At 32.6% G+C, this 574,191-nt stretch overlaps 62 protein-coding genes, 2 long non-coding RNA genes, 3 other non-coding genes and 1 pseudogene across 84 annotated transcripts in view; 27 read left to right on the top strand and 41 right to left on the bottom strand.

Moving 5' to 3' along the window:
• Positions 1-6,257: 6,257 nt before the first annotated feature.
• LOC11430497 (ribosomal RNA-processing protein 17) lies at positions 6,258-8,619 on the bottom strand. Its single transcript, XM_003608171.4, has 4 exons — positions 8,318-8,619; positions 8,130-8,247; positions 6,587-6,913; positions 6,258-6,470 (listed from the first exon to the last, which is right to left on the bottom strand). The coding sequence occupies exons 1-3, from the start codon at positions 8,525-8,527 to the stop codon at positions 6,654-6,656; spliced, it is 588 nt and encodes a 195-aa protein (XP_003608219.1). The 5' UTR covers positions 8,528-8,619; the 3' UTR covers positions 6,258-6,470; positions 6,587-6,653.
• A 1,638-nt stretch (positions 8,620-10,257) lies between these two features.
• On the top strand, positions 10,258-11,175 carry LOC11428488 (syntaxin-124). Its single transcript, XM_003608170.3, has one exon. The coding sequence runs from the start codon at positions 10,258-10,260 to the stop codon at positions 11,173-11,175; it is 918 nt and encodes a 305-aa protein (XP_003608218.1).
• Positions 11,176-14,814: 3,639 nt separating this feature from the next.
• LOC11439388 (vacuolar protein sorting-associated protein 28 homolog 1) lies at positions 14,815-16,709 on the bottom strand. Its single transcript, XM_003608169.4, has 2 exons — positions 16,554-16,709; positions 14,815-15,905 (listed from the first exon to the last, which is right to left on the bottom strand). The coding sequence occupies exon 2, from the start codon at positions 15,803-15,805 to the stop codon at positions 15,173-15,175; it is 633 nt and encodes a 210-aa protein (XP_003608217.1). The 5' UTR covers positions 15,806-15,905; positions 16,554-16,709; the 3' UTR covers positions 14,815-15,172.
• A 6,286-nt stretch (positions 16,710-22,995) lies between these two features.
• Positions 22,996-30,067, top strand: LOC11445129 (bifunctional 3-dehydroquinate dehydratase/shikimate dehydrogenase, chloroplastic-like; annotated as a pseudogene).
• Positions 30,068-31,311: 1,244 nt separating this feature from the next.
• Positions 31,312-35,876, top strand: LOC11444005 (endonuclease 4). The gene is made up of 11 exons (XM_024781449.2): positions 31,312-31,744; positions 31,849-31,992; positions 32,435-32,555; positions 32,633-32,813; positions 33,059-33,169; positions 33,257-33,312; positions 33,614-33,697; positions 34,288-34,380; positions 34,550-34,617; positions 35,012-35,085; positions 35,563-35,876. The coding sequence occupies exons 2-11, from the start codon at positions 31,883-31,885 to the stop codon at positions 35,679-35,681; spliced, it is 1,017 nt and encodes a 338-aa protein (XP_024637217.1). The 5' UTR covers positions 31,312-31,744; positions 31,849-31,882; the 3' UTR covers positions 35,682-35,876.
• On the top strand, positions 35,656-44,809 carry LOC11445128 (sugar carrier protein C). Its single transcript, XM_003608148.4, has 5 exons — positions 35,656-35,787; positions 41,578-41,757; positions 41,962-42,284; positions 43,414-44,043; positions 44,161-44,809. Exons 2-5 carry the CDS (start codon positions 41,625-41,627, stop codon positions 44,617-44,619), a joined length of 1,545 nt encoding a protein of 514 aa, XP_003608196.1. The 5' UTR covers positions 35,656-35,787; positions 41,578-41,624; the 3' UTR covers positions 44,620-44,809.
• A 2,597-nt stretch (positions 44,810-47,406) lies between these two features.
• On the top strand, positions 47,407-51,500 carry LOC11444621 (internal alternative NAD(P)H-ubiquinone oxidoreductase A1, mitochondrial). Its single transcript, XM_003608146.4, has 9 exons — positions 47,407-47,555; positions 48,607-49,236; positions 49,389-49,602; positions 49,720-49,880; positions 49,977-50,042; positions 50,138-50,301; positions 50,397-50,511; positions 50,827-51,006; positions 51,153-51,500. Exons 2-9 carry the CDS (start codon positions 48,658-48,660, stop codon positions 51,306-51,308), a joined length of 1,635 nt encoding a protein of 544 aa, XP_003608194.2. The 5' UTR covers positions 47,407-47,555; positions 48,607-48,657; the 3' UTR covers positions 51,309-51,500.
• A 19,536-nt stretch (positions 51,501-71,036) lies between these two features.
• LOC25493224 (PAP-specific phosphatase HAL2-like) lies at positions 71,037-74,096 on the top strand. The gene is made up of 3 exons (XM_013601651.3): positions 71,037-71,457; positions 72,211-72,901; positions 73,555-74,096. The coding sequence occupies exons 1-3, from the start codon at positions 71,100-71,102 to the stop codon at positions 73,856-73,858; spliced, it is 1,353 nt and encodes a 450-aa protein (XP_013457105.1). The 5' UTR covers positions 71,037-71,099; the 3' UTR covers positions 73,859-74,096.
• A 506-nt stretch (positions 74,097-74,602) lies between these two features.
• On the top strand, positions 74,603-75,517 carry LOC11446003 (glycine-rich cell wall structural protein 1). The gene has a single exon (XM_003608141.4). The coding sequence runs from the start codon at positions 74,730-74,732 to the stop codon at positions 75,195-75,197; it is 468 nt and encodes a 155-aa protein (XP_003608189.2). The 5' UTR covers positions 74,603-74,729; the 3' UTR covers positions 75,198-75,517.
• A 687-nt stretch (positions 75,518-76,204) lies between these two features.
• Positions 76,205-81,656, bottom strand: LOC11445757 (secretory carrier-associated membrane protein). Of its 2 annotated transcripts, XM_039833357.1 has the most exons (14): positions 81,568-81,656; positions 81,369-81,430; positions 80,161-80,226; positions 79,260-79,379; positions 79,071-79,133; positions 78,482-78,515; positions 78,104-78,226; positions 77,934-77,996; positions 77,579-77,672; positions 77,408-77,453; positions 77,214-77,281; positions 76,959-77,007; positions 76,718-76,783; positions 76,205-76,600 (listed from the first exon to the last, which is right to left on the bottom strand). In XM_039833357.1, exons 2-14 carry the CDS (start codon positions 81,423-81,425, stop codon positions 76,514-76,516), a joined length of 936 nt encoding a protein of 311 aa, XP_039689291.1. In that variant the 5' UTR covers positions 81,426-81,430; positions 81,568-81,656; the 3' UTR covers positions 76,205-76,513. The 2 variants fall into 2 exon arrangements, with proteins under 2 accessions (XP_039689291.1, XP_003608188.2); XM_003608140.4 differs by having other exon boundaries at positions 81,369-81,648.
• A 2,533-nt stretch (positions 81,657-84,189) lies between these two features.
• Positions 84,190-88,888, bottom strand: LOC25493222 (uncharacterized). Its single transcript, XM_024782359.1, has 15 exons — positions 88,741-88,888; positions 87,862-87,960; positions 87,633-87,743; positions 87,492-87,527; positions 87,156-87,260; positions 86,965-87,048; positions 86,773-86,891; positions 86,498-86,599; positions 86,194-86,310; positions 86,039-86,104; positions 85,706-85,772; positions 85,435-85,488; positions 85,200-85,295; positions 84,737-84,775; positions 84,190-84,657 (listed from the first exon to the last, which is right to left on the bottom strand). Exons 2-15 carry the CDS (start codon positions 87,862-87,864, stop codon positions 84,556-84,558), a joined length of 1,101 nt encoding a protein of 366 aa, XP_024638127.1. The 5' UTR covers positions 87,865-87,960; positions 88,741-88,888; the 3' UTR covers positions 84,190-84,555.
• Positions 84,921-84,994, top strand: TRNAI-UAU (transfer RNA isoleucine (anticodon UAU)). The gene has a single exon. It is a non-coding gene; the product is annotated as a tRNA-Ile (tRNA).
• Positions 88,889-90,083: 1,195 nt separating the features above from the next.
• On the bottom strand, positions 90,084-95,956 carry LOC112421280 (protein POLLEN DEFECTIVE IN GUIDANCE 1). Its single transcript, XM_024782355.2, has 11 exons — positions 95,528-95,956; positions 94,389-94,528; positions 94,007-94,110; positions 93,748-93,836; positions 93,550-93,623; positions 92,805-92,961; positions 92,543-92,710; positions 91,963-92,060; positions 91,527-91,649; positions 91,142-91,210; positions 90,084-90,842 (listed from the first exon to the last, which is right to left on the bottom strand). The coding sequence occupies exons 1-11, from the start codon at positions 95,688-95,690 to the stop codon at positions 90,636-90,638; spliced, it is 1,392 nt and encodes a 463-aa protein (XP_024638123.1). The 5' UTR covers positions 95,691-95,956; the 3' UTR covers positions 90,084-90,635.
• Positions 95,957-97,351: 1,395 nt separating this feature from the next.
• LOC11446997 (uncharacterized) lies at positions 97,352-102,419 on the bottom strand. Of its 2 annotated transcripts, none has more exons than XM_024782579.2 (5): positions 101,700-102,419; positions 100,149-100,198; positions 99,874-99,951; positions 98,740-99,616; positions 97,352-98,079 (listed from the first exon to the last, which is right to left on the bottom strand). In XM_024782579.2, exons 1-5 carry the CDS (start codon positions 101,844-101,846, stop codon positions 97,555-97,557), a joined length of 1,677 nt encoding a protein of 558 aa, XP_024638347.1. In that variant the 5' UTR covers positions 101,847-102,419; the 3' UTR covers positions 97,352-97,554. The 2 variants fall into 2 exon arrangements, with proteins under 2 accessions (XP_024638347.1, XP_003608183.2); XM_003608135.4 differs by having other exon boundaries at positions 97,352-98,076; positions 101,700-102,414.
• Positions 102,420-123,159: 20,740 nt separating this feature from the next.
• LOC25493221 (uncharacterized) lies at positions 123,160-123,921 on the top strand. Its single transcript, XM_013601648.2, has one exon. The coding sequence runs from the start codon at positions 123,160-123,162 to the stop codon at positions 123,919-123,921; it is 762 nt and encodes a 253-aa protein (XP_013457102.1).
• A 3,356-nt stretch (positions 123,922-127,277) lies between these two features.
• LOC11445756 (uncharacterized) lies at positions 127,278-131,017 on the bottom strand. The gene is made up of 2 exons (XM_003608133.4): positions 130,510-131,017; positions 127,278-127,840 (listed from the first exon to the last, which is right to left on the bottom strand). The coding sequence occupies exons 1-2, from the start codon at positions 130,786-130,788 to the stop codon at positions 127,670-127,672; spliced, it is 450 nt and encodes a 149-aa protein (XP_003608181.1). The 5' UTR covers positions 130,789-131,017; the 3' UTR covers positions 127,278-127,669.
• A 20,238-nt stretch (positions 131,018-151,255) lies between these two features.
• LOC25493217 (caffeoylshikimate esterase) lies at positions 151,256-152,519 on the bottom strand. Its single transcript, XM_013601644.3, has one exon. It carries the CDS (start codon positions 152,452-152,454, stop codon positions 151,477-151,479), a length of 978 nt encoding a protein of 325 aa, XP_013457098.1. The 5' UTR covers positions 152,455-152,519; the 3' UTR covers positions 151,256-151,476.
• Positions 152,520-161,338: 8,819 nt separating this feature from the next.
• LOC112421442 (U2 spliceosomal RNA) lies at positions 161,339-161,525 on the bottom strand. Its single transcript, XR_003011772.1, has one exon. It is a non-coding gene; the product is annotated as a U2 spliceosomal RNA (small nuclear RNA).
• Positions 161,526-171,663: 10,138 nt separating this feature from the next.
• On the top strand, positions 171,664-176,411 carry LOC25493216 (serine carboxypeptidase-like 31). Its single transcript, XM_013601643.3, has 10 exons — positions 171,664-172,023; positions 172,642-172,755; positions 172,930-173,025; positions 173,152-173,244; positions 173,324-173,406; positions 173,742-174,029; positions 174,349-174,479; positions 174,561-174,656; positions 174,757-174,862; positions 176,093-176,411. Exons 1-10 carry the CDS (start codon positions 171,711-171,713, stop codon positions 176,237-176,239), a joined length of 1,467 nt encoding a protein of 488 aa, XP_013457097.1. The 5' UTR covers positions 171,664-171,710; the 3' UTR covers positions 176,240-176,411.
• A 17,181-nt stretch (positions 176,412-193,592) lies between these two features.
• On the bottom strand, positions 193,593-195,599 carry LOC25493213 (NAC transcription factor 25). The gene is made up of 3 exons (XM_013601640.3): positions 195,127-195,599; positions 194,618-194,961; positions 193,593-194,275 (listed from the first exon to the last, which is right to left on the bottom strand). Exons 1-3 carry the CDS (start codon positions 195,308-195,310, stop codon positions 193,769-193,771), a joined length of 1,035 nt encoding a protein of 344 aa, XP_013457094.1. The 5' UTR covers positions 195,311-195,599; the 3' UTR covers positions 193,593-193,768.
• Positions 195,600-205,410: 9,811 nt separating this feature from the next.
• LOC25493210 (TIR-only protein) lies at positions 205,411-206,336 on the bottom strand. The gene has a single exon (XM_013601637.3). It carries the CDS (start codon positions 206,245-206,247, stop codon positions 205,702-205,704), a length of 546 nt encoding a protein of 181 aa, XP_013457091.1. The 5' UTR covers positions 206,248-206,336; the 3' UTR covers positions 205,411-205,701.
• Positions 206,337-221,467: 15,131 nt separating this feature from the next.
• Positions 221,468-226,212, top strand: LOC25493209 (uncharacterized protein At4g04980). Its single transcript, XM_024781872.2, has 10 exons — positions 221,468-221,884; positions 222,035-222,128; positions 222,533-222,748; positions 222,865-222,960; positions 223,078-223,204; positions 223,449-224,589; positions 224,925-225,090; positions 225,184-225,348; positions 225,447-225,599; positions 225,761-226,212. Exons 2-10 carry the CDS (start codon positions 222,063-222,065, stop codon positions 225,935-225,937), a joined length of 2,307 nt encoding a protein of 768 aa, XP_024637640.1. The 5' UTR covers positions 221,468-221,884; positions 222,035-222,062; the 3' UTR covers positions 225,938-226,212.
• A 1,036-nt stretch (positions 226,213-227,248) lies between these two features.
• Positions 227,249-234,535, bottom strand: LOC25493208 (mitochondrial inner membrane protein OXA1). The gene is made up of 9 exons (XM_013601635.3): positions 234,006-234,535; positions 233,252-233,342; positions 232,867-232,914; positions 232,056-232,114; positions 231,395-231,470; positions 231,158-231,289; positions 230,798-230,905; positions 229,208-229,262; positions 227,249-227,870 (listed from the first exon to the last, which is right to left on the bottom strand). The coding sequence occupies exons 1-9, from the start codon at positions 234,434-234,436 to the stop codon at positions 227,593-227,595; spliced, it is 1,278 nt and encodes a 425-aa protein (XP_013457089.1). The 5' UTR covers positions 234,437-234,535; the 3' UTR covers positions 227,249-227,592.
• A 1,740-nt stretch (positions 234,536-236,275) lies between these two features.
• On the bottom strand, positions 236,276-237,855 carry LOC120580143 (uncharacterized). Its single transcript, XR_005645806.1, has 2 exons — positions 237,780-237,855; positions 236,276-236,545 (listed from the first exon to the last, which is right to left on the bottom strand). It is a non-coding gene; the product is annotated as an uncharacterized lncRNA (long non-coding RNA).
• Positions 237,751-242,673, top strand: LOC25493207 (uncharacterized). 4 transcript variants are annotated; one of them, XM_013601634.3, is made up of 4 exons: positions 237,751-237,872; positions 238,272-238,378; positions 241,763-241,965; positions 242,233-242,673. In XM_013601634.3, exons 2-4 carry the CDS (start codon positions 238,289-238,291, stop codon positions 242,489-242,491), a joined length of 552 nt encoding a protein of 183 aa, XP_013457088.1. In that variant the 5' UTR covers positions 237,751-237,872; positions 238,272-238,288; the 3' UTR covers positions 242,492-242,673. The 4 variants fall into 4 exon arrangements, with proteins under 4 accessions (XP_013457088.1, XP_024638668.1, XP_024638669.1 ...); XM_024782900.2 differs by lacking the exon at positions 237,751-237,872 and adding an exon at positions 237,957-238,096 and having other exon boundaries at positions 242,233-242,670; XM_024782901.2 differs by lacking the exon at positions 237,751-237,872 and adding an exon at positions 238,134-238,199.
• A 2,554-nt stretch (positions 242,674-245,227) lies between these two features.
• On the bottom strand, positions 245,228-246,894 carry LOC25493206 (dof zinc finger protein DOF1.4). Its single transcript, XM_013601633.3, has one exon. The coding sequence runs from the start codon at positions 246,489-246,491 to the stop codon at positions 245,595-245,597; it is 897 nt and encodes a 298-aa protein (XP_013457087.1). The 5' UTR covers positions 246,492-246,894; the 3' UTR covers positions 245,228-245,594.
• Positions 246,895-257,568: 10,674 nt separating this feature from the next.
• LOC25493205 (splicing factor 3B subunit 2) lies at positions 257,569-265,428 on the bottom strand. Its single transcript, XM_013601631.3, has 18 exons — positions 265,216-265,428; positions 264,168-264,287; positions 263,955-264,080; positions 263,799-263,861; positions 263,559-263,666; positions 262,979-263,056; positions 262,320-262,412; positions 262,110-262,196; positions 261,230-261,331; positions 261,030-261,149; positions 260,798-260,860; positions 259,105-259,253; positions 258,657-258,738; positions 258,513-258,571; positions 258,361-258,406; positions 258,170-258,261; positions 258,012-258,081; positions 257,569-257,911 (listed from the first exon to the last, which is right to left on the bottom strand). The coding sequence occupies exons 1-18, from the start codon at positions 265,426-265,428 to the stop codon at positions 257,843-257,845; spliced, it is 1,740 nt and encodes a 579-aa protein (XP_013457085.1). The 3' UTR covers positions 257,569-257,842.
• An 888-nt stretch (positions 265,429-266,316) lies between these two features.
• LOC25493204 (uncharacterized) lies at positions 266,317-267,256 on the top strand. The gene is made up of 2 exons (XM_013601630.3): positions 266,317-266,602; positions 266,691-267,256. The coding sequence occupies exons 1-2, from the start codon at positions 266,465-266,467 to the stop codon at positions 267,132-267,134; spliced, it is 582 nt and encodes a 193-aa protein (XP_013457084.1). The 5' UTR covers positions 266,317-266,464; the 3' UTR covers positions 267,135-267,256.
• A 2,872-nt stretch (positions 267,257-270,128) lies between these two features.
• LOC25493202 (protein RTF1 homolog) lies at positions 270,129-274,366 on the bottom strand. The gene is made up of 2 exons (XM_013601628.3): positions 274,050-274,366; positions 270,129-272,362 (listed from the first exon to the last, which is right to left on the bottom strand). The coding sequence occupies exon 2, from the start codon at positions 272,336-272,338 to the stop codon at positions 270,371-270,373; it is 1,968 nt and encodes a 655-aa protein (XP_013457082.1). The 5' UTR covers positions 272,339-272,362; positions 274,050-274,366; the 3' UTR covers positions 270,129-270,370.
• A 384-nt stretch (positions 274,367-274,750) lies between these two features.
• On the bottom strand, positions 274,751-279,688 carry LOC25493201 (phosphatidylinositol N-acetylglucosaminyltransferase subunit A). The gene is made up of 8 exons (XM_013601627.3): positions 279,369-279,688; positions 278,398-278,988; positions 277,708-277,862; positions 276,281-276,371; positions 276,002-276,118; positions 275,815-275,918; positions 275,401-275,491; positions 274,751-275,312 (listed from the first exon to the last, which is right to left on the bottom strand). The coding sequence occupies exons 1-8, from the start codon at positions 279,492-279,494 to the stop codon at positions 275,157-275,159; spliced, it is 1,431 nt and encodes a 476-aa protein (XP_013457081.1). The 5' UTR covers positions 279,495-279,688; the 3' UTR covers positions 274,751-275,156.
• A 1,906-nt stretch (positions 279,689-281,594) lies between these two features.
• On the bottom strand, positions 281,595-284,030 carry LOC25493200 (bifunctional epoxide hydrolase 2). Of its 2 annotated transcripts, none has more exons than XM_039833097.1 (5): positions 283,623-284,030; positions 283,330-283,544; positions 282,629-282,796; positions 282,312-282,547; positions 281,595-282,149 (listed from the first exon to the last, which is right to left on the bottom strand). In XM_039833097.1, the coding sequence occupies exons 1-5, from the start codon at positions 283,690-283,692 to the stop codon at positions 282,140-282,142; spliced, it is 699 nt and encodes a 232-aa protein (XP_039689031.1). In that variant the 5' UTR covers positions 283,693-284,030; the 3' UTR covers positions 281,595-282,139. The 2 variants fall into 2 exon arrangements, with proteins under 2 accessions (XP_039689031.1, XP_013457080.1); XM_013601626.3 differs by having other exon boundaries at positions 281,595-282,154; positions 283,623-284,019.
• Positions 284,031-284,689: 659 nt separating this feature from the next.
• Positions 284,690-290,658, bottom strand: LOC25493199 (cytochrome P450 736A117). Of its 2 annotated transcripts, XM_024782638.2 has the most exons (4): positions 289,645-290,658; positions 287,429-287,538; positions 286,132-286,794; positions 284,690-285,562 (listed from the first exon to the last, which is right to left on the bottom strand). In XM_024782638.2, exons 2-4 carry the CDS (start codon positions 287,489-287,491, stop codon positions 284,939-284,941), a joined length of 1,350 nt encoding a protein of 449 aa, XP_024638406.2. In that variant the 5' UTR covers positions 287,492-287,538; positions 289,645-290,658; the 3' UTR covers positions 284,690-284,938. The 2 variants fall into 2 exon arrangements, with proteins under 2 accessions (XP_024638406.2, XP_013457077.2); XM_013601623.3 differs by lacking the exon at positions 289,645-290,658 and having other exon boundaries at positions 286,132-287,556.
• A 6,885-nt stretch (positions 290,659-297,543) lies between these two features.
• Positions 297,544-300,132, bottom strand: LOC25493196 (epoxide hydrolase A). The gene is made up of 5 exons (XM_013601620.3): positions 299,968-300,132; positions 299,681-299,895; positions 298,504-298,671; positions 298,165-298,400; positions 297,544-298,049 (listed from the first exon to the last, which is right to left on the bottom strand). The coding sequence occupies exons 1-5, from the start codon at positions 300,035-300,037 to the stop codon at positions 297,803-297,805; spliced, it is 936 nt and encodes a 311-aa protein (XP_013457074.1). The 5' UTR covers positions 300,038-300,132; the 3' UTR covers positions 297,544-297,802.
• A 5,841-nt stretch (positions 300,133-305,973) lies between these two features.
• On the bottom strand, positions 305,974-308,080 carry LOC25493195 (cytochrome P450 736A117). The gene is made up of 2 exons (XM_013601619.3): positions 307,011-308,080; positions 305,974-306,779 (listed from the first exon to the last, which is right to left on the bottom strand). The coding sequence occupies exons 1-2, from the start codon at positions 307,956-307,958 to the stop codon at positions 306,162-306,164; spliced, it is 1,566 nt and encodes a 521-aa protein (XP_013457073.1). The 5' UTR covers positions 307,959-308,080; the 3' UTR covers positions 305,974-306,161.
• Positions 308,081-312,713: 4,633 nt separating this feature from the next.
• On the bottom strand, positions 312,714-317,465 carry LOC25493194 (cytochrome P450 736A117). Its single transcript, XM_013601618.3, has 2 exons — positions 316,471-317,465; positions 312,714-313,459 (listed from the first exon to the last, which is right to left on the bottom strand). The coding sequence occupies exons 1-2, from the start codon at positions 317,419-317,421 to the stop codon at positions 312,842-312,844; spliced, it is 1,569 nt and encodes a 522-aa protein (XP_013457072.2). The 5' UTR covers positions 317,422-317,465; the 3' UTR covers positions 312,714-312,841.
• Positions 317,466-320,220: 2,755 nt separating this feature from the next.
• Positions 320,221-322,384, bottom strand: LOC25493193 (cytochrome P450 736A117). Its single transcript, XM_013601617.3, has 2 exons — positions 321,400-322,384; positions 320,221-321,071 (listed from the first exon to the last, which is right to left on the bottom strand). The coding sequence occupies exons 1-2, from the start codon at positions 322,330-322,332 to the stop codon at positions 320,454-320,456; spliced, it is 1,551 nt and encodes a 516-aa protein (XP_013457071.3). The 5' UTR covers positions 322,333-322,384; the 3' UTR covers positions 320,221-320,453.
• Positions 322,385-323,064: 680 nt separating this feature from the next.
• LOC25493192 (wings apart-like protein 2) lies at positions 323,065-331,886 on the bottom strand. Its single transcript, XM_013601616.3, has 13 exons — positions 331,083-331,886; positions 330,700-330,799; positions 329,749-330,088; positions 329,100-329,212; positions 328,744-328,872; positions 328,463-328,556; positions 328,205-328,315; positions 326,616-327,457; positions 325,510-325,772; positions 324,326-324,479; positions 323,956-324,053; positions 323,785-323,866; positions 323,065-323,495 (listed from the first exon to the last, which is right to left on the bottom strand). The coding sequence occupies exons 1-13, from the start codon at positions 331,538-331,540 to the stop codon at positions 323,412-323,414; spliced, it is 2,868 nt and encodes a 955-aa protein (XP_013457070.1). The 5' UTR covers positions 331,541-331,886; the 3' UTR covers positions 323,065-323,411.
• Positions 331,887-337,144: 5,258 nt separating this feature from the next.
• On the top strand, positions 337,145-346,870 carry LOC25493191 (RNA polymerase II C-terminal domain phosphatase-like 1). The gene is made up of 17 exons (XM_013601615.3): positions 337,145-337,860; positions 338,593-339,063; positions 339,446-339,656; positions 340,237-340,394; positions 340,501-340,571; positions 340,848-340,953; positions 341,100-341,183; positions 341,284-341,874; positions 341,974-342,037; positions 342,532-342,662; positions 342,794-342,847; positions 343,294-343,390; positions 344,541-344,776; positions 344,889-344,978; positions 345,505-345,570; positions 345,690-345,763; positions 346,086-346,870. Exons 1-17 carry the CDS (start codon positions 337,597-337,599, stop codon positions 346,192-346,194), a joined length of 2,877 nt encoding a protein of 958 aa, XP_013457069.1. The 5' UTR covers positions 337,145-337,596; the 3' UTR covers positions 346,195-346,870.
• A 3,527-nt stretch (positions 346,871-350,397) lies between these two features.
• LOC25493189 (pentatricopeptide repeat-containing protein At5g14770, mitochondrial) lies at positions 350,398-356,679 on the top strand. The gene is made up of 5 exons (XM_024782739.2): positions 350,398-354,305; positions 354,634-354,870; positions 355,397-355,462; positions 355,590-355,663; positions 356,003-356,679. Exon 1 carries the CDS (start codon positions 350,580-350,582, stop codon positions 353,652-353,654), a length of 3,075 nt encoding a protein of 1,024 aa, XP_024638507.1. The 5' UTR covers positions 350,398-350,579; the 3' UTR covers positions 353,655-354,305; positions 354,634-354,870; positions 355,397-355,462; positions 355,590-355,663; positions 356,003-356,679.
• A 5,800-nt stretch (positions 356,680-362,479) lies between these two features.
• On the bottom strand, positions 362,480-364,414 carry LOC120580264 (uncharacterized). The gene is made up of 2 exons (XM_039833856.1): positions 363,513-364,414; positions 362,480-363,410 (listed from the first exon to the last, which is right to left on the bottom strand). Exons 1-2 carry the CDS (start codon positions 363,735-363,737, stop codon positions 363,288-363,290), a joined length of 348 nt encoding a protein of 115 aa, XP_039689790.1. The 5' UTR covers positions 363,738-364,414; the 3' UTR covers positions 362,480-363,287.
• Positions 362,688-363,188, bottom strand: LOC120579976 (salivary glue protein Sgs-3-like). Its single transcript, XM_039832773.1, has one exon. It carries the CDS (start codon positions 363,186-363,188, stop codon positions 362,688-362,690), a length of 501 nt encoding a protein of 166 aa, XP_039688707.1.
• LOC112420904 (uncharacterized) lies at positions 363,819-366,271 on the bottom strand. The gene is made up of 3 exons (XM_024780706.2): positions 364,652-366,271; positions 364,416-364,563; positions 363,819-364,315 (listed from the first exon to the last, which is right to left on the bottom strand). Exons 1-3 carry the CDS (start codon positions 366,269-366,271, stop codon positions 363,819-363,821), a joined length of 2,265 nt encoding a protein of 754 aa, XP_024636474.1.
• Positions 366,272-370,394: 4,123 nt separating this feature from the next.
• LOC25493188 (clathrin light chain 1) lies at positions 370,395-373,690 on the top strand. Its single transcript, XM_013601612.3, has 3 exons — positions 370,395-370,797; positions 372,756-372,909; positions 373,005-373,690. The coding sequence occupies exons 1-3, from the start codon at positions 370,478-370,480 to the stop codon at positions 373,449-373,451; spliced, it is 921 nt and encodes a 306-aa protein (XP_013457066.1). The 5' UTR covers positions 370,395-370,477; the 3' UTR covers positions 373,452-373,690.
• A 2,013-nt stretch (positions 373,691-375,703) lies between these two features.
• LOC25493187 (cold-responsive protein kinase 1) lies at positions 375,704-382,202 on the bottom strand. 2 transcript variants are annotated; one of them, XM_013601611.3, is made up of 7 exons: positions 381,975-382,202; positions 380,922-381,032; positions 380,340-380,452; positions 377,211-377,421; positions 376,870-377,107; positions 376,448-376,598; positions 375,704-376,324 (listed from the first exon to the last, which is right to left on the bottom strand). In XM_013601611.3, exons 2-7 carry the CDS (start codon positions 380,995-380,997, stop codon positions 376,010-376,012), a joined length of 1,104 nt encoding a protein of 367 aa, XP_013457065.1. In that variant the 5' UTR covers positions 380,998-381,032; positions 381,975-382,202; the 3' UTR covers positions 375,704-376,009. The 2 variants fall into 2 exon arrangements, with proteins under 2 accessions (XP_013457065.1, XP_024638556.1); XM_024782788.2 differs by lacking the exon at positions 381,975-382,202 and having other exon boundaries at positions 380,340-380,466.
• Positions 382,203-390,371: 8,169 nt separating this feature from the next.
• On the top strand, positions 390,372-404,719 carry LOC25493186 (mediator of RNA polymerase II transcription subunit 16). Of its 2 annotated transcripts, none has more exons than XM_039833597.1 (16): positions 390,372-390,989; positions 392,102-392,170; positions 392,377-392,465; positions 393,340-393,452; positions 393,578-393,679; positions 394,261-394,351; positions 395,109-395,702; positions 396,629-397,247; positions 397,418-397,497; positions 398,491-398,573; positions 399,159-399,395; positions 400,533-400,704; positions 401,266-401,771; positions 401,943-402,119; positions 402,422-402,796; positions 403,736-403,882. In XM_039833597.1, exons 1-16 carry the CDS (start codon positions 390,709-390,711, stop codon positions 403,880-403,882), a joined length of 3,735 nt encoding a protein of 1,244 aa, XP_039689531.1. In that variant the 5' UTR covers positions 390,372-390,708. The 2 variants fall into 2 exon arrangements, with proteins under 2 accessions (XP_039689531.1, XP_013457064.1); XM_013601610.2 differs by having other exon boundaries at positions 390,373-390,989; positions 401,263-401,771; positions 403,736-404,719.
• Positions 404,720-406,158: 1,439 nt separating this feature from the next.
• Positions 406,159-412,452, top strand: LOC25493185 (trafficking protein particle complex subunit 13). Its single transcript, XM_013601607.3, has 12 exons — positions 406,159-406,591; positions 406,668-406,752; positions 407,810-407,940; positions 408,034-408,136; positions 408,243-408,257; positions 409,217-409,362; positions 409,513-409,708; positions 410,042-410,116; positions 410,364-410,480; positions 410,672-410,716; positions 411,717-411,815; positions 411,953-412,452. The coding sequence occupies exons 1-12, from the start codon at positions 406,311-406,313 to the stop codon at positions 411,971-411,973; spliced, it is 1,314 nt and encodes a 437-aa protein (XP_013457061.1). The 5' UTR covers positions 406,159-406,310; the 3' UTR covers positions 411,974-412,452.
• Positions 412,453-412,974: 522 nt separating this feature from the next.
• LOC25493184 (uncharacterized) lies at positions 412,975-414,980 on the bottom strand. The gene is made up of 5 exons (XM_013601606.3): positions 414,880-414,980; positions 414,444-414,772; positions 413,941-414,181; positions 413,674-413,794; positions 412,975-413,435 (listed from the first exon to the last, which is right to left on the bottom strand). Exons 1-5 carry the CDS (start codon positions 414,946-414,948, stop codon positions 413,239-413,241), a joined length of 957 nt encoding a protein of 318 aa, XP_013457060.1. The 5' UTR covers positions 414,949-414,980; the 3' UTR covers positions 412,975-413,238.
• Positions 414,981-419,322: 4,342 nt separating this feature from the next.
• On the top strand, positions 419,323-423,174 carry LOC25493183 (E3 ubiquitin-protein ligase AIRP2). Its single transcript, XM_013601605.3, has 5 exons — positions 419,323-419,582; positions 420,181-420,331; positions 420,418-420,484; positions 420,587-420,821; positions 422,598-423,174. Exons 1-5 carry the CDS (start codon positions 419,500-419,502, stop codon positions 422,806-422,808), a joined length of 747 nt encoding a protein of 248 aa, XP_013457059.1. The 5' UTR covers positions 419,323-419,499; the 3' UTR covers positions 422,809-423,174.
• Positions 423,175-424,976: 1,802 nt separating this feature from the next.
• LOC25493182 (uncharacterized) lies at positions 424,977-428,985 on the bottom strand. 6 transcript variants are annotated; one of them, XR_003011617.2, is made up of 10 exons: positions 428,844-428,985; positions 428,364-428,466; positions 427,910-428,094; positions 427,607-427,817; positions 427,331-427,516; positions 426,828-426,887; positions 426,542-426,649; positions 425,856-425,957; positions 425,486-425,750; positions 424,977-425,368 (listed from the first exon to the last, which is right to left on the bottom strand). It is a non-coding gene; the product is annotated as an uncharacterized lncRNA (long non-coding RNA). The 6 variants fall into 6 exon arrangements; XR_005645863.1 differs by having other exon boundaries at positions 426,542-426,887; XR_005645865.1 differs by having other exon boundaries at positions 425,856-425,951; positions 426,542-426,887.
• A 220-nt stretch (positions 428,986-429,205) lies between these two features.
• On the bottom strand, positions 429,206-429,278 carry TRNAV-UAC (transfer RNA valine (anticodon UAC)). The gene has a single exon. It is a non-coding gene; the product is annotated as a tRNA-Val (tRNA).
• Positions 429,279-429,416: 138 nt separating this feature from the next.
• On the top strand, positions 429,417-436,022 carry LOC25493180 (general transcription and DNA repair factor IIH subunit TFB2). The gene is made up of 15 exons (XM_013601602.3): positions 429,417-429,992; positions 430,358-430,525; positions 431,034-431,102; positions 431,510-431,603; positions 431,791-431,891; positions 432,011-432,056; positions 432,140-432,199; positions 432,286-432,354; positions 432,507-432,590; positions 432,740-432,823; positions 434,606-434,691; positions 435,010-435,100; positions 435,333-435,413; positions 435,489-435,563; positions 435,640-436,022. The coding sequence occupies exons 1-15, from the start codon at positions 429,880-429,882 to the stop codon at positions 435,772-435,774; spliced, it is 1,356 nt and encodes a 451-aa protein (XP_013457056.1). The 5' UTR covers positions 429,417-429,879; the 3' UTR covers positions 435,775-436,022.
• A 280-nt stretch (positions 436,023-436,302) lies between these two features.
• Positions 436,303-439,732, bottom strand: LOC25493179 (uncharacterized). Its single transcript, XM_013601601.3, has 5 exons — positions 439,336-439,732; positions 439,007-439,060; positions 438,074-438,177; positions 437,602-437,640; positions 436,303-436,867 (listed from the first exon to the last, which is right to left on the bottom strand). Exons 1-5 carry the CDS (start codon positions 439,541-439,543, stop codon positions 436,706-436,708), a joined length of 567 nt encoding a protein of 188 aa, XP_013457055.2. The 5' UTR covers positions 439,544-439,732; the 3' UTR covers positions 436,303-436,705.
• Positions 439,733-442,004: 2,272 nt separating this feature from the next.
• Positions 442,005-443,136, bottom strand: LOC25493178 (F-box protein At4g35733). Its single transcript, XM_024780705.2, has one exon. The coding sequence runs from the start codon at positions 442,894-442,896 to the stop codon at positions 442,129-442,131; it is 768 nt and encodes a 255-aa protein (XP_024636473.2). The 5' UTR covers positions 442,897-443,136; the 3' UTR covers positions 442,005-442,128.
• Positions 443,137-445,536: 2,400 nt separating this feature from the next.
• On the top strand, positions 445,537-450,936 carry LOC25493177 (endonuclease MutS2). The gene is made up of 5 exons (XM_013601599.3): positions 445,537-446,091; positions 446,922-447,906; positions 448,017-448,541; positions 448,995-449,459; positions 450,433-450,936. Exons 1-5 carry the CDS (start codon positions 445,640-445,642, stop codon positions 450,745-450,747), a joined length of 2,742 nt encoding a protein of 913 aa, XP_013457053.1. The 5' UTR covers positions 445,537-445,639; the 3' UTR covers positions 450,748-450,936.
• Positions 450,937-451,036: 100 nt separating this feature from the next.
• Positions 451,037-451,927, top strand: LOC25493176 (stress-related protein). The gene is made up of 2 exons (XM_013601598.3): positions 451,037-451,179; positions 451,277-451,927. The coding sequence occupies exon 2, from the start codon at positions 451,314-451,316 to the stop codon at positions 451,719-451,721; it is 408 nt and encodes a 135-aa protein (XP_013457052.1). The 5' UTR covers positions 451,037-451,179; positions 451,277-451,313; the 3' UTR covers positions 451,722-451,927.
• A 3,269-nt stretch (positions 451,928-455,196) lies between these two features.
• LOC25493175 (monothiol glutaredoxin-S17) lies at positions 455,197-458,597 on the top strand. The gene is made up of 3 exons (NM_001417841.1): positions 455,197-455,412; positions 455,502-455,576; positions 457,187-458,597. The coding sequence occupies exons 1-3, from the start codon at positions 455,242-455,244 to the stop codon at positions 458,414-458,416; spliced, it is 1,476 nt and encodes a 491-aa protein (NP_001404770.1). The 5' UTR covers positions 455,197-455,241; the 3' UTR covers positions 458,417-458,597.
• Positions 458,598-459,289: 692 nt separating this feature from the next.
• LOC25493174 (heat stress transcription factor B-2a) lies at positions 459,290-461,173 on the bottom strand. Its single transcript, XM_013601596.3, has 2 exons — positions 460,813-461,173; positions 459,290-459,742 (listed from the first exon to the last, which is right to left on the bottom strand). Exons 1-2 carry the CDS (start codon positions 461,098-461,100, stop codon positions 459,398-459,400), a joined length of 633 nt encoding a protein of 210 aa, XP_013457050.1. The 5' UTR covers positions 461,101-461,173; the 3' UTR covers positions 459,290-459,397.
• A 9,316-nt stretch (positions 461,174-470,489) lies between these two features.
• On the bottom strand, positions 470,490-483,787 carry LOC25493173 (vesicle-fusing ATPase). The gene is made up of 21 exons (XM_024781514.2): positions 483,432-483,787; positions 483,006-483,101; positions 482,834-482,918; positions 482,682-482,732; positions 481,997-482,167; positions 481,397-481,551; positions 481,205-481,313; positions 480,466-480,565; positions 480,331-480,386; positions 478,922-478,987; positions 478,753-478,835; positions 476,933-477,066; positions 474,147-474,357; positions 473,567-473,698; positions 473,430-473,490; positions 473,272-473,331; positions 472,266-472,324; positions 472,096-472,183; positions 471,726-471,848; positions 471,415-471,480; positions 470,490-471,050 (listed from the first exon to the last, which is right to left on the bottom strand). The coding sequence occupies exons 1-21, from the start codon at positions 483,761-483,763 to the stop codon at positions 470,901-470,903; spliced, it is 2,388 nt and encodes a 795-aa protein (XP_024637282.1). The 5' UTR covers positions 483,764-483,787; the 3' UTR covers positions 470,490-470,900.
• A 4,686-nt stretch (positions 483,788-488,473) lies between these two features.
• Positions 488,474-490,550, bottom strand: LOC25493171 (E3 ubiquitin-protein ligase RMA1H1). The gene is made up of 2 exons (XM_013601593.3): positions 490,342-490,550; positions 488,474-489,546 (listed from the first exon to the last, which is right to left on the bottom strand). The coding sequence occupies exon 2, from the start codon at positions 489,493-489,495 to the stop codon at positions 488,800-488,802; it is 696 nt and encodes a 231-aa protein (XP_013457047.1). The 5' UTR covers positions 489,496-489,546; positions 490,342-490,550; the 3' UTR covers positions 488,474-488,799.
• Positions 490,551-495,432: 4,882 nt separating this feature from the next.
• On the bottom strand, positions 495,433-496,527 carry LOC25493170 (E3 ubiquitin-protein ligase RMA3). The gene has a single exon (XM_013601592.3). It carries the CDS (start codon positions 496,203-496,205, stop codon positions 495,606-495,608), a length of 600 nt encoding a protein of 199 aa, XP_013457046.1. The 5' UTR covers positions 496,206-496,527; the 3' UTR covers positions 495,433-495,605.
• Positions 496,528-504,480: 7,953 nt separating this feature from the next.
• On the top strand, positions 504,481-506,519 carry LOC25493168 (early endosome antigen 1). Its single transcript, XM_013601590.3, has 8 exons — positions 504,481-504,733; positions 504,832-504,921; positions 505,212-505,271; positions 505,366-505,405; positions 505,524-505,617; positions 505,861-505,920; positions 506,017-506,108; positions 506,219-506,519. The coding sequence occupies exons 1-8, from the start codon at positions 504,624-504,626 to the stop codon at positions 506,303-506,305; spliced, it is 633 nt and encodes a 210-aa protein (XP_013457044.1). The 5' UTR covers positions 504,481-504,623; the 3' UTR covers positions 506,306-506,519.
• A 636-nt stretch (positions 506,520-507,155) lies between these two features.
• LOC25493167 (protein LOL2) lies at positions 507,156-510,590 on the bottom strand. Of its 2 annotated transcripts, none has more exons than XM_013601589.3 (4): positions 510,405-510,590; positions 510,008-510,115; positions 507,837-507,946; positions 507,156-507,377 (listed from the first exon to the last, which is right to left on the bottom strand). In XM_013601589.3, exons 1-4 carry the CDS (start codon positions 510,517-510,519, stop codon positions 507,261-507,263), a joined length of 450 nt encoding a protein of 149 aa, XP_013457043.1. In that variant the 5' UTR covers positions 510,520-510,590; the 3' UTR covers positions 507,156-507,260. The 2 variants fall into 2 exon arrangements, with proteins under 2 accessions (XP_013457043.1, XP_013457042.1); XM_013601588.3 differs by having other exon boundaries at positions 507,156-507,381; positions 510,405-510,581.
• Positions 510,591-517,336: 6,746 nt separating this feature from the next.
• LOC25493165 (pentatricopeptide repeat-containing protein At2g33760) lies at positions 517,337-519,583 on the top strand. Its single transcript, XM_013601586.3, has one exon. It carries the CDS (start codon positions 517,367-517,369, stop codon positions 519,140-519,142), a length of 1,776 nt encoding a protein of 591 aa, XP_013457040.1. The 5' UTR covers positions 517,337-517,366; the 3' UTR covers positions 519,143-519,583.
• LOC25493164 (probable ubiquitin-conjugating enzyme E2 24) lies at positions 519,375-525,737 on the bottom strand. Its single transcript, XM_013601585.3, has 9 exons — positions 525,438-525,737; positions 524,191-525,025; positions 522,496-523,955; positions 522,099-522,209; positions 521,346-521,780; positions 521,208-521,271; positions 520,402-520,541; positions 519,942-520,253; positions 519,375-519,837 (listed from the first exon to the last, which is right to left on the bottom strand). Exons 3-9 carry the CDS (start codon positions 523,942-523,944, stop codon positions 519,604-519,606), a joined length of 2,745 nt encoding a protein of 914 aa, XP_013457039.1. The 5' UTR covers positions 523,945-523,955; positions 524,191-525,025; positions 525,438-525,737; the 3' UTR covers positions 519,375-519,603.
• A 22,945-nt stretch (positions 525,738-548,682) lies between these two features.
• Positions 548,683-554,836, top strand: LOC25493161 (linoleate 13S-lipoxygenase 3-1, chloroplastic). The gene is made up of 9 exons (XM_013601582.3): positions 548,683-549,090; positions 549,873-550,144; positions 551,173-551,422; positions 551,774-552,058; positions 552,143-552,228; positions 552,511-552,618; positions 552,974-553,257; positions 553,364-553,630; positions 553,757-554,836. Exons 1-9 carry the CDS (start codon positions 548,712-548,714, stop codon positions 554,511-554,513), a joined length of 2,688 nt encoding a protein of 895 aa, XP_013457036.1. The 5' UTR covers positions 548,683-548,711; the 3' UTR covers positions 554,514-554,836.
• Positions 554,837-556,701: 1,865 nt separating this feature from the next.
• LOC25493159 (GTP-binding protein At2g22870) lies at positions 556,702-559,024 on the bottom strand. The gene is made up of 4 exons (XM_013601580.3): positions 558,451-559,024; positions 558,288-558,357; positions 557,400-557,562; positions 556,702-557,309 (listed from the first exon to the last, which is right to left on the bottom strand). Exons 1-4 carry the CDS (start codon positions 558,899-558,901, stop codon positions 557,100-557,102), a joined length of 894 nt encoding a protein of 297 aa, XP_013457034.1. The 5' UTR covers positions 558,902-559,024; the 3' UTR covers positions 556,702-557,099.
• Positions 559,025-562,736: 3,712 nt separating this feature from the next.
• Positions 562,737-567,829, bottom strand: LOC25493158 (probable hexosyltransferase MUCI70). Of its 2 annotated transcripts, none has more exons than XM_024781495.2 (9): positions 567,411-567,829; positions 566,952-567,170; positions 566,517-566,730; positions 566,239-566,348; positions 565,962-566,161; positions 565,491-565,594; positions 563,871-564,058; positions 563,589-563,788; positions 562,737-563,272 (listed from the first exon to the last, which is right to left on the bottom strand). In XM_024781495.2, the coding sequence occupies exons 1-9, from the start codon at positions 567,547-567,549 to the stop codon at positions 563,048-563,050; spliced, it is 1,599 nt and encodes a 532-aa protein (XP_024637263.1). In that variant the 5' UTR covers positions 567,550-567,829; the 3' UTR covers positions 562,737-563,047. The 2 variants fall into 2 exon arrangements, with proteins under 2 accessions (XP_024637263.1, XP_039688814.1); XM_039832880.1 differs by having other exon boundaries at positions 566,952-567,167.
• A 4,056-nt stretch (positions 567,830-571,885) lies between these two features.
• The window catches only part of LOC25493157 (uncharacterized), a 6,517-nt gene continuing 4,211 nt past the window's right edge, over positions 571,886-574,191 (top strand). Inside the window, exons 1-2 of one of the 2 annotated variants that reach the window (XM_013601578.3) lie at positions 571,886-572,072; positions 574,059-574,128. In XM_013601578.3, coding sequence (XP_013457032.1) covers positions 574,122-574,128 — 7 coding nt within the window. In that variant the 5' untranslated portion in view covers positions 571,886-572,072; positions 574,059-574,121. Of the gene's footprint in view, positions 572,073-573,631; positions 573,795-574,058; positions 574,129-574,191 lie in introns of those variants that run through there. The other variant, XM_024781385.2, reaches the window with a different exon arrangement.

Genomic DNA, 574,191 nt, shown 5'->3' with positions numbered 1-574,191 from the left:
TAATATACATAGGCAAATAAATATTTTGAAGAAAATTCTGAGATAAATCAAAATTCAACACACACAATGGCGGAGCCAGAAAATATGAATAGTAGTGGGGGCAACATTATATATATATATATATATATATATATATATGTGTGTGTGTGTGTGTGTGTGTATATATATATATATATTATTGAAAACATAAATATACATCACACTAAAGTAAAGAATTTGCAAGAAAATGTAATTGCAGTTCTTTATACTTCAACTATAGAGGGTGTAACACACTGAATCGAAGTGAAACAACACCGGTACGCAACATTTTTTATCAATAGAGTCTGGTTTCCAGGCATGCCAAACGAAAAACACTGGTGCACAACATTTTTTTATCAGTAGAGTCTAGTTTTTAAACATGCCAAACGAAGTGACCATCTTAAGTTTCATCATTAACACAAATTTAAGCTCAAAAAATTAATAAAATATGTTCCGTTTCATTACATTTATAAATAACTTATAAATTATAAATGTATAAGACTGGAAATGTAAAATTAAAATTTACAATAGGAGTTTAACCTTTAAAAATCAATAATGGAAGAAACTATAAGTGAGTGAGGTTTGTTGTTTGTATTGTATGTAGTGTTTGTGTTTCTTTTAATGAAATTTTATTATAGATGTAAGACAACTACAAGTGAGACAAAAACAAATGTCTGATTGTGAAAGTGTGTATACCATGTTCTATGTGAGTGCAATAGAGAAGTTTCTAACATTTCAATTGGATGATAGATGAGTGTGGGTTGCTTGGTCAAAATTTCAACATATAAATATATAGTACTAAATAATTTCACAAAACTTAGTGCAGACATGTGCACCCACTATGCTCTATGTGCCTCCGCCCCTGAACACATATGACCCGCTTTCAGATTATATAATCTGAATTCGTTAATAGTACAATTCATATTTTATAATTTGAAACCAACTGGTACCCAAAAGAAGAAAGGAAAAAACAAATTAAACGCCAAATGTTTGAGAAAATGTGAACTAACATTTTATTTATTAGTGGAAAAGGTCTTGAATGCGATGTATTCAAGCAACTTGACTTCAAGAGTGAAACAATGTGGCAAGATTCAGGGATTTTGGGAGTATTTTTAGTGAAAATACGAAAATGGAGAAATGAGGAAAATTAGAATGTGAGGTTTAGTGATATCTCAAATTTTGTACTAAATAATTCTAAAAAAATTCAGTAGATTTGATCCGTCAAATATTTTATGTCACGACTTTTGGTAATGTTTGTAGGTTAACTTGTGTGTAATCTTCACATCTTTTAATTAATTTTTATAGAGATATTTAGAATATTATAAAATATCTCCCACAAAGATTTAAATTTTTTTAACAAAATATAAATTAAATACGAGTAGGTTTTTGAGGAATTTTTCTCTAGGTTTTCTCTTCCAGATTCTTCATTGAGGGGTGGTTTTGGGTCAATTTTTTACCTGAAATCACCTCTCTTCATCTTTTTCTCTCTATTTCAATCTGAATAAGTGATTTTTCACATAGATCTAGGTTTTTTTTTCGTGATTTCGTCATCCGAGTGTGGTGGTGTGTTGTTCGTCGTCCTGTGTGGCGTTGTTTGATTTCCCGTCTTATTGTGGTGTTCATTTGATTCATATTAAAAGATCGATTATTCAATCAAAGATTTGGACGTCAACGTTGCAGATCCGGAGGCATGAGTATTTCAGTCACTTTAATTTTATCATATATTTTTGTAGGAATTATGTTGTTATATGCTATTAACTTGGATGTTGTGAGATTGTTCGCAAACTCATTCTTTACGTTTTTAGCGGTGTTGAATGGTGTCCTCTATCGATTTGAATGAATATCGTTTTGTTTTTGTCAAAAAAAAAAAACGAGTTTTTAAGCTCTAAAAACTTCAAAATTCATATTATTTCATCTACTATTAAAAAAATTAAAATTTCGCAAGAGATTTCTATAATATATTAAACAAGATTGTAAAAAATAATTCAAAATTTTAAAAGATACACATAAGTTTACTTAAAAGTCTGGATCGAACGTCTTGACAGAAAATATATGGGTGATCGAAACTTATTTAAAATTTTTGGAAGGACTAAAAGCAAAATTTGAGACCTTTAAAAGGATAAAAAACATTTTAACCCTTTTAATTAATACAAATTGCAAATAAAGTTTTCATTTACAATGTAAATGTAAGTTTCTACTTAAGAAAAAAATCTTTTACAAAAGATTTTTACTTAAAAAATTTGAGAACGGTAGAGATTTACATTAATTAAAGTGACACACTTACCTGCTAGCTGAACTTCAATTACCAAGGCCGCCTTTCCACTAGAAACCGTAGGGTATCGTTAAAAAATTCTGACTTAAATTATATTGGTAAAATTAAATTAGGTTTCTTTATTCGTAAGTTAACCGTAGAATGACTTATATTCGAATAATTTATGAGAAAAAATAATTAATATTGGTTATCCATTTATATGCTCTCTCTCTTTTCTTTTCTTTTTTATCAAAATTGCTTAAGGAAATTTGACATTTGGCAGCAGCAAATGAAGATGTTAGCGACCGGTTTTTCCCTACAGAACGGTATATCAATAAGAATTTGAAAACTGGAGATGTGACTATTCATGTAAGAGCATTAGTTTCTTCATTGGCTTGCCTCATAACAAACTCTTGAGAGTTTCTAAAATGTGAATTAACAATGTGACGATAGCTATTAAGAACACAACCAAATTCAGTAACATATTTTGTCACGGTGCAAGTAATCAACAGCTCTCTCAGAATGCAATTTGAAATCAATATGTTCTAATTGGAGTATGTCATTTGGTTTTAGCAAGAACAAATTGACCATGATCGTCCCGAATGAAAATACCAATACCATTTCTTTCAGCCTTGCTGAAAATGACACATCCACGTTACACTTGAAGTGTCATTGGGCAGGTTTTTGCCACTTAGTAGCAACGATTTCTGGTCTGTCTCGCCAAATTCCAGTCCTACGGTAAAAGAATTGCTTGAATCCAAAACTCGGTACCACAGTTTGTTCTTATGTTGCTTCCAATGGCTCCATAAAAGGCAGCAAAACAGTGGTTGGCGAAAAGATCTATGATAGTAGTTGAAGTGGCATTGTTGTGTGCCATTGCTGCACCTATTAAAGGATAAATATGTTGTCTGCTCTAGTAGTATCATCACTCTAGTAGGATATAATTACCTAATTACAATTATACAAGAATAGTAGGTGTGGTCCGAGGAATGGTAAAATATTTGTTGGGTGCTAACAGAGAACATGTGTATTTTAGTTATAGTAATAGCCTTTAGTGATGAAGAAGCCTTTGTTTATCAAACTGCTAAAACAGTCAACACCTAATGACTCTGCTGTTGTAAAAACCCATACAGTAGATTAGTGCAAACAGATTATGTTAAACATAAAGGATGATCACACATGCACGGTTAGCTGTAATTCGTGCATTTCTGGTTTGAGTATATAAATGGTGGCGATGAGTTTGGAAAAGGAGATGGGTGTTCTTAAGACGCATATAGTGAAAAGTACGACAGTCATCTTCTCAACAAGAATAGGTTTTTCAAAAACAAAAACAAAAAAGACGAACAACATATGATGTGTGATTAAAAATCTTGCAAAAAGGTTCGAAGGTACATAGGCTTATGAGAATATATAGACCTTGGAGCAGCAGATAAGTTGAGAACACCCAACAGAAACTATATTAGTTAGTTTGGACTCTGTTATTAACTATCACATGGCAGTTACAACAAAATTCTGTTATAAATACTTCTATCCATCTATAAACTACACAGAATCACAATCAATCTAATTCTCACACTCTATTACCTCTCTAAACTTTCCTTTACTTTCTCTAACTTTCTCATCTTCATCATCACATACTATCAAACCATGTTTTCAACACCAAGCAACCCACTCCAGAATCCTAAAGACAACAAGAATTCCCCTACTGCATCCAACACTTTCTCATTTCCTCCGCTTCTTCCGCCGCCGCCAATGTCTATCTACAAGGCTAAACTTTCCATCAAACTAGATGAGGAAAACTTCTTGATATGGCGTCTATTAGTCGAACCTGTAATCAAAGGTCACAGGCTTCATAAATTCTTGACTGATTCTATAATCAGTCCCAATGCAGGCTCTGTTAACAGTGATTGGGATGAAACAGATCAGATCCTCTTTTCTTGGATTCTCTCCACTCTATCAGAATCCATGCTCAGACGAGTAATTGGATGCAAAACTTCAAAACAGTTATGGGATGAACTCCATAACTTCTTCAAAACTCGAGCACGCGCAAAGGTTGGACAATATCGATCTGAACTAGGCAGCATCACCAAGAAAAGCACGGAAACGGTCTCGGAATATCTGCTCAGAATCAAGATCTTGATAGATTCTCTGGATTTTGCAGAAAGGCCGGTGAACTTGCAAGAACACATTGATGCGATATTGGAAGGATTGCCTAAGGAATATGAGGCTGCTGTGACATGCATCAATGCCAAATCAGTGAGTGCTCCATGTACAGTTCAAGAAATTGAGTATATGTTGTTGGTTTGTGAAGCTTGGATCGAAGAAAAGAACAAGGTGCAAAACAACAACAAATCTGATGAATTTGATCTTCAGAGTCAATTGAGTGTCAATGGATATAACATCTTAGGACCACCACCAATACCACTGCAATCTTTAATGAACTCGTTTTTGCAGCGGTTGCAGCATATAAATCCATCAAATTCTGCTGCTGTGAGTACTCGATTTTCGCCTCCTGCATGGACTTCACCGCCAACTCTTTCTAGCTAGTTTCCATGCTCCAATGAATAGGAGACCTCCAATCACAATGCATCCTCATCCACCTCTTCCGCCGAGCAACTCCACTGCTTCGGCTATTCCTAATCAAACTACTGATCTCAGTCTCTATGCACCACGACCACAATGATCTTCTCTGCTCAATGCTGGTTTGCTAGCTGCTTATGTTTTTTCTTTGTTCCATTAATTAGTCCCAAAAGTTCCATTTTGTTTACTGTTAGATTGTGTTAGCTTGGATCAGCTGTAATTGAATCTGTTTTAGTTTAGTCACTGTGCAATTCTTTGTTGACAAGTTTCGGAAGTTTCATTTAGTTTACGTTGCAATTGCTTTAGCTTATAGCTTAGTTGTGATTGAATTTTTTCTAGTTTAGATTACTGTACAATTGTCCGTTCCTCTTATAATGTTCTTTTGTAACTAGTGGCAGACTACATATTTGTACTTGTATTGTACCCAAATGGAAAAAACTACATGGAATAATAACATTTGATTTGTTTCTTCTCTTTACTTTCTTACAGTTTCTGAGTTTCATTTATTTTCTTTTCTTCAGTCGATAGGTTTTACTAGTTGTTAAAGCAAAAAGAAAGAATATTAAAGTGCATGTGTTTTTAGGTAAAGTGCATGTTAATCTGTTTTTTTTTTTTTTTTTTTTTTTTGTCTTTGCAAAGTGCATGTTATTAATGTAGTATGGGATGGGATGAAGTGTAATGAGATAGAATTGGCAAGTTAATTTTTTTATAACAGAATTGGCTAGTTAATCTAAAAATTATATACCCCACACAGGTTAACTACGTGAGTGAGAGATTGTGCTACAATCTAATTTTTATTTATTAGAATGAAGAGAGGTCAATCTGATCAAGGAAAAAATAAATAAGTACAACTTTTTTTTTTGTACAAAAATAAGTACAACTTTTAATTCCTAAAAATTGAGACAGTAAAATGAAATATAGTTCATACAATAATTAAACTAAATAAATGTCTCAGCATTATTTTTCTTTAGCATTGACAATAGAAATTGGAAAAGTTATTTTAAAACAATTCTGATTCTGGTATCTCTTTGACCAATCTAGGTGGCAAACGGATTATCAAACTTATACAACAGTCAACAGTCAATGACTCTGCTCTTGTATTAATCCATACAGCATACTTGAGCAAACAGATTATGTTAAACAGCTTATATTTCCTTTCAATCACAATTATAGGGATGAATGTAGTTGCCAGTATAGCACATTTTTCTTATAGAAAAACGACTAAAAATAGGTCTGGTCTTGAAACCAGCTGCAACTTACTCTTGCCTGAGTACATGGACTACTTAAGTCAAGAAACTCACCAAAGAATTCTCCTGAGAGTTTGGTTTAACCATTCACACAGAATTAAGGATCTGATTCATTAGAAGATCACATATAAAGGTGAATCATAGCGCTCAAAACATGAAGATTAAAAAGTGAACCAGCTTGACTAAATTTTAAACTGAAGAAAAATGCATAATTGTAAAATCAAACATCTGGATGTATTAAATGTATACAACATAGTATAATTACTAATTAATTAAAAAACCAACAAAAAAAACTGTTTCTTCTTGATTCTGAAATCCCCCCAAATGGATCAGCTGAACAAGGGAAGACAATGAGACTCCAGCAGAAGAGAAACCTGCCATCCAATCCACATAAGTAAATCGGTAACCTACTGGCGTATATTTAATGAACAATAAAAATAGCCCAAACTCTGCAATAAGTTAGTAGCTAAGTTACTGAACTTATAAGTACCTCCACAAAAAATAAAGTTTGTTGCAGATTTGGGAATGTTCTGAAGAAGCAACATGTCAAGGTACCGTCACTTGTTTCCTGGCTTCTTTCCTTTCCTTTTTTCTCTCTTACTTCTTTGCTTTGGCTGTGACTTGTGCTTTGATGCAACCTTTTTAAATGGCTTCTTGTTATTTATAGGAACAGATTTCTTTTTATCAACTACAACAGGATGGGAGGACACTGCTGGTGGGGCTTCTTTCCTTTCGCTAGGGAAACTCTCTTCGTCAGGGTTGATCTCTTTTGTTACAACAGTGACTTTCAAATCATCATTTTCATATGTCTTTGTTGCTTTCAACAAGAAGAAAAAAAAATTCAATCATCAAATGAGTCATACACCAAATACAGTAAGAAAAATCACACATCATCTAGAAAAATTAAACCAAATAGCCCTCTACACTACATGTACGGCATAGCGGTCAATCCCGGATAGCAGAGCGGAAAAGCCGACTCCCAATAGCATGGAGTGATGGCGGCCGCGAAGGGCGCTACTCCCACGTTCCAACGCATCTGGGGGAGGCCACACTCACCTCCACTAGGTTCCAACGCTAGTGCTACAGACAACTACCGACAACTAAGGCTTTGTTTGGGAGTTTGGAGGGGAGGGGTAGGAAAGGCTTTGGGGGGTGGAAAATATAGAGGGAAATGGAGAAATCTTTTGCATTCTTTTTAGAGAATGATAAAGTAATGCTTATGATTCATATATTTTTAATATTAAGAATATTATAACAGAATAAATTTGAAGAATTTATATAAACCCCCCAAAACGCTCCTCCAATACAACTTTTTAGTTCCCCCAAATGAGGAGGGTTTTGTATTATGAAGAAAAATTAAACCCCCAAAGCCCTCCCCTCACAATGTACTCTATTTCTTCCACTTGCTCCTTCCTCTTTTCCAAAACCTCCCCTCCCTTCCCCTCCAAACTCGCAAACAAAGCATAATAGGTCAAACATTTTTGAATTAAGCTACCTCAGTCCTAGTAAAACATCAAGTAAAACATTAAGCTAACTCGTGCACAAGACATAAGGACTGATCAAGGATGCTGTATAAATGCATGCCAGTCTGAAGAAGGAACTTAATAATATTCTCATGCATTGCCTTTTACAACTAACACTAAGCATGGAAACACACATGCAAAGAGCAATGAAACAAATTGACAAATTAAGGGTTTGATTCATCATCAGACACACACATCTAAGGATTGGTTTAGATTGACCAATATGAGCTTACCTATTGGCATAAACAATTGTGAGACTGATTAGGAGAATTTATTAAAACAGCTTATATCATGTTGATAAGATATTTTTAGCTTATTGTATAAACTCTCCAGGATAGCTTATGAAAACAGCTTCTAGCTTATATAAAACAAATTTGACTTTATTTTAACTTATGTTATAGAAATAGCTTATACATAAATAACTAAGAACTTACATGATAAATGTATATGCTATAAGCACTTAATTAAGCAATTTATACAAACATGACTATATCAATAAAAGGAGATTACCAGCAACAGATTCAACTTGTTTGTCAGTTTCTTCTTCTTGGTTGTCATCAATTTCACCAGTTTCAGTGTCATCAGTTGGTGGCACACCCCCATAAGCAAGTTCTCTTTCCAATTTCCTCTGCAATAAAATACATGAACAAATAAGCTATAAAAAAAAAAAATTGAATCTTTAAGAAAAGGGTAGGTACCTTTATGCGTTCCTCATTGCGTTTGCGTCTTAAAGCTTCTTCTTGTTGTTTGTTGGCTTCTTTTCTTCTCTTCTTCTTGCGTTTGTGAAAGCCAGTGACATAATCTTTGAGATCTTTCTCGTCGAAAGAAATGGCCAAAGCTTTGTTCTTTAAAGCTCTCTTCTTAACGTGACCAGTTTTGCGCTCTGATATTGCTGCTTCTTCGTCCATGGTTTCAAGGGTTCAGCCGCAATCAACCACAACCAACGATGGAACGAACACACTCAGACTCAGACTCAGCCGTGTACAAAAACCCTCCTATATTTTGTTATAAATAAATAAATTTAACACGTTAATCATTTATGTTTTTTTATTACAACAATTCGGTTTTTAAATCATAAAATATTTTCATCATTATTCTTTTTTCAACAAACTTTGGTTTATTTTTATTTTTCGAGTAAACAAATGTTAGACTTATAGATCTATGTGAGTATAACTCAATTGAGATAATGTATTGTTATACACAGTGGTCTGGGTTCGAACTTTGAATACCTCTTTTATTCACTTTACAAAATAAATTCTATTCACCGGACTATGTCACAAAAAAAACTAGGATTTATAATTATATTATTATTTCTTGTTATTAAACAAAATTTATCGATTTTTTTTTTTGAATACATCAAAATGGAATTATATTAACACAACGTAGCATATTCCAAGCACAAGATGTGCCTAGAATTCTGCTACAAGATACAAAATGTTACATAGTCCAAAACAAAGAACAAAAAGCAGGGATTAACCAATGCCTAGACATAACAAAGAATTGATCGATTATTTGATTTATGTTTAGGTTCGATTCTGCATGCAGTTATCCTCGCCTCAACTCAAAATCAAAAGAGGGAGCTTTGTTTCTCCGTTTTCATTGATTTATAATGATCATCAAACATTTATCCGTAAAATTAAATTTGAATTCGGAAGCAAGAAAGAGAAAATATGTGTAAGTTACTATATTGTGTCATAAACACTTTTTTATTTCTTAAAAAAAAAAAAAAAAAACACTTTTTTATCTACCACCTCAATGTTAAGCGGTAACGTAAACACTTTTTTGACATATGCTATAATTTATTAATGGTTTATAAGCTATGATTTGGCTATGTATACTATCAAGCCATGGTGGAAAACATAAAAATCCTTCTAACTTAATTGATGGTCATGGAAAACATAAATTGAAACGAAAAATGCATTTAAGATTTGAACACAATTATACGTTATTTGGATTAAAAATAAAATTTTATTTTGTAACTTGGAGAAAAATCTTGAACTTTTTTGAAAGTGCGATAATTTATTAAAAAAAAAAAAACAAGTGTTTAGTTGTCATCATTTTTAATAAATATATCAAGAAAAAAATGCGAACAAGCATCTTTAGAATATTATTTAAATCAAATACACGCTCGGATGAAGGAGGAAGTTCTTAGTTTATGCTAAAAATAATAGGAGCAAGAATGTGAGAGCCAGAGGATAGAAAGAAAAAAAAAAAAAAAGATGACCAAGTCATAAACCAAATCCAATTAAAGGTACCATTTAGAATCAATAGTGCCATTTGCTATTATGCGAGTAATCTTTGGCGTATCTAAGAGATCTAACACCCTTGTTTGATAATTAGCATCAAGTTAATTTAGCTGATCCTTGTTTCATAGTTACCATTGACTTCTATTATTACCTTTCCTTGGTGAGAATTACTTGTTTTTCGTCACCTTCTAGCTTCTACCTCAAGATTTTTGTCACATGAAGAAGCATGTACCATGATTTATTATTTTTTTTTGTTCAAAGTATTTACCATTATGTTAGATAACAATCATATCATGATCTCATGAGATTTCTGTTGCTAGATTTACCAAGTACAAAATAAACCAAGATTTATTACAAGAAGGGTGTTAGTCATTGTTAATAAATCCGCAAAAATGAACGACTTGTTTTCAAATTCCTTCAAAAAGTACACCGATTTGAAGGAACAAGCTTACCTTGATGATGTCGAGGCAGGGAATCGAGAAACTGTTAATCTCGATAAATTCTTCGAAGATGTTGAGAATATAAAAGAGGACATGAAAACAATTGAACAATTGTATAGGAAATTGAAAGAGGCTAATGAAGAAAGTAAAACCGTGCACAATGCTAAAACCATGAAAGAACTTCGAGCACGAATGGACAAAGATGTTGAACAAGTCCTTAAACGTGTCAAAATTATTAAAGGAAAACTCGAAGCATTGGATCGTTCAAATGCAGCTAATAGAAACATTCCAGGGTGTGGTCCAGGTTCATCAGCAGATAGAACTAGAACTTCAGTGGTTAGTGGTTTAGGGAAGAAACTTAAAGATATGATGGATGATTTTCAAGGTTTGAGAGCAAGAATGCAACTTGAGTATAAGGAAACGGTGGAACGGAGGTATTTTACAATAACGGGAGAGAAAGCGGATGAAGAAACTATAGAAAATTTGATATCAAGTGGAGAAAGTGAAAATTTCATGCAAAGGGCAATTCAAGAACAAGGTAGGGGTCAAATAATGGATACTATTTCGGAAATTCAAGAAAGACATGATGCTGTTAAGGAAATTGAGAAGAATTTGATTGAGTTGCATCAAGTGTTTTTGGATATGGCAACTTTGGTAGAGTCTCAAGGACAACAACTTAATAATATTGAGAGCCATGTTGCACATGCAAGTTCTTTTGTAAGAAGAGGGACAGAACAACTTCAGGAAGCTAGAGTGCAACAAAAGAATTCTAGGAAATGGACATGTTATGCCATAATTCTTGGTATTGTTCTAGTTGTTGTGCTTTTGTTTCCTCTCTTGACATCACTTTTGCCTCATTTGTTAAAATGAAGGGATGAGACACAAAAGAAGACTATTGAGAAGATTTTTAGTTGACAACCACAATTGTAGGCAAGGTTTTAAATTGCACTCATGTTGTAATCTTTGATATGATAGAGAATCGCAATTAAATGCGACTGATGTGACTTCAACGATTATTGTGTTGTGGTAGCTTAGACATAAAACCTTTGATGTTGCAACCCAATGAAGGATGTGGATTCTTTATAGGTCTTGATGGTTTGTATAATCCCATGATTTTCGCAATTGTGGTTGTATTGAATTAACATGCACTGTTAATCATCAAGTTAGTTTTTCGGTTCTTTTAAAAATATGAAAGAGATAATGATAGCTCAAAGATTATCTTGATGGATTAAAAAAAAATAGGAACTATTATTATTATATTTCTATTGTTTAGAGATTAAATTGGAGAGAAAATCATAGTTTAAGAACCAAATTGATGGTTTATTCTTTCTACAAATATAAAGATCGAGATGTTGCAATTCAAAACCTATTTTGAGAGCATTATGTCCTCTACTTGTGGCTAGATTTTGCATTCTAAGACGAGCATGTTTATGCCTAGGACAAGTAAACAATGTCAAGTTGGGTTGAGACTTGAGAACTTACTTCATACTCAGGCATTTCATATTTAAACATGTGACCTTCTTGAACCAAAGGATGCACAAAATAAAAAGTTATTCTGATTTAGGTTTTTGATTTCCATGTTCTTGAAGGTTGGTTATATAAACACAACATGTTCTTGAAAGTTACTCTAATTTTCAATGAATATATAAGTTACCTTTTACTTATCCATCTTTGATAATTTTCTACCCATCTCTCTTTACAACCATTTTTTTCTATCAAACGTGGAGAATCTATCTTTTACTATCATTCAACCATTGACCACTACGAGTATGGATGCATAGTTGTTGGGTAGATGTGCGGATGATGGTCTGCAAACCGGCCTACATAGTTTGTGCATCATTTGTAGGAGTCCATTTAATTGTAGAAGATTGCTCTTAAAGCATTTGATGATGCTTATAGGCACATATCGAAAAAGTGTACCAAACGGTAATTTTTTTAAGAAGGTAGTTAGTTACGGTTCGGCACTTACTAGGTGCCTAAAGGGCAATTTCCTTAATTGTAAACCTACGTAGGTCGGCCCATGAAATCAAAAGGTTAGATGTGTTGGTGTCTACAGGGTTAAGGACCAACATGTTTAGGGTTAGAAAACGATGCTGTTAAAGGCGGAGCTCTTTTGGCTTGTTTGTGTACTTTTCAGGTTTTATTATTTTGTGTCAATTGCTCTTTTGGCTTGTTTTTTCCTCGGATGGTACACTACTTCTTGGTTTCCAAAGCCTCTCTTGGGATTTTTAGTCTTTCATCTAGGGAGGGTCTAAAATTTGAGTCAATCCCTTTGTATTCGGTTTGTATGTGCATTGTTTCTTTTATTTAATAGTAAATGTTAGTGAATCCGAGATCTCTAACTTCTTATCTCTCAACGCAAACAAGTTGAGTTACCCCCGTCAATTTAACACATAGTTTTTCAAACCTATTAATGAATGTCTCAGTTGAGAGAAAGAAAAAAAAAGGCAAAGCTCAAACCTGGAACTTCCATGTATGGGGCTTGTTTTGCTACTCCTAAATCAAATCCGTTTTAGATTTTATTAAGTAAAGAGTAATCCATGCCCTCTGACCTATGGATCATTGATTAACAAATTGATAGATATTGCAAGCATATCATAAAAATTATGAAAGTATTGAACTAGCAATCATTAATTCTCACTTAACGATTTTCTTTGAGATAAACTCACACTTTATGATTTATTCACTTTGTTGAGTCAAATTGCAGACAGGAACCCCTAATTAGCTTTCTTTTTTTTTTTTTTATAAACTCTCACTTCTTGGTATAAACGACTTAACTTCATTAAATAAGTGGTTCAGAATTCGATTTCTAGTTCACATGTATAAAAAAAAAAAAAACAGCTATAATCATTCTCGATGTAAACTATCGATAAAAACTCGATGTAAACTACTGATAAAAAAATTAAGTATATGTAATTATTTTTAAAAAAACAGCTATAATATACTTACATGATGGTAAAAGATTATTTTACATCGTTAGTGTACTCCATAATTAAACTTCAAATATATTTCAGATTAACAAAGATTAATTAATACTTGTCTGCAAGTGATAAAGCATGAAAAACCAAAACTTGTTAACATTTTCCAAACCAAAATGCAGAAGGGTCCCTATGACCCAACAGATGTAATAAATGCAAACCTGTGGGGACCACTGCATATTCGACCAATGCTTGTTTTGTGAGACTTCTCATCAAGTCTATATACGTTATGCAATGAATGCATTTCTATTTATTGCAGCTAAATTCATATCTGTTGTGCCACAGGCATGGAACATCAAACCACATAATAAGTAAACCTGCTTTCTCTTGAATTCTAGTCTCTTGTTCATTCAGAATTCGGTATAGCCTGACTTGTTTTCTGGTTTTTTGGATGGTCCTTTACGTCACTGTTCTGGTACATGAACTTTAATGACATAAGCTGCATTACACAGTATTCTCTTTATTTAGATATACTAGCCCACGCAGTAGCAAAACACGAAAACAAAATTGCTCGTTTTACAGCTACCACTGCATCTGCAAAAACTGCTTTGGACATCAGTTTCTAAATGAAAAGACAAAGGCTATGTCAGTCACAAACAGAAAATGTATTTTTAATGTTAGTTCAGTTTACATCTTCTGTCAATGGACATTGGATACGGACACGCCGCCACTGCTAATAATTTGATAAAATCATATAATTCAATGTAATTATATGTATCAGTGTCGTGTCGCGTGTCCGACACCAAGACACGTCTAATCCAATGAGTGTATGTGCTCCATAGGACTCATCCATTTTACATATGCTTTATCCATGAATCAATATTATTGGTAGAATCATGAACAAACGATCCAACATATTTCTCAAATCTTTGAACATCATAAATGGATATGAAGCATACCAATTTACATTTCATAAACTAATCAGGGATTCAAAATTATTTAGATAATAATTACGATTTATATCAGCGCCATTTCTATACATCAGTAACCCCCTGGGCTCAAGCATCAATGAGATCATCCTGTAAAAGGAGTGGTTTGCAGCAGAAACCCTAATCTCAAGCATCACTCTCATAGTCATGGAAACATGTTCCAATAAAGGAATGACCCTAACCAGTTAGCAACTAGAAATTTGAATCACCAGGGGAAAGAGAAGAGAAGTAGTCAACATTCTGTGCTTTTAATTGATTAAGATAATCAAAGTACAGGCATAAAAGACCTGCTAATAATTTGTTAAGCATAACAATTGACAGCAGAAGACCTTCGGATTTTGGATATTCATAACATCAAAATGTCCTGTATTATTAACTGATCTAGCATGTAGAACATCCTAGCACCAGTATAACAGAGAAGTTATCTTAGGGTAACATTAATGTCAGAGTATGATGCGGAGGGATTATTAGTAATCCGCCATGCACATACTTCGATTCTATTTTCTCAACTAAAAACAAAAAAATTAGGACAATCACTGCATAATTAAAATTTAGAGGCTTTGATGCACACACAGGTCCTCTATGATAGTATCAATGTGGAGTAGAGTTGAAATACGTCTATTTATATATACAGTATCTATTAATATAAAAGATATAAAGACAAACAACTGTAAACTCAATTTTCAGCAAGATTTCACCCTTGCTATATAGGAGTACAGAGCAACTCAAACCGAACAACTGCAGAAAAGAAAACAAAAGCCCATAGCTCATCCACAATATAGAATTAAACTTTCAGTGATCAGCATAGCCATAATTTCTAAATATCCAGCATTTGGCCTTTAAAATATATATATAAATGCTGTCACAAAATAGAAAATCCTCTTCCAATCAACAATAATAGCAACCAAAAGGAAAAAATATAGAAAAAGGAATTTATGATTCAATTTACAAGCCACTGAGTCAAGTGCCAGCATTGGGCAGAGCTGCCATAAAGGAATTGTAAGAAGACTCGAGATCAAAGTGAAGCTGCCTGGCCTGTTGTTCTGTCAATTCATCAGCTGCACCCATCTTTGATAACCTTCCAATCCAATCCTTCATTTTTATTTTCCCCTCGAAATCTGGCGGCAAAATCGTCAATTTATTCAGTGAACCATAAAGATCTGAGAGCAAAGGATGCACCTGATCTACAGCCACCATGTTAAGTTTCAAGGAATCCATCGATGTAATAAAATTCTGAACACACTCAGCCACAGTGGCAGCCGAGGTGGACACACCGGCTGCTGCAGTAGCCCGGTGCTCCACTGTAGCAGGCACACCAGATACCACAAGACGGTTAATCGCAGCTGGGCACTCCATCCTATAGGTATCAGCAAATCTGTCAATGCTAGGTACAGTGTCCTTAAGGGTGGACGCTAGGGTTTTGAAATGAGCAATTAGCTTCTGGCACTCTATCTCATATTCCTTTGGTGATATTATATCTCTAACATAAGCTTTCTCAAGTCTCTCAGTAGCCTTGATAATTGCATAAAGCTCAGCAAAGTTGTCATACATTTCTCTCTCGCGCTTGTCATTCCAGAGCTTAACCTCCGTCATATTATTTATTTTATTCAGATTTCACAGATGTCTACGTAATGGTGGAGTTGGGGATTGGAGAAGAGAACGGGACACGCGCAAAGAGAAGGGTCCTTCTTCACTGAAACAAAACATAACATATGACACCACACACAACAATTAGCAACTTAACCACGGCTAAGATCACAAAACCATAAGGTGAGATCTAAGAACTAACATCATTGTTTTGCTTTGTTGCATTAAAAAAACCAAAATAGAAACAGTACAGTAAACCAATGAATCTACAGTTTCAAAATTATAACACAAAATATAAAGACACCAACCTAAGAAAAATTACGAAAAATCTTAACTTTCTATCAGATAAACAATAAGCAACTCAAAAAAGTCAACTAAGCTTAGGTTATGCACTCCTTATTTCTACAATTTAGTGATTTACATTTCAAATTAAAAAAAACAAAGACAAAAACATGTTCCAAATTTCTGAAACAAAAAAAAAAAACATTAAATTTTAGGGTTTCTGAAATTTCCTACAAATTTGTCAGCAACCAAACAGCTTCGGAAGGGGAATAAAACAAACGAATCAACATGACAAACAAATAAACATGAAATATTAAAATCCATATCCTAAATCAGAGGAAATAGAAATTCAACGAAATCATGAGCTACAAAAATAATAATTAAGAGAAAACATGGAATAATAATCGTGATTAATGAAAAAATTAAACGGAATTAGAGAAAAAAAATAGAGAGAGGGAAGGAGAGAGCTTACAAGAACCGAAAAGCGTTTATCGAACGGTGAGAGTTGTGAGAGTGAGTTTGGTTTCTTATGGGGTATATAGAGTAATCTACTGCGGTACGGTGCACGGGAAAGATAATGAGAGAGGTTGCGTGTGGGTTCCCACGTATTATTATTTTGATGCACTGCTTACGGCATCGACGTGTAGCAGTTGAAAATTGAAAACCAAATAAGTAACCAACCAAACGCATCTCAATGCTGTTTCTCCTTGATTAAATCAACTAACGGATTGTCTGCAAAATGGTTTAGTTGAGATGAAATAGGTCTTTTCTAAGTTAACCAAAATTTTGGTTTAGAATTTGTTTTCAGAATGCAACAACTTTGGAATTTTGAAGAAAAAGTTTGTCGTTCATTTAGGTCCAACTCGAGGTATTAATTTTCTCAATTACACGCGTTGACGATATCCAATTTACATTAAAAAATTAAGACTGGTGCTAGTCACACCCCAAAAAAAACTTGTTACACCCAAATTTATTTAAAATTTTACAATAATACCAAAATTGTCCTCTTTATGTAAATTTTTAAAAATCCATCTTTTATGATCATTCTGAACCCTTACCCCCTTTCATCCACAAATCACGCAACAAATATCTGAATCAACATCTTTGTTATTGATCTGTACTATATTCATAAAGGTTAGTGAATTTCATGAATTTCATTTTCAATGAGTTTATATTTGTTTATTGTTTGTTTTGGTATGAGATATGTTCAATTTAGGTTAGTGTAAATTAAGTTTACTTATGTTCAATTTAGGTTAATGTAAATTTAGTTTATTTATGTCAATGTAAATTAAGTTTACTTATTATGTTCAATCTAGGTTAATGTAAATTTAGTTTACTTTACGTTCAATCTAGGTTAGTGTAAATTCAGTTTACATGTATATAAGAGGTTAGTGTAAACTCAGTTTACTCAATCTAGGTTAATGCAAATTAAGTTTACTTATTCAATCTAGGTTAATGTAAATTCAGTTTACTTATGTTCAATCTAGGTTAATGTAAATTCAGTTTACTTATGTTCAATTTAGGTTAATGTAAATTTAGTTTACTCATGTCAATGTAAATTAAGTTTACTTATGTTCAATTTAGGTTAATGTAAATTTAGTTTACTTATGTTCAATCTAGGTTAATGTAAATTTAGTTTACTTACGTTCAATCTAGATATAAAAGGTTATTGTAAATTCAGTTTACTCAATCTAGGTTAATGTAAATTAAGTTTACTTATGTTCAGTTAATGTAAATTCAGTTTACTTATTCAATTTAGGCTAATGTAAATTTAGTTTACTTATGTTCGATGTAAATTAAGTTTACTTATGTTCAATTTAGGTTAATGTAAATTTAGTTTACTTATGTTCAACTTAGGGGTATATTAGTCATTCTAGGGTGTAACTTATTTTTTTTAGGGTGTGACTAGCACCAGTCAAAAATTAATTGACAAATAGTCTAAAATTTTTAACTCGAGATAAAAATGTCAAAATCTTTAAACCAAAAGTCAGAATTAAATTTAAACTTGACTCATTTATGCGTGTGAGTTTCTAATAACTCTTATCATTTGATCTCTTAATAAAAAAATACATCTTAGATATGAATGGGTCAATATTCTTAATCATCATCATTCACGTTCTTTTTCTATTAAAACCAATTTTCTTTTAATTTTCAATTAAAACCAGCGTTATAGTGGATAAGTGGTATATATTTTTGCTTCATAAAAGAAATCTGATAAATTCTATATTATGTTAAATTAACTTTTGTTATTCAATCCATAAAACTTGCGATTAAATTTGAGATATGATCATCCCCGTGAGCTTAGTTTAATTAGTAGGGATATCGCATTTTATATGCAGGAGCCGGGGTTCGAACCCCGGACACTCCACTCTCCACAATTAAATTGTGTGAGCTCTAGCCACTAGGCTACTTGACCAAAAAAAAAAAAAAATTTGAGATATGATCCCTCAAAAAAAAAAGAGATATGACACAATTTATTGATTTAATAGTGAAAAATATATTTATTTTCGGGTGTTCCGCTTATATATGGCGTCTTTTGTTTGTATTCTCAGATTCACTAGTATATGTTCGTCTTAAGCAAGGATCTGGTTGTTTAATAATATTTGATGTTAAAAAAAAAATAGTGGAAAGTATATTTATGTATGATATTAGATCATTTTACTCATATATAACCAAGCAATTGAATTCAGATGGTTAATGAGTTTCACCAAAAATGAATTGTTCAAGAGAGTTAAAATTTAAATTTTAGGTAAAACAATTTTTCGTCATATTATATTTATCTCCCGACTAAATTCGGAAAGGTTATACATTATCAAACAAAACTCTATTAAACAATGGCTATTCTCCATTTTTGTTGGAACCTAATACTATTGAACTCACCAATTTTTGTTTTCATTATGAATTGTGAATATATATTTAAAAAAGTAAGAGTTTTCTCAAACCTAACCTGACCTAACTATTTTGAACCAATTAATTTTTATAGTAACTTTTATTTTTCTTGCAAGTCTACCTTTTGGTCATCTTATATTGCGAATCATTTGATTCAAGAAGAAATATTTAATTGGTCACTAATCAAATAAAATATGTTTGGACACACTCACATGGATATATAAATTTTAAACAGAAAATAATTAAATGGTGTTAAATGATGTGATTAAATTACTTTTCTTTAAAAAAATCTGGTAATCAGGAGTTCTACCGCAAGGTAAATAAAGTAGTTGTTTCATTCGAAAGTTGAATTCAAATTCTTCTAAACTATTCGTCTTTTGGATACACATTAGCGGCCGTCAAAGAAAACATGCATTCACTCAATCCAAAAGAACATATTTTATTTTTTTGTTTTATAATTTAAAATATTAATCTTTAATGTGGAGCTTTATCGGGCAACTATCAATGTATGAATGTTTGCTGCTCCGGACTATTAGGATGTGTAATCCATTATCTTGAAGGAAATAGTTCTTTTCCCATATGTTTTTGTTCATTTTTGTCAAAATAGTCAAGCGTGAGTTAACTCACGTAGATGTATTCTCAACATGAGTTAACTCGCAGGTGTATTTTTCAGCAGGGATGAGCAAAATCAGATGGGAGAAGAGCAATTCTATATCTTAAAACAGTCTGGTGCATGGACAGCCCAAGTTTCAAAAACACCCACTTCAACATTTGGTCCATGTGATGTAGATTTTGTAGGTATGTTATTTGAAAATTACTTTTGGACAACTTAAAATTACTTAAAGATACACAAAGAAATAAGTATTGACCTAAAATCAAATTAATAGAGAAAGAAAACAAGAACATAATTGGAGTATGAAAAAATTTGTCTACAAAAATATTCTAAAATGATTGTATAAATATCATTGTTCTAAAAAAAATTGCTAATATAATTGACTCTGTTTGACACATTATTCACACAAGATAATTTGACAATATTTTTTTTTTTGGAATTTGACAATATTTTTTGTTACCATTATTTCAAAATGTGATAGCATGCAATACGTGGAATTTATCTAGATGAAAATTGTTTTTTTTTAATAAGGGATCGGGATGAAAATTGTTAAATACGTTTTTTGTGGTAGGCGGAATTTGAATCCAACTAAGCTAAGTTAAATTCATGATGACTTTTAATACGTAATTATCGTTATTTCATAAATTTGATTTTTAAACTATTAAAATAAACTAAAAGGTCTTTAACCTATCCTCCCACCTTCAATTTAGTCTTTCGAGAATGACCAAATTGATGGATGGTGATATAATTAAATATTTTTTTAGTATTAAATATTGATGAAAGAGTGATAATTTGAAGATTAAATAGACTATATTAAAATATTAATTAAATGTCAAAATTAAAACAAAATAAAAAAGTTCTCCTCCGTCCCAAACTTGGTTTGTCACCGTTTTTTTTTCTTTTTGATCTATTAAAGACGGGTTATCTAGAGTCAACTTTGACTTAAAATTATCTCTCCCAAATTTTTCTTTTTTAGTTGAACAAGTAATTTTCACATACTTTGAATCTTATTTCGTTTGTTTTTGTGATTTCGTTGTCTTTGTACGACTCTTCTTGTTTTGATTTATCGTCTTTGTGCGGTGTTGATGCTATGAAAATAGTTATCTATTCTCCAATGCATACAAAGTGCAAGCATACACTGTCACAACATGTAATAAAGAGCAAGTATTCTTTTAAAAAAACATGTAATTAAGAGTAAGTAAAGTATCGATCCCACAGGGATTATCGTAGATAAGTTTTAAGTATTTTCAAATACTAAGTTTAAATTATTTGAGATTCAAAAAGACGAATAACAAAGACAAAGTTTATACTAAAGTAGTAAAATATAGAAGTAAATGGAGCATGTAAAAAGGAATTGGAGATTTAAGCGAAAAGATGTGGTTAAGGAATTAAATTGGTAAATATAGAGGTCTGCAAGATTTAGAAAGCTACAAATCTGATATGGAAGCTATAGAGTCGTAAAATTTCATGAGGAAAGATGTAAAGAGCTATAACTTTGCATAGTTTCCTGCCAACTTGGTGGCCACTCGGAGTGTTGCGCACCCAACCTTCCTGTTAAGTACGTGAAGACTATTGTTTGGAGTACAATCACATAACCTTAATACGCAACGTTGCTAGGCTAGATCATCAACATTTCCCACTAAAATGCTATTCTACCAAGCCTTTGACCCATGACAAGAGTTCTAGTTGGATCACAACACATAAAGCCTCTTCCAAGATATAGTACTCGTGCAAATCAGTCTATGTTGATCCCTTCACCTCTCGATGCATATGGACTAACTCATGTTAAACAAACATGTTTCATTCCCACACCCTCTCGGTCTCAGGGAACTAAAGTATTGAAATCAAAATAGATCAAGTTTTACTTTCAAATATTTTGAGTGAAATCAGTTTGTTTGAAAGAAACTTTAAAAGTTATAACAAACTAAACTTGCAAACATAATTATTACCTAATCATTCTATAACCACAAAAGTGATTACCTTATAATGAACTTAAACACAAATAAAAAATGGAAAAGATAAGAGATAAAAACATAATTGCCTAAATCATTAAATAAGATTAGAGTTAACGTAAGACAAATTACAATCCTCCGAGGATAAATGTGAGTTCTTTGCAACACTTTCTTAACAATTTACTATAATGACTTTAAGACTCTAAGATTTTAACTACTATGCCTTCAAGATGAAATGGATGAAAGTATGCGATGAAAAAGAATGATTTGAATCTCCAAAGACGGTGGTTAGGGTTGATTGGAGGCAGTAGCCTCCAATCTCTATTCTATTAAGCACAACAACACCACTTGCACATCTTGAAAATGAAAGCTCGTTGTCCTTTTACAATACAAATCATTTCTTATCCCTTAGTGCTCTTATGGTATTTTTTCATGTTATGGTCTTTTTCTTAACCATTAAGCATAAGAATATACCTTATCCTTTTTGTGTATTATCCGAGACTCTCTTATCTTTATCTCCAAGCACAAGATGTTATGGGTCCACTTTAGTGCATAAAAACCAAGTCTGATATATCGTAACGATGTAACTTCCTACATTGTAAAGATGTGTCCTTCAATACTTTCTTCTACAAGTTGTTAGTCTTATCTCTTTTAAATTAGCATATTCCTTCTTCCTTGTACTAATTTTTTAGAGCCAATTCATGCAAACTTGGTCCTTAAGACTTGCAAATAATGGATCCAAGGTCGTACAAATGCATGACCCGTACTAAGAGATCTTCAACGCTATAGCCACAGACTAATTTCTAGCGCTACAACTTCTTACATCGTTAGCATGCTGCCAAACGTTATACCTTTGAACATCTTCACACGACATGTCATCAAATCGACACTAGAAAGCATAAAAAGTTTCTAAAACTCAAATAAACATTCTTAAAACAATACAAGACTAATTTCACTAAATAAAAGGCTACGTAGACTTTGCTTGTTATTAGGTGTATCTTTTTATTTTCCGTCCTAGTGCTAGGTTGAAAGGTTAGCTTTGAACAAATGAAGATTCAATCACTAATATTAACGCCGTCGTCAATGTTGGAGACTCATGGATGTCGTGAGTTTCTTCGTAGATTCATTATTGTTTTTTTGAAGGATTTTAAATCTATACTGTATCAATGTATTTTATCAATTTAAGTGAATCGGTACGAGAGAGTATAATTTATTTTTGTGGAAAAATTTTAATTTTAATTTTTTTTGATGAAAAATGTAAGCAATTTACTTTTTGTTGATGAAAACAAACACTCTTCGCTCCCATCGCTTCCGATCTCACTCAGTCTCGCACCTTCACGGCGAGTTCAGTAGACGCCATTCCTAGCGATAGCAAGTTCGGGCGAAGTCTGAGGAAGAGGTTCTCGATCAGGTTTTTTTTTCAGTTTTCCTCGTATTATTTTATGAAAAAAAAATCTGAATAGTTAGTTAGATTCATCGCATGGCTCAAAATCACCTGACTAATATGAAAGTAAATCCACATCCGTTGAATTTGGTCCCACTCACCAACCCCCATCATCACAAAGCAAGTCACAATCCAACCACTCTTTCATTTCTCTGCACTCTCATATTCATAACACAGACAGTGCAAAGCAGCCAGCACCTACCACCGGTAACTAACTAACTCATTTTCATTTTTCTTTATATCGTCAATTCAATTCAATTCAATTCAATTCTCTTAACTTAATTAATATCCAATTGTCTCTTTTATTTTTTAGTTAAGTTACGAGGATGAATGCAATGTTAATCTGCGTCCCTATAATGGGCGAAACAATCCAAAAAATGATAGCTGATATCCAAAAAGCTAAACTTAATGGAGCTGACCTTGTCGAAATTCGATTAGATTCTTTGAAAACTTTCAACCCCTCTCAAGATCTTAACACTTTCATGCAGCAACACCATTCTTTGCCGTTCTTGTTCACTTACAGGTTTCATTTTGCTTGTACTTATGCTTTTTTTGTTGATTAATTGATGTCATGTGACATAGTACATGATAATTTGAATTGAATGATGATCAAAATATTTTACATTTTCTTAGGCCCAAATGGGAAGGTGGTATGTATGATGGTGATGAAAATCAACGCTTGGATGCATTACAGTTAGCCATGGAATTGGAAGCTGATTACATTGACGTTGAACTTAAGGTTTGTTTATTTTTCAATCAAATAACATCTTCATTATTAATATAAGTGTTTATTAACATCACCCTTTATATAAGCTTACTTGGTTCTGTTGATATGATAGTCGTGATGTACTAAAATATATATATATACACACATCCAAATATGCCTTTTTGTTATTTTCTCACGATTTATGGTAACATTTCAATCTCTGCATCGTGCTAGTAGGATTTTCTGATTTAGCATTGAGCATTTCTTTAGGAACTTGTCTGCTGGTTGAATGCCTTTAACTTATCAAGAAATTAAAGGTTGCGGACTCAATAGTTAACAATTATCACTGTTTAAAAAGTTTTAGCTGTCATTTGATAAAGCTGGATACTGTCTTCATATTATTTGCTATCTGATGTCTGAATTCTAAACTTAGTGCAACATTTCCTGTTCCTGCCATATCTCCAAAGGTTGCTCACCAGTTCTACGACTCTATACGTGGGAAGACATACAATAAAACCAAGGTCATTGTTTCATCTCACAATTATCAGCAAACTCCGTCAGTTGAGGATCTTGGCAACCTTGTTGCAAGAATACAGGCAACTGGGGCAGACATAGTAAAGATTGCAACGACTGCCGTTGAGATCACTGATGTGGCGCGGATGTTTCAAATTATGGTGCATTCTCAAGTAAGACACATATGTTTGATAGTGGAAATTTTTAATAAAATGTTGATCGCATACACATTCTCCCTTATATGTTATGGTGCGCTGTGGACCTTATACATTTGTGTGTTCAAAATATTGCATGATCATAATGGTAAAAGTACTTCAAGGTTGGTTAGGAACTTAATTTCTTTCTGATTGATAGACAACTAAGTTGAGGAAGAGGGTCAAAACAATTGTTATTGATATGCGTATAGACGAAGATAAAGGGACCAATGCAAGCAAATGCAAATTTTAATCAACTTTTTGCCTGTACCAGTTAAAGCAATATGTTGATGGTGCTAGGATGAACTCATGATGTACTTCGCCGTTACATGCTAAATAATAATCTGCAATAGGTTTGGATTGTATGAATGTCTCATATATTAATGCTTAAAATATTATGTTGCCAATTTCAAGTCTCATATACATGACCTTTCAAACAGCATTACAATAGCCGATTATATTTGTCTGGTAATGCTTAAATTTACGATTACTGCATTAAGGTTGTTTTGTGACAAAAAATAATTTTAACATAACAATTGTTGGAAATTTCAGGTTCCATTCATTGGACTTGTTATGGGCGACAGGGGATTAATTTCACGTATACTTTGTGCGAAATTTGGTGGGTATCTTACTTTTGGTACGCTCGAGTCAGGGGTAGTTTCAGCTCCAGGTCAACCTACACTTAAGGATCTGTTGCATCTATACAATTTCAGACAAATTGGACCTAATACAAAAGTATTTGGGATTGTTGGAAAGCCTGTCAGTCACAGTAAATCACCCAATATTGTTCAATGAAGCCTTCAAGACAATTGGTTTTGATGGAGTTTTTGTATTTTTATTGGTGGATGATCTTGCCAATTTTTTAAGGACTTACTCATCAACAGATTTTGTGGGATTCAGGTTTGAACTCCTTATTAAGATTGTTTGAATTATGTATTCTAATTTTTGGCATTTCTTGCATGTGTTGTATGGTTATGTTATGATAAATGGTATTATGGTAATACATGCTAAATTCTCATTGCATGCTATGCTACAAATCTTATTTGGGTTTGCTAATGAGGTATGTGTGGAGAGTAAGCTATAATATACTGCATATCCATTTGTTGGTTGGGTTATTGAAATGTTGGTCTAATAAGTGTTTAGGATACTTGCTACTTCACAATATTTCAAAACATAGGAAGTGTTGTCGAGGTAATTCCAAAAGAATATATAATCTTGCTAGGCCTTTTTTTTCCTAGTAATTTTATGGTTAGTTTGATTTGAAATCTGCAATTTCTAAGGCTTGTTTCATGTTAGCTTACAAACATAACTTTTTAAGGTTATTGAATCTTTAATATTTCCTGCTGGGCATCGACTGTAGTTGGTATACATGTTTTATAATACATTTATTATGCACTCAGTTATTGTTGGGAACCCAAGAATTGGAGTCCAAGGGAAAAACACTTTTATTAAAAAATAGGAAATAAAAAGAGAGCAAAGCTCTCCTACACCGACCAATCATAATTCAAAACTAAGATATGCCAAAGATCCGAGTTTTAAAAAAAAAAAAGATATGCCATTGATGATTTCTAAGGGAATGGAAGTCTTTATTTGTAGACTTCCTATACAAGAGAAACAGACAAAGGATCACAAGCAACTAACTTAAAGAAACAGACAAAGGATCACAAGCAACTAACTTAAAGGAAAAACAAGCAAATAAACAACTAACTTACTAACTCTCCCTATTCTAACTTCCTAACTTATTCTCCCTGTTCTAACTCCTAACAGTTATATATATATATATATATATATATATATAATATCGCTATAATTTATTTTGTGTATTTTTAACTAAAACAATTACAAGGATAAGAGTTCATGAAGCATTTGTAGATTCATAGTCTTTTGAAATCAAGGGATCTGGGCCCTAAAGGTGTAACAGAAACATTAAGCGGTTATGTAATCATGTATTTGATTGATCTAATACAATCAAACCCTTGCTTAAATGCCCAAGGAGCTCTATTTTTTTTCCCGCTTTTATGAATATCATCCTATTATCCTTTTAAACTCTTACCTTTCTTTCCTTTGTTGCATATTATCTCCTTTTTCATCGTTCAGATCTCTAGTACATCATTCCAGTTCAATCGTTTTTGTTTTGTGTTATAGTTAAATCTCTCACACCACTAGAGTTTGATCTTTAATAATGTATTTCAGCGTTACCATTCCTCACAAGGAGGCAGCCCTTAAGTGTTGTGACGAGGTTGATCCAGTGGCTAAGGTATTTGGTTATTAATTTACATTATGTTACAATGTATGTTCAATAATGTTGGATCTGTATTGAGAAGAGTTTTTATTTTCTTTCATAATTCTTCGAATTGGTTACGCAGTCAATAGGAGTTGTAAACTGCGTTGTAAGAAGACCAACAGATGGGAAGTTGATTGGCTATAATACAGATTATGTTGGTGCTATTTCTGCTATTGAGGATGGGCTACGAGGTAGTTGTTGTATCTAGCGGCTGAAAATTTATACTTACTGTTGTAGCTAACTCGTCTCCTGAGATGTTGTTGTGTACATCAATTGTTTCTTGGCAGGTAAACATAATGATAGTGGCACAGCTGTTTCGCCATTAGTTGGTAAGCTGTTTGTTGTTATTGGGGCCGGTGGTGCTGGGAAGGCACTTGCTTATGGTGCAAAAGAGAAAGGAGCAAGGATTGTGATTGCAAACCGCACCTATGGTAAGCTTCATGATAAGTATTTTCCCGCCTAGAGTTAAAAGAAGTTGAATTGCAAAAGGCTATTCCAGGATCTTGTTTCAAAACACCATATATTGGAGATAGCTGATGATAAGATGAATTCTTTTAATTGATTAAATGGATGGTAGTTATCTTCATGAGATGCTTTCTTGGGTTCTATTTCTTCTCGTGTCTCTAGATATCAACTTGCATTCTGTAGATATTATTGTCATGTTTAATCTTATGCTTTCCCCTGTATGCCTTACTAATTACTATCCTTTTGCTTATTAACATTTCTCTCTTAAATAAGAAAAGGTTTCTGCATTTACAATATTTTGTATTCCAAACTCATGTTAGTACATTTGTTTATTCAGTTCATTGTCACATGGATTCAAAATATTTACACAAGTTTTGCACAATATTGTGTGTTGCTTGCCGCTTCAATCAGCGTTGCATTCACCATATAGCTTTTCTAACAAACAATTTTGGCAATTGATTTCTCTCCCCTTGTCAAACATATTTGTTGATGCACTATGTGTATTGTTTATATATAGATCGTGCCAGAGAACTTGCTGATGTAATCGGTGGAGATGCTCTTACCCTCAATGATTTAGATAATTACCATCCAGAGGATGGTATGATTCTAGCAAACACAACTTCAATCGGAATGCAACCAAAAGTTGATGAAACACCTATTTCAAAGGTATGCTACTTATATGGCTGTACTAAACCAAATAGGGCCTTGTGCTATTATTGTTATTGGAACTTTTGAGTTTGATATGTTAATGAGCATCACATCTACCTTGATTTTTCTAGTGAAGATTGGATTTCTATTCAAATGAAACATAATTATTTGTTTTGAAAAAAAATTAATATCACAATATGCTATGTTGGTTCCAATAAAATCACATCATGATGCCACCGTGTTAGGTTGGTTCCTAGAATATCTTCACAAATGAGATGCAATTGGATGCATATGTAAAAATATTTTATAGTGGTCATGCTTACAGATTAAATTATATGTTTATTCCGATTTCCTTAACAGAATTTTGGTTGGGAATCATTATAGTATATGATTTTTAATGCCGCTTAAGGCCTTAAGCCATGTTTGTGACTTAGACCTTTTGGTTTGAAATATTTATGCTCTCCATGATTGTGTATTTATTTGGTATAGTTGAATTTTACCTGAACAAAATGCCAAAAACTTGGCCATCAAAATACTCATTCTTTAAGTGGAAGTGGAGCGGTGACCCAAACAAAAGCACTTCTACCACGTATTTATGTTTGGCCCGTGGCGTTTCTATTGTAGATGGATGTTACTGTCAAATATTGTTTTTATTAAGGCACATACTATCTTACTAAGGGACGAGAGTAAGTTGACCTTCAGGGAACTAATCACTTCTGTTTTTTGTAGCATGCATTGAAATTTTACTCTCTGGTTTTTGATGCTGTCTACACGCCAAAAATGACTAGACTGTTGAAAGAAGCAGAAGAATCTGGAGCTACTATTGTAACAGGACTGGAGATGTTTATTGGACAAGCATATCGACAATATGAGCATTATACTGGATTGCCAGGTAAACTGACAGTAAAAAATTTAATAGACTATGTTCCATGGACTTTTTGGCCCTGATTTCGTTGTCCTTGTTTCTGTGGTTTGTGATTTATTTGATTGAATAGTTATAACATCTTATATTGCTTCTTTGATTTCGTTTTGCATTTGCAGCACCAAAAGAACTCTTCAGAAAAATTATGGAAAACTATTGACGAGGTTTGCAAGCCCTAACTTCTATCTCACTGGTCATATTTTCCTTTGCATTGAAAGTTATCACCTTGTGCTTATAATTCTAATCCAGTACTCGATACGTGATTGCTTTAGAGAATGTAGTGAATGTAACTATCTTTGGTGATTTTACTTATTATCTGAATACGATGACTATTGAGTATTTATTTGTCGCAATATCATTGCACAATGTATTATTATTTTTTTTTGTAAAAAATCAATCTATTAATTTTCTTTGAAAATTCCTTTGTTTCATGCTCAATTGTTGAATTAAAGTAGCAGCAATTCAGCAACTGGCAAGTATATATTTTTTTTAAGGTTTAGTTTGAGAAAACATGTTATATTTTCCCTAAAATATCATTCTGTTTTCACTGCATTTTCTATTTTGTATAGGAAATCGTGAAAATAATAGGAAAGTTGATTTCACAATTTTTTATACAAACTATTGGAAACAGGAGGTGAAATGAAAACAAACTTTTGTAATTAAAAATGAATGTAAGAAATAAAGACAAAAATCACTCCCTCTAAACAGAACCTTATACTTCCTTCCTGCTCACCTTTTCAATTTACTATTATATATACTTTTTTTGTCATCAAACTTTTTGCACGAAATGCTTGATGTGGATTTCTAGTTACCTTTCTGTTTATTATCCTCAACACATTATCCTTTGAAACACAGGTTACAGACAGGTCTTATTAACTGTGTTTGGTTATTTGTTCTTCGCTTCTTAATGTAATAGGACGACAACAATAAGACCTAACTGTGAAAAGGTAATGTTTTTTGTGTGCAGAGTGCATCTTAATCCTAGAAGCAGGATGGTGAGCAGCATTGCTTACATTTGTTGTTTTAACTTCATGGTTGTGAGCGCTGGTTGAGTTTGTTCAATCTTTTCAACATAGATGGTGAGCAGCATTGCTTACATTTACTGCATTTATCCTTCCCGGCAATCACAATGAATATTAGCAAAAAGTTTTGCCTTGTAATTTGCATTGTATTGTATGCATGTAACTTTTCAAAGCTGAAGAAGCATTGTTTTCTGATTGATTTTTTTGAGGAAAATTAAACAAAAATACTAGCAAGGTACTTGCTTTTGATGAGCGTTTGTATGTGTAATAACAACTCAAATGGTAACAATTCTTTCAAAACTAAAAATGAGTTTTAGAAGTTTTCACGTTTGTACATGTTAGCCCACAATTATTTTTAATGGTTAAGAACAAGTTCTTGTATAAAAACACTTCATAAATTTGTCATACACGTTATCTCCTTGAATAGTGGAATTTGCCTGTAAGAGCTAGTTTTGATGTCGAAGGAATATACTAATTGTGATTTGGCACAAAAATGCAAAAAAAGTTTTAGTTGTGATAATATCCACTATGTGCAACCACTTTTGTTGGTCTCCATCACGTACAAGCCTCATGCACGTACAACCCTTTGTGAATCCATGCTGCCTAAAAACTCAACCTCGCTGCTCATGCATGTTCTACTTCAAATAATCACTCAAGAACCAAACTCATAAGTTCCCTAGTCAATTGGACGGTTTACTATTCATGTAGATTGCGCGATAAAATCGATTGTAATTTTTCAAAGAGGTGTGTTATTTGAACAATCATTTGTGTGACAACTTTTAGGACAACCATACATTCACAAAGAAAAGTAGGTATCATTTCTCTATTCCAAATATATTAAGGGTCTTGCTAACGAGTTGTCTTGTATATTTTATACGCAATATAGCATGCAATGTGACATTGATGTGTGATTCACGTGAAAACGTGTGTTTATATTTAACAAATTACATTATGGCCTCTAAGCAAAGAAGTTAATAAATAAACTATTTTGAGTGAAGAACTACAATTTCAATAACAAGGATACATTTGCTAATTCATAGAATTTGAGGTCTTTTTTTTTTACAAACATTTACCATTTCGATTACCAATTTTACTATTCAATTTAAAATTATAAGATGATCACGTTAACAAATTAGTTTATAAAATTGAACAACTTCAATCAAATTAGTTCTTGTTCACATTTCTCAAATAGGATTATCCAAGAAAATTAGGAAAAAAAAAAGTTGATCAATTAATCATTCAAGAGTAAAAACAAGGTTTAAAGTGCACTTTCCCCCCCTTAACTTTTAAAAATTTGCAATTTTAGCCCCCTAAGTACATAAACTACAATTTTGGCCCCCTAAGATTTAGCCTCATTGCAACTTTAATCCTTTTGGCCAATTTTGACCGGTCAATGCCTATGTGGCACGCCACGTGTATAATTATTGAATTAAAAAAAATAAAAAAAACATTATAATTTTTTAAATTAAATAAATGAAAATGAAATTAAAAAAATAAAAAAAATCAGAAAAAAATTAAAATTATAAGGAAAGGAAAAACCGGTTGAAATGGAATGGATTGGATCTCAAACAGCATCAATGAAATGGATTGGATCTAAATTATCAAAACCGGTTGAAAAACAATTAAACCAGTTTAAAACTAAACTAGTTATTAACACCATCCATAAAAAAAAAAACCACAAACAATTGAACCTCGTAACAAAAAAGAGAAGAAGAAATTGATGCTTCAATCGCCGCCGTCGTGCAACTTTTTAGCACCATCCACATACTCTGTCGCCGCCGTCGTGCAAAGAGTTTCTATCGCCGTCGTCATCAAAGCTTTTGTTGTCATCTCTGTAGCAAACCTTATGTCATCGCAACGCTGCCGAATCAAAACCCCAATCCCTTCAATTGGGAATCTCAAACAGCATCAATTTTCCTGGGAAATTGTTGTTGGGCGAAAGCGGTGGTAGAGAAATCCAAGAGTGTATTGCAAGCGGAGATAAAAACTTTTCTATTGGGACTCTCCAAAAGTGAGATTAATCCCTTAACGGTTTCGGAATATCAATCTTCTTCATTCTTTTCAATCGGAATCAGAATCGTTTCCTTTTCTTCATTATTCTTGCTTTGCTTGCAGATACTCTGTTCAGTTTGTTCTGTTCTGCTAACGCATGCTACCGGCGGTTGAGGGAGAAAGTGAAAAAATGTCGCCCTTTTCTGGGTTGGATGAACTGATGTGCTATTACCTGTTGGGTTTAACAAGAGTTTTGAGTTTTTCTAGGTCCGATTTTTCCTTTCCTTATAATTTTAATTTTTTTTATGTTTTTTTTTATTTTTTAATTTCATTTTCATTTATTTAATTTAAAAAATGATAATATGCTTTTTTTATTTTTTTAATTCATTAATTACACACGTGACATGCCACGTAGGCATTGACTGGTCAAAATTGACCAAAAGAATTAAAGTTGCAATGGGGCTAAATCTTAAGGGGCCAAAATTATAATTTCTTTACTTAGGGGACCAAAATTACAAGTTTTTGAAAGTTAGGGGGAAAAGTGCACTTTACCATAAAAACAATAAATTTAGACTGCAAAATATTAGATATACGCAAAATCCCCGAACATACTTTACCTAAAAAAAGAAACTACTAAGTGCATCAATCAATCAATATTTTGTAAATTTGAAGAATGAAACTTTAGGATATTTTCCCACAAAATTTCTAGAACGGTTCGGAACACACTCAATATGATCACGCTCTTAGTTCCGTTGCTGCTATCACTCGCGTTGCCAAATGTTCTGGCTTGGGGAAAAGATGGTCACTATGCAATTTGTAAAATTTCACAGGTAACCCTAACCCCTATTCACTACACTACTCCTCACCTACTTCATCATTTGATTCTAAATTCAAACCCTAATTTTAGGAGTATCTTAGTGAAGATGCTCTATTTGCAGTCAAACAATTACTTCCAGATTCTGCTCAAGCTGATCTTGCTTCAGTTTGCTCTTGGCCTGATGAGATTCGCCATAATTACCATTATCGTTGGAGTAGTCCTTTACATTATATTGATACACCAGATTTCAAATGTAACTATCAATATTGCAGTAAGTAATTCAATTCTTTTTCCAATAACATTATTTCATATTTAGTCTTTGTTTGCTAAAAAGTTCCTGATAACAGATAAGCTAGTGAATTGAATTTGTAGTGTTTGGTAAAACTAGATCAAAGAGTAAATATTAATCTAATATATTAAAAATAACCAGGGTAAAATTGGCAAATAAAGCCTTAGATCTCTTAATGTGGCCATGCACTTCACAAATTAATTCAATGTTTCTTGCAATTCTTATAGGAGACTGTCATGATTCTTATGGACATAAGCATAGATGCGTTACTGGAGCAATATACAATTATACAATGCAATTAAAATTAGCTAACGCCGATGCTTCATCTGAATTAAAATGTAAGCATTTACGAATTAAATTCTTAATTTGCTTGTTTTATTTGAAGATAGGTCCTTAAATTTATTACTTTCCTCCCTTAATTACAGATAACTTGACAGAGGCACTTATGTTCTTGTCACATTTTGTTGGAGATGTTCATCAGGTTTGTTCTTCCTGGTTCCTATTCAAAACCAAATGAACAATTGAATAAATACCTAGTTTAATTTAAGAAGTATTTATGATTTTCAAATCCTTGATTATCATCAGTGACTTACTATAATATGGGTAGGTAAATTGAGAAAAAAGAATGTTAGACTTCAAAACCGGGATTGGTGGGAATGGTTATGATATTATTCATTGTGTATATTATAAAAATTACAATCCCATGGTTAAATATACTTTCTCTTCTAAAAAATTGTGCTTTTGAGGTGATACTTTTTTCTGGTTCCCATTTTCCGGTGCAGCCCCTACATGTTGGTTTTACTGGAGACCTAGGTGGAAACTCAATAACAGTTCGTTGGTACAGGAGGAAAACAAATCTTCATCACGTAAGTGCTACAGATCGGATCGTATGCTATGCTACTTGATCAGGCTAATTGCATTACGCATTCCGCAACCTAACTAACTTGTATATTGGGTCTTTTCTTCAATTGTTCACTTCATGGAGTGTTTGTGATTGATTCAGAATTTGCCTTTTCCTTCTTTTATTTCATTGAAGATTGACAGTTATATCATAACTTTACCTGCATGGAAGCTCTATAGGACTATTGATTTCATATATTGCTGCTTTTTAAATTGTGGCTAGGAGAAATAAGTTAGATAGGAGAGGGAATAAAAGGTTAAAGTAATAAATTTGAATTCTATGTATGCTATAGATTCTTAAACTTGGCGTTTGATGTCATACTTTTGTATTCTGATAGAAAGTGGTTTAGATTTTTAATTAAAAGATTTGTCATATTCTCACATAGCCAAGGATGTGTAGCTAAAGATTCACCTACCTTTGAAATTGCTTCTTATTTACCTTGCCACTATGTTCTTGTATACATTTTCTTTTGGTTTTGATCTGTTGATCATATTGTTTGTGCTACCTGTCCTTGTCAATAATATAGTATATTCAGCATGTTTGGTTTTGTTCCAGGTATGGGATAACATGATTATTGAGTCTGCTCTGAAAAAGTTCTATGGTTCAGATCTTTCAACTATGATACAGGCTATTCAAAGGAATATTAGTGTAATTTCTTCCCTATATCTTTATGCATTTATTCAAATGATGGGGATACCAGGCATAGATAAGTTGATGTTTTTTCTTTTGGCTATCGCACTTATTTCTTTGCTTGGACTCGCACTGCATACCTGTATATGACCCAAGACCAACTATTATTTTTACTCACTTTTTGCAGGATATTTGGTCAAATGATGTATCTATTTGGGAACATTGTGCACACAACCACACAGCATGTCCAGACCGGTGCGTGCCTAATAAATTTCCTGTTCCACCATCATTTTGCTCTAGTTTTAACTGTTTGGTTGCTGAATATTGAATTGTTTAGACTTTTTATTGCTTGGCAGTCAATATCTTCATGTCTCTGTTGCCATGTTTCTTGTATTCATTTGGTGTGCCTCATTGTCATAATTGTCATCTTCGCCTGGAAATTACACTGAAATACTCAATTGTTGATTTTGAAATTAGTTATTGAATTTTATTCAGATTCAATGCTATAAAATGTTAGCCTGTGTTTGTGTTCTGACAGACATGGACTTCCCTTGATTTTCCATAATTGCATATTACTAGATATTAAATAATTACTCACATACAACTGAGGATAAGAAATTGATATCATGATTTTGTTGATTATATTCAGGTATGCTTCTGAGAGTATTAGCTTGGCATGCAAGTTTGCGTATAAGAATGCTACACCGGGAAGCACTTTGGAAGGTAATTTCCTAGTTTTTCATCGATAAACGAAAATATTTTTGGAACTCTAGAGTCTTCAGCTAGAGACTTCCTCCTCCTCATCTTTTGTTTCTTGAGCTCATTGTTTTCCTTAGCTTCAAGAAAGCTTCCTTGTTTTATAAAAAAAAGGGACTGATTTTTCATTTGGACAAATCTATTTCATCCTATGCTTTTCTGTATCACGTTCTTTTCTATTTTAAGATAAGAGGATTATTGATCCGCATGCATTGCCTTCTTGCTCTCTTCTAGATTTCTAGTGAATCGTTTTTTTATTTATCGATTTATCAACAACAATAAAACCAAAATCCAAAATACCTGTCATATACTCATATTGTTCTTTGTACTTGGACATCAATGCACACTTTTGATGATTGCAGCAGTGTACAATTTTTTTTCTCTTTATTTCATAATCCCTGAAGAATGACTTCTCATACATTTTTTTTCTTCTTGATGATGTAGATGACTACTTCCTTTCTCGGTTGCCTATTGTGGAGAAAAGGCTGGCTCAAGGTGGTGTGCGACTTGCAGCTATCCTCAACCACATTTTCACTCCGAAGACCAGAATAGCTCAAGCTTAAAACTAATATATATCAGTAGTGTATATATTTAAAGATGACTGTTTCTTCCTTCCTTAACCCACTGGATCTCAGCGAAAGAGGCCATTTTAATATGAAATTCGACTAGGTAAGTAAAGTCTAACAACTTTTGCAAAAAAGATCCAAATTGTTTAAAATAAGATTTGAACTCAAAATTTTCCAATGATTCGTCCTTAATTAGTTAATTCGATATATATTTTTAAGATAATATATGCGAACCAGTATATATTTTTTCTTCTCAAATGCATGCACAATTTATACAGTAGTATTACATATTTTGGTTACTATTACTTCTCACGAGAGAAACTTTTTTAAATTTAAACTGCTAAAAACCAATTTACAATCTACTATATTACAAAATAAATCAAATAGTAGTTCTTTGATTTCAATTAAAAACATTTTTTTTTTAAGAAACTTTGATTGTGAAAATGTTATGGTATCTTAGCAAAAAATACAAGAAAATTAAATCAAATTATGAAGAAACACAAATCTTGAGCTTTGTCCATGTAAAATTCAAAAAGGATCACAGTTGAAAATAGCATATCAAGATTAATATAATACCCTTCTTGATTGAGTTACCATCCTCAATTTCCCAAAATAAATAGACGACTCAATTTAAAGAGAGATAAACTTAAAAGATGATTTTTTTTGGACAAATGCATCTAAAGATCCTTTAAGTTTTTCATTTTTTTCAAAGTGGTCCTTTAAGTTTCAAAGGTTCCAAACAAATCCTTTTAGTTTTTGAATCGTTTCAAACAAGTTCTATTGTAGATAGCATAGTTGGTAATTGCTTCCATGAACTCATTTTTGGTACCAAATCTGGCTCCTAACACCCACTTAAAATTAGTCATCTTTTTAGGCATGACAAAGGTGGATAATGCTCTTTGTTGTTATCATCTGAATCATCACCATCATCCTCTAAAACGACTTGTTTGAAACGATTCAAAAACTAAAAGGACTTGTTTGAGACTTTTGAAACTTAAAGGACCACTTTGGGACTTTTGAAACTTAAAGTCAGTTTGAAACACTTTCCAAAAACTCATTTTTAGTTTTTAAAAACTTGAAAATTAAAAACTTTTTCGCTAAACTATTTTTTAAAATTACAGTTTTGAATTTTTTAGTTTTGGGGACTAAAACTAAAACATATAAAATGATAACTATTGTGAGAAGAGGACTTATATATTTCAAAAACTGAAAACAAAAACTATTTCAAACAGGCTCTAGACTTTTAGATGCATTTGACTTTTTTTTTTTACATATTCAAGTTTTTTTTTTTTTCAATAATGGTGGAACTCATTATCTATTTCTGCGTCAATTAATTTTTTTTGACAAAGTGTCAATTAAGTTTTGTTGATGAGAAATGACGAGAATGTTTTTTTTTTTTTTTTGACAAAAAATGACGAGAATGTTAACTCTTCTTTATCTACCTCTCAAAAGAAAAAAATCATCTTTATCTAAGTTTTATTTATCTTGCAGCTAAACTTTGAATCACCAGTCATTTTTCTATTAACAGAGGGTTTATGTTTTTTTTTTTTTTTTGGAAGAGACAAAAATGAATTATATTAACACTGACATTGTAATTGTCATAGCACAAGGTGTGCCAAAACAATTACGGAAAGAATACAGTCAAGTCAATCATACACAACAGTAGGTCTATGTCCATACATAAAAAGTCAGTCTATGTCCATACATAAGAGCGGGTTCGACCACCAACTATGAAAGAATATGAGTGTGCATTGTATTATTAATATTTTAATTTGATTAATACTCTCTTCGGTCATTATTATAAGAAACAATTGATTTTTTGGTTCATTGTGTAAGTGATGTATCTAATCTATATTTATAATAAGATACATTAATTATTCTATAAACCTAAAAAATCAACTTTTTCTTATAATAAAGACGGGAGGAAATATTAAAGTGTACTTGGTTTGAAAAATTATCCAACGTCGTGCGGTAGTTTTTCCTAATATTCCACAATGGTCAAATCTTATATACTTTAGAAAAGAGGAAAAATCACCACCAAAAGAAGAAAAGAGGAAAAATGGACAATCTCAATTTTCCAGCTGATTCCACTTTCTTTCTCAATAAGATATGATGGCTGACTCGACAAACAATCAACTATTGACAAAAGAAAAGAGAAATTATATGTAGTATGAGTTTTGCTTATAAGATTACATATTTAACGGATGGAAAATGTTAACGAGTATAAACAAAATACTTTTTAACAAGAAAAAGACAAACAAACATATTAAGAAATAAAATGAAATAATGATATATCACTTTTACTAAATTGCCATGACTTTATAAGAAAAAGATAAACTTAAAATTGCATTGAAAATTGTGAAAGAAACGTTGCAGTATTTATTGAGGGTAAAGTTGGAAGAAAAAAATTAAAGTTGTATTGAAAATGTAAAGTGATATTTATTTTGAAACAATTTTTTTTGATTAAAGTGACACTCATTGTGAAACAGAGGGAGTAAATAATAAGTTTTTTTTTATATAGAAAGAGATGAATTTAATGCATTGAAAATTCTTAAATAGTGCTGTTAGGATACTCGTTAGCAAGATCTTTAACGGATTAGTTGAGATTAATACCATTTTTATTTGTTAATGTTGGAGTTAGTGCTCGTAAGTATGTGTAATTAGTTACTATATAAGTTGTGCTAACTAGGGGTGGACAGAAAAAGCTGAACCGTCCGAACCCGATTCATCCGCAAGAGAAAACTGGCAAGCGGGCGAGTGAATAACGGGTGAAACGGGTTGAATGTTCGGTTCTACACAGTTAGCAATGGGCAGATGCGGACTGAAAATCCAAATCCATCGAAATCCTAATCCGACCGCCTTCCAAGACACTTTATCTCAGCTTACAAGCACCGTTAGATTTTTATTGACAATTACCAATAGAAAATGAATGGCTAAGATTGCACTTTTCGTAAGTGTGTAGAATAAAGGGTTGCACTTTACTCCCCTCTCTCTCTCTCTCTCTCTCTCTCTCTCTCAATGTTTTACTTCATTCACCAAACATTGTCTTCCTCATTCGCATCAGATCGAGTTTCATATGTTTCAGATCCGTTCTTTTTACATCAGATCTGTTTCAAAGAGATGTTCTTCTCCTATTTTATTTTATTTTTCACTAATTATCTATCTGTAACAATTTGTTCTACACTAAACAAAAAAAGAAAATACTTTTGTTTATCTGTAACGATTTTTCACTTGTTATTCAACAATTTATGCTGAAGATGTTTATGGGTTTTTTCTTTCACGTATGTTGTTGTGGTAATGTCTGAGTTTTTCTTCTCCAAGATCAATTTTTTTATTGATTCGAAACCACTTTAACCCACCCATCTAAAATCGATACCCGATGGAACCGTCATCCGACAAAACCGTATACACTAATGGACGGAAGTGGCTGAATTTTTCCAACCGTGGTTTGCTTCAAATATTCAATTTTTGGCCCGAAACTGTCCGAATCCGACCGTTGTCCACCCCTAGTGCTAACAAGTGCCCTTAGGAATTTGTTAAGAAAACTAAAATGAGTAACTTTGCATTAGATTCAACAATATTTTAACTTTTAAAAAGTTAAATTCATCGTTTTTCACCATTTTCTAATGCAAAATTGCTATTTTTTTCTTCTTAACCAATGGTCCAAGGACACTCTTTAACATTTAATTCCCTAGTTATATTTAGGCTTAATTAAACTCCCGGTCCCTTAAATTAATTCTTTTCTTCAAATTAGTTCCATAGCTGTTAAAATCATCAACTTGGTCCTGTATCTTGTTTTCGTCCATCAATTTGATCCAATTTTGATAATTTTAATCTCCTAAAAAAAAAGATCGTTGGATTACGAAGGTCTACCAGATTTTATAGTGTATCACCAACACCTAATTTATTTACTTTCTTCTTCTTCTCTCATCTTCATCTTCGTTATAATCTCAAATTAATTGAATCACATTATTAATAAAAATTGATTTTGTTAATCTCGAAAAAACACAAGAACACAATGCAATAGAAAATCATTTTCCTCACAACAATTAAAACATAACAATTAATTAATGAAAAAACTAGAATTGAATTGGTTAATTGAAATATGCAGGAGCAGAATTGTATTGGTAAAGATGGAAAAGGCTTTAACTGTCCCAATTAAACTCACAACCATTACTCCAAGATGGAATTAGTTTTCCAACAACAAAAACACAACGGAAACAGAAGTTAAAAACGCAGCAGGAAAAGGAACAAAAATGCATCAGGAATCATCTGTTAAAACTCATTTTCCCTTTTTTTAATAAAACAAGTAAACATCAATTAAACATCACGAATAAACAACATCAGAATGAGAAAGAAGAGTTCAGATCTTTTCAAATCGGAGAAGTATAAAAGGATATCTATGTATACCACAGATCTTTGGGTTGAGAAGCATCCACCCCAGAAATTCATCAACAACTAGAATCAATTTTATAACTTTTGTATCAATTTCAACAAATATAATCAAAATCCAATGTTTTTAAACCTTAAAAAAAAACCAGAATTCAGTGACAACAAATATATCAAAGGGGGTAGCTTTTCATGACTTTCTTGTTGTGACTACAAAGAGAGGTCAAACGACAACAAAAATCTGGGTTGATGTGTCAAACGGTCGAAGGGAGGGGTCATGTGGATGAATCAGATCGGAGGGGTGGCGTAGAAGAATCTGCACATTCTTGTTCTTGACACCAACATAGTACAAAATAGTGAGTAAACAGGTTTAGGGTAATTGGGAATTTTGGTGGTAATCACTCGAGAGAGAAATCATTAAGAAGAAATGTGAGAGGAAGGAGGTGAGAAAATACAGTTGTTGTTTTTGCAGCTGTTCTTCATGGATTTGCAGAATTAGTTGATTTCACAATTAAAGGATTTTTGAAGGATGTGTTTACTTTTGATTATTTTTTTTTTAATGGCTTAAAGATTTTTTTTGAGTTTTTTATTTTATTTTATTTTATGGAGATGGTGAAGGATGAATGAAGATGAGGGGAGAAGAAGAAGAAAGTAAATAAATTAGGTGTTGACGATACACTATAAAATCTGATAGATCTCCGTAATCCAACAGTCTTTTTTTTTAGAAGATTAAAATTATCAAAATTTGATCAAATTGATGGACGAAAACAAGATAAAGGACCAAGTTGATGATTTTAACAGCTATGGGACTAATTTGAAGAAGATAATTAAGTTAAGGGACCGGAGTTCAATTAAGCCTTATATTTAAATCAGGGTAAAAAAGTCAAATATTCTAAGATTAATTCCAACATAATTTTTTCAACTAATTTTGTTCTTGATACTTGGATATGACTCATCTTAACTGATCAATACTCCAGTCTAAAAAGATTCATTGAATAATCTCAAGTGTTATATGTTAATGAATAAACAATGATCAAAATAAAATGCATATAAATGGCAAATTAGGACTGTGATAACAGTAGTTAATTTTTATTTCCAAACATAAAAATCATCTCTGCATCTCTCTCCAATACATTGTACCGTTCTTCTAGTATTTAATGTTTTGCCAATCAAACCTACTCTATAATTCTTATCCAATTTTGACTTATTAATATAATTTTTCAAGTAATACTTGAAAAAAAGACAAGTACATTTTTCAAGTAATAAGTGAAAAAATTATCCATCCTCCTTAACACTTATCCACTTTTGACTAAATATACATTTTGTTTTGGAAACAAGTATTATATACGTTTTTTTTTGTAGTGATATATTTTTGGTAGTGAAGTATTAAATACGTTCACTTATATTTACATGTGTGTGTGAACTGTTCATCGGAAATATAACCAAAATTAATTATTTCTTATATAAACACTTTACATGCCCACCCCATCTTAAATCTCTATAGGTCTTCACTCTCTCTACCAAAGTCAGAAAAAAACTGAGAAGCAAAAAATGCCTGCAGTAGGAATACCCACCGGCGGAGGCAACAAGGAGTACCCCGGCAACCTCACTCCTTTTGTTACTGTAACATGCATTGTTGCAGCAATGGGAGGTTTAATCTTCGGCTACGATATTGGAATTTCAGGTATATATTTATAGTTGCAGTTACGTTGTAAACCTTTAATTGCAATAAAATACGTGTAAAGTTGGTCCATGCGACTGTGATATCGTTGTAGAGAGACCTCATCTTTTATATTGTTGTCATAATTGCAACTGAAATCGATAGTTTACAACTATAGAGTTTATTGTATGTGTTTTGATTTGATTTGATTGCATGAATTTTGGTTAGGTGGGGTGACGTCAATGGATCCCTTTCTGTTGAAGTTTTTTCCATTGGTGTATCGGAAGAAAAACTTGGGCACGTCATCAAATAAGTATTGTCAGTACGATAGCCAGATCCTAACGATGTTTACATCGTCCTTGTACCTAGCCGCGTTGTTGTCTTCGCTGGTGGCGTCGAGTGTCACCCGTAGGTTTGGTCGGAAACTTTCCATGTTTTTTGGAGGTTTATTGTTCCTCATTGGTGCCCTTGTTAATGGCTTCGCCCAACACGTTTGGATGTTGATCGTTGGTCGGATATTACTAGGATTTGGTATTGGATTTGCTAATCAGGTATATTAGTATATCCTCTTCCTTTTAATATTTTTAGCTTCTTTTCATTAGCACAAAATATAGACATGTCTCTCGTATTATTTCAATGTGTTGTAGATCCAAATCTGCCATGATTTAGATTAAGAATACATAAAATTATGCTCCATTGTTATTGTTTCTGATAATGAGTTTATTTACTCCAAAGTTACCTTTTTTATGTACTTAAGTTTACATCATTTTGATGTAAAACTTTTTACAACGTGAACTTATCGCAAATTATCATTTATATAATTTTTAAGAAAAATATAATTAAAATCAAAATATTTTAGAGGAGTGTTAAAAACACTTTCTTTTCAACACTTTCTCTAACACTCATAATTTTATTATGTAAAATTAATGTGTGTCCCTCACTTTTTTTTAGAGGGTCCCACACTGTTATTATTAAATTATTATATATATTTTTGTTAGTGCACTATCTTTTTTGGTATTAAATTATTATATACACACACTTGGTATTTTTATTAATTATATTTTTAGTTAATTATAGTATTTAATAATTTATTATTGTTATTATTATTATTATTATAATTAATTGTTTGACTAAGCATTTATGTTGATATTAATTGTTTGACTAAGCATTTTGGTAGATGATTTATTAAAGTTATACGTAGTATTATCCACCACCAAAAAATAATATGTAGTATTATAATATGATAAATTTATAATAATTTAGTAATTTTTTTTACAGTCATAGTAATAATTTAGTAATTAATAATATATTAAAGTAACACTAATATTTATAGTGTCACACTTAAAAAACACTGATATGGTGAAATATTTATTGCAAGACAGTGTAGTATGACTAAATATTTGTGTAAACATTTTCCACTGCTAAATTGCGATACAAAGTTATTAAATTCTTATAAATTACATATATTTTAAAAAGTAATTAGACAATTTGTTATGCTGACAGTGCAAGATAGTAACAATAAATGTTCAACTTATCAACAAAGACCTTTTTTTTTTTGAAGGATACTTTTTTTGATAAGACAAAGACCTGATTACATCTAAAAATTATTAAACTGGTCCCATCCCAAAATTATTTCATCTAATCTACCATGGTCTCATCTAATTTATTTGTGATTAACAGTCTGTGCCAATTTACCTCTCTGAGATGGCTCCCTACAAATACAGAGGAGCTCTTAGTGTTGGCTTCCAGTTATCAATCACAATTGGTATTCTTATGGCCAACATATTGAACTACTTCTTTTCCAAACTCAAAGGTGGATTAGGATGGAGGTTGAGTTTGGGTGGTGCTATGGTCCCAGCACTTATAATAACTATTGGATCAATAGTCCTTCCGGACACCCCTAATTCAATGATCGAACGTGGTGATCGAGATGGAGCCAAGGTTCATCTTAAGCGAATCCGTGGAGTGGAAGATGTTGATGAAGAGTTCAATGACCTTGTAGCAGCTAGTGAAGCATGCATGCAAGTGAAAAACCCTTGGAGGAATTTGTTGCAAAGGAAATATAGGCCTCAACTTTCTATGGCCATATTGATTCCATTCTTCCAGCAATTTACAGGAATCAATGTTATAATGTTTTATGCACCTGTGCTATTTAGTTCTGTTGGGTTTGAGGATGATGCTGCCCTTATGTCATCTGTGATAACTGGCGTTGTTAATGCTTTTGGTACCATTATCTCAATTTTTGGAGTTGATAGATTGGGTAGGAGAGCCCTTTTTCTTGAAGGTGGCCTTCAAATGCTCATTTGTCAGGTAACTATGTTGTGTATTTTTTTTTTTACCAGAATAAAAAGAGTTATGTTTTTTTTTTTATTTTTATAATTTAACAATGTACATTTTTTTTCCAACTATATTTGTTGATGTGCAAAGATTGGAGTTGCTGCATCTATTGGAGCCAAATTTGGAATTGATGGAAACCCTGGTGAGTTACCAAAGTGGTATGCAATTGTTGTGGTGCTATTCATTTGCGCTTATGTAGCAGCATTTTCTTGGTCATGGGGTCCTCTTGGTTGGTTGGTGACAAGTGAGATCTTTCCATTGGAGATTCGATCGGCTGCTCAAAGTGTCAATGTATCTGTGAACATGTTTTTCACATTCTTTGTTGCACAAGTTTTCTTAACCCTGCTCTGTCACATGAAGTTTGGCTTGTTTATCTTCTTTGCCTTCTTTGTAGTGGTGATGACATTCTTTGTGTATTTCATGTTGCCTGAAACTAAGGGCATTCCAATTGAAGAGATGAGCAAGGTTTGGAAGGGACACCCATACTGGTCTAGATTTGTTGACCATGATGGTAAAGGGGATGGACTTGAGATGGGAAGGAGCAATTAGTAAAAGTGTATTTACTCCTATTTTCATTAAAGAATTTTCATGGTTTTGCTAAATAGAAGTATATTGCTCCAATACTAAGTGAGACATTTGAAATATTTGTTTGCTTTATGTTATTTCTTATTTTAGAATGTCAATAAAGTTGATGACTGATTCAGCGCAACATTGATAGATCATCCTCTGATCTTTATTATTTGACGTTCAATTGTTATGGTGTAACATTTAGACGTGATGGCATTGCAACATTTTTATTGAATTGATTATTATTTAAAACATTACTAATAAAGATATTTGGAAAATTCTTAATTGTTTATCAACAAAATGTGGATAAAATTATCTGTTTGACAAAACATATTTTACCATCAAGATTAATTTATTTAATGATTTTTCAAAAACTATGCACACTTTTGTTTTTGTTCAAAAATAGTGTGTGTCATACTCTCCACGGGCGAGAAAGCCCAAAAGGCCTCTTCACATATGATGACAATTTTTTTTATAAATTAATCCTTAGGCGCCTAAAAATACCTCTATTGGTAGTTAATTACGAAACACCCAAACACCATTGCTTTCAAACTTAAACAAATCAAACCCCATATGTGGAACTTTGACAGAGTAATGGCATAAAGAAACCATCAGATTTCACCTCCCCGTTAGTGAAAAGACCATCTCATTGGATGATGTGTTATTTCTTTTCACTTACCTATTCATGGTAAGTTGGTGAACCATCAAGCAAAAATGTCCCAAGAGCAAGATGTTGCTCTTCTATCTGGAGGATCATCAGACCAAAGCTTTAGATTTGAAAAGTGTACTTAAGATATTGTACTCTGTTGGAGGATAATATATATATATATATATATATATATATATATATATATATATATATATATATATATTTAATATGTATTTGTGTTTATAATATGTGTTTCTGTTTGTGTTTGTTTTAGGTCTAGGCTATGGATCACTTCATCGGTATATATCGATATGTTGTCCACCCCAACTATACTATCGACATGCCACATGCTTCATGGTTCGTTCCTGACAAGGTCCATAAGTCACAAGATAATGACAAACCCTTCTTTGACCGTCTAGAGGTCAATTACGTGATCTTCAACCTCTATGAAGAATATCGTCAAACACTTTCGTGCGAAGAAATTTATTGGTACTTCGATTGGATAAAGTGTGGCCACAAGATGGTTTATTGTCACTTTTCATTCAGAGCGGGGCGATGAGGTCATATGGTCGTATGTAGACCACTTCGAGGCATCCTTCCTTCGTACCAGATATTAATGTCTTCCATGTAGACCAAGCTTTCCAATATTTTTTGCTACATGTTATACATGAGGATGAACATGGTCTATTTCCATAGACACAATGGTAACACATAGAGGATTACATTTCCTGGTTTTATAGGGTATAACTAGTGCTCCATTTGAGGGAGAACCACCTAAGCCAACAAATATGGAGGACTTGATAGAGGAGGATCATGCAAGGGATGTTGTGGATACGTTATATGTAGTCAGGAGGGTAGGACCATATGCTTTGATGGGATGACAAGTGGTACCTCATACGATGACGACCTCTATTCTACTTTGTAGTAGATTGTCGACGAAACAAACTCAACGACTCAGTATCAAGTCGCATGTAAGAGGAGGACGTTTTGAAGATTTTTAACCATTTTTTTTTTTGTTTGAAATGAATGATGTACATTGTGTAACTAATATCTAATCAATCATTTATCCTTTATGACATTTTTAATATGTATTGAATATTTTTACTTTTCGAAAATTTTGGTTTCTGATATTGCATATGTCCCTACAATAGCATCCTAACTCTTTTGTTAATGTAAAAGATTCGTAACCACCGTTCGCTATTGAATATTGTTAGACCAACAAAATAATCCTAATGTTAAGGATAGTGATCTGTCATACATATCTCGTTATTATTTCAAATTTGAATTGCACAGCTGTTTGTAGATAAAGTTGTTACCATAGAATAAGCTAGGTAGTTATCTCTTAATGCCAAGGCATATCGTTGTACTTAAATACATGTATCAGCAATACATAATTAAAACAATTGCCATTCAAACTCTTATAAATATATTTTGGAAAGTTTGAGATGCTTGTCCACCATCCTAGTCCTACTATCAAGAGATCAATTTTCATAAGAATTTCCAATATTTCTGGAGTAACATGAGAGACGAATGAAAACAAAAAATTGAGCAATAAACTCCTTTTCATTTGACTGGACCCGCACGTAATTGAAAGACCAAATGTTGTTGAACCGCGTCCCCACCAGCTCGAATTTTTTTATTAATGACCACCTTCTTTGACCACATTCTTTGCTTCCTTCATGAATGAATAAACAATGGAAGTTTCCATATTTAGTCAAAATTGATTGGAATGACCGGACCCAACAACGTCTCTCTCATTTTCATTTTCCAAATAAAGAAAGTCATTGAACAGGGACATCGTCGTCTTTGCAACCCCCAAACGGTGTTGTTTCAATTCTTCACACCCCATGACGGCTTCCACATAATTAGTTGTGATATAATAAGAATAAGAATAATATAAATAAACAGAATATACTATTAATATTAATTAATTTAGAAATTATATCATACTCATGTAAAACACACAATTCATGTTGTTGTTCTTTGCATTGATAGCTAGTGGGGGCAGACCTTCTAGAACACCCTTATTTCTTGGGTCTCAAGTCGGCGCACATGAGAAATCAAAAGGGTACTATACTATACCCTTAAACTAATAGAATAAATAACACTCGTGACTTTTAATAGTAGGTACCCTTATTACAAACCTAATAAATACCGAGAATTTGTCATATCAGGGCAACACAACACAGCGTGAAAAAACTTCTTCAATCAATCTTCCTCCTTCCGCAACCAAAACATAAACCCTTCTACTGCAAATCAAAATCAAAAGGTTACGTTTCTTTTCTTTACCATAAAAATGTAATAATGTCATTCATTCATAATTACTATTATTCATTCTTGTGATTTGGTCTCTGTTGTCATTGAAACTTGATATTTCAATCGCCTGATTTTGAATCTAAGATCACGACTTTCCATAAATTGCACCATTTTTTTCACTCTGTAAATGATTTTGAAAACCACAATTTTCTGGTTTATGATCGTCCTTTAGCCTTTAACACGCTCGACATGTCCGGCTCAATAATTTTGCGAGGTTTAAAGCAAGATTTAATATGACCTTTTTTGTTAAGAGATCTTTTTAATGAAAAGTATTTTTTTGTAGGTAGGCCTAAAGTTAGGGATTTAGTAGCCTTACCCATGAGTATTATTCAACAACGCAGTTTTTTTTTTTTTTTTTTACATAAAACATGTTAACATTACTAAATTTGAAATGTACTACTATTACATTGGTCCGAGTGAAAAATTAGGCTTGGATCCTTTAAGCAAAGTTTGAGCTTTTTGGATGAAAAAATGTGGTTGGGAGGGGAGATCCCACGATGGGTGGCCAGCCAGATTCCTCGCTAGAGAGTACTCAGCAAAGTTGGTTGATATTTCGCATCAATAACATTGTTAACAAAAAAAAAAATACTAAATTTCAAATTTAAGGGTTTTGTGACAAACTCATTTTTTAGTAGTCACTTTTCCCTAAAAAGTGAACATGTTTCAAACCTGTGTCAAATTCAATGTGTCATTTACATTGTCTAGAGTTTATAAATTTTAGTGGAACTCATTCTTTGTAACTGTCAATAACTGCTGATCAAAGCTATATTACCTTTTGTTTTTCTTGTCCTATATTCTTGGAAATGATGGCTGCCAACTTGTCAGCAACCAATTTGATTTTCTTGCTTTCCTCAATCCTCAATTGTCTTTTCTTGTCTGTGCTCATGTTCTGAAGCAACCAATTTGCAACTCACTTTTTGTATATATAAAGTTTGCTATTTCTTGTTAAAAAATCTCATTCTTTTTGTAGCACTAACACTTTTGAATTTTGATTTTGATTTCAGAAATTTTAGAAAGTAGTATAAAGCATTGTGACTAGAACTGATTCTATAACAATGGCATTAGCAAGGATTGCTAGAAGCAACCTGAGAAGATCAGGTGTTTCTGTTGGAAGTAATGTACATGAGAAGAATATGTTCAATGAGAGAACATATACAACCAAAGGCTCCTTACCTTCCCATGTAGATGGACCATTTTCGTATATTTCTCGAAATAAGGAACAGAACAACATGAATTTTTCGAAGAGGGGAATCACAGGAACTGCATTCCATCAGCTCCCTAACACACAAAGAGTTGTAGAGGAATCTGAGTCAGAGTTCGAAGATGATCCGACAAGATATGCAGGACTAGAGGCAACAAAACCAGGTGAAAAGCCTAGAGTGGTTGTTCTCGGTACCGGTTGGGCTGCTTGTCGGTTTCTTAAAGGGCTAGACACAAGGATTTACGATGTTGTCTGCATATCACCAAGGAATCATATGGTTTTCACTCCTTTGTTGGCTTCAACATGTGTTGGTACTCTTGAGTTCAGGTCTGTTGCTGAGCCTGTTGGTAGAATACAGGATGCACTAGCAAAGGAACCCAACTCATACTTCTTTTTAGCTTCCTGCACTGGAGTCGACACAAACAAACATGAAGTGAGTACAATTACTTACCCTTCTTTTAGAAAAACTGTACTGTTACAATGGAATGTTCAATGTGAAAAATTGAAAGACTAATAAATTTATGTTTGTACAAAGTTTTTTTTCTCTCTATTGAAATGCTTAGTCAATTTATTTCATGTCAACAGGTTTACTGCGAGGCAGTTACCAACGGTGGATTATCTAAAGAGCCTTACCAATTCAAAGTTGCATATGACAAGCTTGTAATTGCAGCTGGAGCTGAGCCTTTAACTTTTGGTATCAAGGGAGTAAAGGAACATGCTTTTTTTCTTCGTGAAGTGTATCATGCTCAAGAAATAAGGAAGAGACTTCTCCTTAATCTGATGCTTTCTGAAAATCCAGGTGGGTTTTTCATATCCATACTTAGTTTAGTTTTAAGCTGAATTTGTTATAATAATTATGAAGTTGTCATTGTTTTTTTGTCAAAGGCTAAGCTGAAAAAGTTTTTCATTATGACAGGCATATCAGAAGAAGAAAAGAAACGTCTGCTGCATTGTGTAGTTATTGGAGGTGGTCCTACAGGAGTGGAATTTAGTGGTGAATTGAGTGATTTCATCACTAGAGATGTTCGTGAGCGCTATACTCATGTCAAAGATTACATTCATGTCACACTCATTGAGGTATCTAATTTATATATTGAAGTCTATTTTGTGTGCTGAGGTTGTTAAATATATTAACCACGTACTTAACCACTGTGTGTAACTTTTCATAATTAGGCAAATGAGATACTTTCATCCTTTGATGTTGGCCTTCGACAGTATGCTACGAAGCACTTGACAAAGGTAAACCTTTTGAGTTTTGATCATGTATATACCAATCTTCAATGATGAACTGTCAAGTTTATACATGAGACTAAGACATTCAATTTTTGTATCAGTCTGGAGTTTGTCTTATGCGGGGTGTTGTGAAGGAGGTGCATCCCCAAAAGATAGTTTTGAGTGATGGAACTGAAGTTCCTTATGGTCTCTTGGTTTGGTCCACAGGAGTTGGACCCTCTGAGTTTGTCAAAACACTGAATCTTCCAAGCTCTCCAGGTGGAAGGTATGTGAAGCCAGATTTAAAATAAAAAATGTTTCAATCTTTTGCTCATTTTATTTCTGTGGTTTTAATTTAATTAATGTTGTTGAATGATACAGAATTGGCGTTGATGGATGGATGCGTGTTCCATCTGTGGAAGATGTCTTTGCACTTGGGGATTGTGCTGGTTTTCTTGAACAAACTGGAAGGCCAGTCCTTCCAGCTTTAGCTCAGGTTAGCCTTATTGTCTATGATGTTTTGTCAGTACATATGGATAAAGTGATCAAGAAAAAACCTAAACTAAGTTAAGCCGACATTAATCTATATTGTCCTTTAATCCAATGTAAAAATGGTACTGTATTAATAAGCTTTACTTGACAGGCTAATGAATGAGTAATACTAATGACATAATATATGCATATGCATAGTACTACAGAAGTAGTAAAGCTTCTATTTCATTCTATTTGGAAAAACAAGCAAAACATCAATGTTGTCTCTGTTTTATTAACTGATGAAGAGTATACTTTCCTATGCACTGGTCACTGATAGGTTGCTGAAAGACAAGGGAAGTTCCTTGTAGAGTTGTTCAACAAAATTGGGAAGCAGAATGGAGGAAAGGCTTTGTCTGCAGATGGCATCACACTTGGAGAACAATTTGTGTATAAACATATGGGGAGCATGGCATCAGTAGGTGCCTATAAGGCACTTGTTGATCTACGACAATCCAAGGTACAAATATAATGGGAAAGTTTCTATATCTAGTTCTATCTCTAATGTCTAATTTACACTGTGGAGTTTAATGAAAAGAAACAGAAATTAGCAAACTCAAAAGACAGCTTCTGATTTTGTGCTATAAAATGTATCTTGTGTTATAGGATGCAAAGGGATTGTCACTTGCTGGTTTTGTCAGCTGGCTGATATGGCGTTCTGCGTATCTTACACGTGTGCTGAGCTGGAGGAACAGGTTTTACGTGGCAGTAAACTGGGGAACTACTTTTGTCTTTGGCAGAGACAACAGCAGGATAGGTTGAATTTTGGCTGCAACATTCTAACCACAAAATCAATCCACTTTTTTGACACATTATTTTGGTTGAGTGGTCAGCCTATGCATTCTTTTTTTCTTTCTCTGTATTCACTATAAAACTTATATCATATCATGATGATATAAAAAAGTTGGATTGGATAAATATGATACTTTACCAGAATTTGTTTTTCATGTTTTATTGATTCATTGTAAAGTAGAAAAAGGTTAAAACAAGACCAAGTGATTCAAAGTGTTCTATTTATATAGGATAGGAAAACATTTTTCCCAGAAATGTACATATATGTTCCCTTTATTAACTCTATGAAGAGTATTTTAAACTATAGAGCGCCGCCCTACACAATTAGATATTTTGCTTAATCTAGTGTCACTTAGATTTAATTACGAAATTTGAGAAGGTTTTGTTTTACGATTGCACAAAATGTTGTTATGAGAGGCGAAACTAATTTTGAAAATTTGAAATTAATTGAATATAACAAAAATGGAAATCAGATATGGCCACTTAAACGACCTTTTCTCCGGGTCGTTCACAAATCACAATGTTTCAGTGCTTTGATTTCTGCTTGGCCAAACTAAAGAACATTGATTCACAACTAAGCAATCAAAGATCCACGTTAAACAAGACTTTGATTCCCAATGTCTCCTCATGTTTTATACTAAAGCAAGGATTTCAATTGCAGTCGCATTGTAATTAAATTTGCACAAAAACAGGGTCAAAGTAATCAATGTCACTAACAGAAATAAAAAATTACTTTACATACGGGCAATTTGAAACCATGTACTACTAAAATATATCAAGACATAGATATAGCAGACTCGGATTAGTCCTCTTAACATATACAAAATCATCATATACAGTTAATACACAGAACCCTTTCCAAACGAGAGAATTCATAATTCAAATATCTGCTAGAGCAACCTAACAAAGCTTTATAAGAAATGTTAACTGTCAAGCACTAACCAAAAAACTATTGCAATTCCAGACTAAAAGAAACTATCAAAACAAAATACATATGCTATTGAGCAAGAATACCCTTGTCGCATTGCCATCATTGTTTTAACTTGTGCTGATAGGTAAGTGTCGATTTTGCAATGACTTCTTTAATAGCTTAAGCATAAGTCTCGTGCTTATAGGTAAGTGTGGATTCAAGCAGGTCCTAAGGGAGCGTTTGTTTCATGGTTACCAAAATTATTACCAGGATTAACCTTTTTCTAGGAATAAAAGGTGTGAACTTTATTTCAAGGAATGTTCAAAAACTACGTTTGGTTGAAAATTTAAGTTCCTGGAAATTATTTTTAAAAAATATATATAATTATCAAAATACCCTTATATCATATTTGGTAATAGAGATGTGTCTTCAATTTTCTCTATTATTTCAAATTATAAATTATTTGATACTTTTATTTCATACATCAATTCATCTATGTTTTCTTTTATTGATGCAATCAAAATATAATATGACTTGTAATAATAGAAAAAACAATGTGACATTTATTGCTCCAATAAAAGTGCACCGCCTAAACATCCAAATATTAAAAGTCGTATGATCTGTCCCATGGCAAAATTAGTGCAGAGAAGAAAAAATTATGAGTGGCACATAAATTGGTGTATAAACGTGATATGTAACCAAAAAACGTGAGTATATTGCGGTTATTTAGGAGGGTAGAAATGGTCTTTCAAATAAATAAAACCCACCCTTTTTGTTGGGAATAAAAACAATGCAGTATAGTGTAAAAGAAAATTACCAGGAATAATTCATTCCTGGATTATTTTTGGGTGCATGTCTACCAAACATGGGAATAAATGATTCCCATCTTAGATTTCTGGGAATTCAATTTGTAACCATGAAACAAACGGCCCTAAGTGAATTCTTTGGATCCTATTCAGAAACGGCATAAAGCCTAGGGTGAAATCCATACAATGAATTTCGGGTCAATTACTTGAATTTTGGGTGCGCTGAGATTTTTGTTCTAAAATGAATTTGCTTATGATTTTTATAAACAGGGAGGTGAAGATGCAGGATGCAGGAAATGGCTATGAACTTCAACTTTCAGATTATGTAGTACATTTTCACTTCTGGACAATGCATTGCAAGTGGTTCTAAACACAAAATATACTAGCTTGAATTGTGCAAGCATAAACAACAGAATAAGAGAGATTTGTAAATAAGAACCAAACAAATTCATTAGTCATTCCAAACTAAACAAGAGATATATTTATACATATCAACAGAACAAAACTTTTTCTTCCACCTTTCATCATACCATTTACTCCTTGCACCTCCCAATTGTTAACAAACTAACAAGTAGCTTTTGTACAACATAAGACTCTAACATTAATTCCTTCATAAGTGAACACATCTTGATGAGAAGATGGAGGAGACATTATGAAACAATCCCAACACAATCCCCACTTTCACTTGGCCTCTCTTGGGGATCATACGGCTCTTAGAAATATTACTCTTGTTGGATAACTTACTTTGGTAGATCAAATCCCTTCTAGTTATCACCACCACTCCCATCTTTGCCTTCATCTTCTTGGAATAGAGTTTCACACACAACAAGATTCAAAAGGTTTCTCTTTAGCTAGATGTATTGTGTATTTCACTCTTTCACTTACTCATTACTTATATAGACTTGTTAGTGCTGTCCTTGAGATTGTAAAGTTTGTATTTATCTTCTTGAATATTATTAAATAGATGAAACTATGTTAAAATTGACAAATATTAAAGAAAAATAAAATATAGTTTATGTTTGTGTTTGTGTCTCAATTAAATATGTTGTCGTGAACTTGTGGGTTTTGAATTGTTTTATTGTTTGGTCGTTTGTTGCCAATTTTGACTGTTTTTCTTTGTAAGTTATATCCAACCTTATTAGTATCATTTACATGGAGTGCTTGTTTCTCTTTGTTTGATATTGACCCCTAACCTTACACCACGCATAAATCCATTTATCCTTAGTTTTTTTATTAAAGAAAACGGTCTTTATTTTGTTTCTTAGTTCAAAATGGAAAAATCCGCACTACTAGAAAATTTGCATTAAGATATACTCTATTTTTATTTTTATTTTGAATGACAGGTATTCTATTTGATAATAACATGTATTTTTTGTTTGCATTTGTGTTGTTAGCTCATAACTTTTTTGCTTTGTTTTGATGAAGCCAGGAAGTAAATTAAAAAGAAAAAGTACTAAATTGAAGGGATTAAGCTAAAACTCAATTAAACAAGTAACAACTGATAAAAAAAAGAGAAGTACCCTTGTTAGCTCAGAAATTAAAGAAGCGACTCACACGAGTTACAAAATAAATATTTTATATCTTTGTTTTATTTTTAATCTTTTAAATACGTAATTAAAATGGTTAGACTTAACTTTTTTAATATTGACAGAAAACAATTTAAACTTTAAAAATTTACAAATTAGTACTCCTATAAACATGATAAGAAGTTTAAAGTAGAAATCTTTTATTGAAATTTATGTATTCAACACATAGAAACATTAAAAAGTAATTTTTTATACATAAAAGTTTCAATTATTTTTATTATTATATCCTTAACAAATGCATTAAGGGCAATTGTTAACAAAATCCTAAATAAAAACATAAATACAAGCGTACTTTGTTTTGTTTACATCATACCAAAAGTCAACAATCAATTATTGGTATTTCCTTAAAAAAAAAAAAAAACAATTATTGGCATGGATTTTAATTTTATGAACAAGATAGTCAATGGTCAACACTGGATAACTAGAGCAAATCCTTTTAACAAAGGCCCGTAAAGCAAAGGAAAACGAATCAATTGTCAAGATGTTTACTCAATAATTATTCAGTAAACAAATGCATGGTTGTAATTTTTTAGAGTTGTCTTATATTTTTTTAGAGTTATGTTATTTCAACATTTATTTATATGGCAACTTTGAATATAGTAAAAATTAACTAGTATTTTAACCTCTGATACTTTTTTTTTTTGACAAATTTAACGCTTGATATTTATAAACTTACATTTTTCTTAAAAAAAAAAAATGTTAAAAAGTGTCCTTGAGGCATTGGTTAAGAAAACATAAATAAATATAATTTGTTGAAAAGTGTTGAATTCAAATTTTTAAAAGTCAAAAAGTTATAATTTTCAATGCAAAATTACTACTTTTAGTTTCCTTAACAAGTACCCTTAGGACACTTGTTAGTAAGACCCAAAAATAAATACAAATTTATTACGTTGAACTTCTTAACGTGTACAAATTTGTACATGATCAAAAAAAGGTTTAATTAAATTTTAGTCCCTATAAATATTCACAGTTTTGTTTTTGGTCCCTACAAAATAAAATCACATTTTTTAGTCCCTATAAAATTTTACATCAGTATTTTTAGTCCCTATAAATTTTTCCATCAGCACTTTTAGTCTCTGTCAAAAATTTTCATCAACAGTTTTGGTCCCTAAAATGCTTAAGAAAAATGTCACAAGACTAAAAAATATGATTTTATTTTGTAGGGACTAAAAACAAAACTATGAATATTTATAAGGACTAAAAATTTAATTAACTCATAAAAAAACTTATTTTTTTAAAATATTTTCTTCGTTTCTTTTTCTTTCTCCAAAAGATTTAGGAGTAATTAACATACTAAGTGCATATAAAAGAGATATTACAGATTCAAACAAGCACTTTAACCCACCAAATATCACTACAACTTTTTTTTTTTTTTTTTTTTTTACAAAAACTTTTAAATTTTGTTTGTTTGTTAGGATTATATCAAGACAAGATGGCATCAATAATATCTGTCATAGATATTAAATGGCCAAAGGAAAGAATTAGCAACTACACTAATTTAATAGAAAAGAATATGTCTACATCATGCATTTCAATTTCAAGTTCAGTAGACGACAATATGTGGGGGTCCCTAATGCCGGCTATATTTAAAGGCCAGCAAGCCAGTCAGCAGGCTGCGGGTTTAGTATAATGTGATGTGATTAATTAATTAAATTATTGGTTAATTCTAAAAGAATAATGAAACCTTTGCTTGCAAAGTACTCTACTTTATCTTAATTTGTTGCATTAAAACCACGTGCCCAATTGCTCAATTTTTTTTGTAAAAGGCTAAAGGCACATAAACGGTTAATGATTTTAGAGAATCACATGCTCTTTCGGTGTCCTTTCTGGCTGCTTTAGTTCATGGCCCTATCTAACACTATCATTATTTAATCAATATAACCAAATTAAATAATACTCCATCCGTTCCATAATAACTGAACCACTTACAAAAAAAAAAAAAAATGTTTTAAACTAACTGAGTTATTTTACTTTTCAATACAATATTAATTATTTTTTCCTTTATTACTCTAATTAATATTACTTTCATTTTCCAATTTACTACCTCCGTCCCTAAATATAGAAGTCTTTTATCAAAATCGCGGAGATTAAGAAAGTTGGTTGTAGTATTAAATTTGTATATAATTACTATTGTTTTTACAATTTTATCCTTAAGAGAGAGAGTTAATTTATATTTTCAATATAATATTTATTGTTGGTTGAAGAAAAAAAATACAAAATAAATAAGGGTATGTTGGTAAAGAAATAATTAATGGACTTGGAAATACCAAAAGAGTCTTATAAAAAGGGACAAATTATTTTTTCAAAAGGGTCTTATAATTGGGGACGGATGTAGTAATATATTTCACTTTACATTTATAATAGTGGAAAATGCACCAATACTTAACAAATACACTTAAAATTATTTTTATCTTTCATTCATTTATACATTTTTCTTAATACGTGTGAAATGAACTTTTGACTCAGTTAATCCGAGATAGAGGAAGTACTCTTTGATTACGATTTTATATCTAATTATTTTAAAAAAAATAAAAAATTATTTTATAACTAATAGTATGCCTCTTCCTAGCCCCAGCAGCTGCAACCCACTTCAGCTCGGTTCCTTTGGCCATAATTCCCCTCATATCTTGCCCTGTGATAACTACTTCCTACATATCCAAATATATACCAAAATTTCAATTTTATATTAATTAGATTAGATTAGTTTTCATGAAATCCCGTGAACATAGTTCAGTTGGTAGGACAATACATTATTATATGCAGAGGTCGGGGTTCGAACCCCGGACTCCCATTTATTCACCTTGTGAATTCTAGCCATTAGGCTACCTGACAAAAAGAAAAGATTAGTCTCCATGAGCTTAGCTCATTTTGTAAGGGATAATGCACAATATATGCAGGGGTCGGAGGTTCGAATCCCAGACACCCCACTTATTTATCTTTAAGGTGAATTTTTCCAACCACTAAGTTACTTGAAAAAAAAAAAAGATTAGATTAGATTAGATAAATGAGTTTTTTCTATCAAAGAAAAAAATACATATGTGATTTTTACCACAAGTTTTTAAGTTCAAAATCTCCAATATTTTTGTTCTCAAGAGAATAAAATTCCGAAAATGTTTTTTTTTTTTTGGTGGTGGCCGAGTTCAAACTCCGGACCTTGCATATACCTATACATTGTCTATACCAATTGAGCTGAGTCACGAGGACAACTCCAAAAATGATTATTAAGACTAAGAGTCTTTCATGTTTATATATAAATATATACAAAATATAAATTTGTGATAAATTAATTATTAATTAATGTTACAGTATATTAAAAAAAATGCAATTTATTTAAAAATATTTTTTCTTTGCAACACTTATGTTGAGAGGAATGAAGTAATTTTATGTGCAATGATATTTGAACAATTATTTGTTAACAATTTGTATGACAATCTCATTTTTCTCTTTTCATTAATCAAAAATAATGGAGAGAGAAAAAGGAAGAGAGAGTAAAAATATAATATGAGTATGAGAATGAAAGTTATATAAGTGTTAAAAAGTGGTTGTACAAATATCATTTCTTTAATTTTATTGAGATGCCTAGATAAAGGCATGATTACTAATTGATGTATTTATCATAAGATCAGTAGTATTAACTATTCAGTGTTATACCACACATGATAATCATTTAATGTGAACACATGAAAAAGATAAGAATTTCGTTTTTGTACACACTTTTTTGCACATGTTCATCACTGACCAATGTGAAGGCGACAAAAAGACTTTAGAAAACTGACTAATGTGAATGCGACAAAGAGACTTTAGAAAAATGTGAGAAAGAAGGATTAAAAAGGAGGAAAATAACAAGAGAGAAAATCTACTATGTAGATTTGAATTCAGAGAGCAACTGCAGTGCACTGAATCTTCCTTTTTTTTTTTTTTTTTTTTTTTTCTATAAAAAGAAAGAGCAAGTCCTTGATACAAATACAATGTACTAAGTACAAATACAATCGTACTAATTTTCAAATACTGCATTGTTTTAACCATGTCGGATTCTGTTGAGAGAATATTAGATTTGAAGGATAGAAAAACCAGCAAGATTGCAAAAAACATGAGTGACAGCTATTAAATCCATTGTTATACCAATTATTGGTATTATATTTACGACAACTTGTTGCATAATGTCGCTTTGTTTTGCTTAGTCATGCAATTAATTTGAAGGACCACAGCTTGACATTGCAATTAACATTAACATTATCCTTATCCTGCTTTTTTAAAAAGATTCCCTTTCAGAAAAAAGAAAACAAGGATTTCACATTACAAGAAATCTACTCAGCAATAAAATTAGCACAACTAATTGAAAAAATATGACTAAAATTTACATATTTTCATGATTTATTTTGTTTACAAATCTCTTGTTCTGTTGTTTTGGTGAAATTGATAATTTATTTCTTCTAACATAATTTTTTATTTTAAAATAATTAAATCAAAAGAAACTAAAAAAAGTACTACTTATGTCCTAAAATATAAGCACATTTTAAGAAAAACATGTCTTAAAATATTTTTTTCTTCAAATTATTAGATATATTTATCTTTTTTTTTAATCATATGTACTATCAAATAATGTGACAAAGGGTTTTAGAAGATAAAAAAAAAAATTAGAAACATTGATTGATCAAATTGATACATTAAATACATTCTTAGTATACGTAAAAACAATAATTGTGTTTATAAAACGGGGATGGTTGCAACTTGCAATAGATTGGATAAACATTACCTAAGTTATGACCAAGCAGAAAAAATATCAGAAGTAAAAAATTGGAAGGCACGTGCGGGTGAAATGTACTATAGTACCTCACAGTCAGTTAAATAAATTACAGTAAAATGTAAAAATTGCAAACCATGTGAAAGTTTGTTGTTCGTTTCATGGTTGACCTCAAGCTAGAGTTCAAATTTTAACTAGATCAACCTAATGTAGTTGTGTTCTAATTGTCACAAATCTTGATCTTGATTTAATTAGGTAACATCTTTAACAAATGCTTTCAAACAATCAGTTCAAATTAGTAAACTACTTGTTAATTTTTGTATTTGTAAACTTACTACTAGCTTGCATATATAAACAAGGAACAAGAAATTTGTAAATAAGAACCAAACAGATTCATTCATTAGTCATTCCAAACAAAACAAGAGATTTGTACATAACAGAACATAACAAAGCAAGGGAATTATAAAAATTAAACGCCCCAATTTGTACAAAATCCACTAAAATGATGATCAAAACTTTGTTGTGAACGAACATAGTTACTGAGGACACCCCCTAGTACTAGTTTTGCCACGAGAGAAAATGGAAGCAACAGAGTTGGCTAGACCAACTACTATTCCAACTTTGACTTGTCCTCTTTTTGGAATTGGACGCCTAGAATTTCTTTGAGGGATGCTTCTTCTTCCACTCTTCATCATGCCATTGCTTCTTGCACCTCCCATCGTGATTTTCTCTGCTTATTGAAGAAAGAAAAGAAGATGCCAATTTGAGCTCTTTGTGATGTGTTGTTGAGTGAGTTGAGTTGTGTTGTGTTGACGTTTGGTTATATATAGAATGAGGTTGTCAAAACTACCCTTGTTTTGAGCTAAAATTATTAAGGTTGCCACTGGTTCTTTTGTTGGTTTTTGACTGCTTTTGACTATGTCTTGGTGTGGTCATAGTTTTACGGTACGGACACATCGAATCTTTTTTGTTTTTGAGGAAGGAAGGAACCATTCGTCGGTGTTTCATGACTCTCAAGATTTACTTTTTTTTTTTTTTTTTTTTAAAACGAATAAATATGTAAATAGTATAAACTCATGTTCCCTCAAAAATAAATAAATTTTATGAAAAATATATTATATTTAAGACATTCTTTAGTATGAATATGTTTATCATGAGTCTTTTAACTAATGTCTTTGAGACACTCTTTAATAAGACTATACTTACTTCTAAACATAAATAAGTTGCTAGCCGATAAAGACAAACAATTGAATTAGAGTTGGACAAATTTTCTTGATCGATTGAAGGTTAGACAAATAGAAAGTAGTCGATTATGAGTCATTCTCAAGTCCACAAAGGTTCACGTAGGTCATGAGAGTGTTAGAAGTTGTCAAAGCTAAGTGGAACTCAACAACTTGACGTTTACACATGTTTCATATTTATAGCGCTACTAATTAAAACAACTATTTACATGGAGACACATTCCAAAGAGATGAAGCATGAGTGGATAGATATAACCGAGAACACTTTGAAGAAGGGTAGATCAAGTCAAATGTAGAGCACCACATACTTTTAACAAAGAACAAGGCTAAATTCCGTAGAACACAATATTTTAGCTGGTAGAACTAGTGTTATCTATAAATAATATACTTACTATTCATGTAACACATAATTAAGCAAACACGTTATTTTTTTTGCAATTTATCCATTTATGTTTATGATTTGCTTTTCATATATGGGTTTCTTAGCTTAGAGAAGTTTAATAACTCACAATTGAGCACTATTGATCATTTCTCAACGCAATTTTTTGAAACATAAAGATAATCACAATTGAGAGTTATTAGATGATATTTCAACTTTACAAAGTGTTGGATTATATGAGGGAGATTTGGATGATCATCTACATTAGATCAAAAACAATTATATAAATATGTTGAACATCACATCTTAACCTAATCTTAATACATTGAGTTGATGACTACTTTTAAAATGTTTAACCTCTTCTTTTCTAAAGAATATGAAATTTCTGTTTGATTAATTATTTAATTAATCAATTATGGATTCACAATAATCAATTATTATAAGTAAATATCATAATGTAAATTATGGTCTATTGTGTTAAGCACTAATTAGTTGATGAATATGGGTGATTGAACTATTCTTTCTAAATGGACCGTGATGGGTTGAACCATTTAGCTAAGCCCAATGAGAGGTCTCTGCCCTTAGCCGTTTAGCTATTTAAACGTCATCTCATCAGACAGTTAAACTATTCTGAACATTATGGTGCTAAATGGTATCAGGGTAATCATCAAAGGTACACAATTTCTTATTGAATCATTATTATTAGGGTTAATGGTGCTTTACTCCCTGTAATATAGGTCATTTTTTATTTTCCCCCCTGTAAAATATTTTTTTTTATTTACCCCCTGTAAATTTTTTTTTTTTTTGGAATACCCCCCTAATAGGTCATAAAAAAACGACTTTATTGTTTTTTTGCCAGAATTTTTTCGTTTTTTTATGACCTATTAGGGGGGTATTCCAAAAAAAAAAAATTTTACAGAGAGGTAAATCAAAAAAAATATTTTACAGAGGAAAACAAAAAATAACTTATATTACAGGGGGTAAAGCACCATTAACCCTTATTATTAAATGATATGCTATAATTTGTATCTATTGATCTATGGTTGTGTCTTAAAACTAATTATCAATTTCTTACTAGAATACCGATTGAATAAACATCTAAATAAAGTTTACATTAACAACACACCGATTAAACTCAAATAATTAACATAGTTGAGAATTCCATTGTGTTTATTTTATATTTTTGAAAATCGAAACTGTTTTTGTTTTGTAGCGTGCTGGCTCTGCTCCATATTTTTCATATGTAGAATCTCATTGATATTGATCGATAGAAGGAATGATGTCTACATACCAGGCTGCTCCACTTCCCTCTATCTTATTCTTAATTAATGGCTAATTAGTGCTTTCACCTGATTTTGAAAAAGACATATTTTAGTTGATAAAACCCAACATGGGGACACAAAATGTGCAGATTCAGTGTTTTGTTGTCAATAAAATAAATTAATCATAATAGACACCAAATAAGTGGGGAAGTCGCCTTGATTTATTAATTTATATCATCTTTGATGGTACATATATACATTGCATACAGACATTGAAAATATCTTGGTCAGATAAACTGCACTAGGTTTCAGTCAAGAGTAGTGCTTGCTTCTGTAAATTATTTTTTTCTTTCAACCCAGCACTAGATCTTAAAATAATAAAAGATGTGTTAATGATCATGCGAACAGTACGATAATTAATTGTTCATCAGTACGACTACGTATAGTTAATTAGTTATAATAATGGATTCGGCTCCTTTAAAATGAACAATATTATTTTAAAAAATGTTATTTCTCCAAAGACATCTTGACATGTTGTCTTTTAAAACGATAATTAGTGAAGTGGAGAGATTTTTTCTCCTCCAGACATTGTCATGATTGGGCCGAATTGGATGCATCAATCTTGTGGAGAGATTTTTACACTTGGTTACTAGATTAAACTTTCCATCCATGTTGCCGCACGGATCATATACATCGTAAATGTAGTAGACAAAAGCAAAAAAAATTCTATCAAATTGATCTATTTTCTCTTCAAATTCTAGATAATTACTATTAATAGAAAGAAGGAGAGCATGAATCTTATTTATCAAAATGGAATTTGTTGTGTAAGTTTCATTGAAAAAAGAATAGAATTTACGTATTAATCGAACAAATCTTCTTTTTAAGATTTGCAAAATATTTTTTTTGTAATTCTAATCTTTTAGCATCATAAGTAGTTTTGTTCGAATTCAAATTGATCTCTGAAGTTAGAATCACCTCTTTTTCTTCTTCTGTCATTGTTTCTATTTGTTTTATGATTGTCTTTGTTTTAACATTAAGATCTTTTATCATTTTTTCTGTGAATGAAGAATTTGTCCATTTTAACGGATGATTCCTCAATCACCTCAATCTTTGAATTATTCTTACTGATTGTTGAAGTTTTTTTGCTTTCACTCAGTTCATCTATTGTTTCATCTTGAATAGCACAATTGCAACTACAAATTTTAATGTCATCATTTTGAGCACAAATACAATCAAAGTTTTTCATGCCTACAATTTATGAAATATTTCTTTAAACACTACATTCGAAGTACTATCAATGCAAATATCATCTTCGTCTATTAGCAAAATTTTCAGACCATTCTTTAAAGTAACTTTTGATATTGCTACATAAAGTTGACATGTAATTTTAACATGTAGTAAAGAATGAAAACTCCAAAAACATAAAAAGTCAATATCTATCTTCAACAAAAGATCATTGTAGTCTATCAAGAAGACACCTCTGCCCTCACATGTTCAACAAAATTTACCTTTTGATGTTGCAATCCTCACAACTCATGATCCTTAAATTTGTCATAAAAGTGAAAGAACAATTTGAAAAAAATAAAGGATCATTAGGACTAAATGAATAAAAAATGAGACTATATTATGACCAAACTGAATTTAAAAGTAAGATAAAGAACCTAACTAAAACTAAACAAATATGTTGCATTTCCAGATTAGGGACTCAATTCTTGGCACTCTATTTAAAAGTTTGAGGAACTCTTAAACGTGTTATGAATGACTTTCCTGCCATATATCTCATAAAGTCCTTCCCATTCAATTTTGAACTTTGAAAAAAAAAAAACATTGGTAAGTTGGAAGAAGAAAAACAAAGACCAAATAGAGTCGAGATACATATTTGCAGTCAAGCATCAGCTCCAAATCTAGTCAAAACATAATAGCTCATTTACATCTCATTGTTGGTGTCATAGTGCTTCATTGGTGACTCCTCCTTCCACGTTATCATTTATAATGGTACATGTATCAAGCATAGAGAAAAAAGAACTACTTTTTTTGCTAGGTTCAAAGATGTCAAGGAATTACAGCTTAATCATCAACATATACTCCAACATTAAGTCCAAAAAATGCTTCAGATTGATCCAGCAATTAAAAAAAACAATACCAAATAAAAAATCTCAAGAAAAAGACAAATTGAACCAAAGGACAAATTGTAATTTGGATGAGGCATGGGACAAAAAGACTACAAATTAAGGATTGATTAGAAATTGCTATGTAATCAATCCTTCCATATCTCCAAAGGATGTAAGAACTACAACAAACACTATCAAAAAATTTATCAACTATTGCTGTAGACTCAGTATTTGAAAATGAGACAGTCCAGTTAGTTGTCAAAGAAATCATATGACTTGCAGTAACTACACAAATAGTCACCAACTCACCTGCACTCAAATGCAAAGTCCATATGATTTTAAAGAGAAAGTTAAAAAATCATCAATAAATATTTGGTTTAATTGCACTTTTGGTCCCCTATGTTTCTAAAAGTTGCGATTTTGGCTCCCTAACTAATTAAAATACAAAACAGCCCTCTATGTATTGGATCTTTGACAGTTTTAGATCTCTGTGTGACATTTTAACGTCTCATCGCCTACTTTAATGGCACTCCCCACCGTGATTAATGCTAGCGGCAATCCTCCGCATTCTTTAGCCATTTCACTTCCAGTTTTGTTTCCGCTTTCATTTTAGCACACACATCCTCAAACCGTGTTGTGAACACAACTTTTGATTTGTTGTTACTTTCTTTCGGAGCGGAACTCCTATTGCTTGTAGTTCTATTTTGAAATTCTTGACGAAAGTGATTAACCTTCAACATTTTCTGTTAGAAACAGAGTCATAGACCAATGAGATTTTATATAGGACACATTTATAATGTTCTTTGGGTGTTATACCCCGCGTGAGTTAGTTTACATGTGCCAAACACATTATAAAGACACAATTTGACATTAATACTACGAAATAGAAATAATATAGAACTTAACCCCAAGTAAAGTAAGTTATATCGTAACAACTGTGAATAACATGAAACCAGATCATGGTAATTCCAATAAGGCACTATGAATGTTAATTATAGAAGATTCAACTCACTTTCTAGTATGTGCCTTTTTCTATTGAGTCAGAAAAAAGTTGAAAAAGAAAGTAACAGATAGGATTTAGGAGAAAGACTAGCAGCCAAAATAAGTAAACATGGTGCCTCACCATTGGTCAACGGGAAGACACTTCTAAAAAGCATTCATGTAAACTTTATCCAACATTAAAGAGCACATAATTGTTTCATAATATCATCTATATCCATTCTTTTAAATTTGTCATTCATTCATACATGCAAAACAGTTTCTATGTAAGCACTTCAGTTGATAGCTTGCTGGATTTTCCTATTTATAGAATTGAAATTCAATATGAATATGCAAATAATGAAAATATATTAAGAAAATTGTATTTAAACATATATTAATTCTTTTACCTCTCATGATACTATGCCTTTAGTAATCTATTCTTGTGTGATTATTTAATTCGAAGCCTATGACAACATTAATTTATATAGAACATTGCTTAATGATTCTTTTCCAAAGTTTTGAAAGGATTTGGTTTTCCCACCTTTTCTTTTGCTTTGGTTTAATTATGGTATTCAATAATTCCACATTATGGTGAAGCAATGAATCAGAAAGTTATAGGTCCTAAGCATGGCACAAACGTACACATACTAACGTTAGAGACTGAGGATAGTGTGAATATTAACCCGCGTTGAAGCAACATTTCCATGGTCTTTTACCACGTAGTTCTGATATTTGGAATGTGGTTAATTAGTAACAACGAAAATATTAATAAGGAATAAAAAAAAAGCTAAGACACAAGTCCTACATATATGGGTTCTGTTTGGATAAACAATTTAATTTCCGGTTTATAGCATAAATTCTTATCACATATAAGTGTTTGTTATAAGCTATTTTTCTAACAAAAGATAAATTAAAGTTAATCCATTTTCATAGGAGCTATAAGTTATTTTCATAAGCAATCCTGCAAGTTAATGGAAATAAACTAAGAAGAGCTTATGAACATTGCATAAGTTGTTTTCGTAAGTTTTGAAACGTAACTGTACAAGGACACTTCTAGAATTTTGGGGGCCTATCAGCGATGTGGTGGATCTAAAGAGCAATTTTCATTTATTTTAGTAGTAAGGCCTGATCAAGTGATATGTTATTAGAGAAATTTTCATGAAATTATGAATGCATTATGAGATTTTTACTTATAATGCATTACTCCCCCACAATTATTTTCCATATATCTCCCCACATTTATTTCAAAAACCAAAAAAATATGGAATTTCAGATTTTCAGTCATTAACAATATTGGAAAATTGCGTAAAAAAACACTGCTGAAAAATTAACGCCGTCTAAGTAAAGGTGCGTTTGGTTTAGGTTTTTTAAAACTAAAAAATCTATTTTGTTTATCAAAAAATAAGTTTTTATTATAATAGTGCTTGTTTAGAATTTCTAAAAAAAAAAACTTTTTTAACTCAATTAGGATTAGTTTTTCCCAAAATTTATTTTTATTTTTTTCAAAAATAAGAAGGTAACAGATGGACTAATTAAAAAGTTATTTTTATTTTTATTTTATAAAAAAGGTGATTTTATAGATAGTAAACAAACATAAATAATTAAGAATTTCTCTTAATCTTGACTCAAATTTTTCTTAATAAGCAGCGGAGTTGATGAGATCATACTTGCATATTCTTCACGTCATGTGGAATAAAAGAACATAGTATACATATCTAAAAAGTAAGAAGCACTTAATATCATTGTTACTAAAGCAAAAATAGGATCAGCATTCATGTTATTATGTAAACTGTTCTTGTTTTTTTTTTTATCTCCCGGAATGTCACTAATATTTATGATGGCAACATGAATATGAAATGACTTATGATTAGCTTTCGGCAGCATGCAATTTGTATTTTCTTACTTTCGTGCACGCAATTGAGGGTTAAATCAAGTTACAGTGTCAATTAGGATAGGAATAAGATCATAATAAATCGAGTCTCAAATGATAAACATGAATCTTACACTCAAACACCGATCATATGTATAGGTAATTAATTATAAAGTGTGTGTATAATTTCATAGTTGAGATTGAGAGTGACATAGTAGTTTAAATTAAAGTTGATTTAGTAAAAAAAACAAAGTTGATTTGATTTTGACATTAAAGGGGTGAGAAAATTTATTTCTTGAAGTCATCTTAAAATTGATTTGATGCTCTAGAATGTCTTTATTGAACTATTGATTTAGTATGCATTTATTTCTTAAGTTCTCATTCAATTTGAGATGACTTTTGTATGTATTGGTGTAACTTGTATATATTGGATTATTTAGAGATACAATGCATACTATTTATATCTAACCCTAGTATTGACAAATGAATATGTTGTTTATAAATTGAATGAGAACTTATTTACAATTAAGTGTGAGTTTGGTTTTGCGGTGGAGATAATTGATTGAGAAATAAGGGTTTCTGTAACAACGGAAGCAGCAAGGCACTGTAAACAAGGGCAAAGTGGAGACTTTGCAAAGGGCTTTCAATAATTGATTTTGGCCAGAAGCTAGGAATAGAAGTTAGGAATAGTTGCTTCAGATATAATTGCGTTTAAGCTCCATAATCAACTTTTCAACTCAGATCCGAACATCTTCAAATCTCATGAAATCACGTTTGAAAGCTACAAACTTGCGTTTGAGGAGGTTGGACGTGCAACCAAACATTAAGACTATTACCAATTCTTATTTTGTAATCATTGATACAAATTATTATGACACATTCCAAAATATTTGCTTTTTAACGAATACAAATTATTTTTGAAAAAATTAAATATTTCGATTTTCAAAAATTGAATACTTATCACTTATATGATTTAAGAGTGTCTCAGAGACACTCATTAAGATTTCTCTTTTCAAAATAAAGGAGGAAGGAGATTTGATTAAAAATATCAATTGAATAGTTGGGGCGGATTATATTGCCTTATTCCGTCCCAAACTATAATCAAAAAAACTAAATGCTTTAAGTCACAATGTCCGTCACAAAATTAGGACATAATGAAATAATCCCCCGTTTGAACATTTACTATTTTCTGTCCCAAAATCCGTTTCAAATGTGCGATGGATTAAGTATTTATGTCCCGAATAATTTGCCACAAAACTTTTTTGTCGTAAATTCCGTCCAAAAAACTATTTGGTTCGGGGGATTTTTAACTAGCACGCGACAAAAATTTTCATTTGAAATTGATTTTTTTTTTCTTCTTATAGTGTAAAAACCTGTTTATTTTTGTTGGTAGTTTTAAATCATAGTTGATTAATACGAACAAATGGAACTACAAAAAAAAAAAAGCAAAGTTGATTTCACGTAAGAAATTTATGAAGCTGTCTAACATCAAATATTAGAATATAGAGTTATGCTATTTGAACAACCATTTATATGATAACTTTTGGGACAACTATATTTTACAATGAAAATGAAGTATTGACACAAAAATCAAAGCAATAGAAATAAAAAGTAAAAACATAATATGAATATGAGGAGAAAATTGTCACAAATGTTTTGAAAAAATAGTTGTACAAATATTATATCTCTAAAATATAATACACATCATTACAACAACATAAATAATAATCATAGGAAATCATCTCATGAACAATTAAACATGAATCTAGTTGCATAAATTTAAGACATCATATCATATCATATCATATATAAAGTTACGAAGAAGAGGCGGTAAAACTTATGTCTTGAAGCCATGTTAAGATCTGTTTGATGTTTTTGAATGTCTTTATTGAACGATTAATGAATAAGATCTTCCACACATTTTTTCTCTCAAGTAATTACAGGGTAGGCTCAAAGTGACATCAAGCTTCTCTCAAAAGATCGTTGAGACACTAGTGTTATCATTAGTATGTTCCAAGAACAGTTTAGGGGAACTACATGCCTTTTCATGTATGTATACTACAAGAAAATAGTAATTTAGCCTCCATTTTTAGTGTCAGCCACCGACACTGACGCCACTAGCGTCCAATTAGAGTGGGATCTTAACTAGGCATGACCAACTCTATATTAACCACGGATGCCAGGGAGTTGATGCTACCCGGTAGCTGCTTCAACTTTTTTAGCCTGCCCAACCCTGACGCTAAATCTTTGTTAGCGTCCGTTTTACTCTTGTTAGAGTGGGCTTTTGGCCGACGTTAAAACACAGTTTTCTTGTAGTGATAAAGTTGCAATGGCTCACAAGATTGTTGAGTTAGTAGTGTAATCATTAATGTTTATAGAGAAATTGACTAGGGGAACTACATGCCCTTTCATGTAGGCTTGCAATGGCTCCGACAACTTTTTCATGAATAGCCATAAAGTATAAAACCATACATTTTCATGAACATTTAAATGATTTTACGCATCACAAATTTCATTCACATATAGACTACACTATTTAAGCACACTCATCATGTGTTGTACAATATCTATCGATCACAAATTGGATATTTCAAGATCCGTTAAGATATCATTCGAAATAAATCAATAAAACATCAACACAAAGAAATAACATTTACTTTGAACCTATATTTGAAGTTACATCAAGTTTTTTTTTTCATGAAATACATCGAATTGTTTTTAGAGTAAACTCATTGGCACACTAGTTGATCTAAGCTTTTATACATTAACTCATAAAGTTTTTGACTCAGTGTCCCTATATGCTTCAGTGGAGGACGGTGTCAATTTTGTCATCAGCCATAATTGTTGACTTAATTGGCTTCCTAATTGGTGATTTTCCGATTGCAGCCCAAGATAAAATGATCAATGAGGTTGATTTATGATTAATGTTATGAATGAAAAATAGATTGGAATGTATCTTATTGATGCTTAGCTCATTATGACTTGAATCTTACACATGTGAACAGCATTATAAAAGAACAGTTCCAAAACGGGTCAAAAATGGCTGTGAAAATGAGTTCACAAGAATGAAGTACGTAGCTGCCAAAAACGGATGAAGTATGTACTTCATGAATGAAACGTACGAGTCAAGTTTAGGAGAAATTATGTATACCGTACTTATGTCAACAGAAAAAGAAGAAAAGAAAAAAAAAAAAGACAAATAATCATTTTGGTCCATGAAAATGTAACATCTAACCACAATAGTCTTTTAATGTATCGAAATTCTAAAATAGTCATTTATCGTGCATTACACTAGTCAAAATAGTCTCTAATGTTAAAATTGTTCATCAATGTTGATAGCAACTCTTTATTTTTGAAAATAAGAAACATAGATTTTGAAATGAGGTTCGACGGTACACTATGACGCTCAAATCAATAGGAGATTGAGGCAAGTGAGAGATAAGTAGTTTGGGGGAATGAAAAATCCTTATATAAATCACTAGTGCCCGATACACCATCTAAGAAGGGTATACATGAGTACATGACTGAAAGTAAACGATCTTTAGTATTTTTGTTTGTTTTTCAACAAATATTCTACAACACATCTATTAGCAGTGACTTGTGAGATTAATTATTTTGTACAAGAAGCAATAACTCGTACAAGTGACATTTTCTAATCTTGGAACGAAAAAGAAAGAATTTTTGTCGTAATGCATTTTGTTCTCACTAATGAAAATGACATGAAGTGAAAAAAATGGTTTTTTGATATGAAACTCAATCCTATAAATAATGACTCTTATAGGCTTATCCATGTCATTCTTGTAATTCATAATCCAATCCCAATTTTCTATTCCCTCTTATTACAAAACCAATAACTTGTTGTGTACTCTACATGTCTTTATATTGTTCCATCTTCCGTGCAAACATATCACATATATTTAGACATGGAAAGAGGAGTGGCTACTTCACACTAAGCCATATAGAAGCAAAAACAAGTTCAAGCTTCTTGTCCTTCAATCATCATAAGAACCTCTCAAGCCACATTGGTTTTGTGTCGAAATTCGAACAAAACTATTCTTCTCCCTTGATGGAGGAGGACAGACAAATGGTTGGTCTTGTCTCACAATCAGAAGAATATTCCAAAGAATTGGATGTTGCTGTCAGAGCAGTCCAGATGGCATGCTCTCTATGTCAAAAAGTGCAAGAAACCTTGATTTCCAAGGATTGTAATTCTTCAGTCACAGTGGCAGGTGAATATTCTCTAATTGTGGAAATTGTCATGTCTTGTTTGCGTGAGTTATTTTTGTTTTATTAAGCTAATGAGTTAAACTTTTATCTTAGCCTGCCATATATGGATTTATATGGAATTCTGAGTTGATTATTGTATAGGGTGTCTACTGTCCGGTATCTACTGCATGAAAGTGCAGGGAGTGATCTCATCAAACACAACTTCTGCCACTTGTGCCTAAGTTGCTTTGATATCCAGTCAAATTATGACAAGTGGCTTCTTGGATTTATTCTGAAGTGACAAAAGAGGATAACAAACATTTTCTGATACAAACAGGATCTAATAATCAAAATGAATACTTATACTCTAAAATCTTTAAAGTCAATGAAAAACTTTTTGGCAAGAAAAGTGACTGTTATATAAAGGCTTCAGAGGTTTTAAAAACAAAATTATGATGGTAAAATGGAAAATGATAAAGACTTAGTATTATAGATTGTCGACTCCATGTTGGTTGGTATGAGAAGCTTGATGGAGTATTTAAGTTTGCTCATATGAAGGTTTGTGCAACGGTAAAGTTGTTGTCCTGTGACTGAAAAGTCGCGGGTTTAAGACAATATATTGTGTAAAAAACACGGTAAGTGTGCGTACAATACACCAAAATGGTGGGACCCCTTCCCGGATCATGCGTATCGGTGAATTTGATAAAATTATATTCTTACTTACAACTAACTGAAATTGAATTGCTCTGTACTTTGTCAATATGCTAAATATATAGGTTGGAGTGTCAAAGCAATTGTGAGCTGGATATTATCTGAATGTTTAGGGGGTGACAATATCTCTATTCTAGCTGAAGAGGAGGTTCAGACTCTCTCCAACACTAATGCATCTGAACTGCTAGAAACTGTAGTAAAAATTGTGAATGATTGTCTATCTGAAGCACCTTTATTTGGAGCTGAAGCACCAAAATCAGCTCTTGGAACTTCAGAGGTTCTTGAAATCATTAGTCACTGCAACTCAGTTGGGGGTCATTCGGGAAGATTTTGGGCACTAAGTCCTCTTGATGGTAAATTGGGATTTGTAAATGGTGATCAATATGCTGTAGCTTTATCACTCGTAGAGGATGGAGAAGTGGTGGTTGGTGTTCTTGGGTGTCCTAACTACCCTATGAGAAAGGACTGGCTTGGTTATCAGCAAAGTTATCATAGGATCATGTCCAAGTTGATTCCTCCAACATCTGAAACTTGGAATAGAGGTTGTGTAATTTATGCTAAAAAGGATAGTGGCAAGGCTTGGATCCAACCACTCATCCATCATGCCAATAAGAAGTTTGTGTGGCCAAACCATGCAAAACTAGTTTCTTTGTCTTCTGTTGACAACCTAGGATTGGCCACTTTGTGCCAAACAGTTGAGGAGGCTAATTCAAGTCACTCCTTTACTGATGGACTGGCTCATAGTGTTGGTTTCAGGTGCATTTCTATTTCATTCTTTTTTTAAACATTCCTTTATTGTGTGGTTATAGGCTTTTACACATTCCAAAATGGGATTATTCCTATGTGGATTATTCCCATGTTTTCTATTTGTATTTAGTCAACAAGGCTTTAAATTCCAGCCGTGTTGCGATCCTTGATACAGTCAAGAATTGCAATCAAATATAACCTCAATCGTGGTCGCAGAGACATAAAAAATTTGATATTGTAGCTCAGATTGTGGCCGCGAAGCTTTATCAATTAATTTAATATGCAAGCAAATTCTATGGTGGACCACTTTGATAGGTGGTCCACAACCGGTACTTGAAAATCTTTTGAATCTTCAATGTGACAAATGCTGTCTTCTGGAAGTAGAAGCTCACGGTCCTTCACGTTTTCACAGTTGAGACAGTGACTTGATCGATGTCAATTGATGAAAAAAAAAAAAAAAAAATGTGTCTAAAACTTAACTCATATTTGTTTTTCCTTATTTTTATCAAACTAACATTGATCATGTCATCTTCTCAATCGTAATGATGAGGAGCACCATGAGCTTCTACTTCCAAAGGTCGCCACAAAAATAATATAGTTCCGATAACAGAATTATAGTTTTTTAGTTTACAAGAAAGCTCATATTCATCCGTTGTATGCAGCAATAAACCATTAGGAGTTAAGAGCATAATGAAATATGTGGCACTAGCATGTGGGGATGCTGAGGTGTTTATGAAGTTTGCAAGGACTGGTTACAAAGAGAAAATATGGGATCATGCTGCTGGTTTCATCATCATACAAGAGGCAGGAGGCACAGTAACAGATGTTAGGGGACGTTCCTTGGACTTCTCTAAAGGCTCATACTTACGAGGACTTGATCGTGGTATAGTTGCTTGTGCTGGATCCACATTACATGAAAAGATCATAGATGCTGTTGATGCTAGTTGGTCCTCTTCTAGCCTCTGAGTTGAAACTGTTTCATAATAAATAATCTATATGTAATCATATTATGATCTTGTGAATTGTATTTTAGCTTTTATTTTCTGTTTTACATGACACGGCATCATTTTAATGCCTCTGCTTTAACTTCAGTTACTGTTGATGTATTTGTACTAGTAGCTTGCTAGCATGAAATGTGTACTGTTCGAAATATAATATGGATTAAATGTTGTCACTCTTTCTTTGTGACTACTTGAATCACCTACCTAAGCCAAATTAGGAGAACAACTTTCCTCATCTCCACATTTCTAAAACACCACACATAATTTCAAATAACTTGTGGGGTAGATGTAATTTTATAGGGTACCAACAAAACCCTATCAGAAACTATTTTTATAAGCTGTTTCAAATACTTATATATGAAGTGTTAGAAATATCTGTCTCATTTTATCACATTTTGGTTTCTTCATTACAGCTCACTGCTTATTTATTTTGAGTACCTACCTATCATGCGGTACAATGGTTTGGACCCAAATAAATCCATGAGAATGCAATTGAAATATGTCAACATAATTATCCTTAATCAAACACCTATTTACATGTCATCCATAAATAATCACTCATTCAAGTGAAATGGAAATTGAACTAACTAACTAGTTTTAGTATAACACTCCTTCCCTTTATACGTGGTTGTAATGAATTAAGTCAGCATACTACAATAATTGCAGCCAACCAACAATAGGGTCATAAATTCACCATCTGTACTCCACATGCTACCTTTTTTCACTCCACTAAACCCCCCACTATCTATCTCCATACCTTAAATATTCCATTAACCAAACACATAAACTCTCTTCTACCATTTCATGTTTGTACACAACAAAGAAAGAAAGCAAAAATGAAACAGATAAGCATCCTTATTTTGTTCACCATCTTGCTAACAGTTACTACCTCTGTGTCCTCTCGCAGATCCACATCAACAACTAAACCTTCACCATCTGCTGACAACAACAACAATAACAAAGATGGTGTTGGTGGTGGCAATGACTATGGTGGCTCCTTTGGATTTGGACCAGGAGGAGGTTTTAGCATACCAGGTTTTGACAACAACATCATAGGAGGAGGGGGAAATTATGCAGGTGGATATGGAGGTGGATATGGTGGTCCAAACGGAGGGCACTCTACAAATGGTGTAATTAGGCCAACTGTTGTCTGCAAAGACAGAGGCCCTTGTTACCAGAAGAAGGTCACCTGTCCAGCAAGGTGTTTTACTTCCTTCAGTCGCTCCGGCAAGGGCTACGGTGGTGGCGGTGGAGGTGGTGGCTGCACCATTGATTGCAAAAAGAAATGTACTGCTTCTTGTTGAGGGAAGCTACATATATTGTGTGTTTAAGTTTTAACTTATGATCATCTCCAACACCCTTTTACTATTAGATAAATAAATATATATCTACTACTATTGTATATGGGTTGATCTGAGTTGGAACTTGCTTTTCATTATATATATGGTTTTGTAATGTTTATATCTATGTAGTTTAATAAAGTATGGTATACTGCAGTATTGCTGAGAAGAGTCTGATTCTGGACTGTTATTTTTTTCACTCATGAAAAAAGTTAGTATGATATCTATGTATATCTTGAGTTGTATTTTGGCAGAGGGAGATTTAGTTTGTACTACTTTAGCCATCTTCCTTGGATCTCTTAGTCTTTATTTACTTAACTCCTACAAAAATCATTTCAATTTCAACTACTCTCTGACATGTCAAGATACTGATCATAAAATGTCTTTTTATTCAATCCTAACTTGAGTAATTGTTTAATTTCTCTTAAATAAATTTACCTAAAAACTGGATAAGAGTTTAATCTCATACATTGTATTCTTTTAACTTCTTAGGATCCACCAAGGACAAAACTTAGTTATGCACAATAAATATCTATTGTTCAAGAATAGGCTGTTGGTCAATTACTTGAAAACAATCTAACTATAAAATCTATACACAAATTCCTAAAGATGTGTACATTTTCTTAAAACCTCTGCTTTAATTATCTTTGAAACAAATATAGTAGTAACATGGAAGGAGTAATTGTATGTACTAGTTGGCAGATAGCTTCCATTGATAGGTTTTTCTATTATTTTCTAACTTTATTTTAGTTATTAGTTTAGTTAATACTCTTATTGTAGCTTTTGTTAGTCGGTGACAAGGAGTTGCATTCTATTCAAAATAAGGTCTCATATTTAGTTCATAATCAGTTACTTCTGACTACATCATAAGAAAGAAGAAAAAAGACTCATATTTAGTTTTGTGAAATAAAGTAGACGTAAATCAATGTGACTTAAGAGACAACAATCCTGAACTTAAGAGACCTGAAAAATATGTCTAACAAGACTAGGATCACACCTGTTAAAGAAACTTGAGAAAAAGCATCACCACTGGCACAATATCTATGAATTACATGAGTTTCACTATTGCACTTTTCTACCAGCCACTGCTAAGTCAAATCTCTGCTTATAATGTACACTAACAAACCACATGAATAGCTAACATGTTAAACAAGAGAAGAACAAATAAATAAAACTTGTACACGAAAATCACCATCAGAATAATATTTTTCTTCACATTATTTGTGGCTAGTAATATACATATATTGATCCATGAAAAGGTAATCCATACTGCCTTCTCATCAGAATGCAGCTCTCACTGCTCCCCTTGCAACGTCCCGTTTCATCTCAGCAGCCTTACCACTTCCGCGGAAGTACATGTATACTTGCTGTATTCCAGCCAAAGAAAAAGTGAGCAGCTATGCATTGTAAGAAAATTATGGCTTTTAAATGCTGACTGAATGACCTTAAAGATAATCGGAAACTTAGCAAAAGTGTAACCACACCTGAATAACCCAAATGCTTATCAACGTTTCCAGACAGAAAAATCCAAATCCAATAAAGTAGAAAATCTACAAGCAAATGCAGAAAATCAAACAATTCAGAAGTTTACTTTGGTCACATTTGCAATATTTGGAATAAGATTGTGTACCAACAGACGTGCAACAAATATTGAAGTACTAAATATTGAAGTTTAGTTTACAAACAGACGTGCAACAAAATTTGACAATTAAATAGTATTCTTACCCCGATCAAAGTAGAGTTGTCTATCACATCTATGGCAGATAGAATACCCCTGTATAAGTGTGAATAAACAGTTCCAAAATTAGATTGTAAAAATGATAATAACTTCAGTCACTTGAAGAGATGAACACAAACACATTAAAAACCAAAATTTACAAATTTTCTTTCGAATTTAAATGTTGTCTCTTTGCCACAAAAATGTAGTCGAAAAAGCAATATTTTCAAGTTAAATTGAGTGTGTAGAGTAAGTTGACGTACGTCAGGGATTTTCCTTTGAAAACTATAGGAGGAGCAACAGCAGCTAAGATGCAGAATCCTATGTGAACCTGTAAGCAGAAGAAGATACAAAGATGATTATATTCCTTCAGTTTTTTTAAGCATAACTTATGCACATTAATTGGTCAAAAAAAAAAAAAAAAACTTATGCACATTAAGAAGTATAAACAATGTACCAGATAAAGCATGAAAAACCATCCAAATTTCAAAGCACTTTCCGTCCTGCAATGAAAAAGGAGCATATTTAGAATCAAGAGTATGGCTTAAGTTGTATAATTGAAATCCCAACTTGTTGCAGTTTCATAATTTCTTAATAAAAATACACGAGTAAATATCAATTTTTTTACCTAAAAACACGATATAATGGACGATACCACAGAACATATGCTCCAGGTACCCCTGATATGAAGTAGATAATGGCCAGAAACCAAATTTTTACACCTGTGTCAAACAAAGCCATGTTTCATGTGCATGGCATTAGGAAATGTCAGATTCGAAACTTGATCGTTAGATAACTGAATAAAACCTTCTTCTATAGTCCCCATGAGCATAGCTCAATTGATAGGGACATTGCATGTAATATGCAGGAGTTGGGGTTCGAACCCCGAACTCCCCACTTATTCACGTCATGAGGTGAATTTCTAGCCATTGGGCTACTAGACCAAAAAAAAAAAAAACCTTCTTTTACATATCTGAACTCACCTTCACCCTTAATCCAAGCAGCAGTAACAGCTATAACATTCCACAATAGGCATGCCACTAGTCCTGCATGATACAGCTTTTAATCAGTGGCGGAGATATAAAATGACTCACACAATACTCAAGAACCAATGGCATAATTGGAACCAAGAACAATAAAGAGGATTACATACCCAAATATGTAGTAAATGCAACATATTGCAATTTTTGAAGATGAACCGGAATTTCATTAGCAATGTCGTGATGGATAATTGGGAAAAATGGTGGCCAATTCTTTTCCTCAAGAACAATTCCAGCTGCAAAACAAAATGTCAATGCCTATTAGAAGAATTAAGCAGAAATAAATTTGTACAGAAGGTTCAAACTTCAAAGACATTTATAAAATTCTGCAGTACTATTCAGTTGAATATCAACAGAAACAAAAAAAAAAAAAAAAAAAAAAAAACACCCCAAACAGTAATAGCAATGTAAACAATAGAATTTGAAAAGGGATAGCCAAATAAACTACTAAATCATTCTGAACAAATATAAATACGGGTAACGTAATTTACCTCGTGCAGCAGCTTCTTCTTTTCGTCTCACTTCCTGCATTTGGATGAATAAATAAATAATAAAAGATGCCTGTGAATTTCTAGATACTTGTAATTAACAGGGAAGTAAGTTGATAAACCCTTATGCAGGCAAAGTCAACTGAATATCAATATGCACATTCTAGACATTAAATAGATGACAGCGTGATTTAATGAGGGGCGTTTATTTAAGAGTGTGTGTGTGTTAATTTAGGGCCAATTAACCAAATGGGTCGCTAATATAATCAATATATTCATTACCCGCTATTTAAGACTTCTCAAACAGAAAGATGGAAATGTTTTTCTCAATGACTTTTCCAATTATAACTCTCAAAAGTATATGTCTTTCAGTGTTAACAAGAAAGAAAGCAAGAGAATCAAATCGAGAATCAATGTTATATGATGGAGAAATTGAAGACTTCTCAAACAGAAATATGGATATGGAAGGAAATGAGAAATGAAAACAGAGGAGAGCATCAGAGGTGCTAATGTTCCAATCTCAGTAAATATCCACTGAGGGAAGTCTCAACCCTAAAGTGAACAGAAAGACACAAAGAATCCCATTGTATACCTGTTCCCTTCTTCTCAAATCAGCCTCCTTGGATTGGAGTTCCTTCTCCCTCTTTTTCAAATCCTAATATTGAAATGGATAATAATTAGAAAAAACCTCAGTTCAATTCTTGCAAGAATACATGCAAATACATTATAAATGAAAAAAAAAAAAAACTGAGGATTTCAACAATCTCAATTATATGCATACCGTTGATGTATCAAGAGGTATATCAACTGTTGCGCCAAAGCCATAATTATTATAATCAGCAGGCTCTGGCTCAAGAGGTGAAAGCCTTGAATTCTTGGCAGGTGGAACACTTCCAGGATTCTGACATTTTAAAAACAATATGAAGCAAGAAGCATAAGATCAAAATGATTTACAGGCTTTTTATCAGCACATCACACATGTACTATATATCATATCTTACAAAAAAAAAATGGATGGTGATGAACCTAGACCTTAGAGTTCAGATTGTAAAAAGATATAATTCATTACAAGGTAGTGGGATTTATAAAAACTGGCTAAAGTTAAATTGTATCGCTGGATGGAGTGCTTCTTTCACTTCCTCAATAATTTTACTCCACAAATGTTTCAATTGGGGTGTATTACTTTTTTAATCTCATCTTAATTTTTCTCCCCATATGAAAATAATAAAAATTCAACATCACAAGCATGCAGCTAAAAAGCATCACGGAAAAGCTCTGAATATCATTAACGTGATGTTTAGTTATAACGTAATCAGCAAAGGTTTTTGGTAATTTTGTCACAACAATTTATCCTAAAAAGATTTGCAAAATAATAGGTAATGATTCAAAAATATTTTAGAAATATTTGACATTAGTATTACCTCTTCTTTATGCATCATCATTCATTAAAATTAAAATATCATATGATTTTATGATTCTGAATATAAATTTAGAACTTTCTCAAATATTTTTGTGTACCATTCATATTTACATGCATAAAAATTGTACTCGTCCTAATCTTTAGCCCTACCTCCACTGCTGACCATAACCTATTGTTGTTACTTGTGACTTTTAAATTATCAAAAAGCAATCAGTTTCATGAACATAAATAACTATAACTGGTGTTTGATTAATGAACTCACTGTTGTGTAAAATGCACCACCACTGTAGTTTGATTGGCTTGATGTTTTTCCCTTTGCAGCTGGTTCCTGTTAGTTTAGACCAAAATTAAGGAAAACATAGTAAATAAGTCAGCAGGGAATAACTTATCTCGAAGTCAAACAACTGAGTTTTAAGATCATCAATCATTCACTCTTATCCCCTAACTTCAAATAGATCATATCTTAACGCAACTATAAAAGCTCATAAATGTGATCTCTTCATAGTGCATAAGCTTTATTAGAATTTGGATTGGGGTTATCTTAGGCTCTACAAAACCGACTTATAATGAGAGATGCCTTCCATTTACATACACCTTTTCAAGCCGTATCACATCTAATGTGAGACTGTCAACACACACTCCTCGCACCCAGGATTGGATATCCAGAGTGTTACATGAGTGGTTCAATAGTGGATATTTCAACAGCTATTTGATAGGCTCTAATATGATCTAAATTTGGGTTGGACTAAACTTCATCCCCACAAAACCGACTAGTAAGGTGAGAGATGTAACATTAGGATGCTAGTACGAGCAAAGTAAATAAAAGATCAATTCATCATAATTCATGCCATAACAAACAAAAAGGGCATTGCAACATCATCATCAATACAGAAATTCATTTTGAAATTGAAATAGAAGAACCAAAATCAAAATTTAGTGTGAATATGCGAACCAATACAGTTACTTTACAGTTATAGTTACACAAATCCTAAAAGCCTGAGCTGAATTCTAAAAAATACAGCATCTTTATCTACAAGCAAATCACATGGACTTATAAAAGATGCAACCTAAAAGCCTGAGCTAAATTCTAAAAAATACAGCATCTTTATCTACAAGCAAATCACATGGACTTATAAAAGATGCATCCTAAAAGCCTGAGCTGAATTCTAAAGGCTATGCCAAAACAAAACAACATTAAAACACACAAAATCCTACACAAAGAATCAAAGAGACCAACTACTAAAAATAGATACCCACACACAGAAGCAACCTCAAAAACCAGTTTCCCCAACCACTTGAACCACAGTACCTACCAAGTCAACCAAAATTTAACAACTAAAACAACAATTGAACTAAAGTTTCAGTCTAAAACAGCCCTTTAAAGGATGAAATCAAGATCAACAAAAACAGTTCATACCCAGTTGAAAAAATGAAAACTTTAAGAAAAAGAAGGTGAAAAGAAGAACTTACAGAAAAGGGATTAACTTCTTCTTCATCAAAAGGGTTGCTTTCATAGCGACCAGCCATGAGATCTGTGGCGGTGGTGCAGAGATGAATAAAGTCAAATGAAATGGATAGCAAAAAAAATAAAGAATTATGTTGGAGAGTTGAGATTTGAAAGAAGTTTGAAAGTTGTAAAAGAAGGAAAAGAAGGTGGTGAGGTAATTACAGGTACAAATACAAAAGAATTGTCTTTGGTCAGCAATTCAACAAAGACATAAACAGAGAGAAGACTCTGCTTTCAGTTTCAGACAAAATTATATATATATATATATATATTTTTTTTTTAATGTTCTTGAAAAAGAAAAATTAATTGGTGTGTGAATTACGCGTTTTTCAAATTTTTTTAATCTTTTTCCAATACTTTTTTATCAAGTTTTATTTTTGGGTGAAAAATATGTGTTTACTCCTTGTAAATATATTAATTTTAGTTCCTCTTAGAAAAAAATTCAACTTTTAATTTTAGAGAAGGTTTCCATCTTCACTTTGATATCTTCTTTTAAGTAAACATATACATAGAATTTATATTTTTTTAATATAATTTTGTAGAACAGTTTATAATATCATAAGAATCTCTCTCAAAAAAATCATAGTATGAATATGCATTTTTGTATTTTTGGTGGTTAAAAATTCATATTTAATTTATATTTAATTAAAAATTATAATTTTTTTTAGAAAGGTTTTTATAATATTTTACACATCTGCTCAATTTCATTAAAAAAATACAAAGGCTACACATGAGTTGATTTTAAAATAGAGACAAAAAGTGGTGATTGAAAATTTTATATAGGATTAAGCGAAATGCTAACAAATACCCTAGGGCACTTAAAGTTTACTCCTTCCGGTCACTATTATAAACAAACTTTGACTTTTTAGATACATTGAATAATCAATGTATACATTGATTATTCAATGTATCTAAAAAGTCAAAGTTTGTTTATAATAGTGACCGGATGAAGTATCTAAGAAATTATGTATTCAACACTTTGAAACTTTTAAAATAGACTTTTTCTACATCAAATTTATAATTTATTTCTATTTTTGACCTCTTAACTAGTGCTCTAAAGGCGCTTGTTAGCATAATCCAATGACAAAAGTCGAAGAAATTTTTTAGAGGGAGTAAAACGAAAATTTGGTATATTTATAAGGAAATTGAACAATTTGTTTAAAGTGTCCTGCCCCATTTGCTTAAGAAAAAAAAAAGACCGAAACATGATTATATCGAGGTTGAATCGCAAATTGGTCATATTTTCACCTTTCCATTTATAATTTTTAATGCTTTTTAATTATTATTCTTGTATTTGTCGTCAATTTAACCATGGCTGAACTAATTGAATCATTATTTAAATGTCTCGCTAGTTTAATATCTGATCCATGATCCATTATTCAAAACGTTGATTAAACTAAGTTGATATGTTCGGAGTCGTATGTCGTTGTGAATATAATTGTTTTCAATTTTTAAGTTTTAATTGAAAAATATATATTTTGTTATTTACTAGTACTAGTATTTTATAGCTTTATTTAACATTTTTAAATTAGTAATGTTAAAATTAAACAAATGTTGATATTGTGATTCATATATGTAATGATGAACCTAAAAGTAGATTTGCTTTTTTTGACAGAAACATAATCAAATTTTCTTTTGAAATAATTGTATTTTACCCGTTAAAAAGAAGAATGGGTAATAATTTTCACTTTGTCCAAATGTGACTTATGTAAAGCCAAAATTTCAAATTTTGGTCCCTTTTCTTCAACTTTTATTCAAAATTATTTGTCTGTCTACATGTGAATGTTATGTTGGTAAAATTAAATGGTAATTTTGCTTGTTGTATCTTATTACATTGACCATGTTCCAACTAGTATTTCAGAGATAACCTGAGACATTTTGTATGACTGATAAACAATTTTTTATTTTTTTTTTGGTCAGAACTGATAAACAATTTAACTAGGCACTTAGTGGCATTGTCCAACTTAAACAAAAAATGGTGTTGTAAAAAGAAAACAACTTAAGCATAATTTTAAGATTATCATACTAAACTCCAAGGATAAAGCGAGGACTCAGAATATAAATAAACAGATAATTTGTAGTAATAGTTTATGGTAGGGTTGTTAAGTCATTTCTTTAGAGGTAATAAAATGAGACATTTGCACGTTCTCTGTCTCTCTTCGTATAAATCACTAACCTGGACAAGAGGGCTCACAAACTTGTCCTTCACGGCATTTTATGTTCTTGTCCTTTAAGATGTAAGTATGCCCTTCACATTATATAACATCAGAAATAAGATTGCATCATGTATCATAACGAACTTTGAATGAAGCTCTATATTATATTCATGGCTTGAGCTCACATTTTTTTTCCTTTTCTGATCTAATACATAATTTTTTATACACATAAAAAGATTATAACTTGGGCACCACAACCTTCAAGCCAGGTAGGTAGGGCTATGACTAACAAATCTCTTTCTCAAGAGCTTTAACATTGCAAACAATTTAAGGGTTCAAGACATCTGATTCAAGTGCTCTAGGTCAAAATATATCATTTAACATTGCAAAAATTCAAATTATTACTTACTGTTATGATATCTCAAATTTTACTCTTTATTATTAGGGAATGCAACTTGCTGATTCATTTTTCAAGAGCAGCCATAGAACCAGGCCATGATGAAAATCAGAAACAACTTTTCAATGTGTGAGAGAGTCAACAATCGCAAATAAGAGAAAATATCAACTTAATATACATGTATCCCACATAAAAAACCATGTGCAACATGGTTCGGTTAATGAACATAGGTCATGAAAACCATAGCACTATTTTATTCATTTTAGCATTGATGTATGGTAGTGTACTAAGCCCACATATATGACAACTATATCAAAAAATGGGAAATACGAGGGAGGACTCGTATAGTGTAAAAAAAAAAAAAAAAAAGACAATGAACATAACCTCGGCCACATGAAAGAACAAAAGAATATTAAGAAATATCGGATCTTCAAAAATTGAATGAATCGATTTGCCCGGGTACAAAAAATAAATTATGCCTATAACTATATATAAGACCACGGGCTATGAATGAAGCTAGACTAACATATCAAACCATGTTAATTGAATGAATTGTTAAGAAAACAGTTAGCGGTTGCGCCTTTGTCGTATGCGTCTTTAATCACTCTTAAATGGCTTCACCCAACTTTTGTCCTCGGTGATGGCTTGATTCCAGCGCTCTTTGAAGATTTTAAGTTCCCATGCTGATTGCCTTCTTATCTGCTCAGAAGCATGTGTTACAATTTTAGACAAGGTCATTTAAAAGCTTTTTGTTTTGAAAGCAGTTCGAAAGCCTCACCTCAGTTCTCGGATCAACTGCTGGTGGTGAGCCGCGTCTCTGATTAGGAAACAAGATAAAAAAGAAAGTGAATGTAAGACTGCCAGGTTAGTTAATGAACTAAGATTATAAGGGATAAATCTTCTAAACGTCATTGAAAACTGCAAGGGGAATAAATTTCACAATATAGCGGCAATTGCCAAGGGGTCCCGTAGCTCAGTTGGTTAGAGCGTTGGTCTTATGAGCCGAAGGTCGCGGGTTCAAGCCCCGCCGGGACCACTTATTATTCATTAATGATCATATATTTTGGATTAACTATATTCTTTTTTCAAAAAAAAAAAAATACATCATAGTTCCTGAGGATTACCCCAAACCCGAGGTAAATTCCCATGGATTTTGTCAAGAAACATAAGAAGGGATGAATACAGGGTATTTGTAACCATTGGACATAAATTTATGATTTTGGAGAGAAAGAGGTAAATACTTTGATTATATAATGACTGCTACCACCAAGAGTTGGAATTGCCTTGTGAAAAACATATTCACTATCAACAACACCAACATTCTGACTGCGATCTCCCTGAAATGACATTGATTTCACCATTAATTAAACTCAACATACACAATCAATTGTTGAGATGCTAAATGGAAAACACAATGCACTCCAAGGACCGTCAAATGTTATGATGATGAGTTAACAGAAATTATGTAATTCTCACCTGAGCACAGTATCCTAGTTTCATATCCATTCCCCATCCATGGACAAGGTCATTCTGAGAAAATGAAAATGATGAATTATCAAAATTATGGATTATTTTGATCTATTATCGGTCCCAATATAAAAATAATATTAAATTTAAAGGAGATAAGATTAAACTTCGTATGAAAATCAACCTAAACAAAATTCAAATGAATGCAAATTAATTGGAATAAGGGTTTTAACCTAGAACCTAAATGGTTTTTATGATTCATATGAACCATGGAATTTACCTGTATAAGATGCCAAGTACAAAACCATGCTGATCGAGAGAAAACAGGAGCCATACCTTCAACAAACCTGCCCAAATTTTATAAAAGTTTCTAAGTCATTCATAACATGATTAAAGATGCAAGCAAGAGTATAATAAATTCCCACAAAGGAAATGTTATTAATTTGTTAAACTCTCTTTTCAATACATTGACAGATACAAATTTTAAAATCCCATCCTAATGATCAAAATTCAAAGGATGGATGATAACACCAATGTACAATATTTTGAACATCGTCTTACGAAAATAGTAAAATACATAGCACAACCGTGTTCAAAGAAAGAAATTAATTACCCAGTGCACGGTGGCCCATCACTTTCATCTGAACACTTAGTTTTACCTCTGCGTTCATAGACTCGTCTGCAAATAAGTAAGAAAACTCGAGTGTAGGTATGACAACCGACAAACATTGATTAGAAAGAATATTGTGTTCTAAAACAAAAAGTTACCTGTGCACTTTCTTGGTCCTAGCTCTGACTGTAATTCTATGATGTATCTCTGTCGAATTTGGATGAAGAGCTGGTTGAGATATCTCCAACCCTTCTTCCCTTACAATCTTAACATATCTGCAAAACAGATGCCCAATTAATAAAAAATTTCTTTGATGAGAATATAAAAACAAGATAAAGAATATGAATATAATAAGTAACTTATTTTCTACCCTTTCTGAAGGGAAAAAATTACTTAGCAATCAATACAGAATGATATACTTCACATTAGAAGAAAAAAGAAGCAAAAGTGTGAAAGTCATACCTTGACGGAGAAAAATTTTCGACCTCTAAATCCTCATCCCAAAGAAAGATGTAATCATAAATATACACTATATCCGGATGTAGAAATCTTTTTGCAAACCACCTGGGAAAGAACTCAGGAATCAATATTTAAGTTTAGAAAGATAAATCGTATAAACACATGCATTCAAAAGTATATTCAATGAAAGCACACAAGTCAGTATGCTCAAAAACAAAACAGATTACTCAAACCATTTATAACAGGAAGATTCATTTGATAAAAATTCTCAAACTTACCACTTTGTTTGTTTTTTAGCAGCTATATGTATGACTTTGCTACTCCAATCAAGATCCTGCCATCCATCCACATTGGCATCATAATGGAACAAAATAATTGTAAAATTTCCTGTGAGAAACTGAAATCAATGAAATTAGACAAAGATTGTTGCTTCAAATCATTTCCATAACCTAACAAATTATAAAAAATACCTTTTGCACCATAGCATCTACATTATACTTTTGTTTGATACCAACTGCAACAGCCAGCAAATTACGCTTTGTGTAAACACTAACCTGATATCACATAATCAGGACCAAAAAATCACTAACTAGCTTAGCTCAGGTGAAGCAGTTTCAGTAGAAATATAATGTAAAAGAACAATTCAAAGATGTTGGCTGACCTTTGATCGTGATCGCAACCATAAAGGCCTTAACTCAAAATCTGAAGTAGTGTGTATTATACCTCGTGGCAAGCCTTTCAACTCTTCGAAATGAGTAGAGTATCGCTGCAAAGTTGCATCAATAGTACCAATGTGAATATAGAATACACATCCAAGTTATGCCATCAAATTAATGCAAGAATTGCAGAGTAGGCGGCGGTATCAATTTTTTTAACACAGTCATAGCCATCATTTACCATTAACTAGCTAAGCATTTGTCTTAAATAGTACATCAAAACTCAAATTTGGAAAGAAGAGTCGGAAACCAAGTTCGAAAAGTCAAAGCAGCATACATACCTCTTGTTCTCTCAAGATACTCCAGTTTTTGTCAATCTGATAAATGTATATGGTAAACAAAAAATGAAATTTCAAATTAGCAAATAGCAAATGAAGTACAAGAATATAATACCATTTAATGATGCATTACAAAAGACATACTATCTCTTCTTGCTTATACTGATACTTTAGAGTCCTATATAAAACGAACAACATTACTATACATGCAACTGCCATAAAAGGCAGCCTTTTGATCTTCAAACTTGATTTTGCCTGTAAAAGAAAATTCACATTCAAAAGGCGAAGTTACAAACAGAACACGAAAACAAAAACGAAAACGAAAAACCGTTCACGAAAAAATCAAATGAGTTCGAATAAAAATAGGACGGACCATCAAACAAGACACTCTTTGTCATTGGCCACCTGCATGATTTGACTGACTTCATAGAAAAATGAATCCTTTTATTCAGTCTTCATCACAAACTGGTTGCTGCAACATAAAGTGTCATAAATTATTTCATCTTACAAAACACACATAAAACAAGGTACTCATGCACATGCCCCAGTGTGACAAAAAAGAACTAATACATGTGAATTTAATAAACAAACTTATAATATTAGCAATGATAAGTTGATAACAAAATGCACACTATGTTGCTTAATCTACACAGTTATCTAAACTGTAAAGTAGCCAAATCTTCAAAAAATGGCAACAAATAATACCAACCAAAGCAATTTCCAAAACTAGCATCACATGTCACAGCATGAAAACGAAGGGGCATGCAATATGGTATTTAATTCACACAAAGAGTCACATGTAAAAACAAAAGAAGCATGAGGGATAAAAATACAGCTCAAAATTACATTGAAATACACATTAAAACTAAAAGTCCAATCTTATGAGCTAATTGCGATTGATTTTGATATTGATGTTGATATAACATTAAAAGTAAAATAAAAATACATGACATCAAAGTTTGTTTTTTTATTTCAATTTTCATCAGTTTATAAAAGAATAGAGATAATTAATAAATCTAATTGAAATTGTTTCAATCAGATCAAGCCCTTGTTAACATAGCCATTGATATTAAAGTTAGATTAATTATTTACAATGATAATATGAAATTAAAGATCTTGTTCCCCTGAATCGATGTTCACGACACAGTATAGGAAAAAACCGAAAAAGGGCTAGGAAAAGCAATGTGAATGCAGAAGAGGGAGAGAAATGAAAAATGAAAATGCAAAAAACATTGAAGATGAAAGAACATACCCAGATGGAAAAAGAATCGAAATGAAGAGAAGGGTGTAGAGAGAGAGAGAGAGAGAGGGAGAATACTATATATTATTATTATGATGATCATATGCATTCGTGGTTATTAGAATGAATGAATGAATCTCTGTATTATTGTTAGATTGGCAACGACCAGAACAACCAAATATATACACTGTGCAATTGCATGCCACACGTCATATCAATATTAAAAAATCACATAAAACCCGTAATAGATCATCTCATTTCTCATTTATATATATAAAGCATATATACTAATAAAAAAAAAATTATATTGTTGTTCCCCTAAAAAAAACTGTTTTTTTCTAAAGAAAAGAAATACATTTTTCAAAAATATACTGTTAAAACATGGCATATTGACCATTTATAGTATTTGCAAGCAGCTGTTTTTTCTCTTGTAAACTAAATAAAAGCTGAATATTTATAGCATTCTCTTTTCCCAAATTTGTTATTTATCTTGTTTTACTCAACTCCTATTAATTACTCCCACCGATCCTTATTATAAGAAACAATTAATTTTTTTGGTTCATTGTGTAAGTGATGTATTTAGACTATATTTACAATAAGATACATTAATTATTCTATGAATCTAAAAAGTCAACTTTTTCTTATAATAAGGACCGGAGGGAGTATCATATACTCTTGTTATTTTGGTCAAATATCATGGAGACCCAAACTCACATATTAAATATGAAAAAAATGAGATGTTGGGATTCGAATTCCAACTCCTGCATATACTATGCAATATCCTTATTAATTGATATAACTCATCGAAACCATATACTCCTGCTTTACTCAACTACTACCGGTCCTGATTTATTACTCCCTCCGTCCCAAATTGTATGTCACTTTAGAAAAATAATTTGTCCCAAATTGTATGTCACTTTCCAATACTAATGAAACATTAATGTTATTTTTTCTATTATATCCTTAACTATTTATTACTCTTTCTTGTTTCAATTCTTTTATTTAATTTTCTCATATCATTTATTAAGGACAATTTTGTAAAACAACTCATAATATCTCTTTCTCACCCAATATTAATTACATTTCTTAATATGTGTGAAATGTCCAAAACATCATATAATATAATTTGGGACGGAGGGAGTACATTTTAACATTAAAACAAGAACATTATTCCAAGACTGTGGTAGATTATTCACATGTAATAGATCTATAATGATGAAAATGTGTGCTTATGTTCTCCATTTAAAAAAAGTGTGCGTATGTTTGCCCGTCTAAGAACTTCCCCCCATAGGGTTGCACACGCTTATTTTGAGAATGCTTTCGGCTAAAATTGACAAAGATTTGCTCATGACACGACACAAATTATGTACCTTAGTTATTATTATGTACCTTAGTTATTCCAACAATAAAGAGCTCAGGCCATTGGCCCCATCACCAAGTAAAGAGCTTTGAGACCATGCCATGCCACCAAACATACATTCCCCCAAAAGGAAACAGTGTCTTTCTTCTCAATTTGTCATATATTCCACATACTTCATGTTCAAAGAATTCTAGCATGATTATAGTCATAAATAATACAACATACAAACTATAAGTTTATGTAATTTCTTGGTGTTGGAAGTCCAAATGGGTGCTATCAATAATGCACAACACTAACTTCATTTCCTCATTTTGTAAAAACTCTACTGCAAAGGAGGAACTACCACCCACTAAGCTTTGGCTCATCTGCAAATTCAAAAACCTTCTGGACGAACTTCAAGTTGTTTACATATACTTGCCAAGTGCTGATGATGACCCCTAAGTCAATTCGCTATCTTATGAAGTTATTTCCGTTTGTAAGCTTCAGACACAAACAAAGGAATCTTTAAATATCAAAGTGCATCATGTTAGTAGGTCCCTGAATTAATCTAATCTGCATGAAGATGATGCTTCCTCCTTTCACAGCGGTTAACATACCAAGTGGCATGTTTATTCAGAACCAAGCCAATTAGAATTTTGAGGCTTGTGAGTAAAATGTAGGTTATTGCTGAAAATAGCATAATCCAGAAAAGTTTCCACGGAAGGGGATTGTAAGGAAGATTGGCAGCGTATACTGGAGCCATAACTCGAATGATCTTAGAAGAAAAAAAGGCATCAAATCAGCAGCCATAAACCAGGGGGAAAAACCAGGACACTAATAAATAAGGTGTGTTTGGATGGAGGACCTTGAAGGGAAAGGGAAGGGAGGGTTAAATTTCCCCCTTCTAATAAATAATCATATTTGATAACTTTTTTCTTTTAAATTTAAAGAAATAAAGTGAGTATTTTCATATGACCTTACAATTGTTCCATATAAGTTTTAACATTAAGCTTCCTTTCCCTTTCCCACCATACCCGTCCTTCCAAACATGCCCTAAAATAATTTCAATCTCACCACACACGCTGGAGCAAGAGGGACAAATTTCAAATTTTTCTTTGCGTCCTCACTTTGCATATGTAGAGTCTACAAAATAAAAAACATCACAGTTATGCATTTGAAAAATGCATCAAAGAAAATAGACAAAATGTCGCTTCAAATTGCTGGTCTTAATACAAACAAATTAAAAATTCAGAAATTTGTTATTCTTAACACATAATAGAAAGATTTGTCAAATGCTTCACCAAAGAAAGATTTGTCAAATTTCGACTATTGCTGCTACTCTAAAATAAACAACATTACACAAACATGGTTCCATCTATAATACCCATTTAAGCAGTAGTTACTAGTCATATTACAATGAATGAATGCAGAGTATCCACATGAAATTAGATGACAATACCTGTTTACATAAAGCTTCGAGGAACTCAGAGTATGCAGTGGGAGTTATGTCATTGAATTTGGCAATGAATGAATGCTTGATTATATCAATAGCCACTTCACATAGGTAAACTGAAAGCGCATTCTGCACCACACAAAATAGCACTAAACTAAGAAACCTGAGCCAACAAAGGAAGTTGGTCTGCACTTTGATAAATTTATTTAGAGAAATGATATTTGAACAATCATTATCTACAACTTTTGTGACAACTTTCCTACTCGTACTCACATTATATGTTTTTACTTTCTCTCTCTATTGTTTTGATTTCCGTATCAATATATACTTTTCTTTGTAAATTTATAGTTGTCCCAAAAGTTGTCGCACATGGTTGTTCAAATAACATACCTCATTTATTTAATATATATATTAGGTGCTATAAAATTCCAAATAATCTTACAATGAGAAAGCCTTGAAACCAGGGGCCTTCTGCCTCCAGAATATTTTGAGCCAAAACGAATAAGATAAATGTTGAGATGTGGAATCTCTCTATAGAATCTGTTTATCAGCAATAGGTCAACAGAAAATAATATAGACCACGTATAAAAAGTACATCATAACTATGATTAAACAGGAAACGCAGAGCATGAACTTTAACAAATGTAGGACCTATTAGAAGCAATTGTATTGTGTACCACAAGGATACGGTGGAAAGTAATGTGACAAAGGAAGGTCAGATGTATTCTTTTGTCAAAAAAGAAAAAGGAAGGTCATATATTCTTAAATTCAAGTTGCATTGAAAATAAAAATCAGTCAAGTTTTACGGTTCAAAACATTTAAGCAATTTTACTAGTTTACCATTATTGTAATTGAGAATTGGGAGATTATAGCTTCAAGGACTCACTTAAATAGTCTTCTAACTATTAGACAATGAAACAAGGCAATAATGCCCTTTTTATGTTTGAAATGAATCAAAATGAAATCCCAAACACTCTACTAACAAAGAAAGAAAACCAAATGTTGTTGGAAAGATAACTCACCAAAGTACATCATACTGTGGACATTATCCTTCTTGAATCCCTTAAACACATAGCTTTTGATCTCAGAAAAATTATTTGACACCAGCAAAGCTGGTAGTGCATTGTAGTGAGCAACAATGCATGCTGATAAAGTGATTGCCTGAGCTAATAAAATAAAAGAATGAACAAGTATGACTAGTCAAGGAAATTAACCCAAAGTAACTAACTACAGGTAAGAAAATAACTATCATGATATTGATATCATCCTAAAGAAAAAGGATATTAGTTGTAACAACAGCTAAAACTTGGTCAGAAATAAATCTCCATATCCAGAATCTCATGCTTTGCGTTTCAGGAGGACACCTTGCAAGTCCTTCAGCAGAATGAAATAACATTTGCAACACATCCCCGTTAAAACTTTGACATAATTTATCAAATATCTGCAAGAAAGTTTAAGGACGAGTAACAATATAAGTTACAGTCCAGATTACTAAGAAACAAGGCAATCAACATAAGAAAGAGGACCAAAATAGAACCCTCAATCAGAGTCGTTCAGAAAAGAAACCGGTCAAATAATTACAGACAACACTACAGATACCCATATCATATTCATTACACCATTCACACTGTTTGTTTGGTTATTTTTTTCATTTTGAGTTGCTCATCTCAGATCACACTGAAGTCAATACAACAACTTCAGTCAAACTTACTTTCTCTTTCAGCATATCTACAATTTGAGCTTCCAGCAAATTTTCACCATAATTCAGTTTTTCTTTTTATTGTACCTATGCAATGGTCTTCGAGTACGACTATACATTTTTTTTCCTAGGGTATAGAAGTACATGCAACACAAAAAAAGAACAGGAGAAAACATATGGCTAATAGTTTCCAAACGTAACATTTTATCTCGAAGTTTAAGGATTCACCATTCAAACTTCCATTTATTTCCAATCAGGGGTGCAGAAATTTGGTATGTGATGAGACCAGATTAATCAGTAAGACTTGGATATCGGTTAATTTATGCTCACCTCTAATACATTGTAGATCACATACAATTTGATTGTTGCTTGACCACGGATTATGTGATATATTAAGCTGATATCTAAAACAACGATAAAATTACGAGTGCTGAGCATAACACAAATTTCAGTATAAAGAAACAGAACCTGATCACCACAAAAAGGAAATGTGTAAGATACGACAATGGAAGCAGATTATAACTATACCTATTTGCTGCAAAACGGTGATTCCACAAGCCACAATTATAAAACAGCCAAAGTCCGACAACTCGATTGTGGACAGCCTCTTGAACTTCCTGTAATGAGCATGAAAAGGTCAGATTGATAGTAATTAACTGAAAATCACAAATCGCAACTAAAAAACAAAAAGATACATAGGGATAAGTATATCATCTAAATCCTAACAGGTACACAGAATTGATATCAAAGTACTATGAGAGAGTAATATTGAAGAAAGGTGGTGAACCTTGTTCTCAGAAGCTTCCAAAAGGTCATTACAACCCTTGCTGGCACGATAGTTAACAATGATAGAAATGAATTGAAGCAGACAAAGCAGCCAACATCTATAAGCTGCAAATGCATTAAGCATTTGAGATACCAAAACATAAATTGTAGAATGCCTAAATAGACATTCACAAACACAATTATGAAGTAACTAATGCACGGTCAGTGGACAACTTCTGGTTACATCCTTCCCCGAACACTTCTACATTTATTTTTTTCTGATCAATTGATGCATTTGAAGGGAAATTCTAGCAACCAAATACTAGAGTATACCCACAGACAAAATTAAGAATGGTATAAACAGTTCCTTTCTAGTATTTTTTATGAAGAAAAGGAAAGTATACCAATTCACATCTCCATGGGACGCGGAAGATGGTGTCATAAACTCGTTCTCTTCCTTTTTCATTCCCAAGAGTTGTTGTGTTCCATAAAGAATTTCCATTGGAAACTTTCTCCAAGAAGTATGTTAGAGGTGATTTCTTCACTGAAAACATGTACAGCATAAATTCTCAAGAGAATAAGACACAAAAATAAAGGCAATAGGCTTCTCGAAATAATCAGAATTACAGACCATTGATTAGTTTAGATTGATTGATGGACGAACAGATGAAACATAAAAAAAGATAAGCCACACCAATTTTTACTTGACTACCAAGAAAGAACCAACTAGAAGGAGTTTGAAAATCAATATTTAGATTTGTTTAAGCTTAACAAAAGTACTTTATGAAATAGCTTTCCTAAGTCTTTCAGGATTGCTTTCAGGATTGCCGACTGATCCCACAAACCAACACGAGTCTTTTCAGCGTGTTTTGTCCTCACTCGCACGTTTACCGGGAAACTTTCCGATAGGTCACCCATCCCAAAATTGCTCCAAGTCAAGCACGCTTAACTGTGGAGTTCTTATGGAATGAGCTACCGAAAAGAAATGCATCTTGTTGATATAGGTGGTACCAAACAATTCATATAAGCCTTCCTTCAACCATGAAGTCCCATACCTGTACGGCCTCAGGATCCCTCTCATTCCGATGTGATTCAGTTTTGCCTAGAAGCATGCCAGGAGCCGGACCACTCCCCGCCCTCATCAGCCTCGGGCGTTACATGCCCACCAAGCGGAGGCGTTACATTTAGCTTCTGACAAAAAACACCAGAGATACTTCTTTTGATATTGTTTTTTAATGAGATCATATAACTATTATTATCAATTCTGCTAACCATATTCTTAACAAAAAAGGCATATAAAAAAAAAATTAAAATAAGAAACAAATCCTAAAATTATCTTAAACAAAATTTTGAATCTATATTACTTCCTAATGATATCTTATCTTAAATATATTTCAAATCTAAATCTAAATGTATATTCTTCTAAAAATATTCATGCATATCATTACTCCATAGCTATTTGGATGCAAAAAAATAACTTCAATCAACAACAACAAATACGAAATCAAAAGGCATAAATAGTAGCTAGCTATGTTCCACTTACAAATTGATTCTTCCGTCAAGACGCGCTTCATTTCCGACGGCTCTACAGCCTCTGCTGAACTACCTTCCTTCTCTGCACCATCATCAACGGCTGTAACCACCGAATCTCCAAAACTACCACAACGGCTCACACTTCTCTGTCTTAACGGTCTAGAACTATCCATCTCCCCGCACGCAGTGCACGTGACTATTGAGCTCCTGGCAAGCTGGTTCGAACGGTTTTGGAGGAAACGGAAACCAAATCGGAGATTTCTGGAATACGGTTGTTCTTCGCCGGCGTAGTTCCGGTTGTTTTTCCGGTGAAGATTGGGATTACGGCGGTTTGTTTGCGAATAAAGCGCTACGGTGTCTCTTTTACTTTTCTAGTTTGAAAATTTGTTGAACTAAGTTATTGAGACAGTGTGAAGACAAAACTAAGTTATCCAACTTCTTAAAAACGTCTTGTCAAAAATAAACTTCTTATGAATGATTCTTTTTCCTCTCTAAATATATATACTTTCATTTTTAATCTCTAAAAGTTTTCTTTACATTTATTTGTTTTTTTTTTTTTTCACAATATATTATTTTCCTTAAAACTGTAACAAAAATACTCTAATACAAGGTGTGCGGAAAAAACACCAAGAATAAGAGTTACACAATAGTTACATGAACAAACACGATCAGAAATATAAATTCACTCAATACAGATAAACCAAACAACCTACTTCCAACCGTTAATAAAAATTGAAAATACATTATCACAAATTTGGATAACCATAGCCGATATATTTTAAGGGGTTGTTTCACCATTAATGCAAGTCCTAATCAAACTATTTAGACTTTAATTTTAGTCGCCATTGCACCCTAATCTCAATTTTAGCAAGCATAAGAGAAAGAGTTGATACCTTATGACCAAAATCATGGTTGTTAGGTTCTTTCCATATCACCCAAATTAGATTGTCTAAAACATCTTTTAACCATGTTATTAGAGACATATAAACCACCAAATTGATGAGCGTTAGTGTATAGAGTCCTTTGAAAGAGCGCAAGAGACATGTTACCAATGCAAAATTGTAGTCCAAACACTCCTAAAAACCGCATAGTCAAAAAATAATTTCACAGGTGGCCAAACTATCTTTTGTTGAAAATTTGTCCGATATATCTCTAAACAAAGAGACTTTTAACGAAACTGATTTTTTTCCATATCAAGTCATTTAATCTTAAGTTGATGAAGCTCACAAATGCAACCCCTCAGCAAATTAGTTAAAGAAGTAACTTAGTGATGTAATTAAATCAGTTGGTTTGTTCCTTTTTCTCTCTTTTGTATCCCGCAAGTATATAAACTGCAGAGTGTTTAATTTCTCATTTCATGCAAGTAATCAATAGCGTGTAACCTCATTCTCTCTCTGAAATAAATGCTCCACTAAGATTTCTTCATTCGTCAATGAAGTTGGTTTCCACTTGTGTACCATTAAGGTACCAATGGTATATACCATTGACCAATTATAATGTGCCACCTACCAATGTTACTATATAAATGTTTTATTTGATATACTTTTTTAAAGGGTGTGCCACGTGACACATTCTAATTGAACAATGGTATATACCATTATGGTAGACAAGTGTTGACAAGTGTTATCCCAATGAAGTTAATCACTGCACGTTCATCTTCAATAGTAGTAAACACAAGTTATTTCCTTTAACATCTTTGTACAGTTTTCCACTTTGTCCCTTGGCCATGAAAGTATTCAAATTTTTTATTTTTTTTACAAAAGCATTTAATGATGTATATTATAATATCAAATTCCCATTTAAATTAAGCTAAGTTTAGATTAAGAATAAGAAATTGTAAACGAGCACAAGCAAACACGATGTGCCAATATCCTATGTTGTCACTTCTCCATTTGATATACTTCCTTTTGGCAAAAACAAAATTAACATGTACAAAGTCGAACTACACAAGATTTTCTGACAGATGTAAAACCACCAGTTAGTTACTGTAATCTAGAACTATCTATTTTTCACATAACATGTTTCAAATCATTGGCATCATAGCCTAGTTCTCCGTCTTTTCTTTTCCTTCATTTCCTTCATTAGATTCGGAGTTGAAGGTTCATGTTTTTTAGATCCACCGACAGCTTTCTTGATGTGTAAGGTTTTCACCGAAGACAGAGAATTCTCTTTACTACCACCAGTCCTAGGCTTCTTGGCTTTATTTGAGACCCCCGAGGCAGGATCGCTGCCATCAGCTGCCTTTGCAGCATTAATCTTCTGGTTACAAGGGCGGACACTTGGGACTTTCAGAGAAGGAGTAGCGCAGACAGTGTCGACATTAGAATGTATGACATTCCTCCTGTTCTCCGTCAGTTTTTCTTTGACAATATCTCTCATGAGTAGTGCAGATTTATATTGACGGGTGTTCTTGGAGTAGAACATCAAAGCATTGGTGGTCAATAGAAACATGTCTCTGAAAAGTTGCACCACTGAATCAATTGTTTTGTTGCTAATTCTTGACCTTATAGTGTCAAAATCCATGTGTCTCTGGATTAACTGCTTGTACCTTTGTCGCTTCTGCTATCAAAAAAATTGTGCATAACAAATCATATCACTTGCCATTCGTTGAGCAAATCTCTACTCGCCATTTGTAAACAATTTCAAAAGTAGGAATAACATGAAAACTTTCAATTTTTACTTAATAGCGCATAGCATTATTATTCATACATAGCAGCAATGACATGTATTTATGTCAGTCATGTGATGTCAGCACTAAATAAACGAAGATTCAAACCAAGAATAAAAGGATCAAAAGAAGAAACCCTATATTTACATTGACGAAAAACATATTTAAATCTGCAATAAAAGATATAGTTGAAATTTATAATCATCCAAATTGGTGTTTAATAATGATTCTTTATACAAAAATAGAAACATAATAGTAAAAAGTAAAAACATGAAACTAGTTTTTATTTGGTTCATTGAATTGTTTTTCCAAAATTAGTTTGTTTGGTTCATTGAAACATTGAATTGTTTTTCCAAAATTAGTTTGTTTGGTTCATTGAACATTGAATTCTTTTTCCAAATTTTTCATTGCCTAATGTGGAAGAAAAAAAATATTTATTAAAGATGAAATGCAAATGGCAAGAAACTAGTGGACCTATTATCATCAAAAACATTATTGAGGTGAAAAAACTGAAAAATCAACTAAAGGGAGTGAACGGGATCTTTTACACATACCTGGCTATCATGCTTGCGACAGAAGCAAGAAGCACCTTTAATTTCCAAAATAGAATCTAAAATCGCCATCAGATCTTTTGTTCCATCCTTTTTCAAGTTCGTGTTCTCCTCAGTTACACCAGAAGATTTGACAACCTCACCACAATTGCTGGTAGAACTTTCTTTCAACCGGGACACGACAATTGAAAAATCACTTTCTCTCACACTCGCTTCATTAATATTTCTGGCACAATCCTTCCTCTTTCTCTTTCCTCTCCTTTTTTTAAAACACCCTCCCTGTCCTTCATATACAGTCTCTGTCAACTTATCTACATTCAAAACCTTCTCATGTTCAGTTGACCCTGAAACACCAGGCGTAATTTCCATGTCTTCAGAAGACATTGCTGGAATTTGGCATTCATGAAACCAGTTTGTCTGGGTTTGATGTGTAAAACTCCCAGCAGATAACCCATCCTTTGACGTCTCTTTAGTTGAAGATTCAACTCTCTCCAATTTCTGTGAAGGGACATGTGATTCTGGTCCAACTGATTCGTTGTCAACATGACAATCATCTCTTTTCCCAGCTGTATCTGTCAACTTATCTATATTCAAAACTTTCTCATGTTCAATAGACCCTGAAACACCAGCCGAAATCTCCATGTCTTCAGAAGACATTGCTGGAACCTGGCATTCATGAGACCAGTTTGTATCGGTTTGGTGTGTAAAACTCCCAGCAGATAGCCCATCCTTTGACAACTCTTTACTGGAAGATTCAACTCTCTCCAATTTCTGTGAAGGAACATCTAATTCTGGTCCAACTGAGTTGTTGTCAACATGACAATCATCTCTTTTCTCATTCTTGTCGGCCTTGAGGAATTCAAGCTTTGATTCAAGAGACCTGAAACAAAGATGTACAGTTAACTACACCCAAACCGATGAAAATCCAACAGTGGATCATAGAAGTCTTCTAACAACCACTTACTAAAATTTGACGTCAAAAAATTAAAAAAGTATCTAGTGTGCGTAAACCTAAAGATTTGGTCGACATTTCATTGAATAAAAACGTACAAGAAATTGAAACTAGTTGTATTTCAGAACATTACTTTGTTGACATAATCTCAGCTTAAAAAGGAAGATAGTTATTATGCAACTAACCCAATTGAATCTTCTGATTTCTCCAAAGCTCGCTTAAGCTCTGCTACTCTTCTCTTCTTAAGCTCCTCATACCAAGCCCTAACAGTGCCATATTATCATATAATACAATGAGATATAGTATACAAGTGCTATGCTGTCATATAATACGAAGAGATATAATATACAAGTGCCATGCTGTCTTTCGAGGGTCTGTCATTAAATCTAAACTAAAAAAAATGTACTGCCAAGTTGGGAAAAATTAAACAAAACTAAATGAGAAGAACAATTCTAATTACGTGCAGCCTGAATAGCGCTGTTGCAATTCTTCATATTTGGCTTTACAGACCTGCAAAAATGATAATTCACTATCAACAATAAAATCAACAGTTGAAAAGGCATGCATTCCTAATTTAGGAACAAAATAAACCTAACAAAAAGGCTTTGGTCAATGACACATTAACTAAATAAAGCTTAATCTGAAATAAAGAATGATAAGAGGGGCCGCTAAGCCATCTCGTCAAGAATCATCTGTAGGACCGCACACTCAATGAGACATAAACCACATGGATATAGAGACTTTGATATCATGTCACGAACCAAAAATCACAAACCAAATGGTTATACTATTAAGATCTTTTTATTTAAATATGTTAGGTTCTTTAGAACTTACAAATGTTTGTGGAATAGTTAAATAAGTGAGCTTATGAAACAATTGAGATTTAGAAGGTAAATGTTGAATGTTCTTCTAAACTGCAGAGTAGACACTGTAACTTTTACACTTAAACTATGACTGTAATTCTTTCTCGCAAAAAGCTATGACTGTCATTGTTACAACTTAGCAAAGTAATTGAGGTAATAAATCATAAGTACATCAACAAATTCAATTAAAAGTATTTCAACTTCCCATTTGAAAATGAATGAAAAATATTTAGCCCCTTAATATATATATTTTAGTATTTTACAGAACACGAGCATGTGTTTTAGGAACTCCATGCCATGTGCTTAAAATAGAGAGGTTTGGCCGTTAACAAATAGAACAAAAGTGTATATAATATACAACCTCAACAACCATATGCATATGATATAATGATACAGCAAATTGAATAAAGTGGTGAACCAAAACAATTGGCACCACGTGAATGCTACCCATACCCATTATATACGCAAAACACGTTCTCCAAATAGAACTCTTTTTGTTCCATACATCATGCATAGCTTTAACTAGCCATATTCAATTCAATATACAAATGCATATGCATGCACTTTTCATTTATTATTATTATTATTGGTCACATTCTTCGGTTCCAGTCAGAATGTAGGTCTAAAGTCTAAAAACATTTCCTTGTCAAGAGAGCACATTTTTACTTTTTTTTTTAATAGCCAGAATAGAGACTTGCAATTTAGCCCTAACAAAATCAATCTGTTAGACTCAACTCGTTATAATAGAGAGACTAATGTGTCTGGTCAAACTTTACTATTTAAATTTATTGAATAATAATTGATGTACCTCACCTTAGTTATTCAATTCAATGAATTTAAAAATTAAATTTTTTTCTTAAAATAAAAACCAGGTGTAGTATTATTTTTTATCATAAACTAAATTGGGCCAAGAGCAAAGGACCAAAATGGGTTTTTACTCCGATAATTATTACAGTTGCTAGCATAATCATAGTTTAATGAATTGTCAATCAGGACGACCATGTAAATGTAATAATAATGTAACGGTTTCAAAAACTAAATCAATATTAAATTATGTTTGAATTGACTTTAGAGTATAATAAAAAATACAGTATGTAACAATTATAATAAATAAAAAAATAGTGAAATATTATATTAATATTTATTACCTCGGGTGTAATAGCGGAAGGAGAATGAGTTCTCCCTCGGAGCTCCGCCGCGACGACGGACCAATCACCAGTACCGTGCCGGATAACAGCTCCACCAAGAAGAAGCTCCTCCCATGTCCCCCACGTCACAATCACTTCTGCTCCCATCTTCGTACACGTGTACGTTCACGATTAAAGCAAAACACCACTTGTTTTTTTCAAGGCTCCTAATCCTACGCACCCGGTGCTAACGTTAACAGAAAAAAAAAACACCAACCTCCTTAATTGAAAAAAAAAACAACCACCTTCTCCGATTAACCCTAATAAGATTCTCGTCGGAAAATTGAGAAATGTGGTTGTGTCAATTCTGGGTGGGTAAAAAGATGTTTTTTTTTTTCGTCAGAGGGGTTGAAGAAATTCATTTGATTGAGAGAGAGGGACAGGAAAAGGTTTGAAATTGAAAAAAAGGAATGAGGTAAGAATAAGAAGAAAGACAAAACAAAACTATGAACGATGATGATGAAGATAGAGAATAATATTGTCATGTACTATTAAAATTGTTGGGTATTTGCATTTTACTATGTTTTTTTTTTTTTTTTTTTGTTTCAATGGGTAGTGGTTTTTATTTGGGGGATGTTTATGTGAAATGACGATTATGGGGTTGAATGCTTTTGATACTTTATTCTTCCTTGAATTAATATTAAAGATTGCGCGGTTTAGCCCAATGGAAAGAGTGGAGGCATAAAATTTGAAACAATGCGATTGTACGTATCTATCTATCTATGCAGCTGTACAATTGTTGGATTTAGACACGCAATCTGTACTACATACAAATCTAACGGTTGTGCGGTTATTAAACCGGGTAAAACGCTCTATAAGATATCCAAGTGAAAAAAAAAAAAAAATTGAGGGAATGTCTATGTAATAAAAATGTTTTGTTTGGGCATATGTAAAAAAAAAAATTGAACAAGCTAAAATGAAATCTATATAATGTAAATTTAGGACCCATTTCATAGACTTTTATAGAAATGAATTACTATTGTTTTGGTGTTGCCACATGTCCCTTTCTTTTTCACAAATGCTCTCACCATATTGATCCTCACAAAATGCTCTCACCACAATCATCCTCACATATTTGTATTTAATGTTCATGTATAAAAGGAAGTTTTACAATATTAAATTCTATTACTTGAATTTATATTAGAAATCAAACATTTCAAATTTAAAAAGTACAAATTTGAATCAAATAATTTTTTTTTAATAATCAAATAGTTTAAATTAAAATTATTTCAAAAAAGATAGTTTGAATTAAAATATTTGAATTCATAGATTAAAATAAAACAATTGATTGAATTATTCGAATTTGTTTTTTATTGATAATAACGCATAATAGTGTTTATTCAAAAAAAAACATCAAATAATGTTAGACATTTCTTACTTTTTATTTTCGTTTACAATATCAAATTCTATTACTTGAATTTATATTAGAAATCAAACATTTCGAATTCAAAAATTAAAATATTTAAATCAAATAATTTTTTTTTTAATAATCAAATAGTTTAAATTAAAATTCTTTCAAAAAAGATAGTTTAATTAAAATATTTGAATTCAAAGATTAAAATAAAACAATTGATTGAATTATTCAAATTTGTTTTTTATTAATAATAACACATAATAGTGTTTATTCAAAAAAAAAAAACACCAAATAATGCTAAGGCATTATAAATCTTTCAAGCTTTATTCAAAAAAAAAAAAAAAAAAATCTTTCAAGCTTGCTCATGACATGTGGCACTATGAAGTAAACCAAGCATTCTCATGAATTTGACATTTAATGCTATTAATTTTATTTGTATTTGAGTTTTATAAAATTATTCTAATTTGATGTGTTGCTATTCATGGAATATTAAATATATAATATATCTTAACAATTATTTTAATTGAATTTTTTCTTTTCGCACACATATACACACGAATCTATTTATATCCAAATTATTTTGTGTTTGAAATTAAAAGTGACAAAACCAAATGATACACTTCATTGTATTTTGTATTTTCGTTCTTAAAAAATAGCATATGTTGTATTTTCGTTAAAAAAAATAAAGAAGTTCATATGTTGTAATATTATTAAAAAATTGGGTCAAACTTAAATATTACTATAATCTAAAAACAATAATGAAAACAAGCTATTAATAAAAATTATTATTTTTAATGAAACATTTAGTGAGAAAATATTCACTATTATCACTGACCAAAATTTTAATTGTTTATGCTTGGATCATTACATATATTATAATAATAAAATAAAAAACATAATCAGAAGAAAAAAAAATGACCTCTATTTTAAATGATTATGTTACATATATATATGTCAAAATCACCTCTAACTTAGCATAGGAGATTTCCTAAAAAAAAAAACTTAGAATAGGAGATTTTTTTATGATACGCTTTTAATGGCTATTAAAACAATTTATGGACATTAAAATTGATTCATGACCAAATAATTTTGTAAATGAATATCCTGCATAGAACAATTGTTTTTTAGGAATGTTAAAAAAATAATTGTTATTATACCAAATTACGGTGTCAAACAAGTCTATAAATTAGAAATATGGATTGACATAATTTCACATCACAATTCACAACTCTTATCCCCCGTTTTTTATTCTTTGTTCTTCTTCTTCTTTTTTAACTTTGATATCAATGCTCTAAGATTTATATTTCCTTTATGTTGTGACTTTGATGAATCAAATGTTCAGACAAAGATTGTTTAGTTTTTTTTATTTTTTCTTCATATTTTTTTCATTGATATCAATGTTCCAAGAGTAATATTTCCTTCATGCTGCGATTTTGATGAATCAAATGTTCACATAAAAAGTAGTTTCTTCATCTCTCCTATAAAAAAATTATTCATCTCTCATTTATTTTTTTCATGTGACTTATTTTATTTTTTCCTTATGCTTTTATGACATTGTTATGCTTTTTTGTTTTCGTTATTATTCTATTTAAATTTATGGATGGTTTATAAATGAATAATATAGTTTTTTTTTTTTTTTTTACTTTTGTGGTTCCTATGCATACAGGGTATTGAATCAAGAAATCACGAACAAGCACAACATATTCTTCACACGAGGGCTAGGGGAAAAAAAGATGACATTATGACAAAATTTGAGATTCCAAAGAAATTAGTCGTTCTTAGAAAAGAATTAGATAAATTTTTTACTATGATGAGTCACTATTTTATGTCTCTTATACAAAGAAGGATAGTGTAGTTTTTTGGTATGATTTATATGTAATCGGACTAAAAAATGGAACAAAGGAGTATTATATTGATGAAATTAGTTAATAAATTACTTATCATTTTAATGCTTTTTACTATTAGTTCATCATTTTCTGCATATTTAAAGTCAGTTTAGTCGAAATAAAAAATAAACATCATGTACACACACTATCAAATGGCAACACCCAAGTTTCACCAATAATCTCATATCCTCTTTTCTTCGGTAAATTGTATATTCGTTTATAATTTGTTATGATTTTATTTCAATAATTTCTTTAAAAAATTATTTTTCATTATGTAGTTGACAAAGAAAGCTATGACCAGTTGTTTATTAGACGGTAATCAATAGCAATATTTTTATTGAACGGTAATTAATAGCAATATTTAATTTTCATTATGTAGTTGACAAAGTAATAATCTTGGTTAACATATTTAATTTATCCATCACAACACCATATATGTTGTAATGTAAATGGTAATTAATAAAAAATATATATTAATTGAGTAATATAGTTACAGCTCATTTAGTCATTTTCACAAAAGAGTAGATAGAACTCTTTTTTTCGAGAAAAATTTAAGAATGCCATGAAATAAACATTTGACCAAATAATTAAGGAGTTAATTTTTTTCATGTTTATAAATCATGAAAATTCTAGACATTATTATTTTTTAATTAAGACAAATATCTCTAAGGATCAATAATATTTTGGATGTAATTAATTTGATACAAATTTTTTAAATAAGTGTTCACATTGTAATATTTGAAATAAATGTTGTAATATTTTGAATGAAATTAATTTGGTACAAACGTTCTAAATATGCTATCTATTTTTTTCTTTGTTTCACGACATTTGATTCCAAAGACTTGGGTATGCTTATAGTAAAGGATCGTGACTTCCGCGTGAATACGATATAAAAAATTGTTAGTAATTAAGTACCTTTAAATAGCCTTTAAATAAGCATAAAAAAATTCTATTTTGTTCTTTCAAAAATTAAACACATACTTTAATTGTCTTAATTATAAATGATTTGTTGAAACTTTGAAATGCTCCAATCAGGGCTATCTTAAAGAAGAAACTCACATAATTCTTTAAATCATTTGAGAATATAAAGCAAGTTTACCGTTTTCCCTTAGCTCGCCTTAGTGTTGTTAATGGATTCTGCAACCAAACTTTGATCATTCACAATAATTAAAGATACAATTATGTCTTGATAATAATAAAAAATGTATAATTACTTCATTAAAAATAATAAGTAAAAAAGAGGACATTGAGATAGAGATTAAATTTTCAAATTAATTTTTTTGAACTTAAAGGTTTTTTTTTCTTAGCAACTAATTGGGTCTCAGTTTTTATACGAATCTAAAATTTGTCTTGACTTAAAATTCAAATCTACCCTCAATCACTACATTAACCCGTAAATATAAATTTTAAAGTATAATATTTTTCATAGAAATTATATTACCAATTAACCATCCATTATTGTATTTATAGCAAAAACAATGACAATCAAATGATTTCAATATAGAGATATAAATATGTCAACATGTATTGAAAAATAAACAAGGATGCAAACTTTCTTGCCTTTCTAATTTGAAACCTTAACTATTATCAAATTCTATTAAGTGACAAAACCAAATGATACACTTCATTGTATTTTGTATTTTCGTTCTTAAAAAATAGCATATGTTGTATTTTCGTTAAAAAAAATAAAGAAGTTCATATGTTGTAATATTATTAAAAAATTGGGTCAAACTTAAATATTACTATAATCTAAAAACAATAATGAAAACAAGCTATTAATAAAAATTATTATTTTTAATGAAACATTTAGTGAGAAAATATTCACTATTATCACTGACCAAAATTTTAATTGTTTATGCTTGGATCATTACATATATTATAATAATAAAATAAAAAACATAATCAGAAGAAAAAAAAATGACCTCTATTTTAAATGATTATGTTACATATATATATGTCAAAATCACCTCTAACTTAGCATAGGAGATTTCCTAAAAAAAAAAAACTTAGAATAGGAGATTTTTTTATGATACGCTTTTAATGGCTATTAAAACAATTTATGGACATTAAAATTGATTCATGACCAAATAATTTTGTAAATGAATATCCTGCATAGAACAATTGTTTTTTAGGAATGTTAAAAAAATAATTGTTATTATACCAAATTACGGTGTCAAACAAGTCTATAAATTAGAAATATGGATTGACATAATTTCACATCACAATTCACAACTCTTATCCCCCGTTTTTTATTCTTTGTTCTTCTTCTTCTTTTTTAACTTTGATATCAATGCTCTAAGATTTATATTTCCTTTATGTTGTGACTTTGATGAATCAAATGTTCAGACAAAGATTGTTTAGTTTTTTTTATTTTTTCTTCATATTTTTTTCATTGATATCAATGTTCCAAGAGTAATATTTCCTTCATGCTGCGATTTTGATGAATCAAATGTTCACATAAAAAGTAGTTTCTTCATCTCTCCTATAAAAAAATTATTCATCTCTCATTTATTTTTTTCATGTGACTTATTTTATTTTTTCCTTATGCTTTTATGACATTGTTATGCTTTTTTGTTTTCGTTATTATTCTATTTAAATTTATGGATGGTTTATAAATGAATAATATAGTTTTTTTTTTTTTTTTTACTTTTGTGGTTCCTATGCATACAGGGTATTGAATCAAGAAATCACGAACAAGCACAACATATTCTTCACACGAGGGCTAGGGGAAAAAAAGATGACATTATGACAAAATTTGAGATTCCAAAGAAATTAGTCGTTCTTAGAAAAGAATTAGATAAATTTTTTACTATGATGAGTCACTATTTTATGTCTCTTATACAAAGAAGGATAGTGTAGTTTTTTGGTATGATTTATATGTAATCGGACTAAAAAATGGAACAAAGGAGTATTATATTGATGAAATTAGTTAATAAATTACTTATCATTTTAATGCTTTTTACTATTAGTTCATCATTTTCTGCATATTTAAAGTCAGTTTAGTCGAAATAAAAAATAAACATCATGTACACACACTATCAAATGGCAACACCCAAGTTTCACCAATAATCTCATATCCTCTTTTCTTCGGTAAATTGTATATTCGTTTATAATTTGTTATGATTTTATTTCAATAATTTCTTTAAAAAATTATTTTTCATTATGTAGTTGACAAAGAAAGCTATGACCAGTTGTTTATTAGACGGTAATCAATAGCAATATTTTTATTGAACGGTAATTAATAGCAATATTTAATTTTCATTATGTAGTTGACAAAGTAATAATCTTGGTTAACATATTTAATTTATCCATCACAACACCATATATGTTGTAATGTAAATGGTAATTAATAAAAAATATATATTAATTGAGTAATATAGTTACAGCTCATTTAGTCATTTTCACAAAAGAGTAGATAGAACTCTTTTTTTCGAGAAAAATTTAAGAATGCCATGAAATAAACATTTGACCAAATAATTAAGGAGTTAATTTTTTTCATGTTTATAAATCATGAAAATTCTAGACATTATTATTTTTTAATTAAGACAAATATCTCTAAGGATCAATAATATTTTGGATGTAATTAATTTGATACAAATTTTTTAAATAAGTGTTCACATTGTAATATTTGAAATAAATGTTGTAATATTTTGAATGAAATTAATTTGGTACAAACGTTCTAAATATGCTATCTATTTTTTTCTTTGTTTCACGACATTTGATTCCAAAGACTTGGGTATGCTTATAGTAAAGGATCGTGACTTCCGCGTGAATACGATATAAAAAATTGTTAGTAATTAAGTACCTTTAAATAGCCTTTAAATAAGCATAAAAAAATTCTATTTTGTTCTTTCAAAAATTAAACACATACTTTAATTGTCTTAATTATAAATGATTTGTTGAAACTTTGAAATGCTCCAATCAGGGCTATCTTAAAGAAGAAACTCACATAATTCTTTAAATCATTTGAGAATATAAAGCAAGTTTACCGTTTTCCCTTAGCTCGCCTTAGTGTTGTTAATGGATTCTGCAACCAAACTTTGATCATTCACAATAATTAAAGATACAATTATGTCTTGATAATAATAAAAAATGTATAATTACTTCATTAAAAATAATAAGTAAAAAAGAGGACATTGAGATAGAGATTAAATTTTCAAATTAATTTTTTTGAACTTAAAGGTTTTTTTTTCTTAGCAACTAATTGGGTCTCAGTTTTTATACGAATCTAAAATTTGTCTTGACTTAAAATTCAAATCTACCCTCAATCACTACATTAACCCGTAAATATAAATTTTAAAGTATAATATTTTTCATAGAAATTATATTACCAATTAACCATCCATTATTGTATTTATAGCAAAAACAATGACAATCAAATGATTTCAATATAGAGATATAAATATGTCAACATGTATTGAAAAATAAACAAGGATGCAAACTTTCTTGCCTTTCTAATTTGAAACCTTAACTATTAGTTCCTTTATTTGCATTCTCACATATTTCATCTATTGCAGACCAAAGTTTGTGCTTTTTTTTCTTCATACATATATGACTCACTTATCACGTATCAAAATATTCTCCTAAATCATCAATCATAAAAAAGTTTAATAGACATGCATTTTGTCAACTGAGCATAACACATTCATGTTTTTCTATGATTAGTTTTCACCAAAGATCAAAAGTGAAGGAATTTAAAATAATACAAAAAATTTAAATATTTTTTTATATTTAATATAAAAAAGTAAGAAAATAACACCTAAAAATAACAAAATATTTCATCATAATGTTTGGAGTTCTGAGGGAGTCTACAATTTGTTGGATCATCATATTTAGGTTAGAGAAACCCAACATCTTCATTGAAAACACTTAAGACATGCGGAAATGGATTGCATATAGAATGCAAGACAGGGTCGTTGATTATGGCAATGTTGTTAACTCGAGGAGATTTGTTGATTGCTATACTATGATTGAATCACAAAGGTTGAGGTACATTAGAAAAAATCAAAAGACCATAAGGTGCGGCATTCTGAATGGTTTGCACGAGGCAATGGATATGGGTGAAACTGATGCGTCTAATGTTGGACGAAAGATAGTGTTACAGCCGTCCTTTGCGGGTGGCAGACATTACATGTTTAATAATTGTCAGGATGCAATGTCAATTTGTAAGAGATATGGATATCTCGATCTGTTCGTAACAATCGCGTGCAATACAAACTGGCGAGAAATTCAAGATTTTCTTAAAGAACGAAATTTAAAGACATCTGATAGACCTGATATTGATTGTCGAGTGTTCAAAATGAAGTTGGATAAATTGATGGATGATTTTAAGAAAGAAGAATGTTTGGCAAAGTTGATGCAGGTATACACTGTAATATTAGTAGTATTTTAGGCTTAAATATGCAATCCGTCCCAGTAATTTGGACGCGTTTTGATTTTCGTCCTTATAAAAAAAAAATTAAAAACATCCCTGTAAAAAAAAATTGTTTTAAAAAGATCCTTGGCCCCACTTTTTTGCTGACATGGGATGGCTTTGGCCACGTGGCAGTCCACGTTAATTTTTTTAAAAATTTGAAAATAAATTAAAAAATCATAAAAAAATTCCAATTTTTTTTTTTTTGAAATATGAAGAAAAAAATTGGAAATTAGTGTTTAAGAAAAATAAAATTGAAAATTATATAATCTCAAAATTTATAACTTTTGAAAATATAATTTAATTTTCAGAATTAAAAAAAAATGAATTTTCAGTAATTTGAAAAAAATATTTTTTTAATTAAAAATCGAAAATTCAATTTTCTGATTTTTTTTAATTTAAAAAAATGAATTTTCAGAATTTTGAAGAAAAAAAATTAATTAAAAATCAAAAAATTTTAATTTTCAGTTTTTTTTCCCGATTTTTTAATTTTTTATATTTATTTTCCGATTTTTCAATTTAAAAAATGAATTTTTAGAATTTTGAAAAAAAATAAACAAAAATTAATTATGTGGCATGCCACGTTAGCGCCACGTGCCATGTGGTGGTGCCCGTCCCTTATCGCCTTGCATAGACAGGGGCAGATGTACGAAATATTATCCGAAGGATTATAAAGGAACTACGACGATTGACGAGGGTTATCCGAGGTACAAACGTATAGCGGCTCTTCTATTACCAGGTGGAAGAATCGCGCACTCCACGCCGACAGTCCCTATTGAGATTAATGAGGCGTCATCGCTTACAATGGAAAAGGATAGTCCCAGGGCAGACCTGGTGCGTGCTGCAAAGTTGATAATTTGGGATGAGACTCCAATGATACAATGATGGTGTTTTGAGGCAGTTGACCAATCATTGCGTGATATCATGGCCAAGAATGATCCCTTAAACGCACTTAAACCTTTTGGTGGAATGACAATAGTTTTAGGTGGTGATTTTAGGCAGATATTGCCTGTTGTCCGAGGAGGAACGAGGCTGGATATTGTTGATGCCTCGGTCAATTCGTCAAAGATATGGGCTTATTGTAATGTGTTGAGGCTTACTATTAATATGAGATTGGGTGCATCTTCGGTACCTGCAGAGCAGGAAGAAATTGCTAATTTTTGCAAGTGGATATTCTCAATTGGAGACGGCAAAGATGCTTCGGGTGACAATGGTGAAATGAAGGTAGAAATTCCTGAAGATTTGCTGATATCAGACACAACAAATCCGTTGATGTCACTTATAGACTTTGTGTATCCCGATCTGAATGATAACCTTGGTGACCAACTATTTTTCCAAGAAAGGGGAATACTCGCACCAACGCTTGATTCAGTTGAGCATGTTAACGAATTTATGATGTCGCTGATTCCAGGTGAAGAGAAAGAGTATTTAACCTCTGATTCTATTTTTAGATCGGGTGAAAATTCTGATGTGAGTGGTTCACACCAGAATTTCTTAATGGTATTAAGAGCTCTGGAATTCCAAATCACAGGTTGAAACTAAAGGTGGGATGTCCAGTTATGCTGATGAGAAATATCGATCAGGCCAATGGACTGTGTAATGGTACTAGACTGACAGTCACACATCTAGGGAAGAGCACGATAGCTGCTACCGTAATTACAATAAAAAGGGCAGGTACTAGGGTATTCATTCCCAGGATGAATCTTATTCCGAGTGATCCAGGACTACCCTTCAAATTCAGGCACAGGCAATTTCCATTGACGCTTTGTTTTGCAATGACAATAAATAAAAGCCAGGGTCAATCTTTATCTCGAGTGGGGGTTTATCTTCCTAAGCCTGTGTTCACGCATGGACAACTTTATGTAGCTGTCTCTCGAGTAACTTCAAGAAAAGGTCTGAAGCTGCTCATCCTGGATGAAGATAATAATGTTTGTAAGAAGACCACAAATGTTTTGTATCGTGAAGTTTTTCAAAAAGTATGATCATTGGTTATGTTTTAGAATTGTTGTTGCTATAATTTATAAAACTAAAGTTGTCTATTGTTTGGAAGTCGTTTTATTTTTAATTTCTTTGTAAGGCGTACTGGTCATTATAGACATGCAATTTCTATATAAGCATATCTTCATGTCATTAACTATTAATTCATGCACTTTTCAGGTTTAACAATCCGTGAAACCTTTTTGTATTTTACATCGTTGTTACCCTAAAATACAATATTTACATTAGACTATTTGTTTTGTAAAAATTAAAAACAAATAACAATCGGCGTTTCTGTAGCCAAAACTATATTTATACACATCCGTAAAAAATTAAACGTTTGCATTTACCGACTACGTGTATGCATGTGACAATGACTATTATATAAAAAAAATACATATTTTTTAGTTTTTATGATTAATAAAATACATTTTGTCAACAAATATTATTACACAGTACGTCGGCGTATTTTTGCAAAAAAATTACATATGCTAAGTTTAACAATGAATGCATCTTATACTACAAATAATTAGTACAAGTATAATAATCCAAATATTTTTATCGTTATATGCAATGTTTAGATATTTCAAAATATATAAAAATTAAGATGATATTTTTTTCATATCGAATTTAAAATCTAAAAAGTTTTTTATTTTCCCGTGCTGGCACGGGTCACTATACTAGTATATCAAATACAAATTCTTTTAAACGATTGATATCTTATCAAATTCACTAACCACACAAAATCAATTGTTTGATTTTAAATTTTTATATTCGAGTTCAAACATGGTCAAATCCAAATTTATCAATGTTCTTATGAAAAAATTTATTAATTTGGTTATTGATTTGACCGTCGTTAAAATTTATCACCCAAAATCCATATCAAATTCTTATATTTTATTATTACTTTTTATATTACAAAAAATAATCAACTTAATTGAACCAAATCAATTACTTTTTGATCCTTTTCGTAGTTTGGTTTGATTATGATTTTTAGAGAAAATATTACAAATATCGAACTAAACTAACGTGTCGTGGACGAATTTATATGGATGAATTTTTAAAAGAGTAAATTACACTCCCCTCTCTTCAAAGATGTTTGAATTACACTCACCCTTCCATCTTGTGTTAAACTATACACTTCCCTTTCCTCTTATTCAAAACATATTAGAAAACATTTCACTCCCCTCCCTTGAGAGAAGCTTGAATTACATTCCCCTTCCCTCTTATGTTAGAATCTACGCTTTACTCCCTCAATAATTTGTTTTATTTTTAATAATCTAACAACAACAAAAAAAGCCTAACACACTTTAAAGAAAAATAGTATTACATGTTCATTTTAATATAATCAAAATTTGAATACATATTTTTCGCTTTTTTATATCTACGATTTCATTAACATGTAGTTAAACCCTAATATAAAATATGAAACAACCCAAAATAAAATTAAAATATGTGAAAAATAACTAAAGTCAATTCAGTAATGTTTATTTAAATGTGAATTTTATACTCCAAATTATAAAAGTAATAACAAAATATTTAAATTTAATTATAATTGACATTTAAATTATAAAAAAAATGAATTTATGTTTTTTAAATCATGATTCAAAATTAATATATATTATAAAAATATTTATTTATGTTAAAATAGATTAAAGTATAGTGTATATTTAATTATTAAGGGAGAGGGTTGAAATTCAAGCATCTCACAAGGGAGGGGAGTATCAACTTTACTTTTCAAGGGAGGGAGGTGTATATTTTAACATAAGAGGGGAGGGAAGTGTAATTCAAGTATCTTTGAACGGAGGGGAGTGTAATTTACTCTTTTTAAAATAAAAAAGTTAGAGAATGGTTTCAGGTAATGTGGATGACTTGCATGTGTATCATCAAATAACGACTGGACTGCCAATTTTCTATAAAGGACTCATTGGCGCTCTCCAAGGGCGTATCCCTTTTCCTTTGACCCTGGAACCGCCTCTTTCATATCTTAAGGCTAAAGATCCGGCTAAAACATTTAGAACGACTTAATACACATGCTTTCTATATAAAAATGTGACTTTTTTTTTTTTTTTTGACAAGAAGAAACTTATTGCATTTAATTCAAAATAATAGTAGAGATACAAGATGGAATCCTAATATGAATATGGAAACTAGCATGACGCAAAGCCACTCTAGCAAAACTATGAGCGACTTCGTTGACTTGTCTCCGAATGAACCTAACATCAGAGGTTATTAAATCAGAAGCTAACAGAAGTCTACAATCACTAATAACTGCGCTAAAATTAGAGATGCCACTTTTACTACCATAAAGACTGTCTACCACAGTTTTGGAGTCAAACTCAAAGTCCACAATACCTAGTTGCAGATCGCGAACACAGTGCATTGCTGATAATAAACCCAAAGACTCAACCAAATTCACATCAATGAGCGGAGTCATCCATTCAGTCTTGGCTAAAACAAAGCGATCTTTTTCATCTCGAATGCAAACACCAATACCGACCTGATTCCGAGCTTGAGAAAATGACGCATCAACATTACAAGTAAACCTATTGAGACTTGGTTTGATCCACTTCAAATCATTCGGGGTGGCAGGATTCTGAGGGATAGGATGTTGAATATTTTGAGCCTTCCTCCAGCTAGTAAGAAGAGAACCTGCACGAGCACAAATATCTTGAGCACAAAAATGTGACTTCTTATCAATTTCTTATAAAGTTTTTTTATTAATTTGGCTATTCATTTGACCGTCATTAAAATTGTATCACCCAAAATCCAAATCAAATTCTTATATTTTATTATTACTTCTATATTTTAGACTAAAATACTAGTTTTATTTTTTTGAGAGGAATACTAGTACTATTTTAAAAAAATTATGTTGTATTTTTAATCGTATATATTTTTCTTCATTGTAGTTTATAAACTTTATTTCATCACTAATTAAAAATTATGATGTTTGAAAAAATTAACCTTTTTAAAAATAATCAACTTAATTGAACCAAACTAATTACTTTTTTTTTTTTTTTTATCATTTTTGTAGTTTGATTTGATTCTTATTTTTAGAGAAAATATTACAAAAATCGAATCAGACTAACGTGTCATGGACGAATTTATATGGATGATTTTTTTTTTTTTTTTAAAAGTTCGAGAATATTTTAAAGTAATGTGGATGACTTGCATGTGTATCATCAAATAACGTTTGGACCGCCAATTCCATAAAGGACTCATTGGCACTCTCCAAGGGTGTGCCCCTTTTCCTTTTACCCCCGAAACCGCCTCTTCCATTTCTTAAGGTTAATGATCCAGCCAAAACATCTAGAAGGACCTAATACCCGCGCTTTCTATATAAAAGAAAGGTGACTTCTTATCAACATCCTTATAAAAAGAATTACTAATTTGGTTATTGATTTGACCGTCATTAAAAATTTATCACCCAAAATCAAATCAAATTCGTATATTTTATTATTACTTCTATATTTTAGACTAAAGTACTAGTTTTATTTTTTTAGAGGAATACTAACTAGTTCTATTTCAAAAAGATTTATGTTGTATTTCCCTAAAAAAAAAAAGTTTTATGTTGTATTATTAATTGTATATTTTATTTTTGTCTATGTGAGCTTAACTCAGTTGGTAGGGACATTGCATAATATATGTAGGGGTAGGGTTAGAACCCCTAACACTCCCTTCTCCACATTTAAAATGTGCGAGCTCCAGCCACTAGACTACTTGACCGAAATCGTATATATTTTTCTTCATTGTAATTTATAAACTTATTTCAATACTAATAAAAGATCATAATGTTTGAAAAATATAATTTTTTTAAAATAATTAACTTAATTGAATCCAATCAATTACTTTTTTTTTTTTTATCGTTTTCGTAGTTTGGTCTGATTCTGATTTTTAGAGAAAATATTACAAAAATGGAACCAAACTAATGTGTCGTGGACATGTTTTTTTTTAATCAGCAAAATTTATTAAAAACCTGATCCCTGCACAAGACGAACATAGATTGGTGAAGTACACACAAAAGGCACCATATATAGACGGAACACATAAAAACAAAACATCAATAAAGACACCCCTGCGATCAACACCCAAAAGGACATCACCAACCTAAAATAGACTCCTCCTATACATTCAACCATTGAAAAACGACATCCATAACACTCATCGTCATTACTCAACCCCAAAAGAACACCCTTATAACAGAAAATACAGTCATCATCATGAATTAAAAAAAAAAGTTTGCAAATGTTTTCAGGTAATGTGGATGACTTGCATGTGTATCATCAAATAACGATTGGACTGCCAATATTCGATAAAGGGTTCATTGACCCTCTCCAAGGGCGTCCTCCTTTGCCTTTGACCCCGGAACCGTCTCTTCCATATCTTAAGGTTAAAGATTCGGCTAAAACATCTAAAAGGACCTAATACATGCACTTTCTATATAACAACGTGACTTAGGGCTTAAGTTACTAACAAAACAGTCTAAACCATTCTCAAGGCATGACCAAAACAGTCTAAACACTAGTTTTCTATATTTACTCACTGCTGTACAACAATATATTACATGCCCAACAATTTTGTCAGCTTTGAAAAAAGGTTCGAGAATGTTTTCAAGTTATATGGATGACTTGCATTTCAAACCTCTCGAAGGGAAGAAATCATTGACATTTTGGACGAAATGAATCATTACTGGTGAACATTCTTGATAAAATTGAAGTGCATATTTGGTGGTGGCTAAAATCAGGGTCGTATCTGAGGCAGGCGTGAGGAGGGCGACCGCCCTAAGCCCCAAAAAATTAGCATGAAATTTGGGTCCCAACCAAAAAAATGAGGGGTTCATTATACCTTAAAAAATTACTTCAATTTTAAAGGGAGACGTTGTTGTTAGTAATGAATTTAGTTCTTTGTTGACCCATTTATAATTCATTGGGATGTTATAAAGGGAGTTTAAATCCATAACCTTCCACCATCGCAAACCCTTTCGTAAATAAAAACCATCCCACACTCCAAGAGTGTTGAAATCATTGGATAATGTTGAATTTAAAAAATCTTACACAAATCTTTAAGGTTGCGTTTTCTGAATTAAAGGTGTTGCAAATTTCTTTGCCAAATGTGTTGATTTCAGCATTTGAAATTCTTGAATTTATCAAAATCGTAGACAATTATCTGAATGTTTCAATTGCTTATCGAATTCTATTAACTATGTCGGTGATTGGGCTTTTGTAGAAAGAAGTTTTTAAAAGTTAAAATTGTTGAAAAATTACTTGAGATCGTCAATGTAACAAAAAAGGTTGAATGGTCTTGCCATTTTATTCATTGAGATGGATATGATAGAACATAATGCTGTAGACACAATTATTAATGACTTTGCATCTAAAAATGTTTGTATGAATTATTTTGTACGAGCATTTTTTTTTTGGTTACATCTTACGAGCATTTGAATATTAAATAAAAAAACTCAATGTTTTTTTTATATACTCTTATTTAGGATCCAAATTGTAAGTTCGCTTAAGTCAATAAAATTTAAAAACGGTTTGACTAAAATTAAAATTAAAGAAACTCGGAATTCATCTATGATTTGAATCAAAGGTGGTTCAGCCCTCCAAATTGTGTAGATTATTCTTTTCTTTTTTTTTAGCTTTTCGTTTTGTTGGGAGGAACCATCTCAATAATTGTAATGTAATTTTCATTGTTTTCTATTGTTGATAGGTCTTGTGTTAGAGCAGTTTTTCTAATAAATTTTTTATTTCTTAAAAAAAAAAATGTATAATGGTGAACTCCTCCACACCTTAAAGTTTTATTAAGGTGAAAGATCATTAATTTTAAATTTAAATTTAATTATCATACTTTTAATGGATTATTGTATCTTGCCTAAAAAAATGGATTATTAAGAGAAGTTAACATGGTAGCTCATGGCTTAGCAAAGTATCCATATTTCTTACTAGCCCCACATTCTATGATGATGTACCATTTTATTGCCCCAATTTATCGTTATTAATGAAATGCAATGAGTTCCTTAAAAATAAAACTAAGAAATCTCTTCACCATCTCAAAGGATTATGAAAATTATTTAACTCTCATTTCTATCACTCTTGAAAATGATTTTTTTTTTTTTTGACAAAAAATATGAATATTGTTTTCTTATGTACTCCAACTCTTCCAAAGTCCTATCTTTTGTTTTTGGTGGATTCTAAAGCCCTCTCATGTATGGCAGATGGATGTAGTTTCATTAGTAAGGAAGTAGGTATTAATTTTCTTGTATTTAAGAGATTTATGTATACTCAATCATTGAGTGAATCTGATAATTAAGATTCAAGATTAAATTTTAGGACCTCTAGAGAATCGACCAATTCGGTCTGATTCTTAAAATGTTGATTTCATTAACAATCAAATACACATAATAAGTAAAGAGAAATTTGACCTCCAAAAAAAAAGAAGTAAAGAGAAATTTGCACAACTTGTTTATTTTCTGCATAACTTGTTTCAACTATCATAGAAACATTTATTTAGAGTTCTAACGTCTTTAACAATATTTACAATATTACATAGGAAAAAGATTTGTGAACATCCAAAACTCTTTAACTCCTAATTGAGAGAAACATATAGAGAGAGTGAATGATATGATAAATGTGATATGTTGCTGATATGATAGAAAAAGAGAAATATAGACAAAATAAGTTGTTGAATGAACGTAGGGGAATCATAGGTGTACATGTATCATTGTTCCTTATAAGTTCTTACATATCAATAATTTTATACGATGTTATAAGTTACATCATGATTCATTCTTCTACTATTGCATCGTCTAACTTCCTTCTAAGAATAAGAGAACGAAGAATAGCTATTTAATTGCCTCTTAACAAAGTTTCCTTACAATGGATATGTCCTCCAACTTTGTTAGGTTTAAATGTGAGTGGTTAGTCTCGCATTTACTACAAATAAACTAAATATTGGATGTATGTGAAAGATAACTCGTATACCCAATATCTTAAGATTCAGGATGGAGATGTGACGTCACAATCTCTCGGTGGTCCTGAATCATTGGCTCGTTCCTGATCTCTGCACACCCTCAAACTCTCCAACACTGGACTCATTCCCGCGCTAACAAGCTTCTTCCTGGAAACTAGAATGAACAGATTGAAGAATAACAAAATGTACATTAAAACAAAGATCCTTTAGTAACTGTTGAAGACCATGATCCTAATTCGATCGATGACTGCTTCTGAATTCAAGCATCTAAACATAAGGTAAAAAAATGCATCCAGCTATCTTACAGATATCTCATTTCTTGCAATTCATTTTAAGCTAATAGTGCAAATCAGAGACAAAATGTACTCAATGAAGAAAGCTCCATATTTAGCTCATAAACTTGGTCATTATTAAGTTTTCTGAGCATTTTAAGTTAGGATTATTGACTAACTAAATTTAGTACTCAGAGTAATTTATCTAATAAGACCCCCTGCAGCAACAGAAATCACCTATGTAAAATAAGAACCATGCTATTTTAATTACTGTATTTAGATGAAATGTCAAAAATCAAAATCATACTTTAGAATTTAGATGGCATATAAATAAATAATTATTGAGAATCAGTTTGAGACCAAACAAGGAGATTGATGAAACATTTCCCCTTCCATGCAAAACCGCTTACGTGACGAAAAAATAGCAGCAGACACTTCTGTTTGCAGAAACAAGTTAAGAATCAAGAATATCACGTTATTTAACAAAATTGAAGACAAGAGGGATTACACTTAAATAAAACTATGGATAACTATAACAGGAATATGAATGCAAACTGTTTAACGTTCACATAGTAACATACCATTTTACCATGGGAACATACAGTTCCATCCACTATGTAATCAATATAGTTCACCCTCAACTAGATTCATTGAATTTAAGCCATTAACTATACTTTGGCATATTATTTTAGATTCCATTTAACAGTTTTTATTTATTTATAATGAAATGAAACTACATTAGAATTTAGGAAAGTTTCCAATATAACATTCATTAAAGATCCTCTGAAAAACAATTCTTTGTTTTGAGCCAAGATAATAAGAAAAAGTAATTCGCTAAAAAAAACTTGTTAAAACAGAAAAAGTAAAATCAAAGTTAAAAGCATGACTCTCCTGAAATAAGGGATACTCAACAGCCTGCAGGAATTGGCCCAGAGAATGGATTGTTCTCTAATCTCTATATTCAAACACTATTATTATTTACTATTACATTAAAAAAAAAAAACACAAAGATCTCTATGATGGACAGGAAATCCAAGTTACTTCCCAACTGTCCTTGGGTTGGAAATACCATGCTTCGTGTTTCCTTCCCTCGGCTCTTCTCTGTTTCTAACCAAAAAGAAACAAAAGTGGGTGAATTGTGGGAGAAGAGGGGATTTGGGCTTTGGTTTGGCGAAGAAACCTATTTCTTTGGGAAAGAGCTTTGCTTGTCGACCTCTTGGGGGCGTTAGTAGGTTGGAGGAGAATGGAGTTTGAAGATAAGTGGTGATGGAAGGTGGTGGAGAATGGTGTTTTTCAGTGAGTTTGGCATATAGGCTGCTTTTGGATGTTTTGGTGCAGGTGGATGGGCGGAAAAGCAGTAAAAGAAATGGTGTTTAGATTTGTGTGGAGAAGTCCAGCGCCTCCAAAGGTGGTTGCGTTTTCATGGAAATTATTACTTACCGTATCCTAACTAGAGAAAACCTTGCTAGAAGGGGATTAACTTCATTACACCCCAACGTTTGTTCGAGCACTTTGAATTTTTGGAGTGGGGAAATCCGAAACAAGAAACTTCGTACAGGTTTTTGGTTAATTTGGCATGCATCTATTTCGGTAATTTGAAAAGCAAGAAATGACAGAATTTTCAATGATTGTATTAAGGGTTTGGATGAGTTGGGTGAGGATATCAAAGTGTTGTCCTGGTAATGGAGTTTACAGAGGCTGAAGACCCCTCCATACCTGCTCTATGAATGGCTATTGAATCCAAGGGACTGTCTTCTTAGATAGGGTGGTCTTGTGTTTTTTTTGCATGTTTGGTTGGTTTTTTCCTCCTGTTATCAGGTTTTGCAGTTCCGGTTTGTGTTTTTCTCTTGTATGGGTTACCGCAATCTCGGTTCCTATGTACCATGTTTGTTTATATTTGCGCCCCTATGGTATGCCTTGTATGATATAGAAGGCATTAATATTTGGACAAGATGCAGGTCAAGGACAGGTTATATCAGAACCACATACATAATACTGATGATTGCTGCAACCAAGAAAGAACCATAATCACAATAAGACACAAATTTATTAGTAAACCCATGATATAGTCCTTAAAGTATCACATTCTTCTACTTACCCTCTCTTATTTAGTGCTTAAAATTATATTTTCATATACTTTAGAGACTACCTCATATTTTTCTATTTTTAGAAACTAAATGTGAGAGAATAATATTTGAATTTGAACTTTGAAGGACTAAATTAAAGATTTGCTCAAAAGTTAAAGTCCATGAAATTGTTCCTTTTCCTGCATGTTTAGTTTTTATATTGAGATATTCCAATTCATCAAAGGAAATAAATGAATAAATTGCAAATTTGCAATCTGGGACCTACCAATGTCCTTGATCTTTTGTGTTGAATTTATGATGATATTGGAAATCACACTTAGTTCATGATAAGAATCTAAGAGAAGAAAGAGAAATTTCAAAGAATCTGACGAGGAAAATTAATTTCTGCATCCTTTAGTAAATTCATTTCCATAACAATTTAGTATTCAATGCATGAATTTATCTTTGTGATTCTGATACATTTTACAAATTATAACACACAACTGTGACTAGAAAGAAACAAGTGCAGCAGTTTTGTCAACTGATAAAATTTCTTAAACAGATTTTGATCTTGGCACCACTTATATCTTTTGCAGAGGCTCTAAATCCCTGAATTTCCTACTCTCATTGAGACATGACACATTTATGAGATTAATGTGAACTTAGCATGGCATGAAATTTGCAGGGAAAATATCATTGCTGCACTATATCCTCTGCACACAATCTGCATCAATTTTAAATATCTTAATCTACTATATACTATATATAGTATAAAACACTTTTAAGGTTTTAAACTGCTCTAGTGATACTTGATGTTAAAGAAAGCCTCAATTAGATACTTGATATTAGGGAAATCACAATTAGTTATAGCTGATACAATTTTAATTACCGTCACAGGAAGAGCAAAATCTTGATATCACTCCAACTTTCCAAGTGGCAGACTTTATTTTTTTAAATCCTGCACACGCTATGGAGAGAGCAGGGCCGTGCAAAAAACAACAGTCTGCCATCTAGTGTCATATCCATTAAGAAAAGGTTGAATTGACGAAGATGATGTTGCGCAAGTGTGAGTTATAAATTTTACGATAAAAGTAAAAGTGGAATGTTAAACAATATATAAATAAAAAGAGTCATATATCTAATGTCTTAGTTTAAGATATGGTGTCCAACTGTAGTTTTTTGATCAAATGTGGACGATCTCTGCTCTCTCTTAGTTTGATAAAAAAAATAAATCAAATTCCTGTAACTATTTAATGGCTTAAAATATATTCTTCCCCACCCCAATTCTGGTAGAAATGTCCCAATAAATGCACTCCCTTCCACAACCACCAAAACACACACTCTTTTCAACTAACATTGCTACATGTCCCTCTAATTATAGAATGCACTCTTTATAATGAAAGCTACCTCTTTGCGCAAATCCCATAACCCTTGAATCTGTCCTCAACCTGGTTCAGTATTTTTTACCTGTAAAAGAAAGCTAAATGGGTTGCTGTGTGAGCAGTAATAAAACCTCAACCTCTTCTGTACCAACTATTCAACCACCAAAACCTACACAAAACAATGGAACAAGCTTTCAAGTAGAGGAAGAGAAAGTGAAAGAAGTGCTCTTAGAAACACCAAAATTGAACCCAAAAACCACTATCAAATCAAAACCACCAAAGCAACATCTAAACATTAAGGCCTTTGACAAGTTCAAAGAAGAACAAAGCAAGGTTAATCATAAGAAGACATTGTCCATCAACAAAGGCGATACCTCAGAAACTTGCAGGTTAAGAAAAACCATGCCAAAACCTACTACAGAAAAAACCGGCAAAAGGGTCACCGGATCTCCAATCAAGTTGCTTAAAAATTGTTCCTTTCCAGGTGATGTTAGCGACGGAAGAGATAGAACGTTTCATAGTTCAAGGAATTTTGGGTCTGTGAAAATGGTTCAGTGCAGAGACCAATTGGGTCGGAAAATGGTCAACGAGGGAATGCGTCGCCGGAGAGATTCCGGCGAGAATTCTTTCCGACGGTCCCGGTCACCGGCGACGTGTACCGACACCAGCGTTGCTAGACCAGTCGTGGGTCGGAGTCAATCTGCAAGAAAAACGAGTCGAGCTCCAGTTGCAAGGGACAGAACAACGCTGCCGGAGAAAGGTCGCCGGAAAACAGAGATGCCGGCCATGGACGGTAAAAGGTCTCGTGCTAATGAGTCGCTGGAAAATCCACTGGTGTCATTGGAATGTTTCATTTTTCTATAGGTCTCTGAAATTGTCCGGCAATGGTGGTTGTGGGGTGGCGCCAACAATGAACCACCGTTGACCGGGTGAGCTAACTACAAGTCATAGTGAAAGTAACTGATTCTGATTTATTTATTTCTGTACCTACTTCAATCTCCGGGAGTTAATGCACTTTGGTGTAAATATTAGTACTTGTCACAATCAAATTTCTAAATATTAATTTCTAACATTCTCAATTACTCACACTCTCAAAAAATAATTCTCATTTTCTGTCTTTTTCAAATTATATTACTATACCACATCCTTAAAAATTAGTACATGAAATAGTTATTATTTCTCCCTACATAGTAATACTACTAGTTTATTTCATGGAGTAGTAAACCACTAGATTGGATTTATGTTTCTCAAATTATGATCTCGTGTTTATTCATTCGTGTATATGGACCGTTTTGATAGATTGTATAAATAGGGATTACATTGAGAGTTCGTGGCCAAATACAAATATTAACTTGATGAATGTATTTATTTATCATTAATCAAAATAGTTATTGAGAATATACATATGAAATATTGATAAAGGCATGTTAAGCCAATTACATCCAAAACACATTGTTTGTGGAGAACCATTCATAAGGTAAGGGCGTAAACATGCCATTTACATCTAAAACGTAGAAATCATCATAAGCTTAAAGCATAATTAACATGCAATGTTAATTATCTCAATTTGAGGCACATACAATGTAGAAACTGTTAGCGCAGCACAACAAAGCTTGTTCAACAAACAATGAACTCAGAAGCAGATTTGTAGTTTTTAGGGTTTTGCAGATTTATGAATTTGTGAATTAGAGAGAGAATTGAGAGAAGAGAGAAGTTATGATGAAATTGTTATTGATGCTTATGAAAATATACAAAGGAGGTAGTTTATATACAATGTCTAACTAAGTTGCTTGAAGCACAAGCATTGTAACAAACTCTAGATCTTATTTGCTAACCTCTAACATACTAAAACAAAGTGTGATTAATCACTGATTGTGATTATCACTAAATTTGAATTGAAACCCCCTTGATCGAAAGGGAGCATTTCCAAGACAAGTAACCGTCAGGACCTTAATTCCTAAAAAAAAATCATTTGGACAAAAAAATCTCGTTTGGTAACACTTTTTCACCATGAGCTTATAGATTATTTCGCGAGCTTATAAGCTATTCCAAGTAGCGTTTGAGCTTATAGCTTATAGCTTCTCACTTTTAATTCCAGTTTTACCCTTATTATTCTAACTAAATTCCATTTTTTACCCTTAATCATTTATTATATTATAAATTAAAATACATATGTTTTAAATATGAATGAGAACGTTACGTTTACCTTCACTATATATATATATATATATAAACTATATTTTATTTATTGTTACGTTTAAATTTTTTTACACTTTATATCTAATATTTTTAGGCAAATGAAAATAAATATAAATTAACACTTAGGAATTAAAAATTAATTTAATAATAATATTAAATTATCAATTTTTAATTTTTAAATACTTTAAACATTAATTAATATAAACTTTATTATGAATTAAAAATGTCCTTTTATGTAATTTTACATCTATCAGGTAATTGAACCGCTAATTTTATCAAACACTTCAAGTAGCTTATCAGCTATAAGCTATCAGCTAACTTATCAGTCATCTGCTATTTTTACCAAACAGAGCCTAAGATTTTCTTGAGCTTTCTGTGATTGAAATGAAATTGTTATATTTTTCTTTGTTAAGAGATAAATACGATATTTTTTTGAAGGGAAGAGATATATAGGATTAAAAGGTTTATTTTGAGCAAATAGTATAAGTATTAATACTGAATTTGATTTGAGGATGGAGGGAAATCCATGTCGGTATCGGTTTGCACCGGGACAATCAGGACAAATCCACACCTATATATATATATATATATATATAGTGGTCCTTATTTTTTTTTTTATAGCAAATCCGTTACTGGTGCTTTATCTTGGTGGGATTCTAGTTTTGAATAATATTTTATTGGACCATCCATATAAACAATTTTGGATTCTCTCTTAGGTTCATTCATTTGAAGCATAAAGAGACAAATAAATTATCTGCTATCAAATATCAATCAGGTATGATATGATATGGCTATATGTATGGTTGAAATAAGGAATGTCCGGAGGCTCAAAGTTTTAAGTTTGAAATTGAGCCCAAAAAAGCACTAACTTGGTTTCCATAGTGGACAACTATAGAGTATTTTATGTTTTTCATGCCTAATTTCGAGATTCGTCAATGTCTGTCTCCACTAAAGTTCAAATGGATCTCAGTTTTTTATTACCTTTGAAATGTATATATAAACAAATAAAGACAAACATTTTTCAAATTAGTAACATTAATTAGATATGTGTACACCAAAAAGCAGAGTAGTGGAGATAGCATAGCTTTGGGTGATCCACGCTCAATGTATGTTAAGGATTGACATTTTTCGTATAGTTCATGAGAAAAAGTAACAAAGAAAACAAAGCAATTAAGTCACACCACATCACTATTAGCTTTCATTTTTGTTAAGATATTTGCGCAAACATTCTCTTCAAAAAAGATGATGAAACATGAAAAATCTATTCTTTCATCATGTAACCTCTCATGATCTTCATAAGTTGTGATTATTACTCATGGTAACAAGTTGAACAACATGAACAGAGTCGGAGAAGTATATAATCCTTCTAACTCTGTTTGTTAATATCCATTTCGAGAGCCTGTTTGTGAAGCACATTAGATCAACCAACACTAATTAAGAACTTAAATTGGAAAACATGATCAGGATTTCTAACTAGACCTCAAAAAAGTGTTAGTAATACATTATCACAATTTTAATAAATAATTTTTTTAACGTTTCCTTAATTTATTTATTAACATCTTGTTATCCGCTACTCAAAGGAAAAAACATCCTGTTATCCGCTCACCAGAGATCACTTGGTTGGAACTTCATTGCTTCCACCGCAAGGTACTCGGTTCGAAACTAATGAAAGATGTTGTTTGATGTAAAAAGAGATAAAATAAATGAGAAATATTATTTAGACGCAATTATTTGGTATAAGATAAGAGAAATTGTATGGTACATGTGCAAATTTAGAATGTTTTAGTAGAATTGATCTTCGAATCAAGAGTTAAATGAATTACTATTATTTAATAAAGAATAATGCTAGTTATCGCGATAGATAACAAAGCAAAATTTTCAAGAAAGGTTATTACAGCACTAAATATATTTTCCACTAACTGTTAACTTAATAAGAGTACTTTAGCAAATGAAGTTCATTTTATTATCAAATTTAGTAAACTCAATAATTTTTCTCAAGAGTGCATAACTTCAAGTGACACTTAACAAGAACCAAAGTGAGTGTAAAATACATGGGGATGCCTTCCTGACAATAATATATAGTGTGTTAGAGGAGATTCGTACAAGGTTTATCCAGCTGATGGACACTATATATCTATTGATAACTGAGATTTACATCATTAAGGAAATGCCTCCAAAGCATCATCAAAGTTAAGAAATCAAGTTTAGGCATAAATTGATATTGTACTTCAAAGGATTTTCAATTGAGAAACCTAAACTAAATCCTATATTACATGTAAGAAAACTATAAAGAGAACTCCTCCAGGTAAAAATGGACGAAAGGAAAACCCGAAAGAACAATATATTCTTCACAGAAAATGCATATCAACCCCTTTGATGCAATATGGGAAACTGTCACATTAATTCAGACCTCTCATACTTCATTGATATTCGGCCTAGTGTTGGAAGTGGAACAAGGTAACGTGTTATGCTGATGAGAAGGCCACACAATCCGCTCCGGACAGCACGGAGCAGGGTGGGCAATGAATGTAGGAATTACATCTCCAGGCATCAAAACTGAAACCTCAGTCGAATATACAGTCATCTGCAGAGTGTAGGATATCATAATGAAATTAATGCACAACTAAAACAATATTTGTAGTAGACAAAAAGTTGAACATAAACCACATTAAAAGGACTTCAAAAACCATTATCCATTGTAACAAACAGAGAAAACCAACAAATGCTTCTTTGTTTACTTACTGTGTAAAGCCATTACTTGTGTGTTATAGAATAAAACATCTTATTGATAACCACATGAAACCTTTTTAACACACGAAGTGAACTACCTACCTGGTCACACAAATTATTATGTAGGTGAATATAGCAATGCAACAGCTCAGTTGTAGTACTATTGTTAGATTGATCTCTCAAAACAATAAGCAAACTTATCAAGAAAGCTTAGTCCAGAAAAGCAATTGATTAATAATTGCCACCGTTACCGATTTTAAGCTAAATATTCTATCAGGCTAGCTTATTAAGAGCATTAAGATGCTGTCAAGATCCTGAAAACTGAAGTGATGCTAAACTTATGAACCAAGATCTAGCTAGAAAAATACATCACGTCAATCATCAAAATTCAAATAATCAAAGTTTACGGTATGAGGTTTAAAATGTGCACAGAAATAGTCCTAGCAGCTCCAACTTGTGATCATACAAAATGAAGTAGTGAGCAATATATCATACATTGGACAGTAATACACCAGATATTAAATGCAACCACCCAGACTATAAACATATGGGTCAGAGGAGACAAATGGATCCACAATTTTGTTAAAGAAAAGCATACCAACTGTTTTTGATTTAAAAAGTCAATATTTTACACATATTGAAAGGTTAGTCTTAACTCTTAAACATTAAAGCAATAAACTTTACAAGTTTGAAATCACCACCTTATCAAGATAGTGATAAAGACGCATCTATCATTTAACAAGGATTCCAGATATCCAAATCAAGAATCACACTCTACTTTTCTCTGTGATTCCAATCTAATCCAATTTACTAACACAATTTTGGTGAAAGAAAAGAAATCCAACATGGTCTCTGGGTAGTACTATTAAGTATCATTACCATGAACAATAAAATGAATCATTGTGAGAAGTCTAAGTGCATGGAGCCTTTTCTTAAAGTTCATATTTTTTAACATGTACTACAATAACACTGCACTAAGATCCTTTGATGTGATGTAAACACCAAACAAAATAAGCTATTAAATTATAGATAGGTTGGTTAGGGAGTGTTCTCAGCAAAACCTCATTGGCTAATATTAGAAAATCATCAATAATTTTGTTAAAGATGAAAGAAACAGATCTATCATAGACAGTGTCCTAATCAACTATCAAGTTGTGCCCTTGCATTGAACACAGATTAGATAAGAAGGTGGTAGGTCCAAGGTGTTCCAACAAAGAAAAAGCACAGGGTAGACAACACTGTAGTTACATGGGACTGGCTCATCATAGGATACTAAATAAAAACTAAAATATTAAAGATGTATAATCAAAGAAAAAAAAACATAAAATAAATAAAGAGTCCAACATATCATATGGTTACTTCTCCCACGAGGGTCTAGCGCAGGTGGTTGGTGTGCGGTGTGTGTTTAAACCCTGAGATACCGAGTTCGATTCGTACTCATAAAAAAAAAAAAAAGAGTCCTAGCAATCTAGCATATAAAATTTGACCATGTGTCTCAGACCAAACCGTGCACAGTATCAATCATCATAGAATGGAGGTGCAGCTGAAGCAAATGAACAACCAAAGGACAATGTGGGTCTCAACTCTAACCACAAAAAGATATACAAATAAAATATTAAGTCTTTTAGCTAGGGTCAATTGTTAAGTAGAAAAAGTGTGCAAAGAGGACCACCACTACCTCCTCATAAAACTTGAAGACAATTACAGTTCCATCATAAATTATGATGAAGGTTGTTGACAGAACGTGCAAATGAAAAATACTAATAGAGTGTGGACAAGCTACTGTGTTCAATTTTCATTAGAAAGAGAAGAAAAAAAGGGGTTTATCAGTGAGGCATTGCAAAATTCAGATCTGATAGGTGCTCTACCTAGCTTTCTTCTATTCAAAGGGAAAGTTGGGATTAATTATGAAAGCAAACTATTAATACATATAATTTTATTTTACAAAAACTAATAATGTATAAAAAGTGGAAGGTTTTAACAAATAATTATTAAAGAAGAGAAAAGAAACATCCTTTCACCATTAGCCATAGAAAAGCCTCTAATGACTCCAAATGAACAGAAAAATGTATAAAAACTCTCCAAAGAACATAAAAAATATGCATGGAAATGATAAAGAAGACATAGACCAAAAACATTGAAATAAACTTGCCACAGAAATTCATTATTAAACAGAACAAAAAAGATTACAAATTTTAATATAAAAAATAAAAAACCAGATCTAGCATTCTGAGAAAAGAAACATTCTATATTTAACAGCAAAAGATACAAAGAACAACAAAATCAGGCAAAATAAAAAAAAAACAACTTTTTTAAGTCAGTTAAAAGATAATCACTTATTCAGAAATCAAAACAACCAACTAAACCAAATGTGGAGAGAAAAAAACCAACAGTACCACATTGTCAGTTAAACTAAAAAAAACAAAGAAACCAGTTTTAATGCTAAAAAATTGAAGGGCTTGTTTAATTACTGGAACCAAATAAAAGAAGAAAAAAACAATAATATTTAGTGATTATACTTACTTTTGGTGATGGGTGAGAGAGCTTGCCATATGAACTCATCTGAGACTCAACATCACGCTGACTCCGGCGACCAGGCGGCGACATAGGTGGAGAAATGGGTCTAAGAAATCTCTCAAAAATAGCCATGACTAAGAACATGGAAATGAGAATAGCAGTAGCTACAAAGCCAAAGGAAACAGCATTGACTGAGCTGTCAAAGTTAGTCCAATGTTCATCTCTGTGGAGGTCAAGTGGTGAAGCCATTGGTGGCCATTCGTTGCTGTGGTCTTCAACTGTCATTTTTTGTTGCTAAATTGAGGTTGCTGTTATGCTATAATGATGTTTTCTGTTGCTTTGTTACCATTTTTGGAGAATGTTTTCAAGTACTAATATAACTGTCTCTGTTAGTGTGGAAATATTGCTAATACTAGGGCTTGGATTTTGAGAGAGGAAGAAGAAAAACTAGGTATGAGAGAAAGTGAAAGACTTTAGGAGTTTGTTTGGATAGGAGGACTGTCTTAAGTCTTACCCCTTTGTTTATATTTGTGAAAAACAATAAAAATATAATGGAAACAAACAAACAAGTACTAGCACCATTATTTTTATAATGCTTTTTCATTTCATTTTTTATTAGAAAAAAATAAAAAAATAGTGCTTTTTCATCTTGGGATAATTGTTGTATTTAACTATTTCACACTAATTAGAATAAACTATATGATGTTTCAAAAAAGAGAAAAGAATAAACTATACGTTGGGTATGACTTATAGATAAATGAACAAGGTTGAACAATCAGATTAGCGTGTAAAATAACATTTGACTCGTAGATTCTAGCAAAACAATAGATAACACAAGTGTTTATATAAGTATATTATTTATTGTTTTTAAAGGTCTGGAGAGCAAAGATGTAATAGCAATAATACTCCATCCGTCCCAAATTGTATGACGTTTTGGGCATTTCACATATATTAAGAAATGTAATTAATATTGTGTGGAAAAGAGATATTATGAGTTGTTTTACAAAATTGTCCTTAATAAATAATATTGGAAAGATAAATAAAAGATTTGAAAGAAGAGAGAATAATAAATAGTTAAAGTTATAATAGGAAAAGTAACATTAATGTTTCATTGGTATTGTAAAGTGACATACAATTTGAGACGGAGGAATAAAAAATAATTCACAGTCAAAATATTTGAAACTATTTTCCTATGTTGGGAGATTGAAACAACAATTATTTAACTTTGTTTTAGACTGAGTATGCAAGAAGTTAAAGGAATGCAAAAAAAAAATTTGACTCGGTCAACGCTGACGTGGCACCTTAAGTGAGGTGCCACGTGTAAATTTTTTTTTTTTTTTTTGCCTTGGGGGTCCAAAACTGCCAAAGAATCAAAACATAGGGGGTTGTTTTGTATTTAAATTAGTTAGGGGTCCATAACCGTAAATTTTGAAAAGATAGGGGTCCAAAAGTGCAATTAAGCCTTGTTTTTTATAGGAAGTCAAAATCGCAAGATTGTGATACTTAGGATTGAACCCAAGCAAAATAACTCACTGAGACTAAAATCGAAAATTACAAGTACTAAAATTAAAACTTTTTTTTACTGTCGATTTCTTTTTACCATTTTTTATATTTAAAATCATTTTAGGTATTTTAGCATACTTCCTATTTGGGCTGAGATGATGAGTCTTTGGCATGATCTTAGTATAGCTCGATGTCATTTTCGCAATGCTTATTACTTTTTATTTTTTGAGGGAAATCAAGTTCTATAATTGAAATGGTACATCGAAACATTTTATTGCATAGTAGCTGGGAGAAAACAAAGCACTTACCATTTGCAAGGGTAATCGAGACACTTAATTTGCACAAGATCATGGAAATAAAGATAAAGGTCTTTCTTTGTGTGTCCCTCGACATGAAACTTTTTACTTTTGATCATGTTTTGAACCTTTTCCTTTGTATTAGTGTAAAATAACATTTTCCATGTCTAATCCCTTGTATGATTCAAGTTTGCATGCAAGAGATGCTAGCAAAGGATTTTACCAATAAATTTTCTGCCTTTAAAAGCCTCAATTATTCAAGCTTTGTGTCTAATCAAAACTCGACATAAACTTTAATAAAATTTAGTGGCTAATTTCTTCATAATATCAGAACACAAAATGTCACTTGCATCTTTTAGTATCAACTAGAATGAAGAAAGAGGACAGACAACATCTTATCTGTGACTTCTTAGCATCAAAGCCCAGCACCCAACCGTCAATAATACCCTTTTTTTGTCTCAAAAGTATCCTTTAATAATGTGTTTTTAAAATATAAAAATGGCAAAAGGCGAAAAATGAATAGTGTAATTTTATCTAGACAGCTTCTTTAATAATACTTTGATTAGTGTCAACATACTTTTAGTTTAATTGATAAAGATTCAACTCAAATATCATCATAAGGATTTGAGTTCAAATTATGTTGTTGATCTACGGATTTTGTTGATGGATGTAATATGTGAGTGTTTCTATCAATACGATTTGAGTTTTGAGGTTTCCTCACTCCGGTGAGACAAGATCGAGCCAAGCGTAAGGTCATATAAACATTCATTTTAAGTCAACCAAAAAATAAATACTTTTAATTAAATTATACCAACAAGATGCCTCACACCCGAACAAAAAAGGCCCAACATATTTTTACTTGATTTATGTCTAACTTACTTTTAAAAAATATTGGGCCGACACTATGGTGAGAACTCAAGACTTCATTTGTCGGGGAGTTTGGGGGAGTACCGAGAGCAATAACAAGTCAATGTTTTATGATCACAAGAGAGGGAGAGACAACATCTCCATAAAAAATCTTATGACATTAGTTATATGAGTCATCTCTCATATATATCCGACATTTTTTCCTATTCATAGTTTATGTGAAACTTAACCACTCATGCTTGAGCCCAACATTCTTCCCCTCAAGCGTAAGTTCTCAGTTCTTATACTTGCAATACCATTATTACTAATGAAACATGTCTCGTGATTACACTGCTATTAAGACTTGTGATACAAGGATCCAACACCAGGATCAACTTCGTCCCCTCACCAAGCCAAATCATGACTTTGGAACCACCCTTATTGATGAATTTCGGAGAACATCGTAAGCAACAACGAGCCAATATTTCATGATCACAAGAGAGAAATGTTACATCTTCACTCAAAACTGAAGAGCATTAGGTATCGAATAACCTCTCTTATATATTCAATATTTTTATTTATTTATAGTCAATGTAAGACTTAACTGTTCACATTTAATATGATACAACTTGCCAAACTATTTAAAAGATGTTTTATTTTTCGAAGTTACATCTATATACTAATATAAAAGCAGAAATGATAATTGGACACATATTTTATAACACAATACAGACACCGTATACGTATATATTGTTCATTAATACACTTTTTTTTTTCTTTCTTCCCTTCATTTCCTGGAAATCCACTGCGATGCTTTCCCTCTCTCACTCTCTCATTTCTCAGTCAAAACAAGCATTTTCTGTCTTCAACAATGGCAGATCTAAACAAAATCCATCATTTCGATCACCTCTGTCTCTGTCTCCGTCTCCATCAATGAGATGAGAGAGAAGTGGGTGTTCTGAGAGAGAAGAGAAGACGCTGGGAAAGGAAAAAGAAAGGATACATTTGGATTTACAAAATTACCCCCCATTTTTAATGTTGAAATGTCAAAATAGCCCTGGTGTCTGTATTGTGTCGCAAGATTTGTGTCCAGTTATCATTCCTGTATAAAAGTTAATGTCCATTGATTTTACCATTTTGCCCCTATGAGGGGCAATTTGGTAATTCACTAATTCACCAGTGGCCTGTGAATTTTCATTTTTGCCCCTAACTAATATTTTTAAATTATTTTTATATTTTTAATAACTTTTAACTATTTTTTAAATTTTTAAATTTTTAACTATTTTCCAATTTTTCTCACAAATTCAGTTGCTTCTACACTACCGTTGTGGGAGATTAAGGTACCATTTGACCCAGCTTTTTTTCAATTTCTCTAAATTTTTCAGGAGAAGTTAGGCCAAACACAATATCAATTAAGTACTTACTAAAAAAAGTACTTTTGTTCAAAAAAATTGAATGAAATGAGCTTTGACCAAAAGTTGTTAAATGCTACTTCAAAAAACTATTTATCGATAATTTATTTCACAAGCATCTCTCTTCAACTCACGTTGGGAACCTTTTCTTTTATTTTTTAATATTATATTTCAATATTTTTTTTCATCCATTTAATTGTATTTTATTTTTTTGAACCGTTCCATTTAATTTTTTTTAAGGAGGTTCCATTTAATTTTATTATATTTTTTTCAAAGGAATTTTATTATCTTTTTATAACTTGTATATTTAATTTCAATATCGTTTAATCATCACAAACTAAAAAATATTTTTATTCACGTTGTCATTTAATGATACCAAATATTTTTATTTCCTTTCTTCAACCTCGCGAATATATACACACACATTAGCGTTTTAGAGTACGTAATAATTTATGTCCGTTTGTCTGTTTTTTGTTACTGTAATGCGTATAATTTTTTTTGCCGTTTCATAATGCGTATGATTATTTTTATAAAATTTTGGTTTTAATTAAAAGTACAAGTATATATGCCTAAAAAAATTATACTTTTATATATTTTGTACTTTTATATTGTAACAAACTATGCATATCATTTTCTAATTCAAAAAAACAAAACATGCATGTTTCAATGACATCAACCAACAATGTAACAAATATAATATCATACAATATAAATTCTTATCTTTTTTAAAGACACAAAAAATATGGAATTCTTATAACGAAATTTGTTATAGTGTATAATTGAAATAAAAAAAAAACCAACTATTTTGATATTATTTATGTTATTATTTCAGCCTCCTTAAATTATTTCTCCTATTCAAATATTTAATAAGTCGTTTATATGATCGTACAAATTTGTATTCATGTTACACAAAATAAATGTCATTGAGTAAATATAGTATACGTAAAAAAAAATCTTTTATATTTTAAACATTTTTAGCCTTTAGAAAATATTTTAAACATTTTTTTATTTATTATGCTAATTCATAATAAATTCAAAATTTTATTCTCGTGAGCTTAGCTCAGTTGATAGGGACAATGCATAAATATATGCAAAGCCCGTTGTTCGTACCCCGGACACCATAAAAAAATAATTCAAAGTTTGTACAATATTTTGTCAAACAACTTTTAACTTAAAAATAGCCTTAAAACTATAAATAAACAAAGAAACCAAACAATTTTAACTTCTTCCTTAAAGGCCTTTAGTTTAATTTTATTTTTAAGTAACTTTTTGACCGCTAAAAAGTTTGGCCAAACTGTACCTAAGTTCAGTTGGGAACACTGTTTCACTTTCTTCCTCATAAGATGTCATTTTCTTCTTTTTTTCTCATTGTTCTGAGACTATGCATGACTTGAGTTGACTGATTTTTATGGCTTGAGGGGTTCATTTTTCGACATTGTTTTAGTTTTTGCTTCATCATAGGTGGTTTTCTTCCTTTTTGTATGATTCTGCATTATAAGGGTTTTATTTTTTGCTTTTTTTTCCCGATTGTTAGTGGATTATGTACCAGAGATTGTTATGTTGCATGGCTGTAAAAAATCTTCCTTTGTTATAAGGGTTTTATTTGTTGCTTTTTTACCCGATTGTTAATGGATTATGTACCCGAAATTGTTATGTTGCATGGCTGTAGAAAAATCTTTCTTTATTTTGTGGAGTATAATAGAGGTAATGATGATTGAATTTTAGCTCATGGTAAGATTTTGACACAATTGTTATTTTAGTTTCTGGTACTATAGTTGAAAAAAATTGATGCATGTGGGTTATTTTAGCTTTTGTGAGTATTCCTAAAGCTGTAAGAGTTTTCATAATTGGTTTATTATTTCTTATATTTTTGAGCCGTATGAAAGTTGATTGGTGTAAATTTATTTTGGTCATATGATTAAGGTCCAGAAAGTTGATGATACAAAAATTTGCGCATTTAAGATCAGGCTGATTTGATAATACAAAAATTGATCACACAATAAATATGTTAGCTTCTTTCAATATCAGAATGAACAAAGGGAATAAAATTAAACGACGTATTGTTGTATTTCTATATATGACTTTCAATGTCAAAGGATTATGACTACATTAAGGATCTCGAAAAGTATTCGGACATTTGGAAAATGGAATTTGGAGTGCTTGATTCTTGGATTGTGACCGGTAGTAATGATAATTAACATATAGAGCTCATTATTTGTGATGCAAAGGTTAGAGGAGTTATTTAAGATTTGTTGTAATTTCTTTTATGAGTTATCAATGTTACTTATTAGTGTACATTTTGATTATTTCTATTTTTTGGTTTCTTTCTTGGATTTAGGATGATAGATTTCATATAATAACCCGATATAGACAAATGGAGCATTGGAAGGCTTTCGATTAGAAGTGCCTATGCTACAAAAATGTGTGTAAGTGTCTATGCTAAGCTAATGTTTTTGTCTTCAGTTTATGATATTCAGATAATGATTTGGCTACAATGACTATCTTATTTTGGTAAAGGATCCTTTCCGCTCTATTTTATGCTCGACCCTCAAAATTTGTTTGTTCTCCGTCATGAGGAAGTTACAAGTATATCGATTTGTGAGTTTTGCGGTTGTTTTGGAAAGGATTTTATTTTTATTTTTATGTCGACTGCTTTAAATTATTGTTGGAATTTGAGTGGTATAAATAATATTGTGGTTGGTTGAATTGCAGGGTAATTTGGAAGTTTAAAATAATTTTGTTTAACTAAAGGGAGATGAACTTTTTTAGTTCAATTTGGAAGTGAAAGTGATTGTGTTCAAATAATGCCATGTTATTTTTTAGGCTTAATAGCAGTTTTGGCCTCCTATATTTCAAGAAGTTGTGATTTTTGTCCCCTAAATAAATAAACTACAAAACCACCCCCTAAGTATTGACTTTTTTTGCAATTTTGGCCCCCCATACAAATTTTGACCAAGTTAGTGCACACGTGAACGGCACGTGTGTATACTCAAACCACTTTAAATTTATTATCCATAATGATTTCATTCCAAAAAGAACGATTATTAATACTAGATAGATACAGAGCAATTCATTGTTACTAATTTATGATATTTGGGTTTGGTCCAATAAGCTTCAGTTTCATCCATGGTGCGTAATTGCTTGAATTGTTGAATAGCATAAATTAAGTAATTGCAGCAAGTGTTCAATAGGTTTGACCAAATATAGAAAACAAACAAATATAGGGGTACTTGTGGGGAAGTTATTACTCCTTGAGTTCATCATTCTATGGAAGCCTAACAGTGTGTGAGAAAATTCCAAAGGTGAGTATTGTTGATTGTTAATTGAATCATCATTTTATCTTTGTTAACCGTTAACATGTAGAATTGTTTCTAATGTGTTTCATCATATTGTTTTTACAGGGACGCGGCGGAGAGGAAATAGTTACTCCGGTTAGGCGTTCAAGTAGGTTTAGGAGCATTACCACTTCTCTTGTATAACCAGTGAATAAATTTCCTTGCCTACAATGTGAATGTATCTTTTACCATTTTTTATTAAGAGAAGTGTCTTATCTTCTGAATCTTCTAGCTTTGCTTATAAAATGTTGAATACCATAAACATATGCAGCTGTTCTGCTCATTTGCATACATTTTGAAAGTATTTTAAGTTGAGACTTCATAAAAATATTGCATTGAGTTTTAGGGAAGAAAAATTCTAAAAATGTGAGTGTCCATACTCCTACGTTATTGTCTTTTTGAGATGAAGGACACCACTATATTATTGAGATAACTAAAATGATGGTTCGAATTATAGTTCTTACACATCCATAAATGAGTTAATAAAAATAAGAAGGAAACAACTCAATTTATGATGTTTGAAACAAAAGAATGTTGGAGCACTACGTCCACAATCCATACTCCTAGATCAACAATCTTTTTCAACTTTTCTGATTTTGAAATTACTACACAAATAAAATGGATGGGGAAGAGATCAAACATAACTATATATGTGTGTTTTAGATCCCATACCTGATAAGCGTGCACATTTATGCAAGTTAAAGTTTTAACACTGCTCAGTAGTCTAAAGTCCCTCAAAAAATAAGTATTGTAATTGAAGTTCAGAATAAAACAAAATTGTAGCAATTATTTGTTAAGGGGTGACTGATTTTTTATTCCGTTAAATTAGATTGTATTTAGATATCTTCAATGTCGCTAATGTATATACACGAGTCTATTTTAACTATTTGAGATAATTAGTGGTGTATCTAAATAAATAGACCTGACTACTACTGTCTCGATGTTGATTATAGTATATGCTCTTTTGATGCTTTGGTAAATATTTTAAAAAGGTGCACATTTCTAATGTTCGTGTAATATGCTTACTTAATTCTCACATTTATAATCAACAACAATCTCTTAGAAAAATGCACCTATCTCCCTTAATTTGATTATTTTTCCTTTAGAACAATTTTTTTAAAAAATACGTTATTTAACCCGTGCTTCGCACAGGTTTGTAAGTAGTTTTTATCATAAAATATATTTTCTTTTGTGGAAAAATGTTTAGATAAGCTAGATTTCAGAAGCTCACCTGATGAGGGGGAAAAAACTTAAGAGCTAGCTGCTTACATAACTATGTACATATTATTCTCCAACGAAATTCTCACGTCATCTTAAGGAGGAATTGGAATTTCATTTCTTGGTATACTTGGCAATTTGAAAAAGAGATTTAGTTAGGACCAGTTTTGTGAGAAGGACAAAATAGGATAACTAAAAATGAAATTAAGTTTTTTTTTTTTTTGGTAGATAGACGAAATGGCAAAGCCATTATAAATTCACACACACACAAGTGGAGGTACCGGGGTTCGAACCCCGGTCATGGCATCCGGCCTAACAATTTCGGCATTTTGCCAGTTGAGCTAGGACTTCTGAATATGAAATTAAGTTTTTATTTTGCTTCCAAGAGAAATTTGGACGGTTCCTCCTGTAGGTGTTGAAAAATAGATTATTCCTTTGTATTTCATTGGTATGTTCTTCACCACACAAATCACACCTTATGAAATACGTTAATTTGAATATTAAAACCATCTGTACACATGTATTGGTTAACAATAATAGATTGTATACACCACCAAAAAAAAATTAATAGATTGTATGACATGTATTCAGTAGGTGTGATTCACTCGATTTATGCAAACTTAACTTGTGACACACTACAAGAAAACAATCCATACGGGGGAGAAAAAAAAACCCACACGCAATTATACAACAGATATATTAATTATTCAATTGATCTAAAAAAATAATTTTGGAGAATGTTAATCGTTGCCTCGGAAGCATTGGTTAAAATATTAAAATAAGTAAGTTTGCTTCGAAAAATGATGTAATTATTGTTAAGAAAAAAATAAAACTTTTATTTTTAAAACATCGTTTCTATTAATATAATCCTTAACCAATGCCCTTAAGACACTGCTAGTTAGCAAGACCCAATAATTTTTTTCTTATACATAAGGCTGAAGGAAGTAAGTGTCTTGATCATCTCGAATGCTTACACTATTGCCAACTCGATTTCCTAGATCTTGAAAACAAAGCATGAACATTACATTTGTTATTGCTTGTGGCTGATCGTGAACATTATGCCTTATTCGACTATCCCGATCCTTTTGCCAAGACACATTGTTACCATGATGATGAACATGATCAAAAGGCGATTAAAATACATGGGTCAAGAGATTAATTTAAAGTAGTTTTTTCATTTTAGTAAATTCAAATTGCGATTGTCAGTTTCTAGTTAGGCATGATAGTTGGTAATGTCATGAAAATTTCCACGAAAATATAAAACTATGAACAAGAGAATATGTTGACAAAATGATACCATGTTCCATCATAACAAACTACATTATCCAACGTGCAAGAAACCAATGAGAACAATCTGAATCCAATCTTAGTTCATTCATCATGTCTTTTATTTGACACAAGTTCATAATTTCTCTGTGCCCCCCTCCCCTCCCCAAAGAAAATGCAATCAAATTATATAAAAACCCAGCAGCAGGTCACCACATGCACCATGTTTTCCTCTCATTAGAAATAAAAATGCAAATTAAATCATACATTTTTTTGTCATCTTTGTTAAAACAATAAAAACAAAAATTGTTACATGAAGAATTTACTTGTTCACACAAATACACAACACTGAGGTATCGATATGAATTTGTAGCTCAATGTGTGTCGGGGTTTTCAGTCACCAAACCCAACCCAACATGTTGTCCTCTACAAGATTGTCCCTTATATCAACGGCAATGATCTATTAATACAATCGTGACCGTTTATTCTCTGTCGTGTACGGTCAAAATCATAGGGGTCAACAACATCAGATCATAACACACACATCATTTTCTACAGACCATTGTTGATGTGAAGGATTCACGCTTGCATGTTGAATTGCATGCCACAACCTTTGCACGTGCAAAGTTTTTTATTTGAGTGTGGGGTCCACTAAAGCCAGAGTGGCTCGTGTCAAGTTAGTCAGGTCACGGTCAAGCCGTGTGAGTTGGGTCTTGATGTTGGCTAGGGGACTGAGCCCATGGGTCACGTGAACGATCGACACTTTTTTTTTTTTTTTTGAAGAACGATCGACCCTTTTGTTTACCAACTTTATCTTCTTTTTATGGTTACAAAAGCTTTTCATTGCTCTTTGTCTTTGATTATCAACCACTTGAATTACGAGGGAAAGCAAAGAATGATATTTAATTAGCAGGGGGGTGGGCTTTTTCGACCTTTTTGGTTGTTTGTTTTTTAACCTTGAAGCATGGAGGGCCTCCTTGTATTGTGTAAGCTCGTTTAAGTGTCATATCCATATTGATAAAAATAAAATATCATAAATCAATTTTCTCATATTTGTAACACTTTTGGTCCTTTATCTTTATTTTTTTCCGTTTAGGTCTTTTATCTCTTATAAAAGCACAAATAAATCTTTTTTCTCATATTTTTTTTTAAAAAAATACATAATTTTATTTTTTATAATATATTTTTATTAAAAATGAAAAAATCCAGAAATATGATGAAGATGTTCATCATCTTCATCTTCTTCCTTTGAATTTTCATCATTTTCGTTGAATCAAAAAATTTATACACAAATATCATGAATTAATGTTATATTCACCTCAAATCTTCTTTTAAACACAAAAATCAAAACCTTGTAGAGAAAGAGATTTAGTTTCATTGCAAAAAATAAAAAATTGTCACACCGTATAGTATTATTATTATTATTTTCTAACTCAATATTCAAACTCGGCATAAAAATAACCCCAAAATTGAGAGCAGCTTTGCACATCAATTTTATTGTTTCCAGAACAATCTTAACTTTCGTAAAGCCTAACCCTTCCGCCAGTGACTAAGCCTCCACCATCCGCCTTGCAACATTTGTGAAATTAAGGTTTTAATTTTTGTGTTTAAAAGAAGATTTGAGGTGAATATAACATTAATTCACGATATTTTGAGATATATTTTAGTAGAATTTTTTTTATTTAAAGAAGATGATGAAGATTCAAAGGAAGAAGATGAAGATGATGAACATCTTCATCATATTTCTGGATTTTTTTTTTCATTTTTAATAAAAAAAATGAGAAAAAAGATGTATATGTGCTTCTAAGAGAGATAAATGACCTAAACGAAAAAAAATAAAGATAAATGACCAAAGTGTTACAAATAAATAAGATAAAGGACCCATAATGTAATCTTACCTTAATTATATTTAGGTGTTCAATCTTAATTAATTTACACTACAGGACTGACTTAGAACAATTAAAATTTCACATCAAATTTCTTTCATCTGAATGTCCTTAAATTTATCAGTTATATTCATAAAATTTCTTCTTCCCATTTTGATTGTTCAATTTTGTCGTTCCCAACTGCCGTATTTTTCAATTTTCGTGAGAATCGTCGTCGTTCGTTTGATTCCAAATATCGTAAGAATTATCGTTATTTCCAGTACCACGTCAGATATGGTGACTTGATTTTTCTTTTTGATTTGATTTTTCTTGGTTGTGAAGTAGTTAATTATAACAATTGAGTAAGTCATTATAATGTACTTTGAGTGCTGCTAGCAGGTGTTGCCGCTGTGATGTTGTGGGAGTCTGCTAGCATTTTTTTTGTTGCTGTTGATGGTTATGTGATTAGGCTTTTGTTCTTTTGTTTGGATTTAAAGGTTTTGGATGATAGTGAAGCAGGTCTATGCGTGTTATTAGATTTTATTAGATTGGCTGTTTAAATAAAAAAAATAAGTCACTGTACCTGAAGCAGTTCTAGAAACAACGACAATTCTCACTATAATTTGAAACAGTGGTAGTTTGGAACGACAAAATTGAACAAACAAGATGGGAAGAAGAATGAAAAAGAAACAAGAATTGATCAATAGGAAAGAATAAAGAAGAAGAAATTTGAATGAAGGAGATGTTTTTGTTCTCACGTTCGGGATTCTGGAATGGAAGAAATTTTATGAATGTAAGTGATGAATTTAAGGACATCTGGATGAAAGAAATTTGATGTAAAATTTTATTTGTTATAAGTCTTGTGGTGTAAATTAATTAAGATTGAACACCTTAATATATAAAAAAAAAATCAGTTGTTGTTTCAAAAAAAAAATTAAATAATTTTTTTTTTAACAATAAAATTAAATAAAAATTAAAAGTATTAAAAGTTACCTTATGATTAAGATTAACTCTCCTTAAAAAAAGAAAGATTAAGATTAACTCTTTTTATTTTTTAAAATAATCTACTCATTTATTTGACATTTAATGTTACTTATGTATATTACATTTTGATTGGTTTATATCATGAGAGGTTAATTACTCTCTAAACAAGAGAGGGTAACGTATGCCTCACCTATGATTAATGATATTTATACAACCATTTAATGATAATAATAATTTTGGTCTTAAGTTCGATTCTCTCACCGTTAATAGAGAGAAAAAAAAAGATTATGATAAGATCATCGTGTAAGTATACGAAAGAGTTGTCCAAAAATAGTCGAGAAATGATATTTGTACAACCATTTTTTAACAACTTTTGGACAATCTTCTTTCTCATACTCACACTATGTTTTTTTCCTTTCTCTCTCCATTGTTTTTGACCTATAAGAAATGAGAAAACAAGATTGACATCAAAGTTGTTTTTAAATGGATGTACATATATCACTACTCTTTTCAATATATATTATTGTATGTATTTAGATGTCTTTTATTGAAAATAATTTCGATTGGATAAAATTTTGCTTTAAATTTTTAAAATGAAATCAAATCAAAGTACATCCATGAAGCCTCGTGATCCCAAGATAGAGACATACATGTATCGGATACCTATGGGATATCATACTCCATGGATACCCGCGAATCTGTACACACGAAGATACACAAGAAATAAAATAATTTATCTGATACTTATAAGATACTTCATAGATACCCAAAGATACTTATAAGATACTTCAAAGATGCCTATCGTAGAAAAGATGAAGGGTAAGAAAGTGAGACAATGTTGTGAAAAAATATTGGAAATGTATATAATTCAATTTTAGATATGAATTAGTAGAATTGTTTCTCGATAAACCATTTTACTTGTGGATGAAGTTAACGAGAGAGAAGAGATTCAATTAATCAACATTATACAAAATTTGTGTTGAGTTCTTTTAATGACACTTCTATTGATATCCTAACATATGAATGAAAATAAAATATGATTTATAAAAAAACTCTACATTTTTTTTGTGGTGGTCGGTGTTGAACCTTAAACCTTGCATATATTATGCCTTGTCCATATCAATTGAGTTAAGTTCACGATGACACATTTTTTATTTATTTTGATCACATGTATTATTTTTTAAAAATTGTGACTTTTATAATAACATAATAACGTAACGTAGAGTAACTAATGTTGATTTTTTTAAAGTATTTTAAATGCAAATAAGTTTTAGTATAAAAAATATGTTAAATTATCGTATTTTAAATTTTAAAAATCTCTCGATATCTGCGTACTCACCCATATCACTCCTAGAAGTACATGCATGAATTTTATTTGCTTTTATTTGTAGAAGATTATTTGGATTCAACCGTGATTAAATTTCTTAAGGAGATTGCTATTATTTGGAAGGGTAGTGGCATTATATTTTTAAGGGTTAAATATATTTTTGATTCCTATAAATATGTCATTTTTTCGTTTTAGTCCTTCTAAAATTTTCCTTCAACTTTTAGTCCCTATAAAGTTTTCAATCTTCACTTTTGGTCCCTCTTTTAAGGTAAACTCATATGTAGAATTCATATTATTTAATAAAAATTTTCAGAAAAATTCAAAATATTATAAGAATGACTCCAAAAAAAATTAAGAATTTTTTAACAAAACATGAATTTAATATGAATTTTTATATTATTTATGGTTAAAAATTCATATTTAATTTGTGTTTTGTTAAAAAAAATCTAATTTTTTTTTAGGAATTGTTTTTAGAATATTTGACCCATTTCTGCACAATTTCATTAAAAAATACAAAAATTAAATTAAAAATAGGGACCAAAAGTAGTGATTGAAAATTTTATACGGACTAAAAGTTGAAGGAAAATTTTAGAGGGACTAAAACGAAAAGTTGACATATTTATAGGGACCAAAAACATATTTAACCCTATTTTTAAAATAAATAAAAGTTAACATACGTTACCATCCGAAGCACATCCGACAGTTAGAGTCTGTTTGGTTAACCTCAAAAAAGAGCTTTTAGCTTTTAGCTTATAACTTATAAGCTCGTTTGACAAAAAAAACTCTGTTTGGTAACACTTTTTCACCATGAGCTTACAACTTATTTCACGAGATTATAAGCTATTTTTCAGAAGCTATTCCAAGTAGCGTTTGAGCTTATAGCTTATAACTTCTCACTTTTTCTTTCAATTTTACCCGTATTATTTCATTTAAATTGTATTTTTATCCATTATAATTTTTATAATAAGCTACGTAATAAAGATTACTATCCCTTTATTCCAATTTTTGCATATATATCAGCTGACTTTTTTTTTTTTTTTTTTTTTGAAAAAATATATACCTTCGTTTTTTTTTTTTTTTTTACGAAACAAAATACTATTATTCTATTAGTGTTACTTTTTTTTTTTTTTGAGGTAAGTGTTATTTTCTTTATTCTCTGTTATTAGTATTACTCTATTAGTGCTACCTTTTTTTTTTGTTTTTGAGGTAAATGTTATTTTTTTTATAAAGTGGAAACATTTAAATGATAATAAATATAAGATAAAATTTTAGTGAATAAAATTTAATTTAATTTATAATACATAGGATATATTAAATTAATAAATTTAAAGTATTTTTATAAAGAAAAATTAGTTTACAAAATTACAAATACTTAAATTAATGATATAATTTTTATTATGAATTAAGAATACCTTTTATGTCATTTTACATTTATCAGCTAGTTGAACCGCTATTTTTACCAAACACTTAAGTTAGCTTATCAGCTAAAAGCTATCAGCTATCCGCTATTTTTACCAAACAGAACCTTAGTATTCATTCGTTGTTTTTCGTGGATTGACTTATCGCACTAAAAAGCTTTTCCATTTCTTAACGAGTCATCAAATCGAACTGGATTGCATGTAAATTTATCTTTGAATTCAATTAATTTTCTGTTTCAAAATCAATCATAATTACACCGCAAACACCCTCACAAAATACAATAATTGGATGGAGCCTATGAACTTTGTCTTTGGCCCCTGACCATGAGAATGAACACATGGTTCACACCCTCTTAAATTTTAGAACTATTTTTTTAGACAAGTTTAGAACATCATGAAAGGTTCATATACTAGAATTTACAATTTTTTTAACATGAAACTTATTGAATATGAATTTTATAAAACGACAAAACTTAAAAATAAAATTAATAAAATCTGGACGTAGCGATAATTTTTTTGCAGAGGAACTTTTAGTAATGTTCTTAACACGTCTGCAAAAAATTGTTCAAAATTTAAGAGTTTAAGTATAAATTAAACAAATTTGAACTGAGGAGGGACTAAAACTGATGCATAAAAAAAAATTAGGGACTAAAAAAACTATTAAAATTAAGTATGAATTAAACTTGAAAGATCCCAATTTTATAACGAGCAAATTTAACCCTTGTATTTTTAGTAGCAAACTTGTAAATGATTTGAGAGAAAGTTATGAAAGACAAAAATGAGAAAATGACTTTGAAACCTTGGAAATTTTGGTGAAAACAAATATAACAAGAAATGAAGAACAAAGTTAAGTTGTGTGTCGTCTCGTTGCAACTCGCATCACACCAAGAAAACCTCTCATCACAAGATGACTGTTGCAGAAATAAAGGGAAGCGCTCACCTATAAGTATAGAGCATCTAGGTCTGTGGAAAGACACTCTAATGACCAAGACAAAGACAAAAACGTGAAAGAAAAACATGAAGAAAAAAATCATCGAGAGAATCCATTCTCATTTTCTATACAAACACATTGCTCCTTCCAGTCTTCTCAAATGTAAGCAACTTTTCACTTTTTAGGTTCATTCAATAAAGAATATATGTGGCGACCACATACATCCTTTATTGAATGAACCTAAAAAGTGAAAAGTTGCTTACATTTGAGACCGGAGGAAATAATTCTTTAAATTTCTTAAAATAATGTCTTAATTGTTAGCATTTTACTTTTGTTTATTTTTCTGTATGTATAGTCAATTTGAGAAAAAACACGAAAGTAGTGGCTGAAAATTGACAAGATATGATCAATTTGCATTATTTCATGAAAAGTACTACTATTTTTGTAAGAGGAGTGTTATTTGAACAATTAATTTGGTGATAACTTATTTGACAACTATAGTTTACAAAGAAAAAAGTGGTATTGGTACGGAAATCATAATAATAGAGAGAAAAAGTAAAAAGTAATATGAATATGAGAGAGAAAGTTGTTGTAAAAGTTGTTGAATGTTCAAATATCATTTCTGTTTACGTAAACACTAGCATTTCCGGTAGTAATAGAAAATGCCAGTGAGGTGTCAATCTAGTGTCACTTCACTTGGTTACACCAAAAGAGTGAATAACTCAGAAACAAGAATAGCTTAATTTGACCTGATGCAGCAGCACAAGTTATTTTGTCAGATTTTAGACTCCACCTGACGGAAATCTGTGTATATATGTTTTCATTTTTGTTCTGTCAGGAAAAGAATATTTTTTGCAGTTTTATTATATTTTAAATTTTTCAATTATTTTTGGTGGAGTAATTCACAGACCGTTGTCCATTCTGTTCTGATATGGTCTTGTGGAACAATGTCAATTGTTGCAAACTTGCAATAGTTAGAACAGTAGTGTTATTTAAACAATCGGCTTGTGTGACAACTTTTAAAATAATCATAAATTTATCAAGAAAAATAGATATTGACACAGAAACCAGAACAATAAAAAAAAAAGTAAAATTATAACGTGAGTATGAAAGAAAAATTATCATAAAATTGTTATATGAATATCATTTATCTAGTTAGAAGTCTTAACCCTCTTGGTGAGACTTGTGAAGCTGTATATCCCTTGACATCACGAGGGCATTTCTAGACTTACCATGCCATGAAATTTGAAGAGAGATACATAAACCCAAAAAAAATGTCAAACACAATAGTTAATCTAGACATGGTAGTTAGCCTTCAAAAACATAATCATGTATAAATGATCACCAAAAATCAGCTTTAATGAATCAGAATTTAGGCCTAACTCATCACAAAAATTCTTATCGGGACTAATCTAACTATCCCCTTAGATAATGTGGGATCTTCAATATCGTTCCATACTTTAGACTGAACATTTGGAGAGTGAAGTTTGTTAGATTGAGTATTTGTAGGTGTGATTCAATTCAATATCAAATATATGACAGGCTTATAATTTGCATTGTTAAGAGTCCCACATCGGTTAGGAGTTGGCCTGACAATTTGTTTATATGTGGGGGCAATCCTCGCCTCACAAGCCAGTTTTGTGAGGTTGTGTTAGGCCCAACCACGATTTTTAAGATGGCATCAGAGTCTCTCTAAGATCCATTGGGCCACCTGCTATCAGGTTTCCGCTATCGGGTCACCCACCATTTATGTCCACGAACCAAGCCCAATAGTGCTGGTTGTGAGGGGAAGTAGTGAAAGATGGTTGCATCTGCAATTGGGAAGCATGGTACTGGTGTAGTGGTGGTAGCTTGTGTTGCAAGATAGGGCATGGGTTATATGATTTGTTGGTGATGTGGTTTTATTAGGCATGCATACATATTTACATAATACAATAAGTTTTAATCTATGGTGACAGCAGAAGAAACAACACTTTTCTAACAACGGATGATTTAATGTAGTAACATGGCTTCTGTTTTCGCCTGATACATAAGACTTTGTAGTCTAATTTAAACTCTCACATGAACACCGTTCAAGCTGCACAACTGAAGGCTGGATAAGCTGCCTGTGGTCGTATATTTAGAAATGGAACGGTGTTTGGTTGTCTGGTTTCTCTAAATATATTGGCAACAGGGAGGCGTATATGGCGGAAGTTTGGGGGATGTATATATGAAGGGCTTTGTTTGGCTTGAAGATTAGGTGTCACCAGATTGGAAGTTTAAGTTGATTTGGCAGCACATGCTAATGGAGTTATGAAAGAAGGCTGGGTCGTACTACGAGTTGGAACATCATGAGGAAGATTAAAGACATCACAAAACTGGATTGGGAGGTCCCGGATCTCTCATGTTTATCGTGAAGCTAGCATATGTGTGAATGTTTTGGCAAACATGAGATGTAATTCTAAAATTAACACGATGGTTTGCTAGGAACCTCCATCGGAGGTGTTGCAGGTTTTTTTTGGTGATTTTAGGGGTCAATTTAGTTGCTTTGCAGTTCTTTCATTTTTTTTGGGTTTCGGCCCCATTTTTATCCAAAATTACATTGTTTTTTTAGTTTTTTAAGAAGCTAAATTAGCCCACCTAAATTGGTACTGGGAGAATCGAACTTGTGACACAAAATTACGTTGTTATTCTCATTGTAAGCAATATATAGGCTCAAAGAGAAAGCTATTATTAGGGTTGTGATTGGTGCGTGGAATTTGTGCCCACTAACATTATGGAAATGTATCTTCAGTACCTAAAATATTTTACATGACCTTACAAGTTCTTAATTAATATTTTTTTATTTTATTTTATCAAGTGGCATATTGACCGAAAATGCACCCTAATAAATGGGGAACCTGAGGTTGAAATGCTAGCGCCTATCACGAGATTAAAATTCAATCATCTATTAGATTTTAAACAGAACACGTACAAATGATACAATTGATACCCAAAATAGGACCTCAACATTCCCATAAGGAGGAAGCTTGCCTGGGTAAAGCAGTAAAGTTGGCTGGTTGTGATTGGATTCATGGTGATGTTATGGATGGTCGCTTTGTTCAAGATATTACAATAGGACCTCTTCTGGTTTATGCGTTACACCACTTGGCTGCCTGAAAAAATGCGCAACTGGAAAAACAAATGTGAATTTTTTATCCCAACCAAGATCTCAATCTACAATTGATTTTACTGTGTTTGAACCTGACAGACGTTCATGGTAAGCAGACTCATTAGGCATGGTTTGCTATCACCACCAGCAATTGCTTCTCTAGTTGTGTTGTGTTGCTTTTTGACATTATGCGAGGTTGAAAGAAAACCAGCTACAATTTTTCCCTGTTCTTCCTCGAAACATCCCTAGCTCTAAGACAAGCAATAAAACCTCTGATATTGTCCTCGTCAGTATTCAAATGTAGTGTCTATAATGACCAATATTCTATAATTTCTCATCTACCCTTTTCAGATGAGATAACTGGTCCATTGAGACAATTTAAGACCTGTTAATAACCATTTAAGACACGAGGAAAAAAAAACCTGCATCTTCCCAGTGGTCCATTTGCTTTTCAAATAATTTCTCATCGATTAAATTAACACTATCATCCAAGACTCAAATAGGGATAATGAAAAATTGTGGCAAGTATCGGTGCAAGCAATGCATCTTTGTGGTCATTAAACCACACATTCTGCAAAGAATGATCCCCTTGTTAAATGCTATAACATGCATTCGAGAGAAAGAGAAAAGGTATGAAAGAGTTGATTAACAAAGTATAAAACTTACCACTTTTAATATTTTTTTTGGTTACCTACCACTTTTCATCAGAGATAAGGGAAAGTAACTAAAAGCTAGAAAATAGGAAAACACTCTAACTAACTGGCTAAAAGTATTCAGATTACTCTATAAATGTACAAAAAACTAAAGTAAACTAATTAAAACTAAATTAAGGGTATCTAACAATCCTCTGCTTTCATGTCCTTCAAGATTATACGGTGCAGTAGCTTATTCAATGAATCCCCCGACAATCCTCTGGATGCTACTAAGCTATGAACATCATGAATCTCACCATAGCCAGTGTAATTAGCAATTCCAACCTGCTCATACATATGTTTGTATTTATATTTATGTTTTTTTCTCCCTATATAAAATCTACAAAGAAAACTATAAATATAATTTTTTTAAGTGAATTTTCAAGATGTATTCAGCTCAAACTACATATTTTTGTCATAGATGAGACAATTAGTAAGATCAGCATCTAATTCTGCTAGGTCATCAACCCAGAACATATCCATTTCCCACATTACCTAAACAGGAACCACTCACCCAAAACACAGAACATACCCTTTTTGTCCCAATCCATAAACTTAAATATTCACACCAATCTGGTACAAAACAACATATCATGTCTTTCCAAGAATAATATCTTTGATAAAAAAAAAAAAAACAACTGTGTATACTATACAGACCATAAATTAATCCTTATTGAGGAATTTCATCAAATGCATCAATCTACAAATAACAAGACAGCCATGTTAATCTACAATCACACCAATCATTCTTCACTTGCATCTAGCATTCAACCACTGCAAAATATCATTCCTAACAATTTCAACATTCTCATCAGTTTCACCAAAAAGTAAAGAATGCATCATCCCATCAAACACCTTAATAGTCTTATCATCACTCCTAGCTTCTTCATACAATTCTCTACTAACCTCAGGATCAGTAACAACATCAGCACTACCATGCAACACAATAAAAGGTAGTTCAACATCACAAAGCTTCCTACTCAAAATATCAGTAACCCTCAAAAGCTCCACCACAGTCCCTAACCTAGGTTTCCCTCTATATCTCAAAGGATTCATTTGAGCAATAACCTTCTTATGATCAACTTTCACAGACTTATACAAAAGATCAGGTGTAGGAACAATAGGCAAAGTTGGAAAGAATTTAGCTAAAAAAGTTAAAATCTGAGGAATTGGCCATTTGGGTCTAACCTTATCAGAGATTTTACACATGGGTGCTACCAAAATAGCACCTTGAAACCCTTTTGGATCAGCAAAATGAATCAAAAGACTAATAGCACCACCCATTGATTCACCATATAAAAAACAAGGCAACCCAAAAAAGTTTGAATCTTTTTTAACAGAATTGAAGAAAGAGAGACAATCTTGTACAACAAGGTCAACGCTAGGAACAAAAGCTTTTAAACCTTGAGAATGACCATGTCCTTGAAGATCAAGAGAGAAACAAGCGAAACCCATTTGAGCAAGGAAGATTGGAGTGGATTGGAAGGTCCATGAGATGTCATTGCCATAGCCATGGATCATGAAGATGAGAGCACGTGGTGGGGTGGTGGGGTTTGGAAGCCATGATCTTGTGAAGAGGGTTAGGTTTCTTGGTGTTGTGAAGGTTGATTTTGTAGATTTGATTTGGTTTTGTTTGTAATATTCAGATTCTGGTGTGTAGCCCCAGTAGTAAGGGTAGGAAGAAGATTGAAGAAGCTTTTGGTGTTGTTTTTCTCCTTCTTCTTCCATTGATAATAACGAATTTGTGCAATTTGAAAATGAAAATGCCACTGTGCTTCACTCAGTTCTTATCACTTTACAACGTGCTATGGGGTTACTTTTCGCACCCCACATTTCTAAACTACACAAGTATACATTAATTTAAGTCTTTAAGAGTGGTTACCACGTAATTAATTACACAAGTAGTATACATTAATTTACAAGCAATTACCACGTGCTTTTTGTATTTGAATTTTATCGAAGATGATAAAGACTAAATACAACTCTTTTTGGATGTAACCTGAATATCTTATGCGCGCATCTATAAAGATTAATCATTCAAGTCAGATAAAATCACAATAAATGATCAAAACTCTCCCTCAAAAAATAACAATGTGACATTCACATGATTGGATTTGGAACCCATAATTTCTATGATTTCCTATAAACAATAGTTTGTTATCATTATAAAATAGTAATTTTGATATTAAACTTTTTAAAAAAAAGATATTTAACTTTTGTAATAAATTAAAGCTATTTTGTGTTTTTTACCTAAATGATAATAATTTTTTTAAAGAAAAGAAATTATAAAAATGATTTTATAGAAAAACTACTCAAAAAAGAACTTCTCATTTGAAGTTTTTTTTCTTTTCGAATTCTCATTTTTTATAGAATCTGTAACAAACAAATATAAACATCTAAAAGTGGTTATTTTACTTAAAAAAGTGACTTATTTCTCAATTTTTTTGAGTAATAATGGAGTGTGAGGTAAATTATTCTTCCATGAGAAGTGAGCTGGGGTTTCACTTTGATTGAATCAATTTTCAGGCCCATGGTATCATAATTAGGAGATGGTCCAGTAGTCTAATTGAATTAGATAAAGTTAGGGAGTTGCTTTTCACACCAGTTGCTAAATAAACACTCTCATTTTATTTTTAATATTTTTGTCCAAAATACTATCCCATTTTTGAAACACCATTCTTTTACATGGTTTTTCCAGTATCTAGAATATGAATTCTGAAGTTATGTAGAAAATAAAATTTTTGGAATTTAAATTTTGAAATTATGCAATAGTTTGTCCTTACGGTTACAACTAAATTTCGAAACATTAACGTAAATATCTGTAATATTTATATATTAAATCATTTAAAACACTGTGTGTGTGAGCAAAACACTGTACAATATGTGACTCCTTAGAAAAATATGAGACATTATTCATGACGATATTTAATTACTCTTGAGGGTTAATTTTCACTTTTCAGTCATAAATACAAATAAGAAGAGAGTTTTTAAAATTTAATAACAAATATTTTTTCCTTAGCATATGTTTGTATTTTGTCGAAAAACACCTTTTTGATATAAATATAAACACAAACACTATATCCAACCCTTAACAAATGTACTATATTAAAGACCAAACATATCATTAAATCATTAATGTGTCTGGTTCATAATATAAAAAGTGGATTTTTATTTATAAGAGATTTTTTTAAAGCAAAATAGAAAATCACATAAGTAAAAAAGAAAGATACAAAGATCGGAGGACATTTAGACCTGATTGAGGAATAACCCTAATTGAAATATATCGTAATAAATCATTTCAAGTGGTTCAAACCTAAACTATCCTAACAAAAATTCACTAATCAAAGACGTAACTCAGCGAACCCGCGTACGAGTGTGAAACCAAGTTACAAAAAAGAATGGAAAGTGAACCTCTATATAGAACAAGTAGAGTTTAATTATGGCGAATGGATCGACTGTAACACCCCGTTTTCCCAACATAAAAATTTCATAACAATTATCAGAGTTTTCCACATAAACGGAATGCTATACTTCTTAAAATCATAAACGGAAATAAATAACAACTTATTCTTCAAAAATCCAGCAACATATTTAATACTTCGCAGCGGATTAATTTAACATCTAAAAATAGTCTTGGCACGAAGGTCTCATCAAACATCTCATAAAAAAATCCAATCTAAAACATAGTCATGTAAATTCATATTCAATACGTAAGGAATAGAAAAGCATGCAACAAAGGTTCCCATCCCGTTACGTATCAGAGCACCTAAAGACACACGTGAGAGATAGTCCACTCACGACAGCAATCTAACAGTAGCTTAAACTCGATCACCTGTAAGTTACACATACGAAGGGCAACATTTTCAAGCAGAAGGGGTGAAATTTCACATTCAATAATAATAAGCATATAATTCATCAAAAGCATTTAACAACTTAAACTTCATCGATTAATAACATTAACTCTTCTTATAATACTTCATTAATAACTCAACCAACTTCTAAATCATCATTAACTTCATATTCATCACATTATATACAACATCATATAACACATAATAATCAGATCATAAACATCATCATATAACGACATAATCTTCAAATCATAAACATCATCTTATAACAACATAAACAACACATCATAAACAACATCATAACATCATAATCAATATCATAAACAATAAACAACATAACAACATCATAATCAACATCATATAATCTTCATAAGCACTTCATTAACAACACATGGATAGAAGACAACTCAACAACTTAACAATTCATGGATGACAACTCATCAACAACTTAACAACTCATGGATGACGACTCATCAACAACGACTTTGACTCGACAATGCAACTTCGACTTCTTAATCATGCATGTGGTACCAATACAGGGCATCAAGCCCCCAACGTATTGAGCGTAAATAGGCTCACATGGCATCAAGCCCTCAACTTACAGGGCATCAAGCCCTCAACATGATATGTATAAATATATATTACAGGGCATCAAGCCCTCAACTTAAATGAGTATGCATGGACTCAACGTCTTACAACTTAAACAACTTAGACATCTCATATGACTCCAATAATTTGGATCAATATCTTTCAACTTAAACAACTTAGACCAACATTAGCATCCTAATCACAACAGCAAGACAACATCATTAGATAATATGCAGCAAGTCAACATCAACAATAATCATCCAATATAACCATTACAACTTCATATCAACATCTTTCACAATATATAAATCTTCCACATTTAATCATCAACTTAAATCCACAACATTAATCATCTTATTTATACTCTCTGAACTTCATTATAATCATTAAAAACTTCACTCCTACCCCAAAGGTCAACTCATAACACCACGTGCGACAAAAGAATCGCAAGAAACCTAAACAAGGTTGTCTGCCACTAGGTTGCTCGCGAGGGGAGCCTCTCTTCTCGCTACGGCGAGTTCAGGAAAATGTGTGCTCGTTGTGGCGAACTAAATACTCGCCACGGCGAACTGAAAAAGGGTGCTCTCAGGAGTTTTGACATTTTTCACTCAAAAACCTCATTCTTGACTTCTCTACGTCCAATCTTGATCTAAAAACTTGCCCAATCATTCCTAATCAGGTTAAGGCACTCAAAACCATCTAAAACTTGACCTCTAACATCAAATCACAAAATCATGTTTTCCTCACTGGTCAACTCACTATGGCGAGCAACTACTCGCAATGGCGAGCAGGTTCTGGGTTTACTCGCGAGGCGAGGGGGTTTTACTCGTGTGGCGAGCGATGAACTTCATCACACGCGAGGTGAAGGATGCTAATCGCCTAGGCGAGCAATGAGTTTCAGCTCGGGCAGAATTGTAGATTTTCTCAAAACTCAATCATCCTCATGGTTCTAACCTCAAAACTGATTCTAAACTTTGTTCTATGAATATTCTAAGGTATGGACACTATTTCTACATCAATTTAACCGTTTATTCTTCACAAATAATCAATTCTCCAATTTTAACCTAGTTCTCAACTCCTCAAAACTACCTCCCACTACTTGTCAAATCCATTTTCAAAATTATACCACTTAGAATTAGAGAAAGTTAGTCCCACCCTTACCTTAATCAAAATCGATCAGTAGCCCTCTCTTGGTTCTTTTCTCCTCTTGTTCTCCCTTTTCTCCAAAACTGGTTGTACGTAATCTTCATTTTCTAATTTTAACTCTCCCCTTTATATAAATCCTTAACCTACTTATTTTCTCTTATTTCCAAATTTGCACTCCAAGTCTCGATATTCTATTCTAATATATACATATATAATATAAAATATTTCTATAACAATTAACATATATTTTTACACCAAATAACATATATTTTCACACCAAATAACATATATTTTTACACCAAACAACATAAATTTCTACAACAAATAACATAATATTTCTACATATATTTCTACAACAAATAACATATATTTCTACAACAAATAACATAATATTTCTACAACAAATAACATATATTTCTACAACAAATAACATATATTTCCACTTATTCCACTAAACTCTTCTAATTTCCAAAACAGCCCCCACAAGTTAATCTTATTTTATTTTCAAATCTTATTCTAGTAAATAATAAAATAAGTCACTTAATAAATCAACAACACATCACAAAAATCATATAAATCACATAAGTCATAAAAATAGACTCCAAACTCAATTAAAATAAATAAATATTAAAGTAGGGCGTTACATCGACCGTCAACATAGTAATAAAATCCAAGTGTCAAACGCTCAACAACAAGATAATGATAAATAATGTCTTAGGAGATTTGTTAAACAACCAAAACAATGACGTTTTCATAAAAAAAAAATATATAGTGTAGTTATTATTTAATAAAAAATAACAACTACATTTTTTATTTTTGAATTCCTTAACCAATACTTTGGAAGCACTAATTAACAAATTCTTAATTATAATAGTGACCGGAACAAATAATTACTTAAAACCTTTGATCACGTAATATATACTCTTTAAATAAAAAAATAGTGCTAACAAGTGCTCTTATGATATTTAATAAGAAGTTCAAAAAAGAAACATTATCTTAGAAATGGTGCATTTAATACCTCTAAATTTTAAAAATTGACTTTTTCTTACTTTGATTTTATCACTTATTCTCATTTTTAACTTCTTAACAAATGCCCTAAGGCACTTGTTAGCATCTCTTCGACCATGTAAGATCTATCTCGAAGTATTCTTACTTTGGTTTCTGTTTCCAACTTTAATTCTTCATTCACATGGCTACTAATTAGGGGTGTATATAGGTTAGCCTTTGTGTGGATTAAGCCCACGCTATGTTTTTTATGGAGAAAAAAAATTCAATATTATTGACTCTAAGACCATTTACAATGGCTTGTTGAATGCCATATTCAACATGTTGAGACCATTGGAGGAGGCTACTGAATATGAGGGAAGAGGAGAGAGGTGTTGAAAAGGTTCAACATGTTGAAAGCCTGGCCTGCAGTGACACGTGGCTTGTTACGATTGGCTGCTTGGATTTTTATTTTCTTAATAATTTGGACTCAATTATTTCATAGCAAATAAAAAAAAAATTATTTATTTTTTTACCAAAATTCGTGATTTTTTTTCTCTACAAATAGAAACTTGGATCATTTGATTTGGACACAGAAAAAAAATCAAATTTTTCACTCTCTTAATCTTATTATTAGCATTTCTTTTGAAGTTTTAGTCTTTGTTTAATAAAATGGATCCCAATAATAATCAATTCAACACCCAAAATTTTTCTGATTACTCATTTAGCTACCAAAATCCCTACAATTATCAACAGCCAAATCAATTTCCCAACCAACATCTTCAAAACCCAAATCAATTTTAAGTTATACTTAAATAATTACTTGTGTGTTGCATGCTTAGTTTGTTGTCTTCCATTTTAAGTTATTTGTGTGTCGCGTGTTTAGTTTGTTGTCTTGCATTTTAAGTTATTTGTGTGTCGCATTTTAAGTTAAGAAAATAAAAATAAATTATTTTACAAAATTTTGTTTTTCCAAAAAAAAAACTAAAAAATAAATAGTTGATTGTATTATTTTAATTTAATTATAATCGATAATTTTAGTTAATTATAAAAACAAAAATATAAAATTAAATAAGAATAAGAAATAAAAGGTGATGGAGTAGGGTGTTGAATGAAAAAACTATTGGAGAGGTAAAAATTGAATGGGTGTTGAATTATGAGAGAGAAAATGATGTGGAATGTTGGGAATTGAAAAAGTGGATGTTGAAGGGTATTGAAATTTTTTTTCTATTGTACATGGTCTAAGTAAAATGACAACAAATAAAATAGTTTGACTAATTGATTAAGTTGACCGTATATAAAACAAATGGTCTTGTTAATGCACTACTTAAGCATTTTAAAATAAGCAATTATTTTTTTTAAAAAAAAAATAAAATGTTTCAATATGCAATGTATTGATTACACGTTTTTTCATAAATACTTACTATTCATGGTTCTTAAAGAGTGTCCTTGAGACACTTTTTAACATTTTCCATAAAACAATAACTCATGACGCAAATTTCTCTATTCCCTTGATTGTTTAATTATTTATAGGAAAATGTTAACAAGTGCCATAAGGACATTGTTTAAGCATCTAAAAGTAGCAACTTTTGCATTGAAAATTGTACGGTTATAACTTCAACTAGTGTTTGACTTATATTTTCAAGATATAATTTCTTTTTATGGGTTCCTTAAACAATGTCCCCTTAGGGCACTTGTTAAGAAGACCCTTATTTATAGGAGAATGTTAAACAGTGTCCTCAAGTCATTGGTTAAGCAACCAAAATAAGTAACTTTTTATAAAAAGTTGTGTAATTATTTATGGGTCTTGCTAACCATTGCCATCAGGAGTCAGGACAATGGTTAAGGAAGCCAAAAGTAGCATGTTTGCATTGGTTTCAACAACATTTTGACTTTTAAAAAGTTAAATTTATCATTTTTCACAATTTTCCAATGCTATATTTCTATTTTTATCCCCTTATCCAATGCCCCAAGGGCAATGGTTAGCATTCTCCTTTTTTTATTTATAGTTTCCTTAACCATTGATGTGAGGGCACTGGTTAGCAAGACCTAGTTTATTTATATAGTGATATTTTTATTGACATTTTCTTTACGGTGTATTTTTATTAACATTGAAAATGAAAAAAATCGTTAAATATTATTCAAAAATAAGAAACCACAAAACAATTATAATGTATTTATTCTCTTAAAAATGAATTGTTATGTATACTTGTTGAGAGAAAAATAAAAAAAATAACCTAAGAGAAAGTGGAATTTTAGAATCGAATAAATGAGAAAATAAAAAATTAATTACAATTGATGTAGGATATACTCTATATAGTGACCTTAATTAAATTAACCAACTTTAACTAATTTGCAACTAACACTAACCAATTTGACTTTATAACTAGATTTAACAAACTCCAATAATATATAGGGTTAAATTTGTTTTTGATCTCTTTAAATATATTAGCTTTCACTTTTAGGGCTTCTTGGATAAAAAAAAAGACTTTTAGGGCTTCTAAAATTTTATTCAAAATTTGGTTCCTCAAATTTTTTTATTTTCAATTTTAGTTTGTATTCTATTTTTTATAACAAAACTTCCTTGTCATGTTCTAACTAACCATTTTTTACAACATGCCGTTATTAAAAAGAAGCAACAACATTTGTATGAATAATCTGAGTTAAAGAGAAGAGGAGTTTTGTGACATAGAATAGGTTAATCGATATTATTGTTAAAGGTGAATATTTATATCAACGAGAGTTTATTTTTTTATCAAATCAAAATGAAATATATAACCAAAATTCTACTTAGTACATGAGATGCAAGGATAGAACTCAATGTATACAAAGTCAAGTCCAAAACAATAATAAAAAAAAGTCAAGCACAAAACTAGTACAAGACCAAAGCATCAAAAAAGCTAACAAGCTAAGTAGCAAAATTTAAACACATAATATGATTAAGCTGCCATAGAGAAAGATCAAAAACTAAATTAGAATTTTTAGCTTTCAACCATAAAAATGTTAATAACTTTACTTTATCGAACAAATTAGGTAGCGACGTCTCCTTTTATCGAAAAAAGTGGCAATTTCTTTCCTTTCAAGTAATCCACACACGTATCGGTTAAATTATTTGTAAAAATATCTTCTATTTTTTTTGGTGAAGCCTTCTAGATTACCAAAATGTATAAAATGATTAAAATGTATAAAATTACTATTCTTTGTTGACTTTGGAATATATAAAAGGAAGCCATAAAATGTTCCACTCTGATTGCTCATTTTATTCTCAAGTGTAATCAAGTACATGTAATTTAGATTATACAAATCAAGGCAAGAGTGATGGTGTGAAAGGGAGGTTTATCTGATTTTTCCATTACTATTTGGTCAATGATGATCCATTCCTCACACACAGTTTGCCCCACCTATGTGCAAAATGTGTCTTTTCGTGTTTCAGATTGGTCTAACAACCATTCAAAAAGAGACAATAGTTATACTTTTTTTCAAATTAAACGTGGGATCTTAATAGTGCTAGAGTACTAATTAACATGTAATGGATGACAAATCAATTGTGTTGATTTTATATACATTTTCCTATTAATAGTACCATATGCTAAATGGTCTCTGCCTTGGCTACAATGTACTTTTTCTATAGGGTGAGTCATACGTTGATTTTGAAAAATATATATCATTCCCAATTAATTTAGCTTGTGGTGGATTGCATTGACATGTACCTGTAAAGGTCTCCAAAATTAACTTGGTATACCGTATTGATCGGCATGTTACTACACTAGTTCAAGAAGAGAAAGGAAGTCATTTTTTGTGTTCTAAATGCTTTAGTGACACTTGTGTTTTCGAAGTAAAAGACAGAAAACAGAAGAAGTTTGATCCACCCTAGTGCTCTAGCTCGGAATTTCGAACTTAGAGAGGATGTACGTGGACAATCATGGAAATAAATAATTTAGGGTTGTATATATACATTATCCTTGCATATATTATACATTATCCCTACCACTAAATTAAGTTCATTTAGTCGCTAAAAAAAAATATTCTTTTTTTATTTTTATGTGGGGTGCGTCAGGCTCTCGTGCAATAGTGCAACACATGAATTACACATGAGAAGTTCAATAGCAAACTATTGAAGTGACCTTTTCAAAAAAGTAATTTAATATCGTGCGACTCATTAGATTACATATCATATATTAAACTGATAAGAACAAATACTATCCTACACACTAATTAGGATGCATGTAGTGGTGCAACTTTAACTGTTTTTTGGGGAGTTAATATTAATGGCATTCATACACACTAATTTAAATTACTACTATTTTTTTAGATTTTAGAATAAAACAAATAATAAATTTTTCAAAAAAGAAAACCCATAAAAATAAAGCTAAAAAGTACTACATGGTGTAATAAGATTTTTCTTCTTCTTTTCATAATCCTTTATAAGTACAAATTATCCTTTATAAGTACAAATTATTTACCATCATTCGGTGTAGTGATTAATCTCTATCATAAATTTGTTGGTTACACAAAATTAGTTCTCCCTTTTCAATTGAGTTTTTTCCACACAACAATAGTGATCCATCAAACTCCTAACAACTTATCTAGAATGTCACTTAAAAGTATTTAGCATAAGATAAAAGGCAGTTGAATAAAAACTTTTAAGTGTATATTTGATTCCATTTTCAAAGGAGTTAAACTTAAAATTGATTTAAAAAATGTATAATTTATTTTCATATGTTTTAGTGTTTTTGAATATAATTGAATCTAACTTTTTTTTTTTACTCATTGACTGAATCTAACTTGAAGTTAGAAATCCGAGTTTTTGTCTCCATAATTGAATTTTAAACTCGATTTTTTCACTTAGCTCAATTTTATATAAATGTATTTAAATATAAATTACATTATATTTAATTTCCTTTTAATTAAAATCAAATAATTTAAAATCAACCTTTGTGAGTACAATATATACACAATTTGAAGCTTACTATTGATGCATATGTTTAAATTCCCACTCATCTAGAAAAGACACTTTTACCCAATATCATTGAATTGACTAGTTAAATCATGAAACTATTTGGAAAATAAAAACGCTGTGCCTTTTAGACAGTCAATAAATTAACCAAATATGGAATGCTTTGTCTCTTGTGGAAAAATGAAATTAAACTCATGTGTAGGGTCTAGTTATAGCATACGAATACGTGTCACGTTTTGCATCGAGTTAAATGGCCATACTGCAGTTTCCTCACACGAGCAATATCTACAATTTATAGAGTGATGCTGCATTAATTTTTGTTAAAATATTACTAAGATGAACTATTTACTTGTCCATTGAGCTTAACGAACATTGCAAATTTTTTCAGCAATTATCGATCTTAGTGGTGCTGAATCGATCAACAAATAAATTAATGTAGACAAATGAGTTTACTGTTGAAATAGGTGGATATCTATTGGCCAACAAATGTTTATTTGAAGTTAATTATGTGTTGCAAATGCTTTGTTGACTAATCTATCTATTTGTTATTATTATTGGGATGATTTAAATCTCATTTAATCAGCTATGAGATAATACATCAACCTAATAACGATCTAACATAAAAACATGCAATTGCAATTTCATCCAAAAGTTTTCAGAAAATGTGTTATATGATCACTAATAGTTATACGTTTTTAATGATAGATTAGTTTTCTTAAAGAAAATAACACGGATTACTGATCTAACTCATTCAATAAGAGCTTATGAGAGTCCTTTAACTAACAAACTACTTTTCTTTACTAACTAACAAACTTCTTTAATTAAAAAAAAAAAACTAACAAACTACTGTAAAAGCTAGACTATAAACCTCTACTTAGGTGTTATGCTTAACATCTTGTGTACGAAAAAAATGTCATGCTTAACATTTGGTAGCCAATTCGTCCATGTACTGCTTAAATATTTAAGGGCTAATTAAGTTTTTAGTCCCTATAAATATTTACAGTTTTGTTTTTAATCACTACAAAATAAAATCGCACTTTTTAGTCCATGTGACATTTTTCTTAAGCATTTTAGGGATAAAAAATGTTGATGAAAATTTTTGACAGGGACTAAAAAACTGATGGAAAAGTTTTATAAGGACTAAAAATGTTGATGAAATTTTTTATAGGGACTAAAAAGTGCAATTTTATTTTGTAGGGACTAAAAACAAAATTCTGAATATTTATAGGGACCATTTACTTAATTAACCCAATACTTAATAATTTTGAGGTGGTTAATATTTTTTAGGGTTAATGGTGCTTTACACCCTGTAATATAGGTCATTTTCTGTTTTTCCCCTGTAAAATATTTGTTTTGATATACCCCCCTAATAGGTCATAAAAAAACGACTTTATTTTTTTTTTTTCAGAATTTTTTCGTTTTTTTATGACCTATTAGGGGGGCATTCCAATTTTTTTTTTTACAGGGGGTAAATCAAAAAAAATATTTTACAGGAGGGAAAACAAAAAATGCCCTATATTACATGGAGGTAAAACACCACTAACCCTATTTTTTATTATTTATATCGTAAATTTTAATATTCACAGTAAAAAAAATACCTTTTAATAACATTTTTATTATTTTTCGATAGAGCACATGTTAACATTTTCCTAAAGAATCCTTATTAAAAAACATTTCCTAAAGAAATAAGTAAATAAAAAAGACAATAAATAGTCGGAGTTCCACAGCTAAGTTGCCAATCAAAGTAAAACAAAATTCTCTCTGTTTTTTTATTGGGAAATGCTAACTAGTTAAGAAGTTTAATATAGAAATTATGCATTGAAAATTGGTAAAAAGTGAAATATTTAACTTTATAAACGTTAAAAAATTGTTGTTTTTAATGAATTTTTTTTATTTTTGACATCATTAACCATTGCCTTTAGGGTATTGGTTAGCAAAACACTTTTTTATTTCATCAGTTTTGAGGACAAAGGTTGGTCCATGTAATCCATGTATCTTTTTCTTCCTCTTTTTTGATAAAATAATCCATGTATCATGTCAAAAGAAAAAAATAATATTAATCCATGTATTTTTCTTTTGACAACGTGTTTTTTTTTTCTTTCCAATATGTAATTAACCACATATTTAAACTGTGTTAACTACGTTCTAGTTGGGATGCTTCAGGGTCCCCTTGATGCCTAACCTTTCTCTTGGCCTTATAAAAAAAAAAAAAAAACGTTCCGTAAGCATAGCTCAATTGGTAGGACAATGCATTATTATATGCAGGGACCGAAGTTCGAACTCTCGACACCCCACTTATTCATCTTATAAGGTGAATTCTACCTGACCAACAAAAAAAAACTGTGTTAACTACATAATGAGGTGTGAGCTGTAAAATATAGTGCCCCGTGATTGTGTCAAAATTGTGTATGAATAACATTTTGGCTTAAATATATTAGTTGTTAGTTATGTCCACAAATATAACTCAACCGGTAAATATAACGAAATTGTTAGGTCAATGTTTTGATCATAGTTTGAATCCGTCTTAGAGTTTACATTTTTCACATAATTGATGTGTACATTGTGTGTATATATATATATAATTGAAGGATACAAAAATGATCAAATACGAGCTAGACATGTCTTTCTTAAGTCCACAAAAGTTCACGGTCACGAAACTTGAGCATTTTCCCTATATTCTATGTTTGTAGCTCCACTAACTAGAATAACTACTTTGACGGAAGCATGGTCTAGAAAATTAATGCATACATGGATAAGAAAAATGGAAATGCCACAAAACAAGGGGAGAAAGCCAAACATAGGCACCACGTACACCCTGCAACATGAAGAAATACGCTCTACTGGCGAAAGTAACTGAACAAGGCTAGATTTTGTAGGCCACGATGCTTTGGCCGGTAGGACTAGCTTTGTACGTGTTTACACCGATTTTTGGTAATGTAAACTTCATTATCCATCAATGGTTTTAGGACATAAATGTCAATCGATGGTGACAAATGTATGTTTAAAGGGGGATCGTTCAAGCCTCGCGGTTTATGACATCACTTCATGCATTCTTTAAGAACATTAATGTCAGAATTGCTTCCAACATCTTGTAATAACAAGTTGTCTCATGACAACATGATAGAAAATTGCTCAAGTGAGCATGTTAAAAAGAAGAAGAAATAGAATAAAGATGAAAAGAAATGCAAACGAAAAAGGAAAGTAAAACAAGAACAATGATATTAAATTGTAGGAATGTAAAGGGTGGTCGGAATCTGTCAATCTCTCCACTCCTGGACCCGTTTGCTCCTATGGCGTGGGTGTTACAGAGTTTTCAGAAATCAAGAAATCAACCCATTGTTATCATTACAAACTGATATATATAGACTTTGTAGAAAAAACTATCAATAACTTCCTATACTTAGAGCCCTACACTTGGCATAATCACAAGACATTAAAAAATAACTTCAATAAACTTCAGGCTTGTTTGTCACCATGCGCTCCAATTGCAACTTCGAATTATTTATGTTTGTCTTTGGTCGAAATTGCGGTGTATCGAAGTCTGTATGCTCTTGGTCGAAATCTCTTTGCACTTTGCAACATGTCGAAATAACCCATCTACCTTGTCGAAAATATAATCGTGAGTTCGATCAAATATTTCATTTTTGGTGTTAAGAGTATGTAAACAAACACCTCATTGTATATATTCATTTGACACACATAATAATCAGTTAAGTAAGTATATTTTTTTTTGCAAATTTTATCATTTATCTTTATGTTATATCTTTACTTGTGCATTTCTTAGTTTAGTGGAATGACTAAACTATACCCGAGTACGCCCGTGGAAATGCATGGTGGTATATATTCCAAAAGGGTCGTTTCTCTATAAGAAAATAAAATAAGCGCGCTTTCAAGATTCTCATCATAACAACGTAGAAAGGTGTTAATATTTTGTGGCGAACCTTGTGCGTTATGACTCTTGAACTAATTGGGGAAACCTAAGTGCTCAAAGGAATTGGAAGAAATTATTTCAATTTCATTGTTGAATAATGACTTGGATTCCAACTTTATTAATTTTAATAATGGAATTTATTATAATCAGTTTCTTATTTCCCCTTCTAAGTTCTAATTGGCTTTTTTGGAATTTAAAGGATTAATGTTATATATAACAAAAAGGACTGATCGATGTGAAAGCAAAGCTAGCTAGTTTGGTAAGTTTATCTGATCTGAAACATTTAGAACAATCTTACGTGTTGGTATTGATTCTTACCTCCATACTCAAGTAAGTGGGCATGTTGTGATTTTTAGGTAATGAATTGAACTATAAGCATAAATTTAATTAAGATGTTAATTTCACTTTTTACTATAAAGTATAGCGATGGTGAAATTGTAGTTCAACTTTTTTATTTGAGTGATTTTGTCCGTTTATAATTTATATTTTCTCTCTTTGTGATTTTGTCCCTTTATATACAAGAGTTGTGTGTCACGTCAATTAATAATGTCTTTTTTTTTTTTTTTTTTTTTTTTTTTTTTTTTTTTTAAATCAGCAAAATTTTATTAAAAAATAAGGTCTCTGTACAAGACGAACAGAGACTGATGTTAAAGAAAGTACAAAATAACGGCGCTGTATATAGACGGAACACCGAAAAACAAACACCAACGAAAATACCCATGCGATCAACACCCATAAGAAAACACCCATCAAAATAAACCTCACTCCCTAAAAGTGACACCTAGACTTGCATAATAGTCATCCATAATAGTCATCGTCATCACCAACAACGAGCCACATCCAAAGAACTCCTTTACCAAAGATCATTCAGGTTCCACCACCGCGAAACCTCCGGTCCACCGAAAGAACACCAAAAAAGCCCAAAACCAAACTGGAATCAAAGAACTGACTTCCGATCTCGAATCAAAAGCGATCGGTTCACCAGACTTCAGAACCAAATCAGAAGGGCACCACTTACCCCGATCCACCAGAGAAACATTGTCGCCAACCAAACAAGATTGTCGTTGGATGCCCACTCCCAATCTCGAAGCAAAATAACCGACCCATCAGAATCCAACACACAATAAGTAAGACAGACGACATGATTTGCGGTGGAGCAATCATCACTCAAAAAGGGAAAAAAGCTCAGCTCGAACAACACACCCTAAACACCTTAATCACCCAAAACTCCAAGAAGAGCTAGCGACAACGAGAATGAACCGAATAACAGAGGCAACCACCACTCATCACCACCACCACAACAAAAAAAAACCTCCACCACCACCACTACATTACTACGCCGCCAAAACAGCCCCACCAAGAAACAGGCAGCAACACAAATACATATCTAAAGAAAAACGAAACCTATTAGCAAAACACGGGCAACGACGCCGATTTGAAACGGAAACATAACCCATAACGTAAAAAGGCGGTCGTCGGTAACAAGGAGAAGGCGTCCGTCACCGGAGTACAAGAGAACCAATGGTGGAGCGAAACGACGGATCTGAACAGCATTTCCCAAATTCGTACCCGTGTCCTCCTCACACCGCATCACCACCACAACACAGCCTAAACCACCACCCCATCACAGCGAATTTGACAGGACACCACTACATCACCACCCCTACACATAACCTCCCACCGAACCACCACCCCATCACCACCAAAACAACCTCCTCACCAACACCACCCCATCACACCCAACAAACCTGCCGGAAAACAGACAAAATTTTCTTGAAATTTTTGATGTGGACTACCAAATCAAAAAGGAAAAAAATTATAAGAGGGTCAATGTAAAATGAAAAGATCAAAATCACACATTTGCAGTACTTTGAAGTCAAAAGCATAATAAGTGTAAACCAAAATTACCAACCTAACCAAAGGGTGGTGAAGATTTTAAAACAAGAATCATAGTTAGAAGCATTTATTTTCCTACACTTTTTCAACATCTCATTTGCCTTTATCACTTTCTCATCATATCGTCAATCTCTCTCTTCTACCCTTATCTCTCTCAAAGTGTATACAACTTTAAAGGTGTTTAAGAAACATTTTCCATTTTAAAATGTGATTTTTCAACTTTAACCTAAAGTATAGTTGCAAAAGTTAAGTTTTAGAGGTTTTAATTTGTAATTAATAGCACTATAATAAAACTATCTTTTACCATATCAACTAAGTGATAGCGAACGAGTCGGGTTTTCCCACCCCTAAGTCATGAAAAATCTTGATTCGACTCGAACTTTAATGGGATTAAAAATAAATATTCATCATCGATCGAGGGATTGGGTTTCCACACTCCACCCTTGCGCATATTTATTATTAGGGAAATGTTAACAAGTATTTTTGGAGCATTGTTTAAGTAACCAAAAGTAGTAATTTTTGTATAGAAACTTTTGTAATTATTACTTTTTTACATGTGTTTGACATATATTTTCAAAATAAAATTTCTTATAATGGATTCTTTAAACAATGCTCTTAGAACACTTGTAGTGTAACCCATTTCTTTATTTGTATCACATTTTAAAACTTATATCATGAAATTTTTCCAATAATTATATCATAAGTGATGCTTGTTCAAATTTTATAAAAAAATGCGATTCTTATACAAGGTCTAGCTATTATTTTAAGGTCAAAGTTACAACCAATGGATTCTCCTTCTCTCACATCAAGTATCGAACAGGTGTGTCCATTATTATACGCTATTCTTACATCATAAACGGAATCATTTTCCAATTATAAAAATATATAAACAAATTTGGGAAACCATATATAATGGGTTGATTGCAGAATATGAAAAGTAGGATCGATGCAGAAAAACGCAGAAGCAAAGATGGAACGTGCAATCATCCAAATTTTAATAATATAATAATAATAATCTAATAGTGATGTATGATTTTGAAATTTTCTCCCAAATTCTTTTTTCCTTTATTCTTTGACGGATAAATAGATGAGTTGAATAAAAATACAATGAGATAACAACGAGAGTTGAGTCTAGCGAAAGAGCAATTCTTCCATAAGCACAAACTTAAATCAAATTTATTTGGTCACACTCACACAAATATAAAAAATTTAAAAAAAATTATTTAGTCACATCATTCAAATCCATTCTTCTTTTTATTTTTTATTTTTTATTTTTTTTTATTTGTAAGTGTGTGCTCAAATAAAATTAATTTGGGGTTATGTCCAAGTAAAAATTTCACTTTCAAAATATGCTAAACGAAAATTTAAATCCTAGTTGCGAGAGATGTTTAGAACCCCACTTGCCTTAAACTAGACAAATGATAATTTTACCAATGATACGTGACAAATTTATTATACAATTTATTTCTTTATTCATATAAATTATTTTATATTTTAACTTTTATTTTTTTGTTCCAAATAATTTAATATTTTATTTTATATATATATATATATATATATATATATATATTTATGTAATTTTAAAAAAATTGAAATGAGAAAAAATTATATTTAGTATGTAAAGTTACATTTAATTTTATTTTTATCATCTTTTGTTTATAAATGATAGTATTAATTTTAATGATTTATTAAATTATAATAGTTTTTCTTCAGTTAATGTACTTAAGGTTTATTTCTTAATTTAATTTTTAGTTTATAATACCAATATTTTAATTTAAGTATTTTGACATTTTTATTAGATTTTAAATTATGATTTCAGAAAAATGAGAGATTTTTTATCATCATATCCTGTTTATTTCTAAAATCTACATCAATCCTCAATTTAAGATAAGATTTACACCAAAGAGATAAAATAAGATAGAGTAATGTGATGCGATTGCTTATATCTTATCTTATCACTCTTGTTCTTCTAACCATATTAAGCAGCTCCTTAGTCCTTTTTTTTTTGAACAGGGCAGCTCCTTAGTCCTTATTCATATCTTATGATATATAGGTTAATTTCCACTAAAAATAAAAGCTACACATACATATGTCATATATAAGAAAAGTATCCATATATTATGTGCTTAATTTTCTTTTCTTCAAACTATTGGTGCATGCATTTTTAGTCCTGATATATTTGCACCAAAGAAAAAGTGAAAACCTTATTAACTCCATCGAATCTATTTGGATAGATAGGAACATTCAATCATATCATTTTATTATTATTATTATTATTATTATTATATATATATATATAAAATTAGACACGCTCACCGTAAACATAACTCATTGGTATGAACATTGTAATATGTAAGGTCTAAGTTCGAACTCAGGATTCTCTCTTATCTATATTAAAAGGTGAAATTCTCGTTAATAGATTATTTGACAAAAAAATAAAAAATTGAATAGACACAAATAGTAGCATGTATGTTTTTTTTTTTTTTTTGAGGGATAGTGTTAAGAGTCCCATATCGGACAGGAGATGACATGACAATATGTTTATAAGTGGGGGCAATCCTCACCTCACAAACCAGTTTTGTGGGGTTGTGTTAAGCCCAACTACCATTTCTAAGATGGTATCAGAGCCTCTTCGAGATCCATTGGACTACCTGCTATCAGGTTTCCGCTATCGGGCCACCCACCATTTATCTCCACGAACCAAGCCCAATAGTGCTGGTCGTGAGGGGGTGTGTTAAGAGTTCCACATCGGACAGGACATGGCATGACAATGTGTTTATAAGTGGGGGCAATCCTCACCTCACAAGCCGGTTTTGTGAGGTTGTGTTAAGTCCAACCACCATTTCTAAGAGATAGTAGCATGTATGTTAGAATATAAGAGTTTGACTTTGTAACTTCAAGAGATATGATTCAAATATCATGGCAGCTATAATAACAATATTAATTTCTCATCCTTCTCCAAAGAAAATCTCTTTAAGTAAATATCAAGATTAATATGCGAGTCCTTGTTGAAGAACACTCGTAAACCTTAACAAAATAAATAAATTTGAAGTTTGAAATTTTTTACATTTCCCTTGCTTATATGAAGAGGAATGTAATGATATAATTAAAGGGTAAACAAGAGCTTCTTAAAAAAAGGGCAAACAAGAGTTTTTAAAAAGATATTAATTTGTATTCAATTACCGCGTAATTTTTTTACACATGCATTCAATCAAATCCCATCATAATAGAAAATATATGCTTATTGATGTGGTAAAAAACATGATATAACAAAAAAAAAAATGTTCAACCACCCATATCATCATTGACAGTTATATTTCCACTGATCAGTAATGTAAACATGCATGAATATGGTCTAGAAGCTATACCTAAAATCCATGACAAAACGTCATACAGCATCTTCAGCCAACCAAATTCAAAAAGGGAGCTAGAGAGATATAATTAAAGTTGTTGCCAGGTAGGGTGCTCTTCTCTCATCCTATCTACTTTTCCTAAAATTTCTACCCATTATGAGGTATAGTGGAACCAAGTACTCTCTCAACTTAGTATAAATAGCCATGTAGTTCTCTTTGTCTCTCAACCTATTTCCAATCAAAAGTGGAAGATTTCTCTTAGAGTGAGCTTCCACAATATGGATAATCTAATATTTAAGATAAGGAATTTATACACTTTGGTTCTTTTACTTTTTGTACTGTGTTTTAAGCCTTCTTTTTCATCTAGATCACATAGGCACTATTCGGGTGGTGATGGAAGAAAATTGAGGAGTTCTGGTGATAATGTTAGTGATCTTGTGACTCACTTGCCTGGTCAGCCTCAAGTAGACTTCCAGCACTATGCTGGTTATGTCACTGTCAATAAAACCAATGGAAGAGCACTCTTTTATTGGTTCTATGAGGCTATGGCTAAGCCAGAAGAGAAACCATTGGTGTTGTGGCTTAATGGAGGTAAAACCATATACTAATTTTTTTTCTTTCTTTCTGTCATATAAAAAACTAACATGTTCCACATTTAATGAAATAAGCAAGATAATCGTCATCTTGTAAGGGTTGAGTTGAGTTAAATCCAACTCGACTTTTAAGATAATATCAGAGTCTATCAAAAATTTATTTGACCATCTTTTATCATGTCACCACTATTACGGGCCATGCAGGTCATACTCGAGATAATTTTAAAAATGTGTTTATAAACGAGACTATCTTTACCCTACAAAAGATTTTGTAAGAATTAAGTTAGGAAAATCTAATTTCTAAAACAATATTTGGACTTCTAGACAAAAATGAAAACCAAAGTAGAGTGCATGGAATTTTTATCAAACAAATTGTAAGATGCTATTTAGTATAATAACTAAACAACAGAAACACACATGAACGTGGAAATATGGTCTTAAGAAAAAAAAGAAGAGAGATAAAAATGGAAGTGCATTACTTTATAACTTATCATAATCACTTTTGTTTAAGGTGACAGCTAATTTGAGAGAGTTTACAACACTGCTGATTTCATTAGCTGTTGGTACACATGATATATGTTCTCTGCAAAGGTGACAAGATGATTTGTTGTTGCAGGTCCTGGGTGCTCCTCTGTGGGATATGGAGCAACACAAGAGATTGGTCCATTTTTAGTGGATAATAATAATGATGGACAAGGCCTTAAATTTAATAACTTCTCATGGAACAAAGGTATATATAATTGATGACCACAACTTCACTTCTTTTTATGCCAATTTATACTATAAATATTCTCATTTAGTGAACCACAACTAGTGCTCCAATATTTGTCCCCACAAAAAGGATTATTATTATTAATTGATGTTAAGAATTATTGTTATCTCATACCTGTGTGTGATGTTGCAGAAGCCAACATGTTATTCCTAGAATCTCCTGTCGGAGTTGGCTTTTCCTATTCAAATACAACCAGTGATTATCAACAATTGGGTGATGACTTCACAGGTCACTACTTAATTTATACATTTATATGTTTCATAAAATAACAAGCCTTTAATTTGGTTGCATTTTCTATTGTTTGAAGTTTATGCAAAGCAAATCTCTGACAAATTATATTATTTTTTGTATCAGCCAATGATGCTTACAATTTTCTACACAATTGGTTCCTCAAGTTCCCATCATATAGAAGTAAAACATTTTACATAGCAGGAGAAAGCTATGCAGGTATTGAAATTTTTGCACAAGACATTTTTTAGTCAAATCCTATTGACCAATAGTGATATTTATCAATGTATATTTTCAGGAAAGTATGTACCAGAACTTGCTGAACTTATCCATGATAGGAACAAGGACCCATCTCTTTACATTGATCTCAAGGGAATTTTGGTATGGCCCACATAATATAAATTAAACCATGTGCTAAATAAAATTCATGGCATAAAGAATCTTTTTTTTACTAAGAATATTTCCTATGTAGTCAGCATTTAGTAGGTTTTGAAAATTGACCTCTTATCCACATCATGGTTCCACTACCACAATCTAGAGAATATATTTTGTAAAGCAAATTTTGTACTTGTGATCATTATTGTTTAATGTTTTCAATTTGGTAGTTTTAAGGATTGAACAAAAAGTTAGTAGATATTACAAAATTAAAATGAATATGAAGGACAAAATATTTTATAATTATCCTTTTTTTTTTGTTTAATTTTATTATTTTGCAGCTAGGTAACCCTGAAACATCTGATGCTGAGGATTGGATGGGACTAGTTGATTATGCCTGGAGTCATGCTGTGATATCTGATGAAACTCACAAAACAATCAAGACAAGTTGTGACTTTAACAGTAGTGATCCATGGAAAAATGAAGATTGTGATCAAGCAGTTGATGAAGTACTCAAACAGTATAATGAAATTGATATCTATAGTCTCTATACCTCTGTCTGCTTTGCCTCTACAGCACGTTCAAATGGTCATTCAATGCAAACTTCAACCAAACGTTCATCCAAAATGGTGAGTTTCAATTGAAAAAGTTACCAATTCATGCAAAGCTTGTTGTTATCCATATAGCATAAATGTCCGGTCACAGTCTTAACCATAAATATGAGAAGAGTCATAAGTTTTTTATTTTTAAATAATATCGTCGTTAGAATTTCTAATAATTTTAAGTACCGGTCCATGGTGAACCACTTCAACTGACCTAGTATATATTTTTTTTTGTGTGGTGTTCAGGGTTCGAACTCCAAACATTTTATGCATTGTCCTTACCAACTGAACTGATCTAATATATAATATAACTGTTTTGACACTTGACTATTAATGTGGTTATTAGATGCCTAGAATGATGGGTGGTTATGACCCATGCTTGGATGACTATGCTAAAGCTTTCTATAACAGACCAGATGTTCAGAAGGCCCTTCATGCTAGTGATGGTCATAATCTAAAGAATTGGAGTATTTGCAAGTAATATTCTCTCCTATATTACTTTAAGGATAATTTCATTGAAAGTCTTTTGCTAAATAATCTTTTAACTATTAAATGTAGCAACAAGATATTCACTGACTGGGCAGATTCAAAACCAACGGTTATCCCAATTTACAAGAAACTTATATCAGCAGGACTTAGGATTTGGGTTTACAGGTAAATACAAGAATATCAAAACTCAAATCCATGGACATGTGCTAAAGAAGTTTATAAACACTTATTTTCCTTGTATTAATTGTTAATTGTTGTGGTTCAGTGGAGACACAGATGGTAGAGTACCAGTTCTATCAACTAGGTACAGCTTAAGTACTCTAGCTTTGCCTGTCACTAAACCATGGAGCCCTTGGTACCATGAAAATGAGGTAAAGATTCTTGAAGGAAAATTGGTTTATTACTTTTTAAAAAAAATATAGTTTTAATCAGCTTATGATTCATAGCACATGAGCTAGTAATAATAATAATTATAGTAAATTTAAACACATGTTTAACTTAAGAATGAATTAGGTGTTGGGTTAGTGGATTTATTGAATGGACTAGATAGAATATGTATCCCCACATCAAGGGGCAACTTATATTTTTTGACTTATCAAGGGGCAACTATATATATATATATATATATATATATATATATATATATATATATATATATATATATATATTGTTTTGAGCAAAAGGGGCAACTATATTAAAACCTCTTTTTCTTGGATACATTAAAACCTCATTTTTGCCAAATATTTTGGACATATTTTAATATCTAGAAAAGCTTAAATGCAATATTACTCCTCATATTTTGTCTTGTTTATAATTTTGGTCCCTCAATTTTCTAATTATTTGACAATTTCCCATCTATATATTTGGGGTTTATTTATTTATTTATTTTTTCTTCACAATTTCACAAGTGTTAAATTAAATTCTTTTATATTTTAAAGAAATGGGAATTAGTTATACAAAGTAACAAATCATCTGGATTGTGTTAGTGTCAGATCATCAAGTGAGTTGTTCATAACAACTCAACACATCATTAAAATGTATAGGTAGGGGGAAATGTCAATCATTTGAAAAACTGGGGGACTAAAATTGTAAATTTTGAAATATGATGCCCAAAATCGTGAATGAGATGCAACAGATGGATTAAAAATACAATTATGCCTATCAAAACATATACTTCAGGACAATTTTTACGGGTGGAAAATAATCATTCGAAAAATCTAAGGTTGTTAGAAAAAAATTGGGTGTTAATAGTTTGTCTCCAATATCAAATATTAACCTAGCCCAATTATAGAAAGGGGTCTTCATGAGCTATTTATGCATAGAAACAAGTGGCTTTGTCTTATTAGAAGTTGAATTTTGCTATTTTGACCCCCCACAAATGCTCAAACTATTTGGTTTGTAACTATCAAACGGTATTTTTTCGTGTTTTTGCCATTCGTTAGGTAACTACCAAACATTGTTTTTAGGATTTGTGAGCAATTATGGGGGCTAAAAGAGCAACTTTTTCAGAAGTTTCAAACTCACTTACATGTATCACAACTTACGAGCCTTTTACTATCTTTTTGTTAACTTTTTAATGATATGTTCCTCCTTGAAAACAGGTTAGCGGATGGTATGAAGAATATCAAGGGCTTACATTTGCAACATTTAGAGGAGCAGGTCACGCAGTTCCCTGTTTCAAACCAAGCAACTCACTTGCGTTTTTCACCTCCTTTCTACATGGAGAAACACCTCCTTCTACAAAATAATAATAATTCGAATAACTAATCATATTGGGTACATGTTATGTGACCCCGTATGAAAATTTTGCTATTACATAGCAATAGCTAATAGTCTAATCATGTCTAATATGACAAGTATTCCAAGATAACGAATAAAGAGTTTTTTGCTCACGGCCTACCAAAGCGTTATGTTATTTTACTCTTGAGATCCTATGCATTGTCAATGCAATATACTACTAATATCTTATTAATGTAGGTTCAATACTAAAGAGTAACACAATTTAAGGTAGGGAATACACATCTAAACCTGCTGGAATAAAATACAAACAAACGTGTCCATGAACACATATTATATGAAATATATGTTGTTTGACAAATACGAGAATTTTGAAATTTTATGTTTAATGTGAATGAAAATGATATGAAAATAAGGTTATGAATGAAAATAATTCAATTCATTAAATTTTCTAATTCAAAGGTATAGATAGATAGATACAAATGAAGAGAGAAAAGTTATAGTTTGCACATATTTATGACTCAGAGATTTACATTTGAATTTCAAATTGACCATTAAAACTAACTAGGAAAATAATAAAGGATTCCTTATGAAACTTAAAGGACCACTTTGAGAAAAACGAAAAATTTAAAGGACATTTAAATGCATTTGACCTAATATCTAACATAACTAACTAGGAGGGTTTAAGTATTACTCCAACACCTTGAACTTTTGTTAATCCATCTTTCTTTGCAATGGTATACTTTCCTCAATGATAAACAGTTTGTCGCTAAGGGACATTACCTTAAAATCGAGGCCAAACGAAAAGGTAACTTATATACTTTCATATCCCATTTGATGGCAAAAGAAAGGAATGAACGAGTAAAGAATAAAGATACAGTAGGGGCAGGTAGTGGTCATGGGTTCCTTATGAAAGAAATGTTGTCAAAGATCCATGTTTAAATATGTATATTGCACTATGGAAAACAAATTCAAGAGGAGATCAAAGAAAGAAGGTAAATGGAAGAAAAAGATGAAAAATAAAGATAAGTTTCTTCTGACATTCCATTACTCAATTTATGAAAGAATGAAGTTTTAAAAATTCATTTTATAAGAGATAATGAAATGAAAATGACCCAAATCCTAGTGGTTAAGTCCTCATTAGTTGACCATATTGATTTTATTCGTAAGTTGAAGTTCAAAATAAAAGAAAAGGGTATAGATTCTCACATTATACTGTACGAATGAATAATTTTTTTTGCATCACCGCAGTACTACAAGTCCCACATCGGAACGTTTTGTGATAAAGTGGATTATAAAAGCCAAAGGTGAGTATAAAGATGTCATAGTATTAAACATTTTAAATTTATGGTAGCTGCTCTTTTTTCTTTCAAATCATCGTTAAAAACTAATGGGTTAATTAGGTTTTTAATCCTTATAAATATTGTTTTGTTTTTAGTCCCTACAAAATAAAATCATTTATTTTATAGGGAATAAAAACAAAACTGTGAATATTATAAAAACTTAATTAACTCAAAACTAATTAATTCGTTGGTTTTCTACAATGATTTGAGGGAGATAGGAACCACTCTTTAAATTTATTTTTCGAGGGTTTTTCCCTCTAAATTTATTGAATTTTTAAAAAAAAATTGGCAATAAATATAGAGGGATAAACCCTCGAATAAATTGTGTTACGATATAAGTATAAATTGGCAATAAATTGTGTTGGGGCATTGACATCCATTTATTATGGGCTTAATACATCATTTAGTCTCTTAACTTATTTTTGGTTTTCACTTTGGTCCCGTAACTATAAAGTGTTTCAAACTGATCCCTTATATTTTTTGTCGTTATCTATTTTGGTCATCACAGTTAATTTTTTTATGTCTAATATTTTTAATATAATTATGACCGTTAGATTGCAGGTTCATATTATACTACAATGAACCGCACATATCTGGTTTTTTTTTTCCTTCTCTTCTTCCTCTTATCTTCATCATCTTCAACATTGTTCATATAAAATCGAGAAAAACTTAAACAAATAAGCCCAGAAAAACAGCAAAATAAATAAATTTAACAATTCTATTCTAATTCTAATAAAAACAACAATTATATATATAAAAAAATCCAGAAAGCCAAAAAAGGGGAAAAAATCAATCTTAAATAATCAACTTTATACCAAAAAGAATCGATCCTCGACACTAGCAAGTCAATCACACGAATGGATCATGCGACAGCCAAATCAATTCATCACCTGTTGAAATGCTTCTCAATTTCATAGAACTAAATTAAATTCATAACAATATCATCACCTATCGCACAATCTGAACCAACTCAAACATGAATTTATAATATGTAATGACATAGATCTTCAGAGTCAACATAAATCTTGCTATCTGCAACAAAAAATAGAAATGGGTCAAAGATTCCTTGTCCGTCGCAAACCGAACAGCAAGCTGGAGTCGCCGCATTGAACAATTCATCTCTTAGAAATCGTGGTTGGGCCTAACACAACCCCACAAAACCGGCTTGTGAGATGAGGATTGCCCCCACTTATAAACACATTGTCAGGCCATGTTCTATCCGATGTGGGACTCTTAACACCCCCCTCACGACCAGCACTATTGGGCTTGGTTCGTGGACATAAATGGTGGGTGGCCTGATAACGGAAACCTGATAGCAGGTGGCCCAACGGATCTTGGAGGAGGCTCTGATACCATCTTAGAAATCGTGGTTGGGCCTAACACAACCCCATAAAACCGGCTTGTGAGGTGAGGATTGCCCCCACTTATAAACACATTGTCAGGCCATGTCCTATCTGATGTGGGACTCTTAACATCTTCCCGAAAAACGCACCGGCCGGCCGCCGTAAAACTCTCGGTACCGAAGTATGGAATTTGTTTTAGCCTCTTTCTCTGTTGACGATGGGATAGGTTGTTGGGACCTTCAGCTGAGCAACTACGTTACAAATCATGTTCTTCACCTTTACATGGCCTTGTCTCTCTCGGTTCTCGCTTACTAGCTTCATCGCAGCTACGTGACCCTTCTTCTGCTTCTGTTTTCTTCTGGTCCTTCTCCAAGGTTTTTTTTTTTTTTTTTATCTTTGTTCTTTTTGTTTTTAATTCATGATGAATTTCATTTGGTATTGTTGTTGCTGTTGTTGTTGCTGTTGTGTTGCTGCTGTTGTGATTGATTCTAGGTTGTTGAGGAGCAATGAGTCTTGATGATTGAAGAATGAATGAAAGAAAGATGATGACGATTCTCTATTTTAATTTTTTTTTTAGGAATGATTATGGTTCTGGTAGTAATTTTTTTATTAGGAATGATTGTGTTGATGAAGATGAAGATGAAGAAGAAGATGGGAGAAGGAGATGAAGATAGGTAGAAAAATATTAGGTGTTGGTGATTTACAATAAAATGCAATAGACCCTGCATGATCCAACAATCATCTTTTAATGAAAAATTTAAAAGGTTAAAATTTAAAAATTTAATAAAGTCTATGGTGGACCACCTTTAAACATGATTTACCTTAGACATTTGATGTTAAAAACTAACGGAGAGGACCAAAACGGTAAACGACAGAAGATTTATGGGACCAAATTGAAACATTTTATAGTTAGAGGACCAAAGTGAAAACCAAAAATAAGTTATGAGACCAAATAATGTATAAGCCTTTATTATGCAAGTAGATCTATGATCGAGGCTCGACTCTTAATTGAGTCTTTGCATTTAATAAGTTCAAATTCTAACTTGTGGGAACTAAAGTAATTATGTATACTTGGGAACTAAAGTAATTGTGTGTATTGGCCTCGTGGGAAACAAAATTCATTGTGTATATCGATTATGCCGTAATTAAATGACTTATCAAGAGTCATATCTATCCTTTAAAAAAAAGTCTTATTTATTTAATGTGAGACATGAGTTTTTTTTTTCTAATACACTCCCTCACACCCATCATATTGGGTTTGACACCGGTAATTAAATAGTAGATGATTTAATCGATAGACACTAATACCATGTTGAAATTGAGCATAACTTAGTTGAACATATTGTGTAATGACGAACAAAATTGGGCATAACTTAGTCGGAAAATCGAAAAAAAAAAAAGTAGCATTTTTCTTGTAGGGATGTGCTCATTATTTATTTGTTACTTCTTTGATGCCAAATATGGAGTTCTCATAAACACTGCCACATATCTAAAGAATAAGGACAAAGGGAAAGAAAGTGAGAAACGAGAAGAGATTCACATACATAATGTACTAAACATGATTGGAAAAAATAATTCAAAATTTTAAAAGCAAGAACATGTAGTTTGGTGAGACAAAACTTACCGAATATTTTAGAGGAATTAAAAATAAAATTTGAGATATTTATAAGAACAATAAATTTAAGATGTTCTACCCTCCACTATGATAAACAGTATGCCACTAAGAGTAAGGGTGGGAAAAAAAAATCAAAAAATCGAATCGAACTGATGAACTGAACTGAACCAAACTAAAAAAAAAAAAATGAACCATTATAAACAATTTTGAAACTGAACTGTTCAAAACAGTTTGGTTCAGTTTGATAACTAAAATTCAATTTCATTTGTATTTTTTTTTTAAATATTTTTTTAACTGTACCAATAATAATAGTTCGGTTATGTTCAGAACAGTTTAGTTTGGTTTGGAACAGTTCGGTTCAGTTCGAAATGTAAATAATTCGATTCAGTTCAAATATTTTAAAGACTTAAATATGTAAAAGGTCCCTGTAAGTTCGCGCATTTTTGGTTTTCGTCCTTGTAAGTTTTTTTTTCTTTCTAAAATAAACCCTGTATATTCTTAACCTTTTGAAAATGGTCCTTGCCGTTGGCTTCTGTCAACAAAAACGCCACTGTGCCTAACGGAGCACAGGTGGCAAGTCATGAGTTGGCACATTTGATGAGATGGCATGAGAGATGATTAATTATGTAAAGACAGAGACTAAAATAAAAAACGTAAATTACCACATGGACTAAAATAAAAAATTTAAAATCAAGATCTTATTGTTCTTCATCTTCATCACCATATTCATAAATCATCAACACCAAACCCAGGAAAAGAAAGAAAAAACAAACATATTTTTTTAAACAAAACTAATAATCATCAATCAACAATAACAAAATCCACCATTCATCAACACATTAAAACAACACGAACTCTCTTCATCAATTACATAAAAACATAAAATTACACAATTCAAACACATGTTCAAATTACACAGTTGAAAATGGCTCTGCTTTCTCTCCCTTTGTCACAATGAAACAACCTTTTCTCTTCATCTTCTCCATAGAAGGTGTCTCAAACCCAACAACAACAACCTCTATCTCCTTCATTTCTCTGACCCGCGATTGAAAACGCCGCATCTTTTCCACTGTGACCATAATTGAGAAATTGATTCAAAGATCATGATTCTACGATTTCACAATTAATAGGAGTGGTTATACACGATTTCACCCAATAAAATGATTATGTGATAGATTCGTTACTAGTTTGATATTTCAAAAGGATAAGCCATGGATCACTCAGATTACTGTTGTTGCTTGTTTGTCTCTTGCTGCTAAAATGGAAGAAATCCATGTGCCACTTCTTTTGGATTTTCAAGTATGTGTATGTTGAAATGCCCCTTTCCACAACCTGGCGTTTTATACATATGAAAATTTGAGAAATTAGGGTTTGAATTTGAATGTGAGTGAGAAAAGATGAAAGGGGATCTGACTATTTGTGTATGGTAATTGGTAGCAATCTAGAAGAATAAGAGGGAATTGTGGAAAAAAGGAGGGATTTACAATCAATTGCAACAAACATCACTAAATTAATCAAACTTAAGTAGCATACAATGTTTCAACTTAACATTACAATCAAAACATACGATTGAGTAATGGAATTAGAATAAATTGTTGAAGGATATGAGTTTTGGTTCAAGGGTGCAAAGTATGTGATAGATTGGGGAAAGTTTGAGAGGAAGAAGAAGACTGAAATTTGAGAGGAAGAAGAAGATTGAACGTTTTTTTAATTTCATCCCTGTGTCAATTTACGTTTTTGATTTTAGTCCCTGTATTTTAAAAACTTATCATCTCTCATGCCATCTCATCAAATGTGCCAACTCATGAACTACCACGTGTGCTCCGTTAGCCACCATGATGTTTTTGTTGACAGAAGTTGACGGCAAAGACTATTTTCAAAAGGTTAAGAAGATACATGGTTCATTTTAGAAAAAAAACTTACAGGGACAAAAACAAAAAATACGCGAACTTACATGGATCTTTTACATATTTAAGCTTATTTTAAATTAACCAGACAGTTCAGTTCCGTTCAGTTTTTATTCTGAACCGAACCATACCCACCTTTAATTAAGAGTCATCACTTGCATTTTCACCTCCTTCTACAAAATAATTCGAATAATTAATTATATTGGATACATGTTACGTGACTCGATATGAAAATTTAGCTATTACATACCAATAGCTAAATCGAATTTCCATCTTTCCTTATATCTGAAGATGGAAACTTATATACTGCCGTATATAACTAGGAGGGTATTCTCCAATATCTGAAACTTTTGTAAATCCATCTTTCCTTGCAATGTTATACCTTCCTCAATGATAAACGGTCTGTCACCAAGGGACATCATTACCTTAAATTCGAGGCCAAGCAAAAAGGTAACTTATATACTGCCATATTCCATTGATGGCAATTGAATGGAATGAACGAGTAAGAATAAAGATACAGAAGGGGCTAGTAGTGGTCATGGGTTCCTTATGAAAGAAATGTTGTCAAAGATCCATGTTTAAATATGTATATTGCACCAAGGAAAATAAATTAAAGAGGAGATCAAAGAAAGAAGGTAAATGGAAGAAAAAGGTGAAGAGTGAACATAAGTTTCTTCTGGAAACTAGTAAGTGGGTTCAACAATCATCCATTTTAAAACTTCATTTTGTAACCCAAATCCTAGTGGTTAAGTCCTCATTAGTTGACCATATTGATTTTACCCGTAAGTTGAAGTTCAAAATAAAAGAAAAAGGGTTTAGATTCTCACATAGCATAATGTACGAATGAATATAATTATTTTGTATCACCGCAGTGCTTTAAGTCCCACATCGGGAGGTCTAGTAAGAGACATAGCAAATGTGGATTATAAAAGCCAAAGCTTAGTATGAGGATGTCATAGTATTAAACTTATCAGATTTATGGTAGGCTGCTTTCAACTCTCTTAATCGTTGTTAAAAGTTTAGTAAATTAATACTGTGACTAGCATCAGTCTTAATTAATTCTTTACTATGTATGATTCTGGAATTGGTTTTTTGCGACGGATCTGGAGAGTTGCAAGCAACTTTTCATATTTATTTCTCAAGGGTCTATCCCTCTAAATTTATTGAAAGTTTTTTTTTTATTTTTTAAAGAAATCAGTGAACTATTTTGTATTATTTGTGGTTCACAATTTTTAAGGGCAGCGATGCGTCACTATTTCTTAAGACATTATTTGTAGAAGTTGTGTTGACTTGTGCAACCTTGCATAATTTTCTTCTCAAAGAATGTCGTTAATGAATTTTTAGTTGAAGCTTACAAGCCAAACTGAATTGATCGTTGTTAAGAAACATGGCATCCATGGAAAGAAGGAGGAAAAACTAACAAACTCTTTGTATTGATTGAAATGGAATATTACAAATGATAAGAGACACCTTCTAATGAGGTGGTTACAACTATATATACTACTACTTAACTAATACTAACTAATATCTAACATATATCTCTAATAATCGTAAACTTTAAACTAGCCGAATTTGAGCTAAATAAAATATTAGCTTCGTGCTCAAATCAAGTTTCAATATGAATCAATTCTTATCTAGTCGAGCTCATACGAATTCGATTCAACTCATTCTCAAACTTATTTCTTGTGTATGATATTTAGTCTTTGTTAAACTAAATTTAAGCAAAAAGGAAAAGTTCCCATCGTGTGTCTTTAGACAAGTGTTAATGTGCAACATTTCTATCTTAGACTTGTATGTACCCATCTATCGGTTTTACTAATCCTTGGATTATGAAAACCAAAAGCATAAAGACAATTATTAAAATAGATGATAAAAAAACAAACCCATAAAAGAACCCGGGTTATAATATTGGTCATTCGTTGTCTATTGAGTTCAATTAAATTTATGCGTTAGCTGCTTTTGTATTTACGATCTGCTGTTGAAACTTCATTAATTCCTTCATGTTGCATGATTTTGGGATTGATTTTCTTCAACAAATGGTAGTACAAAAACAGCTCTCTAAATTTATTTCTTGAGGGTTTATCCCTCTAACTTTATTTCTAAAGTTCGTTGCACTATGACAATTGTCTAGTGCATAGCTACCACCCATCGAAGTTCTAAGGTTTATTAAATTCTCATTTTACGTGAATTTCTTGAGTAACATGTGTATTTGGTTGATAAGAGAAGTGTATTAGAGTAAGGTTTTGTCCAATAAAATATTTGCAATAAAACAATTTTTTTTAACCTTTAAAAATTGACTATTTCATTTTTCACCACCTTCCAATAAAATATTTTTATATTATTAGTTTCTTTAATTAGTGTCTATGACATTCTTTAACATTTCACTTAAAGTAAAATTATCCATCAAAATTCTTAAATTAACCTTGGTTAATGGTCCATTACAGTTAAATCATTATTAAAAATATAGATAATCAGAAATTTAGGCCTTAAAAATCATTAACAAATTTGTTGTATTTTTGAAATTTAAAAGAAAAAAAAGGGATTTCACATATACTACTAATCTATTAAAGTTTTACGAGTTTAATGATTAATTATGATTAAATCATTGGTGATTATAAATAAATGAGGAATTTATTCTTAAAAATCGATAACAATTTTTGTTTGTATTTTTCAAATTTCAAAGGAAAAAATGGAATTGAATTCGCTCTTTTGGCCTATACAAATACTCAACCATTTGGTTCGTAAACATCAAACAATATATTTTTGTGTTTAAAGGTCATTCGGTAGATACCTACCGAACATTATATTTAAAATTTGTGAGCAGTTATAAGGGGCAAAAGAGAAACCTTAGTAGAAGTTTGGAATTCACTTACATGTATCACAAGCCTTTTACTATCTTTTTGTTAACATTTAAATGATAGGTTCCTCCTTGAAAAACAGACCAGCGGGTGGTATGAAGAATACCAAAGGCTTACGTTTGCAACATTTAGAGGAGCAGGTCATGCAGTTCCATGTTTCAAACCAAGCAACTCACTTGTGTTTTTCACCTCCTTCTACAAAATAATAATTCGAATAACTAATCATATTGAGTACATGTTATGTGACCCCATATGAAAATTTTGCTATTACATAGCAATAACTAATAGTCTGATCATGTCAATATGGCAAGTATTACAAGATAACGAATAAAGGTCTGTTTGGTGCGCAGGATAGAGAAACATGATATAATTAGTATATCATATCCTATTTCAATCTTCTCTTTGGTGCAACAATGAGATAGGATAAATTATTCATTTTACTTATTTTATCTTATCACTCCTTTGTATTTTCTATCCTAAATTTAGGTTGGGTTAAAATTAACCTATCCGATATGCAAAATGAATCTTCTTGGTGCGCCTCTCGTATCATCTCCAAGTGATTCATTTATCCATTCCTATCATCTTCTTCTTCCTCTTTTTTCTAATTTCTCCATTTTAATTATCGATTTCAATTTGTTTTTTTATTGAATCCATTTTTTTTCTTCTTGTTGTGGACTTTTTTTTTATTTTTTTTATCAGTTTCTATTCCTTTTTTATTTTTTTCGATTTCAAAATGAACTAATTCTTTTCATTATCATTATCGTATCGATAATCATTCAGTTCCTATTTTTTTTTTTGTTTCTTTATCATTTGATAATCATTCCGTTTCTTTATCAATTAAATCATTCTATCGATAATTTTTTTGTTTACCATGATCAATCTCTATTCCTTCTATCTTCCAGAATGTTATTGATAATCATTTTGAAACATTTTGAAAGTTCAATTTCTTAAATTCATTTTTTTTATGGATTTGTCTTCCTTTTTTTCTCTTTCTAAATTCAATTTTTTTATTTTATGGATTTGAACTTTCCTCCTCTTTTTTTTTTTTCTTTTAGATTTCTATTCTTTATTCTTTTTTCATTTCAGATTCCTTTTGATTTTATTTTTTTATGGCCATCCATGAATTTCAAATTTTTCCTCTATTCTGCGATGTTGTTGTAATATGTATAATACGAAAATCTATTAAAATATGTTAAAAATGTTATTAATTATAAGGGTAATTTTGTAATTAAATATGATAAAATATTATTATCCTGGTGCTTATCATGTGTGCATCAAACACATGATAGGATAAGGGATATCACTTGCGTACCATAATGGTATATACCATTGCCCAATTAGAATGTGCCACGTGGCATTATGTGGTTATTTTACTCTTCATATCCTATCCATTGTGAATGCAATATACTAGTAATATCTTATTAATGTAGGTTCAATATGTCATTTCACATAAACTTGCAAAAATTGGCAAAAATAAGAAAAAGATATCAATAATGTTTAAGAAGACAATGTGAATATACTATACCAAAATTGAGTAATGGAATGTCAAAAAAAATTATACTTAAAGAGCAACACAATTTAAGGTAGGGAATACACATCTAACACATGACGGCCTTCAAAACCTGCTGGAATAAAATAGAAACAAACGTGTCCATGAACACGTATTTATATGAAATATATGTTGTTTGACAAATATGAGAATTTTGAAATTTTATGTTTAATAATGTGAATGAAAATAGGGTTATGAATGAAAATCAGGCCCGGCTCCGAGGGGGTGCAAACAGCTCAACCGAGCTGGGCCTCCCCCACGGATAGGCCTCAATTTTTTTTTAATATCCAGTAGTATACTATCCTCCAATAAAAAAAATTATTTCATTCCTCACAAGTTGAAACGCGTTGTCAAGTTTCACGCTCGTCGCTCGCTCATCAGTCCTCAATGATTTTCTTCCATTCCATCACCGATTCACAACCATCATCACTGATTAATCATCAACTGATTCACATCATCAGGCTTTCCGTCTTCTTCTTCTTCCTTCTTCACCAAATCATCACTGATTCACTTAGACTCTCACCTCTCAAGGTTTCAATCGGTTTTTCCCTTTCCAAAACAACACTGTTTGGTAAGTAAATAAACTCTCTTTCATTAGTTTGAATGTTGAAATTGCTAAAATAGAGATTGATAGAGATTTGTTGAATGTTGAAAACAACACTGTTTTAAATTTCAATCGATTTTCCCCTTTCCAAAACAACACTGTTTGTTGAATGTTGAAATTGCTAAAATAGAGATTGATAAAGATTTGGTTGATTATTAACAGAATTAGTTTTAATTGATTTATGCATATTTACTGTTTTAGGAGTTTTGTTAAAATTATTCAAATTTCAGTGTATAATTGAATTTATATATCATATATGTTTGATAATTACTAATTATGTTTTAATTTTATTTTATGGTTCAATCTCAACATTGTATGTCTAATGATGTGGTTCAACTTCGACATTGCAGAATTGCTCAAGAACAGTGATAGCAATTGAGAATCCTATGTTGCGAAATATACAATACGAAGAGTTGATTGATGAATTTGCTTCAGTAAATGTGCGTAGGAAGTCTCGTTTTGGTGTGAATCAAGACTCGTTTTGAAGGTATTCGCCTAAACTCGTTTTATATTATTTATTATATTATTTATTTTTATGTTTACGGACTTCATTTTTAATTTAAACAGGGCTGCAATTTTTTTGTTGTTGTTGTGACTGCTTTGGCTTTTGTGCTGCCAGCTTTGTGGGTTTTTTTTTTTGTTGTTGTTGTGACTGCTTGGTTGTTGTGCTGCCAGCTTTGTGCGCGCATGGCTTTTGGTGGTTTTGTGCAGGTTTCATTTTCTGCCCTCTTGTTTTAGCCTTTTAGGCCTATTAGAATTAGTTCCTCTTGCTTTTGATGTTAGGTGAAGGTTCCTCATGTATACGGTAATCATTTTCACCTTTGGGTGTACCGCATATATACGACACCTTGTATTTATCTTTTAAAAAATATAATAGAACATTGCTCTTTAAAAAAAATACGTTTTGATTTTATCACTAGCCTCTTTTCATTCCTCGAGTCGAACCTCCGAATTCTCAAGGACGGCCTTGATGAAAATAATTCAATTCATTAAATTTTCTAAATCGAAGGTATAAATAGATAGTACAAATGAAGAGAGAAAAGTAGTTTGCACATATCTATGACTCAGATTTACATTTGAATTTCAAATTGACCATTAAAACTAACTAGGAGAATAATATCTAACCAAATATCTCTCTGGATCCTTTAAGTTTCATGTTTGTTTTCGATAGATCCTTTAAGTTTTTAAGGTTTCAGATAAGTCATTTAAGTTTCGAGTTTGTTTCAGATAGGTCCTTTAAATTTCCAAGGTTTCAGATAGGTCATTTAAGTTTCGAGTTTGTTTCAGATAGGTCCTTTCTATCAACCTCCGTTAAGCCAAAGTTGATTTGGTTAGGGAAAAGATTGATGCCAAGTGTCAGAGAGAACCAACTCACCCACTTAACGGACATATTAGCTTTGCTTTAACGGACAAAACAACTTTGGCTTAACGGAGGTTGACAGAAAGGATCTATCCGAAACAAACTCGAAACTTAAAGGACCTATCTGAAACAAACGTGAAATTTAAAGGACCTAGGGAGGTATTTGGCCTAATATCTAACATAAGTTAATACTAACGAGCCGAACCGTGTTTAAAAAAAAAGAGCTGAACCGAGTTGTTTGTAAACTTAACGAGCCGAACTCGAGTTAAAAAAATATTCGTTTTAAACTTGAGTCGAATTTTGAGCCGAACTAATTCTTATCGAGTCGAGTTAAGTTCAGGCATGTTCGATTCAACTCATTTTCAGCCCTTACATAACTAACTAGGAGGGTATTACTCAATATCTTGAACTTTTGTTAGTCCATCTTTCCTTGCAATGTTATACCTTCCTCAATGATAAACAGTCTGTCACCAAGAGACATCATTACTTTAAATTCGAGGCCAAGCAAAAAGGTAATTTATATACTGCCGTATTCCATTCATGGCAATTGAAAGGAATGAACGAGTAAGAATAAAGATACAGTAGGGGCAGGTAGTGGTGATGGGTTCCTTATGAAAGAAATGTTTTTTTTTTTTTTTTTTTGAGCAATTATGAAAGAAATGTTGTCAAATATCCATGTTTAAATATGTATATTGCACTAAGGAAAATAAATTCAAGAGGAGATCAAAGAAAGAAGGTAAATGGAAGAAAAAGGTGCAAAGTGAACATAGGTTTCTTCTGGAAACTAGTAAGTGAGTTCAACAATCATCCACTTTAAAACTTCATTCTCTAAGGGAAAATGAAATGAAAATGACCAAAATGCTAGTGGTTAAGTGTTCATTAATCATCTTTCAAAAAAAAAAAAAAAGTGTTCATTAATCAATTGACCATATTGATTTTCTCTGTAAGTTGAAGTTCGGAAAAAAAGAAAAAGGGTGTAGATTCTAACATAGGATACTGTACGAATGGATAAAACAAGGGTCTTGTTAACTAGTGCCTTCAGGATACTCTTTAACCATCCCAAATTTAGTAATTATTCTTTTAAAAAGTTAACTATTACAATTTCTAATGCATTCAATACACAACTTTTCATTAAAAACTTACCATTTAAAGTGCTTAAAGAATACCCCAGAAATACTATTTTATGTCCCACATTGGATCAAGAGAGAAACATAGCAAATGTTGAATATAAAAAAGCCAAAGCAAACTTAAGTATAAATCATACCTCTTGGTAAATTGTACTACTATGGGTCTGTTTGGTTAACCCCAAAAAAGAGCTTTTAGCTTTTAGCTTATAGCTTATAAGCTCGTTTGACAAAAAAAGCTCTGTTTGGTAACACTTTTTCACCATGAGCTTATAGCTTATTTCACGAGCTTATAAGCTATTTTTCAGAAGCTATTCCAAGTAGCGTTTGAGCTTATACCTTCTCACTTTTTCTTCCAATTTTACCCTTGTTATTTCATTTAAATTGTATTTTTATCCATTATAATTTTTATAATGAGCTACGTAATAAAGACTACTATCCCTTTATTCCAATTTTTGTATATATATCAGTTGGCCTTTTTTTTTTTTTTTTTGAAAAAATATATACCTTCGTTTTTTTTTTTTTACGAAACAAAATACTATTATTCTATTAGTGTTACTTTTTTTTTTTTTGAAGCAAGTGTTATTTTCTTTATTCTCTGTTATTAGTATTACTCTATTAGTGCTACCTTTTTTTTTTAGAGGTAAATGTTATTTTTTTTATAAAGTGGAAACACTTAAATGATAATAAATATAAGATAAAATTTTAGTGAATAAAATTTAATTTAATTTATAATATATATGATATATTAAGTTAATAAATTTAAAGTATTTTTTTAAAGAAAAATTAGTTTACAAAATTACAAATACTTAAATTAATGATATAATTTTTATTATGAATTAAGAATATCCTTTATGTCATTTTACATTTATCAGCTAGTTGAACCGCTATTTTTACCAAACACTTCAGTTAGCTTATCAGCTAAAAGTTATCAGTTAACTTATCAACTATCTGCTATTTTTACCAAACAAAACCTATATATGATTAATGTTGATGTCATAATAGTAAATTAGTTAAATTTATGACAGCTGCTTTCGTCCATTCTTTACCTATTGTTAAAAGCTAAATTCCTTATGATGCATGGTTTTATACATAGGTAGGGGAGAGATGAAAGCAACTCTCTAAATTTATTTCTTACTAAAAAAAAAAAAAACTCTCTAAATTTATTTCTTGAGGGTTAATCCCTCTAAATTTATTGAAATTTTAAATAATATTTTTATCAAAATAAAATAAAATTGTGGTGTTAAATCAAGATCTATAATAAATATAAATAAACACAATCTTTTTAGTGGATTTTGTGAGAATTCTAAGTTGAAAATATGAACAAAAACAATCGTTAACAAACCAAAAAACCTTACAAATTTCTTATACTACCAAGACTTTTTTTCATGCTTTTTATATTATTTTCCCACTCTCATTGTCACATGTCAGTTTGTTTTTCTTTTCTATTTTTTCTTCTGTTCTTGACCTTCTTATTATTAATATGACTAATGGTATAGCCAGTTTCGAAAAACTTTTATATAATCTTTCACATGGTTTAATTATAATTTTACTCTCGCTCTTCCTCTTCCTCTTTGTCTTTTTGTTAATTGTTTGGCCAATAAGAAGAGATAATAAAAAAATTGATATAAAATGATTGTATAAATATCATTATTATGTTAATATTCATCACCTCTCAGTGCTCTTGATCGTTTTTACATTAAACTTTAATTGTATAGTACAATTTTATTTTGTACAATTTTTTTATGTTAAGCCTCGGTTTCTTAATTCAATTGTGATAAAATTATTATTTTTTGTATTGAATCATTTGTATTTTTTGTGGTTCACAATTTTTAAGACAACATCAGTATTTCTAAGACTTTGTTACCATTTTTTCATAACTTTGCACTAAAAAAATGGTAATCATCGAACTAATGGACTTACCGCTCGCTCCCAGCCAAAAAGCAGTTAGCCTTTAATCAACAATTTTTTTTTTTTTTTTTTTTGTACAAGTTTAATCAACAACTTTATCCAGCTAAAATATTTTTCTTACCAATTTGATTATTTTGAAAAGCAACTTTATCTAGCTAAAATAAAACGGTTTAATCAAATTGTCGGCTTCAGTTCTGCATCTTTCTAGTTCATTTGAGTTTATCGACTTTGCTCATCGTTCTTTCCTTCTATTTTCTTAAATCTTCCAACTTAAGAAGCAACTTTATCTAATTAAGTTATTTGCAGCTACTAACATTTCAGTGGTAAAATCACATAAGCTAACAAGATTTGACGCATAATGTTATATTAACATTCATAGTTTCAAACAAAGTTGGCACTTATGAATTATACTCCTCTGAGGCACTTGGAGCGACCTCGAAAATTTAGGCTTGCATGATTTGTCAAAAGTGTCGAACAAACAAAGTTTGAATTTCCCACCCATGATTTTTGAGTGTATCCTACTCTTGAAAATTTTAATTTCAAAATTTCAGATTTTCCCCTTCAAATATTTTGAATACGCCCCTAGAAAATTAGCTTTTTTCTTGTAGTGATGTACTCATTCTTTGTTTGTGATTTCTTTGATACCGAAAATGGAGTTCTCGAAAACACCACCACAAAATCTAAACAATTAGGGCGAAGAGAAAGAAAGTGGGAGACGACAAGAGATCATTCGATTTGCCGCTATGATGGAAGAGATGTTTAAGAAATTCGTTGGAAGAGGACGACGAGACGATGATGAAGATGACGTTTCAATTGTTTTGTGGAGTTTTTGTGAGGTTGAGGAGATTTTACCGTGTATAGAATATTGTGGAACTTTAGGAGGGAAAAATAGAGCGGTTAGAGACTGTGATTGTTTTTGGAGATTTGATGGCGGAGAAGGAGATGGTTGGTCTAAGGACTTGGTGATGATCAACTTGTGCAGAAGGTTCATCGTATTCATATGTGAAGATGCGGAGATAAATGAGGGCCATGTCATAAATGTCACATGATACATCTTCAAACTAGGATGTACCAAAATATTAACCAATTTGAAAAGCTATAGCAAAAAATTAATGATTTGAAAACCTTTTTCCATATCCTTCTCTTTTTTTTAGAATGACAAAGGAAAAAAGAAAAAAAGGAAAAAAACCACAAATAGATCCAGCCTGAGACATCAAGTCTCAACACAGACTCCAACTTCGAAGGAGGAGTCTGCCAAAATGTCACACTTGGCCGAGCTTGGCCAAAAATTTATTGGTGAAGATCTTTGATTTAAATGAGCATATTGCTAACATTTCTTTCCAACATATGATTAAAGAGGGATATCGGTCTCTTTAAAATAAAAGTTAAATTCTTACAAAATTAAAATACAAAAATTATGTATAACAAGAAGAAGAAAAAAACATATATAGGATAAAGAGTCGGAGGTCCTGTCTTCAAACCGGACTTGGCAGAAAAACTAATATAACAATTAATTACTAATATTTATCATTATAAAAAATCTAATAAAATGAAATTGATCGAAACTATGTAAAAATAGCAAAACATAAATTTAAATTTAGAATAATCTCTTTTTGGTAAAATACCTGCAATAATCAGCCACATTACATACCAACTTAGCTTATACCTCCTTTCGAAAGAAAAAAAAAACTTAGCTTATACTTGACAAGCCAACTTCAATTAACCGCGTCCTTCTCACCAACTCTTCCCATATAAGATTTAATCATGTTAATTTATTACTTCAAAATATATATAGGCCTATGATTTCCTTTTTGTGTATATAAATAATATCAATGGTTACAATAGAAAGTATAATAGTAAGATCAGCATGCATCAATTATTAACATACTAACCATATTAACCAAGCTAGCAATCATATATATATAACTAGTTCCAATTTATGTCCGGAAGTTGAAATTGTTGCCTCATTACACCATCTCCAAGAATTGAATTTTGATGAAAAGTTGTGCTTGGTGGAAGCTGGCTAAGCAGTGAAACAAATGAATTATTTTCCTCAGCATTGCTGCTAATTCCACTGTTAAGATCTCCATGAAACCGTTTGCTTGAAGAAGATGACCCTGGTGACCCTGTTTCATTCCAAAACTGTGATGATGCATTTAGTGCACGTTTCATAGGGAATAATGATTCATTATTATTGTTATCACCCTTTGAGTTTATGTCACAACCATTTTGCATTCCGTGATCAGATGCTAAGATTCCATCAAAGAAATTGTCATCATTTTCAAGTCCATAACTTGTGCTTCTTGAAGATGAATGTTTGGAGTTTTGTTGCATATTATAGGTTTGATCATCATATTGATCCATTAGGAGTGGCCTTGGCATGTTGCTACTGTTGCTTTTCTTGTATATTCGGCACAAAACCCAATCATCAAGCTCCAAAACCAATATAGTAAAAAAATGTTAATTTTTCTTTAATATAAAAACATATGGTCTAATGACTATGCAATGAAACACGGATCGACACATATAATTAGTATTATACTGAATTATATGGTTTTCTAAAATTATAAGCTGTGTCGGCGGGTCAGTATCAGTGTCGGTGATCGTATCTGTGCTTCATAGCTATGCATATGATTAACAGAATTAAACTATAAAGATCAGACCATTCAAAAAAGGAACATAGAGAAGATATGATTAGTGTCAATGTTCAATTATTTATTAAACTTATGGAACAAATGCACATGACATGCAAATATGTGTTTTGCATATACATACCCTTAGGGAATTCTTCTTGTTATTATTTGGAGGATGATCAGAAGGCAGAGGAGGAGTTTTTGAAGTTGCATTATAAGAATGATGATTATTGTGATCAGTGATGAGCCTGTACTCATGCATAATCCAATTAGTTTTCACTCCTTTTGGTGGCTTCCCTCCATAAAAAACAAGTGCTTTCTTAACTCCAACTTTCTGATTCCCATCAGATGTTAATATAGGCTTATCAGTTCCAGTAGCTTTCCAATACCCAGAAGTTGCAGCCCTATTAGGCCTGGCCCCATTTGGGTATTTTCTATCCCTTGGGCTGAAAAAATACCATTCTTGTTCCCCAAAACTTGCTTTACCTATATAAAAAAAATAAAAATAAAAAAACAGAGAAAAAACAGGACAATATTTCGGATTAAAACATGTTCAGAATTTCATATGCAAAACAAGGAACATAAAATCTAGGATGTGGGTTTTGAGTAAATGGATGAAAAGATGAAATGGGGTGTGAAAAAGTTTGATACTTGGGAGTTCCCATGGGTCGAATTTGTAGAGATCAATCTCTGCTATGATGGCTACTGGAAGAGGTGCAGAAGCAGCTTTTCTTTTGAGGTAGTGAACAACGAGTTCTTCATCGGTAGGGTGGAATCGGAAACCTGGTGGTAGGTGGGGGTGTGGAGAGCAAGATGATGAATCTGTGCTGTCCATGATCGATTTTTTTGATGATGAATTTTCTATGTTTCATGCATATTCTATTCTATAGTAGTACAAAAACTAAATAACTTTTTTGGTTATGATTTGAGAGTTTCTTTCTATTGCTTTTGCTTTCACATTTTTGCTCTTATCGTTTTTGTCAAATTAAGGAAAGTAGTGGCAAGAAAAGATATTGAAAACTATGGATTATTAGTAAAAGGTTTGAATCAAAATGGGTAGAGTGGGATGCATGTGGTGTAGTGTATGCATGACTTTGAGTTTGATTGATAGATAAAAAGAAGGGATGGGATGAGGGTGGTTTTGTAACACATGGAAAATAAAGGATGGGATCGTGAGACACGTGGCAGTGGGGACCATGAAACGATAATGAGGATGGGAAGGCTGGTTTTATGGGAAAGCAAGGTTGGGTTGGGGGAGTTTGGAAATGCAATACTTTGGATGTCATGCTTTTCTTATGTAAACAAAACAAGTTACCACCTCTCGCAATCACACATACCTCACATCCACTGTACAGATAGAGACTTGATGGCACGTGTGCATGTGCATAACTATATTGGTTATCAAAAGATGCTTAAACAACAACTATAAGGACGATAACACGTAGACCAAGAGTTCGAATCCTGAATTTTTCATTTCTTTACATTTAAAGTGTATGAATTAAATCATTAAATTAATTGACAACACTCCACAACTTCTATTTCAATATGTGAAATTCGTGTAGAGTGGGAGAACGACATCGAATGCAAAGGATAGGGAAAAAAAGTGATGCAAAGAGCGAGTATAGAATTTCATCAAGTTGAGAAGGAGTGGAAGAACGTGTTTTTTGGTCCACAATTAAAATTAGGTAGCCTAAGAATTGTTGAGGACAATCCATCCTATTAACTTAAGTGACTAGGGAGAAGATTAAAAATTATTATTGTAATGGCTTGTAATAATGTCTTATTTTTTGAATTTTTTTATGTTTTTATGTACCAAAATGCGCATATCCAAAAACATAAAAAAACATCGCCATTATAATAATCACTTTTAATCTTCTCCCTCATCACTTAAGTCGATGGAATTGTTCTCGACAGTTCATGGGGCACCTAATTTTGGCTGTGGACCAAAATAACACGTGCTTCCACTCCTTCTCAACTTGTTGAAATTGTATACTAGCACCTTCACATTGTTTTTTCCTTTAGATCCTTCGCATTTGATGTCGTGGGTTTTTGCTTTTTTTTTTTTTTTTTCCGGATCTTTCTCACCCTCCTTTTTCAATTGAGTATCACCCTTCTTCTCAGGCATACCTATACAATGCAAAAAGTCAATAGTTTAACAATCCAATTGCACTTAAAACTAATTTCAGCAATGCAAACGATACAAACAATTACACTCTAATCAACAAAAAATTCATTAAGACATTTTATCAAACAGATCAATCAACATAAAATCTAACAATTTCTACCATAATTTGTTTTAATTTATTATTTAAGTTGCGAAATTTACCAAACAAGCTTTTCGATTTCTCGGTATCTCCTATCTTCAAAACAAATTTAAAAAATACAATTCTAAAGCGTTTTTAAAAATTGATTTACAAGAGTATCTAAAAACCAAATCAAACAGGTTTATTCTTAAAAAACCAGAGTTTATTTTTAATGATAGTAAAACATGTTAAGACCCCTTCTTACCATGTTAAGCGCATCTCATTTAAGTGCTTATGTAGTAAACTGTTTGGATAAACAACTTAATTGCTCATGCTTTTTCTCTTTAAAGCCCCTTCTAATTAGTAATATAGTAAACTGCTTCCACCAAGTTGTGCAATAATGATCAAATATCTCATATTTTGAATTGTCATCATGAAATAAAACCATTGAGTTTTGAAGTTCAGTCTTTACTTGGTTCGCAAGGTTACTCTCAAAAGCATATATTAATTCTTGTTTTGTAGTATCGGCATCCTCTTCTGAATTTCCAGAATATATACCTTTTGCTAGATCAAGTAGAACATCAGTAGGATTTATGGCGACAGACAGAGAAGTAATTCATAACATCTGCTAACAGTAAAATCTTCTGAAACATGTGAAAGAGTTTGCTAGAAGGTTGATGTATAGTCATTATGACAGTTCTTCCACCTTTAGCTAACTCACACAAATTCATCACAATTCTCTTTGCTGTGGTTGAATCAAGACATTTAGTAGGCTCATCAACAAGCAATAGACTTGAATTAGTTAACAGCTCTTGTCCTATACTAACTCTCTTCCATTCTCCACCTGAAACACCTATTAGAAGTGGACCTCCCATTATAGTATCCTTACAATGATTCAAATCAAGCTAACCCATAACTTTTTTAACACTTGAGATTTTCCCTTTAGAGAGACTATTCGGAAATCGAAGAAGAGACGAAAAGACTAGTGTCTCACAGACTGATAGGTGAGGATAGAAGATGTCATGTTGCGCAACAAATCCTAAGTTTTGTTTCACTGATTTTGAGAGTGGTTTTCCATTGTAAGTTATTTATGGTTCCTTTTGTTCTCATTTAATCTGCCTCCTAAAGCATTTATTAGAGTTGATTTGCCACTGCCTGAAGGGCCTAAAATTACTAACAATTCACCCGGAAATACAATGCCAATAATCCCTTTCAAGATTAGTTTCTCCTCAGAATTTATAGCCTTTTTGCATAACAAGCCTTTGCTTTTGCTGGTTTTGGTTTTATGCACGACATAATAAGCCTTTGCTTTTTGCATCACTTTTAAACAGTGGCTACAATAAAGAAACATGTTTCTTCTGTCCATCGGTAAATTGATTATTACTAAAAGGATGATTTTTTGTTGTTGTTGTAGAAACCATCTAAACAAGAGTGAGTCACCAATTTAGTCTTTGAAATTCAGGAGTCGAACAGTTTGTTCTAGAAATCAACAAAATTTTAAAATAATCACAAAAAATTCAATCAGGTTAACCAAGCAACTGCAGTGACTAATCGTTTAAGATGACAGAGATCCATTTAATGGGTAGACTTCTCCCAACAAATGCTTTTCCATACGCACCGATCAGTGATTGATCGGCTGACCAAATGATTAAGTGACTCCAAACATCTACCATTTTTGTCACACCATGTTCAGAATCATGTTAGTCTTTTTAATCGGTCAACCTATTCCTTGATATTGTTATAGAGTGACTAATTGATTGAATGTTTTTAAATTTCAATGATAATTTTGAAAGTACAGAGACCAAATTCAGTCGCGAGTGGCACCAATTTGTTTTTAATGTGTAGAGTGATTTACTGATATCCTTGCTAACATAATTTCATTTTGCTTCTTTGCTTTATGTGTTGCTTATGATCACCAAGTTTCATTTCTATTTATTAGAAAGAGCAATAGGGGAAGAGAATGAAAGCTGGTCTTGTGCCAAATTAGGTTATAACAACTCCAAGAGCCTCGCAGCAGGTCGATTCTCATTTCACTCTCTGTTGAAATATAATTCAGCTTTTCTTCAGAAATAATACTACCAGCTGCATAAAGTTAAATTCATTTCTCAAACATGACATTTCTCCACCCTCAAATCAATTACTCCAGCACCGTATTCACTTTCTACAACGGCGGCAGACAGAAGCTTAAAGTATAGCTTGCCAGAACAAAGCAGGGTCAAACAATGCAAAGAAGGATGAGAGTGAAGCAGATTATGGCCTGCAGAAAATTCATGAGAAGAATAGAAAATGGGCGATACTTGTTGGATGCTTTTAGGATACACAAAATTACAGCTTAATTAATATTGTACCAAGCTTCAACTGTATTCCTACCTACGAGTACGATCATTATGTACATTGAAATTGATCTTTGTATACTGTTTCAAGTTATCTTCCATTAATAAAGAGCTTGCATACTTTACTTATACTGTCTTCTCTTTTTGCCCTTTACTCAGCAAGGGCCACAGTCCCCTGGACTTTTTTAAAAAACCGACAATACTAGCTAGTATGCTATTAAAATAACAACCCTTGAATTTTTTACTCTACTTTGGGAAAAAGGACAACGGTTAAGCCCTACAATAGTAACCAAAATATGTGAAAAAAACAAAATATATAAATTCAGCAGGAGGGCAAAACTCATTAAAGTAAAATAAAACTCAAGATAGTTTTCTCGAGTCTAAACACAGTTGAGAGAAATAGAGATTGTCGGAAAGAAATAAACATCGACAACAGAAATTTGAAAACACAAAGAACAATAATACTGTTTGAAAAGGAAATGATCCAAATCCTAATGAAAAATACCATATGATTAAATATAATAAGAGGAGCGCAAATATAAGCTTTTCTTCGTTTCCTCCAACCATCCCACAATGTACCAGTAATTAGTGTTGATGTGGCTGAAGTTGGAGTTGTAGATTTATGTTTAAAATGACTCTGTTAGACATGCGAGTGAAACTGCAAAACAAAAGAATGGAAACAAAAAAATGAATTAGCTTGACCAAGATGCCATGACTGCAAGGTAAGATCACCAGTGACACAAAGGTTGTGTGGTAAAAAATAACCAAGTATATCATTATAAGGTATAGAAATAAAATAGTTTCCAATACCTAAATCAGTGTGGAAGTGCATGAGCTAGTGAGAAAAAATTCAGACCAAGAAAAATACCCAACATATATATTAATTTATTTTCAAAAACATTCTATGTATGGCTAAAAGTTAAAAAACATACAGATAAACCATATTCTAAACACGGCAATAAATCAGTCAGTTCAATATCTTGTCAAAAATAAATAAAAAATCAGTCAGTTAATATTATCTTTAACAAAGTTTTGAAGTAAACAAAATTAATACAAAAACTGAATTTCCTCATAGAAGAATCACCTTCAAACCAACGAGCTTAAAAATGCCATCTTCTAACTTCTAATTTAAGTAAATAAAACAAATCAAAAAATTATTTGATTCAAAGATTGTCAAACCTTTAACAATATCAACCAAAACCATCAAATAGAAAAGAGTGACGCTATCTATTAAGCAATGTACATGAATTGACACAAATTCAAAAAGTATACCGTCTAGGAGACACTCTCAAAATGTCAGAGAAACCAAGCTTTCGACATAAACCTTGGTAGAGAACCAGTGTATTCTATCAGTAGTTCTAGTTCGCACTGCTCCATTATCTCTCAAATTATATAGAATTGCTTGTTCTTCTTCCTTGTTAGCCAATATTAGTGTATCACCATGATCAGAAAGGTGTAATGGCAAGAACTGAGAATTTCGCAAGTCATAAACGTCAAAATACATACTCAGAAGATTTTGATAGTTAATTTTAAGGAGTTGAATCCAAGACTCTTCAACTCCAAATTCTTCCATCTTCCATATAACAAAATGAGTTCACATATAATCATTAGAAAAGCAAAGACAGTCCATCAATATACTTAACAATGGTTCAATAGCTGACGTTTCATCAAAACCCCCAGGAGGCATCAACTGTGTGTACGTCTCTATGTTCCCAGGTCAAGCGAAACAATCACAAATTCTCTAATATCCATTTTCTCCTAACCAGAAACACCAACATAAAAAAGTTTATTGCGAAGGGCCAACCAATTTAGACAACCATTCAGATACACACCATCATTCACACCATGGTTTGTATTAAAAGGAACAAGAGCCACAGGAAAACTTTGAATGCGTCTCCAAACATTATTACCCAAACTTAAAACTTGCACATCAGTTCTATCTTCAGCTTCATTAAAAAATAACTGCACTACCTTATAAGTCTCCGACAATTTATCAATCAAAACCAAACCCAAACTTAAAATGGATATACATACAGACATAAATAATCCCAAAAATGCCCTAACTTTGGGGAAATTTTATGAGTGGCAGGGTTCCAGAAACGCAGCCAGGTATTTATATATGTAAAGTGGTAAGAATAACCAAGCAAACAAAGCCATCCATTGCATGAACCAATAAGAAAATTGCAATCCTTATCCCATAATCGATAATAAGGGTCGGTTGTAAGTGTGATCTTCGAGCACTTGATCAAACGACAAACAGGTAAAGGGTACAACATTATTCGAAACTAGTATCAAGTGAGGGTTTTGTGCTGATCGCTTAAGGTGAAGTTTGGCAAATTTAGGATCGGAGATTATAGAATTCCAAGACTTGCAAAGGCATTTCATTTGGATAAGAGATTTCACATCGGAAAAGGAAAGAACTTCAGTGATAAGATCATTAGGGAGGATTACCGGCGACTCTTCATCCGGGTTACTCATTATAGCTGTGATATTACGAAATCAGTATCAATTGAACTCTAAAACAATGGGAATAAGTTGTGGTTGAATAAGTTTTTTGTCTCAATACATTCAGGTATGCTAAAATAAACTACATGACTAGCTAATATATATAATGTGGCTTCTCCTGCGAGCACATGAGCAACCTCATTGGATTGTCGCCTCACAAGTTCCACCTTAGAGTTGATAAAAAAAGGATAGGGACCGACAGAAAGACATGATACAACCAAATTCAGAAAGTTCGTTCTGAGTAGCATGAAGAGCATCATCAGCAGGGGCGGACCTGAACTAGGCATGGTGTGGCAGGTGCCACACCAGTCCAATATTTTTTTAAATTTTTTTTTATCGACTCATTGTATATTTTTACTCGTATATTAATACAAACACCTATTTTTTTAATTTTTATGTTTTACACATGCGTCTATATTTTTAATCATATATTAATACGGGGACATTTTTTTTTTGTAATTTATATACGTCTCTATATTTTGAGAACCTATTTTTTTTTTATTTTTTTTTTTATTTTTAAGAAAAGAACCTATTTTTTTAATATACATGTGTTTATATTTTAACTTATATATAAATACGGGAACCGGTTTTTTTTTTTTTTTTTTTTTTTTAAATTTATACACATGTCTATATTTTTATTCATATATCAATACATGGAATTTTTTTATAATTTTTATCCAATTGCGACTTGCTTCCAAAAAAAGAGCGCAACGTACTCACTCGTCCGTATGCACAGGTGTCCTGCTAGAGCATTTGACATCTCTTGTAACCTATACAGAGAGAGATGTTCTTAGAACAATTAGTAATGATATGATTTTAGTTCATTTTCAATAAATGGAAAGTAGTTTATTTTCTTTGTAATTTTGGTTGCTACAACTATTTTAATATAACTTCTTATTAAATTTAATATTATTTAATTATTTGACCAAAAAAATGTGCCCCACTAGTATTGAAAGTCCAAATTCGCCCCTGATCATCAGTGGTCTTTGAATCGGTTTCAAAATCGACATTATCAATTTGCATGTCACTCAGCCACTGAAGTGCATTATGTAAACCCAAAGTTTCGCCAACATCAATCGAATAAAGACATTGGTCATGCAAACAACCTTTACCAAGACAAATGTACCTTGAGAGTCCGGAACACATATGTCAATTCTAATATGATTAAGATGAGAAGAGAACGCAACATCAACATTATACTTGTAAATACAGGGTAGAGGTCGCTGCCAGCCAACCAATAGAGGTCGTAGGCACCAAATTACCAACCGTAATCAAGGCTGAAACCAAATCAACTCCTCCTAGTACTTGCTGTGTTTAAGGGTTTGTCAAACATGTGCAAAATTATAAGAATTCATTCTATTCATTTTCTTAAAAAATGCTCTCTCAAATAAGTTATAAGATATATATCTCTCTATTCTCTTGTCCCCACCCCCCACCCCCACACTCTCAAACATACTCTAACATTCTTATTCAGCCTATCATACTTTTGTGATGTTGAAATTTCTGTGTTTTAGAACATTCTCATTGTAAAATTTGAATAATGAACAGAGTAAACTTAAAAATTATCATCATCATCATCTATAGTAAAAACTCAAAATATATCTGCTGCATGCGTGTTTTTTCACTACTGTCATGCGAATCAACCTAACTGGCTGCAAATCTTCCTATATATATATAAGACCGCCCTTGGTTATTCAAATGATTTTTTATTATTTCTTACAAATATTTAAATGATCTTAAATATCCTAGAATTTGCATGGTAAACTTCCTAGCACTGATACGAACGTACAGAGCTATTACTGTTTCCGCTATGCATGCGTGGACATACCAAAAGTAGAAGTTGACATGCATGCACAAAACACATGCATGAACTTAATTTGTAAAGCCGGTAAAAAAAATTAACTTGTAAGGAAAATTTATTGAATTTCAAATGTTATTATAACTAAAATCAAACATTTTTAATTATCTGACACTAAATTATGGCATATTAAACTTATTTATATTGAAAATGTATATAAATTAAATAATACTAGTATTTTTTTTTTAGGAAAAATAATACTATATTAATGTATGGACTCGGCAAATTCCATATTGACATGATTATGAATCTTTTGAAAAAAATGATTATGAATATTATAATATATAGGCTAAAATATGATTTTAGTCCCTGCAGATATGCCTCGTTTTGGTTTTAGTCCCTGGTAATTTTTTTTTTTGTTTTTGGTCCCTGCAAAATTTTTTGTTTTTGAAAATAGTCCCTTACCCCAATTTTGTGATGATTTACATACGTAGCACATTATAACTGAACCAATTTTCTAGTTTTTGATCCCTGCAAAATATTTTGTTTTTAAAAAAGGTCCTTGCAAAATTTTTTGTTAAAAATAATTTTTTTTTTTACCAGGGACTAAAACCAAAACGAGGCATATTTGCAGGGACTAAAACCATATTTTAGCCTAATATATAAAGAAAATACATTTACTTTTGTTGACTTTTTCCACTGCAACAAGGAACAATATATATAATCTAACTATATTCGAAGGGAATATGAGATTTTGGACTGAAATTTTTGTTATTTCAATTATACCCTTTTAAAAGTCATTTCTTATAAAGAACCCTTAAACAAGCATTTATTATATATATAATTTTAATCAAAATCTAATTTAATTTTTTTGCACGAGAAAATCTTAATTTCATAATAAAAAAATATTGTTCATAAATTTCACGTGTTTTCCGGTTTGAACACTAGTATTTATAATTATTTTTTGGGAAAATAGTCAGATCCACACCTAAAATTTTAAATAGTCCTTGATTGTGCATTCTGTTAGTGAAAATAGTATGTGACGTTAAAATGATTTGCTAATAATGTCATATCAGTCCTTCAAATGATTACATATAGAGTTAACGTCGGCATTGAAGGATTATTTTAATAACAGAGACTATTTTGATTAACAAAGTGCATAATCCGATACTATTTTTGAATTTTGATACGTTCGATGACTATTGTGACTACTCGTTACACATTCAGAGACGAAAATGATCATTTACCCTTATTTTTTACGGCAGTCAATCTTAAAAAATAGAAAATACAAGATCCATATAATTAGTTTTTTTCTTCCAAAAAACTATAAATAAGTTGCTTTTTTTAGAAAAACAAACTCAACTGATTTCATTAATATAATAATAATAGTAGTTATAATACAAGATGACATGTAATAAACTTGAGAACTAATATAAGCTAATAACAAGAATGAAACATTATTTGTTTGTCCCATAATAAAATTTAATATTAAAGTTTTGATGATTCACAAGTGAAACTTAAAATCCCTTAAAATTTCATTTTCCATATAAAATTTATTTGATGATAGAATTTCTTTGAATTAGTCAATTAATTCCTTTTAGGATAGAAACAAAAAATCAATTCGAATTAGTCAATTAATTCCTTTTAGGATAGAAACAAAAAATTAATTAGAACTTTGAAGTTTGACCTTTAGTAAGAAAAATAATCTGACTCATACAACTTTTTTTTTTAATTAGAGAATTTTATTAAATCACTGACCCTTCACAAATAGTGACAAGAAAAGGAAAGAAACATGCAAAAGACAAAGGATAAAGAAAAACCTCCACCAAAGGCCGGCGCCGTAGGCTGACCAGAAACCAAACAACAACAAAAATTATGCTGTTAAAAAAACACAGAAACGGCCTCTATACACTGCAAAATCGAGCAGAGAAGTAACCTAGTCATATTAACCATGGCTATGGTGGATAAAAACACTACAATGTATTACCAATTTGGTGTAGGAAACAAGTAATATAGATTCTTTGATTTTTTTAACCATGTAGTCTTTGATTCGTTATTGGCTGATGCGTATAGAAAAATATATGAGATATGTAAATATTATTCAATCCCAAATTAATGGATTTGATGAAGATGATACAACAAAATGTGGGTTTATTCCAAGTTAAACCGATAAACAAAAACCCAAATATTTAGAGAAAATAATTGGGTGATATTAAATTAGAAAGCCCTATACTTGGTTGCTTGCTAACTTAATTTTTTTTTTCTTTCTTTCAAAGAATAATTAATAAACAAACATATTTGAGTTAAAGTGTCCATGGTTGATGAACTAAATTGTGATCCATATTATTCAGTGTTTCCCCTTGAGGAGCTTACGCTCTTCCTCTAACTCCAACAAGTTCATAATCACTGCTTCCGAAGCATCTTTTAACAACACCGACCAGTCCCTATTGGAAGAATCAAAGGTTAATCCAACAGTGAATTTAGCTTCCTCTAATGCAGCACTAAACCTTCGAAGCTCTTTAACAGGACAAGTACCATTGTCCTTAACAACAAGCTGGGAAGGTTTAACATCATAGAAAATTGGGATAACCCTCTTTTTTGATTCCATGAGAAGAGCAAGCTCATGGAGACAAAAATAAGAGTCACAATAAGTTGGAGAAAACACAGCAACACCAACTTTGCAACCTAGAATTCCTTTATCAATATGATCAAACAACCTATCTCCAGGTTTCATATTCTTGCTATCCAAAAATGATCTCACTCCCATCTTCGTCAAACGATCGTAGAGCAACCCCGCAATGTTCTTCTTCGTGTCGATTCCTCGATGATTTATGAACACGTCGCATGATGGACGAACCATTTTACGGTACAAGGTGGCTGACAAACGTTGCATGGCTTCTTCAACAAGTTTTACAGTTAATATATTTTTGTTATGTGTACTGTTTTATTTATTTGCTAATATTCTCTCTCTCAATTTGTCTTTTTCTGTTAACAGAATTGGTGAGGGGAATAATATGGATGTGTGTATATATAGCAATGAAATTTTCATGAAGGGTTCGATAAGGGAATAATTAATTAATTTTTGTAGGGTTGGGGGGTTTGAATTTCAACGTGGTGGTCCATGTGTTGATGTTAGACTATGGAAAATACAAGGCATTTGAACGAAAAAGAGTAAAAGTGTTTGAAAATTTTGACTAACACGAAATGAGGAGTGTCCAGAACTGTGCTTGTCCTTCAAACACGTTTGTATAATATTGCGGTGTATTTAATGTTGGGATGAAAAACACAGATACGCTGACATGGTCATTCATGTTATTCAAATCCTAATGATTTTGCCTTTGTCGGAAGTTTAGAGAGTTGCTTCCTTTTCTTGTCTCCAATATACTTCCTCCGTCTTATACCAATACATATTTTTAATTATCTATTAAAAAAATTATGAAAATTTGATAATCTAAAAATATTCATTGAAATGAATCCAACTATATTATATAACTAGATTTTCCACCCGTGCTGCCGCACGAGTCATATACATTGTAGATATAGTAGATAAAAATAAATCTCAATGTATATCAAAGAGAATGAAATATGTGGTCCCAAATATATGCAGATGTTGGAATTCGAACCTCAGACACCACACTTATTCACCTTAAAAATATTAATTTTTATCAATCGTGTGTTACTTCATTCTTTTGTTAAAATTATATGTCAATGTTATATAATTGGTATGTTACTTCATCTTTTTTTTTTTTTGACAAAATGTTACTTCATTCTTTTGTAAAAATTGTATGTTAATGTTATATTATGTACCTAAAAATAGCTCATTCTTAACTTCAACATGTAAAATAATTTATTTAAATAATTTTCCTTTTATCGAATATTTGGCATTTACCGTAAATGATACCCTTTAACTGTTTGTTGAAATGTTTCTTCCACCTGTTTATATAGATTGCAAAATTCTGGTGCATTTTGTGGTAGATATTTAACAAAGAGAGTTCGGTTCTAATTTGGATGAAAAGTGTAATATTAACAAAAAAAATGTTGATATAATCATTCAAAACCCTTTTATTCCAATAGGGCGATTTGTTTTGTTGAAGAAATAGGGGATTTGTTTTGAAGAAATAGGGGAAATAAAGTGATGCCGATTTGTTTTGTTCATGAAATAGGAGATTAGGTATGAACATTAGGGTTGTTCATGAAAATAGGAGATTAGGTGTGAGCATTAGGGTTAAAAGAGTAAAATCATGCAATAGGGTTTAGGTTAAAATTAGGGCTTACGGGTTAACTTTAATATATAAGAAGATAAGAAGATTAGGTGAGAGCATTAGGGTTGTTCATGAAAATAGGAGATTAGGTGTGAGCATTAGGGTTAAAACAGTAAAATTATGCAATAGGGTTTAGGTTAAAATTAGGGCTTACAGGTTAACTTTAATATATAAGAAGATTAGGTGTGAGCATTAGGGTTGTTCATGAAAATATGAGATTAGGTGTGAGCATAAGGGTTAAAACAGTAAACTTATTCAATAGGGTTTAGGTTAAAATTAGAGCTTACGGCTTAACTTTAATATATAAGAAGACTAGACCATTGACCCGTGCTAACGCACGTGTCATTTAAAAAAGATAATATTCATTGAAAAATAAGACACTGTAGTTCGCGTGAATCTAAAAATTGTCGTGAATCAAAGCAAAATGTCAATACCAAAGACTTTGTTATTGTTCCATAATTATAGTACGTAGTTCCTATTACTTTAAAATAACATATAATTTTGAAAGGGAAATTGAAGTTCGTTGACATGCAAATAGTTTCAATAAGTAAGAAAATGAACAGTACACAAAAAAGTCCTACACATTACGGAAAACTTCTCTGTAGACCACATTTGATGCAACATCGATATCATCGTCGTCATTAATCAATATTTTTAAACCACCTCTCGAAGTAACCCGTGATATTGCAACGTACAATTGTCCATGTGAAAAAATAGGAGACGGTAGGTAGACACCAACATGTTCTAGCGACTGACCCTGACTCTTGCAAATGAGACAGATATCGAAAACTGTCTTCGTTTAAATTTGAAAGGAATTCTATTATCAGATGGTGTTAGCGATAACCTTGGAATAAACACCTTCTCACCGATATTAGAATCAGATATTACCCGTCCTTCGAGCTGATATGTACCCCCTTCTTCAACCATGGACCTGAACTTTGCCACCAAATCTTTTCTAGCTGTGGCGTGAATACGTCCACCCTATTGATGAAAACAACAACATTAAACAGCTGGTTAAATTACATAACTAAAAAACAACGATGACATTAGTTTAATTTTAAAGCTAAGAGTGCAAACATGCAGAAACCTTTTCATCGACCAGTAACATGTTCATGAAAATGATGCTAGTGGGGACCTTCTTATCTCGAATCAATCAAATGTGAGCAACTCGCACACACATCTTGAGATTCTTTCTTCCTCCAGAAACAGCTGAGATTGGAGTGTATTTGGCAGACATCATTGGCTTGTTTTTTCCTTTCCAAGAAAGAGGATGCTTATTTAGATTGAGATGGTTTGGCTAATAGGTTATGATATATTTATAGGAAAAAGGTGCAATACGTGTTAGTAGGATATGTCGGTTGAGCAATAAAGAGTATTAGTTATCAGGATAAGCACAAAAAAGTGGAACAAAATTAGGAAGTGGCCAACATTTTAGGATAAAGATTAATATGAATAAAATGAAATTAATATTGTTGATGGGGCACTTTGTTTTACTTAAGAATTGACATGTAAATAGGGAAGGGGCGCAGAACAAAGGGATGTAGTTGAAGTGGAATAAAATTATGCTCAACATTTTTGGATAAAGATTAATATGAATAAAATGAAATTAATATTTTTGATGGGGCATTTTTTTTACTTAAGAATTACCATAGTTGACTGGCCAAAACATATTTTAGAGATGTGGATTAAATCTCTTAGTTACTTGAATGAGAGAAATTAGGATTAAGATTTTAATTTGTTTTCACCCAAAACATATTTTAGAGATGTGGATGAAATCTTTAGTAGTTACTTGAATGAGAGGAATTACGATTTTTAGTTTATTTCCACCCAAAACATATTTTAGAGATGTGGATGAAATCCCCTAATTATTTGAATAAGAGAAATAAGGATTTTAATTTGTTTGCACCAAAAAGTTACTTTAGAGATGTGGATGAAATCTCTTAGTTACTTGAATGAGAGAAATTAGGATTAGGAATTTAGTTTGTTTCCACCCAAAACATATTTTAGAGATGTGGATGAAATCCCCTACTTATTTGAATGAGAGAAATAAGGATTTTAGTTTGTTTCCACCAAAAAGTTACTTTAGAGATGTGGATGAAATCTCTTGGTTACTTGAATGAGAGAAATTAGGATTAGGATTTTAGTTTGTTTCCACCTAAAAAATATTTTAGAGATGTGGATGAAATCTTTAGTAGTTACTTGAATGAGAGGAATTATGATTTTTAGTTTGTTACCACCCAAAACATATTTTAGAGATGTTGATGAAATCCCGTAATTATTTGAATGAGAGAAATAGGGATTTTAGTTTGTTTACACCAAAAAGTTACTTTAGAGATGTGGATGAAATTTCTTAGTTACTTGAATGAGAGAAATTAGGATTAGGATTTTAGTTTGATTCCACCCAAAACATATTTTAGAGATTAGGATTAATAATTGTTAGTAATAATGTTACTAAAAGTGTCACCAAAAGGTAGTAATTGTTACTAATAATGTTACTAAAAGCTATGCTACTAAAATGCTTGAATAACACAGCAATGCTACTAAATATAGTTTGAGGAGCACAAACACAAATATATAAATCAAAAACCAAAGCAAGCAAGGCTAAATTCAAAGTGGAAAGGTGTTGCACAATTTATCTAAACATGGACTAATTGTAAATAACATCAAGGTAGATGGTATCATGTGACCCAACCATCGGAGCACCCCCTCTGATCTTCACACCTTCACGGAGTTTGCGAGCTTCCACAAACATATTCCAACGCCGTCCTATCTTGAAGTGTTCATAAGGAAAAGTTGCAAAAGTTAGCTCACACACCCATAAGTTACTGCAATCGTTGATAATATTCACAGTTGTCTTGAGTGTATCAAGCATCTGCGGAACATTGCCCGTGTAAAGTAGAATCTGCAAAATTAGAAATCCATGTAACTTATATCAACTAAACGGAAAAGGAATAAAAGAAGTTAAGGTGGACATGAAAAGTGTATCATACCATGCAACATTTAGTAACATCATACTCAGTTAATTTTTTCTCGAAATCAAGAACCATGTCAGTGATATTGTGACGATAAGCGAGAAGAGATGTTATTGGGGGGAGATAGTCATCGAAAGTTGCTTGCAAATTCATCTTGTCAAGAAGGAAATGCATAGGGGGATCAAAAACCGGGTAGGGGATACTCTTGTGAAACCTATCAGTCAACTGTATATCAAACTGTCCATCACCAACAAAAACCAAGGTAATTCAGGCACCAAGATCGATTCCGTAAAAGTCACGAATCGCTTTCCATCCCTTTGTGAGAAAAAATTATCCGTTTACTCTGTCGACCAATACTTCAAACTTGTTGGACTTAGGATCAGTCAATATTGCATAGCACCCAATTTGATCTCCAAAATCACCGCCAAACATGTTTGGCAAGCATACTGCACCCTAAAAAAATAACAAACAAAAACATCACAAACGTTGATAAAATAGAATGCAAATAATTAAGAATTGGTATATTTCACAAAAAACACATACATCATCAATGTCATATTCAACGATATATGATCTTCATTTCAGTCTCAGCTTGTTGATTGCTTTGTCAAGATCGGAAAGAGGGTTTTCACCAACAGACCTACAAAAGATTAAAAGGGATTGAAAGAATGATTTATACTTTACAATATCGAGGAATAAGAGCAAAAGTCTATATATTTAGTATAAACCAGAGTGGAATGAAGATATGGTTATCAGTGAGGCAGTGGTATGACAGCAAAATCTGAATGTGTCTGGAAGCTATGTTGATTAAGAAATTTCGATTTAAGAGAAAGTATGGTTTTAGAAAGAGATTTTGGTTTAGGAGAAATGATTAAAATATATTGGTGAGGGTTTGGAGGAAGGGAGTTAGGAGATATGGTTTATGGAAATCAATTAGATAGGTTTTAGGAGGAGTGAAGTTAGGAAATCATGGTTAGGGTTTGGAGGAGGGGAATTAGGAAATATGGTTAGGTTTTGAAGGAGGGAAAAGTTGCTAAAATATTAGGTTAAAATATTAGGTTAAAATTAGGGCAACAAAGCTTTGTTTAGGAATAAGAAGATATATAAGAAGATGAGCATTAGGGTTAAAACAATAAAATTATGCAATAGGGTTTAGGTTAAACTTAGGGCTTACATGTTAACTTTAATATATAAGAAGAAGAAGAAGATATATAAGAAGATGAGCATTAGGGTTAAAACAGTAAAATTATGCAATAGGGTTTAGGTTAAAATTAGGGCTAACATGTTAACTTTAATATATAAGAAGATAAGAAGATGAGCATTAGGGTTAAAATAGTAAAATTATGCAATAGGGTTTATGTTAAAATTAGGGCTTAGATGTTAACTTTAATATATAAGAAGAAGAAGATATATAAGAAGATGAGCATTAGGGTTAAAACAGTAAAATTATGCAATAGGGTTTAGGTTAAAATTAGGGTTTACATGTTAACTTTAATATATAAGAAAAATGTTGATATAATCATTCAAAACCCTTTTATTCCAATAGGGCGATTTGTTTTGTTGAAGAAATAGGGCGATTTGTTTTGAAGAAATAGGGGAAATAAAGCGATGCCGATTTGTTTTGTTCATGAAATAGGAGATTAGATATTTAACAAAGAGAGTTCAGTTCTAATTTGGATGAAAAGTGTAATATTAACAAAAAAAAATGTTGATATAATCTTTCAAAACCCTTTTATTCCAATAGGGCGATTTGTTTTGTTGAAGAAATAGGGTGATTTATTTTGAATAAATAAGGGAAATAAAGCGATGCCGATTTGTTTTGTTCATGAAATAGGAGATTAGGTATGAACATTAGGGTTGTTCATGAAAATAGGAGATTAGGTGTGAGCATTAGGGTTAAAAGAGTAGCATTAGGGTTGTTCATGAAAATAGGAGATTAGGTGTGAGCATAAGGGTTAAAACAGTAAACTTATGCAATAGGGTTTAGGTTAAAATTAGAGCTTACGGCTTAACTTTAATATATAAGAAGATAAGAAGATTATGTGTGAGCATTAGGGTTGTTCATGAAAATTGGAGATAAGTGTGAGCATTAGGGATAAAACAGTAAAATTATGCAATAGGGTTTAGATTAAAATTAGGGTTTACATGTTAACTTTAATATATAAGAAGATAGTATTATTTATCTTTATATATTAGTATAAAAATATGATCAAAATATGTCAGGTCAATAATGTAAATTGTCAATTAGGTCACCTAATATGGGACAGAGGAAGTAAACAAAAAGAATGTTAACAACATACTCCCTCCTGGTCACATTTATAAACAAAAAATTACTTTATATGTTCATTGAATACCAAATGTATTTGATAATATAAATCAAATACATTAGATATTCAATTAACCTAAAAAATAGTTTTTCTTATAAATATGACAGAATATGGAGTACATTCTAACACACTATTTTTAATACATTATCTTTAATCGGTTAAATCCGTACAACAAAAAAAAAAAACTTTAATTAGTTGAAATTAAATGAATCTCAATAAATCATATAAGTCCCATTTAAATTTAATGTACCTATTTAAAACCATCAATTAGAGAGGGCGTGTTAAACAAAGTGTGTTAAAATTAATGTGTTGCTGGCATAATTCAATAACTATTTTAAGGAAAACCTAAGCTACCATAAAAAATTTGTGGTAATTTATCTAACAACCAATAAGAATTAGTCTTTGGGTTAGTTTGCAAGCGATATTAAAAAAATTACTTTTTATTTCACTTACAAAGAGACACTTTAAAGATAAGACAACTCAAAGGGATACAACATATTGAACCTCTCACTCGTCGTAGTAAGAGCAAGAACTAACAAGTCACTTCGTCAAAAATCACTTTTAAGTAAGAAACTTCATTCCATTCATTGCGAGTGATCCATATAGACCACGCACCATATCAAACTAAGAGTAACCCTAGTCTAACTCTCTTCCCAAACCCTAACTCCAAAAAATACTCAAAAAGCCTAACGGGATCACTAGGGGAAACAAACGCTCATCCCAACCACCTAGTTAGACAATTCAAAAAGATAGAGACATGAACTTGAAGTTGGAAGATAAATGTTTTTTCAATACCGCAAGAAAGTTTTTTACTCTATCTTATAAAGGTGGAAATTTATTGCATTCCTTGCCGAGCTATAAAAATCGGAGTCAATTGTACTATACATTTTTTAAATGAACAAATTTTAGATGTTAATTATTTTGTTAGTGGAGAAGTTGAACTCATGATCACCTTATCATGCTACAGCCTATATGTTCCTCCTCAAACCACTAAACCATACTTAATTGTCATTAACCATGTGTTTTGTTAAATAAAAAATTGTTATCATGCAAAGGTTTGAAGTATTTACCGCCTTTACAAAAGATTAATCTCTTGGTTGAGCCTCCCATTTAAATTACATTAGTTATCTACAAAACTCAAAAGGAAGTTTTTTCTTAATAAATCAGAGTACAATGCCACTCTAACCAACATAATTTTAATTAATTTTTTCGTTTGCTTACTTTTAACCATTTTCTTGGGAATATTTCAAAAAATTGCATATTTAGTATGATTACATGTAAAAACTTTATTTTTGGTTTGTTATGAATTGTCATAGATTTAGAAGAGGTCTCATTCTCATATTTCAATCCCAACCTCAAAATGGTATGGTAGAGCTGAGTGCTTGATTTGATTTCTTCGACATTGACGATTCTAAATTTCTAATGGGAGAAAGGAATGTTGTGTGGCGGTTGAATGTTAATATCCGGGAATTATGGTTAACTGTTTGATAAAACACAAACTCAAAATCAGTAGTTTTTTTTTTTTTTAAATGTTTTTATAATATTTTTTTAGGGGATTATAATATTTCTTTTATTTATTCTAGTTCTAAAAAAAATAATTTCTAAGTAAAACATATTAGAGAGTGAAAATACAAAAACTAATTAGGATTCTTTTATCTAAAATAGTCCCTCAAAATCGTTTTTCTCATTCATTTTTATTTAAATGAGTGATTTGATGTGTATTCAATTTTTTCTTTCATGACTTTTTCATCTAAATGTGACATTGTTTTGTTTGTCGTCTTTGTACGATGTTATTTTGCTTTCTCGTCTTGTTACAATGTTTGTTTGATTTAGATTGTCAGATTTAACTTTGTTTCAGTGCAGATCTAACTAATGATTTTGGTATCGTTAGAGATATGAGTATTCTTGACACTTGATTATAGTAATATTTGTAGGTTATGTGTGTTTGTCTTTTTATGTTGTAGGTTTGTTTGCAAATTCATCTTTTAGGCTATGGTGATGGTCTTTGTGACATTATTCTTGGACCGTTTTTTAACTGACTATCAATGTCACTTTAATTTTTACATTCTTTATTTAAAAACGATTTAATTTGTATACAATGACAGTTTAATATATTTTTACACATACATTCAATCAAATTACACTTGTAAATATTTATGAAGATATTTTACAAATTATCAGCAAAATTGCATGTGTAAAATATTTTACACTATCGTGCACATTTATTTGAACGCGGAGTCTAGAAGGAGTTTGAAGGAAAATTGGAATAGTTTGATTGCGTAAAAGATTTAAATTTTATCTTGGTAATTAATTCTTGGTAGACTTCCTACTTGGGGAATTAATTATAGAAGATGAGTGTTGTTGGGGGGAGCGAGTTTGGATTGTGTATGGTGTGCCAGGGGAACCTAGAGGTGGAGGATCACTTGTTTTGTAGATGTTTGTCGGAAAGATTTGATATTCAATTTTTAAGTGGATCGGAACGTGAGTGATCCTACCCATAGATTATTTTCTTATCCTCTTCTCAGGCCAATAAGCATTGGAAAGGTTTAACACTTATTTGGCATGAAACAATTTGAAAAATTTAGGAAGCGCATAATAGTATCATTTTTTCTTCAAAATCCATGACGGTAGAAGAGATTGCAGAAGCCATTAAATTAATCTCTAGCTTAGAGATGGTTACTTGCTAGGAAAAAAGGGAGCCATGCTTGTATTTTGAATGTTATTTGAATCCTCTTTAGTGTATTTTTTATTGATAGTGTTTGTGTTTTGTGGGTCGAATGTCTCTTATACTTTTTCTAAATTATGGGTTAATATTCTTTATACTTCTATATCAATCTAATCAATTTTCATGTTAAAAAAAATATCGTGCACAAAGATTAGTCCCTCAAAAAAAAGTTTTTTAAACAATATATGCATGTATGATTGTGTTAACTGGTTATAGGAGTTTGTTTTTTTTTAGGGGTACTTCTAGAAGTTTGATTATCAATTTAACATATGTGTTAAAAATAAAGAAGTTAAAAAAGAATATGTAGTATTCATATTTTGAGTTCATTGAATCAAACAATTGATGTTATCAACAACATACCTCTTCACTTTAATAGTGTTTACAATTGTTTTTTAAAGGCTTATACTTGCAGACCCTACGATAGAATTTAATAATGGGCGAAGCTTATTGATAGGCGTCGCAAAACTGAGTATGTATTGAACATAGCTAAAAAATCAACACTCTAATTGGTGTGCATTCAGTCCTATCAAGTATATGTATTCATTCAGCAAAACTAGCTAGAAAAGTGGTATCCTTAACCTATGGGCAGGAATATCCCAAAAGTAGATCAATAACAACGGTTTCAAAATAATTGACACTACTTTGATAATTTTTTAGTAATATAAGGGTACTGTGAAAATGAGAGGGACAACTTTCTCATGCATCACGACTGTGACTTGATTATAACTAGTGTTCTAACTAGAAGAAGATACGTATAGTCTTCGAAAACGCAACACGGTGATCATGATTGATGTAATTTCATAGTTTTATATATAGTTCTTAATAACTAAAGTTATGTGTAAACCGAATAGACACCACACCACTACTACCAACCAAAAACCATCGTGATTACAGTTAATGATATTCCAGAAGTTTGCAAAACAAAAAGAAAAACCCGTAACGAAAAATGATAAAAGGTTCAGGCCAGGTCATCTTAGAATAATTGAATATATTTTGTTTACCTTTTGATTAAAGAGGAAAGAAGTATGAACCTTGACTAATATTCAATAAACAAATGGTTAAGTTCATGTTATTTACTGTTTAGTGTTTTTAATATATGCAAATAGGATTGCTTTGTCCCTTAATATGAAACATGTCAAAAGTTGGGATAACTCAAGCCTCTTACAAAATTACAATTTATAAGGTGTGAATTAGCGGGGGCATTTATAAACACATGCATTTTCTGATCTGATTTGATTATCTATCTAATGTGAATCTCTTTTAAATAGTAAAATCTAATTTGATAATACAATTGACACACATACACATACAATAGCAAATGTACTATATCATCGAAAGGGAAATTTTGTAAGGTTTTTAAGGGAGAGAGGTTCAGAATGTTTTTTTAACGAAACAAGTTTAACTGATATCATTAATTAATAATTGTTCAATATAAGTAGGAGAAATCTCAATGGCATTGTGACTAGCTCAATCGTCTTTACTAAAACAAGAGCAACCATATTTGTTTGTCCTCGAATAAACTTCACCTCAAAGTTGAAATGTAAAACTAACTCAGAAATAACGAGAAACAATAATAGAAAATTCATAAATTAAGAATGTTAGATCTATATTTTAATATATCTATTTAAGATTTTAACTTTTTTTAAAGAATATTATAATATATGATCATATAAAAATTCAATCAAACTTCATTTTTTTAAACATTTTATAACTTTTTAATTTAAAAAGGAAAAAACAAGCTCTTTCCTCCCTCCAAAACTCTCCTCCCCAAACAAACCCTTAGAAAAAGAAGGAATAAAATGAATATAGAACGGCTCCATTTTAATTTCTCATACTAGCTATCATTTTTTTCCTCACTCCATCAGAGGCAGAAGCTTTGAGGTCAGCTGAGCGGAATGCCCTTAAAGAGATTATTGTTGAGGAGTAGGGGACCATCAAGATCTAGACATGAGCGTACAGTTAGGACGCATCAAATACCACGTTCCACGGATAATGGGCAATAGTCATGTGGAGAGGGGAAGTCCAACATGGCTAAGTTTGGAGCAAATCTTGGATGATGTTTACGGAGGGTTGATTTATCATCGAAGGCGGGGGTGGCCATGCTACCTAATAGTTTTTTGACTGTGTTGTAACATTTGGATAATTTATATTGGATACTATTTTTATTTTATTGGAGATACTATAATTTATTTTAATGCATGTTTAAATCAATGTAGATTCGTTAATTTGTCAAACAAAGGTGTTAACTAATGAACATAGGTTCTAACAAAGTTTAAATTATATAATCTAAACTACATTTTACCAATTCAGATTATATAATTTGAACCGTGTTAATTTATAAACTACAATTGATCTTTTAAATTGGTCTTTAGGGGGTTGAGTACATTTCACACTATATAATTGAAACTAGTATTATCTTTTTTCAAATTTTACTTTCAAATCATGTTGAGACAATAGTTGGATGATCTAGGACAATTTGCAATTGTTTTTTTGACTTTTTAGAGGATTCAGATTAATAATCTGAAAATCGTGAAAAAATATTCGGATTATAAAATTTAAACATAGACATTTTTATAAAATTGGAGGGCGCAAGAAATAGGTGTGAAGAAAAATTATCATAATGAAATCCATGACGATGTAGCTTTTTCATTTCAAAGTTCATCCCAAGTCCAAACATATCTATTATCAATAATTGTTAGTTCTATTTTATTTTTGATAAGATTTTTTTCAAACAAAATAATGAAATTTTAGTCTGTGTTTTAGATAGTAGTCTTGTCGAAAAATAATATTGTGATTACTTAGAGCTTGTTTGAAACACTTTTTAAAAACTCTTTTTTAGTTTTTAAAAACTTAAAAATTAAAAAAAAAAATTGCTAAACTATTTTTTAAAATTACAGTTTTGGAAACTGTTTTGAAGTTTTTAGTTTTGACGACTAAAACTAAAACATATAAAAAGATAATTATTATGAGAAGATGACTTGTATATTTCAAAAATTGAAAATAAAAATTATTTCAAACAGCCTTTTAGGTTGGTGATTATTACGTGGGACTTGCTCCTTTTGTTTTGTACCTTCAATTTCATTTGCGAAGTGGAGGAAGGGTCCCTGTGCTATCTTTATCGGGTATTTAGTGGTTAATTTTTAGGGTAGTAGCGTAATCTCAAACTCAATCCTTTACATAAAAGTAGGTCCCAACACATATCACTAATATACATAGATTAAATGTGAGTTTGCATGTCTCGTAAGTATGACTCAAATGATATTACATGGATTTTTTATATGTATGGATATAGATTCGAATCCGGTATTCTCCATTTCTCAACAGTGTTGCTGCTAGACTTTTTGGAAGGAAAAAAAAAAAAACAGAAAATGTGAACTTCCATTTAAGGAAGCAAGTACTGTTGTGGCCATGACGTTTTCAACTGGTAGCTTCTCCTTGGAATAGTTCATGCTCAAATGCAAATTTGGCTATGTTGTTGGAATTGTTCAACTGTTCAGTCTTTACATTTCAAAATTTCAAACTTCAAATAGAAAGAAATTTTGAGTCAGCAAGTCGTAACATGGTGCTAAGTAACGTGATGCGTGATTACCTTGTTAACTTACTTTCTTTTTTGACAAAAAAACTTGTTAACTATTTACATAAATTACGGGTACTAAATAACATTCATAAGAGAAATGTTATTTGCACAACTACTTTTTGATAATTTTTGGAACAATCATATCTCTCATACTCAGATGTGTTTTTATTCTCTCTCTTCTTCTTTCTCCCTTTATTGTTTTTATCCATTAAGAAAAGAGGAAAAGTAGTTGTCACAAAAATTGTCTAAGATTGATCGTAGAAATATCATTCCTCTATTCGTAACACACATTCTTTTTGTCTTCCCTCCAACACCACAACCAATATTTCCACCTAGCTTGATCATGTAATTTTTAAATAGGAAAAAAAAAAAAAAAAAAAAACCAGTTCAAGTTGATCATTGTATATTTGAAAAAAGTGGAAAAAACACTAATTAAAACGGTTCGATAAAAAAAAAATATAATTAAAAGTGATAGAAGGATGAAATAAAATAAGAGGATCTGATATTTTTTTAGGTCAAATGGTTTGGTGACTAAAAATTTACATTTTAATATTAACAAATGAAGAATTGGTAGTTTAAACTTCAGTCCATATATATACAAAACAGTGTCAACTGAATTAAGTTTACGGGACAAATGAACTGCCATTCTATTATTTAAATTATATTTTTTTCAGGGGTGGTAAATGCAACAATAAGGCTTTGTTTGGTAAATTAAGTTATACGATAAGCTAATAGCTTTTAGGTGAAACACATATTGATTAAAATTAGTGTGTTTGGTAAATTTAACTGTTGTAAATATAATACGACACAAAAATATATGATTATTTAACTTTAAAATATATTTCATTTTATGTGTAAATAATAACATATTTTTATTCTATTTTATGTATAACATACTTAGGGACGGATGCATGTTATTATGTGTGAGGGCTTGTGCCTACATAAAAACTTTAGAAACACTTTTTTTTTAGTAATATAATGTATCAATAGTTGACATTTTGATTACATGATCCATATTTAGGGGTGTTTGCGGTCCGGTTTGGATCGGTTTGAGGCAAAAACTCATCCGATTCAACGATCAAATTATATGTGGTTCAGTTCGATTTTGGATGAATAATTTAGAAAAATCAATCCGATCCGATCCAAATTAATGCGGTTTAATTTGGATCGGTTTTTGGATATCAAAATTACAAATTGTAACTTTTTTCATTAATAATAATTTTATATAAATATGATAAAATAATAGTCCTATGAGCATAGCTCAATTGGTAGGACAATGTATTATTTTATGCAGGGGTCGAGGTTCGAACTCCGGACACCCCACTTATTCACCTTATAAGGTGAATGAATTCTAGCCACTGGACTACTTGACCAAAAAAACATAATAATAATAAAATAATATGTTCGAGATAAAATATAACATATGATTTATAAAAAATTAATAGTACAGAATAATAATGATTGATTATTTTGAAACATAGTAAATAGATACAAAATTGATTTTTTATCAAAAAAAAAAATACAAAATTGATTAAATTAAACTCATATGTAGTATTAAAAGAAATAAAAAGAAAAAAATAATAATAGCTTGATATAATATATTATACTTATAAAAATGAAAATATGCATTAAAATATTTGTATGCGGTTTGGTTCGGTATTGAAAAATCTATCCAAAATCCGATCCAATCCGAGTGGTTTTCACAAAATGTCATCCAAACACATCCAATAATTTAGATCTATTTTGGTTTACATTTATCATCATATATCTCAAATCCTTTCTTGATAATATGAATATTATCAAAAATTGGATGCAAAATCGAGTTGGGGTGAACTACGTACTTGTTCTCCATAGTAACTAGTAAGTATATATGAACGTTAGTTGATCATGTAATTGGATCAACGACTCGATTATTGGTTTGGTTTCTAACTCAACCACGTATTGCAAAATTGAGGCGCCATATATATGAACGTTGTTAAAATTGGATCATCAACCAAATATACTTTATGGCGCCTCATAAAAATTGTGCCAGCTACATCGATTCTAGACTCAACCACATTAGTTGATCCATTAACTATTAATTGATTAGTTTAATACTATACAGGTGTATACGTAATGTGTTTTGAGTAAAAACAAATAACATACTAACAAGTGTATACGTAATGTGTTTCAAGTAAAAACAAAAAACATACACAATAAATAACTCTTTCACCAAATTCTGAAAACAACATCTAGGGATACCAAGAAAATGCCCATGAGTTTGTTAGATTCAAAGAGAAAAGTTCCTTAAATATAGAATAAATATAAAGCCATAAATATATAAGCTGTTTGGGTTTAACATAATCTCTTATTTTTAGAAATGAGCCAACCCTTGTGCATGAGTTACCTTTCATGATGAAGACACAAAGCATAAACACTAAACCATATACCCGAAAACAACTCAAACTGATCAAATAGATAGGAAGGGGGAAGGTGCCTTTATAATCCTTCCTCTTTCATTTTAATTCCTTGGCTCTCTCTTTTGAGAAAGTTCCATTACAATTCTCATCATATCATTAATTTGGTTTTTGCATCAACGTTAGGACTAGCCCCCTAAATGCATGCATATTCATGCATGCATATGTCTCAAATTTTTCTATTACCAACCTAAAATTTCATTTCTGAAAGGTTTGAACATTAATTACATTGCTAATTGTTCTTTAATTAGAATTATTTTAAATAAATTTTTTGTTTTATCTTCAAATCCAATATTAATTTTCAACATGATTATATAAGTTGCATCAATAAATCACATTTTTTTTTCTTCTCTTGTTTCAGCATTTCAATTCAAGAAAAGCATTAAGGCATGGCTGCCGTGGGGTTCTGCGGTTTAAAGCCATTGCTATTTCGTCGCAAAGCTAGTATTTTAGAGGTAACAATTTGAACCTTATTTCCTTTCTTCTTTGATTTTAGATTTGACTTAATTCAACCATGCAAAATTGAGGTGAGGAATGAAGCTGATAAGTTGCAAAATTATTTCCAGGCTTTGTTTATGATTTTTAATTATAAAAACATATTATCTTACTTTTTTGTTTCTGAAAACATGCACAAAAATTGTTAAAATTTTGTTACATTCAATATCTCCTAAACAAATTTTGGAAAATATAAATAAAGTAACATGTATAATATTTAGTGATGGTTTTTGCATTGAAATTATGAAAGTGACATGAATAACATTGAAAGACAAGACATGCAGAAGATGTTGGAAGCTTAGCATTACCTATCTATCTGAGATATCCTAGGCACTATTAATTGATATTATATAAGCACTTGCAGGGACTGAAAGTGATAAAAGGCTCTAGCACACCTAAGAAGTCTTGCACACCTAAGAAGTCTTCAAAGGCTCAGAGCAAAGAAAATGGAGAGTCAATGGAGTTATCATTCGTAGGAGCAGACCAATTGATTTTAATGGTAGAGATTCATATGAAGATCATGGCATTCAGAGATATCATGGACTTAGCTCCATGTAACAGTTCTGCTTCCTTGCGCGAGGTATGTGACATAATAAGAGTTTAACTTCGTAACATTAAGTGACAGATTTCAGTTTCCTCTGTTGTAAAATGACAATCATTATTCTTGGTTTTTTTTTTTTATATGTCACATTGCAGATAGTTATGAGAACACTGAATGATCTACAAAGGCTATATCCAGAGATCATAACAAAAACTCAAGTGTCAAAGATTGAGGACAAGTCTATTGATCAGGTAATTATAGTTTCAACATTAAATAAGCTGCACCTGAAATGAAATTATTCTAATTATGATAATTACTGAAATCTTAGCATCCTGAAAATCTAAATGTGGACATTTATTTTATACTAGGCTGTGGCCTACTTCTGTGAGGCTTTGAAGTCTCTTGGAGAGTCATGGATGATGGACAATGATTGCATGGATAAGCTTGATATTGCATTTCCAACATGCAAGGATGACAACAACATGCGTCAATTGGGTATGTTATTAATGATCTTATGCATCAACAATGTAAAAACTTCTTATATATACATCAAAATATATATATCGCGATATATATCAGAAAGTGATATAACAAAAGTGACATCAATGTAAAATGTGATTGGATTCGAGGCCTGCATAAAAGTGCATACTCGTTAAAAATGCAATAATTATCTCCTCCTGCGTTGCATTGGTTAAAATACTAGTTTGTCAGTTTTCAAGCAATTTGATTTGTTGTGCAGGTGAAACTTTGCTGGTGACTCTAGATTATTTGATGAAGTTAGCAAGTGAGAGATTTGACATAGAAGAAGATGAACAAAAGAAAGAATTCAGTCCAAAGTCAAGTTCATTTGGAAAATTCGTAGCGAGAACCTCTTCATTTTCAGATAGTAGCTGCTCATCTCCTCTAACACCTAGATCTGTGCTCCCTGAATTCATGAAACACTCTTCAAGATCTAGTGAAAGTCCAAGAAGTTCCTGTGCCTCACCGCGTCTTTGGTCTCTTAGAGTCCAAGCTGTTGGAAAGTTGAATCCAGTTGAAGTTAAACGTTTGTCTTTCAATATGTCACCAACGCATATCGTAAAAATAGACGAGGAACCAATAACAGAAATGGAAGTGGATGATAATAAGCCTGTAAAGGATACATCAGAGGATCTTGTCTGTGATTTGGACACAAATGAGGATGATCATCATCAAAAAATGGTTAAACATGATCAAGTTATGGAAGAAGTGGAGTTACCACTATCTCCTAAACAATTTCAACCAAATTCTCCTAAACCAACACAAACACCTTCTCATCTACAACAAGCATCAATGTCTATTTCTTCATCTTCTCCCCCACCCCCTCCTCCCCTACCTGCACCATTCATGATGCCAAAAAAAGTACAGATATTACCACCCTCGGCACCTCCACCACCACCGCCTCCGCCACCTATGCTGCAACCAAATGTGGCAGTGCCCCCACCTTCAACTCCTCCTCCACCTCCACCTCCACCAGCAGCAGTTAGGATTCCACCACCTCCTCCGCCACCAATGTCTCTTAGTTCCGGTTCAGCGACGATGACTGCAGCCCCACCACCTCCACCACCACCTATGAAAGGTGGATCAGTTCCAGCCCCTCCACCACCGATACCAGGTGGAAAGGGAGGAGCCCCACCACCTCCACCTCCCGGTGGAGCAGGGAGAACCTTGCGCCCCAAGTCAACTACTAAATTGAAAAGGTCAACACAGCTAGGCAATTTGTATAGAACTCTTAAAGGAAAAGTTGAAGGACCTAGCTTAACAGGAAAATCAGCTGCTGCTGGGAAGAAAAGTGCTATTGGAGGAGCAAGTAATGGAGGAAAACAAGGAATGGCTGATGCCCTAGCAGAGATGACAAAAAGGTATGACTCTTATACCATCTACAACACCATAATTTAATTTAGATTGACTTATTTGAGATTATCTACTAATATAAGCATTTGTGAGACTGTTTAGAAGAGCTTATGACATGTTTATAAGTTGTTTCCAACTTATTTCCATAAACTCTTCATGATAGTTTATGAAAGTAGTTTGCCTTTATTTTATCTTTTGTTATAGAAATAACTTGTACATCAACACATATATGATAAGCGCTCTTAATTAAGTTGTTTCTACAAACATATTTTGTTAACTTGATATGCAAGTCATAGAACCAATGTCTCATTTCGTAATGTTTTTCTTTTCCCACATTTATTAGATCTTCTTACTTCATACAAATAGAAGAAGATGTTCAAAAGTACACAAAACAAATCATAGAACTGAGATCAAGAATTACTAATTTCAAGACAAAGGACATGACCGAATTGAGCAAGTTCCACAAAGATGTTGAATCTATTCTTGAGAATCTAACTGATGAATCACAGGTAAGTTAGCAAAACTCATGTCCATTAGGTTTATATTTCCACTAGTTATTGTTTCATTCACCAACTAATTTATACAATTCTGTTTCTGTATAGGTGCTATCGCGATTCGAAGGCTTCCCTACAAAGAAGTTGGAAGCTATTAGAATGGCAGCATCATTGTACAATAAGCTTGATTCAATCCTCACTGAACTTCAAAATTGGAAGGTAGTGGCTCCTATGGGTCAGCTTCTGGACAAGGTTGAACGTTATTTCAGCAAGGTAATCCAACATCATCATTTATATGTACTTATATTTGTGTCCTAATGCAGTCAATTATTTCTAACATTCTAACCACCGAAGTGCAACAACGCATGCAGATTAAAACCGATTTAGATGCTTTGGAACGAACCAAAGATGATGAGTCTAAGAAGTTTAAGAGTCACAACATTGAATTCAACTTCCATATTTTGATAAAGATCAAGGAAGCAATGGTGGATGTTTCCTCCAATTGCATGGAGTTAGTACTTAAGGTATCACAGTTAGTTAGAACAAATTAAAACTACAAAACTACTTTCGATTTTCGACCATTTTTACTATTAATAAAACACAGTTAGACTAACTACATTGTATCGCGTGTTAATCTCAGAAGCTAGTAACTTGATTTGCGTTATTAATCTTAATCTTAATGTAGGAGAAGCGGGAAGATAGCAAGATTGATGGACCAAAAAAGGAATGTGCAAAAATGCTATGGAGGGCGTTCCAATTTACATTTCGTGTCTACACATTTGCTGGTGGACTTGACGATCGTGCCGACACGTTAACAAGAGAATTGGCTACAGAAATACAAAATGAGCCAAACCATCCATGATGCAAACATATATGATTTTATATGGAGTGAAATTTGATATGGTGAGGTTCATTATGGATATATACCATCATCATGAACCCCCTTTTAGTAGTTGCAAAGCCATCTGTATATTGAAATGAATCATTGGCGACTTGGAGTTTTTTTTTTTTTTTTTTTATAGGAGCTAGCCATGGTTGAAGAGTTTTTAAAACTAGTTTCAAAAAACTCTACCAGAAAAATGTATAGCTTAACCGGAAGCTTAACTATTTTAGTTAATTTGTTCTATGGGTCATGTTAAACGGTGCCCTAGGACACTGGTTAAGAAAAAAAAAATTAATTGTAAATAACACTTTATTTAAGTAATTTGTTAGCATTTCCCTTGTTTTATACATATTTACACTATATATTCTGTATTTATTGAAGTAATTAACGGGTTCCCATTTGTTTTATGTTAGCTTTATTACCTTGTTCTCTTTGTACCAGTCAAAAGAAATGAAAACGCTGATCTCAATAATAGATGACAATAAAAGATGGTAATTTGTCAACAACAAAAGAACAAAAAAAATGGCACGAAATATATGTAATTTTGGCAAACCTATATACAATTGCTTCATTAAATAGTCTGTTTATTTGTGAAAATATTTTTTATTTTTATTTTTCAAAATATGTATTCCTTTTAACTTGGTAATATGATAATGAGAGATTGTTGAAATGAGTCGTTGTTATAGAGAAGATAAAATGTTAGCTATGAATGATTCGTTTGGATAAATGATGAAAATAATTTTTTGTCATTTTTCTGCAAGACAATTGTTCAATACTTGTGAATAAAAAAGCTTCGTAACAACCGGCATTTTTCATCATCAAAACATTAGTCTAAATGGGAAACAACAATGAAAGATAGTGCGAAATATACGTAATTTCAGCAAAGCCTAAATAAAGTTTAGCATCAGCAATGTTGTGCCTCATAGATTCTTTCCTTCCTTCTTGCAAGGATTCCTTAAATCCCTTGCTTTCTGCTGTATACATTTTTCATGTTCTTCTCTTACTTTGTTGTCTATGACTATCAAATTGAAACCCAAAACAAAAATTCATATATTGCAAGGACAATATGCAATCTCAAAAACATGCAAAATGTTGTTTGTTGCTGCAACAAACATTTAAATGAACTAGTCTCTTTTAAGTCATACATACTTCGTTATTCCTGCCAAAAACTCTATTCAACATCAGTTCTCTATAAAAAAAAAGAAAGTGTAACATGATAAAATTATTGCTTACCAAATTGCAGGACTGTAAAAACATATAATACCAGAATAAGTAATTCGATAATAATAATACGAGAATGATGCTATATAGGAATCTATATCATTAAAATGTTCAGTATACAAAAATAATTTTGCTTTGTCTCCCAGGGTTTAAATCATTCATGTATTTTGACCGTATATACTTGAATAAATAAATATAAAACACATGTTAACAAAAAGCTTTAGCTTCCTCGGCAAAATCGATCACAAGCTTTGAAAAAAAAATATTCCCTTTACCCCTCCCTATCTTAAATAGATTTCTAATTTCCCCTCCATCAGAGGATAACAATACAACATGAGAAAAAATCTAAGCATAGTTGCACCATATGCTTAATGGTGTAACATATGGTGTAATTAAGGAACTAGTAAATGTAATCATTTCTTGCTTATCTTTCTTCCTTTAACATGTTTTTCTAAGCTTCTAATCCTTTGACTAATAGAAGATATCTTTTTGTTTGGTTGTTTTGGTGTTTCAACTGGCAATGAGCTTTGATTTTTTATTTGTTTTGGTGATTCAATTGGCAACGAGCTTTGATCTTTTCGTTGTTTTAGTGCTGGAAATATAGAGAAGGGAGATTGCCGAGAACTGGTGGGTTCTGCAGGAGGTAAATCAGGAATACCCAAAGTTTTCTTTACACCAGGAGTTCTAAGCACTGCAAAATTGGAAATAAAAGAACATAGATCAGAAAAAATCAAGAAAATCAAAATACAAGAGTTTGCTGATGTCAGTTTAAAATAGAAACCCACATCCATTTAGTGCATAAATTATAAGAAACTTAGTCATACATGAAACACGTCTTCCATTTAGGTCTCACCAAACCAATGATTTCCTTTCATTAAAGTATTTCCTATCATTTTTTTCAGAGTGACCCAGTTCAATCCCCAGAAGATTTCATAAAGACTTGCAATACAAAGGAACGAGAGGGAACAAGCACCCTGAGAGAACGCAGTACAAGGGATATTTGTCCACCTAAAACGATTGTCAATCTAGTCCTCCCAATCATAGAACATGGCGTCAATTCGGTCCTCCAAAAAAATTGACATCCATAAAGTTTTGATGCCATTATCTATGATTGCAGGACTAAGTTTAGGTTGAAATTCTGTGGCGCAACAAATGACAATGCTTATCTTTGCATAAGTATAATGGAACTTCAGTCTTTTTTATACACAACTTCATCCCACCAATGACAATGGCATCAACAATATTTAGGCCACATTACTAACTGACCGTGAGAATATCGTCGAACAGAATATTATACTAAAGAGATAAAATACGTAATGACTCAAGGAGTGGACAGAAATGCTTGTCCTAAGGTTGAGAGAACAAAAAACTTGAATTGTACATTGTGTTTTTGGATAGAATAAAATACAGATTGGAACAATGAAATCTTGGCTAAGTTTATAAAACAATTGCATTTCCAATATAGGTTGTGATTACTTAGTAACAGTAGTCAGACAGCCAGTTAATAATTGTGAGGTGCACTATATTTCATTTATATGATTAAAACAAAACTGTTAGTTTGTATGCAAGTTTGTCTTAGACAGATCTGGAACAATGGATTCTCCAATTAGTTGCCCGATACTACCTCTGTTCCTAAATACATGTCGCAATTGATCACTTCACACATGCTAATGCACACCTTTGGTCTTTAAAATCTTTAATAATCTATAATAAAAATTATTAAAAGTTGATATTTTGAAAATATTCATTGAGCTAAATCAAACAGCATCTTATATACTATTAATTTTATTTATAAGTAAAAAAAATGTGGTCATAGTAGGTTATGTTAATAGTGCAGAGGGTCAAATTGCGACATGTATTTAGGAACGTAGGGAGTACAATCTATAATGCTCGAAGCCATCACGAATGGCACAACCAAGGCCCTACGCAATGTGTTTGATGAAAATAAATCAAAATTTACGTCTACTGAAATGAAAAATAATGACATTGGGATAGTGCAGATAAAAACAAATTCATTTGTTTCCTTACCCATTCCATACGTCAATGAAAACAAATTTGATGTAATCCAGTAACAAAAAATTGCCTGCAAAATTACACATAAACACAAGTTCAAACTACATAGACTGACAAATAAAAGCAGCAGTGGTTAATATAAATTAGCCCAGCATTCTTCTCTCTCAAATTAACGAAACGCCGTTAAATTCTTTACAGTACAATTTAATTTATAATGTGTAATGACATCTGCAATGAAAATGGATAATCAATAATCTATATGTATAGAAATTTCCTAAGTTTCATGAGTGGAGTAGAATGTCATTGTGTTACTAGTCAATAGATACTATTCTCCAGGTTTCCCAACTCGTTTATAAAATTGAAGGGGGGATAAAAGTTTACTTGCTGATTGGTGTGGAGGAGTTAAGGAGTGTAGTAATAAGGAGGTTGAAGGTTCTAGCCCCACCCACAACTTAGCACTAACTTATGTCATTCAAAAATAAATACTGAATAACTTCATTTCTGATTATTATGATCAGAAGTGCAGAGGAGGAAAAGAAATCCTCGTAGATATTGAAAAAATGTGTTTGAGATGAAGCAGCAAAGCCAGTAGCTCCAATGAGACTTTCTGATCTCTTTGGGGATCCAAGATTGAACCCCACCGCCACCAAAAAAAAAAGGGTTGACCCCTTATATAAACCAAGAAAATTATTCTGTATTGACTTAATCTACCCACAAACACAACAACAGAACACCAAGTACGGAGAGGGGGAGGGAGGAGGCAATCAAGTTAAACAGGTAGTTGTCAAAGTTAGAGACACTTAAAACTGAAGATAATAATAACAATAAGGGTCTAACTAATGAGTGCCCTAAGGGCATTGGTTAAAGAATTCATAAAATGAAAGTTTTTCTTGGAAATACAATTTAAAAACTTGTCGTTATAAAAAATACATCATCATTTTTCTATATAGACTTACCTCTTTTGATTCCTTAATTAATGCCTTAAGGGAACTTATTAGCTTTCTCCTAATATCTTTTAATAATAATAATATACACGCAGATGATCTAAGACCTAAGGTTATTTTAGGTAAGGAAGGGGTGTAGTAAGGGGGATTTGAGTTAAGTGGAGGCAATGAGGCATGTGTAAACTTATGTAAAGGGAATTGATGTTATGCTCGTTTTCTCCAGTTTCATAAACAGACCCAGCTTAATTATGATATCACCTTGATGCTAGGTCAGTAGAGGTAAACACATACAATATTTTCAGCTTTACATACCTAATCTAGTTTGCATGCGTAAAGTATACACTATACCGTGCTTAGGATGCATGCTATCTAATGCCAGAGCTGATTTTTTATTTATTGATGCCGTTAATACTTACAAAGTTGCTAGTCAAATCATGTAGCCTCAAAGAGCTTACCATCTTACAAGTCATTTCAAGACAAAAAGTTATTATTTGGAGATAAGCCAACTATAGAGCATATGCCTACCTTTACTGAAACTATCAAAGACAAAACTACTGTTTCTACCTAAGTTTGTACAAAAAATAATAATCAAATGCATATACAGATGGTAGCAACGGGAAGTTGTTCCTTCCAAACAGAAGGCCCGGCTAGGAAAGTTTACCTTTGGAAAACTCAGAGTGAAAGGAACTGAAAGAAGAGCAAGAACCCTCGAGAATTTTTTCATGGTGTTACCCATAGGATTTCCTTCCATACCTTCTTGCATATTAGTCTGAAGAACAACATAAAATCAAATTGATCTTAATTGGAAATCAAATATAACATATATTTATAATACCACTCTTGTCATCTCAATTTTAAACTGTTTTCTTGTCAAATGAAGTGGCTGGTTTTAGCGAACAATAAATAAAAGACAATTCAAAAACAAAATGTAAGACCAAATAAACTTTCAGACGAGAACTGTGAAGGACAAACTAGAAATATAGTTGGAAAAAAACACTTTTTCTGAAAACGAGGTCCTTACCTCTACTACTATTAAGAATGACAAAGCAGTCAAAACTGGAAAAATGTACAAGGCATCAGGAGTTGTGAGATCAGTAAACCAGAAAGCTCCACCGTGCTTGAATGATGGCATTTTTTCAGCCATGTTTGTTATCTGCAATCAAAGAAAAGAAAATGAAATTGTGAATGAGTAGAGACAATATAAAGGCTCCTCAGACTCCTACAAGTAGGGGGAATATTGGGGCAAAAGTCAGCTTACCGCAAGAAAGAAACTAATGAAGACAGGACCTTGAATAAAGAGTCCCTTCAATGGCGTAAAAGGAGTCACACCATATCTGCATTAATCAAACCAACAAGAGATAATGACATCTAGTGAAACAAAAGATCCATGAAGTTTGATTTACTTAAAATAAAGGTTCCGTACAGCCACAGACCAATATATCATATATCTTCAGTATTAATCATAACAAATCTTCAATCGACTATAGTGATTATACACATCTAGCCAAAAGAAATACCAAAACATCTAATTCATTTTAGTGTTTACAGAAGAACCATTTTCAATTTAATAAAAACAGCAGAATCAAAATGAGGCAAAAATAGTAGTGACACACAGAACGGGGGTATTGGGTAGGGCAACTAGTTTGAGCTGGTTAAAGGAGTTGGAGGACCCGGGTTCAAATCTGGTGAAGGATAAAATACTAGTGTAACAACTAATTACTAACATTAATTGGTGTTTCAAAACAAAAATAGCGACACTGAACATTGAATGTTATGATTTTAAGTTATGACCATCACAAGTCACCACAAAGATTAATTCGCTGATACATTGTATCACCAAACGCAGTAATTACACTAAACTCTGAGATCAAACATGACTATTAGCCGTTATGCATTAAAGAAACCATGAAATAGCTTACTCTTTGAATAGCTTACTCATCCTCTCCTGACCTTGAGCAACAGCCGCGGGATCAGATGTCTGAAAAATGGATCCTATTGTGATTAGAGAGCAATTGTCTATGATATAATAACATAAAACATGCATGTAAGAAAATCGAAAATTTAATACGTTTGCCCAATATGTCAAAGAATCAATCTGTTATAGATTATTATTTCAGAGAAAAATCATTTTTTATGGTTTGTATCGAAGTTGTTAGCTTTAGATAAAAAGGATGAGATAAATATTAAGAGTTTCAAATTATGGATAATAACTGGATATTGAACTAATTCTAATTATAGGGATACATGAGTCCTGATACTAAATATTAAATAAATATAAGTAGTATAAAACTAATCCTAGGAGATAAAAGTACTCTTAAGATTAGAAAATTATCATAGAAGATAAACTAGGCTAAAAATATGATGAGTCGGTATTAGCCTATGCGCCAGTGATGGCCTAAAATTGGGTCATAACAGAACAAGCATCACTGGGATCAGGTTTCTATTGTATTTCATTTGTTCCTCTTGCATAAAACGTAACTACTTAAGTGGAATTATTTATTTTGACCCCTATAGTTTTACTAATGACATAGATCATCATGTTAAACACTTAACTGGAAAACTATCAAATAAATTTCAAAAGAAAAAACATCTATGCTAGAATTTCAAGATATAAAACAATATAACTTGTGCGGCTCCTGCTAACTTACATGCATAACAAGATAATAGCAAAGCAATATATCCGCTATTAATGGTTTTAAGAAATTGCTTGATGAACTAGAGCACCATTACCTTCCCGTCCATCTCTTCCTTTATCTGTTCCAAGCGAGGCCTCATAAGCTGCAGCACGCACGAAACAGTAAGCTTAGGTAATAATAAGATAAAAAGGGATATAAAAAATTGGATAAAAAAGGGATACAACAAGCATCGGGCCTTTATTCAAAATGGATAAAATGAAGGAACAAAATGGTGACGTGAGGGAATAAACCCTTCAACCCATGTTAAGGATAAGTTATTTCAAAGTTGAAAAGGGAAACCAGGGGGAAATTTCACTCCAAACATCTAATTTGTATCCACTCAAAACAGAACAACGACAGAGCCAGGAGCAAACAATACTCATAGCCACTACTACATTTTTCGCAAGAAACAGCTATGAAAGCATAGCAGCACAACATACCGTAAGCTTAGAAGTGGCCTTGAGTTGATTTACTAAGAGTGGAACAGTTGCAGTTCGAATCACGAGAGTTGTTAGAGCTATGGCCGCCCACCTGATACAAAGGAGCAATGCGGTGAAAAGTTTCCTTTCAAAAGTCATGTCGCATTAAATTATTTAGGGTTAAATATGTTTTAGTCCCTATAAATTCTAGATCATTCAAGTTCAGTCATCATAAGATATTTAGTCCATGTAAAATTACAAAATTACAGATCTTTCGAGTTTAGCAGCTATATTTTATAAAATCAGGTGGTTTTATTCCCAACAAACACTCATTTTATAAAATGTACGAACTAAAACAAAAAATTATTGTAAAAGACAGGGTCTGAAATTGTTAAAAAAATTATATGACTAAAAAACATATTTAACCTATTTTTTGTGAAGTTATGATGTAACAATTCATTAAAGAACAATTAGCTAGCATATACTCAAAACCCTAAATTCCCGTTCAACTTAAAAAGGTCCTAAAATAAGCCAAGATTCCAATAATTGTGAGACTGTTTGAAAGAGCATAGGGAAACAACTTATTACATGTCCATTAATTGTGTTCAGCTTATTTCCATAAACCTTATGAAAACATCTTATAAGAAAACAGTTGAACTTTATTTTATCTCTAGTACTAATAGAAATAACTAATACATAAACAATAATATGATAAGCACTTATGCTACAAGCGCTTAATTAAGTCCCTACTATGAAAGTAAAAAAGTGAACTAACCAGTCAAGGCCAGTGTATAAATGAACAGCATCAATGACATACTGCAAGGCTTGAACAGGCAAATAAGAATCAGCAGCAGCGATGGCAACTTCGCTAACACCGGTAGCGGCCTGAGAAGTCACATCAGCTACATCAGTGATTACGGTAATCTTATCAGAACTCTGATCCATTATTGACATATTTCGGCAGTAATTATATCCAGCGAACGGTGAAAGGTGTTTGTGTTGAGAAGATGAGAAAAAACCGATTGATCCTCCGTTAAGAGAGGTTCGAAAGGATCTTGATTGGGTGGAATTGTTACTGAATCCTGTTGAAGATCGTTTTTCATCTGGTTTGGTTTCATCGTCGGTGTGGAGAAGATAGGTGAAAGAAGGATGGGACCTTCGATCTATGAGTTTGCCTCTCTGTAAGAGGCAACGTCTGTAAGCCATTGATGGTGGTGGCGGCAGTTGTCTCTCCCTCCTTCGATGGAAAAGAAAAACAGTGACGGCTTCACAGGAAGGAGATACTGTTATTTTGTTGCAAACAATAATTTAATTTTTTTTAAGCAAGTAGTCTAGCGGCTAAAGAAACTCACCTTAAAGGTGAATAAGTGGGGTGTCCGGAATTCCAATCTCGAGCCCTGCATCAATTATGCGTTATCCCTTACCAAGTAAGCTAAGCTCACGGAAACTTTTTTAACTTTTTTTTACACTAATGATAATATATTTTTTGCTGCAGAATATTATTAACTATTTAATGAAAATGAAAATTTATAACAATATGCAAGGTCGAAGATTCGAACCTCGACCGCCACAAAAAAAAAAAAAAAAATACGGTCATATTTAGGCTCAGTTACTAAGGTGTTGATTGATCCGCAAAATCGTAGCTTGAATTTTAAACAAATAGTTCCTTAAAAAAAAAAAATAATGAAAAGATCGAATTCAAATTCTGATTACAACAATAATTTTTTTTGGATAATTTTTGTATGTCTTTGCGTTTTTTTATTAAATTTGTATACATTAATGATGTAGAACTTTTTTACACATCTATCCAATAAGATAATGTCATATAGATGTTTATGGATTATTTTATTTTTTTAGCAAAAGATGTTTATGGATATATTTTAGGAATTAATATATAAAATGGGCACTATAATGTGATTTTATTGAATGCATATATAAAGTTTTACGTTGTTAGGCATAAATTAATCTTTTTTCTTCCTTTCTTCGATGTTATTTTATTTTTAAAGATTTATTTGACGTTATTGTTTATCGCATTTACACGTTACGTTACGTTACATTATTATTATTATTTTATAGAAAATAAGTTTTCATTCAACTTCTAAAATAAAGTTAGTATAATCAATTTGATTATGAGTTGAATTAGGACATATACTTAATCCGCATTTTAAGATCACCACTAGTAATTAAAAAAAAAAAAACAAATAATATAATATGTAAACGACACACGTAAACATTTTAGATTCCATCAAAAAATTGATAAACCAAAAACTTAACCTTAACAACCAAACTAACATCTTTCACATAAAGCTAATGGTCAACCTAATTGCAAGATTCTTTGTTTTTGTTCTTATCCATCTACGAGAAGAAAAAAATATTTGTTGGTGTTCGCTCATAACGCTGCATGTTGTCTTTGATATGACCAATCCACCAACATGATGTTAAGTCATTTGTGAGGTTGATAAGGTGTTGAATTTGGTGACGGCCTTCACATGTCCCTTACTCAAAGAGAAAGTCTTTCTCTTGCATTTCAACATGTATGGAGTACAAACTTCAAACAAAATAAAAAACAATTGTTGAAGAGAGAATTTACCCAAAGAGGATAGAGATACACACATCGGTAGTAATCGTGGAAGGAGGTGCTCTGTTGATGGAGGTGGTGACCAAAATCTGAGGAGGAGACGACAACGAATGAAGGGGTGTACAAGCAGTCACTCTGACTCTCGAGTCAACATATGACAAGAAGATGGGTTAAGGATGGAATAATTCATAACTTGAGAGATGTTGGAGGCATGTTTATATTGGCATCAAGGAGAGCCATTGTGTGATAATGGAGAGTCGTTACAAATAGATTCCGTCAGTGCTTGTTAGTTACAAGCCATCATGCCATTATGTAGAGTTATGAGTCGGCAAGGATTCGAGGTGAGAATGAGAAGAGTCTACTCATTTGGGTCTTGCGTAATTGGGCCATAATTTTTTACGGGCTAAGCTTTTGGCCAGCTCATAACACCATACAAAACAAGACAAACAAAACAAGACAAACAAAAATTGCATCAACACAAACTTAAGATCTCAAATTGGATAGTGATGGGTGTCAAAGACACATAGTTTCCATGGTTATTTCCTATGTGGTGCTCGAAGTTCCTTTTTGCAATTGAGATCACCACCATAGGGGCCAAATTTAAAGGCTAGGTGAAGTGGGAGATAGGCTTCGGAAGAGGGTCTTGTGACGGTATGACACTGTCAGGAAGAAATTGTAACTAGAGAGTATTGTTTTTTTTTGCCATTTTCATCCACATCTTAAGCGATCGATAGTACCTACACCATAAGTGGGAGACATTAAGAAACACAATACAAATCACATGAATTCAGTGAGTCAAGTTCACAACATACGAGTTAGAAAAAGATGCAAAAATGATGAATCGTGTGAGGGTTGTCAGAGACCAAGAAATGAGTTGAGACGATAGAGAATGCAACACTTACAAGAAAGCTTATCAGGCATAGTTATCGACGCTCCTACGTTATCTTATTCAATGCCATATTCTTTCCCCAACTGTAGAAAGTGTTGCAAAGTTTTTAAATTTGAAGAACAGGCAATTCAAATTTTTATGTAGCATGAATTTTATTTTGTTTATTTTTAAGGGACGATTTTGTTTGTTGTAAGTGGCTAAATTATAAATTTTAGCTCAAACCACAATTTCATTTTACTAAGACCGTAATTTATAATAAGTGATTGAAATCAAATAGTTAATAAATTCCGGTTTTAAACAAGGTTTAAGTAGGTCTTTCGTCCCTGCAAATATAGGTCATTTGAATTTTCGTCCCTGAAGTTACTAATCCTTCCATTATGTCATTGCAAATATTAATCATTTGAAAAATAGTCCTAATTACATCTGATTAGTAACTTCAAGGACGAAAATTCAAATGACCTATATTTGCATGGACGAAAGAACTATTTAAGCCAACCACCTCACCCAATCATCACTTGCCACATGGACACCACGTCGCTAATGACAGTCCATCTCAGCAAAAAAAAAAAAAAAAAAAAACTAATTAGGACCAAAAGTCAAATGATTAATATTTGCAAGGATTAATACTTCAGAGACGAAAATTCAAATGACTTATATTTGCAGGGACGAAAGACCTATTTAAGCCTTTAAACAAATAGTTTTGAAAAGATCGAGTTTAAAATCTAATTGAAATAATAATATTTTTATTACTAACAATTTCCAAAGGCCTTATTTTAAAAAGGATAATGATATATCAAGCGAATTTTTGTGCCACGAAATCACAGCGAATGAGATGTAAGGCAATTTACATTGAATACATTTCCTATATTTCATCCATCACCCCATAATTTGTGGACAAGCAGACATGGCTTAAACTTTCTGGTGGTGTCTCAAGATAAAAATCTTTTAGATAAATAGCATCACCTAATTTTAATTTTAGAGGGTGTTTATCACTTGGTCGGTTGGAAAATAAAAATAATAGTGTATATTTTTAGTTTCCTCCACATGCAAGCAAAATACTAGTGATAGTAACAGAAAAGCACCTTGTTTGGATGACGATGATTCACCCCGCACCCGCGCAGCTTCAAACGCTGTGCACAGTGCACACAACTCAAACTCCACTTTTATCTGTTTGTGTAATAAAGCGTCAACTCCACTTCAATACTTTATTTTATTATTGGATTGAATCACGTACTTTTAGAAATAGAGTATATCTTTTGAGTTATTACTATAAATTAGATAAAACGTGAATTAATAATCAAACTATATTAAAATGATTCGTTGAATTAAAACACTCAAACTTGGAAACGCAGTCAGCGCCAGTTTACTTACTTTAGTTGTTTTGCACTATTTGTTCCCCGTACGTTTCTGTTTCCTTTCATTATCATTATCTATCCTTCCTTTCATTGTTTTTTGTTTTTATTTGGTTGTACTACTACTTGCTTATAATTTGTTTGGACCAGGTTGTTCTAATAAATAGTACTAGTGTTTATATCTGTTCTGAATATTTATTTATTTATTTATTTTGTGGATAGATCTTGAGCTGATAGCTATGGCTTCCTCTCTGTTACTTGTTGTGGTGTTTGTGTTTGATCTCATTGCTTTTGCTCTTGCTGTTGCTGCTGAGCAGAGAAGGAGTTCTGTGAGTCTCTCTCTTTCTCACTTTCACATATATTGCCTTAACTTTTCCTTTGAATTTCCTATCTTTTTTTTTTTTTTTTTTTCTTAATTTTTCTAATATCTGGTCTTAGCTAATGCATTCTCTTTTGGTCAAATACCATATGAATAGGAAAAAAATTAATTTATAATTATTATTCAGTAAAAAAAGTTCAAATTAGTTGCTGTTAAAAATCTATTGAAAGTTGATAATTATGATATTGATTTAAATTTTTGTGTAGTATAAAAGGATCAATTATTCGGTGTTTGTTGAGTCTGCTTTCTGAGTTTTCCTTTACTTGGTAAAGAAAGTTGATGAAGGGCTTGTTTTTATTTCTGAAATTAGGAGAGGTTTGGAGTGTTTAGATAAAAATTTCAACAGATACTTGCAAAAAAAGAGAATTTGAATTCATTTTTCAATGACTATTAGTCTTCTGAATAAGACCTTATTTGTCGCCTCAAGTATTCAACTATTTGATAGTTCTCTTAAACTGCTCCACTTTTAAGTTATGAATCATTTTCTTACCTCAGTCAAGTAAGTGTCTGGTTCTAAGCGGTGAAAATTGATTTTGTTATACTGATTGTAATTAAAAGTGGTGATTTATATTTGGATATGTTCACGTGAAAGTGACTTGAACAATAAATTTGGGTGTAAAAATCATGTTTTAGAGCAAAAGGTACAAATCATAGCTTCAAGTTAGAATTAATTATAGAGGCAAAGTGAATTCTAATGGACAACCTTCAAACATGCCAAAATCAATTTTAATTCTTCAAAATCACTTTTGACTCTTCCAAAAGTGAATCCACTTAATAGAAAAGAGTTGTTTACTTTTCTCCCATTAACAAATCCTCTCTGGCTATCATATCACCAAAACTTATAGACAGGGATGCACCTGTTATGCTTTGGAATGATTGGAATTACAGTGATAAATACTCCTACTTGCTTGGTGTGTGCTTAATCATTAATGCTGTAAACTGAATTCTGGTTTAATGTCTGAAACAACCTGTTTTTTAAGTCTACTCAGACATCATAATAGGTGGGGTAATTGTAGGAGAGTGACATTCATTTTGTTCAAAAAATTGCAATTTCAAATGTTTAGAAATGTAGAAGTGTGTAGGCTGGCTGAGTTATAATCAAAAGCTGGATATAGGCAGCTGAAGGAGAAATTTTTGGCTTTAACATCGGATATCTCAGCAATTCGTCATTCTGGGAATTGAGATATTTGATTATATTGATAAACGTAAAAAAAAATTTGTCTTGTGGAGTGCTGCAGCCAATATGAGAATAGATTCTGTTTCAGCTGTTGTAATTAACAAGCAAATAGGTGGACACAATAATGACATAATATGGTTAAAGCGCAGAAAGATGGTTGATATGCATGGAGAATTATAACAGTAAGCTTAAATGACTAAGTGCAGATATCAACCGGCAAGGTTCAGATGATTCACACCGGTTGCTCTTGTACATGTAGCCACGGAGAGTAGTAATTAGTGTGTGCCAAAAAACAGAAACTGGTCTAGTCGTGTTACTACTAATGTTACTACTAATGTAAAGAATCATCTAAAGAGATATTTGGAAGGGTTTATTTAGGCTTACCTTAATAAGCTCCTCAATAAAATAAATGGAAACAGCTTATGGAAAGCTTAAGCTATGATGAGCTCTTATTGAATAAATATTTTAACTAAAGACCCCTCCCCACCCCCGCCGAAATGTGTTTTTTACCTCCCCCTACATCTTTTCACCCTTATATTTAACATCAAATATCTTATACATCAAAAACTTAGTCATAAAAGACAGTTGATATGTTGTTGATTTTACAAACTCTTATAGCTTAAGTGGTTTTGTAAGAGATTAAGGGGCGATTCCATTTTGTGAAAGAACTTGTAAGGCACTAGGAGAACTACCAACATCTAGTGCTATTAATGTATTGAGCTATTTGTGAACTATTTAATCTCGACCATCAAATGCTCCATTAAACTCGTTGAACTAAACCAAACTTAGGATTGAGATTATGCTTATACTCCAAGTATAAATGATTCAAACACAAACTTTATATCTCCCGGTGCCAATTTTTGTTGGCTAGTCCATGCAGAACTTTGTGGTGCCTTTAATTGGCCCCCCCGCTATTGGACGGGGGTTAGCCCCCCAGATTAGTCGATCTTTGGATCGGATACCGAGTTTTTGAAAAAAAACACAATTTATAGGTGAGGTCAAATATTCACCAATAGTATAAAATAATATATTCCTCATCACCATTTTGTTGTTGCAATCCCCAAACACTTTGATTTGCAAGGTTTGTAGCAGTCACCTGCTCAGGAAACATGAGTATGGTTTACACTTTACAGCATGACATAACCATAAACTCCCTTCCTAATCAATGACAGTTGAACTGGCCTATATCTTCAACATCCCTCCTGATTAAGTCCTTATTTCGATAAGCAGCTTAATTAACCGCTTATAGCATACACACTTATCATAAAAGGGCTTATGCGTAAGCTATTTCTATAACAAAAGTTCAAATAAAATTAAATTGATTTCATAAGCTATTATGGAGAGTGTTCTGGTCTAGAACACAAACCTAGGGAGCAGCTCCAAATGAGGGAGTGGTGCCTTAGGGTTTCTGAGAATGTGTGTGTGGAGTCTAAATTTGATCCTTTCCCTAGAGGCTTGGTATTCCCTTTATAGTACTCCCTCCAATCGTTGCCACTTGCCAGGCCCAAATTCAAATGAAGTACGGTGAGGTACTATGTGGTAAGTAGGAATAAGGTCTCTCCCGATCGGTTGTGTTGGTACCCTCAGGCGAGCTGACATCCTGGTTGGCCGCCATAGAATCGCTTGGTGGGAACTTGGGCTCCTCCGGTCGGCCGTTATAAGTTGAAAATAGCTTATGGACATGTCATAAGCTCTTTCAAATAGTCTCACAAGTGTTGTACCAGTAAATAAGTTCAAATAAGTCAATTCGAACCTAAGTCTTAAATTGTGCTTAAATTTAAAAAAATTGAAAGCAGAGGTCTGTGACTGTTGTCTGACAATGACATTACCATCATATAAGCGAAGTGCTAATTGGATTCTGCGTTGAATAGATAAGTTGCAATGCATTCAGTAATTTCAGGTGAACAAATTAGTTGACGTAATATTGACTTGTGTACACAAGCCACAATAATCATCATTTCTCCTATAGTTGGGTGGATGGGTCCCTATAACTCAATCTCTTCATTTTACAGTAATACACTATTAGCAACTAGTACAATACAGCATTTTCCTGCATGGTAGGCACGAAGTTGCAATTAATAGCAAAACAAATGTTTCCAATGTTAAAATTGGTTTACTCAAATCAAATGTACTAATTATTTGTTTTTCTAACAACAGGCCAATTTAGCCAAAAACATTGAAGGTAGAAAGTATTGTCAATATGATTCTGACATTGCCACCGGCCTAGGTGTTGGGTCCCTCTTTATCCTTGTTGCAAGTCAAGTGATCATTATGGTTGTAACTAGATGCCTGTGCTGTGGGAGAGCCATGAGACCTAGTGGATCCAGATCATGGGCAATTTGTTTATTCATCACTACCTGGTATGTTTTGCACAACTTTTTTTAATTCTTAGCAATAATTAGTTTGCTTTAAAATGTTTTTTGTTGATTTCACTTAAATGTGTATGTTTGGATTGACGGTGAATTTGGCAAAACCACAGTGGCAACAAAATTAGTAGTTAAATTAATAGTGACAACAAAATATTTTGAGGAACAAAACAAGCAGAAAGGTTACACGTCGAAATTTGATGTTTTCTCTTGTTATCTAGTCATTCTTGATGTGTCATGTTTGTGATGTTGATGATTCAGGTTGACATTTCTCATTGCTGCTTCATGTCTTCTAGCGGGTTCAGTGAAGAATGCTTACCACACAAAGTATAGAGATCTATTGGGAGAGAGAGCACCTTCATGTCAAACATTGAGGAAAGGAGTATTTGGAGCTGGAGCTGCTTTCATTGTTCTTACAGGAATAGTCTCTGAGCTTTACTATGTTAGTTTTTCAAAAGCTAATAATGGTGGAGTCCCTCCCTATGCTAGAGACACAGGTGTGACCATGAGTAATTTGTAAATTTAATGCAATGTATCCTACTTAGGACTTTGGGAGGAAGTGTATTACTATTAACTTGACTTATTACATGGATGTGAATTGTGGGAGTCTATAATTATGAAGCTAGGTTGAAAAAGAGTTTGTTTAGAGTTTAGAAGACTATGTTCTTTAATTAAATTTGGATTGCTTTGACTCTTAAATCATATCACAATAAGTAATGTCTCATTGCGTTTCGAATCTTACTTATTTATACCCCACCTATAAGAAGTAAGAATCACAATGGAGGGTAGGATGGTTTATATTTCATTTCAGTTGACTTTTCCATCATGGCAGAACCTTATAGAGAGTGACATGCTAGTATACCGACATATAGGAATCGTAATAGATAGCATTTGGATAAGTTTTATATAATAGTAAAATATTTGACCTATCAAAGTATATGGCTAACCATACATGGAAGAGTGATCTTGTAAATTTGTTTATAAGTGTTACAAACTGCGACGTGAGATTCTTGCGTTTTTTGTCAAACTTTTTCGTATCAATGAACATTTTGTAAGTTTTATAATTATAAGATCAAGATTTTTTGCGAAATCATATGTTGGTGCATTCATCAAATTGAAAATTGAAATGGTCGGCCAAATATAAACCGAGACACATTTCAAGCACAATTCTAAATTTATTTTGGTGAAAGTAAAATGTGAGTTGTTAACGGAGCAAGCATCCAAGAAGATGAAAATGGCGAATCAGAAAAGAAAATATCCCAATATATTTGAATAATACTCATCTTATTGAATTGATAAACTTGATGAAACTACAATGAAATTAGAGAACGAATGTTGTCCTTATACATGACAACAAACCAACCAACTACCAGAAAAACTGAAATAACAGAAAATAACAAAATAAAAGATAAATACAAGTGAATTGAAAACAAATTATTGAAAGAAAATGGAACAATTAATATTTTTGTAAGTTAATATTATAGACTCATGTCTAACATTTTTGAAGTAGGTCAGACTCAGATCGAACAAAATTTAGTGATGCTTATTCCCACCACTATTGGCGAGTCGTTGCCAATGGCACCTCTACTGAGATGACGAAGTTCTTAGAAATAATAATATTGTACTTGGGTTGAAGGAATTTAAATTCCCTAAAATTTCACACAAGTCATTAGAAATAGTAATGAACTAATGATACTAACTTCTAAACACTTTGCTACACTACACGAGTTTGAGTGGTCCCATGCAAATCTTTTAGTTTGTTCAATACAGATCTAGTGATATTTTGTTTTCAATTGTGGCTAGCTGTGGCCTTCATGATGATATATAATTGAAAACAAGGTAAGAAGTTGATAATTTTTCAAGCCAAATAGCCAATTTTATTAATATTAAATAAAACATTTCAAGATATTTATACATCTAATCTTATACTATACTAATATTATGTGTACAAGGTACTATAGTAACATTAAATCCCAGTTGTAGAGTGGCTGTTGTGCTGTCCTTTGCTGGTCCAATCCCAGTTGTAACGTGACTCTATATATTTGAATGTTACTACTAGTTATTAATAGACCATAAACGCATGCGTATGAATCTGATCAAGATGATTGTGGCTACTTGTTAAGGTAGGATTTGAGGTCCTCACATGCATAAAGTACAAAGCTGAGTGATACCAATTATTCAAATCAAAGTTTTTAATTTATTACTCTGTGGGGAAACTTTGTGACTAAAAAGAGGTCTACTATTGTATTGGTCCATGGCTCTTCACTCCTCAATAATACAGGAAACGACAAGCACTAAACTATCCTTGAATATACGGTGGTCCAATATACCGTACACTATTTAGTAGTATTCACTAATATTCTATTTCATTTGGAATCAAGATGAAAACCCAATTCAACTAATTTTGTATCTAGATAAACAACTTAATAAGGCACTTATAGTCTCAATAGCATCGACATTTCCGATCAAAGAGGTGTTTGGTGTTCGTGTCAGATTCGGTGTACCGATGATAAGAGAACAAAATCATCATTTCTTTGTATGTCGATGTCAATGTTGTGTTGGGTGTCCGCGTTAGTATCCGTCTTTCATGAAGCACCGATACGGACACGACATGACACTGACACGCCGACACCGCTAATAATTTGAGAAAATACACATAATTCAATGTAATTATATGTGTCAGTGTCGTATCGGTGTCGCGTGTCCGACACTGGGACACTTTAAGGAGTGTTCGTGCTTCATCATAGCTTATAACCTACATGTTGATCATATAAGTGCTTATTTGTATAATAAAAGAAAAATTGAAGTTAAATTGTTTTCATATTTAGCTATTTATAAGCTATTCGAGAAACTTATAAAAATCAGCTGAAGACAGTTTGTGGACAAGTCACAAGTTGTTTCACTCAAGTAAAAAAATATCAGAAGTGTTTATTCCATCAAGTAAACTCAAATAAATCCAAACAGACCTAAAAAAACCATATAGAAATAATCCAGAGGCACATAATACTATACAATAAGAATTATTTTAATCCCCGGATCAAAGAATGATCTCAAGGTGCTGATTCAGAAGCAATAAAATCTTTGTGATGATATAATTCCCAACATATAAACATATCCACAAGAATCTTCCATCACATTCTCTTGTCTGTTCAGTGCTGATTCAGACCCCATATGATCTATAAGAATCATCCACATAACAAAACACTCAGAAAACTTCAAAAATAAAATCCTACATTAAGAAATAAAGCTAGACTCCTTGCATACACTAACAAAACCAATTTATTAGTGATAATAGAAAATAATAGAGAGATAAACAAAGAGGCAAATTGAGTGGATTACAGCTAATTGGGACCCTTTGCTTGAACTTGAAGCTGAAACTAAAACATGACAGCTTCAATCCAAATATTGTTGTTTAGTAAGAAATTACATATGCAGAAAAAACCAGCACAAAACAATTAACATGCCTCATCTGGAAAATTAACAAGAACACTTACTTAATCATCTGTATGAAAAAAACACATAAATACACCCCAATTAAATTAAATAGGCTAATTAATCATCTATGGACAATAACAGTAAACTAGCACATGTTGGCGTTACTTTTTCTTCTTGTTTTTTTGGTATCAAGGTTTGATATCAGAATCATCCCAATAAGGATTCTTTAGATCAGTTGAAACCAATGAATCAATGTCTTCCCAATTCCAATACTTTGAACTTTCCATGCCACCACTTGTTGATGCTGCTGGTATCTCCCATGGCTTTGTGTTAGTGCAGCCAGTGCTTGGAATTATTGGTTCCTCTATTGTTTTAAAATCCTCTCCATAGTAATAAACATTGGATGATGAACAAGTAGTTGTGTCAAAAGAGCTTGAGGTTGAAAAGGGAAAGAGCATGGTTTGATTTTGATGAGGAAGGTGCAAAGTTGAACTAGTACTAGTAAACATGCCATTAACATTAACATTACCATTACCATTACCAATACCAAAATCTTTGTTTTCTGATAAGTTATTCATCATATTCTGTTGTAGAAGCAAAGATGGTGGATGAATTAGAGCTTGATATAGAGATGAAGGAATGCTTTTGTGATCACCAACTTGAAGAGGAGTTTGAATTGCCATGTTGCTATTCATATTTGTAATAGAGGTGGTGCAAGTAGTACTAGTAGTAGTTATGGTGGTGGAAGAAGTAACTGGTGTGGTTGGTTTCTTGATCCTCTTATTCTTTCTGCCACCACCAACAGGAACATTGCGTAGAGTTCCACCTTTAGTCCAGTGTCTTTTACAAGCTCTACAGAAGTGACGAGGTTGAGACTTGTTGTAATTGTTGTAGTAACAAAACTTTGTGTTTGTTGAATCACATCTTGGACAATTCAAATGTTCTGCTTGTTGCTGACTTTGTTGCTGTTGTTGTTTTCTCATTAGATGATGAGGCTTTGGAAGTTCCAAATCTTGAGATTCTAATAAGGTTTGTTTCCAATCAAGTCCACTGCTAGAAATAACCTGTTTAGAACTCAAACCCATGTCTTAAATTCAACTCTTTAAAAGTACTAATCAACCAAAAAAAAACAAATCATGAAAAGAAGAAGAAGAAAAGTTTATCCCTTAGCTTTGATTGAGGATGTGATTGTTGGTTTTGGAGTGGGTTTTGAAGGTGAGAACAAGTGAGTTTATGATCTATTTGATGTTTATATCTAATACCTATTTATGATCTTATCTATCTGTTAATTAAAAAAAAAAAAAAGGAGTTATTATTATTAATGATAAACAAGATGAGCTAAAACTAGTTGAGATTGTGTGTGATGTGAAGAGTTTTGATTAATGTAGCAGACGGCGCAATCCTATGGAATTTAATGCAGACTATGGTTCTAACAACCTAGGAGAGTCTTTCTTCTAGCACAAGTATTATATTATAAAATATTATTATTAGAGAAAGAGAGAGGAATACTTAACCCTTAAGGTGAAGGTGAGTGGTTGACAGGTGGAATATTTTAGACCACTGATAGTGCTGTATGTGTTTTGGTTGTAAAATGGACGTAGATGTTGCATGATGCTATTTTGTGGTATGCTATTATAATTTGATTAGAGGGGGACTTGGCCAGGCCACCAATACAAATACAAAGTTGACAAGGAAATTTGAAAGATGCTAGGCAAGTACAGTTTTTTTGTTTTCTCACATTCTAGGAATTTGGGCTAGACTTAATCACTTTAAATTTTATCCTATCATTAATAAACATATTTTTAAATCTTATCTTATCTAATATGAGACTCTTGACAGTTGATATTCTCTTTTTATACTCAGAAATAAATTTTTAGAGCCCTCGATTGTGATGACCTTATAAAAAATGCTCTAACAAATTTTGGTTAGACTTTGATGTCATAGAATTTAGGTTGATATAACTCAATCCTTATAAAATCAATTTGTAAGGTGAGAACTACATCGTTTATAAACATGTTTTCAAATTTTATCTTATCCTACGTGAGGCTCTTAATACTCTCTTTTAAAATTTTATCTTATTTAATATGAGACTTTTGACACTCTGTTTAAACTCATAATTAGATTTGTAGTCGAGTACCTCAATTGTGGTAACCTTATAGCTAGTGCTCCAACAAATTTTAATTAATGTTATCTTAGAATTTATGTTGACATAACTCAAACCTTACAAAATCAAATTGTAAAGTGGGAACTGCTCTGTTTATAAACATGTATTCAGACTTAATCTCATCTTACAACATTTATTTATGATATGAGGTAATCATGTTCAAGTTACATCTAGACACTAAATACAGACATCAATTAGGATTCAATCCTTCGTTGGCAAGTAGTCAAGTACAGGATGGTCCATATGGGCTAAATTTGTTTGTCTAAATTGATTGTCATTAGGGGAGGGGGTGGTAAGTAGGGCCAAAAATTCTTAGCAGTAAGGTTAAGAACAGTTGGCAGACGCATGATGATGCCTAGTGGGACACAAGGGAAATTAAGGTTAATTAGTACTTAATAGAGGGGTGGTGATTTATTATACTCTCTAATTATGTCATGTGATTGGATGTATCCAACTTGGCTTAGGGATATATATATATCTATGTGATGCATGCATGTGTTACATTTCAAAGTCTGTGGATGCGTGTGATTTTTGCTCTATTATATACGCACCCATAAATATATTGGCTAGAGCTTATATATGTGGGATGTGGTCCTCATATAGAACATAGAGGGTGATTAATTGAAGCTCTAGCAATTATTTTGATTAGTGAAGGATAACCACCAGAACAAACCTTGATGGTCAGAAACAGCAAAGGATTAGTACTATTCACAGTAAAAAAATATTTGAACCTTAAAATGCCTTTAAAACAGGATATTATCGTGGAAACCTTTTTAGATTGATTGTAAGCAATAAGCCTTGAAACAAAAAGATTCTTTTAAATCAAATATTCTCACATGTATAATTGTGAAGACTAATTTCTTAAATCAGATTAGACTATATATAGAGCAAAAATACTACTCCAAAAATGTTAATATTATTGTATTTTCATGGTTAGAATTCTAACTCAAAATTACTGGTTAAACTAAAAGAGAGTCGTATAATTTCATGTAGCACTTTTAGATTTCATAACGATCATTATTTTACATTATGCATTGCGTGCACCAAAAAAAATACATCTATTTTCTAGGTATTAAGAGGGTCTTCATTATTTCTTCTCCAAAAAAAAAAAAAAAGAGGGCTTACATCACTATAAATTAAATATAACTCAGAAAATTATATTGAGTTGTCCGTAAGAAGTAAAAAGTGAAACAAAGATACATATCATGGTGTAAACATTGGAATCAATATTAGACATTTTTAATCAGTAGTTGCTGTCAGACTTGAAAGTTTGAACACAAATTCAGGTACATTGGAGGAATGCCGAAGTGTTACATTGACGCATTTGAATTTTCAAAAATTTGACAGCCTTGATAGTAACGTTGTCAATAGGGCACATTTGATGATATTTTTAAAATATTTAGTATATTAGATAATAGTCATACATCAAATTTAATTAGCCTGCATAGAAAAAAGATAATTGTCTTACTGAAGCAGAAATTTTAGATTCAGATTATATGCAAATGCACTCCAAATTTGTATTAAATTTTAAAAGTGGCAATAATTAAAAACAGTTATTTTGCAAAAACGACAATTAAAAAGGAACAAAGAAGTAAAAGAGTTGGAAATGAAACCGAAATACAAATGCCGTCAAAATCTGGATCAGAATTGGTCTTCACAAATGTAGGCATATGATTTCAAAAAAAAATGTACATTTAAATGAAAAATGCTAATTATTTGCCCATATCATGGTTATAGATTGATAACTAAAGGTGTCTAGACACTGTTTCATAGCTTAAATAATTTGTTAACATCATAATACTTGCTAACAAATACTATAAGAGTTGTAAAAGTAATAGAAACACTTGTGAGGTAAAAAACACCCAACTCAACTAGAAAATGAGAACACTAGAGATTTAAAAAAATGAGTTAATAGCAATTATAAACTTTGCACTTTAACTTTTATTTATTACATATTACTGATTGATTATATATAGAAATGGATCAAATAGTACTAATGAATGAATTGAAAAGAAATAATCATGCCATATAGTTTCTCCAAGTTGGGTGCCATAAGATTAAGATTTCGGGACCACATATAGCACATGCAAATATATAATAATAAAGCCACGATTAAGGGGTGAGATCACAAATAAAATCAATTGATTAAACTTGACTATATTTGAAATTAAGGTTGATCATATATATGAACAATGAAGAGAGAATAAGAATGTGCATGGAAATCAATCTTGGTCGGCTGGGTAGGTAAAGGGTATGAAATTGAAGAGGACAAATTACAAAGAATGTTTGTTGGACAAAGTTGAAAACGACATTGTAAATTAATTAATTAATTAAATTCAAGTTGAAATCTTAAGTAAGGGAAATATGTCCAACTAAGATGCCACTTATGTCCATCAAAGTACTTTACATAAATAATTCACTCTCACTATAATTAGTTCCTTTAAATATTTGATTAAGGATCCAAACAACAGATTCGCGTGTGTTTTCGTGACTCTTGCTGTTGCTGGTGGAGCCAAGCAACATATTAATATAATTAATTAACTAACTAATATTATGTTGATGTGAGAATGAGGTTCTTTGTTTTATCACCTCACTTCTTAATTCTTTTAGGGATGGTATAACTTAACTGATTTGAGTGAGTCATAAGATAACGAGTTAGAGGTATTGAGTTTAAATCTAAACGAAAGAGAAAAATTTTAATTCGGATAATGAGTTTCAACTAAGAGATTCAAACCTCAGTTCTACCAAAAAAAAAAAAATTCTTAACTAAAATTCATTAATCAGGACGTCTTATTTTAATGAAACTATTCCCACACTCGAATTAAAATAAAATTGTTTTAGTCAATTATGATCACTATTATAAGAAGGAATAATTTGATTACAATTTACAATCACGAGTACACGTATAGTAGGCACCAAAGTACCGTAGGAGAGGTGACTCACTAGGCCACCTGATGGACCAATTCGGCAATCGATGTTTCCAGGTTATAACAAATTAATATTGCAATGTTTTAATTATTTTTGGTTTTGTTTATCTAATATGGCTTTATACATATTTGACATTCTCTAATAGCACTACTTTTCTTATGTGACTTTATTTTTGCTTAATGCTTAGGTAGTTTCTCAGTTGTATCCATTTATTTATATTATTATGGAGAACTTAATTGGTGTGATGAGCCACTTTTAAGCGAAGCATTAATTCATTCCTAGGTTTGATGCCATGTGTGTTGTGATTCCATGAAGTTTTAATCATATCATATATAGTAGGTAGGTGTTGATTTCTTGGTAAGTTGGTAAAGTGGAATATGGAAATCAAATTTATTCCCCCGGTGGACAAGCATATATGATTTTTATTCCAACGTGTTACATGCAATGAAAGGGAAATTGGTGATTAGAATCACGCAATGGACAAAAGGATGATAGTTAAGTCAATGGTTGTGATGAGTATGTATGAGAATCTGTACTTGAAATGCTAGAACAAAACTCAAATATGTAGGAGAAAAAACCCCTTATTAAGAAATTAAATCTATACATATATATCAAATATGTCGACTGTGTTCTTAAAATATCATTAACTAGTTTGTTATAAATGAAATCCATTAATTAAACAGCTATATTTGTAGAAATTTACAGTCAAAGATAGAACAGAAAAATAAGTTCTAATGAAATAATGCTATTGTTGAATTAAACGTTAAGACATGACACTATATTACATTAATGGAAGGAAAATTGTTCAAATTTGTATTAAAAACTGCTGGGACATTTAAATTTTTAGGCACAAGTGCCTAGTTTAAACTTTAAACCTACAATACATTTATTATTAGCACCTTGTCCTTGTGTATTTGAGTTTTACGGCTGGATTTTTTTGTTTTAGAATACAGCTGATCTGAACTTCTTTTTCTTTACAAAAGCCAAAAGATGTAATGACATATTGACAAAGATAGCCACATTTATTTATGCGTCTGCAAAATTGTCATTTGCTAATAAAAAAAAGTGTACTCTAATCAACTATGTAGACAAGGATCGCTATGCGTCAATTCAAATGGATATCATACCATAAATATGTCGTATATTATCACATTTATCTATATACTTATATTAAAAGAAATGTTCCATGGATTTACCATTTTGCCCCTATAAGGGGCAATTTGGTAATCTACTTATTAGTTAATTTTTTTTTGAACTATGACCTATGAATTTCCATTTTTGCCCCTAACCAATTTTTTTAATTATTTTCTAATTTTTATATTTTAAATAACTTTTAATTATTTTCCAATTTTTATATTTTTAACTATTTTTCATTTTTTTTCTCCCAAATTCAGTTGCTTCTACATTGCTGTTGTGAGAGATTAAGGTATCGTTTGACCCGACTTTTTTCAAACTTCGCTACATTTTTAAGGAGAAGTTAGGCCAAACACAATATCAATTAGTAAGGAGAAGTACTTACTAAAAAAAGTACTTTTTTGAACGCATAAAATTGAATGGAATGAGCTTTGACCAGAAATTGTTGAATGTTACTTTAAAAAACTACTTCTCGACAATTTATTTCACAAACACCTCTTTTCAACTCACGCCGCAAAATCTTTTCTTTATTTTTTAATATTATATTTCAATATATTTTTTTCTTCCATTTAACTTTATTTTTTCAACCGTTCCATTTAATTTTTTAAGGAGGTTCCATTTAATTTTATCTTTTTTCAAAGAAATTTTATTATCTTTTTATCACTTATATATTTAATTTCAATATCGTTTAATCATCACAACCTCACAAATATTTTTATTCACCCTGTCATTTAATGATTCCAAATATTATTATTTCCTTTCTTCAAACTCGCGAATATACACACACATATTAACGTTTAGAGTAATATTTTATGTCCGTCTGTCTGTTTTTTTGTTACTAATGCATATAATTTTTTTAGTGTTGTTTGGTTGAGTGCTACCTCACCAATTTTTTTTTTTTTATCTATTTTTCAATTTTTATATTTTTAAAAACTTTTAACTATTTTATAATTTTTTATTTTTAACTATTTTCCAATTTTTTTCTTCCAAATTCAGTTGCTTCTACACTGCTGTTGTGGGCGAATAAGATACCGTTTGACCCGGTTTTTTTTCCAACTTTTCTACATTTTTAAGGAGAAGTTAGGCCAAATACAATATCAATTAAGTACTTACTAAAAAATGTACTTTTTTTAATGCATAGAATTGAATGGAATGAGTTTTTGCCAAAAGTTGTTGAATGTTACTTCAAAAATCTACTTCTCGACAATTTATTTCACAAGTATCTCTCTACAATTCACGTTGGGAAGCTTTTCTTTTATTTTTTAATATTATATTTCAATACTTTTTTTTCTACCATTTAATTTTTTTTGAACCGTTGCATTTAATTTTTTTTAAGGAGGTCCCATTTAATTTTATTACCTTTTTTTCAAAGGAATTTTATTATCTTTTTATCATTTATATATTTAATTTCAATATTGTTTAATCATCACAACCTCACAAATATTTTATTCACGCTGCCATTTGATGATACCAAATATTTTTATTTTCTTTCTTCAACCTCACAAATACACAACACACATTAGTGTTTAGAGTAATACTTTATGTGTCTGATTTTTTGTTACGCTACTCCGTATAATTTTTTTTGATGTTGCATAATGCGTATGATTATTTTTATAAAATTTTGAGGTAGCAGTCCTTTGCTGCACCTCTTTTTTGGTTAAAAAAAAGAGTAAAATTGTAGATGTCTTTTCTTCAAAAAAGGTCTAGATCCCTAAAAAAAAGTAAAATTGTAGATGTCTTTTCTTCAAAATTGTAGATTATTTTTATAAAATTTTGAGGTAGCACTCCTTTGCCGCACCTCTTAAGAGTAAATTGGCTTTCTCCATTTCCCTTATTCGGTTCTCTCTCTATTGCATAAGCCATAAGTGACTGCTCTTTTTACCTCTTCTATGTATTTTTCTTCCTTGATTTTTCTCTCTATAGAAAGGATCTCTTCAAGGTTCTTCGGTTCCTTTCTTTCCTCTCCCTCAATTTAGGTTCAATAGAAAGAAAACATAATAAGATTTTGTCAAAGAAAAGAAAGATTATGATAGCTTTGGGAGAGAAATTTCAATTAGTTAGAGTAATTTCGTAGAAGACTAACAAATAATCACAAGCTGATTTGGTTAAGAATGAAATTATAGTTTAGTTCTACTATTGTTCAAATCCAACTTAATTTAACCCTTTTTAAAAAATTTAATCAATTGATAAGAAACGGATCACGAAAATGGAAAAAAAAAACATTCAATTGGGGTATGTATGATTTAGGTGGCCATAGAAATCTTCTAACAAAAGCAGTAAGCATCGTCATCGTCATCGCTAGCTAAATGGTTATGTACAAGTTGCATTGAGAAGCGTGTGTAGAGGAAACACGAAGAGCTGTGTTTTTTTGTTTTAATCGACTACATAGCTATTGATGAAGTAACATGATTAGTTTAGATCCGATGGTTATTATTAAGTCCTCTCATCTCTCATAATAATCACTCCTCTCATTTGAAATGCCATATATATATATATATATATATATATATATTCCACCTTTATATTGTAACAAACTATGCATATCTTTTTCTTATTCAAAAAAACTAAACATATATGTTTCCATGACACCAACAAATATAATATCATATAATATAAATTCCAACATTTATAATAGTAATTTTTTTAAGAAATCATCGGGCTTCTTCATGAGATTGTCAACATTTATAATAGTGTTGAAAGATAAAAGGTATTATTTTCTAATTTGTCAGCATAAGATGATATGATTTTGTAGAAGTTTGATAATGACTTGAAAGATGTCTTTCCTTATGCAGTGAGAATATAGTTGATGTAACACTATGGGAAAAATATTCTGTAGCTTTATCATTTACCATCTATTTACCTTGAGTTCTTTGCTTCCATTTTGTAGTCAATGACAACCCAAATATATGTAACAATTGGTTCGAGGCTGCTCATCAACCTACATTATCCGGTTGTTGAGAAGTTTAAGACTTAGTAAGTTTGCATTATGATTTCACAATACAGTGTTAGAGTAAATTATTATTTCACAATTTGATTTGATTGTTTTTAACTATGTTTCTTGAATTGTTGTCGTGACCTTAACACTTCTCAAGCTCAGAGTGAAAGCATCAGTCTGAACTTAAGTTAGAGTTCGGCTTCTTCTCAATGTATTCGTACAACGATTTTTCCAATTTGTCTCAGGTTAGGCCAATTGTTGAATTTATAAACTTAGTCAAGGTCTGCTTTTTTTTATGCACAAACATGCTTTGAATTTTTTTACACACAAATTAAAAATATATATTGCATTGTTCTTTATTTCACGTGCATAATTTGTGTTAGGATATATATTGCATCACTATTTGGAAAGCAACTAAATTCAATCATAACCAGTTTGGATGATATTATGAGAGTTGCACCAAATGTTCGAAGACATCAATGTCAAATGGTGCTAGCTATAGATGCACATGCGAGAGCGATGCTTAATTTCCATTTGTTTCAACAATATTAGTTGGTCAACGGGGTTCATATAATGCACATGAATGCATTTATCTAGCCTTTTTAGGAAGATAATAGGAAAATAAATTTGAAGTCATAATACATTTTCTTTAGCTTAAAATCAGTTATGCTACCTTTATTTTATAAATTATATGTAACTATATTCGCATACGTCTTATCCATGTTAATATGCATTAGACTAATATTGTTCTTATTTCCCTGTTTAGCATTTCCCAAACGAGGTGTCAAGAACAATTCAAAAAGAAAAGCGCAAAGCAATCACTCTCATTGATGACCAGACACAGAGAAAATATAAGTGTCGTCTCATTACCGCCGAAAGAGAAAACTATGAAAAATACTTGGGTGGGCAGTGATTCAATTTCTGCAAAGAACGTGTGATGGAAGAAGGTGGTATGCTCATCTTTGATTTCGAAAAGTCACCGAAGAACTTGCATGTTCGAGTTGTTCCAAAGTAGATCTTTGCTGGTGAACTATTTGAACTTTTACTATTTTGACGCATCACTTTGAACTGTAATCGTAAACTATCTTGACTTTGGGATGCCATTTGTTCTTTTCATTTTATCTGATGTAAATATTAGCAAAAATCCCTTTTTGGTTGGTCTATGACACTTGCAGTCTTTTTTATAAACCTAACTATTATGTAACGTTAATCTGCACATTTATAAAGGACAACAATTTTCCGTAATTTATAAGATTTCTCCTTCAGAACTAAATTTTTAAAAAAATACGTTATTCAACCCGTGCGAAGCACGGGTTTGTAACTAGTTTATAATAAAAAAATTATTAAATATAGTTGAATGACTAAAATTTCACCTTTTAAAATAAATAAGTGAAAAATTTTAAGTTTGAATCCAACTTTTGCATATATAATGTAATGTTCCTATCAACTGAGTTTTGCTCACGTAAATTATTACCACATTTATTTATTCCTTAAAAAAGTCTTTTTTTTTTTTTTTTTTCATTCTCGTAAATACAAATTCAACATAGTATAATATAAATTTCAAGAACTGCTAAAAAATATATATAAAAAAACTCAAGAAAACCTGAAACCGCGCCATAGTGTCAAGCTAGCAATATTCCAGAGAAATTCGGTGGGATATTTCGTCTTCTCTATAGGTGTGGCGCGGCTTGATTGGTTTTATTTCCTTAGATTCCGAAAATTATTTTTATACAAGTAATATATTGTGTTTATGAGGTTAATTTTCATGCACGGTTGATTTAAAGAATTTTTTTTTTTTTAAGAAACCAAACTAACCCATCAAATTGATACGAGGAAGAATCAAATATAAGATTTTAAGAGAAGCACACTCTATAGTTTTCGTCCAACATCATCAAACCAACATAAGTGAGTCTCAATCTAAACAAATTTAGAGTGTCACATTGTCAGCACATCATAACCAATTGGTTTTTGTAGAAGTTATAATAACAATCAAACATTTCTAATTATTTCCCGATTATGATTGATTGATAGAAAGAAGAAGAAAAAAAAAACTCAGTGCATTACGAATTAAATATTATATATATACTATGTCCTTTTCAATCTAAATCCCCTTAATATCTTTTTTTCTTGCGACTAATTTTTAATTTCTTTCTTGTTAAAATAGCTATCTCGGCAACAACCGTCTACCTTATTTGTTCTGTAGCACTCAGATGAAAGGGGATATATGATGAGAGGATGCATGTTAATCGTGTGCCCACACAAGCATCACAATCGCTGTAGCAGAATCTTCCATTTGATACTTACGATACATGGTGGGGAAAATCTTTCAAATATGTGGGTCTATATCTAGAAAACAGGGACACCAAGTCATGAAAATTGGCTTACCATTTCTGACCTTCAGATTCAATCTTTTGTTGTCAAATGAAAAGCACTAGTCATCCGCCAAAGGACCACAAGTCCAATTTCATGCATCCATTTGCGATTTCAAAAGCCAAAACCAATAAGAACCCTTCATTTAGATGTGGGCAGTGGGACAAGAATATGATAGCACATACGTTGTTCAATAGGCGGGGAACCGTGTAAGGAAGAAAATAATATGGATTTGATCGAGTGGAGCAAAGTTTTATTTGCCAGAAGAATATAGACATGCATAATCCACCAACTGGATTGGATGGTTTCGAATAATTTAAAGGATACGCCTACAAATAATCTTGGTGGAGCAAATTTCCTTTCTCGTGACAAGTGTAAGCAAAAGTATGATATTGCTTCTGTTGTTTGGCCTGTTGCAAAGGGCACTCCAGTTTTTGTATTCTTAGTGGAAACCATTCTGGATGACCAAAGAATTACTTTATGGGTTAAGGTTATTGCAACCACAATTCTTGGTGAATTATGTATGTATCCACATTGCCTTGTAAAATTATAAAACGAATTTGACTTTCCACAAGACACATGCATCCCTTTGGGCAAAAACTCCTAAATGGACTAAATTTGAACCAGAACATGAGATGTAAAATCATCTAAGTATGTCTCATTAAGGATATCTTTGTATTGAGTTTCCAGCTAAAGCATCTGACACGTTTCCATCGCATCATTACATGAGTAGAATATTCATAACCAAAACAATAAAAACAACATACAGACAGTAACATTATACAGATGTAATAAAACAGCACTAAAAGCCGATCCTCGGCTCCTCATGGAAAATGACAATTTGATGAATAGACAACTTTCCACGTCTTCCATTTACCTGCAAGATAAGGAGGAACCGAACAACCTTAAAACTTGAAGTCTTTCTTCTTGGACTTGCCATCTTTTTCTTGCTTCCTCTTCCTCTTCTTCTCATTCTGCACCAGATGGAGATTATTAAATAAGCAAATAGAGACCAAATTATTTTTGTAAAATAATGTACAGGTCTGTATGATATTAGGATTGAATGCAACACACCTCAGCAACCATGTCACTGAAATCCTCACGCTGACTCCGTAATTTCTCTTCCTCCCTTGCTTCTTCATACCTGGAATAGTTCTAGCAGATGTAAGAAACAAGATACATGATGTTAACATCACTAACGGGCAAACAAACGTATAAAACAGAAGTCATACCTGCCAGGTAAAACGTTCTCCATGATATCCAACTCCTCTGGCAGTAAAGTGACATCCACTCTATCTGTCTTTTGACCTTTAAGCAAATCAACCTGGAAACAATAAAACATGTTATTCCGCAAGAAAATATGGCACACGCCCCCCTTTACCACCCCCCACATAAAAAGGAGCAAGAAACTCTTCATTCTTACCCTTTTTGCCCCTGACTTGTCTTGGGTGCCCGTGCCAACCACATAACTGGAGAGAAATGGATATCCGAGTTTATCAAGATACAATACTTGTGAGGGAAAAACAGGAAAAACAAAACCAAATACTATAAAAAAATTATAAAAATTTGGCATACGTGTGTGTAGTTCCGAGCAAAGTTCCAGGAGCAAGTTTTTCCTCTTTCTCTTCAAGGACCTTAAAAGAAAATATGATAAAAGACATCAACAGACTAATCAAAAGAAGCTAAAGCTGATAGAAGAGCAGCAGTAGAAAGACTCACTTGATAAAGAGGCCTTTCAGGTTCCTTCCTCTGCTGCTTACGAAGGTCAATAACATCAGGTGTCTCCACCCCAGTCGGTGTGCTGAAAACAAAAATGTGAAAGAAATGAGCTCACAAGTAAAGGAAATTAAAAAAATATAAATCCAAGAAAGGCTCTTATCAATACAAAGAGAATTATAAACATGGATCAGTTTAGCAAATATTAAACTTAAGGACCAGTGAAACATTCACGTGGTTTAGCTTAGTTAATTATTAACTACTCTTTGACTACTTGTTCAAAAAAAAACTACTCTTTGACTAAATTAGCCACATGATGGGTTCTTAAACTTCACCTCAATTAGTCATTTACTATGCTATTCCAAAAAAGATAAAAAGAACCTAGGCTATCGACAAAAATAATTTAAGAAAAAAAGGAACCTAGACTTGAAGAGGAGTAATATAACAATACCTTGACATACTATCAACAGATTGACTACCATCTTCAAGTGCCTCCTCCTCGATGTCTTCTTCCTCTTCCTCCTCTTCTTCCTCTTCTTCCTCCTCCTCTTCCTCCTCTTCCAAGTCACCCCAGTGTTTTGTTTTATCTACCGGCTCTTCCTGCATTGTGAGAACATGTATGTAAAATCTAAGTAGGAATCTTGCAGAAACTGAATTTCCTATGTTGTGTATTAACAAAGAAACCGAACTCAGAAAACAGAGTCTGGTAACGAGAGTTATTGGTAGAAAGAAAAATGCATGTAATAAGCAGACTCCTCTGCCGAGTGGCAACAGCCACACCCAGACTCCCCAAAAATACCCATTCAGTGCCACCCATCCTCTTCACATTCACGACAGAGAGCGGGGTATTTTTTCAGCTTCAAATCTAAGGATCCCAAATTTAACATTTATAATTATATTTTGCATTAAAACGTTATACTTTATAAGAAGGGGATTCGGTAAGCAGTTTCAAAACAGAAGAGGACCCATATCGGAAAGAAAGAGAGAAAGAGAACAGAATTCCATAACAGTTTTTCGACAAAATATATAAGTGAATGCATTTTGGAGGCATTTAAAATACTTCACATCAAAACAGTGTTTGAATTAGATCGGTTACTTTTAACACCGAAAGCCAAGGAAATTAAAATTCCACCAAAACAGGTGAGATTATGAAACTACATTTCCTGGGTCTCACTTCCCATCATTTGCACGTATGATACCTATCTTCCCACCAAAACAGTGTTTCTACAGGAGTTATGGTCTCTCCTGTAGTGACCATAACTCCAAGAAATACATTGCAGTGCCACTGAAGATCTGTCCTGATCTTTACCATCAACACAGAAACAAAGTAACTCCGACAGTAGCAGGGTGAGATTCACTACAATAGTTGTCAAAGCTGATTTCCAGCAATATCCCAATGGACAGAAGTGACGGCCAACTTCGGGAGGGACATTAATACCATCATAACAGGCTTTAGTGACTTCTCAAATTTACCTCTTTTCACTGGAGACAGAATCAAGTGAGGCAAAAAAAATCTTATTTGATCCCAGTACCACTGATGTTTGAATAGAACCAGACGTGTACAATGTCCTTCAACAAAAGCAACAATTGTGATGATTATAACTGTTGTTTATTTATACTGCCAAGAATATCTGAGAGTCAACCGCATCGGAGAACAAGTCCTCACACCAAATCATAATTGTGATGGCTCCATTATTGAGATATAGAAACAAGATCTTTTATTTCCTAGTTTTATAATTATTTTTTGTCTGATATGATCCTAGTTTTATAATAGAGTAAGGGTATTTGATTTTTATTTATTTTGGTTGATAGCAATACTTTACAATTTCATCATCTAAATAAAAGAAATCTATTCACTTTGAACAAACGGAAAAAAAAATTAAAATGGAAGAAATCTAAGTACTTTACCAGAACAAAAAATAAAATGAATGAAATTTAATTCAATTAATTAAATTTCTTAGAATTTTAAATTCTCCTAAATTTTCAAATGCATTATCCAAAGTCCAAACATAACCTAGTTTCAAACATCAATTGTAAAGGGTACTTGATTATTATATCAAAAATCATAAAGGGAAACTTTGGAGGATTATATAGGGCAGCAGTTACCCCTCTAATTGCAAAGTGGAACTTTTATGTAAACCAACCTCATAATTAGGCTGATCTTGCTGATGGACACCAAAAACATCTCCATAAAGTGGACGCCCGAACTGCTCAAGATGCAGACAAGTAAAGAAGTCAATGAAGTGAAAAAGGGGATGAGGGGGTGTTGAAAGCCCCTTCATGAAAACGAAAATTCAGATACCCATAATTATTATTTTACATAAAGATGAGCAAATATTAAAAAAAAATAAAAATAAAAAATAAAAAAATATGTACCTCATCAACGGGAGGCTTGCCCCAGCCACCAGGATGATAACCAAAACTAGCTCCTGGGGGAATGGGAGCATTCAAGCCGGGGATCTTTAGAGAAGGGTATGATGGTGGAGGACCGTATCTCTGAAAAAGGAAAACAGATGAAATTGTAAGGACTGTGAACAGAGTAATACAACATATACATTCCAAGACACTGATTTTACCTGCATGTTAATAAGCCACGGAGGAGGAGAACCCTCAGGCATACCAAGAGCTTCTTTCAACTCATGTGATAACATGCCAGGTTTCATCTCCCTCAACTTTACCTGCACAGCAAGCAATATAACAATGTCATATAATGTTTACACTTAAACAGACCAATGGACAAATCCCATGAAGGTGTTAGAACAATGTGACCTTTAAACCAACCATTCATAAAAATATTTTTTGTATTTGACAACGGAGACATGGAAGTATCCACTACTCAAGGAGATGAGAAACAGAACAGAAAAGGGCTTATTTAGTTTGAGAAACTCTGTTCGACTGTTCGCTAACTCCTACTTTGACTTTCAATTAAAAAATGACACACTTGTCCACTTCATTTTATATTTTCGGATATTTGTAAAAGAAATAGAGAAAATAACTTATTGTCTTCACTTTTCACTGTTTCCTTTACAAATATTTGAAAACATAATAAATTGAAAATGAAATGGTATTTTTGCAAATTAAAAGTGAATACAGGAAGTGAAAACAAAAGCACTTTTCGAACTGTGTTCGACTGTTTGCTAACTCCTACTTTGACTTTCAATTAAAAAATGACACACTTGTCCACTTCATTTTATATTTTCGGATATTTGTAAAAGAAATAGAGAAAATAACTTATTGTCTTCACTTTTCACTGTTTCCTTTACAAATATTTGAAAACATAATAAACTGAAAATGAAATGGTATTTTCGCAAATTAAAAGTGAATACAGGAAGTGAAAACAAAAGCACTTTTCGAACTAAATAGACCTTAAATTACGATTTTAAAAAAATCCACTATGCAGCGTGGTATGTATGCAGTATTTTAAATTTAGCATTAACATTTTAAAACAAAGTATACCTCAAATTCTTTTCCTTCATGATACAAGTCCCCAAGAGATGACAGCTTTGGCTTTGTCTGGTATTTAAAGAATGCATCATGAAGAACCTGACAACCAAGAAACAAGGTCACTTGAGAAAAGGTTGTAATAGTTAACTTCTGATAACAACATAAAAGTATGCAAGCTAAGAAAATGGTGCAAAATTAGAAAAAAGGTAAAAGGGAAGAAACCTGATAATCAATATCCATCTTCCCCATTTTCGGTTGCATGCGTTCCCGTTGCTTTTGTTTCAACTTTTTGCTGTCCTCTTTCTCAATATAAGCCTGCGTGAGAAAATGTAAGATAACTTGGCAAGTAAGCAGCTACTACAGCAATGTAATAAAATTACATAAAAAGACATGCATATATATTGCAAAGAGAAAGTTACATATTAAGCTGAAAGCAGTAAAATGAACAACGGATGTAGATCGACAAGTATATAAAACACCAGTCAGAAGACAAATAGCATATCAACATTTCCAATATAAACAAAAAGTGTGTAGTATTGTAGTTTATTTGAAACATCTAAAAACTTAAATAATTTATATACATCATTTCTTGATCATAAACTAATTTTTCCACAGATAACAATTAAAAATCAGAAGACCCCAATGATTTGTCTTATGACATCATGATTTTGAAACAACGGTAACATCCGGTTGTTGAATTAATTAGCAAAGCTTGACCATGAAACCCATTTCAGAAGAGTGTAGAAGTGCGATATTCCAAATAGACACACATCAAATTAGTTTTGTAAGTAAATTACACAAACCAAGCTCTCTTGGAATATTACTTTCCTCTTGTGGGTGGCCACACAGACAGAATGATAACATATACAAGATTGCATTACCTGTCTGATTTTCTCAATTCCTGTGGCAGCAATAAAATCGGGAAGCTGAAAAGGTTGTTTCTCTATACCTCTTTTCCCCTGCAAAATCAATAAATTGTTTTTGATGAGATGCAAATAATTTGTGTGCACATGACTATGAAGTTATGTGGTCAGGCTTATTAATTAGAAAACAATGAAGCCAATTGGAATTCAGCCCGGGCATTAAGCACAGTGAAAGGTATCTGAAAATTGAAAGCATAACTATTAGCACCTTAGTTATAAATAAATGCCCAATTGAATTACACAAAAAAATGATACATGATTATAAACCAATGTTATACAACACCCATATTCCCATGCAATCTAATAAAGAAATAAAATATGAATGATTCAAGGCTACTCAGTGGCAAACACCTACAATTCCAGGCTTGGTGATTGCCACAACTGCTCCCCTGCAAGTACCACATACATACATATAAGAGAAACCATATCGATGTTATCTCCCTAACTCTATCCATACATCCCACGTATTAGTTGACCATAACCCTCATACATGTTTGCATCTCTAAACCATAATTATCAATTTAGAATGTCGCCTAACCTGCAGAAATTTTCTCTTTTGACACCAGTGCCTGGGTACAGGTACAGTATTTCGGTAAGATTTCAAGAATACCAACAACTTTGGATCTGCTGAAGTAGCATCCCACACCTTAAAATGAAAAAGAAAAAAACTGTTGCATAAAATTGGCACAATAGGAATGTTAAACCAGACTAAAAAGTAAGAATAAGGACTCAAAAAAATCTACAATTGGTGATGCCAATATATAACTTGTATAACAACCTCGACAACATCAGGCCTTGCGCTAATCTGTTTCAGCTCAGCAATCTTCATCCTACGTTGAAGCTGAACACAAAATAAGGCTTTAAGCATAATTATGGAAGTAAACACAACAGTTAAATTGAATAAACAAAAATATTATTTTACAAAATGTTAAACCTTTTTCTTCTTGTTTGAGACTCCTTTCTCTTTTTGCTCGTTATCATCTTCTTCCTCTTCAGAATCAGAGTCTGCCTTTTTCTTTGTAATTGCATTTTCTGCCGACTCATCCTTCTTATCATTATCCTATAGATAGATACATCCAAGCAAACAATTTATCAAACAATAAATGAAGTCACTACTAAAAATAAACAATTCATACAAACTTTTTACCTCTGAATCAATAACCTCGCTGAAACTAAATTTCTCAAAGATTTTCTTAAATTCTTCATCCAAGCCTTCGTATAGCTCTGCTTTTTCCGGTACATACTCAATTTCAACTTGCTCAACAACCTAAAATTTAAGACAGATGACAACATTAAATAGGCATAACTATCGATTTGAGTATTAATTATATAGCACTTGATAACTTAAGTTGGATCATTGCCACTCTTTTATCAAAGGAAATGTGGATTTGTATCACTACTGAGAATGGACAAAACTAGTAGCCAAAATTAGAATGGAATGGTTAGAAAAATGGACAAATTCAGTCGCAGAAATCAAAGAGAAATGGCAAGGTTAATAGGTCAAAGGCTTCCTAAACTAATAAATTCAGGGGCTAACATTCTCTAGAGAGTAGATGTGTCATGCCACCACTCAAAAATTTCTTCTTTTTTGTAGACATGTATTGTATTGAAAGTGTTTTATCTGTATATTACAAGTTTCCCCAAATAATGTCACTTGTACCTAATGGCGTAGGGGCAAGAGTTAATTTTGCAAGTGGATGGTTCAGTATTCGATCCCGAGAGTTGTCATTTTTTGTTTCAAGTGTGTATTATTAGCTAATTATTGAAAAAATATGACGCTAAGGATCAAACTCAAACTCGCGCAGGTGAGGTAAAATTATTATTGAAAAAATGTGATGGGAAGCATTGAACCCGCGCATGCGAGGTAAATGGTAGCGATTTTACCACTACACCAAAATGCACAAATTCGTTCTTTACATTAAATATTAATACTTAATATAAATATAACACCCTCTAAAATTTCAATCAAGATCCACCACCACTAATAATTAATCAAGCTTCTACTCATTAAGAATCATAAAAATCATATGATAGTATGATAATTCAAGTTCACAAACCCTAACTTCGCTGTAGCAAATTATGAACAAATGTGAACATCCAATTTCACAATTAATTTCCAGTGATAACGCTAATTTCAATTGCAAACCTAACCTAACCTAACCAAAGTGATCTCAAAGAATAAGAAAGATGAGAACCTGTTGTTGTTGTTGTTCAGTATTCTCTTTTGCATCAGTATCGTCTTCGGAGGCGTTTGCGTTTTGCTCCTTAGAGGCTTTGTTGATTTTCTTTTGTTTCCGGCGACGGCGACGACGGTCGCTCTCCCGAGATTTTTTTACGGTGGCGGTTTTGGAGCCAAGATCTCCGTTAGAAACGACGCCGTTTTGATGCACTAGCGTTTCAGCAGCCATCGTTGCGGGTTTTTGGTCAGATTCACGAATGGGGTTAACCGAGTGAATTACCGTGCGATGGAGTTATAGGAAGAAGAAAGAATTCAGTTTGGCGCCGAGCGTGTAAGAAAGTTATTGGGCCATTTCTGTATTTAACCACTTGTATCCTGATATTTCGCTATTTACACCCCCAACTATAAAAAGGTTAGTATTATATATTCCAAGCAAACAATAATTTCACATCTAATTTCGTTTATTTTGCAACAACTTGATAATGCAAGAAATTATTATTTTTCTTTAATGTGTAAATAAATTTCTTCGCTCTAAGCATGAAATTTTCTTCGCTTGGTGTTGAAGCGTGAGTCGCTACCCAATTTATTCACAATGGTTTTCTCACAAGGTCATTCATCCAACCTATTATAAACGAGTTTCCTAAGCTTCTTTGTGTTCTCTCGACTCTCTTGGTGTTGAAGCGCGAGTCGCTACCCAATTTATTCACAATGGCTTTTCCACTAGGTCATTCATCCAACCTATTATAGACGAGTTCCCTAAACTTTTTTGTGTTCTCTCGACTCGTTTCAGTTTATCAAGAAGCCATTTATCATCTTGCAAATTCTATTCTTTCTAAAACTACCAATCATACATAACTTAGTTTTTTTACACACTAACTGTTTTCAATGTCAATCAATTCCTTTTGGTAATAATGGAATTTTCTTCAATGACTTTTTATGAAATTGAATTATATAATATTAGTCATAGACAAAAATCTTAACCTTACAGAAACATTTTTTAATTCCATGTATCCTAAACAAGAATATAAACTAAATTGATTTACGTCTTTTAATTTAAGATTAAAAAAGTTTATAAATAAGTTATTAATTTAAAAACTTAGGAGTATTTACGAGATAGATAAGGAAAAGGTAGGAGCAACACGACTGGTGAGAAACGAAACAACAAGATCGCACATGAAAGGAAATGCTTATTGAGCTAACTTGTCCTACGTGGCAGTTGAGATTGTGAATCAAGCGCGCGCATCATCATCAATCAATCATCATCCATGGCTGTTCCTGCTCCAACCTCAGCTCTCTATCTTCAACCCATCCACACTAACCACCGCACCCTCCGTCACTATCGCTCATTCCCCACTCCTTCCAATAAACCTTTCACCGTCTTCGCCATGGCTCCCAAAAACAAGGTACATACAAAAACATTTTCATCATTATTATTATTTCAATTTTAATTTATACAATTCATTTGTGTTGAATTGTTGATGGATATGGAAGGTGAACAAGTACAATGATAACTGGAAGAAACAATGGTTCGGAGCAGGAATATTCTACGAAGGAAGCGAAGAAGTAGAAGTCGACGTATTCAAGAAACTTGAGAAACGCAAAGTATTAAGCAACGTTGAAAAAGCAGGATTATTATCCAAAGCTGAAGAGTTCGGAGTCACGCTCTCTTCAATCGAGAAGCTAGGTCTTTTTTCTAAGGCAGAAGAACTTGGTTTACTCAGCTTATTAGAGAAACTCGCCGCGGTCTCTCCTTCCGTTTTGGCTTCTCTGGCACTTCCAACGCTTCTGGCTGCTGTTGCGACGGTGGTTCTTGTTCCTGATGATTCTACCGCTCTTGTTGTAGTTCAGGCTGTTGTTGCTGCTGCTCTTGGTGTTGGGGCTGTTGGGTTGTTTGCTGGATCTGTTGTTCTCGGCGGGTTGCAAGAGGCTGATTGATTCAGTACACATGTTTTTAACCGCCGTTGTTTTTGTTGTAATTAGTACATTGTGATGATGATTGTAGTAATAATTTACTTACTTCATTGTTCAATCAAAAATAATCATTTCTTTTCATATAATACAAGGGCTCACATTTTAAAATAAAAATTGTCTTAAAATTCATGTTATTTCGTTTCATTTTTTATTTTATGAGTATAATGTATAATTATACCGAGGTATGTTAATATCTATTAGACCAAGAGATATCACACAAGTGAGATTGATATCACATATTCACCCGATACCTTAGCCAATAGGGATATAAATCATCTCATTTATATTTTGTTCAAAATCTACATTTCCTTTCAAGATAGAATTTTAACTCACACTTGACACACATTAACATCTATTATTTAAGTTTGCAACTCTCCGTGTCCATAATTACGTGACATGTTCAAATAAGATAAAATGAAAACGTAATATGTTTAAAAATATTGGTTGATGATGGTTTCATTGAGGGAGGTTTATATATGTTCCTTTTTAACATGAGAAGAGATAAAAGGAAATTAGAAGGGAAAAAAGGATAAAAAAAAAAAGAAAGGGATTTGAACATGAGATAAGACAAGGGAAAATAACTAAGCATTGTGTGTTTTGTTCGTGAAAGTATATAAAATAGTGTGGGTTGTCGATTAATCTATGAGTTTATTGAAGGAGTTGGAGATTTTTGGATAATAACTTTACCAAAAAATTAGATTCAATTGAAAAACACCACATATTTTTAAATATCTAATAAACATGTATTTATCAACCCAGCATAACACATTGGCAATTTTTCATTATCATTTGCCACCAACGGCCAAAAGTAAACAACTTTGAAATAATTGAGGGGTTAAATGAAAAAATTCACGAGAAATAGAACGACATTCATATTTTAAATGACCTGAATACAGTCTGACATATCAGCATATAATTACCTAAAAACTCCCGAAAAGTTTCAATTTAAATATGACATATCACCATGTTGAAGTTCAAAAATCTGAAAGAAGGACCGAAACCGGGTAATTTTGAAATGGAGGGACAATTTCCACGGATGAGTGAAAATACGAGGGCCAAAACTGTAATTAAGTCAAAATTAAACAAATGACATCCAAAAACTAAAAAAATAGTTCATCATATTGTTGTGAGTTATGGCCTTCCAGGGGATCTACATTGAGTTTGATCATCACGTTAGATTAAAAGAAACCACACAAGTGAATTTGACGCCGCATCTTCACCTTAAACTTTAAGGCGATAGGTATGTGAGTCAAATCACTTATATGTTGTTCAGCATCTACTCTTGCATCCATGTGGAACTCTAACTCACACTTGACACATTAACATTTCATGTGTGTCTATATATATATATGTAAAGAAATTATTGTACTTTTTGGGAGAATTCTGTCTAAAAGTAGTCATTAATTATTGTTTTTTTTTTTTTGACAAAAAAGCAGTCGTTAATTATGTAATATAAAAGAAAATAATTAACTCATAATCTAAAAGAAATTAATTATGGGAGGATTCTCTTTTAATGTTGAACAAACTTTATTAATTAATCATTAAATATATCACAAAAAAATAATTAACGCATAATATATAAAAAAAAAATGTAAAAACTTAACTAATAAGATATTTTATTTTTGACTTCTTTAAAAAACAGATATTTTATTTTGACCGGTTGGTTACATACTAAATAATCCTTTTAATAATACTTTCAAAAATAATAACAATAAAGAGAAATGATATTTGTACAATATTTTTTAACAACTTTTTGATAATTTTTTCTCTCATACTAACATTATCTTCTTATTTTCTCTCCTCATTTTTCTTTTTCTATTATTTTTGACCAATCAAAAGAGAAAAAAAAACCAAAGTTGTCATAAAAGTTGTACAAATATCACTACTCAAAAATAAATAATAATAATAATAATCCTTTTAATAACGTTCCTTCAAAAAATCCTTTTAATAACGTAAAAAATAATCTTTTAATGATCAAACGATAATGATTGACTGATAGTGAACAATATTTTGAATTATGTGGATATGAATTATATCCTTACTAATTTTGTGTGGGTAAATATTCCTTTTTTTTTTTGGTATAAGGGTAAAATATTTATTTAATTTTGATATTATATTATTTTTTCTCAGAGCAGTCATACTAATCTCATTTTCTTTTTTGTCGAATTTATTATTTTTTGTTTGTATTACCGGGTTTTACTCTATAAAATCCAACGATCCTATGTTGTTATTTCATCAAATTTTAAGTTTGGTGACAGAAACCTAAAATTTAACCTTGTTCTTCTTCCTTTCTTCATCGTTTTCTATTGTCTCTTTATCCATGACAAATTTTGAAAACCAAAACCAATTAACTGAGGTAAATAAAACCAAATATGGATTCATGGCAGGATTCAGCTGAGAAGTTTTGCTTGGCATGAATCTCAACTGCACAAATAGAGATAATGATTATATATTTAACCTTGGACTGTATTGGCAAATGCACGATAAACCTCAACTTGACAATTGCAACTATAAATTTACTCAACTCAAAGTTGTGGTGCTGAGAAGTTTTAAGTATTTGTCTTCAGAACTTGAGTTAGTAAAGATACTTTTCCATAGAGCAATAAATTTGGAGAGGTTGGAGTTAATACCACCAAAGGCTTATAGCCTTTGCAAGTTCAAAAAAGAAGATACACTAACTAACATACGAAAATCTTTTTTGTTCTTGGAGAGCATCAACAAAGGCCGTAGTAAAGTTACATAAATATTATGTTAAGAAGAGTTTCGCCAATCCAATCCATCCAAGATGCTGGCTATATACAGATGCATGTTGAGTTTTGAATTATGTTTAAGTATGTGTTTATTCACTAGTAGTATGTGTTTCTTTTATTGTGTTTTGAAGTATGTGATGACATTGAGGTAGCTGTTACTGCAAAAACAGCAACCAAAATCTAAAGACAACAATCCTAGACCAGAAAATTAGAAAACTAAAGACAATTGGCATTTAGAGAGTACATTACATTATTATCTTCCATTTATCACACAACTTTATTGTTCAAGAATAGAGCTAAATAAAGATATGTGGATACATGGCCACTTATAAAAAGTTCAACATAATAATAAGGTTACAACATACAACAACATTACAGTCAATAAAATCCATATTTGGATCATTAAACTGCGGACTTACCTCAGCTGAATACTGCACAGCAGCAACAAATTCAAAGAAGACCTCTTCTTCTTTTGTAATCACCAACTGACAGAGTCAGTACATGTCTCCTGCCATCATTTTCCGAGAGTTTAAATCCAACTGTTGATTCTATTCTTTGTTTTCTTGCCATGAATCCTGCCTGAGCTCCTTGGGCTCCACCATACTTATGAAGTAATGCTAATGAAACTGGCAGCTCAAAGTTGTGCAGTGTATTCGATTCCGTCCCTTGATCCACCGGAGCACTTGTATCCACCAACTTTCCAGCATCGGCAGCAGCTTCCAAGGCAATGGCAGTAGCCACTGCGCCAGACTCCGCAGTTACTGGTACTCCAGTTCCATTGGCGCCTGCATCAGAAACTAAGCCAACGGTATTATTATTTAAAGCAGCAGCCTTTTCACTAGGTGTTGCAACATAGTAGTTCCTTGATCTTGTCCACCTCCTTGAAAATGGATCATAACCTGCATCCCCTTCTTTCAAACCGGTTAATGGCCTCAATTCAGAAGCATTCTTGAAGTTTTCAACCCTGTTTTTTCTGTTCATTTCAGCCAGCTTCAGAGCTTTGGCGTCCTTCACCTTTGCATGTCTGGATGCCTCTAATTCTAGTAGTCTTGCCTTGATCCTCTCCACTTCCGCATCATCATTCTTACCTTGTGCTCTTTCCAAATCGCTCCTTAATCGATCCTTCTCAGCAGCAATATTTAGCGGCCTTGACGAGGCAGACTTTTTCTCTTGTATCATTTGCTTCACAGTAGCAGCAGAGTAGACAAATGTGATGATTTTATTTATAGCTTGTTTTTTGTCTAACACATCCTGCTTGCTTGGCATCCGTCCACCACTCCGTTCCACTTCCTTAACCCACTGCTTGTATTCCTCTTCAAGTGGAGGAGAGTCGCTTATCATAGCCATTTGCCACCTCGCAGCAGAACTTTCATTTCCCCAAACAACATTCAAATACTTGTATGTAGTTTTGTTCTCTAGTTTATACTGTCGATCAGGGTCTGAGGAATCAACATTTTTCACCATGCAGAGCCGATAGATAGGTCCAGTTTTAGATCTACCGATTCCAACTCTTACAAAGCAACCAACTATCAACTCCTCGAAGAAAGGCTCCATAAACCATTTCGCAAGTTTGGACCTGCGAATAGTTATTTCCTTTATATCCTGAAAGGATAGCCCCTCAGATCCAGATAATGCCCTATCATCATCACTGTCAGCAATTCCCCCATCCCCAGTTGATCCTTCATCATCACTGTGAGACCTACTTTCACTATCACTATGGCTTGAACTACTGAGATTTGCTGATGTGAAAGACTTGCGCTTTGGTGGGGAAAAGTTCCGGGGCCCTGAGCTTCTAGAAGCCTCTCTCAATCTACGGTGAGCTTCTGGATCTTGTTGTTTCAACCGCTTTGCACGCAGTTCATTTAATGCTTCATTCTTGGCTGACCTATCGGCAGATCTGGCAGATGCACGCATGCGAGATGATGAAAGTGGGGGGGACTGCTTTCCAGTCATTATTGCCTTTCCTTTCTCACGCTTTGATGCAATCTTTCCCAACAAACTTTTATCGTCCTTTTTTGAAGCCCTATCCGACAAAATCATCTCTCTTTGAAGTTCACTCATCTCAGAAAGCTTCCGCCTGTCATCTTCATCTTTGTAGAGATCATCGCCGATATTTGATTCATCACTGGTATCGCCTTCACGATCGCTTCGCCCATCATCATCTGCTTCTTCCTGACTACCCAAATCATCATCTCTGTCGGCCGGATCTAATCTTTTCTTTAGAGGAACTTGTGATCCAGATGGCTTTCTGCTTGCATAATTAAGTTCATCATCCGAATCATCGTCCCTAGAATCACTCCCACCATCCGAATAGGAGCCATCACGTCGTCTCCTCGAAGGTGGGAGAGAATGCCGATTTCTCCCAGCTGCACCAGTTCTTCCTGCAGCCTCCAAAAGCAAATTTTCCAAATCTGCCATAGTGGTCTAGAAGACTCCCTAAATCTATCCAGCATACACTAAATGTCAGTACCAAACTAAATATTGTTATTATTATTTTAACCCATATGACAACAGTAGATAGGGAAATATACAGCACCACTACGTTGTAGACGCGTAAAAAACCAAGTAGGAATTCATTAGAATCATTACCATACACGAGAAGATTGGTGAACAAGTTATACAAATCTATTGATAAAAAAAAAGTTATACAAATCTAAATAATCCAGGTCATTACCATACAGTAGATAGGGTAATATACAGCACCACTACGCTGTAGACGCGTAAAAAACCAATTAGGAATTCATTAGCATACACGAGAAGATTGGTGAACAAGTTATACAAATCTATTGATAAAAAAAAAAAAGTTATACAAATCTAAATAATCCACGTCATCCTTTATCGGTACTGTACAAAACTAATTCGAACCGTTTATCATTTCCCAAAAAACACACAAAACAAAGCATGTAATTGAGTGCATAAATGAGACATAAAATCTTAGCCACAGAAGTACTCCACAACTAGATCAGAGGTTTAACAATCATATACTCCGTCTGTCCGACAATAACAGTCGCATTTGACGATTTCACACAGATTAAGAAAAGAAGAAAAATGAAAGAAAGAGACAACAACAACAACAACAACAAAAACCAAGTCTTATCCCACTAAGTGGGGTCGGCTACATGGATCAAATTACGCCATAATGTTCTATCATAAACCCTGATTGGATCAAACTCATTAACCTCTAAATTTTTCGTAATAGTTTCTCTTATAGTTTTTCTAGGTCTTCCTCTACCTCTTTTGATCTGACTTTCCTCCATCTAATCCACTCTTCTTCTATCTACATGCCCAAACCACCTAAGCCTATTTTCTACTATAGGTGCTACCCCAACTCTCTCTTTAAAGGTGTCATTCCTAATCCTATCTCGTCTAGTCTTACTACTCATCCAACGCAACATCCTCATCTCGGCTACACTTACTTGATTCTCATGTTGGTTCTTAACCACACAACATTCCATATCATACAACATCGTCGGTCTAACTGTTGTCTGATAGAATTTTCCTCTCAACTTAAACGGCACTTTCTTATCACATAAAACACCCGCACTCTTCTCCATTTCAACCACCCAACTTGAATACGATGATTTACATTCTATTTCTCCGGCATTTTGTACTATTAACTATTGATGTACTTTCATTATCATAAATGCAAAGTTAAAAATAATAACCTGGGAGTAATGCATAGTTTTAATTAGATGGTACAATTGGAGAAAATCAATTCAAACTACATCTAAATTAGAAAGTGAGTCTTTTGGACTGTTTTTTCTTATTTTTTAAAAATGCCACAGTTATCATTGAAGAGATAGGGAGTATGCAATAATTTTAAGCTCAATCAGCCACAAGGCCATACTAAACAGGAGAGCATAATTTGGACAAGGGTTGAATTGAAAATTTGACTTGATTTCCACAAAAATCAGATCCCATATTAGCAAATACTAGTATTATAACTAAAATCAATAAGCAAAGCAATTTCTCATGTCCCAACAAATTATTTTCATACTATTTCCAACAAAAAACAAATCATAAGAATCGCTTAATTACTGTCCAGGAACAACAAGATCTAAGGTTGGATGCAGGTATTAAAAAAAGCAGAAATATTTGAAAGAAAGAAAAGATAGATCTGGAAGCTTACTGGTGCAGTGGTAGCCAAAGTTCCTCACTTTTGACAAAAATGGAAATTGTTTTGACTTCAAATTTGAAATTGGTTAGAATAAAGAGATTGAGTGAAGGTTTTGCCTTGATTATAGAAGGTTGAGTTGAGATTCTGAGTGGAAAATTACTATGTTTCCAATCCCAACTATCTATGTTGAATTACTGTTGTAACTTTGGTCAAAAAATAAGAGTACTGTCTGTAACTAAAGTGTCCTTTAGAGAGAGAAAGACAGAACATAAGCTTACTATTAAAGTGATAATTGTTTGAGACTTGTCTGGTGGCTGGAACCTTCCTTTCCCACAAAGATCCGAAAACTAACAATAGTTTTTTTTGACAAGTAACAATAGTTGTTTTGTTTCATTCAATTAAATTAAAGTGTAACAAAAGAGTTTTATATAATAACCCGTCATTTTCTTTTGTTATTTAACATATTTTTTTCTTTTTAACATATTTAAACAAGTCAAAAAACATATTTAAAGCTACTTTTATAGTGTGAAAATATTATTTCAAGGAAACTAAATCCCGTGTTCGAAATATCTCATTATAGAAAATAATGCTCAGTTTTTTTTTTTTACTAAAGCAATAATCAACTTCAAAATATTAAACATTGTTCTTTAGTTTTTAATTAACCTTTCAGAATTTTATTCTTCATTACCCATCTATCTATAAAACAACAAGGATAAAAAAAAATAATTTCACATGCACGGCTTTTTCATTTATTTTCAATTTAAATATATCACACAACCCGTATGCACAATGTTCTCACTTCAGACAAATCTAAGGACACTTTCATAATCATACATACATGGCCAATGATCTTTTACCAAATCAGATGCAACAACTTTGTCCATGTTGGAGATCTCGAACTACCACATAGCTGATATTGAAACTGAATGCAAATTCACCAGTTCAGTGAACACCAATGTATTCATTCTATCTCTTCCTCTCTCTACATAATTAATGAAGTAGTACTATATTTTATGTTGTTGTTTGCACCTTATCATCATATAAATAAAGAAAAATCAAAGAACCTGATCAGAATTCTCTGCAATTTCATATTTTTCTATACAACAATATATCTTTTCCCTATGAAATATTATTGTTACCACTATTATCATATATATTAGTATCACTACTATTCTTCTGATTTTCTGCATTGTTGGGTTTTCTGCAACATCCCTCCAATTCATCATGGTTGGGTGTGAGAATGAAATCTGGCGCCTCCTCGATATCATCAGCAGGCTAATAATGAAAGCACACAACACAACACAAGTAAGACAACTCACCGAACATGAAAAAGCAAAAATGGGTAACATATTCAAGTCTATACCTGCCATAGCTCCAATATATGCCATAACAAAAAACTGAAGATCATAACCAAGCAAAAGATCTTTCCTGCCCATGCTCCGCAAGAGAGGTGTCTAAACCAACAGTTACAATTCGCATTCTTAGAAGTAGCTAATGATAAATTTGTAAGTTCCTTAATTCATTAGGTATTAGTTTTACATCTGAACTTCTTGTACCAGAAAAAGGATTGCTAAAGTTTGTAGTGTTGTCAAATAAAGATCCCAAAAAAATACCTTGTTTTACTACCAACCATCTTAAGTTACAAGCAGATTAAATAATTTTATGCTCAGGTAATTAGAATACAAAAATCACATAAATGAAACAGAATGACCAGTGGATTTTCTTTTACAACTAGATGTTCATATTAGAATTATATTGAACCTATGAAAGTGTGTACCGTGAGAGTCGTTCAAGTAGATTTTGATCAGAACACTTCAAAGCACGATCATATACAATTTCGGTTCTTTTGGCAACATCATGCCAGCTATAGAGTTCCCTCATCTACAGAAAATAAACAGACTGACTAAGTAACTAGTTTACCTGATGAAAGCAAAAGAAAAGGGTCAATTAAACTATAAACTCACTCGATTGTGCATGACTTGAGGATCAATTTTAGGCAGCATAGTTATCGCCTTCTGGATTGCGCGCACCATATCACTTGGATCAGGTTCTGCCAAAACAATCATATCATCTGGTACAACCTATAGTAAGGAAGTGAATCTATATCAAACCCCACATGATAGTAGTCCAAAATATTGGAATTGACAAGAAACTGAAGTGTATAAGAAAATTTCTCAAAGATAAACTACATAAAAGGAATTTATATATCAAATAAGAATAGAAAAAATACTTGTGGTGCCTACCTCAGGAACACCTCCGACACGCGTGCTGACTGTTAACAATCCACAACTAGCAGCCTCTAATATGGCTATGCAAAAAGCTTCTGTTAAGGAACTGTAACAGTGCAAAGGTCAGGTAGGACACCGGATACAAAATAAATAATATCAGATACGAATCAGAATGATAAAGTTCATGTCCTTAATATCTTCAAATCAACAACTTAAAATCAGAAAAGATGTATTTGTGACACAACTTAGCTTGGATCAGATATTCAATGTTTGAAGTGGATTCATGTCATAGGTCAGCATGCTACGTTTACCAACAAGGATACATAAGCAAAAGGTAGAAAGTATGAACAATCAACAGTTACTACGGGGTTATTTGGATGAAACGGTGCCCCTTTGCTCCAGAGGTCATGCAACAAACTGGTGCACATTTCTTCTTAGATTGACAATTTAAACATGCTAGTAAGTGAAATTTGAAATACTTGTGGTTAATAACAGCAAAAGGTGCTTTAGAGGTCAATGGCATTAATTTAACAAATCCCCTGGGTTTATAGAATAGTTATCTTCACGCCATGTCATGTCATTCAGGTCCCTAAAGTACCTATTGATCTAAAGTACTACTCCCTCCGTTTCAAAATGCATGTCCAAGTCAACCACTTCACATATGCCAATGCACAATTTTGACCGTTAATATCTTTAATTATCTAAAATAAAAAATTATAAAAAATTAATATTTTGAAAATATTTGTTGAGACAAATCAAACAACATCTTACATTCTAACCAAAAAAAAAAAAACAACATCTTACATGATAATATTTGTATTTATACATTAGTTAAAAAGTATGGTCAAAGTAAGTTAAGTGAATAGTGCACATTGCAAAAATTGGACATGTATTTTGAAACTGAGGGAGTACAAGACTTTTGAGGCCTAACTGACATTGTGTGAATGGAACATCATCTCAACCATATAAAGGATGGATAAAAACTAAAATGCTCTTTGTATTCACTTCAATGATTTATAGAATCAGTTACTAAAATTTTAGATTTCCTCCTTTTTCTTAAAAGATGTTACTCAAAACTAGAACTGAGAAGTGTGATAGATGATAACAGATGGAAATTTTAAAATATTGATGACTTGATATACATCAAATTAAGTTATAAAATTTACTCTTCAAGCTTCATCCACTTAAAATGCCTTTCATCATCATCCTTATATTTGAAACAAAAAATTAAGGAAATTATTCCCAACAGCTAAAGAAGAATTAAGCCGCATATCTCTAAGACCAGAAATGTTGTATAATAGTGAATCTCGGGCAGTGAAATAACAATAATAGAAAAAACAAGTGTTGAAGATGCAACGGATGATTAAAAATTATGACTGAGTATAAATTCATAACCATAAAACTTAAAGAAAGAAATAAAGAACTTTTCCAGGATGCCAAACCTGTTTAAGAAAATATGCCCTTTTATTAGAACAGATCGGACTTCTGTATGTTGTACAGCTCCCAACAAATCAACTCGATCTTGAAGAGAATGCTTTTCTCTCATCTCCTCCAACCGTACACGCTTAGGTCCATCACCTCCAATAATGAAATGAACCTTCAAATGGGATACATAAGTTATATCTTTAGTGTGTACGGTTACGGTACAAAATTCTAAAAATTACAAAAAATTCTAAAAATTACAATTTATTTGGCGATTATTTCACTTGATTCTATTAGGCTCCTACATAAGGAACCAACAAAATAGCAACACTGGAACACCAATAATCATATAAATATTGTGAAAATGAATATTAAAAGGGTCAACAATTTTTCTCTCTGTCAATGGACAAAAAGTTTTTATCACAATATTGACAATATAAATGAAACGTCTTAGTTCCGACTTCAAAATTTTGTATAATGCAAAGAGGTTAGGGTTAGAAGATAGGAATAATATGTTGCAAAAAAAGTGGTATGCACATACTATAAATCATCATAAAAATTGCAACTCTCTCTGTCAAGAAGCACCAGCAGGACAAAAAGGAAAATCATTCCAAGAGGGGGGACCATATATTAATACCATTATGTGCACATTAGACAAAAATCTAGATCCAAATTTCTTATACCGCGTCATGCAAAACAAGCCAACTTACATTAGGATGCAATCTGCACACTTCTGGAATGACTTCAACAAGCAAGTCGGCTCCTTTACGGTAAACCAATCGACTGATAACAACAATAACAATTTCGGATCTACTAGGTTTAGAACTACGGCGCTCCTCCTCCGACATTGGCTTAAACTTGGCAGTGTCAACAGCATTAGGTATTACAAAAACCTTCTCCGGCGCCAAACCCGACCTCAAAACCGTGTTCTCCTTACTTGTATGAGAAACACATATAGCCTGACTCACATCTGCCAAGGTAAACTGCAAAACCTTGTTCATGTGTATACTTCCAGCATCACTAAAACCATTCAAGGAATGATCGGTAAACACAACCTTGTATCCCATGATTCTAGCATGCATAAGGGCCTCATGACAAAGTGTTGAAAAGGTTTGATGTCCATGCACAACGGTAATTCTTTCTCGAGTGAGAATAGTTCTTATAATTGGGAGTGTTCCATGCAAAGTTGGAAATGTGTTCTGATTAAAGAATGGTCTCCATGGAACATAGTAGACTTTTAAACCACCTGTCATGTATCTAACCCCAGAGCGTTTTCCATAAGCATGAGTTACAACCACCACCTGATCATTGGTAGTTACATTTTAATTCAATTCAAAAACTTCCCAAATTACCTCAGACAGCACAATAAGTTATAAATATATCAGTCCTGATTTGAAGTGTGTGTAATCATATTATGTTACTACGTGAAGGAAAAAGTGTAAAATGATTAATTCTTTAGATGAAAACGATCCTTTTCAAGAGATATAATTCTTATGATAAATGGAATGAAAGAGAAAGAGATCTCATTTTCTCCCCTAAGGATATGTTTGGATAATCAGCTTAATTAAGTGTATATAGCATAAAAATTTATGATATAAGTGGTTAAAGCAGTATATAAGGTGAAATAAGTGAATCGAATTAAGCAGTAGAACTAGAATGGTGAAAAATGATAATGTGATACCTTATGGCCTAAGTTGAGCAAGCATTGAGAGAGGCAGTAGATGTGATTCTCGACACCACCAACGTTGGGATAGAAAAAATCAGAGACCATAAGAATCGAATGCTTTTCATTTTCACGATTACCCATCACCACCAAAACCAAAATTTCCTTTTCCTTTCGAAATGGATTGCTTCCTTCTTCTGATGAATGCCGGTTAGTGGAGGGAAGCAGCGTAGATCAACGGCGGCAGGACGACGATATGAACATGGCGTCCACTGTGTTTTGCTTTTGCATCATCACGTTTGGACTTGAAACCTTTCAATGCGGCATTGCATATATCGACAAACTTTGTACGTGTGTTATAAGTGTAGTCCACTGGAGTCAAATATTTTTTTTTTTTTTTGTTAAATATGTTTTGATCCTTATAAATATATTAACTTTTCATTTTAATTTTTCTAATATTTTCCTTCAACTTTTAGTCTCTATAAAATATTCAATCACTATTTTGATCCCTATTTTTTATTTTTTTAATAAAATTATCCAAAAATGTGTCAAATATTTAAAAAAATTCCAAAAAAAAAATAGATTTTTTTTAACAAAACACAAATTAAATATGAATTTTTAACCTCAAATAAATATAAAAATTCATGTTTTGTTAAAAAAATCTAATTTTTTGAGAGATATTCTTATAATATTATGAATTATTTTTCAAAATTTTATTCAAAAATATGATTTCTACATATGCGTTTACTTTTAAAGGAGGGACCAAAAGTGAAGATGAAAAATTTTTTAGGGACTAAAAGTTGAAGAAATTTTTTAGAGGGATTAAAACGAAAAATTGAAATATTTATAGGGAGTAAAAACTTATTTAACCCTTCATTTTTTATTTTTTATAAATAAGCACAAATAGTTATTTTCGTCCGGATGTGCAAATAATGACAATAGTTTCTTTAATATATTGAAATTTCAACATAGCGTCTTTCTTATAAGGACTGGTATAAAAACAAATAAGTACATATAACGGCCGATATGACAATAAATAATAAGTACATATCAATCATTCAATTGAAGGATTAATATGTTAGTATTAGCATAATATTTTAACATCAAATACTATTTTGACTAACGGAGTGCACAATAGAGATTTTTAGAATTTTGATACACTAAGGTACTATTGTGATTACGCGTTACACATTTAGAGAAGAACATGTCTATTTGCCTCTTTTGTTTTGTTAAACAAAGATGTCCTCGGAACCCCTAAAACAAATCCTCCAAGGTAATTGAGATAGGTCAACCAACCTCTTTCAAAAAATATTCTTCATATGCACTAGTTAAAGATTAAATGGTTAAGAGACTCAAGTATCTATCATTTATGTCACACTACATAGGTATATATTTTATTTTATCTGCCATTATAATTTTTTATAAGCAAATGGTAATTATTAGTAGTATTTTATTTAAAATTTTAAACGCAAGCAAATTTAAGACATTTCATTTAAAAAAAATAATGACCCAAATACAATGAGAAATAAGCGTAAAAAACATCGTGAATAACATGATTATAAATGTATCAATCCATGATCACCATCATTTGTTTGTCGCCTATGCTAGCTGTTTCTTAAGATATGGGTTCCACAATTCAAGATAATAGACCGTATTCATATAAACCACATCACAATTTTTCTAATTTTCTTTTTGAAGAAATCACGATTTTTCTAATTAAAATCAAACTGAATCACTTTTTTTTTTTTTTTTTTGTCTTAAAATAAATCCCAATAAAAAGAAAAAACAAATACCTCTACCGGGCACACAATTACAAGCAAATCCTACAAAGTTTGGTATGTAAGTTTCAATTAGATTGGAGTATAAACAGCACGATATATAACGGATTGAACTTATGTGACATAGAGTTAGGTGACATTGGTGACATTGACCGATCACAATGTCACAATGCTTGTGAAAGATAGAGAAACACAAGTATTATGACATTGTGATTGGCCAATGTCACCAATATCACCTAACTCTATGTCACCCAAGTGCTACCCATATATAACAAAGGCCTTATTCCTTTTGAGCATTTTATATCCACTCTAAGTCTAGGGAAGGTATATAAAAAGAGTAGGATATTGTATGGTTTGATGTATTTAGGTGACTTTGAAAGCAAGAAACCGGAAGGTATTTCAAATAAGGAAGTCTTTTGATAGATAAGTGGAGAAAGTAAAAAATAACTTTGTAGAACTAGCTGAGTTTTAAAAACAAAGGGATTCTGTTATGAAATAACACAATGGTGTGAGGAAATCTTTTAACATTATGCAGTAGGATACCATGATCTTGAAAATCCTTTATCCTGTCTTATTTGCGCATGACATTTATTTATTCTACAATAGTCTCATCAAGCACCAATCCATGTTTCAATCATAACTAGAAGGAGAAAAGTACACAATGTGGCCACAGTCTCTTATTTTACGAGTCTCCTTCCCAAGAAATTCCAGCCGCTTCAAATCGTTTCGGTAAAACTCCACACACTTGCCTAACAACGCACACAATGCACAACCAAACTTCAAGTGTGTTTGGCTAGGAAAGCAAGGATAAGCTGATTCAACTGTTCAGGAAATTGTTCTTGAACAAAATGAGTTCCCTCTGGAATAAATGTAACCTCCAAATTGGGAACAAGCTCTTTCGTCTTTTCACTTTTTATTAAATCTTCAATGCCTGGAAACTTGAAAACATAATCCTTTCCACCCATTATCAGCAGTGTTGGAACTTTGACTACAGGATCTGGCAAGTTCAAGTCATCGCCAACTGTCCTACAAGAGTACAAATGCAAACAAAACAATTTCAATATCATTAACAAGAATTCATCTTCACAAAAGAATAATTTTCTGATAGGTCAAAGCACCACAGCATTTGACATTTTCACTATGAAAAAAAAAGGAATTAGAGAATGACAGAAAAAGTTGGCACCTATATGGAACCTGCAATGCGGTTCGGAATCCAGATTTCTCATACAAGGCCCCATAAGTTGAAAGATCATCCTCAGTAAACCAAGAGGGAAGAGGGGTATCAGGTTCCACTAAATCCATGATCTCTTGGTTTTCATTAGCTATTGGTAATTCACTTCTTGAGAAAAGGATATAAACTTTTCGCACAACAGTTTTTGCATCAAAGCGTCCAAAATCAGCCTCTGCTCTTCCTGGTTCCTGATACATAATACATATAAACAAATACAAAGCTGTGATGATTGAGCGATAGTAAAATCCTAAAAGGAATAATAGATTTACCTTCCATCTCAAAATGTAGAAGCCTTCCGGGAGGTATTTATGAAGCATAGAGGGGCCTGGTGGAACGTATGGAACTCCCAATGTGATAACTCCTAACACCCTTTCAGGGTGTAGAATGGAAAACAGATATGCAGGAGGACCTCCAAAATCTTTTCCAACAAGAAAAACCTAGGATATAAATGCATAAAAAATTAGGCAGCATATTAAGCATATATGCTATGAAGTATGGCGACACATTGGCTGGAATTGCTACAAATTATTGATGAAAACAGTCAGGGCTAACAAATATTAGGACTAAAGAACTAAAGTAAAAATTGATATACCAAAACATGTTGAAGTCAAAAATTATATGTTGAATGGACAATTGATACTATTGAGTTAATAGACAAATTGATCCTCGAAACTCTAAGTGACGGTCAAAATAGTCTCTCATATTTGCGAATTGGCAAATACAAAATTTACAAATTTATGAATGTATTTATGAATTTGCAAAATTCAAAGACTATTTTGACAGTTGTTAATATAATTTTGAGCATAGATTTGGCTATTAGCTCAATTAGTATTAGACACATGCATAAAATTAAAATCTAAAATTCCAACACAAGGTATAACACTAGTTTAACTTAAGAAAAACCGAAAGACATTTCAACACGTTACTAACTAACAAAGTTGATCATGAACTATTTTCTTCTGATGTGTACCTTAGAAATAGCTAGAGCATCAATAATTTGCAGAAGGTCGTTGAGAAGATGAGTGAAGGTGGTCTTTTCCGGTTCAGGTGGCGAGTCGGATAGTCCGTACCCTCTATAATCAGGAGCTATAGCTCTGAAACCGGCGCCGGCGAGAGCTAACATCTGGTGGCGCCAGGAGTACCATATCTCTGGGAAACCGTGGAGGAATACGACCACGTTTGGACCTGAAAGATTCTAATAAAGATAAGAAAGGTGTATGACTTTGATTCACAAAACAAGACAAAGATTGGATTCTGACTAACCTGTTCCAATCTCTGCTATGTGGAGTTTGAGAGCTCCTACGTTAACGAACTTGTGTTGGATTTCATCCATGAATGAATTTGTTTCGTGTCTGAACTAAACACTGTAATGCCAAAGCCCAGGTTGCTTTACTTCAGGTTTGATAAATCAACCTTCATCTTCCAATCATTGGAGACCACGTTAACTTATCAAGAAACTACATATTAATAAATAAACAAATACTGTCATTATCTATCTTTATATTTTCTTATAGAAAAATACTGCTGGATTTTTTCTGCATAAATCAGCTTTTGCATGGGATTACCAGTACTAAAGTTGGGTTTTGGGGCTTTTTTTATTTAGTGGTTGTGGTTGACTTGTTATCTTTATGTGTTGGGGGAGTTATACACTTTAGTGTTTTCGTATATTGTGCTCTAAAACGGTGTCCTTAGGTTGTATAGAATAGCTAGTCTTTTAGAGCATTTGTTAAATGTTTTCAATTGAGCTGCTGTTACATTGAGTTTGATTTAAAAATAATTGATGCTGAATTAAATTTGTGTGGAGTAGAAATGGTGTTTCATGATCTTGCCACATATTTGTCCTTTTTTTTTTTTTTTTTTTTTCTTTGTGTTTAGCAAGTGGAGCAATAATGTTGGATGTGTGGCTGGGCATTTTTCTTTGGTGTGGTTTTTAATTGCGGCGGTTCATCATTAAGTTCATGCAATTTTGATTGTAGAGGTACCAAAGCTAGTTTGCAGGTGATTGATATATAATATGCTGCATAGCGATCCAAAATTTGCATAATTGTGCAGTTCAGCTTTTGACGGATCAATCATTTTGGTCCTAAAATTTGCAAATAGACAATAAGGTCTTTGAAATTGTATGGTGTCAATCAATTTGGTGCTTCTATTTAGTTAAATGACAAATGGTTCAATACAAAAAACGAGTGGCGGGTATTCAGTAAAGAAATGCATAGTTATTTCAAAACAATAATTGATCATGTTAGTCCTTAAGCGTGACAACACTGTATTGATTACGTCTGGACATGCAACATATGTTTCTATCATCCATGTCATGTTCGCCATCGTAATAATTTAACAGGAGGACTAAATTGAACAACGCCTTACAACATCACATACCTTTATTTCTATTGGCAAATTTGAGAGATCAAATTAACATCCCCTAACAATTTCAAAAACTAAATTGATGCTTTACTTGAACTAAATTTGTTCAAAGTTCAAACATCAATATACATCATTCAATAACATATAAGTATTAAACCACACTTTCAAACAATTTTACCTTTATTTTATAATATAATAATGCCATTCTTGCTATTTTAACTGTATTCATTTATGTCGTATCTGGTAGCAACTGCAAGTAGAGGGTATTTTCTACGGCAAGTAAGGCCATTAGTTTCAGACATGTCCAGATCCTTCCCTTCTACACCATCAGGCAATTTCCAATCAAATTGATGAACAAGGTTCGCTAAAACCAATTCATTGATAGAAATAGCAAACAACACTCCAGGACAACCTCTCCTTCCTGCTCCAAATGGGATAAGTTCAAAATCCAATCCTTTATAATCTATTGAACTATTCATAAACCTTTCTGGTTTAAACTCTAGAGGTTCTTCCCAAATTGAAGAGTCTCTTGCAATTGCCCAAGCATTGACTATTACCTGTGTACCAGCTGCAATGTCATAGCCATTTAGTTTGATATCTTCCATTGATTTTCGAGGGACTAATAACGGAACTGGTGCATGGAGGCGAAGAGTTTCTTTGATCACAGCTTTCAAGTAGTTCATGCTAACCAAATCCTCCTCAGTTACATGAGTTCTGTTACCAACCACAGTTCTCACCTCATCTTGCAATTTATGCATCACTGTTTGGTGTCTTAATAGTTCTGTCATTGTCCATTCTAGGACTGTGTAAGTAGTATCAGTACCTGCAATAAACATGTCCTACAGAGAAAGTATAATTTAGTTTACACTATATAGCTACCAAACCTTACTAATTTCACTAAATCTTATGATTCATAGGATGTGTTGGTACTAGAGGGACGGAAATTGATATAAATTAATTGATGTTGGTTAAAAGTAAGACATCATAAAAATGATTTGTGTTAAAGCATTCACCTAAAAGTGAGCCAAACAATAACTTTCAAATAAAAAAATTACATTTTGATGTAGAAGCTTCAAATTTAAGATTCAGTTAGAGTGACTGTTGCGTGTTTGGATTGAGGGTAAGATTGACAAGTACACTTGAGAGCTTCAAACTACGGTGAGCCACCACGATTTTGTTGAAAAGTACGCTTGAGAGCTTGAACAAAATCATGATGACACCGTGATTTGACAAATTTACCGCTCATCCAAAAATACACTCAATTTTATGGAAACAACATCAATTTTATTGCATAAGAGGCAAATATATCAAAATCAGTTTTATGCTTCTAGGTATCAATTTCATAGAACTTAATGCACAAAATTTGTTTGTAAGTGACATAACTAAAAGGGAAAAATGATATTCTTACCAGTAACAAACCCTTAATTGCAGTTCTATCAATTGAGAAGCTAGTATCATTGCTCTTTTGAACTGAAAGCAAAACGTCCACAAAATCACTGTTTCCTTCACCAACATGGCCATCAGATCGACTACCAATGATGTGCTCATCAATAACTTTTTCAAAAAATGCATCCATATGTTTGGCTACTTTTTCTGCCTTACTATAAAAACCATTAACCTTACCCAACCAATTAAGTGAAGGTATGTAATCTCCTATAAAGAAAATAACTAATAACTCTCCAAACTCCAACATTAGCTCCGGAAGAACTCCACCTTCATCACGGTATCTTTTGCCTAGAACCACCCTGCATGTTATATCATTAGTAACTGTAGAACACAACTCTGTTAAATTCACACAAGTATTCTTCTGTTGAATACTTAGCATCATTTTTGCAGATTCTTCCTCTCTAACACGACGATAAGATTGAACTCTTTTGTTACTCAGAAGGTTTAATACACTGAGACTTCTTACTTGTTTCCAATACTCACCATATCCACAACTTGCCACATCTTTGGAACCGTAGAAAAGGATATCAAAGATTTTACGATGTGGCCTATCAGCGAAGACCGAGTCATGAGTTTTCATTACTTCTCTTGCTGCATCAGCAGAGGAAACTACAACCACCGGTACCTTACCAAAATAAAGAAGCATTAAAGGGCCATATTTGTGAGCTAAATTTTGGAGTGTGCAATGAGGGAATAAGCCAAGTTGGTGGAGGTTACCAAGTAGAGGAAATCTTGGAGGTGAAGGAGGTAAGTTTTTTTTGGTGGCACAAGAATTGTTGGAATTATGCCAATATTTTATGATGGCAAAAAGAGAAATGAGGAATAGTGGAAAGATAGTGAAGAAGAGCATAGGGAATGAAGAGAAGATTTCATGTGAAAGAAAACTTTGTAGAAATGTGGACATGGCTTAAGCTTTGGTTTCTATTGAGTGCAGATGATAAAAACCAATCTCTTCGTGATATATCACTTGGTCGATGTTTATGGTTCTTCTCATATCTTCCTCTATATTATATTTATGGTGACTAAATGATTGTACTAATAATGAATAATGATAAGGTGAAAATCAAAGCATACGATGAGAACAAGTCACGTTGCATGTACTGTTTTTTCCGATAACATTGCAACTTGCACAGTTGCATATACCGTTAAATTCTTCATATATGTAAGCAAATATAAATTTGGATAATGATATAGGGGGAGGAGAAGTGTTTGTGTGTGTATAGATTAATTTGAAATAAAGAAGAAAAAAACGAAGAAACCTGCTGATGATGATGATCAATTAGAGGGTTTATCTTTAGATGAACCTGAGCTAGATGATGCATTTATCAATGAAAACGATCAACTAGAGTGTTACTTCGAATCTTGACCCCTACATATCACAATATTCAATCAACTGAGTTATCCTTAAGAGAACAATTTAATTACTCCCTCCGTCCCTAATTATAAGACCCTTTTGAAAAAAAAATTTGTCCCTTTTTATAAGACTCCTTTGTTATTTCCAACTACATTAATTATTTCTTTACATACATGCCCCTATTTATTATACATCTTTTTCTTCAATCAACAATAAATAACATGTTGAAAACATAAACTAACCTTCTTTCTTAAAGGATAAAATTGTAAAAACAATAGTGATTACAAACAACTTTAATACAAATATCCACTATCTTAATTCCCGTGATTTTGGCAAAAGGGTCTTATATATAGGGACGGAGGAAGTATATGATAATAAATATATATTGGTGTTGGTGTCCTATGTTTTTGAAACTAGCAATGTCACGAAGTTCGTGCTTCGAAGAGAAAAGACATAGTACTTCATATGTTTCAAAATATATGTCATTTAAGGTTGTTACACATATATTAAGAAATGCAATGATGTTATCTAAAGACATTACACTTCTACTAAAATAACATTGTTAACTATTGGTGCATTTTCCATCATTATAATTAAAGTAGAAAATGATACTTTGAAAGTAGTGTGCATAGAATAATTAAAGGTTTCCTTCAAAAAAAAATAAAAAAAATTAAAGGTTTTGCTAACCAATGCCTTAAAGGCACTTGTTAAGAAAATCAAAAGTAGTATGTTTGCATTGAATTCAACAATATTTTAACTTTTAAAAAGTTAAATTCATCACTTTTCACTATTTCCCAATACAATATTTCTATTTTTATCGTCTTAACCAATGCCCCAAGGGCAGTCTTTAGAATTTCCTAATAATTAATGGGTATTATTGAAAATATTAATTAATAGTACATTGAAAAGTGAGAATGGCATTCGTTTTAAATATTTGTTTTGCTAAAGTGATACTATAATTTTGAAACGGATGGAGTCTATGTTTATGTCATGACTATGTTCCTGGGGACAAGAATTTTAGTTTTTGTCTTCTCTGATTGCCCCCCCCCCCCCCCCCCCCCCCAAATTTGTCATGTCCCTGAAACCCATTTGGGGTTGGCCAAGTGGTTGGCTTGGGATCTTGGAGTTTGCTCTTCCAAAGGTCACAGGTTCGATTCCCTCTGGAGCCAATTTCGGTGGGCTAAGTCCATACAGAGCTTGCTCTGCCTTTAAACGGGGCCCCCGCAAGTGGGCGGTTGGATCTCGGATTAGTCGATTCTTGATCGGATACCGAGTTTTAAAAAAAAAAAAAAATTACAATCAAGCACATTACAACCGAAGTTTTTTTAGTTTTAAATTGCCGCTATCTAATTCCGTCAAAGACCACTTATGTGGTTGTTTATGGCGACATGGCATGCTAGCTGCGTAAAGAAAGAGTAGGTAGCTGCACGCGCTACAATACATGCACAGACAAGCTGTGTAGATCTCAGAGGGTTAACCTAATAGGGTCTGTATATGCAAAAATGAGGCCTATTAGTCAAGGAAGTGTGAACTATAACAGGAGATCCTTATAGAGCAAAATGGGTCCATTCTAATTTAAACAATGTATTATCATCCAAGTTATTTTTAGAGTATTCTTAAAGCTTCTCCTAGACAGCTCCATTCAACAGCGCGGCTATTGCAATTTGTGTTTACACACATTAAAGGGTCTACAATATCAGTATAATAATCCAGTGGTGATACATTGACAACCAAAGGTGACACACACTTCTTCTACCACCACACAAATGTGACATGTAGCCCTCACTCACCACCCACCTAACACTCTCACACAGGCGAAATTACTAAAATGTCTTTTCACATTAGGTGTATAGTGGAGGTTGGGGAAAAAAGGGTATCAACATAACATTATTGATAAGAATCTATCATCATACGAACAATAGCGTTATAAGCTCGTACAAGAATAAACATACAGTAAAATGAGCTTATGCTATAAGCTAGCGAATTGCCCTTGCCAAACATACCCTAAATTTAGTATCTATTATATTTTTTTTGGTTACATCTGGTATCTATTATATGCTACAGGGCAATATTACATTACATTAACCGAGAATAAAATTTAAATGAATGATAGCGACTTACTAGTACCAAAGCCTTGATTGCCATTCTATCAATAGGGGAAGCCAATAGCATCCACAAAAATCACTGTGCTCGTTCGTCATCTATCAAACCGACATCTCCATCTGACCCATGCTTGATGTGCTCCTCAATTACTTCTACAAACTCATCCAAATTTTGGGTACATTTTTCTGCCCCTGCTATAAAAACGATCAACTTTTCCCAACCAATCAAGCCAAGGTATATAATCTCCCATACATACACTACCCAATAATCCCCCAAACTCTAACAACACCGTACACCCAATATCATTAGTAATTGTAGAGTACAAAACTCAGTTAAATTCAACGCCGACGACACAGAAGACTCCTTAAAATATTCAATCCTTCTTAAAGTTTCTTCTTCTCACGCACAATAAGATTGAACTCTTTTGTTACTTACATAGTGTAACACACGGACACCTTTACTTGTCTCCATTACTCACCATTTGCACAACTTGCTACATATTTGGAAGTTGGAACCATACAATATGATATCAAGGATTTTATTTTGTGGTCTATCAGAGAAAAGCAAGTCATGGATTTTCATTATTACTTTTCTTGCTGCATCAGCAAACACAAGTACTGGAACCTTCCCAAAATAAAGAAGCACTAAAGGGCCATTTTTGTGAGCTGAATCTTAGAGTGCACGGTGAAGGAATAAGCCAAGTTGATGGAAGTTGCCAACTAGAGGAAATCTTGGAGGTGAAGGAGATAGGCTTTTTGATGTGACAAAAGAATTGTTGGAAATAATACCAACACTTTATTTTGAACAAACTAAAAAAATAATAATACCAACAATTGATTATGAAGAAAAGAGAAATAAGGAATAAAATAAGTAATAGTGGAGAAAGACAGTGAAGAAAAGCATAGGGAATGAATATAGAAACTTTCATGCGAAAGAGAATTTTGTAGAAAGGTGGACATGGCTTAACCTTTGGTTGGTTTCTGTTGAGCAACAAAAACCACTCTCTTCCTTGCTTCTGATATATATAATTGGACGATGTTTATTGGTTCTTAGGATAATGAACTGTATTTTGTCAGGTGAAAATAACATCATAGGATGAGAGTGAGACACGTTGCATTGCATGAATTGTTATTTCTTCATATATTATTTATACAAATTTAAATTTTATTTGCATAATCCTTAGCCTTGCTATCTGGACTTGGATTCCCTGCAGTCACAATCACGCATTGCGTTGTAGGCCTTATGATTGAGATCCGAAGACAACAATTTAAAGCTTGGTAAATAAATAAAAACTATTATAACAAATCAGACGGCTATGATCATCCTGCGGTCATATAATGACAGCGTGGAATTCAATCCTTGCTATGCATAGCCATCCCAAGTTCTGATTAAAAGAGAGGTTGAGAGCTATCGTAAAATTTGATAGCCAACGTAAAATTCTATCGAATCTCTATGAGATGGATCGAATATGTAATAGTGTGAAAGCTAGGTTGCTGCTCAAAAGCAAAGCACTGCATAGCCCGAGTACAATGTCAAACGAGCAAGGGTCGTTGCATCGCTGCTTGAATGCAGTGAAAAATAAGCAAGGGTTCCCAAATCTTTGTGGACATGTGCGGGTAAAGATCTTAGTTAATTAGAGTAGGGTTTGTTTTGGATCATGGAATTAAGGAACTCTTACAAGAAAATTAGTGAAAATAATGGATACTATGACTAGAAGGAGACTTAATTTTATGTGCCTACAAGAAATTAAGTAGGTGCGAGAAAAGGCAAAATAATTAGAAATTAATTATTTAAGCTTTGGTACAATGACAAAGTTAGATTGAGAAACGGTATAAACATCATTGTGGATAAGAAATGGAAGAATGATAATATGGATGTAAAAAAGGATAGGAGATCGGATCTTAGCCCTAAAAGAACATCTTAAAGTTAAGTTTTAGGAGGACTTACTAGGCGTAATTCAGGATATACCAATAGGAGAAAAGATTTTTCCTACGGGGTATCTAAATGTGTGTATAGGGAGTGTAATGAGAGGTTTTGGGGGCTTACATAGGGTTATGGCAGCAGGGAGGTTAATGTGGAGGGTAGATCTTCGACTTTTGATCTTTGTGTAGCTAATACATGTTTTAGGAAGGAAGATGAATATTTTATCACATACAAAAGTGGGGTGACATGTTCTCATATAAATTTATTTCTTATTTGAAAATTGGACATAAAATTTTGGTTGGATTGTAAAGTCATACATGAAGAGGGCTTGACTAACCAACATAAAGTATTGATTATAGATGTAATTGTTAAGCGAAGAGCGAAGAAGCCACAATGGGGATCCACGAATCAAGTGGTGACATTTGAAGGATGAAAAACAAATGATTTTCCAACACAAAATCTTAGAGGGTGGTGTCATACACCCACAAGTAAGCGCAAATGATATGTGGGCCAAAATCACACATGAGATTAGAAAAATAGCAAAAGAAACGTTAGTAAAATCAAGAGGCTTTGGACCTGGACGTAAAGAATCTGGATGGTGGAAAGAAAGCATTTAGAGTACAATTAGAATCAAAAGGGGATGTTTTAAATATGAGGAGAATTATAAGAGAGTTAAGAAAGCGACCAAGAAGACAAGGCGCGAAGCAAGAACCCAAGTCTAAGTGAAGTGTATTAAAGATGAAGAGGATAGTGTATAAAAAAAATGGAGACGATAGAGTTTTGGTTCAAGACAAAAATATAAATGATACATAAAGAAGTATTTCAAAAACTTATTTAACGAAGGACGTGAGATCTTACTAGATTCTAACAGGTAAGACATTAGAGAAGAGAATCTAAACAATAACTACTATCGTTAGGGGTGTTCATGGGTTGGGTCAACCTAGAAAACCCGATCAAACCCACCCAAAAAACCTCCAAAAAATGGATTGGGTTGGATAATTTGGTGGATATGGTTTCTAAAAATAGAAAATGTAACGCCCACTTTCGTTTAATCGTTTATTTAATCGAGTTTAGGCGATTATATGATAATTATATAGTATATGCATGATTTTGGTATGTTTTGATGATTTGATCGATGACGTGTTAAGTTATGAGTATTGAAGGATTTGATTATGATATGAGATTTATTTTATTGTTAAATAAAATAAAGATTTGAAAATAATATAAAATATTTAGTTGAGGGCTGTTTTGATATTTTAGATAGTTTTGGGGGAGGAAGTGAGATAAGATAAGTTATTAGAAAGAGGTATAAATAGGAGAAGACCTAATATTTTAGAAACTCATTGTACGTGAAAACTTTTGGAAAAGGGAGAAAAAGCTTAGAAGGGAGAAGAGCATAGAGAGAGCTGCGATTTCTTCATAACCAGGTAAGGGTGAGACTAGTAATTCAATAGCATTGATTGTTGTAATTCTGATGATTAATTGACAAAGTTAGGATTGATTTAGAAAAGTTTTGGAATTAGGTTAAAACCCTAAAAATTGATGATCAAACGGTAAAACTTGTTTAGATTGATGTAGAAACCGTCCTTTAACCTTAGAATATGTTTAGGATGAATTCTGGAATCAAAATTAGGCTTTGAACCATGTTGTGTGTTGGATTTTTGAGAAAAACCCTAGTCTGCCCGTGCTTCTGTTCATCGCTCGCCACGGCGAGTGATGATCCTCGCCTCGCGAGTGATGAACTTCATCGCTCGCCACGCGAGCCCCCTTTCCTTCGCCTCGCGAGTTGTTTGGTTCAACTCGCCATGGCGAGCAACCTTCCTCGCCTCGCGAGCTTAGGCAGAGTGCATGTCATATTTCGTGTTTCGACCTTTTTAGTTGAATCTTGTATGCCTTTGAGTACCTGAACTTACCTAGTATTGATTAGGAATGAATGTAGGATCAGAGGGAACCCAGAACAAGCTTAGTTTGTGAGTTGAGTGGTGCTCGCCATGGCGAGTAAGTACTCTCGCCTCGCGAGTACAACCAGGATGAACTTGATTATGTGTTTGTGCGATCTGTGTCGCACTTTTTGGTCCAGAGTGAACCCCTAATTGGTAATGAAACCTTATGATAACGTTTAATGCAGTCTATAAAGCTATTGAGTTAAGTTGATATTATTTGAGCATGATTAAGGTATTATGCAATATGCAAGATATAATTGAAATGATTATGATTCTAGTAAATTGTTGTTGATATATTGATATCTCCTTGCTGTTATGCGACTTGACTATGCTGCTGCTGTTATTTAACTGAGTATGCAATGTTTATATATGAATATAATGAAAATGATGACGTTTTGCATCAAGTTATTGAATGCACATGATTACGATGATTATGATGTTTTGTTCATATGTGTCCATGCATAGCATATCATTGAGCTTAGTCCTCACCACGAAAATTAGGAGCTTTGTCCTCCGCACGTTTTATAGGAGCTTTGTCCTCCGCACGATTAAAGTATATTAATACTTATGATGACGATTGGTACCACATGCATATAAGGAGTCTAGGAGCATTGTCACATTGTCATGATTAAGATGCCTTGTTGATAATGAATGAATATGTGATTATGTGATAAGTGTTATTTGATTATGTTTCGTTGTTCATAATGAATTGGATATATGATTACGTGATAACTGTTTAGCATTTATGCAAAGTTAATAATGGAATGTTTATGATGTTAATTATGATTCGCAATTACATTGATTAATGTTATTTTATTACGAAATCTCACCCCTTCTGCTTGAAAATGTTGCCCTTCGTATGGGTAACTTGCAGGTGATTGTGCTTAGTGTGCAGTTGCTTCGTGAGTTGGCCTTGCCTTCACTGTGTCGTCTAGGTCGCTCTGATACGTAACGGGATGGGGTTATATGCTATAACATGCTTCATTCTTTTACGTGAACTGCTTATGTTTTGATAAACTCTTTTGAGATACTTATTGGGCCTGCGTGCCAAAATCGTTTTACGAATTATGATTATGATTTTCCGCTGCTATGTTAAAGATAATTTGTGAAGGTTAAATCATTATTTAACTGTTTTTGGATTACGTTTCTATGTGATATCCCGTTTATGGTTTTTACTCTGATAATTGTTTAAGAAATTTGTATATTGGGAAAACGGGGTGTTACAGAAAACCCGTAAAAATAAATGGGTTTCAGGTAAAACCAGACCCAATCATCCAAACCCAAAAAACCCATTTATCCAATAATGTAAATATTTTTTATCTTTATTTTCATAGGGTAGAAGAAAGTTATATTTCCAAAACATACACATTGTACCATATATATATATATATATATATATATATATATATATATATATATATATATATATAGTTACAAATTAATATGTTGCACTTTTTGGTTATTTTGATACTAATGAATTTTATGTCATGCAACTTTAGTTTGTTGCAAGTATTTTATGATGAAGTTTATTATTTGATATTCAATGATGCATAAAATTATAGTAAAATAATTTAAATATTTTTTTAAAGAAAATTAAAAAGTAGAGTACTATTTTAAAACAAAATTATGAGGACTTGTCATTTAATATATTTTTTTTTTGAACAAATTTAGTCATTTAATATTAAAAAATAGAAAAATAAGTTTTGTAACCCATTACGCAATTCAACCCAACCCAAAAATTAGTGGGTTTGTCCAAACCCACCCAATAGTATAACCAGTGATTATTTTACCTCACCTAAACTGGAGTACCCTATTTGATCTGGTTTGGGTTTGGCCAAACTCAACCCAAACACACCCACGAACACCCCTAACTATCGTCAAATTCATGAATTTGAGGGTAAAGCGTTGAAAGGATAAGTGATGGTAAAGTTTTGGGTAGCTCAATAAACTTTTTCACAAAATTGTGAGGTCAAAAGCAAACTATAAGGAAGACCTAGAGGCAAAGGAAGACAAAAAAAAATTATAAGAGAAAATATTAAGAAATATTATGACATAATTTGATTCATGTAGAACACTCCATTTAGTGGGATAATTCTTAGTTGTTGTATAAATTTTAGAGTAAATTACACTTCCCACCCCTCAAAGATGCTTGAATTACACTCCCCTCCCCTCTTATGTTAAAATATACACTCCCCCCCCCTCTTATTCAAAACATATTAGAAAATATTTCATTCCCCTCCCTTGAGAGAAGCTTGAATTACATTCCCCTCCCCTCTTAAGTTAAAATCTACGCTTTAGTCCCTCAATAGTAAATTACACTCCCCTCCCCTCAAAGATGCTTGAATTACACTTTCCTCCCCTCTTATGTTAAAATATACACTCCCCTCCCCACTTATTCAAAACATATTAAAATATTGCATTCCCCTCACTTGAGAGAAGCTTGAATTACATTCCCCCCTCTTAAGTTAAAATCTACGCTTTAGTCCCTCAATAGTAAATTACACTCCCTTCCCCTCAAAGATGCTTGAATTACACTTCCCTCCCCTCTTATGTTAAAATATACACTTCCCTCCCTTGAAAAGTAAAATTGAGTAAATTACACTCCCCTCCCATCAAAGATGCTTGAATTACACTCCCCTCCCCTCTTATGTTAAAATATACACTCCCCTCCCCTCTTATTCAAAACATATTAGAAAATATTCCATTCCCCTCCCTTGAGAGTAGAGCTGTCAAAACGGAGCGAGCCGGGCCAAAAAGCCCGGTTGACAAAACGGGCTTGAAATATACTACCCGAGCCCGGCCCTACACGGGTCGCGGGCTAAACGGGCCGGCCCGTATTAAAAATTATATATATTTTTTATTTTAAAAAATACTATAAAACACTACTATAATTTTTTTATAAATAATATTTTTAATATGTTTAAATAATGTCTAGCACAAAAGTAAATTGTAAACATTTTTGTACAAACGTCGTAAACTAAAACGACAAGAAAAATGATTTTAAATAAATTAGATATGTTATGGTTATAGATATTTATATATTCGATCTTTAAAACTATAAATAACGAAATGAATAAATATAATTTTATATTACATTTATATTTGTGTTAATTCATTGAATTTTCACTTTTGTTTTTTACTTTGATAATCAACTAAGTAAATAATTATTTGAAATATATATATATAATTTATAGAATTTTTTTTTGTTATGCGGGCTACCCGCGGCCCATTCGGGCTAGCCCTAACGGGTACCGGGCTTTTAAGGGCCGGGGTAAAAAGCCCTATTAAAATTCGGGCTCAATATTTTAGGCCCAAGCCCTATATTTATTCGGGCTAAACGGGCCGGCCCGTTTTGACTGCTCTACTTGAGAGAAGCTTGAATTACATTCCCCTCCCCTCTTAAGTTAAAATCTACGCTTTAGTCACTCAATAGTTTTTTTTGTTTCTAAAAATCTAGCAAAAAAATAATCTAACACACTTCAAAGAAAAATAGCATTGCGGGTTCATTTTAATATAATCAAATTTTGAATACATATATTCACAATTTCATTAACTTATAGTTTTAAATCCTATTATAAAATATGAAACAACCCAAAATAAAATTAAAATATTTATAAAATTACTAAAGTCGATTAAGTATGGTAATTTAAAAGTGAATTTTATACTCAAAATTATAAAATAAATAACAAAAGATTTAAATTTAATTGTCGTTGACATTTAGATTATAAATAAACAAATTTATATTTTTTAAATGGTATTTCAAAATTAAAATATATTAGAAAAATATTTATTTATGTTAAAATAGATTAAAGTGTAGTTCATATTTAATTATTAAGGGAGGGGGATGTAATTCAAGCATCTTATAGGGGAGGGGAGTATAAATTTTACTTTTCAAGGGAGGTAAGTGTATATTTTAACATAAGAGAGGAGAGAAGTATAATTCAAGCATCTTTGAGGGGAGGGGTGTGTAATTTACTCAAAATTTTATTTGCATGTTGGTAATGATATAGGAGAGGGGAAAAGGTTTGGGTGTGTATTGATTAATTTGAAATAAAAAAGAAAAGGGAGAAAATGCATATATTTTTAGGTCACTTCAATATGTTCTCCGAGTACCAAGTAGACAAATACACAATTCACAATCCCTTATTTAAGGAGTCCCCTTCACAAGAAGTACAACTGACCAAGTCCAACTAGCAAATTTGGTATAAAAAAAAAAAAAAGTCCAACCAGCAAAGTTCACTGGCAAAATTTCCCACACTCCACACTTGCTAAACCACACACAAACACACCATTTAGTGCACGACCAAACTTCAAGTGTGTTTGGCAAGGAAGTCAAGGATAAGTTGATTCACCTGTTCGGGAAATTGTTCTTGAACAAAATGTGTTCCCTCTGGAATAAATGTAACCTCCAGATTGGGAACAAGCTCTTTAGCCTTTTCACCCTTAGTTAAATCCTCAATCCCTGGAAACTTGAAAACATAATCCTTGCCACCCATTATCAGTAATGCTGGAACTTTGACTACAGGATCCGGCAAGTTAAAGTCTTCACCAAACGACCTACAAATGCAAACAAAACAATCACTAATAAGAATTCACATCAGAAAAATTGAAAGGTGGAGGGATCATGCTTCACTGGCAAAAAAATATGGGAACAAAAGAAAAATGGCAGCACCTGTATGGAACCTGCAATGCAGTTTGGAATCCAGATTTTTCATACAAAGCTCCATATGCTGCAAGATCCTCTTCAGAGAACCAAGATGGAAGAGGAGTACCAGGTTCCACCAAATCCATGATTTCCTGGTTTTCATCAGCTATTGGTACTTCACTTTTTGAGAAAAGGATGTAAACGTTTCGCACGACAGTCTTGGCATCAAAACGTCCAAAATCAGCCTCTGCCCTTCCTGGTTTCTGATATGTACATACATATAGACAAAAACAAAGTTGTTTGTTAGTAATTATAATGATTATATTATTGGGTCATGTCTGAGAGGTCAAAAGAAATTAGATTTACCTGCCATCTCAAAATGTAGAAGCCTTCAGGGAGGATTTTATGATACCTAGAGGGGCCTGGTGGAACATGAGGAACTCCCAAAGTGATAACTCCCAAGACCCTTTCTGGGTGCAGAATGGAAAACAAATATGCAGGACGAGCTCCAAAATCTTTTCCAACAAGAAACACCTAAAGTACATTGACAAAGAGGACTAATCAATTTGACATAACAGATTAATCATATGAAAGGGATAAAAGGGATGAATTTGAAGTGAATAATGTCACTTTCGAGTAGAGAGCACTCCAAGGAGAAGAGTTTGAATTGAAAAAGTAGAGAAACGTTGAAATTAATTTGTTCTCCCGTTCATTTCATGCTAGCTGGAGCTGGAGTTTAAATAAGTATATCAGTCCGTACCCTTATGGATCAAATTCAAGTTCCTATTGATCAATATCTGTATAGCTGCGACTGTGTACTTCAGCTCTTTATGTGTTATGACAAATACCATTTTTTTTTTATCAAATTATGACAACTAGCATTGTAGCACAATGAAGACATAAAGACGAATTACATTTGAAAACTGTGAATCATGCATTTCCCATTCGTATAATTATTAAACACTCGATGTATCCTAATATAAGAGAAAAAAATTAAGCAAAAAAATAATCAAGTGTTGAATCCAAAACTGAATACACAATAATATACAAGTATAAAATGTGAACTTCTAGACTAGCATATGCTAGACTAATTGATGATGATACAGACTGAGAGAGATCAGAACTGATGTGATCAGAATGTTCTGATATCTTATCAGAATAATCACAATACACCAACACTTTGATGATCACACGCATAGAAAAGAGAGAAAGGAAAACAAAATAAGTTTTGTATTACTCCTTCAGGACCTATATATAAGAGAAAGTTGTGTAAGCAAAAGTTGATGTATCTGGTTCAAAATTTGGACCAGATACATCAATTTTTGTTTACCCAACTTTCTCTTATGTATAAGACCGGAGAGAGTATTGAATTGGTTATTGGCAAGCATATCAAACACATGTATTTATACTAAGATAGTGCTGAGTCTTATAGACACAAAGCTAAGTAACAGAAAGTTATAACTAGCAGTAACTAACAAACTAAATTGAAAATTGAATTACTCTATCAAGGTTGTGAAAAGTAGAGAGAAAGAGAACAGTGTACCTTGGAAAGAGAAAGAGCATCAAGAATTGCAAGGAGGTCATTGAGAAGATGAGTGAAGGTGGTCTTTTCCGGTTCAGGTGGCGAGTCGGATAGTCCGTATCCTCTGTAATCAAAAGCAATAGCTCTGAAACCGGCACCGGCGACGGCTATCATCTGGTGGCGCCAGGAGTACCATATCTCCGGGAAACCGTGGAGGAATACGACCACGTTTGGACCTGAAAATTGTTTGACTTTGAGATACAAGACAAGACTAAGAATTGAAAAAGCAGTGAACATGATTCACTCACCGGTTCCAATTTCTGCTATGTGGAGTTTGAGATCTCCCACGTCGACGAATTTGTGTTGGATTTCATCCATGATCACACAATTTCAGAGACACCCGACCCGAGACTGAGCTACCTTCTTTTCTGTCTTCTTTGTCTCAACTCTAACATTTCACTCGTGTGTCCACTGTTTTAATACTGCATGCTTCCAAAACGTACTTTCCGCCAATCACGGAAGACCGCGTCACTTTTTTTAATCTGACGTGCCCCTATTATATGGAATTGGATTTTCTGTTCTTACATGGCCGTCCAATCTTAATTTGACGATTGAGATTGTTTATAAAATCAAATTTAAAATCTCAACTGTTCAACGGGTGAGATTCATTACGCTGTAAAACTGTGTGAATTAGCTAAAGTGGGAACTCATCCCTACTATATAGAGTAACATTGGAGGTGTATACTTTTATCTTTATCGATTTGATTTGATTTTTATTGTTTTTAAACAATGAAATCAAACCAAATTAATTGATTTGGTTCAGTTGATCAATTTAAAAAAAAAAAAAATCATATTTTATATTCTATGAGTCTCTACTTTTATACTCTTGCTATTTTGTCGAGAGGATGATAAACCCACTTAAAATCTAGTGAAAGAGGAGTGTTGTGAATTCGGTCAATTCCAAACTTCACATCAATGAAATTTAGATTTGTGGAGCAAGTATCAATGGCAACCAACAACCAAAATTAACCATAAGCAACAACAACAATATAGACATAGTCTATAAACCAAGTGCATAGCAAAACCACAATCCAACCAAGGAATAAACAAGATAAAGAGAGTAAAGAAAAGATAACAACACCAAAAAATGTTCATTCAGTTCGGTCCAACTTGACCTACTCTTGAGGAGATATTGATCTCTCCAATCCACTATCAATGAGTTCTTACAAAGAGATACAAATGAGTTACAAGAAATTAGCTTCAACAAACTCATAAAGAACAACCCTAATTTCTACCCATTTTTTCAATCTCACCAATGAACAAGACACTCATGATTTTTCACACTCTCAAGGTGTTTACAATTGTTTCCCAACTCTAGAATCTAACACCCAAAAGAGAACCAACCCTTAGCTTTGATTTCCTAAGGATCTTCTCTTTTGGTTTCACAAGACTCACCCAAGTTGCTCACAAAGAACTCTCCATTCATGTGTTTTCCAACCCCATGAATCTTCCCCAAAAGGCACCAACCCTTTTCCTAAGAGCCCCCTCTTTTGGTTCTCCAAGATTCACATATTGAAGCTTTGAACCTCACCCAAAGACTCTCAACCTTTAGTATCTAAAATCCTAAAAGTTCTCTCATTTGGTGTCCATGAGATTCACCAAGTTTTTCTCTCTTCAACCTCTCCATCAAAATCTGCAAAGAACACTTATATAGCAGTCTTCAGTTGTCAAAATTGTATCACGTTTTGCCAAATCGTGACACGGTTGGTGCGTACGACCAACCTTATCCTGAAAACGTGCCCAACAAGCCGAAAATCGTGACACATTTTCCCAAAATCGTGTCACGATTGGACACTCAGAAAACATGCTTACAACATGCTAAAATCATGACACGCTTATTAAATCGTGTCACGACTTCTTTGTTCTTCCAACATACAAATTGAAGGCACTTTACAGCAAGGAGTAATATGTAAAAGTTTGTTATTGAGTACTATCATTGATAAAATAAAAATGAAAGTAATTTTATATCTTACACACGTCAAAAAACATCATTTGTAAACAAAATAAAATAAAATCCCTTATTTGTAAGAGAAATGATATTTGTACAACCATTTTATGACAATTTTTAGACAACACTTTCTCTCATACTCACATTATGTTTTTATCCTCTCTCTTCCTTTTTCTAACTCTTTTGTTTTTTACCAATAAAAATAAAGAAAAAGAATGTTGTTACAAAAGTTGTCACCAAATAATTGTTCAAATATGATTAATTTTATTTGTAAAACTAATTCAACAAAATTTAAAAGATGAAAGTTGTATGTGCAACATGTAACGCCCTATTTTATTATTTATTTATTTTAATGAGTTTAGATGTCTTTTATAATTTAGTCGATTTATTTTGATGAGTGATATTTTTTTATGTTTTATGTTGGTATTTATTAGTGTAGAAATATATTTGTTATTTGGTGTAGAAATATATATGTTATCTGGTGTAGAAATATATTTGTTATTTGTTATAAAAATATTTTATATTATATATATATATATATATATATATATATATATTATAATAGAATATTGAGACTTTGGGGGCAGATTTGGAAATAAGAGAAAATAAGTAGGTTAAGGATTTATATAAAAGGGAGAGTTAGAATTAGAAGAGAATGATTTTACGTGAAACCTGATTTTGGAGAAAAAGGGAGAAAAGGGTGGGACTAGCTTTCTCTAATAATGGGTTGTATAATTATGAAAAATGGTTTAACCTTGTAGTTGTTGTTAGTTTTGATGTTATATGAATTAGGTTTATAATTCTGGAATAGGGTTTAACATGGTTGTTGTTGTTTGATTTTGATGATTAGAGAAATTAGGGTTTGAATTTAAAATTGATTGTTGAGAGAGTAGGTAATCCGATGAAGTAAGGTAATAATTGGTGTTCAGGTTGTAGAATAATCATATGTTAAGTTTCCTATCAAATTTGGGATTTGGGTAGATGAAATTTGGGTTTTTTTTGGTGAAAAATGTGCAGAAATCGTAACAGCAGGGGAAAAACTCGCTAGAAGTTCGCTATTGGCGAAATCCTCTGTAACAATTTCGCTATTCGCTAACTTTTTGCCATTAGCGAAATTGCACAGTGACAGCATACCATGTTTTATGTTCTTGCGTCTTTTTCACACGTTTCTGTTTTGAATTGGCCTTTGGTATAAACATGAAAGTTTTAGATAGTTTTGTTAGCTTTCCAATGGCTTTGGTTTGACTTGAAAATGATTTTTGGTTTTTGAGATATGATGAAAATACTCCAAGGAGGTCTTAGTGAAATTTTATGAAAATTCAGCATAACCGTTTCTAAGTCAATCCAAAACTTATGGAATAATCTCAAACCTCAAAACTAGAAGTACTAGGAGTTTAATTAAAGTGTTTAAGAGTATTTAACCTATGTTGTGATGAATCTAATTTGGTTTGACGTGAATATCTTTGATTGATGAATTATTATATGAATGTATATGTTGATGAATATGATGTTATATGATGTTGTTCATTATTGATGAATTATTGTATGAATGTATATGAAGTTATATGATGTTGTTCATGATTGATGAATATGATGTTGTTCATTATTGATGAATTATTATATGAATGTATATGTTGATGAATATGATGTTATATGAAATTGAATTCTTATATGAATGTACATGTTGATAACTACGATGTTATATGATGTTATTAATGATTAATGTATTACTATATGAATATATATGTTGATAAAAATGATATTATGATGCAAAGTCGTTGTTGTTATCGTTGCCGCTGTTGTCGTAAATGTCATTAAAGTTACAAGTTATTGCCAAAATCGTTAAGTTGTAAGTTGTTGATATACGTTGTTGAAGTCGTGTAAGTTGTTGAAGTCGTATGAGTTGTTAAAGTTGTTGGTTGCTGAGTCCATGCATACTCATCTAAAGTTGGGGGCTTGATGCCCTGTGAGCCTATTTGCTCTATACGTTGGGGGTTTGATGCTCTGATTGGTACCACATGCATATTGCATTGTCAAGTTGATGTTGTTGTTGTTGCATTGTCGAGTTGATGTCAATGTTGTCGCATTGTCGTTGTTGTCAAGTCGTCAATTACTAATGAGTTGTTAATGAGAAACTATGTGAAGTATCAATATTATTTATTGTTGTTGTTTATGTTGTTTATGTGAAGCATTGTTAATGATGATTTGAAGTTGAATGATGATTTATAGTTGGAAGTATGTGAAGGATCAATATTATTTATTGTTGTTGTTTATGTTGTTTATGTGAAGCATTGTAAATGATGATTTGAAGTTGAATAATGATTTATAGTCGAAACTATGTGAAGGATCAATATTATTTATCGTTGTTGTGAAGCATTCTTGATGATGATTTGTTGTTGCTCTATGTTGATAAATTCTCTTACTTAAATTATTGTTTATTAGTTTTACTAAAAATGAGTAGGTGTTGTTATGTGTCGTTAATTATTTTAAAGAATTATACGCTTATTGTTATTGAATGTCAAAAATCTCACCCCTTCTGTTTGAATGTTGCCTCTACGTGGGTACGTGCAGATAACCGGGATTAGCAGTTGAAGTGAGTTGACTCTTTTACGCGTCGTCTTAGGGTCGCTCTGATACGTAACGGGATGTGATATTTGTGTTGTTTTCCATTTGTTACGTATTATTATGAATTATGTTGATGAACTACCTAAAATGGAATTTTAATAAGTTGTTTATGTTGAGGCCGTAGTGCAATTTTGTTGAATAATCAAATGTTTTTCCGTTGCAATGTAATTTAAATTATTGATGAAAGATGTTTAAATAAATAGTAATTCTACTCTATTTATCTTTTAAAGTAGTGTGACATCCTGTTTAAGTTGATTACTCTGATTATTATGTAAAAAAATTCAAGTTGAGAAAACTGTATGTTACACAATAGGTGAAAACTTGCATAACAATAGGGCATCAATAATAACATTATTTCACTCAGTAAATAAGTAGTATGGCTCAAAGAATTACTAGTTTAGAAGAATTAATATAGTAGTACATGGTCAATAGCATGAGTAAAGCATGTAAAAATTACTTTAGAAATATAATAAAATTCTATAAGAAAAAAAAAACAACTTAAAGTTAATGGAAATGAGTGAACTAAGGAGTATTTTGTCGTCTTATTGCGACGTTGTTTTGTTTACCGTCTTTGTGCGACGTTGTTTGTCTTTTCTCTTTTGTTCGGTGTTTGTTCAGTTTAGATTGTCAGATCAGTTTTGATCAAGTGCAGATTCAACCAATGACTTTGACGTCATCAACGTTGCAGATCCGGAGGCATGTCTATTCCAGAGATTTTAATATAGTCATATTTGTAAACTTATGTACTTTGTTGTTTTATGCTATTAACATGGATGATGTGAGTTTGTTCATAAATTCATCATTTTTATTTTTAGCGAATTTGAAAGAATGAATGTCGTTTGTTTTGTGTCAAATATAGAGGATGTGTATTATGAAAATGCCTATCTTATATGAGATGAGAATGATCATCACCTGTTAGATCAAAAATAAATGGCTGAGATTAAAAAGGCACATATGTTCCTTACCTTATTATATCAATTTTTATAAATTCATTTCCCTTTTTCATCTTATTCTCTCCACAATCAGGATTTCTTTTATCCACACTCAAGCCAACATGGGAAACTATCACCTTCTCTCATCTCCCATCCATCATCATTGGTATTTTATCCATGAGTATGTTATCGTGAGATGTTATTCATGAATTTGTTAACCTTTGCAAATAACTACTCCATCTTTGATTAATCTTCCTTGAACTTCTTCATCACATGGTGCTTGAAATACAATAAAAGATTCACTTGATTATACAACACTATTCATCATTTTGACTCGATTATGGCTTATTTCTACGGTGATTCACTATTGGGATCTCTCTGAACCAACAATATTGACAATATAATTAATTTTAATTGCAAAATAATTTATTTCAATTGATTAGACATGGTGTTTTATTGCAGAATTGATGAATGAATCGGAGAAGATGAGAAGGTGAATGGTTCTTTATATTATACCGTCGGAAAGAGAGACTATAAAAGAAATCTTGATTGTGGGGGAGAGAAGAAGATGAAAAGGGAAATGAATTTATAAGAAGAATTGATATAATAAGGTAAGCAACATATGTGCCTTTTTAATCTCAACCATTTATTTTTTATCTAATGGATGATGATCATTCTCATATAAGGTAGGCATTTTCATAGAACATATAATATTGGCAAGAGATAGACCACTTTGATTGGCCAATGTATATTTGAAAATGGTCCAAAATTTCAATGAAAAGTGACGTTGGTTTTACATAATTTAGAATTCTACTATCTTATCATATTTGAGATGGTAATTCGGTTGGAGTTTAGTTTGATTAACCACAAAACAACACCAATATCTCCAAGTCTCATTTATTCCATGAATCAATCACTTGACACATCAATTTAATGTTCATTCATTTTTCTCATATTTGGTAGCTACCGCAAGGAGAGGGTATTTTCTATGGCAAGTAAGGCCATTAGTTTCAGACATGTCCAAATCCTTCCCTTCTACTCCATCAGGCAATTTCCAATCAAATTGGTAAACAAGGTTTGCTAGCACCAATTCATTCACTGCAATTCCAAACAACACACCAGGACAACCCCTCCTTCCTGCTCCAAATGGGATAAGTTCAAAATCCAATCCTTTATAATCTATTGAACTATTCATAAACCTTTCTGGTTTAAACTCTAGAGGTTCTTCCCAACTTGAAGGGTCTCTAGAAATAGCCCAAGCATTGACTATTACTTGTGTACCAGCTGCAATGTCATAGCCATTTATTTTGATATCTTCCATTGATTTTCGAGGGACTAACAACGGAACTGGTGCATGGAGGCGAAGAGTTTCTTTGATCACAGCTTTCAAGTAGTTCATGTTAACCAAATCCTCCTCAGTTACATGAGTTTTGTTACCAACCACATTCCTCAACTCATCTTGCAATTTATGCATCACAGTTTGGTGTCTTAATAGTTCTGTCATCGCCCATTCTAGAACTGTGTAGGTTGTGTCTGTACCTGCAGCAAACATGTCCTACATGCGGGGAAAACGCACAATTTAATTGACTGACTTAAATTCTGCATTGTATTAAGTGTCGATCAATCATAATCGTCACATCATTAAAAATATTTGACATTAATCATAACCAGTTTTGTTTCTGAAAAGATCCTTACTACTTCTAAAATATACTATTAATTGTAATTTGATAATCTATCAAAATTTAATTCTAAAATCATTTACTAAATGAATGATATTATTACTTACAAGTATCAAAGCCTTGATTGAAATTCTATCAATTGGGAAGCCCATAGCATTAGTCTTTTGAAGCGAAAGCAAAACATCCACAAAATCACTCTGCTCATTTTCAACACCATGTCCATTAGTTCTATCACCACTAATGTGCTCCTCAATGACTTCCTCAAAAAATTCATCCAATTGTTTGGCCACTTTTTCTGCTTTGCTATAAAAACCATTAACTTTTCCCAACCAATCAAGCCAAGGTATATAGTCTCCTATACATACAGTACCCAGCAACTCCCCAAATTCCAACAACACCTCCTGAAATTTCATCCCTCTTCCTTCACGGTATCTTTTTCCCAGAGCCACCCTGCATACTATATCATTAGTAATTGTAGAGCACAACTCTGTCAAGTTCAAGGGCGACGAGTCAGAAGAAGAAACCTCCTTAATATATTCCATCATTCTTAAAGTTTCTTCCTCTCTAACACAACGGTAAGATCGAACTCTTTTGTTACTTAGAAGGTGTAACACACTGAGACTCCTTACTTGTCTCCAATACTCACCATATGCACAACTTGCCACATCTTTGGAACTGAATAAAAGGATATCAAAGATTTTAAGTTGTGGCCTATCACAGAAGACTAAGTCATGAGTTTTCATTACTTTTCTTGCTGCATCAGCTGAGGAAACTACAAGTACTGGAACCTTCCCAAAATAAAGAAGCATTAAAGGGCCATATTTGTGAGCTAAATCTTGGAGTGATCTGTGAGGGGACACACCAATTTGATGAAGATTACCAAGTATAGGAAATCTTGGAGGTGAAGGTGGTAAGTTTTTTTGGGTGGCAGAATTGTTGGAATACCATTTGATGATGAAAAGAAGTGAAATGAAGATTGGTAAGATAGTGAAGAAAAGCATAGGGAATGAAGAGAAGATTTCCTGTGAAAGAGAACTGTGTAGAAAGGTGGACATGGCTTAACCTTTGGTTTCTGTTGAGCGATAAAAACCACTCTCTTCCTTCTTATATATCACTTGGTGGTATGATTTTAATGGTTCTTATAAAATAACATCATAGAAAGAAAAGTGAGACACGTTGCATGAATTGTTGTTATTTCTTCATATATTTATGCAATTATAAATTTTATTAGCATGTAGATAATGATATAGGAGATAAAAAGAGGTTTGTGTGTATAGGTTAATTTGAAGAAATAAAAAAGAGAGAGAGGAGAAAATACATATATTTTATGTGACTTAAATATGTTTGTGAAATAGCAAAAATTTATAAAATACTTTTATGAATATTTTAAAAGATTAGCCACAATTATAATTGAATAAAAGAGTGATTGTTGATTAAAATGTGAAAGGTCACATGCATAATACATTGAACTTATTCTTGTGTAAATGGTCCATGCTATGTTTTTTATAAACCAATGGTGTGGTTATGATAATTGATGAGAGTTGACACTAGAGATTACTGTTGACATGGTATTGATGTGCAAGTGAATGTGATAAAATAAGTAAAAAAATTTGTGCTCATTTCACTACTAGAAATTTGTTTATTTTCCTCCGGATTCTGACATAAAAAATCTGATGAAAACATGTTTTCTGAGGAATTTCATGCGGATTTTAGTCCTCATGTAAAACATCAAGTGAGTAATCATTTAATTCAGGAGTCCCCCTCATGTCAAACCTGCAAATTCGGTCTTAAAAAAGAGTCCAACCAGCTAAGTTCATTAGCAAAACTCCTAGTAACACTCCACACTTGCGAAACCACACACAAACATACCATTGAATTCACGACCAAACTTCAAGTGTGTTTGGCAAGAAAGTCAAGGATAAGCTTTTTCACTTTTATTCAGATGAAATGATTTGAGTCTCTTCTATATTAATCACATGTTTTGTCATCATCATCAAAACCAACATTTGAAATGTAACAGAAAAATAGAAACATATTTAAACTTTAGCATTTTTTTGGGAAATATTATTTTGTATCACATCTCTCTAATTAAATTCACTTTGAATTAATATTTTTTTTTGTTTAAAGAATTAAGTGACGAAATCGACAAGCTCGTCAAATGTAAATAGAGGGGTATTATGGTTTCGAACCCACTAGCACATAATATCCCCGCATTCAGGGCCGGACTCTGGGGAGTGCAAGAGGTTCTATAGAATCGAGCCTTCAAAAATTATGGGCTTCAAAAAAAAGTTATAATACCCATACCCACTTAAATTAAAAAATTACATGTAACTTTTTTTTTCCTTCACTACACGTATGAGTTTTTTCTAGACTCTAGTTCTACTTTCTGGACATAAATATGATGCTATCAAACCACCATCAATTTGTATAATCACTTAATCAATCAATTTGAAAAGCTATTTCATTGAAAGAATCACAACAATTATTTCTTTTTCGCATAAACTATTCGTTTTTCCCTTTCCTACGACGTAGGAGTGACATTTCAAATGACACCGTTAGATAAATTTCACCTCTCTTTCACTTAATTTTATTTTGTTTTGTTTCATGTTTAAAAGTTCTTCTGATTCGGACTTTTTAATGAAGCTTAACTACACACAAAAAAATGTGTTTTTATTTTACTCGGGCCTATCTTAAAAATAGAACCGAGCCTTCTATTTCATAGGAACGGCCTTGCCCGCATTACATCTTTTACCATGTGAACTATATTTACGGACACAGTTTATTTAGTTTCAATAATATTTAAACAGTAATGCTAAATAGTGCGACAAATTACCCCACGAATTGCACGAATGCGCTAAACCGGATGCATGGACTATCTTTTATAATAATATTTGATGAATAAATTTTTTAGTTTGTGAATACCCCTTACACTAAATTATATTTTCATTGTCCACACTGCATGGACTAGCTAATATGTAGCTATACCTTCCACTAGGGGTGGGCATGGTTCGGTTAACTTAAAAAAATCAAACCGAACCGAAATTTTAAAATGGTTTGGAAAACCGAATCGAACCGTTTCAAGTTTGGAGCTATCCGAACTGAACCAAAGTTATGGTTTGGTTAACCATTTGCTTACCTATTAACCATACCGAACCAAACCAAAACAAATATTTTTTATCCAATGAATAAAACCACTTTTATTATAAAAAATAACAAATTAAAATTAAAAGTTAGAATAGTTTATTTCTTCAAAAACAACTTATCTTATGCAAAACTGTTTATTTTAAAAAAACAGCTTATTCAAAAAAACTTATTTTATGAAAAACAATTTATTACGATCTCTTTTTAAAAATAGCTTATTCAAAACCGCTTATTTTATGAAAACAGCTTATTTTAAGAAACAGCTTATTCAAAACAGCTTATTTTATGAAAATACCTTATTTAAAAAAAAAACAGCTTATTTGATAAACAACTTATTTTATGAAAAACAACGTATTCAAAACACCTTATTTTATGCAAAACACCTTATTTAAAAAAAAAAAAAACAGCTTATTTTATGAAAAAAACAACTTATTTTTGAAAAATAGCTTATTCAAAACAACTTCTTTTATGAAAAACAGCTTATTCTAAAAAGCTTATTTTATTAAAAATAGCTTGTTACGATCTCTTTTTAAAAACAACTTAATCAAAACAGTTTATTTCATGCAAAATAACTTATTTTATGCAAAATAACTTATTTTAAAAAATAGCTTATTTTATGCAAAACACCTTATTTTAAAAGACATCTTATTCAAACAGCTTATTTTCTAAAAAAACAACTTATTTTATTCAAAACATGTTTTGAATAAGTTGTTTTTTGAAAATAAGCTGTTTTGAATAAGCTGTTTTTAAAATAAGGTGTTTTTCATAAAATAAGTTGTTTTTTTTTAAAATAAGTTGTTTTTCAAATAAGCTGTTTTGAATAAGCTGTTTTTTCAAAAAAAATAAGTTGTTTTTTAAAATAAGGTGTTTTGCATAAAATAAGCTTTTTTGAATAAGTTGTTTTTTAAAATAAGCTATTTTGCATAAAATTAGCTGTTTTGAATAAGCTGTTTTTCAAATAAGTTGTTTTTTTAAAATAAGTTGTTTTCATAAAATAAGTTGTCTTGAATAAGTTGTTTTTTAAAATAAGCTATTTTAAATAGCTGTTTTGAATAAGCTGTTTTTCAAATAAGTTGTTTTTTTAAAATAAGTTGTTTTCATAAAATAAGTTGTCTTGAATAAGTTGTTTTTTAAAATAAGCTATTTTAAATAAGTTGTTTTTTTGGAAAGATCGAACAAAGAGTTCAAGTGATTTCCTTAAAAAAGAAAAACAGTTCAAGTGGTTTGGTTCGGTTCAAACGGTTCGGTTCGGTTCAAGATGGTTCGGTTATGGTTCAAAAACTGTTAATAAATTAACGGTTCGGTTCATGAACCATTATAATAGTTTGGTTATTTTTGGTTCGGTTTATGGTTGTTTTTGCCCACCCCTACCTGCCACCATTATCAACAACTCACCGCTTACACTGTACAAGCTTTAACTACCATTCCTTGATAGCACACACTGTCATAACCAATGATCATTTAGATTGAAATCATGTTGTCCATTAATTAATCAACATTGAAGTGGTTGTGTTGAGGAAGAAATCAAATCCATCTTTTAAGTTGCAGTCAAGATTAGTAATTGGATGCTTCCCTCTCAAACTAATAGATTGATTGTTTTTTTTTTGTTTGAAGTAGGTGTCCATTTTAAAACAGGATATGGTTGAGGTTCTAAGAGAGGTAGTTGAATGTTAAATTAGTTATAGTGTCAATTTAATGTTGAACAAGTACCGAATAGTGTGCGCAGGATCATTCGTGGGATTCACGTGAAAACTTTGTCGTGTAAATAAGCATTTTCCATATTTAAATAAGAACTCATCTACATGTCCACAGGTCCTAACTCATCTCCTTTAAAAAAATAAAAAATAAAATAAAAACTAGCTCAATTGACCAATATGACTTTTGCCGGTTCATTTATCAACAAAAAAGAAGAACATCTACATAAAAATATATGTGAATTTACATAGAAAAGTTTATTTCCTACAAATTTATCAACATAAATTTCCCATGATTTTACGTTACCTTCCATGCAAAATTGTATGCTATTTAATTTGCGAAAATTCTCTACATATCGTGCTTGGTTATTTTCCTTCAAAAAAAAAATCATGCTTGGTTATTTATTTTTTAGAAATATACCAAGAAAATATTTGATGATTATAAGAAAATTTCCTATATATAGTAAAATAAACAGGACATTTTATTTCATGTTTTAAAATCTACAGAAAAACAATTATTTACGTGAATACATCCTATGTGATAATGTATCTTCTAATTATCTCTCCCAAAGGACACATACCACTCATTGGGTTGGACCTCCATTGATGGCACCAAGACACAGACAATACTAAGCTCCAAGGAAATTGGTCCCAAACATGTACCGACCAAGTGATTCATTTCCTCTTCCAGCAAGCAGCGTAATATTTTCTCATTAATTGTTTAGCTCCAAAAGAGAAACGTCAATATATAAGTGGTTAAGGATTTTTGTTAGAGAAACAAATATTGTTTGAAAATTGTGTAGCCAACCATTTAAATATTTAAAAAATAATATTTTAGTTTCCTTAAAAAATTCCCTTAAAGCACTTGTTAACATCTCATAAAAAAAAAAAACTCTTTAGAAAAAATAGTGTTTGCTTTACTTTAAGATCATTTCTTTTCGTGTTCCCAAGTTTTTTTTTTTTTTGGTGGAAGTGTTTCAAAGTTATTTATTAGTACATAAAACTAAATTTGTACAAAGTTCAAACATTAATATACATTGTTCAATAACAGTTATTCACAAATAATACATAAAACTATAGTTTCACTCTATTGAAATGGTATATCATTCATTTTTATCATATTTGGTAGCTACTGCAAGGAGGGGATATTTTCTATGACATGTAATGCCGACAGTTTCAGACATGTCCAAATCTTTCACTGCAACTCCATCAGGCAATTTCCAATCAAAATGGTGAACAAGGTTTGCTAGCACCAATTCATTGACAGCAATAGCAAACAACACTCCAGGACAACCTCTCCTTCCTGCTCCAAATGGAATAAGTTCAAAATCCAATCCTTTATAATCTATTGAACTGTTCATAAACCTTTCTGGTTTAAACTCTAGAGGTTGATCCCAACTTGAAGGATCTCTTGCAATTGCCCAAGCATTGACTATTACCTGTGTACCAGCTGCAATGTCATAGCCATTTAGTTTGATATCTTCCATTGATTTTCGAGGGACTAATAACGGAACTGGTGCATGGAGGCGAAGAGTTTCTTTGATCACAGCTTTCAAGTAGTTCATATTAACCAAATCATCTTCAGTTACATGAGTTTTGTTGCCAACCACAGTTCTCACCTCATCTTGCAATTTATGCATCACAGTTTGGTGTCTTAATAATTCTGTCATTGCCCATTCTAGAACTGTGTAGGTAGTATCAGTACCTGCGGCAAACATGTCCTACATGTATGCAGGGGGGAAAGCAAAATTTAATTATATTAGCTTCTTCCAAAGATTATTTCCCTACAGTGTGATATGGCTTTGTAATGTACCAGCTTAATATTCTTTTTTTTTTTTACGTTAATTTTCTTTCTATATTATACTAAAAAGTGTCAACGTAATAATTTGAATTTAACTTTATTATTGGGATTGCATATTATTGTAGTAATTTATTTTTATTGTAATTTTTTCTACTGTTCTTTTAGTTAAAAACTAGTATGGACACCCGTGCCAAGCATGGCTAGAATGTCATCGCATATATTATATATACTAACAAAAATCATATACTTAAGTCTTAAAATTTTGGATGAAGTTGTGGTGGTATTATTATCACTTGTGTGGTTTCCTCTTTCTTCAAATTGTCGATCAACATCAGTTTAAGCTTCAACAGAAAGCTCAGCGGTGGTATCACATCTCGGTTAGACATTGTGAGGGAGCGAGAGTTGTTCTTGGTGGTGGACTACGAACACAAAGATCTTGACACTTAATGGAGAGATGTTAATGTGGCAAGTGTGAGTTAAAATTTTATATTGTATGCAATAGTAGATGTGAGAAACATTTAAGCGAGATGACTCGTATACATAATACTTTCAGACTTTGAAAGAAGATGTGATGTGAATCTCACTTCTGTGATTGTTCTTAGTCTAATGTGATAATATAATCCAATGTAGGATCTTTGCCTAATGTGATGAGTTGTTTCGTTAGTTTTTGAGTGTCATTTGTTTAATTTTTTATCTTAAATTTTAGTTTTTGAATGTCATTCGCTTTCATGAAGAAGAAAAAAAAATTCAACCTTTATCATTTAAAATTCCTTCACTTTTGTTATTTCATGGGATCTTGCAATAGAAAAATGTAGATGTATTTTGATGAGTTGACAAAATACATATTTATTGGGCATTTTAAATAGATGTACATATTTTAATAAGTCTAATATTTTGGTAGCAAAATTGTCCATCAATATTCAACTTCTTCAACAAATCCATAAAATCGCCATCAATTCATTATGTTTCCTATACTCTCACGAATAAAACAGAAACTCCTTATTATTTTCTCTTTTAGTTCCTCTCAAGTTTAAATTCATTTTTCATCTTCTTTTCTAGTTTACTTTATCTCCTCTCATGAAAGAAAGAAGTAAACATCCCTCTATGAAATTTGTCGCCAACCCACTTTTTTTTACCATGTTGTGTCTCCTACCTTATGTGATATCTCACCAGATCGCATACATATGTAGTCTCACACGTAAGGGAGAGATGTTTATGTTTCATGTGTGAGTTAAACTTCTACATTGTAAGCAATAGTATATATTGAGCAACATATAAGCGAGAAGAACAATATACCTAATGCCTTAAGATTTTACGTTAAGATGTGGTGTCAATCTCACTTGTGTAGACTCCCTCATAATTCCAAATATTATAACAAATTATATTTTTAGTTTTTGAATTTCATTTGCTTAATTTTTTATATCAAATATAAGTTTTTAGATGTCATTTGCTTTCTTACATTTTTTTTATCCAACCAATATTATATCAAATACATTCATATTTGGTTTTTGCTTGAACCTGTTAATGGAAAAATACAGAAGTGTTATGCTGAATTGAAAAGGTACATGATTATTAGACATTTTATATGATGTTGAGTTTTTTTTACAACCAAGTGATTAAACTTCCATGTTTTTTTTTACAAAAAAACTTCCATGCTTTTAAAACACAGAAAATTCTTTCTTTTATGAATTTGTTTATGGAGGAAGAGATGGGGAAGAGACATATGAAAATAATGAAAAACAAATTGTCAATATATAGGAAAAAAAATCATGACATGAACAATTTTGATTGGCTAGTGAAAACTAAATGTGTTATGAATCATTTTGATTGGCTAATAAAAAATAAATAAGTCATAATTCAATTTGATTGGATGATAAGAAAATATTAAATGCATCTTTCAATATAAGGTTGTCTCATGTACTATCAAAATAAAATAGGGAAAATGCTTATAATAGAGATTTTTTTTAGATAGACGAAATGACATCAATCACGTAAAATTTAGAACTCACGCATATAAGTAAAGGAGTCGAGCGCAACATCCGATCTAACAATTTTGACATTTTTGTCCATTAAGGTAGAATTTGTGAACATAATTTTTTGTTTAATTATATTTTTGATCCTTTAATTTATCATACACATAAATATTGTTTTTTTTACGATCAATTTTTTTTTAGTCTATCATATATCACATTTATTGCAATTAGAGTCTTATTTCAAAAATTTAACTCCAAAAATGGGGATTGCAAAAACAAACTCATCAAACAATTTTTTTATTTTCGCTTCTCTGGAACAGTTTTTACAAATAGAACTACCAAACAAGTTTTCTTTTTATTTACTTCTAAAAACCTGTTTTTGAAAATCGATTTATAAAATAGTTTTAGAAAACTAAAAAGCAGAAGTTAATCAAACAGGCCCTTAAGTGTCATTTGCACTAGGCCCAAGCCCGTAACACTAAATCGGGATTTTATGCATGATATAAATCGGGGAGGCTTAGTGAAATCTTAAACTCGGCAATTTTGATATTTAAATCGAGATTTTGATAACTATATAACCAACAATAATATTAATATTTGCTTCTCTTCGCCCCCTAGCTATAGTATAGTTAGCATATGTACATAACTAAGCAGCAAATTCCTGCAATTGAAACTTATTTTCTTTATCATAATTTTCAGATCCTATCATCATAGGAACCAAAGTATCAATTTAATATGAACAAGTTATTTGTCTAATTAAATTTCCTTGCTTGTTGATAATTGAGAAACAAGATCAACCAGAGAAGTAGGGGGAAACAAAGGAAAACAAATATTCAATCCACCATATATGCTAGAGCAATAAATATGCAACAAAAGGAAAGAAAGAAACCTCAAAAAACCAGACCTAGCCAAAGGATATAAACTGTAAAATATAAAAGAAAATGGTATTGTTACATACCAGTATCAAAGCCTTGATTGCAGTTTTATCAATGGAAAAGCCAATAGCATCAGTCTTTTGAACAGAAAGTAAAACATCCACAAAATCATTATGCTCCTCATTCTCAACATCTCCATCAGATCTACGACTAATGTGGTCCTCAATTACTTGTTCTATAAAATCATCCAAAATTTTTGCACATTTTTCTGCCTTGCCATAAAGACCATTTACTTTTCCCAACCAATCAAGCCATGGTATATAATCTCCTATACATACAGTACCTAATAACTCTCCAAACTCCAACAACCACTTGTGAAATCTCTTACCTTTTCCTTCACGGTATGTTTTTCCAAGTGCCACCCTGCATGCTATATCATTAGTAATTGTAGCACACAACTCACTTAAATTCAACGGCGATGCAGAAGAACACTCCTTAATATGTTTCATCATTCGTAATGTTTCTTCCTCTCTCACACGACGATAAGATTGAACTCTTCTGTTACTTAAGATGTGTAACAAACTTAGACTCCTTAATTGCCTCCAATATTCACCATATCCACAACTAGCCATATCTTTGGAACCATATAAAAGTATGTCATTCATTTTACGATATGGTCTATCAGAGAAAACCAAATCATGAGTTTTCATTACTTTTCTTGCTGTATCAGCAGAGGAAATTACAAGTACTGGAACCTTCCCAAAATAAAGAAGCATTAAAGGGCCATATTTGTGAGATAAAGTGTGGAGTGTGCGGTAAGGAAACAAACCAAATTGATGGAGGTTACCAAGTAGAGGAATTCTTGGAGGTGAAGGAGGTAAGTTTTTTTTGGTGGTAGAAGAATTGTTGGAATTATGCCAATATTTTATGATTACAAAAAGAGAAATGAGGAATAGTGGAAAGATAGTGAAGAAAAGCATACGGAATGAAGAGAAGATTTCATGTGAAAGAGAACTTGGCAGAATGGTGGACATGGCTTAAGCTTTGGTTTTTGTTGAGTGATAAAAACCACTCTCTTCCTTCTTATATATCACTTGGTGCTATGATTTTATTGGTTCTTCCATTGACATATGTTAAGAGTCCCACATCGAATAGGTGATGGTCTGACAATGTGTTTATAAGTGGGGGCAATCCTCACCTCACAAGCCAGTTTTTTAGGGTTGTGTTAGGCCCAATTGTGATTTCTAAGATCAGGAGATGGTGGGGGCAATCATCACCTCAGAAGCCGGTTTTATGAGGTTGTGTTAGGCCCAACCACGGCTAACATGGTATCAGAGCCTCTCAACGATCCATGGGGCCACATGCTATCAAGTTTCCGCTATCGGGCCACCCGCCATTTATGTCCACGAACCAAACCCAATTGTGCTGGTCGTGAGGGGGTGTGTTGCAATCCTCACCTCACAAGCGCCGTTTTTGTGATGATGAGTTAGGCCCCAAATTTCAACAACATCTTCCTCTATATAATTGTGATTTCTAAGATCAGGAGATGGTGGGGGCAATCATCACCTCAGAAGCCAGTTTTATGAGGTTGTGTTAAGCCCAACCACGGCTAACATGGTATCAGAGCCTCTCAACGATCCATGGGGCCACATGCTATCAAGTTTCCGCTATCGGGCCACCCGCCATTTATGTCCACGAACCAAACCCAATTGTGCTGGTCGTGAGGGGGTGTGTTGCAATCCTCACCTCACAAGCGCCGGTTTTGTGATGATGAGTTAGGCCCCAAATTTCAACAACATCTTCCTCTATATAATTTTGGTGACTAAATGCTTATAACAAAGATAACAACTTATTGCATACGTTAAAGAAACTAAAAGTAGCAACTTTTTTTTATTGAAAAATAACAATTATTTATTAAAAAGTTATATATTTAATATAAAATGCATAAACTCTAATACAAATTTATTATTTACATGTGCAAATTTGCACATGATAGAAAATGACAGCATTGGATGAGAACGTGACACGTTGAATATATTATTATTTCTTCATGTATTTATTATGCAATTACAAAATTTTATTTGCTTGTGGATAATAATATAGGAAAGGAGAAGAGGTTTGTTTGTGTGTTTTTATAGGTGTTTTTGTTTTGAAGAAAGTGTATGTTTATAGTTAATTTCCAAATACTAAAGACTTGGCCACCTTTCCAATTTCCAATTCTGGATACTGCAGATTTGGCAACCTATCCAATTCTGCATACTACAGAATTGGCGACCTATCCAATTACAGGACCATTTATGGCCACGAGTGTGCCCATTTTTCAAAGGAGACGAATTTTATTCGTACCTCCTTCCTTTATCTTTATATTCCTCCACTCTCAAGCAACGTCTTACGATGACTACTAATCGATAACCCGTGCTATAGCACGGAGCTGGGGCATGTGTGACATCATCATGAGTTGGTGTGAGATATAATACTAAATAACATAAAAATATTCATAAATATTAAAAATTAGACTATTATAATATTTATAAAAAAATTAAAGAAAACGTAAGTTCAAAAAATATTAATTTTTATGTCGACGGTATTTCACACGTCATAATGAATTACTTCTTCCATTCTTTAATGAATAACACATTTATTTTACACATTAAAAGAAAGACCGAAAATGTAATAAAAGACTCAATTGTGCATTATATAACAGATAGGAGCCACGTGCTTTCTAATCATCAACTTGGAGTTTGAATGAATAACCATAAGATTTGGCTTAAAGAAATGTCTATAACTAAAAACATTATATAATGGGATCATTAAGAATCATGTGCTCCTCCTCAACGTCTCAGGTTCGATTCTCCATGGTGCTAATTTGGGTGGCCTAATTTAGCTTCATAAAAAAAAAAAAAAAAACTTAATTACACTTTTGGTCCTTGCATTTTGACCAACTCACGAAATAGGTCATACCTCTTTTAAATAGGTCAAGTATTGAGGGACGGAGGGAGTATGTTTTTTGCAGTTTTAGTCTTATCTCCCTATTTCCAACTCCAGACGCACAGAGTTTTAGTCCAACCACTTATGCTCAACCATGAAATAAACAAGGAATAAATCATGTGGGTACAAGGAATCTACTTTGTTCAGCACACAAACCAAGAAAAATCCTAATTTCTAAGACATGTTTCAGGTATGTAACATGTCTCGGAAATTAGGTTAGTGTGCTGAATAAAGTAGATTCCTTGTACCCACATGTTTTATTCTTTGTTTATTTCATGGTTGAGCATAGGTGGTTGGACTAAAACTGTCATTTCTGTGCGTTTATGGAGTTGTAAATAGGGAGATAGGACTAAAACTGCAAAAAAAAAAAAAAAAAACATATAGTTTAAGGACGATTTTATTCAATTTTAAAAAGATAGGACCATTTTCGTGAGTTGGTCAAAATGGTAAGACCAATAGTGTGATTAAACCTAAAAAAAAATGTGTAACTTTTGTAAAAGTTTAAAAACTGGAGCTTAAAGTATCCAAAGGGATGAAACTAGGAGAGGGAGAAGATCACCAAAAGTAATAAAAAGGAATATAAGTATTCAAAGGAAAACTAGTGGCATGAGACTTAGCAAAATACTATATGATATCCATATCTTTCAAAAAAAAAAAAAATTATATCCATATTGGAATTTGGAGCCTAACATTGTTCCAACAGAACTAACAGAATGAAAACATGGAATTTGAGTATTCAAATTAAAACGTGAATGATATTAGAACTTTGAAAGGGTTGCAACTTCTAAATTTGAGTTGCAAGGATCGAAACTTAATAAAACTATACAATCACTTAACACAAAACATAACACGTCTCTACTGCCTTAGCCATGTGTTATTTCATATGAAGCACTGACACACTTGAAACCGTCTCTGATTACACATTGACGCCAAAAATAGTTTGAGAAAATAAAAATGATTGAATATAATTATATATGTTGTTATCGTGTCTATATCTAACACTAAGACGTGTCACACGCCAGATATACCTTTAATCTAAAGTGTTTGTGTTACATATGACTTATTTCCCTTAGGTTGTTTATACATTTTTCACATATTTGGTAGCTATTGCAATGAGAGGGTTTTTTCTATGACAAGTAAAGCTAACAACTTCAGACATGTCCAAATCTTTCTCTGCAATTCCATCAGGCAATTTCCAATCAAAATGGTGAACAAGGTTTGCTAGCACCAATTCATTGACAGCAATAGCAAACAACACTCCAGGACAACCTCTCCTTCCTGCTCCAAATGGGATAAGTTCAAAATCAAATCCTTTGAAATCTATTGAACTGTTCAGAAACCTTTCTGGTTTAAACTCTAAAGGATGTTCCCAACTTGAAGGGTCTCTTGCAATAGCCCAAGCATTGATTATAACCTCTGTTCCAGCTTCAATGTCATAGCCGTTTAGTTTGATATCTTCCATTGATTTTCGAGGGACTAATAATGGAATAGGGACATGCAGGCGAAGAGTTTCTTTAATCACAGCCTTCAAGTAGTTCATGTTAACCAAATCCTTTTCAGTTACATGAGTTCTATTACCTACCACAGTTCTCACCTCATCTTGCAATTTATGCATCACTGTTTGGTGTCTTAACAGTTCTGTCATTGCCCATTCTAAGACTGTGTAGGTAGTATCAGTACCTGCAGCAAACATGTCCTGCAGAGAAAGTACAGTTTTATTTGCACCATGTAGTTACCAAACCTTACTAAATTCCCTATATCTTAAGACACTTGGTATGTGTTGATACTATAGTGACAAAAATTTATGTAAGTAAAAGTGAGTCAAATGAAAATTATTTATGTATGGATTCACGCCTACGTGAGCTAAATAATACATTTCAATTTGAATAGTTACGTTTGGATACAGAATATACAAATCTCAATACTAGATGCAAAATCAATTCTACTCGAATATAAGCAAATATATTGAAATCAAATTTACACAACATATTTAGTAAGTAATATAACTAAAATGGTATTCTTACCAGTAACAAACCCTTAATTGCAGTTCTATCAATTGAAAAGCCAGCAGCATTGCTCTTTTGAACTGAAAGCAAAATGTCCACAAAATCACTGGTTCCCTCACCAACATGTCCATCAGATCTACTACCACTGATGTGCTCCTCAATAACTTTCTCAAAAAATTCATCCAAATGTTTAGCCACTTTTTCTGCCTTGCTATAGAAACCATTAACCTTACCCAACCATTTAAGCCAAGGTATATAATCTCCTATAAAGAATGAACCCAACAACTCTCCAAACTCCAACATCAGCTCCGGCAATACCCCACCTTTTTCACCATATCTTTTTCCTAGAGCCACCCTACATGTTATATCATTAGTAATTGTAGAACACAACTCTGTTAAATTCACACAAGTATTCTTCTGTTGAATACTTTGCATCATTTTTGCAGTTTCTTCCTCTCTAACACGACGATAAGATTGAACCCTTTTGTTACTCAAAAGGTGTAACACACTAAGACTCCTTACTTGTCTCCAATACTCACCATATGCACAACTTGCTACACCTTTGGAACCATACAACATGATATCAAAGATTTTACGTTGTGGCCTATCAGAGAAGATCAAGTCATGAGTTTTCATTACCTGACTTGCTGCATCAGCTGAGGAAACTACAACCACTGGTACCTTCCCTAAATAAAGAAGCATTAGAGGACCATACTTGTGAGCTAAATCTTGGAGTGATCTGTGAGGGAATAAGCTAACTTGATGGAGATTACCAAGTAAAGGGAATCTTGGAGGTGAAGGTGGTAAGTGTTTTTTGGTGGCAGAATTGTTGAAATACCATTTGATGATGAACAGAAGAGAGAGTAAGAGTGGAAAGATAGTAAAGAAAAGCATAGGGAGTAATGAATAGAACCTTTCCTGTGAAAGAGAACTTGGCAGAAAAGTATACATGAGTTAAGCTGTGATTTTCTTTTGATGAGACTTTGATCTGTCTGTCTTTCTATTTAGGTGAAAATAATATGATCATTGTGAAGAGGTGCTATGTATTCTTTTTACCTTTTTTGACAACAGATTGATATGTATTATTTTTTTCGCATCTTAGCTTTTATACATTTTATTTGCAAATGGATAATGATGGAACAACCATTATTGATGGGTGACAACAAAATTCAAAGGCACATTAGTCATTAACAAACTTTATTGAAATTTCTCCAACAATCAAATTTGAGCACGTAATAGAATTATATCAAGTGGCAGCCCAAATGTCAAGCTAGTAAGCGAAAATAGACAAACTTTTCATGCTGACAACTGAAGTTTTGCGTTCTCGTGAACTGTACAATGTTTCGTTTGCATCAGTCACGTTAGACCATAACTTAGGTTGGACCAGAGCTGCATCAAAGGTTATATTTTCTTTGGTCAAACTTCTCCTTTGACATATACTCTAGTCCCTGTTACAAGCAAAAATCCAAATTTTTGGTTTATTGAATAAATGATGTATGTGCTATATACAATAGACCGCATATATCATTTATTAAATAAATTTTAAAAATGGATTTTTGCGTATATTAGTTTTAGCTTTTTTTTTATCAGTTATATTATTATTATTTTATCAGATATAGTTATAGATTATGCGTTCCAGTAATATTACAGTTTTACTTAAACTACGGGAACACAATTACAAGTTGTTGAAAAGATAGAGAAACTAAGGACGTGAGAACTTGAAATACAATATATGAACTTCTAATACAAGAATGTGAATGAATAAACAAAAAAATCAACAAAAAAAATTACAACTATTGATTACACACAGACTATGCTAGGAACGCATCCATCCTACTATTGATTTTTTTTGTATACAAGCATCTCCGTATCACCAGCATGGTGATATAAAATAAGAGTATATGCGTTGAGAACGGCATATAAAAGTTGGTCAAATTTTAATGAAATGAGCTGCAGTGATTCTATTTTTGCCTGAGTAGCAACAAATCCTAACGAAAGACGTGGCTGTACAGAATTTTCCATTCGATCTTTCACCGAATTCTACATGACTCGATGACCTCGCTAACAGTTTTATGAGTCTCTGGTGAAATCATGTCCAAAGACAGATGAAATTCCTGCAGATAAAGACAGGGTTATGAATTAAGAAGTGTTGTTGACGGAATGAACAAAAAATTTAGAAGGGGATCCCCAGGCATCTATTATGATTAAACAGGCCATCTTTACTTTTGACACTTTAGATGCAGATTTAAATTCCGCTATTCCCTCAATTGTGACTTCCAGACAAAATATATTACAAATGATGCAAACTATGTCAGTTCAAGTCAAATGCATGCTGTCAGCTAGTGTTGCAAATAATTTCATCAAGATGGTATGACTATTAATAATTTACCAACAGCTACATACCACAAATCTGTCCAACACAGGTACAAGACTTGCTAAGTTGTGATCTGGAAGATTGTCGGCAATTGCTACACGGATGCTCTTACTGTAGAACAAAAGGGTAAATTAGAGCCCTTAATATATGCGACAAAGCAAATTTAAACAAAAGGAACTGAAGATCAATAAGAAGTTCACCTTTCCGTGGAAAGAAATGCTAGAAGCAACGCAGAGTAAGCTTCCACAATCATTTTCTCAGCTTCCTTTTCACCTTGTAGAACAGCAGCAGGATCATTCTGCATAATGAAACACGAGATTAAGGGCTATTCATCAAGCGATAATCATGTACCATTAAGTGACATAAACAAGTCGGGAAGATTAGTTACAAATATACTGTTTTAAGGACATAATTTTGATTATTTCCAAACCAAAGTAGTAATTCTATTATACTCCTTGCTACTCCAAGCTTCCCCACCAACGCATCAAAAGAAGGAATACAAAATGTATATAACCGAAACAATGTGTGAAACAAGAATTCTAACGAAAAAATTGGAACATTGCAACCCACCAGTTCAAATTTTTTATCTTCCCCAGCTCCCGCCTCACTTTCACCCTGGTTAGCCAAGAAAATAGAGCATAATAATTGAATAACATCCCGCCGAACCTCCTGGTCCAAGCCTTCTGAAGAAGGTAGTAGAACGCTGGCTGCTGCAAGCCGTGATCTGCAAAGAAGAGTGACAAATCTTGAATGGGTATAAATAATACAAATACATTATAACGAGATGGACATTATAATGCCAAAGGTTATGATTAGTGGGAAATCATTCTATTCTTTCTATCTTATCATTATTAAATAAATCAAATAGATATGGGTCAATTTTAAATATTTGAAATACTGAGAGTTCTGGGACGTCGGTATAGCAGTAGTTGGAAGTCAGTATAGCAGTATAACGAGATAGACATTATTTTGTAATGCCGAAATATTGATGTTGAGCACATTGTCAACTCTACGTGATTAAAAAAAGGTTATGGAAGTCATTATATTCTATCTTATCATTAAATAAATCAAATAGGTTAAGAATGGGTCAATTTGAAATACTGAAAGAAGTTCTGGAATGTATAGCAGTAGCACTATGGCAGTAGTACGCAATTACAAAACAGCTATTAAAGAGCCAAAGAAGGTGAAATCTTGCCACATTTATAATTAGAAAAAACATGAATAAGAGCATAATTCAGATGTACGGCATCCATATAAAGATAAATAGAGACTTGATGAGAAATTTCCTACGGTTGAAAGTTGAAACAGTTGAAATATCCATAACATATTAAGAATGGAGTATCATTTACAAGGAAGTTAATAGAATGGTTGGCCATGCAGAGTGAAGAACAGTTTCTTCCTCAGGAAATGGAGTCCTATGGTCTTCTTTTATTTTTGGTCATTTATCCAAGGAGTATATCTTCAGCAATAGCTGTTTCCATTTACTATAGCCATATACGATTGTAACAGGGAATTCTCCCTTTGTTTCTGTTATTTCCGTAGAAACGCGATACAACAGTTCAGTTCTTTTTTACTGGTTGAGACCCTATCACACACACAGACACAGAACCACATAGGTATCTAAATACATTTTTCCTGTACAACTGTTCAAATTTAATATTAATGTATACCTAAGACCAAAAAAAACTAAAATCTTGAGTATATAACATCATTAGTTCACAATCAACTTCTAGTCCAGAAACCGATAAAATTACCTGTTACGACCATCCTTCTCAACCAGATTTACAAGCAAGCCCAGAATAGCAACAAGAAAATCCAACTCGTGGTCAGTTAGATGCCTATCACATAGATGGTCTTTTTCAGTTCTCAAGGGATTTTCTTTTATCTGAGCAAAGGATGACGGTGAGCTGAAAGAAGGGAAATGACCAGCAATTAACATAGACATAGCCTCCAATCCTCCATGGGTAGCAATTAATTGACAGCCAATAGGGTTGTCGTTAGTCAAATTCATCAACACCTACAACAAGACAACACAAGTTAGAGTATATATCAGTGCATATCTGATAGGCATTGAATAGGAGAAAGGGTATATGAGAGAGGATGTAAGGCAAGGGAAGGAACTGACTGAAGATGTAACTAAGTTCCTACAATCAGAAATGGGTCAGAATTAGATAGGAAGTTAATTACTCATTCAGAGTTGGTTAGAGGGGTGAGGTGCTCTTCCTTTCACCTTGGGCATACTTGCATTCATTTCTGGCCACACTGACCAGAGATTCACTAAATATCAGCTTAGCAGAATCTTATTCCTTCCCATTTGTTTCTTGTTCTTTCTCTTTTAATACCGGTTGAGAAGCATACTTGTATTCCCTTCTGATTTACATTGTCCGGAGATTCACTGAATAACAGTTTAGTGGGTTTGTAATTCCTATACCCTAACTAGTAACTATTTTATTCATTGTTTGTTCTCTGTCCCTTTCAATCAATACTGAGTCTATCAACATATGACTTATTCGCAAGAAAAAACCTGATAGGAGCTATTGCGGAAAAATAAATAATGAGGGACAATAAGAGACCTTCTTTTTTTTTTGAGAGATGACAATAAGAGACCTGTATACACTAGTTCTACATATAGGCATATCAGTATACATTAGCAAACCAATACGTCCAGCAGATATTTATCTAAAGTATTAGTATAATGTATAACATTAACATAGAAAACTGAAGGTTGCAACTACACATGAAACATGGATAACTACATATAATCTGACAGGTAACCAAATCACCTTCACTTAATAATCCATAATTTTATGAGAAGACATTAACATAAATGATACGTGATAAACTAAATCCAGTAAAATACCTTGACAGCAGTAAGGAGGCAATCAGTTAGAAGGCTGGAATCTTCATAACTTATATCAGAACTGGAACAATTGATATTCCCGTCACTTAACTCTTCTTGAATCATTTTGGTTTGCGATTGACGTTCATTTTCAAATTCTCTATTTGCATCCTTATGTTTTTTAGAATGAGTTGTGTTTTGTTTCCCCGATAGTAGGTCCCACTTAGAGGGCGCAATATCATCCTCGTCAAATGCAAAGGGGTCTTGGCTATCTTCCAGGATTACAACCGGTGTACGTTCCGTAAAGTGAACATTCTTCCTCGAACTACTTAGGGACGTGGACTTTTTACAGAAAGAACTCTTTGATAAGCCACTGTCATCCTCATCAAATGCATATGGATCTTGGCTATCTTCCAAGATTACAACCGGGGTACCTTTCATAAACTGAACATTCTTCCTGGAACTATTTTGGGTCATAGATTTTTTACAGTACGAACTCTTTGATATACCACTGTCATCCTCATCAAATGCAAAGGGATCGTGGCTATCTTCCAAGACTACAACAGAAGCACCTTCAGTAAAGTGAACATTCTTCCTGGAACTATTTTGGGTCATGGGCTTTTTACAGTATGAACTCTTTGATAAACTACTGCAAGAACCAGATGTGGATGAATTGATCCTCATCTTTAGTGAGTATGTATCAGTGGTTGATGTGCTGGGAGTTTCAGAAACCGAGAGTGATCTTTCCAACCGAGCACATGTCAATAGTTGGGTGTTATGAGAAAGGTTAGAATTCTTAATAGAAGAGGCCCTCTCCAGACCATTGTAACTCCTACTGGAACTAATGGATATAGGTTTATTCTCTGCAAATTCAAATGGTAAGAGCATTCAAAAAATCCGAAGAAAAACTTATGTATGTGTTAGCAAGCATATCAAAATTTAAATGATTTGCCATGACTATTTTAACTTTTAGAAGCTAGAACACAGCTAAAGCTTAGCATAACCCAAATAATTCGGGAGACTAAGTATAGAACACATTTAAACACAAGATACTACAATGGTAGTTATTCAATAAATCACCACACCCTGAATAAACAATCTGTGAGTTTATTTGTAATGGCGTTGCTCACTTATTTCAGATTAAAAGAATTTCTTTCCAACAGAGACAGTAAAATCAAATCAAGGGTTATCCTTCCCTCTTATATTCTCATTCCCCAAACCAAATTACCACCTCCCAGTATTCCTTGCAAGCCCAGTATTCACCCTGGAGTAAAAATGAATTAACATGAACTTTCTCTTTATTTACAACTCTAAACGCCTCGCCTGTGCGTGTTTATCCTTTCAATTCCCATCCTCTTCTGAGTACATATACCTCAGTAATAAGCGCTATCACTCAATCGGCACATTTTTTTGCATGTTAATGAAAAGGCAGAAAGAACTAACAAGTGTACCCACCTAAAAAACAATTGAAGCAATAGTTCCTATCTAGAAGAAAAGATAAGAGTATAAAGGATTTGCAGTGATTTGGAAAACTTACACATAGAACTCTAGCACATCTAACTATGATCAGAAAACAAGAGTTTCAAGACCAGCTTATAAAAATCTAGTACCTTTATAGTCTCTTAGCTGATCCAGTTCAGAATCATCGCTGACCATAATGTAAGGGTCGTTAAGCTTGTTATCAACGGACACAGGAGAGGCACTCCGGCGTAAACATAGATCTAGAAAATAATAGTTATTGGCACAAATGAGAAAGGGAAGAACTATGATCCAACTGAAAAGGAAGCTAATAAAATCATGATTACTGAGAATAAAATTATTAAATAAGGAAGGCAGAAAGCCAGAAATTACCCGTGTATGATCATTACCTGAGAGCATTTTTATGACAATTATAATCAGCTCCGTAAACGACAACGGGGTTGCCTTGGGACTCAATTTTCCTTTCATTCCAAGCAAATGAGTCTGTAACGAGAAAGTATAAGAATAAGGTTGATAAATTAACAAGTTCACCAAGCTACAAATGCACCAAAAATTGCAGTATGCATTATGCAATACAGATGAAAAGTCACATGCAAAATCCAAGGCAATAGAAACTAAATAAAAAAAATAAAATAAAAACATTTTATAAGGGGTAAAGAAACATGCCAACCTGGTTGTCTTTGCTTAGGAAAGTAGCATTTTCCATTATCTTCAGGCACTTAAGAAGCAAGGTTAGGCTCTTTAGACGTTTTTCATTTCTCAAATCTTTGGTAGACAGAGAACTGTAGTCCTTCCAATTCTGAAAGACAAATCCATGGATTTAAAAAAAAAAATCATTATTGAAGGATGCAAATATAAAAGAATTGGCGATGGATTGACAAAGTACAATATCACATCTCAAAGCAAGAAATACCCATCAGAAAATGCTCTCCCTGTTATAGACTGTATCAATTCATGTCTACTGCAGTTTGCAAATATAGTAAATCGTATATTATATTGAACTTGAACTAACATACAAGCTCACACCTTCAGATCTGAATGACAATTCATAGTGACGTCAAATACTGCATCAAGTCCTCCATGCTCCCTTAATTTTTCCTTAAAATTGCCACCAGTCTTCCGTACAGCACCAGATGTTTCTGAACACAAGTATTTCCCCCATAACATAACATTCAAACAAATATAAATAAATCAGTAGAAGATTCAATACAGAAGTTCCATAGAATAATGTGTACAGTCAGCTGGACCACAGAAGAATATTGATGTATGCATGTGTTACTTATTGATCAACTACAAGTATCATAAACTTATAATTTGCATGTGGAGAAAGTGTCCAACAGAACATAATTTACATGTCAAAAATGTAAGTTTTTGATTAATTTACGCGCGGACAATATATATATATATTGTCATGCCAGATTCCATCAAATTAAGCTTCCCTATACATGAAATTTTATAATTTTCAATATCAGGATGGCACCTTCAGAAACTGAGAAGATGTAATAGTAACAAGCCTGATTACAAAATCTCTTTACTAATGAGTTCTAAACCATTAACATTGTTATACTTTCGCACAACAAAAACAGCATTAGCATTAGAAGAAGCAGGTAAGAGGGAAAAGAACATATTTCGAAATGATACAGGCAAAAAAAGGGTTGAATTAAATGTTCTGTACCATCAAGAGAAATGGCAGATAAACAAGCCTTCTCCATAGTCAGCAATGTTAACCATTTTGGGCATAACTCTGGCCTCTCAATCTGACTGTTATTCTGACATGTTGCTTTTAGCTCTTTGCAATTAATTAGAACTTCTTGGACTCTAGAAAAAACTGCAATGGAACTGGAGTCAAATTTTGACGTTGTTTTTTTTAGCATGTCATCATTCTGCCGCAATGATAGAAGTTTCGAGCCAAGACTTGGTGCTTTGTCTTTCATAGTTGTGGATACAATTGGTCTTAACAACTTGATTAGAAATTTAACACAACAAGGTGATTCAAGGAGATGATCATCTTGACCCTGAGACAAAAGCATAGCCAGTAAAAATAAAGGAAAATAGTGAACATGTATATTGATAAATTAGACTCCAAGTCGAGTATCAGAACAGAACTATATGCCACTGGACAATAACTGCAGAAATCGAAATGCAAAATTAAAAAAATAATAACTATGGAATGTATGATTCTGAAACAATTTTAATCATATAATAATTTCAATTATAAATTATTGACTATTGATTATTCCCATTTTGTCATTCAAATGGACATCACTTGTGGTAAACAAATGGAAAAATAATTGGGTACTGTGTATTTTTGAAATGTGCATGCCCAACAAAAATAGATTATCAGGTATTTTTAAAATTGAGAAGTCTATAACAAATAAAGAAAGCAACCATACATCAATATCACTGTTCTTTAAAACTCAGAATCACACCATTGAGGAGTACTAAGATTTCTTTCAGATGTAGAATCAAACAAGTGGAGAGAGAGAGAGAGAGAGAGAGAGAGAGAGAGCAAAAGAATCCAAAAAAAACTTATCATTAATTAAAATTACAGTATAACATTCATTTCATTTCATACTGGAAAAAAAATGAAGACTTTCTACCTTTAACGGAATTCAAAACAACTTACATCACTGGTTAAAATGTAGAAAAGGGTTGCAGCTGCAAGATTGCTGGGAGAATCATCAAGGCTGAGACCCAAAATTCCATCAACTATTGTCTTTGCCATCCTATAAATAAAGCATAAATAATAATTGGTATTTGATCAGCTAAACATTCATACTGGTAAAATTTCTATATGAGAGAGCGAGTTCAAAATTCCAATCTAAAACAAAGAAACTAACAACATTAAAACAATTTAAAATTTTAAAATTTAAACGCAAGCCCAAATTTAAAATTCAAAATTCAAGATTTTGAATAAACCCCAACAAAGAAACACAACACAAAAGAAGAAATTCAAACAAAACGCAAGATACGTTAAAATTCAAAAGATTTAGTGAAAAATCTCCATACCCTTGAGAACGAAGAAGCCTTCTTTGCTGTGTTGTGGCACAAATTGACAAAAGAGAAACCAAACTAGCCCTTCTGATCCGAATCGGTTGACCTTTCCGAAGCCCATCAAGAGCGAAATTAACCTCATCATTTTGCTCCATCATCTCCCCAAACTCCTGCGCCTCCATCAACGTCGACGTCGCCGGATACGAGAATCCGTTTTTTGTGGATGCGTTTTTTGCCCTCTTTGGCTCCCGGCGACAGCCGTAACCAAAATCGTCGATTGAATTGGGGTCGGAATCGAAGAAAGACCACTGAGAGGAAGAATCTTGAGAAGAGAAAGCGAAATCGGGGTAGAGTGGGTCTTGGGATTGGGATTGGGAAAGGGAAAGGGAGTCTGATACGTCGTCGTTTAGGGAAGAGGATGAATACGTTCCGGTAATTGATGGTTTGCGGCGATTGTATGTGCGAACAATCATTTTGAAATCGGAGATCGGTGGTTTACGGTGGGTTGTGTGGTGGTTGGTGGCGGCTATGTTGATGAATTTCGATTTGGCATTTTTCGACAAGATGAGGGCTTTTTCGGAAATTCAACAAAAAGAAAAGGAAGAATGAGAAATTTTCAGGTTTCTGAGCTGAACGAAGAATTCGAAGAACAAGAAGAAGAAGAATTGAAAGAAAGAATTGAGAAAATTTGAAATTTGAGTGTTATGAAATTGTGTGCAATTTGTGGGTCAGTGCAGTGTTTTTCTAACTGGTAGGTAACATACGATACGATGAGGAGGCTTGTTTCGTTATTTTGAACTTTTGATTCGGTTGAGAATGTTGTTGACAGATTGCATAAGGCTCTGTTATACAAGTAATTTACTGAAATGTTCTTTGATAGTTAATAACTATCGTGGTAAACTTCGGCGGTAAACTATCGATAAGTGTAAAAATATGCATGAGTATAATACTGCAATTGTTTGAAACGTACTAAAGTATTGATTGAAACATTGAAAATCAATAAATATTATTAATGATAATTTATGGTTTTTATCAACAAAAAAAAAAAATAGGTTTGAGGTTTCCTCGGCAGTTACTGCCGAAGTTTTTAATTTTCCTCGATAGTTTACTGTCGAAGTTTTCCTCGGCAGTTAACTGCAGCCGGTTCCATAATTCGGCAGTTAACTGCCGATAGGCATTTGGGTAAATTACTCTTGTTTCTCAACCAATAAATATGTGTCAGCAGAAATTCTCAAAACACTTTTTGTCACTACAGTAACTACTTAATATCAGGATTTTAATTTTCAACAAACTTTTTAAAATTTCCTAAAAAAAAAAAACTAACTTTTTAAACAGATTTTTTTTTTACAAAATAAACTAATTAAAGAGTTATATTTTCAACGTTTTTTTAAATAAAATTAATATAGCCTCCAAACGTAAATATTTATCTTTATGTATTTTTATTAGGAAAATGTTATTTTAATTTTTTCCGAGCATGTAAACAAAACCAATAAGCTTTTTTTTTTGTGAACTTATCTCATTTGTCAAGGACGTTGCATAATATATGCATGGGCTAAGTTCGAACCTCACGCACCCCACTTTTAACTTATTCACATTTAAAATATGTGAGCTCCAGTCACTAATTTGCTTAATAAAAAATAAAACCAGTGTTTTTTATCAATAGGAGAACAAAAATAACTGACAATTAATTTAAAACGGCGGTAGTAAAATGGACAAAGAAAAAAGAACATTGTTGTGTTCTTGCATTTCTTCCTTGACATGGCTCATAATAAATGGCAATTCTCAATTAAGAAAACACTCTTTCTTACGAATGAATTGAGTGGAGAAACACAAGAGTAAATTGTGGTTGTACGGTGCATCTAACCATGATTAGACATGTTGTTAGTCATGAGTGCCATCATTGCCCACATTTTCTAATTGACCCTGAATTCTTTCCGCACTAGCACCTTGTTTGCTTATAGGTTGTTGTCGGGTTGGGATAATGCAGTCGGTTCACCAAAGGTTGCTGTCGGGTTGGGATAATGTAGTCGATTCACCAATCAATGTTAAGAGAATATAGTTAGCGACTAAACAATGTTTTGATGAAAGAGCGGAAGAAAAACATATCGTGGTCTTAGATGTAGAAGTTGAAGTAGAAGTAGATTTGTAAGTAGTTAGTGCTATTAAAACCTAGGGAGGATGATTAAATAATTCATGCAGTTGTTAAGACTCAACCCTTGATGTTTTAAGAAAGGTATCCTCCTCGAGTGTGTTCTGATGGTCATGTTATGGGGGCATAGGAACACTTGGTACCATAGTATATGGGATTTCTACCTAAAGGAAAGAAGAGGAATGAGGTTATATTTTTCTTGTCATGTTATCCACCCTAATTTGAGTGTTGATTTGTCAAGCTAATGCAGTAAAGAATCGCTTAAGGGGAGGCAACCCTTAATAAAGGGAGTGTTCACACTCCCATTTTTAAATTTTTAATGCGTCATTTTTTTTTTCTTCCAATTACAAGATGAAAGATACAAAAAGATGCAGCTCTCGTCTGGAAGTTGCAACTTCGAACAACAAGTTTTGTTCATGTGATAAATGTTGAAGAAAAAGGAGTAAGTGGCCTCAGATTTTAAAATTTACATTCCAAAAAGAAAATTTGAGTCGTAGCAAGTTTTGAATATAAGGTACAAATTCTCTCACCTAAGACAACGAGTGACATACATCGTTGTCCTTTTTGCACATTTTATCCATCCATTACCTCCCCACACACCCAAAATTCCATCATCTAACCGTCCATTTATCCCCTCACTAACCTTTACCCCTCGACCAAATCACTTTTCTGACCTCCACTACCTTAAAAAACCGTAGCACCCATCATCATCAACCTCAACCACCCAAAACCTCTCATTTTCAAAAACCAAAAATCCCCAACCTTCCATTTAACATTCCGTTCACATTTTTTTTATCTTTCCTTCACACGCCTCATATTTATTTAAACCATCATTTTCACCAACCCATCTAAACCTTTTTTCTCTTCCACACCCAAACCTTTTACCCATCCCCACAAGTGTGCAATAAAATGGTGTTGAAAAGAGAAGTTATTAAACTTGCGTCCCAACTGCCACTCAATTGAGCATAAATAAAAAAATGGTAGATGTTAAAGCATCAACATAACATTTGTCTACATATCACTTTATCACCATGCAAGAATTTGAGGAGGACACTAATGAATAAAAAGGATTTTAGAATTAAATGAAGAAAAGGGGGGAAATATCGTTGAAAAAATGGGTTTTAAAGTGGGATTTCCAAGGTTTATTTCCTATAGTCCCGAATTACATTTTGGAGGCATAATTAAATATGCAGGAAGCTGAAGCTCTTAGCCTGAAGAAACGAAGTTTGATGCGTTCGAGAAGGATAATGTAGAATTGTAGAGAAACATTAAAGCATTTAGTTTCTAACTTGAAAATCTACTGTAAGGAAAACTTTCCTGTGTTTCCAGAACATACATTATGGAACTTGTTGGTCATATAACAACTCCAGCACTTAAGTGGCAGAAAAATGTAGCGTCCACTCCGGAAGCTACAACTTCGAAGAAATGAGCTGTTGATCGAAGGGATGGGGTATCCTAACTGCATATGTTGAGTAGGAAGAACAAAAAGAAAGAATTAAGCTTAAAGAGGAGCCTTATATGAACGGTCCAGTAAAGAAAGATGAAGTTGCAACATCAAAGAGAAGAAGTAAGAATTCAAAGATACAACAACCTAAGACAAAGAAAAAGAAGAGGTTGTAACTTATGAAATTAAGGTGCATCTTTATAAATACAAGTTACAATCTCCAACTTCAAACTCGAAGAAGGAAGACAATCCAACCCTGAGGCACTGATAAATTTAAGTTCAAATTTGTCGTTTTTCAAAGCTTGGATATGGACCTGTAACACACCACTCATAATTATATTATTTTCCTATAAAAATTCCATCATGTTATTATGCATTGGAAAATGCTAGCTTTAAACGCAGTGCAAACACAGACGAACACACTTGAGAATTCCTAGTCACATTTCCTAATTTTTTAAATTGTGGACTTGATAACCGACTCTTCTCGTTTTTAAAAAATATCTTTTATTTAATCATTTTAATTAACTGTGAAAAACCCCAAACACACATTTTAACCATGTTTCGACTTCAATCAATTCCACGTGTCACGAAAAATAATCTATAAAGGCAACCATCCTTTTTCCTCAGTTTCATAAGTTCTCACAATTTGCATATATCTCTTTCTTTTAATTACAACATCAAACATCAACTATTTACCGATTAAATTCTATAAGATAAATTGACATTATAAAAAAAAAGTTTTTGAAGGCTACCTTTTTCATTTTTCTTTGTGGAAGCTAGGGCTTAAGTGATATTTTGCGAGGTGTTATTAATTATTGGTAGACTTGTGGAGTTAGTGAACTTCACGTTGTAGGTGTTATATGAGTTTTTTTTTTTTTTTTTTATAATTTTTTTTCAAATTTTGGGTTAATTAAGTTTTTGGTCTCTATAAATATCTGCAGTTTTGTTTTTAGTCCATATAAAAATAAATCACATTTTTTAGTCCCTACAAAATTTTCTGTTAGTGCTGTTAGTCCCTGTTAAATTAAAATTTGTTTAATTATGCTTAAACTTCTAAATTTTTGAAAGATTTTTTACATACATGTTCATAACATCGTAAGATACTTTTTTATAAAAAAAAATAAATTTAACATGTAATGAATTAAATATGAATTTTTCTAAAAGCCAAAATTTCAAGATTATATTAATGAAAATTTGGACCTAATAATAAAATTTTAAGTTACTTTTTTGCGGAGGAACTTTGTATAATATTCTAAGTAAGTATGTGAAAAATATGTTACAAATTTAAAAGTTTAAGCACAATTAAGCAAATTTTAATTTTACAAGGACTAAAAGTATGTGTTGGTCCCTATTAAATTGAAATTTGTTTAATTATACTTAAACTTTTATATTATTAAATGATTTTTAACAGACATGTTAAGAACATTATAATAATCTCTTTTATAAAAAATTAGAATTTTTTAACATGTAATGAATTAAATATAATTTTTTTAAAACGCCAAAAATTCAAGATAAAACTAACGAAAATTTGGACCTAAAAATAAAATTTTGAGCTAATTTATTATGGCGGAACCTTTTATAATGTTTTAAACAAGTATGTAAAAAATCATTAAAAAATTTAAAATTTTAAGCATAATTAAACAAATTTTAATTTAACAGGGACTAAAAACACTAACGGAAAATTTTGTAGGGACTAAAAAGTGTGATTTATTTTATAGGGACTAAAAACAAAACTTAAGATATTTATAGGGACCAAAAACTTAATTAACCCTTAAATCTTTAATTTAAACAAATGGATATAGTGGAAAATGACATGAAGCTTGTGATATGTGGTGGTCAAACGAGGGGGTGGCTTACCAGTGTGGCCGGACGGCCACATCGTGATTGGCAACGTAGGATGCATTTTGGCAGAGGGTAACAAGTGGCTGGTTATTCTAAAGATTTTTCGTCGATACTTTGAGAGAGAGAGATTATTATTCATTGAGTTGGTTGCCTTTTATGTTCTTTAATGAAAAGAGAACGTATTAATTGATACGTGCATGTGTTGGTCAGAGTGCGTCTAAGCATTTAACGCGAATAATGCTCACGTGCATTTTATCCTCTTTCTTTATTGAAAGAAATGTCGTGTTATCTTAGGTAAAGTGACAGATGTTATACAAAATAAGAAGGTAAAATTGCGAATTTGTAAACCATTAGTTGATACTAATAGAAGATATTAAAACCCTTAAGATGACAAATAATGTTATAAAAATGCTTCACATATATTATCATATAGGATTACCTAAAGTGGATAAAAATTCGAGAATCTAAAATAAAATGTGTATTTCTACAATATTAAATTTGGATAAAAAAAAACTAAAATAACTTCTTCTTTTTTGGTCAAGAGATATTTTTTATTTTTAGCTTTCATAAAAAAAAGAAGAATAATTTAGCCAAAAATAAACAAGGCTTTTGTTAATTTTTGGAGTATTATTTAATTGGAAGTGGCAAACGCATTAGGTTGTGCAAGTGCGAGTACTATTTCTGACCTTTCGTTTTCTGGATCTAGGGTTTCTGTGACGCTCTCTCTTGAATCTCAATTTCATCATCATCTTCACAAAAAACCCCAATCTTCAAACCCTAATCACCACCTCCCTCTAATCAATACTACAATTCTATCGGAGATTCACAATCAGGCGCAAATTGAATTAGGGTTCATCGATCAAATCGAATATTATTACTATTATCAAATTTTCACCCAAATCGCCGTCACCATCACTTTCAATTCACGGATCTAAAAATTGGCCTAATTTTTCATTCTATTTTATATATTTTGTAAATCAGATGAATTTTAAACCGATTTTGACGCCAATTATGATGATGAATACTACTAGTTATTGATGAAATTTCCCAAAGACTGTTTCTTTTTGTGATTTGAAGGGACCCAAAAACAAAAAATGTATAAATCGGTGGTGTATCAAGGGGAGGTGATGTTGGGTGAGGTAGATATATACCCAGAAGTGAACAACAACATCAACAACAAGAACAAGAATTTTGATGTGAAGGAAATCAGAATAACTCAGTTTTCTCAACCTAGTGAGAGGTGTTCACCACTTGCTGTTCTTCATACTATTACTACTGTTTGCTTCAAAATGGAGTCAAAGACACAGCACCAGAATCAGCTCTTACACTTGCACTCCTTGTGTATCAGAGAGAACAAGGTAAAAAATCATAATTAAAATTAAATTAAAAAATATGGAGAAAAAAATTCACTTAAACCCTATGATTTTGGACTAAATCTCACAGGACTTAAAACAACTTCAATCTATGGATGATGAACTTATGACTTATGTGTTAATGTTGCAAGATTTTTGGAATAATTTGATTTAACTTACTAAATTTGTTGTTTTGATGAACTCAGATGGTGGAAAAATTGGCCAATTGATCATTTAACAGATACCTAACAATGCCACCGAGATTCCCAATTAATTGGGGCATTATGTTTCATGAAGAGTTTTGCTACTTGTTGATCTAATACCATTTTTTTTTTTTTTGCTAAATCTGAGAAATTTGTGATTGATAGTGAAATTAGTGTTTGTGCTGGTTAGGGTTTTGTTAATACAAAAAAAAAAAAAACATGATTTTGGTTCCGACAGTCGAAAGTGTATTAATTTTTTTTTTTTTTTCTTTTCTGACTTGAGCTCATACTGAAAATATAGGCTGGGTTGTTTATGATATCAATTTGTTTTTGGCACTGCATGACTATTTAGCATTTTCCTAATATCGGCTGGCGTACGATGCACTGTATCTATTATTTGTTGTCTTGCTTAAATTTACGCGGTTACCGGTTACTTAAATTTACCGGTTACCTATGCAGTTATCGGTTACCTTTATTTTCCATATATAATTTTCTTGTAGAATATTAATAATTGTCGCGATGTTGGCTTCTGCAGACAGCTGTTATGCCGCTGTATGGGGAAGAATTACATTTGGTTGCAATGCATTCGCGGAATGACGACAGACCATGTTTCTGGGGATTTATTGTTGCCACAGGACTTTATAATTCATCCGTCGTGTTGTTAAATCTCAGATGTTTGGGTATAGTGTTTGATCTGGATGAAACCCTTGTTGTAGCAAATACAATGCGCTCGTTCGAGGATAGAATTGATGCACTCCAGAGAAAAGTAAACTCTGAGGTAGATCCACAACGAATTTCTGGCATGCAGGCGGAGATCAAGCGCTACCAAGAGGACAAGAGTATATTGAAGCAGTATGCTGAAAATGATCAGGTAGTTGATAACGGAAAAGTGATAAAAGTTCAATCTGAGCTTGTTCCAGCATTATCTGACAGTCATCAGCCCATAGTTCGACCACTGATACGGTTGCATGAAAAAAACATTATTTTGACACGCATCAATCCGCAGGTATATGATATTTTCTTTACACAATCATTTATTGTTATTTACTATTCTTTTGTCGCATCTTGTTGCTGTGCATTTTCGTTTAAATATATCATCTACTGGGTCCCAATGTAGTCAAACCCTGTAGTCAAACTGGATTCTGCCTAGGATCAGGAGGGTGTGAAAAACCGAAACTCGTGGATCGTAACACGGATCATAAGATCCTACCGAAAAACTATGCCTACACATACACACATGCATGTGTAAAAATATCTTAAACGAAGAAAATAACCTCTAAATCACAACATTAAATTAGTGTGTTTTGTCTATTTTTTTTCAAACACATATGTAACCATAAAGACTTGTCAGAATCATTAGTCTAACAAAGGGTAGCATGTTTTGATAGATTCGTGATACAAGTGTTCTTGTGAGGTTGAGACCTGCATGGGAAGATCTTCGGAGCTACCTGATTGCAAGAGGGCGCAAGCGTTTTGAGGTTTTTGTTTGCACAATGGCTGAAAGGGACTATGCGCTAGAAATGTGGAGACTTCTTGATCCAGATTCAAATTTGATAAATGCGAAAGAACTATTGGGTCGCATTGTATGTGTTAAGTCCGGTAAGTCCATAAATGGCATGCTTGTTTTTTTTTTCTTAGTTAATTTTGTTTTCAAAGAGAAGCTGTATATTTGTAATAGAGCACCTGAAGGAAGCAAACTGAACATGAGGACATCTTATATTTTAGGTTCAACTACCCTGTACTATTTGAGAATGTTTTAATAGTTCTCTAAACTATATAAGTTTTAATTCAGTCCTAGAACTTCACAAAAAATTGTAGTTGGGCCCCTAAATTTTAATTGGATCCTTGAACTTATAAATAATAGGTCCATGTAATTTGGGACCATGCTTCAAATTACTTAAATGTTCAGGGACCTAAATACAAATTATTTGAAAGTTAAGGCATATGATTAAAATCGAGAGACCTAAGTTCAGAGACCTTATCACAAATTTTTTTAATTTAAGACCTATTAAAAATTCTCAAATAGTTTAGGGACCCATAGAGTAATTAAACTATATTTTAAATTTCATCCGAGTTTGATGTAGAGAAGCAAATCATTGTATTGGACCGTATGCCCATGTTTCTGCTACTTCTGATGTCATTCACTTTTAATTCTTGTGTTTCGATAATATTATAATAGGTTTGAAAAAGTCCTTGTTCAATGTCTTCCAAGATGGCTCATGCCATCCAAAGATGGCGTTAGTAATTGACGATCGCTTGAAAGTGTGGGATGAGAAAGATCAACCTCGGGTACATGTCGTTCCTGCATTTGCTCCATACTATGCTCCTCAAGCTGAGGTAAATTTGCTGGCACACATGGTTGGAAATTTTATACTTTCAGTGGCATGAATGAAATTTCATCCCTTTTTTAGTTATATGAACTGATTAATTTTTTGTCTTGTAGGCAAGCAATACTATCCCTGTCTTGTGCGTTGCAAGAAATGTTGCTTGCAATGTTAGGGGTGGCTTCTTTAAGTAAGTTATACCTTTCAAAAGTTATATTTATCTGTAAAAATATCTATTTAGTAATTTAGAGATAAATGAGTTGGAGAAAGACATGGTTTTTGATAGAACGCTAGGGCATCGTTTGATTCAGGTAGCTGACCCCACTTAGTGGGATAAGGCTTGGTCGTTGTTGTTGTTGTAGTTTAGAGGTTGATTTCTAAGCATTTTAATTATCTCCAATTGGTATAAAGATAATAATACTACATATGATTCTTGCCCCTAATTACGACTCTGATTTTGTGATAGGGATTTTGATGATGGTCTTCTACAAAAGATTCCTCAAATTGCCTATGAAGATGATATTAAAGATATACCTCCTGCTCCTGACGTGAGCAATTATCTAGTTTCAGAGGTAACTGTATGACTACATGTGTACATGTCATTATTCTAATCTGATGGGGATATACGATGTTGAAATTCAAATAGATGTGTATCATTTGATTTTCTGTCATATGTGTTGTATTTGTGCGTGTTTAACTGTATGTTTGACTTCTACAGGACGATGGATCTGCTTCCTATGGAAATAGAGATCCGTTTTTATTTGATGGCATGGCAGATGCTGAGGTAGAAAGAAAATTGAAGGTATCAATCTGACTTCCGAGTGAATATTTGAGAACTGTGTTTATGTCTGATTAAACATGAAGTTTGTCTAATCTTTCTATGTAACTGTACTTTGTGCTAGGATGCAATATCAGCAACTTCAGCTATTCCTATGACAACTGCGAAGTTAGATCCCAGGCTCACTTCTTCTCTTCAGTATACAATGGTATCTCCTGGTTCAGTTCCACCACCTGCACCACACGCATCTATGATACAATTGCCTCACACACAGTTCCTTCAACCTGCTACACCAGTAAAGCCAATGGTTCAAGTTGCCCCTTTAGAATCAAGCTTGCATAGTTCTCCTGCTAGAGAAGAAGGGGAAGTAGGTGAATCAGAATTAGACCCAGATACAAGGCGAAGGCTTCTCATATTGCAACATGGACAAGATATTAGGGATCATACATCTAGTGAGCCTCCATTCCCCGTTAGACACCCCAATCCTGTACAAGTTTCCACTCGTGCACCATCACGTGGGGGATGGTTTCCTGTAGAAGAGGAGATTGGTTCACAACCACCGAACAGAGTACTACCTAAAGAAATTCTTGTAGATTCTGGTCCATCACGTATGGAGAAGCACCGGCCTCATCAACCATCCTTTTTCTCTAAGGTTGATGGCTCTATTTCATCTGATAGAGCTCTCCATGAGAGCCACCAAAGATTGCCAAAGGAGGTAATGACTATGTTTCATTCTATCATTTGATGTTTTACAAGTGGCTCAAACTTTTTGTTTATGTAGTGAATTAACTTACCATTTTTTTTATTGTTGCAGATTTACCATAGAGATGATCGGTCAAGAGTAAACCATATGCTCCCTAGTTATCATTCGTTATCTGGTAAGCTATAATACTTGTCCCTACATGTTTGGTTGATTCTCTTCAGTTTCCTCCCCAAGTATTTGCTTCTCATGTACTGATGGTGACTGGCTGCATTTATTTGGCTCTGAAATGTAATTAGTTTGAGTGAGCTTTTTTTGCAGTTGGTTCCATGCTCAATTAAAGTGACTTCTTTTTGAATTTTGTGATTTTTCTGTGATGAGTAATTAAGTTTGGGTTTTGGATTATTGTTTTCTTGGGAAATAACAACTCTACTTTTTGGCTACCACAACCATATAATTTTTCTGTATGATAAATATATCTTTTGATACACTTGCCTTTGTCTTCCTTGATTTACCTTTTCACTGGACATAAAGCATCCAAGAAACCTTATATGAAACTTTAAAATGTTTTTTTAGTTTAGTTCCTCTGTGTGTGTTTCTTTTGCTTTCCAAGTTCTGTTATTTTTAGTCCTACCCTTAGAGTGACAATATCTCATGGTTGTTCTTATGCAGGTGATGACATCCTCTTTGGTAGGTCATCTTCTAGCCACAGGGATCTTGACTCTGAATCTGGTAATTCTGTATTGCATGCAGAAACACCAGCTGCAGTATTACAGGAAATTGCACTGAAGTGTGGAACTAAGGTAAGCTGATAAGTTTGTCTGCTAGAAAATAGTTAGATAGCATTGTTACATTTATTAGTATCTCGTGGTACTATTTAAGCTTTCTTTTGGTTTGTGTACCCAACATGTTTCTTTGCTTTTGATATGAGCAGGTGGAATATACATCATCTTTGGTTGCCAGCAGAGAGCTGCAGTTCTCCGTCGAGGTATCCTTCATTCTAGCCGCGTGACTTCATGATACCATGTTCTATATGTTTGCACGACTTTCTAAGTTTTATATTTTTCTATACAAAACTAGAGAACTATTTTGTTCATTAGGATAAATTTCTCATTTTTTTAATCGGTGAACGTTCTGCACTTGATATTTATTTTTCATCATGCTTAATTAACTAAACACATTGATTTTTCCTACATAGTTGCAGACTATACCAAATATTTAACTTTTCCAGGATTGGGTGCGCTATGAATAATGTCATCTTTATTTAATTTTTTACCGGGGAAACAAACCTAGAAATTTAATTGATCTTTCGGTTGGCGGTTTAAAGCTGATTCCATCTTGCTTCCTTTGGAGTAGTGATTAGTTGAAGCATCTATTAATTCATAATTTGTTGATATGCCTTCGTCATCTTGTAAGTGTCATCATTATTTGCAGGCGTGGTTTTCTGGGAAAAAAGTTGGCCAAGGAATTGGCAGAACTAGAATGGAAGCGCGATATAAGGCTGCTGAGGATTCTATTAAACATTTGGCTGGTAGGACATTCCTAATTTTGGAAGTTTGTGCTATAGCATTATATAGAACTGTTGGAATATAAGAAAATTATCTTATAATATCTTGATATTATCTTGAATTATCTCATAGGATTAGTTATTTTATTTTATTTTAGAGCATCTCTTAAGGTTAGTTTCCATATTATTTAGTTATTATCACGACCTTTTTTTCTATTTGATTAGCATTACGAGTCTAATATCCTATAAAGAGGGGTTTGTTCCTACAAGATTCTGCTATCTAAGGACCGGTGTTGTTCCTACAAAAATGTAGACATTGTTTTTGTTTTAGTTAAAGAAATTCAGAACATCAAAAGCAGGGTCTACCTTGTTATACCAGCCCCATTGGGTTTAATACTGAGACTTACTAAATGGCATAAATAGCCTTAGGGTATTGTCCTTCCATCAATAAAACTTTTTCTCAGACCTTGTCAGAGATTTAAAGGGTAAAGGCAATGACCTTTTCGTTACAGAACGAGCTGCTTAAGAGGGATTTGGATTCTCTCCATTGAAAAATTCTCTCAAGTTTTCTTAAGTGGAATCTCAACCATTAAACATGAGATAGAAAGTGAGAATTAAATTATAAAAAAAAAAGTGGTTGTTGTATTTTAACGGTGGAGATTGAAAATATATACAGTACTATGACCAAATGTCAAGATTTTGAACCTTGCTGCCCCCTTGTTTATTTTTAAATTAGATTTTCAGCCTAAGGTAAAATAACACCTATTTATTATCCTTGCTTCAAGCTTGGAAGGCTCTTGTATGAGACGATGTCTTATAAATGTTAAATGACAAATCTATTTTTTGGCTGCCATGTAATAGTTTCAACTTTTAGTAGAGATGGTCTAATTATCTTTGTATGGGTATGCCTTTAGCTAGGAGGAAAGCTAGGATAGTTATCTTCATACATGGTTAAATTCTGAGGTGTATGAATAAGAAATTACACTAGACCATCTAAAATCTCCTATAAGATCCTAGCATCATAAAAAATGATTAAGCAAATAACATTATCAGCGGCACCCATTGCTTTGCTATTTTTATTTTGTAACCATGTTCTTACTCTTTCTATTACTGTTGATTTCCTCTTTTAAAAAAAGTTGTAAATATATTTTGACCTTTTTGGTTGTTTTTCTAGATATATATTTATCACGTGCTAAGGATGAGCCTGGTTCCGCATATGGTGATGTGAGTGGATTTCCTAATGCAAATGACAACGGTTATGTGGGTAATGTTAGTTCTCTTGGTAATCACCCCCTGCCTAAAGAGGAGGCGGTCTCATTTTCAGCTGCATCAGATCTATCAAGGGTTTTGGATCCTAGGTTGGAAGTCTCCAAGAGATCAACGGGTTCAGTCTCTGCCCTCAAAGAATTGGTGAGATTCATAATAAATTGACCAACCTATCTCCCCAGAACCATATTTTTGTTAACCTCGGTTGAAGTTTGTGTTTCTAACATGGTATAACTTCTGCGTTTATTTTCTTCAGTGCATGATGGAGGGTCTTGGTGTCAATTTTCTATCAGTGCCTGCTCCACTTTCAACAAATTCAGTTCAGAAAGATGAAGTATATGCACAGGTTGGTAACCAATTGCCAGTTGTCTGAACTAATTCATTTAAAAATGACAATGCCATTGAATTGTAGAATGGTTATGCCTTCTTTCTAAACCTGTGTGTTTTAGTTCTTCATTCATTTGAGGGGCAGAAAAAAAAGAAGATTAAGAGAGACATTTTGTTGATGTTTGAATTTTCCTTATACTTTTGGTCTGTTAGGCAATTTGGTGTCCAGGATAAAATATCAGAACTTTTGTTATTTCTCCCTTCTATATATGTGGTTTACTATTCTTATTTTTGAGGAGGGAAGTTGAAGGGTGAGTGTTGGATGGAAATTCTTATCTACTAAATGAAATCTGGGCTTAGGTATGGGGTAGTAATCTTGTTAATGGTGGACTTGTGGCCCATGGGGCTTATGAAGGATGACCTGGAAGTGTTTAACCAAGCACTTTGTTATTAGTTCTGGCATTTTTCTTGTCCTTTTTATTTTTTATTTTTTTATAATGGTAACAAAGCTCTGGCAGTATTTAAGAAAGAATTTTCCATTTTAGGTTGAGATAGATGGCCAGGTCTATGGTAAAGGGACCGGATTAACATGGGACGAGGCTAAAATGCAGGTATGATGTTTTCTATAATAATGGAACATTATTTATGGATGTGCATGTCTTCTTCCTTGAATTTGATTAACTTTCTTACATATTGGTGTTGGAGTACTAAGATGTATTTCATTCTTCAGGCTGCTGAGAAGGCACTTGGAAGTCTAAGACCAATGCATGGCCACAGCATTCAGAGACGGCAGAGTTCTCCCAGGTATATTCTATTATTTTGATCAGAAGACTGTATATTTTTCTTTTCATTTTTTGTCGTATAATGAACAGACTTAGCCTATACTCTCCAAATGTGCCGTGCTTTCTAAATCTAGCACAAAGTGGTTTGCATTCGTTTGATTTTAGAAGGTAGCTCCATAATCAAATTCTATACTGGCCAATGGTTTGCTAGCCCCTTCAGACAGAATTGGCATCTAGCATTGATTTTCTGAAGACAAAAAAATTGTTGTTGTTTATTCTCATATATGGTAACTATTTTTCTTCATCATTGGTCATTAACTTGCTATTTTTGTTATGTGAATCAGGCCATTTCAGGGATTCTCGAATAAACGTTTGAAGCAAGAACATCCACGAACTCTGCAGCGATTCGCATCTTCTGGTAGATATCCTAGGAATGCTCCAGCAATCCCGTGACAATATCCTAGGAATGCTCCAGCAATCCCGTGACAAGAGAAACAGGATTTTCAGTCTCACTTACTGGTATGACTGTTGTTGGGGCATGCATGTGTATATGTTACTGATTCAGCAATGTGAAGGGTGGTGGCTGTTGGGTTGAGACCATTTCAACTTAAGTGGGTCGGTATTTGTCACACCGAGCTCAATGCCAATATAGAACAACACCACATTTTGTACCATTGTATTATCCTCCACTGAAATAGGGGTGAGGTACTGGTCAAAGATTGATTTTGTTAGATAATCACATCTTGATGGTCCCAATCAATGGAGTATTGGTTGCGTTGTGTGGATATGCTTCGAGACCGGTTTACAAGACAAGATGATGAGGCAAGTCCAATGCAATGCAATGCATACTCAAGAGTAACCAAACCAACCTAATGAAATTGAGAATTGATTCAGCGTTTATCTTTCTCACTCAAAGTGATGGTACAAATACAACCATTCAGTACAGGTCCTTTTTATTTTTTTAATTGGTATTCACTTTTTTCACTAACATAACCGGGTAGTGGTTCTATCACCTTGAGTCCTCTAAAGACTCTGTTATTACCAGAGTCTTGAGGTTGGTGAGTTTGCATAGTACTGTAACATTGATAATGATTTCTAAATGTGATTATTTGTCAATTTTGTTCCCCAAGTCTTTTTGGTGAGTTATGCAGTATATAATCTGTCAAAATGATTTGCGATCATATTTAAATTTGCTAATAAATATAATATCAAAATAAATGCTTTAGAGTTGAGGAATGACTTGTGGACTCAAAAAAAAAAAAAAAAAAAAAAAGAGCTAGGTTAAATTGATGATCATCAAAGACATTTCTTGGGGCTCCTTGAATTCCTTGAATTTGCTCAAAAGCCCTTTGGATTATAGGAACGTAACTCTCGATCACACAAAATCTATTGAAAGATACGATCTAATCAGTTTTTTCTTTTTGCATCGAAAGCCAACTTCTAATCGCCTTATTCCAGAGGTTGAGCAATCCAGTTGGCACATAAAAATCTTCAAACATTTCGCCAATCAATATTTACATAAACAACATGTTACGAGGTTTTCACAGTTCTTTGTGAATGAGTTAAGAAACAATTAAGCAAAAAAAATTAATTCCCCTTTCTTGAAATATGTTTAAAATACACAATGATTCTTATTTTATCATCTCATTTTTTTTGGTAGATAGATGAAATGACAAAGTTATTATAAACTCACACACATAAGTGGAGGTACCAGGATTCGAACCCCGGTCATGACATCTGGCCTAACAATTTCGACATTTTGTCAGTTGAGTCAGAACTTGGGGATTATTTTATCATCTCATTAACGCTCCACTAAAGTAAACAATTTAGTTCAGGAAGTATAATGAGTAATATATAAACAAGTCTATGATTGATTGATATTATATGCTAATTCTATAATTTTTGGGTAAGTGTAAGCCAACTTTTATGCAAATTAATGACTAATTTTTGAATGCAAAAGAATGTATTGTCATATATTTTTTACATTATCTTTTTACATAGTATTACATTCTTTAAAATCACGCACGTTAATTATTTTTAAATTAAATCAGAAATCTCACTTCTAGTTCTCTTTTTCACATGATTAAAAAGTTTAACATAATTGTTTTTAAATCAAGTGAAAGAGAAAATGAAAAATGGAATTTTGGTTTAATTTAATGTTTATTATTTTTTATAAAGATTAAAAGAAGACTTAATAGCAGTTTTCACCCCTAACTTTCACGAAGTTGCGATTTTGGGAGCTAAAATTGTCACAGCCACATGTGCAAAACTTAGGAGGCAGTTTTGTAGTTTTTTCCTTTAGGGGGCCAAAATCGCAACTTTAGAAAAGTTAGGGGGCTAAAACTGCTATTAAGCTTTAAAAGAATTGTTTTTTTAGTGTTAATTTTTTATTGTTGAATTAAAAAAAATTACATGTATAATAAATGTGTCCATCCAAACTGTCACGTCGTTGCATATCATGGATGAGATTTTCGTAAATTCAGATGAATTGTATAACGCCCACTTTCGTTTAATTAATTATTTAATTAATTTTATAATATATATGTGAGTTTTGTTGAATTTAGAAGAGTTAAGTTGATTTGAAAGATTTGACGTGTTTTGATAATGTGATAAGTTATGAGTTGAAGGTTTTGATAAGGACATGAGACTTATTTTATTGTTAAATAAAATAAAGATTTGAAAATAATATAAAATATTTAGTTAAGGGTTGTTTTGAGATTTTAGATAGTTTTGGGGGAGAAAGTGAGATAAGATAAGTTATTAGGAAGAGATATAAATAGGGGAAGACCTAATTGTTAGAAAAACCATTGTACGTGAAAACTTTTGGAAAAGGGAGAAAAAGCTTAGAAGGGAGAAGATCAAAGAGAGGGCTGCGATTTCTTCATAACCAGGTAAGGGTGAGACTAATAACTCGGTAATGTTAATTGATTGTGATTCTGATGATTAGTTAGCAAGCTTTAGGATTGAATTGGAGAAAACGAAAACTAGGTCAAAATCCCTAGAATTGATAATCGAACGGTAGGAATTGGATAAATTGATGTAGAAAGTGCCCCTAGACCTTAGATAATGTTTAGGTCGAACTTTGGAATCAATATCAGGCTTAGAACCATGTGAATCGCTGATTTTTTGTGAAATTAGGAAGTCTGGCCGTAGCGACATTCATCGCTCGCCTCGCGATGCCTTTTCCCTCGCCTCGCAAGTTGTACAATGCAGCTCGCCACAGCGAGCAACCTTACTCGCCATAGCGAGCTAAGGCAGAGAGCATGTTAGATTTTGTATTTTCGACTTTTTAGTTGGACCTTGAGTGCCTTTGAGTGCCTGAACATATCTAGTAATGATAAGGGATGAATGTAGGACTAGATTAAACCTAGAACAACTTTAGTTTGGTTTTGTCTGGTACTCGCCATGGCGAGTAGATACTCTCGCCTCGCGAGCACTTCCAGATTGGAGTGCCTTGAGTGTTTGTGCGATCTGTGTCGCACGTTTTGATCAAGAGTGAACCCCTAGTTGGTAATGAGACCTAATGATGATGTTTAATGCAATCTGTAAAGCCGTTTAAGATATGTTGATATTAATTGAGCATGAATTAATGTATTATACATTATGTAAGTTATGAATTAAATATTATGATGCTATTGAATTGCAATTGATATAATGATATCATCCTGTTGTTGTGTGACTTGACTATGCTGCTGTTGTTATTTAACTAAGTGCATAATGTCTATATATGATGAATAAGATAACGTTGGCTCCAAATTATTGGATGCATATTGATATGATGATTACGATGTTTTGTTGATAAGAGTCCATGTATTAGCATTCATTGAGCTTAGTCCTCACCACGATAGGAGCTTTGTCCTCCGTACGATTATTAGGAGCTTTGTCCTCCGCACGTTTAAATTATATTAATACTTATGATGACGATTGGTACCACATGCATATAAGGAGTCTGAGAGCATTGTCGCATTGTCGTGTCTAAGATACTATGTTGTTGATGATGATTGAATATGTGATTACGTGATAATTGTTTATCAAATATGCAAAGTTGTTTAAGATTGAATATGATGTTAATGTTAATTATGATTCGAATTACATTGATTAATATTATTTTGTTATGAAATCTCACCCTTTCTACTTGAAAATGTTGCCCTTTGTATGGGTAACTTGCAGGTGATCGTGCTTAGTGTGCAGTTTGCTGTTGTGAGTGGCCTTGCCTCACTGTGTCGTCTAGGTCGCTCTGATACATAACGGGATGGGGTTTTATGTTATGCATGCTTCATTCTTTTGCGTGACTAATATGTTATTTTTATAATATTATGGATTATGATTTGAAATATTTTGCTGGGGCCTGCGTGCCAAAACATTTTATGAATTATGATATAATTTCCGCTGCAATGTTTAAGTTATTTGGTTAAATTATTATTAAACTGTTTTGGATTATGTTATATGTGATATCCCGTTGTCTATGATATTTACTCTGATAAATGTATTAGAAATTTTTATATTAGGAAAACGGAGTGTTACAAATTAATTGATATGAACATTGTATAATATATAGAAGGTCCGAATTAAAATCTCAAACATTCCACATATTTGCATTCAAAAAGAGAATTTCTAACACGAAACTATTTGACTTTAAAATTGATGGGGACCAAAACTCAAAAAAAGTAAAATTGGGGATCAAAAGTTAATTTTCTCTTTCTTCGTTTACCACCAACAACAGAGAACTCTCCTCCCTCAACCCAAGCTCCGCTTTCCTCCCATAGTGTTACTACTTGCTGCTGCTTACTTCCATTCTCACCAATCACCATGCAGCTGAACTTGAATCGACATAGTAGATGATGATGATGATGCATCTGAAGAAAATAAGGGTGCAAACAAACACCCTTATATTCTTTTTCTCACCCCCCACCAGACTCAGAAGATTTTTCTACCCTACACCCATCACAAGAACATTCTCCTCCCAAATCCATAAAGATTCAATTTTTATCCCACCCACCAAAACCCATCTCTATGTTTCATTCTTCTGCACCCTCATTCGCCTCTACTTGACACATGACAGATTCTCCACCGCCTCTGCCACTTTCTCTCACATGCGTGCTCTTGGTCTTGTTCCTACTTTACCTTTCTGGAATACCCTTTTGTATCAATTCAATGCCTCTGGTTTGGTTTCTCAGGTAAAACTTATGTATTCTGATATGCTGTTTTGTGGAGTTGTACCTGATGTTTTCAGTGTTAATGTTTTGGTTCATTCGTTGTGTAAAGTTGGTGATTTGGATTTGGCTTTAGGATATCTTAGGAACAACGATGTTGTTGATATTGATAATGTTACATATAATACTGTTATTTGGGGATTCTGTCAGAAAGGGTTGGTTGATCAGGGTTTTGGTCTGTTGTCTGAAATGGTTAAAAGAGGTTTATGTTTTGATTCAATCACTTGTAATATACTAGTCAAGGGTTATTGCAGAATTGGATTGGTTCAATACGCTGAGTGGGTTATGTACAACTTGGTTGATGGTGGGGTTACAAAAGATGTTATTGGTTTGAATACCTTGATTGATGGGTATTGTGAAGCTGGTTTGATGAGTCAAGCAACGGAGTTGATTGAGAATAGCTGGAGGAGTGATGTCAAGATTGATATTGTTACTTATAATACTCTGCTTAAAGCTTTTTGTAAAACGGGTGATCTTACAAGGGCTGAATCTCTTTTCAATGAGATTTTGGGATTTTGGAAAGACGAAGATCGGTTGAAAAATAATGATGTTGTAACTCAAAACGAGATAAAAAATTTGCAGCCTACACTTGTCACATACACAACATTAATCGCTGCGTACTGTAAGTTTGTTGGAGTTGAAGAATCACATTCTTTGTATAAGAAGATGATTATGAATGGAATCATGCCAGATGTGGTTACTTGTAGTTCTATTCTTTATGGATTCTGCAGGCATGGTAAACTAACTGAGGCAGCAGTTTTGTTTAGAGAGATGTATGAAATGGGTTTAGATCCTAATCATGTCTCGTATGCTACGATTATTAACTCGCTGTTCAAATCTGGGAGGGTTATGGAAGCTTTTAATCTTCAAAGCCAAATGGTTGTTCGGGGCATTTCTTTTGATATAGTTACATGCACAACTGTAATGGATGGACTTTTCAAAGTTGGGAAAACTAAAGAGGCTGAGGAAGTGTTCGAAACTATTCTAAAGCTCAATCTTGCCCCAAACTGTGTCACGTATTCGGCATTGCTTGATGGGTATTGCAAGTTAGGAAAAATGGAACTTGCAGAGTTAGTGTTACAAAAAATGGAGAAGGAACATGTTCCTCCAAATGTTATTACCTTTTCTTCCATTATAAATGGATATGCTAAAAAAGGAATGCTTAGTAAAGCAGTTGATGTGTTAAGGGAGATGGTCCAAAGGAATGTTATGCCAAATACTATTGTTTATGCAATTTTAATTGATGGCTATTTTAAGGCAGGTGAACAAGACGTTGCTGATGATTTCTGTAAGGAAATGAAATCGCGTAGATTGGAGGAAAGCAATGTCATATTTGATATCTTATTGAACAACTTGAAAAGAGTTGGGAGGATGGATGAAGCTCGGTCATTAATTATAGATATGTACTCCAAGGGTATAGACCCGGATATCGTTAATTACGCTTCTCTAATAGATGGCTACTTTAAAGAAGGAAACCAGTTAGCCGCTCTTTCCATTGTCCAGGAAATGAAAGAGAAAAACATCCGGTTTGATGTTGTTGCTTACAATGCTTTGATTAAGGGGCTCTTGAGGCTGGGGAAATATGACCCGCGATATGTTTGTTCAAGAATGATAGAATTGGGTTTGGCTCCAGATTGTATTACATATAACACTATAATTAACACATACTGCATCAAAGGTAAGACAGAAGATGCTTTGGATATTTTGAATGAGATGAAGAGCTACGGGATAATGCCAAATGCAGTCACTTATAACATTTTGATTGGCGGGCTTTGTAAAACTGGTGCAGTTGAAAAAGCAGAAAGTGCTTTAGATGAAATGTTAGTTATGGAGTTTGTGCCAACCCCAATTACTCACAAGTTTCTGGTTAAAGCATATTCAAGGAGTGAAAAAGCAGACAAAATTTTGCAAATTCACGAGAAACTTGTCGCCTCAGGCCTCGAACTCAGCCTGACTGTGTATAACACACTAATCACTGTATTTTGCAGGTTAGGGATGACTAGAAAGGCAAAAGTGGTCCTTGATGAAATGGTAAAACGTGGAATTTCAGCTGATTTAGTTACTTACAACGCCCTTATTCGCGGTTACTGTACAGGAAGTCACGTGGAGAAGGCATTGAAGACTTATTCACAGATGTTTGTTGATGGAATTGCTCCAAATATTACTACTTACAATACCCTTTTAGGAGGTCTTTCAAATGCTGGTTTGATGGAAGAGATGATGGAAGAGACAGAGAAATTAGTTAGTGAGATGAACGAAAGAGGACTTGTCCCAAATGCCGCTACTTATGACATATTGGTTTCTGGATATGGTAGAGTTGGAAACAGAAAAAAAACTATAATACTTCACATTGAAATGATAACCAAAGGTTTTGTTCCCACTTTAAAAACCTATAATGTGCTTATTAGTGATTATGCAAAATCTGGAAAGATGATTGAAGCTAGAGAACTTTTGAATGATTTGCTGACAAAAGGAAGAATTCCTAATTCTTTCACATACGACATTCTAACCTGTGGATGGCTCAATTTATCGTATGAACCAGAGATAGACCGCTCACTTAAACGGTCGTACGAAATTGAGGTGAAAAAATTGCTGATAGAAATGGGGAGAAAAGGACTTAAATTTAGCAAAAAAGCTGAGATTAGAAGGTTGAAGATTTTCCCACATTGGATGGTAGATGCCTTGAACAAGTGTTTATAAGTGGGGCCAATCCTCACCTCACAAGCCGGTTTTGTGGGGTTGTGTAAGACCCAACCATGATTTCTAAGATGGTATCAGAGCCAACTCTAAGATAAGTTGGGTCATCTGTTATCAGGTCACCCACCTTTTATATCCATGCTCCAGGTGTCTAGTCCTGAGCGTGAGGGGGTGTGTTAAGAGTCCCACATTGGATGGGAGATGGCCTAAACAAGTGTTTATAAGTGGGGGCAATCCTCACCTCACAAGTCGGTTTTGTGGGGTTGTGTAACACCCAACCACGATTTCTAAGAAAGCATGACAAGTGCTTTGATAGACACACCATCAGGGGTTATGAAACTGTAGTTAGAGCCAATCCTCAATAACTCGGTCTTAAATGCCCCACTAGGTCCAAGTGTGATGAGGATTTTGTGAGAAAATTGAGATGTGGTGGATCAACAATGAATTTTTGTGGTGATGACAGTGGTCAATTGCTACCAGGATGGTGAAACTATATGTGTACTAAAATTGATCATGTTATTTACAATGTTAAAGCAATAGAAGTTCATTCTGAAATTGTTCCAGCGTTCTCACACACTCATCAGGCTATATAGACCAAACTGCTGATGAGGTTTCAGAGAAAGAACACAATTCTGATATACACTCGATTTTCAGGTATATATATGATATGCATAAAACATTTCAGTTACGGTCTAAAGTGTAATAAAATATTTTTTTTTCTTTCTGACTTGAACAGAACAGCAAATCTGTCCAATATGTATCATACAGAAAAGATGGTTTGAGTTGTTTATGATGTCAAATTTTGTTTGGCACTGTATGCTTCTTTAGCATTTACCCAACTTCCACTGGCTTACAATGCACCTTATCTTATATGCGTCATCTTACTTAAATTTACGCGGTTATCCGTTACATTTATTTTCTTTCCATACTTAATTTTCTTGTTGGATATTAATAATTGTTAATACAATGTTGACCTCTACAGAATGGGGTTATGCCGCTGTTCCGCCTGTTCGGGGAAGAATTACATCTTGGTTGCATTACATTCGTGGAATGATGACAGACCATGTTTCTGGGGATTTATTGTTCCCATGGGACTTTATAATTCGTCCCTTGTGATGTTAAATCTCAGATGTTTGGGTATAGTGTTTGATCTGGATGAAACCCTTGTTGTAGCAAACACAATGCGCTCGTTTGAGGATAGAATTGATGCACCCCACAGGTTGGTAATCAAATGCTTCAGTTGTCTGAACTAGTTCATTTAAAAAGGACATTCTCATTGAATTACAAAATGGCTATGCCTTCTTTCAAAACCTGTGTGTTTTAGTTCTTTATTCCTTTGAGGGGCAGAAAAAAAAGATTGAGAGACATTTTTTTGATGTTTGGATTTTCTTTATATTTTTTGTCTTAGACAGTTTGGTGTCCAGGATAAAATATCTGAACTATTATTTTTTCCCTTCTATTTATGTGGTTTACTATTCTTATTTTTGAGGAGGGAAGTTGTGGGGTGAGTGTTGGATGGAAATTCTCATTTACTAAATGAAATCTGGGCTCAGGAATGGGGTAGTAGTCTTGTTAATGGCGTACTTGTGTCCGATGGGACTTATAAAGGATGACCTGGAAGCCTTCTCTACCTTAATTACGGTGTCTTGTTTTACCCGACACATTATTAGTTAGGGCATTTTTCTTGTCTTTTTTTAATAATGGTAGCAAAGCTCTGGCAAGATTTAATGAGTTTTCTCTTTCAGGTTGAGATAGATGGCCAGGTGTATGGTAAGGGGACCGGATTAACATGGAATGTGGCTAAAATGCAGGTATTATGTTTTCTTTAATGATGAAACAATATATATGGATGTGTATGCCTTCTTCCTTGAATTTGATTAACTTTCTTCCATATTGGTGTTGGAGTACTAAGATAGTAAGATGTGTTTCGTTCTTCAGGCTGCTGAGAAGGCACTTGGAAGTCAAAGAACAATGCATGGCCAAGGCATTCAGAGATGGCAGAGTTCTCCCAGGTCTATTATATTATTTTGATTAGAAGATTGTGTATATTTAATTTTCTTTTCATTTTTTGTGGTATAATGAGCGGACTTTCTATACTCTCCGGTCTCCATGTTGTTGTGCTCTCTAATCTGGCACGTGGTAGTTTGCATCTATTTGAATCTAGAAGGTAGCTCCATTTTCAAAAACTAGACTGGCCATGGTTTGCCAAGCCACTACAGATAGAATTGGCATCTGACATTGATTTTCTTAATTTTATTTTTTTTGAAGTTGTTTATTCTCATACATGATACATGGTAACTATTTTTCTTCACCGTTGGTCATTAACTCGCTATTTTTGTTATGTGAATCAGGCCATTTCAGGGATTCTCGTATAAACGTTTGAAGCAAGAACATTCACGAATTCTTCAAGGATTCGCATCTTCTGGTAGATATCGTAGAAATGCTACAGCAATTCCTTGACAGAAGTAACAGGATTTTTAATCTCACTTGCTAGTATGATTGTTGCTGGGGCATGCATATGTATATATTACTGATTCAACAATGTGAAGGGTGGTGGCTGTTGGGTTGGGACCATTTCAACTTAAACGGGCGAGTACTTGGCCTCAGTATTTTTGTCACCGAGCTCAGTGCCGCCAACATAGAGCAACACCCACATTTTGTAACCAATGTATATTCCTCTACTGAAATGGGGTGAAGCACCGGTAAAAACATTGATTTGCATCGTGGTGGTCCCAATTGATGGATATGCTTTGAGACCGGTTCACAACACAAGATGGTGAGGCAAGTCCAATGCAATGCAATTGATACTCAAGAGTAACCAACCCAATCTATTGGAATTTAGAATTGATTCAGCGTTTATTTTTCCAACTCAAAGTGATGGTACAACGTACAAGTACAACCATATTTTGTTCCCCAATTGATCCAACCTATTACTATTGAATATGACAGTTCTCAATTGTGATTATTTGCCAATTCTGTTCCCCAAGACGAATTGGTGAGGACGAGTGCTAACAACACTTTCTTTTTATTGTTCTCTCTAACATTTATTCTCTTATTTGATGAAATTAATGTAGGTCTCACCACTTTATGTGGGTGGGTTCTAGGGTGAGGGAGCTACTAAGTCCCTCATCGGTGGACCACCATTAAGAGGCGCCAGATTAATCAAGTACACACATCATATTGTACATTATCTACACTGGATCACAAATATCTTCTTCTCTCACCAGTAAAACCATGGCTCTATGGTGACGTTATTTCCATATACTGTTGCGTGGGTTAAAAACACAATCCTTGATTTTGCAAGCAAACAAAGATTAAAATGAAATTCAGTCACCGTATCAATTTAAAAACTTTAATTCTTTTGCCTAAAAAAAAATCCCTTTGCAGTGTTCAATTTTTTAATTTATTTTACAAGTGAAATTAACCATAAAAGGTTATAAGTTTCCAATAAAATAAATAAAGGTATGACTTATAAATCAGATCTTTGTAGCATGATTGAGTTATAGAACAACACCCTTTATGGGACATTTGAGGGTGAACGATACATATAATTTTTGAAAGATAATTCATAAATTTAAAGGAAATGTATTATTGAGGAATAATTGGAATAATTATGCATGATGGATTGAAATGAAATGAGATTTGAGAAGGAAGGCAGAGGATGGAGAAGAAAGAAAACTGATCAAGTGCAGAAAGGTGTATGATAAAAATTGGGGACTCATTAATCTAAAGGTTGTTAGACATGGTCCACCAATGAGGGACTTAATTGCTCCCTCACCCTAGAATCCACCCTTTATGTGAGACCCATTTTATTTAAATTTAAATGTTATTGTTATAATAAAATATAATATTGGAATAAATGTTTCTTGATAACATTTTTTATCCATGAAAAAGCTGATAGAGATTTTCTTTTTCCACCTTCTAAATCTCTCACACGCTCCCTGTTTTTTCAATTTTGCATCTGATTATATAATCCGAAGTAAAAAAAACATGCATCAAATTATACCAATTTGAAACTTGTTTGTATACAAGTGAAGCCCAAACTCCTGAAATATGCATAAGTCAGAGTGGAAGAGAATTTCTGCGTGGAGTATTAAAGCTTTAATTAAATTTGTTGCTCAAATTGTTCATGCATATTCCGTTGTGTGTTCCTTCTTCCAATTTTTTAAGGGGGAGAAAATGAAATATATATTAGATTTTTTTTTTTGTGGGGCTCCATAAAGGGGACAAAATAAGGGGTGTTTATTGGCTTGGTTGGCAAAATTTGACGGTGAGAAAGTAGTGGGAGGTAAAGTTAGTTTCAATCTTGCATGTATTAGTGTTTACACCTAATAAGAGAAAGGTAATGAGTGTCTCTAAGACACTATTTAAGAATCTTAAGTGGATTTGTCAAAAAAAAAATCTTAAATGGTAAATTCTATGAAAATTTGTTTATTTGTTGCATTGGAAATTGAACTGTTTGACTTTTTTAAAAATAATTTCTTAATGTTAAATGTTTAAAGAGTGTCTTGGAAGAACTCGTTAGCAATGTATAAAAATAATTATTTTGTTAGTTGGCATCGACAAATAGGCAATTAAGTTTAGGCAAGGAGTAAAAAATGTGGTTCTATTCATTTTCAAAACTGAGCGATGAAAAACTAATTCATTTTCAAAACCACTAACTATGTGGTTCTAAAGATCTCAGAATGAGTAAAAAATGTTTGATGTTATAAATATATACATTCCAACGTATATTGTAACACGCCTCTATAACACAGTAATAAAAATATACATTATACATTAATTGGAATTTATATGCCTCTTTTGTTTGGACGTACTAGTTGTTCTTTTATTTGGTTTTGTTTTTCACCATGAACTTTATTATTGACAAAAATATAATGGATGAGTGACCAAGTGAATGTGTTTGTGTGTTACATAGTAGTTGGAGGAAGACTCGTAAACATACCAACAATATGAAGAAAATATAAGTAGCTTATAAATAGAAATAATGAAAACAGATGAATTGCGAAAGACACGATTAATTTATTTATAAATTTAGTGTAAACATAGGATATAAAGTTTGTGTATGGAAAACGTAGGAAATTGTTGTAGCAAATATAAAAAATATAAGTAATAAGACATTAATTTACACAAAGAGAATTTAAGGGATGGGTGGACGAATATGTTTCAAGAGTGACAAATCAAAAAATTTATGACATGAGAAAATTATGATTATATGACAAAACAATGACGATGTGTCAACAATAAATCTATAACTCTATTTTAATAAATTATACAGATAGATTCTATGTTTTTTACGTTTTGTTAAAATTGAAACAAAACAGGTATACATCAACCACTCAGTAGTTTTAATTATTCTTATTTATTCATGGTCATAACCATAACATACAAACACAAAAAGAATCCTAGTGAATTCAAATATTTACATTAACTAGTCCTCAACGTATATAATTGTTCATGTTAAGACCTTATTGCAAGTAGTGTGTAGGCAAATATAATTATGTTAGTTAAAAATATGATTGTTATGGATCTACATTAATATAAGCTGGTCCAAAACGTTTCATATTAGTCCAAAACATTTGCAATGTTAATATAAGTTTGCCTTTCCGTTAGTTGACCGGTTGACTTTGACAAGTGGCCAACCTATTACACATGTGGCCATACTACTGAACAATTAAAATAATAATAATAAAAGCAAATTAATATTTTGACATTAAAATTAAATAAAAAAGGAAGAAAAAAAAAGATATAATATCAAAACTTAGAATTGGGGGTGGATTTTGAAAGTAATGTTTCGAAGAGAAAGAAAACGACGGCGAATGGGAAGTGTAATTGGAGAAGACTGTTGCGATAGGAGATAAAATTGGCGACGAAGTATTTGTTTTCAACAACTCTAATGTTTTCTCACTTCGATTTCTTGCAATTTCTCTCTTCGATATCTTGCAAGTTCTTGCGATAGGAGAACAAATCGACGGCGAAGTGTTTCAATAGCTGAGGTAGTTGTGATTTATTGTGTTTTCTCACTTCAATTTCTTGTATTTTCTCACTTTGATTCCTTGTATCGTTAGTACTTTCGCATAGTTGCGATTATAGTGGGGCAAACTATTTGTAAACTTAACAATTACAATTGTTTCCGATGTCAATTTCATTGCAAATTTAAAGTCTATTACTTCTTTTCCCTTGGTAAAACCACATTCTCAATGTTCCAAAACACCCCCTACATGGGAATGGAGTTAAGATGACTTTTAGATCTCAATCTCCACCATCCAATGAACAAAAACATCTTAAGATAACGAAAGATTTTTTATTTTCAAATTGCATTGTCACATATATCTATACTATATATAAAGAAAATAACCTCTTCCAACTCTTTTGGGCTGACTTTTTCTCTTTTCCAAAATGCCATCAATTTTCAATACAAATAACACATGTAACAAATAGATAAGAATAAAGTTAAATATTAAAAAAAAATTAACAAACATGATATATATATATATATATATATATATATATATATATATATATATATGGGGTTTGCTAACTTACTCCCACCCAAAAACATGAAGGAGTAAGTTAGCAAGCTTATTCCCACTTGCTTTTTACCAAAAACTCAATACCATCTATTTTAATTATGTAATTAGAAAAGGATAATTTTGTAAATTTAGTCTTAATTATTATTTTTTAAATAAAAAACTACTTCTCTTTTTTATGTTGTCGGTGACTGAGTGTTTGTACCTAAGATTAATGGAAGGAAGTTAAGGAGTTGACAATGAATTACAAATCAGAATCAATGTTTGCAAGAAACAAATACAAATAGACACAAATAGTGAGATGTGGTTGGTTATCGCAGTTCATGAGAAGAGACTTGCCCTTTGTCCATAACCACCAGAGTTGAATCTTCTATTTAATTCATTGGCGATTTCTTCGGGTGGTATGTTGTTATATGCAGTAAGAATATCCTTAAAGTGTGTCGTGAAGTTAGACCCCTCGGTTCCTCCCCAACCCTCTTCAGATTCCTGTGCTCCCTCAAACAACACTACATTTGGGGCACAAAGCTCTCCGAGTCCACCTCCATAACAACAATCAACAATAAGATACACAGAACAATGAGATGGCACGTTCTGTAGAACTTTTTTAACAAACTCAACTGCACCAGTTATAATTAAACTATGAAATTTAAAAATAAAAAAATGTTTTATTTTATTTATTTTTGACAAAAAACACATTTAAGTTGTTAATAGGCTTAAATATGTGTCCAGTCCCTGCAAATAGGCCTCGGTTGAATTTTAGTCCCTGTACTTACTAATCCTCCCAATTTGCCATCGCAAATATTAATCACTTATAATTTGGTCCAAATTAAGAAACCCTATGTACGTGGCAGGTGATTAGCGACGTGGCGCTGATGTGGCGTGTAGTGACTGGGAATGTGTCAGGCTGACTCAGATTTTAGGATGCGAACTACCCATTTTGCCCTTAATGAATCCTGAGACCGTAAAAAGACGATTTTGCCCCTGACTTTCCACTTATATCTTCCCTCTCTTCTTCTTTCACGACTTCTTCTTCTTTCTTCTTCCTCTATTTTTCTTCCTCCATTTTCACAAGAACCCTAATTTCACCAACATATTATTGTTCGAATTTCTCACCAAATCCTTTTGCAATAATCAATTCGTCACCTCTAAATCCGCTTTGCTTCGTTTTTAGCTCCAAAAAATGTCGTCAACTGCAACTTCCACCCAAGACTCTTACTCAATGGGCTGGGTAACTTGTTATCGTAAAGACCCACCTTAAGAGATGCAGACCTCGCGTGGAATGCTTCCTGTGTGCTACTGTCATCAACCTATGGTGATCTACATTGCAACTACTTTAGAGAATCAGGGGCGTAGGTTTTGGAAGTGTCGCAATTGGCAGGTTAGTGTGTTCATAATGCTTATTATGTAGTTTTTGTAGAATGAAAATTAATGGGTTGTTGGAATGTTGTTCATGATGCACAGAAAGCAAGGAAATGTAACTTGTTAATTTGGGATGATGAACTTGGTCCTTCTACGAGACCTTTTGTTACAGTGCCAGCTACTCCATCAAATGCATCAATTGAGCAGCCAAGGAAAGAGTCGTCGAAAGCGGTGGTCGAAGAAGTTAAGCAGGGAATGTCAAATGTGGAGACTAGATCAGAGAAGTGTAACTGTGCAGAAATTTTGCAGGGAATGTGGGACGGGAAGAAAGAAAAAATGAAGATGAAATTGGTGCAACAAAAGAAGAAATTTGACTGGTTGAAGTTGTTTGTTATAGTTAGTTTGGTGTTCTTTGTGGTATGTTATGCAAAGAAGTAGTGAGTTAAGTGGAGAAGTTGGAATATGATTAGTAATGTGTTTGTGGTAATGTAACGTGTTTGGGATTTAGATAACAATGTGTTTGTGTTTGTGGTGTTTATGTAATGTGTATGTGTTTATTTGAACTTGTAATGTGACAATGTGTAATATGTTGGTTTGGTTTGATAAAAATGTGATCTTATGAATTAAATTTGTTTGTGATTGAACCTGTTGACATACATACATCATATGGAATTAGGAAAGCATAAATATTTTACATTAATAATAGATGATGTCAACATAGAACTTGTTCATAACTTGTGCATAGACAAGAATTACAACCAAAATACTTAACTAGGATACTTAAAGGGTGTAACCCATAATCTGTCAACATTACTTGGTCTTAGCCAAGAATTACAACCAAAATACTTAAACACAACCAAAAGGCTAGGCAGAATTCCATTCAAGTTGCATACACAGTTAAAACCAACTAATTAAAACACATTAAACATATTTGATGGTGTCAACTTCTCTAAGGAGGCCTAGACATGATCCAAGCTTTGCCTCTGGGACAACTTTGACAGGGGGATCAGTCTCCTTCTGAGCATCAGCATTACAATCATCATCTATATCAATTGGGTCATCCATCTTCTTTCCTGGTCCCTTCTTGTTAGCATTAGTTCTCTAAACATTCCTACCACTTCTCCTCACTTTACCTAAGTCAAGCTTCTTACCTTCTGACTTTGCTTGTCTTGGTGCTTGTGTTGGTGCAACAGATGGTTTGGGTGGAACAGATTTTAATAGTTTTCACAATGGTATATGGTTTAACATATGTTTTTGAATGTGTTGATGTGTTTACTGTTGTACTCACATCAACAGATGGTTTCACAGTTGTTTGAAATGTGTTGGTAGTCTTAACATTGGTGTAGACCTTTGCACTAGGCTTAGCAATGTTAATTGTGTTTGGGTGAGCTTGTACAAATGTGTTGACTTTTGCAGATGGTGCTACAATTGTTTGTGACCGCCTACCAGTGTGAACTGTGGTGTTTATTGATGCAGATGGTTCAATGATAGTTTGTGTTTGTGTTAGTGCAAGTGGGTTTGTTCTCATAAATGCAACAGGTGGTTTGGGTGGTTGTTTTGGAGGGTTTACCTGTTTTGGTGGGTTGAATTTAGGAAGTCCCTTAACAAGTTTTCTCTTCTTCTTGACTGGCTCAACTTTCTCACCCATCATAGTACTTATAGATCCCTGACTACTTTCAACTTGAGTTGCCTGAGAATGTTGTGCTTGTGCTTGCCTTTGAGAAACTTGTGCTTGACCAACTTCAACTTATGCTTCACCTTGACTTACAACTTCACTTTGAACCTGGCTTGTGCCCTCTGCTAGCCCATAACTTTGTTCTGATTGCCCTTCATTCTGCTCTTGCCTTGTTGTTTTTTTAGGTGCTTTCCTCTATCATTTAACATTAAACATAGTATGCATTAGAAACAGTAAGCAGATAATGAATCTAATTATTATTACAAGTTGAATCTAATGAACAAAGTAATATGGTACCTTCCTCTTTTGTGCTTCAGGGTTAACTGTCTGACTCTTGCATCCCCTGGCATTGTGGCCAAATTTGTTACAAGTTGTGCATCTATAGCTTGTGTTTGCTCTGCTATACTTTCCTTGTGTTTGACTAGCCTCACCAGGCTCCCTCCTCCTCAGCTTCTTTGGTCTCCCAGGCCCTTTTTTATAAATTGGTGGAAGCATCTCCTCACATTCCACCTCAGGCCACATATCTTGCCCATTAATGGCACTCACATTATGGTTGTAACATGCTTCATATGTCTTTCTAGAATAACACTCATGGACAAAGTCTTATGGCCTTCCATCTCTCTTACCTATGGCTGCAACTGCATGCCTACAAGGTATACCTACCAACTCCCAAAAATTACAACTACATGTCCTATTTGCAGTGTTTACAGTAAACTTATGTCCACCACCCACCATTTCAACCTCAAACTCATCACCTATTCCCCATGTTGCTATCCAGTTTCCAGATTTCTGAATCTCAGTGTTCAATCTTTTCCTTGGCATAGGCATGATATCACCTTGCCAGTTACTTAACTTATTCCTAAGTTTTGACATCCTATTCATGAGGTATGTTCTAATCCACTTTGCCATTGTGAGGACTGGCTTATCTCTAGCTAATAATATAGTAGCATTAAATGCCTCTGAAATGTTATTCATTAATACATCACACTTAGGATAATATGAAAATGCATGCTTGCACCATAATTTAGGATCATGTCCCATTAGCCACTCCCATGCTTTCACATCCACCTTTTTCAGCTCTTCCATCTTAACAACCCAAGCTGTGCAGTAAAACACAAACATATACACATTCAGTCAAACCCCTTATTAATAAAACCCAAATTATGCAGTAAAACATAAAAATATCAGTTATGCTTTTACCTTGTCTATATGTAGCCTTTGCTGCACTCATCATCAAATCCCTTATCAAAGTTCCTCCTCCAAAAAATTTCTTGAAATTGGCATATAGATGCCTAAGATACCTATGTTCAATTCTATCAGACCATTCATCAAACACACTCATCAATCCCTGAATCATACAAACAAATTAAGATAAGTTAATCATAAAGAAATAAATAAAACACAACTTCAAATTAAGTTAAGTTAATCATAAATACCTTTTGTTGATCTGAAATAAACACCCATCTTTTGTTTCCAATATCTTCAAGCAGTAAAGTTAAAAACCACCTCCATGTCTCTTTGGTTTCATTCTCAACAACTCCAAATGCTAATGGGAAATATTGGTCATTTGCATCTCTTCCAACATCAACTAATAATATACCTCCAAACTTAGTTTTCAAGTGACACCCATCCACTCCAATAAATGGCCTACAACCAGCCAAAAAACCTTGCTTGCAACCATCAAAACAAAAGTAAAACTTGCTGAATCTTTGTTGATTTGTTAACAAGGTTCTCTCAACATTAAACTTGAGATTATTCCCATTACACACCCTCTTTAACTCAGCTGCATACCTCCACAATAGAGTGTATTGTTTCTTTGCATCACCATCTAATATTTCAGTAGCCCTCTTCTTTGCACTCCAAGCTGTATGAAATGATACCCCAACAGAATACTGCCTCCTCAGATCTTTCATGATATCTTTGACCTTTTGTTCACCACTACCCCTCATTTTTTCCACAACAATATTGGTTAACCAGTTTGCATTGGCACTGGAGTTATCTAATGACCTACCACATGTGTGGGCCACACCCAATGTCTTTATTTTATATGTATGGCTGTTAGCCACTTTGCTGCAGTGGGCCTCATACTTGCACCCATTGTGTTTATCCTTACACTCTACCCTACACCTTTCCTTGTCATTTTTCACAAACTTAATTTGATATCCATTTAATACATTCCACTCCCTGATGGCCATTCTGAACTCTACAATTGACTTAAAGTCCATACCAACTTTGAATTTAAAGGCTGGTGTTAGTTGGCTCATCTTAAACACATATGCTCTTGGTCCCCTTTCAAAGTCTGACTCATCAGGGTCATCTGAATAAAGCTCATCACTTTCATACTCTCTCTCCCACTCAGGATCATAATCATCTTCTTCTTTTTCAACCTTTGATTTTTCCTTGGTTTTTGAACCTTTCTCATATGCCCCTCCTTTACCCCCTTCTTTACCATTAGCCCCAACCATTCCCACAACTTCATTCATATCCAATGTAGTTATATCATATGGTCCAAACCCATCATCAACCCCCAATGCTCTATCATGCTCAATATCATCAAAATATTCACCATCTGACTCATCTTCACTGCTCCCTAACTTCTCATCATCATAACACACCAACACACATTTTCCTTTCTTGTCTACCTTTTCCTTCTCTAGTCCTTCTCCATTTACATCAACCTGAGAACTTTGTCCAACTTCCCTATTAGTAACAGTAACACAGTTTGGAACATCCACCAACCTACTAACTTCATCAACATCATGTTCTACAAAAAAGTTAACTGGCTTGTTTACTTTCAAAGCATATTCCTTCATCTCACTAACATCAGCATCTACCTTAACAACCCTATAGTTTACTTCGTAATGAGGCATCCACCATAACCTATATGTACCCTTTTTAATACTCAAATCTTCTTCTACGTACCCACATAATTCAAAAAAACTAAACTTATCAGGGTCTAAACCTTCAAACCTTCTTACCTCCCCTCCTGTATAACTTATCAACCAGTCCCTACTAAAACAACCTCCATAATGACAATCAACAGAAATAGTACACATACATGTACAAAAAATTGCGAAAACAACATTTAGGGTTTTGAAAATGCATAAACCGAATAAGGTTTTTAACATAAATATACAGGTTCAACATTTAGGGTTTTGTATGCATAAATCGAACAGGGTTTTCAACAAATCAAACACGATTTCAACATTTTTTACGGTTTTTATTTCAAAAATTTAGTTTTTAACACAAATCTAACACACGTTCAACCTTTAGGGTTTAGAAAATCCAGAAATAAAACACAAACACACCTGCGATAAACGAGCTCCAACACCAGCGAAATCGTTTGCACCGCAACTCCTCGCGAAATCGTTTTCACCACCGCAGCAATCGTTTTCTCCAATCAACTTCGTTTGTGACCTTCTGCTTCTTTGGTTTTGCTGGGTTTCTAATTCGGAACCCCAGTTTTTTTAATTTTCCCCTCAAAATCGTGTTTTAGAAACAAATGAGAGGGAAGTGGAAAGTCAGGGGCAAAATCGTCTTTTTACAGTCTCAGGATTCATTAAGGGCAAAATGGGTAGTTCGCATCCTAAAATCTGAGTCAGCCTGACTCATTCCCAGTCACTACACGCCAATCAGCGCCACGTCGCTCATCACCTGCCACGTGCACAGGGCTTCTTAATTTGGACCAAATTATAAGTGATTAATATTTGCAGTGGCAAATTGGGAGGATTGGTAAGTACATGGACTAAAATTCAACTGAGACCTATTTGCAGAGACTGGACACATATTTAAGCCTTGTTAATATAACTCATCTATTGAGCAATTTTATTTTTTTTTAATAACATGTTGAGTGTCATTGTACTGCAATAGTTACGATCGAGAGACGCAATGTATATTATAGAAACTATGCATGTTTCTTGGGAAGAAATTATGCTTTTTTATTGAATATATTTTGGCGATATGTAATATTTAACAAATAATAATGTGTCTTTTAACAGAAAATAATAGTAATGTGTATGTCAATATGTGCATAGTTAAGTGCATCTCCAACTTATGAAAAAAAAAAAACGAACAAATAACATAAAAAACGCTAAAGATGTCCTTGCCAAACAACGTGAAAAAAATAATTGTTTCAAACAAATTATTATTAGAAAAAGCAAATTACAATTATGCTCATACACTAAAGTAATGTTTATTAAGGACAATATGGAGATTATGGTAAATAATAAGTAGGAGTAGGCTTGTTAACTTACCCTTGATATTTTTAGTTGGGAGTAAGTTATCAACCCCCTATCTATCTATCTATCTATCTATCTATCTATCTATCTATCTATATATATATATATATATATATATATATATATATATATATATATATATATATATATATATATATATATATATATTTATGTCTGTTTTTTTTTTCCTTTATCATTTAAAAAATGTAACAAATTATATGAGGATGTTTATACTTACTTCTTTACTATCTCAATTATACTCTTAAACAGTTTTTTCTATAATAAAGATTGTTGTTAGTGTCATTAAAAAAAATTAGATTATATTATTTTTGTTATATTGTTTGTATCATTGAAATAGATAATCATGATTAGTTTGGTTTGTTATAACTTGAAAGCAACAAACATTTATATTTTTAGTTTTTCCTTATTTTTTTTATATTTTTAGTTTTAATCAAAATCATAATTTCATAAAAAAAATACCGTTCATAATCTTCAAACGTGAGCGCAATAAATATAGCAGAAAGACAAGCACGTGAGTCCCATCTTTTCGCTAGTTATTATAAAAAAATGATATAAATTGTTTATTGTTTAGGTCATTCAATATCAACAAAAATAATATATTTATTTGTTTACTAAAAATAACCATTGGTCAAGTTTGTGTTTTTTTTTTTTTTTGTGAATCAATCAATAATAATAAAAAGTTTCCCTAAAATATATAAAAAATAAATAAATAAATTGATCATGAAAGTACAATATCCAAGTTTGATAACTTAAGTATACAAGGTTAGCACAATATCAAGGCATAAGTTCCGCAAATGTAACTCCCTGCACCCCCGAATGTGTACAAACAGTTCAAGACTTACATAACCGTAACCTCCATGACCCCACTCTTTCCGCCACGAATTTTGAATAACAACAAATTTTTTTCTTTCTTTCTTCTTCCACATCCAACAATTAGGGCACAGTGACGACCTTGTTTAGATCCTTTCCATCGAGAAAGAGAATATATCTCGGGAGAAGGTTTTTTGATTTGGTGGCTTTTAACTTTTCGGGTCGGGTAACTAATGTCGTGTCCCATTCTTTAGCCAAACTGACTTTGACCACTAATAATAGGATTTGGCGGGAAGATATTTCAGATTTATTAGGAATCATTATGTAAATGACTTAATTCTTTAATAAATAATTTTTTGCCTAAAAAAAAAAAACGCACATACACATAAGATACAAAGATTATAATCTCATATAGTAAACACAAACTTTCTACGAAAACATGGCAATAGAAAAGCTCTACAACTGTGAAAATATGGCAATAGAAGCAGAAAATGATACCAAAGTTCTAAGAACCGACAGAGTAACGTAGCTCTAAACCAGAGAAATTCTCTCCTAACTGATTCTTAACAAACTTTTTGAATAATGTTGCCACTCCCCTACCATCTCTTAAAAGTTTGTGTTGTTTTTTGTGATGTTATAAAACATAACTTTTTTTCTTCTCATGAAAGGCAGACAACTTCTATTTTTTTACGTTTCAATTCTTCCACTCTCCCATTTGTTTGATCAAGAAATATAAAATAAAAACAATATTTTTTTTATAATGGTTTAAAAATGAGAACATTTCCTTTTTTCATTAATATTAATATAAAATACAACTCCCACTCTGGTCGCACATGCATTTTTTTTCCACTTTATAAGTATATATTGCATGTATATTCAATAAAATTTTGTAGAGTTTGTACATCCATTTTGTAGAGACTAATAAACGTGTATTGCATAGATTTAATATATTGTCTTTATTTTTATTTCTAATAGAGTTCTTTACTTTGTAATTTGGAATGAGATGAGAATGACAATAGTAAGAGTTAAGAGGTATGTGTACACGTTGGAATTGAAAATTTGAAGGAATAAAAAATGTATTAATATAATGGATTATATATAATTGCACATATATGGGCCAATCTGGTAGGTCTAACAGACTTTTCTATAAGTCTTAGTTTGACCTCTTAAAATTGATGAGCTTTTAAAAAGCTTCAGCCAAACCTATATAATAAACGAGAGAGGCCAATTCGGGCTTTAAGTAGGCCCCTGACGGGCGGCCTGGTCTATTCCCTCCCCAAAATGATCAGTACTATTCTTTTTTCTTTTTTTTTTATTTTTACAAATGGTTAGTACTGGGCTTTATTTACTCGGATTGATCAATTGTAATTTTCAGTTAGAGTTTCTCTTTAGGCCCACAATATCTCTAGGGATATTAGGAGGGCCTAAAGGTTCACTTTCGATTTATGGGAAGTTACAACTCATTCGTTGCGTTTTGTTTTATTTCTTTAATCTAATTATAAATTGGCTTATTTTAGCGAAATTTTTCTTTTAACACCTAGCAATTGCTCATTAAAAATTGTGACCATTTGTTGAATGGCGATTAACTACTGTTAGCGAGATAGTTAATTGTCATTCATCACTTTTTAAATCGGTTAAATCATTCTCGTCACATTTTGTGTTGGCATAAATACTGTTATGTGGCAGAGTTATTTAGGGATTGGTACCTTAGATCGTTGTTTTGATGGATCAATGTAGACGAATCATGAGTTTATCTATTTCAGACCGTCCTGACTCGATCTTCTAAAATGTCTATAAGACGAGTTCATACGATGGTCTGCCTATAAGCCAATGACTTAAGATTACTCGACATTGATGGATTAGACCTTGACCCAATCCACATAATGTCATTTTATTTTCCTCCGCAGCTTTTTACTCAACTACTAAATTTACGAACTACTTTACCATACATGTCACTTCTTCCAATTAAGTTCCACTTATGGTAACTTATTGGTTCATTTGGAAGTCTAAGAATAATTTACACTATAATAATGTTATTAAAATTAAATTAGTTTTATTACATGATGAATAAAAAAATAGAAATAAAAGGAAAAGCTCCTTATTAGATGCAGTGTTATGTTCTGTTAAAATCAAAAGACGATTCTTTCAGTCTCTTTCTCTCTATCAACTTTCTAGAGAGAGAAAATCGCAGCCATGTCCTTCACCGTCAACGAAGACCACTTCGCCGCTGGCGACGACGACAGCTACTCCGGATACGGCGGATTCTCCAGCTACTCCGCCGAAGATGTCCCCGTAGATCACACAACAGCAGCGCCGGAATCTCCGGATGTATTCGGATTCAGCGATCAGGATCCGAGTTACGCTCAGTCTCCCTTCGAACCAGTGCATGCGATGGAAAACGGAAACGGTTACGGCGGTCACGATGACGACGTTTTTGTCTCCGATGGTCCAGTGCTTCCTCCTCCTGCTGAGATGGAGCCGGAGGAAGGTAACGTTCTTCGGGAATGGCGCCGGTGAGTGTTTCAGTTTGTTTGAATCTGCTAGATCTCGTTTGAATCTGCTTAGATCTATGCTAATTTTGCTTTCAATGCTAATTGCTTGATCTTAAAGTTTTCTTTTTTACTTGATGTTTTCTTTTGAATGCTTAGGATTTTGAATCAGGTATTAGGAAGTTGAAAGACGTGAATTGAACTTTGTTTGTTTCAAATTTCACTTGAAAATTGAAATAGTTTACTTGAGCTGAAACAAAGTTTTTTTGAGGGTTGTGATTTAGTAAACCAGATGCTGATTTAGTGAACTCTTGCGTGGTGACGAGCTTTTGAGTGTTAGTTTTATCCTCTGTTGGATTGCAGTTTGGATTTTAATCGGATTCTGTAGTTTGTAGGATTTGTTTTGCGTGCTCGTTTATGCGGATTGAAATATTGGATGAATATGTCTGTTGATCAATTGGGGAGAGATCTTTTGTACACGATCGTCTCTCCGCCTTTTAAACTTAGATCTAGGTAGTGATTTATAGATTAGCAGATGATGATAAAGTTTGATGTGAATAAATAGCATCAAATTGTCTTGAAAACATTTATTGGATTTAATGAGAGTGCTTAGGGACATATGAGAAACATGCAGGGTATGTTTGACAACAATGCAGCATAGGTTTGAGTAAAATATCTAGTCAAAAATAGAAGGTAGGAACGCTGGGGTCCCTTTTGCTTCAAATAGACTATCACAGTGCTTCTAAGGGTTTTCCAAACGTATGCATATCGTGTTTTAAACTAGTTGTCTGTGTTGGCAAATCCAAACGTATGCGTATCGCGTTTTAAGCTAATAGTCTGTGTTGGCAGAATCTTGGTAAACATCGTATCGTAATGTTTACATATGCCTATGTTCATACTTGTCAAGCGTGAATTTTGTATTGAGTTAATCCTTGTGCAGTTTTATGATGTTCCTATCTCATTGTTGCAACACATTACCCTTTATTTCTTGTTAATTTTTTTCCTTTGAATTTGGTTTCTTTATGTGATGGATCATGGATTCATTTTCGTAGGAAAAGTAAGGATTTATATCCATTGATTAAAAAAGGCTGTAGAGATGTTGATTCCATTACACACACTCTTGACCTCCAATCACGTGGTAGAAACTCCAACAATTGCACCACATCTCCCTTTCAACTGAAGCACAACTTTTGTTTATAAAAATTAAAACAAAATATATGGAATGCAAGTTTAGCAAGAGGCAGCAAAATTTTAGTATAGAAGTGGGAATTAGACAGCATACCAGATCACAAGTCTTGTGGTTTCAGTCCATCATATTAAATGATGGGAGATAGACGAAGACATGAACCAGAAGATCAAAGTAGGATAGATGAAATTAGGATATGTTTGCAATGTGAATACAGTAGTGTCACTCAAGTATAAAGAAAAGTTTACCACAAAACTATAAGCTCTGCATTGTTGTGCAAAGTGTGAACCCAGTGTCAGATGGTAAATAGTCACTAAAAAGTAAGTTCAATGTTGCAGGAATAAGGATGCATCAAATTAATCATCAGAAAGAAAGTTGGAGTAGCTCTCAATGTAGATTTTTTTTCTTCTTCCCATCTTAGGTGGTTTGAACATGTGCAAAAAGATTCGTAAAAGCATCAACAAGGGTTGAGCAAATGAAGGATAGTCTAATAATTAAAAGTAGAGTGAGGTCAAAGAAAACAATAGATCAACTTATTAAGAGGAATTTAAATGGTTGATCTTGAAACATGGTGTATGACAAGAATTTATGGCATCGTTTGATCCTTGTAGTCAATCCCACTTAGTGAGGCAAAATACTATTAATACAAATACTATTTGTTTGGTCATATGAGGCAAAATTATTCTGAACCTTAAATGTAGGACAAGTATTTGTTTGCAATCTGATTTTTGGAGATTTCAGATCTATTATATGTTTACTGAACTCGGTTGACAATGAAAATGAATTCGTTGTGCAGTCAAAATGCTATTCAACTAGACGAGAAGGAGAAAAGGGAAAAAGAAATGAGATTAAAGATTATTGAGGAAGCTGAGGATTATAAAGTGGGTTTCTATGAGAAAAGGAAGCTCAATGTTGAGACAAACAAGGTTCAAAACAGAGAAAGGGAGAAGGTAATTTTTACACACCTACATTATCATTACTTTTTACAATGTGATTTTTGTTCTCTTCTTTTAATTTTTAGAGATGAACTGTGTTTGTGGAACAGTTATACTTGGCCAATCAAGAGAATTTTCACAAAGAGGCTGACAAAAATTACTGGAAAGCAATTGGGGAGATAATTCCCCGTGAGGTTGCCAACATTGAGAAGAAAAGAGGCAAAAAGGATCAGGATAAGAATCCATCAGTTACTGTCCTCCAAGGCCCAAAGCCAGGCAAACCCACCGATCTTTCTAGGATGCGGCAGATATTGTTAAAGCTGAAACATACGCCACCACTTCACATGGTTCCTCCTCCTCCTGCACCTGCTAAAGACTCCAAAGAAGGTAAGGACGGAAAGGAAACAGCAACTAAACCAAATGGATCAGCACCTAAACCTAATGGATCAGCACCGGAAGTTTCACCTGAATCACAACCAAAGGATGCTGCCAATAACGGTACTGCAGATTCACCCCAGAAAGAAGCTCCTACCACTGAGGAGCAGTCTGCTGCATAATTCTGTGTATCATACTTGCGCTCTCAATCTTTCTCCTGTTCATTTTCCCCCTGCATTCTTAACTTCTTTTTTTTGCATGCTTTTAGTTTGTATGGTCTTTTTTTTGCATTTTATTTCAATCATTAAAGGTTTTGTATCAATTAAATCCATTATTGTCTATTATGACCTTGGAAATTCAAATGTTACATGATTTTATAATACATTCTTTATAAATAACGAAGTGTGATTTTAACTTTTTATGATCGATGGTTTACTACTTCACTTATTCATGTCAATTGGATTTTTCTTTCTATGCATACAAAAAATTATAGTTCTCTTTCCTTTCCAAGTTCTAAATAAACCGATTAACGCTTTTTCTCAAATTTGTTCTTTTCCATTGTTTTTGGATACACCTTGTCTGGATTGGATTTTGAGTGCTCCTCTAGAATGAAAATTGTTTATGTCCTAAAATAAAAATTGAGGGATGAACTTCACCACTCTCTCTAACCTAGGGATCTGGGCACCATTATTAAGCCTGAGTTTGGACTACCCTCAAATTGCAGCGAAAGTGCAGGCCAGATCGAAGCTAACATAACCTTCGGTGGGAGGGGTTTTCGTTGTGTCTTGTCAGTGATTCACGGAGAATTCAAACGTGTAGTAAGGTGGTTTTGGGACATATTCTTGAAACAAAAATTTGGGATATAAAGCATTTTCCGTTAAGTTGGCATGCCTCACACAATTATCTCCTTGTTTTCCGTGCCAGAACCTGATTTCATTGGTTGAATTTTTTTTCGGGAAGGTCTCGGGATAAAAAGGGTCGTGATATATAGCAACACCCCAACTTGACTGATCTCTCTTCCTCTCTATTTTTACATGTATTTCACGAAGTGCAACGAGTTTGAACGAAAGTATAAACAACTTGATCATCCGAATATCTTCCCTTAACTTGATCATCCAAATGGTTGTTTAAGTAAAATACATCTTCCATTTGGGAGTAGGGTAGGGGACGGAAAAGGTAAAACTCATCTCCACCCTGTCGCATTGTCATGTTTGGAGACAATCATAAATTTACAAAGAAAAATTTGTATTGACACGAAAACCAAAAAAATAATTGAGAGAGAAAATAAAAATAATGTGAGTATGAAAGAGAATGTTATATCATATATAAATCATGAATAAAAGAAGAAGAAGATAACACAATAACTTCTCCCCATATGTGATTAATTTCTTTAAAGATCAAACTAGAACACAATGTTCTATCATATATAAATCATGAATAAATGACGCACCATTTAAATGTAATAACAATTTCTTAATGTTCTCGCATAAAATTCTCTTTAAATCTACATAATATTTCAAGGTAAAAAAAAATGCTTATTAAAAAAATGTATTTGATTAGTAGCGTATATTTTGAATATCTTCAAAATAAAAATTTGAAGAAATTTATAATATACCAATTATAATTTATGTTAGGATTAAATATATTTTTATTCCCTTTTGAAATTTCAACATTTCATTTTTAGCCTCTAAAAAAATTCTTTAACGTTTGGTCTCTACAAAGTTATATTGCATGTAGTTTTACTTCATGTCCTTAAGTCGATTTAATTTTTTTAATGATCTTGCATATTTAGAACGTCATAAAAAGTTTGTGCACAAAAAATGAAGTTTTTAGTGTTTAAAAAATTTACATTTTATTCCTTAGTCACATTTATTAGCAAAAAATTACTTTTTAGGTTAATTTAAAAATCAAACTTTGTAAATCTACTGAAATTTTGAATTTGAAGATATGAATTACAAAAAATAAAATGTTTGACTAAACAATAAAATGATCTTTCTTTCAAAAAAAATAAAATGATCTTGAAGCTTATAAACACTGCCATGTCATTTCTGTCGTTCTATGTGGGACTATTTTTTAGTGCCTTTGTTTTGCTTTATAAGCTTTAGTAAAATTCAGCAACTCATAGTCATATTGTAAGCAGGCATTTATCCAATGCCTTGAACTCCTAGGTTTATGCCAATTTCATAGATAGCTTGTCATTAATTATTTTAATTGCTTATAAGTATTTTAGAATCAACGATCACATAAGACAATGTTTGAATGGTAGAATTCAATTGATGATTCCTGAAATTTTATCTCGTAACGTACATATGAGCATTTACATTCTCAACAGAAGTTTATTAGCAGTGTTTATAATCCAATAATATCATTTCAAAAAAGACTATAAACCAGTTTAACTTTAATCAAACAACACCAAATTGAAAACTAGATCGTGTAATCCATTAATATCACATTCTTTAACTGGTCTATTCTCTTTAGTAGGGTTCACAAGGGTCTTTTTCACACATGTTAAAAAATGAAACAATATCATAAATGCGCTATTTAAAAAACCTTACCAAGCTCACCTTCATCACATTCTTTAAAAAGAATTAGACAAATAAAAGAAAAGAAGCAAAAGAAAATAAAAATATGATCCATTAAACTAAATATAAAGATAAAGAGAGAGAAATCTCCCTTTGAATATTTTCCCTTTTCATCTATTTATCTACTCTATAATCACACAACAATTTTGATTTAGGCTTCACCGCGGAGTGACCTGAGTAAAACTGACAGGAGCAGAACTAAACTGATGGCTAGTGGACTCAAAGGATGACTTCTTTAGAGAGGATTCTCCTGAAGTCTGGAAAAACCCTGGTGCTGTTATTTGCTTTTCATTGAGCCTGATTTTCTTGGAGAGCATATCAACAACTTGTGACATCGATGGCCTTCGGCTTGCTGCTGCTTGTGTGCAGAAAAAAGCTACTTTCATGTACCTAATCACCTCTTCCTTAGGAAATTCAACCATGTCTGGATCCACAAGCTCCAACAGTCTCTCCTCTTCATGAAGCTGCCACGCCTGTTATTGCCAAAAATAAACAGATACACTATCAATGTACAAAAGATTTACACATGCATCCAATCACATCTCTAATAGTAGAAATTTGTGGAAATACTTAAATACCGGAAGCTGAAAACGTACCCATTCCAAGAGGAATTTGTTTGACCCTCCCCAGTTTGTCCTCGCACTGCTTTGGCCACTAATTACTTCAAGTATAAGAACCCCAAAACTATATACATCAGCCTTCATGGTTAACTGCCCTCCCATTGCATATTCAGGTGCTAAATAACCGCTGTGCATATTAAAACAAAAGGTGTTTATGAGTTCTATGGTGTAAGTGTGGATTGAAGAGTATTGAAAATAAGTTCAGAGACAAATGAATATATAAGAAAATCCCAGTAGTTATAGAAAATTCATAGTCTATTTCTTTTCCCTGTAATATTATAGTTAAATTATGTCCAGAAGACTGACAGTAGCTAATTAGTATCAGTACAAATCTTCCAAAGACAATATAACAAATAAGAAGCAAAGAGAATTAACTACAAATCTGCAATGTAACGTACGTTGTTCCGGCAATTCTTGTGCTAATATGAGTGATGTCATCTGGAAATAACTTCGCCAGCCCAAAATCTCCTATTTTTGGATTAAAGTGTCTGTCAAGTAATATGTTGCTAGCCTTGATGTCTCTGTGCACAATGTGTGGAACGGCTTCTTCATGAAGAAATGCAAGACCTCTAGCCGTACCTGTGCAAATATTAGATCTTTTTCCCCAATCTAGCTTAATGTTTGTACTTCTGTTTCCTACAAAAGTATATGGGGAAAAAAGGTTATGTTTTTCATCCTCTGATCTGCATCTGGATCTTAATCAGTGATTCCATAATTCACAACATTTTGTTAGATTTACCTAGTAGTGCACGATCAAGGCTGTTGTTTTCCACATATTCATAAACTAATGTACGATTAGGTTCTTGAGCGCAGCAACCAACCAATTCAACAAGGTTTGGATGCTTGACATGCGATATAGTTTTAATTTCAGTTAAAAATTCACGAACTCCCTGCTTTGATGCAGCTGAAAGGCTCTTTATTGCTACTTGTCTTCCATTTTTTAAGGTTCCCTAGCAAAATTTCAATATAGGTATTTAGTAGTAGCTTAACAATCAATAAGAGCATATGCATCAACAACAACAACAACAACAACCAAGCCTTATCCCACTAAATGGGGCAATCAATAAGAGCATACTCTGATAAAAATGTGACATTAAATGCTATTATAGCCTGTAGATTTATATGCAGTATAACTGGAACAACTCAAGTAAAAGGAGCAAATAATTGCCACTGGAATTGGATAATGCGTGTACTTTCAAGCGGAAAAGAAACTGTTAGAAGTTACACAAGCATTATTAAGTTACCTATATATATTTGGGGTGAAGCCATTCTGATTTTTTACTATAACCTATCTAATTAATTGAGATCCTAGCAAAGTTTTCAATTTCAATATATCTTCTGATGTTTCGTTGGTGCAAATAGGCTTTCAACTTTCCTACCACTAGACCAAAATAAATTTGACCCTCGAGCAAAGAAATGTGTTTATCGGGTATGTATCCAATCAAAAGGGATACAAGTAATTTGATCCAATGTCTAGAAAGACATTTTTACCATGGATGTTAACTTTTAGGAGCGAACATCATTTTTAATACTCGTCTTCTGGGAGAATTGAAGATTCAAATCAATATCTTCAACTTATAGGCTCTGATTTCACAACCCAAACCGAAAGTCCAAAATTGTCAAATATAAGCGACTCAAGTTTTTCATATCAAGTTGGAAACAAATTTACAGAAAAAGTCAAGTTCTGAAAATCTTGATTCCAACACAACAGAGAAATGAGACAGTCGCTTTAGCAAGGGTTTAGGGCCTTTTGACTATGTCTACATAAAAAAATAAGTCTACGAGTCCAGAAACTCTAGGTAATATATCTCCCGAACCTACACAAATTGTTTAGTCTGCTTCATTTTCAAATTTAAACTCCACAAGTCTCGTGTCAAATGATTTAACATCTCTATTGCCATTTGAAAAGGTGTATGGTACCAGCAAACTATTTCTGTGTCATGTGAGAATCTATTACCAGTTTTCCATGCCTTCACTTCATAATTCGCAAGTATATAAATTCTAAAGAATATTTGAATATTCACGATGCTCTAAAGGTTCCTGGGTGGAACGAGGTGTCTTAGAAGAGATTAAGGCTCTTAGGGGAAAAGAAAAAGTCAAACCTGGGAGATGGTTGAAATTCCTAAAGGAAAGGCAATCGTGGGATGAACTGGTACTCGGAATTCACAATCAAATACAAATTAGGTGGATTTAATTGAAAGGTACACAGCAGCTGGTTCATAAATGTGGCATTTATTACTTAGACAAATTTGCACATCTAGCAAAGTTGAACGCCACTAGAGTTCGATTATTCCCGACTGCAAATCTTGATTGGCCTTCACAACAACTACGTGTGAAGGCATCCTTAAATGATAACTTGGATAAGGAAATGTACAAGGAGGATTTCCCAAGCTTCGAATCACATTTCAACTAGAAATTATGTACCGTACAAATATCACCTTATTGACTAAAGCAAGCATGAAAAGCTTTGCTTGAAAGATTCACCGATAATCTATCATGTAGACATTCACACCCCGAAAGACGGTCATGTTAAATGTGTATGTGGATAATATTGTGCTCGCAAGAGATGTTTGGCTAGAGAACCCCCACTCTGGCGAATAGAAAATAAAGATTTTGATCCCGATTTGGATATCGAAATTGCAAGAACCAAAGCAGATATTGTTGTTTCTCAAAGAAAATGCATTCTATATCCTCTTAAGGAGACTGGCCTTCCATTTACCCTATAAGAACACATTCAGACAGCATGCCAAATCTTGAGATATTTGAACAACGTTCCAGATAAAGGTATGTTTTTAAATGTAAAAAAATGGTCTGTGTACTATCAAAACATATATTGATATTAGTTAGTTGGGCTAGACTTTCACAGACAGAATATGAACATCGGGATCAGGATACTACACATGCGGGGTGAATAATTTGATTATATGACGGAATGAAAAGCAGAACATGGTTGAAAGGAGCAGTGCTGAAGCGGAATATACAGCTATGGCTCGAGGGATGTGTAAAATAATGTGGATTAAAAGGACTATTGAAGAATTGCACTTTGCCTATAAATCTACTTATTAAGAATTGCTTGAAGTTGAAATAGAGTAGATTATATCAAGATCTGAATCATCTGATTCAGTTCTAATTTATTTTCTGTTTTTTAGCTTATTCTTTCTATTTCTATTTATGCATCCTAGGCTGTAACAGATTGGTTTGTATTTTTTTAACCAATTCTGCCTGTATATTTCATCCTTGTACAACCTCAAATGAACACGGAATAAAACTATAATTTCTTTTCCAAAAATCACAGTAATGATTTTTTTACGGCCCCAATAACTTCATAATAAAGTCTTCCATTGCAAAGTACATAACACTAACTTGTCTAAAGATTGACACTTGGGTAACAAGTGAAGTCCTAAATCAACATCGAAGAAAGAATTAAATGAACAGGAAAATAACAGAAACCCAAATCAAGATGAAAAGAACAAAGCTGTATTATTGACCAAAAATAAGGAAATTGTATTACAAGAAGATCTCTCATATAATCCCTGAGCAATGCTCCTCATAGAAAATTTGGAATTCTCTATGTCCAAGCTCAAAGCCAAAAACTAATCCAAATGACTAACTATCTCTCTTTCGCTTCACACGCACCTCATATACCCCCACTCACATATGTTTCCTCTCCCTCTCTCTAACTAACTTGCTAGCTCGGTGCTCACCTCTCCATTTGGGTCTTTTTTTTCATGGACCCTATCAGAAAATTGCAAATACCCCTCTTGTACCATAAAGCACCTTGGAAGAATCGTTTTGATACGTTGATCTGATCAACAAGCAATTAATTCTATAATTTTGTAATTTATGCAAGAATCTGTGACCTGAATACCTGGTAAACAGTGCCAAAACCTCCCCGTCCTATCTTTTTGCTTGGATGATAATCATCAGTGGCCAACCTCAAGTCTTTTTCAGAAAAATGCATAATATTTTCAAGTGGATACCCTGAGCAACAAGACCTGGCATTAAGTATAGTGCTAAATGGTAAAATGTTGTAGTTACAAAAGTATTGCTGATTATACATCAGAACATTTATGAACCATTGTTGTATTACATGTCAGTTACAACCTAACCAGTAAAAATCCACAAAGGATGTTTGTTGCCAATACTTAAATTATGTTTTCACTCAAGTATAAACCAAATGGACATAATTATATTTTGAAGTCTACAAATGACAGTGACCGAAATGCAAGACACCTTGATGTGCGTTAGTCGAATTGAAATAATATTAAATATATCATTAAAAAAAGAGAACAACTGTCATGATAAACCTAGATCCTCTCCTTCTCTCCATTGTGATTAAATAGCTAGTATCCAGTTATTTTCTCGGGTAAATTATTCACAGTCATGAATCAGGAATTATACAATAGTCTACCAGTATTGAAGGGTACAAAATACTAAAATAAGTACTCACCATCAATTTCATTAGGAGTATGAGGTGGACTCCTTTTCTTCTTGAGAGTTGAGGCTCCAAAGCAACCACAACTCATAATGATCCTGGTATGTGACTGCTCTTCTGTGATGCCTGCATTATATACCGTATTGCAATGTAAGTTAAGTGCCATTCGACAGAGAATTTTTTACAAACACTGGGAGATATAACCATGTAAACTGCAACGGCGCTTGGTAACAAACTCGGAAAGCAATAATATGTATAGATATATCCAACTGAAATTATTGCTGTAAATAGTAACCTTTTTAGTTATTTTACATTACTAGTATGAGGCCCATTAAGCAAGGTCATTGGGTTTAGATTTATCTCTAATTAAGCAAGTTTTTATTTCTAGTATTGTAATCAACTTTGAAATAATATCAGAAAATTTCACAATTTCTACATGGTATCAAAGCCTATCCAAGATACATTGGGCCACCAACTATCAAGTTTCCGCTATCAAACCACTTGAGCCACGCTCCTGATATCCAGTCATGGGGGTGAGGGTTGTGTTAAGAGCCTCCCCGGTTTGTAATGTTGAGTTAGGCCAGACCCAAATTTGAATATAAATAATTAAAATATTTATTAAACCTTACATGAATTTCCATAACTTGCAAAATTTCGGGGGTAAACATATGGAACAAAAATTGTAATAACTTAAACCCAGTACATGGATTCCAGAACATAAATCTCAACAGAAGTCAACTATTTCATATTTAATGGTTCCTTAGAACCAAAGGTTACATATCCTTCCTAAAATTCAGAACAGAAACACAGCCTGAACAGTGCCTTCAACTCAAAGCATCAAACACTTCTTCAAAAAAAGAAAGAAACTAGGTTGCAAAATTTAGCAATTCCATGAGAATTGAAGAACAAAATTGGAGTTTGTAGATGAAGCTAAAAATAAAATAAAAAAGATAGAAAGAAAGAGGTGATGAACCTGATCTAGTATGAAAGGCTTAACAGGTAAAAACACAGAAACCAATTTTGAGAAATCAAAAGATATGAATCATGAATGGAAGGAAGAGGACTCACCTTTCAAAAAAATGCAGATCCTTCCGGGGATCCAACTCCAATGAAGGAGAATTTGTGGAAAGAGTTGAATTTTGAATAGAAAAAAAAAATGGAAATATTTGAATGATGTTGTGCTGTGTGTGTTTGGTCTTGTAGGTTTTGGGAGGTAGTAAGTAAGGTGGGGTCACATAAAGACTTCATTGTTCTTTCTATTCTCATTCACTCCGTTGTTTTTTCCATCTGTTACTGAAAGTGACCGTTTCTGGTATCACTTTGGCCACCAACGATCACACAAACACTTTTTATACTCAGCTAAACCCAAAAAAAGAGCTTTTAACTTTTAGCTTATAGCTTATAAGTTCGTTTCACAAAAAAAGCTCTGTTTGGTAACACTTTTTGACCATGAGCTTATAGTTTATTTCACGAGCTTATAAACTATTTTTCAGAGGCTATTTCAAGTAGCGTTTGAGCTTATAGCTTCTCATTTTTTGTCTCATTTTTACCCTTATCAATTTAACAAAAATTCATATCTACCCTTTGTAATAAATAACTACGTTGAAGAAAAACATAGCACTTTTAATCCCAGATTTCACTTTAACTAAATATATATGCTCACGCTTTTATTTATTTTTACAAAATATATGCTCATGTTTACAAAAATAAAAACTACATTTTTTCTTAAAAAAATATATGTTACGTTTGCCTAAACTAATCATATTACGTTATGTTTAATTTTGTTTTTAAGTCTAAAAACAAAATTTTGTTTGATTTTGGGTCAATACGTTTAATTTTGTTTTAGTGGGTAACAATTAATTTTTTTTAAAGGTTTTGTTTAATTTTTTTATAAAGTCTAAAAATTGAAATAAAATCAATTTTAAATAAAACATTAGCCAATTTATGAATTTAAAAATAACATATGAAAGACATATTAGATTAATATATTTAAACTATGAAATTTTAAATATTTTAAATATCAATTGATACAAATTTTATAATGAATTAAAAATACCCTTTTATGTCATTTTATGTTTATAAGCTAGTTGAACCGTTAATTTTACCAAACACTTCAGTTAGCTTATCAGCTATGAGCTATCAACTAGCTTATCAGCTAAAAGCTATCAGCTAGCTAGCTTATGAGTAGTGTTATTTGAACAATCAAATGAGACAACTTATGTGACAACTTTTTTTTCCTCTCTTTTCATTGGTCAAAAATAATGGAGAGAGAATAAGAATATAATGTGGGTATGAGAAAGAAAATTGTCAAAAAATTGTCAGAAAATGGCTGTACAAATATCATTTATCTATTAATATTAATCGTTTAAATTTGATAGAATCGTAATGAATGATAAATTTTTTAAAAATAGATAGATAAAATGTGATTGATGTATATGTTTCATTATAATTTGAACTTGAATTATTTCAAAATATTCATTCTTGTGACACTAGGGTAAAATAAAGTTTTAAAAAAACTTTAGAAATATTCAAATCCACTATGAACTTCCTTCAAAGAAAAAATCCACTATGAACTATTACGTATATAATTTTTTGAAGGGGTATTTCGTAAAAATTGTTTATAATCAAATTTTACAAAAAAAATATTACAAAATTATCAGTGTAGCATTATTTGGAGGAAAAAAAATAAAAATAATAGTTAACATTCGATGTTTTAACAAATTTTTACATTGTGAAATGTGAACACTTCGACCCAATTCAACTTTTGTCAATGGTTCCTTCATAAAAAATAAAAAATAAAAAACCTGTTGTCAATGGTGTACGTGTACTCCAATGGAAACGTGGAAAATTCATTGTACAACGTACACGTCTTAGAAGATAATTCTATTTTGATGGGAAAAGGATTCCTTGTATGAGAATTTTTCCAATATAATTTCAATGTTTCAATTTGTCGGGGAAACCAATGGATAATTTCTATTATCTATACCTATTAATAAAGGCAATACTATTTTTTGGTGTAGCCTTTTTTTTAAATCCCAAAATGCTCTTATTTGATGTTAGTTAGCAGTTTTATCAAAAACAAAAATATAACTCCTTGGCAGTAGTTATAACATACATAGATTTTCACTTTCAAAATGGATATGTGAAAAAGAAGGGAGAATAGCAAGACAGTAATATGTGAGAGAAACACCACATCTTGCCAAAAACGGCAGTTACGGATCAATATTACCCTTTGTTAGTCTTTTTTCCGTTCCATTGTCCCCAAAGTAAGTTTCTTTCTCTATGTTTTTTAATGCTTACGATCAGGCTACACATTCTTCTTTCCAACTTCTTTTTCTTTTATATTTCAATCTTCTTTTTTTATTTTCTCTTTTGATTGATGATGACCATTATTTTTTATAGATACAGGGGGATAGCACGTGGGAGAAGAGAATTTACAAGGTTTTGAACATTAATTATTTTTTTATGTTTGTTTTTATAGGTTCTATATGAGGTTGTTTGCAGTTAATACTTTATTTATTATGGATTTGACAGTTTCATGCGTACTGAATTTGCTTTTATCATTTATTTCAATTATATTTTTGTTTTCTATTTATAATTTTCTCATGCTTCCTCAATGAACACCGTAATTCATAAGACTATTTGTTCCCTCCTTTTTAGGGAACCCTTCTTTTTATTGTTAGTGTCCTACCTTTCATTATTAATCATTATTGCGTATTTTCATCAATTCATTTCATACTTACACCAAACTTAAGAAAAGTGAAAGCAGTTGTGGAAAGGGATCGTTAAAGAACACTATGAGTAAATACAATTGTTGAAATAGTGCTCATAAAGTTTGGTATGCCTGTTTTTGCTCCAAAATTTTCCTTGAAAGAACCGCAAGTACAACATTTACAAGTTAACAGTTTCTTACGTCTAATAGTGGTTATTTCAAATGTGAAAAACTAGACTGACATCAATAAACACTCTGCACATACATAATTGTGGTGAGGGAGTGCACTATCAAATCAAATAAAATAAATGGATGAAACATATATGAGTGATCTGAACAAAAGAGGAATAGAGAGAGAGAGAGAGAGAGAGAGAGAGAGAGAGAGAGAGAGAGAGAGAGAGAGAGAGATTGGTAAGGCAGAGATGTATGTTGCGACGACAGGGTGCTAAGCAAAAAAACTAAAAAAATTGATAAGGAAAAATCTACATTCATGTCTATTTAGATTTAGACTTTTTATCTAAAACTAAAATTGATAAGCAAAAAAAATAAAGATAAGAGAAGAGTTGAAAATGACATTGACATAATTAAAGTAATTTAAAAGTTGGTCGTCGTTTCATACTTGAATTTGCTTTTTAAGTGTCTACAAAATCCACCGCCATACATATGTAGTAATTTTTGGAACAATAAAAATGAACAAACCCATGATTCCTTTTCCTTTTAAGTTCCAGTTTGTAGTCATTTTGTTTTCAATTTGGAAGCACACAAACACTAACAATAATATGTAGGAAGTTGTTTTGTAATGACCGACCTTCACCATGGTCATTTTCTTTCCATTTTCCTTTTTAAAATTATTGAATATTGTCCATTTCTACTTATTCTACATTGGACACTCGACTATTTGTATGGATGGTGAAATCAGAGGTGACTCTTTTTATTACTCTATTTTACCATCTTAATGTCCAACTTAAGTTTCAGTTTTGGATTGTGGGTTAAAACCACCGGAGTAGAGAGACACGACAACTAAACTTCTATGTTTATGTTTGGTTTCCTTTGAAGCTTTCAAATCATGCAAACCAACGGCGAAAAGAATTGCAAGAGAAATAGGCAGGGAGAAGTGAAAAGGAGGATGGAGTTGTCCTCGACAACAGTGATATTAGAGCATAAGAGAGATGAATACGGATACAAAAGGTAAGAAATGTGCAAGTCGATGCATTAACATCGATATAGAAAGCATCGCACAGGTGGTGTTGGCATTTCTAATGACCCTAAGTTCTAATGATTTATTAACTATGTATCGTTTACTCACCAATTTATTTATTAACAAGTTATTGACTAACCTATTTATTTAGGGTTTCTATTGGCTAAACTTATTCACGAAGAAACATATCAATACGTTAGCGCAGTAAAAAATGCGGACAGACGGGCACGGGAGTGCCCGTCTGGACGCTAGTAAATATAATATAAATAAAGAAAATGTTAACTAGTGTGTCTAACATTGAGTTGGGATCTTTTCATTTCCGAAGATAAACATAAAAGTTTGAAAAAAACAAAAAGGCTTAAGTGCAGTTTTGCCCCCCTATTTTGACAGAACCGGAATTTTACCCCTCCTATTTTAATACTCGAAATTTTACCTCCCCAATTTAATGTTTTTCGGAATTTTGCCTCCCCACCATATTTGAGTGCATTCTGGCTGATGTGGCACAGTGGTGATTTGGATTTTAAAATATTATCTTATTATCCACCTAATTAATTATTTAAATTAAATAATTTTTAATTACAAAAAATAATTAACTTTTTAAAAAAAATCGAAAAAAAAATTAAAAAATACCTTAAAATGCAGAAAAAATTCTAGAAAATAAAGATAAAATGTAGGGAATAAACGGAAAAAAAATTCATTAATATTGTTTAAGCCACATCAGCCAACTCCCGAAAAATATTAAATTGGAGGGGTAAAATTCAGATTTTTAAAATAGGGGGGCCAAAATTCAGAAAAACATTAAATTGAGGGGGTAAAATTCCGAGTTTTAAAATAGAGGGGGTAAAATTCCGATTCTGTCAAAATACGGGGGGCAAAACTGCACTTAAGCCAACAAAAAAAAACTAATAATGGTATATATAACTCAAGGATTCATTATCTACTTTTTTTTATCTATCTTTCATCAAATGACGTTCCTATCTATTTTGGTGGTGGTCAGGGTTTAAACCTCGGACCTTGCATATTTTATACATTGTCCTAACAACTGAGTTAAGCTTGCGAGAACGTTCCTATCTATTTTAAACAAATGGAGAGGATACTCACTCGTCTCTAGAGCATTAGTTAAGCAAATAAAAATATAAATTTTGTGTTGAGAAATGCGAAGAAGTTGTATATTCAACAATTTAAAAGTCAATAATTTGATGATCTCAATAAAATAAATCCACTTTTAATATTCTTGACTAATGTCATATGGACAATAGTTAATTACTCCATATGTGTACTATGCATGTGAAACGAATAATTATAATAGTTTCTCAATGTATCGAAATTTAAAATAGTCTTTAATTATGTATTATGTTAATCAAAATAGTCTTTTACGTTAAAACTAAAATAGTATTTGATTGAGCACTGTGTTACTCAAAATAGTCTCCTACGTTAAATACGCTTCATTAACGTTATTATATTAATCCCCAATATTTTTACTTATTGTTTTATTAGTTTCTATAAGTACTTATTTGTTGTTGTATCGGTCTCTATATAAAAAGAGTTAATGTCACCAATGAGAGACCATTTTAACGTTAGAAACTATTTTCACTAACGAATTATACGATCAAGAACTATTTTAGAATTTTGATACACTGAGGGGCAATCGTGTCTACTTGTTACACATTAAGGAATCAAAATTACTATTTTCTCAAATGATAGATTGACAATAACGTGACCGTGTCACTCGTGTGTCTGCTTTTATATTACGCTTGATTGTATTTCATATTATTGAGTCGAGTTTAAAAAGTTCAAACATATATCGCACTCGACTAATTTTGAAAAATAAATAAAAATAAGATCCCTTTAAAATGTAGATTGTTAGTTTTTTTAGTTTAAATCATAATGGTCCTTTAAGTCTTGTGATTGTACAAGGTTAAACATTTAAGTTTTTAAGTTTCGAATTGCTCCTTTATCTCTAGAAGAGTTTGCACTGTTGTCCTTTTTCATCTAACTTTGATAAAAGTGAGATTTGTCTATATTTTTAATTAGTGTGTGTAGATTGTTAGTTTTTAGTTTTCCATGTCATTTATACGTTTTCATATATCAAATGATATTATCTCTTCGTCAATGTTTCGTGTTTGAATACTATTTACCTTTATTTTATTTTAATTACGGTGTTGCAAATTGATAACCAATAAAATGTTGGTTATTATATGCATTTATCCCTCATGTTTTATGATGTCTTGAGTGATTGCATGATTTCTATCATTTAATATGTGTCTATTTAAGATTTCAAAATTTATGTAGTTTTAATTGTTATTTTGTCATTTTGAATTATTAATGCTTGTTATGGATGGTTTTGTGAACATGTTAAGTGTTTGTTGCGAAGATGTTACAAGATGCAGCGCTGAAAAAGATTTTGAAGATGCGTCATTGAAGAACTCTCGGTATGTCTCATACAAGTGTAGAAATTTAGGCCCCTTGTTTGCAACACTTTGAGACTAAGTTTAAATGAGCTGCCTCTAATTACTGTACTACAAGGAAGAAAGCATACACTGATTCTCAAGAGATAAGACAATGACAACCCATATGAGAAATTACCAAAGGGCATAATTGGTACTGTTTATACTTGTTTCATTAAAAGTGTATTGTTGGATGGAAAATGGTATGTTCAACACTTTATACATAAGAGAGTCCTTGAACCTAATGCCTTAATATATTTTGGTAAATATAAGGTGTTCAACCCATTTGCGTGGTTGGTCATAGCTCAAAGTAGATGATTTTTCGATTTACCCTACATTCTAACAATGGTACAAAAGTCTTGTTCGACGAAGGGCTCTACCAACTCCTTACATCAGAGGTCTTCCTTGCAACAGCGATCAGGGAATATGTTCGGTTAAGTGCGGCCAACGGCGGTGTAAGTAAACATGGATGAAAAAACTTTTGTTTGAGGGGGATCGTACCTGTGAAGAATGGACGGAGTCGTACTTGAGGGTAAGGTTGCTGGTATATCAAGCATGAGTAAAGTTTTGACTTACCTATGCAACTGACTTTAATCCAACATGAATAATCTTCAGGCTCACATCATGAGCTAACACTTCTAACAATTTTTTTATCTCAATTTTTTAGTCACTTTAATATATCAGGATAGTGTTGATTAACCTTTTGAACAACGTCTAGTAATTAAATGGCTAAATATGGTTTTAGTCTTAACAAAATTACGAGCTTTCAAATTTAGTTCCTATTAAATTTTAACGGTAATTTTAGTATTAATATTGCAGTTTGTAAGAGTAGTTTAGATTTTAGTGGTATTTTTAGTCCTCGAAATAATACCTATAAAGTTGGAATAAATAATGTTTTCGAGGGACTAAACTTAAAAGTTAATTATTTTGAAGGAACTAAAACCATATTAACAAAAAACAATTCATCTAATTATTCAACCAATACTACTTTCAACGTGTTTGAATTCTCCACGCCAAATCCTCCATGTCACTCTCTTAAGGAAATAGATTCTCTCAAATGAAATTCTCTCAATTTGTCTTAATTGTTAAATTTAAACATTAACCGTTTGATATTTGTATCTAAACAATTAACTATTTGATTTTTTCTGATCAAGTAGCCTAATGATTATAATTTACTTTTTAAGGTGAATAAGCGAGGTGTCTGGAGTTCGAACTTCATCTCATATAATAATGCATTGTCCCTGCAAATTACGTCATATTCACGAGAACAACAATTAATTATTTGATGTATTCAATGAATGAGAGAGAAAAATTAGCCATGCGTATGAAAATAACTTGTACCAATATTACGATAACAAAAAAAAAGATATAAATCTATGTAAAAGATTGACTTAAATGATATATGAACGAAACAAAACAAGATGCATTTTTTTAGTAGATAGACAAAATGACAAATTACCATTAAAATTCACACACAACCGAAGGGATTAAAATTCATTTTTTTTTTGACAAATTAGAATTCAAAATTTGATAACGACATTTTTATCTATTGAATTATGACTTCCATTTTGAAAACGAGTCTTGTCACTTGTATGTATTTTTTCCCATAAATAATTATTTTATCTGTCTCAAAATAAATGTAATTTATGAGTTTTGCACAATTATTAAGAAAATGCGTGGTGTTGATTTTAATAGAAAAATACAAGGTTCATGTCCTAAAACAACACCCTTGTTAATTGCAATTAGACGATTGAAATACAATAAATAAAAGATGTTGCATGAGGTGCTGTTTGACACTTATGGTATTGGTCTGGAGGCAGGGGCATGCCTGTGTGTTTCGGCATGTATATGTCAGCCTCAAGGCCGGATCCTAAGTGGTTAGGGGTTTTTATTGGTGTTCAATGTATTTGAGGCGTCTAATTATATCTTTTTATGTATCCGCAAGCTTATATGCTTCTTGCATTATCTCGTCGAAAAATAAATTTTGTTATTAAAAAAAAATAAATTTAAGACAAACAAAAATAGTAAAGATAACAACATCTATTTTAAGACGGAGAAGTAATAAATGTAAAGCATAGATAAATAAAGCTCCGGCCAAAGTTCATCTACGACAGTTTCACAAATCTGAAACGACAAAAAGTAAAAAACATTTCCGACGCAAGAAAGCAAATCTGGAATCAGTGTCTTTTACTTTGTCCACCACTACAAAACACAACAACACACATCACCCACCCACCCAGCAGCACAAACAAAAACCCTAAAAATTCTCTCTTTTTTTTTATTAAACAAAACATCCTTTGTTTCTCATTCCTCTTTTCCCACTCACTCTCTCTCTACAACACAACACAGTATCATCTGTCACCTTCAATTACGACTTTTCACCACTTTCTCTCTCTTCTTCATTTTCTGTCTATTTATTAAATTAGGGTTTTTAATTTATTCGCTATGAATCAAACAAAAGACTCTGAACAAACTGAGCCACTGGCTCACTCTATGCCCCAATCTCAAGACCTTCCCAACGGTACTGCTTCTGACAACATTAACGATTCTGTTTCTGTTGTTGAAGATCAAGAGGTTGTTGTTGCTGAGGAGAATAAATCACCAATTGATCAACCAATGGAGGAAGATTCTGTTAATCCTGCTACTGTTTTCACTATCAGGCTTAGACAATCTAAGGCCAATTTGATGCATAAGATGAGTGTTCCTGAATTATGTCGTAATTTCAGGTTAGTCAGGGGAAATTTTCATTCAAAAAAAAAGATTTTTTTTCTTCTTAATTGCTGAAATTCTTGTATGTGTTGATTGATTCATCATGGTAGATTTTAACTTTGTTATAATTTATGAATTGGTTGAGCTGGAAATGTTTGAAGTGGAAAAAAATGATTTTGTTTCTTTGTTGTTGGAATTCTTGCATATGTTGATTGGTTGATGGTGGATTTTAGCTTTGTTGTGATTCGTGAATTGGTTGAGGTGGAAATGTTTGTAGTAGATTGTCACTTGATTGATCAGTTGGTTTATTTTCAATTGATGATGATAATTAGTATGAGTAGTGTTTTGTGACTCTTATGCTTTAAATAAAAGTTATTGGCTTTACATTGCCAGTTGGGTCAATGAGTTGTTCGAATTGATTATGATCCTGTATGGATAAACACTTATTTGCAGCTTATAGCACAAGTGGTTATCATGACAAGCACTTATGTATAAGCTATTTGTGATGATATTATGTATGAAGTTATATTGTTTTCGTATAAGCTATAAAAGCTGTTTTCATAAGCTAGTATCCAGTTATTAGCTTTACATTGCTAGTTGGGTCAACGAGTTGTTCAAATTGATCATGACCCTGTTTGGATAAACACCTTATTTGCCGTTTATAGCGGAAGTGCTTATGATGATAACACTTATGTATAAGCTACTTCTGTGATGATATTATGTAAGTTATATTGTTTTCGTATAAGCTATAAGCTGTTTTCATAAGCTATCTTAGAGAACTTGTGAAAATAAGTTGAAACCAGCTCATGAACAGTGTAATAAGCTGTTTTTAAAAGTTCTCCCAAACTATCCCACAAAACTTATGCTAGTAGATAAGCTCAAATAAGCCAATCCAAACAGACCCTATATTGAACCAAATTTGATTATTTTTTATTCTTCTGACTTTACACGGTGATAGTGTACGAGTGTGTTGACATACAATTTAGATTCAGACATTTTATTCTTGGTCTTCCAAACAACCTTCTGTGAAGTGAATTTGTTTGTGTATTATTTTATGTTCCATATGGTTTATGTATTTTAATAATTTTGATGTTAGTGACATTTATTTATTTTATCTTTCTGTTTGCAGCGCTGTTTCCTGGTGTGGAAAACTAAATGCCATAGCTTGTGCCGCTGAAACTTGCGCCAGAATTCCAAGGTTTGTGTTTTTATTACCCATTTGAACATGTTTCATTCCTTAAAATTTGACTATGTGTTACACATGTCTTTGAGAAGATTTTTATGTTTGTATTAAGATAGTTGAAGTGAATTTTCAAGGCAGAAAAAGCATACTCTATCGATGGATAAACATTTTAGGCCTTGTAATTCTATTTATAATGCTTATTGGCGTTTTGTTTTTCATAGTTCAACTGCTAATCCACCATTTTGGATCCCTATACATATTGTGATCCCGGAGAGGCCAACTGAATGTGCAGTATTCAATGTCATCGCAGGTATATAAATGTCATTGTTTCATTCTATTACAATGGATTTTCCATTTTTACTGTATTTTATGCCAAAATATTATAAAGTTTGATTTAAACTGCTGTAAAGTTTTCGTAGTTCTCTTGGATTAGCAATTTAAAGCTTATGCTAATAATATGAGGCAATTCGACCACACAATCTGGCATTAGTTAATATTGACACGTACTTGGATTTTTGGTTATAAAGTGTAGTTCCTAAAGAAGAAATCTTGTTATTATCAGACTTTGAAAATGTTGAATACATTGAATTCAACCCACCCAGGGAAAATCTTGAACTAGATAAACTTTATGAACATCAAACAATGCCATACATCTGTCTGTCCACTCGTTTTTAGTTGAATTGCTGTTGGAAAGTTATTGAAGGCACGCCATTACGAAGTTATTACACATAAACAGGATTTCAAAGGGGTTTTAACTGATTAACATGCAATTTTGAAGGATATTTTTGATGGAAAATGCAAATTTGTAACTATCAGTTCCTGTTATTAGTTACCCAAATATAAACAATAAAAAAGGCAGGCCAACGCTCAAGGCTTCCATCATGTTCAGGTCTGAAGATGGTCAAGGCTCAACCTTTGACCACCAGCTTAATATGACGTCTTTTATGATTTTAGCAGGAATACCATTACAATAAAAAGGCAAATTAAATCTGAATGCATAATATGTTCTATAATTCCTAGATTGCATTTTGTGGTCCTGTAGTAAACATGAAGTTTGCCGAAGCGTAAATTTTTCCCTTCCCTCAGATACGATGAATTATGTTAACCGACATTTGCTTTGCGGTTTTGTTTTCAGAAATATAATTTTTATAATTACATATTTTTTATAATTACATCTTCTGCAGATTCACCTCGTGATTCAGTCCAGTTTATAGAATGGTCCCCCACCTCTTGCCCTCGTGCATTACTGATTGCAAATTTTCATGGGAGGGTAACTATTTGGACTCAACCTTCTCAAGTAAGTGTGAGCTATTAATCTCATTACCTTGCTCCAAATGAGCTACCTATCTCATTTCCTTTCAATGTAGCCTATATTTCACATCTTTGTCTGTGTTATACTCCTCTGATAGTTTCTTCATTCAGGGGCCAGCTAATCTTGTTCGTGATGCTAGCTGTTGGCGGCGTGAGCATGAGTGGCGTCAAGATATTGCAGTTGCTACAAAGTGGCTATCAGGAGTGTCTCCGGTATGCAACTACATAGTCTTATGCTGATGTCATGTTCAAATATTTCCTGTATTTCTTTTGATGAAGTCTTGTAAACATTTTAATTTGTCTATTGTTTACCTTGAACTTTTGTGGTTATAGTCAAATAGTTTTCTTTACAGTATACATACTATGACAGAGTAGTTCAACAGTACAAAGAATTCTCTAATATGGTATAAAAAGACTAGAAAGAAGCAAATGGCTTTAGATTCTCAAACCGAATAGAATCACATTATTTATCAACTAATTATAAAGCCGCCCTTGAAGTGCTTTGTTATCATTCTTTTGCAATATTGTCTCATGTTTTCAGGTGTTTATTGTGATATACTTTTCATTCTGTTTCTATTTCTTTCTGTGTACAGAATTTCTTTTGATTGTTATAGTATGCAGCTTATGCCGAACTGTAGATCTTTTAATCATATTCCAATTCAAGTTAATAGTATATTTTGGATACCATTATTTTAGAATCGTGGAGATTCTAATCCCATATGATTTAAGCTGAACAAATCTATTATTCATGTCTTCGTTTTTTAATCTGAATCAACTTTTTTTTGAAAAAATAGTATAGGTGGCTATCATCCAAATCAAGCGCTACTCCAGATTCGAAGCTTACATTTGAGGAAAAGTTTCTTTCACAGCAATCTCAAACTTCAGGTCACTTATCCCGTTTACATGTTTCTGGTTGCCTTTTATTTGTGGTACTTTAGAGATGTAAGTTTGGGGAAGGGAACAGTCGCCCAGTTGGATGGTTGAACCTCTGAGATCAGATTCAAGTTTCAAAACTTGGTCTATTGTCGATTGGGCTACAAGCTTGTTGACTCAGATTGATTACATTTTTTCTTTCTCCAGTAATTTTGTTAGTTCCCAGTTTTGTATGATGGCACCCATCACCTTACAAGCCGGCTTTGTATAGATGAGTTGGGCCCAATATAAAAATCTAATACCCAAAAGCTAATAAAATTTTAATCAATTTAAAGGCCTTTCACCTCCTTGTTGATCATCAAAATCACTAAAAAATTGAAAAATGTGGCACCAGCTATGTCCCTTTTAATGTCTAGCCGAGTGGAAGTATTGGCTAGGTGTCGTAGTTGTGTGCACATCGTGTCCTCATACGTGTCAGAGCCAAAAAATATATTTTTCTGCTCCAACACTGGAATGGAGTGTCTGATGCGTGTTGTATGGGTTTCGTACTGTGTATGAATGTTGAGCACCACCAGCACGCGTCAGGTGTTTGACATGTGTTGGTTACTTGGACACACCTCAACCTGAAGTGTCATTGCTATTTAGATGCCACAGTGGGATCTTGATTTTCCTCTATTCGATTGCACATTGGTTGGTCATTCGTTAATATGCTATACATATTAAATATTAAATCCTTGTGTATCTGATGCATGCAGTTGTTTTATTTCAGCTAGATGGCCCAATTTCCTTTGCGTCTGTTCTGTGTTCTCATCAGGCTCAGTTCAACTTCACTGGTCCCAATGGCCTCCTAATCAGAAAGACTCAACACCGAGGTGGTTTCACACCAGTAAAGGACTTTTAGGTTGTGGGCCCAGTGGCATTATGGCCGGTGATGCTATCATAACGGATAGTGGTGCCATGCATGTGGCAGGTGTACCGATTGTTAACCCATCCACCATCGTAGTCTGGGAGGTCACACCTGGGCCTGGGAATGGTTTCCAATCATGTCCGATGACAAGTACAAAGTCTGGTGTCCCGCCACATATCCCACCCAACTGGGATGGTTTTGCACCTTTAGCTGCATACTTATTTTGTTGGCAAGATCATCTATTATCTCTTGCAAAGCAAGGGAAAAAGCTGACAGAGAAAAACATTGGTGATTCTGTACCTCTATACTGCTCACCAGTTTCAAATTTTTCGGCATATGTGAGTCCTGAAGCCGCAGCTCAATCTGCAGCAACCACTACATGGGGTTCTGGTGTAACAGCAGTGGCCTTCGATCCAACTCGCGCTGGTTCAGTAATAGCTGTTGTGATAGTTGAGGGTATGAAGCTGGTTCTGACTTTTTTTTTTTTCTTTTTTTTTATTCTTTTCCTCAAGCAAGCAGTTGAGGGTTTGCAGCTTGTTTTGTACTAGCATGTGCCTCTGCTGATTATTAATCTATTCCTCCATCTTCAATTCTTTTGCTGCATTCTTTTTGCCCCCTACTCTGTTTATTGCATTTTCGGACCACAACTCTAATATTGTAATTTTCTTTGATCTTTGCTGAACTTTTCTTTTTGTGGAGTCGTGATGAATGTAATTTAGGTTCATTGAAGCTCAATTGTATTTATCCTTTCACTTATCAAAAGTTTAAATCATGTTTTAGGAACTTGTGACCCAATTTTCCCCCACCAAAAATCCTCTACTATTCCCCCATTTGTTTTACCATCTACTGTTGCACTCCACTACATTAAAAAAGGGCAGCCCGGTGCACTAAAGCTCCCGCAGACGCAGGGTTCGGGAAGGGGTCCCACCATTTGGTGTGTTGTACACAGCCTTACCCTGTTTTTTACACAAGTGGCTGTTTCCAAGACTTGAACCCATGACCTTTCAGTTACATGACAACAACTTTACCGTTGCACTCCATTACATTCCTCAATTTAAATGATTATTAACTACTTTATATAAATATATCTATAGTCAGTCATCAGTTCTATTTTCTTTTGAGTTTTACCATCTACAGCTTATTCTTTTTTATGTTCAGAAATATAGTTCTATTTTCTCTCTACATTTTCTCCCGTTTTAAATTTTTCTTACACTTCCAGAGTCAAACTTACGATATTTGTCTATCTAACCTGCTTTTCACCTCGAGGTTGTGATAATGCTGATTGTAATGCATGTTTGTCAGAATATTATGCCAGTGGTTCCATGTGAACCGACACAGTTGATCTAAAAAATGATGCAAAGCTGATGTTATTACATTTACAGGACAGTACATGTCCCCTTATGATCCGGATGAAGGCCCAACAATTACCGGATGGAGAGTGCAACGCTGGGAATCATCTTTAGAACAGGTTGTTCTCCATCCTATATTTGGAAACCCTACCTCTAGTATGGGTGGGCAACCTCCTATGCAAACTGTCTGGCAGTCCAAGGTGGACCTGAGCATACTTCCCACAGATGATTTTAGGAATCATCGATCGCCCACAATTGGAATGGCTACTGATGTGCAAAAGGTATCTGAGCTTATTTCGGATAAATCAAAGCGTGTAAATTTTGATCCATTTGATCTTCCAAGCGATGTTAGGACCCTTGCACGAATTGTTTACTCTGCTCATGGGGGTGAAATTGCAATTGCTTTCCTCCGGGGTGGTGTCCATATATTTTCTGGTCCAAATTTTGAACAAGTAGACAACTATCAAATTACGGTTGGATCTGCAATTGCTGCTCCTGCTTTTTCTTCAACAAGCTGCTGTTCAGCTTCTGTTTGGCATGATACTATCAATAATTATACAATATTGAAAATAATTCGGGTTCTTCCTCCTCCCGTTCCTATTAGTCAAGCAAAGGCCAATTCATCAACTTGGGAGCGTGCAATTGCTGAAAGGTGAATGTTTTATATCTTTTCATTATGTGATATGTGAACTATGTCTTAATATTATTTCAGATCGACAGCTTCTGCTGATTTTTGATCCACTGCGTCAGGTAGCTGAAGTTTTGATTTGTTTCTTTTGTCAATGATTTTCATGAGTTTGCTAATATCTGTTAGTATAACAGGTTTTGGTGGAGCCTATTGGTTGGAGTTGATTGGTGGGATGCTGTGGGCTGCACCCAGAGTGCTGCTGAGGATGGTATTGGTAAGGATGCACTTGTTGTTCAGTCTGTTGAGTAAAATAAGTTAGCTATGTCTGTTGTAGTTTAATTGTAATTGAATCCAGTTACTGTTTGACGTGTATGCTAATTGCTAAGAACCTGTTCTGACAGACTCACTGCCAGACCATCCTACTGCAGAGTATTTATGGATCCAGCTAATTTGTTAGAACTATTATATATAGCTAGCTCTGTGCATACGTAACTAACTTGTAATTTCCCTTCTCCATGGTAAATTTGCATCACTGAGGTCTCTTAGTTCCGTTCCTTTCTATTATTTTATTTCACTATTGGAAAGAAAAGTAAGCCCTCCCCTCCCTTCCCCTGCTAAACCCTCAATCCAAACGCACTCTAAAGAATCGGTCATCCCTTTTATGAGTGTGTGGCCTTTAGACAAGTCCCAAGACAATGAACACACCTTCAGGGAAGTCCCGAGACAAGTAATCTGTGTCCACTTTTGCGGTTAATTTTTTTTTTTTTTGCTGTTATTTATTTAAGGCATCTTCTACTTAATGCTGTTTGTACAATGTACAGACTCAATGCAAGTTAGAACCTCCTAGCAGAATAGTTATAGATCTAATGATCTGTTAGGACTATTATGCATATTTCTCTCTTTCCCTGGCATTTGAGACCAACTTCTTTATTCTCCATTCTATAAAGTTTCTACTCTCTAGTAATTTTTCATAACAACTCCTTGCTACTACTACTATTATTATATTGTTGAAATTTGAGCCTAACTCATCCTTACAAAACCGGCTTGTAAGGGGAGGATTGCCTCTCATTATAAACTCATATCAAGAGTCCTATCTATCCAACGTGGGACTTGGGTTTTTCCCAATTATTATTATTATTATTATTATCACAATGACGTCCTTTCTCTGTTTTGATCTGTTCAAGTTTGTTCTAGAGAAAGAAAGGATGATATGATGTCATGTTTTATATGTACATTGACAAACAATACTTTCTTTTCCTGGTTTCAGTTTCACTTAACAGCGTCATTGCGGTTTTGGACGCGGATTTCCATTCTCTTCCTTCTGTGCAGCACAGGCAACAATATGGCCCTGTATGTTATTGTTAACTATCACTATTTCAGCATTCTGTTGGTGGCTTTCATAGTTTTTCCCTCTTCGTTGTCAATTTCGCCATAGTTAGCTCCAGAGCAGTTTCATTGTTTTTCTGCTAACTGTGATGAGATAGTACTTTGTTTGGTCAAGCTTTTCATGGATATTGCTTAATCTGGATTTTGGACTCAAAAGCAAATACTTATTAGAGAATCTTTTATTTGTTGAAATTGTACTTGCATCATCAGGCATAGCCACTATATGTACTGTTTGTCCTCACTAAATAATTTGTAGATGACTAAGAGCTTAATTTGATGTTTGTTGTCAGTTAAATGCTAAAATCTCTTAAAACGTCCATGTGAATATAATTTTTGAACTCCAGAAAATCTAAGGTCCAATTTTCAACCAAGCATGCTCCATTCTTTTGCCGTGCCTTTCAGCTGAGATAATTCTCATTATAGTGTAAACAATATTGATTTTCTTCTATTAGTTTCTGTTTAAAGTAGTATTTTCAGATAGATACGTGATAGCATCTTTTTATGTCACAGCTTTTTAACCTAAATGAACTTGTTTCTATATGATTGCAGAGTCTAGACAGGATAAAGTGCAGGCTACTGGAAGGGTCTAATGCGCAGGAGGTCAGGGCTATGGTTCTTGATATGCAAGCCAGGTTGTTGTTGGATATGCTCGGGAGAGGGATTGAGTCTGCATTAATAGATCCTACACAATTTGTGCCTGAGCTTTGGCAAGCATCTGGCGAAACACTATCCAACATTGATTCTGAAACCATGGCTGTCGAGCCTGCATTGGTTCCTTGCGTTCAGGTCTGATTTGGTTACAGTATGGAAACTTGTGTTTCTATTTGGTTATTTATAAAATAAAATATAAAATGCAATTTGTTGTGCTTCCTAATTGGTCTTTGTCATTTAGCATACTTCTCATCTGTGCTCTCTTCGGTCTTGCCATAGCATAGTTGTTAATCTTTGACAGTGGTGCGGAGTGGCCAACTGAAAAAATGCTATGCCTGAGATTACATAAAAAATGTAATTATACTTCACATACTAAATGCTCGAATATATAATTGAAGCATCGTCAATAATCTCAAAAATGCTATGAAGGGTTTTAAATCCCCTTTTCATTCTGGTGGGGGGAAAAAAATTCCATTATTACACAAAAATTGAGGGGGGCAATTTACTCAAAATTAGAACCACATTTGACTATGGCATACTCACATACTTTACCGTGGAGCATGAGTGAAAGGGACAGACATCACTATTTCCCAATTCATTTATCATTTCATAGAGGACATGTGAAGGTAGTAAAAAAGTTACATGGTCAAATTTGTGAACTTCATGAGATGATAAATAAAAATGGTGCTAAAGATTAATGTTTTTAAAACATGAGCGTTTGGCAAAAAAAAGTTAATTTAGCCTAAAATCCCCCCTCTTGTGAACCAAACATATTTTTAATTAAAATCCCTCCCCTTTTTTGAACTAAATATATATTTTATTAAAATACCTCCCTTCCGTTGAACCAAACAGACCCTAATGTGGGACTTGGGTTTTTTCCCTTTTTCTTATTGTGAATGAGTATCATGAATTCAGTAATTTTTATCATTTTTTAGGCTGCATATGTAATTAGATATATAGTACATAATAAGCGATGTTGCATATGTGCGGGTACGGTACCCGGTACGAGAATACAGCACATTTTAGAAGTAAAGGGTACATCAATAAAATCACGAGTTTGGGTATATAATATAGCATGAGAAGCACTAGAATGCTTGCATTTAATTATGTTTTTGTAAAAAAATATGCTTATGAATCTAACTGAGTGTGTTCATACATGATGGAACCCTTCAGAGTTTTTTTTTTTTTTGCTTCTTTGTGAACTGTTCTTGAAGGCTGTTATACATTTTATTGTCTGTAGTTCTTGTTTCTTATTTGTTTTAATCTTTGCAGGCTTATGTTGATGCAATTCTTGATTTAGCTTCACATTTTATTACACGTTTGCGACGTTATGCAAGTTTCTGCCGTACGTTGGCTAGTCATGCTGTGACTGCAGGCACTGGAAGCAACCGCAACATGGTTGCCAGTCCTACCCAAAGTTCAGCAACTCCTGCAACAAGTCAGGGTTAGTGTGCACATATCAGATATTATTTTTGAGTTTAAATTGATTTGCAGATCCATTTTTCTTAGGAATGCTCTAATGGATTCTAATGTTATAAAAACTATGAATGGACTTCCTTGTTTACAATAATCTACTCTGTGGGGTCTATGAATCCAGTCTCTGATTAAAGGTTTGGAAATTATACAGACCCATTCAAAGGTTTTTAACTATAAAGAACATATTTGAAAATTCTCCAAAAAGTACTAGGGTGTAGAGATTAATTTAACTTGTTTTTAGTTATATCCAGCTTTCTTTATCATGCTTCGGTATGGAGGTTCTCTGCCTGCAACCAATATAGCTGTTTTATTTTGGATTAAAAAATTATCCTTGGGGATAATCTTCTGGTTGGGCTTTTGCTGCATAGATTTAGTGCTTCTCTTCTAATGGTGATAGAAAATAATTGTTTTTTTTAGGGGAGAAAATTTATCTTCTCTGAATTGTATTAATGATTTTCTCCATCTGTGTGATCTTTTTTGTCTTAAAATTTAAATATCAAACTCAAATGCAAATGATATTTTCCAGGAGGTCAAAATGGTAGCACCAGCTCAATGGGAACCGTACAATTGCAAACGTGGGTACAAGGGGCTATTGCCAAGATTAGCAACACAACTGAGGGAGGGTCCAACCCGACCCCTAACCCCATCAGCGGTCCTTCATCATTTATGCCTATTAGCATTAATACAGGAACATTTCCTGGAACACCTGCAGTTAGACTTATTGGGGACTGTCAATTCCTTCACAGACTATGCCAACTTTTGCTTTTCTGTTTTTTCTTTCGACGTACACAAATTCCTCGCTATATGGGGGCTGCCAATAGAACTAATGATTCAAATACACAGAAGTCTAATGCTCCTGCTTCTGGCAAAGTGGAGGAGATCGCAAAACCGGTTTCAGCTGTGGCCAAGTCAGAAGACGGACTGACGGGGCGAGCTGGTCAGCTTATATCTGGGCCAAAAGGAGGTGAAGAAGCACCTTCTGGACGTTCAAGATTGGGTAGTGGAAATGCTGGGCAAGGATATACGTTTGAAGAGGTATTTAACTATAATGTGATAACTTTTGTGACTTATCTGAAGGCTCCGAGTTTTTTATTATTTGTGACTTACATAAACATGTTTCTAGAGTTGTATTCTTAGTTTTACCTGCCGTGGTTATAAAGTAGACTGCAATTTTACTATTCTTTTCTCACTACACGTATAATGCAGGTGAAGGTGCTTTTTATGATGCTTATGGAACTATGTCGCCGAACATCTACCCTGCAACACCCATTGCCAATATCTCAGGTGGGGAGCAGCAACATTCAGGTTCGGCTGCATTATATTGATGGAAACTATACTGTACTGCCTGAGGTTGTGGAGGCATCCCTTGGTCCGCATATGCAGGTAACTTCATAGTTGATTTCAACGTCATGCTTTCAATAGTTGATTTGCTTTGGTGATGTATTTAATTAGGCTGGAAGATAGCTCAATTACATTTCTGTACATGATGATTCCTTTTTACAGCACAATTTATTTCTGATTCAGTGATGCAATCATGCAACAGAATTAGTTATAGATTATTTTGGTGCTGTTGATGATTGGACATTAAACTTTTGATTCCTAGTCAGTTGTTTTTGTTTGGTTCTTTCGTTTGAGCATGCAACCTTTCTTCCAAAACCCTTGCTGAAACAGAATTCATTATGCAGAATATGCCCCGTCCTAGAGGTGCAGATGCTGCTGGTCTTCTACTACGCGAGCTAGAACTCCACCCTCCATCAGAAGAGTGGAATAGGCGGAATATGTTTGGCGGACCATGGTCTGATCCCGATGATATAGATTGTGCAAATGATCAACCTAAAATTGTTTGCTCTGACCCACTTGATCTCAGCTCAACGGAGCATTGTGATGCCTATGATGGAACCCATCGCTTATGGCCAAGGAAGCGCAGGATGTCTGAAAGAGATGCAGCTTTTGGGCTGAACAGTTCTGTGGGCTTGGGTGCTTATCTTGGTATCATGGGATCTCGAAGAGATGTTGTTACCGCAACATGGAAAACTGGCCTTGAAGGGGTCTGGTACAAGGTTAGAAATTAAATCTAGTTCACTTTTATTGTTTGCTGTGTGCATTTAAGGGTTACATGACTTTGAAATGCTTATTTTTTGTTGGTGAAAACTTGGGAATTGTTTGTTATTTGGGCGATTTTATAATATCTGAAGGCTAGAAAAACTGTCTCTGAATCTTACAGTCAACTTCGGGATTCAATTTTTTGGGTGCATTGTAAGATTTGTCATTTATATTTTTTGTAGCAGTGTGAAAAAATATTTTTACTGTTGCGCACAATGCTCGAACACCAACACAAGAGCACCGACGCAAGAACACCACTAGCATTGCGTTGGTGTTCTGCAATGCTAGTGCTTGTGTGAGTTGCAAAATAATACTGATGAACCATATCACTTGAAAGAAAAAGCCAGACATGCCGCGGGTTTGGATTGATCTACGTATAACAGATGGAATCAGCGACTGTGAGCAACTGAGCATCCTGGTTTTACAGTGTTTAGTTTTGTCTAACGTTTAAACTTGGGGGATGAAAGAGTAGACATTTGACTCTGTACCACTTTTTCTGAGTGACTTTAGCAATAGGTTAATTAATTAGTCAATAGTCCTAGGATGACTTTTACATCTCTAACCGATCTCTCAATCTAAAAGGGAATTTTAGTTGAAATGTGGATAAAGTGTAAGCTCCGTGCAGTTATTTGCTGAAATCCAAAATAACATTCTGGGGACTTGGTAGTTTGTATAGTGAGTTCAAGCATTACTTGATCATTTGTTTAATATCATGTGAAAACCACTTGAGTACTTGACCTTTTTGCTGTTTTTAAATTAGTGTTTGGTCAAATATTTTTATCCCCGATATGATTTTTGACATTAAATAAAAGACACTTGTTTGATCTTTTGAACTTTTTAATAAAAAGAGTCTGCACGTGTCTTCTATTTTGTGACTGTTTATTTCCATGGTGCAGTGCATAAGATGTCAGCGGCAGACTTCTGCTTTTACTTCTCCAGCTTCTACCACCTCTCCGAGTCAGAGTAGCAGGGAGTTGTGGTGGATCAGCCGATGGGCATATGGCTGCCCAATGTGTGGTGGAACATGGGTTCGAGTTGTATAGATAACTCCATTATGGTATTATTATATTGTGAGTTTTACATATTGGAAATTGGAGGCTTGCATATATTTATGCTTAACTATGAATGAATACTCAGATGGAATGCTGGCAGGATTTGTACAGAAGAGGTTTAGGTTTGCCTGACAAGTTGGTTGTCTGTACATATAAACATTGTTATTGATGGTGGCCACTGTTTTGAGTTCGAGCATTTTTTTTCGTGCTGATAACTCTGCGTGGTTTCAATCATTTAAAAATCCATTTGTTCCAATCTCAGTTTGTTTTTGGGGCATTCGTTTTTGTCTTGTAGCCTGCTCCATGCCAAATATCGATCGATGACTTTTACTGATGTTCAGTAATCCAGATTGTAATCTCTGATGAAGTAGAATCAATTTGTACCTGATTATTTCGCGCATGCTGATGTAGTGGTGCTTTTACCGGTAGGATTATTAAGAGGTTACTACTGTTGAATAGGATATTAAAGGGTTCAGTTGTCACTTAACAATCCCTGAGAATGAGAAGGCTGTGCATCGGTTTCCCAAACTCATCAATGTACCGATAATATTCACCATCTCATCAATGTACCTGGTCCTATAGTTATTTGTTCAACAGAAACCATGTAATTATTAGTTTAGTTTAGAAGTGGTATGGATTATTTATTTATTTTTTGACAATGTAGTATGGAGTTTTTTGTCATTTGGTGCATTGCACAATACAACGGGAACTGGTACTGCCTGTTTGTTGGACATGCACTTATATTGCAGTTCTAGTCTAGCCTGGCCAAAGGGTTGTTTTCAATGCTGTCTAAAGAAATATTTTTATGTTTAAAATTTAGTTCACTCACGCGAAAGGTTCAATTCTTTACAATGAAATTTGAAGTAGAATCTATCAACGGATGGCTTTCGACTCTGTACTCGGTCATAGCGGGATCTTTTTCTGTCGAACTCGTTTGGTTGGCCATATTAAATTTTTATTGACATTCGTTCATTGTAAAGAACGTTATTTATAATTTGAGTAGCCATCTTAGTTCCTGAACTGATACTCCATCTCAAATACCTTCATTTGGAGAACGTTGCCAGTTAATGTGGTTCAATGCAGCTTGAGGGATTAGTTTATGTAGTTGTGTGTGGATGATGTTTGGTTCATACAAAATTTTGGTTCATAAATTGAAGTATTAATTTTTCCATTAATTGATTTGATTTGTTTGGATGTCTGCTAGTAGTCCATAAAAATAATAATTTAGTCCTTAATGTTCAAAAAAAGAATTAAGGTGAATTCTTCCTCAAAAAAACAAATTAAGGTTCATTACAAAATACTATAAATGACTAACTCTCTTACTCCTTCCTTATCCAACTTCTCCATTAACTTGTTTGGGTTGATGGAATTTGATAAAATGGAGTTGGATGAAGTCATATTCCCTTGTTTAGATTTGTAAAAATTAAATGGAAAATATAGAAGAAAATCTCCAAAGATACTAAACTAGTAAACTGGCTAAACACAAGGGAAAAAAAATGGAAAAATCAAAGCATTAAATGTTAATCAATTTAATAAAAATCAAAGTATGAAGTGTTAATCACTTTAACAAAACTGAGCCTAACAAGTTAAATAAGTAAGGGTTAAAATGTATAACTTTTTCATTCGTTTCAATTTTTAAATAGTGGAAGAGTAAATTTTTTTCATTCCGTTATAAACTATTCAAACAAAAGATTGAGATCTTTGTTCCATTTCCTTTAGCTCTATTTCATTTCATTCTATAACGCTCTGTTCGTTTTATATATCCAAACTGAGTTGAACTTCGCAACTTCCGGTTTGTCAAACTTGTTGCGACAAATTAATCTCTTTCAAAGGTATCTCATCAAATTATTCTCCTTTAAGTACAAAACAACAAAATTTCCTTCAAACGCTTATGTTCTTGTTTTTGTTTTTAACATTCATCCCTTGTTCTCTCAAAAATATATATTTATCACTAATATTTCATAAAAACGATGATGTTTTTCTCTATTTTATGTCACACGAGTTTGTTAACACTGCTTCAATTTCAAATGAGTTATGTTATGATTTTTAACCAAAGAATTAAAAGGGGATTTTTTTAGATAAAAGATTAAAACATGTTAAATAAGGTAAAAGATTAATATGCATTTTTTTTTTGTTTAAGATAAAAGATGAGAAATATATTTAAATAATTTATCGAGTATATATATATATTTTGACAAAATTTATCGAGTATATATATGTTTGCTTATTCCTTAAAAAATAAATAAAAAATGTTTGCTTATTTTATTCAGAAACCTTATGCATCAAAATTCTACTGGTTTTTGGAAGGTTGAAAGTTGATGCGCAGTAATTACTAACAAGAAAATCAATTTGATTTTGGTTTGGAAAGAAAAGCACTGAATCCACCACATTTCGCATTTGAATTTGAATATTGAAGAAGATGAGTCAAGGAAGTGGAGGAGGAGGATCTTCATCTTCTCACTCAGTAGCCTTTCGTGTCATGCGACTCTGTCGTCCATCCTTCAACGTCGACCCTCCTCTTCGTATCGATCCCGACGACCTCTTCGTCGGTGAAGACCACTTCGATGATCCCTCCGCCCCTTCCTCCTCCGACCTCATTGCTCCCGATTCCGATCCCAATTATCGCAATAGATTCCTCCTTCAACACTTCTCAGATTCTATGGGTCTCTCTGGTCTCCTCGTTCTCCCTCAATCCTTCGGGTACGAAGGTTCTCTCTTCATTTTCAATTACCAATTGTGATAATTATTATTTATTTTTGAAATTTGTTTAATGCAGAGCAATTTACTTGGGAGAAACTTTCTGTAGCTATATAAGTATTAACAATAGCTCCAATTTTGAAGTCAGAGAAGTTATTATCAAGGTTAATCTATTTCTTTTAATTAACTTTCATACTGTTTAATTACCTTTTCTTTTTATTTACTCATTGCTTTCTTTTTGTTTTAAGTCCTTTCAGTACAAGTAGATTCCTATAAGGACCTGTTTGGTCAAGCATATTAATTAAGCGCTTATTGCACAAATACTGTTTAAGTATCAGCTAGTTTAATAACAAGATATCAAATAAAGTCAAATTGTTTTCATATAAGCTTTAACCTGTTTCATAAGTTATAATGAAGAACTTATCAAAATAAGCTGAACACAGGTTACAGGCATGTCATTACCTGTTTCCATAAGTTGTCTCAAACAGTTCGTAGGTGCTTATGCCAATAGATAAGCTTGAATAAGTTGATCTAAACAGCCTCTAAAATTGTCTTTAATCATCTTAAGCTGAAAAAGTGCATATGCATGAGGGGGTCTCAACTAGTGTGAGACACAAGGTGGAGACACTGAAGATTTTCCCATAAAAATAGGATTGGAGAGTTTTGGATGTACTTACAGAACACCTCCAAGAGCGAGCACCAAATGTATGCTTTTTGTAGATGATATAGTCCTACTTGGAGAGTCGAAGGAAGGATTAAATGGGAGGTTGGAGTCTTGGAGACAAGCCTTAGAAACATATGGTTTTCACTTGAGTAGAAGCAAGACAGAGCATATGGAATGTAATTTTAGCAAGAGGCGAAGTGTTTCTAAATTCTAGCGACATTAGAGAGAGAGAGAGAGTTCGGGTAGCACCTATAGTAGAAAAGATGGTAGAAACTAGACTTAGGTGGTTTGGGCATTTAGAGAGAAGACCTGTGGATTCTGTAGTTAGGAGAGTAGATTAGATAGAGGAGAGTTGGGTCACTAGAGGTAGGGGTAGACCTAGAAAAACTATAAGAGAAACTATTAAGAGTCTAGAGATAAATGAGTTGGAGAAAGACATGGTTTTTGATAGTACAGTATGGCGTCGTTTGATTCATGTAGCCGACTCCATTTAGTGGGACAAGGCTTGGTTGTTTTTGTTGTATCCAATTCATTATTTTAAACTTTGTAATTTCCAGGCTGAAATCCAAACAGAGAGACAGAGAATACTTCTTTTAGATACGTCGAAATCACCAGTTGAGACTATACGTGCTGGTGGGCGTTATGATTTTATCGTCGAACATGATGTCAAAGAGCTTGGACCTCACACGTAAGTTCTATCTCTCAACAATGTCCTTCTCTTAGGATATGCTATGCTATGCATTTTCGGTATTAATTTGATTGACCGAATGTCTTCCTTCAGGCTGGTTTGCACTGCATTGTACAATGATGGTGATGGTGAGCGTAAATATCTTCCCCAATTCTTCAAGTTTATCGTTGCTAATCCACTTTCTGTTAGGACAAAGGTATTCGCCTCTTTCTTTTTTTTAATCATATTGACTGAATTTGAATTGAAGTATTAGACAGTAACTGATGACTCACACACTTTCTGAATTTTTTCTTTTGTTGCAGGTCCGTGTTATCAAGGTATGTTGATAATTTGAATATACTATACAATCGTAAGTGTATATTCTTTTCCTAGACAAACTAGGTCATCTTATGGTGAATAACATGACTTATTGTATTCAATGATGTGGTACATTTTTGTTGGTGTTAAGAATTTTCAGATCACACCGCTTTCATTGATTGGGTTCAATATTATTTGCAAGTACGAGATTTAATAATAAAAATGCATGATGAAATGTATTTTTTTAAAACCAACAAAAAAAAGACTCAGTAGCATTACTTTATCCACAACTTTCCTATTATTTGTGGCGTCAAACACATTTTCATCCGATGCTGTTGAGGTCAGTAACAATCAGTTCAAAGAAATAGATTTTCTTGATAGACCAAGGCAAGACAGTAAATAATTAAATATGTATACAGCAGTATATATGTATTTTTTTCATTTCAGACGTATCCTCCTTTAAACTATCATTTTTTTTGTAGTTTAATGCATATTATCATTAATTTCTTGATAGCCTCCCAGGGAGCATAAACTTGAATTTAATTATATACTGTCAGTAATGAATCTGGCTAGCAGCCAGTCATAAAACACCATGAGCTTTGTGGAGGAAATGGTAAAAACAACATTTATGATTTTTCACTATTTCCTTCGCAGAAAGTTGAAAACAGGAAATAAATTGTAAATAAGATGATACTTTGAAATTATCTCCCTAGTTGTTTTACCTTTATTCCTTTAAACATTGATTAGCCACCCTTCCCCTGTTATTTTTCCAAAAAAAGCATTGAAACGTTAAGCTACCCCTGACTACAAACATATTTACGTAGTTGTGTCTGTTATCAGTATTCAGATTTGAAAATGTCATGTTTTGATCTTCAATTCTTAAGGCTTTAAGGAAATCATACCTGCTTTGTAAATTGAATTGCCCACCCTACCTGCCGACTACAGTTGTGCATCAGTTTATCTCCTTGACGTGTCTCAGGAAACTACCTTTTTGGAAGCTTGTATTGAAAACCATACCAAATCAAACCTTTTCATGGACCAAGTTGATTTTGAACCTGCTCAGCATTATAGTGCAACAATACTTAGAGGTGATGGGCCTCATACTGAGAAAGATAACACTGCAAGGTCAGTGCTTTGCATTTCTTTTGGAGTTAAACACTATAAAATAAACAAATGCTTTGTTTTTTTTTCTTTCTGACCACTTATATTTTGACTCATCTTGTGTAAATATATTTTATTGTTATTGTTATTGATTATATATTAGCTTGAATTCAGGGAGACATTTAAGCCGCCAATACTAATAAGATCTGGTGGAGGAATCTACAACTATCTCTATCAATTGAAGTCATCATTGGATGATTCTGCCCAAACTAAAGTTGAGGGAAATAATGTTCTTGGTAAACTCCAGATAACATGGCGAACAAATTTGGGTGAACCCGGTCGCCTGCAGACCCAGCAGATATTGGGGACTGTAAGTGTTTTTTCTTCTAAAATGATGATCCATATTTGAATTGATTATCTGGTGTGTTGTAACCTTGTTAAATATCAATAAACAATAACCAAGTTGATGGTTAAGCTTCTTTGGTTCTATAGAACATTCATCTGAATCTAGCATGATATATTTCATTTTTCCCCTTCACTTTCGAAACGATAAAGGTGATTACATGTTTCATATTCAAATCACGTTAGATGCACGCAAACTTAGTAATTAAAATTTAATTTTTTAATTCCGACTTCATTTTTCTAAATTATGATTATTTAGTTCTCATACACCAGTATTTTGTCTGGAAATGTTCCTTTGCAGCCAACAACAAAGAAAGAGATTGAGTTGCAAGTTGTTGAAGTTCCATCTATCATTAACCTTCAAAGACCATTCACGGTAATTTATGATCCAACGGCACACATTATAAACCAGAAAACTGCATCTTAGATATTCTAGGTTTAGGGCTGCTTAGTCATTTTTCATCCTATGCAGCATCTAGCTATTGGTAGAATTTATTCACCATCTTAGGGTACTAGAATCGTTATTTTTTATCTTGTTCTACTTTTGATCCTCAGTTTTAGTGTACCACCAACAGAAGAAATTAGAAATGTGGAAGCTGAGTTTGATTGCTTGTTCTTTGCAGCTAAAATTGAATCTTACAAACCTGACAGAGAGAGAGCTGGGCCCATTTAAAGTTAGTGTATCCCAAAATGGTTCATCTGGGGAGACCGCTGTTATGATTAATGGCCTTCAATCAATGGTAATGCATTCTCTGTGGATCATCTCTGCCTTGGATTGTCAAGAGTATAACTTTTCCCCCCTGATACTTGGTGTCTTTGTATCACAATTTGTGTTCGGACTAGAGTTTTGATATTGTCATTGTGCACAATCCTTTCTCTTGAAGTTTTATTGCAGTTGACTCTAACATATGATGTTGGAATCTATGCACAGGTTTTATCACAGATTGAGGCTTTAGGATCCACTAATATCCACCTGGTATGAATTTAAAGAATTCTGCTCATATATTATATAGCTGTAATAGTGGTAGTGGTATAGAAATTTTGAAATCATATTGATTAACAACATTTGGTCCGTAACCCTTGAAACTTTCATTTATTCTCTTCAGTTTCTTGTTACAAAATATCTTTTTCCACAAAATTACGTTTTACTGATCTTGTCTGAATGTTGATGGATTGGTCATTATCAACTCTTGGTTATCTTCACTTATTTTATAACTTGGGCCTTTTGGATTCTAAGTAACTAGAAATGCATCTCCATAGATTTAGCAATGAGGAAGGCTGTAGGCTGAACACACACACACACACACACATATATAGTCTTCAGCCGCTATTGATAATGGAACACTTCTGAGTTATAAAATGACTGATATATTTCATCCAGTCAATGAATCCACTTGGGTATCTACAGTGTCAATAACCACCTGCTCACTTAGCAGGTGGGCCTGGATTAGTTAGGGAAGATATTTGGTTAACAAAGGGAGTAATGAGGGAATCACAACAGATGGGCGCAGGGAATTTCTGAGCAGGAAATAATGAGGTAGGGGTGCTGCCGACCCCTTAAGGCCTTAGATAGTCCGCCAGTCAATTTCATTCTGTTTTTTAGTGCATTGGTTGTCTATATCCGTTGTAATAGCTCTTTGAAGTTTGGGTTGATAGTTTTTGAGATCAGTAGCTAGGATATTTTTCATGTTGAGATTTTAACAAAACTAGCACCTATCCAATATCTGTTTCAGTCATTTTGATTTCTTGCTATTGGTTAGGCTAATAATGATTTATCTATTTAAGCCTCCTTTCCAGAAAGTAATAACTGATAAAAGACACACAGTAGTAATTGTACAATGATTTAAAGAAAAAAAATTGTTCCAAATCACAAATATGTGCATTGCATGGGTTACAACTTACATTTACATCTAACTTCTCCTTAGAACGTGATTATTTTTTGTTTTATAATGGTAGCAATGTCATGAAATATGCAGAATCTCATAGCTACAAAACCTGGAATTCAGAAAATAACTGGCATTACAGTGTTTGATACGAGAGGGATGAAATCTTATGAACCACTTCCTGATTTAGAGGTTAGTTGTACAGATTGTTATGTTACTAGAGTAGGTTGACTTTGGTATTTAATCAATTTTTCTAAAAACATTTGATGTGGTGTGGTGCCTTTGCCCTTCAAACCCCAAAAGTTGGATGACATTCTCTTTTGTTGCAGATTTTTGTGGACATTGATTAAAAGCGTGGCCACATGAACCAGTTTGGTTAGAAATGGTTGACAATGTCATCTTTTCAAAAGGTTGATCTGCTGAACTCCACAGGCCGTGTCCTATATCATTGATGCGCCTAATCAGATCGGCCAAGTCCCCAATTTGTAGCCTTGATACTTTCTAGGCTCAGATTGCCTTCCAAGCCAGGGTCAATGAATCCTACATGATCACAAAGCCATATTGGACTGTCTGCAAACATCTGTAACTTAATTGTAGTATTGTGTGGTTGATTACGTGCTGTAAGAAGCAAAGTCCTTGCTTTTATTTATTGGTTCAAGGGGGATGGTTGTTTTGATTGTCAAAAGTATAGAGCCAATCTTTTGTGACAGTATATTTCTGCAACAGCTTAATTGTCATTCGCCTATAGAAAGGTTTACATCACAGTTTGTCATATTGTAGTAAATAGTCAATTACAATGATATGCAAGTTATCACGAAAATATTATCAATTTAGTATTATCTATAAGGAAACGATGAGGTGCTATGCTATTTGCAAACTATAATTAGAAGATAGATGGGGAATTACCTTGTACAAAAAAAAGTGGGGGAATTACACTACACATTTTTTATACCACCTTATAAAATATTTCAACAAATGCTTAGGTAATAAGAATAATTTGACAATTATGTAAATCATTTTCATATCAGTATATAATTGTTAAACTCAACAATCTAAGTGAAAACTTTGGGAACAATGTTGCCAAAAATACAGCACAAATTTTGTGAAACATGCATACGCACATCACTTGTAAAATACCAAAACATATAATGTTCTACTCAATTTCTTTCCTTGCACTCATGTTTCACTGTATTTCATTAGTTGTAAAAGGATTTTCATAATCCTCCATTAGCCTTCTATCAGTTCAATCATGTGAGGTATGACCCGAATAACTTACACAGCACTCAAATTGAACTAGAGTGTAAAATTTATGAGCAAAAAAAAAATACCGAAACAAAATTAAAAAGCTGAATTCAAAACTTAATCTTCTTGTTATTAATGTAGCAAATGACCTAGGTCATATTGAACTTCCAATCAGTATCATATATACAACAAAGTAGTCAATTAAGCCAACAGGAAAAAGGGAAAAAAGTGAGCAATCCTGAAAGTACTAGTAATAACAAAGGATTGTCTCCTCTAAATTATGTCGCTCTTAGAATAAATGAAGAAGAAAAGAAAAATGGTTATATAAATTTTTGTTGCCATGAATTGGATCATAGTATCATGATTAGATGAGTCAGGCTTGTGTACCCCAAGTGCACAAATTGGCTTCACTTCCATTACGTGGCATCATTGGTGGCTTCCTTGTTTGGGAGTCAACACAGAAGTTGGCCCCACACATAGCTCCCTCACTATCAATCGTTGCCACTGCCTTCAACTTCTTACTTGGATGCTCATAACTAGTTAGACCATGCTCGCTATGAAACATGCACCCTGCAATTTCATTCCATCCATTATTAAATTCCAAATAAAACATAACCTTCACATACTTCTCATACTGCTTTCATTTCATTGATACACACAATCAGTGTAAAAAGTTTTGCACATAAATCCAAACACATCCCCACTATTATGTCATTTTGTTATGTTAATTCTTGAAAAGGAAATGTGTAATACATTTTTACACTTAACATGTCAATTAAACTCATTTTGGAAAGGGAAATGAATATACCAGTAGGGAATGGTGCAAATGACTTAGAACAGCTTGCTTTAATAAGCTCCAAATTCTCAGAAATAACAACAGAACCATCAGCTGCAATACCCCAGAAAAGGTCAATTTGTCCATTACGATCCTGCTCAAACATAGCCAACATGTGGGCCATTAATCCTAGCATTACACTTACACATAAGAGCTTAATTATTAATAAAAGTACCATGTAGTAAATTATTAAGAATAGAGATATAAATTATAATGAAAGTGATTAAAAAAGTGGCTTACTGATGCAACAAAAACAGTTCCATCTTTGTCATCATAGATGATAAATCCAAAACTACCATCAAGTTCTTTGAGGACTTGATCTGCAGGGAATGGACCCCTGTCACGAAGTGTCCTATAAGCTTCAATGATGAAATTTGCCTCATTGGTTCCCTTTGATAGCCCATATTGCTTTATTAGCTTACTCAGGTTGTTCAAGCTACCCATGAAAGCACAATATATGTTATCCAAACCACAAAATAACCTGCATAGCACATATTTTCATGAGAAAAACTTAACACCAATATGAGGTACATAAGGACTAAAATAAATATTACACATATTATTTGCAATTTTATTATAAACAAATTTTGCAAGGATGAAAAAACAAAAAGTGATATATCTGTAAGGATTAAAAAAACCAAAAAATTTACAGGGACTTAAACCAAGAAAATATATACTTGCATGGACAAAAACATATTAATTGAAACCTAAATTCACTGAATTCAAATCTGATTGTTACATACCCATGATGTTTGGAGGTATTGTTTGAAGGGGAATAAGCTAGAATAGCATCATTTCCAAAGTTCAAGGAGAAAGCATTGGAAGGATTGAATGATGTGAAATCATGAAGGATTTCATGAGGAAGTTTAGACTTATTGGATGAATTCAATGGAGCTGGACTATTAAGCTCTTGAGGTGGATTAACCAACTTTTTCGTAAAAATTCCCAACATCTTTGTCTCTGTAGATAGGTTCAAATTCTCTTCCAATGTAACCACTTTCTTTCTCTTATCTTCTCCAAGAAGTGTATATATTTTCTCAAAGAAATGTACCAATATCAATAAAGCAATTAGCTGCAAAAAGAACATGAAATCTCTAATTAAGGTTTTACACAATTAACATGAACAAATATATGTGGGGGAGAAAAATGACATAGATTGAGGGAAATAAAATAATTTACCAAAATGAGTAATCTTTTAGATTTAGTAATATCCTTTGAAAACGGACATTGATAGGTAGAATGACTCATCCATGGCTAAATATATATAGAGAGAGAGAGAGATAAATAGATCATGTAATGCTGGCAGTTTTATCCAAATTATCAAACTAGTAAGCAGCAGAAGTTAAAATAGGTAACAAATTATTATTAAAAGATTTTTTTGCTTATAATAGAGTATGATATATTTGGTAGATGTTCTTATAATAGTTATTGAGAAACAGATTCTGTAGAAAATAATTTTCATTTTTATTGTTGGGTGATTGCAATAATAAAAGATAAGCCGAGTGATTTACGTAGACATAGCTATGTTGTTATCCAACAACATGTGACAGTGATCTGAATCAGCACGTAACAAATGTTTATGTTTCCATTACATTCCTTAAACGTCGAAAACAGCGTTTACCTTTGACTCTATGGTACTTGTCTGTATCCGTCCGGCATCCGCAGATTTCTCTTGATTTGTCTAACGTGAAATTTGTCTTTTGTACATTCTAATAAAGTGAGCTTCGAATTTCAAACTCCTTAGACAATGGGGTGGCATATCACTTTAAATGGGTATCCTCCTTCTTGTGAAGAAATTTAGAAAATCAACATGGTATTTAACTAGTGGTTCACATAAACACACTCTATTTACTAGTCTCACATATTTTAATATTAAAATATAATGATATAAAGTTATTATTGAATTTCGTTTAAAAAATGTGTTTGAGGTGCTTGGTCAAAGTGATCAAGTGTTTATTAAATACTACTGTTAAAAAATTATAAATAAATGATATATTTATCTATGATGTACTAATAAAATAGAATTCTCCATTGTTAGGTGATCCAACTCAACCATAGATACGTCATGGAGAGCAAAACTATTTTACAATTCATATTATTACACAGGTTAAATTTTCTATTAATTTTCAGCAGATTAGTTTTTAACTACTAATGACTTGTTCGGGAAAAAAAAAAACTACTAGGCAATGATCGAAGGGTGTGCTTGATAAATTCCTATTAGTGAAATAGGCAAAACTACAACACTATTCTTTTACCTTTAATTTAAAGATTTTTTTTATTGTATGTAAATTTGCACATATTAATAAGTTTAAAATAATTAATTTGTATTGCAAACGTCGACATTGAACTAAATGTAAATTTTTACCCAAAAACTTACATCAAAAAGTACAAATGGTTTATTTGATCCTATATAGACACATTAACGTGAACTTCCATCGTCGGAACATGTCTAATATGGTCATCTTTCACATTGACTCGTTTACTTATAAAATTAGTTTTTTATTTTTTGGTATTTCCTTCTTCGTATTCACTCATTTTCTGTCATTATCTAAAAGCAAAACAGTTGAGGAGGCACAGTGGCGGAGCCAGGAAATTTATGGAGTCCGGGCGAAAAATTTATCCCAAATTATATCAACGGTCATAAATCAAATTTTTTTTTTTAATTTTAATAATTAAAAAAATTGAAATAAAAGAGGTTTATCATTTTGTCAATAAAACTACAATTTAAAATAGGATTATTAATTAAAATTGACCATGTAATATATGTGAAGTCTGAAAATTGGCCATGTAATTAAATAACATGTATTTTGACCATGTAATTCAAAAATTTTATTATTTATAACTCTGTAATATACGCGAAGTCCAAGAAAGCAACCGAAAGATTGAATTTTTTCATGATTTGTTAGAGGCGAGTTAAGAACGTTAAAATACAGCTTTACACAAAAAATTTATAAATTTTCAACAAACGACAAATTAATTATGAATTTTTAAAGTATCAAAAGCTCAAAAAACAAAACAATGGAATCTCGACCTATAAATCGAATTTTGAGTTCATTATTTGCAGAGACATCTATAAAAATACATAAAAAGGATATGTAAAGTTTCATAGCATTTCGAAGTCGTTTAAATTTATTATGATTTTTCAACCAAAACGTGCAAAATTGAAATTTTGTTCCGCGTAAGCGTATACTCACAAGTCAAATTTAGTTCCCTAATTTTGTAGGCATGACTAGAACATGATAAGAACCTTCACAGTGAAATTTTGTAGTCTTTAAACGAGATACAAATTAATTATAAATTGTTTAAGAAATTCATAATTATGAGGGAATGAAAATTCATAATTAATTTATCTCTAGTCGAAGAAATTTAATTTTTTATGTAAAGCTATATTTTAACGTGCTAATCATGTATGAAAAAAATAATGAAAAAATTCAACATGTAGGTCACATTTTTAGACTATACGTATATTACAGGGTGGTCAAAAATAAGAAGAAATTCAAGTTACAATGCTAGAATATATGTTTTGTATTTTTAAGGGTCATTTTTCAGACATAAGGTATATTACAGGGTTAATTTGAACAATTAACCCGTTAAAATAAGAGAGATGAACCCATCAATAGTGTGCTAAATAAAATTCAGAGACCCATTTGCGTGTGAGAATTTTCAGATTGCCCAAAATTTTCTTTTTGTAAGTGTGTTAATTGGCTTTTGGGTTGGGTCTGATGCGCAAAAATTGTCGATCGAGAAGAACATGATGTTGAAAGTGAGAAAGTTTTTGAAATAATGAGACTAAGAAGAACACAAAGTTCCAAGAAATCGTCAAAGCAAACAAGCCAAGAATGATAGAATATTAGATCGCATTGCCACTTTTTATAAAATGGGAAAATGATAAAATATTAGACCGCGCATTTCATTTATTTAAGAAAGAATTTGAAAGAAGATGACTTCATGGAGAAGCAATAATTTGTCTAAATCATGTCGTGAAGTTATGATAAGCAAATCTCATTGTATCTGATGAGTTCAATTTTCCACCATCCAAGTGCGTATTATGGAAAGTGTAAGCCACTTAACAGGTAAAAATGGCAATTGGCAAACCAAGAAAGTGAAAGAAAAAGAGCTTCCGTGCAAATTAGATAAAATAAAATAATAAAGGCCTCATTATCTTCACGTCCCACTCCCATATTGCACCACTATACTCTCCTTCACGATATTAGATAATGAAAATGCCACTGCTGGTTAAAAATTAGTAAGCAGTACTCCCAGATTTTAGTAAGTAGGCCTCATTCATTTATAATATTATTAATTATTTGTGACAAATGAAAGATTCTTTTATTGAAAAGTCTAGAATTGCACATATAATGTACATGTGTTTATAAATAGTTTTGCTCCATCATTTTTTTTTTTTTAAGAATTGAGAACGACACATTCTTTAACAACATAATATTTTTAAAGATTAATCTATTTTTTTGATTGGTTAAAATTCATATGAATCATTACACCGAAAAACATCACAAGGATCGCAGTATATTTCATGGATTTGATATAAATTTAGTTAGATTCGTATAAATAAGTGTGCGTAAAGTGTATTTTAAAAAGTGTGTTGCTTCTTTGTTTTAAGAAAAAAGATAGGTAGACACCCTTTTTCATACACCACTTATGTACACTCCATGTGTTAGGGGTATTTTTAGTAATTTTACATCATATCATCACCCCTTTTTATATCTTCTTTCAATGTTTTTGCCACGTATCACAAATGTATGTGGATGTAAAATGGTGTATACCACCTAAGATGGTTCATGTATAAGAGCTCTTGTTTTAAAAGTATAGCAACACCACACACTTAAATGTTGTAGTGTGAAAGTACAAAAGTTACACTTCACCTCATCAAATGTCACTACATCCCTTTTCCACAAATAATTAATCGTATTATAAAGAGTTAAAAATATAGATTAATTGTATATTATCATCTAATAAAAATTTACTAATTCATATAATCAATTTTAAATTATATTTATATATAAAAATGAAATGTATGTAGTAGCAAAAAATTAATAGATTATGTTTAAAACTAATCACTCATAAAAGAATAAAGATTGGTAGACACTTTTTATGTATACAGTGTACACCTTATTATATTACTTTTAAAAATTTCAGTTAATCAAATATATGGTATGTGTGATCACATTTTTTCCGTTGTATGACCACTATTTAGAAGCTGAAAAATGTGGTCACGCAACTAAATGCGTGTGATCACTATTTTTCCACTTAATTAACTAAATAAATTTTGGATAAATAGTAATCGTACAACTAAAAAATATGGTCACACAAACCATATTTTTGTTTAACATATTATGTTTAAAACTAATGAGTTATAAAAAATTAATTTGTTGTTTAATAAATTAAGTCCATAGAATGAAAATATAAATATGAAAAGTTGATTTGAATATGTTGTCTAGTGTAGAAAAAGAAAAGGAATTTGGTTTAAAGTCGTTTTTATGAAAAATAAAAATGAGGGAGAGGTGATGTGTACGCGTGTCCTGACAAGGTTCGGCTCTTGGCTTTAAAGAACAGTTTAGAAGCAACACGCATTCCTTTTCCTTTTCCTTTTCCAATTCCAACCACTCTCTCTCTCTCTCTCTCTCTCTCTCTCTCTCTCTCTCACTGTTTACAATATACTAGTGAGAGAAACTAGAGCCACAATAACCACCACACTGTTCTTCTTCTTCTTCTTCTTCTTCTTCATCTTCTTCTGTTTGAAAAGTTTGCTTTTGTTGTTGCTTTGGTAAGAGACAGAAAGAGATGTACGTTGCTTCTTCCATGCGCAAGTCTTTCAAGGATTCCTTAAAACTTCTCCAAGCTGATATTCAACACGCCAATACTCTGTTAGTTCTTCTTCTTCTTCTTCTTCTTCAAAATTCTATTTTCATTTTCCCATTTTCCTCTCTGTTTTGGTAAAGTTTCTATTTTTGTTGCCAAATCACACCTTCAATTTTATTTTTATTTTTAGTGCATAATAAATATCATAATTTTTATTTTCAATTTTTGTTTTTTATTTTTATTTTTCTCATTCAATTCAAAGCTTTTTCTGAAGTTTTGTTATGCCTTTAAAGAAGAATGCTACAGTCCCAAGTTCTAACTAGTGTCCTTTTGTTGAATTATAATCATTTTTAGGAATTCTTTAGGATGTGTTTGGATTGAGGGTTTATGAGGGGAAATGATGGGAGAGCTCACTTTTATTTTTAAAATTACGAACATAGTAAAATATTTTTTTAAAATAAATTAAATGTTTCTGAAATATTATATGATGCCATTAATTCAATTTTTTAAAAATTATTTTATAATGTTCCTAATTTAAAAAAGAAAAATAAGTTCTCCCTTCTTAAACCCTCCATCTAAACACACTCTTAGAACTCTGAAGAGTGTGTGTGTATTCGGCATACTAATTTAGTTATTGCTTCGTCGCACTATTTGTATGTGTAGGGCGTCCGATTTCCCTAGGGAGTATGATGGTGCATGTCTTCAGATGAGAATGTCATACAGTCCAGCTGCAACCTTGTTTCTCTTTTTTGTTCAATGGACTGATTGCCATCTTGCTGGTGCTCTTGGATTGTTAAGAATCCTAATTTACAAGGTAAGCTAACTGTGCTGATTTTTTAACTTAGCTGTTGAAATGAGAAGAAACTTGGATAAGGTGAACAAATTTGGTATGTGGTGTAGGTGTATGTGGATGGAACAACCACCATGTCTACCCATGAAAGAAAAGCAAGTATAAGGGAATTCTATGGTATATATTTCCTTTTTGTGTTACTCTTAGTCTTAGCATTAAGGATGTTTGCATTTTATGTTTTGTTTACTGATGAAAATGTTAAATTTCTGCTTTCATCAGCTGTCATTTATCCTTCTTTATTGCAACTTGAGAAAGGTGTTACTGACTCTGAGGATAAAAAGCAAAAGGCTGTATGCATGGAGAGGTATCGTAGAAGAGATGATGATGACTGTAGGCAATCTTCTGACATAGATATTGAAAGAGACGATGAATGTGGGATATGCATGGAGATGAATAGTAAAATTGTGTTGCCTAACTGTAATCATGTTATGTGCCTCAAGTGTTACCGAGAATGGTACTCACTGCCCCTTCTCTTTCTCTATCTTTGTGTGTGTGTGTGAGAGAGAGAGATTCCCTATTTTTCAATTTCATGACTTGTAGATGTCAGGAAGCGAAAAGGTTTGAGGTTGTTTATTTGTCTGTACTATGCGTTAGATTGTATTTATTAGTTTTTGCTGATTTCATGCATTATTGGTGCGGTACTACTAAGTGACTAGTTTCAGTAAGATTGAAATATAGTCATTGAGCCTGCATGGGTTTCCTTGGGTTTTGGGTTTGTTCACTTTGTCTGGGTAATATTTGTTAACAACCTTGCAAACTAAAACGTCTATTGCCATGCTAGAGGATGCAAGTAGTGGACATCACGAGTCTTACTGTAAGTGAACTGGTTTTGGACTCCTGTGCTTGATTTCAAGTTCAATTTATTGTTTTGATTTTGTGTTAAGGAAAAAAAAGCTTCAATTTCACAAATAGACACCTTTTACTATTATTTTGGAATATTACAGGCACTATTAATTTGAAGGTATGAGTTTTAACTTTTCCTTATTGCTACCTTGAAGTGAATATGCAATAAAAAAGAACAAAAATAGTAGTATTAGGGTTTGAAAGAATCAATGACAAGATATCGGTTTGGAACTTCAAACTGGTATGGCTGGCAAACATATGTAGTTGCTAAAAGGATGTATTTGTATTACTGATGAATGCCTTTTGGCTGATTAGTACTTGAGCGGTTATATATTATGATTGTAGCACTTGAGTCTTATTTGACTTGATGGAGTCGTTTAGGCTTGAAGTATTGATCAAATTTTCCTTTGTCTTAATTTGTTGATGTGTTTCCTTTCCCTGCATATTCAGATGCTTTGAATGACAGAGTTTAGTAATAATCATTGCTCTTTTCCTGTTCATACAGTCTTCCATACTTTGCAAACATCAAGAATCAAGAATCTTCTTAACTTATAAAATGAAATATCTTTTGATTAGTGAGAGACTATTTTATTACTGTAGTGACTAAAAAGAATTTTTTTTGTGGATGCTTTGTGTGGAATTCTTTGCTTATGGATTTATTTGTGCTCAAATGCTTTAATTTGAAGTGAATGAGAATGGATTAGCCTTTGATGTTTTTATCAGATTATTATATAATTGGTTGAAGGGGTTGAGCATGCACCTTCTATTAGGAGAATGGTTGCGACACATTATTTTCTATTGATGGGAAAAAACAAAGTGGTCTTGGCTCCCTGATTGTGGTTATCATTATTTCGTTTGAGTCATACATTCTGATGGAATGGAGACTCGTTGTTTCCAGGTTTTTATGAACCCCAGTCTGCTCAGTTGTAGAATCTCCTAATCTTCCTATCAGGTAGTAGGCTGAGGCTTATAGGGGTGTTTACAATTACAAATAAGCTAAGAATGAATGATCACCACAAGGACTCAAACCCAAGATATTTTGGTCTACGCCATTTGGGCAAACCCTAATTGGTGTCTGATTCCTGATTTAAACCGGGACTGTTGTATAAATCTGCATAGTTTTGATGCACATTTTGGGTCTGGAGGGAATTATTCCGCTGTATGAAAAGGAATGTTGGATTTGTTTCTCCATGACCTAGTTAGATGTTTGAGTCATTAGATTAGCCTCTTGCCAAATCAAGGTAAGACTGCGCACCAATAGCGAGAGATTTGTAGTACCTGTTTTTCCTTTACTATCCTTGGATATGAAATTTAAGCAGACGTCTTGTGCCTCTTGGCATGTGTTTTTGGTTCAATTGAAGGTTAAGTGATTTGGTATGTTTTGCAGGCGAACGAGATCCCAGTCGTGCCCATTTTGCCGTGACAGTTTGAAGAGAGTGAACTCAGGGGATCTGTGGGTATACACTGATAGAAGGGATGTGGTTGATATGGCAACAGTGACAAGGGAGAATCTCAGAAGGCTTTTCATGTACATAGATAAGTTGCCTTTAATTGTTCCAGACTCCATCTTTGACGCGTATGACTCTCACATAAGGTAAGTGATTGCAGCAGACAGATTTTAATGGATGCTGTTGTCTTGGGTGGATAGTTATTAGTTGTTACTCGTTTTCAATGCAAATATAAATTCTGAACCTGATTCAGTAAGTTTAGTTTATGTTATATTTGTAGAGTTGCAGTTCTTGCTTCCCACTTCTACCAAAAGTATCCAACCCTTTGTTGTTGCGGGTTGGTGGTGAAGTTGAGATGGTAAATATGTATCTAGCTAGCTCATATGTATATCCCTGTATAGATTGAATTGCTTAACAAGAGATTTTCTATGGTCCTGTTGAGTTACTTGGATTGTATCTATGGATTTAACTGTATATGGAAATGTAAATTGTTTTCCAATTCGGCTTATATATATATATATGTAATGTTTTAATCATTAATATCAGAAGTGTTGTTCTGGTAAGATCAAATGAGCTCTTGCCAAAATTCAATAAGGCGCTCTTGACCGGTTACTGTCTCGGGGTTTTCCATTTTCGTTGCAAGAATTTTCTTGTTGGTTAGTTGTTTTTTATGTGACATCTGCCTTAATTTGTATCTAGCTAGCTCATGAGGTAGATTTAGAGAGTGAATATTCTTTCTCTAAATGTAAGAGTCCTATAGTTGTTGTACCATAGCAGCTGTAGGAGATCCAATTTGGTTTTGTGAGAATCTGTTGCAAAGAGTTTTTAGGACCCAATTTGGTTTTGTGAAAATATGTTAGAAGTTATTGAATTAGAAAGAAAGGAAAAAAAACTATATTACTTGATGTGCACCGTATTTGTTTTTAGGGTTAATAGGTATTTACCCCCTGTAATATAGGTCATTTCCGGTTTTTTTCCTGTAAAATATTTTTTTTTTTACCCCCTTGTAAAATATTTTTGTTCTTGAAAAAAAAAAAATTGGTTTTTGTTTGGCCTATTAGGGGGTAAATCAAAACAAAAAAAAATTACAGGGGGTTAAATCAAAACAGAGGGAAAACCAAAAATGACCTATATTACAGGGGATAAAGACCTATTGACCCTTGTTTTTATTTGGTAAAGTATGCTTTTCGTCTGGAATATGAGGCTGCTAAAGTTTTTGCGGTAGCAATTTAGTCCAATGAATGTTTAGTCTAATTTAATCACGAATATGTTTCATATTTGGCTCAAAGCATTTTTTTTTTTCGAGGGGTGCCTCAATGGTATACGTTCAAGATTAATTAAAGTTTTTTTTTTTTTTTTTTTTTTTATATATATAAAAAAGGGAAAAGAAACTCAACTGATTGCTTTTTCCCTTACCAAGTTGTGGTAGTTAGTTGAACTGAATTCATCGGTTCATGTGACATTTCACCTAGATGATTTGATTGCATTAACATCTGCATCTCCCTCTGTCTTCCTACCCATACATACGATTTATTTGCCTAAAATGTATATTTACAAAATATAAAAAAAAAAAAAAAAAAGAAAGACAAACAACAAAAGTCTCCACGGATTTGAACTAGGATGCTCGTACACACGTCTTATGTGGATGTTTGGCGGTGACTCAAATTGGTTTTGAGTGAACTAATTGTGTAAGTTTTGATCGTGCAAATTTGATTCTGACTAAAATGAATTAAAAGTAAAGTGATTTATATTGGATGCATTTATTTAAAAGTGAGTTGAACGATAAATTTGAATGAATGTAAAGATTAATTCTAATATCAAAAGTTTTCAGCGGAATCAATTCTATTAAAAAAATCAAACACCACAAAATTTATTTTACACTTTTAAAATCAATCTTAGTCCCTCTAAAAGTGGAACTTCTAAAAGTGGAATCAAAGATGCACTTAAGGTGGTGCAACTTTCAAGGTGGATGCAGAGGCTAAGAAGGAATCAACTGGCATGCCAAGGGTTGGCAGTGCTGCTAACTGGTCTAATAATATCTGATTGTAACTCCATTTATTTGAACTAAGACTTTTATATTTATAGCTGGATTGAATTTTTCAAGTTTTGATTATCTAATCTTATGATATAGAAAAACCAAACCTTTGAAAATGACTTCACCACAAAATCAATTTTGCGAACCATGAACATCATAATATTCTATATCATGATTTTTGAGACATCAATTGAGAGAGCAAGCATATTTGAAATGGAAAATATAACGAAATTGTGATGAATAGCTGCCTTTTTTTGTTATCATCTTCTTTAATAAATTGAAATTCTGGAAATTTGCAAGTTATATACCTACTATTGACTATGATGTTATATATTGGCATAACAAATCTGTTACCATGATAACCAATCTGACTTCAAATTATATACATGACAGCATAACTGCTTTTGTTATTAATATGCAAAAATAATTTATTCCAGTTAATATGAAATAAAAAATAATCCTAGGGTCAAATTCAAAGCACAAAACTTGTAATAAAAAATTATATGAAATAAAAAAATTGGTACATATATCTAAACTTAATATCAGGACGCAAATGATTGTGCCATCGCTCTCTACACTGCTTGCCAACCCTTCCTTCTAACTTCTCTGCTATTTGAGCCCATTTTCTTTCACTGCCAGAAGTTGGTCTACTCCACTCTCACCATGATACAGTGGCTGAAAATGATAATCATAGTATACTACAAAACTCAACCAACAATTTTAAAGAAAACAATATTGCAAGATCGAAAAATTTGAGCTAAAAAGTGAACCTGGAAGCAAGAGTTCTGATACCTGTTTTGTCAATTAGTGGTATAGAAAATTGGATAGAGACTCAAATTGCCTAAGCTATAAAGAACCATTAAATTAATGACATCAATCCAGCCATTAGAACCCCCATCATTTGAATTTTTCCCAGCAAGGTCTCGAAATCTCAAATTCCCTGTATCGGCTAACAGTGCAAATATTACACCATCCATGTGGCCTTTTCCAATCACACCTCCCTTTTACAGTTATTCACAGCCACAACCTTGCTCTGCTTCAGAGACCATGCAAGATACTGCAGAACAGACAAAAAATACTATTGTTTACTTGAGTTGTAGGACTTGTCACATGCAAAAGGATACTGCGATGGAATTTTTGAGTGAGAGGAAGAAAAACTTACAGTATCTCGTTCATGTATAAGAGGTGGCAATAAGGATGGATATGAAAAACTGAGCTGCTCATAAGGCTGAAGTGTAGCATCATCTGAACTTGCTTTCTATAACTAATACCAAGATTTGGCTCTTTAGTTTTTCAAATAACTACTACTAAAGCAAACTGTTGCATAGATTATATGCGAATCATAGATATTTATGCATCTCCTTAGTTGAGAGTTTTATATATAATATACATATAAACACTTTGAGTACATTCATTATGCATCTTACACACACACATAAACCTGAACCGTCGTAAAACATTTCACTATAACTGAATGGTTGGAATTAAATCACAACTTATTTCAATACCCTTGGTCTGCGAACTGTTTAAACCCAATTAATAAAGTACTCGGAATAGGCGTAGGTTCCAAGGATACCCCAACTAAAACCGTAGCTTAGTAGGGTGCCTACAGAGCAGAAATCTTAGCTAAATGGGGAAAGATCAAAACAAAGAAAACCTAAGCCTCTCATTTAACCTAAACACAAAACACCGACCTTGAACATGGCACACTGCGGGAAGAGATCCTAGAAGCTCTACCCGGAACAAGACTAAATATCATTTTAAAAGGGGATCAAGCATATAAAAGCAGGACCTGTAACATAAAAAATAGTAAAAATTGAGATTGACATTCTAGGCAAGAGAAGTAACCTCAAGCTTATTTGTAGAAATCTCTGATAAAGATGTTATTCCATGGATAACTATCGTCAATAAACTCAACTTCTGAGTCCAATTCAAAGCCTTCCATGCTCTCTGAAGCTACAAAACAGATTATATAGACTCCATCATCCTAAGATCATACATAATACTTCAGCTGTTTCCAAAGAACATACATAATACTTCAGCTGTTTCCCATTGTTTCAAAATTTCACCAAGTGCAATACTCATTACAATCCCTTATTCCCCCAGAAAAAATATCGAGACCATAGAATACTACCATGTGAATGCTGAATCTCTTAGATGCAGCATGTAACTGAGGTGCTAAAAATATATCCGCCTACAAATGATAATGAACGTGTTAGGTTATATATAACTATGACAGACAACATTAAGACAAAAATATATTCCAAGAAAGATGCAAATCTAGTGCTTATTTCTACAGATAACCTTATTAATTTCCAAAAACTTGTGATCTGACTTTGGAGCTGAATAGCATTATAATTTAAAATATCAGAAGATAAGTACATTTATTAAATTATACATCAGTGACCAGACATGAAAAACTGACGTTGCTAGCCAAGATTTTTCGGCTACTGCACACACAACAAATGTTCAAATATAATTAAATTAATGTCAATAAATTTTCAAAATAGATGAAAATGCAGAGAAATTTCATGGCAAAACCCAAAGTATATTCAGAAATGCACATGTAGCAAACAAAATCTGATTGAAGTGTTGGTTCATGACACAAACACAATCACAAAAATCACAATCACTTACTTGAAAGACCAAAATCCGAAATCTTCGGTGTAAGATCTTTGTCAAGGAGAATATTGCTTGCTTTTGTATCCCTATGAATGATAGGAGGCCTGACTTCTTCGTGCAGAAAGGCAAGCCCGCGTGCAATGTCAACACATATTCTACATCGCGTTCGCCAATCAAAGTAGATACTACTGTGACCTCCAACTGAAGAGAAGAGGAAAAAATCATTTGAGTAATTTTGAGAATCAAAGATTAGACAATAAAGCATCCATGAATTTGGAAAAATTCATTTACCTAGAAGAGTTTGTGAAAGGCTATTATTCTCAAGGTAGTTGTAGATTAATATCCTGCTATTTCTTTCAACACAACAACCATACAACTTAACCAAATTTTAATGCTCTACTTCAGAGATCACACTAATCTCCGTCAAGAACTCTTTCGCCCCTTGTCTTGATTCAGCTGAAAGAACTTTTATAGCAGCAAGTTTTCCATTTTTCAGTCGTCCCTAATCATCCACACCGTAATACAATTAAGGTTTCATACTAAACGATAAGAAAAGGAACGAAAAAACAACGATCAGGTAGTAGTCTAGATTACCATGTAGACAGAACCAAAACCACCCTCTCCAATTTTATTGGCAGGACTAAAGTTATCAGTCGCATTACTTAGTTCTTTCTTCTCCTTCAATTCGAGCTCTGGTAAAGACAGGGATAGATATGCTCTTTCCAAACTGCAGCTGCAAAGTTCTTGATTATGAAGTATCCATAGCCTTTCCACAGGACCTGAAAACAAAGCAAAAAAGAGGCATGTGAATTTAAATTACGCTAAAGTTTTTTATTTCCCTAATCCATTCCCTTTGCTTCATATGCAACTCGGCAAATGAGGCATGTGAATTTAAATTATCATTATGTGATTGTAAGGTGATAAAACACAAATAAGGTGACTGAATAGGTGACTATAAGGTGATAAAACACAAATAAGGCTAACAAAAGAAATAAAACAATAAAAGCTATAAAAAATAAATTTAGTTGCAAAATCTGGGAGTCCATACCTGTAGTGAAGCATATTGAGATTTTAAAGATGGGTTGAGAGACACAGGAACGAAAGAACATTTGACAATGGTCTCATATACCCATTCAGAAAATTGAATCATTCTGCACAACAACAAAAGGGTCTCAAAGACAAACATAATCACAACAAAAAACATGCCAGAAAAAAAGAACATCTTTACTTTGAAATTTTGCACTCAGGATCACCAAACAAATCAATCCACCCAGAATTACCAAACAACATAAGCAAAAACCAAAATTTTGCACAAAACAAAACCGAAAAATTAAACCCTTAAGATCAAAACAACAACTTTCCGCAGACATGCAACAAAAATCACCTTTGAATGAAAAAAAATGAAAGGAAAAAACAAAACCGTAAATTGCAATCAGATGGAAAAACAAAAATAAACCACAAAATGGAGAAAACTCATTCGGTGCAAGACATTCATGGTCTTAGATTCATAAAAAGAGAAGGAAATCACCTTTGATGATGAAGAAGAAGAAACAGTGCTTTTCACTCTCCAACCGCGACACTGAACAGGCAAGGAAATTCTGGGAATGAAATGTTGAAATCATACCACTCCATATATATATAGGGGAAATGCAACATTTACTAATTTACCAAAATACCCCTATAAAGGCAAAATGGTCAAAAAAAGGGACAAGAATTGTCCTATATAGTAAGTAAGTAGAATAGATTATAAATTTTTATCCTTTATCAAATTATTTATTTGATGTATCTTTGATAATATATTGAGGTTCTTCCCACTAATCGAAACGAAATCTGTCAAGATAATGCTTATTAAGAAGCGAGCGAGAATAAAATAACAAAAAAGAAAATTAATGTTGCTGTCCAGGATCGAACTGGAGACCTTTAGTGTGTAAGACTAACGTGATAACCACTACACCACAGCAACTCTTGTAATTGGATTGTGGCATAATGGTATATGTTCTTATTAGTATTCTTTTTTGAGTCTTGAAGAAAATAAATATATATATATAATTGATGGAAATTTATATCAAATATACATAACATACTCTCACAATATTCTATTTCTATCGGAGTTTATATATATCAGTGCAACACATCTAAGCGATTGCAATATACAAGAATTTAACTTCTATCAAATTGATTTTAGCCAGAGGCAAAAGCTACTAGAATCGATTTTGAAATGAAGAATCACGTTAATAACTGATTGCCAAACATGTTTCAAATAGCATGAAATCACGTTTGTAGTGATAAACGCTTCTCCGATCGATTTCGACCTCTGCTCTCCCACTCTTTCTCCGACAGCGGCGTCGCCTTCTCTGTTTTCAGTTCCGACGCAAATCTAGTCGCGTGCTTTTTCCAGATTCCAAACCATTTCGTATCAAAACCAGAAACTGTTCCCAATTTCAGTATCTGGAGATTGCGCCAAATATTAATCTTGAAGTAGATTCTCTAGTGAAATTCTTCGTTAAGTTTCACTCTTTTTTTCTTTTTCCTTCATTTGTTTAGAAAAGCAAAACGAAATCTAAATGCCTGAGGTTAGGATCATTGCCAAGAATTTCATGGACATGGTGGCTTCAATGCCTACCATCAAACTTGATAAACTCTACGAGAATGGATTCATCTGCGAAGCTATTCTCAGGTTATTATTCTCTTTTTTCGTATTTCTCAATGCCTACCATTAAGGCCATGTTTCCATAAACAACTTAATTAAGCGCTTATAGCATATCCATTCATGTATAAGCTGTTCCTATTATAAAAGATAAATTAAAGTCAAATTGTTTTCATAATAAGCTGAGAGCAACTTATAGGCATATCATAAGGTGATTCCATAAGCTCTTCCAAATAGCCCACAAGTACTTGTTTAAGTAGATAAACTCAAATAAGTACTTGTGGGATGTTTGAGAGAAATCATAAAATGGGCTAAGTAAATTGTATTTCTTCTTGAGTTTTTTGAACGTGCTCCGTGGTTTTAACTTTTAATGCATACAAATCATAAAATGTTAGGTCTCTTCCACCTCTTGCAAAGAAATATGTGTTACAGTTATTTCATATTGATGGACCTGTGCCTGCTAAATTATTGGCGGAATGGGTGCTTCCAGATGGACTATCAAAGCACAAAGTTGCCATTGATAGATTGGTTCAATTGGGAGTTTTTGTTGAAGCTCTTGACAGGTACTTGAGATCAATTCTCTCTTCAAAATTTTCATTTTTTGTCTCTTGTGAATATAAAAAGTAGACAATTTATGCCTCTGAAATGGTTCAAACTGATTCATTTTGTTTCAATTGACAATTGGCCAAATGCTAGCCTAAGCTATGGAGTTTTGACACATATTCTGCACCTTGTATTGTGTTGAAGAACCTTTCTGTGATAAAAACTTGTTTTATTTGTTGCATGTGGTAGTTCAATGAAATTATCTGTATTCCTGATTTTTGCTAAAACTCTTCACTTTCTTCTCTGTTTCTCTTAGAACACTTATCTGTGGTAGATTTATCAATCACTTTATAGCATGACACAGTCCGTTCTTGAATTTTCTTAAATTTATGTGGAATAGGATTTGATGTCACAATTTGGTTCATTTGTTCCTTTTGATTATGTATATTATTCTCCAGACCTTTGTGTGTCTTTGTTCAAGCTTTGAAAGATCATAGTACTGAAACATCGCCATTATCCTTCTTGCAGTAAGAACGGAAAAACTTACAAAGTTAATCCAACATATCAGAGAAGTCTCCAGAAACTTTTAGTACATGGGTGAGTAGTACATCACTTTATCTTCTTTTTCTTTTCACGGTAATAGTTATCCCATCATGTTCCCTTGTTGCTATTAAGGTACATAAAATTGTTAATATGAGTATTTCGATAAAACCCTTCCATATCACGTATTATGAGTTAACAAACCAATATAGTCGATGGGTGGTTACTCCATGAAATTAAAAAAAAAAAAAAGGGCAACCCGGTGCACTAAAGCTCCCGCATACGCAGGGTCCGGGAAGGTTACTCCATGAAATTATAGGACCAAAATGCTGTTTAATAGTCATTCCTGAATTCAAAATTCATATGAGAAAAATCACTATAATGCGATTATTAAAATGTAGACTGCTGTACAACTTGAATGTATGCTTTAGCTGGTAACACGTCCTTGTGGTTAAATATGGCAGTGGAACTTTGCCGAGGGAATCAATGCCTTCTAATATTACTGTGAGGCTCCCAACCTTAGAGGATCTTGAGACTTATGCTCTGGAACAATGGGAGGTGAAGTGTCTTATCTTTCGATTCCGATTTTTGTTTAATCTGTACATCTATTTAGCAATTTTATTCCTAATATTATTTATTATATAAACCTCTTTAATTATTTGTCTTATTAATGTGCGATGTGTTGTTTAAATTTTGACTAAAGTAAAGCCTAAATCTTCGATGACTTTGTTTTGTGGTAAACCAGTGTTTCTTGTTGCAACTTATAAGCCCAAGTCATGTTGACAAGACCTTAAACATAAGCTCTTCTTTGATGAAAGTTTTCCAGCGGCGTCTCCTGAGTCAGAGGTTCTGTTTACTTGGCAGTGATACTTCTCATTTATAACAGTTGTTTGCACTATGTTCATATAGGTGGTTTTTGTAAACTGTATCTCATATTTGATATAATTTTTTATGTACTGATACAGAGACAGAGAAGCTCCCAAATTAACTGAAAGTGGTTTCCAGTTTTTGGTATGCATCAAATGATTTATAAGCCACTTGAACTTGATGTAATGCATCCTTCTAAATTCAGAATTGTTTGTTATAAATTACAGCTGATGGATACAAATGCACAGCTTTGGTACATCATCAGAGAATATATCACTAATTCTGAGGTAGCTGTAACAGTTATCTGTCTCTATATGTATATGTTTTTGCTATTTGTTTTCTGCTTGCTCTTCATCGTCTACTTTTGGTGCAGGAGAGAGGTGTTGATGCTGGTGACTTGATATCATTCATGCTGGAGCTTAGTTTTCATGTCATTGGGGAGGTTAGACATTCTTGTACCTTGCTGAGAATCTGTTGCACATGAAACTATTATGTTCTACATTGTCATAAATTCTACTTAGCTGTCTTATTTCTCTTTTGTAACTGCAATTTAATGCGACTTTGACACTTGATTTTTATTTTTTCAATGATTAGGCATATAATATAAACACATTGACAGAATTTCAGAGGAACATAATTAAGGACCTTGCAGACCTTGGGCTTGTCAAACTTCAACAGGTTGGTTATATTAATTTGTGTGCTTATATTTGTAGATAATGTGACGAGATGCAGAATGATTTAACTTGGTGTATTTATTCAGCATTTTTGTCCCACTTAATTCTTTTTTTTTATTTTTTTTTTTATTTTTTATTTTTATAACTTTATAGGGCAGGAAAGAAAGTTGGTTTATACCAACAAAATTAGCAACAAATCTTTCAGTGAGCATGACCGAATCATCATCAAGAAAGGAGGTTTGTTATCCGTTTCACAATTGATTTGTTTTAATTTTAATAGAAAGTTTAGACGTGGCCTTGTTTCTGCATGTGATTTTGTTTCGGGAAATTCCTTAGCTATGAAGCACGGACACCTTTAGGATTAGGCGTGTCATGGTGTCCGACACTTGTACGACACGTGTCGGATCAACTCACACCGGTGTCACAAAAGTTTGTTTTTTTTCCTTTGCTTCAACACTCCTTGGGTCGGTGTCCTACACCTATATGACACTTATACAACACGTGTCGGACAACTCGGACAAGTGTCCCAATTTTTTTTCCCTTGCTTCGGCACACCTTGGACACATCTCAGACATATCCACAAGATTAAAGATGTGTGGAAGCAGTGTTGATCAATGATGGGGCAAGTGTTGATTAAAGACATTAACTTTTATAACAATATTTTAATCTTCTCTGATAGTAGACGGATAAAAAAGGTCAAAAACTATCCAATATTGTTTTAGAAATTTTTAAAGAAATAAATTGCTCAATTTAGATGCACATGTATATATTTTGATTCTCGATTTAGATCTTTTATAAATAATACTAATATTGTATTTAATTATAATAAATTAATAAATGAGCTTTGCTATTTGTCCCGAGTGAATCCATCGCGAATATGTTTCAACCGGTTGATCTTCCTTTCACACAACACAATACATGAGTAGATGGATTTAAATTAAAGGATTTGCTACAGTACAGGTATGAAGGGTCGTGGTGTAATCGGGACAAAAATTTTGCGATATGTAGCATTTGCGTAATTGCGTTAATAAATACTCCCTCCGTCCCAAATTATAAGCAAAAAAAGAAAAAATGAAAGATGTAAAAACAATTTTCATTGGGTATTGGTTATGGAAAAAATGAAAGAGAGATAAAATTGAAAGTAATTTGCATTTAATTTTATGAGCATAAACAAAACTTTTTCTTGGAAAAGAGATTTTTTAAAAAAAACAAGATTAAATAGAATAAAAGTTTGTCTTTTTTGCTTATATTTTGGGACAAAGAAAATGCGTTTTTTTTGCTTATACTATGGGACGGAGGGAGTATATATGTAGCGGTGTCGGTGTCCTATATTTTTTTACATTAGCGGTGTCGACATGTCTGTGTTGGAGTCCGTGCTCCGGCGGAGGCTCTATAGTGATTTTTTTTTCTCTTTTTTTTTTTTTGGTTTGAGCTGCACTTTTCTCTTTGTGCTCTGTTCACCGTCTTATTCATATCCATATTTCTTCTTTCCTTTTAATTAAATTTATTATGTCGTCAAAATGAAAAGGAAACTCTGAAATCAAATTTAAATGTTGATTTAAATTTTGTTCATGTGTATATATGTATACAGGAGTATAGATTTAATTATATATGGTTTAGATGATCTTTTGGGGGGAGGGGAACCCTCTATACTGTTAGTATTAATTTAATTTGATTTCGATCAATATGTTTAAGTTGTTTTGCTTGCATATGTATGGAAGTTTCTGTCGGACACTATCTGGTTCTGGTTTCTTCACCTTCCATACTCCAACTTGCAGAAAACTCATGTTTGTCGGAGTTTTCAAAATTTTCTTCGTTTGTGAATCTTTTTTGAACTTATCACCTGTTACTACTTTAGACTGATACCACATAACATGTCAATCGTTCATTAGTTGCCTTTAGTGGACTTGTTCTAATCTATTACAGATTGCAACAATAAATATAGATTTTTCTTAAGCGAAGTTTAAAAGAGTCGTGAATATCAATGACTATAAATGTCATTCTATTTAATTTTTTCAGGGATTTGTTGTCGTGGAAACAAATTTTAGAGTTTATGCTTACTCAACTTCAAAATTACACTGTGAGATATTGCGGTTATTTTCAAGGTATGCGCCAAATATTTTCTGCAATGTTGTTTTCTATTTTCATCAAATAAAGCCTCTAGTCTTTTCTCATGTCCGCTTCCCTTTGGGTTTTGGAACTAACTATGGACATTGAAACTGGAAGTTGTTTTTCATGGAATATGTTTTTTTATTCTTAATTTATCTTGTACTTATATACTAAACAATTAATTCAGCTATCAAGCTTTAAACAATCTATTTCACCAAAATATTATTGTTTGGTCTTAGTACAACAAGTGTTTTTTTTTTTTTTTTTTTTTTTCATTTATAAATATCTAATAGTGAGTAGTTGGATGTATGCAGGGTAGAGTATCAGCTTCCAAATCTTATTGTTGGAGCTATTACAAAAGAAAGCTTGTATAATGCTTTTGACAATGGCATTACAGCAGACCAGGTAAGTATTAGAAATTATATTGTATAATTTTGCTTTTTAAATTGTGGTACTTGCTGTAGATGGACGTAGAAATTCTACGTGAAATTGCTTCGCTTTAAGTTAAAAACATCATTAAGGAAAAGCTGGTTGTGTCAGTTGACGTTTAATTTTTATTTTTTTGAATGGGTTTTTAATTTCTTTAATTCAGTTTCAAACAATATCTTACACAACAACTGTGTGCATTATGTTGCAGATAGTCAGTTTCTTTCGGCAGAATGCTCATCCTCGTGTTGCACAGAGGATACCAGCAGTGCCTGAAAATGTCACAGATCAGGTTTTGAGTCTTATAGTGTATATGTTTGTTTTCTTTACTTTGATTTTCTGATATGTAGTATTATGGTGGTGACAGATTAGGTTGTGGGAATCAGATCTAAACAGAGTTGAGATGACAGAAGCATATTATTACGATGAGTTCCCATCCAGGGTAAGCAACTTTGATTCTGCGAGTTCATGTCTTAAGCATAAGGCTTTTTTGATTCCTTATGCCATTTGTGTGGCAGGATGTATTTGAAGGCGCTTGTGACTGCGCCAGAGAATGGAGTGGTTTATTATGGGAAGATTCAAAGAAGATGCATTTGGTGGTCAAGTCTGAGGTTCATACTTACGTACGAGATTTTTTACGCCGCCAAAAGTAGTAAGAAAGCTACACATTCTGATGCATTTTATGGTTAGCAAATATGCAATGGTAACCATCGGGGGAGCAATATGGTCACACCATTGGCAGACACAATCATTTTTCCATGTTTCATATATTATTTTGTTCCTTTTAGAAAAAGGTTTTATTGTAGCTCTGAAATGTTTTATATTTTATTACAGAATTACAAAACTAAAAGATTATAATTTTGCGGTACATAAAAGTATTACAGAGCTTTTCTTTTTATTTTGTTGCAAATTGTTTAATTAAATATACATATTATTAAGGATTTACTTAAAGTAATGTATGCTAATGCGTCAAAAAAAAAGTATTGTATGGTAAAAGACAAGTATGTCGTGAAAACAACTTGTCAAAAGACAAGTTTGCCATGACGATCAAACATATTAGTTATATTATAGTCAAAAAGCATACAATAAAATTCAGTGTGAAAATGGGGGAAAATGAACCTGTCTCATACCAACTGCCGTCAGTCGTTATGATCAAACGAAGTTTATAAATGCGTTGATTGGATAGAAAATTGAAATCTAGGTCTACTCTCCATAATAAAACTCATGGCATCAACAGTTACATTCTAATCCAACGTTCTCGAACCAAAATGAAATACTTAAGAAGCATAAATCATTATATTGCAATGTTGCCTACAAAATGGATCTTAATCATGCTGATAACAAGCACGAACTAAGTTAAAAAGAAAACATAAATTCCTGCAAGTGTAGAAAATAAAGAATAATTAGGGGTCTCTTGAAGAAACATTTTCTGTTTTAATTTCTTTTAAATTTTAATTGTAAAACTATCACTTATTTTCAGTTTGTCCAAAATTGAAGTGATATTTTTATAATCAAAATATAAAAACAAAAAGTATTTTCTTCAGGACGCATTCTTTGTTTCTTGTAAGCTTGGGTTTTCTTGAACTATGCAGAAGTGTCTGGTATATCAGGTGGGTCAATGGGGTCGACATGTTTTGGCTTCTGCTTCTGAACAGGCTTGGTCTTCTGCTTCTGAGCAGGCTCGGGCTCAGGCTTCAATGGCCTGTTAGGACAGACTTTATCAGCCTCATCTGGTTTAACCTCAAACTGCAATATGCAAACATTGTATAATTGGTTATTTACACCTGAAAGTTTGAATATATCAGTCAGAGTTATGTAGTTTTTTTTTTGTAAATACTTGGAGACTGGAGTCTTGACATAACATGCCAAAAAGAAGAAAGTTGCACGTCTCCAATAAGTTTCACTAAATACATTGTCATTCAATAGTGATGAGATTACTTAATAATATACCATGGACATGGTTTTAATAGAACCAATAGAAATTTTATTCAAGCGAATCTTAATCTCTAGTGCAGTGTGAAGTTGATAAAAACAGAAGTAAAAAATGCCCCTCTTAAATGGTATTTGAGAGACCTGGACTCTCCTAGCCGTAGCACTGAAATTCTCAACCAAATCTCAAGTGCCTTCCCTAACTCTTCCTATTCTCTATTTATTTATTTATGCATGCCCCTACCAGTGGTACTAAATTTCTAATAGCCTTCTTCGTACTGTTCACTCTCTTAATTGTTTACAATTATGACCAGATTCACTAAAATAAATTGGTATTTGATAGTGATTGCTTAACAAATCAAATATGAAATTAATTGTACCAATTAGACTAAAGTTGTAAGTTGTAACCGAAAAATATGAAAGAAACCACTTTCTTGATAATTTATGAGTAATGTACCTATTGGATGTAATATGATTACCTAATCGAATCCAGGGTGCATTTGTAAATATGCATATGACATGTAAACCAAAACTCACAGAACCAAACTGACCTTGTAACCGCAGCCAGATACACAAGCATGGAAACATTCCTGTATAGGAAGAGATGAACCATCATTAATTTGCAAAGAGATCTCTACTGAAACTAATCTTGAGGGATTAAAAATTTACAAGCATGTTATGATTAATAGGCTGCTGGGCCATGCCTTCATAAAATTATCTAATTTTCAGAGCGAAAAACAAGACAGATAGTTCACAAATCCTAAAAAAAGAGTACAGATAACCAAATGTAGCTCACTCATTGCCAAAGAGAAACCAAAATAAAAGTTCTATAGTTTGTGTTCACACAGCTCTTATCAACCCTGAAGCTTTTCACTATAAATTACTTTTTCTCTGACCAGAGCTCAACTTATAGACCTTGCCTTTTAGGATGAAGAATCAAACATTAAAACTACTAAGAGAGAGAAACCATTAGAGAATAACTTCATTAGAATATAACAGAAACATGCACATGAAAGAAAATACCTCTGAATAAGTAGCAGATCCAGGAGAACGGTCAATATAAGCACTCCACTGTTGGTCCTTCAGTACAGGATCTTTGTAGCATAGTTGATTGCAGTCCTCCAAACCTGGTTAACCAGTACTTATCATTTGCAAAACTCAGAATCAATTTATCCACTAGCAAGTCCAACTTTTATATTACACATTTTTCCTTTCTTTTCTCAAAATTTGCTAAGAGAACAGTTAAAAATCTAGTGCCTTAGAGATGCTGATTCTCAAAGTATGAGCTAGGTCAGTGTTAACCAACTAGCTAGAACCCACATTGGTTATTTTCTTGCACATAGGAGCTTTTCAAGTGAAATAAGTACTTAATTTCTTGCTCACAAAAAAGCCATCGTAAGTTTATAAATATTTATCGAGAAGTTTAAAAGAGAGAATTCAAACAAATTGATGTGCAAAAGTGGATTTCAACTCACAAGAGAAACTAATGGTATAACCACAATAAGACTTGAAGAGACTAAAGAGCACGAATTAAACGCTCAATCAATGTTATGAATGGCAGATTACTTGCGGGCAAACAAAAATCGGCTACAAAAATACGGCTTTGCAGCCTGTGTGGCGGATGTAATAGGCATTATGGCCTATGAAGGCTGGCATAGAACCCGCCATGCCATAATTGCCAAAGTGGTTTACCAATTAAACAATTTAAGACAATCTCCAATACTTTACCAAATTATCAAAGGTACCAAAACTTTTTATGCCGGCAATTATCACGTTGAACTACAACTGTCAAATTTTATAAAAGAGAGTAAAGAACAAAAGTTCCATGACTATTATGACAGTGTTAAAATAATCGCACGATGTGCAGTCATTTATGAATGTTGCATAAAAAAATGATGACAGTATAAATGCAAAGCATTGATAAGGAAAAGAAATGAATGTGGTCATCTGACTCACATTCTTCCCATGTCTCTCCATCTGAATTGCATCCTTTTTTGCAGAATACTCGCCCTACAATTAAATTAAACAAGTAATATTATTCTTCAATATGAATCTGGAGTGCAGACCAATAATAACTATCATATGAACTTAAATATAAAAGACAATGCAAACAAACCCTTTTTTCTAAAGGGGCTTTATATATTCAAAAAAATTACTTAAAAAAAAAAATGATTTGAATGATTACATACATAAACATCGGGAATGTATAGAATTTGAGAACATAATGGTGATGAAAATAAAACGGCAAAACGAAATTTCGATTATTATTATTTAATTATTATTACATGGAAGTTTGGTGAGGGCTGCGTATTTGTTGGTGCATTTGTTTCCGCATGGAGATGCCCACTGCTGCGGTATCATCCTTCTTCTTCTTCTTCTTCTGCGTATTTGTGATGTTATTCTCTTTCTTCTTCTTCTTCTTCTAACATGGAAGGAGAAATCAAAGGGCCATGTTGTATTATGTTGATTGATGCAGAAAATGAAACTAAACATAAGGGTACTTTCGTCACCCACGTGTGTAGCTACTGCGTTTTTTTTTTTTGGATGGAAAAAAAAACCAAAAAATTGAATTGAACCGCGGAATCAAACCGAATAAAAAAACTAATTATTGCTAACAACTCTCACTAAAACAGGTTGATTCATGATTTTTCAATACAATTCAGTTTGGATCATTTTGATTTGATTTTGGTTTTTAAAAAGTTCTCATATTAGATTTGGTTTGATTTTCTTTTATATATTTTTCAAGGATTATGCTTATTACTACGAAAAGTTAATTAATGAAAACAAAAAATGACACACTACCCACCATGTTTTCCGCCAAACACCAACTTTTATTTTTTTTGTTGTTAAAAAAAGAAAAGAAATTGATACATAACAAGGCTATTTCGTGGCTTTCGTTGAAATCCCTTCGTGGGATATAGCACAACTCATTTTTCAAATGTACTAATAATAATAATTTGGTTCAAAAAATTATTGGATTCAAAATAGTAAATTTTGACATTTTAAAAATTAATTATGGTTCATTTCAAACAATTATAACAGTTTGGTTCGTTTGAAATTCAAACAATTGAGTTCAGTTATTTTAAATTTAAAAAATTGTTCGATTTTTGTTTTGAATCGAACCATACCCACGTTTTCCCATGTTTCTCATCTCCGATCAACAGTCAACAATACAACATCAACTCCATCTAAAAAAAGCAGCTAAAATCTATAACAAGATCGTTTTTATTTTTTGTTATGAAAAATGGTAGGATTAGAATTTAGAATTTTTTTTGAATAGAATCAAAATTAACTCAATTGTACGTATGAAATTTTATTTAATTTATCAATATATATGAGATGAGATGTTTGCTAAGTGGTAAAAGCTTCGTCTTACTAATTCAAAGAACATATTACAACAATTGTAAAATAGTCATTAGTAATTTTTTAATTAATAAATTTAAATTTTCTTCGGGACAATTGTAAAATAGTCATTAGTAACTTTTTAATTAATAAATTTTATGCTCTTCATCGATTTAAAAAAAATAATCTTTGTTTAGTAATAATAATAATTAGTTTTCTATTTATTTAACATAAGTATGTTGTATACTATTTGCAATTTAAACTCATATCTGTGGTGATTAAAACCCATGTGGACTGCCACATCATAATTTAACATCACATGTTATCATAGGTGATGTGCATAGTTAAGAAATGATAAAATTGACTGTAACCAAAAAAAATGATAAAATTGACTAATGCATAACAAATTCAGGAACAATTATGCAATTTTGAATTAGAAACTACATTGAATGATGGATGGTTACAAATTTAGAAATCAAGTTGCCTAGTCATTTCCATCTGGCTAAAGCATTTCGATGGACAACTAACAAAAAATTTAGCTTTGATTGCATATTTAGTTTTTGAAGTATCAAAATTTTGTGATTTTGATCTGCACTTTCTAAAAGTTTTGGCCCTTTTATTTTCTTTTTTAGTGATTTTGACCATTGGCGGATCCACCATTGAACATATTTTGATCTTATGACAAACAAGTTTTATCTATTCATGAATTAAGTTTGACCCTGTATTTTATCAACCATGTTGATTCTAATCTCATAGCCATCTCACTTCGATTTGATCTATAAGGACTTCAAGCATTCAAGGGTGGGAGGTGGACTAACGTTGTGTTGTTATTATTGACTAAATTATAAAGTTGCAGGTAACATTTTGTTCAAATTCCGCTATGCAAGAACGTTATAGCGCCGCTATTTCACAATATTTTGCACTAAATAGTGTATCACGAAACAATAACAATTTCTTTGAATTCCACTATGGAATTGCACTGCTAGAACTTCTACTTCAACAGAGAGTACTGATCTAAACATGCAGAAAATCTTTCAAATACATGTAGTTCCTTACTCAACACACAACCAAAAATGGTGACACAGACTAAGTATAACAAATGTTTTTTGTTTTGTTTTACCAAAGCATAACAAATGTCTTAGGTTAGGAGGCCGAGGCAGAAAACTATGATCAATGTTAAATATAAGATATAGCACTGACACAAATCTAGTTGGACAATCAAGTAATATTCACAATATTATCATCATTATTAAGTCTTTGGAGAATATTCCAATTGACATTGATAGCAAATATTTCAAAATCAAAAAAGACACCGAGTTATGTTTCAATATTTAAAATTTTAGCCTCTTTAAAAAAAAAAAAGTTTCAATATCTAAATTAACCATGCAAAATTTATAACAATGAAACAGGATCATATACAGTCCCAGAGGAACAAATCATAGAAATAACTAACAAGTTGGATTACAAGAAATTCATCGCAACCAATTCTGGTTGGCATAGATGGTTTGATCTCTTGTTCGCATCTGTTGTGACTTAGGTTTAAGTATATAAGTATGCTATTGGTAGGTTATACATAAACTCTACTACAAACACTCAATGAAGCTGAATTTTCCCGATCTTGCATGAGGGTGCGCCATCCCGAATCTAAATCTGTATACATATTAAAAAAAGACAAGTCACCACCACAAGACACTAAAACCATGTATCATATTTATGTGCATTACTATACTTACAAATTAATTGGTCACAGGATGGAACAAAGTTGGACAAGGCCAAAAAATGTCAGCAACCTTAGTCTCTAAATTCTTCAAGTTGAAACAAGAAGCCTTGTGATCAAAATAGAAATAGATGCAATTTCCTTCAAATCCATAATAATCTTGAGCTAACAATGCAAAGTTTGAGTCTTTACTCAAAACAAATGAAACATCACCCAAATCTTTTACTTTTAACCATTTACCCCATTCTTGATCAAGCTTATAAACTTCCACAAAAACATCCTTCAAATAGTAACCCCATTTGTAATATCTTTCATCATTAATATACAGGTCAACCACATAGAGACTTCCATCATACTCTACTAATTTCTTCTTGTTTTCGCAAGCATTCACCCTTATATGCCCATTTTCTTCACAACAGTACAAGTTTTTAGGTGAAAACTGAACCAACTTGAAAGACAAAGCATGGAACCAGAATATTGTTCCCATTTTATCCACAACATAAAGTTGGCCCTTGTAAAGTATCATATCATCAAAACAATGGGTTTCTCCACCATCGTCCTCTAACATGGTATATGTATTTTCTTCAATGTTGGAAACTATCACCGCTTTACCTGAATACAGTGCAAAGACCATACAATGACCCTCAATGGAAGAAAAGATTACTTTGCGAATGCTGCAAAAATAATGAAAATCAATTTCACCTTTAAGATTACTAGGAGTATATAGTTCAAACAACTCCACAACTCGAAAGTTCATCAAATTCAAAACTTTGTTTATAGTCTCCATAGTTCGGAGTCTCTGGTTAGTGAAGAGATCAAGGAGATAAAGTTTGGAAGAACTTGACAGAAAAACTCTAATGAGCCACCCTTTATTAGAACATGGAGATGAAGTTGATGGTTGAATGCGATATATTTTGGTTTGCAGTAGAAAATAAAGATCATATGAAATACAATGGTTGTTAGAGGGAGATGGAGCGGGAAGAAGAGAGCGAAATAAACTATCGACACCGCGGAATCGAACAACATCAATAGTGGTATTCAATTTTCTTGATATAATTGCCCACACAATTCTTCGGGAAGATTTGAACCCTCCATATTTTCTCTCTTTTTCTTTGGTTCACCTTCCATATTTTGTCTCTAGATGATAATAATATAGGTTAGGTCTACTGAGAGTATTTATAGAAAAAAAAAGTGCACTTCCGGAAGTTGAGTGAATCGGGAATATCGTAACAAGCAAAGAGCATATGCAGGCTGTCATTAATAAAAATCTTATTCCTTCAAAAAATATTGTTATGAAAAACGCTCAGCCGAAAATAAGGAAAATAGAGATAAACAAAACAAGATCTCAGTTAGTTTTGATAGAAAACTAACAAATAGCCATGCATGTATTTTTTCTAAAAAAAATAAAAAAAAAAATAAAAAAAATAAAAAAAAAATCGTGTATTTACACCTGTGTTGATCATTTTTGTTTGATAGTTAAAGTCAATCTCTAATTCTCTGTTATACTCTATCCATCCTAAGATATAAACAAAAATAAAAGTTGATGCATCTAATTCAAAATTTGTATTAAATATATCAATTTTTGTTTATCATTTTTGCTTATATTTTTGAGAATACTATACTAACAATAGTTTTTATGCAATATTAATTTTGATTAAAATTATAACTATTAGCATTCAACAGGCACCCCATATCTGTCAGTCAACTCTCTTTATTGTGTTAATCCATATCCGTATAAATTACAAATAATAATAGTTTTATGAAACTTTGATTAAAATTATAGATATAGATAGTAAATATTTTGTATAACAAACTATACTTATCTTTTTCAATGATACCAACAATATAATATAAAATCTTATCTTTTTGAATGACACTAATAAAATAACATTTTTATAGTTGAATTTGTCTAAGGGAAAAATTGGAAATGAAAAAGTCTGTCGAAAACCATGTATTCCTTTATATACAACTAGCGAAAAGACGGGCACTCACATGTCCGTCTTTCCGCTCTTTTTATTGTGTTAACGTTTGAAAATTATGAACGATATTTTTTTTTATAAAATTTAGATTTTGATTAAAACTAAAAATATAAATAAAAATATTTGTCGTTTTCAAGTTATAACAAACCAAACTAATCATGATTATCTATTTCAATGACACCAGTAATATAACAGAAAAATAATTTAAATTCTTATCTAGTTTAAGGGTATAATTGAGATAATGAAAAGTAAGTATAAATATACTTATCTAATTTGTTACACTTTTTAAATGATAAAGGAAAATTAACCCGACATATATATATCCATATCGTGTTTGTTATATTTTTTTAATATTTAAATTTATTCTTATCTATTTGTTACACATATTATTTGTATTAAAAATTGACGGTATATTTGAAAAGAGAAAAAGTCAATCCAAAAGAGCTGAAATGAATTATTTTCTTTATATATAATATAGATTAGTATAAACGTATACTTTCAGTTTTTCATATTGTAACAAATTATATATACTTATCTTTTTTAATGACACCAACAATATAGAAAATATAATATAAACTCTTTTCTTTTGAATGCCAACAACATTGTAGCATTCTTATAAGAAAATTTGTTTAAGAATATAATTGGAAGTGAAAGAATTATCTCAAAACTACACACACTAGCATTCATATGGGTTGTGTTCATCTGTCAGCTATCTTTATTGCGCTAATGTGTATAAATCATGGATAATAGTTTTTATTAAATTTTAATTTTGATATTTTTAAGGATACTTATTTTTTAAAAAAATTATACTTATTTTTTTGGCTTAAATGCACTTTTGATCCCTCAGGTTTGCAAAACTTGCGATTTTGATCCCCCTATTTTCAAAAAAAATTATACTTATTTCGGAAGGTTTGACGAGTTTGACCGAGTTTTACGAGTTTACATATAAAAAAAAAATTAAAAATTGGCTCTTTTTGGAAACATTTTTTCAAAACCCAATTCCTTTTCTACAAGCCCAAAGACCGAAACGTTTACTGAATAGTTACTTTTACATACCAGTTAGGGTTGCGATTTCGACCGTGGAAATTCAGATTTCAACGTCGGTTAGGGTTGCGGTGGTGGTATTTGTTGACCTTTTGAAGAAATTAACTAGTTTATTTATTGAATAGTTTTATTAACAACTTTAGAAATTTGTTTTTTTGGATGGTTTTACAGATGACTTAAATTTAGAGACTTATGAAACTTATGATTTTATGTGCTAATTTTTGTATTTTGATGCTAAGTTGAACATAATATTTTATTATGGTAATCTGGTTTAACTTGCCTTTGTAATTAAGTCATATTTTGCACTATTAATCTATTTACAATATTATAATGTGATGCATAATCTATTAAACCTTTTTCCAAAAATAGTACCTTTAATTAATTTTTTAAAGTATGATAGGAGATGGCAAATAATCAAATGTCCCTCCTCCCCACAGCCAAACCCAATCCACAACAGAAACAGAAGGTTGTAGTAAACTAACTGCTCAGCAGCGAGTCACCACACCGATGCAACTCACCTGCAACCTCTTCATCCCTATCAACAAACCTTCAATCCACAGACTCTCTTTCAAACCTCGCTTCTGCTACTCCACCGAGTCCAACTCAGTCCAATCAGACAGCCTCAAAACTCTTGAATGGAACTCCATATGCAAGCAACTCTCTGCATTCACTTCCACTTCAATGGGCTCCTCCGCCGCCAACAACGCCCGTTTACCCGTCGGACTTACTCCACACCACAGCCAAAAGCTTCTCGATCAAACCTCCGCTGCCAGACTCGTCCCTCAACAACAACTCGACTTTTCTGGAATACATGACTTGACTGACATTCTCTCCGTTTCCGTTTCTGGTAAATTGTTGACCGTTCCAGAGCTTTGCACCGTTCGAAGAACACTTTCTTCTGCTAGAGAATTGTTTGATACTTTGAGACACTTGGCTTCTGTATCTAATCATTCACACAGGTTTGAACTTGGAATCTAACTCAAAAACTCAATAGGTACAAGTGCTTGTGCTTATCATACATACAAGTGATTATGTATTATGATCGAAGTTAGTTTGATAATAAAATCAAATTGTTTTTATATAAGCTAGAAGATGTTTTCATAAGCTATCCTGGAGAGATGATGATGGAAATAAAAGGAAATAGTTTATAGACACATCATAATCTATTAACATGTTACATAACCTCTCCCAATCACTTTCCATCACCTTCATTACATCGGTGTAGATTGCCCCACGAAATAGAGCTATTTCAGACATTTCTAATTGATGTCTACCAATAGATTAGCTCAAATAAGTCAATCTAAACATACACTAAGTAATAGTTGTTTTAAGTAACACTTATTCGTTCTTAGCAATGCATGATCACTTGATAGCTTAAAGAATTTCTGTATGGAGATTAAATTCGATAAGCGGTGCAACCAAGGTTCTAAACGACATCAACGTTTTTGATGTCTATGCAAATGTCGAAATCATATCAATCAATTTGAATGTGCTACGAGTTTTTTTTTTTTTTTTTTTAAATAATCTGATTCAGTTCACAAGCAGCTTCTTTTATGCATTTGGGCTAGGTGTTGTATTTTTCTTGACAATGTTTGGAGCATAGATCATTTCATAATGTCATGTCCCAATAAGGTCTTAAAAGAAAGTTTATCTCAATGGCAACAACAAACAGTGTGTTAGTAATACTCTAATTGCACTTGTTGTGCTTTTGGGCATAACTGATTCCTTTTACTAATCCAAAGTAGAAGATCACAAAAATAACTTCTCTGATGCAATTGTTTTCAATTAGGTACTCACCCCTTCTTGAAATACTGCAAAATTGTAATTTCTTAATGGGCTTGGAGCGCAGAATAGAATTTTGCATAGATTGCAATCTTTTGGTAATTCTTGACAGAGCAAGTGAAGACCTGGAGATCATTAGATCAGAACGAAAAAGGAACATAGAAATCCTGGACTCTTTATTGAAGGAAGTATCATCTCAAATTTTTCGGGCTGGGGGTATTGACAGACCATTTATTACTAAGCGTCGATCTAGAATGTGCGTGGGTATCAGGGCTTCGTATAGGTATTTGCTTCCAGAAGGTATAGTTCTGAATGCCAGCAGCTCTGGAGCAACATACTTTATGGAACCAAAAGAAGCAATAGATTTGAACAACATGGAAGTTAGGCTTTCAAACTCTGAAGCGGCCGAGGAAAGAGCAATTTTGAGTATGCTTGCATCTGAAATAGCAAATTCAAAATCAGAGATAAATTATTTGTTGGATAAAATTCTTGAGGTTGATCTTGCTTTTGCAAGAGCTGCCTATGCTCAATGGATGAATGGGGTATGCCCAATTTTCAGTTTAGGAACTCTTGAAGTTTGTGAATCTGTTGAAAAGGACAATGACATTTCAGTCGTGCAAGATGACGATTTAACAGTAAATATTGAAGGTATGCGACACCCATTACTCCTTGAGTCGTCTCTAGAAAACATTTCAGATAATGTCACACTAAGGTCTGGAAATGCTGCTGAGTTGGGTAATGGAAATGGAACAATGGCTTCTAAAAGCGCATCCCAAGGCATAACAGACTTCCCTGTGCCAGTTGACTTCAAAATTAGATCTGGTACTAGAGTGGTAGTGATCTCAGGACCTAATACTGGAGGGAAAACTGCTTCAATGAAAACGTTGGGCCTGGCATCACTTATGTCAAAAGCCGGAATGCATCTGCCTGCCAAGAAAAGTCCAAAACTTCCTTGGTTTGACCTTATCCTTGTGGATATTGGAGATCACCAGGTAATATCTGAACTTTTTTATGCATAATGAAGTCTTTTTTCTTTTTTTTAATATGTATCATGCGGCTGTTTCATTTGTGTCTGATCTTTTTCTCCCCTTCAAAATTGCAGTCCCTTGAACAAAATCTCTCAACTTTTAGTGGGCACATCTCACGTATCCGTAAGTTTTTGGAAGTGGCCTCAAAACAATCACTTGTTCTCATTGATGAAATTGGTAGTGGAACTGATCCTTCAGAAGGTGTGGCTCTTTCTGCCAGTATCTTACAATATCTGCGGGAACATGTTAACTTGGCTGTTGTGACCACTCATTATGCTGATCTAAGTACCATGAAGGAAAAGGATACTTGTTTTGAAAATGCTGCAATGGAATTTTCACTGGAAACCTTGCAACCAACTTATAGGGTTCTCTGGGGATGTACCGGTGATTCAAATGCATTAAGCATAGCACAATCTATTGGCTTTGATAAAAATATAATTGATCACGCACAAAAGTGGGTGGAGAAGTTAAAACCAGAACAGCAGCAAGAGCGGAGAGGAATGCTTTATCAGTCATTACAGGAGGAAAAAAATCGATTGAAGGCTCAAGCTGAAAAGGCTGCTTCCATTCATGCAGAAATTATGAACGTGTACTCTGAGGTACAATCTAGCTGTTCGGTTAGAAAGAGATACTTTGTTTCTTTAAGTTTCCTCTCCTTGGTCCATATAGTATGACAATCATTATTGTCCCTTTTAAAGTTTATCTGAAATTTGCATCGTTCATAAGTAAGGACTCAGTAAATTGACCAGAAAATCAAAGTGTGATGGACGTTGTGAACTTCTTTTGACCAACACATCATGCTGTGCCTCATTAATAGATGTCCAATCCTTGGGGATAGCCAACAGCTGTTAATTTAAATATGTAGTGCCTCTTCCATCCAAAATTTTCATAATGCCGTCATTTGTGGGAAAAATGGTTCAGCGTAAGAATTGTAGAGCATTTGCCTGCAGTCTGTAATCGGATGTCATCATATTTGCTGTTGCTCAATGCTTTGCACTTTATTGGCCCTCTCTCTGTCTCTCTCACTTTTTTCTTTTTCTTCTTTTGCAAAGATCCAAGGGGAGGCAGAAGACCTTGATAGACGTGAAACGATGCTTATGGCAAAGGAAGCTCAACAGGTCCAACAAGAGTTAGAGGATGCAAAATCTCAAATGGAAATTGTAATACAGAAATTCGAAAAGCAACTAAAAGATTTGGGACGCAACCAACTTAATTCAATAATTAAAGAATCTGAAACTGCGATTGCCTCCATTGTAAAAGCTCATACTCCTGCTGTTGGTTTTCCCATCAATGACGCCGATCGCACTACATCCTATACTCCACAATTTGGAGAGCAAGTCCGTGTGAAGGGATTGGGAGGAAAATTAGCCACAGTGGTAGAATTGCTTGGGGATGATGAAACAATCTTGGTACAGTATGGTAAAGTGAAAGTACGTGTGAAGAAAAATCGCATCAGAGCTATTCCACCAAGTGCAAAGAATCCTGTAACTAGTTCTGCCACTCATCAGGGAAGGCAGGTATGTAGAAAGAAATCTTTGCTGTCATATAAATAATCTAATCAATCGATATAGTTAACCTGTCAATGAAGAAAACTGAGTGGTATACTTTTCCATTAAGAAAGTTATTTTGCAAGCAGTAATCTTATTGAGTGAGTTGGGAACGATTGGGATAAGACAGTTAGAGAGGAAGGTTACTCCCTCTAGCTTCAAATATAAGAAGAAAAAAAAGTAGTACGCGGTAGTTGAGAATACTATAATAAAATCACATTTAACTTTTTTGTGTAATAAAAAATATAATTGTATTATCTAAAATATTCTTCGTGGAAACTTGTTTCATATAAATAAAAGAAGTTATTGGAAAATGAAATCCAAATTACTTGAAAAGTATTTTATATTTAATCTGGCATTTTTTTGAAGCTATGGTAAAATTAATTTAGAATTGATATATTTTGGAGCCCCAAACTTAGATTTTTTTTGTATATATCCAATAGCGGAGGGGGAATGTAAATAGCTAGAGGGGTTGAGAGGGAGAGTATTTGTTATTTTAGTAAGAATTGGGGCATGTGGAGTTGTAGATCCTCATTGTTCTATCATGTAATTTGGGTAGCTTTCTCCTGTTTTTCTGTAATAAATACCAGGTTCCAAACATCATGTTTGGAAATTGGAACCTCGGATCATCCTATAATATAAGCACGTTGAATTGAATTTTCTATAAAATTAATCTGTCTCCTTTTTAAAATAGGCTTCTTAACCTAATTTGATTTAGACAAAAAATTCGCACCTGCCCATCTGTTTTGTCTTTGAATGTTTGCGCATTTTGCTTATAACTTAGAAACTAATTTCAGACCCTGGCATTATTTCTGTTGACATTTTTTTTGTCCGCATAGACAATGTTATTGTAGAATTTTCTGTACGCTAATGAATTGAAGGATGACAGTTATTGATCTATATCAAACTGCTGAGTTTGTACACTGTTGATTTACTATTGTAGAAACCACTGAATGGAAAATCCCGGGGTAACTTAGAGATGAACGGCGGCAATGATGATAGTTATTATGGTCCAGTGGTGCAAACATCTAAGAATACTGTGGATCTACGAGGTATGCGACTGGAAGAAGCTGCAATCCATCTTGAGATGGCAATCAACGCAAGTCAGCCATATTCGGTTCTCTTTGTAATACATGGGATGGGGACTGGGGCTGTTAAAGATCGTGCGCTTGCTATTCTGCAAAAGCATCCTCGTGTCACTCATTTTGAACCAGAAAGTCCAATGAATTATGGCTGTACCATTGCACGTGTTAAGTGAGAGAACCCTCGTCCCCAATTTCAATAAGGCAACAGCAGCTTGGACCTGCTTTTGGCGAGGGTGTTTTTCTGCTTGCTTATTCTTTACAGGACCAACCAAGTGACTAATTTTGGATGTATATACATACGTAAACACATTTGGTGGTATAATTACATGAAAGTTTGTTAAATTTAGCAGTTTTAATTTTTTGAATTTTACTCTAAATTGTAGTTTGCGTTTCATTTGTCCTTTGTTTTGTTGATACTTTTTATGGAACATTTTTTACGCATTTGCCAAACTTTTAGCTTAGAGAGAGATCATAACAGAGAATAGGGCCGTTGTTTTTGCCTACTCATTAGCTTCACCCTTCCTATTAATAACCCAAATCAGATTCCCACTATTACTCTTCTAAAAATATGATACATCAGATTCTCTCATTCACAATCACCTCCGGTACGTTTGTTCTCCTCTTTCCTCATATATATACCCATTCAATTTCTTTGATCTCCTTTATTATTTCAATTACTTTCTTTTCTTCTCTTTTTTGCAGGGTGAAAAGAACAAGGAAGAACAACTAATAATTCCTCATGAGGTTCAACGCCGTCTACGGATACGCCAAGGAGTGCTCCAATGAGCTCAAGCCGGGCATCAAGACCGTTGAAGAAACTGTCAAGAGCGTGGTGGGGCCTGTCCATGATAAGTTCCACCTTGTTCCCGATGAGATCCTCCGCCACACCGGTACCAATCAAAACCACCACTGCACCGGACACAGGGCTCCCGTTGCCAACGTAGCCACTGTCTCGGAAACAGCGGTGAGGCTTTACTCCAAGTGCGAGCCCGTGGCAGAGCAGACTGTGGCTTCGGCATGGCAGAAGGTGAAACAGTCTCCGATGTTCCATCGAGTGGACAATGCAGTTGCGCCAAAGGCCGTGTATTGCAAGGAGAAGTACAATGCAGCGGTTATTGGTGCCGTAGAGAAGGAACGTAAGGCCTAAGCGTACCTGCCTTTGGTGCATACTGAGAGGATAGCTAAGGTGTTTAGTGAAATTTGAAGCATGAACTAATCAATCTCTTTCTACCTTTATTTTTTAAATATTCTTTGCTAGTAATTAGTTACTGGCTGCATTGTAAATACAGATATCCTTTGTTCATAAATAAATAAAAATTATTGTAACAGAAAAACATTGTCCTGTGTTTTTCGTTTCATGTGTGTTTGTAATTTTTCCTTTTTGGAGAAATCCTGATAGTTGGGATGGAAAATAAATAAAACCTTCGGGTTCGAATCCCGGATACCCCACTTATTCACCTTAAAAAAAAGTGAATTCTAGTCACTGTACTACCTAACAAAAATAAATAAATAAATAAATAAAACCTTGTAAAAAATTCATCTTTGTGACATAATGAAATCGTTAATTTCGATAAAAAAATATGTTTTAACTTTTAAAAAGTCAAATTCATCACTTTTCACCATTTTCCAATACAATATTTCTATTTTCATCTACTTAACCAATGTTTTAAAAACACTCCTTAACATTTTAATTTTAATTTTAATTTTTATACATCATCTTAATTTGATTGAATGCCCATAAAAAAAAAAAATGTTTGATCCTATTCAGAATAAACTATATTTTCTTTTTTTTTATTCCTTTGTTAGATTTCCTCTCTTTTTATCTCCATCTCTATCACTCCCTCTCTCTAACCTAAAATTAGTTTAAAATGAATATCCAATTTTATCTACAATTACTTATATATAAATAAGATACATGATTGTGAGTTGACATTTTCATTTTAACTTTATCTTTCATTTAAACTATTTAAAAGCTATTATGTTAAGTAACAAGATTATCTTCAGGAAGATAAAGAATCTCACATTGACCACGGATATGTGGAAGAACGTGCTTCGTTCTCGAAGATCTTGCAGAATCAATGGAAATGCCACATTGTCGATGAGACAGAGGGCGTTGTACTTGCACAAGCGCCCTGATGCCTAAGTCAATGGGAAACAAAGAGGTTGAAAGGTTTGAACGATGGAATAAACTTACTTTAAATTGTAAGGGGGCTCTCCTTATATAGGCATAAGGGAGAATGTTGGGAAATGATATTTCTCATTGACACTATTTTTTTTTTTTACATAAGTTTTTGATCTATATACAACTAAACGCAACAGAAAAACGGATAGAAAGACACATGTCTTTTCTCCGATAAAAAAATGTATCCTTATGCACATGTTAAGAATTCAAATATAAAAAGATTGACTCTAAAAATATAAATGACAGAAATCTTAAATAAAAACAAAATTGCCAAATTGAAATGACTCAACAGTTCCCGGCAGCGGCGCCAAAAACTTGATAGATATTTTAGCAAGTGTACTAAAAATGTATCCAAGTAATAAAATAAATTCGTATCCACGAGGACTGTGTTAATCTCAATTTAGCAATAAAGTGAATATTTAGGATGTATAAATTATTTTGTTTGCCCTAGGCAGTTGATTGGTTTGTTTGCATAAAAGTAATGACAGAAAATAAAGATTGGTTTTAAGATTAAGAGAGAGATGAGTTTAGGTCTTTCGAATCATCTATATTCCCCTAATTGGTATACTACACCTATTCTTATGAATGATTCACTAGTTCCACGTTAGTTAACAAAATAGTCCGTTCCACGATAGTTAACAAAATAGTCATAATCAATCCCTTGAGTTAGGACCCTCTTCTAGGGTTACAGCCCCTAATTCCTTAGGTGGTCTAATAACCGTTCAAGGTTTAAGCACGTTAACCTAATATCACTAATAAAGGATTATCCATTCCTAGACTAACGATGTTTATTAGAACAATTCAATTAGGTCTAATTCGAAAGCTAGGGTCAGTAGTCATTCGTTCTTACTAAATCATGTTTATATTTAATCAGGATATAAAAAGCATTAAGAACAATTGAATTGAATAAAAACTAGATTATCATTCACAATAAATAGAGTTTCACATCAACATGTTTCAATCAGGGTTACAAAGAATCATCTCAGACATAACCTCTAATGAATTTAGCTACTCATAATGGTGTTTACAAATAACATAATCATTAGAGGGATCAATACATACATGAACTAGTAAAAGAGTGAATAAATCGCCCTTCTAACCGTCTTGTAGTCTCAAAATCGCACTTTGCTCTCTCCAAACCGTAACCATTGTTTTCAGAATAGTCTTCAGCTTAAATAGGCAAGAACTGCTCCTAAAATCGTGGCACAATTTAAGTAAATCGTGACACGTTTCATCTTGTGTAACAAACCACCCAAATTAGGGTTTCCTTAATCGTGTCACGTTTTTGCCATCGTGACACGTTTTTGCCATCGTTGAATGCATTTTTGAAAGCTCCAAATCATGACACGTTTTTCAGTAATCGTGACACGATCCCCTTCTTCAGTTTTTCTTGTTGCTTAATCTTGCTTGTGAACTCAAAAATATCATATAAAGACTAAAAATAACGAATGACTGACTGTTATCACACGAGTTTCTTCAGTTAAGAATTCAAATATAAAAAGATAATCTTATAAATTTTGTATCAAGTATAGTTTAATGTTTTAAAAAAAATTCAAGAATTTTTTTAACTTTTTTTCATAATCTTTTTTTTTCTTCAGTAACTTAATGACTAAAATTTCATTATAAAATGCATAAGTGGAGAGTTTAAGGGTTCAAACTTCAACCACTGCATCAATTTATAATGTAGTATCTATACCGACATAATTATACTCTCAATACAAAATGACAATAACTATTATAAACAAACATAAATGGAGAAGTCGGAATTTAAACCCCAATCACAATGCTTGACCTAACATTTTTTATATTTATTTTTGCCATATTAGCTTAGAATTTGTGGACGTAAGATTCTTTACTATCCCTCAAAAAAAAAAAAATAATCTTTACTAAAAAAATATATTGCCTCAAAAAATATTGAATATGCATATATAGCTTTGGAAAAAATAATAATTTTTTTTAGAGGAAAAATTAAAGGTTAAAGCTTTTATTTTGGTTAGGCTTAAATATGTATTTTATCATTGCAATTAGGGGTCGTTTAAAAATTAATCCTTGTAATCGTTAATTCTAACAATTTACCCTTGCATTGTTTAATCATTTAAAATTTCGTATCTCTCCCCACTTAATCACTGCCATGTCATTAATTTGATGACGTGGCAATCACTGCCATACATGAAATTCCAATTTTACCCCTGGATTTTCAATTCTTTCTTCAATATTTTGTCCGCTTCTTAAGGGTAAAATTGGAATTTAATGTGTGGTAGTGTTTGCCACGTCTTCGAATTAGTGACGTGACAGTGATTAAGTTGGTCAAAGACAAAATTTTAAATGATTAATGATTGCAAGACCAGTTTGTAATGATTAGCAATACATGACCAATTTTTAAACGAGCTCAATTGGAAGGATAAACATATTTAAGCCTTTTACTTATATAAAGAGAATTAGGGTTTGTAAAAGTGATCGATCAACATCATCATCGAGAGAGAGAATGGGTGGTTCGGTGCGAGACGTGAAGTCAAAGTCGGAGTTGGATGAGGTGGTTCGCGGCGGTTCTCCGGCGGTGCTTCACTTCTGGGCGTCATGGTGTGAAGCTTCCAAACACATGGACCAACTCTTCTCTCATTTGGCCATTGATTTCCCTCATACCCATTTCTTAAGGGTTCGGTTTTCTTTCCCAATTATCCCTTTTTATTTTTCATCTTCTTGCTTTATATTTATCAATCAAAATCAATTTTTTACTTTTTTTAGGTTGAAGCTGAAGAACAACCAGAGATATCTGAGGCTTATTCTGTCTCTGCTGTTCCTTTTTTTGTCTTCTTCAAGGTAAAGTAACTGCAATTTGAAAACTCTTTTTTATCTGAGAATTCTATAGTATTGTTTTTGGCCAAAACTTTGTTCATTGTTAGGTAATTGGTTTTTCGGCTTTGTTTAAGTTGCACTATATGCTGTTGTTGTTCTTGCTGTTGCTGTTTTGTGGCAGAGTGGATTAGACCCTATTTGAATAAACAACTTAATTGCGCTTATGATATATGTGTTTATGTATAAGCTAATACAATTTAATTGCGCTTATGATATATGTGTTTATGTATAAGCTAATTTTATGACAGGGTTAAATACTGTCAAACTGATGTCGTATAAGCTATAAGTTGTTTTCATACACTATCCTAAAGAGCTTATGAAAGTAAGCTAAAAATAGCTTATGGACACCAAGTCCATGGGCCAGATATCTTTTATGACAGGGTTAAATACTGTCAAACTGATGTCGTATAAGCTATAAGTTGTTTTCATACACTATCCTAAAGAGCTTATGAAAGTAAGCTAAAGATAGCTTATGGACACCAAGTCCATGGGCCAATATTGAGTTTTCAATAAAGAAAATAAAAAAGGGAAATGCTAACAAGGGCACTTGATAAGAAGTCCAAAAAAGAAACTTTATCTTGGAAATAGTGCATTTAATACCTCTAAACTCTAGAAATTGACTTTTTTTACCTTGAATTTATCACTTATTTCCATTTTTAGCTTCTTAAAGTGCCCTTAGTTTATGGACATGTCATAAACCGTTTCCGTAAGCTCTCCCAGATAGGCTCACATGTGCTTATGTTACTAGATAAGCTAAAATAATCCAATTTAAACAAGTTTATTTCAATATTTCAGTGGTTGTGGTTCTGAGGCCTCCCTGGCTTCTTGGTCAGGAAAATGCAGTACTTTGCTTTCTTCTCATGTTCATTTCATATTTTCTTGCCAACTCTGCTTATTAGGTTCATTTTAATGTTATACCGTCAATGAGTCGATGACTATGGTTCTGTTGTAGTGATAATCCAATTAAACAATGGAATATAGATTTGTTTGTGCTGTGTCTGGTTGGTGTTTTGTTTTTGTTGGTTAAATTACATGTGATTAGGGGGAGGACTGTCACCTTGAACATGCCTCCTCACCTACAAATAATACTTATATTTTGAACTTATATAAAAGCTATTGTTTGAAAAGTCTTATAGTTTCCGTATATTGTTTTTAATATTTATTAGTCCACAAGTATTCGCTGGGAAATTTATCCACACTGACTTTCTGTCTTGGTTACCGTACCAAGAGTGTAACCCTTCAGTGACGAACAATTGCATGTTAACATTAGATGAAATTGAATTTCTAACTTATCAGAGCTATTTGTTGTGTATCTTTGCTTTTGCAGATTTTTAATTAAGACTTGGTTTTGATACTATTATTTATCTTTGCTTTTGCAGATTTTTAATTAAGACTTGGTTTTGATATTATTATTTATTTACAATACAAATTTCGCCATGTACCCAAAAGAGTTATCTTTTTTTATATTGCAATCATAATGCTCTGGTGATATTCATACTGTGAATATGGGATTGAAAACTCAATTTGTTATCTTTGTTTGATTTATCAGTTGATTAGTAGTTATTATCTGTCAGGATGGCAAGACCGTTGACACATTGGAGGGAGCTGATCCATCAAGTTTAGCCAACAAGGTTTCAAAAGTAGCAGGCTCAATTAACTCTGGAGATGCCGCTTCTCCTGCTAGTCTTGGGATGGCCGCAGGATCCGCCGTTCTTGAAACAGTGAAAGAATTAGCGCAAGACAATTTATCTTCAAACGAAAAAAGTAAAGTTCAACCAGGGCTTAGTAGTCATCTGAAAAAGCGATTGCAGGAGCTCGTTGACTCTCATCCTGTCCTGCTTTTCATGAAAGGGAGTCCTGAAGAGCCAAAATGTGGATTTAGCAGAAAAGTTGTTGATATTTTGAAGGAAGAGAAGGTTAAGTTTGGAAGTTTTGATATCCTCTCGGATTCAGAGGTTCGTGAGGGCTTGAAGAAGTTTTCCAATTGGCCCACATTTCCTCAGCTTTACTGCAAAGGAGAACTTGTTGGTGGGTGTGACATAGCAATTGCTATGCATGAGAGTGGGGAGTTAAAGGATGTTTTCAAAGATCACGGAATTGATACCGTTGATGAAACAAATATAACAGATTCAGGAAACACCAAGGGTGGCATCTCTAAATCTACGGATTTGAGTACAAATTTAGCCTCTCGGCTGGATGGCTTGGTCAATTCAGGCTCAGTTATGCTGTTTATGAAGGGAAAACCAGATGAACCTAAGTGTGGTTTCAGCAGGAAGGTAGTTGAAATTCTCCGACAAGAAAATGTTCCGTTTGAGAGTTTTGACATTCTTACTGATGAAGAAGTCCGTCAAGGACTCAAGGTTTATTCAAACTGGTCCAGTTATCCTCAACTATATATCAAGGGGGAGCTTATTGGTGGATCAGACATTGTGTTGGAGATGCAAAAAAGTGGGGAACTTCAGAAAACTTTACATGAGAAAGGGGTTCTTCCAAAAGAGACCATTGAAGATCGTTTGAAGAAATTGATTGCCTCTTCCCCTGTGATGCTCTTCATGAAGGGTACCCCTGATGCTCCAAGATGTGGTTTTAGTTCCAGAGTTGTAAATGCCCTCCGAGAGGAGGGTGTGGTGGATTTTGGTCACTTTGATATATTGAGTGATGATGAGGTAAGACAGGGAATTAAGGTATTCTCAAACTGGCCTACTTTTCCTCAGCTTTACTACAAAGGTGAGCTGATAGGCGGTTGCGATATCATTATGGAGCTGCGAAATAATGGAGAGCTGAAGTCAACTTTATCTGAGTAGGATTATTGTTAATTCTTAGAATAATTGGGATTGTATCTTATAAGCCACTATAGCTGAGGGTGTTGTTAATTTTGGTGCCATGAGGCTTTGTTTTTGACATTGTAATGTTCTGCGTGGTTACTCTATATATTGTTTGATATGAGGCTATTTTATTTTATTAAAAGTCTGAACTTGTTTTCCCCTTCTGCTTCTCTATATAGCTGGCTAAACTGATTCATGAGTTGAGTACCATAGTTTGTCAACCTGGGGGGAAATTGAAATGCTAGATTCCTGACTTTGTGGTAAATATGAAATACTGAACGTGAATTCCAAATATAGTGTAAGAACCGTGCTAATTCTATTATCAGATTACAAAATGTAGCCTTTGGAACCCCATCTTCCATGTAGATTACAAAACCTCATTTCATTTTTCAAACAGATGCTCTGATTTTCTTGTGCTGAAATTTCAAAGCGTAATTGTGATCGTGCATTTATTCTCAAAGCTTTGAACAATTTGTTAAATAGCTCTACAATTTATTTATTTTTTTTAGTGAAATTGTATTTACCCTTTCAAAAATTTAGATAGGTTGTTTTTAATAAACGAAAAGTTCAGGCAATTTGTGTCTCAGAAGCTTACTAGGGTCAGGAAAAGCTTCAAGGTTTTGATAGAGCAATAATAAATATTTATATATTATCAATCATCGAGGTTCTCACATTGACAACAAAATTCAAACTCGATTAAACTACACATTGACCTCTTTTAAAAAGGTTTTTTTTTTTTTTTTTTAAGAAGCTTAGAAAGGTTGTTGTTGATGGTCAATGTTGTTTAAATTATGATAATCAATCATGAATCTTACCAATATTTATCCCTATTCAGATTTTGACCAAACCAAGAAAGGTAAAACATACGTGCATTTTTATTATTATTCAATGATGACAAACATGTACATTTTACTTCTCTATTTTAATAACTTGATGTGATATGATAAATAGTAATATGAATTAACATAGTCTCCTAACTTTATTTTGGCGGTTATCCATATACTGAGAGAGACACTCCAACAACTTCATTTCAAGTGCCTTGCATTCAGCTATTTGCATTTGCAACTCTAATCTCTCCTTCTTTAGGTTCTTGTTCTCCTCCATGAGTAGTTCATGATTGTTATTGTCTTCTTCAACTGATGAATTATTAGTCATTGCATTTTCCTCTGAACAAGACTTGAGGTATTGAGGAAACACGCTTGGCTCACACTTTTTCCTACTGATTTCAACCAACATGTGCCTGCAACCCTTTTGAAATTTCTCATGTTGGAATTCCCATCTTTTAGATGATATTTTCTTAAACCCCTGTTGAAGTTATTAATTAGTGAGAGGTTAATAAAACAAAAACATCATACTTTGAAACATTACAATATCATTCCATGTTGTGTTAGTATATACATTATGTGCTATTGTACCTCACTTTTTTTTTCTTTTTTTTTAATATAAATGAACAAAATAACAGTCAAAGACAATATTGTTGAAAAGTCTGTAACTGAATAACAAGCAAGATTATCTTTATTATTTTCAATTTAAGTGTGCTCCCAAGTACCAGTATAACGTTAAATATAGCATGTGTGTACGACGATATTGACTTTAGGTTAAAATAACAGATATTTGACCTTATAATTTGTGTCACTAACTTGACCAAATTCTTCATTTTGTGCACGTGGGTGGATTTCTTAATTTAATTGTCATCTACTTCTTTTTCCAAAGGGCTACTTCAAAGTAATGGATTTGGATTTGTTGGGTCAGCAATCCATACAGTTAGAGATATTTGTTGAATCGAAATTGGACAGTTTAAATTTCAAATTCGATCTATCAATTTTTTGAAAGAAAATTAAAATATACTCTAAAATACTGATAATTTGATTTCAATCAAACAACAACCGATGTCTTGACTGCATGAAATTCGTGGAATGTCATCTGCAGAAAATCCAATCCCCCAAGTAATTCAAAGAACTTTTGAGGAAGCCAGGGAAGAAAAGAAACAGGTGAACAAACAAAAAATTCGGAGTGAAAACTCAAAAACTTGGCAAGATATCCTTGATGAATCAATATATATTTGTATGACATAATAATATCAACATTCTTTTGAAGGAATAAAAAAGAACAATGACTAATATTTCTTTTTTAGGAATGTAATATAAATTTGTATATAGTTAATCTTCATATTAGTGGCATTTTAATAAAAAAAAAAAAAAAAAAACTTCATATTAGTGGCAGAAAGGAAATCCATTGTTCTATACTTTCTATTAGGACTAATTCATTAAACCATTCAAAATCAAGTGAGATTTGTGTTTTAAACTTTTTATCAATATATAAATTACATTTTTCTTTTGATGTTTAGAGAGAAAATGGATGAAGCAAGGACTTACATATGTATTGAGTTGTCGAATAAAACTAGAGAAATTGTTGTGCTTGAAATATTTAGGCAAGGTGAGCTCTGAGAATTCAGCTGGAGACCACACAACAAAACCATTTCCTTCTTCATTCCATGACACAATTTTAATGCCATCTTCACCTTCAATACCTTGTTCCACCAAATCATAGGTCTTCAATAGAAATGGTGCAGGGCACCGTAATGGCTTAAGGGACACTCCATTTTGATCAGAAGAAAATTGGTCTAATGAACCAAAGTTTAGCTCCATCACATTTCCACTCATGTTGTATTTTTACGTGTTGCCAAAACAAAGTTATATTCTAGACACACTTCCTTATATAAGCATTAAACATGGAAGCTACTAGTGCCGTGGAAGGTGTGGATTGTTTCCTAGCTTTTCTATATTTCAACAAATTATTTATTTTTCTTCCACTTTCTTCAAAGTTCACGTGAGAAAAAATAATAATAAAATCAAGGCATATTCTAGCAATTTATTTTGTTTCTATATGATCATTTTTTTTTTTGTTTTACATATGGTCATTTGAAGAAAGGATATTATATTTTATACGAGTATTAATAAATAGTAATAGATAGTGACGGATATAGAAATTTTGATATGTGGAGGCAATGTCATATGCTATAAAATGTTTATATAAAAAAAAATATTGATTCTCTTCAAAAATATAATTTTTTTTATCGTTTCCTCTTCAAAAATAAAAATATATAGATGCATTCATGATAAAATTATTTTGTAGTTATCGCTAAGAAGAAATTGGAGATTTCAAAAACTATACTATCTTACATCAAGAAATTCAAGACACATGATATTCTGTAGATTATATTTCTCCACGAGTATTCATATTTTAAAGTTATTTTATGAAATTTTTCATTTTTTAACACTATCAAGTATGTCTTTGTTTGAGAATATATGACCTAACAATAAATTTAATAATTTATCTATACTGTTTTGTACTTGGTTCTTCACGATTCAATATTTTTGTGGTGTCATAACTTAATTTTTAGTGAGAACTAAAACAAAACGACCATAAAATTTCCAAGAAAATAAATATGTTATGGGGGTAGTGCCCCCAAATGTCTTATGTGTAGATCTGTGCATGTTAATAGACTCTCTAATACACTATTTTAATAATTTTTTATTAAAGTTATTATGAATCTCACCAATCCTATATTATACCCACATGAGTTCCGAATGATATAATTAGTTTTATTATTGAAATTATATTATATTTTGATGTTAAATACAATGTTTACTTTTTTTAGAAAAATAAAATAAAATGAGGTGACAAGTTTTTTTTTTTTTTTTGAAGGAGAGGTGACATGTTTTTATTGATTGTTTGTAAAGGCTAACATGTGACTAACGTTTTCTACATACGTATTTTTTGAGATGAAAATACACATGGTTTCACTAGTTTTTTTTTTTTTTTTTTGAGGAAAACATACGGTTTCACTAGCTGTTTTTTCTTTATTTAAACAACTGTTTTATATCAATAATAAATTGATTCAAGTATTAAATGATCTGAACTCCTTAATTTACCATATTTGCATAACAAATTCCCCACTTCTTCTAAACAGCTGAAGTTTTTAGAGGGGAAAATTCAGTAACTGATTCTTCTAAGCATAATTAAAAAAAAAACAGTTTTATTATGACATTATTAGCATGTGATCGTGGGACCTAACATGCAGGCTGGAGTCTTCTTTTTCCTATTAAATTAAAATAAAACAGAGAAATGATATATGAACATTTATTTTTTGACAACTTTCTCTCTCATACTCATATCATATTCTCATTTTCTCTCTCCAATGCTTTGATTTTTGTGCTGAGATTCACATTTCTTTCTATGTTTTAGTTGTCCTACAAGTTGCCATATAAAATGGTTGTTCAAATAACACTCTACAATAAAACATATAACTGAAGGGGGGGCTAAAAAAAGAAGCCGAAATACAATCATCGAGTAGTTTAATATCAATAGGCACATGAAACAAAATATCGTTCAAAAGTTTGATATAGTAAATTAAGACCTGGTGTTATATATGTTATATAAATGAAGACAGTAAATTAAGACCTGGTATGTTATATAAAGACAGTAAATTAAAACCGCTCACAAGAATAACTGAATCAGTTAAATTAATATTTTATAAAATAAAACTGAATAGAAAGAGACATTTCAAAGCTGCTATGGTAATAATGAATAGTGATGTATTATCTCAAACAACCAAGCATCCGAGTCATTGGATAATATATCATTCATATTTTTTTTAAATGATAAATATTAGCGGTTAGTTGTTAGATTATTTTTTTTCATTCGTCTGCGTTTGAATTTTAGAACATTTAAATTATTTTTCTTAGCTCAAATCAATTGAGTTATCCAACCCCATATATTTTCTTTTTTTAGTGTGATATTGTTTTAATTAAAATGTTCTTTCAATAAATTCTTATTAAAACTATTATAAAAACTACTACTATAACATAAACAACTTTTGAACGGTTGATCAAGAGGAATGCTAATAACATATTCTAGCATATTATTTTGAATATATTCTTGTAAGTTTAATTAGCTTTAATAATAGCACTTCTAAAAATATGGTCATTTTTGTTTCCACATGTTTTTTTTAATAATCAAATGGTCACATTAAAATGATATTCTTCAATATGAATCATTTTTGAAGATATATTTTTATTCAAATCAAAATTAAATAGGTTAAAACAGTATTTTTTACGAAAGGTTAATATAATACGATAATTTTAAAATAACGAACGAAATCTATCATATTTATAGATTTTATTTATGTATTTAGTTTATGAGAAATGTGATCGTCGGAACATTGATTAAGGAATCAAATATAATGTTTTCAAAATTTAAAAATTATGTAATCAATGCATTCAAAATTTAAAAAATATATGTTTTCCTCTTTTGATTTCTTTAATCATCAGTGACCCGAAGACGCCGATTAACATAAACCATTTGTTTATTCATCAAAGAGCAAATTGACATATGCAAGGCGCAATCAGGAACGTTGTCTTCCAAAAGTCAACAAGAATTACTTTGTGAGAGATTTTATCACCCAATTAGATAGATAATGAAATCCACTAAAAAGTAGTAGGTGGCAACTTAATTTGACTGCTCTATGTTAGGTGGCATCAATACAATTTGATAACCCGAACAATGGTGAGATGAGAACTGATACAAACAACTTAACCGTTTTTTCTAATACCCGTTCCTTCAGTCCTTCTTATAATATAAGTATTACTAATATCCTTTTGTCTCAAATCACATTTCTTAATTTATCATACTATATTTTCGTTTTTGTTTTGAAAAAACCATATCATTGTGTTTTAATTTAAACCTTATATTATCTTAATTTTTAACTATTAATTGATTTAAACGATTATTGACTGATATCGTTTCGACCATACTGGTCACAAAAAAACTGGTATCGTTTCTACCATAGTTCAATCATGATTGTGAGTCAGAATAAAAAATATTACGGTTGAAGCATTTAAAACTGCAAACTGGTATGGTACCGATCGAGTTTTTAAAATTCTCGTAATGAACAGATGATAATGTGATGGGTCTTGATAACCATTGTCTTTAGGGCACTAATTGTCTTGCTAACCAATGTCCTCAAGACAATGGTTAAGGAAACTAAAAATAATAGTTTTACATTGAAAACTACAATTTTTAAACATTTAAAAAGTTGAATCCATCACTTTTTACCTATTCCCAACACAATATTTTTATTATTGTTCTCTTAATCAATGCTCTGACGACAATGTTTAGTATTTCCCTAATTTAATTAGTTATTTAAGTTAAACAATTGAAATGACGTCCGCTGATCCTCTAAAAGTTGCGTAAAATAACGGTGAATAATTTCTGTCCTTTTTAATAACTATGTTCTTTGGTTTGTTGTTGACACCAATAGTAATAACTTTATTTGCAAGCTAATATAGTATCTAGTCTATCTCTATATACTAATATAAAAAGAAATGGCCCTTGAATTTATCATTTTGCCCCTATAAAGGACAATTTGGTAAATTACTAATTGGTTGAGTTTTTTTTAAGGTTGGCCTATGAATTTCCATTTTTGCCCCTAACCGTTCCATTTAATTTTTTAAGGAGGTTCCATTTAATTTTATTTTTTTTTCAAAGAAATTGTATTATCTTTTTATCACTTATATATTTAATTTCAATATCGTTTAATCATCACAACCTCACAAATATCATAACAATTTTTTTTAATTATTTTTTAATTTATATTTTTAATAACTTTTAATTATTTTTTAATTTTAATATTTTTAACTATTTTTCAATTTTTTTTCTCCCAAATTCAGTTGCTTCTACATTGCCGTTGTGGGAGATTAAGGTATCGTTTGACCCGACTTTTTTCAAATTTCTCTACATTTTCAAGGAGAAGTTAGGCCAAACACAATATCAATTAAGTACTTACTAAAAAAGAACATTTTTTGAACGCATAAAATTGAATGGAATGAGCTTTGACCAGAAGCTGTTGAATGTTACTTTAAAAAACTACTTCTCGACAAATACACACACATACACACATTAGTGTTTAGAGTAATACTTTATGTGTGTCTGGTTTTTTTGTTACGCTACTGCGTATAATTTTTTTTGCTGTTGCATAATGCGTATGATTATTTTTATAAAATTTTGATTTTAATTAAAAGTAAAATTGTAGATGTCTTTTCTTCAAAATTGTAGAAAGAAAACATAATAAGATTTTGTCAAAAAAAGAAAGATTATGGTAGCTTTGGGAGAGAAATTCCAATTAGTTAGAGTAATTTCGTAGAAGACTAACAAATAATCACAAGTTGATTTGGTTAAGAGTGAAATTATAGTTTAGTTCTACTATTGTTCAAATCCAACTTAAATTAACCCTTTTTAAAAAATTTAATCAATTGATAAGAAACGGGTCACGAAAATGGAAAATAGAAAAAAACATTGAATTGGGGTATGTATGATTTAGGTGGCCATAGAAATCTTCTAACAAAAGCAGTAAGCATCGAGAAGTTGGATGATATATGAGAAGCGTGTGCAGAGGAAAGACGAAGAACTGTGTTTTTTGTTTTAATTAACTGCATAGCTATTGATGAAGTAACATAATTAGTTTACATCCAATGGTTATTATTAAGTCCTCTCATCTCTCATAATAACCACTCCTCGCATTTGAAATGCCATATATATATATATATATATATATATATATATATATATATATATATATATTTTGCACCTTTATATTGTAACAAACTATGCTTATCTTTTTCTTATTAAAAAAAAACTAAACATATATGTTTCCAAGACACCAACAAATATAATATCATATAGTATAAATTCCAACATTTATAATAGTAATTTTTTTTAAGAAATCATCGGGCTTCTTCATGAGATTGTCAAGACAATGCCAATTGGGACTAGAAAAAAACTGTGTACGAACATTGTATTGAAAGATAAAAGGTATTATTTTCTAATTTGTCAGCATATAAGATGATAGGATTTTGTATAAGTTTGATAATGACCTGAAAGATGTCTTTCCTTATGCAGTGAGAATATAGTTGATGTAACACTATGGAAAAAAATATTTCGTAGCTTTATCATTTACCATCTATTTACCTTGAGTTCTTTGCTTCCATTTTGTAGTCAATGACAACCCAAATATATGTAACAATTGGTCAGGTTTGAGGTTGCTCATCAACCTACATTATCCGGTTGTTGAGAAGTTTAAGACTTAGTAAGTTTGCATTATGATTTCACAATACAATGTTAGAGTAAATTATTATTTCACAATCTGATTTGATTGGTTTTTTACCATGTTTCTTGAATTGTTGTCGTGACCTTAACACTTCTCAAGCTCAGAGTCAAAGCATCAGTCAGAACTTAAGTCAGAGTTCGGCTTCTTCTCAATGTACTTCGTACAACAATTTTTCCAATCTGTCTCAGGTTATTAGGCCAATTGTTGAATTTATAAACTTAGTCAAGGTCTGCTTTTTTTATGCACAAACATGCTTTGAATTTTTGACGCACAAATTAAAAATACATATTGCATTATTCTTTATTTCATGTGCATAATTTGTGTTAGGATACATATTGCGTCACTATTTGGAAAGCAACTAAATTCAATCCTAACCAGTTTGGATGATATTATAAGAGTTGCACCAAATGTTCGAAGACATCATTGTCAAATGGTGCTAGCTATAGATGCACATGCGAGAGTGATGCTTAATTTCCATCAGTTTCAACAATGTTAATTGGTCAACGGGGTTCATATAATGCACATGAATGCATTTATCTAGCCTTTTTAGGAAGATAAATTAGAAGTCATGATACATTTTCTTTAGCTTAAAATCAGTTATGCTACCTTTATTTTATAAATTATATGTAACTATATTCGCATACGTCTTACCCATGTAAATATTTATTTTCATGTTTAGCATTTTCCAAACGAGGTGTCAAGAACAATTCTGAAAGGAAAGCGCAAAATTATCACTCTCATTGATGACTAGACACAGAGACGGTATAACTGTCACCTCATTACCGACGATAGAGCAAGCTATGAAAATTACTTGGGTGGACAGTGGTTCAATTTCTGCAGATAACGAGTGATGGAAGAAGGTGGTAAACTCATCTTTGATCTCGAAAAGTCACAGAAGAACTTGCAAATTCGAGTTGTTCTAAAGTAGATCTTTGTTGTTGAACTATTTGAACTTCTACTATTTTGACGTATCGCTTTGGACTGTAGTCGTAAACTATCTTGACTTTGGGATGTCATTTGTTCTTTTCATTTTGTCTGATGTAATTATTGGCAAAAATCCCTTTTTGGTTAGTCTATGAAACTTGCAATCTCTTTTATAAACCTAACTATTATGTAACGTTAATCTGCACATTATTGGTTCCTTCATTGGTTCCAATTAGTATCATGTTAATTGTAATGTTGTTTTCCTAATCTCTTGAACAAAATAAAACATGTTCTTTTCCTACGGTAAATCTTTATAATGCGTTGGTAAATGTTTTAGAAATGTACATATATATAACTTCTGATTAACACTGCAATTTGTTTTGTACTAGCACTTCTAAAATGAGATATCAATGACATTTCTAAAAGGAACACGGAAAACAATCACACTCATCGACAAATAAGCTCAAAAAAGGAATAAGTGTCGCTTGATAACGACAAAGAGAACATGTTACAAAAAATACTTAGGTGGCCAATGGTTCAAATTTTGCCGAGAACATATGTTAGAGGTATGTGATAAGTTAATTTTTGATGTTCATGATCCGCACTTTCAACATATCACCTTAACTCTAATCCTACACTAGATTATCTTCACTCACCGATGCTACTTCTTTGCTTGATTTCATTTGATGTAAATATGGGTATCAATCATTTTTTGGTAACTCTATAACAACAACACTCTTTTTTATAATTTTGGATAATATGTAAATTCACACATCATTGGTTCCTTTATTGGTTCCAATTGTTTTCATCCTAATATTATGTCAATTCCTAATCTCATAAACTAATTATATGCTCTCTTAATCAGCCCATATATTTTCTGATGAATCACAATGTTCCGTCGTTTTAACATATTTACTTTCGAATTTTTTTTTATCGAATACGTTATTGAATCCGTGTGAAGCACGGGTTTGTAACTAGTTATCAATGAATTAGCACCCTTCAATAAAAATATCAATGGATTAGCTAGAAGTAGGGGTGTGCATATCAACCAGTTTTAGGCCCAAACCCATAACCATATCCAGTCCACTTTAAAATATCTGGATTTTTTGTAAATGAGTTACCAACCAACCCATTTTAAACGGGTTGGATATCCAAACCGGCTAAAATTCGGATCCAGATTTTAACCATTTCAGATTTCCATTTTCTTTCTCTTTTCCAATTTCCAAATCTGAAAATTCTAAACCTAATCACCAAATTCGCAACCCTAATTCCCCCAAATTGGCAACCCTAATTCCCCCAAATTGGCAACCCTAATTCCGCCCCCTCTTTCTCCGCCGCTGCCGGTTCGTTTCGCTTCCATTCTTCCATTTTCGTTCCTTTCCAATTCTTCCTTCTATTTTACTTTTTATTTTTAATCGAATCACAATTCATGAAATGCACCTATGAATAAATGCTTCAAATGTTAAATTAACATGTGGGGATTCTTTTTCTTCTTAGGGTTGATTGATTTCACTTTTTGTTGTGTGATTGAATGAATTTGGTTAGTGAAGTGGTTATCCAAACCGGTTTTTATCCTAGTTATATTTCAACAGTGTAGTTTGGAATTTTATGTTCAAACAGAGATAGTTAGTTTAATTGGAAATCTTGTTTTTCTATTCTGCATAATGGTATCTTAACATAATATAATAACAATAAAATTTAGGTAATTACTGCAACTTATACAAGGCATATTACTATCTATTCACAGATTACAAAATTGCTTTAATTCTTACAATGTGGCTATTAGCTACATAATTCATGTGCTTATATTTCAAAAAACTGGATTTTGAATAAAAAAAACTGGTTTAGTTCAAAAAACTGATTTTTCTGACAAACCGGTTCTGAACCGGTTTTGAACCATATCCAAACTGGTTGTACTTAAAAACCGGTTTTTAGTGAAGTGGTTTCAGGAACAAAACCAAAACCAATATTTGGTTTTGGTTTTGGTTTGGTTTTAACTTTGCACACCCCTAGCTAGAAGTAAGAAGATTATATATTATTATCGCGTCACACCATGGCCAATCTACATCGGGGTATGCTGTCCCCAGTTCTTATTTATTTAGATGATACATGCACATGCTTGCATTTTTACACACACATTCCACTTGATCATACAAGTAAATGCGATTTATTCTTTCGTATAAATATACAGCTCCTCCAAGTTACTTCTTCTGCTGCTCCTTACCACTTCACTAATGCAAGAATCAAACAAAACAGTATGAAACGTGGAGGTTATTATATTATATTATATAATAAGAACACATGATTCATTTATATACACACGCAGGACAAGATTAAATATGTAATAGTTACACTTACTCTTCAGTTTGTTGGTCCTTCTTCTTGGGCACAGTATCACCCACAAGTGCTGCACCAGCTCCGACAGTACATGTTCCAGCAAATATTGCTGCTATTAGCAATGGAAGCATGGTTGATGTTTTTGTGAAACTTGGCTTATGTTCAGCAAGACGAAGTTCGCTTTGCACAACGCTAATTAATTTGTTGAAAGTGGAAAGTGCGTCTATTATTTTATAAACCTTAACCCACTTGTTGGAGCTACAAAGAATATAACAACAAATATAAATACACTTATTCCTGAGCATGCACAAACGAACTTCTTTAGGATTGGATTCGATCAAAAAATTTCTAAGATGCTTTTGTTAGCCATAAGAAAAGACGCCAGCACTTATAACTGTCGGAAAAATATCTAACCTATCAGTTGTTTATACCACACAATATGATGCGTTAAATACACAATTTGTGTTATTAATTCATGATCCCAAATATTTTTCATTTTATAAAACAAGGTTTTTTTTTTTAAATTATGATAGGGATCACTGATGTTGAGTTTTTAACCGTAGATGATCTCAATCCCACAGTTTATATTTAAAGAATAGGTTTGTTTTAAACAATGTTTAGCTATTACTGAAAATGTGAATGATGTAATTAGATAGCCTGATATTAAAACGTTAAGACTATTCTTGTACAATGTTAATTTTCACATTTACAAAAATATAGCAGTAATATATCTATATCACAAAAATGTGTTTAGATAATGTTGAATCCCCAATACAGAGGGTTACGCTTAAGCCAGTTTGGTACAGCTCGATTCAAACTAAGCCAGTAAGCCATAGCCGTAACAGATAAAACCTGAACTACAAACACCTCTCTCAATTACTATCAGCATAAGCAAGCAGCCGTGATTGATAAATCCTCCTCAAAACTGACCACAAGTATTATGCAACGTATGAATTTAAATATACAAGAATGGTATTCAATTAAAACACAATGGTGATACAATGCAATAGTCAAAGCACTTGATGAGACAATAAACTATCTATACACCCTGACAACATCCCCGAGGCAATCGTAGAAATGAGATATATTAATCTTCTCTTGGCCAGAATAGATAGCTTCTGCAGATCCACCATGCGCACCCTGCGCTGCCATCTCAATCAACATGTATAACTTCTTGATAGGCGTCTGAGGATAAAGTTGAGCACAAAATAGGAGTTAGAATAAGTACAAATATCGCAGCAAATGTTCTCTTCCAACCACTGTTTTCCAGTAGAAAATATTATGCGAAGCTATTCAGTGAACAATTTAACCTCCTGTGCTTGGCTAGAAATTATAAAATTGAGCATACCTCATTGGCAAAAAGATAAAATGGTTACCAAAAAATCGACCAACACCTATACTACTAACAATCTTCACATGGACAAGTAAAAATTGACGAAAAAACTTTTTCTTGTAAAATCATAGGAATTCCACTGTTTTACTAGTAAAGCCAAACTATCACAAAGACAACATAAATGGATGAAGCAAATAAAGGAGTAATGATACATACATTATCCAAAGCATCTGCGGCAGAAACAATATCTTCTTCAGCAAAAACATTCAACTGTTCCAAGACCTGTAATTTTACAAATGGAAAATAGATGTTTAACATATATTTTGAACTACAGTATTAAATTGTTCGTTCGAATTTTGACATTGCAAGTGATACAATCACTTCAATTGTAAAACAATGTGAGACAACTGATATGTTATCAAAAAGAACATAAAGCCACCAACAATAAAAACATTCAAAATCCATATGCCAATAGCATGGAATTAACCTGGGAGCTATATCAAAATGCAGAGAACAAATGAGTTTACCTTCTTTGCATCTTCTTTGTTCAAGGTGGGAACATTGTAAGTTACCGAGAATGTATCAACAAATCCAAGTGACTCCAAGAAGTCCACTTCACTTGTTGTTCCAATAACCATGAGTTTTTTCCCCTGAAAACATAGTAAAAAATGCACATTATTTACAGCAAGAGTTACGTAACATCAAAAAATAATTTGTCATTAATATTTCTAATATTGAAGGTGTGGAGATGAACTCTCAAGAGCTAAACATACTGATTGTACCAATCGCAGAAAAAATGTGCACACATTAAAACTTAAAATACTTAAGGTGTTGCAGATTGAAAACTAATGATGTGCACTTCAGAAATAAACTCAAAGGACAAGGACAAACAGAAACCTTTGGAGGAAGCCGTTTGAGCAGAACCAGCAATGTCTGCGAAATTATGTTTGAAAAACGAGGACCAATGGCCACATACTCCAATAATCTGGATTAGTGTACAATGAAATAGTTAATATTCAAGGAGGAATTACAGATAAGGATGATAAAATAGCAATTACAAATCTTACCTCTCAATGTCATCGAGAACAATGACACTCAAAGGTGACTTGTACGCATCCTCAAAAACCTATTACAAAGCATCAGACCTTAAAATTTACATGATAAACACGCAAGTGAAATGCTAAAATAGTATTATCGATGTAATTGTTAAAGTGCTGAAGAAAATTGAAAGTTAAAAGCATATACTTAGGTCCCGTTTGGATTGGCTTATTTTGAGCTTATATGGGCTTATCCACTCTCATAAGCTTTTTTAAAGGTGTTTGGATAAATAAATAAAAATAGCTTATCATAGTTTCATAAGTTGCTTATGCCATATTTTAATAAGCCTAAATTTTCAGCTTACCCTCCGGCTTAACAAGGAGCTTATGAATTTATGTAACCACCTTCGATTCTCTCTGGATCCACTTTTTCAAAACATATATTTTAATTTTTTTGTTTTTGTTTTTAGAAACAAACATATATTTTAATTATAATGTTGGTTATCTTTGGCGGTGCATGAGTAACAAAATTGCTATATACTTATCTTACCAAAGTAACACACATAACTAAGATTATTTTTTTTTAAGGAAGATTTTTATTATTTTTTTGTTACGTAACAAAATGAAACTGAATAAATAAAACAAACTTAACTTGTCTTTTTTTGGTAACAAACTGTACACTATTATCTTTGATTTTTGTGGTTCGATTCTTTGATTTTTTTGTTAAATTAAAAATATTTAAAATTTCGATAATTGCTAATGTAATGTCAGATCCAAACACTTCAATTTATGTAAGTACTTTTTAGTGTACATATCCAAACATAAATAGCTTATCAAGTATAAGAGCTTATGATGTAAGCTCTAATGTTATAAGCCCTAATGCCATAAGCATCTATATAAGTTGTTTATCCAAACGGGGCCTTAATCGTTGGCTCAATAAAACCTCATTTGCAAGGTAAGTAATCAAGTCTTCAGAAAATATATACATGCAATATAAAATAGGTTTAAAAGAATGGCTCAAAATATTCTGACAAACCTTAATAATCTGAGCACATTTAGTGCTCTCATGTAGACCAATCATTGTTTCAGCTGAAATCTATCAAATTACAGAAGATCAAAGTTAAATTTAGCCTTACTTATTAAGTCAAAAGCAATGCAGATTTTTGGAGTGTAATGCTCAAGGATAGAACTTACTATCTTGACATATGCGAAGTCACTATCAATGCCTACAGTAGCTCCAATTGCGGTTTTACCACTACATAAACAAAGCAGGTTAGATATATGTTATCACAAAAGACAAATGAGTAATGAGTATGAAAATTAACACATACCTGCCACGGGAACCTTCCAGAAGACAAGTAACAAGGGGGCTTCCTTTGCTCACTTTAACTTGCTCTGCAATTAGCATTGCCCTCTGATAAATGTGCTTATGTCGATCACCACACTCCACCATGCCATGGAGTCTGTAAATTCAGAGAGAAATCATAAAACTAACTTTGGTCTAAAATTCTGTTTTTCCTTGATTGATTAAATTCTGTTACAATTAACTTTACATAGAAAGCTGACAGTTACCAGCAGTAGCAGGTCAACCTATAGATGACTGACACTTGTCTGTCACTTGAAAGCTAGCAACAGCTGTCAAGTGCCAGCTAGCCTAACTAGTTCTAAGCCTAACTAACTCCTTCTCTAATAAAGTCTATAAATCAAATAACACAATCATTGTTCACATATAATCCTATCAATCATGCACTGATACTTTCATGAAACAGATAATATTACTTGATTCCTGAAATATCTTCTACAGAGTACATTTTATGTAAATTTTCAGAATACTAATGGGAAAGAATAAATAAAATGAAGTTGCTTAACCCATTTCTGAAAACTGTAAAGCCTTGGGACGAAAAGCAGTACCTGCATCGCTCAAGATCGTCAGTGGAAGCTCCAAATGCAGGAATAACTTCATGGAGTGCATTCAAAAAGTCATCCATCGTAACCTTAATATTTTCCTCCTCCACTGGTTTAGTGAGGTCCTCTAGGCTCAATTGTCTATTTAAGGCATATGAGACAGCACTTTTCACAACACCTTCAAGTTCCGCACCACTGTAGTTTTTGGTTCGAGCAGCTGCACGAGAAAAGAAAAGGTAAACCTCCCATGGTTCAAAAACCATGATTCTGATAATTTTATTTTTCCTCTTTTTTGGTAATATGAAAAATAACATTTACACCATAAATCATAGGTTATGTTTCATGCATTTACATGATTGTTAATAAAGAATTAATATGATAAAATAATTGATCATTTGAATTTAAATATTTCTGCTATTGATTCAGAGGGTTTACAAATGTATATATAATAAACAAAACACAATCCCATATTATTGAATTCAAATCAAAACAGAATGAGCTATCTGAGGAAACTAGGACCCTAAAAAATATATCAAATAATAAATACAAAATACATTAACATGAATAATGTTTTTTTTCATTATTTTATTATTATCATGTTACTAATTGAATCCATTAACCGAAAGTAAGTATTGGCAAATTATCAAATAGAACATTAATTTGTTCCTTTTATTTTATTTTTTTGAAGTAATTCGTTACATTTATGAACTATGACACACAAACACCCCTGATTTTAGGCCAGGACACATGTCATAGACCACATTTAAGTGTCCAATCAAAAACTACGTACGTTTACTTTGCCACTGTACGGACACGGTCGGAAACCATTCCAGCTAAAAGGAACATCTTAAGATGTACTGTACCTATTTTTGATAGTTTTGCTGCAGTAGTTTGTAACTTGTGGATATTTATATTTGTTTGCCTGCGTGTTCTTAATTGGTTCAATTTTTCTTCTAACTTCGATTATTTGAATCATCAACTGTCACCTCTCTTTGAACTTGTATAAAAATGCTGATAAATTATTGAATCTGATATATAGAAATACACACACACACAAGTATGTGTCAGTGTCCTACATTTTGGAAAACAGAGGTGCCTATATTATCTCAAATGACAAGACTGAATTTATGTTTTGTAAATACCTTTGACTCTTGAGAGTTGAGACACTGTTTTTCATACTCAAACCAAAATATAATACAATCTATCAAGCACGGGCATGACACCGGGCAAAACACAGAAACTTTGACGCAACTTATGTCCAAATTATAGGACACATACATGTTATAATTACATAAAATTACATATGGGCATTATTTATAAAATATCTAAATTAAGAATCAAAATGACTAGCAAATGACCACCGAGATGGAATGAAGATGAAGACCATACCAGGTGAAATAGGGGAACGGAAAAGGGAATCAGAAGAATGAAGCACGAAAAGAAAGATTAAGACCGGAGAAGATAGAAACGTGTGTATGCAGGAAGAGATTTTTTTTCAAATGCCTAGTTAAACTACTGCTTTTGAAAATATGTTTAATGAGTGAGAGGCATTTTATATTAGATATCACTTGAAAAAATGTTTATAACTGAGATATGACAGATTTTGTAAGGATGAATTAAGACCAGTCCATTCCTACGATGGTATCAAAGGTTATTCAAGATTTGTTGGGTCACCCTTTATCGAGCCATCACGCTCTAGATGCCAATCCTGGGCATGAAAGAGGTGTATTCAGATGTCCCACATTTGATTAGATATAGCCTGAAAATATGTTTAATGAGTGAGAGGCATTTGTCACCTTACAATCCAGTTTTGTGATGTTGAGTTAGTTCCAACCAAAATTTTAAGACTTGTAAAAGTTTTTTTCTTTTCTTATTTTTTTACAAGAAAAAAAAAATGTAGATGTGTCTGTTCTCAATATAGTCGTATCTGAAGAGTGTCTAAAGGAGTGCTGGAAGTGAAGAATAAAAAGACATTTTTGGGGATACTTGTTGGACACGTAAGTTCAATTCAAAATACATAAAATCAATTCTTATCCGGCAAACATCTATTATTTAACTCAACTATTTCAACAAAAGAAAATAGCGAGATTGTGCTTACTCAGTTTATGATAGATGAAAAAAATTCCTTCCGTCACAATTTTATTTAAAATTCAATAACATTTTAGGAAACAATATTTGATAGTATAAAGTAAAGACTAGTGTAAAACAAAATTCTAGATAAACTAGATGTGACTCTCAATGAAGCAAAGATAAAACAAGAAAGTCACCATCCCCATGTTAGAAATAACATGCAAGTGTGACAGAAACAAAAGTGTAAAGTAATTGGTCACCTGAAATCTGTTCCGTCACAAATACAATGTCCAAGCCTATGTCAGTTCTGTTTTAGGTGATTTGAAATCAGTTAAAATTAAAAATTGCACATATTTATAAACTGTTTTCAGTTGAAACATCTCAGAACCAGTTTTTAATTTGCCAGACTCCACCTCAGTTTGCATGTGATAAATGAAACTAACAAGATCTAACAAATATATCATGTTATAATACCCCTCAGTAAGGAAATATTCTGCTAATGCAACTAGGAACCATAGTCATCCAATTTTTTTATTACTTTATTAATAATAGCAGATGTATATGCATGTGTAAAAAGATTATGCATCACTAAATACATACCAAGCTCTTGAAGGTTTATATCAGCAACTAGGAACCATAGTCATCCAATTTTTTTATTACTTCATTAATAATAGCAAATGTATATGCATGTGTAAAAAGATTATGAATCACTAAATACATACCAAGCTCTTGAAGGTTTATATCAGGAGCTAGAAAAGAATTCTCTTTCATCTTGTTAGTGTGAATTTGAAGAATTTGCAATCGACCATTTTCATCAGGGAGGCTTATCTCAACCTGGACTTCCAACCGCCCTGGTCTACAAGACATAATAGTAGGTGGTAAATGACGAAGATATGCACCACATGCACACAGACATGTAGCTACTATAAAAATCATTACAAGTATCAGAATTAAACATGAGAGTTAAGCATCTGCATGGTGATTAAGTTTATCAGCTCTGCTCTAAATTAAGAGATGATTGCTTCCCCTTATAACTAATAATATTGTATATAATATAAACATGAAACATGTGTAGGATAATTAGTCACATAGTTTTCCTCAAACTCTTTTGAACACCAATAGGGAGACAAAAAAAGATATAGACTAAACCGGTAAGAGATTATATGGTCTACCATTGGACTCAATCCATGACTGGCATCATTTGATCCCTGTCGCAAACCCCACCTAGTGAGAAAAGGGTTGTGGTGGTTGTTGTTCTTCTGTCTTAATTCTACATGGTATCACTGGTATGACATTCCTTTGAATCACTATGTTTCTACATTAACACTAGTTCCAAAACTCTAATCTCAAGCAAACAGCCGCATCTCCACCAACTAGTCAGAGCGAGAGATTATAGGTTATAAATAATAGGACGGAATGTTGGACGAACTTGTGTTGAGTATTTAGGGAGGGAGATTTTAAGGTCTCTTGAATACTTAAGAGATTGGTTTGTAATATAGTATTATGTTTGCATTCTCATCTTGTTGTGCACTGACTGGGTACCCCATCGGTACAACCATGGAGCAGGGAACTTCCATCTATAACACATATTTTCTTTCAATATTATAAATCAGCATATGTCAGTAAATTAATCTCATGGTGGATTAAGAAAGAGAAAATAGTTCCTGGATCCAATTGAAGGGCCGTGTATCATGCTATGGCGGTACAAACCTAGGAACTCAGCAATTATTTTAACAACTCAAGTTGGGAGGCATTGTGGAAAAGACTATTTTTTAACAACCAAGTTGCATTACATATTGCTTCCAATCAAATCTTTCATGAACGGACCAAACACAACCCCACAAAACCGACTTGTACAGTTGCCCAATGGATCATGGACAGACTCTAATACCATCTTAGATTTTGTAGTTGGGTCTAACACAACCCCACAAAACCAGCGTGTAAGGTGAGGACTGCCCCCACTTATAAACACATAGCCAGGCCATATCTCATCCAAATGTGGGACTATTCAATGGTAACAAAATTCACACACCGGTAACTGTCGGGCAATTACAGATCTAATAGATCTATTAACTTGTTATGGTCCAGAAAAGAGAGTGGAGTGAGTATTTTGATCAAGGGGAATTCCCCTTCACAACTGCAAGGCAGTTACAACCGAAACGGTAAACAGAATTTGGAAATTGAACGCCCCTCAGTTTCCCCCTCTTACTTCTATTTATACATGTCTAGGCTTCCTAGGGTACACTATTAACTTGGGTACTCCTACATTCCTAACATAACTGCCCTATAAATCTACTCAGATATCTATGAGCAAATTCACTAGTGTATTCTTAATTCTCTCCCTGATTTATTTCATTCGCTATTATTTTCTTGCATTTCCTCATTTGCTCAACATCTAACATTATATAAAAGCATTCAGATTGGAAGTAGATTTGACGACAAATATAGCGTACCCATGTTAACTGTTCATATTTTTACTTTCAGGAAGAAAAATAAATATTAAGATCTAGAACAGAGGAAGGAGGTATGGTAATATAGATACCGTAAGAGTGCTTCATCAAGCATGTCTCTTCTGTTGGTCATTCCAATAAGCAAAACATTGTTTAGTGATTCCACACCATCTATCTGCAAACCAAGTAAAACCTCTTACTATTACTGATGACTATATATGCATATTAAAAAAACTTTTAAGATTTAACACTTTCACGGACCTTGGTAAGAAGCTGGTTCACAATGCTATCATGAACCCCCGTACCATCTTTAGTGGAGCCTCTGGACTGCACAAGACATGAAGAGAAACATATAGCACAGTTTGGATTAACTTCTGGTATATAGGAACTTTTCAATTCACATAATTATTTTATTCATTACTGACCAAAATTTAAGCTTTTATCAGTGGTTAAGAGATCTTCAGAAATGTTGAAACATAGAAGCTCATTTCAAATTATGCAAGTTATTAGATAGAAGACTCATAATCAATGTAGGATTATTTCAATTTCATTTTCCTTATTTTGTGTGGAAAATATTATCAAAATAGGCTCCTATGCATCGTATCAGAAAATTCAATCACGGTATAGCTTTAAATGCAATGATCTACTATGCATGGTATCAGAAAATTCAATCACAACGTAACTTTAAATCCAATGCTAGTGATTACTTAGATAATTACATGCATTATTTTCATATCCCAACATTGAAATGTGATCACTTTCCCTATGTTCATGGGTGCTACCACTGGTGGAGTTGGAGGAATAAGGGTGCTCATGTTGAAGATTTTGTGAGGCCTCCTTTTCCTTCCCAGATAATCACTCAATAAGTTTCAATCATACGAGGGCCAAGCATATTTTTCATCCATGTTACATTTGTACCAAAGCAGAGGTGACATTTAGCTGGAAGGCGCCTAGGCATGGGTGGCCTCGAATAAACACGGATGGTGCCTCGAGTGGTAATAATCTGTCAGCTGGCTGCAGAGGTGTTATTGGGATGATAGAGGTTGTTGGATGTGGGGTTTGTCAAGCCTCTAGGCTCTATGTGTGCTTACGTGGAAGAGCTATGGAAGGCTTACGAGGGTTTAGATTTGGTCAAAGTGATAGGCCTTCAGCTATGGAGTTGGAGTTGGTTGTTATTAGAAGCTTGCAAGGTGGCTCATTGGGTAGTATCCAAGGAAGAACTTTGCCGATGAAGATTAGAAGACTGCTGGAGGCTGATTGGAGGGTCTGCATAAATCATATTTATCGAGAGAAAATTATGCTTGCGGGTGGTCTTGCCTGTTTAGGGTACGAGTTTGGAGAAGATTTGGTGATTTTTGAGCATCCTCCTAAGATTAAGCAGTAGGTGGCTGCTGATGTGTTAGGAGTTTGTACTCCTGGTTTGATTCTTTTGTAGTTTCTCTTTATTGGGCTTCAGCCCCTATTATATATATATATATATATATATATATATATATATATAGAGAGAGAGAGAGAGAGAGAGAGAGAGAGAGAGATTCCACCATTTAATAGTATGTTACTTATCAACAATAATTAACAACTCTCTCAAAAAAAAAAACAATAATTAACAAATTGACTATAGCAACACAATAGATAATTGGTGTTGAGATAATGTTTGAGAAACCCCGTACCTTACAGATAGCATCAATTTCATCAAATATAATAACATGTAAATCACTTTCATCACCTGGAAAACAGAGGAAAAAAAAAAGTGAATTATCTTAAACTTGAACTTAAAGAACGTGCGATGAATGTATATTCATCACCTAGGTTCCTCTGATCCTGTTCAGCATCGGCAAAAAGGTCCCTCACATTCTTTTCAGTTTCACCCACAAATTTGCTCAAAACTTCAGGGCCATTTACAATCTAGTACAGGTAAGAAAAGAAAATATAAGATTCATCAACCACCAAAAAGATAATAACCAGATATCAACCTATAGAAAGCAAAGCACGTATTTCCCATCCACTTTTAAAATTATTATAGCATATCAACCAGTTAACAAATCTAAACCAAACAAAAAAATTATGATTTCAAAAAATCAAGTTAGTATAGTATAGAAGGCATAAAAGCATGGTGAGAACTGATAATATGCCAGCAGAAAGTTACACCTACCCAAGTAAGACTCGTGCAGGGCATAGTTAATGAAATAAGCAAGTGTTGACTGCAAGTAAAAGGATTTGATAATATTCTTAAATCAAGCCATATTAATTTATGTGACAACACATGAAAACGATCATGTAATGACAAGTTTGGAATAAAAAATTATAGTGGATAAGTTAAAAAGTACCAAATCGTAAAACATTGAAGAAAAACGTATTCCAAGGCAAATACTGGTGCACTATGAAAAACAGTTAGGAGAGTGAAAAATCATAATTAAAAAAAAGGATATTACAAATATTATATCTATATTAACCACTTAAACTGCTGCTGATTACATGTGTAATAGTTCAAATAGATGCGCATATTCAAATATATTACACGAGTATAACGAGTGGTTTTCAAACCTTTGGTTCCTTGCCATTCAAAATTTTTCCAATTTGACGTGCCATAAGAGTCTTTCCAGTTCCAGGAGGACCATAAAGCAGCATGCCCTTCACATGCTTGATCCCTAATCTGAAACCTCAAATGCTTCCAGGTGAGAAGGTGATATGTCATAAAACAGTAGATTAAATGGACCACAGTATCAGATCTATTACTTAGATGTCACATGGGGAGGGAAAACACGAGATGCAAAAGCTCTTCGAAATATATCTGCAAACTCTGCACCCAGGCCACCAATACCCAGAGACTCAAGGTTAAATTCTTTCTGCTTAAAAATGTTGCTAGTAGTAGATTCGCGCTGATTGATAATCTGCAAAGCACAACATAAACAGGTAAAATTTTGCAAGGATAATAATAATAGTTAGTAGAGTGGTGTTAGGAAGTTTTTCCGCCTACTGGGAGAAGACTTGGTTGTTCTTAATAGAGTAAAGTAAAGAAGTGACATTATTTTGCATAGCAAAGTGTTAACTATTACCTCACATGGAATACATGTAAAAATTATCAATTACCTCACATTGAATACATGTAACAATGATCAAACTAAATTACTGGACTTCGTTACTAAATGATATATAGAAGATATTACCAAACAACATTCTGTATGAACAGTCTAAGATCAAGGTTGGCCAAACATTACCCAAATCAAATCAGTAAAATTAAGCATCATGGGATAGTTAAGTTGTGTAAGCATTTGGAATGTGTCAAGAAAGAACTGAACAGTGGTTTAAATGTCAAAAGAAAATTAGGAAACTCACCTTAATTCCACTATCACGTGATGCTTCAAAAGCTATGAATGTGTCCTCTGAAATCATCCCTCTGTCAATAGAACTAGACCTTTGTTGGCCCTCAACAGTAACTTGACTGACTGTAAAGCTATAATTATTTCCCTGATGCTCAAATAACACTTTCTGCCCTGCTGTCATTACCTGAATTTAATAAGATCCACATTAATTTTTTTACAATTGGATATAGTATAATCAAACAAACAAGAGGAATGTGTGTGATGAAAGAGGATGGTTACAACAGAATAACATGCTTAATGAACATTAGAAAACAAGTTTAACTTTCATCCAGCTCATATGCAATCCCCCTGATTCATCTCCTTCAAGAAACTAAAAAGGTTACCCCTGAACAAGAATAAAAAATTGTTCTCCTATAACTAAGATCCATGCATTACTCACAAAGGAAAGGCTATTAGATATCAATGTCATGAACAAATTAAAGTTTAAACCGGCCAGGAAAATCAAATTAGAAATGGTAATAGTTGGCTTAGCACAATAATTTAGAACTATAAATCATTGATTAATTAAATTGCACTACTATGGACTACACATCGTAACATCTAGCAACTGTATGGCAATGTCTATGTTCATGTTTTCAAAAAGTAACCAACACTGGTAGTTAACGAAAGGGCAAAACTTGCCCTGTGAAAAACCGTACCTGCTTTATAAACCTCTTTCGTAGTTGCTTGGCAAGTACTATAGCATCAATCTACAAAACAAAGCAAAATCAACAATCTTAATTACAAACCACTCTAATCAACAGAAAATTAATGACAACCAAATGAACTTGCTCAAATACACATAAAAGACCTGTTCATTTTTGTTTCCAGCCTTTTTAATGAATTCCAATTCAAGTTGCAGCACTGCCAGGTTGAAATTTTCAGGCGGCACAAATCTTAAACCAACATAATAACAAATCAATTCATGCGCAAAATTGATACTCAATGCTAATCAGCCAAAACACAAACTACAACGAACTAACCGCGTCACAGGTACAGATTCGGCAGCAGAAACTCTTGCACATCGACGTTGAATTGAATTCAACGCAATATGGCCTCCACGTATGCTTTCATGAGCTGTATTCTCTCTAAGTTAAGGCTACAAATACAAAATCACCAGTTCGTACGCAAACTCTGTAACACACCGGCACTTCTGATAAAAAAATGTGTCCAGGTGTCAGACACAACACATCTGAATACATTGAATTATGTCATTTTCTAAAAAAATAATCAGTATCGGCATGTCAAGTTTGTGTCGTGTCCGGAGTCTGTGCTTCATAGTACACAAATCATCAACATTCATCATTGTAATGAATCATAATATATTAAATGAAATTTTAAATCTAAGCTAATGAATCGAACAACGTGAATTAAATAAAAAATAAAATAAACTGGTGAATGAAGGATATGAGATAGAGAAAACGAAGGAATCGCCGATGGAAGCGAGGTATAGATTATCGTGACCGGGGACGGCGAATTTAGGAAGATCGGAGGCGGAGATGAAAGCGAGGTTGGTTAGAGCGAGTTCCTGAGATGGCGTATTGGTGACGATCATGTCGATCGAAGCAGAAGAAGATCCTAAGAATCGACCCGCCATTGTTGCGTTGAACCAGATCTTGCGTGTAGTTGCTTTTGCAGAGATCAGAAGATAATGGAAATGGCGTTGCCTGGGCGGGAGAGTGATGAAGATGATGATGCAATAATAAACCGATAATGCTAATACAAGTATACAACACAACATATATACGTTTATCTTTTATTATTATTGACCTAGAACACAAAATAACTTGGAAGTTGAATTCAAAAACTTATTAGTTAAGTATTAACAAAAATACTTAGGAGTTAAGTATTAACAAAATATTTTTTGTTGTCCCATTATTATGAATGAGTAACCAAAATAGTAATTATAATTTCATTTTTTAACCAAAATAGTACTACGTAGTTAATAATTATCCTTTCTTCTTCCCCTAAAAAAAAGTTATCCTTTCTTCTTCTTTTTGACAATAAATATTATTCCTTTCTTCTTTTACATGTTTTGTGAGGAAAATTTAAGAAAATGTTCTAGCTTTAGTATGGTGTATAGTTAAAAATGTAATATAATAATAGATTCCTAAGTTATTAGGTACATATTAAATTTTATTTTTTTATTGAAGGTGCAGATTATTTTATTATAACAGCGAAAAATGGTTGCTTAATATGCCCTCAAATTTGTTTACATTTAAAAAAAAATGATAGAGAGTTACAACTTGCCAGGAGTTACAGCTCGATCAACTGAGCAATTTGAGAAGTCTAATAAGCAATCATCGTAACATGTTATTTTTAAGGGGTAATAAAAAAATGGATAATATGTCATCATGAGCTTAACTCATTGGCAGGAACATTGCATAATGTATGTAGTTGGTAGGAACAATTTGGCAAGTTAGGATCCTCTTTGGAGAGATAAAGACCTAGTGAAGTTTGAAAAAAATATATATAAATAATTAATGGTAGCGGGACTCATTTAATGGTATGAGAGGATCTATTTCTCTCACTAAATAACATTCTCCATTTATTTTAAACAAATGGAGAGGATCCTCACTCGAATTTGACACAATATAACATGATGTAGGCTTCTTCAAAAAAAAAATGATGTAGGTGAAGGTGTTGAATTGATTTTTCTATTCTTGTGTGCGTCAAAGAAATCTTTTTATGTGATTGGAAGTGACAAGTGAAATGAAATCAAATAACACATTTTGATCTTGATGCGAAAGTGTTTTCGTTTAATATTGCGATGTAAAAAATACGCATCATTAAGCTGGAAACTGATTTGATTGTCCTTGCTTTGATCTTTTTTTTTTTTTTTTTATCAAAATCCATGTTTTGATCTATTATAAAAGCTACTAAACTATGTTGAGTATACAGTGAGCGAGTGGAGGAAGTCGCCCATCGTGCTCAGATTTTAAGAAATTAAAAGAAATTGAGTGCATATATGCTACACAAATTGATTAATGTTAGTTTTTTCTTCCGAAATTAAAAAAGTTAGATGAGTGGAGTGGCTAAGGTTTTACGAACAACAACCCAAATTCTTAGAGAAAGACGGTCGTAAGGAGTTGTGAGAAGTGACAAAATGAACGGAACAAAAATGATAAATGAACACAAAAAATCAAACACAATACAGACATCGTATGACACTGTAGTTTTATACCTTTTTTTTTTTTTTTTAATTTCCTTTCCTTGTCTCCTTCAACACCACCTCTCTATGTCATCCTTCTCTCTTATCTGCAACATCTCTCTTGCCGGTGAGGACGGATCTGCATTAAGCTCTCTCTCGTTGGAGTCTGAATAGATTTGGGTTTAATTTTTTCGATGATGATTCAGTGATGGTAATCCAAACGGTTTTCCGGTGGTTTGAGGGAGAAGTGGAAACCGCCGACGGTGTGAGGAAGAAGTGGAGGTTGTAACATCCCATACTGCTTTCAGGATTGCCGACTGACCCCACAAACCAACACGAGTCTTTTCAGCGTGTTTTGTCCTCTCTCGCACGTTTACCGAGAAACATGCAGTCTCGTACTTGCACGGCCTCAGGATCTCTCTCATTCCGATGTGATTCAATCTTGTAAGGTGCCCTCGCCTTTTTTTTTTCTTCCTCTTTTTCTCTACCACCATACATAGTATGCTTCACTCTTCCATGCTAGAACACACCAGGTCATCAATGTCGATCCGGTGTTTCCATCTCTACTTTTGGACAAGAATATGAATTATATCAATTTCTATTTATCAAATACTTCTCATATATAAGAAAATTAACAAAATTGTAATGAATCATAGTATAAAAATAAATATATTACAATGAAATCTAAGTTACTGAATCGAATAATGCGAATTATATAAAAAATAATGAAAAATGTAAAATATAGGCATTGGATTGTTTTCATGAAGAAAAAAAAGATATTGGATTGTTCTCTGTCTAAGACTATACGAGGGCTCATAGGCAAAATTGATAGTGAATTTATTTTCCTTCTCTCATGTCTCTCGTGTGTGTCTCTCATTCTTTTTTTTTTTTTTAAACAACTCCCATCTCGATTTTAAATTTGGAGTGTGTTTTTTTCAGGATTTTTACACACTTGAATTTTAAATTCAAAATGTAAAAAATGTACAATAGTGAACAAATTGAAAGGAAAATAATGGTTTAAAACTCGTGTTCTCCAATACTAAACTTCAAAGGTTAACGTTTTGGGTTGAAAAAAAGTATTTTCTTTATTCTAAGCAAATCGCTAGATTTTCTAGATAGTATCCTGAATTCATGAAATTATGCATAATGCTTTTACCATTTAGTAAAATCAGTTTATATTCTTACAGAAGGATAACTATGTTCACATTCTCGATAGTATCCTGAATTCTTTAAATTATGCTACAAGATCGATCCAAAGAACAACAATTTTTTAATTTACTGCAGAGTCGGTCAAGACAAAAAACTTGGCGGCATCGTTAAATTTTCCATTGAATATTTTGGTCCATATCAATAATTCAAAATGGATTTTTTTTTCCGTATCATTTCCTGAGATTATTCAACATGTCAAGAAAATAAAACAAATGTCTTTAGAATAGGTGACTCCCACATGATACTATAAAGAACACATCTCACACTAATATCATGGGAGTCTCTCTTAACTCAAAAAGTCATCTAAATTTATCACATAAAGGTTTTTGACCCATTATTACACACCACTCCCGCCAAATTATCATGGAATGAACTACCCACACCATCCCCCCCGCTCCTTTTCAAATTCCCAACAACTCTTTCCACCAAATTGACCCCATCCTCCCTCCTTCTTTAACACGACCTCCTTCTAGCAAATATCTAGGAAAACATGAGATTACAAACTCCCCTAATTTATATGCATATTTATCTAACAAAGTCAAATTAAACTTCTGAAATATTCAAACACCCCCTCCCCCTTGAAGAAAAAAAATAATCAAAATAGATTAATAGAGGCGACGATACATGTGAGAGTCTTAAAGGAGGAAAGAAAGTAGACCGATAACAAAGACATGACATATTTCAGAAAAATCAAACGGCCCAAATGAAACATTCCTATTTTTCCATCCAAACAACCTTTTCTTAATATAGTAAACCAATGAACACCAGAAGTTTAACGTACGAGAATCACCGTCTATTGATAATCCAAGATACATAAAAAAGATGCGACCAATTTTGCAATTCAACACGAAAGATGCCTCAACCAACCATGAATCAGATACATTCACCCCACAAACATATTTTTATGAAAATTATAAATAACGTAAAAGGGTTATAAACATTTTCACCTCAACATGAAAGTCACAAATAATTGCTCCAGCTTCTAATTGATTATGGAACCAAAATTGTTTCTCAAAATAAAATCAAACATAAGTAATCTCATGAAACCACATTTGCAAAATAAAGTTTGGGAGTTTCACTATGGAACCAAATAAGCATTAGGTTCTTCTTACCAACATAGAAGGTATAGATAGGAGATATTAGATTCTTCTCTAAAATTTGTTTGTGTCCCTTTTAAAATTGTGCATTCCCTTGACCTAGCAGAGTTAACTCACGCTCAACATCTTTTAAAGATAATTAATTCATGCGGACACTTTTAAGATCGGTTGACCTGAGAAAATGATTGAACTGGTCTAAAATGTACCCGCATGAGTTAACTAACGTTGAAAAATGTGAAACGTGAGCTAACTCCTGTTGAATCAAAAGAATGAAAATTTTAAAAGGAGAAAAGCAATTTCCTCTTCTCTGACAAACGATGTACGCTGGCCCATAAAATAATGGCTAAACTGCACTTTTTGTCCCCTATGTTTTAAAATGTTGCGATTTTGGTCCCTTAATAAAAAAATGACAATTTTGGCCCATTTCATCCTAAAATTGCTGAGAAGACGCCACGTGTCCCAAAAAAGGGGTCATAATCGCTACTTTTTGTAAAGATAAGGGGTCAAAAAACATATTTCCCTTATGTTAGGAGGTCAAAAGAGCATATTTCCCTAAACATAGGGTCACTTTTGCCATTTTTTTTAATAGGGAGCCAAAATCGCAACATTTTAAAACTTAGAGGGCGAAAAATGAAGTTTAGCCTAAAATAATTTAATTGATACCAACAATTCTACGATTTTCATCTTATTTTATTTTATTTTGGTACAATGAATCATCTTAATTCTAGAGGTCTTCGTCATAAATATCATATATTATGGAAATTTTAAAAATAAAAAGTACAATTCGAGCTGCACATGTATCGTGCTTGTTGATAAGGGGACCTGGACAGCTCATTGCTTGCTTGGAGACGTGATTCTTATCCTTTACGAAACTATGAGTACCACCTGGTACATTTTTTATTTCTTAGATTGGATAAAACCATTATAATGCTGCCAAGATCATATGTCAAAACAAACAAACTACATGTTACTTGGACTATACATCATGTTATCATAGGACAAAGTGAACCAATAATTTATATACTGAATCAACCGTCAAAACACTCAAACATGTAAGAATTCCGAGTCATGGTTCAACTGCTTTAAACTACTTGAAAATCGCGATCAAACCGCTTAAATAATGGAAGGACTTCATACAATACATCCAGCTCAAATATTGTATAATAAATAAATAAATAAATGCCTAAAGAGCAGAAGTTCTTTAGCCTAACATACAACAACATTATCAGTCCCATTCTTATGCTTACAGGTTACACCTGTGCAATGCTTCTTTACAAATTATACATCTAGGGAAATAGAGAAAAAGACTCAATGGCTAGCTCAGAAGAGAATAAAACACAGGAGAAAGCATAAAAAGAGAAAAAAGGATATTCTGTTCAATGATTTGTTTGCCAACATCTCTTGCCTTCTCCACCTAGAGCTACTATTTCCAACCATATGATGTGAATTTTCTGAGTTGCCAAAGCCAAAGACAAATTGAGGGAATAATGGTGTCATAAAGGTACCAAGATTATGCATTTGTGGTGTGTCATTATCTTGGTATGTAGAAGAATTAATGTGTTGAGTCTGATAAGGATTACGATATGGAAGTTGCTGACGACTTCCATTTTGAGGCGATGTTGCCATTGCCAATAGAGATTGAATCCCTGATGCAGGTGGTCTAGGCGGTATAGAAATATCTTCAAGGGTAGGTTTTGCGTCACTGTCGCGATCACAGCGAGAGAGGGTCTGGCCCCTGCCATAGAGAGGGACCATTTTGGTGTGAGATATGCCATCCTTGCAAACTGGACACTGTGGTGGCTCATCAGGTGCAAGAGAGGCACTTTGCACAAAGAGCCATTTGTAAATACAGGACCAGCAGTAAAGGTGACCACAGAGTGTGACTACTGGTTCATGTGCAAAGTCTAAGCAGATATTGCAATCAAAACAACTGTCACAATTTTTTTCTGTTTCTGTGCCAGAATTTGGAATGGCTTTCCATTCTTGGGTAAAGAAGTCTTCATGCTCAAAAGCCATTTGTTAATGAACCTTTTTTTGCAACTTTGGTTATTAGTGTTTTTTTAACCCCTGAATATACAAAAGAAAACTAGTTTGTTACACTACAACAAAGAAAGGTTCTGAGGGCATCAAGTGCATAGATGTGATTTAACAGTAAAATAAACAAATAATAGAGACTATAAGTATAAGCAAATTTTGATTTCATTTCTGTTTTCCACAAGACCACATTTAATTTTAGCTGTATTACTTTCTAATAAGTCGGTATAAACTATTTTTTTTATAAATTAAAAGTTTAGCTGAGTTGGGTCTCGAGAGCTCTCACCAGTCACCCGAGTCCAGCAAAAAGGCAACAAAGCCCGGGGGCAATTTACAAAACTACTTACATATTACCCACCAATGAGATCCTCACCCTAATTCGCGACTTGAACACATATCAATGTGAGATATGAGCCTAAGTTTTGTATAAACTTCAAATAACATTAATTTGATTATTAATATATTTTAAACATTTTTTCCTAACTCCATAGAGAAACGGAGATATTCAGGTGAAACATCTAATTGAGCATTAAATTTAAATCAACTTTGTTTAACAAAATGATCATTTGGTTAGAAGCAATATCTAAACAAAGAGTCTTGGTCAATGTGAATAATACCAAAAATAGAAATCAGATCTAACTAACTAATGGTCACATATTCACATCCAAAAATAAAAAAGAGTTGATCATAAGATTTGCATGCAATCTTTACTTAAGTTAACACCCAGAGATGGAATAGGGGAAGATTCTGGCCATCAAAATAATGAATATTAAAAAAGCACACGCAAAAATAATAGAAATTGACAAGGTCCAAGTAAGAGAGACATACCAAGAGAAAGACACAGAGAGAGAGAGTGGATAAGTTGGGGGGTATGATCCTACGCAGAACAGAGAAGGTTGAAGGAGATTATATATAGTGGTGGGTTCACCGTTCCTGGGACAAGACAAGTGGAACATGCTTTTCCTTATTAGACTTTATTTATGTAGCGAATGCTAGCGGTGAACGTGCTTTTCTTTTTTCCGTTGAGCTATCCCTCTCACTGCACATGAATGATCCCTATTCATATTTAACTTCATTAATTATCCTAGTGTGTTCGCATTGCAGTTTAATTCGGTTTTGAAGTTAAAAGTCATTTTAATCACAAGATAAAAAAAAGTATATAATTTGGTTTGGTTGACTTTTAAAACAAAAACAAAATCAAACCAATGTGATATGGGTTGATTCGGTTGATGCAATTTTTGACGAGACAATATTTTTGTATGAAAGGTCAACAGTGGAACATTGACATCATAAACGACTAAAAAAAAGGTAAGAAAGAAAAGAAGAGAATGCGAGTTGGAATGAAAAATGACGAAGTATGAGAGGATATTTGTAGACAAAATGTAGATCAACCTTACAATCAAAAAACACATGTTAAATGACTCTGCATCCAGAAAACCTTGTTGACCAAGTCACCATCCACATCCTAACATATTTCAAATTATATAAGCCGAATTATTTTGGATTATATAATATGAAATGTCCCCAGACTATGTAAAAGCTTATATTTTGGAGGGTTTTATGCAATTTAGATTATATGGTTTTTATGTGGTCCATGTTACAACGATACCTTATGACGTACACGACACACAAAAACTTTTATAAATTGACGTGTTTAGTTCAATTTCAAACCACACCACAAAACCATGAATACTTATCCAGTGGAATTAAGTACCATGATAGCTTAAGTTTACTTCAATAAGGGAAAACCTAATCTATTTAAGGTCCACACCGACGTCGCATATTGTCTAGCTTGAATATCATGTTCAACCACAGAGACACTAGGAGGGTGGACCATGTTGAATATCATCGATCGTTGAGCGACTCAGATGGAAGCATTTGGTTCACACATATATGAAGCTCTGGAACAATGACGGTGTGAGAACCATGTTCTCTATATTTGGTCAACACATTTAGAAGGGTCCAATCGACTTAGACGCTTCGTTGGTTAAGTATTTTCATGATATTAAGGAAAAATTGATTCGGACCAAGACCTATGAAGAAATCATGGCTTGCATGGATAGACCATGTGAAGAATTTAGTTTGATTGATCCATGATCTTGTGTGTGTTTCATTATATTGTTTTACGTCGTTGAATTATGTTGTTAAAATTGTTATGTTCAATGTATGTTGTTGTTGTAGAACTTGATTTAATTATTGGCATTTTTTTAATCTTCTATGCTTTAGACACGATTTAGATAATATAATATGAACCCTATCAAACCCTACAAACCTCAAGTTTTAACACAGTTTGGGAAGGTTTCAGATTACATAATCCGAAAAAATATGAAAATAAATTCATATTATATAATCTGAACCAGTTCTGAATATAGATTGTGGTGTTACAAACAACTTTTGGACGAGATTTGTAGTGTGATTAATACATTTTTGATCAGCTTGGACATTTTAAACTTTTTTTATTGTAGTTACAATTTAGAAAGGCTTTGGGGCTATAAATAGTTTTGCATTCAGTGACGTATCCAAGACCCTGAATCAAGGAGTGTAAATTTTTTAACGTTATTATTAATAATTATTATTATACAAAATAATATATGTAAGATTAAATAATAACTTTTTTACTCAATTTTTTTAGGGGAACTTTTTACTTAATTGAATATTTATTTTTTCAATAAGAACATAAAATGTGCATCTTCCATGATTATAGTAAAATACTTCATCCGTTCTAACTGTCGTCTTAGGTTCTATTCACCTGGATTAAGAGAAATGATAAATAAATTAAAGAATGATGCAATTCACAAAGTCAAAATGTATAGTAAAATATAATATTTGAAATTATCATAGACAATATCATGTGAAGAGTAGAATTGAAGAAAAAAAATGATATCACATTGAAAAGGCAAAACAATGTTTATTTTAGAACATTTTTATGTGTTAAAATGAAATTTATTTTAAAACATAGAGAATGGTTAGAGACAGTATAAGAGACATAAGAAAGAAAAAATAACTTATAAATGGGCATGTTAATAAAACAATATTAGTTACTAATAATATATGTGGTACTTCCAAAACATATTCTCATGTTGGAATTTTGCACAATGGTAGATGCATCACACAATGATTTATAGGAGAAGCGATTGATCTCTAGCATCATTTTGGTTTTTGTTAGAGAAACTTTTTTTGAGTTATTAGAGAGACTTAAATAAAAGAAAATAAATAAGAAAACTCTAAGAGTGTGTTTGGATGATGTAATTGAGAAATTTTAAAGAATTTAGAATTCTAGGCAATTTAAATGATTCAATTAAATTACTTTCATTTCTCAATTCTTTTGTTTGGATGAAGTAATAAAAAAAAATCATTGTCATCATTTTTGGGCAACTTTTATAAATTTTTATTTTTTTGGGCCAAATTTGAAATTGAAATTAGGGGTCAAAATGTAAATTTCAAAAAATTGAGGGGTCAAATTATAATCTTTGAAAATTTTGAGGGACCAATTTGCAATTTTTTGGAAATTTATTGGGGTCAATTTGAAATTTTTGGAAAATTTGAGGACCAAAATGCAAAATATGAAAAATAACAATAATGAAGAAATTTGAAATTCTTAGTTTTTAGGTGTCATTTGAAATTCTCTAAATTTAACTTGAACAAAATACTTCATAAATTTCCATCATTTTGAAAATGCTTCAAATTATTATCCAAACAATGGAATTCACCCCAAAGTATTTGAATTCCCTCAAAACAATACATTCCCTCAAAACATTTCACCATCTAAACACACTCTAAGCGTAATCCGAGAGAAAAGAGAAAATTGTTGTCATATGAAAGGCTAAATTATTATTTTGATCTCTTAACTATTTAATTAATATCACTTTGGTCCTATGATTAAAATTTGTTCTATATTAACATTTTAAGTTAATTTTCGTTACACAATTTAGTCCCTTCAATTAATTTTAATTCAAAAATGTTAAGGATTAATAAAAACTATAATAATATCACGGTGCAAACTATAATAAACCAAGATAGGGATACATTTTAGAAATCTAGGGTGTGTAGCCGCATATCCTCACCCCTATATGGAACCGCCAATGCCTACATTTTTCAACATTTTCATTCATTTTTCATTCTTTTTTTCACTGTATTTTTCTTCTTAGTTTTCATTTGGAAGCAAGTTATAATATCATTGTCGTTATTGATCATTCCATTCATATTTTCTTCAAAATTATTGAGCAATTTTTATAAGGATGGTACAATGACCAACAAAGACTTTCATATCAATTATAATTTGAATTTTGACAGAATTCAGATTATAAAATCTAAAATCTTGCAAAAAAATATTAGGATTATATAATTTGAATGAAGTTGTTTTGAGAATTTTGGTGGGTGTGCGAGAAAACGGTATGGTGGGAATATAAATTATCAAGCACAATATACCTTATTTTTGCTTTTCTTATTCTTTCTAGAGCCGATCTTATAATTTTTTTGCCCATGGTTATCGTATTAGCAAAAGCTTAACAACAAACATTATAATTGGAAACATGATTATGGCTACGCCTCTATACACAACATGATAATTTCAATGTGCATCCTTTAAATTGATATCCTATAACCCCGTTTATTTAAAGTTGCACGTTATTTATTCATGATATTTTATACTTTTTCTAAAATCCCCATATTTTTCCTAAACACCCTAAAAAGTATAAAAAAAATAAAAAATTCATTACATAATTTACTTTTTTTTTATTTCATTAAGATTAAATATATTTTTAATCCTTACATTTCGCGCCCCATTGAAGAATAATCCTTACATTTCATTAAAGTTTTTAAAATCCTCAAATTTTTATCTCCGTTATCAAAATTAATCCATGTTGTTAATTCTTTAACGGAATACTGCTGTGACAGTTAGCGGATCCCAATTATTTTAAGGTTAAATATGTTTTTAGCCCCTACATTTTGCGTGACTTTAAAGATAAGTCCTTATTATTTTAGGGATTTTAGAAACATTTATTGAAATGTAAGAATTTTTTTTCATTGTTGCATGTGCCTAAATAATTATTATTTTTTATTTGTCTAACCTAGGACTACCTCATAGAAAAGTACAGTTCAAGTTGCACATGTAACGTGGGTTCTGTTTGATAAAAATAGCTGATAGCTTTTAGCTGATAAGCTAACTGAAGTGTTTGGTAAAAATAGCGGTTCAACTAGCTGATAAATGTAAAATGACATAAAGGGTATTCTTAATTCATAATAAAAATTATATCATTAATTTAAGTATTTGTAATTTTGTAAACTAATTTTTCTTTAAAAAAATACTTTAAATTTATTAATTTAATATATCCTATGTATTATAAATTAAATTAAATTTTATTCACTAAAATTTTATCTTATATTTATTATCATTTAAGTGTTTCTACTTTATAAAGAAAATAACATTTACCTCAAAAACAAAAAAAAAGGTAGCACTAATAGAGTAATACTAATAATAGAGAATAAAGAAAATAACACTTACCTCAAAAAAATAAAAATAAAAAGTAACACTAATAGAATAATAGTATTTTGTTTCGTAAAAAAAAAACGAAGGTATATATTTTTTCAAAAAAAGAAAAGAAAAAAAGGTCAGCTGATATATATACAAAAATTGGAATAACGGGATAGTAGTCTTTATTATGTAGCTTATTATAAAAATTATAATGGATAAAAATACAATTTAAATGAAATAATAAGGGTAAAATTGGAAGAAAAAGTGAGAAGCTATATGTTATAAGCTCAAACGCTATTTGGAATAGCTTCTGAAAAATAGCTTATAAGCTCGTGAAATAAGCTATAAGCTCATGGTGAAAAAGTGTTACCAAACAGATTTTTTTTTGTCAAACGAGCTTATAAGCTATAAGTTAAAAGCTCTTTTTTTGAGTTTCCCAAACAGACGTGGTTGAATTCAGGACCCTGGATAGGCCCACTCCTTCCTAGGAGACGTTTATCTTACTCTTTACGAAACTTTGAATTACAAAATGTTTATGCAATAAGGTAAAATATTCCCAGAAAGTGACTTTGAACAATAGATTAAGCTTAAATAATGTGTAATAAACTCAATTGCTAGCTCAGAAAAGAATCAAACACATGACAAAGCATAAAAAGAAAAAAAAAGAAATTTTGTTCAATGATTTGTTTGCCACCATAAGATGTAAATCTTCATAGTTGCCAAACATATAGCGAGGGATTACCGGTGTCACTAAGGTATCAAGATTCTGCACTTGTGATGTATCATCATTCTCTTGTTCTTGTTGATCACTTTGAGGTGATGTTCGCGTTTCCAGTAGAGATTGAATCTCTGAAGCAGGTGGTCTTGGTGGTATAGAAATATCTTCAAGAGTAGCCTTCCTGTTGCGGCCGCGTCGAGAAGATAGAGTCTGGCCTCTTCCATAGAGAGGGACCATTTTGGTGTGAGATATATCATGCTTGCAAACTGGACACTGTGGATGCTCATCAGGTGCAAGTGAAGCCCTTTGCACAAAGAGCCATTTGTAGATGCAAGACCAACAGAAAAGGTGGCCACATAAGGTTACTACTGGTTCGTGTGCAAAATCTAAGCAGATGTGGCAATCAAAACAATTGTCAATATTCTCTTTCTCTGTCTCTGTCACAGAATTTCCATCGGCTTTCCATTCTTGGTTAAAGAACTCTTCATGCTCAAAGTCCATTATTTAATAAATGAACCTTTCTTGCAACTTTGGTTATTAATGTTTCTTTATTTAGGCCTTGAATGTAATACAAGAGAAAACTAGTGAAGGGGGAACAGTTTTTCGTGGAATTCTCGCCAACAAATAGTGAAATGCTTAAAAAAGCACATGCAAGAAAAAGAAGAAGAAAAACCACAAGGTTTGAGTTTGAGAAACATACCCAGTGGATAAGTTGGGGATTTGTGTAATGATGATGATACTAGTGGAGAAACAAAGGGGTATTTGTTTAGCAAAGCAAAAGTGTTCACACGAGGCAAGCAAGGTCACCAAATCAATTGCCGCGAGCAAATTGTCTATTGATAACTACTATATTATACGGGGAAATACTAACTAATGTCTTGGGATGATATTGTAGTATTGTATTTTAATTTGTATAATCAATTTTTTAAAAAGTATAAAGTGTTTTTTTTAACTTAATATTTGTCTTTTTTAACTATCTTAACTGAAGCTAGCACAATTTTTACGTAGAGGCCAAATATAAATAAGAAATAAAATATATTTTAAAAATTAATATATTAAGTATAATTAATATGTAAAATAAATTTACAATAATTTTTACTTATATTTAATGAAACAATAACGTAGAAAATAAAATCGAACAATAATTATTCATAAAAGTTGTACTCTATAAAGTTAAAACAAGTCAAATTTATTTCTAATTGACACTAAACTAAATAGATTATAAGTATTTTATTAAAAATCATCTTTCTTTAAACCAACAAAATCGTTTGAAATAATCAAGTAATATATTAATGGAGTAGCTACATTGAAGACTATACTAATCATGTATGGTTTATTTTTCTTTAAGGGTAGCCAATGCTACTCCGTTGATGGGAAGGGAATCGCCCCTGCTCTGAGTTAACATGACCCTATTATATATTTAAAACTTGCTTTTTTAAACTTATTACCACCATATCTTCGTAATTACCATTCTTAATTCTTACTAAATCTATTATTTTATGGGTATAATTGTTCCAGGTCATGCTAACTTGTTATTAGTGTTTCTTTAGTCTTTTAAGACACATGTTAAGGATTTTATAAATATAAGCTTTTATTATAAAACATTTATTTTCAACCTTTAAAAAAATAAATTAACACAATTTACTAAACAAAATTTTCAATTTAGGTTTCTTAACATCTACGCACAATTTAGCATTTCCCAACTGTTATTTCTCGTCTTAATCAATTTTAAACTTCTCTTAAACAGAGCAATTAATATACACCGCATGATTTTCCTTTTCCAAGCAATTTTAGTCGGTTTATACACACCATTTTGCAGTTATAAAGAAATTTTTGTCGGTCTATAGTCTATACGCAGTTAATTTCTTTATTACAAATTTCTTTTGTGGTTACAGAGCTCAATTGCAGGCGGAAGTAGATGTACAGTTTTAAAGGATAGAATCTAAACAATTTGAGGCAAGTGATAAAAGTCAATATAAACACATTTCATGATTTGTTAAAAAAATAAATTCACTGCGCCATATCATGTTTGTTGATAGACAAAAGTATGTGTTGGTTCAATTATGTGCATGACATTGGTCTATAATTTCTTCCCTCAAAAAATAATAATTAACTGCTCTATAATTTCTTTATACAAGATGGGTTGTTTTTTTTTTGTCAAGTAGCCTAGTGGCTAGAGCTCATACAATTTAATTGTGGAGAAGTGGGGTGTCTAAAATTCGAACCCTAACCCCTGTATATAAAATGCAATATCCCTACCAACTGAGCTAAGCTCACGGGGATCAAGATAGATTGTTTATGTTCTTAGTGTATTGCTATATTTCTGCTACTTGGCAATTTTCATCTGTTTTTTTTTTGTTTATTTTAACCGTATACTGTAAAATCATGTTTTTCATTGTTATAGATTATTAATTATTATCAGGGTCCTTTCTGAGAATTCGGAGGCTCGATTCTGGGAATGAAAAGAGGTCAGTGATAAAATCAAAACATATTTTTTTTAAAAGAACAATGTTATATTTATATTTTTTACAAGATAAATAAAAGGTGCGTATATATGCGGTACACCTAAAAGTGAAAATAACTACCGTATACATGAGGAATCCCCACCTAACACCAAAAGCAACATGACCTAATTCTAATAGGCCTAAAAGGCTAAAACAAGAGGACAGAAAATGAAATCTGCACAGAACCACCAAAAGCTATGCGCGCACAAAGCTGGTGGCACAACAACCAAGCAGTCACAACAACAGCAAAAAAACCCACAAAGTTGGCAGCACAGAAGCCAAGCCGTCACAACAACAACAAAAAAATCGCAGCCCTGTTTAAATTAAAAATGAAGTCCGTAAACATAAGAAATAAATAATATAAAACGAGTTCAGGCGAATATCTTCAAAATGAGTCTTCATGCACACCAAAACGAGACTTCCTACGCGCATTTACTGAAGCAAATTCATCAATCAAAACTCTCCGTATTGTATATTTCGCAACATAGGATTCTCATTTACTATCATTGCTAAGCCATTAAGTCTTTCTTATAGCATGGTAGACCGCATCTAAGACTTCAACAACTTCAACTTTGAAAAACTTCTTTTTGCGGAGGCAACTGTCACGGGAATAGTCAATAAAATTCTATATGCAACAATTGTATTAGAAAAGTAACTCATGTCTTTCAAAAATAAGGAAGAAGAAGAAGGAAAGCCTGATGATGGTGAATCAGTGATGATGCAGAAATCATCGGTGATGCCATTATGGAATGGAGGAAGTGAAACGGTGAAAGTGATGAAGAATGCGTGAACGACTGAACGCGCTTCTAAGGAATGGAATATTTTTTTGGCTAAAATATGGTTTTGGTCCCTGCAAATATGCCTCGTTTTGGTTTTAGTCCCTGCAAAAAAAATTTGTTGTTTTTGGTCCCTGCAAATATGTCTCATTTTGGTTTTGGTCCCTGGCTCCACTTTTGTGATAATTTGCACACGTGTCACATGATGACTTAACCATTTATTAGAGAAATAGTCCCTGCAAAATCTTTTGATTTTGAAAAAGGTCCCTGCAAAATATTTTGTTTTTGGAAATAGTCCCTGCAGGGACTATTTCCAAAAACAAAATATTTTGCAGGGACCAAAAACAACAAAAAAAATTTGCAGGGACTAAAACCAAAACGAGACATATTTGCAGGGACCAAAACCATATTTTAGCGTATTTTTTTTTTTATTGGAGGGTAGTAGTACTAGTGGGTATTAAAAAAAAGGCTAAAATATGGTTTTGGTCCCTGCAAATATGCTTCGTTTTGGTTTTAGTCCCTGCAAAAAAAATTTGTTGTTTTTGGTCCCTGCAAATATGTCTCATTTTGGTTTTGGTCCCTGGCTCCACTTTTGTGATAATTTGTACACGTGTCACATGATGACTGAACCATTTATTAGAGAAATAGTCCCTGCAAAATCTTTTGATTTTGAAAAAGGTCCCTGCAAAATATTTTGTTTTTGGAAATAGTCCCTGACAGGGACTATTTCCAAAAACAAAATATTTTGCAGGGACCAAAAACAACAATTTTTTTTTACAGGGACTAAAACCAAAACGAGACATATTTGCAGGGACCAAAACCATATTTTAGCCTAAAAAAAAATTGATGCCCATGGCTGGGGGAGGCCCAGCTCTGTTGAGCTGTTTGCACCCTCCGAGGGTCGGGCCTAATTATTATATCCTTTAAAAGTATGATTATAAAAATGCCAAAATTGTTAGGTTGGATGTCATGACTGTGGTTCGAACCCCGGTACCTCCACTTTGTGTGTGAGTTTATGGAGGCTTTGCCAACTCTTTTATCTACCAAAAAAAAAGTATAACTATAAAAAACATATGATTAATCACGATGATACTACTCACCAACAGAAGGAGGACACCCTTATATTCAAGAGATACGTCCGTCCGCTAATACACAAACATGTATGTATTTTTTTTGAACAAACTAAAATGATATATATAATCAAGAGTGAATCACCCCGCACAAGGTGTGTAAAAGGTGAAACAACCAAAAGTATTTACAACAAAACAGCCTCATCAAAATAGAAGCCAACAAAAAACAGTAAGCAGTAAACTAATGGAGACCCATACACAACATAGGGTGTTTCCACCAATCATGGTAACTGCAACTGAAAGCGGCATGTTTAAATTTCAACCACAAGAATGAATTCTGTAACACCCCGTTACCCAAAAGTAATTAAATAACAATTATTCATCAGAGTTAAGCATCAAACGGGCATGCTACATTGCAAATTCAAAATTCCTTAAATAGAAAATAAAACTATTTAAATCGACATCATTCATAACCTCAAAAATTATGCAGCGGAAAGTTTGCATTTCAAATAACCACAACAACGGTTAAAAACCTCCAACATAATATCTTGGCATAAGCCTAACAACAATATCAACCATCAAAAGGGCCACATCATCAAGTTCCAAAAATTGATACATAGGAAGGAAAAACAACAATAATATAAATAGTAATTCCCATCCCACGTATCAGAGCCCTAGACACGACATTGAGCCACCACCGACTACTCAGGATCACCTGCAAGTTACCCAAAGGAAGGGCAACATTTTCAAGCAGAAGGGGTGAGATTCACAACAATAAATATAGATATCAAAACCTTCAATTGAATCTAACACCCTAACATCAAATACATCATCTTGCAAATATAACATAATAATTCACAAAGCAACCACAACAATCATCAATATCCACACATCACCATATGTATATATATATTTACATATATTCATCAACGACATCAACAACATCTAGTGGCATCTACAACCAACAATTAAGACTCATGCAATGGACATGACAACACTGCTAAGACAACACCTTAGACTCCGCAAATATGCAAATATGCATGTGGTACCAAACAGGACCGAAGCCCTCACCGCTTTTGAATGGTTAAAGCATTCATCAGGACCGAAGCCCTCACCGCTGTGAACAACTGGTGCTCCAGGACATGAGTCCTCTCCGCTGTTTATGCATATGCAATGGACCCACTCGTGTATATCTACATACAACTAGACCATGCATACATTCTTCATATGACTCACAACTCCGAACTTCAAACAACATGTATGATTATGAAATATAGCATACATCACAGTCAATCAACAGATCAGCATCAGTAATCCAGCAATCCAGAGAAACGCACAATTAATCATAATTATGCTCATACAGCTAGTTCATCCACAAACATTCAATTAAAGAACAAACAGCTTCAGGTACACCTCGTTAATTAACACATCAATTTTACATCATCAAATAATTCACAAATTACAATAAGTCAAATAATTCATCAATTATACTTCATTAAATAACTTATTATTTACAATATTAAATAACACATCATCAATTAATTTAAATTAGCAAGTAGTTTGATGCACAGAGGCTGCATCGGTGAGAATTATAAATTAGAATAGGAAGAGAACTAAAGAAAACGTCTTTACCCAATGCTAGTAACCCATTTACGTTTTTAAGAAAGTATCATTTTTGTTAAAATTCCCAATTTATAGTTTTCTCTAATCTATTGTTTGAGTCACATTAAGGGATCTATGCTAGTCCATCATTACTTTCCTACGTGAAATCAATGTTTCTAGAAAAGAAAACATTAAAACAGAATAGAACAAACTACAAGCTGTTTATAATCTATGGTTTATGTCACTCAATGGAAAACAATCGCTACAATTTGTTTAACCGGCCAAGTCTATTCAATTATTGTGTACTTTAAAATTCAAACCTATGTTTATAAATTAAGAAACATACTCTTAAACTGTTCTAAAATCCAACACATGCATTATTCTACAGGTCAGAAGGATGGGTTACGCTAATTCATACTGCACTCTTGGAAATTGCTACTCGTCAATATACAACGCAAACATAATTAAGAACAAGAACTCAATATATAAATCCAAGTCAGAAACTCAAAAGCATCAACAACAAAATCAAAGAGTCAAACCTAAACCCCAATTTTTTTCAATTTCTACCAGAAACATGTTAAATCAAAAATCAGAATTACAATCTATACTATTGTAAGTAAACTTCACCCTTACCTTAGAAATTGCAGACAAATGCACAGCAAAAGTGGTTCTTTGGCCTAACTTGCTCTTCTCTCCCTTTCTCCCAAAACTGTCAGTTTCACGTAAAGTGTTTTCTGACTCTTTTCTTTCTTTATTAACTGCCTTCTCAACTCCCCTTTATTACACTAAACTCCCCATAAATTCTATTAAATTCTATTAACTCCCCAAACACCAAAATAATTATTATTTCACACTTATTCTAATTATTATTAAAATAAACTATATAATAAAATAAACACATCGCATAAATCACCAAAAATCATAAATCACATATAAGACTCTAATTAAATCAAAATAATTAAATATAACGACTAGGGCGTTACAAATTCAGCTTGATTTTTTCAAGAAGAGTAGAAGGAACCGACACCGCATTATTGAAGACTCGGTTGTTACGCTCCTTCCTAATCACCCAAACAGAAGCAAATCAAATCACCCTAAGATGAGAGTGTATGATTCTAGGCATACCCGCCATATTAATAAATTGAAGTTTCTAAATTACCACAAAAATTCGAACACGCCATGTTAGATGCTGGGATGCACCTCCGTCTTGCCAAATTATTTTAGAAGACAATCTGTCACGAAGGAGTCACCAAACAAACTAGGAGACTTTTGAAGGAATGCACCTATGCCAAACATCATCAACCAAATTACGATCAACAGTTGTCCCTGTGGTAGTAATAAGATGATATGCTCTGCGAACCGAATAACCATGAATAGGGTCCAGTAACCACCGCCATGTATCATGTGTTGTAACCTGCAAAACAATACCGTGTAACATAACAAAGCACTCCTCCACACTCTCCTCCTCCCACGCCAACAGACGACGTCTCCACTCCCACCCCCTCCCTCCAACCTCCCAACCTAATCTAGCCATCTCCTCCACCGTACTCTCTTTATTCACAAACAAGTCAAATAAACGAGGAAGTTTTAGCTTCAAAGAAGTATCCCCCATCCATGTGTCATGCTAGAATAACGTGTCCCTTCCATCACCCACAACCCGCCTGACATTATCATCAAACCACCAACCAACACCCTCACCATCACGGACCCTGCACAATGTCCTCCACCAAACCGAACACCGCGCCCCCCATCCGTCAACCTCCCTTCCACCTCGCCGTATCTAGCTTTCAAAACTCTATACCATAAGCCCCCCATCATGTATGTATTTTAATTTTTCTTAGAAACATCGACACGATTAAACTAAATCAAACAAACACGTTCTTCATCGATTTTGATTTGGTTTGGATTCCCTGAGAAAAAATTATAGAAGTCAAACCAAATCAATCTTTTTACTAGTTCATGTTCATTTCTTAAAACAAAAAAAGATTAAATCAGATCTCCTCTTACATCCAGATGTATACCTCTAAATGTATAAGCATATAAACAATTACATACTTTTCTTCGTCTAAAAGTTAAATAGAAATTTAAACAAAAAAATATATACAACACCTCAATGACAGATAGAACCGTTATAAGAGTTCTTATCAACAAAAAATGTATACAACACCTCAATAACAGATAGATACGTTATAAGAGTTCTTATCAACAATAAAGATTACTTATACCGATGAAAAAAGATTTACTTAGAAAAAAATATAACATATTAATCTAATAGTATAATTTTTTTTATAGGCAAATGTCAACGTTGAATTACCAAACTCATATCTCATAGAACAATTGAATAAGTTTTGCCTTCAATAAAAAAATCAAATAAGTTTTTTTATTAACTTGATATCATCCGCACATAACTGTAGATATTAATTCCTCGAATTTTATGACACTCAAACGAGTGACAAACTCTTTTTAAAGTGTTAACATTGTTGCATGTCTAAGTTTCCATCTAAACATTAAGATTAAATAAATTTAGGCATGCCATCATTCTTTTTGGGTTGCAATGATATTAGTACAAATTTTCTACTGTCACTTAACGAATGACTAATCTCTATCGAAAAACTGTGAAGTACATAAAGTGGATTCTCATGTATCGAAACCATGCATGCCTATATACTTAAAGGGTCAGAGTCATTTATCACTTGAAACAATCCATTGTTTGTTATGAATGACCAATTTTACTTGTAAACAATTATTAACTAAAAAAACTGAAATCAATTTGAAAATGCATCTGCGTGGGTGAGAATGCCAACGTGGAAGATTTTTTATTTTCATTGATATTTGAAATCACAAACGTTTCACCGCGCGCGCGCAAACAAGGAGCTATCTATAGCTTCTACCTCATCAACGCTTTCATTTCTATAATATCACAACAACTCAGAAAACCTCTCTTCACACAATTTCAAACAATTCGCAATGTCTTCTACCAAAGCAGGAGTCAGGAAACGAGAATCCAATCTCGAACGCATCAAACCTGATAAGAAGAAACAGAATTTCAATCTCGACTTCGATTTCGATCTCTCCGAGTTTGTCTTCGATGCTTTTGTTGATTCTATTCTGTTTTTGTTTGAATCGTGTTCAAATTTTCTGATCTAATGCTTTTTTTTTTTTTTTTTTTTTGCAGTGACCTCAAAGGAATCGTGTCAGCGCTGCATCTGATAAGAGATAAGGCACAGAAGGACGGTCAGAAGAAGAACGAAGAAACTATTTCAAGGTACCGCGTTTGCGTTTCGATTTCACTGTAGTTGAATTTTGAAGATTATACTTGAAAAAATTATTCGTATGTGTGAGAGAAGCTTCCACTAATCTAGATTTTTAACCGTTTCACCTTTCTTGTTTCTATTTTGATTTTTGAAATTCTTTCAGATCTGAATATTTTTTCTCATTTTTTATTATTATTTGAGCTTGTTGTGGAATTACGTTTCCAGATTGAAACTATAAAACTGAATTCTGATGAAATATTTGCAAAATTGATTTGTAATCGGTGATTTTTGTTTCTGACAGTGTTGCCTCTGAAATCAAGTCTACTATCGAGGGATTGAGGACTAAATTTGAGAAGGAAAGGTAGATTTCACATCAGTTTAGATTTTATGCACTAATTAATGAATTAGTTTTTGTTTCACTGTACTGAAAGAGTGTATTGTTGTTTCAATGTTAGGCAAACTTTTGCTAAGGCGCTTTCAAAGAGTTCCAAAGAGGTTTGTAAAGTAAAAATTGGTTTAAGAATGGTGTTGAATGTTAATTACTGAGTAATTAGTAGGAATGGAAATATGTGTTGTGTAAAACTGGTTTAATTATTGTTTTTTGATTATGCAGTTTGAAAGCTCTTTGAAGAATGAAACTAATAAGTTTCAAGCACTTCATGAGAATTTTTACAAAGAGAAAGCCACTTCTCTTCAGGCCTTGCAAGGTAAATCTCTGTAACATTATCATTGGAGGACTAATTTGCATAATCTATTGTGAGAGTTGAGTTTCTAAAAGACCGAAATTACCAGTAGTATGATATTTTGATAGCTACTGAAATGATTATTTGTAGTAATTACTATGAAATTAGGTGCTAAATTGGAAATATCTGATATTAATTCATCTGTGTTTGTTTGATATAATCTAATTATTTGCTGATTAAATGTTAATTGATTTTGTCCATTGTTAGATATTATCTCCAAATTTGAAGAGGAAAAGGAAAAGCTATTTCTGAAATATGAACAATTGAGTAAGCTATACATTTTTATTTGTCTTTATAATGTATAGAAAACAACAAATCCAGTTCTGTGATTTTAATTTCCTTACAACTTTATGAGTATTTCAGGGAAGAAGGAAAAAACTATGATATCTGAACAAGAGAAAGCTTGCAATGACAAAATTACACAACTTGAAGGGTCATTGAAAAAGAAGAAGAAGGTATATTAGTAGTAACTATTAAGCAGCACTGTCTAAATTTTCAGTAGCACTCTGTGTCTCTCATATTCAGCAGTGTTCTGCTTTTCTTATTAATTATTATTTTGTCACAGGATGATAAAACTTTCAGCATTTTGAGGAAAACTCTTGGTTCATTCTTGGAGAGTACTTCGGATGAGGATTTCCCACCTGATGATTGAAGATGCAATACACAGAGATCTTATGATTCAGTTACAATTACCGATTCTAATCATTTCACTGGAAACTATTATCGTAGATAAATTGCAACTCTCTTTGCATAGTTCCACTTATATTTTAATCCTTTATTACAACCAACTTACAAAAAATATACAACACAAATTCTGTACTATGTTGTTATTATTAAGATATGCATTTATACTGTTTTAAGGCTTTTCTACTGCGCCTGCTGCTATTGTCATAGATAAATTTTATCCATTTCTTTTTTCTGGCTTCATGGTTACTGATTTTGATTGAATTTCTAGCTCTCATAGTGTGAAGACCATAATTTCTCAGAGTAATACAGTTTAATCTCTTCAAACATATCAGTAGTCAATAATGTCAATATGCTATAGAACCCAACCTTGTCCGCCGACAACATAAACGATGTCTGCAAATGGCTTCATTGCCACCCAGATAGCATTAGGATTTATTTACAGAAAGTCACGATACTTACAGATGTCAACAGAAGCATAAATACATGTATAGACTGAGAATTGTGGGTTATTCAAATATCCAAAATAGAGCCTACCCCTTTAACATGACAAATCACAAAAGTCGTTTCATATGAACAATATGATGGGACCAAATACAGTTATTTTCCATTGGAATCTAGAGTACAGGCGAATGGTTGGAAAAGATAATTAATCACGGACATAACTTAAAAACATACTCCAATTGAATTTCATCATAATCACTTACTTTTTCCCTTTATATGTGTATTCAGGTGTTCTGTGTCTAAATTATTATTATATGCTATATGACTATTCAAGGGACAATGAAAAGAAAAGGGATCACGGGAGGAACAGAAGGTTGTCAAAAACTCTTTAAATTACTTCCAAAACTTGACATTGACAAGTTATTCCATACATATAGCAAATTTAAGATCTATACAACTCTTTGCACAAGAATCCCCATTCATAATTTGTTATACAAGGATGACCCAGTTAATAGGACAATGGACAGGTCGCTAACAACCAGCTTTGGGAGGAGTTGGTTTACTTTGTTGTACAGACCATGGAGGCCGCTTGTTGTCTGCCTGCACAAAAATCACGAGGGTATCAGTGTTTAAATGGAAACATCAGTTGTTTAAGCCAACAATATAAAATCAATAATAGCTATAGGTTGTCTTCAGATTGAATGAATAAAGGCGGGTGGGACTTAATGTCTTCAATTATTCACAAAAGTAAAACATCATCAATCACCCTACACTTGGATAATTTAAAGGTTTGAAATGAGTTGTTTTATCCCGAGTGCACGAAGTCCACCGTACAAAGAGAAAACTAGACTTAAATAGTTGAATATAATGTAATAATATATATGTATAGGTCAGATCCGCTACATCAAGTGTCAAACTTAATGATATGTCAGTAAACCTTAGAACACTATGTACATAAATCAACTTGCAATTGGTTACATTGTTTATTTTGACTTCAAAAATTAGAAGGTAAAACATGCATAAAGAGAACTAGTGAATGTCAACAGTTAACATACCCCGATTTCTGTCACAAACCGGCATGATGAACACCTAACTTGTGGAGCACCATATGGGTACATTAGCAATACTGCACAACTCCCACACTTAACTTGTCCAACCTGATCAGCTGTCATGAAGGAATAAGTTAAGATATAAGTAGCTTGCCATGCAAAAGGATATTGCCATGTCATATTTTGTACAAGTATAGTGAACTTCAAAAATAATAGAATATAGTTAGACAAGTGAAAAAACTTCAAATAGTACATAGCGTATATGCATTCCTGGAGAGGTTTACCATACTAAAATGTCTAATTGAAAATTTGGAGCATGATAATAGCATCATCAAATTCAAATGTGATTGGTCATTGGTGCTTAGACTGTATCCCTTTTATAATGACCAGGAAGTTCCTTTTTTGATAAAAATGTTACTATTAAAATTAAAATTTACTAAATACACAAAATTGTTTGCACCAGCAAGCACACAACTACCAATAACAGGACCGGTCGTCCAATCATGGAATTGTTTATGAAAGCAATTAATCAACCAGATGTATAAAAACCTGAAATTAAAATGCAAGTTTCATGGCAAATACGTTTTCACGAGAAAAATAAGCAAAGAGAAAGATAAGTGACCTTCTAATACAATGTTGATTGTGTTACGAAAGCATTTACTCAATCAGATACATAAAATAAAACTGAAAGAAAATTTCATTAACATCACAGGAAATTTGATTACAATCAGGCGTTAAACAAAAGGTAGTCTAATCCTTATAGATAAACAGCTTATGAGTTGCAGTGCGGGTGTTAGTGTCAATCCTTCTAATTACACGAGCGTAGTACTTATAGTCCATGATCTTATACATGTTAGTGACAAAACTATCCTCTTTTGTCATTGGCGGGTCTAACATCTTGATCTTCGTCTTGGCATGAGCCATGAGTTCTTGGTCAATTATTTCGCCAGTGGCGCGAAATGGGACAACGGCTTGTCCTGAGCCTTCGGCTGTATCCATTGCAGCAGGTCTTGAGCTGACGAGCTTTGTATACTCAGCTTTAAGCTGGATATTGTATTCTTCTTCATTCTTCTGTCTTGCAGCTTCAATTTCATTATGGGTTAGCATTTCCTCCCATGTAATCTTCAACTTTTGATGACCAACAACTCGTTGATCATAGTTGGAGTAGAACTGGGCAGGAATTCTTCGTTCATATTTGAAAATTGTGTCGGCGTTGGGTACGACATTGTTTGGATATTGCTATGGGTCATCATCGCTTGGGGCTAGGTGTGGCGTACAGGCTACTCCTAAAATTAGAGCCAGGTTGATGTCATCCTGGTTATAGTTCTCATCTTATGGGAACCAAGCAAATATTTGGTCATTATGCCAGTCAAGTAGCCAAAATGGCCGTCCTAGAATGTCATTGGAATAGGTGTTCATCAGCCATTTGCTGTTTGGGTCAGTCATGATCTGCATCAGTGCGCTGAAGAGTTCAGTATCGAGGATAAATCCATCGATGTTGAAATAGTTGTTACCGTCTGGGCGGTCCCAAAATGGGGTGGCGCAAATGATTGGAATGAGAACGGAGCTGTCAGACGTTCCGGTGACCCGGGTCGGCTTGAGAGCATTGAGCAATAGGGTGAGGTAATTATCATAAATTGTTGATTGAATACCTATCTCAACTGCAAATTTGTCCAAAGTACAAGCAAGTGAAAGCTTACAGCAAGCCTCCTGTTTAAGGTGTAAACATCTAAGAACCAATGTGAGATATAAACTCGAGAGAGGTATTTAGCCTCCTCAGCAGTGGTGGAGTTCCAATGGAACTTAACCACTCTTTTCAAAATGTCCCACTTTTCAGTAAAGTGGAGGGAGTAAAGGTCCCGTAGAGCATTGAAAATTTCATTGCGATTCAGTTCAATAAATCAGGGATTGTTGAGTCCACGAATGGTGAATGATCCAATATAGTTACTCTGCTAGCTGGAGCTTTGATAACTGGGGTGTTACCTTCAGGGGTCGTATGTTCATCCAGTCCCGACAGGATATCAAAGTTATACTCTAAAACGTGTGCGAAATAGTCTTCTTAATCGAAATTCTAATAGCTCATTTTGAGAAACCAGCTAGAGGTTCTCAAACAAAACTGAACTTAAAATGCAAAGTTTCACAGCTTAGACATGTTCATGAGAAAAAAGAGAACTGACCTTCTAATACAATGTTGACTGTCTGACAGCATGAACATTTGACATGTTTGGCACCTGGTGGATACGAAAGCAGGCGGCGACAAGAACCACAAACCATTTGAGCAAAACCTGTTCACACAACAATGGTATTCAGACTAAACAAGAATAGAGGACTCAATCAATCAGTGACATATCAAGAGCAGTAAAGCCACAAAAAAACCAATTCATTTGAGCCATAAAAGGTTAAAACTAAAGGAAGCTTCAAGCTTCAGAAATTACAAAAATTTCATCCAAACCCCTTTTTTTCACAGCTTTTGTTCCTCATTCAGAAATAATTGAACCCAAATATTAAAGCTATTAGCTTGAGAAAAAAGAGAAGTGATAGGAATAGTGAATGAAAGAATAAATAGCAACTGACCGGATGGGAGTGACGGTGGCGGTGGCCGTGGACGTTGCGGTGGGGGAATAGGTTGCCAACCAGGTGGCGGGCCGTCGTCGTCTTCTTTGTTTACTTGGTGTTGGCTTTGCATCATAGCTGCTTATTTTCACTCCCGTTACTTCTTTCAAAAAAGCACAAGGGAATCAGGTAAAAATATGGGACAAAGATGACAAATAACTCAATTGGTAAGGACACGCGTGTTATAAAAATGATACGCAATATGCGGAGGTTTGATCAAATCTTAATTCTTAATTTATTGATGAAGATTTAATCACCAAACTACTTAGTGGTTATTTGTTTCTGGAGTAGAAACTCACAGTAGAATAGAAGCTAAAAATTAAAGCTTCTTAAAATCATAGTGAATTGTGCATTGAAAATTGTTTTTCATTATAAAAAAGCTAAACCAAACATAGTTAACATAAAAATAAAAATGTAGCGCATACTATAATTAAGGTGGGGTGTGAATAAACCATCCCTAAAAAAATATAGCTAAGATTATAGAGGTCTTCACTCAATAATTTATTAATGTATCTACTATTTATCTAACATTTATTAAGTATAAGTACGAGTGTGCCCATCTCAAGATCGATTTTCCTTAATGTTAATTTTGATGGATTAATTTAACTTTTTAAAACAAAGTGTTTTTGTATGATTCTCAACTAATGAAACTAAGGAAGTGTATGATTCTCAACTAAGTTAAGAACAAACTATCAAACCGTTAAATATTTGCATGTTTCTACATAAGGGTGTGAATATGCCTAACCGATTCAGACTTTGCTCAATTAGGTCAGACCTAGTTGAAAAAACGAAATTCTAAGCATGACCTATTTGTTTGTTAAAGACTTTATTTTAAATTTGACCTGACCTTTTTAAAATTCCGGTATGTTCTATTAGTCTATCTAAAAGCCTAATTTTTACTAAGAGTTTTAAATAGAACATTTGATTAACTTATAAAAAGACCAATAAGCATAGATTTCTTAAAAGTCTAATAGGTCAATAAAATTTTGTAAAACATGTACATCAATTTTTTCCCCACTTTATAAGTATATATTGCATGTACATCCAATAAAATTTTGTAGAGCTTGTACATCTATTTTGTAGAGGCTAATAAACGTGAATTGCATAGATTTGACCTACTGCATTTATTTTTGTTGCTAATATGGTTCTTTACTTTATAATTTGGAATAAGATCATAATGACAATAGTAAGAGATTAAAAGGATAATATCCAAAAGTATGTGTACTTGTTGGAATTGAAAGAAAAGAGTAACACAAAGATTTTGCAACTCAATGAAAATCCCAAATTCAAAAAAATAAATAAATTATGAGCTTTTTAAAAAGTTTGAGTCTAATCTATTTAATAAACGAGTTAGGCCGAACCAAACTTTAAATTGGTCGACTATAGACTTCTACCGGACAGTCTTACCTATTCCTATCCTCACCTACGATACGAGATAATGTTGATCAAATTGATAACGACTGCTATGAAAATCACTTTACATTGCAGTGACCAAATTTTATTACAAATCTCAATTAGAGTAAACATGTTATTAGTCTCCATCCACGTATTAGAAATGGAGGTAATCTAATACCAAAATTGACATGTAAAATCACATTAAGAAAAAAATATGTCTGCTAGATTCTTCATGCTTGCGGCACCCGCTACACACGGACATCATGTTGCAACTTCGGTCCCTTAAACTATTAGCGGTGGGAACTTTGTTATGGAACAACCTCAAAACCAAAAGATATTTGGAAGGATGAATGGATAGATTCCAAATATTTTTGTTCCAAGGCTATTCATTCAAGGGATTCTTTTGAGAAATGTAAGGGAGACTTTTTGCAAAGACTAAAATCAAAATTCTTGATGTTTGCGGAGACTAATAGAGACACATGTTCTCAAAATTAAACATTTAGACATTCATAGTTTCATATATTAAAATTATAATAATAGAGATGTCTATTTATAATATAAATAAAGATGTTTTTTTTAACAAATAAAGATGATTTCTATTCGTGTACCAAAAAAAAAAGATGATTTCTACTCATTATTTTTGGAGCATCCCTCCTTCCAAATAGATCATAATCTACCAAATATATTTTTTTGAACAACATAATCTACCAAATATTAATTAACCACTAGAGAAACACATTGCCGCAATGCATGAATAAGTTTTTGATCTAATAACAAAAATAAGTTAATCTCTTAATTGGTATGACAATGCATTATTATATGCAGGGGTCGGAGTTCGAACTACGGACACCTCACTTATTCACCTTATAAGATGAATTCTAGCCACTAGACTACCTAACAAAAAAAAAAAAAAAAGTTAATCTAATGTTAGGATTTCAACAATCAATTATATAACTTACTCAAAAAAAAAAAAAAAAATCAAACAAATAAATACCCAAGAATTTCAAGCATGTTATGTTTACGTTACTTTTGATTATAAAATGAACTCTATTTGGGATGCCTTTCAATGTTATGCTAAACATAAATAAGTTGAATGTATCTATTGAGATATCATACATGAATTGATTCATAATAAGAAAAATAAAACTAATTTCCCTTTAAAATAAGTGTTAAATATTTTTTTAATATTAATTATGCGATTTTAGGTCCAGGTAATCTAAGGCTTAATTAAAAGTAGGTACAATATGATCAATACCTTTTCAGTCGGATCTCAAATTCAAATTCTCTTAAACGATTTGACTTTAATTTTATTAATCATTTAAGTTCAACTGTTTAAATAAAAAGAGTGTTGTATATGAATTTATAGATACACCTTCTACTAATGAGTCTTAAGCTATTTATCTTCCTGACTTTTGTTTCATCATTGTAGCCCCAAATGGGAGAAATCGTCGATAAAAAAAAATAAAAAATCATCAAAAGTATAGTTAAAGACAGAGAACGCACAATCAAGTTTAACATTGAAATTTAAAATTGTTGGTAATGCAAAAGACAGAATGAAAGAAACAAGGGCATGTAACGCAAAATTGGCACATTGTTATTGTAACATCACAACATCATGAAATAAACATAAACTACTGACAAATAAACACATCCTTAAACATAATTCAAAATTCAACTTGCATATGCATAGTGCCATGATTTTGGATGTGTTGGATTGATGAAACTCTTCTTGATGTACTTTTCATGTAACTCTACTATGGCCCTCTCCGATGCTTTCCAAGAACTAAAAAGTTTTTCATATATTGGTGTATCTTCTCTTTTGAACTTGCTGCGACCATTAATCCTTGGTGGAATTAGCACTAACCTCTCCAAATTTATTGCTCTTTGCAAAACCATCTTTACCAACTCAAGTTCAGAAGGCAGACACTTAAAATTTCTTAACACTACAACTTTGAGTTGAATAAATTTGTGATTACAATTATCAAGTTCAGCTTTCTGGTGCTCTTGCCAAATCCTTCCAAGGTCAAATTGATAATTATCTAGCTGCACGTATAATTCAAAGTCAAGCTCAAAGACTAAAAAAACAACATAAATTACTGAGAGATTAAAGTTTGTGCCTATATTATATATCCGTTTTTATTTTATTTTATTTAGTTTAATTTTTAAACTCTATTTTTAAAAGAAGGGTTTTACTTCAATGTTAAAACTTAAAACCGTGTGTATCAAAAAAATAAATATATTTATTCAAGATTGCAAGCGGTTTTACCTAGTTAGAATTACTCAATTAGCCCTTGAAGATTCGAATGTCAAGGGATTTCTCTGACACCAAAAGACAATTTTATGGATTGGTTGAGATCTAGGGTTTGTGTGTGTAAATCTTAGAAAAAAAAAATACAGTCTTAAATTTTAGATTCATATGAATCAATAATTAATAGTTATTGTTAACTAATTAGTTGAGAATGAATTAGTAGTACTCACATCAATGAAGAGTGTTACCAAGGATGGACAATTTTTTAGAAACATGGTGATATGATATGGATTGCAAAATATCCCCCCATTCATAAACAGTTGAAGCTCCCTCACATTCACAAAGCAATATTGGATTTCTTGAAATACCCCCTGACGAGCCACGCCCTGAAATTACAAGGTTCAATAATTTTACATATTAATAAATATATTAATTGGTAATAATAATAATAATAATAATAATAAATGTCTGAACAAACAAAAAAAAAATGTATATAGACATACAACATTCTATAATTTATACATATACCTCAATAATCACAGGTGTGATGGTAAGAATGGAGACATGAGAGAGATCTTTGACTAGAGCTTCCACCATACTAGGTTGTATGTACTTTTTGGAAGGTGTAAAGTAAAAGAAAGCCTCATACAACTGCATCCCTTGAACAATTCGAATTGTTGAAAATTTTCCATGATAAAAAATTGAATGAAGAGTTGGTGAATCAATTTCAATCTCTTTCAAATCTCCGCAGCTAGCAATTCTTAATTTTTTGAAATGTCTGTTTTCTCTAGCAATTAAGTTCAGTTTCTTAATTGTAGAGCATTTAATCAAATCAATACTTTCAAGCATTTTACAATGCTCAATCAGCGCATGAAACATACCTTCAGTGATGGGGAGCTTACACAGACTTAGAGTATGCAGAAATTGCAAGCCACTAAGAACCTCTGGCAACTGAATCTTACATTTAATCAATTTTAGTGTTTTTAACTTGTGTAGTGCGTTAAAAACACTAGATTCTATTGTGAAACTAGGTAGGAAAAAATGCAACTCAAGATCTTCTAGATCCTTTTGGGTGCATATTTGCAGCCATTTGTTAAGCAAAGCTTTGATCCCAACAGGATCGATATGTAACATAAACGTTTTAATTTCATTACCTTCATGCGAATTAAATAAGTGATCAACAATCGCAACCAAATTTTGTTGACCGTATTGTAAATGGAAGTCTCTACCAAACAAGAATCGACGATTATGGCGCCATGATCCTTTGTACCTCGGGGATCCAGTTGATGCAGCTACAATTGCATTTTTTATTGGTAACAAAGTGAAAATTGTATAAATGATATCGACTGGAAGATAATCAGGTGTATCGATTTTGGTTTTTTTTGCTTCAACTACTGAGTTTTGGGTTTCGGAACTGGCCATCAGTAAAGAGACAATAAAAACAACGAAGAAAGGAACAGGGACACAATTGAATTTCAAGTGCATACCGCTAAACTTAAAATACGATGAGTGAACAACATCTACTTATTCGAATTTATAGACCAGAATTCTCAAACGACGACAAAAATAATAAATAAGAGAGATGAGACAATGTGTTTCTTACGACTACTTTTCAACAAAATTATAATATTTTAATCAAAGAAATATTTGACCCAAATAAATTATTTAAATTCATATACACATAATACTATATATATATATATATATATATATATATATATAGCCCATTTCAACTCTTTTAGGCTGACTTTTCACTTTCAAAAAATGTCATTTTCAATATAAATAAGTTATTTATATTAAAACTTATTATAAATATTTAAATATTTTAAATAATATTTAAATTTATCCTATTTATATTTAAAATAACACATGCAACAAATAGATAAATTTAAATATTAAAAAAATGTAACAAACAAACATGATATGAGTATATATATGTTTTTTTTTCCTTTATCATTTAAAAAGTGTAGCAAATTAGATGAAAATATTTATACTTACTTTTTCATTATCTCAATTATACCCTTAAATAACTTTTTCTATAATAAAGATTGTTGTTGGTGTCATTAAAAATATTAGATTATATTTTTTTGTTATATTGATGTCATTGAAATAGATAATCATGATTAGTTTGGTTTATTATAACTTGAAAGCAACAAACATTTATATTTTTAGTTTTAATCAAAATAAAAATTTCATAAAAAAACATCGTTCATAATTTTTAAACCTTAGCACAATAAAAAGAGCGGAAAGACGGGAACATGAGTGTCTGTCTTTATGTCAGTTATATATAAAGAAAATAACCACTTCTCTTTTTGGGCTGAGGTTTTCTCTTTCCAAAATTACCCATAGTTTTCAATACAAATAACACATGTAACAAACAGATAAAAATACATTTAAATATTAAAAAATGTAACAAACACGATATAAATATATATATGTCTAACTTTTTTTCTTTCTTTTATCATTTAAAAAATGTAACAAACTAGATGAGTATATTTATACTTACTATTTCATTATCCCAATAATACACTTAAACAACTTTTTCTATAATAAGGATCATTGTTGGTGTCATTAAGAAAGGAATTTAGATTATATTTTTTTTGTTATATTATTGGTGTCATTGAAATAAATAATCATGATTAGCTTGTTTTGTTTTTTGACAAGAATAGTTTGATTTGTTATAACTTGAAAGCAACGAACATTTATATTATTAATTTTAATTCAAATATAAATTTCATAAAAAAAAACACCATTAATAATTTTCAAACGTTGTTAACGAGGAGCGGAAAGACGGGCACTCACGTGTTTTTGCTAATATTTTATAATAAATATTTTCCATTAACATATATCGTACCAGCAATTCTTGTGTAGAAACGTACTTAACACTTGTCATTTACAAACAACGAATAATTATATGTCACACTCTTGTTCGTCGTTTGTAAATGACAAGAGTTAAGTCTACGGAGTAATTTGTCGAGGAAACCTTAGCACGATCCTTTCTTTAATTCCAACAAAATCTTCCACATAGTTTGTGTTAAAACAAAGAACCATATTTTTTTCTTGGTAACAACTAGGGTACCCATGGAAGAATGGTGGATAATTTACCCCAACCAATACACATTAGCCAAATAAGCACATTTTTAAGTGATATCCATGAACTATCTTGACCCCATCAACAAATTGCTCATTTTCATTGGTCGGTGGTAAATTACCCACCATTCTTAAAAGGTAATCTAGAAAAAACTTTTTTTCTACTTTTCTTTCTTCTTCTTCTTCTTCAATGGAAGAATACAACGGGCGGGAAGAGCAAAAACAAAGACAAAGATCAAAATCTGTAGAATACGAAGCAGTGATACGTGCTGGCCCACACATTCGACCTCTCCAACAAGCTCATGCTCATCTCATTGTCTCAGGTCGTCACCGTAGTCGTGCCCTCCTCACCAAACTCCTCACTCTCTCCTCCGCCGCCGGTTCCATCGCCTACACCCGCCGTCTCTTCCTCTCTGTCACCGACCCCGATTCCTTCCTCTTTAATTCCCTCATCAAAGCCTCTTCCCAGCACGGTTTCTCCCTTGACACTATCTTTTTCTACCGTCGTATGCTTTCTTCCCCTCACAAACCTTCTTCCTACACTTTCACCTCCGTTTTCAAAGCATGTGCTCATCTTTCTGCTCTTAAAATAGGAACCATTCTTCATTCTCATGTTTTCGTTTCTGGGTTTGGTTCTAATTCATTTGTACAAGCTGCAATTGTTGCTTTTTATGCTAAATCGAGTGCATTGTGTGTTGCACGTAAGGTGTTTGATAAAATGCCTCAACGAAGTGTTGTTGCTTGGAACACGATGATTTCGGGTTATGAACACAACGGGCTTGCGAATGAAGCTATGACACTGTTTCGGAAGATGAATGAAATGGGGGTTTGTCCTGATTCAGCAACTTTTGTTTCTGTGTCGTCGGCTTGTTCTCAGATTGGGTCTCTTGAATTGGGGTGTTGGGTGTATGATAGTATTGTTAGTAATGGGATTCGTGTCAATGTGATTCTTGGTACGTCGTTGATAAACATGTTTTCGAGGTGTGGCGATGTAAGAAGAGCGCGTGCGGTTTTTGATTCGATTAGTGAAGGGAATGTTATTGCTTGGACGGCTATGATATCGGGGTATGGTATGCATGGTTATGGTGTTGAAGCAATGGAGCTTTTCTATGAAATGAAAAAAGAAAGGGGGCTTGTTCCTAATACGGTTACTTTTGTTGCTGTTCTATCTGCATGTGCTCATGCAGGGCTAATACATGAAGGGAGACAAGTTTTTGCAAGCATGAGAGAAGAGTATGGTTTGGTTCCTGGACTGGAGCATCATGTTTGTATGGTTGATATGCTTGGGAAGGCTGGGTTGCTAACTGAAGCATATCAATTCATCAAGGAACTTTGTCCTGTGGAGCATGTTCCGGCAGTGTGGACTGCAATGCTTGGTGCTTGCAAGATGCATAAGAATTATGATCTTGGGGTGGAAGCTGCTCAACATCTCATTTCTTTAGAGCCAGAGAATCCTAGCAATTACGTATTGCTTTCTAATATGTATGCATTGGCTGGGAGAATGGATAGAGTGGAATCTGTTAGAAATGTAATGATCCAAAGAGGTATTAAAAAGCAAGCGGGTTATAGCTCTATTGATGTCAACAATAAAACTTATCTTTTTAGAATGGGTGATAAGGCTCATCCTGAGACCAATGAGATTTATCAGTATTTGGACGGGTTGATATGGAGGTGCAAGGAAGCGGGTTATGCACCAATTCCTGAATCAGCAATGCACGAGTTGGAAGAAGAAGAGAGGGAGTATGCCCTCAGACACCATAGTGAGAAGCTTGCAGTAGCATTTGGGCTGATGAAAACTAGTCATGGAACGGCGCTCAAGATTGTCAAGAACCTTAGGATATGTGAAGACTGTCATTCGGCAATTAAGTTCATCTCTGTTGTGACAAATAGAGAGATAATTATTAGGGATAAGCTTCGTTTCCATCATTTCAGAGAAGGCTCGTGTTCTTGTTTAGATTATTGGTGATGGGTGCATTAATCTGTTTAATCAGAGATAATTTTGAGAACAATCTCTGAAGAGAATGAACAAGCATGTGTGGGGAATATTATAACATCACATGTGAAACTAAGGTTGCAAGAGTGGTCAACATATATGTGTTAATAGTTACCGAATCATGCCTCACCAACTCTTCAACACTACTTTAAATGTCATAAAACATACATATCATCATTAAACAGATGGAAAGACACATCAATCATACCATTCCAATCAATGTATCTCTTATTTCATGTTACATGGACAAGCCTTTATATGATACATAATCACACCACAACGTCTAATCATAGAAGTGCAAAATCAAGAGATTGGTGTTCCAACAAGCTTAAAATTGATATGATACAGACACATGTAAACATATTGATATCACACATAAGTTTGGAATATATTGGTCGGGAAACATTAAAGTTACTCTTAATGTAGTAGATAAGTTATTCTTGCAGCTCAACAAACTGACTGGAATCAATTCCCTTATCACAAAAGGCTTCTGCAAGCTTGGGGAAGAGCTTAGCAAGCATTATTTTAAATCCTGCAGAAGTCCCCTTCTGGTTTTCATGTTCAGTTTTTCCACATCCAATGGAAGCACCTTCAAGATATGCTTTACAAGCCAAAAGTATATGTTTGGAGCGCTTTTCGAAGTGCTCTTCCACAAGTGCCTCAAAATGCTGCATCAGACATCATTATCAGTTACAAGTTCATTCATACAATTGTATAAAAAATGAACCTTATTTTCATGGGAGGAACCAAAGTATAGATGTAGTAATTTTACCTTTGGTGGCTTTCGTAGTAGATACAGCATCGATTTGGCTGTGACAAGGAAAGCATTCTCATTATAGCTCACAGAATTTTTCTCTCCCTCAGCTCTACCTATTTGTTGGTCATATCCAGCCTCATTAAAGTAAGGCTTCTCATTTAGGACAAGAGCCTGTAGTGAGAGAAGAACTTGAAGAATAGTGGAGGTTCCAGGATTCCACACTTCAGAGCCTGCGCCTGTCCAAGTATTTAGGAGACTCAGACAGATTTTCCCTGATTCATATAAATTAGGATTTAAGCGGAGCCCGCCAGAATTGTAGTGCACCATCTGCATTCAAAGATCACATTGATAACATTAGAGTTTGTTCAGAGTTGGAGCTTTTATCTAGAGATCTTGAACATAAGTGAAGGGCCTTATAAACAATGGTGCTGTAAAAAAAAAATACAAGCACTGCAAACTACACTTAAAAGCTTACTGGTGGTTCGTTAGGATACTCTGGAGGGAAACATATATCAAAGAAGAACAACCCGTCATGATACGGAGTTCCAGATGCACCAACAATTACTGCTCGCATGAGATCCATTCTTTCTTCAAACACACGAACATAAATAGAGTCTGTTTGGGTCAATAGAGATTGTAAGTGCATTTATAGAAATTGTTATGAACATTTAAAGCTTACTTTAAAAAAGGGAAGTGCTATACAGCACGACATATAAACCACACGAAATTCGACGACATGCATATTAATGTGATGGCAGAAATAAGCGGAAGTTTTACAATAAGTAAAAAAAGGAAAAAAAAAAGCTTATATGAGTCATCTAACGGCTTCAAACAGTCGTGTGGTGGTCGTGCTTGTTGTGCATCGTGCCAACAAGCATTTTCCCTTTAACAAATTCCATTTTCATTAGTATATCAAATAATTAACACTCAGGTTACTTATTTAAAGATTGTTTCCAGATAAAATCTTTGAGGTCTCTCAGTACAAACATGCATACATTCTACATCAATTAAACTTCTTTGAGGTCCTGCTGTGGCTATGGATAAAAAATATAACAACATATACCATGCCATCTTGCCATATATATTTTGTCACTCAAAATGGATTTCCTTTTTAAAATGGCTAAGAGACCAGTGTCTCCGGTGACGGTGACTCATTTAACTTCCTAATTCGAGTTTAAGCATCATATAACAATAACGACTGCGACAGAAAGGCTTCTTATGGAGAAATAAGTATATAAAACAGGGTGATTAATAAAAAAGAAAGAAAGATAAAGTATGTACCAGGAAGACTTTTCTCAAGGATGCTCCATTCTTGCTGAACCTTTTTCACCCAACCTTTTTTTACCTATAAAGCAAAGAAAATCGTTAGCCTATCAATATATCAACGTAGTATGTCACACTATAGGATCGATTTCTAACCTGCAATGTTGACAATCCTCTTCCCTCATCAAAAAAATGGTGGTCCTCAGAACAATTTTCTATAACATCAAACTGCTTAAACTGGTTTGAATTGTTGCTTTCTAAAGAAAGCGAAAAATCATTCTTGTCATGGATCCTAATAACTTCTGGATGTGAAGTTCTGTCTTCAGTAGATTGCAACTCATCCGTTGGATGTGGTTCAATGCAGAAATTACAAGTTTCCAAATCTTTCTTATCAGGATAATCTGATTCATTATCCTTTTCAAATGTAGGCAATGAGGAAAATGCTCCTGAAATGGAAGTTCCACCAAGTGTTTGGAATATGCTGGATTTAACACTGGAGAAAAGTTCAAAGGCCACTCGTGGAAGGAAAAAGGAACTACACTCAAGATTCTGTTCATAATTCTCTTTTCTACCATCACCATTTAACAAGTCCTGAAAATTAAACATCACGTTCAGTTTATACTGGGCAGATGCATTTGGTAAGCTCTAGTCAGAAATTAATCTTTGAAAAACATGACTTAGGGTGATAAGAACGCTGATAATTTCTACATTCAAAATTGAAAATGAATTTGAAAAATCCTATATATTAGTACATTTTCTCTATACATTTAACCTGTCTTTTGATTATAGTTTCCAAGCTGAGACTTCTGTGTCTGACATATAGCAGGTAGATAATATACAAGTATACACACATATCACATATGAATGTACACTGAGATGCAGAACAAACGGAAAAGATATTGCTCTCACCTTTCCCTTCTTGTCAGAAGGTTGACTTCCGCGTTCAATCATCTCTTGAGGAGCAGGGGTTACAGTTGTGCCTTCGTGTTTATCGATCCGAAAAATTTCATAAGGCGCAACCTGTTGGGAAAAAAATATCATTCATACATTACTTCACATGAAAAGATACAAATTAATGCAGAAACACACAATAGAAATAAGACAACATTGGTGCAATCCCAGTTCAGTAGGATCATTCAATATGAATGTATGATAAGCAATGCAAGTTCCATGGTTCTAATATTATGTTACCATTACCATCAAATCCATACTTTACTCTTGTAAAAAAAAATTAAATCCATACTTTGACTATAAGTGGACACATATTTACGTAACTACACTATATTTACAGAAAATCATGGCATACCTTGGTTGTGAAACCAGTAGCCAATTTCACCTCCACATCACCATCTTTGAAACCAATAACAGTGCCAACACAGCGCAGGTAACAGTCATCAGGGAAGTCATCTTGATAATTCATTTGGTTCCCATTTTTAAGAGCAGCCTCTGCATTCATGTCATTACCCGACTTTTCTGTTTCTTTATCAGCTTGGTAACCAAATTGTTTTTGAGCCGCCTTGAACATAATATCACCATAAAAACAGGAGTAATCTGGGTGCTCAACTAGTTCGTAGGCACTCACAGTTTCCTCCATTTTGTCTCCATCCAAACTATTCGGTTTGGACATGGAAACAGTTTTCCATTGTACCTTTACAGTATGCTCCTTCGCATCCACACATTGGACAACACCCCATCTTTTACTGCTAGGCTTAAGTGGATCGTAAGAAACACCTTTTTCCAGCACAAACTGATGAGGCCAAAATTCATGTGTGTTTATAACATTCACCGGGAGTAAACTCTCTGGATCTAATCCCAAACTATGTTCACCATTTTGCCACAAAATGTCAACTTTGGTCTTTATCTTCCCAATTATAAAAAATTCCCCAATACAAGAGTTAATAAGGTTTCTTCCCTGACTCTTACACCCTCTTGTCATACTATGCTCCATGGTAAGACTTCCTGTGGGTGCATGTTGAACAGTCTGTTCCTCTTGGTCTGCAACCATGCACCAGTCACCAAGCTGCCAGTTTGTGTATGAAAAGCACGACAACACGGTCAGGTTTTTGGAATCTTGCCAGCCTGGTGGAGCATCCACAGCCAAATTGCTACCCGAAAGAACAGAAGCGAGCCAGTTAACACACACCAAACTTGCATCAACAGCACAAACAGTTCCTTCATCTTGATTGTCTCTCCAAGTTCCACATAGCCATCCTGCTGATTTAGAAGCGTTGGAGGACTTAACCTTTACTCTCTGCCCTGGATAGTATGGACACTGTGAATCTTCTGGAAATTTACGAGTCAATGGTAAAACCTTTTCTCTTTCTAAGGCAATGATGTCAGATTTAGCTCCATCGTCAAACAATACAGTAACTTTGTCCACAACCCTTTGAGCCCGACCGAGCCATGGCCCCTTAGTTACATAATCGCCTTCTGAAATGGACCGAATCTTCGAAAGTTTGTCCGAGTTTACATTTTTTAGTAACTTTCCTTTCTCATTCTCCAAGTCCACAAACAAATCAACACTTGTCACCCTTCCCATCTGTCCAGTTGGATCTGACACGGAGCAGACCACATCACCATGAACAAAAGTTCTCTCAAATGAGAGAAAATCATCAATCTTCCCAATGCTTTCCTCTAAACTTGATAATATGTTCTGAGCTTGACCACCATATTGAAAATCAATTTCTTCTTGATCCTCACTACTGCTGCTGTCACTGGAAGTCTCCCATTCCGAATCACTACTCATAGCATCCATCAATTATATGCCTGTCACAATATTTTGATAGTAACGTCATAAAAATTACAATAAAGTATCACGCCGACGCAGCAATAGAGAAGAAACTAGTCCATGTACAGTGAACGAGAGCTACGCGTGAAACAATTAGTAATCTATTTTCCTTATTTAAAATTGATGATATGCATAGTTTAGAATGGCTGACAAAATTTTAACATACATATAGATGAATATTAGAAGTAAATAAGGATTCAAGAACATGCTTACCTTCTCAAGCAAATTGAAGTATCAAACTGCAGTGTCTGTACAGTGATCGCAACAAGTATGCTGATGATAGCTTCAATGGATAGATGTGTATAATACAAATATATATTTATGATTGATTAAATTTTTTTGTCACAGATATTCAGTATCTCCGGAAGATTATCTCAACTACTGAAACCAGAGATCTGATGCCAAAGAAGATTTGCCCGCCAGGATAATAGGAATCAATCAAGGACTCCAAAGTGCCAAAGGAGATATGCCCAATTGCGAATGAAATATTTCACAGAACGAAACACTTCAAACAACAAATATAAACCAGCTAGTAGCTAAAATTATGAGATGATTTTTCTGTCTTTTTTTTTCTCGGTTTCACGGGGTAGCTTGATGGAAGGAAAATTTCTAGTGTTAGATGAAGCAGTAGAAGATAATTAAAAGATGCCAAAGGAGATTTGCCTCCAGAATAGGTGGAGTTCCAATAGTTACTTCTGAATGATAATATTTTATAACATAAGGAAAAAATGTTTCTCATATACTTTTACTACCTGAATCCAACCAAAGGAAATTCAGTAACTTTTGCCAAAGGAGATTTGTCCAGTACACAGGAATCTTAAAACATACATGAATAGCAGAAAGGAATGAAATTTTCCTTTTCCGAGATTGCCAAAGGAAATTTGCCCACACTACAAAGCCTAAAACTCTATCAGGTCTACTTGGTGCCAAGGGAGAATGGCTAATATTTAATCAGGAATTCTTAGCCATTCAACAGAAATATATTCTGCTTCTTGATTCACAGCAAGTAGGCAAAAGGGCTTCAATAACCACATCATTTCTATTGAACCTGAAACAAAAGAATAAATTAAGATGCATGCAGATCAATATTATAATTTAATATAAAATCTATTCTCGAAACCAGCTTTGTTAGGACATCATAGTGAAGAACTAATAGGTATTTTGCACCACAAGTCTCATGAAAAAGATTGATAAAATTTTTGTTGCTTTAGTTGGAAACAAAATCCCAAAAACATGCCTTTAGATTTTATTCAAAACCTTGGAATTTTTATGGAATTGCTTCTTCTAACATAATCATGTTATATGGAAATCAACTTTGTTGAATCCACAACTATCAAGTACCAAACTATACATAGCATTAGAATGAATCTATTAATCTCTAAAAACAAATAAACCAAAGTTAAAAGAAAACAGGATAAATTTGCAGTGGAAATGGAAAGCAAGAACCATATGATATGCACCTCTGAAATGGTTGGACCAGCATAAGCTAGTAAAGGTATGCACCAAAGAAACTCCATCATTTGCTGTTAGCTTAAAAAAAAAAACTACCAAGAATTTGTTAAGGGTAAATATTTGAAGAAGGAAGAAATAGGTGTTGTTCAAATAGGCTTAGTTCCAATTCCAGTTCCACCATCTTCAACATCACCACCAAGCTTTGGAACCATTACAAGGAGGAGGAGACACTCTTTTTGAAATGCTAAGGCTTCAGTGTTTGTATAGTGAATGAAGCCTTTTTCTTACACTTACTCATAAATAGGGTGACTATTTAAACCTACCAACAGAAAAGAATATACTAAATAGTATCTGACTCAAACGACTAGGAGACAGTTAGTGTTTATTTACACTTTTGCCCTCTTTAACTTTCACACAAAATGTCCTAATTTTTAATGTGTAATTTAGTCTGTAGCTGTATCCTATAATTGTGGGCGGCTAATTGTTCCTCAAACCTTGCCCAAGGCCGGTGGAGACTTAACTTGCAAGAAACATGGCTCCACTGTCCGGGTCATGAGGATGCTTGGGCCGAGCGAGCCATCGAGGCGAGTGAAGTTCTTGAATAGTCTTTTAAGGTGTGGTAGTATGTTAATTGTTATGTTAGTATTTTTTTTCATTGCTAGGACTTGAAACTTGAACTTTTAACTCATACACTCCTTTAATCCCTCTGCTGAAGCCAGTAGAGTTACGCAATCCCCTTCGATAAATATGAATTAATTTTGCTTATAATTCATTCCGAGGGAGTAATGCTTAGCAATCGTGAAATGAAATTTCCTTTTGAGAATAATAGTTTTCCTTTTCTCTCTCATGCAATTGTTTGATATATAATTATTAACCTAAGAACATTAAGTTGGTCGAAGTCAAATTGGACTAGATATTTGCCGTAGTCCTCATATTTGAGTTGTTAAGTTGGTCGAAGTCGAATTGGACCAGATATTTGCCGTAGTGCCTCATATTTGAGTTGAATGAAAAAAAAAAAGTAGTTGGGAGCAGAATCCCATTAAAAATAGCGAGTCAGTTTTCTAATAGAGATTAATCATCAGCTTAAGATACTCCGCACCAATAACATAATTACCGAAGAAATTAATTTTGATATACTAATTAAATTTTTTAACATTGTCAACTTATCACAATGTGTCTATATATATAATTAAAGTATTATATTTTATATATTTTTTTTGAAGAAAGTATTATATTTTTAGTGGTCCAAGTCCAGCAATTATGATTAAAATTGATAGTGTAATTCTTTTTACGATGTGGCTTGATTTCAATTAAATCCAATACATAATTATTAACACATTGAACCAAGAAATTGTTTGGTCTCATTAAGTCAAGTCACAATAAACTCTACTTGAGTTGTATCAAACCATGATGTGGCGGTTTGTGGATTAATTTAAAGATGTTTTGCTGTTTCCTATTTTAATTTCTATCTGGGTTAACTTCTAGCCACCACTTTTGTAAATCAACATTTTTTAGGTTAAATTAATCTTTTATTATATGTTATATGTATATTATAGTTTCATCTTTTTTCTTGAAGAATTGTGTATATTGTGCTATTTCATTTGTTTTGGATTTTGAAAAAAATGAATTAAGAAAAAAGGTGAAGAAAAAAAAGTAAAAATATGAAATGGTCGTCAATCGTTTAATAGGATAAAAAGATATATAAAAAAAAAAAAAAAGATAAAAAAAATTCTTCTCTTATTTTTTGATTGTACATCAAGTAAGAAGATGATCTATAATATGTTCCAAATAAAAATAAAAATGTAACAAAGAGAAATAGAAAAATTAAACGTGTCTTTCTTCTAGTGAGTTTCATGTGTTATCAATACTAGTACTAGTATGTTTACTTGTTCTAGGCTAGCTAGCCATTTTGTTTACTCTCTCATTTGAAGTAGGTCTATTTCATATGATATGCATTAATCACAATAATTTAAAGTAGAAGAAAGTTTTAATCACTTATTTTCTTTTTGTTGAAACTTCGTTAAAAAACTTCAAAAAAGTAATTTAAAGTATTTAAAGCCAATAACATATGTTGTCATAATACCATCATTATTCTATCTCTTTATATGCTTTTAGTGATAAAAACATTAAATTTGTCCATCACAATTGATAATTTCTTGCCATTAAGCAAGGTTTTGTCAAGTTTATTCTTCTGGATATACTTGTTTACATATGTTACGTGTCTACCTAATACCAAGAATATCCTCGATGCTTTGAAACTTAGTGGAATGTTTTTGATCTAAAGACAAAGGGACACTATATTAAGAATGTTTGTGGAGACAAGTAAGTGATTCAATATCTTTTTTTCCCTATAGTAGACAGAAGAAAAAGCAGAGAGAATTTTATGTTTAGGACAAACCAAAAACTAGAAGAATTTATTTACATATTTGTCAATTTTAAAGAATGTCACTAAGCACTACACAGTTTTTTCTTTTTTTTGAGGAAAGCACTAAGACACTAATGTCTAGTTTGAAAGGTAGAACATTATGCCACTAACTGAAAATGACCAACTCCTAAAAACTTTTCTCAATTCTTTGTAACCATATAGAATTTTTAACCATTTCTTTTTGTTGGGTGGACTCCATATTGAGAGTGCTTTTGCACTTTCTTATGTTATGCATGTGCCCAAGATTTGATTCCAAATTCCAGCGACCTTTGATTATTACTATGAGACTAAGTTATAGGGATACGAAGATTCTTCTCTAATAGTCATTGGTCAAGCATTTAAAAGTAGCACTTGTTGAAATGTTTTGGACTTCAAATTTTTAAATCCTACCTAGTAATGCTCTAGTTTTCTTGTTAAATAGGCAAGAGGGAAAAACCACTACCTTAGTCTTTTTTAATCAATAGGAATCGAACGTGATATTTTGAAGTTTACATTATTTACTGTACCTTCGTAAATAAAGAAAAGTTACAATGTTCTTTTAAGGCGTCAGAATGACCATCATTAAAAGACAACAACAATGTTTAGAGTGTTCTATGAGGTTATTTTAAGTGGTGTAAGAGATTTCTTAATTTAATTTGTACAAATGGTATTAGTCAAAATAAGGTCACTAACCAAGTATTAGTGCAACTTTAATTTGCTTTTGTTCATTTGTGCTATTGGCCATTTTAAAAACAAAATGATATACATGCTCAAGGATCTACTATAGAATATGTCATTGCTAGTGGTCTTAATTAATTTCTTTCCCAATTTAGCTGTGGCGTATTACTATGAAGTATTTACTTAGTGGATCACTTACATACACACAAAAATAAAATGCAAGAAATCCCTCAAAGGGTACAAGTTCGAATATTCACACATTCATTCCTCCTTCGTTATGGTACTTTTTTAGGTCATGCAGTATAATATAATTGCCATAATTAAATGATGTCAATTTTCATGGAATTTGGTGAAAGCTCCAAATTGGGCTTTACTACATCACAATTTGAGCCACCTGTGCACCATTATAATTCACAATTAAATACTACCTCCACTCATTTTATTGTAATATTATGAGCACTTTCTGAAAAAAAGGCAAGTCAGTGGCCAACAAAAATATTGTAACATTGTAATTCCATGGTTGAGAACAAAAGCCAAGTTTCCATCTTATATGAGGGAAAAAAACCATGGTCTACACTAAAACTGCTGCAAAAACTTCTAGGTTTTGTTGTTTCTTGTCCATAATCATCATATAGTGAACTCATACTCTCTAATTATCTTAGAGTGAAGAAACGGGCACTCTTCGAGGGAGTGTCAACTTATAGAGAGAAAAGTGAAGAGAAATTTGAGAAGAAAGCGAAACCTTATTATTATTTATCATATTAGAATTGGTTCAACGTTACATCATATATAACCAATGTTGGCATAGCAACTTGCACAATGTTGGAAAAAGAAAATAAAAATCGTAAATTCAAGAAAGAAAATAAATTGAACCGTAAAATTAGAAATGGAAAATAACTTAACGTAATCAAGTGCAACTCTACTTGTGCTCACAAAATCCTTCATTTAACAAGGTCGTATCATGAAGAGAGCTAACATCCAAGTTGGATGCAAAAGTCTCTCCATAATGGTTGATACCATCTAAAGTCGCTCTGATGCAACAGGAAGAAATAGTTCTTTAAAGTAAAAGTTGCATAAATCTAGTAATATTTTTTTTGGCTACAAGGCTAAAAACAAAATAGAAAAAAAAAAAAACAAAACAGACAAAAGGAAAGAGGCTAACGCCTAGAATTATTAAGAAAATTAGTAATATGCTCCCCTGTCTTTACTATAAAACTCATTTATAAATGGATATTAAGAAAATTAGTTGTAATTTTTCATAATTACCCCTAGAATTATTAATATCATAGAAGAGATCTTTTTTTCTTTAACAAATTTCAATGGTAAAATAAATAGGGAAATTTTGCAAAAACAAAATCATTAATACATGTAAAATTTTGAGGGAAAAAAATTATATTGAAGAACTAGGTAATATAAAAAATTGATGATAAGGGACAAATGGAGTAGTTGAAGCTTCAAATTCAATGTGGTATTTCTTGAAAGGACTTGGCTCCAATAATTGACTGTTTTTCTCATAAAAAAAGGTTTTAGCTAGAAAATTGCTAATAAAAAAAGGGTTTAGCTAGAAAATTAAATGGTTTAGTAGTTACGATCTTAGTTCTCCTTAAGTAAGAATTCATATTTAAATTTTGATGATAAAAGAGCTCTATGTCCTTAAGGACATAAACTTAAAGTGTTCAACTTCAAATCTTTTATGATAATTTTTGGATGAATACGAAGATTTAAACACTTTATTTAAAAGTTATGCTATTTGTTCCGACAAAACACGCCTCGAAAATTTCACGAATCAATTTGACCCGTAGGATCTTTTGCTGGACTGGAATCATGGTTGGTAAAATATTAAAAGTAGGGCAGGGTAATAAGAAAAATAGACATATCATGAATAATTCGTGATCAACCTGATCCCTATAGTTAGTATTTCCCTTTGTTTAATCACAAAAAATACACATCAAATAGTTAAATATTCAAATCTTTGTGTCCACAAAAAAAGTTACTCCAAAATAAAACCTAATAATGGCTCATGTTTGCCATATATATATATATATATGAAGAAGGGGAAGGAATGATACAAGTCTAATCCAAATCCATCCATCAAATTAAGAAGCGAAAGATATCTCCACATTGTGCACAGTGAAAGCATAATAATAGTCACATGCAGCAAGTTAATCTCAACCTCAGACAATTATAGTAAATCAGATAACATCAAGTCTTTAAAATGTTTTATAATTATATAAGACATTAAAGTGGCAAGAAGTGGAATAGCTGTTGTAATGAAGAATTCATTAGCATAATTATACATACATATAATAATTAATTAAACCGAAAGTGGGAGGTAAGAAAGTGCTTTACGATTTGCCAACTCCTTAGTACATAGAAGAGACAAGTATGGGACAAAGAAAGTGAGTCCACTTAGAACCACTTTGAATGGAAGGAGATATTCTTTCATTCATCTTCTCTTTAACCTTTCGATGGAACGACCAATATATTGAAGCTATTGGCAAAATAGTTAAGCTTAACTGTAGTTTTTTTTTTTTTTTTGAAGGACTTAACTGTAGTTTTTAAGTGTGTTTGATCTACTAATAAAATAATCTTAACTCTGGTTTTATTGTGTTTAATTGTAATACTATTTCTTAGTTTCTCAATTATTGTGATTTAACGATTTTGGTCATATATGTTTTAAACTAATTAATTGAATTTTACCCCCAATTGACTCAACCCTTATCTTAATTAAACATGAAACCACCATTTTTTTTCCCAAATAAGAAAAGCTTCAACGGATTTATATTTTAATAACTCCCTCTACCTTCTTTTAATTACATAACACCCCTTTTAGAACAATAAATAGCAACAAAAAAATAAAAGAAAAGTAAACCGCAAGACAATGAACACGAAGTTTGGCAAAGTATGTCTTTTTGACGGTGTTCAGGATTCGAACCCCAAACCTTGCATATATACATTGTCTTTACCAACAACTTCAGAGCTAAGTTCGGCAAAGTATATCTATCTCTATAACTACAGAGCCCATATGTAACTCCGTATATTACTTTGAATGAATTATGATTTGAAGTGTTACATATATATTAATCCAAATTACAACGATACCTTTGAACCATACTACATAGGATGAGTCGCGCCCCATAAAAAACAGTTTAGGCAAGACGTAAGGACGTAGGTGGAGAGAGCTTCACGATGCTACCCTAGCTCAGTTCCTTTGCAATCCTTCTGTGCATATGAACCATACTCTACACACTCTTTCTTTGCCACGTCTCATATCCTTCATCTTGAATTGTTTGGCGGTGTATTCCTCTGTCATTCTCATAGTGTGGTACCTAGAGTTCAACATCGCGTGGGTATTGTGAACATGGACATATAGGTAAGAAAAGCTCATCCTAATTAGTCCTCAAATCCAAGGTTAACCATGGAATGCCGATACATGAATGTTAATTCCCTTCAAAATACGTAAGTTTTGTTGATCCAATTTTTTCTTATGTATAAGATCAAAATAAGTACTATAGTAAGAAGCAAGTAGTTGTCTCCCATGGATATGTTGAACCTTAATTATGTTGTCGATAGAAAATTGTGAAAAAAATATAAAGTTTAGTCATGTCTATATCCAAAGTTTGGTACCAGTCCCAAGTTTAGATATAACTGATGATATACAATCAGGGTCAGACCCTGGGGTGCAAGTAGCTCTACAGAACCGAATCTCTAAATTTGAGGTTCAAATATATTTTATTTTTATAATGTAGGTTGGAGTAAGTATATACTATAGAATATTGCTTTTCTGACATAGAAAACTTCACAATGATATAAGTAATTTACATAATTGCCCTCAGCGGCAGTTAACAACCGTTCAATAATACGCCGGCAGTTAACTGATGCTCACACCAGTTAACAGCATCAGTGCAAGTTGCACTGGTTTTTTCCAAAAAATTTGTCCTGTTTTACCTATAATTTCAAACGGCAATTCTGGAGAAAATCAAACCGAAACAACAACATCCAGCAATCACAAACATCAATATTTCATAGTTTATCAATTATTCGGTAACATTACACAAAACAGATAATGCGTTAACGTTTCACAATTGTTTGAAATCCGTCAAATTTTCCACATTATGCAACACATTACACGTAATGTACATTAATTATTAATGCGAAACTCAAATATATATATATATATATATATATATATATATATATATATATAAAGGTTAGTTACATATCACCCAAAAAATTGGTCATTACATTATATATCCCAAAAAATACGTCGGCGCGTATCGACCAAAAAGTGTCATATTTCATCTAACAAAAGCAAATCATCTAAATGTTCCAGAACATCTTCAAATTCTTCGTTTTCTTTAACCGGAGTGTCATCAAACATAATTGGATTGTCTTCATTTGTTGGTTTTTTTGGTGGAACCGGACTCTCTTTGTCCTCAATCTCCGGGAGTGCTCGGAAACGATCGTGTTGATCCAAGAATTCATCCTCCCATGTTGCCGCCTCTTCGCTCCTGTGTAGCTTCCACTCCGTGGATGATGGAGGTAATGGACAACCATCTTTCAATGAAAGAATGACAAAATGATTTGAGATTAAACCAAGTTTTGACACAAAAATTTTGAAATGGGGATTTTTTTGGGCATGGTATTGGTGATGTAAGGTGATGAATGAATAGGAGAGGTAGGGGTTTTCTGGTTTTGAGGGAAAAAAACCAACGGCAGTTAACTGCTGGCGCATCTACCAGCGGTAGTTAACTACCGCTGAGGGCATAAATGTATTTTACTTGTGTCTTTATGAAATTTTCTATGTCAAAAAAGCAATTTTCTATACTATATACTATTAATGCTTAAAGATTTCCATGCTTGGAGATATACTCTGACGGTTGCAATTTGTGTTGTTACTTCCATGGTTCCTGGGTTCACCTTTCACCCAAGATTAATGTTTTTTATGGTTCCTGAGTTCAACTCTCACCCAGGATTAATGTTTTTTCTTTTTAATTCTTTTTTTTTTTGGTCTTTTTTATTAACAAACACATTAGAACATTTCTTTTGTTCTTTTCATTTATTCATGTTATTTTTTTGCCCAAACTTATAGTATAAAATAACAAAGCTCTAACAACAAAATTATAATTATTTTCGTAAAAAATAAAACAAAACAAACGTTATAAACATTTTTTCTCTTTTAAAAAAATCGAGTTTTTTTTAGGAGCCTCTCTTTATTTTGAGAACCGGACGACAAATTTCATATGAACGGCCTTGTATACAATTATCCCATCTCTTCTGGATTTATGGCTATCAAAGTGGGCATCCTAATACACTCATCTTCCAAAAATCCTTTTAAGCAAAACATTTCATAACCCAAAAATAAAAAGAGAATAAGAAAAAGCATAAGATTCAAATAAAATGACGGATAAAAAATAAATGACGGTCCTTCTATTTTCCCAAGAGAATAAGAAAAAGCATAAGATTCAAATACTTCCTCTGGTCCTATTTATATTTTTTTTTTTTACTCTTTAGATTAATTGAGTAATTGATGTATCTTGTCTAGAATATAGACCAAATACATCTTTTATGCAACGAATAAAAAAAGTCAAATATTTCTTATAAATAGAACTGGAGGGAATATGTAACACTGTAAATCATAAGGAGGAATCCTTCAAAAGCAGCTAAGGAGGAATAATATAAGGTTGCAATGAGTGCTTAAAGATGAATATGTATCCCCTTGGGTGTTGACACTTGATAATAATTGTTTTTTGTTGGGGGGGTGAGGAAAGTAGTTTTTTGTATCCCCTAGGTGCTGTTGTATCTGCTTTCTTTACATTTGGGCCTAAGCCCACTAAAAAACAAGCCAATGCAAAGCCCATCAACAACCATATCATGATCATTGAATACTGCTCATTACCCAAATCATTTCGCTCATTCCCAAAATAAATGATGGATATACCCCTGTTTGTGAGTTAACTCACGCTGCGATTAACTACCACGGAAAGTATTTTACTTGTGTTTTTAGGAAGTTTATGATGTTAAAACCACAATTGTCATCACTTTCATACTTGATACTTCTATTTTCTCATGTTTCTTAAAACACACTGTTTTTTTTTTTTCATTTTCTTTCATGTTCCTTTAGGAACATCCGATAAAAAAATCATCATTTTTTTTTTCAAATTTACTGTTCCTTTGGGGATTTCCAATAAAAAAAAACACTATTTTTTTTTATTTTCAAATTTACTCATATAGACCTTAGAAAAACAATTTTGTTCTTCCGTTCAAATAGCTGAATCTAGAGGATTGTGACTGATCAAAAACACTAGAAAAAAATATATATTTTTTTGAACAATCACTAGAAAAAAATAATTACATTGATAATCTTGTGAAATGAAGTATTTATGCGTAAAAGTTCATTAACGATTTGCACTTTATCAGTTGTATATTTTTTGTGTAAATAGTTTTTTTATGTTCTTATATGATATGATAAAGTCGGCATGATAAATTTCAAAAACTCCTTTAGTATTTTTAAAATAGCTACACTAATGTAGTATTTTTAGTATGTATATTTTAATTTTTAAATAGCTACACAAATGTAGTATTTTTAGTGTATATATTTTAATTTATATGTAAAATTCCATTAAATATTTACATCGCATTCATTACGATATTGAAGTATTAATCAAATAAAATAAAGTATTGAAACATATTTAAATAAAATAAATATAAGTATAGGAGAATGTGAAATACATAAATCAAAAGAAAACAAAAGAGAAGTTCAACATTAATTTATTTTATATTAAATTACATAAAGAGTAAGTTTTCACATTAAATTTATTTTATATTACGCATTAATTAATTTTTAAAGGAGAAGTTCAACGAATCGGCGCGCAAACACACACAAGTTGCTAATTTACGTCCAGCTAAACACAATAAGAAGTGAATTAGCAAGTGTGCACATTTTTATTTGAATCAAAAACATTCATCTCTATTATTTAAAACTAATAACAGTTTTTGTAACTTTCATTAAAAAAAAAAGGCATATTTCATTTTTAGTCGTGAAAAATATGGCGCATTTGGAGTTTGGTCCATGTATTTACTAATTATTTTAAACAACCACTGCAAGGTGGCATTTCAGATGGGAAAGGTTAATCCTTTCCCACCATGGGAAAGTATGGGAAAGTTGGATTCAATGATTAGATTAGGTGGCATTTAGGGTGGGAATGGGGAAGAGTTTCCCACTATGGGAAAGTTGTTCATGACCATCAGATCTAATTAAGAACACATTTTTATCATGCTCCCTCAACACTAAATTATTTTTCTCTTATCTTCAACCTCACAATCATCACCAGAACGCCAATAAACTCACCACCACTACCGATCCCTCCCCCAACATATTATAGTCTGTCCACATAATTTCTTTCTTCAATTTTTCCGTTTTGAATTTGTTTTACCATTGTAACCAGAAACTACATCTTTTGCTAATTCGTGAATCAAACAAGATTGAAACAATTTAATTATCTTAATAGTAACATGCTCTCTCAACACTAGATTTTTCTTCACACTATCTTCCAATAATTTAAAAATTTTGAAAATTAATTTTCAGAAATTAAAAAAATCGAAAAAAATTCACATAATTTTTTTTTTAAAATTCTGTAATTCATTTATTGAATGTTAGAATTTTTTTTTGAAAAAATGAAAAAAAAATTCCAGAATTTTATTTCAAAAACCTTATTTTCCAGAATTTTATTTTCTTAAAAAAATAAAAAAATTCAATTTCAAAATATTTTTATTAGGATTTTTAATTTATTTTTCAGAATATCTTATTTTATTATGAAATTAAAAAATATATTCTTTTTAGAAAAATAAAAACTTATCTTAGTTTCCAAAATTTTATTTTTATTAAAATAAATCAAAAATCAAAAAAAAAAATTCTAACATTCAATAAATGAATTACAGAATTTAAAAAAAAATATCTGAATTTTTTTATATTTTTTTAATTTCTGAAAATTAATTTTCAGAATTTTTAAATTGTTCGAAGATAGTGTGAAGAAAAATCTAGTGTTTAGAGAACATGTTAAGAATATGTTCTTCACTTAATCTAATCATTGAATCCAATTTCCCATGGCGGAAAAGGATTAACCTTTCCCATGTGAACACACACCCCACTGCAAATGGTAATCACGTAAAATTTAGTCCTTGAGCTCATAATCTTGTTGAGGTGGTTATGATTAGTTGACCTGTCTACTGTTAACCTTGTAATCAACATGTTGACTCAGATTTACAGACCTGAATAGACTGATTTGCCCTTGTTGAATCCAGACAATTGGAAAATGACCAAAATGCCCTTTTTCCTTTTCTATTCCATCTCTGAGTTTTCCAGAAAATCAATTCTCACATCCAATTTGTTTTTCAAAAATTCAAGTTGTCTTCCAACATACACATGTTCACATTTTCCTGAAATTCATTTTGGTTGTATAGAGAAGATTGAATGATTTGAGTATAAGTCGTTCTTCTCATCTATTGCAATTCTGAATTTGGGAATTAGGTTTCCTAGAGAAGACGAGTGGCGAAGAGAAAGAGAACGACGACAACATATCTAGAAGGAGAAGAAGCCATGAGTATAAGTGAGAGATACGGAGAAGACTAAGAGAACTTCCTGGACATGGTTCTCACATCAATCCCTTGATTCAATTGCCTATTACTTTCCTTTGAAAAATCACAGTCAAAGGTGTCATATTTTGTTAGTTCTAAATATGCAGCCGCCACTTCAGGTTCATTTTTCGGACAGCACTAAGGTCATTTCGGCCATCAAGAGCTGATTGTGTAAACCCCTCATCAAGAGATTTCACTTACACTTGGTCGATCATTATTATGTCAATTTTTGACGGACTTGTCGTTATTGCCGCAATGGTGAGACATTTTCATCAAATCTCGGTGTTTGTCTTCTGCAGAAGTCCCTATTTTATTTAGATTAGATGTTAAGATTCCTCTTTGGGAAATTTCATATGCGGTCGACCCCTTTCACTTTGCCCCGAAACCGGCACAAATGCCTCTTCTCCTTTATGGGAATGAATGGAAGAGGAAGATGGAGAAGGGTTTTGGGAAGGAAGTAGAAGATGAGGGCATAATGGTCATTTCATCATGTATTGGGTTCATTAAGGGAATTTTGGTCGATTTATGTGCAAAAATCTGAGTCAGCAGACATTTTGGTCCATTAGTACATGGACCAAACTCCAAATGAGCCATATTTACAAGAAAATTGTTCTTCTCGCAACTGTTTTTGCTCACTCCCTCTTGAAAAGACCAAAGTACCATGCGTGACTTAATTCACGTTCAGTACTTACAATGTGAGTTAAGTCACGCTGAGTCGAACGTGAGTTAACTCATGTTGCGTTCTGTTATAGAAACAAAACAAACAAGAACCCAAACCATTATGTTTCAAACTCATTTAAATCAAATTTTCTCCCAATTTTTGCAAATTTCACCAAACTTAACCAAATCAACATCAAATTATACTTCCACCACAAGTAAGTGTTCTTTAACCTTTTGCATTGGGTTCTCCCAATGTTAGATTTTTTAGAATGAAATTGTGAAATTTTAGGTTTTAGAGTTGATTTGCATGTTTAATTTTTTATTATTATTGTTAACGATGAATTAAGTTATAAATTGTTGCTTAGATGTTGATTAGAGTAGGTTTGATTCAAATGTGATAGGTTAGAGTTAGGAATTGTTAGAAATTATGTTGAACTCTAGGTGTTTGATAAAATGTCTCAATAAAAATGTGTTTGTTTTTTGCATTGTTAATGGTGAAATTAGTTAAAAAAATTGAATTGTTCATGTTGATTATAGTGAGATTGAGTGCAATATGGTAGATTAGAGATTGAAATGATACTGCAGAAATTTAACTGTTGTTGTTGAATAGTTAGAAATGACATAATGTCCCTATGAATAAAATCATTGATTTTTTTTTTATTTTTAAAATGTTCTGTAGATATGTCTGAGAGGCCTGACAGACTTAGAGGAGGCAGGGAGACCGCTACTGGGAGTTCACGAGCCGAAAGGGTCGTTGGACGCCCTCAACTATAATAAAGACCATATACATCATTAAATGAATGAATCTAAAATTTAAAGTTTTGCTTATAATAATGACCAGAATGTTTATGTTGGAGTGTGTCTTTGCTTAAAAATAATCTATCATGGCTTGTAGTTTGATGCACTAAACATTATTTTGTCACAATTATTTTGTACTGGCAACGATCTTGTTTGGATTTTTGTTGAGTTGGAGAGAAACCAGATGAAGATGACATAGCACATGATTGCGTGTGGAAATGAACACATGTTCTTAATTTTATTTTCAAATCATTTGAACCTTTAATTAAATCCAACGTTATTTTGTAAATGGTCCACTGATAAAAGATTTAATTGAACCTTCACCATAAAATCCATCATAAAAATTATATATTAACTCACATCATTAAAAATAATTAAAAGAACAAATAGTCTCACTTAGAAAATTGTCCTAATCATCTCTCTCAAAACAAATTCTTTGGTTGCCATTTTTTTATTTTACTGGTTCTATAAAGTGTATGTTATATGTGTGTTGGAATTATTACTAGCTTTGTACTTATATTTGAAGAAGTTGCAGAGAAGTTGAGATATGAAAATAATAAGTTATTCGTTTAAACACTACTTAAAATAGCAACGTTAATGATAAAAGTTTGTTATACCAAACACATCTATTTTTATTGAACATGCTTATGAACTAATCTAATAAGTTATATGTTAGCTTATCTATATTACCACACGGTCTTTGTATCTATTTTTCATCTCGATTACTCTTTCTCGGTTAAGTTTTTTTTTTTTTTTTTTTTTTTTTCTCTTTTATTATCTCTCATAAAATACATACAAATATATATATATATATATATATATATATATATATATATATATATATATATTTCTTGATCAAGAAGAAATGACAAAACAAAACAAAAATTACAATCTTAGACAAACAACTCTATAAACAAGAAGGAAGTGATGTAGTTAAGGAGGACAATAAATCTAAAACTTTAGAGCATCCGAAGAAGTACCATAAGTATTTTTTTTATCATTTCTCTTTCATCTTTCTCTCATGAAGGATATCAAAATACACTAAAATTTTCATGACTTTTTAACCAAAAAATCAATGCAATATACCCCTTAAGCAGTTTGGTATTTGATGCAATGAATGAGAGGACGTTCTCGTATAGTCGTATTCGCTTCAATAAAAGCTGTTTTGGCCTTTTTTGAGAAAAAATTGGCGAGAGAAAGAGTCATATCTTTTTGCTGGAAAATCATGTGAATGAACAGAGATATATACTGTCTTCAACATTTTGTATTCCAAAATACTTGTTTGGAGGTTTGCTACATAAATGGAGCATTTTAATAATTGTCAGATATTTGTCAAAATAATTATAATAATTGCGAGTTCAGACTAGACAAGTGTGGGTGGATCATGAGGTATTGAAAAATTTCACTAACGACTTATTTAAAATTTTGTCGGGAGCCGGTCCTAGTTTTTTTTTTAGCCGAGAGAAATTTCATTCTCTCTCTAATTTCTTATCTTCTTCATTCACGATAGATGACTGATTTTAGGCCTTTTTTTTATATGGAACCTATATGTATCTTTTTTCCTTTTATCCAAATAAATGTTATTCAAATATTTTTTTTCTTTCATAATCTAAATGTGGTGCTTTTGTTTTGTTCGTCGTTTTGTGCGGTATAGTTTGATTTTTCCATCTTATTGCGATGTTTATTTTGTTCGAATTGGCATATCAACTTCAACTCATTATATAATCAACCAATAATAACTTGACCATAAGAGCTATAAATATGGAGATATCAGTACTCCAATCACTTTAATGTTGTCACCTTTAGATACATTTTATGCGCTATTAACTTGAATATTTTGAATTTGTTTGCATATTGAAATTCATGTTGCAATCAATGTAATATATAGCGATCTGAATGACTACATTATTTTTAGTCATAAAAGAAAAAAGAATAACCTGGCTTTTGTTTTAGCTAAACAAACTCATTTGTTTCCTAATCATGCCCAAGTCTCTCTTTAAAATTGAATTTGAAAGTTTTGTAAAAATCAATCATAATGTCAAAAGTTATAAATTTTAGTTTCAAGTAGAATCAATTATAAAGATAAAATCAATTTTACTTAAAAACAACTAAATATGTCAGAATCAATAGTAGATTTTTGAAAAAATAATTTTGATTGTTATAAAAGTGAAACACGAATTAAGTGGTCCATATATGCCCAATTAAGGAGGGACCAAAGAACTCAAACTGGAATCCTGTTTCAAAATTATTGGTTGTGTCCTCTTAAGTGGAAGTCAACACACAAATTATAAAAATAAAAAAAAAAACGAAAGAGCGTGTGAGTGAACTGTGAATGGGTCAAGCCCATGTGTGTGATGAAAGTTGCTCTTCTCGCAAGAAAAATTACTCATTCACATCTAAAAATTGCACTAATATCTTCAATGACAATTAATTGTCGTTAGTTAAATATACTACGACAGTTAACTACCGCTTACAACCAAGAGATAGTTAACTATTGGAAATTTTTATATAATAGTTCAAGTGTTCAACGGCACTTAAGTGCCATTCACACCTGATTGAGATTTGCATTTCAGAATATTGACCATTCCACATATACTCGGCTGCCAACTAATTTCATAGTTGTGATCCTTTCTTTCTTTTTATTTTTACGTGACCATTCCCCATCGTTGACTTTCCTGCCAATTATTTCATAGGTCTTGCTAACTAGTGCCCTAAGAGCAATGGTTAAAGAATTCTTTAATAAAAACTTTGCATTGGAAATATAAGTAACTACTTTTGTCTTATCAATAATTACACTATTTTTTAATGCAAACTTACTAATTTTAACACTTTAACCGATGCCCCAAAGACATTCGTTAACATTCTTCTTAACGACATTTAAGTGCCGTTGAACTGTTACATAACAATTTTCAACAATAGTTAATTGTGATTGATATATTTAACGAACGGAAGTTAACTGTCACTTAAGATGTTAATGTAATTTTTAGGTGTGAATCATCATTTTTTGTTGCGTGTGTGGTGTGATACCAAAGAGATAAATCCCAAAGTGCTAAATGTGAGAAATGTGGCTACGTGAAAAGCAAGGGTGAGTGAATTCAGAAAGCACTTGTGTACATACAACAAGGGAACGCTACGTGATGCACGATTTAGAAGAAAACAAAATTAAGGTAGCTAGCCTAAGGGAAGATGATTTTTTATATATTTTTTTGTTGAGATTTTGATGGTGGAAGTGTGTTGGACAAACGTTTTTAGTTTCAAATTGTTCCTATTATTGAGGTGGTCATTAACATTTTTTTTAGTGTTACTTTTTCCACCCTACTGTCTTCTCACGCGTTTTGCAAAAATTCCAAAAATATATCTGTTAGTGCTTTTCGGATTTTAAAATTCGGACAAAATCGATATGACAAGGGTCTGCTCTTTTCTTCAATATGACGCCTTTTCTCTTCCAATTTCTCCTCCATCTTCTTCCTCAAATCAAATAGCCCTGTTTGTCATTCTCTAACAAAGGCTTTGTAAGATCTTCCAAACTGTTGCTACTCTTTAGTGTTGCTGTACCAGAGGAACTTACTGGTGGTACTAAAGAATCTGATGGTTTACTAGTTGGTGCTTGAGTAGATTCAACACTCTTAGGTTTTTGTTGTTTGTTAGCTGAACCATAACTTGAGGTGCTTGCACTAGCTTCCGACCTAACTTTTGCTCCACTAGAAGATTGATTATTGGTGTTAATCGAAGTGGAAGTCTCATTCCTATTTTCTTGGTTAATCCATATGAAGGAATTTGTCAATTTCAATTTTTCAATGGATGGATTCGGATTACATAATCCGGATGTTTTTACACATTCCGGATTATATAATCCGAAATATGTAAATCACCCCGTTGAAAGTCAACAAATAGGATGAAAAATGATGTTTCCGGATTACATAATCCGGAATGCATTAAAACAATTCGGATTTTATAATCCGGAATGTGATTATATGGAGGATTTCTCTAGTATGACCAATATTTTTTTCGAGAAACAAGCTTTGAATTGCATAAAAAATGGTTGGGGATATTTTGTTGGGAAGAATAAATCCTTGGAACGTAGTGTTGGAGTACTTATTTCTCTATATAACAATGCTCAAAGTATGAAGCTAACATATCCAGAACTCTTGTGATTAATGAGAAAAGTAAAGTTTCAATACTCAGTTCAAAGCATTAGAATCATGAGTCATGAATTGTAAAGATTTCAAATTTCAAATTAACCTGTCTCATCAAAAGCTTAAAAAATATCAATGCTTGGTTGGTGAATTGTGCACAGAACAGTTCTCCCTGTGTCTACTGTGTTTCTCACATTTCGCATCACAATAGCAGCGACTCTAGCATCAAGGCCTGATGTTAGTATTGAAGGGTTAGCAACCAATTCCACAACAATAGAAAACTTAAAATAAAAAAATTCTGGAAAAATAGCATTCCAGATTATATAATCCGGAATGCTCCGAGTGTAATTTTGGAAAAAAAAATAGGGCGCGCGAGGAAAGACATAGGGTGGGAAAAGTAATGCTATTTTTTTTTTGACTAAAATATGGTTTTGGTCCTTGCAAATATGTCTCGATTTGGTTTTAGTCCCTGTAATTTTTTTTTTGTTGTTTTTGGTCCCTGCAAAATATTTTGTTTTTGAAAATAGTCCCTTTAAAAATCAAAATATTTTGCAGAGACTATTTTTCTAATAAATGGGTGTCACATGTGCAAATCATCACAAAAGTGGAGCCAAGGACCAAAACCAAAATGAGACATATTTGCAGGAACAACAAACAACAACAAAAAAAAATACAGGGACTAAAACCAAAACAAAGCATATTTGCGGGGACCAAAACCATATTTTAGACTATTTATTTTAATAGTTTTACTTCTCTGTTTATTAGTTTGGAATGTACTTTCTTGTTATTTTGTTTCACTGGAGTTGATTTTTTTTTTTTTTTTTTAGAAACGAAAATGGAATATATTAATAACAACTGAGGCGCCTCTTAAGCACAAGGTGTATTAAAGAGGACGCTCAAAAAACAAAGTGTCTGACAATATATACAAGAACTAGCAATGGCTGATACCCAAACAACACAAAGGGTTCGACGGCCACTGCTCGCAACCGTATACAAAAGAGGCGTTATTCGCCTTTAACCACCAATAAACGTGGAACTTAACTTTTTCCGAAAGCTCCATAATTTTGGGGCTTTTGAGTAGCTCAACTCGTTTGAGGTAGGAGATTAAAAGTAGGGTTAAATATGTTTTTGGTCCCTATAAATATGTTAATTTTTCGTTTTAGTTCCTCTAAAATTTTCCTTCAACTTTCAGTCCCTATAAAATTTTCAATCACTACTTTTGGTCCCTATTTTTAATTTAATTTTTATATTTTTTAATAAAATTGTGCAGAAATGTGTCAAATATTCTAAAGATAATTCCTAAAAAAAAATAGATTTTTTTAACAAAACACAAATTAAATATGAATTTTTAACCATAAACAATATAAAAATTCATATTAAATTCATGTTTTGTTAAAAAATTCTTAATTTTTTTTGGAGTCATTCTTATAATATCTTGAATTTTTCTGAAAATTTTTATAAAATAATATGAATTATACATATAAGTTTACTTTAAATGAGGGACTAAAAGTGAAGATTGAAAACTTTATAGGGACTAAAAGTTGAAGGAAAATTTTAGAGGGACTAAAACGAAAAGTTGACATATTTATAGGGACCAAAAATATATTTAACCCTTAAAAGTATTAAAGAGTTAAATGTTCACCGTTCAAGTCTTAGAAAAGAGAAAACTAATCTAACAATTAACATACTAACATTTATCATTAATTTATTTTGTTGTTAATTGTTAGTGATAGTTGAAAAATATTGATAGTGAGTATTATTATTATAATCAACTTTTTTTGGCTGGACTAGATCACATAAGTTTTATTCTCTAATATTGAGACAAGTTTTCCACGTTGAAAGTTGATGTGTCATTTTTTTTGAGAAGCAAAAAGAAGATTTTATTATATTAAATGAAAAACATCTCAAAGCATAAGATGAAATCAGTTCCTTTAGATTCAAGACAAGATAAGGTTCTGATCAATGAGTCTTGATATCTATATCTCTACTCTTGATGCTAAAGTTATGATAAATGATATTTGTAAACTATAATCATTTTGATAATTCTCTAGCTCATACTCTCTCTAAAATGAAATTGTCGTAAAAGTTATTTTAATTAATTGTTCAAATATCAATACTCTATAATTATTTGATTTGCCCCATGGTTTGCCAAGATTGCAATAACTGACGTGTCATATTTATTGATGTTGTTATGTTTATTATCATGAAATTTCATACTCATGTGTCTATCCGTTAAAACCATCAAACCAGGATAATAGAAAAAACCTTCATATTTCATTGTATGTCATTTTGAAAGAAAAAAAAAAAAACTGTGACATATATCCATTTATAATAATATTTTTTTTCTATCATATTGTTTATTATTTATTACTCACTCTTCTTTCCAATATAGTTCTATAAAAAATAGAATATCTTACTCAAACCAATAAGTCCTTCTATCCGGACAAGACTTCAAAAGAGTTATAAAGTTACATAACAAAATCCAAGAGAAGAACAAATAAAAAAAAAAGGAAACAAGCTAGGTAACATCTCTTAGACTCGATTAAAATATGTTAATTTCAACCATCAAAATGTCCGAAAAAAAGAAAAAAAAAAAAAAGCTAGGTAACATCTCTCACCAAGTAGCATTGGGAAGAGTGTAACTTCTAAACCCATAAGTCATCCATATGAACCTACAAAACAATAGATGTTAAGAACTCATAAAATTTCCCCACCTGATCCTCCTCACAAGCAAACAACCTCTTTCACCACTTCCACATTTCTCCATTCACCTCTAACCTAAAGAGTACATATAAGCTACCGCTGTCAACTTATTATCAATTAACTTTTATAACCTACTGAATCTAGTATTTAAAGGTTCTCCTTCCAACCAAGAATCCTTCGAAAAAAGAGTAGAGGATCCATCATCCACCTTATGCCAAATATTATCAACCAACCAACAACTTCCCACCTATAAACCAACACCCTCTCTCACACTATTAAACTCTTCCACCAAACAAAACATATTCTCTCTTCGTACCTTAGGCACGTCCTCATCACTATAACGAGCAACTATCAACCAATAAACTAAAGTCTCCCTTTCCTCCAACACCCTCTAACACCATTTACCAAGCAATGCTAGATTGAACTCTTTTGGCCTCCTAACCCTCAAACCACCATTTTCTTTTTTCAAACAAATGATGTCCCCTTTTAACCAAGAAATTTTCATAATATCCTCACAAGAGCATTGAAGAATGAAAGAAAATGGACCGGTAGGGAGTACAAGACAGAATTTCGAGGAATCAAATAACTCTCAAAAGATATATTCCAACCTGACAACCTATTTTCAATACGATCAACCAAAGGATACCAGAAATTCAGCTTACGCGAATCACCACCAATAGACGACCCCAAATATAAAAAGGAAGACACCCAATTTCCCAATTCATTACTATTGTCGCCTCATGGAGACAAGAGTGTGCTACACTGACCCCTACCAACTTACTTTTATGGAAAATTACTTTTAGACCTTATATAACCTCAAAAAGAATAAGGACAACTTTCAACGCTCTAACATTGTGATAAGTGCTCAAAAGTACTATCTTTCATGTGTTAAATAAGGCATTTTAGTGACTTGTTTTGCAAATTATCTAAGGAAAAGCAATCATTTGTTGTAATTTGACCATTTATGCTTTCGATGCCCTACGCTACTCAACTTGTGCAGGAATGGCAAGCAAGGACCAAGAAACAAGGTTCCAAGTCAAGCAGAACTCGCTTAAGCGAGGCAAATTCACTTAAGCGAGATAGTTATAGGGAGCAGCATGGAATCTCGCAGCCAGTTCGCTTCTCAATTCGCTCATGGAAATCAGCATCTCGCTTGCGCGAGTTACACTCGCTTACGCGAGATTAAGTCAGAGAGCAAATGGGATTTCACTTCCCATCTCGCGTCCAGTTCGCGCAAGCAAAGTTCATCAGTAGAAGCCACTACACTTAAGCGAGATCAATTCGCTTAAGCGAATTTTGTCTAGAGAGCACTTCCAGGATTCGCTTTCAAGCTCGCTTCCAGTTCGCTTATGCGAGTTTCAGCAACTTCAGAAGATAAGGTTCACGTGGCATATCTTCACTGGCCAGAGTGGGATTTTTAGGTGATTCGCTTAAGTGAGATGCATCTCGCGCAAGCGAAATGTCACAGATTTTGCCCATATGAATAGTTTTCTCTTCTCTTTCCACATTATTCCATTATTGTCTTTTACATTTTTATGGTTTTTTAGAGAGAGACTAGGGCTTTTTTAGAGAGAGAAACACAAAGAAAGATAGTTAGGAGTAGATTCAAGCCAAGATTTGTTGAGACATCATGGATCTTGTCATGAAATCTTCATCTTTTGCACAACTATCATAGACATATGTAGTTACATCTACTCTTGTGGTTTTGATGTATTCAACAAGCTATTATGTAATCTTTTGATCATTTAATATATGGTTCTAGCTATTTATTCAATATTGTTGTTATTCTTGCTTTTATTGTTTTATTGAGATTCAAAATGATATGGACACATACTTTTGAATCTAGAAATAGAATAACAATCTATCTTAAGTTATCACTCTAGACATGGATGTTAATATTTGATAATCACTTTTAATCTAGAACTTAATGCTTTTGGGTAATTTAATCGGTTGAGAAATCGTCAATTAAACTATCCAATCGACTTTATGATCGTTTAAATGTTTGGGAAATCGATGTTTAAACGACCTCTTAGAAATAACGATATCATTTGGACACGAATGATATTGTCGAGTGATTGTGATAATATCGTTTAACAAGCTAGAATTTGTTAATCGATCAAGAGATTGCAGCTGTTACGCTTGGCTGATGTCTCTGACCGCAAGCGGAATAGCCCTATCTCTTCTCGTTTTACTTTTATGTCGAATAGGAAAATAGTTTTACAGAAACAAATAATTTATACCCAAACACTTAATGTGACAAATATTGTGAAAATGCTTATGAAATACGCAACTCCCTGCGGAAACGATCCTATTATACTTACGTGTAAATAGTTTTATGACATGTAAAAATCTTACATCACATTGCCCAACTCACTCTTCTGATTCTTCTAATTTCTCTTTCTTGGGTAATTAATAAAGGATAATTTTATAAAATAATTCATGATTTGTCTTTCTCATACAAAATTAACTACATATTTTTAATATGTGTGAAAGTCACAAAATGACATATAATAAAATATGGAAGGAGTCTCTAAGAGCACTTGTCAAAGTAATAATAAGATTATGAAACTCGCATTGGTCTCCATAACAAAAGGGTTGACGGTTCAAAATAATTTTACTCCCACATACAATCATAACATTTAGAATCGTCACATCAATTAATGTTTTTAATTTACGTGTCAAATCATAATGTTTTGATTGATTGCATGTATAAAGATGTTTTAAACTATCAAACCACCACCATAAAAGTCAAAATATTATATACAAATAGAATATATATTTTTGGCTAAAATATGGTTTTAGTCCCTGCAAATATGCCTCGTTTTGGTTTTAGTCCCTGGTAAAAAAAATTTTTGTTTTTGGTCCCTGCAAAATTTTTTGTTTTTGAAAATAGTCCCTCGCAGGGACCTTTTTTAAAAACAAAATATTTTGCAGGGATCAAAAACTACAAAATTGGTTCAGTTATAATGTGCCACGTATGCAAATCATCACAAAAGTGGAGTCAGGGACTATTTTCAAAAACAAAAAATTTTGCAGGGACCAAAAACAATTTTTTTTTTTACCAGGGACTAAAACCAAAACGATGCATATTTACAGGGACTAAAACCATATTTTAGCCTATATTTTTTTGCTAATAAAAAAGAGGATGCCAATTGTACCCTAATCACAATAGTACAATAACGTACTATTGTACCCTACAGTTAAACATTTTGTGGGGCTATATATTGGGACATCGAGGAGGTTTGGTAAGTAGGCAAATCAAAGAAATGGCTGGGACAAAAATTGTAATGGTCATGAATTGCATGCCACATAACAAAATTCATGGATTTCAAGGACGAACCCCTCTTAGTCTCAGCCATTCCATTAAGGAGCACAAATTAGTTTATTCTTGGAGTATTAATGGTAAGAGTAACATGAAATTCATAGTGAATCAGAAAGGGAAGCAAATTGCATCACAAACCATTATTGAGCATGAAGAAACCGTGGATCATGGGGACATCTCCAACACCAAGCTAACTGCGCTGGTTGCCGTGAGAAATAATGATGATAAGGCATTTGTGAACAATTTCCTAAGTACTTTCATGTCTCAAAACCATAGTAGAGGTTGTGTTGTTCTGCAGCTAGTTAGCACAAAACTTGATCCTAGTAAGACTCTCTCCTTTTCTTTTTTATATTGTGAAAAGAGAACATTCTATTTTTTCTTTTTGAGGAGAAAAGAGAACATTAAGTTAAATATGTTTCTAATCCCTACAAAATTACAAGCTTTCAAGTTTAGTCCATATAAATTTTTGATTCATTTTTAGTCTATATTTACATTTTATAGGGACTATGTTGAAGGACTAAAAGTCTCCATATTTTTAGTCTCCATATTTAGAGAAAGTGGAGTGTCCTATGTCTTCTCTAATGTTTTAAGAAAAAAGTCTGGTCTGACCTGTCGTAGGTTAGGCCGTAGGCCCCTGTAGGCCGGTGTGACCTATTCCCATCCCTAATGTTTAGTCCTACAAATATTTCATTTTTATTTTAATCCTTTTAAAAAGAATTTTTTATTTTTAGTCCTTAGCAGATTACCAATTTTTGCATGGTTGGTATTTTGTTTTAATTCGTGCAAAATTTGTTCATATTGAAAATTTGTATTGTTTCCATTTGCAATCTTTCTTTCATGGTAAATACGTGTTTAAAAGTACTTTTAGTTAACATAATAATCTAAACAAATTTTCCGTTTTGGGAAACATTTATTTGAAACAATGATATACAAACATAAACCAAATTAGAGAAAATTCATTTTTAATCAAAAGTTTATATACAAACATAAATTCAACACATTTTTTAAATTATGGAGGATTTCTCGAAATTACTTTAGTTCATCGTGAATAAAAAACGTACACGTAATATATTCAACTTATTTTGCTGTATATGTTGAATAAAAGGGAGTATGGAACCAAAGTTAAGCTTGGAAACTGTGTTGGAATTTTCCAAAGATCGCAAATTTGAAAATAAGGGAAGAACAAAGACCTACAAAGTGGAATTTATTGTGGACCCAGATTTTGGTGTTCCTGGAGCTATCACAGTTGTTAACTATTATGACAACGAGCTCTTCTTGGAAAGCATAAACATCAGACAAAGTATTTGTTTCACATGCAAGTCTTGGGTCCAACCAAATAGGCTTCACCCAGACAAGAGAATCTTCTTCGTCAACAAGGTAAATTTACAGGGCTAAGATTCATGGAAATTTGTTTGGTATAAGCTTTTTTTACGGATAAGAAAACTTATAAACTTATTACTTTTTGTATTTATAATAACTCATAATAAGATTCCTTAAAAAAAAAAAACTCATAATAACTCAAGTTATGTTAAGTGTTAACAAATGAAAACTGGTTAGCATTTTCTTTTCTTTTTAAGGGTTATGTTAACAAAGGCTCACGATACCCTTTGTTAAGACATAAAAAGTAGTGATATTGCATTTGAAGTTGTATGGTCAATCAATATTCAAGTTTACAAAATGTCATTTTTAACGTATGATCTCGCTAATAAGTAGAGGTGTCAAATAAGTTGGCCCTGCCCGGTCCGGTCTGGCATGATATATAGGCTCGATTATATAAATGGATCAACCGGTCCAATTTGTAATTGAGCCACATATTCTAGATCCCGATCCGATTCGTGTGGGCCATGGGCCAACCTGGTCTGTCTTGTTTTAGTTTTCTTTTTTAATCTATATTCACTCTTTTTTATGTATTTTATATATTAGTTACTCACAACTATCTTTTTGCTAAAATATGATTAAATGGACATAAAAGTGTAAATAATTTTTACATTAGCATTGAATATTAATTAAACTCTAGATTTATTTCTTCAATTGAATGAAATTAATAATTTATAAACTTTAATATTTTAGAACTTTGAGCTAAAATCATCCATTTCTATTAAGTTTACTTATTTAAATATTTTTTTATTAATAAATTTTAAATTGATTGATAATTTTTCAAAAGATAGTATTTTTTAACAAAAAAAATAGAAATATTGATATTGGGCCGATTTGAAGCCCGATGAGTCAGTCCGACCCGACCCCGTTTTGGGATAGCTTTTTGCGGCCGACCCCGACCCAAAATATAGGCTAATAGCCGGCCCATTAGTCCGACACATTTTTTAACAAATGCCTTAAGGACATTGTAAAGCTTAATGTTTACCGGAATTGTTTTATATTAAGTTTGGTCTACACCATGATGATAGGTGTATCTACCATGTGGGACACCAAATGGGATAAAAGAGTTGAGAGAAAGGGAGCTAAAGCAACTGAGAGGTGATTATGGTAGTGGGAAAGGACGCATGAAATCATCATGGGACAGGATTTATGAGTACGATGTGTACAATGATTTAGGTGATCCAGACAAAGGAAATGATTATGCAAGGCCAACTCTTGGTGGTCAAGACAATCCTCATCCCACACGCTGTCATACTGGCCGTCCTCCTACTAAGTCTGGTCAGTATTCATTGCACTCTGCATAAATGCAGACCAGTATACAAGTACTACCAATTAAAGAACACAAAATGACATAACAATAATGCAGAAAATGATAGTTGCACGGTGCAGTAGCTGTTGTATGTTTATCATGGATAAAACTTAAGTAATATTCATAGCATTTTAAACAAAGATAACTATCTAAATATATTATTTCTAAGCTTGTTCAAAAAACTATATTATTTCTACGGATAATCAAGTTTAAGATACTCTTATCCGAGTAATAGTGAACTGATAGCTAGGAACATGCACATGAGCTACTATTGATCTATAACAGTTTTCTTTTCCACCTTTACATGCAAACATGGACAGATTCGAAGGCTGAGTCACGACCAAGTAAATCAGAGTTAATATACGTGCCAAGGGATGAAGAATTTGAGGACGTTAAGCGACAAAATATTAATCAAGGAAAATTGATAGCACTGCTTCGTAATCTTGTACCCGCTTTAACGGATAAAATCATGGGCAGTGAAGATATTTCAAACATTGATAGCTTCATTCAAGAGCCTAAAGGGCGCTCTGAACCTAAGTCACTGCTCAATTTAAGAGTGGCCATGGAAGAGATTTTTAAATTTGAACCTCCAAAGATATTTTCAAGTAAGGCATGAATTTTGTTGGATAACATCATGTGGTTTTGATTTAGACAAACAAATTATTGAAATGAAGTGGAATAATTTTCAGGTGGGGGATCACATTTCTTACTTGATGATGAATTTGGACGTCAAGTGCTAGCTGGGATAAACCCTTTAAGTATTGAAAGGCTAAAGGTAATCATAAAAATGAAACATTTTCATTAGTAGTGAGTATTATAGTTGCCAACTTAGGTTGATGGAATTGTAAGGATTCGACTCAGATCCTACAAAGACTTGTGTTTGAATCCCGCTGTCGATGTGAGGACTTCGTTGGTGGATAATATTTAAGTACATTTGTAAGAGTTTTTTAAGCCTTTGAAATGCAACATAACTTAACTTTTCATCAGCTAAAAAAAAGTGAGAATTATAGTTAATGCAACATTCTGTTCTTTCATTTTGACATTTTTTTCACATTAGGTTTTCCCACCAGTGAGCAAACTGGATCCCTCTATATATGGTTCAGTAGAGTCAGCATTGAAAGAAGAACACATTATAGGCCACATTGAAGGGATGTCCGTACAACAGGTACACCAATTAGTTGTCTTTCATTAGGCTAAGTTTGAACAAAAATGACAATGGCCTTGTTTGAATAAGCAACTTAATAAAGTGTTTACAGCATAAGTGCTTATATTAAAGCTATTTTTATAACAAACTATAAAATTAAGTCAAATTGTTTTCATAAAGCCATAAACTGTTTTCATAAGCAATCATTGATAGTTTATGAAAATAAGCTAAAAGCAGCATATATACATGTCAAAAGTTGTTTCTATAATTTTTTTAAAATAGTCTCACAAATGCTTATGCCAAAAGATAAGTCCGAATAACTCAATCCAATCATATAGAATATATCCATGAAATGTTATTTGTTTTCAACTTTTAGGCATTGGAAGAAAACAAGTTGTTTATACTGGACTATCATGACATTTACTTGCCCTTTCTTGATCGGGTTAATGCTCTTGATGAGCGCAAAGCTTATGCAACAACCACAATTTTCTTCCTCACCAAAATCGGAACTCTGAAGCCCATTGCAATTCAGCTTGCTCTCCCAACAGACAAGCAGGTTCTAACCCCTGCTGTAGATGAAACCTCTAAATGGCTCTGGCAATTAGGCAAAGCTCACGTTTGCGCTAATGATGCTGGCGTTCATACACTTGTGCACCATTGGTATGAATTATTATTTCCATGCAAATATATGTATTTGAGAAAAACTTGCCCAAAACTTTTGTTTTAGAAATTTAGTAATGACATTTGACCTATGATAACCGAACAGGTTAAGAATACACGCATGCATGGAACCATTAATAATTGCAGCTCATCGGCAATTAAGCGTGATGCATCCTGTATTCAAGCTTCTGCATCCCCATATGCGATACACACTCAAGACAAATGCAACAGCCCGCGAGGTACTCGTTAATGCAGACGGTTCCATAGAGAAAAACTACACTCCCGGGAGATACTGTATGCAAATTACGTGTGCTGCCTATAAAGATTGGTGGCGGTTTGACATGGAAGGTCTTCCTGCCGATCTTAAAAGAAGGTAAAGAAGATAGTTTCCTTCATCAAAGTTTTCTGCTCAATGAGCTTGGTTTTACTTGTTCTTTCATTTGTTCTTTCACTAAGTGAAGAAGATAAGATCTAACTATTTATTCTTTCTTTTTTTCAGAGGTTTGGCGGTTCCAGATGCCACTCGGCCACATGGCATTAGACTACTTATTGAAGATTATCCTTATGCGGCTGATGGACTCCTCATATGGTCTAGTATAGAGAAGTTGGTCAGGACCTATGTGAACCATTACTACAAAGATTTGAATGCCATTTCTTCTGACAATGAACTCCAGTCCTGGTACAAAGAATTCATCAACATGGGGCACCCTGATCATAAAAATGCTACCTGGTGGCCTAAACTAAACACCCCTGAGGATCTCATCTCCTTGCTTACCACCATTATCTGGACTGTATCAGCGCAACATGCTGTCTTGAACTTCAGTCAATACCCCTATGGTGGATATGTTCCAATCCGGCCACAATTAATGCGAAAATTAATTCCTAATGAGGAGGTTCCTGATCACGCGGCCTTTGTCAAGGATCCGCAGAGATACTTTCTATCATCACTGCCAAGCTTATTTCAGGCAACAAAGTTCATGGCTGTGATTAACATAGGTTCTGCACATTCACCTGATGAGGAATATATAGGACATAGAAATGACAAGACTTCTTGGTTGGGAGAATCTGAGATCATTGATGCATTCAACCAATTTTCAAATGACATGAAAGATATTGAGAAGGAGATTGACAGAAGAAATGCCGATCCAAAACTTAGGAACCGATGTGGCCATGGAGTTTCACCATATGAATTGTTAATACCTAGCTCAGGATGTGGCGCCACTGGACGAGGAGTGCCAAATAGTGCAACAGCCTAACAGTTTAATATGCGAAGAAAGACCAGCCACGGAATATCACACCTTTGTTTTCCACCATTTTTTTCTCACGGAATCTTTACTACTTACTAGTAGATCAAGACATTTATGCCGTGCAGAAATCATTTGAAGATGAATTTTGCATAGTTAAATTCAGTCAGAAATCAGCACATTGATTAAGAATAAAGTATGAAATTGCTCAAGACCTTGAAAGCAGTTTAACAAAAAACAGATGTATGTTGAAATACTAAACCATCTATTCTGTTCAAATTCGTGAACATATAATAAAGATAAAACATATATTTGAAGAACAGTTACAATCATTATATTTAAGATCCCTTCTTCAATTGTTTAGGATGCACCAAATTATATTTAGGATCATGTTAGATGCATTGAGATTTTAGGTCTTACATGGATTGTATATCTCATGAGTTTTGGTTGTTCTGTCATCTTAATAGTGTTGGATGCATATTTGAGCTACCATTTCCTCTTCTTTCTTTAACTTTATTATTTTAGAAAAATATTTTTACTTTGGCAGACAAGAAAAAGAGACTGAACTAAACATTTTAACAAAAGCCATTTTTTAAAAATTCAATAAACAAAGCATTTGACATACAAATACATACTGGAAAATACAATTAACAGTTTTTTGTTTTCTTTACTTTATTGTTTACATGTTATCATAATGAGAAGAATTGAGTGCTTATACAAAGAATTAAATCCAATTAGATTTTTTTTTTTTCAAAATATAATCAGATTTTTTTCGAAATTAAAAAGATTTTAAAAAATTATGAAAAAAAATTTAATTTTTAAAAAACTGGATACAAATTTAGATAAATTAAGATTTTTTTTCCGAATAATATAAATTCATTTGTATTAATTTAAAATTTAAAAAATAAAAAAATCCAAAAAATCATAAAAATATTCAGATTTTTTTCCAAAAATTTTAAAAATCGAAAAAAAAAAAAAATTCAGAGAAAACATTAAGATTTTTCCGAAATATAAAAAAACAGAAAATATAGTCAGATTTTTTTTATTTTATACTTTCTGTCATCACTGCCAAGTTTATTTCAGGCGAAAAGGTTCATGGCTGTGATCAACATAGGTTCCTCACATTCGCCTGATGAGGAATATATAGGAGATAGAAATGACAAGTCTTCATGGTTTGGAGAATCTGAGATCATTGATGCATTCAACCAATTTTCAATGGACATGAAAAATATTGAGAAGGAGATTGACAGAAGAAATATCGATCCAAAACTTAGGAATCGATGTGGCCATGGAGTTTCACCATATGAACTGCTTATACCAAGCTCGGGATGCGGTGCCACTGGACGATGGGTGCCAAATAGTGCAACAGCCTAGCAGTTTAATATGTGGAGTTGTGGACAGACCTGCCACTGAATCTCTGTTCTATTATTCTAAATCTTAGGCTGGATTAAAATGGAGACAGTTCCTTCCCTATAAAGTATTAACGACAAAAAAATATAATAATAAAATAAAAATAAAAGAACACTGGAGTGATTGATATGTAGCAGATTTGAAAGTTAACATGCTCAAATCTTTCCAGGACACATAAATTTATGCACGGAGCTGAACCGTGAAATATATTCAAGACGTGTGTACTAAATAAACAAAAGATTATGTCAAACTACCACCGTGCTTAAAACTTGATTAAAAAGGATTGACTTTTATGTAGTACTACATATTGAGTATTATACATACAATATTTCCTGTACTGTATTACTCCTTATGGTGCTGTAATCAGCTTTTGCAACCCCTTCATGTTTTGGCTGTCTTTTAATCTGTTGATCAAAGTTGACATTATTGAGACCACTTGTAGTCGAAACGTGCTTGCAGCAGTAGCCAATTTGATCCGTAACTGGATAGATAAAAAGACTGTGGATTCTCTTTTCTTCGTTGTCATGGATCGTGGAAGGAAGATATTTCAATGCAGGGAGTTAGGTATTAGATGCTGGTTTAGTGGGAAAATGTTAGCCTTTAGTCAATCTATGGTTTCCGTTGATCATGTGTTTGTAGGCTTTAATGCTAAAAACTTTCTTTTAAGCATTTGGAGCCTATCTATAAGGTGCTCTATCATCTTCATTGTAATCATGTTGGAATTATCCTTTATTGAATGAATTTCCTTTTACCGTCAAAAAAAAAAAAAAAATACAGCAAAGCATCAAAATGTTCAAGTACTGCAAAAGCTTCCTTTATCTCCAGTAATCAAATGTCAAGGAAATGATATGCGGTAACATGTATTCTGAAAACAAAAAAGATACAAATAATAAGCTTCACTGTTGGGGGCATACAATATTTCCTGTACTGTATTACTCCTATATGCATATAACATGACAGCATATAAAATCCAGTTCCATAAACAGCTCAAACTCATTCTCGTGCAAGATACCGTATATATCAGGTTGTGATTGAGGGGAACCATGATCTAGCTGAAATACAAGTCACCTCATAGCCTTTTCACATTACTCTTCTACATGGTGTTATCTTTTGTAAATTCAACTTTGGTCCTACATGGAATGCTCTTCATATAGATAGTCACATCTTGCTTAGTTTTAAACTGTTGTCCTATTGATCCCAGTAGTTTCTTAGCTGAGATACATGCAAGAGAAGATCATCTCTGCCTAATCCAGTAACACTGCTGGTCATAATCCACGGGGGATGTTGTTTATAGTTTTGTTTAATTATCTCTTGAAAATCCCTTATGTTTTCCTCAGGTATTTTCCCCTTTGCCACCTTCATTTTATCGCATTTTGTGAAAACAAAGGTAACTGGTATCTGCAATCCACAAAATTCTAACAGAATTTAGACTTAATTCAGTACCCTACCACCATTACATTGCAAACTAAACACAAAAAAGCATCTTACGTTATTGCGTCCAAGCCAATTTGCACAATCGAAGTCAATCCTTTGAGGTGGAACACTTGCATCAATGAGAAGCAAGACAGCCACCAGAGTATCTCTATTTAAAAAGTAACCTTTCGTAAACGAGGACCAATCCACTTTAGCAGCTTCAGATGCTTTAGCAAAGCTGCATAAACACAAAGAAAACGCATGAGAAACAGCTTTACATATGACAAGTGATTAACAGTAACACCTCTAATCACTGACATTTAATACTCTAACCAAATGAAACACAGGAAATAACATCATTAAACAAAACACTTGAGAGTGATGAGACCTACCAAGGTAAGCACACAACATTGTAACCAAGCTTGTGAAATTATTGATTTGTCCTATGGACCTGTTTGAATTGGCTTATTTAAACCTATCTACAAGCACAAATACTTGTGAGACTGTTTAGTTGAGCTTAAGAAATGTTCATAAGCTGTTTTCAGCTTACTTCCATAAGCTCTCCAGGATAACTTTTGAAAACAACCTATAGTTTATATGAACAGTTCAATATTTTTATCATTTGTAAGAGAAATAACTTATACACAAGCACTTAATTAATTGGTTTATTTAGGGCCCGTTATGAATGGCTTATTTTTTAGCTTATGAAAAATAGCTTATGCAAATAAATAAGCTTTTATGTTAATTAATAGGTCTTACTAACGAAAATTCTATCTTCATAAGCTGTTTTTTCATAAACTGTCTTGACAAGATTAAGTATAATACATAAATCTTAGTTATTTGTATAAGTTGTTTTGCATAAGCTCAAAAATAAGTCAATCCAAAACGGGCCCTTAAACATGGCTCAATTCAATTAGTAGACAATTTATAATATTGGGATGTTTGTAAGTGTGAGTGACTCACCCATAACCAGGCAAATCCACAAGGTACCATTTTTTGTTAACCAAGAAGTGATTAATAAGCTGTGTCTTCCCTGCAACAAGTACAAAAGACATATTACATTACACACAAAATCAAAGTCTCAACCCAACTAATAAATTTCAAAAATTGCAAAAATTGGAAAGACCTGGTTTCTTAGAAGTGAGAGCAAGCTCTTTCTTACGAACAAGTGAATTAATAAGAGAAGATTTCCCAACATTAGAACGACCAAGAACAGCGAATTCAGGTCGATGATCTTTGGGGCAATCCTTAGCCTTCGGACTACTCTTAACGAACTCGACATCCTTAATTCTCGAATCACCGGCGTAGGGTCCAACGACGATATTGGAGAAGGGGAGAATCATGGAGTCGTTGATTTCAGTGGGTTCAACTCCGGGAGGGATGAATAGGAAGGGTTTTTCGGAGGGGGGTGGGGTTAGGGTTTTGGAAGCGGGGATTGAAGAGTGGTGGAGAGAGAGGAAAGAAGGGGTGGTAGTTCGTTTGGGAATGGGGAGGGAGAAGGTGTGGGTGAGAGGAGAAGGAGGGGTTTGGAAGAGGAAGGTGAGTGTTATTGATGCTCTTCTTAGCGCCATTGTCATGGTGGGTTAGGAGCAGAGTTCTATATAGCAATGGCGCAAGAGGGTTTTAGCAACGTCGTGTTATCCGGTGGTAGTGGTTCAAATCCACAATTTTCTACTTCTCCTGTTTTACTACGTGAATTTCGTTAAACTCTTAAAACGAAAATATAGTAGTTTTTTTATGATAAAATATTTATATTAGGGAATACATACATACTTTCATTTAAGATCATCGAGAACCATCAACCTCATTCAAGATTTTCAACGGGAATTTACAGATAACTTTTCAATTGTAGAACAATATAGTAGAATTCAAATCACTATTGATGTGAACGGAATGTCTAACCATTTGTGTCAACGACATTTGGTGAATGCAATAACTTTAAATATATATATGAAAGTAACCAAAATCGACTAATACCTCAGATTCATACTTGAATTTTAAAAAATCGGCTAAATTCGTCCTTCAATTTTGCGAAATATTTATTTAATCCCTGAATTTTACAGACGTCCAACAAAATGGTCCATCCGTCCAAAAGCTCCGTTAGTGGTGATGACGTGTCCTCTTCCATGTTGTGTTGTCATGTACATGTGTCAACAAGACAGCCACGTGTACAATGACTAAATTGATGGAAATGGTAAAAATTCGATATTTAACTTTTTAGTGTAATTTTTCCTGTGTTTCCAATTATACCCCTACTATTGTCTTTCATCCTCACATTTTCACTTAGAAGCATCAAATAAGTCCCTAACCTTTTACCTTCCCGCCTAAATTGTCACCCTCTTCACTTCTCCAAAATCATCATCATCGCCGGCGATCAACCTTGGAAAAGATACGGTTTTGAAGTCAGATTACGTGGTTTGTCAAGGTAACGACATTCAACTTCGTTTTCCATTCACTCTTGAGAAAATATTAAGATGTGATCCTGATATCAAGCATGAGCAGATTGTGGATGTATTTAAGACTAAGTACAAAGTGATACTGAATGACAATATGTTATTTAGGGCAAAAAAGGAAGCAAGGGAGTTGGTTGAAGGCAGTGAAAGGGAGCATTATGGTCTATTATGAGATTATGCAAATGAACTAATGAGGAGTAACCCAAGGTCAATTGTGAGGATGAATACAATAACAATGCTAGATTCTCCACCTCAATTCAAAAGATTATATGTTTGTTTGGAGGCATGTAAACAAGGGTTTAAGGCAGGGTGTAGACCACTGATAGGTTTAGATGGATGCTTCTTGAAGGGGTATTATGAAGGGAAATTGTTGTCTGATGTAGGACAAGATGGTAATAATCATATCTTTATCATTGCTTATGCCATTGTTGATGTGGAGAACAAGGACAACTGGAAGTGGTTTTTGGAACTACTCCATGCAGATCTTGGAATGTTGCTACAAAAGTGCAACAAGAGAATGTTGCTACTGATAATGGACCTGTAACTGATGCAGTTTCTAGACAGGTATGACTTTATCCCAAATATGGATCGATTTGAGACTTACTGACATAATTTGAGGACTAATTTGATGGATTTCTTTATAATTTAAGGGCTGATATGATTGATTTTATTTGCAGAGAATGTGTACAAGGAGATATGGCATGAGAGGACTAGTGATTTCAAATGACATGCATAAACAAACACCACTGAGGGGTCCTGCTCCACAAAATTCAACTGCTCCTGGAGTTATTAGAGTTCCAGATCCAAATTACGGGCCATCCGCTTCTAATCAACCGCAATACATGGAGTACTCCAGGATTTCCAAAGCATTGATGCTTGTTTAAATTATGCTTTTGGACTAGTTTAATTAATGTTTTTTGGACTTGTTTAATTTATGCTTTTTTGGATATGTAATCACTTAAGAACATCAAATGATTTGATGACTTGATGGCTATGTAATGTTATTTTTTTGGCTATGTAATGACTTATGAACATCAAATATATGACTTATGATGGTATGCAAATGTTTGTCTTTTTATAATCAAAGTGTCTGTCGTTTACTTTTTACTTTGTTCAGCAAATGTATGCACCAAGGATCACAGTGATATCTGTTGTGAAAATTCAAGGACCTATTTGATGATATTTTCACTAATTTGAGGATCGATATGATGGATATGCATATAATTCAAGAACCAATTTGATTGAAATTTTTTGACATAAGGGTTTGATTCATTCATTGACAACCTCTTTTCATTACAACATTACACGGACTTGGCACAGTACAATAGCATTTTAAACAACTCAATCAAAAAAAATACTCCTATCAATATCTTAATCAACCTAAGCTCACTTCCTACACAATCAACTTTATCCATCAACCTTGCCCTCCAAACCTCTTCTCTGCCCCTATCCTTTGCCTTCTCCATCAACCTTGCATTTCTTCCATGACCAGCACCATTGTTTTTAAAATAACCTAGTTCTTCAGCTTCATCAACCCACACAAAAAATTTACAATTTTCACCATCATCCTATATCAAAAGACAAAATCAGTACTATTTAAACAAACCATTGACACATCACATGACCATTGTTAAACAAACCTTTGGCAGAGGGCAGGCATAGAAAGGTCTTCCTAGGTTATTGATAGTGTTGACTTTTCTTACAACACAAATTCTTGGACACCAACATCGAAGCTCTTTCACCTCATCATTGTACATAGAACTTGAAGATGAAGACCGACTGTTGTAGTTGTTTTTGCCCATACGTCCACCACCCATCATTTCTGAACACCGAATCTTCAACAATGACCACTGATTTTTGAATTTCGAATTGAATCAAAAAAATTAGGGTTTTAAGTTTTTTTAATTGGGGAAGAACATTGACATCAATTCATGGAAGAAATTTGGGGGATTTGAACTCTAGGTGACAAATTATAACATTAGGGTTCCAAATTTATATATTTGGGGAAGAAAGAGCCGTTAATGAGGAAGAGGAGAAAGAGTCGTTAATGAGAAAGAGAAGAAAGAGCCGTTGGCAATTTTATGAAAATCCATCAATTTGGTGCTTGGCAATTTTCTGTAAATCAATCAATTTGGTCCCTGCTTGCGTGGCATCTGACGTGGTAAGGTTTGTAAGAGGTTAACGTTACACGTCACCTCCGTTAACAGACCAGCTTAACGGAGGGACTGATTTGATTGACATTTTGTAAATTCAAGGACTAAATAGATATTTCTCAAAATTCAGGGACGAATTTGGCCGATTTTTTAAAATTCAAGGACGAATTTGAGGTATTAGTCAACTAAAATTATCTCTTAATTTCTCAATCAGAGAATTTCATACTAGAACTTATCTCATAGTCAATGTGAGCGGAAAGTCTAACCGTTTATGTCAATCGGATTTGATGAATGCAGTTATTTTTTTTTTATAGGTGAATGCAATAGCTTTTAATATATTTTAAAATAGCCAAAATCATTTCTTAATTTGTCACTGAGTGTCATATCCTAAAACTTAGGTACAACATTTACATCCTTTGATAAATTTTCAAACACATCATATTTAAATAGTTAATTTTTGATGTGCATGCGTAACAAAGTTGTCAATACTTGGTGCTTGTGGAAGAAGTTATTGTTCGAGACTGTCATGTTGTTACTAGTTTCCATTGCAATGCTTGGGAATGAAACTAGCTGGTGGCCTTTCACTGATATCGGCGAGTTGGAGTAGTAGACACACATGTGATAAACAAAACTAAAACATAATTACTATTTAAATCAAGATGAAAGAGTGTTGGACAAGGAAAAATAGATAACTCGGTTGCTTCATTGATAAGAAACAGGAGATCATGAATATATCTTTTGTGGAGTGTAATTCAGAAGAAGTGCATTTTCTATATCACTATCATAATTGAATAAGATGAAGTGCATTTTCTAAAACGTAAGGAATTTAGTGGCAGCCCATATAATAATTATTGAAAATTTTACCCTATATACAGCACAAAAAAAATTAACAACAATGAACAATTGCACAAAATAAAGAAAAGAATGAGAGCGTCCATGTGGAAATGATACAACAGTTTTCTTGCACATTTTCCCTCCACCTCTGCAATGAATGACTTCTGCAGTGGAACTTATACTCCATCCGACCTTAAATGCAGTACTATTTACTTTTTTGCTTATATTTAAGATTGGTGGGAGTATATCGTAAAAAAAAATATAATCACTCGAACAAAACTTCTTAACTTGCTTCGTTCTCAGTACTTCCAGCAACAACTTTGCGGTGACGCTTGGAACCAGATCTTTTATCTTTTCCACGCCTTCCAGGGCCTCTTCCAACCGGTGAAGCTACAACCTTTTCGGGAGACGTTTCAAGCATAGGCAATGGAGGTGGGGGAGATGGCAGAGGAATTTGAGCAGTGGTCACTGGTGGAGCTAGACGCAGTAGTAAATCCCTGTGGTATTTCTGTGAACACACCCCAAAAAAAGAAGCTACAATAAGCAAAGGAGAGAGGAAAGTGACCATGAAAGTAAATGAGCAATGAACAAGGTTTAGATAAATAATTTACCCTTAAGAGAAACAATAATAACCATCGGACAAAAGAGGTTTCAAGAAAATTCTTAACCACATTGGTCACAGTGCAACTTTCATAACACGTAATTGAAGTTGTGAACTAAAACAGATACCAATTCTATGATCATAATGCTGGAAAATGTCAAAAAAGTGATTATACTACCAAAAGTTATTATAGCCAGATATACAAACAAGATAAAATAGTTACCTGAATTACAAAGTTCCGCCTTTCACAATCCAAGAACATATTGAAATGAAAATCTACCCGTGACAAAATTTTGTCCCTGACAGTTGAAAAACTAAGCTGGTCCCTTGAAGTAAATCGGTCAACTTCATTGAACCAAAGACAAGTAAAGAGATTGCTAATAGGAACATGCTCTCTTACTATTACACATCCTTCAGGAACATCTGGAACACAACCATTAAGTTTGAGAAAAATACATTACACAGGTGCATCTATTCCCAAATATGTAGAGGAAGTTTCACCTACCGCTTATAAGAGGAAGTTTGGCCTCTGCATATGGTGTCAACCCCTCCTTCTTGTAAAACTCAATCTGGGAGTCAATAGAGGCATTCTTGTACTTTCCAGCAGCTTTATTGGCTTCTGCCTCGACAAATACATCAAAGCGTCTATAATGCTTTGATATAGCAAAAGTTGCATTCTTCCTCCACAGAAACCTACATATGTGTGAACACAAGCAGTTTAGGCACCAAAAAGACATGCATTGTGGTAACAGAAAGCAAAATAAAGCTTGTTCAAAGACATCTCAACATATAAGAAAATTTAGGTGCCCACTTTGGAAGGAGGAATAAGACATCTCAACGGCTGATGAGAAAATATGGTAGAAATTTCAACGCATGTGTTTTGTTATACTTGTATATAATGGTAAAGGATGTCTTACTTTTCCCTCTAAAGCAAGGGCTCTCTTTAGAAGAATCAATTCGTAACGTAAAAAGCTCTTTGGAAATATCATTCAGTTGTCTTCTTTAAAACTTGTAAATATTGGGAAAAACCCGAGGCAATCCTCACCTTACAAGCCGGTTTTGTAAGGTTGAGTTAGGCCCCAAATTTCAACATGGTATCAGAGCTTGTCGAATTCAAGGGCCGCCTAAACCTATTCACGCACCAAGCCCAAAGAGTGCTGGGCGTGAGGGGGGTGTATTGGGAAAAACCCGAGGCAATCCTCACCTTACAAGCCGGTTTTGTAAGGTTGAGTTAGGCCCCAAATTTCAACAGTAAATACATCGAGTATTGTATTCATAGACAATGTGGAGAGACACTGTGTACTAGGGCTTCAAAACTTCATTATGTTTGGCTATGAAAAACACAAGAATATTTATGGATCGCCAAGCACGCAACATGGGGATGAGAGTGAAAGCTGCTCCTTATGTCTTGGCAGACTAATTACATAGATTGTCAAAAGTAGTATAGCATAAACATATACAATATACAATTTAGAACAAGCATGACAATGTGTGAACAACTTCTCTTGTAAAACCAAGAGATGCACATTGGTAATATCAACCTCTTATATCATCTAAAGCCATGTCGTATGTAGATTGAAAACAAGATATTGCGAGTGTTAATTCTAAACATGCAGGATTATCATTAAGGGCGGAGCCAGGATTCACTAGGGGTGGAAGGGGAGCAGTGTGCTTCATTGAATTGCATGTACATACCATACAATCAGGCTGTATTTTGTCCCAAAAATAATTAGATCAGGAGTTCACATTTAGCATGTAGTGCTACAAGTTTATAACGATAAAACTGTTTGTTGTTTATACTAACACGTAGAACTACAGGTTTATACCGATAAAACAATACATCTAACAATAAAGCAGATTTTTATAATATGGGAATCACAAAAATAATCTGACAGTATGCAGGGGCCCAGTAGAGCTACAAGTAGTTCCCATTGTGATTAACGTATCTATCATAAACAGAAGTAGATAGAAGGGTGAATCACATGCCAAAACAAGGATCAAATGGTAAAGGGTCTGAAATGAAAATCTTAACATCACTCTCACAAGTAGAGTAAATAGGCTAATGGAATAGGTATACTGTTGAACAAATAAGCCTATAGCTTCGAAGAGATTCTCTCATACGTACCTTTCAAGAATTTGATATGGATCAGCAACAAGTTCAAGCTTTCCATCAGCCCATATAGAGTAGCGAGCATTTGGAACCAATCTATGCAACAGAAGCTTTGGAATCTATGAAAAAAGTGGTAAAGGGTAATAAATTATAGTGCTACTATATGAATTAGAAAATATGGTGAAATTTAAGTTTTTCACACTCATGGGGGAAGCGAAGTGTTTCTAAGAATTTCCCCTTCTTCATTCTGCGCCTTGAGGAACAATCAGTAAAACGAGACAACTTAACTCCTTCAGGATGGATTATAGAAAAGAAAAAAAAGAAAAAAAACGGCCAAAAATATGATTATTCAATTTTATCCAAGCAACAATCAGATCATATAGAAAAACATAACTATGGAAAAAAACTTTAGTAACAAAAATGGCTAACAACTCAGAATAATTTTATGTCAATCCTGATGGTGCTTGCCAAATATGTAATTCCAACCTTTCCTGTCCGTCTTGCATCTGTGTAAGGAAGATTCCGAGCAACAATAACTCTCCACAAACCAATCTTCTTGCTGATTCCCAGCCTGCCAGAACCCCTCAGGTATTTTTCTGTTTCTTCATCTACAAACATAAGGAAGCATACAGTCTTCCCCGAATAATCACTTATATTTTTTGGCTCATTTATCTCGTCAAAATTTCCTGAATAGTAAATATAATTATAATCAGTAACTAGCTTCAAAACAAGTAAATAAAGGCAGAAATCACATAATACAAACCAAATATAGCTGATGCAACAACCACTCCATTACACTGATCCATTTCAAGAAGGTCGTCTTCATCAATGTCAAATCCTGTGTTGCGGCCAGGTTTAGTTCCTCTTACAAATCTGATTGATGCGCACACACATAATTGACGATGGGGGGAATGATTCATATCAGTAAAAATGTACACAGCATTGCTTCATTACTAGCATGCACACAGTTGTCACCAAGGACTTCCCTAGGTAAGTATAGATATAAGTAAGGGATGAATTCCTAGAAAAAGCAAAACATACCCACAGTGCACACTCATTGACTCTCGTACATCAAAAGACTCGTTTCTCTGCTTCAAAGTAGGATATCCACCAAACTCTGAACCACCAAATTCTGCACCTCTACTGAAATTTTCTTCATAGACATACATTAAATTCTGAAGAACCGGAGAAGGCGAGGTCAATGTTGGCATCCGTGCAATAGCTTCTTCCACAGGAAGGTAACATACTGGGCATGCTGTAAGATAAATACGCAAGACAATTTATTCAGGATAACTGAACCACTGTACCCAATAAATAATCTAAAATTATCCCAAGTCCACCATATATCATCGCAAACCACAAAAATGTGAAGAGATAATTCGTATGCACAGGGAAGACGGTTACATTGCATGCTATCAAGAATCAAATAATCTAAATTTCGACACGAAACATTAGGCAGCAAGATATAAAACTTACGACGTGGCCCGGTACGCTTTTTATCAGCAGGTGGAGGAGGCAATGTGAAACTATTACACGGATGCCCTATAGGAAGATGGTAGCCCAAAAAATAGTTAGGTGGAGAAGGAAGTAATGCAATTTTTTCCGTAGATACTTCAGACAGAGAATCACTCATAGACACACTTTCATTAACTCTAATACTCTGCACGGTGTTTCCTTCCCGAGAATCTTCACCTGCTATCAGACCATATCACAGGAATCACATTATCACCTAATTAAAACAATAATAATATGATAGTTTGTTTTGGTATTAACCATCTGGTACTCACAATTGATTCAACTACTTGAGCTCGTGGTTATAATAATATGATAGTTGCACTTGCAAGTTGCAACAACATGAATTATACTAGTATACTTTAAAATATCATTAATCAAATTGCAATTATCATAATATGATAATAAGAGAAATTGAGGAACCTTTTCCAACGTAGAAAACCCATATGAAAACAGCAGCAGAGATGAGAGTGAGACAGAGGAAAAGCATTCCAACCTTCTTACGGCCTGCAAACTTGAAGATCCAAAGAAACAATTGTTCTTTCTCTTTCTCCTTAAGCATCTTCTTCAATTTCACACTCTCTCACTCCAAACACAACAGTGTCTTGAAAATTAAGAGTGAATGAAAAAAATAAGAGGTATGGGCCAAATTAACTGAAATACAGTTATATTATACTTAAAACAGAAAGTGGGTCCCGAGAAAAATTATATTTATTTTCATGAATTTGGAAGATGAATAATCTAGGGTTTTCTGAAATCTAAAAGTTGGAAGAAATCCAGGGATCGCAGATTTCAATTCAACTAGTACTCCTAAAAATTAGGCATGAGGTTCTCGTAGGAAAATATATTCATTGAAAATTTATATTTATATTATGGAGATTGGAGAATGCTAAACAATATTTAACATTTGAGAAACTCCAACTTCTCTTTAAATTTTCTTTCTTTTTCACTAGTCGATCATGGGTGATTTTAGGTCATTTTTTGACCTTAAATCTGCATCTTTTTTCTCTTTTCTTTTAATGTAAATAAGTGATTTTCATGTACATCAAAGTGTTCTCTTATGTTATTTTGTTGTAATTTCGTCGTCTGAGTGCGGCGTTGTGTTGTTCGTCGTCTTGTTCGACGTTGTTTGATCTAGTGTCTTGTCGCGGCGTTCGTTTGTTTCTTATTGAAAGATCAACTTCAAATTCAATAAATTATTTGAACGTCAACGTTGCAAATCCAGAAACATGGGTATTCTGGTGCTTTAGATTTTACCATTTTTTTTTAGAGAAGATTTTACTATATTATTTGTATGCATTTTGTCGTCGTATGCTATTAACTTTAGTGTTGCAAGTTTGTTCGCAGATTCAGTTTTTAGCGATGTTGATTTTAATGTATTATATCAATTTGAATGAATAAATATCATTTTGTTTTTGTTAAAAAAATAAAAAATATTTGACATTGGTTAAAACCGAAACAAATAAGATTTTATCAAAACTATGTAATTATTATTTGATTAAAAGTAACATCTTATATTTTTAAAACAAACAAAATATTTATTTATTGATTCTTTAATCAAATGTCATTGGGAGTTTGGGACACAAATTATAAAAACAATTATATATATATATTTTTTTTAAAACAGGTTGGTAGCAAAACACTAACCAACCCCAAAATATATTAGACCATGTCCAATGGTTTGTTGAAAGTGTGTTGAATTGTGTGACATGGATGAGAGAGATGATGAATACATTCAACACAATTGAAGCCTGCACGATTTGCCACGCGTCGCTTTCTCTTTGGTTGAAACCCGCCGACAACACGCGTGAGATTGCAGAGGAAGGAGAGAGAAAACGAAATTTGGATAGATAAGGACACGTGCTGCGTTTTGATTGGTTGTCCGGATTCTTATCATTTTAATAATTGGACCTCGATTATTTCATGATGTGGAGTGTTGGAAATTGAAAAGGTGTGTGTTGAATGGTGTTGAATGTGTTTAACTATTGGGGATGGTCTTAAGAAGGATGAAAGATCAAACAAACAGACTGGAGGGGGCCAAACCAAACTCCAGGATTAACAAAATCTATAACTTGGCCAACCAAGTTTGTTCTTAACATAATGTTCTCCTATAAACAAAGGAGCATCATGCCAAACTGTGTAAGAATTCAAAGAAAGCGCTTGATTAGCAAGTGAATCAGCTATGTGATTTCCTTCCCTATAAATATGAGTAACAATAGAGTTCATGCTTCTAATCATTGCCATAGCGTTGCTCCATCTGTTTCTTATCTCCCAAGAAACCTTTGCTGGTTTTTTTGTAGCAAGATCCACCAATGCTGAGTCAGTTTCAAACCAAATATTGCTCCAATTCATCTGCTTTGCTATTTCAGCTGCCCTCATGAGACCACAAAGCTCTGCGTGATAAGAAGTTCTTAAACCAAGAGGTTTTGCAAAGCAAACAACAGCTTCAGCCTCTTCATTTCTAAAGATTCCCCCGCAGCCTGAAACACCAGGGTTACCCTTTGAAGCTCCATCAATGTTGCATTTCAACCATGAATGGACAGGAGGATGCCAAATTACTTCCTTTATCTGAGGAGCCTTTGGATGGTGAATTGTTACATTGAATTTTTTGAGGATTATGAAGTCCCTCATGGAGTTATTAGAGACCTTTGAAGTTAAGTTTCCAGATAAAGATGTGTTAGAGATAATCATACCAACTGCAGACCTCCAAGCAATGCCCTTGTTCTTGATATGAGGGAAATAATCACATTAGGAGGGCAAGATTAATAGTTGTATTTTTACTTATACGATAAATTAAAAGTTCAAATGCACTTTTGTTTCACATGTCTTTAAAAATAAGTTTTGCTGAATTTTTTTTCTCAAGATTTTGATTCCTCATCTAATTTTTTTTAGGCTTAATAGCAGTTTTCACCCCCTAACTTTCACGAAGTTGCGATTTTGGACCTCTAAGAAAAAAAACTACAAAACCGCCCCCTAGGTTTTGTAACTGTAGCAGTTTTGGCCCCCCAAGGCCAATTTTTGGTAAAAAATAAAAATAAAAAAAAAGGCTTAATTGCACTTTTCACCCTATCTTTTGCTAATTGTGCGAATTTGCACCCCCTCTTTTTTATGAGCGATTTTGCACCCCATCTTTTGTCAATTGTGTTTTGCTCAAAATCATCATTAAAAGAGGGGAAAATGGGCAAAAGATAGGCTGCAAAATCGCTCATAAAAAAGAAGAGGAGTGCAAAATCGCACAATTAGCAAAAAGATAGGGGGCAAAAGTTCAATTGAACACAAAGATAGGGTGCAAAATCAAAAAGGGGGTAAAAAGATGGGGTGCAAAATTGCTAAAAAAAAAAAGGATGCAAAATCACACAATTAGCAAAAAATCGGGGGAAAAGTGCTTGCCTAAAAAAAATAACATGTGGCACCTCACTTAGGGTGCCACATCAGCATAGAACAAGTCAAAATTGGGCTTGGGGGCCAAAACTAGAGCTGTCAAAACGGGCGGCTCGGCCCTAGCGGGCTTCGGGCTTTTGAGGGCCGGGCCAAAAAGCCCGGTTGACAAAACGGGCTTGAAATATACTACCCGAGCCCGGCCCTACACGGGCCGCGGGCTAAACGGACCGGCCTGTATTAAAAATTATATATTTTTTATTTTAAAAAAATACTATAAAACACTACTATAATTTTTTTATAAATAATATTTTTAATATGTTTAAATAATGCTAGCACAAAAGTAAATTGTAAACATTTTCGTACAAACGTCGTAAACTAAAACGACGAGAAAAATGATTTTAAATAAATTAGATATGTTATGGTTATAGATATTTATATATTCGATCTTTAAAACTATAAATAACGAAATGAATAAATATAATTTTATATTACATTTATATTTGTGTTAATTCATTGAATTTTCACTTTTGTTTTTTACTTTGATAATCAATCTAAGTAAATAATTATTTGAAAAATATATATAATTTATAGAATTTTTTTTTGTTATGCGGGCTAACGGGCTACCCGCGGCCCATTCGGGCTAGCCCTAACGGGTACCGGGCTTTTAAGGGCCGGGTTAAAAAGTCCTATTAAAATTCGGGCTCAATATTTTAGGCCCAAACCCTATATTTATTCGGGCTAAACGGGCCGGCCCGTTTTGACAGCTCTAGCCAAAACTGTCACAGGTGCAAAACTTAGGGGGCAGTTTTGTAATTTTTTTTAGGAGGCGAAAACTGCTATTAAACCTTTTTTTATGATGCATATTAAAATCGTTCATGATCTTTAAAAAAAAAAAACATGTTCATTCATGATGTGTCGGCACTTATTAAACCACAATATATGATGTTCTTCATCTTGTTTTGTTTATGTGTATGATGTGATCAACATGCGTAATTAAGTTCCCTTTAAACTTCACCCCCTCCCCATAAATGTTAGATCTTAATTTCATTTTTAATTTGCAAAAGGGACAATACTTAGGGGACGATTTTGTTTTTTTTTTTTTTTTAGAGGATCAAAATCGTAACTTCTTGAAATATAAAAGGTCAAAACTGCTATTAAATCTTTTTTATTTGAATGTGTTTCCTAGTTTAGTGACAAAAAACAAAGAGCTCAAACAACTATACTTGATGCTTTGCTAAAGCAATTAAAGAACTCATTGGTGAAGGACAAAGTTCATTTTTCTCAATGTTAATCACTTGAAGAAAATGAATCATCGTATAGGAATGTATCTTATACATTGGCTAAATCTTTAATTCGACAACAACATTATAAATATAAGTATTTATTTATTTAGGCTTTATGTTGAAGTAAATGCCAAAGCACCCAAAACACTCTCTAAGATGTTTATTTAATAATTTACAAAGGATCGTAAACCATAGTATTTAACTTTTTGAACCAAGAATGTTCTGAAAACATTAGTAGAAAACTCAAACATTTTAGCAAATGTGAAATTATAATAGAGGTGAGAAAATCTAAACGGTTGATTAAAAAGCATCAAGACATCAAGAAGCCACCATGTGTCAACCTCCAAAACCCAAATTATTAAGAAAGGGTTTAAGAGTTTAAGCACTTTCATCTCAGAAGCAGCCATAAGTGCTTTTCAAGGTAAGATCCCAACTTTTTCACTGCCCGTTTTCCCAATTCCATTCTGATTTCACTGTTTTCCCATTCAGCATCTCGGGCTTTTGTTTATTTCTTCGTTTTTACCTGTTTATTGAGTTTCAAGTAGTTGTATATTTTCAGTATTTTGACATTGATGGTGCTTAATATTGTGCAATATTTGAATTTTAATGCTCTAAGCTTTCTGTTTTGTACAAAACTCAATTGGGTGTTCGAGAAAGGGAATCAAAATGAAAGAAATAATCTGGAAATTTTGCTCTTGAGATTTGAATATTTTTTATGTTAATGTTATTGCTTATATGTCGTGCCTTCTTTTAAGAAAATTTAAGTGATTGAAAAAATGACATAATTTAATGGAATCTCATCTCATGTGTCAGTTTCGTCTCATGTTGGTGTCTAACACACCTTTAATTTGAAGTGTTAGTGTCTCTAAACCACAGCATGTTACACGACGTCACCAGTAATAATATGAAGAAAAAAAATGACATAACTGAATGTAATCTCATGTGTCAGTGTCGTGTTGATGTCGGACACTTGAAACAACTTCGATTAGAAGAAGTAATAGTGATATATATGCAGTTACCTTTGTTTGGTACAAAAATCAATTACAAGTTTATAGTTTTAATTGGGAATGAATTGCTTGTTATAATGCTACTAAAAGCACATAATGTTATTATGACTATGAGATCATCATTGTCATGTTTTTTATTTTATTTTTGTCGGATGGAGGGAAGAGAAATGGGGGAGATTAGAGAGACAAAATGAAGCTGAGAATGAAGAAAATAATCCTGTTCTCTATTTGACAACTTTAAACTACACGTTGTCACTTATTATTCATCAACTTTTTCGGTACTTTGAAACGGGACTTGAAGGTGATGATCTGTATAACTGGAAAGCAGCAGGGATACATATAATTGCTTACTCTGCTGCTAATGTGAAATTAGATTTCGTTTTCATCCGATAAAATTTCAATGAACAATGGAACTTCCGATGGAATATTTGCACTTAGCAAAGTATAAGTTACAATGAACAACAGATGTATCGTTTTAGTGATGCTAATTTTCTGTGGTTTGATGATAATTGCTCACTGTGTAGAAAATTGCTTATTGGTGGCTATTTGTGTTATGTAGAATTGCTTATATTGTTATATAGAATTGTTCATCGTGGTTGCTTTGTACAAACTTAATGGCAGCTATTTGTGTTATGTATAATTGTTCATCGTGGTTTCTTTGTACAATTGTGCTTACAAGTGGATAGTAGATGATTTTTATTGTAATTTTATTGCATCAAACAATGTTATTTATTATTTTTAGTATAATTTACATCATAATTTCTTTGAAATTTTAGCCACACTAATATCAAATGTCTGGGTCCATCCCTGCCACATGTGACTTGTCACTGTACATCAGACATTCTGTCAATGTCACATGAACATTTAACAGTCACGTCATCAACTTAGAAGGAGTGACTAACTTGCCTGACGGTTTATAATTTGAGGGGTATTTGTCTTTCCTCAAATTTCGGGGGTAATTGTAAGATTTTACAATTTCGGGGTTTTGGCCAGATACTCCAAAAAATTAGATTTTCTTCTTCTCTTCTCTCTTCTTCCACCCGCAGCCAAACACCCTCACCCCAAATCCTCCATTCTTGATTACCCACTCCAATCTTCCACCCAAATCTTTCAATTTAAGCTAAAAGGAACGAGATGTAAGTTGTGTTTTTCCCTTTTCTCTCCGAATTTCACACTTTTCACCGTAAATCTCATTTCTCAATTTTTGTTGAGTTTAAGCTCTTCCATGTGGATATCTTGGAATGGAACCACAATGTAGTAAATAAATACTTTGATTTTGGAGTCTAACAATATTCCCATTTACAATTATTTGTATGCTAAACCTTATTACCTTCAACTTGTAATTATGTTTTCATGAACCAGTAACGAATATCAAAATGACCTACTCAATTTTGTTTCAGTAATTGTCTCCTCTGTGCTTCTGTATTGTCGCATTTTTGCAGAGGGATTGCCAGAAAGCAACCATGGATGGTATGTGATCTCATTATTACTTCATTTTTGTGTTTGTTGTTCTGATTCTTTTTTTCAAATCAA

Source organism: Medicago truncatula, chromosome 4 (genome assembly GCF_003473485.1).
Source record: "Medicago truncatula cultivar Jemalong A17 chromosome 4, MtrunA17r5.0-ANR, whole genome shotgun sequence".
In the NCBI taxonomy this organism is placed as follows: domain Eukaryota; kingdom Viridiplantae; phylum Streptophyta; class Magnoliopsida; order Fabales; family Fabaceae; genus Medicago; species Medicago truncatula.
The sequence above is the reverse complement of the archived record's forward strand: the minus strand, read 5'-3'. Positions and strand labels throughout refer to the sequence as shown.

Coding starts and splice junctions, on each gene's coding strand:
- LOC25493164 (XM_013601585.3), bottom strand. CDS start 523,944: ATGGATGCTATGAGTAGTGATTCGGAATGGGAGACTTCCAGTGACAGC. Junction 521,781..522,098: donor CTTCTGACAAGAAGGGAAAG/GTGAGAGCAATA, acceptor TTTAATTTTCAG/GACTTGTTAAATGGTGATGG. Junction 521,272..521,345: donor GAGGATTGTCAACATTGCAG/GTTAGAAATCGA, acceptor TTTGCTTTATAG/GTAAAAAAAGGTTGGGTGAA.
- LOC25493168 (XM_013601590.3), top strand. CDS start 504,624: ATGTCTTCTACCAAAGCAGGAGTCAGGAAACGAGAATCCAATCTCGAA. Junction 504,734..504,831: donor TTCGATTTCGATCTCTCCGA/GTTTGTCTTCGA, acceptor TTTTTTTTGCAG/TGACCTCAAAGGAATCGTGT. Junction 505,272..505,365: donor ACTAAATTTGAGAAGGAAAG/GTAGATTTCACA, acceptor TTTCAATGTTAG/GCAAACTTTTGCTAAGGCGC.
- LOC11445757 (XM_039833357.1), bottom strand. CDS start 81,425: ATGGCTGGTCGCTATGAAAGCAACCCTTTTGATGAAGAAGAAGTTAAT. Junction 77,997..78,103: donor TGCATTTACTACATATTTGG/GTATGTAATCCT, acceptor TGTATCATGCAG/GACTAGTGGCATGCCTATTG. Junction 77,282..77,407: donor GGTTTTTCATGCTTTATCTG/GTACATTGTTTA, acceptor TTCTGCTTACAG/GTTCACATAGGATTCTGCAT.
- LOC25493176 (XM_013601598.3), top strand. CDS start 451,314: ATGAGGTTCAACGCCGTCTACGGATACGCCAAGGAGTGCTCCAATGAG.
- LOC11446997 (XM_024782579.2), bottom strand. CDS start 101,846: ATGGGAGCAGAAGTGATTGTGACGTGGGGGACATGGGAGGAGCTTCTT. Junction 100,199..101,699: donor CTTCCGCTATTACACCCGAG/GTAATAAATATT, acceptor TCATTTTTGCAG/GTCTGTAAAGCCAAATATGA. Junction 99,617..99,873: donor AAATCAGAAGATTCAATTGG/GTTAGTTGCATA, acceptor TCTTTGTTTCAG/GTCTCTTGAATCAAAGCTTG.
- LOC25493165 (XM_013601586.3), top strand. CDS start 517,367: ATGGAAGAATACAACGGGCGGGAAGAGCAAAAACAAAGACAAAGATCA.
- LOC25493174 (XM_013601596.3), bottom strand. CDS start 461,100: ATGAGTGGAAATGTGATGGAGCTAAACTTTGGTTCATTAGACCAATTT. Junction 459,743..460,812: donor TTCGACAACTCAATACATAT/GTAAGTCCTTGC, acceptor TAACTTCAACAG/GGGTTTAAGAAAATATCATC.
- LOC25493161 (XM_013601582.3), top strand. CDS start 548,712: ATGGCTGGGACAAAAATTGTAATGGTCATGAATTGCATGCCACATAAC. Junction 552,619..552,973: donor AAGGGATGTCCGTACAACAG/GTACACCAATTA, acceptor TTCAACTTTTAG/GCATTGGAAGAAAACAAGTT. Junction 553,631..553,756: donor CCTGCCGATCTTAAAAGAAG/GTAAAGAAGATA, acceptor TCTTTTTTTCAG/AGGTTTGGCGGTTCCAGATG.
- LOC25493185 (XM_013601607.3), top strand. CDS start 406,311: ATGAGTCAAGGAAGTGGAGGAGGAGGATCTTCATCTTCTCACTCAGTA. Junction 406,753..407,809: donor TCAGAGAAGTTATTATCAAG/GTTAATCTATTT, acceptor TGTAATTTCCAG/GCTGAAATCCAAACAGAGAG. Junction 410,717..411,716: donor GATCCACTAATATCCACCTG/GTATGAATTTAA, acceptor TGAAATATGCAG/AATCTCATAGCTACAAAACC.
- LOC25493204 (XM_013601630.3), top strand. CDS start 266,465: ATGGCTGTTCCTGCTCCAACCTCAGCTCTCTATCTTCAACCCATCCAC. Junction 266,603..266,690: donor CCATGGCTCCCAAAAACAAG/GTACATACAAAA, acceptor TGGATATGGAAG/GTGAACAAGTACAATGATAA.
- LOC25493202 (XM_013601628.3), bottom strand. CDS start 272,338: ATGGCAGATTTGGAAAATTTGCTTTTGGAGGCTGCAGGAAGAACTGGT.
- LOC25493186 (XM_013601610.2), top strand. CDS start 390,709: ATGAATCAAACAAAAGACTCTGAACAAACTGAGCCACTGGCTCACTCT. Junction 392,171..392,376: donor ACTTGCGCCAGAATTCCAAG/GTTTGTGTTTTT, acceptor TGTTTTTCATAG/TTCAACTGCTAATCCACCAT. Junction 397,248..397,417: donor GAGCGTGCAATTGCTGAAAG/GTGAATGTTTTA, acceptor TTAGTATAACAG/GTTTTGGTGGAGCCTATTGG.
- LOC25493194 (XM_013601618.3), bottom strand. CDS start 317,421: ATGTCCACCATTCTGCCAAGTTCTCTTTCACATGAAATCTTCTCTTCA. Junction 313,460..316,470: donor CAATCAAGGCTTTGATACTG/GTATGTAACAAT, acceptor GCATACATGTAG/GACATGTTTGCCGCAGGTAC.
- LOC25493221 (XM_013601648.2), top strand. CDS start 123,160: ATGGGTTGCTGTGTGAGCAGTAATAAAACCTCAACCTCTTCTGTACCA.
- LOC25493178 (XM_024780705.2), bottom strand. CDS start 442,896: ATGGAGACTATAAACAAAGTTTTGAATTTGATGAACTTTCGAGTTGTG.
- LOC25493193 (XM_013601617.3), bottom strand. CDS start 322,332: ATGTATACTTTTCTGCCAAGTTCTCTTTCACAGGAAAGGTTCTATTCA. Junction 321,072..321,399: donor CAATTAAGGGTTTGTTACTG/GTAAGAATACCA, acceptor CTTTCTCTGCAG/GACATGTTTGCTGCAGGTAC.
- LOC25493188 (XM_013601612.3), top strand. CDS start 370,478: ATGTCCTTCACCGTCAACGAAGACCACTTCGCCGCTGGCGACGACGAC. Junction 370,798..372,755: donor GTTCTTCGGGAATGGCGCCG/GTGAGTGTTTCA, acceptor TTCGTTGTGCAG/TCAAAATGCTATTCAACTAG. Junction 372,910..373,004: donor AAAACAGAGAAAGGGAGAAG/GTAATTTTTACA, acceptor TTTGTGGAACAG/TTATACTTGGCCAATCAAGA.
- LOC25493189 (XM_024782739.2), top strand. CDS start 350,580: ATGATGATGATGATGCATCTGAAGAAAATAAGGGTGCAAACAAACACC.
- LOC25493206 (XM_013601633.3), bottom strand. CDS start 246,491: ATGGGTTTGAGTTCTAAACAGGTTATTTCTAGCAGTGGACTTGATTGG.
- LOC25493192 (XM_013601616.3), bottom strand. CDS start 331,540: ATGATTGTTCGCACATACAATCGCCGCAAACCATCAATTACCGGAACG. Junction 327,458..328,204: donor TCAGCTAAGAGACTATAAAG/GTACTAGATTTT, acceptor TTGAATTTGCAG/AGAATAAACCTATATCCATT. Junction 323,867..323,955: donor GCATTTCTTTCCACGGAAAG/GTGAACTTCTTA, acceptor TTTGTTCTACAG/TAAGAGCATCCGTGTAGCAA.
- LOC11430497 (XM_003608171.4), bottom strand. CDS start 8,527: ATGGACGAAGAAGCAGCAATATCAGAGCGCAAAACTGGTCACGTTAAG. Junction 8,248..8,317: donor GCAATGAGGAACGCATAAAG/GTACCTACCCTT, acceptor ATTTTATTGCAG/AGGAAATTGGAAAGAGAACT. Junction 6,914..8,129: donor ACAAGTTGAATCTGTTGCTG/GTAATCTCCTTT, acceptor TCTTGTTGAAAG/CAACAAAGACATATGAAAAT.
- LOC25493184 (XM_013601606.3), bottom strand. CDS start 414,948: ATGAGTCATTCTACCTATCAATGTCCGTTTTCAAAGGATATTACTAAA. Junction 413,795..413,940: donor GAACTGTTTTTGTTGCATCA/GTAAGCCACTTT, acceptor ATGTTTGAGCAG/GATCGTAATGGACAAATTGA. Junction 413,436..413,673: donor ATTTGCACCATTCCCTACTG/GTATATTCATTT, acceptor ATGAAATTGCAG/GGTGCATGTTTCATAGCGAG.
- LOC25493208 (XM_013601635.3), bottom strand. CDS start 234,436: ATGGCTTACAGACGTTGCCTCTTACAGAGAGGCAAACTCATAGATCGA. Junction 233,343..234,005: donor TTATACACTGGCCTTGACTG/GTTAGTTCACTT, acceptor CCTTTGTATCAG/GTGGGCGGCCATAGCTCTAA. Junction 230,906..231,157: donor CATTCTTAATAGTAGTAGAG/GTAAGGACCTCG, acceptor GTTGTTCTTCAG/ACTAATATGCAAGAAGGTAT.
- LOC120580264 (XM_039833856.1), bottom strand. CDS start 363,737: ATGTGGCCTGAGGTGGAATGTGAGGAGATGCTTCCACCAATTTATAAA. Junction 363,411..363,512: donor CTGAAGCACAAAAGAGGAAG/GTACCATATTAC, acceptor GTTAAATGATAG/AGGAAAGCACCTAAAAAAAC.
- LOC25493199 (XM_013601623.3), bottom strand. CDS start 287,073: ATGTCCACATTTCTACAAAGTTTTCTTTCACATGAAATCTTCTCTTCA. Junction 285,563..286,131: donor CAATTAAGGGTTTGTTACTG/GTAAGAATATCA, acceptor CTTTCTCTGTAG/GACATGTTTATTGCAGGTAC.
- LOC25493224 (XM_013601651.3), top strand. CDS start 71,100: ATGTCTTTATATTGTTCCATCTTCCGTGCAAACATATCACATATATTT. Junction 71,458..72,210: donor TTCTTCAGTCACAGTGGCAG/GTGAATATTCTC, acceptor CTAAATATATAG/GTTGGAGTGTCAAAGCAATT. Junction 72,902..73,554: donor GCTCATAGTGTTGGTTTCAG/GTGCATTTCTAT, acceptor CGTTGTATGCAG/CAATAAACCATTAGGAGTTA.
- LOC25493213 (XM_013601640.3), bottom strand. CDS start 195,310: ATGGACAGCACAGATTCATCATCTTGCTCTCCACACCCCCACCTACCA. Junction 194,962..195,126: donor CGACCCATGGGAACTCCCAA/GTATCAAACTTT, acceptor TTTTTTATATAG/GTAAAGCAAGTTTTGGGGAA. Junction 194,276..194,617: donor ACAAGAAGAATTCCCTAAGG/GTATGTATATGC, acceptor TTGGTTTTGGAG/CTTGATGATTGGGTTTTGTG.
- LOC25493170 (XM_013601592.3), bottom strand. CDS start 496,205: ATGGACTTTGAGCATGAAGAGTTCTTTAACCAAGAATGGAAAGCCGAT.
- LOC11428488 (XM_003608170.3), top strand. CDS start 10,258: ATGAACGACTTGTTTTCAAATTCCTTCAAAAAGTACACCGATTTGAAG.
- LOC25493159 (XM_013601580.3), bottom strand. CDS start 558,901: ATGACAATGGCGCTAAGAAGAGCATCAATAACACTCACCTTCCTCTTC. Junction 558,358..558,450: donor TCTCACTTCTAAGAAACCAG/GTCTTTCCAATT, acceptor TACTTGTTGCAG/GGAAGACACAGCTTATTAAT. Junction 557,563..558,287: donor GTGGATTTGCCTGGTTATGG/GTGAGTCACTCA, acceptor GTGTTTATGCAG/CTTTGCTAAAGCATCTGAAG.
- LOC25493209 (XM_024781872.2), top strand. CDS start 222,063: ATGGCTGCCGTGGGGTTCTGCGGTTTAAAGCCATTGCTATTTCGTCGC. Junction 222,961..223,077: donor AGGACAAGTCTATTGATCAG/GTAATTATAGTT, acceptor ATTTTATACTAG/GCTGTGGCCTACTTCTGTGA. Junction 223,205..223,448: donor CAACAACATGCGTCAATTGG/GTATGTTATTAA, acceptor TTTGTTGTGCAG/GTGAAACTTTGCTGGTGACT.
- LOC112421280 (XM_024782355.2), bottom strand. CDS start 95,690: ATGGATAGTTCTAGACCGTTAAGACAGAGAAGTGTGAGCCGTTGTGGT. Junction 92,711..92,804: donor TTTAGCTGTTGTTACAACTA/ATATCCTTTTTC, acceptor GACTAGTCATAC/TTGTTCATTCTTTTATTTTA. Junction 91,650..91,962: donor GGTTTCAAGGCTTTCTCATT/GTAAGATTATTT, acceptor TGTGTGGTGCAG/AATGCGCTTTCAGTTTACCT.
- LOC11444005 (XM_024781449.2), top strand. CDS start 31,883: ATGCTACCGGCGGTTGAGGGAGAAAGTGAAAAAATGTCGCCCTTTTCT. Junction 31,993..32,434: donor AGAGTTTTGAGTTTTTCTAG/GTCCGATTTTTC, acceptor CAAAATTTCTAG/AACGGTTCGGAACACACTCA. Junction 33,313..33,613: donor TTGTTGGAGATGTTCATCAG/GTTTGTTCTTCC, acceptor TTTCCGGTGCAG/CCCCTACATGTTGGTTTTAC.
- LOC25493201 (XM_013601627.3), bottom strand. CDS start 279,494: ATGGGTAATCGTGAAAATGAAAAGCATTCGATTCTTATGGTCTCTGAT. Junction 277,863..278,397: donor TGTGCAGATTGCATCCTAAT/GTAAGTTGGCTT, acceptor TCCCATTTGAAG/GTTCATTTCATTATTGGAGG. Junction 275,492..275,814: donor CTACTTGAACGACTCTCACG/GTACACACTTTC, acceptor CTGTTGGTTTAG/ACACCTCTCTTGCGGAGCAT.
- LOC11445756 (XM_003608133.4), bottom strand. CDS start 130,788: ATGACAGTTGAAGACCACAGCAACGAATGGCCACCAATGGCTTCACCA. Junction 127,841..130,509: donor TCTCTCACCCATCACCAAAA/GTAAGTATAATC, acceptor TACACTCTGCAG/ATGACTGTATATTCGACTGA.
- LOC25493167 (XM_013601589.3), bottom strand. CDS start 510,519: ATGATGCAAAGCCAACACCAAGTAAACAAAGAAGACGACGACGGCCCG. Junction 510,116..510,404: donor GCCACCGTCACTCCCATCCG/GTCAGTTGCTAT, acceptor TTGTGTGAACAG/GTTTTGCTCAAATGGTTTGT. Junction 507,947..510,007: donor AGTCAACATTGTATTAGAAG/GTCAGTTCTCTT, acceptor CCTTCATGACAG/CTGATCAGGTTGGACAAGTT.
- LOC25493205 (XM_013601631.3), bottom strand. CDS start 265,428: ATGGCTGCTGAAACGCTAGTGCATCAAAACGGCGTCGTTTCTAACGGA. Junction 260,861..261,029: donor GCAAGCCTCCCGTTGATGAG/GTACATATTTTT, acceptor CATCTTGAGCAG/TTCGGGCGTCCACTTTATGG. Junction 259,254..260,797: donor AAGATCAGCCTAATTATGAG/GTTGGTTTACAT, acceptor CTCACAATGCAG/GAAGAGCCGGTAGATAAAAC.
- LOC11446003 (XM_003608141.4), top strand. CDS start 74,730: ATGAAACAGATAAGCATCCTTATTTTGTTCACCATCTTGCTAACAGTT.
- LOC25493180 (XM_013601602.3), top strand. CDS start 429,880: ATGCCTGAGGTTAGGATCATTGCCAAGAATTTCATGGACATGGTGGCT. Junction 432,200..432,285: donor AATATATCACTAATTCTGAG/GTAGCTGTAACA, acceptor CTTTTGGTGCAG/GAGAGAGGTGTTGATGCTGG. Junction 435,414..435,488: donor CTGAAAATGTCACAGATCAG/GTTTTGAGTCTT, acceptor TGGTGGTGACAG/ATTAGGTTGTGGGAATCAGA.
- LOC25493187 (XM_013601611.3), bottom strand. CDS start 380,997: ATGAGTTGTGGTTGCTTTGGAGCCTCAACTCTCAAGAAGAAAAGGAGT. Junction 377,422..380,339: donor GTTTTGGCACTGTTTACCAG/GTATTCAGGTCA, acceptor AAATTTTGCTAG/GGAACCTTAAAAAATGGAAG. Junction 376,599..376,869: donor ACAAGAATTGCCGGAACAAC/GTACGTTACATT, acceptor TAATATGCACAG/CGGTTATTTAGCACCTGAAT.
- LOC120579976 (XM_039832773.1), bottom strand. CDS start 363,188: ATGGGTGAGAAAGTTGAGCCAGTCAAGAAGAAGAGAAAACTTGTTAAG.
- LOC25493200 (XM_013601626.3), bottom strand. CDS start 283,692: ATGGATGAAATCCAACACAAGTTCGTTAACGTAGGAGCTCTCAAACTC. Junction 282,797..283,329: donor ATGCTCTAGCTATTTCTAAG/GTACACATCAGA, acceptor TTTATATCCTAG/GTTTTTCTTGTTGGAAAAGA. Junction 282,155..282,311: donor GCATTGCAGGTTCCATATAG/GTGCCAACTTTT, acceptor GTACTCTTGTAG/GACAGTTGGCGATGACTTGA.
- LOC25493222 (XM_024782359.1), bottom strand. Junction 87,049..87,155: donor GGTTGCGATCACGATCAAAG/GTCAGCCAACAT, acceptor ATGTGATATCAG/GTTAGTGTTTACACAAAGCG. Junction 85,489..85,705: donor GTACTTGGCATCTTATACAG/GTAAATTCCATG, acceptor TCATTTTCTCAG/AATGACCTTGTCCATGGATG.
- LOC25493175 (NM_001417841.1), top strand. CDS start 455,242: ATGGGTGGTTCGGTGCGAGACGTGAAGTCAAAGTCGGAGTTGGATGAG. Junction 455,413..455,501: donor CTCATACCCATTTCTTAAGG/GTTCGGTTTTCT, acceptor TACTTTTTTTAG/GTTGAAGCTGAAGAACAACC. Junction 455,577..457,186: donor CTTTTTTTGTCTTCTTCAAG/GTAAAGTAACTG, acceptor ATTATCTGTCAG/GATGGCAAGACCGTTGACAC.
- LOC25493183 (XM_013601605.3), top strand. CDS start 419,500: ATGTACGTTGCTTCTTCCATGCGCAAGTCTTTCAAGGATTCCTTAAAA. Junction 420,332..420,417: donor TAAGAATCCTAATTTACAAG/GTAAGCTAACTG, acceptor TATGTGGTGTAG/GTGTATGTGGATGGAACAAC. Junction 420,822..422,597: donor CTCAAGTGTTACCGAGAATG/GTACTCACTGCC, acceptor TATGTTTTGCAG/GCGAACGAGATCCCAGTCGT.
- LOC25493179 (XM_013601601.3), bottom strand. CDS start 439,543: ATGTTTAGTTTCATTTTCTGCATCAATCAACATAATACAACATGGCCC. Junction 439,061..439,335: donor AGCCCTCACCAAACTTCCAT/GTAATAATAATT, acceptor ATTTAATTGTAG/GGCGAGTATTCTGCAAAAAA. Junction 436,868..437,601: donor TATCTGGCTGCGGTTACAAG/GTCAGTTTGGTT, acceptor TGCATATTGCAG/TTTGAGGTTAAACCAGATGA.
- LOC25493195 (XM_013601619.3), bottom strand. CDS start 307,958: ATGTCCACCTTTCTACACAGTTCTCTTTCACAGGAAATCTTCTCTTCA. Junction 306,780..307,010: donor CAATCAAGGCTTTGATACTT/GTAAGTAATAAT, acceptor CCCCGCATGTAG/GACATGTTTGCTGCAGGTAC.
- LOC11445128 (XM_003608148.4), top strand. CDS start 41,625: ATGCCTGCAGTAGGAATACCCACCGGCGGAGGCAACAAGGAGTACCCC. Junction 41,758..41,961: donor CTACGATATTGGAATTTCAG/GTATATATTTAT, acceptor AATTTTGGTTAG/GTGGGGTGACGTCAATGGAT. Junction 42,285..43,413: donor GTATTGGATTTGCTAATCAG/GTATATTAGTAT, acceptor TGTGATTAACAG/TCTGTGCCAATTTACCTCTC.
- LOC25493210 (XM_013601637.3), bottom strand. CDS start 206,247: ATGCAACGTTTGTCAGCCACCTTGTACCGTAAAATGGTTCGTCCATCA.
- LOC25493217 (XM_013601644.3), bottom strand. CDS start 152,454: ATGGAAGAAGAAGGAGAAAAACAACACCAAAAGCTTCTTCAATCTTCT.
- LOC25493171 (XM_013601593.3), bottom strand. CDS start 489,495: ATGGCTTTTGAGCATGAAGACTTCTTTACCCAAGAATGGAAAGCCATT.
- LOC25493158 (XM_024781495.2), bottom strand. CDS start 567,549: ATGCTTAAGGAGAAAGAGAAAGAACAATTGTTTCTTTGGATCTTCAAG. Junction 566,731..566,951: donor AAAGCGTACCGGGCCACGTC/GTAAGTTTTATA, acceptor TTTATCTTACAG/CATGCCCAGTATGTTACCTT. Junction 563,273..563,588: donor GGCGGAACTTTGTAATTCAG/GTAACTATTTTA, acceptor GTGTGTTCACAG/AAATACCACAGGGATTTACT.
- LOC25493207 (XM_013601634.3), top strand. CDS start 238,289: ATGGCTTCCTCTCTGTTACTTGTTGTGGTGTTTGTGTTTGATCTCATT. Junction 238,379..241,762: donor CTGAGCAGAGAAGGAGTTCT/GTGAGTCTCTCT, acceptor TTCTAACAACAG/GCCAATTTAGCCAAAAACAT. Junction 241,966..242,232: donor TGTTTATTCATCACTACCTG/GTATGTTTTGCA, acceptor TTGATGATTCAG/GTTGACATTTCTCATTGCTG.
- LOC25493173 (XM_024781514.2), bottom strand. CDS start 483,763: ATGTTGTGTTGTATACTTGTATTAGCATTATCGGTTTATTATTGCATC. Junction 482,919..483,005: donor GAATCTGTACCTGTGACGCG/GTTAGTTCGTTG, acceptor TGTTGGTTTAAG/ATTTGTGCCGCCTGAAAATT. Junction 481,314..481,396: donor CCTCCCCATGTGACATCTAA/GTAATAGATCTG, acceptor TTGAGGTTTCAG/ATTAGGGATCAAGCATGTGA.
- LOC112420904 (XM_024780706.2), bottom strand. CDS start 366,271: ATGTGTACTATTTCTGTTGATTGTCATTATGGAGGTTGTTTTAGTAGG. Junction 364,564..364,651: donor TTATTTCAGATCAACAAAAG/GTATTTATGATT, acceptor TGTATGATTCAG/GGATTGATGAGTGTGTTTGA. Junction 364,316..364,415: donor AAAGGCTACATATAGACAAG/GTAAAAGCATAA, acceptor TTTACTGCACAG/CTTGGGTTGTTAAGATGGAA.
- LOC25493177 (XM_013601599.3), top strand. CDS start 445,640: ATGCAACTCACCTGCAACCTCTTCATCCCTATCAACAAACCTTCAATC. Junction 447,907..448,016: donor TGGATATTGGAGATCACCAG/GTAATATCTGAA, acceptor TCAAAATTGCAG/TCCCTTGAACAAAATCTCTC. Junction 449,460..450,432: donor CCACTCATCAGGGAAGGCAG/GTATGTAGAAAG, acceptor TTACTATTGTAG/AAACCACTGAATGGAAAATC.
- LOC11444621 (XM_003608146.4), top strand. CDS start 48,658: ATGGCATTAGCAAGGATTGCTAGAAGCAACCTGAGAAGATCAGGTGTT. Junction 50,302..50,396: donor CCAAGCTCTCCAGGTGGAAG/GTATGTGAAGCC, acceptor TGAATGATACAG/AATTGGCGTTGATGGATGGA. Junction 51,007..51,152: donor TTGATCTACGACAATCCAAG/GTACAAATATAA, acceptor CTTGTGTTATAG/GATGCAAAGGGATTGTCACT.
- LOC25493191 (XM_013601615.3), top strand. CDS start 337,597: ATGTATAAATCGGTGGTGTATCAAGGGGAGGTGATGTTGGGTGAGGTA. Junction 342,848..343,293: donor AGCTGCAGTTCTCCGTCGAG/GTATCCTTCATT, acceptor CATTATTTGCAG/GCGTGGTTTTCTGGGAAAAA. Junction 344,979..345,504: donor AAGATGAAGTATATGCACAG/GTTGGTAACCAA, acceptor TTTCCATTTTAG/GTTGAGATAGATGGCCAGGT.
- LOC11439388 (XM_003608169.4), bottom strand. CDS start 15,805: ATGACGGAGGTTAAGCTCTGGAATGACAAGCGCGAGAGAGAAATGTAT.
- LOC25493196 (XM_013601620.3), bottom strand. CDS start 300,037: ATGGATGAAATCCAACACAAATTCGTCGACGTGGGAGATCTCAAACTC. Junction 299,896..299,967: donor CATAGCAGAAATTGGAACCG/GTGAGTGAATCA, acceptor AACAATTTTCAG/GTCCAAACGTGGTCGTATTC. Junction 298,401..298,503: donor TCTACATTTTGAGATGGCAG/GTAAATCTAATT, acceptor TGTACATATCAG/AAACCAGGAAGGGCAGAGGC.
- LOC25493216 (XM_013601643.3), top strand. CDS start 171,711: ATGGATAATCTAATATTTAAGATAAGGAATTTATACACTTTGGTTCTT. Junction 172,756..172,929: donor TAACTTCTCATGGAACAAAG/GTATATATAATT, acceptor GTGATGTTGCAG/AAGCCAACATGTTATTCCTA. Junction 174,657..174,756: donor CTTAGGATTTGGGTTTACAG/GTAAATACAAGA, acceptor GTTGTGGTTCAG/TGGAGACACAGATGGTAGAG.